General features: G+C 38.9%; 3 protein-coding genes across 7 annotated transcripts; 1 reads left to right on the top strand and 2 right to left on the bottom strand.

Annotated features, from left to right (window-relative positions):
- Positions 1-97,998: 97,998 nt before the first annotated feature.
- TENM1 (teneurin transmembrane protein 1) lies at positions 97,999-427,409 on the top strand. Its single transcript, XM_054169769.1, has 32 exons — positions 97,999-98,383; positions 179,938-180,216; positions 210,542-210,802; positions 263,317-263,557; positions 276,273-276,511; positions 288,484-288,636; positions 293,801-294,000; positions 295,411-295,621; positions 299,111-299,212; positions 300,344-300,538; positions 304,169-304,369; positions 324,011-324,196; positions 325,498-325,521; positions 327,853-327,999; positions 339,335-339,551; positions 346,491-346,610; positions 348,453-348,714; positions 351,063-351,330; positions 357,242-357,385; positions 362,004-362,253; positions 363,110-363,130; positions 367,703-367,935; positions 377,652-377,806; positions 397,301-397,667; positions 399,445-399,955; positions 405,240-405,412; positions 408,240-408,475; positions 413,317-413,613; positions 417,749-418,136; positions 418,812-420,032; positions 420,513-420,655; positions 422,189-427,409. The coding sequence occupies exons 2-32, from the start codon at positions 180,000-180,002 to the stop codon at positions 422,945-422,947; spliced, it is 8,142 nt and encodes a 2,713-aa protein (XP_054025744.1). The 5' UTR covers positions 97,999-98,383; positions 179,938-179,999; the 3' UTR covers positions 422,948-427,409.
- Positions 427,410-431,181: 3,772 nt separating this feature from the next.
- SH2D1A (SH2 domain containing 1A) lies at positions 431,182-448,009 on the bottom strand. The gene is made up of 4 exons (XM_009899727.2): positions 447,727-448,009; positions 434,324-434,387; positions 431,872-432,007; positions 431,182-431,518 (listed from the first exon to the last, which is right to left on the bottom strand). Exons 1-4 carry the CDS (start codon positions 447,861-447,863, stop codon positions 431,481-431,483), a joined length of 375 nt encoding a protein of 124 aa, XP_009898029.2. The 5' UTR covers positions 447,864-448,009; the 3' UTR covers positions 431,182-431,480.
- A 45,452-nt stretch (positions 448,010-493,461) lies between these two features.
- Positions 493,462-568,436, bottom strand: STAG2 (stromal antigen 2). 5 transcript variants are annotated; one of them, XM_054169757.1, is made up of 34 exons: positions 568,234-568,436; positions 531,858-532,002; positions 530,813-530,891; positions 529,474-529,635; positions 526,600-526,696; positions 525,251-525,327; positions 523,553-523,757; positions 522,160-522,311; positions 520,376-520,449; positions 520,144-520,267; positions 518,946-519,044; positions 518,775-518,854; positions 518,141-518,248; positions 517,275-517,386; positions 516,724-516,841; positions 515,877-515,980; positions 515,018-515,110; positions 514,740-514,829; positions 514,150-514,353; positions 512,576-512,646; positions 512,177-512,264; positions 511,998-512,078; positions 509,055-509,147; positions 507,139-507,313; positions 506,564-506,703; positions 505,441-505,542; positions 503,865-504,013; positions 503,253-503,381; positions 502,708-502,913; positions 502,057-502,246; positions 501,858-501,941; positions 499,797-499,923; positions 499,422-499,499; positions 493,462-496,524 (listed from the first exon to the last, which is right to left on the bottom strand). In XM_054169757.1, exons 2-34 carry the CDS (start codon positions 531,899-531,901, stop codon positions 496,501-496,503), a joined length of 3,759 nt encoding a protein of 1,252 aa, XP_054025732.1. In that variant the 5' UTR covers positions 531,902-532,002; positions 568,234-568,436; the 3' UTR covers positions 493,462-496,500. The 5 variants fall into 5 exon arrangements, with proteins under 5 accessions (XP_054025732.1, XP_054025728.1, XP_054025729.1 ...); XM_054169753.1 differs by having other exon boundaries at positions 501,858-501,971; positions 568,234-568,435; XM_054169754.1 differs by lacking the exon at positions 568,234-568,436 and adding an exon at positions 567,772-567,992 and having other exon boundaries at positions 501,858-501,971.
- Positions 568,437-576,716: the final 8,280 nt, after the last annotated feature.

Genomic DNA, 576,716 nt, shown 5'->3' with positions numbered 1-576,716 from the left:
AACCAGACTGCTTCAGTATGATTATTTGAGTAGTTTACATGTCAGAGTTTGTTCTGCACAATGAACACTTTGCATGTAAAGAACCAGGTTTCTGTGCTACAAAACAAGAAAATATAGGAGTTCTACATAATGCTATCATTTGAGATCTTCTTCTTCCCAACTTGCTTGGCATACCATATCCTGAAAGACAGTTTTGTGGTTAGCTATGTGCATAAAGACATATAAACACACACCTGTAAGTGTAGTTATATACACAGATACACAAACTTCAAGCTCCTCTCCAAATATTTTGAATCATTATTTTGACAAAACACTTCTCCAATTCTAATAAGGCCATCTGCTGCATCATCTTTCATTACTATATTCCTACAGGTGGAATGAGGTTCTCCTTCATCATCTTATTCTTGTTTTTTAATATTACCATTCTTATCTCTTTGGGCAGTGTGGCATATATAGGTATAGATATATAGATATATAAGCAAACAATAATGATGATGACTTTCTGACTATGTTTTTTTTTAATCTTGCTTATCATTGTGAAATTTAAAAACCTTCAATAACATATATAATAAGTGTCTTCATCATGTTTACTCCACCTTCACACCAGGAATGTAGGTGCTTGTAGCCGAATGTGTAAGAACGTGGGACAAAACATCACTGAATTTTTCCTTACACTTATAATAAGTTGTTGATGAGGCTTTATTGATGTGGTGACCACTGGTTCTCAAATGCATGTCTTTTTATGATGCCTTTGAGAAAGCTCTGTCTACAACACAGGTGAATTTTATTGATATTGTAGGAAGTCCTGCTCTGCAACAGAAAAAAGCTGCTGGTAGTCTGAAGCTTGCAGGTTGTTTTTTTTTATTCCTTTAATTTAAGAGCTTAAATGTAGAACTAGAGACTAAAATTGTTAAATATATAGATAAACAAATAAGCCCCAAACTGGCCGAGATGAGATAGCAAAATTATCATTCATATTGATAATGGAATGGGAAGTGCCAGCATTAATCTGTGATTGGTGTATCCAAGGTAAGGAAATAGTCAGCAACTAGGGGACTGTTTCTCAACTGTACAGATCATTAAATCTTCTCAGGATTTGCTCACCTCACATCAATTCCATTTAGGGACTCATAACCTTTCTAGTTCTGCATCCTTATGTGTCCTTAAATCTTATCACTCTTAGCACCATAAAATACTGAACAGGTTAATTCAAAGCAGTTCAGAATTCGTAATCCAGCTGTGATGGTGCAGGACAAGATCTAAAAGTCCTGACAGGGGCATTCTGGATATATTGAAAGGTTTAGCATTCTGAGAAAAGGAGCTAAAATCTTTAAGAAAACAAATCTGCATGAAAGTTTTCAAAAGTCTCTGATGAATTTAAATGATTAAGTAGTGGTCAGCACGTGCCAATACAACCACACCTGAACGTGGTGCCTGAGTAACACTAAACGTTAATTTTAAGCTTCACGCGTAACGCAAAGGCCTCAGAAAATGTCACGAGGAGTGCTCAAGGGAAGCTAACATTTTTGTAATGTGATGAAGATTTTATTCTTACAGGCACAACTTTCTATTTTGATTCTATCACATTTCCCGACTTGTTTTATAAAAATGTTCTCTTTCATATATATAGTACTCACATTATGATATCTGCAACCTACTGACAGTTGCCTAATCTAAACTGCTTCATTTGCATTTTCAGTTTTACCTGAAAAAAAATCTTTTCAGTCTATGACAAGTGATCTGTCTTCATAATTATCTCTTCAGTATGAGTTATGGTGAATAATCAACTTATTTAAATCTACCCTGTAAAATACATAAAACAGTTTTATATCTAACTCAAGTGTACCTGCTTCACATAGTGAGCCTGTTAAACTGTTCCTCAGAAGAAAACTGAAATAAGTTATAATGGCTCATCTCACATTTTCAAACCTACCTGCCCAGAGGGGACATACAGCTGTGGTGAATATGAAAATATAAATACATTTATGTACTTGTGTAAGTCATTTAGGATATCGTGCTCTTCACCTCATAAATAAGTTCATACACAGTAACTTAACTGAGAAATGATTGAATGTTTTACTGAAGTCATAGGCAATTGAATGTGAGTCAGGTAAACCTAAAAGGCCTGCAAAGCTAGTCCTTTAAAATCATCTTTTTATTAGGTTTCATTTAGATAACCAAAAATGCATCTCATCCTACCAGTTCTTTTATAAAATAAATTCTATCCTATTCAGCTCTATTTTTTTTCTCTTTTCCTATTGAAATTCAGCTCTTCCTGCATTTTGACCTTTCCATGAAAGCCTGCTTCATTGTGAATTGTGGGTGCATTAGGAAGGTAAACACATTCAGTACTTGTTATTCAATGAGTTTGGATTTAGAAAGTCATTGTCAATAGGTTAATCCTTTTGTACAGGCAGTCTCTTTGGCTAAAAGGCATCTTAAACAAATAAAGGTTTTACCAAAATGCTAATTTCTCAGTCTTTCTGTCAATTGTCAGAGAACAAATCTCAGTGGAGGCCTTAAAATTGGTTATTTCTAGTTTACATTCACTTCATGTCAGCACAGTTTCAAAAAGAACTTCTGTATACAACAGTCTAGTCAGAGACTATTTGTTACTCTGCTCAAGAAGTCATTAAAACCTTGGATTTTCTTGGAGTGTTTTACGAGGATGAGGGAAGGGATAAGTTTATCTGGTTTCTACAAGTATTTATAAACACCATGAATAGCAGGGATACCAAATGCAGCAGCAGATTAGCTAGGCACTTGAAAAGAACTTACCCCTAGTCTGATTAAATATCAAGCAGCTCTTGAATTGTGCATCCTATCATCCACCAAGCTGATTAGTTTTAGGCTACTGGTTAAAGCGTGGAAGTAGAACTTAGGGATTCTGAGAGAGAATTGCAATAAAATAACTATTTAACATGCAACAATTATGTGGGCAGAAGTTCAGCAATAAATAAGGTGAGTCTTCATGTGCAACTTCTATTTCACCTGTTATTGTAAGTCCTTTTGCCTCACAGGCTTCCTACAGGTCCTATAGTTCTATTTATTTCTTCTTCGGAAAAGCTAGACTTCAGAAACATGACTGCAGAAGAAAACGTCCATCCACCCAAGCATGCATCTAGAGATCCCTCTTGAAATATAAGACACCAGAAATTCCCTTGAATTTATAGGATCAACAATCCATTGAAACACAACCTGAGGTCATGAATCAGGGCCACAGGAGAACAAAATTACAGTGAAGATACTATTCACTAGACATCTTTATAGATGCTGTTCTCCATGATCTACATCTAGATGATGCCCCCTACATGCCCTTAAATTTCAGTTTCTATTCAATTTCAGGGTGAAGGTCTGAAATTGCTCCCATTGTGCCATACATGTATTTTCCCCTTTTCTAAGTGAAGGCATATGTCTTGTCCAGAAAAAGAATGATTCAGTAGGAATCTCTCAGATTTTCTTGCATGAAAACTTTTTTTTTCTTCACACCGAGTTCTCATCTAATCCATAGCTTTTGCATTAAACATCCTATTTTATATGCAGTGTGCAACAAAAGTACCTCAACAGTCAAAGAGAGCTTTCTCCTTAAAAACTGCAGTACTTCAATACTTGTAAATTGTTTCTAAATTAATTGTGTATTAATCATAAAATATGTCTTCATTGTGGAGTGTATGCCTAAACAGTGCTTCATTAGGAGATAGTAAATATCACAATTATACATATTATCTGGTCAGATTATTCACAGGATCACAGAATGTTAGGGGCTGGAAGGGACCTTGAGAGATCATCTAGTCCAATCCTCCTGCCAGAGCAGGATCACCTATAAGAGATCACACTGGAATACATCCAGACAGGTCTTGAGTATCTCCAGAGAGGGAGACTCCACAACCTCCCTGGGCAGCCTGTTCCAGTGTTCTGTCATCCTCACAGTGAAAAAAATTTCCTCACGTTTCCATGGAATTTCCTATGCCTCAAATTCCACCTTTGTTCCTTGTCCTGTCATTGGGCATCACCTAGAAGAGCCTGACTCCATCACCTAGAAGAGCCTGACTCCATCGTCTTGGCACTCGCCCTTTACGTATTTATAAACATTAATGAAGTCACCCCTCAGTCTCCTCTTCTTCAAGTTAGAGACCCAGCTCCCTCAGTCTCTCCTCAGAAGCTGAATGCAAACTTGAATTAGGTGACATTTGCTGCTTTCTCTTGTATGGTTCTTCATGATTTATGTTTTTTCTGGAGCTGTTATTCCCATATATTGACACACATATTTTTTAAGGATACTTTTTATTTGCATGCACATACTTTTACGTATTCAGCTGGAACTAGGCTGTGCCTGTTCAAAAGTCAAAGTGCGTACCTGTAACTGCTTTGCATACTGGGCCCAATTAACATGAGAACATCAAGAATGTGCCCACATTTTGGGGAATAAAAATATGCTTCATTTTGCTTCTACAAATATTTTTACTAACCAGTAGATGGAATTTAAAGATGATATCTGGGCATGTTTTGTTTTCCCAAGGAACTTTTACAGCGTAGATTGACAGCTGGTTGTTCCATTGTGTCAGGGAATGTAGCTTAGAGAAAACCAAACACTCTTGGAAACTGGTCTCTAGGCAGTTCCAATTACTGAGTGAAGTAAGGCTCTTTTGTAAAGTCTTGAAAAGCACTTCTGTCAGAACAGAATACAGTAAATAATTTTATTAGTTCCACAACCAGTGGCCTTCTGCTCCACTCTTTGTCCTGAAATTATTTAACATGCTTGTCTGGAGATTAATTATTGCAAATGCATTAGCAAATTTCTTCAGCAAAGCTGTGGGCTGTACTGATTGTATTTCTCCTGTTCAACCTGCCTTTTGAACTGCATATTGGATAATTTTCATATTCTTTTGGATTTTTAAACCTTGCAGAAAAGAAAATAGAATCCCTGACCCAAAGCTGGTCTACTGAATACTGGTCTAACATTTAGTTTGCTTCTCTTGATTGCACAGATAAGGGAAGAATAAGATGGCTTTTTGTCCCTGAAAGAGCTTTCCCCAGGCAGGCAATTTTTTAACAGCCTATATAGCAGCAGGCTATATTCAGCATGTTCTTCTAGAAAGAACATCAACAGCAGCAGATACATCAATAGCATTAGGTTAGTAAGAAGTGTGAATAACTTGAGCAGAGTAATAGGCACGGCAAGGGTTTGAGGTATGAAACTGCTGTCCAAAGGAAATAATATGACCCTTCAAGCTTCTGGGTGTATATATATTTAAAAAATCATAATACAATTAATTATTTTATTATCTATATAATTATTTCTTTTAAATCACTGTAAGTAGGTCAGTATACTGAAATTTACTTACTTTGTGTTGCATTCATTCAACCAATAGCTTTTAAAGAACAAATTGACATGAGAAAACCACTGGGCTATTTAAAATTTGTGGATTTCTGAGTGTGACTGGATAGGTGGCAATCTGGTATTTGCTCTGTTTGAGTTCTGTTTATTGGATGGATCACTACAACCTCTTGTGCTCGAGGACCAGTTTTTTGTACCAGGCCCTGTGCATTCTCACAGATGAGCACACTGTGATAAAAAATTGACACTATGTAAAATATATGTCTAGAGCTTGGAAAATACATGTTTAAAATATTACCCAGTTAAAAAAATCAGAGAAAGGGGCAGTAAAATTAAACATCAGTGCTAGCTTGTATGAGTGAATATCAGTCTTTAGCTGTTTAGCTTTCGTGGGTATCTGGTGTCCAGCCGAGGTCAACCCACCACATTGGCACAGTTTTAATATCAGCTGAAAAATATACGAGTGTTTTGGCCTAGGCTGCAGGTTTGTAGACAGATGTATTACTCTGTATGTATATAAAGGATGAAACATCATAAATATCAAAAGGTATACTGCTAAAGTATGTTGAGTGCAATAAATAGAAACTAAATCATCTGAGTATGATTCTGCATCCACATGCAACAGTAGCAATATCAGAGACAGCTTACCATTGCAATTAACTCATTTCACATAAAAATGCACAGAAGACAGTATGCTGGCATCCCAACAGCACTGTTTTGTATCCAGCTGTTTAGAGCTAGACTGATGTGTATAGACTAGGTGGCAGCTGCAACAGGAAGATTACAGAGAGTTTTTGTGCTTGACGTTTTGTATTTAGTAGCAGAGATTCCCACTGTATATGTACAAATATAACAGCACTTGTAAATATCCTACTAAACAATGTAATCACAACAGAGTTCTGGTGTGGGTAACATTCCAGATGCATGTAACCAGACATGTGCAAAGGTGCAGTCTCTGCCTTGTCGTGGGGCAAACTTTGCACCAGACAGTTAATCCATAGGGTCCTCTTAGCCCAGCTGCTGAAACCAGCTGTGATCTGCACTTCACCTCACCCCATTTGAAGACTACTTTTACGTTGCCGCAAAAGCTGTTAGAGTGCATTGTCATATGACACTCTCTCCATGCATGAGTCAGATCTAGACAAAACTGTTATGAATTGATAGTGAATTAACCAAATACATCAAATAGAACAAAAATGCTCTAAAAATTCTGAAGAACTCTGTGTTTGTTAAGCTCTCATTCCTATCCAATGTTCTGCTTGCTGCATGAGTAAGCCTACATAACCAAGACATAAAGTAATTTATTTTGGTAGCAGTGAAGATGTGACAGCACGAACATCAGCCCAGGCTGTCTCAGTTAAGTACATTTGGTTCCCAGTAAATTCAAGGTTGCTCTTGCTACATCTTCACAATTCTTGTTATTTAATCTAAGTTGCATATGTCTATCCACGCTGTTGACAAGTCTCCTGGAAGTATTGGAGTCATACCAAGAACTTAAAATAATCTCAAAACAGCAAATGAAAATTTATTCTTTAAAGTTAAGCTTTCATAATTCACTCTGTAGTTTTGATCTTCCTCAGGCAGAGACCATATGTTATAGACAAGGTATATTTGAAGCTGGAGCATTTTGGCAGGTGTTTCTGTTCACCTATGAGAGGACAGATTTAGAAATCCTTAAAAAACACAAGGAATAAAGCTGAGAAAAACTTTCATTTACACCTTTTGAAATTATATGGCGATACAAAAAAAGTTTTTAACTTGAAATTGAAGACAACTGGGATATGAGGAAGAGTACAAAATTTAAACCTGGACCTAGATTATTTTTCTTTCAGTCAATTATTTAAAGATTTTATCTGTCCAACCTTAGACTCAGTCTTTTCTAGAAGGCACAGAAACTATTTCCCATATGTGATTTGTCCTCTCTGCACATGGAGAAAAAGGAATACTTTCTGTCCTGCCAGAAGACTTGTATTAATAGATTTCAATGTACTTCGTGACAGTATTTAATGCAGTATATTGTTTCTTGTATTTTGAATAACAATATAGAAACAACTTGTACAGGGGAAGGCAGCTGAGCTGAACAGGGATCCCTACAGAGAATTCCAGACTGGAACAAAGCCTTTTTGTCATATTCCTTGACAGAAGCAATCCTCCATACAACTGTTCAATGGTGGGTTTTTTTGAGGAACTGAATATATCTGCCATGAATCACCTGACGGCAGTCCAAGGACACTCAGTTTGTAACCTCAGTGGAGTATAAACCTCTGCCCAACACATAATTATACACTATGCTTTAAAAGTGCCAATTATAAAAATAAAAATAAATACTGGCAATTTTGCAATTAATTCTTTCATTAAAGGCACAGTATGACAACATAATAAGCTCTTCATTTAATGGCTTGAAAAGTCATCATCGTCTAATTAATAGGCTACAGTAATATCAACCACACAGCTTCCTCCTTGTTCTTTCACTGCTCTTCGCCAATCTTCTTTTCAGTTAGTGATCTCAAAATAGTGCCATATGCAGATTCCTGCATATTTAAGTATTTTGCATATGACATATCATGCATATGCCATAAATCATATTCCAGCTTCAGAATTATTAGTCCTTGTTATCAGTGAATTTCACTGAAGTTCTGAGGGTAAGTTTGGAACACTTCTATTAGTAAAGCCAAACACCTGCACTATTAGGTCTTTTATCTCATTTAATTTACTTTTCTTTTTACATTATCTATTGTGTTTTATCTTAGGTTGTGCTTGTATTTACCCTGTTGTGACAAACATGAATACACAGTTTAGCCTGTACTCTGCCAGTCCCAAGAAAGCAGAATAGACTGAGGTGGGTGATACTTCAGTCAGGTGGTTATGATTCAGCTAGGAAAGTTAATTAACAGTTGAAAAGAGTTTTAATGATGATCTTCGTCCAGGAGGAAAACTTGATAAATCTTTTCATTTTAGTAATGAATCTAAGCATTTAATGACCCCTACAGGGAAAAACATGTTTGAAACAAACACAATAAAAAAACCCAACACTTTCATTAAATACCTTAGCAGATAGATATGTGCCTCTTAGATGGACAGAAATTCAAAAGCAAAAGACATGATAGGACCCTCCTGTTCATCCTGAAAGGTGTGATGGACAGCCACTTCTCCCATACATGATGCTTTATGAGAAGACTGTGATGACTGCAGTCATTAGCAACATACTGTTGAGTGTATGGTCTAGTTCTGATGAAATTGATACTTCATGGCCTGCATGAAAAAAGGTGACATTTAATTCAGGTGCACTTGAAAAGATGAATTGTTTAACCTCTTAAAGTCCTTAGCAGAGAGATGCTTATAACATGCTAGATGATTCTTCAGAAGTGGCAAATCATGTCTGGTTTTCTTCCCGTCATCTTAGGTTCTTCAGTGTAAGAGATTTTTAACTATAAATGAATAAACTGTGGTTTATGAAGTCAATATTTTAGAAAGTAGAATGGTAAACAACACTGTCATAAAGAATTTTGTTAGTGACTTATGAGAACAGCACAGTATTCAGTTGGCAAGGGGCTAATGCTGTTGAGATTAAATCAATCTTCATTATAGTTGCAAGGAAAATGATATAAGAATAATAAATCTGAATGTCCATGAGGGATATTTACTATGTAAATGTTTACTAAATAAAGATGGAAGTAAACCCCCAAAAATGGAGCTCTAGTGAAAGCTGATGTTTTATACAAGTAATTACTGGTCATTTCTGTGGCATACATTATATGGTGTATTTCTTTGGAGAAAATAGGGACACTAAAGATTTTGAAAGCTTGATTTTCTGCAGAAGCCTTGCTGAATATTTTGACAAAGACTCCATAAATACTTGGGCAACCAGGAGAGTTTCTGAACAGATATTTCGTGAGTTGCAGTTGTCTGAGCTTTCTAAGAGCTAATCGCTTTGAGAGGGCAGGACAGGGCATAGTGAAAGGACTAGATTGTCCATCAGCATTTTAAAAAGTGCTAAGAGGCCACTAGAGAGATGACATTTGGCTTCTTAAAATGCAGTTCATGTGTTATCACCAATCTGGTGACATACATGCCCCTAGAAAGATTAACAAGGTTTGCCAGATATGCTGCAAGGTAAAAATACATTGTTAGAACTTAACCAGACTGGGAATGATGTCAAGTACAGATGTGCTCTTGAAGAATCCTTCTTAAAATCAGTTACAGTTACTGTGGTATTCTTAAGCTTGTTTCTGATACTGGTGCTGAGAGGCATGTCCATATTTCACCCTGCAGCATTTTCAAGGTGATTTGGGCTGTTAAAAAGATGCAGCATAAGAGAGGTGCTTAATTATAGGTAAGTGCATAAGCAAAGTGTGATATAAAGTAATAGCGTTAATAAAAGGGTGGTGACTAACACAATAATAATAGCGATATGAATTTGTGATCCATATCCAGTAGACTGCAGATATGGTTGATAAAGATCCTAAATTAGTTTTCTAATTAATTGTTTGGAAACAAAATATTTTCATTTTACTTTCCTACTACTTTTGCTTGATTGCTGTGCTTTCATTTCAATTCCATGTTTCCACTTTTCTGCTCTATTTCGTCTTTGCAATAATTGCTTCTGCTTCTTTTCCTTTTGCTTCCTTTCTCTAATTTCACATTGCAGCTGGTCTCCAGCTAGCATAACACACAGTGCATCCACTTACATAACAAATGCCACCAATCCTTTGCACTGTCAGTCATTAGGCAGTGTTTTTAACTGGATATCAGCTTCCCGAATTATTCTCACACCATCTGCTTGTTGAATATATTTCATAGTTCGTGTTTTTGGTGTTGTTCAGCTATTCTTTAAACCGAGAACTTCTGCAAAAGTAACATTATCCTTTTTCTGTGGTATCAGAGAGATTACTTTTTTCATTACCTGTTAGTTTAGTTTCTTAAGTAGCCCACAGCACTGACACACCTTAGTTCTTAGTCTGCTGAAACAGACTATCTGCTGTGGCATTTCATAAGACAAAATTCGTTTGTTTTTCACAGAAGTGCCAAACGCTATTTGTAGGTCAAAAAATGTGCTATCTGCTTTTCTCTAATCTGCAGATTTTAACCCAACTGTTACCCTACCTGTAGGTGATGTGGAGATATGTGTAGATTTATTTGCCTTATTCTGTTTGTAGTATTATTTCTGGTATCCCTGAGAGGGAAAAACTGCCTCCTAGCTTCTCTGCCCCTTTAAAGCAGAGTAATCAACCCACCTACATTGTACCTTGCTATAGAAGTTTTGTGAGGAAGAACCCCAGGATGATATGTAACATCTGCACTTGTGGTATTTTCACCACTGAACACAGACAGATGTGGTCAGAAACAATCCTTGAGATGTTACCAAAGCTCCTGCAACCCCCATGTGGTATCTTAAATAACAGCGCCTCAAGTGGCATTGGAGTGGTGTTGAGGAGCTGTCTACTGGCTTTCAGGCAACAAAGATCCTATTTTTGCCATGTCATTGCCAAGTGGTTACTTGATAGCAGAACTAGCAGAACTTTGTATTGTTTACAGTTATTTCTATCTTTTCAAATTTTTCTCACTGGCAGTTCAGATTAAATAATCACAAGTGTTGTAAAAAAAACTATCCTCTGTCAGCTCTGAAAATTGTGGCATAATAAGATACATGTATAAGCCTACAGGCCTGAACAGGCTATAGTGGATTGTTTATTTCTCTGTGTAATGTGATGTCTGAAGTACTTTTTTTCTCTCACCTCAACTTTGCTGTTCTCTCCTACACACATCTTTCTCCATGGCTTGGTTACCACATTGGTGTAACTGGTTATCACTGGTTAGTGGTCTGCAGATTGAGTGGAATCATCAGAAATTAAAATAGCATGGGCTAGTCTTGGTTGAGTAGTTACTTTATGATCTAATACTTTCTCCCAAGAGAGAGATATAATTCTAAGTTCCCTGTGCAAGCTCCCATGCTCAGGATTCTTTTTGCACAGATGCTTCCTTCTAACAGATCATAAACTTTCAAAATTTCTGTGAATGAGCTTGTTAGTGAGATTGTGAACACACAAAGCTTGAGATGCAACATGAGAGACACTTCACAAAGATGTTTATCCCATTCTGAGTTACCATACTTGTCATCTTCATTTCCTACATCTTATCCTTAGAAGGTAAATATAAACTTTTTCAGCCATCAGAAGACTTTCCTCATATAAACAAAGAAACAAAAAGAACCTAAATATTTTTAAGGATGGTAACTCAACTTCCTCAAATCTGATGGTAAAAATCATCTAATTCATTATTGGTAAATGATTTTGTTAAGGATTAGCAAAACTAGGGCTTTGATTTTATTTATAAAAGTACTTCCTAACAGGCACCAGATTTTCAGCCCTTCCCAGTCTTGAAACGAATAAACTTCCGGGAGCATGGGGCTGTGAATCCACACTCCAGTTCTCTTGACTGTGCTTGGGCAATGAGAGGGATGTAAGGCTGCAGCTCACCTCCTTCCACCATGCCTGGGATAAGCTATATAACTTCCTGCACCATGGTTCTGCAGAAGGTTGATGGCTCCAATCTGAATATACAGAAGTTTTATATGTAATTTCACTGTACCAGGAAAACTTTCATTTTGTGCAGTAGCAAATACTGTTAATCTCCTTGCTGCATAAACCTTGTGTGAACCCTGGATCCAAGTTTTTTTGTTCATCTTTTTAAAATGTGATATAGCGATATAGGGCCATGAGGGAGCTCCTTAGCTGGATGTGCAGTCAGAGGTCATTGAATGGGTTAATTGCCTGCACTTATCTTTTAAAGCAAAGATACAATGTTTAGACAAAACCTTTTATACCATTTAATTCTTCACAAAGGTGCTGGAGCTTTTAGCTTTCACATGTACTAAGGTCATGAGACTTTATGGAAAATCAAAATTAAAGTGTCATGTCCAGTAACTGTCTGTTTATTTTTACCTCTGAGAACTGTAAATATGCAAAATCTTTTTAAATTATAAAATATTATAAGAACAAGTGCTTCTATTTCTTTTTCCTGATAGGGATATTGCAGACTCTATGAAGTCATTCACTGTGTCAAAAGAAAAACGGGGTTGGTAGCAGTTGCTATTCCACTTGTTGTTCCTATATACGCTGTCAAATTTGATTTGAAATTGTGGGTTGCTATTATTCCATTCTTCTTTTATTGAAAGATATATTCTTGACCTAAACTGAGTTCAGTTACAAGCTAATTCTCATAGTAGGTAACCCCTTTAACTTCTGAAAAGTCATTTGTAGCAAGAGTGATTAAGTGCTCTTTTCTTGTAAAAAGCAGTCATGATGGAACTAAATTTGGGTTTTGAAAGACAGAAGTGAAATGAAAAGTTGACCAGTCATTATTCTCAAGATGGTATTCACTGTTACTGATATTCTTGAGGAACCAAACTGTGGGATAATATACTTTATTATGTTTTCTAACACAAATTACTTGCTAGCTTGCAGGGTAGTTTTCCCATAAGTCACTCAATATTGGTATGCTAATTCATCTGTAGAGTCAGGGGTTAAATACTAGTGTACTTCAAATGGAATTTGATAAATTAACTTAGCTTACTAAATGGGCTCTGCTGGAAAGAGCAAACTTTAAAAACAGAGATATCTTTCCTTTGTTTAATCACAGAGCATTGGAAAACCAGGCGTTTTAAGACAGCTGTTGGATATAGAAGGATGAGCCCTAGAAGACCTGAATTACTTGTATTTGCACCCTGCATTTTCTTCAAAGAATAATTGTCATAAAAATAATAGGAATTCACAGTTTATCCTCCAATTCTGATGTGCTACTAGGTACCAGAAGCATCACAGAATCATAGAATCATCATGTATATACCAGTTTTGGTCTTCGGAGTGCCAGTAGTCAGCAATGGTCTTCGTACCAGCTGTGTATGAGTTACAATATCCTCAAGGCTTTACTTTTATTTTTTTTTTTACTTTTTAATATATTCTAGAAATACTTTTCATTTTTTCAGACTTTTGGCATAACCAGTTTTCTTTGAATTATTATAGAACAAACAGCTAGTGGCAGGTAAATTATTCAGAAGAAATTAAGCAGTACCAGAAAATTTAAAAAGACCTTTTGGCTCTTTTGTTGTAAATTGGCAAAAGTAATACAACTGTGGGATTGGAAATGAAACTTGCATACTAATACATTATTTACTCTCTCACTGTTTGATGAAGCTTTTTACTTACTTTACTTACTCTTCCTAAGACTTTTTCACAACCACTGAATTAATTCAAAAAAGTGAATTCTTAAAATTTATATCCCACCACCACCCCACCACCCCAAAAAAAAAGGGGGGGTGGGGGAGGAAGGAAAGGAGAAAAAGGAGATCAAGTGTTTAAATGAACAGAAAGTAAAGAGCTTATTTCGTTTGGTGATTTTATTTTTCATTAGCTATAGCTGTTCTTTCATTCTGCTCATTTACCGTAGTGCAAATCACTGTCCTTACTGCTCTGGCTAGAAAGGATATTGTTATTGTTTACCATCACTTAAGCACACAGTTTACCTTGTGCTGTACCTCCACAAAATGCAACTCAGAACAATGACAGATTTACTAAAAAACAGGATCTTGTGTGTTTCTGTACAGACATGTGCATACATGTCTGTGCACAAATGTACAGTCCCCAAGCACCTTTTTGACTTTTACCTTTCAGAGGAAGATACTGCTCAAGACCCTATGAAAGACACTGAAAGAGACAGCCCAAGACTCTAATGCATGCTGTAGGCCTTTTTGTCACCTCTTTACTACTGCCTGCTCCCAGGCTGTCTGCCCAGGCTCTTACATGTATTTCTTGCTTTCCTGGCTAGAACTGCTTTATTAAGGTACTCTGGCTGGGATATTTGGCATGTGTGCTTTCTTAATAAATGGAGATCATGTCTTAACTGTTGGTCTTGTTAAATGGAGTAGGAATATAATTCAGAAAGTATCAGAAGGTTGAATGACAAATTGAAGATTACTGTACTTTCTGGTTCTTCCCTCCTTCTGTCCCTCAGTTAAAACTGTAATGGTTCTTTCGAAGCTGTAATATCTTTTGTTTGAGCCTAATCCACAATTTTCAGCAACACCAGTCCCCTTCTCTTTGCAAAGATGTTTAACAACTTCTGGCCCCTGTGATTCTCCCCACAATCTTCCCCAGCAATCTTTAACTTGACTAAGGTCAGACTTGGCTCTTGTACATAAAGAATACTTTGGGACAGTCATTTGGGGCTGGAGAAGCCACTATGAGGGCCAGAAACTAACAGTGGAGTACAACCTTGTAGGCTTTAACATTGGGTTTCTCTGCTTGCATGTGATCCTTGAAGGCAATGAGGTCTTCCCATTCATTTGTCTGGCATGCTGCTTGATGTGACCAGTGTGGTTTCTGTTGGGTTGATGCTGCTATAAAATAGCAATTTTGTCTCTGATACTCAAGCAGAGAAGCAGAGTTTCTTACCTTCTGTTCCAATGCCCTTTCAATGAGATCACAGTGACTCTTAGGAGCTGAGACAAAAGGAACAGCTATCAAAAGATTTCAGTTTCAGGCATGGTGAATGGAATTAAAAGTTTCAATTGGGGAACTGAAGACAATATGACTTCTATGAGATCTAAAAATGTTTTGGGTTGATAAAGGACTTTTTAAGGGCTGGAGCGTTAACACTTTCTTAGAGTTATCTCTTAGTCTTGTGCTGAATGAGCAAGGGTAACTGCCAATACCCTACATGCAATTAATTTTCAAAGTCCCTTATTACAAGAGGATTTTTTACTACACCAGTCTTACTTGCGTGTTTCTAGGGCACATGGATCTCACCGCTTCTGAGTTAAAATGCAAGAGCTTTAAAGTAAATGACTTCTTATCCCACCATCAGACCAGGAAGAACAGTATCTCTCCTTGTAGCAGAGAGCAGTTTGAAGTAAAAATTCCCAACATACAAAATGATACAGAATGTGTCATTTCCTGAATGCTCTTTTACAGGGTGATCAAGTGGCTTTCATTTAGTGAATACATTTGCTCACTCAGTTTTGGAGAGTCGCCCTTCATTTATTCTTTCCCTTTGGAAGTACTTTTGAGTGCAAATTACTGCTATCAGAAGCCTTGAACTGAGAGGCTATTATTCTCCATGCTCAGATTAAATTAATTTTGAACAGTTTAATGCAGCATGTCCAAGCTGCAAGTCCAAGTGGTGTCAAATCTATTTCTCTGCTTTTTTAAGCTGCACCTTCAAGGGCAGTATAATTCATGGTGAATGTGTTCTTCTAATGCCTTTTGCTAAGCGTTATTATTTTCTTCCATTTGCAAGTCATGAGGCTAAAATGTTAACCATTTTTCTCCTAAAATTATATGAAGAATTCCTGCTTTTCTGAAAGAAACTTCTTATATTTGCTTCCTATACATGAAATACAGGAACAATAGTCATGATGAGAGAAAGAAGGGTGGTTTCTTTATATATATAGAGGTAATGGATAAAAAGGAGGCGCTACAGGACCAAGCAACATCATTGTTGTGTTACAAAGGACTTATCTTGATCAAGGTCTCTGCAATGAAATTAAGAGTTTTGTAGTGATTGGCTGCATAACTCTAGGTGTGTTCTTTCCCAAGCTGCAAAAGCAAAGCATGACATAAATCTGCTCATCCTTTCTCTTCATGCTGAAGCTTTCTGCTGTCCCTCCACTGCTTCCTATTGCAAATTGTCACTGAAATGCAGTAATGAATCTTTCCACATTTTTTAACCCTAAATGGTTAAAAAAATAGCAATCAATTTTGCACAGCATAGACATGGAGAATTTGTGATACTGACAGATCCATTGTAGCTTCTGTGAAGGGTACTTAATGGCCAAATAAATTTCAAATCCATATTTTAAAACCCACTGTCTAGCTTAGCAGTTGCCATTTGTGTTTCCCATTTTGCATTCTGGGATATTATTGTATTCTGATATTTAGGTAGTTCAGCACTTGCAGATGTATCTGAACACTTTTCCAGTATCACGTTGACATATGGTGTCCCTATTTTTACTTCATCTTGCATGTCAAGGAACTGTTGTTGCTTCCATGATCATATGTATCTTTGAAATTATTATAAGATTGTGATAAAGAATATATTTGCATAGTCCTAAATAGCTACTTGGCTGCTATGTGGCTTCTCTATAAAATGGAGCATATCACAGAACCACAAAATAGTGGGGGTTGGAAGGGACCTCTGGGGGTCATCTAGGCCAATGCTCCTGCTAAAGAAGGGTCTCTAAGGGCAGGTTGTCCAGCATCACAATGCCCAGGTGGGTTTGAAATCTCTCCAGAAAAGGAGACTCCACAACCTCTCTGGGAAGCCTGCTGTAGAGCTCCAGCACCCTCAAAGTAAAGAATTTTATCCTCCTATTTAGGTGGAAACTCCTGGGTTCCAGTTTGTGCCTGTTGCTCCTTGTTTCATAATTATAAACATAAGAGATCACAGAGTACCTTATGAACAGAAGACTGTCACAGAGTATGACCAGCTGTCAACTAAAATCACCTGTATCATAAGGGATAAGTCATAATATCTCCTCTAGTAACTGAAAAAAGGGAATGTGTAAATTTACCTGAAAAACAACTCTTCTGTTCTGAAGGGTGTCAAGGATGGATTTCTCTGGGAAGTCCAATTGAATTTGTAAGGGCTGGAAGGTGACAATTTTCACACTGAACAATTCAGGACTGGAATGTAATGAAATAAAAATCTGTTCTGTAAGTTATACAATACAACTTGCCAAGACCCAGTCCTGTGTTCATTGCCTAAGGAAGAGTTATTTACCTGAACTGTCCCATTAGAGACATTTGTTTTAATGGATTACATCACCAGTGTTATGGTGCTAATGGGATGCCTGTTATTCGCTCAAGCTGACAATCTTATGGGTTGGTGTTTTTTTTTTCATTTTTTGAGATAGATAGTGCACTTAATTTTCAGCTGCTTAACCTATTGAGTTGAAAATCTGGATCAGCAGGTTTTCTGTTGTTTTCATAAAGTTTCACTTCATTAAGCTTCGTTTTGTCCATTAAATGTTGGGTTCAGTAGTTCTGTGTTTACTTTTCATACATAGCTAGGAAGATTGCAGAGTTGTAAAAACCTTCAGGGGCAAAGATAAATCATGCAACGCATATCATCATCACCATTCAGTCATATTAGCCAGTGCATATTTTATTTACATATTAGGATAAATAATAGTTTCTAAATACCACAATCATCCATGGCATTGGAACATCTGTGATATGACTTATGTATTCTTCTTTCACTTCTTTTGCTGGTGTGTTTATCTCAGAATTTTTTTCTTGAGACAGGTAAATTATTATGAGGAATTAAACCAAGAGCACATCAGACAATCTATTTGTTGTTCTGTTTGCAGCTAGCTATAGGCACAAAGTTGAGTTTCTAGATAACTCGGCAGTGTCATGGGGCATTAATTGTTCAAAGAAAGCTCTAAGGGCATCTTTTGTGTTGCAAGTGCAGAGAAGAGCAATGTGTATCCTTCCAGAAACAAGGATTTGCTGATTGTGACACACCACTGTACTGAAAGATCTGTTGCTGTCAGGGAGTAAGGTTAAGGCACAGCACAGTGAAGAGACAGCATGCCAGGCTTGGAAGAAAGTGACTGAGAATAAGACCAAGGCAACAGTATACTGACAAGATCTTTAGCACTCATGATTTTGAAGAAAAATAGAAAAATAAAATGAGACAACAACATGAAAAATTGCATCAGTGCTTATCACAGAGAGAGATAACAGAGCAGCAGCAGAAAAATAAGATAATGGATAATGAGCATTTGATGCATTTTATCATATTTCCTGTGGATGAAACAGAGTATGACAAAGAAGATGTTTGCTCAGGTACTTCTAAAGCAATGTGAAACAGTACATATGTGGTCCTTGGCCAAGTGACTTTTCAGACACCTAATTATTAGGAATAGTATAGACAAAATGAATCAATAAAAAGTGGTAATGGGAAGGCTGTGTGTAAGACTATTTGGACTGTCAATTCTTTATTTGGAATTACTTTAATCTCTTAAATATCACTGTGTATTTTGTGGGACATTTACCTGCACTCATCTGGGCATGCCAACCGAGATACAATGAGATGTATTTTACTTATGTTCAATGCCAGAATGTTCACTCTGTGGGATGTGCTATAGTAATTTTTATCAAAGGAACTGGGGACAGTTTTGCAGTTGAGTAATGCTGTCATCAGCTCAAAGAGAGAAGGCTACTACATCTAATGAATGTTTTCTGTTCACTGCTATTCAGTAATATCAGACAGTTTGGATTTCCTCTTCATTGGTTTGGTGCAGTTGTTATACCCTACCTTTCTGCTGGAGATATTCCCTGTTAATGGCATTCAGAAACTGAGAATGTGTTAGAAAGCCGCAGCAGAGTGGTAGTTCTGATCTCTCCAGGATGAGAAGATTTTTGTATTCCAGATAAATCCCGTCTGCCACTTTTTCTGTAGATTGTCAAAATACAGCAAAAAAATAAGCCAAATGTCTGTTTCTATCTTTACTTCTCTTGTGCTACAAAAGATTTCTTTTTTTTGAGATAACCAGAATTCAGTTTATTCTCCCTTTATGACGATTAGATGATTTTGCTTTTGACAGTTGATTTAGTGTCAAGAATGGGATCTTCCTAAAGCTTGTAAGGTAATCTCAACAAAGGAGATTTCCTTTTCTCATACAGAGCCCAGGACATTCTAGCCTCTCTTCTCTTATTTTGAAGGAGATGGCATAGTTTAGTTATATATAGTACAGACTCACTTTTTCTTCCCTTTTACAAATATAACCAGGTGAAAGCACTGATGTTTAAAAGACAGATCAACCAACAGTGTGTGTTTCACTTCACAGAGGGTCTGCTCCAGTTTCTGTTACAGAAACTGGACACAGTCCCCTGAACTAGTAATTGCCTTTGGGACATAGACTTAAATCCCTGGAGTTTTGTTTGGAGACTTCATTTAAAGTTTCCTCTAAAAACAAAAGGAAAATTCACAGACTCACCCCATGCACACACCACACACACAAATCCACCCCCCACCCCCAAATCTTCTGCCTGGATTCCAAACCACCCCACTTTTTGTTGTTGTTTTGTCTTTCACGCAAAAACTGAGATTCCTCTGTAATACCAGAAATAATGGCACATGTAATGGTATACTTAGGTTGATGTCATCAAACTTTTGATTATTGCAGTGTTATCCCAGTTAATGGATCACTCTGCACCAGATGGAGGTAAAGGGGTTTTTCTTTTAATTAATGATTATGCTGCTCTCAGCTCACATCCTCACAAGTCCTTTTGAAAGCATTTAAAGTATATGCTTTTCTGAATGTATAGGCATCTCTTAAAATATATTTAGGCTTACTAATGGTATACAGTTTTCTGCAGTCATTTATATTACATAGATTAGATTTATCATTGCCCAAAGTTTTAGGTAAGTCACAATAACTCTGTGTGAAAGAAAGTCTTTTAGTAAAATGTGGTTTGGGATGACTCCAAAAAGCTAGTTTTAATTATTATTTTCATTTCTGAAGTCTTTGGTAAACAGGAGATGAGATCATCTGGCACATGAAGCTAGACAGAGGATTTATGTACAGGTGTAGCAGCATTTTTTAACTTTAAAGAGAGAGGAAGAGAAGAAGGTCAAGCAATCTGAATAGAAAGATGAAACTGATTATGGACACATGGAGTAAAAAAACCCCAGCAAGTCTTAAAAACATGTGCAGATTAATTGTTTGCATTCCTCTAACCCTGTTACAGACCACAACTGAGCTGCACTTACTGCTCTTAAGTCCATCTTATTTTTCAGGGCTTGGCCAAAAGCAGAAGAGCAAGTATGCCCATAGCCTCTAGTGAAGTCAGGCCATGCCACAACCAGATACTGGAATAAATTTATGGCATGGAGACAGGTTCACCTGTGTGAATATCAGTGCAAAAGGGTGTTCCAACATCCACTAAAAGGAGAGTTAGTATTTTCTTGACATTGGAGAATTCCTGTGCTCTTAATGTGGTGTGAGTCTGATTTATAGCAGCAATTTTCATGGGGCGTTTTTGAGCTCCATGCCATTTTAAAAGGCTTGGTCTCTAGGAACAGCATAATGAAATCAGTAATATAATCAGAAAATCTCTAACAAGATAAACAGAATTCTCATTCTTCTTCCTGTCGCTAGCAGTGTTGAAAATATTTTCTTTGCCTTCCTCATCAACCTGCTCTCATCTCACAGGGGGTATATTTGGCAGCTGCAAAAGCTGTGTGCCAAGTCTGAGAGTGCATTTTTCATGTGTTAGTAGCTAGGTCTAGTACTGACTGTGTGAGAGCCAAGACACTCATTTATGTAAATCATATGTGATTTGTGAGGAATTTAGTCACTGTTGCATGCTCAAGATCCCAGTTTTTCACAAAATCCCTCATGAGCTCAACTTACAAGGTCATGTGAGAGCAGTTAATCATGGAAAGAGATTGTTTCTAAGATTGTTTCTGATGCTAACATTTGAGCAGAAACGTGAAGCTGAGTCTTTATAGCCACCAATGCTCCTTTTACTTTCCTTAAAGACTGAGCTTTTGTTCTAGAATGAGCTTTAAACCAACATTTATCTTGGTGCTCTGACACAAAAGCCAAGGTGGCCAAAGAGTGAAAAAAACATAAGAAATATGCAAATTATATTAATAGAAAGCACAATCAAGCTGATGTAAAATGGCATAGCACTACATAGGGAATCATAACTATTATGTCATTTCATAGTGCAGTTGAGGGAGTCTGTGAAGTCTATGTTCATCTCAGAATGTGCAGGTACCAGGGGCCAGACACCATATCCTGGTACTAAGAGCTGATCATTTGGATTTTGATTTCAGAGAAAATCATTCCTGAGATCCTCACATTCAAAGTAAAATGTTGGTTGGGCTTGCTTACTAAGAAATTCCTTCTGTCCCCCAGCTCAAAAGTTATCCTGGGACACATGCCTCTGTTAGAAACTCTCTAGGGCATACTGCTCTTGGGAAACAATGAATTTAGGGGGTTGTTTAAAGAAACTGTGATGAGGCTTCAGACTGAATTGGAGAATCATAGAATATTTTAGTTTGGAAGGGACTTCTAAAGGTCATCCAGTCTATGCATTTATTCCCTGCATCAAGCAGGGACATCTTCAACTAGATCAGGTTGCTCAGAGCCTCCTCCAAACTGACCATGAATGCTTCCAGGAATGGGGCTTCTGTGACCTCTCTGGGCAACCTGTGTCAGTGAAATCTCTGGCTTGCAGGGACTGTGGCTCTGGTGGGTGGTGACCTGTTGGAGAAAAGCAAGGAAGGAGCAGAAATATCTGAAGGACAATGCAGCAGGGGGAAGTGAAAATAGGAGCTCAGCTGCCAGGCACATGCTAGGGAGAGGGAAGGTGGTTTAATTAGCACACCTTATTATAAAAGTGCTTGCTTCTTGAGACATTTGTTTGAGTAAATCCCATTCTAGTTCTTTCTCTACCTCTTTCCTGGGATTTGGAATTGTAGAACAAAATCATGGAAACTCATAAGTCATAAAAACCTTGGAATTACTTCCCTCTCATCCTCAAACCAGCAAACTGATTTGCTGCTCTTCTGATCTCTTGCTACTGAAGTGATTACCAAGTAGAAAATTGATTTGTTAAAGCCACTTTCATTGTTGGTTAAAAAAAAACACAAATTGTAATGAAAATATATTAAAGGTCTAAGTTCTGATATCCAAGAAATTAGAAGAAATAAAGGTACACCAAATTATTTTTTAAATACCAGTATTGTTCTGTGATTTTGCATGTTCAGAGAACGATGATTACTTGCATCTAATCTTGGAATCACAGACGTAGTGCAGGTGTTTGAGTTGTTTTTACTGTTTTCTTTCTATAAGTAAAAGCTGAATTTTTATAATAGTTGTTGGTGGTTGTATTCTGGGAAACAACATTCTGACTTATATAAACAAAGACAAGAAAATCATGTCTTCTGAAAACCTAAATCTCCCTTTCCCTGAAGTACACTCAGGTGACTTCATTAAGATCTTTTTTGCTTCAGCCATGGTGAATGTCCATTCTGCTCAATTTGAATTGATGTCCAGATTTCCACATTGCAGCAGCAATAGAATTGTTTCACATCAAAGATTCCTAAAGAGTCCATTTTAGAGCATACTTAAATGAACAAAGAGGAGTTTGTGAAATACAATGTCTTTCCATTATCTTAGCAACTTCTACAGCTGCCAGAAAATGGATTTTCAGCTGGCCTGGATGCCTTGTCCCCATTATCTTGCTAGCCTGGGTGCTCTGTGCAGATTATTCTGATGCAGGCTTTGGTGAGACAAGTGCAACTTGCATATGGACTGGATATTCCTGCTTTGCATATCTGAAATTTTGTATGAGAAAGCTGAAGTAAGTAACCCCTATGTCCACTGTGGACCAGAAGTCACCAATGAAATGAATAATGGATTAGTAACCCCTATGTCCACTGTGGACCAGAAGTCACCAATGAAATGAATAATGGATTTGAAATTCAGTGAAACACTACAAACTTCAGCGGCGTGACTCAAATTGAGTTTTGTAGAAAGCATGATGAGATAAGCTTGTCTTAAGAGTTAAAAACTGTTCCAGTTGGGGGGAAAAAAATGAAATCTTTGCTATTTTGTTAAAATTTTCTGACAGCAGATCCTCCTGTCAGTCTCAACACTGGACTGTCTGCACCTCTTAGAAAATTTTGACTTGCTTTTAGAAGATGCCAAGAACTGGAGAGGTAAGTGTTAGAAAATGAGGGAGATGCTTAGTCCCACTTTGTAATCTCCCATCATATTTCATGAAGCTTTTATTTTTTTGCTGTGGTGAAAGAGAGAATAGGAAATGGAAGACAAATTTGAAGGCAGTCCCGCCTGAACATGACATTCAGAAAAATGTACCTGGATACTACAAGAATGAAGCCAAATTGACTCTTGTCACTTTTTATCAGCTTTGAAAAGGAAAGTAAATGAGAACCTTACCCTGCTGACTATATTTTTAATATCTTCTTTAAAAAGGATCTGAGTCAACTTTTTTCCTCCTTTTACAAACCTATTTCAGTTCCTAGTTCTGCACTTGAGATGAGAACAAAATATGTTGTTTAAATAGGGAAAAGAAATATCTTCAAAGTCAAGGCAGCAGTTATATAATGAAAGCATAAGCTTAAAGCTAAAAAAAAAAAAACACAACCAACTGTGCATAAAGATTTATTTTTAAAACATTATGAATTGTTGTCACTCATCAAGCAGCATTGAGAGTATATTGAACACCTACAAAAGATCAAAGAACTTCCATATTCTGTCAATTCTGCATTTTTAGCTTAACTAGTACTTCAAATACATTATTCTTTGGCTTTTATTTGAATATGAAGTACAGTAATCAGCGCTCTAAAATTAATCTGATTATGTGGTTTATTTCACAGAAGCTGTTCTATCTCTTTTTCACTGAAGACGGGCCAAAAAATCACTGTGGGTTTAGGGTTTTTTTTTTCATAACTTCAAAATTCAGGAATATTATCTAATAATTATGTTACTGACAGACTGTACAGTGCCTTCTTTAAAAATACCCAATACAGCAAAACCAAACAAATTATTTTATCCTACTTGAAAGAAGCAGGAGGCTGGGACTGTTAAATTACCGAAGAATTAGTAAAAGCCTAATCTTTTTCATGAGCAAATGTTGAAAAAAGGTGCACGTAAGGTAATTTCCTTTTATATTATTTTCTCAGTATCACAGTATCACCAAGGTTGGAAAGATCATCAAGTCCAACCTGTCACCACAGACCTCATGACTAGACCATGGCACCAAGTGCTGTATCATAGTATCATAGTATCAGTCAGGGTTGGAAGGGACCACAAGGATCATCTAGTTCCAACCCCACTGCCATGGGCAGGGACACCCCACAATAGATCAGGCTGGCCAGACCCTCGTCCAGCCTGATCTTAAAAACCTCCAGAGATGGCACCCCAACCACCTCCCTGGGCAACCTATTCCAGGGCTTCACCACTCTTGTTTTGCAGGAGCTGACATGAAAAATACTTGACAAAATCTTATGGCCTGTTTTATTCAAAACAAACAAATAATCATAATGATCCCTCTGGACAGAAAACCTTTGGATTGCTTTGCTCTGGCTATCTGAATGAGGAACTGTTCTTCTCTTCTCTGTCCAAAAATAAGTACATCTGCTCTTACTGAAGTGGATGCCCTATTTTATGGCAGATAATTTAATTTTATCATAGAATTTAACAGAGTACTTCCTGCTCTAAATAAGGTTTGAGCTGTTTTCCAGATGCAAACACTGAAACTGCTTTTGCTTTTCTTCTCCGTCAGCAACGTGTTCTCACAGGGAAAAAGATTCTTTCTCTCTCTTTGCTTCTTTTGTGCCCTTAGGTGCTAGTGAAATCTTCAGTTCAAATAGTGCTGAAGTTTGCTTATATTTTCTTATTCCATATTTCTGAAGGTTGCTCCATCTGGAATGGCTAAAATAGTTACTTGCTGTGTGACTTTGACAAAGAGTTTTTGATACACCCTTAGGCTTCACTCGTAAGATGTGTAATGGTAATTTACCTTAACCCCTACCTACTTAGTATATTGTGGAAGAAGACTAGAAGAGACTGTTTAGTATCACTGCCTCATGAAAATTGAGTTGATCAAGTTTGGAGGAGGACTGCAAGGAACATAAAGACTGAACTATTGACACCCTAGCCAGAATTTGGAAAATGAGGGACATTAAAATACAGCAAATATAAATGAAAACTGCAGAAGAAATTGGTGAATAGTCATTTTACCATCTGATGATTTTCACACACTAGAAATATGCCTTCAGGGTAATCTCTCACCTCTAGAGCTTGCAGGTTGCTGGTGCCAACTCCAGATCTGTCTGTTCCTGTAGGCAGCACCCACCTTTCCTCAGCTCTGACACCTCTGAAGTGACAGCACCCTCTTTACCTCCCACCCTGGGGACTATAGAAAAAATTGCTTAAATTGAAACAAAAAGCTTTAGTTACCTATTGGGAAATAGTGAGGAGATGAAGAAAGGTTTAACAATAACCAAAAGGGCATATATGTCATCTTACTAAGTCTGGCAGTCATGGGGAGGTACTGGTACCTACCCTCTTGTCCCTGCTGTAGAGCTTATCAGGTCTGGTTTCTCGTCTGTGGCTGCTGTCTTCTGCCTTCACTGTGGGTCAATTGTTTCAGTGCCTTTCACATTATTTGATCAAAGCTTCAGAGTGGAATCTTATCATACTTCAGTCATGTCATACTGTAGAAAATGTACTTCAAAATAGTAATGTGCTCTCCTGTCCGTGTGAGTCCAAACAGTTACATCTGTCTGTGTCTGCCTGGGGAGGCTAATGCGAGACATAGCTGATAAATATCACTTAGACAGCAGTACCATAGCCAGCCAGTGCAGAATAGACAACTTCACAGTGCTCATGTATTTCACAGCTGGAATGTCTTTATCAGGCATTTTTTATTTTTAGCAGTTTGGTTTATACTGTCCTTTTATGTCTGTAATAATGAGTTGTTTCTGGTATCTGCCCTTCAGAGGAATTTCCTTTTGTCCTTGGCCACGGATACTTCACAGAGTCTAGGTAGATATCACCTCCTCAAATAATTCAGAATACAGAAATTGCCAAGCAGGAGAGAAGTTCAGTTACTTGAGTATCCTTTTCTTTGGCAGTAGACTGTGCCAGATGCTGCACAAGAAAATAATTTGTTCCAAACCTCATCTGGGAACAAGCTTATGCCCTGAAGTTCATCGTTTTCACAACATGTGTCCTTTCAAACGTCGCATTTGCTTTTTCCACTTGTGGTTTTAGAGTTGTGTCAGCTCCGTAAATCATCTTTGCTCATCGGTGTTTCAGGGTTTTTTTAATAGCTTCTGTTTTTCATAGTTTGTACCCTTGATAACCTTGAATGTTTTTGTTAGTGTTTTTAAGCAGCTGGTGTCCTAGCAGTGATAGTTTCCTACAACAGAGGTCAAGCTTTTACAGGGAATGTTTCCCTTTTGTGCACATTGCACTTAGTATGAAGAAGATTTCCTATATGCTGACATATTTGTGTCTTAGGAAATACGAAGAGCCTAAAACATTTCATAGTTGCAAATCCTTTAAGCATTTATGTTATTTATTTAGACTCTTTTACTCTCTAAGAATTTGCTTCTTTCCAAAAATCTATGTGGCTATTTTAAAGTATAGGCAGTATTTAAAATTACTTTTTGCACAGGTGAAATTGTAACTTCTCATATCTCATTGCAACCCCACAACTGCAAGAGGAATGGTGACCAGAAGCAAACCAAGAAATTTGACTCAGCTCAGAGGAGTTGATATGAGTTTATCTCAGGGTTTACCACCCAGAGTGTCACCCTCTTACTAGGCAGGGACTCAGGGGGACCCTAGTCCTAAATTAGGAGGGAAAAGTCTGTGGTCAAGTGTCCAGTGTTGTGGCCATCACAATTATTTTTATAATTTCTTTATATGAAATAAAAGAAAAGGTATGAAAATAACAGGAATTCAATGTTGCTAGGAGACCCTGCATGACAGATTTCACCAAAGGAAAGTTTAGGGAAATTGCAGGCATGGAAGAGAATCGTCATCAGTGTACATTTGTAGCAAATGCAATCAAATACTCTCTCAGTATAACATCACAAACATTTGACTGCCTAATAGAAGTTTAGATCCAGTCTGGCACATTGACTGTACTAGTATGGCCAGTTTCTTCTGAGACCTCTATTTTTTTTTAATCTATTGAGGATTTTCAATGCCTGCCCTAAGAGTCTCTCTTCTCACTAGATTAAATATTGAGAAATAAAACAAAATATGTAAATATAGTATACCCAAAAGCAAAAAATTAATTTCCAACACAGATGGGTTTCGGGAGGTTCGCTGCCAAAGATTTTAAATTCTTGTGCCAGGGGGCAATTTGCTTGCAAGAGAAGAAAATGTATCCAATTACCCTTATGAAATTATGAGTTTTTCTCCCTAATCAGCCATTCGATGGGGTATTTGAAATGAAGGTGCAAGGAATGGTGATCTGTTTCTCATACTCTTGAGAGAATGATAGGCTCAGTGTTTGTTGTTTCCCTGTGTTCCTAAAATATGAGGAAAATAAGTGATGTGGATCATAACTTCAGCAACATTATGCTGCAAGTAAAAATGAGTAGCAGGGTTTTTTCCATATATCCTACAGAGCCATTAAAAATTAACCTCTTCAGACAAGATGATATGTCCTATAAGGGATGTTTCACTCTGTCCCAGAATCTTCTGGATTTGCTGACTGAAGTCAGTCCTCTCAGTTTAATATCAGACCTCAAGTCAGTCAGGGAATAGTAGGAAAGCAACTGTAACAGCATTTGCTTTCACTCTTCCCTTCCCTTAATGAAATAGTTCTTCCTGGGCTTCTCTGTTGTTCATCTATATCAAAATGAGAACATTCCTGTGCAAGCAGAGATTCTTCATAGGTTTATTCTGATAGCAGATGTATAAGTGAATCTGGCCTTCACCCTGTAAGTCTACGTCTCTCTTAACATTCCTGCTGCTCTGCTACTACTGTGATTTTTAGTACTTTACTACTTTACTAAAAACTCCCTTTTTAAAACTACTGTATAAGCCCTTCTGTTGAAAAGCCAGAAATACAGAATGTGACCATGTAATATAAAGAAAGTTTTCATATCGATTTCTTTGTAGAAATCATAAATTACCCATGCTACAGGCTTGAGAAAATCACAAAGCAGAGGTAACATTGGCGAAACAGCTTGTCAAGCTGCTACCAATGCTGAGTCCCCAAGCTGCAGCTGATACACACTTACCTGTCTGTTCTACTCATGGAATGAGAAATATCGCCAAGGGATGTCTGTGCCCTAATAGCACCTCTGATTCTGAATCCTGCAGGGATCAACCTAATTAGACTTGCTTCCTTTAATTTTATCTATCTATCACACATTGTCATTCAGCATGAGTCTCTTAGGAATATTTTTACTGTTAATTAGCAAAACAATGTGGAATCAAAAAGCAGTGAAAAACAGTGAAGAGGAAAATATACAGAAGAACAAACAGGAGAGGGAGCAGGAAAAGGGAGCACAGAAGAGAAGGGATGGGAATCAGATATATGAGAGCCCAAGGTGAAAGGACACGTGGAGTGCAGAGGGCAGTGTAGTTCTCATAGGAGCTGAATGAGAGACCAGAAGAGATTTGTTTCTGAAATCAGGACCTCATTGGGCAGAAATGAGGGAAGAGATAATTTTATGGAAGTGGCCTGAAGGAGCTTGGAAGATTTAAAGTACATTAAAATTTGCATAGTAGTTGTTTATTATTATTGTCATTGTTGATGCTGTTATTATTTGTCAAACAGTTTTCTACAATAATTTGCCTAATTTTGCTGTATCACCGTGTTTGAGTATTCTGCTTCATTATAATTAAAGAAAATGGAATGGAAAGCAGACCCTAAAGTACAATGCACTAAAAAGTTTCCTACTGTATAATGTTTTAGACAGGTAGGCCCTGGATAGCCCAAGTAAATGAGAAATTATCTCTGTATTTGTTTAAAGCAAGAATAATTTAGTTTGGAATATTATTCCCTCCTTCTTCCCACATTCCTCCTTCTCTGATTTAATTTCACAGGAAAGGTCTTCTATAACTTTAATATTGATCATTGTTGGAAAAGTAAATGTGATGGATAGATAAAATTAAAATGGCTGGTGACTGTCAGAGCTCAGACAGTTGTCTCAGAGAAGCATTAAAAGTTGAGAAGGAAATCCTTTCTTTTATTAAACTCCCATAAGGTACAGTCGATCCAGAGTATGTCTTGGAACCTTTCAAGTTAACAAAAATACAGCAGAAACCAAGGAGAACTGGTTATTCCATGCATAGCTTAAAGATTGATTTCTCGTATGCTTCTTTATAGTTCATTTTGTCATTTCATTGAGCCTACTGGCAATATGACTTAAGAGTCTGACAAACACATTAACCTCATAATAACAATTTCCTCAAATTCCTTTTTTCAAGCCTTTCTCTCTGATAGGACCAGAACATATAGTAAATCTTGTTCCATTTTTATTTTACTTACCTCACCCTCTAAACTTGATTAGTTTATTTTTGTCTGAACCTAATAGGGCAGAATCTGTTGAATGATGACTGGGATGGTTGGCTAAATTCATAGGAAAGATATTTCACCTGACTAGGCTCACTAGATGATGGCCAGAAAGAAAATTTCCTTTGATGAACAGAAACAAAGGACTTTGAAGCCAGTTTTAATGACTGTATGCCTGTAGCATTTAAAAAGACAAATTATAAATGCCTTAAAATATACTTAAATGTTGTAAGATCTCAATTTGGTTTTCACCAGTGTAAGCTATAAGCAACTTATGAAATCATTTATAACCCTAACTTGCATGTGCAGATACAGCATCCACCCTTTTCATGTTGTTTAAGCTGTGTGAAAGCTGAATATATTTATTCCCAATGTCCGTCACATCCATTACTTCATCTGCACATGTACCTGTGCCCAATCCAGTTCTGTTCCTCTCGGTATTCAAAGAGCAAGAAGAACAACTTTTGGGAACAGAACTTGGTTGGAAATGAAAGTCCAGATGAAAGCAGTAGAAGAATTAAGCACTGGAAGAACTTTTGTCATGTTAATTTAAAATCAAGACCAGTTTTGCTTTGGTTGTTTGGTTGGTTGTTTGTTGTTGGTTTTTTTGGGAAGTGCTGTGTATTCACAAAAATAATCCAGTCTTTTTGTTGTTTAGGAAGGCAGTGGCTCCTTTTCCTCAAAATCCTTCATTTAAAAAAATTAGCAAAGATTTTGACATCAATTAATTGATAGTTGTATAAGAACCAAAAGAGGTAGACATCTGAAGGAGATGTTTGTTTGTGAGACATTTCTCAGGAAAATTTGAGCTGTGATGAAGAAAATCCTTCAGAATTTCTGGAGATTATCTGTTCTGTGAGTCATCCACCTTCCTGTACATAAATTGAATGGCTACAGCCCATGTTTCTGTTAGGATCCAGGGCAGCTAGTGGTAGTCACTTAATCTGCCCTTGTGACAGCAAATTATTATGAAGTTCACATAGTAGTATATGGTTCAAAAAGGTTTTGCTCCAAGAGAAAATGGCTAGTCTTGCATAGCTCCCTTTGCTAATAAAATTGTCATTGGCTTGTGAAAGATTAAAGATCTATCCTCCCTCACTTGGTCTGCAAAAGAACACTGTATTTTTCCTATAAGGAATATGTTTTAAGTGGAATGAAAGAAGTCTTGTCCTTCTTCATATAGCGACAATTATTTCATGTATGTCCTTACCACTTGTCTTTCTTCTTCTGGCATCGAATTTGACCTCAATTTGGCTCCTAGCAATAACGTGATAAAATATGCATTTGGTAGCAGGTATTTAGAATATCAACTGCTAAAATTCAGAGAGTAAAGCAGATGGCCTCAGTTTATTTCCTGAGTTTTCATCTGCTAATTTGAAAAGATCTTCATTCAGACCTTCTCTGCATACAGAATCTGATTTAGTATTACAGCTCAATCATGTAACAAATTTCCATGGATGATGCTAGAAAGATGCTTACACCAGTCAATAACAGGACTCATTTGAAACACTGCTAGTCAGCCTTTGCTTCTGAAAACCGGGCCTCTCAAGCGTAACATGTTCAGCATTACGGCAGAGTGAGAATATACACTACCAAGCTTAGAGACAATCTACTCACATGGGTAATGTAAGAAATAATTATTTAATGCTCATGAAGCAGGCAAAATTAAAAGTGCTATAGAGTGGTTGCTATTAAAAATCTTTACAATTTGACTTTGCAATTAGATTACGTTATCACAGTATTCCCCTTTTACTGACTAAAGGAATACCTAGGGAATACTACAAATCCAGGAATGCAGCAATGGCATTAATTACTTCCAAATGTAATTAAGAAAAACAATACTGGTGATCTCTGATGATCGTGAGGTACCTATTTACTAGCACGAGTAGAGTTTAGGAATGAAAATGATGCATTTTAAAATATGTTTCTACATGTCAGTTCCAAATGATGGTACACGTTCTTACACTTTGGATTGCCTTGAGATAGATGGGGATGATCAGATTAGGAAAGGTTTGCCTCATTTAGAGCAGCACTGAAATACCCTTTGACTTTACTCGACAAAGTTTCATCCTTAGTCGCTTGCCAAAAGCTGTAAAGGGAGTAACTGTCATAAAAGAGAGCTCACGAGTACTCTGGTTAGAGCTGTGCAGAATATTTTCAGTGCAATGCAGAATTCTTTAAAATGTTCCAGTTATCTGAGGTCCAGAGACCTGAAAGTAGATGGATTTTGAAATCACAGTATCACGGCATCACTAAGGTTGGAAGAGACAATAAAGGAATGTATGACATCTTCAAAAAGTATTCATGTTTTGGTATAAAAGCTTTAATCTTACCTTTTTTTTACATCAATTTTTTCCCCACTATTTTATTTCTAAGCAAAACTTGGAAGTCTGGAGTGAAAAATGAACTCAGTGATTTTTCACATCATTCAATCTTTCATTCATTTATGTGATCACTTGACCATGACTTTTTCTTCTTTTAAACAGACTCAGAGCCCTGCACTTCAGTTCACAGTTTATCCAAGTGAATATTTACCCTAATCTTCACATTTTTTTCTTTCACCACTGCCCAGTACAAACCCAGTAAATTCAAGGCAACTATGTGGCACACATGCTTTGTGACACTATCCAGGGATTGCATAGTGGAAGAAAAACTTGTAAGACTTGGACATACTGTGATCTGTACAGTCTACATAGGTGTCTGCACAACTGATTATCCAAGGACAGACACACACCCCATGGACACAGTGTTGTTAGCATTTCAGAGCGAGGGTTCAGATGGCACCCTAAATGATAAAATACAGACTGAAACTGTAAATGTAACCTCGGGAGCCCAGAGTGGGGGATGAAAAGAGAAACAAGGATGAATTATTTCTGTATTTTTAGATAGTAGTATTCATGGTTATTTTTTGCAGCACTAAGAGTCTTTTTAACATTTGGAGTTACCCTATTGACAGTTCCCTGGTATTGCCAAGGCCCAGGCACAGCTGCATGGATGCTGTAATATACTGACAATGCCATTTCTCTCTCAGCAGTTTCCTGCTTTGCAGAATATCTGTGTGTATTTCTTTGCAGTGGTGATTTTTTACATTGATCCAGATTCCAAAGGCTTCTCACTTATTTATCAGAGGTTGCCAAGAAGGATTAGTGCTTCTTGCTATAACTACACCACCATTTTCAGAGTTTCTTTGTGGCTGCTAACAGCTAGGAAACGTTTTTGGGAGCAGTAGCTGATGTGGAGGAGTGGGAAGGTGAAAGCCTATAGGGTGCTTTGATGGGTGTGGGTAAGCAATTTGCCTTCTAATGTGAACCCCTGTAATCTCTTTGATATTTACAGTGGTGTTGTGGATAGGTATGGGATTCATTCATCTAAACACTGTCCACATGTCTGTAATGACACTCACAAGAACTTATACTGCTGTTTGAATTGACTTAACATTAACATTATAGTAACTATTGTTTAATAAGATACAGGTTCTTATTATACTTAGAGTATTAAATTGCAGATGGGAATTCCTTGGAGTGACACAGTGCTCTGTGCCACACTGGCTGCATCCCTGTTTGCTGCTCAAGGAGAAAAAAGCTCTGCTCAGTGTGTTGTAATGCTGCAGCTTGACTTCATTCTGTTTGCTTAAGAATTACCATGAAATACTTTTTGGGACCAGCAGCAAGTTCATTTAAGTTGGTTTCCATATATTGTAAGTGGCTTCTGGTTGTTGTGGAGATTGATTGTTTTGTTGCTAAATATAGAATGTGAAAAGTAATAATGGTAATGATATTTCCCAATAACAGCACCAGTAGTGGCAGTGTAAACCCCACCCCTCACCCCCCTTAGATTAAGTAAAAACTTTTTTGCATTCTGAGTTAAAATAGTCTTCACTGTACTTTGTTAAGCAGACCTTTAAGGCTGTGCTTAACGTGACCAAATGAGTAAATACTTTACAGGAAAACTTTATGATTCTGACCTCTGTATTTTGGCTCCCGGGCTATCAATGTGTTTGAGTAGCTTGTCATCTACTTACCCCCAGACTACATGCCAATTTTTTACTGCAACCTTTTTACAACAGCTTCAGAATGAGTGAGAAGGTCAGGATCTGTCAATAGTGTAAGAAGGGCATGATTTTTACAAGTCTCTGAGATTGATGGGTGGTTGCCTTACAGCACTGCACATACCATCTGTAATTCCTGCGGTGCATATATGGTGGCTTTCAGCAACACACTGCAACCAAACAGCTGTCCAGCACATCTAGGACACTATGAATTTGTCTGATGCTTCTTGTCAAGTTTCTTATTTAACAAGAAAGGCTTGTGCATATATATAGATAATAAATGCATGAGTAGTCTGATATTCATAGATGAACTTTCTGCGCACCCTTTTTGTATTTACAGGCTCAAGCATTCACATAAAGAGACAAAAGCTAGAGAGAAAATTTTTCTTAATATTGTACAGTTTAATTATCTTCTGAGTTATCTTTCTTTCTTTTAGCCAAATGCTACATAGTTACATTTAGCATGTAACTTCCATCTGGTTTCTGGTTTCTGTTAACTTCCAGTTTGTTGCTTATATGAAGCAGGATGTGAAGACATCCTGGGGACAGGAGTGCAGTGGCATAGTTGTGCCTTTAAAAGCTAATGCTGTCTATAAACCAGAAATTTTCCTGTTTTCACAATGCATCCAATAAGTGATAGCCAGGCAGTTTTGACAGTCTTAAATTCAGTCTGCCAAATAATTCATCTCCTCCTGAGTAACTCTAAACAATGGTACTGACCTTTAAATAGACGCTGTATGTTTAAAAAATTGCTATGTACAACTGAAAAATACACAGTAGGAAATTTTCAAATCCTCACATAAAAAAATTAAGTGCCATACATCATACTGATGTAAGGAAACATGACCGTGTGAAGGCAATAGGAGCTGAGAGAGATTCATGTTAGACTCACCTGCACATAGCTAGGGATAGCAATGACTATCCCTTATACTTTCCAGCTGGGACCTATGGGTTTGGTTTTATTTTTCACATTGTTGAAACTAAAGAAGTTCACATTTACCTTGTGTTCTAGCTGTATTACTATCAATATTTTCTGTTGTCTGAATGGTTTTGGGTGTTTCAGCTACTGCTGTTCAGTTGAGAAGCATGAATATATTTCTTTCAGCAATAAATGTCAACATCACAACAGCTTTTGATCTTGGTGAATTATACAGACTGATTTGGAAAAAGCATTAAGTTAAAAAAACAAATCCCTCAATAGGACTGCAAAATTATTTAACATAAAACACAGATGCTTTTGATTTAAAATCATTGTTCATTTTTTCCTTCTGTGGAGATGTGCATGCATAGGCACAGGACAAGGAAAGGAAAGAATTTTTGCGTTACTGTTTATAAACACAATATAAAACACTTTAAATATGATCTATCTGTAGAATATGTAACATAATATTTATGGGGAGAACAGATGAAAGTTCAGGCCACAGAGCAGTAAAAACACATGTGCAAAGTGCGATGTCCCACTCAGCCACACCTAGTGGGGAATGGAAGTGTGCATGTGCTACCCACCCATGAATGGGTACATTTTCCCCACAAAACAAAAGTGAGCCTTAACTTGGGAGGGCTGCAGACACTCTGTCACAAAGCACCCCAAAGAGAGATGCCCTGGGAACGTGCAGATCCTTGTTTTCAATCACAAACCTTGAGCAGAACAGTCCTACCAGAAATGCTTGCAAATTGATTGTCTTTGTGTTTGACCTGTAGCAAGAGCTTAGCAGCTATTTGAAATCCCATGGGATGCTACTTTCAGCAATGTTTATGGTTTTCAGCTGCTGAAAGCATATCCATTTATGTGCCAAGCTGGCTTCCCATTTTTCTATAAATATCTGGATTGCTGTGAGCATCACCCCTACTCTTAGGCATTTAGTACACTCTAACTAGCACCAGCATTTACACACCATAACGGTCCAGATTTTGATTGCCTTATAAATAATCAGTATTTCATTAGCAGCTTTTTATTGCATGTTAATACATGAAAAAGTAGCTTTCTCTGTCTTTCAACTAATCACGCTATTTTAATGTTTCAAGTAAAAACATTAGCTAACATGCCTACAGATAGGAAGTGTTTGTCTCATGGTAAAAATATAGGAATGCTGGGATAGCACAGAATATGATTTGCAAATATTGTATCAAAGAGCATTTTGGCTCAAGGATTTTGCTATTCTTGAGTCAAGCAAAGTGTTGACCATTTCTTCATTATTCTTCATTGCCTTGTCTCAGCTTCTCATTCACTGTTAAATGTTAGAACATTTACATCAAGAAATTTATGTCTTTTTAGAGGTAAAAATTTAAATTTAATTGGACACTGCCACAGCAATTTAGCTACACGTAGCCTACTGCTTTAGCAATCCCTTAATGGGTTAAGACAAAAAGGAAACATTGCATTGTGATCTGCTCAGTCTTCCAAAGCTTTTGGATAAGTTTTAAAGTGTGCTATTTCACAGCTGTCTTAAGTGAAAAGAAGGAGTTTTCAGATACGCTGAAAGCAAAGTAGTCTGGAGAATATCCCTAGAGTACTTTGGGAAATACTAATACTGAAAACCAAAGCAAAAACTCACCAAACATATTCAGATGGTTTTAAGCTGGGGTATAAGACAATATTTGCAGAGGCTTCAGCACACCACAGTAAGATCTATAGCAATATAAATCTTTCTGTTTCAAGTGTGTGTTTTTTCCAGGTATTTTCTTTATTTGTCATATAGCTATTCTGATATAAACAAAGTCTTTCCTCTTACATGGCCAACATTTTTTTCCTGCATCTGATGACTTTGTGAGGTGCAGAGCTAGGATGAGATGCTGCTGTAGTAAAGAAATCTGTATAGACCTGAGAAAGGTACAGCAAATAGTTAATTTGTTCCTGTTAGTGTTAGCTGCCATGAAATGCTTGATCTAGCATTTATGTGATCAAACTGGCATCCTCCTCTTCTTTTTGCAGTCTGATTCCCTTCATCTAATGTTTATTGTTCCTAATTAGCTGCTATTTTATATTAATTAGACATACATTTCTCTTGCTCTGTAAACTCTGTGTGCATGACAATTCATTTCAGCTTCCTGAAAGTGGAGGTAGATGAGTATGTTTGCCATCAACGTGGATTTCTGGGGTTTGTTGAAACATACTCCTGAACATTTCCTTTCCAGACCTCACACATACCTTTTGTTGGTCCTGGATATACAGTAGGTACTTTAATTTGGCCGTGCCTTAATTAAGAGGATTATGAAAGCAGAGTATGGAATATGTTACAGAAAATTATAGAGACGATTTCAGAGAGGCAGTTAAACATGAGAGGAAAGTAAGCAGGTGAGGTCAGTGTGAGATTAATGGCACACTGTGTGGCATCTGCAATGTGCATTGTTTCCCTGTGTAACGACTGAAGAGACTAAAACCTTACTCAGATGTAGGAACACTCCGTGAGCCCTGAAAGAAGGTTAAGATGCATGAATCAGTGACATACTGTAAACAAGAAATGGAGTGAGACTGCCTGGTTTTGATGAGAGCATTAGGGTGAAGTGACAGATTGAGCTGGCATTACTGAGGTAGGGAAAGGTTTATATCATGGAAGAATGGACAGACAAGGAGATAAAACAATACTATGCTTTGTGTCAACAAGAAACGTGAAGCGTGTGAGGCAATGCATGGAATTGCAAAAAGAACAGAGGGTTTCCTCACCAGCACACTCATCTTTGCATAAATTCTGTTTACTCTTTGCTGTAAGACTTAGGAAACATTTTCTTTCTTATGCTTTTTTTATATGCTTTGTTTGAGTATATGGTGCATTACTGAAATCTCAGATCCTCAAATGCTTAGTGCTTTGAGTCATGTTAATGATGTCTGCAATTGGAATACTGGAAATTGTAAGCAACAGGTGTGAGGAGTAAGAGATTCCCGCACTCTTTAATTTAAAATGTTTGTGCATGTGAGCATCATTTTCCTTTTATAGTGAAGCTCACACTACAATTAAATAACGTACCAGTACTAGAATGGATGCACATTCTAGGTGTTGGGTTTTTTTCTTAAGCTGAGTTTTCAACTAGGACTTGCTATATATTATTTTAATTTAAATCTTCATGAAGCCATTTAGATATTGATAAATAGGAATTGAATTGAAATATCCACTGTAATATAATGAAGTGATAATCTGAGGTGCTAAATGCATGGACAAATGTATAGGCATCTTCATTCTACAATGGGAGCAGGAAGCACCACCCAAAGTAACATTAAACAGTTTCGTCATAAGACCTACTTTTCATATGTCTTTATCACTCTTTAACTACTCACACTGAATTTATACATGAAAACTGTCTGCAGCAGTCTGAATGTACTTTTTAAAACGTCAGAAAAAAAATACCCTACATGTCCAGAATGAGACAAGGAGATTCTATATTGGTTTTCTCAACTAAAATATGATCTGACACCTTATAATGCTATCCTCAGATGTTCTTAGAAGTTGGTAGGAGGAAGAGTAGCTGTTAAATCCAGGGTTTTATTCTTGAATACTTAATATGAAACTCTGAAAATTAAATCCACTTGAAAATCTTCTGGTAAAGTCGGTTTTCTTAGATTTCATTTTAGCAGCAAACTTTGTAGACATGTTATTCACAGTGGGTATGATCAAGCCCTGGAGCCAAACAAGACTTTTCTCGAACTTTTGATTGTGTAGGTTTTGCCAGGAGAGAGTTTGAGTACATGAGCAGGAAAATTCTCCCTCCTGCCCCTAAGCAGAGTGGATGAAACAGCTGATTTCTTCTACTCTTCAGCAGTCAGTAAATGTCCAAAACCCAGTGAGGAAGTTTTGGAGAACTGGTCTAGAAAGAAGTTTACAGTATTTAGGAGCATATGCTGGAATTCCATGGTTTTAAAGAAGGAGGTATGTAATAAGAGAATTTAAGGGGATTTTGTTAAACAAAACCCCAACCAAACAAATATATTCTGGGTCAAAGCAGAAGGCTGAACTATACCAGTGCTGTGTCAGGGGATGCTTAGGCAAGGGCACAATAGAGGAATGTAAAGATGCTCACTGAGAAAACTCTTCCGTTCTCCAGCAGCTTAGGGCCCAGCCACTCCAGTAGAAAGAAAACTATTCAGATCCCCTCTCTCTTTTATTTCTGCAGCTGAACAGAATTCAGTGAATGAGGCACAGTGCTGCAGGAAGAAAAAAAATATGTCCTCATGGTTAGTGACCTGGAGAATTGGTTTTCTTCATGCTCCTGACACACAGTAATGCTGTGCTGGTTACTAAATCCACGCTTGATAAGGAGTTTACCTTTACTGTGTGTATTCTGGACATCTGACTTGGGACTGTAATAAATACTAGTGCTGAGACTTCATGGCTGCAACTGAAGTAAATTGCTCTACCTTGGATATATAAAGCAAAATATAGCACTAAATCAGATTTTAGATTTCTGGAATTGCATCTGCTGTCTTTAGAATAGGACTAATAATATGTACTTATCTCAGATAGTTGTTATGAATGTGTTGTGAAGGACCTAAGCACTGCACTGATGAGTGTCACAGAATGGCTCTGAAGAAATTAATCATTTAGTCTGTGTCATTTGACTAGCATACAACAAACAAGTCGTGACACCATACAGAAAACAGTGGGAGCAAAAACATAATATTGAATAAACATCACCAAGTGATTTATTCCCATCTTCTCCACTGATTGAGGGCATCTTTTTTTTTTCTGCAGAAATATTAATTTGGGCTTTTATCACAAAGAGACTATGAACTGAGTTTGGTATATGAAAGTAGCCTGTCTCTGAACCATGATGTTTCTAATTTTAGGTACCTAATTCTGACACGTTAGTAATTTGTGCAGTTTTTTTCTGGAATAGGAATACTTCCAGTTCATCTGACCTTGTGGAGCATGTAACTGTTTTATATGTTTTTAGATATGTCTTTTGTTTACTATTTGAGCTGTTATTTAATATAAAAGCAAATCTTTTAAGACTTTATTGGATGATCATATGGACACGCGTGTCCTGTAAGACCTTACTAGGCAGTAATAACAGCTTCGACTTGAGCACAAGCACTACGAGGAGCGGCTGAGGGAGCTGGGATTGTTTAGCCTGGAGAAGAGGAGGCTCAGGGAAGACCTTCTTGCTGTCTACAACTACCTGAGGGGTGGTTGTAGCCAGGAGAGGGTTGGTCTCTTCTCCCAAGCAACCAGCACCAGAGCAAGAGGACATAGTCTCAAGCTGCACCAGGGGAAGTTTAGTCATGATGTCTGTGGTGACAGGTTGGACTTGCTGATCTTTGATGTCTCTTCTAACCTTGGTGATTCTGTGTGTCATCATCACAGTTACCAGATTTTCTTCTCAGTTATGGGGAAAACACAACCAAAACAAAACACCAAACAGTGAAAACTAGAAACAGATCAGTTTTCAGCAGGAAGATACAAACTATTCTGTTATGATTCTGTTACAGTCAAGGAGAAAAAACAGAGTATGATATTCTATCTGTATCTAGACACGTGTCTTTCTCTTGTGAGTCATGCCTGGAAAGAGAGCTTAACGACTTTCTGTTGTTGTCAGTAAAGCAGCATTTTACTGAGTGGGTCTGTTGGCTTGTTTATACAAGGCAAAGTGTGATTTTCCCAAAGGTCTGGTGATTTGGAAGGTGCTATTTAGATTTATTCTTATCATTATGTTAGACTTAGTCTGCATCATACAGTCAGGCCCCAGGTAAAATGTGAGCTTTCTCTGGGAAAGTCAGGAGGCTGATGACTTTCAGGAGCTTATTTGACAAAATACTCTGGTGAATAGGAATCTAGAGCTGCTCTATTTATGTTTTATCATATCAAAAACCTAACCCACAACCAAAGACCAAAGAAAACAAGAAAATCAATGAAAACTGTGTTTTAGTCCCCAGCATGTACTAGCCACTGGCTTCACTTCTCTTTGGTCAGCAGTGTGGAACCCTGAAGGGTTTGCACACTTGGGGTTTGGTTGCCTTTCCACCATTTTGAAGGCAAATTCAGTGAGATGTGGTTTTGGTTTTTTGGGTTTTGTGTGTTTGTTTTCAGAAAACCACAGAAATGTCAAGGAAAACAGTACAAAAATTCTATATTCATCAGCCAGCAACTTTTACAGTTTTAGACATTTCATTGGGGTCGTATCTGCAGCAAGCACGTAAGTTTATTTTCAAACTGTGTTAACCAAAATTTTTTATTAACACAAGAACCTGTTCTTCTTGTTTCTGTCTTAACTTCTAAGAAGTTAGTTCTTGCTCTTGACTTGTTCAAAAGCATACTCATCTCCTTGGAGTTATAATAATGTTGATGAACTCAAAGCAGCTATTACCAATCCTTTTAAAATGAGCAGCAGAGATGAGAAAGAAGGAAATAATTTCATCGCTTCATTTGAAAGATTATCTTTTACTTTTAATAATGGGGGTTTCCCTATTGTCTTGTTACTGACATATGCATTCAGAGTGATATGACATTTTATAAAACTAATTTGTTGAGGCTCAGCTCAAAACCCAGTGAAGTGAACAACAATTTTTATGTCGACCTCATTGGGCTTGAGTATTCTTGAAAATACGTGAAACCCAAAAAAGCATCCAGCCATAATCTCCTCTTAAATCCTTCTGAACCTTTCCCAGTCAAAGTGCATCATCTCAAATTAAAGCAAATGCATATTTGTCTCCTTAACAAATTAGTATTTAAGGTGATTTTTCTGATGACTATGGAAATCACTTCTTTCCTTTTTTTTAACTCTGGATGGAATCAGAGCAGGTTGCTGCAACACCTGTTGCAGTACCTTATTCAGAATGATTATTTAGGAGGGCTGTGTGCTGTGAACAGGGTGAGCATTGTCAAAACCTGTAAGTGTTTGCAGAACCCCAGGTATTTTGTAGAGCAGCTCAGGGTTTATTTGGCCTAGAGGTGAAAGGCAGGTTTCTGCCAGAGTATTCAAGTTTGCAGCAACAGCCTCATAAGAGAATCTGAATATAGACTATTCCTTGAGGATAAGCAGTGATTCACATCAAGTGCTTTCAGTCGCTACTGTTTATGTTGTTCTATGTTGTACAAAATACTTAAATATTTAATAAAGCTGAGACTGGGGCCGTATCCACTGGCTCCTATGTAAAGTAAGACCTAGGGCCACTACTTTTACTTGCAAGTATAAAGTGGGAATTACATTCACTTGAACTGGTTTTGCTTTTCTTAACAGAGTCTGAAATAGTTCATTTAATCTTGATTTTCAAATTAGTTTTCCTTTATTTTGGTGGTAGGAAAGAGCATTTTTCATTCGGTTCAAATTTGCCCTCTTTTTCATAACAACAGGATAATCCTTTAGCACTTGAAAAGTAATTTCTGAATTAGAGCCTTTCTTTACCACTATGCCATCTGACAGTTTAATCTTCATTGTTAGAATTCCAGATATCAGGTTGCTGCCATTAACAACCAGTACTCCTGCTCAGAATAAGAATAAATATAGGATGCTGCTTCTGAATACTTCATTAACGAAGCTTGAAATGTGACCATGTAAATCTTTGAATCACTTTGCACCCCTTTGCACTGTGCAAATGTTCTTTATTGTTATATGCAAGCTCCTGTAATTTTGCATATTAATTATTTAATTAAGACTACTGAATGCTTTTCAGTCTGAGTAATCACCAGATCTAGAAGATTTTTTCAGTCTTTGCACATCTTGGAAGTCAGCATACCTAGATATAAATTTGCAAATATTATTGTAACTGTACCATTTCAGTTGCAATCTAAACAATCTTCAGTTATCTTTATTGACTTCATATGTCTAATGACTAGTTATAAATTTGCTTAACATAAGAAAGTGTAGAATATCTGTAGTAGGTCTTAGGGGAAGGTACTGGAACAAATAGACTTTTATTTTTCCACTGACTAAAATGCTTTTCCAGTATCTGGAAGTTATTTACCTGCATTCAATCCGTTGCCTCTTATTTGATTTCATTTTCTCAAGATATACTGTCTCCTGAGTACATTTCAGGATGCTGCATTTTAAAACAGACTATTGCTTTTAAACAATATTTAAAATGACATTTTTATTAAGTTGACATGAAGCATGTTGCCGAATTGCTTCAAATGATGTTTTGCAGTTTACTGTGCCTTAAGTGCAGCTTGGCAGTTGAGTTTACATGAATATTTCATCCAGAAAAGGCCACGAGTTTGTAATTACAAATAGGCCTGTTCAACAGAAAGAGATGGATGATTCTGCAGCTCCTAATTTTCCAAGGAAATGATATCTAGGTGAAGACTGAAGGCAAAGACTTCTAACTGCACAGGGACACATGCAGATGACTTTAAGCAGTATTATATAGGCCTAGCTACTTTTCATGGTGGATTACTTGGGGTTGGTTATGATACTCAGATTTTGGTGTCTTGGTTTCTTCATCTGTGTATCTGTAAAAGTAATGGCTCATCAAGGAGGTAATGCCAGGCCTTCCTCCTCAACCTTTTCATCATTCACCAGCCAGCTTACCCAATGGCTTTAACTATTTCATGCTAATCTCTATATGGACTATTATATTTAAGCACTAGGGAGTCCAGACAGACAGTGATGTGAATAGGAGCTTAAATATTAACTTTCAGAATTTTCCTGTGTTATAAATGACACAAACACATCATGCATAGTGCAAATATGCCTGACTTCTCAACATCTCAGGTAACTCTGGAATTGGAATTAGCATGGCAGGGCTTCTGAAATAAGTGGCTACGCCTTTTTAGACCTCAGAAACATATCAACAAGGTATCATGCTGCTGCATATTGGTTTAGGTCAAGCTATGTCATGCACACTTTTGATGGATTCTATGATGTAGGCATGCCAATAGCTAAAAAAAGAAAAGGGAACTGATGCAGCACCAAATAGTAAGTAGTTGACTCCTGCTCACATAAAATATATTTTAGTTACATGGGAAAATTTGTCCTGATGATTATTGGCTTTTTAAGGTGAAGACAAGTTAATTTTAATTTATTGGATAACTATGGAAGCTTAAATGCTAATAAGGATAAAAGTGATAGGAAACCCAAATGTTCAGAAAGAAATCTTACTGCTACCTCTAAATTACATATTGCATTGCATAGGACATGTTTAGAAGGGTAAATAATTGTTGTGTAAACTCTCTGAAATCTCAGTAGTGAATGAACAAAGCAGCTCTTACACTTAAACATCCCATCTTGCTTTGGTGCACTTAAAAATATTCTTAATATAATAATATAAAATTGAGTCCAGTTCTGCTCAGTGCTCAGCATTGCTCTTCTACGCCCAGAAATAATAAACCTACAATTGCAAATATGTCTTTACATACATGACTAAGTCTATTGTAATATTTTATTCTGTTTTAATATTTTCAGTTTGGTTTTACTCTGCTATTTCCTTTACTTCCGCTCAGTGTAGTCAGCACACATCAGCAAGATCAGCCCCGATTCCTTTGGCGCATTCCTAAGACTGTCCCTAAAGAACCTGGTGAAGGAAGTTCATGTGTGTAAGATGTAGTGACAGACTGAAGCAGCGTGAATGTGCTGTTGTGATTATTGATTGGGGAAAATGATTTATCCAGGCCAATTTTATCTGACAGCTGTGATATTAATTGCTATGGATATGTGCAATAAGCGATAGAGAAGCTGTATGGTAATGTGATGTTACTACACTGTGCTTGCCATAAACTACTCTACTGTGGCTTCCAGCTCTGTTAAAGCCTAAAATGTTGCCCTTGGTTGTACCTGTGTAATTCCCTAGAAGTTAATAGAGATGTCTTGCATTGGCAGAGAGCTTTCTCTATGTCTGTATGTGACCACAGAGACTTTGTGAAATATTGGAAAAAATCTAAAAAGTAGAAATATTTATAATATGGTGAAAGAAACTCAGAGAGCACTTGGAAAGGAAGCGGAGGGAATATACCATATATATGTAATAGCATTATAAATAAGGAATAGGAAGACTTTAATTCTCTCCTGAAAGAACTAAACAAGATAGAGAGGTTAAAGGGTAATTTTTCCTTCGTTGAAATTAATGGTAAGGCATCCATTAACTTTAACAGTAGCTAGATTAGACTCAAAAGTACTTAACTATGGCAGGGTAAAAGAATGAAATTATGATTATTATGGAAGAAAATACAGTGTAGAAGAATACTGATAGTGCAAATAGGCTGGTATGAAAAGAAGGTGGAAACAAATATAAAGCATTTTCAGTTATTTTCATTTCTTTAGCATTACATTTAAGGCCCAGGGAGAATTAATAGGTCTACCACAAGAACTAAAAATACAAAACTGAATTCAAAATATAGAAATGATAGTGGAAAAAAAACCTACCAAAGCAAAACACAAAAAAATCCCCAATCAAGGATGCATGAATATAAATATACAGTTTAGATTTGCTTCTGAATTACTATGCCTTTAGCAAATAATCTTCCTAACAGTATTTATCCATTTTGTGCATTAAGTATTAATGTTGTTCATTGGTTTCAAAAACAGAGTGCTAGAAGTATTTTTATTCATTGTTTGTTCATATTCCTAAACCTGGAAGAAACTTGGACTCCAATATTTTTGCCACATCCAGAGAATACACTGCTATAATAGGAAGTAAAACTAAACAACAAGGTGTTATTAAATTAGTAGTGTTTTTAATGAGTGAGTTAATACTGATACAAAACAAAACCACAGAAAACTATTTTGTGATTTTCTATGCCAAACAAAATATTTTGCCCCTTGAGTGAACATCTCTGCAAATGTTTAAGTATCTGGTTCTATAAACTTATATCTGTTTGAATACTTCCACTTGTTAATATTTCTTGAAGGATTTTTCCCTACATCCCCTTCCTGTTGCAATTTCATCTATGAATAGAATGGAATGGAATGGAATAGAATAGAATAGGATGGTATAGAATAGAATAGAATAGACCAGGTTGGAAGAGACTTTCAAGATCATTGCATCCAACCCATCATCCAACACCACCTAATCAACTAAACCATGCAACCAAGGACCTCATCAAGTCTCCTCCTAAACACCTCCAATGATGGTGACTCCACCACCTCCCAGGGCAGCCCATTCCAACGGGCAATCACTCTCTCTATGAAGAATTTCTTCCTAACATCCAGCTTAAACCTCCCCTGGTGCCATTTGAGACTGTGTCCTCTTGTTCTGATGCTGGATGCCAGGGGGAAGAGACCAGCCCCCACCTGTCCACAACTTCCCTTCAGGTAGTTGTAGAGAGCAATAAGGTCTCCCCTGAGCCTCCTCTTCTCCAGGCTAAGCAACCCCAGCTCCCTCAGCCTCTCCTCATAGGGCTTGTGCCCCAAACCCCTCACCAACTTTGTTGCCCTTCTCTGGACACGTTCCAGCAAGTCAACATCTTTCCTAAACTGAGGGGCCCAGAACTGGGCACAGGACTCAAGGTGTGGCTAACCAGTGCAGTGTTTCAAAGGCAGAGACTTTGCATTCTGATCCATTCTTTTCCTTTTGAATTAATTTCTTAGTGTACATATGGGCAGATTTTCTTTATTCATCGTGAATGTACACTTAATTTCACCTTATCCGAGTCTCTGTGCTTTCATAAATATGCCTTTTGTGGTAAATGAAGCATTTTTTTCTTAAAAATGTGACTTTTAATCTGTTCCAAAATGTCCAAAACAGCCTGTCACAAAAGCTGTAGAAAAGTTTCTTTTTTCCCTATTTCTAAATGTTCTTCCCCAACAAATATTTGCATTAATACAAATGGAAAAACAGTGTCTTGATTTTGACAGATTGGCTGCATGAAGAATACAAAAACCAGTGATCCCAAAACCAGCTAATAACCAAAACAACTTGCAGTATAGGTCAGGAGTTCTCAGATGATTCACGTTTATTTCATTAAAGAGTAGAAAACTGTCAAACAAATTCAAAGAGATTCTGAAAATGGAAGGTCTGACTCCACTTTGATTTACATTTTACAAAGCAGAGGCTTGCAATTTGGCAGGAGGAGGGAAATCTGTGTGTCAGAAATACGTGTTTTGCCATTTCTATGAAAATCCACCTGTACTTGGTGAAAAATGAAGCCTTTGAAATCTTTCTGCACATGCTCAGAAGAGATTTGCTAGATGCTAAAAGGAAATAATTGGTCTCAGAAGGTTCCCTCTTTATTGGTGTGGGCAACTTCTGCTGCTGTATACTGTCCAGATCCTGTACCACTGATCAGTTGGCCGTACCTTGCCTCAGCGCTGTTGCTCCCAACTGCAAGAGCTGTTGAATTGGTCATGTTTGCCTAAGAGTTGCTCAGAAAGCATCAGAAAGATAGTTCTTATGTGTGCCTTACACATTTAACATCACAACATTGATTTGGTGATTTTTTTCTTCTCATCCCCATGAATCTGTTTTGTTAAGAGACACGTGCTCCAGGAGTATGCACCTGCAAGACAAGGGCAGGGAGGGAAGATGGTTCTTTAGGTGACTCATAGCATGTGTTCTTCAGTAGCTGTGTTCTCACAGCAGCCAGGAAAACTAATGCATTATAGTGGGTTTTTTCCTGTGGTGAAGTCAGTGCATCCAAAAGTGACATGCTCTTCAACTGATGATAGCTTATTGTAAAAAATTACCCACAACTGATCAAAATTTAGAAGTGTCATCTTTGTAACAAAAGCAGTAAAAACACATCCCCATTCAAAATGTCACTTACTTTTCCCAAAAGAACTTTATAAAACATTTTACATTACTCTTTCTAATGCCTTCTTGTTATTCTGGTGTCCAAAAGGCCAGTGCATTAGGGTTGGACTTTGTTAGACTGAATTCAGGTCCCTACCGTGCTACTGCCTGTCTGCGAGAACCCAGACCAAACTGGTGTAACCTCTTTGTGCTTCAGCTTGCCATCCATGAAATAGTCAATTCTGTGTTACCCTGAGGACTCCTATGAGATTAAATACATTAAATATATTTATACTCTTACATAAAATGCACCAGGAAGATCTCTGGATTAAAAAAAACCAAAAATGATCAACCCTTTGATAATCATGTGAAAGATGTCTGATAACAAAACTGACATCGTTTTTACAATCAATGTGTTTAAGTGCATATTCTAGTCCTATTATTAAAAGAACATACACTATATCATGTCATGGAACACTTCTGCAACTATACTACTGGGCTAAAATTGCTACTCAGACTTTTCAAGTTTCTTCAGGCATGGAAGGAAAGAACAGAGTTGCTGGTGAATTATCACTGATGTTAGTACAAACGTACCAATTAGTTCAGGGAAGTAGATACAGTTCCCTTCACCATAACACCACAGAAATGCCATAGCCACAGAGAAATAAATTACCTTTAATTACATAATATTATAACATCTTTAAAGTTAAAAATCTTCTTTAATTACCCACAAACTAAAACCCTAAACTGAGAAATACAAGTTTTATTGTATTTCTAATCTATCACCAGCTTTCTGTGAAAATAAATCCTCGTGTGCTCATAGAAAAAGTGTGAGATGTGCCACAGAAAATTTGAAAGAAAAAAGCAAGACAAACACTTATTTCTTCAAAAATAGCTTATACTTTACACTTATGCTACTAAATTGTGGCAGGCTACTAGTACCATGCTAATCAACATCAATTTGTGTCATCCAGGCAGCTCCTTAATCATCTAAAACATATTTAACAAATTTATCTGAATCCAAATTTAATCAGCAGACACAGTATTTGCTAACCACTAGCTAACAAACACTTCAGAAAGCTGGCCAGACTGTTTGCTATGACAACTGAAAAACACGCAATGTGCTTTTATGTAAGCTTTGTGTCCCCATTTCTCTGACATTAAAAGAACAAAATATTACAAGTTGTGCATTCACTGTTCATCATAATTCATTAAATGTAACAGAGCAGAAATACAGTATTTTCTAATAGCAGAATACCACAGAGTGGGGACCCCGAAGGCAGTAACTCAATGGAAAGACCCTCACATGTGTGCACAGTCCATAGACCTAATTATGAGATCTTATAAAAACATACCCATATGCTCTGAGTTTATGAGAGTTCCCAGTTTGTGTTCCAGAGTTTGACTCTAAGCCTCTTACTTGTCATGCTCTCTTGTTGTTTTTATAATATGATGCAAAAATTCACAGAAATAAACCAAGATTGGTTCCTTTTTTCTTTTTTTCTTCTTTTACACCAAAAACCTGTTGCATGCTTCTGTCTCCTTGTGCCAAAGGACAGGACAATATGTTATTTGAGTTTCCTAGAAACCAACCCTCCTGTTGTCTGTCCCCATCAAAGTTACTCCCCTTTTGACTTGGGAGTACATGTGCCACTGACTTCTCCTGAATCGCAATGGGCCTATTCATGTGTAACAGATTCCCTCAGCTATTTGAGTTCCACTCAAATCTAGTAGCTAAAATTGAAATGCTTTTTAGTCTGCTGCTTGCCCTCCTGTGTACAAAGAACTGCCTGCCAGCATCAGAAATACTGCATTTATTCTGCTTCCAATCTAATTTATGTTGTCGACAGCCGATAGATATTCTTTATGTGTAGAGTTTAATTGAATAAATTGTGGTTTTGATTTTCAGAATGCTTATGAATTTCAGTTGACTGTTAAAACCAGAGGAAAACAGATTATGCAGTCCTGTGACTGGTAATATTGCTACTAAAAATAAGCTTCCCACTAATTTCTTTATGGGCTCCTGTGCTGTTCAAAAACGGCTTTCTCATTATGCTCAAGGCAGGATAAAGGAATACAGAACACTCTTTACTAATCTCTTTTATACTATTATGATTTAGTATCCTGGGAAAACAGGTTTCCTTGCATCATCAAAGACTAGAAATCAGTAATAATTAAAAAACAAAACAAAACAAAACAACACCGAACACCAAACCAACAACTAAGTCAAACAATAAATCCAAAGGGCAGGTTCTCTCTGTTATCTGATACATTAGTTGTCTTTTTCCACCTTTTTTTCCCAACACTGGACACTTTTAAGATGTGGCTGGACAGAATACTGGGGCATCTAGACAGCTAGGCATGCTTTTGCCAAGAAAAGTTAGACTAGATGACCGTTGATGTCCCTTCTATCTTGGTGTTCCATGGTTCTCTGGGATTTCTGCTTTACTTTCTGACTGAAAGACTCTTCTTGGAGCTGCTGGCATAGAAGGCATTTTAGTTGTGCCCTCATATTCTACTCATCAGTAAAGAAAAAGTCAAAAATAACATTAAGCCCCAAAGGCAGTTTATACCTTCTGCATATATGTTACAGTGGGGAGGGGTCAAGTTCTGCAGATGTCTGGTTTGTACCTCATGCACCCATGTAAACTGGCATTCAGCTCCACTGATGGTAAGGCGAAAAATGTAGTTAGAAGTCTGTAATGTGTCACTTGTTAGTGATCTTTATATGGGATGATATACGTATGCTAATTCTATTGATGTGTGATGGATTTATTAAACTAAAATGCTCGCCTACACTAGGGTATTTTCAGTGAAATTATATTGCTGTCTTGTCAAATAGAGGAAATTTTGTTTGAAATGAGAGATCCTGCCTCTTAGTATTTCACATTCACCCAAACAATGCAAATCCATTATTGCTTGTGCATCCAGCAAATTCTCATAGAAAAGATGTTACTACAGGATACAAGTATTTGGAGCAGTGTTCTGTGGAAGAGACATTGCTGACTTCCCAAAAAGAATAGCACAGCTGAATGATTGTAAATCATCAGCATGTGAGACACTGGAACAGGCTGCCCAGGGAGGTTGTGAATTCTCACTTTCCTGGAGGTGTTCAAGACCAGGCTGGATGAGGCCTTGAATAACCTGGACTATGGAAGGTGTCCCTGCTGATAGCAGGGAGGTTGTAACGAGATCATCTTTTAACCTAAATCATTTTATGCATCTGTGAATCATTGTGATGAGAAGTAGCTGAGCAAAGTCACTTGAGATTCCTTCACCTTTACCTATATGTCTTCTAGGAGAAGAAAATCCATGGTTTGCATACCAGAACTACCTTGCTGCCTCCAGTTAGCAGAAGAGGAAGCAGAAGCTGGTCCTGATTCCCTGTGAGTGAAACAAATTTTAACTTGAGAAGCCTCATAAAGTTGTGGTTCCTATATTCAGAAATAGGTACCTTTTAATCTCAATAAGTGTGTTATGTAATTGCTTTCCTTTGCTAATATCTGACTGAAAGTTGATCCTAGGGAATTCTAAGTTGAATTATTATCCTTTTGCTAAAAGAACTGTAATATGAAAGTTGGAGCAGGACAGAGATAGGAAAGGCAATATTTTTTAGACTTCAGATTAAGTTATAAGATTAGCTTTTATTGCAGTCTTTAGCTGAATTTTAATGCCGCATAGGGAACCTAGAGATTCTGGAGTACTTGTTTTTCTTGTGTGAATATGGAAAAGTGTCAAAATTAGCAAAAAAACCCCTCCAGGGATAGGGGCAATGTCATATATATGAATTCTAGAACAGCATCTCTTAATGAGATGCTGTAGAAAAAGGTTTCCTTTGAGTTACTTCCTTGTCAGGTTTCAAAAGAAATATGCAGTGATTTTACACTATCAAAAGGTGAACTCTGTTGTAGAACATTAAGTGTGAAAATTACATGCAAATAAATGGAAATCCTGTTCCTGATTGAACTTATCACTCCCTTTTCCTTTAGCCTTTTCTACTTTTGTGATTACCGATGTCAATTGTTCAGATGTGTATTTGGCAAAGCAGATGAAACAGTTTTATGTGGTTTGTGTTTATGTAAATTAGAGAGCAGCCAGGAGATCATGCAGTCCTAGAGCTGTGAGCCAGGCTTTGCTAGGATAGAAGCTCTGCATGACTTCTGAGGGACTTTTTTTTTTTTTTAATCAGACACTCCTAATTATTTTGTGGTAAATCTTTCTTATAACATGAAACAATCTAGCCAGATTTCTTCGTGTGTGTTCAGTGTGTTTATATTGCTCAATTCCAGAAAGGGCTGAATAATTTAATGGTACTGTACAACGGTACACTTGTATTCATTTACACCCAGACCATTTTCCTTTTCATTTTTTTTCTTGCTATATCTTAAGCTAAATAGGAAATTCTTCAGAGGGAGTGGGACATAATGGGCTACAGTTCCATAGAGCAGGAACTGAAATCCGTTTGGGACCTTCCAGAATTTCTTAGTATAAACTTTAATGGCCTGGATTTTCGATAAATATTTGTGCCTAAAATTTCTAAAATGTAAGTTTCTCATTGAATGAAGCAAATAAGCTAAAGAATTTTTCAAACTCTATTTTTCGTTTCTCATGTGTATAGATCATGTATTAAGCAGAAAGTTGTTCACTGAGAGAGTTGTTCGCCATTGGAATGGGCTGCCCAGGGAGGTGGTGGAGTCATTGTCCCTGGAAGTGTTCAAGAGGGGATTGGACATGGCACTTGGTACCATGGTTTAGTCATGAGGTCTGTGGTGACAGGTTGGACTTGATGATCTTCCAACCTTGGTGATTCTGTGATCAGAGATTTTCTGGTGACTGCTCTTCATCTGTTCCTCTCACTGCAAAGTTGATGGTTACTGATTGTGTTACTAATGAATTTAAAACAATTAGTAAGGGGAGGGGGGGAGGAAAGTAGAATATTTATCTGCCTTTGACTTGGTCACTAACGTGATGAAACTTTTCAGGGAGCATGTAGCAGTAATGGAGCCTTATTGCTTTGTCTTTAGTTTTCTGACTGTATTGCTGTTGTATTGCTGTTGGGGGAAAAGTGAGGAAAATTAATGGGAATTGGGGCAGAGGAGAAAATGAACCCAAATTCTTCTATGAAGGCATTTTTTTCCCTTTTGTGGTGGATTTCTAACTTCATGGTTTTAAAAGTAAAACAAATTCTGAAAGGAGGTAAGTTGTGCTGAACATTGTGAAGTGTATATTGCTTAAGATTTGAAATTCAGGTGTAAGTTGCTGTCTTCTATGAAGTACCAAATCCATAAGTAACAATTTTTATGAGTACGACTTGATATTAAAATGTTGAAAGATTTTCAGTTGTAAATGACACTGAATGATTCTGGTAATTCAGTTATCCTGGTAATTCAGTTCTTCTGCAAATGTAGTCCATTAAGATCATGCAAAGTATTTTCAAAAGAAATAGTGACAAATGAGAGCCACTAAAGCCATTAATCTTATTTAGAATAGTAGGTGCAATCTGGTCATCCTTGTTCAAGAAAAATGAATTTAAATGAGAACAGATGGAACGAAGTGCAATTACGGTGATTAAGCGAACAGTGAATCTATCATATGAGAAGAAATTAAAGTGTGTTATATATTAGGACCTACTTGTTTAGCCTGGTAAAATGAAGACAGAAGCACACAATCCATCTTTATAAATAAAACCAAGGGTTAAACACAAGGAAGGAGAAGAGGTTATTACTGACACTCAAAGAATGCTTAAATACTGCCATGAATGAATGCAAAATGGGAATGTCAGAAGTCCTTCAACAGCAGGTTTTAGATGTTGGAACAGTACCTTGATAGCAATTGTCACAGGTGCTCTTGATTCTTAGCCTTATTTCCAGGCAGGAGCCTAGGCTAGAGCTCCAACTTGCTTGGTACATCCTATATAAACCAGAGCAATGTGCACATTGGATGGACTCAAATTTTAATGCTAGTTGTGTTAATAAATTTTCTTTGGCACGTTCTCTCAGGTCTTGGGGGGAGATGCAGGGAGTTTTATGGGTTTTTTAATGTTTTGTGAAACATTGCTAATGTAGAAAAATATCAAGTCAAATACTGGAAGAAGTGCTAGTGAGGAAATGTCACAGTGAATGAAAATTAGGCCAAGTATAGAAACAGACTATGCATATGCTTCATGTGTCACAGAGAAAATAAACTGTTGATGCCCTTATTATTTTTTTAATGCATATTTGATACAAAAGTTTCCAGGATACTGAAAACTCTGAATTTCATTTCTGTCCTTAAAATGAGAGTGCTCTATGAAAGGCTGAAAATTAGAGTCCTGTTAAGTAGAATATTTTCAGTATGTTAGCAGAAAATACTAATTCACGGTTGCCAAAAAGATACACTTAGAAAATTGTGACTTAAAGGGCATAAGAAAGTAAGGATTTCTGAAAGATGGATGATGTTAAGCAAATAAGATTACTTCTTTACAAGTGAATGGAAGAAGAGAGAGTGCAAGATTTAGTATTTCTCCATTTCAATAAAGCTTTTTCTTTTTAACACAGTTTCATGCAACAGAATTTTGTATAAGCTGTCTGAATACGAAGTGGATGTTCAAGAATTTTAAAGCTGATAAGTAATAGCAGGACATGGGAAGTGCACTTTGGGGGATTGTGGAAGAGTACAGTCCTTTTGCTTTCTTTGGTAGGATCATTCCTTTAATATTTCAATTATTGATTTAGTTTAAAATAAGCAAGGCAATAAATATTTCAGGTGGTAGTAAAGTACAGAGAGTGTTTAAACTGTAGATGGTTGTAGTTGCTTTATGGTATAATTTTATATAAATTGAGCTAACAGACCAGGGGTTGGAAAATTAAATGCAATAGATCTAAGTGTTAAGTGATGTTCTGGGGTTGGAGTATTACACAAGTAAAGTGTAGATGAACGAGATACTGAATTAGGTAGTAGTCAGCAAGATATGTTCAATGCATGCTTATCAACAATTTCAACATCAAATGCTTACCTGTGTGTGGAAGCACTAAAAGCTAATTTGTCCAACTGAACTTTTAATATGAAATTGAATTTATTTCATAAATCGGATCATACAGAATAACCTTTTGGCCAAATTTCCCTCTTGTGATCATACAATTATAAGCAAAAATAGAATAATAAAAATCAGGGAATAGAACAAAGAAGCACATTCAGTGAACCTGATGAATCTGGAAATACATAAAGTGATATGCTGAAAGGCTGAGAGTCCCTGTTTGGAGCATTGAACTTGGAGAAAAAGTTGGAAATCCTGCTTTGAGAACAGAGGACCTTTGGGAGAGGACTGGACAGGGTTTTCTTCTTCTTCTGGTTCAATCATATTATGTTATCTGATATTTCAAAACTCGATGCCTTTCATATATCCTCAAAAGTGAATCTCAAGGAAAAGACATCGCTATGTTCTAATCTCCATAATACATGTGTGGTTACTTTAATTCATGAATTGCCTCACTATGATTGCTGCAACTCCTTGCATGCTATTAACTTGAGATATGCATACATGTTTGCAGGACCAGGCTCTACTGATCAGCTTTATACTTATATGTGAGTTGGGCAGAATTTTCCCTGCCTTCTGAGAAATTTCATATGTCTATTGCGAAGGCAGGAGTGACTTCTGTGACCACTCTTAAAAATGTTAACTGTTTTTACAATGGGCTTCTTTCTTATTGAGACATTTCATTTGCTGGCCTTTATACACCAGGAGATGGTGCTGGTCCAGCCTCCCATGCAAGTGTGGAGGTGACTGGTGGCTCTGCAGCTGATAGAAGGTGTGGAGGCAAAACATGGCCGAGGCAAAACATGGCCAAGTCTGACCTGTGATTTATTTCTGTGAATGTCAAAGAAAGCTTATGCACCTGCTCTTTTCAGCTCCAAAGAGGCTGATTTCTCATTGTATCTACCTAATAAGCTGGCACTGACCCTTTCAAAAAGGACATATTGCGTTATGATCCCAGTCAGACTATGTTGACAGCTACTAAGAAATCACAAAAATGAATAAGACAACATTTGCTGCAGCTACAGGCATCATTATTTCAATTAATGTATGCATTTCCTTTTAAAGCTTGTTTGGAAACCTATATCCCTTGTATATTATATATTACTCAGTTCTATTCAGAAGGAATGCATGATGAGATAAGATCTTGAGGGTAGGCTTGTCAAAATAATGAGTGTTTACATGTGTATCTGAAGATAAAAGAGGATGTGGCTGCACTCTCTCTGAAAATCTTTCCTTAATAATAATTTCTTGTATTTACATGAGATATGAAGGTGTTTTCAGCTGAGGTGCTGGCGGTATCACCACAAATTCTTTGTAGGTATTTTCTGTCTTATTTAAGCTTTGTATAAGATTGTTCATAATCAGGGACTACTCGTGTCTTACTATTGTGTGTGTATAATTTGTTTCTCACAATTTTCTTGGGGATTAGAGATCATTGCAAAATAACACCACAGTGATGACAGGAACAAAAGATGCTGCCTTGCTCATATATGCAACTGAAACACACTTAAATACTTTTGTCGCAGTTGGTGCTGCATGCATTATTGAACGTATTTCTCCAATTTCTACAATGCCTTGAAAAGAAATTGGTAGGAAAATGTGTGGGGTTTTTGTTTGTTTGTTTGTTTTTAAGATAGCTAGTACAGTCAGTGACTAGGGTAAATCTTGTAAGTATGGAAACCTGCCATTCAGCCTTCATTTTTTCCAACCATATTTTACTGTCCACTGGCAGAGAAACAAGCAAACCGCAGCATGGCATATCTTTATCATGGCACTGTTCAGCAATTTTTATATACTGTTTCCTTTTATAATTTGAGACATGATAATGATTTTTGCTATAAATTTTTTCATAAGTATTCTTACTGATGGATGATGCATTTATTTAAGCATCAGTGGACAAATAAAGTTATCCACGGGTGACTAACAACCTTGAATAAATACCATTTCACTCGGCAGCTATCCATAGTACCTTAGCAATGCAATTACATGCCAGGACCTATTATCCCAATTAATGGACTGTTTTATATTCACTGTGCATTATACTTGAAACTCTTCAGAGTCCCATCCTTCACTTACCCAGAGGCAAAAGAAGAAATGTATAGCAAATCACCAGGAAAAGGCTTTCATTTACTTTCCAAGATACATAGCGTGTAATTATACTTTGAGCATTACTAGGATGGTCACAGGAATGCTCTTTGACTTAAGTTATAGTAAAACTATATATTAAAACCATGATTAAATATAACTATCTTTTTTTTCCAAGATTATTGTTGGTAACTGCCAAAGTAGATTTATTGCAGTCATCTTCCTACAGCATCTTCTTTGTTTCACCAAAGCTGAAGTTGGAGGATTAGTTACAAGATTCATAGAGCTTCCCTGTTCCTAAGCATAAGGAATAAGAATAGCATTTCACAGGGACATTGGATTTGCTGGGCAGGTAAATAAATAAAATAGTCTACTAAGATGTACACAATCCGGTGCTGGGCTGTTACTTTGCAAGATGTGAGCATTGGGCAATTTCCCTGGACTGGAATTTGACCACTGGAGCTTTTCACTCTGCTCCCTCTGGTGGCTTGGAAAGCTACATTACCAAAGCTGCAACATAAACCACAGCTGTATTTCATCTCCTTATTGTAAGGAGCGTTGATTGCTTCTCATTGTATATTATAGCAAAGGGGCAGTCTATTACATAAATTTATTGCTTTTTCTTCATGATAATTACTGGAAGTTATTGAACAAGGCAGGGAGTTATTACCAGTAAGTTCCTACTATAGCTGAGGAAGCAAATCCACAAATATTTAGTGGATCTAAACAGCTGTAAAAAACACATCCTGTTTACAGTGTAGTAGGAATTTACAGCTTACAGTGCATCTGAAGATTATTTTTTTTTTAGGAATCATGCTCCAACCACTACAAATTCAGACTTGAAATATGAACTGCAGTAAAAAGTCATCTTGCTTTGTATCGTGTAGGTACCTTTTGTCAAGCAATTCGACAGCAGTTAACATGACCACTAGATTCACCATTTCCCTTAGTCAAAAATGGCATTACTATTTCATGAGCAGCTGGTTAGGGAGCCTGAAAACTGCATGCATACTTTAATGCCTGACTGCATTCTTTACATTTTGAAAAGGAATCTATCAATGGAAAAAATCAATAATGTAAGTGTCCCAATAGGTCTGCAGATTCCAGTAAAATACCATCACAGAGTCATCTTTCTGTAATTTCTTTTCACAAACAATTTTGTTCATCTGTTTGGTGTACACTGGCAACTGTGCCCTGCCAGCTGTGGGCTGCACAGATTTGCCATGCTAGGCTTGGCACAGCTGGACCTCCCACAGAGCTGCTCCAGATTGTACTTGGCTTGCTGGGCACACAGAGGGCAGTCCTGCTGTCCCACTCTGAATTCTTAATCCTCCCTCAGGCCTGACTCTGCTCTGCACATGCAGATTTATCACCTCTATCCAGGTGACACCTTTCCTTCCTACAGTCCAGTTGATGCAGCAGCCAGCGGATCTCTAAGAAAGAGGAAAGTTGCCATAGCCAGAACAATCACAGAGTACTTTTTCCACATTTCTTGAGTGGGCCTGGTGCTTCAGTCTCTTGCCCCCCATATGGCTGGATGTGTCCTTGTCACAAGGCATAATGTCCACTGCAGAGAATGAGGAAATATGGCCAGAAGCTGCTGAAATAGTTCTTGGGTGACTAGCTTCTGAGAGCCTCCAGTAGGAGAGGGTGAGCAGGTGTCTGCTGCCCACTGGATATAGCTGTAACCTAGTGTCCCCACTTAGTATGATGTTAAAAGATAAAAGCCAACAAATGTGAAGCAAATGAATTCCTGTTTTTCTAGCAGCTCTTTCATTCTCTGAAAGAGAAGGCAGCCTGATCTCTGAAGTGGTTTCAGAATCTGATGCCTCCACTCTCCTCTCTGTCTCAGGTCCAGAGACATCAGTGAGTACAATGCTTGATATTTTGCCAGGATATTTAGATTTATTCCCAGATCCAAACATCCCTCAGATTCCTGCCTGGATGAAAGACTCCATGAAAGGAATCACATCTTAAGCTAGGATGGTTGTCATGTAACTTTTTCATGAACATAAAGCAACGGTCCATAATCCTATGTAGATAAAATATTTTTGGTGCGCTCAAATACCTACTTTGTTACTTGTATTACTTCTGAGATACACGAGAGGTTTTGTTAACATGCAGGTCCACTGTGGGAAGTCCTAATGCAGCTGCCCCACCAAAGGAATGCTACAGGTGTCACCCAAATACACATTTATTTAAAGATGGAGGATAAAAGCCAAAAGAGTTAAAATAAAAAGTAGCACTTTATCCCTGGTTAGATGAACAAACTTGAATGACAGAAATAAATATCTCGCAAGTGTGTTAACTCCAATTAAATGTTGACAACTTTGATAAATGCTTCAGTCTCAATAAATATAAGTGATCTTCACATTACTCTTAATTTATGGACACCTTTGTACCATTTTGAATAAGATTCATCTTCCACCAAAGATTTTTATTGTTATAATATTTCACAATATTCACTGACTAGTGAATTTATTCTATTATCTTAATATTCACAGTTAAAGAACTAACATTATCCCTAATGAGTATCTACCTCCTCAGATATGAAGACAATGGGGGGGGGGGGGAATTATAAAGAAAATTCTTGGCCATCATTTCTTACTTCAGATTCAAGTATAATGCTGGAAGGGGTTCAGAAATAGTTTTCTTTCTTTTGACCAGTTTTTCGGCTTCTCTTCCTCACCCTTTTTTCCTTTTTGAGGGGCAGAAGCTGAAGATGGCCTTTGAATCTCCAAAGTACTTTTTAAAAAATGTTACTCTATAGGTAAAAGCATAGGAAATTTAAGCACTTTCACTTCTAGGATTTCATTGGCAGAAAAGCATTTTACAAAACAGAAAAAATTATTTTCCCCACTTCATTGTGAAGCTGAAACAAGGATTTAAGGAGTAAACTATGGCAGAGGTGACAGGCCACCTGCCAGAGGAGAATAGAAAAGGAGAGAATAATGTGGTAGGATGCTTGCTTCTGCTACTGCTTTTAAGTAATCCTTTTCTGCAAGAGAAAATGGAAGAAGGAGTCAAGCCCTTATTGGGTGGTTCCAACATCATGGTACAGACAAGTGTCCTTGATGTGTACTGATGTATGGTTGCAAACAGACAGGACCATAAATGTTATCGCTTCCCCCTGTCTTGCTGAAATTCATTGCTTTCCAAGTTTCTTAGTCACAATTATCCAAAAGCAAATATATTTTGGTTGTGTCTAAGTACTAATTGCAGAGCGTGACACATGATAAGAAAATTTAGTATCACTAATATTGATAATTGTCCAGTAGAAAGGATTCAGTAATAACTGTAGAGAGATAAGATTCGGGGGGGAGGGAAGGAGTAATGTGCATACAAATAAATACTGATTAATTTTTCTCACTGTTATTAGTTTTATTAACACAGAGTGGCAGACTCCTGTCCAAAATTTTACAGGAAATTTCCAGATCAATGAGCCCCTTTCTAGGCCACTAGGCCACAGTGTTGTGATGCTGATCAATATATAAATCAAAAATGTGTTGTATAACTGTCACATATTACTACATTACACAGTTAATATATTAAACAATTTGGTGGATGTTTCTCTGCTGTGCCACAGAATAACAGGAAGGTTGGATATCTTTGCTTGAAATCACATTAAAATACTCATGGTGTGTGGATAAACACAGCTTTTCTACAGCAAATTGAACTTTGGGGCCATTTCATTATCACTGTAAGACATTTCCAAGAGTGTGGTATTGGAAGATAGTCTTTTTATTGGCTCATTTGAGGCCAGTGGGGCACGTGTTAGCTCATTTTAACTCACACCTTGTGGGGGTTTTTTGTTTAAGTCAGTCATGGATGTTTCCAGCCCAAAAGCTTATTTGTGCACAGAGGAAACTAAAGAAGGTGAATAATGTGACTATGGGAATATTTTAATTTAAAAAGAAATGTTTCTTAATTGGAGGTAATGGTAGAAGCTTGGCAGGAATGCCCACAATATGAACAAATCTCACCATCTCATATAGGGAAGGTACTGTTGTGTTGGGTTTTTTTCCCCTAGAGATTTCTAAATACCTTTTCCAAACAATCCAGTGGTTTTTAATGTCAATGTTCACATTGATATTTGGGGTTGGGATATGACAACAGTTAAGTATGTTATGTTTTGATACACCAAATTAAAGAAACTGTTCTCTCTTGAGGGGACTGCAATTGTACAGTAAAACCTGTACATATTTATGTAAAGAAGAGAAAAGGAGGAAAAGCAGTAACTGTTATGCTGCTAGAAAGTTAGCATTGCCTCAGGCTTACTGCAAAGACAGGACTGCAGTGTGGAAGAGCAGAGTCTACTCCTGGGTTGCTGTGAGACAGCTTTACTTGCTCAGATGTAATTCAGCTCTAGAAAGGCTTTTTGTTTCTCCATTCACCTTCCACTTAACAACTGCTCCTGTTGCAAGTAACACCTTCAGGAGTGGCATCTCATTCCCCTCTCACAGCTGCATAATCATTCTGTTTAACCACAAGAATCATGGCTTATTCAGAAGACTGCTGCAGAGCTTATCCTCCTACACTCTGGTTCTGGCTGTGTCACTCATCTCTCTGTGTCCACTGTTTTGGTGCTTCTTCATTAGACATAAACTTTTATCGTTACTTTTAAAACCCTGAACTACTTATTCTCTCTGTTTATAATCTTTCATCAGATACTAAGATGTCAACTTTTGCCTCTGATTAGCGAGGGTTGCTCAGCTACGTGCTTTCTCTCACGCTCAGAGACACTGGCTAGCCACACCATCATTCTGCCTCAAATTCACAGTGCTTTTGTAATGTCAAAACCCCCCAAATCATCAGTGCTTCATCTCCTGGTATTCTGTACCCACCACATAATGTTCTGGCCTCGTGTTTCCTATGACCACCTGCTGTACTTTGTCTGATGTTCAGAATGCTGGTTCTTAGAGTCTTTCCCCAAGTGGAAATAAAAAATAATAATAATAATAGTTGTTACGTGTTGCCCATTGGGAATTACTCACTTGTCCAGTGAAATCACTGTCAATGGAACTTGTAAATCACGTTTTCACAATGAAAAGCAGGTATGTGCAATAGGGTATAACATACACTTATGATCATCATTCTAAATGACACCTTTCCTTGCAACACTTGAAGTATCACTTCTTGGCTCTATTTTAGTATTCTTTATTATATTCCGCCAGAGCTTTAAAGCAGAAAAATGTGAGCTATTGCAAAAAGAAATTCAGGCTGTGAGTGGAGTCCTCCCTGGTTAGTACTTCTTTTAACAGTATTCTGATTTGTGGTAAGTATAAATGACTCTGAAAATTCCTTTGAATATCTTCCTTCCACTTTGTCATTACATACCAGTGAACTGCATGGCAGCCTTTGAATTACAAGGAAAATGATGAAAAGGAAGAGACAATGATCACAGAAGTAACAAGTAAGAAGTCATTAATGCTTTTTTCACCTTTTTTTTTTTAAATATATATACATACTGCTACAGTACAAGACAAAATCTCTTACTATCAGAGACAAATTCCTACTCACTTTTGATAGAAAAGTAATAACAAAAATAGAAGTAAGTGCACATGAAAAAAACCATATTACATAAGATATGTTCATCAATTGACAAAGAAGCTAAACTCAGCGTTAATAATGATTGCTATTCATCATTTGAATTTGTATGATTGACCACTTAAATTACTAATGCCGTAGAAAGGCTTGTGACTAAAAGGGAAAGTCTTTTGGTTCAGGGAGGTCTTGTAGGCCTCATAAAATAACTGTTGATTATAATTATACACTAATCTCTGAAATATTCTCTTGGGAAGTAGGCAGATAATGAACACAAGAGGAAAAAAAAAAAAACAAGCCCAAACTGATACAACTTTACTGATGTGCTTTTCTAGGCTCATTTCATGCTGTGAGAAGTTCTTCAAATCTTGGGGTTTTTTAACCTCTTACTGCATCTGTCTAGTTACTTATGCTATGTAATGTGGAATAATGTGCACTGTCAAAGTGACTTTGGCAGAGAAGCCAAACTATTTTTGCATTTCCTCCTTTGTCATGCTTTTTCAAAAAAATCCAGTTTTACCTGAGTGTTCAGACCTAATGCAAAGAACATCAAACAGGTCTGAACTTCTGCAGACAGTAGTTGTCACCGTGACTTGCAGGGTAAATTTTCCACTAGCATCAGTACCTTTCTCTAGTATGAAGAAAATACTACTGGTATATCAATTGCTTTTGCTTTGTAACATGTTATGAATTTGGTGATTTGCCCACACCAGAAGGACAAACTTATTTTTATTTTGGTGCATCAGAGAAGCAGCATTTCCAGATTTGATATGGAAAATGTTGCAGTTGTGTTGAAAAATCACATAGGAAAGGATCACCTAGGAAATAATCTCAGTGTTGGCGGCACTGACACTTCACAGGCACATGTCTGCATTACTTTCCTACTAATTAGAAAGTGTTTTGAAAGAAATGAGGTTAGTGAACACTGATAGATACCACTGTCTCTAGTGAGTTGTTGGAATTTCAGGGTAATATCAGGCACAGCTGGGACAGTATAAAAATCCCGTGTTTCCTGCAGAATTAAATCTATAGTGGAGAACCATGGCCACATTTAAGATCTTTCACATTGCTTTAGGTATTCTTATCCTACTAGGCTGTAGAATTTTGCAAATGTGTATATACATAGCCCATTTTAAGAAATCAAATCTTGCATTGACTCTTTAGCCTGGAGGATTGTGTAAGTTCAGCAAAACACATACCCGTCATGATATTAAAATTATCCTCAGTATCTGCTTTAAGAGTTATTGAAATGAAGGTTAATCCAGGAGGGCATCACTGTGTGTATCAGAATAGATTTCAGGTACATCAGGCCTCTAAGAACTAGGAACATTTTTGTCTTTTTTTTTTCCCCTTCTTTTTAAGAAATGGAAACAGCCTGGAGAACAGCTACCCAGTACTTTCAAGTGTAATGCTCTTTATGGGGAATACCACAAATACTATCTCTTAAATGCAGAAAAAAGAATTTGTGACTTTGTCAGCCTCTGTTATTTTCTGTTTTACAAAATTCTCAGGTTTGTGTAATACTGCAGATTAAAAAAAAAAAATTAAAAATCCATAATCTTAGTGATACTAATTTTATAGTTTAGAATCATAGAAGTGTTATGGTTTGAAAAGATCTCTAAGATTGTTGAGTCTGACCTAACACCACTATAGCCATTAAACCACATCCCAAAGTGCTGTGTCTACACATTTCTTGAACCCCTCCAGGGATGGTGATTCCATCCTGTTTGTATCTCATGAAAAATAATGCTAAGTGAGACCAAGTCCATGGTGTTATTCTTTTAAGTTTAGGTTAGATTGAGGTATTCTCTTTGTATTTTCTTTTTCTGCCTGAGCAATATTTGTATTTATTAGAGTATATTTTAAGCTCCTCAGGACAGCATGACACTTCTTGCCTGCTGACCTCTGAGCACTAATTTATGTGGAAGATACACAGACAAAACCTCAGACTCATTGCATGTTGACTTAGTTCTTTTTTAGTTTAGTTTCAAGTTTTAGAAAAGCATATAAACATACATAAAATTAATCCCCAGGAAAAACACCTTATGGGTAAAGTGTCTACTCCTTATAAACCAGCTGGTTTTCTGCTCATAAGATTCCATTCTGTAATAATCTGAGTACTGAGCATTTCTGCTAGATGCTGAGCATTTTCATTAGGACTTACCACACGGGAATCCTCAAAGACCTTTTAAGATTAAGTCACTAATGTGAAATCCCAGTGGAATTCAATGCCTCCCTGGTGCAACTTCATACTTCAAGGCAATTTTGACATCACTGACCTGAGGACAGCGATAGTGGGGATGAATCTGCCCACTTGGCAGATACGTTGTGAGATTTCCAAAAGGAACAAAGAGCTCCAGAGATTTAAGTCTTTTATTAGTGAAGTTTCTAAAATTAATTATCTCTAATGATTTTCAAACATCTGGTACATGTTAATATATTGTGAGTCATTCATGTCTATCTATAGAGGAAATAAGTGAAAGTACTGGCACTACCTATGCATCTCATCTACAGTGAAAGACTATATGAAAATCCAATGTTACAGACTAAACATGAAGAGAGTCTAAAAAGTTTCAAGTATAGGAGTGTTTTAGTAATTGTCAGATGTCAAAAGTAATTGGCCATAAATCAAAAAATAGCTAGAAGCAAACTGGGATTCACCACCTCCAAACTGATTTGCTAGAGGTGAATTTGCATGTGTTGCACATGTCCAGATGTTCTTTTCAGTTCATTGCTGGCAAACAGCCCAATTTCTCTAAATCATATTTAATGTGATTAATATGAGTAGGCAGTTTGTGGCAGGTGTAAAGAAAAAATATATTTTGTAAATCTCCCATGCGAGTCTCTATATAATTGCAATTCTTATTTTAAATGACCTTTATAGTATTGAAAAAAGGTAGAAGAGGGAAAACATAACTTGATAGAGGGCAATGATTTAGCAGCTTAAATGTTGCTGCATGCAAGCTTCCTGATTTCAATTCCAGTAGACACTGGTCACTCAAATCAGAGAAGATTCTGTGGTGTCATGGTTTGAGTTAAATCTGCTGGTGTTATTCACACCATGCTGTAGTCATGCCAGCTTCAAAAACGAAAGTACTGGCTGGAGCAGTGTTACAGGGCTTGAAGTTCAGATCGTAACATGGGAGGCTTCCTGTTCCAGGTTTCTTGGGTGTTGTCTTTTCCGCTGGGATGGCAGCAGGACAAGGAGGAGCCGTTTTCTGGCTTGGGCTTTTGGCTTGCTTGCTTGTTTCTGCTTGCTGCTGCTTTGCATTGTGGGTTTTTTTCTGCAAATAGGCTAAGGTAATCATGTATTTTGTACTATGTTTATCTGATTTTGATTAGTAAATCTATTCTTACCTTTTTTTGTTGTTGGTTGGTTGGTTGGGTTTTTTAGGTCTCAATCCCAATTTTTTGGTGTGTTACTTTTCCCTCCCTTCTGTGTTAGGAAAATACAGGTTAACCCACTGGTTTGCTGTTCTGACTTAAACCATTCCATATGGTTATTATGAACCCACTCTGTACATGCCCTGTACTGTTGGCATGAATTCTTAGCTTGGATCATTTCTTAATCTTAATAATCATTGCCAACAGTTCAAATGGAGTTTTTAGGATGAAGAGGGAGTTTGGTCAGCAGTTTGATACTATTTTGATTCCTTTCATAGTATAGTTTTCATTACAGTAACTATCTCCTGACTGTATAGTATCAGAAGAGCTCCACTGAAAACACACATCCCATGTGAGGCTACAGACATTCACTGCCTGTGCAGAGGCTTCTCAACCATGTGCAGCTCTTACCCAGAGATCCACAACAGGAATATCATTTGCACAATAAAATCTCTGGCTTTAGCAGAGCTATTGTTTCTATCACACACAGTGCACAGTATCTGTTTCCCTGGAAGGCATGCTCTGTTGTCTGGTATCCAGTTATTCTTCAGTATTGTCCTTGGAAGGTAATGTACAGAACACAGTACCAGGACTTGAGGGAACTGTCTGCACCTTGATTGGAATGTGGGGATGCTGACACTCATCTCTTGCAAAGTTCTTTGAGAAATAGAACCCTCCAAAAATTAGTTAGTGGATAGTGTTATCATTATTCGGTGAAGGAGATGCAGTTCCTGATACTGAATTCACAAGTATGTAGTAAATTCCAGTGCAAATGAGGTATATGGTTTTCTATTTATTGTGTGCTCTTTAGAAATTCTCTGCAATGTTTCATGCAGTGTAAGAATAATGCAGAACATAGAAAAAGTATGGAGTTAGCTTTTTTTTTTAACATCTTGATGAATGCATGAACATATTGTGAGAAAATTTCTAAGCAAGTTAACATTTTTGGCTGAATAATTCTATGAACTCACCTTATGCTGTAAAAGAAGATGGATTATTCGTGATGTTTATGAGAGGTAGGAGATTGACACAGTGGCTCAGACTGTTGGTCTATCTGCATCTTTTGTTAGCATGGTGATACTCCTTATAATTGGCATCCCTCTTGATGGCTTTGAACCAGATGTGCAGTACTGAACTAGGCAGGTGTAATTAATATTGAACAAATATAGGTGTTGCGCCTTGTCTGAATGTTGATTCAACCTGTTTCTCTAGAACAAATTATTTGAATTTCTACTGCATTAGCAACAGCAGACTGTTTGCAATGAGATTTTGAGGTCAGACATGCCACCTGGCAAGTGAGGTAGAATTTGGTTGGGAAAACATAGCAAAACTGCAGAGAATTCTGCTACCGGGGACAGGATATTGCATAACCATTATTGCTTTCTATACCTCTATTTTACATTACTGTAGTGCTTATTTGCTACAATATTTAAATAATTATCATTAATTTAAAAAAAAAATCATCTCATTATTAGTTCAGTAAGCTCAATATTAGAGTATGAATGCATTAGTACTGAAATCTGTAAAGGCTTCCTAGGTAAAAGAGCCTTTCTGCACAGGTCAGGTAGCCATCCTGCCCTTCTTCTGCCTACAAGAAAAGAGGATATCTTATCTAGGGCTGCCCAGCAAATTAAACGTTTGGCAAGCAAGCAATATTCTGCTGTGAGTTTATTACACTGTAGCTCCCTTCTTCTCCACCCTGCAGCGGCTGGATAGCTATTGCAGAGGACTCAGAGAGTTTCACTGTAGGTAGAAGTAGTATATATCATTCACTCTGTGCACTGCTACAGGAATATTTAATATACTTACTCAGGGAGCATGTCCAGATATGTGCTGATTTATACCCCTTTTTCACTTACAGTCCAGCTTGTTTGCTCTGAATTCTGATTTTGGAATATTTTTGTATCTGCACCAAGTGACATACATGAATCTGTTTTCTGTTATGTAGTTTTGATGAACAATTTTCTAAAGAAAATAAGAATATAAGGTATTTATGATCATCTGCTGCTTCTGGAATGAGCTTGGTAAAGGACATTTTATGTTTAGTAAGCCAGCAATTCCTGTAGTTAAACTTTCAGGAAAACATCATTATTTTTTTCAGTACAAATGAAACAGTGAAGTTGGGTTTTTGTTAAAACACAGTTGTTTGTTATTCCTTGTACAAGATATATAGTCTTGTTTTGGTCATGATTGCTCATGCTACCATATGGGAGTTTGTTCATATTCTAGTTGAGCTAAAATCTGTTGCCATGTGTTTGACTACTGATAGTACTATTTTTTTTTAAAGCTTGTCTGTTTTTCACAGCTAAACTTAATCTCAATGTATTGGTCTTATTTTTACAAAAGATAAATTATGAAGTCAGACATAATGACAGGGCAGTAAGGAACAGAAAAGTTACTTTCTTTGCAGCATTGCTTCTCTCCAATGAAGTTGTTAAATTACGAGTTCCAAACACTGGTTTTGAAGCAAGAATAATTATTCTTACTGAGAGCCACTGTTTAATGCGTGCAGATAATTATAAAGCAGGCATGGGCAGATGTGGCCATACTTGAAATATCCTGGGGCCACTGACTTTTGTACTCTTGAAATAAGCAGATGATTTCTTACATGTCCTTCAACCTGGCTGAGCTTTATAGAGAGGTATGCAGGGATCCATGGAGAGATGTGGAAGTCTTTAAGGTACAACAGTCAGACTTGTTGATGTTTCTATGCTGTGTTAAGGAAGAGGTACATAGTAGGGTCATGATGAAACTCATCTTTTCTTTCTTTTCTTTTTTGTTTTCATTTTTTTTCTCTTTTGTGTGTGTGTGAATGTCTTTTAAATATTGAATGTCTTTAAATATTAAATCAGTCAGTTCATCAGGGAGGAAAATGGTGTAATTCTTATTCTATTTTGCCTGCATCTTAGCAGCTACGCTAATAACAGATCAGAGCAGGCATACCCATTTTAGACATATGCTGACTTCTTTTCCCAAACATTCTGTGAAAATAACTTCTAACTTTAAAAATGTTGTTCTGTTGATTTGCATTCTCATATGTATTTGTGTATATGAAAGGAGAGCTTCTTTCAAAACAATTTATTATTGTTCTAATATATCACTGGTTTTCAACAAATCTGGTAGAGCTGTGCAAGGGTTTTGTGTGGCAGTTCGGCATCCAGTTAGAAGAGCCTACCTGTGTGGGAGTGTTGTAATACTCATTAGTTTCCTTTGCAATTCAATGAGCTCTGTTAGATTGAAAATACTCTGTCAAACAAAACATGAAACCAATGACTGACTGAGAAAAAAACTGAAGAAAGGCAGAAAAACAGATATGAATTTCCAATAAGATACCAAGCTGACTATACTATCCTTGGCTTGACAGATGACAGCATAGTATCACAATTCTCTCTCACTTTCATAGGCCCAGGATGAGACAAAAGTGTTCCAACAAAATTATAACTATAGGTAGTAAACACAACTTTTAAAATTATATTAATTGGATAGAAGGATAAAAATAAACCTTAAAACAAACAAAATAAGGACTAGATCTTTTACTTTCAGAATAAGAGTCTTGGGATCTAGTGAATGATGCTTTCGAGAACAGAGAGTACTTTGAAGTTTAAATTTATGCAGGTCTTACAGAAATGTGTCAAGAGATTTTACAGATATTTCTGTATTAAGCTTCACTACTGTGGATGCTGGTTCTTCCACATCCTGATGGACCCCAAACTAGTTAGAGAGCAACACTTTTATTATCAGTACCATATTATGAAATCATCATAAAATAAATCATAAAATCAACTTATTCCTATCAATCCTGCTTGCTTGTTCTGAGGAATCAGATTTTTTTACTGAAAAAGAGATGGTGGGTTGTTTCTATTTAGCTGGAGCAATTTAGCCCAAAAAATAGGTATAAGGAAGTCAGGTCAGTACATAGAATTCATTTGTTTTCTATTTATTTGAAAATCTGTTGTTGTTGCAATGTTTTCAGTTGATTTTTCTTCTTTTATTTCGAATGCTCTTTCTATTCTTGACACTTTTGGAAGCACTGGTGACCTCCAGCACTGGTTAACAACCAGAAACTTCACAAGTTAATGACTAAACTATCCCTGCCTGCTATTCACCGCAGCTCCCACATGAAGGCCTCTGACTTTTCTGCCACAGACTTGATGTGAAAAGCACTGGAGGGCAATTGACCACTGTGTATTTTTATAGCATGTCACAATTGCAGAAACATCTGCGCGCATAAAACATATTAAATATTCACTGACAAGACCATAAATCATTGAAATGCTAAACACCGAAATATCAGTTTTGCAGTCAGTCATTAGACAAAACTCATAATCTATGAAATTATACATTCTGGTCTGAAATGCAATATTTCACCTCACATATATAAATCTAGACACTCACTGTTCCTTTTCTTTTGCAAAATACAAAGCTCATCAACAAAGATATTTCTGTCAGGGTAAATAAAGTGGCTCAATCTATCATTCTCTTGTCAGAAATAGACATTCCTAGTTAAACCTTATTTTTCATTTACAGATTGTCACATCTAAGGGGCACAGTCTATGTTTGTTCTGCTTATGAGTCCCAAGCACATCAGTACTAACATGGAAGGCATGCAAAACATTTCTACAGGAACAAGTCTAGGAGCTGCGTTTTTCAGAATGATACGGGACATAGTTGAGCATATGCTCAAGGCCACACTCATCCCACTGGTCACATTCTTTGCCTGTTATCGATGTCCTCTAGTCTTCAGGGCAACTTTCCTACTACAGTCCTGGAGAAAACTGGGCTACATCCTCTGTTTCAGAAAATATTCAGGTCCATACTTCAAGGCTGATAGTCTTACACCTGGATTTGCTGTCTTCAGGCATCTGTTTTGCCCCTGGTTCAATGTCATATGAGTAGTCAAATCATAAGTCTTTTTAAGAAAGGTATTTTGATGTTTCCTGCCAAAAGAAGAGGTCACATCAGTATCCCAAGTTTAAGTTGGAGCACTCTCTATACATGGTCAATGTGATTTTAGAGAACTAAGTCTCTCTAATACTTGTGAGTTGGAGGTGAAATATGTTTCTCCTGTGTTATATACAGTATCTTGAATGTAGCATTGTTTCTACTCAAAACAATCTGTGTGTGCAAATTAACCTATTTCCATGAAGCACAAAATTATCAAACAAATGTTTTTGCTACAGCTTTTTGTCAAACGTATCTTAATTGAAGCCCAGTTTGCTACCTGGAGGTAGTAAGTCACAGTCTGACTGTACCATAGAAACTGCAAAATTAACTGATTTAATGAGTACAAAACCTGTGACTGCTTCTTTCATCTCATCTAAAACATAGCAGGTGAGGCCATGATAAACAGAAATTAGCCGTCTGCATGCCTTTGCTAGAACTTCACTCACTATAAACTATGTTTCAGTTTTGGACTGGGTGTCAGAAGGTCTCCTGAAACAAGAAATGTAGAAGAGTATCTTGCAGACTTGCCAGCCTGACCTGAAAGTCTCATGCGATTTCACAGTGCAAGCATGAGTCAGTTTAGGATTTGATTGAAGAGAAACTTATCTGAAGTTGTGTACAAGGTACAGGGCTGTGACACCAAGAGATGAACTTACAAGGGAGTTGGCTCAGCCTCCACCTCTGCTACTCAGGTATTGCTGTGAGGCCAGGGATAAACTGTAACTTGGAGGATATCCTGGATTTCATAAAACTGAGCAATTATTTCTGTTACCGCAAGGATCTTGGGAGGAAAATTGGTTTACATGTAGGCAATCTTCTTTTCTTCACTCTGTTACAGTTCCCCTTTTCCCACTTCAGACAGGCTGCAAAGTGTAATTTTACACAAGCAGACTATGGAGACAGAAGTTTCTGTAAGATGTGTGTCTTGCCTCCAGGGCAGAAGGCTTGGGCAGTGTAGGAGCTGAGATGCTCAACAAATGCAGTCAACAAGGTTCATATTCACTGAAAATTTTTACTACTAAAGATGCTTTGAGCGAGATATGTTCATCAGATTCTAATATGCACAACTTGTTTCCATCCATGTAACAACATACTTGTTGCTACTATACTGTTGGCTGCATTACATCTTGTATGTAGTGGTACTGAAGGAAGTGGAGGGAAATAATTTCACCACACTTAGAAATTCAGGCTTTTTGATAGGATACCCAAATGAAGACACAGTTTGCAGTGGGAACAAGTCATATTTTCAGAAAGGAAATTTTGCACTCCTCAGAAGTACTCTAACTATTGCATTCATTGTGTATTGCCTCAAATCGTTCCCTAAGTAACAGGACAAGTGATGCTGATAAATGTAATACACTAATAAATCAAATAAAGACTGGTGGAGAAGAAAATGCATCTGCCCAAATGTTTTCTTATTTATAAGCTAAAAATAATCATTGCACAAACTTCAAATAGATGGGCTCGTAATACTACTCATGTGAGGTTCATTGGAGGAAATTCTACATTTTTGTGCATTTTTTTAAAACCCCTCATCTTCTCTCAGCATAACCCTGGTTACAAAGCTGATTACTGCTGCATGCTAATTCTGTATCATGGAGTCTTTGTGTTCTGGTTGTTTAGTTTAACCTTAGATGAGAGATTTACACACAAATTTTGGAGTATTTCTGAATCCCTTGCATGCTGGCATAGATTTTAATGTCCTGAATTAATAGGAGAGAGTTGGCTGACATGATAAAACAAGAAACTAAATCAACCCCGTACATTCGGATTAGCTGCATGTTTCCACAAGACAGAACACAATTAACAGGTAACTGTCATGAAAGTAAACTATGTCTGCTGATCCCTCAAGCAGGTTAAAAATGCAGGAAAAATGAATATAGATGCCATTCATGGAGTGCTTTTCATCTCAAAGGACTTTATAATAATGAAAAGATTCCTGGAAATAGAGGATGATCAAAGCTGTTCAGGAGGGTATTCAGGTAATATCTGAGTCCTGTTAAATCTTGATGAGTCTACTTATCATTCATCTTAGTTATTCTTTGTTGTACGGAGGTTTCTTGTTTTAAAACCATTTTTAATGTAGAGACAAGAAGTCAAAGGATTGGAAGATAGATCAGATTCAAAGAGAGCTGTCCAACTTTCTACTGAAGCAGGGTCACTTTAAAGGTCCAGCCAGACAACTCAGGGCTTCAGCATGGGGTCTTCAAAATCTCAAAGATCAGAAAATTCACAAGCTCTTTGGGCTCTTGTTCCACTCCTTGACTGTCAATTCCATGCCCTGAATCTGTCAACTGATCTTACCCTTTCTGCTTCCCAGTGATGGAAAAATCAGACTGAGAGTGATGTGATGAACTTTGTTCTGCTTTGTTTTGTAAGCAGGTTTATATACTATGCAGAATAAATGCATGAGCTTACATTAATTAGAGTACTCCACAGAGAACTGGGGAGTTGTTTGTTTCCAAAGAGATAAAAGTTGGAAATCTGTATCTAGAACCTTTGACAGATGGCTGCAGTCTAGAGACAACCTGCTCTGGCAAAGGAGATTTTTGGAGCATTCAGAAGTTGTTGGGAAAGGTCTCTCTTCCTTTGCTTTCTTTAAGGTAGAGGTTTTAGTGACCGAATTATCTGAATTTTAAATCTGTATTTCACGCAGTCTGTGTTATCCCAGCAGTCTCTCAGTGCATTTCTGCTCTTCCTCACTCTAGAACTTGTCACTCTTTCAGACAGCAGAGACCCTCAGCAGTCAGAGGTCTCTGTGAAAATGCTCTGAAGTACAATTATTGACATTATTGATGTTTTAATTGTTCTCATTAAGTTCCAAAGACTTTGCTGCATTAAGAAAGTGTGGAAAGCTCTGAGGCATTTGTTTCAGACTTCACAACAACCAGTTTATTAACATTGGGTTCTAAACGGAATGCTTCCTTCATAATTAGAAAAGTCATTTAAATATACATATACACACTTCTCTATGCATATGCATACACACAAATAATATTAAATAAAAATAATTCAGGGTTTCTTGAGTCCCATTTCACCATTTTAAAAAGCCTCTGACATCTGTTAAATGTTGTTTGGAAGCTTTTTATTTGCAAGTTGTAGGTACTTGTTCTGGTTCACTTCAGTCGAAGTAGCAGCTCCTACCACATTTCCAGGGCTGTTGTCTTCCTTAACTGTACCATAAATGTTGCCTCTTTGTGGTTCAGTAGCACACCAGGGGATTCCCATATTTGTGTTTATTAAAAAAAATAAAGAAAAGTGAATGCCAAATTCACCTTCACTGATTTTAACAGACAAGTGGACATAACATGGTTGTAGAGGCTACCTGTATTGCTAATAAGTACCTCCAAAATTAGCCTTCCTTTTTGTGTTTGTGTATATGTATGCATGTACATCCTGCACAGTGTTTCTGTAGCAAAGTGTCTGTGGTGACAGATCAATACAGGTTTTTTAACAAATTTCCTAACAGCATGATGGTGCTGTCAGTGCATCAGATGAATCAGTCTTCCCAGGACAAATTGAAATAGTAAACACAATTCAATGCAGCATATTGTAGTCAAAATGCTTAAGACCCATGAATAGTGTATTCATGTGGCCCTTGACTTCACTTAATAGCTTGGTACCAATAGCTTAGAGCCATTTTGCAAGGGACAAAACCAAGGCCATAAATGTAGTGTGTATTGCAGTGTTGGTTTAACTTGACTTATGAATAGCATCTGCAAATAACATTTCTGCTAAGCACTCACTTTATGAACTCTACATGATTTACAGATTATCAAGGTTTAAAAAGAAAATGGACAATACAGTGATGAAAATAATGCTGTGCTGGCAAAAATGGACGAGTCTGAAACACACTCAATTTTACTTCTTGTCATGCTTGAATTAATGACTACTGTTGAATGACTTTATAGACGCTGAGGTTTTCTTCACTGAAGCATGCACACAGAAGTCCTGTTTGGGAGAGCTAAGCACTTAGCTCATGTCTACCGTTTACCTATTAGATAAAGGAGTGATTGCTCATATATAAAATACAGGCAATGGATGCATGCTTCTGAGAGGGGACTTTATTCACTGACTTGCCATTTTTTAAACTTAAAGAAGTGGACTTGAAACTTTAAAATTAAAACAATGTTTCTGTGGATTTTTTGGGGTTGTGGGGTGGGGTTTTTTTTGGTGGTGGTGGTGGTTGGTTTTTTGCTTGTTTAGGGTTTTTTGGGGTGGTTTTTTTTTTGCAATTCTCCATTGGGATTGATATTGCTCCAGAGGGTCTATGTTCAGAGAAAAATGATGGCAGCAAGTTCAGGCAGCCAAATACTCCTAGGAGAAGAACACTCAAATTATTTTATAATGAACTATAATTTGTGACTTATATAGATGCAGCAGGTGTTTTAACACCTCAAAATTCATTGCCCCTGAATATATGCAGAATTATAATGACAAAAGGTGGCAAATGTTAGAATTTTAATGGCACCCACTGCACTTGTAACCATGTAAATTCTATTAACTACTGAAAAAAAGTTCAGAAAACTATTCTAAGCAGTAATGATTTTTAATATCATCTCTTACTTGTATTTTAATTATTTGTTGGTCTTATTAACAAAGTTTCTAGTGAAATGTATTAGTGATGAAATCATATTGAGTTATTCCTGTTGTATTTCAGCTGATGCTTGTGAAGGGCCATACAATATATTTTTGTTTGGATTTTGCCTCGTTAATAGATACATTTTAGAGCATTATAATTGATGGTCCAAAGTATATGCCTGTAACCTTTTAAGCTTTACCTTGGAGAGCATATAAAAAGACCTAGAAAGTTTCACAAAGCATTGTCAATATTCACTTGACTTTAGCACTGTCTCTTAGGGTCAATGTAAATAATAGGTTTTCATTCTTCAGTAAATTTCTGTTCATACAGAAGTAAGAACTAACATGTACAGTTGCTACAGTAAACAATAAGAGTCTTTTGCAAAATGTATTTCTGAATACTACTGCAATTAAGCAATGTTAAATAAAGCCACAGAAATGACCTTGGATTTTATTTTTAAAATGAGGTTTTCTCATCAAAAAAGTGAGAGATCTCTCAGAATTTGCACCGTGTGTATCTAATTAGGAAGACCATTTACATAAAATTGTCCCTTGTCTGTACTCTGGTGATACTTTGTACTCTGACCTGTAAAAGGCATTTGCTCTTTATTGCACATTACATAGTGAGGTCTAAGCAGCTAAAATATGCTTGCAATGCTGCTGGTTTGAGTATATGTTGAGTATAACATTACTTGTAACTGAAGGAATTACTGACAGTATACTCCATGCTAGCATAAGCTCTGTCTCTTGTTCTGGTGTGTGCATGTGAGTGTGTGAGAAATCTAGTGTCTCCAGGCGTGCTCAGCAAGCACAGGTTTAATTTTTACTGCTGCAATTAGAGCTGAGCACAGAAGTCAAAACTGGGAGGTGATGCACTTATTTTCTCCCTTTTGCTTAGCCACGAGCTAAATGCACTATTTCTAAGTTTACTTACCAAAAGAACAGTGCAAAAATACTAGTCACATTAAATGAGTAGATTTAAAGTAAGCATGCAAAACTACCATATTTAAAATATGTTCAACCATAACGTTTAAAGTGCTTTTGGCTACAAAAAATATTACTTTTACTAATTTTGAAGTATGTTTGCAAGAATATATATTTTTTTTTAAATTTTTAAGATTATTTTGAGCATTGGGGATGCCACATTGAATTCCACAGGCAATAAAAAGGATTTTAGTGAAGAAGTACTAATAATAACTCCATTTCTACTTTAGTTACATTTCCTTTTTTGGAATAAAAAAAACAAACAAGCCTCTCCTCCCTTATCATCCTTGAGTGCCCTTTAAATCAGGACACCATTGACACTTTGTTTCCAATTAACAGTAAAAACCTTCTTTGATCCTTTGACTTCTTTATGAGATGAATTTATATTTTCTAGACTAACATGCATGACAACATAATTCTCCACACTCATTAATATTCAACTTCTTTGCTTTAATGAGGAAAACGAAGAGGAATGGAATGTCATCTGCTTATCTAAAGCAGCAAGGACTTTGCTAATATTCACAGACAAAAAAAAAAACCCTACATTTAAATAACATTAAAGCTGTGACACATTTGGCCAAAATCAGGTCATTCCGAGTTAAGCTTGATACTCAGAGCAGAATTTGTGTGTTGTTTTCCAGCATTAAATAAAAAAGGAAAGCAAAGAGAAAAAAAAAAAAAATCTGTGTTTCCACTTACTGATTTTCTTTCATACCATTTTTGAGATAAGATTTGTGAAAAGGATGGTGGGTTTCTTCCTATGAAGTAAAGAGCCTCCAACATCTGCTGCTACTGTGTCCAGTTCTGGGCCCCTCAATTTAGGAAGGATGTTGACTTGCTGGAGCGTGTCCAGAAAAGGGCAACAAGGTTGGTGAGGGGCTTGGAGCACAAGCCCTATGAGGAGAGATTGAGGGAGCTGGGGTTGCTTAGTCTGGAGAGGAGGAGACTCAGGGGTGACCTTATTGCTCTCTACAACTTCCTGAAGGGGGGTTGCAGTGAGGCAGAGGTTGGCCTCTTCTCCCAGGCAACCAGTACCAGAACAAGAGGGCACAATCTCAGGCTGCATCAGGGGAGGTTTAGGCTGGAGGTTAGCAGGAAGTTTTACACAGAGAGAGTGATTGCCCACTGGAATGGGCTGCCTGAGGAGGTGGTGGGGTCGCCGTTGCTGGTGTTCAGGGCGAGGCTTGACAGGATGCTTGGTTCCATGGTTTAGTTGATTGGGTAGTGTTGGATGATAGGTTGGACACGATGATCTTGAAGGTCTCTTCCAACCTGGTTTATTCTATTCTATTCTATTCTATTCTACTGATGTGGTGCATTGTTGTGTTTTCTAGATAGAGCCCAAATCTTAGTGATATCTTTAGAGGCTGAGAATAGGCATGACGCCATTGAGCTTATTCCAACTGGTGGTCTTGAGCCTGTATATCTCTGTGGTAGAACTCCAAGAACAGTGCCCATTTTAGTTTTGTTCCCATTAAAACACCTGATATTCATGTCATCCAGATTTTCATAGGTGTTACTGCTACAACTGGATTCAAACACAGCATACATACAGCTTGTATCCATTCTGTAGCGGCATAAAAGTCTGCCTTGGTCATTTTGCATCTAGTTTAATTGCCAGAAAAATTTTGTCAAAAGGAATGTAAAACTTCCTGTTTGGAATATTTGGATTAAATGGAAAGACTTTACACTCTTCCCCCAGTTCCTGTTTCTCATTATTATTATTATTACTATGAGATATTTTTAGTACAAGAATATTAGCTTTTTTCGTGATAGCAGCTCAGAAGGCTGGTATCTAAAAATATCCCTTAGTTACTCCCTAAAATAGCTGCTCTCAGTCTATTTAACTGCTTGTACTAATACTTCAGTAATATTTTAATAAAAGTTCAAATAACTCATGGTACTTTAGCATTTCAAGAATGACTTTCTCTTTCATGATAGGAACCTGCTTCTGTAATTTTTCCATAGCTGTGAGATATTTTTAAGCAGACTATTGTAGATCTTTTTAAAGAAACACAGATCTATACCAGTAATACTTTTTAGTGCATGCTGGAAACTCTTAGGTCAGTAGCGTTACCACTAAAATGGAAACGCTGTACAATGTTGTCAGAAAAATTCTCCATTAGCATCAAGCTTGAGAACCTGAAAAAAGACACAACGCCATTAGTATACAGAGGGAGTTAGAAAGAATAAACAAGCTTGCAGCCAGCAAAGGATAAAATAAAATAATGCTGGGATGTTGTTGAATATAAAATAGTAATCTACAAGTTAAGTCATTATAGCCTAGCTGAAATACTGTTAGTATGTTGGACTTGAAATGTTTCTTAAGAAAACCAACCTGTACTAGGACAGTATATTTAAAAAACAAAAAATCCTTTGTGAAATATCCTTTTAGAGCATCCTATTTTGCAGCAGTTTTCCTGTTATTGAATAGTCTTAATTTCATGCTACTAGTATCATCTCCTGATATCATCAAAATCCAAACACTTCTAGAAAAGAAAAATACTGATTTAAAGTGTTAGTTGAATCAAAATTTCCCAAATACTTTGAAAAGTTGTGAAATCAGTCACTGTTTTTCTGCAACCTTTTCTATACTACTGACATTTTTGGCATTGTAATGTTGGAATCTTATGGACAGTTGTGGCTGAACCCTGCACCTTTCAAAACAGTTGAATCCAACTGAAGCATATGAGACATTGCATTATGTGTTGAATCTGGAATCTGGTCTGTGGAATATTTTATGTTCTGATGGATGGACAGATGTGGCTATTCTATTCTTGAGTGGGGTTGGGAAAGAGACTAAAGCATGGGCTGCAGACATGGTTAAACCTGTTGCAGACAGGGCTTCTTTGTGTATGAGGATATTTTCATTGCTTTCTCAGTCAGCTTTGTGCTATATGTGGGATACTAGAATAGGCAAGAGGTGAGAAAGCAACACAGAAGAGAATCTGGAGGTGTATGTGGAGTGCTAGAAGTGGAGGAAGAGGAGATCCCACTGTATGATTCCTATGCTAAATCTTGTAAATCATCTAATTTTCATGTCTATCCATAAAGATACATTTCCCTAAGACAATAATTAGAAAACAAGGCAGCAAATGGGATGTTAGTTGTACATCTTAATACTTGCAAGCAAGGTTTGCTCAACTGCCTTAAGCCCCTCAATACTCTTATACTGTACTCAGTGCACAACAAAATGGGATCCTAATTTGGGGTGACTCATAGGCCAACCAGAGCTAAAGCTATGCAGATATATTTATGCAAGACAACTACTCAGTAAGTTCATCCTCTTTAACTCAGGCTTGCAGTTTTATATCTTCCATACGGATGGCAAATTTAGCTGAGGGGAGCAATAGATGTAACAAACAGATTTTAAAATAGGAGTTATCAAAATGCTGTGAATACTGTACCATCTATTCAGTAAGGGCAAAGAAATAGAGATCAGAATTCTTAGGTAACAAAAGGGAATAAACTGAGTATAGTAATGGCAGTATACTTCTCAATATTCATTGGTGCCACATCAAAGGTAAAAGACTTATTTATATTTATAGATGGAAGCATATTTCAGATGATATAGTAATCTTCTGAAAGTACGTTTTAGTACTGTGAGAAGTTTATATTCACTGCACTGGAAGGCATGATTTCTTAAAGAGCAGAGCACAGGTTGCAGCACTGGAGTTTCTCCAGCACTACTGTGCCATAACCTTCAAGTGTCATTACTTAAAAAACACAATAAAGTTTCACATTGTCCCCTTTAATACCCTTATATACTTGTCTCTCAAAGCTGCTAATGAAGCCTTTACTTAATAGTAGTTACTATGCTATTAATGGTGTGGATAACTACATCACCAAGCATTGCTGTGATACAATTGCCTGTGGTCCGCTGAGGTAGTCACAGTGAGAACTAAGTATCTTATGGCTGTTGCTAAGACCATTGACAAGAATTCCAAATTTTCTTTGCATGGTACAATATACACTATTTTATTTATTGCTTGGTTATTCTTCTACCATGCAGTATAAAAGGAATATAAATACAGTCCCTTTCAACCCTGAGAAGAAGCTTGTATAAACAAGACTGTTATCTGAGCTGGTGGCATGCCACAGCTACAGGTAGTAGGAAAGCACATTGCTCATGCCAGCTGCATGGCTTCAGTTGCACTTATGTCTGATGTCAGCATGGTGCTGCTTCTCTGTATTTGAAATGTCCTCTGGATAAAAATTTCCATCACAGCTGCCTTAACCAATTGACAGAACATTCTGCCTGAGTGTGCAGATGTGCGGCTCCCAGAGCAGAGATGGATAGCTTCTATCAGTACTGGAAGAAAATGAGCCTGTCTCCCAACCATAAACTGAAAGATGTTCTCACAATCAGAGATGAGAATCAGTGTTCACCAGTTCTTAGGAAGAAGTGGCTTCCTTTTTCATACTGGTTTCCTATTCTGCTGTAGTCTAAATATCTAAAGCCACACTGCTCAGACTATCATTCTACATGGAAATTAATTATAACAGCTTGTGGATATCTTCTTTAGACAGCTATCAGAAAATGATAGTAGGAAATCTTATAATAAGCAGATGAACTTCTGTAGAAAGTTGAAGTATAAAACAGCATATAATTTGAGATGGATAGCTGCTAGTATTAAACCCTTCCTTGTCTGTATGCCTTTTCTTTTGTGTATCATATCAGATAAGAGAAAACCTTTGAAAAATATGGAGTAAATGCTACTCAGACTAGGAGAGAACTTGACAGAGCTATTGTAGGTCTTTGGTGGAAGCAGAATTGCAAACAGCATGAACAATACATAGGTTAAACGTAGCAGCTCTGAAGATACTTCAGATCTGCACTTTTTTCTAAGAGGAAAGCAAACTGCAAGATAAACCTTTGTTCAAAAGCTAAAGGGAAACTGTGATGCATGCAGGAATGTCACTTAAAAGGTAACCATTGTTTTGATGAGCTGTACAGTTTATTATGCACTGTTTATCAGTATAGGAGCATATCCAGGTCATTACAAATGTGATGTTCCCTTACTCAGCCATACTGCTTTCTGTGCATATTTCAGAGACAAAAATAATTTTCTTGCCCTGTTTCTACCAGTTAGGCCAACAATAACTGAAAAGACTGACTTTTAGTCTGGATATTGGATCAGAAATGTAATTGTTGATTCTTGATGAATTTTTTCCCATTATAGTTAATTCATCGTTGAATACAAAAGCAAAATACAGAACCTCAGGGGATGACAATCCAACATATAAAGATGTTTCTGTCGTCTCTACCCAAGGCTTAGGCCTTATTTGCAATTCTGCAGTCTCCTGATGAAGTAAAAGCCTTAGTAACTCTCACATTAGTAACAGCCTATCTTTAACTTCTTTTTCTATTTTGATCTTAATAGTGTTCCTGTAAAGGTAGACTAAATTGGTGATGTAATTTTTAAAGGGTGGGATTATAAAAGAATAAATGATGTAATTTTCTTACTCTACAATCTTTGACTAGATTGTGATGTTTTGAGAGCTTGACCTTTACAGCTGAAATTCAATTTTGGCCCTGATAAACAGGCACTAATTATTAATTTCTTTCTTTATTATATTTTTTTTTTTAACAGTAAAGGAGTTTAATCAGAAATCATTGGGGCAAAATGTAGAATCCCATAGTGTTATTTAGGGAAACATTTTTCAGAATGGCTTGCTTTCTCGGATACAAATTAAACTCCACATGAAGCATAAGAGTACCAACGAATTTCTTCTATTCACTTATACAAAGGTTTGGAATTTGGTGAAAGTTTAAAGATCAGTATTTCTAAACTAAGAATGAAATGGACAATACTTTAGAACAGAATAATACTACAGAAGAGATAAAATTCTTATTTAAGATCCCTGTCATGCATATTAACTTCCTTTTAACTTGAGAACACTGCTCTTCTAACAACGTCTAAGGAAACAATGGCCTTAATTTTTCCCTTTATTCTTTACTCTTAATGTGATATAAAGCACAGTATTCTTTATTCTTAATGTGATTTAAAGTGCAGCAGCTCTCACATTTTTAAGGGTCCTGTCCTACAAGGCTGTCGAAAGCTGGATGCTTGTTGAAAAGCATCTGTAACTGCTCTTCTATCACAGACCTTTACGACAGCCAGCTATTCTTACATGAATAGATATCTTGCTATGCCTTTATGGATCCTATTTTAAAACCACTTATTAAAACCATATTTTCCATTAGTTATATTTTATTCTTTGTGTGTTCCAGTATTCACTATGAATGGCCCATTTCCTGTTATCTTTTCACAGTATCCTAATTTTGTAAGATACAGTTCTTGGAATTTTCATCCCTCAATCTTGCTCATGTGGTAGTGTAGATGTAAAAGGGGACAACGAAAATCTGTTCCACCATTCTGCTCATTAAGCTTTTCTGCATCTTTGACATTTATTTATCGAAGACACATATATTTCATCAGCTGATTTTAAAGCTATGCCTGATACTAGTGATCTGAAGTGTAAACCAAGGTTTTATGTTCGCATTTTAAAATCTTAAAGTGCAAATCCTTTGTTTAACCACAGACTTTTTTCATCCTTTTCCCACTTCATCAGTTAGGTTTTTAGGCAGGAAAGAGTTATGAATGACTCCCTTAAGCTCACCAGTGCATCTTCAAATAGAGTATTCTTTCTGCCTGGGACTGGAGAAAGATAACACTAATCTTTTACTTTAAAATCTGGCATGGGATAGAACTGGTGTGTTTTCCAATGTAAATTGGGGATTTTATCATATCTGTGGAAAATTTCTGTCTTTGTTATCCTTTCAGTGTGGAAAATAATTCTTCATAGAAGAAGTGTATGTATTGTATATTATATATTTTATATTACAAATTACACAAGTTGAGATGCTGCTGATTAAAGGCTGCGAGACCAATACTGCCTCAGGGGAAAAGGGGTTTTGAGTCTTCCACTGTGTCCTAATATGTATTGTGATCTTGAAATGTCGAGCTTTGAAGGTGAGCAAAGCAATTTCTGATTTCTATTAAGTATCTGGAAATTGTAATGCAAAAGAGTTGGAAGAACAGCACAGAGGAAGGGAAGTTTACTAAAACCAGAGTTACTGTAATCCATGGAACATGCAGTTCCAAATATTGTTGGCAATGCAATATTTGTTTTGTTTGCCTGGGCAAACAATTTAAGATGAGGCTTTCAGAGATTTACCTACTCTTTATCGGCCCTTAATTATTGAACTGAGAACTAGGCTTGTCAGTGCTTAGTGATGTGTTGTCCCCTAATTTGTATCATCTAAGCTAGTGAAATGAGAGGGTATTGTTTTGTCTCACTCTCTGGTGTTTCATGAAAGAGGAATAATTTACACTGTAGTAATATATCCAGTGGTGGTTTACAACAGCATTAAAGAAAATTTTGCTTCCTTTAAATGAATTATCAAAAAGAACCAGAAAGAAAGGGAAAAAGAAAAGGGGAAAAGTAAATAAAATTATACCTCCTGGAAAGAGAAAGTTCTTGATGAAAAGAAAATAAATTTTGATTCATGACAACTAGCTGAATAGGGAAACACAGTAGAATAAGATGAATCAGAATACCCTAGGCAAAACAGCAAAACGTCCATCTGAAAGCATGTACTCCTTGAAGAAGAAAACTACTGAAATCAGGAAGCAAGATAAAGAGCTGTAAGAATCAAAGTACATATTAAGTATGTTAAAATCAACTCACAGAACAGAGATCCTAATTCGCAAACAAGCACATTTTGCACTTATCAAAGAGCTCAACAAATATGGCATGCTCCAAGGTGATATACATACAGCAGAAAGATAAATATGTGCCCTTTCCCCACCAGAATTTCATTTGACTTCTAAAGAGAAAAACTTCACTGGAAAACTAACTGTATGCAGAGCTAAACTTTTTTCTTTCTTTCTTTTTTAATAATAGAGGAGCCTAATGAGGTTCAACAAGGATAAGTGCAGAGTCGTGCACCTGGGAAGGAATAGTGAACTGCACCAGTACAGGTTAGGAGGTGATCTGCTAAAGAGCAGCCCCATGGAGAAGGACCTGGTAGTCCTGGTGCCATTGTGGCCAAGAAGGGCAATGGTATCCTGGGGTGCATTAAGAAGACTGTGTACAGCAGATTGAGGGAGGTTCTCCTCCCCCTCTACTCTGCTCTAGTGAGGCCCCACCCAGAATATTGCATCCAGTTCTGGGTTACCTAATTCAAGCAGAACAGGGCTCTACTTAAGAGGGTCCAATGGAGGGCTACAAGGATGATGAGGGACTGGAGCACGTCTTATGAAGAAAGGCTGAGAGACTTGGGGCTTTTTAGTCTGGAGAGGAGAAGTTTGAGAGGGGATCTAATAAATGTATATAAATATATGAGGGCCGGGGGTCAAGAAGGGACAGCCTTTTCTCACTTGTGCCCTGTGATAGGATATGGGGCAATGGATGTACACTACTGCACAGGAAGTTCCATCTAAACACTAGGAAAAACTTCTTTACTGTAATGGTCACAGAGAATTGAAACAGGCTTCCCAGAGAGGATGTGGAGTCTCCTTCGCTGGAGACTTTCAAGACCTGTCTGGATGCATTCCTGTCCAGCCTACGCTAGATGATATGGTCCTGCTCTGGCAAGGGGGTTGGACTCAAAGATTTTCAGAGATCATTTCCAACTCCTAACATCCTCTGATCCTGTAATTAGCATACAGTAAATACTAACAAGCCTCAGAGACCCCTAGGGTTGTAATCATATATCTAATTTCAGGTTTTTTCTACTTCCATTGCAGTCATGTGAAAATATGAAGCTAACACATAAGCTCTCCATGATTCTAAAGTATATTTATTGTTATTAATGAAGTCCAAAAAAAAATCTGATTTTTTTTCCTGCCATGCCACTTTTAGTATAATCACTTCCTAGCTCACCCTCTGTTGCTAATTCTAAATGAATGTTGTCAAATTACAAAGCGCATGTTGTTGTCAGTATAACCTGTTGTTATTATACGCAAATACCGTGTGTTAATGAAGTGCTAAATACCCAGAGCTGCCAAGTCCCTGATCCAAGGGAGTATGAAGACTATGAAATAGATGTGATACATGACTAAACTGAAAAAAAAAAATGTATTGATCTATGCTTGAAAGATGTTTTTTTTTTTAATATCAATTAAAGATGTATTTTTAAATTATCTAAATAATCTAAAAGGCCAGATATTGGGGTTATGTAATATCTTGTCTTACTTCTCTCTACATTAATTCCTATAAACTGTTAATCCTCTTTCTTTAGGGTCCAAACCACCAAAGTGCTGCAAGCTACATAGAAAAAGCTGCATGTTCTTGCATTGTGCCTTGATAATAATAGTGTTCAACACTTGGTAAGCTCATGTCTTGAATAATCAAACCTACTGATATCAGTAGCCTTATTCAATATTTAAAATTGCAGTTTTGAAATGTACTCATTTTTCATCTGAAGAAAGGAAACTGATGAAAGTCTACAGGGCAGCGATGTGCCTCAGAAATCATTCTACTGAAATGAATTACTTTTTTGACTGAGTAACTTCAGAAGGCATTCACATCAATATGGTTTATAACATATGGAAAGGAAAATTGACAAGAATTCTTTGGAAAATAGAGGCACTACTTCCTCACTACTTCATAAACACTGAAATACATATTCTCTTATTTAAAGATGAGTGAAGGGGTTGATATGTTCCTTGCCATCTAGCCTTTTGAAAGGAATCAATCTTATTGGAAACCACAGAGATGCAAAGCTATTAAGTGTGATAGGAAAGACCATTGTTGAGTTTGGACTGTACTGGCACAGAAAGAGAGGAGAACATTAGGACAAGCTCTTCCTCACACTACTTTTTGTTGGCATCCGTTCTAGGAGATTGCTTAACCCAGCCCATTTAACAACCTCTTCCTTGCCTTTGCTTTTGAAAACACATCGACATTTGCCTTTCTTATTTCTGGAAGCAGCCATACACATCCAATACACTGGGTCCAAATATGGAAAACAGCAGTGTCATAAAGCTTAATTTCAATAACAAGCTTCAGCAGCTCAGAAAATGCATACTCTACATTCCTCTTACAATGGAAAGAAGTACCATTCAGTCTCTAACAAAGAAAGAGGTAATGAGTTAAAGATTTAGTGCTTGTGTTTATAGGGGGCTTGTTTGAGACTATCAATTGGGGGAAAGTTAGTTTTTGTTTGATTGTTTTTTTAAGCTTTTCCCAGTTACATTTGAAGTTAAAATTTACATTTACAGAAAATAGATGGCCATCAATTTGTTTTAAAAGACAATAGTATATTGTATCTGCCCAGTAAATGAATCTTCATACGGCTAAACACAAAAAATGCTGTTTTCTAAACTTGTGAAATTATTAATTATTACCTTTTTCTCTTCTGTTCTTCCACACAGAAACAATAGAGCCTTTTCTGACTCTCATGATGTGCTTTTCATTAATAGAGACTAATGTTCTTTGTAAAGGTCAGTGTTGTTCTAACAGATGAAAAAATGAAGTCTGGAGTATGGTCTAGTTGTCAAAATGTGAGTAGAACCTAATTTGCAGATACCTAAATTGGTGCTTGTCTCCCAGATGAGCGATTCCCAGTGACATATATAGCTTTACTTATTTTTGTATTATTCCCACATCATAAGTCAGGAAAAAAGCAGCTGCTGTGGGGCAGGCTAGACTTTTTTTTTTCTATTTCTGCTTTGCCAAGATTCATTCTAGCACAACTCATTGCAGAAACTCCTTTGCAGCATGCATCCCAAGCAGTTCTGGTTCTTCTGACTTGAGTCACCAGTAAGGACAGAGGGAACAGGATTCAGAAAGACTGTCAGCAGTGAGTCTTGCTCCCAAAAGGTTGAAAGCCATTGCGTTTAGTTGCAGTTGTCGAGGCTTGATTAGTTGTCACTTGTACACATTTTGAGAATAAATAAATACCTTTATCAATTTGTTCTCCATGACCACTGAGGGTTTTACACAATCTCTGTACATTTGATAGGGTATCCAGTAAAAGAATCATTATCTCAGATGAGGTCTTTCAAACAAGAAATTCCTGTCTTTTATGACAACTTACCTAAAATTATCAAATAACTGAGAATTGTGGCAGTTATAGTAATGCAAGATCTGTTACAAAGGGAAGGGAAAATGTGTGTGAGTCCCCAATGATGATGTAAAAACTTTGGTCAGATGCATGCCTTTTAGCTGTATTGTATTGCAAAACACACTGCTAAGGAGTGTTACTACACTTTTCCATTTATATTTCACCCAAGCTTAGATCTCTTTATTATTTCTACTCATGATTCATAGTATTTCTACATTTTTCTACTTAGATTGACAAATGAGATCCATTTTGTTGTAAACCTTGCCTGTGCATTTCCACAGACAGATATTAGTCTCTCAGGTAATATAGAGGGTTAAGGTCCCATCATCCCAAATTCTGCAGTTCAAAGCTATTGGAGGTGCTTTACCATATGTGTCTTCCATTTGTAGACCACAAGATGTGTAGCAATAATTCTACACTACATTATAACTTCCTATTTTATATATATATACACATACACACGTGTGTATCAGCTTGCAAACAACTAAACTGCACATAATTCATCCATTTAGAAACAGACTTTTCAGTGAACCATTGGTTTCTATCCCAAACATTACATCAGATATTTTTCAGACTTATTTTCCACTTCCTGTCCAATATAGAACCACAGAAGCATCAAAGTTGGAAGAGTGCTCCAAGATCATCAAGTCCAACTGCTCACCTAGAGCTCACAATCCCACTACTGCTAAGCCACTATCACTTAACCATATCTCTTAGCGCTATAGCCACATGTCTTTCAAATACCTCCAGGGATGATGACTCCATTATGTCTCTGGTCCAGTGCTTGATAAACCTTCCTGCAAATGCATTTTTCCTGAGGCCATTTCCTCTTGTCCTGTCACTTGTCACACATAAGTGACCACAACACCCTCCATGATGCCAAAATTATCATGGACAACCTTGGCCGAGGGCTCTTCTAATTTTCTCCCTAGAGTGTCTCACCACATCTTTGTAGTCCACCTAAGTGATTTGCCCCCTTTTACAAAGGCCATCAACCCTCCTCCTGCTCCTGAGCTCCAGCCAAATTCTCTGTTCAGCCATGCAGGTCTCTTTCCTCACTGGCTCATCTTTCAGGACATGGGGATGGCTTGATTCTGTACCTTTAAGGCTTCCTTCTTAAAGGGTGTCCAGCTCTCCTCTACTGCTTTGCCCTGCAGGACAGCCACCCAAGGGACTTTGTCAATCAATCTGCTTAACAGGGCAAAATCTGCCCTACAGGAGTCCCAAGGTGGCTGCTCTGTTAACCCACCCCTTACTTCTGAGAACTGAAAACTGTCATTTCATAGTTACTATTCCCAAGACAGCCTCCAACTATTACTTCCCCAAGTCTATATAGGCAGGTGTTGAAGTCTTTAGGATCTTTACAATAGTGCTACTATGCTGCATCTATATACAAACACCATGAAGAAATGTTAGGTTAAAGGAGCATGAGGGAATTCTATGGTACTTTTAGTTCTCATTTGTATGAGAATGATTGTGTTTCTTATCCAGTGCTGTATAGTAAAAATTAACATTAAAGATTTTGCAGTGAGGATGAATAACACAAACATTAAAATTTACCTCAGCTATAACAAAATGGTAAGTTTAACATACTGTCCCATACTTCCACACATTATTCAGTCAGGTTTACATATGTAATACATTTTCCCACAGGCTATTGCAGATTTACATTATATTCTGCTTTCCTGAAGTACTTGCTTGTCTACAGAGTACTACTGATAAAAATTATATATCAAACAAATGAGATGCATGTCAGAAACCTATAAATAATGAATTAAATGCTGGTATACTAATAAATATTACAGAAAAGACCAATAGGTTCCAAAAGAGTATTTCCCTTATAACTTCATATTTAAACTGCAAGGGCATGATGCTGTTTTGGAGGCTGAATTATATATATCTGGATTTATAATTAGCCCAGCTATTAACCTTTTCTCCAGTTTCTTTCTTTGGTGATATACTATACTATAAATTTCATAAGAGATTACCTTGCAGAAAATATGGTTTTACATAAATACCTCATGCATATTTTATAATCACTTTTAATTTATTAATTCTGGGCCTGATTCTCTACAGTCTTGTACTGCTGCAGTCTTACCTGTACAAGATGGATATGAACTAGGCCAAAGCAGAACTTTCTGATCACTTAAAGCAAGCACACTTGCTTGCCATGCATCATATGATTGAAGTAAGCCAGTATTTAAGTTTGGGAGTAACATGCCTGGCAGAAATTGCAGGCATGCCTGAGGACCTAAATCACTATATCACAAAATTAGCAAATCTCATTCATCCTAAGCCAGTAATTGCCCAGTCAAATGGGTAGCTTCAATAAGTTTCTACTCCGTTTGCCTCATTTTGACTGATATAAAACCAGGCAATCCTTAGCTTTGCAGGACAAAAAAGTTACATAGCCAGTTTAGACAAACCTCAGGCACTGAGAGGCATGTTTCTATCTGTCTTTCTACCTACCCCCTTCCCTACCTACCTATTTGCCTGTCTACAGGGATTTCTGCAGGTGACCAAGACTTCTGCATCCAGATGTCTAAACAGGTTATTTTTGAAGAAGAAATTTCATCATAAGCCTCAGCAGAGCTGATGACAGTCAGTAAATGGGTGCACATTAATGCTGCATTAGCATTGTAAAACTGCAGCACTTTACAAATGCCTGCCAGAACACAACCCAGTCTGGACTGTTAAAATGGCTGCACATGTACTTGTAATTTGCCATCCATTCAAAAGCAAAAAGTCAAGAGATTAAATCACCTAACTTCATAGGAATTCTGAAAAAGCCAAACACAATGTTGGTTTGCTGTAACAGTTTAAAACATATCTGCAAACAAGAGTTTAAACTCAAATCACTTGTTTTAAAGACATTTTAATCCACTGCTCTGTTATTTCATATTTGTAACTTTTAAAACAATGTGTTTATGTCTATAGGGGTTTCAAAAGTCAAAACTGACAGTACATATTTGACTATCATAACTACCCAGCAATTATGTTTAGCTTCTAAATTCTCATCTAACTAGCCTTGCAATCTAGGAACTTCTGTGCATATTGGGATTTCTGTAGAAGTTATCATTAATGAAATAGAGTTTTAAATTTCCCTAGGCTCAATCTAGACATTAAGAATATAAATGTAAATTAGCAGAGAAGAAATATCAGCCTTGAATACTTACACTTTCATCACATTGCTTTAAAATTACTTTAAAAATGTAGTAAGGAATGGGGGAGCCAACCTTCTGCACCTGGCACCCCAAACTGCATTAGTAATTACCAAGAGTTATTTCTGTAATTGTCTATATGCTGTAACACTGCAAGACTCAGACACCTTCCAATTACAAAGTAATATTGTCTGTCTGAAAATAATAGCTGTCCAATTCCGTTCTGTCTTGAAGACTGCCTCTAAAAAAAGATCCTTTTCTTCCTAAAAACCAGACACAGAACAAATGTGGCCACAATATTCTTATTTCACAATTTACTGTCAAGACAAATCTTGCAAATTGATTGCTTTTTCCTGATATTCCTATAGCCCCTTTCAGTATTTATTGTCATTCAATGTGCTTTCTCTGATAGTGGGTGTCCACACTCTTTGCTTTGGTTGACTCTTACCTCCATCATCGCTGTGTTCTGATGGCAAGCAAGTGAAAATAATAATGAGAATACTTACCTTATGCATATGTTATTATCAACTTCAAACTATTGACATGGTGAGTCTGAAAGTACCAATTCTTGGTATAAAACACTGAGATTTGCATACTTAAGGAACTGCTCCTTCTAAAATTTGTCACAGTGATTAAACATTCACTACTGTTATGACCATATTGTAATTCTTCACCTACTCAGAATGGTTGATGTCTTTCAATATATGTTGAGAGTAATGACCCTAAGTAGAAGTCAGTAAGTCACTGGAAGAGTAATGATGATATAAACTCTAGTTTTTAAAGGTGAAGTGCTGATAACACTTTTTGTATTTTGATAACAAACGCATAACTCAAGTTAAAAATGGAATCCCATTGTAAAAATCAGAAATTCTCTATTTGCTCCAGTGTACTAAGGGATGAAGATATCTCAGGTAATTTTCTGCACTGACTTTTAGGATTTTCCATAAATATTCCAGAAATTTGCTTATAGGCTGTGTCCTGAATATTGGTTATGTGGGGTTTTTTATCTCCAAGATGATATATTTTTGGGACAGCATCCTCTTAAGTCTCTTATCAATGTTCTGTCAATTTTGACCTCTATTCTGAAGATAGTTCAGTGTCTTCCTATCAAGTGAATTTGGTGTACAGGTTTTCAAGTGGCTAGTGAATGGTAGCCATTCAGTGCTATATGACTCTTGATTACCTTTGCTATAAGACTACTGGGATACTGACTTAGGCTATCAATTGTCTTGCAGCTTCTTACTGAACTGAAGAGGAACAAAAACAAAATAAAATTGAAACCACCACAATTTTCAGTGAGATGCCTCTTAAAAATAATTTGGTTTAAAAGCATTTATCATAATTTAAAAGACATTCTTTGAAAGCTTGCCTCCTAGGAAGCACTTGGGAGTCTAAGTAAAATTTGAATGTTTATGTTTTAAAACACTTTTAATGCAAGAAATCTGTGTATAATTACCTCTAATTAGTCATCTCTTCCACTGAGATTTATACTAAGCATTTAGTTTTTCTCTTCTCTACAATAGCTGTATCTCAGGCTTCTTTAATAGCCAGGACTGTCTGACAAGCTGATATCTGGATGAGATTTCAGACTCGCCTGATTCCATTTCACCTGTTGCTTTAGGACATTTCTTAATGAGGCCACAGTTACTTTCATGTCTAATTAAGCTGAGGAGATTAAGATATTTAGGTCTTGCTTTTGTATATGTTCCTAAGGGAAAAGTAAATATATGAGCAAGAGAAATCAGCAAAAATACAAGAAGGAAGAAAAGCAGCAGGAACATAGGGTAGCGTTGTGTAACAAAAGGGCACAGGGAAAGGGAGAAGGAGGTTGGGCAGACAAGCCTTCATAAAGTAACTTCACTTTGAAATGCTTCAAAAAAATAATGCACTGCACTGTAAGAATTTTTCTATTAACAAAATAATCCTGTATTTATCAGATGAACCAGAACAGAAACACAGAATAAAGGACTTTATGTCCCTTTCTTTCCTTTGCAATAAAGTAGCCTAACCATGAGGTTGGTGAAACAATAGATCCAAAACACTTTATGAAACAAGCCTTTGGGTTTTTTTTTTTATGTTCCTTATGTTCTTCAGCATCAACTTTCAATGCAATGAGAAGTTTTATTTGACCTAGGAAAGAGAAAAATCCCTGATAGTAGGAAGTTTAGTCTCCAAAAGCGCTTTACCTTAGTTCCACTCTAATGGGCAAGCTGATTGACTCAAACCTCTTTTAGCATGTATTCATATTCAGGAATAAACATTTTCACTGAATATTTTTCAATAATGAATTTTGATAATCATCTTTCTTAGTAAAAGGCTTTTAAAATCTTCTAGTTTAGTTGCACCTTTCTGCAACACCAAAGAACTTCCCTCTATAAGTGAAATGCATTTAAACGAATCTTTTCACAGCTCTAGCTCTTTTCAGTTATCGGGGAGTACACTCACTTAGCTATTTCACATGTTCTTTTCATATGCTTGGTGTTTTTATTGATTCTTTCTTAAGAACTCTTAAGGGTTTTTCCCCCTCTTCTTCTGTGACCTAGAATTCATTTTTATTTGGATATTGAAGGGAAGCTCATAATATAACTGGTCTATTTGGAGACTTCTGACTTTCAAGTCAAATCAAGAAAGCTAATCTTTATGTCATTTAGAAGTGGATTTTAGTTTGGGGGTTTTTTTCAGTTTATCAAAACAAAATCAAGAGTTTAGTTTTAAATTAAATGCTTTCTCTTAATAAATATAATTTCTCAGAATTAATTTAAGGAAAGTTAATTATCTGGTACACCAGCTACACATCAGCTACCATTACCCAAGTAAGGTTTCCTGGGGAAGTGGAGAATCAGAAGTGGTGACAGGAGCATTAGCACCACCTTGTGTTCATGCGACAGGAAAATAAGTAACCCCTCTCCGGCCATTAAAATTGCAACACTTTTCTGCTCTCCCTACAGCAGATTAACAAAGGAGCCATATTTGTGGAAAAGGTGCGTGTGTTTTTTTTTGAGATATAAGTTTAGAACAGTCAATTTATCCAGACAGGTGGGAAATGATCAGGACACAAATTTGCAGTTCAGGTTAACATGCAGGGCAACGGTCTTGGCACACAGACAGCTGAATTATTGTCAGGCATCTTGGAGCAAGACAGTGTGAGCAAGATAGTTTAGATGTGAATGTTGAAAGACAATTCAAGTTATTTACAGGAACTCCTTCTGAATGTGCGAGATGACACTGTAAAAACTATGAAAGTATTTTCTTTGAAATTTTAACAAGTAAGGAAGGGAGACAGGCACTGTGCAATGATGGAAAACCTTGGAGAGAGAGTCATTATCATATGTTTGCATTATTTCTTCATAGCCTGCAAACATGGCTTTCTTCAGTCTTTTGGATGGTAGAAACTGTTCTGTAAGCAAATCTATTTCTAGTACATTTTTCACCAAAATGAGTACTGAAATACATCAGTTTTCATTTATCTTTCAAAAATATCAACTTCTCTTTAGCTTGGTTCTGGGGGTACAATTTATGAAAAGTGCTATTCTATTAGAAATTGCAATTACTTCTCCTTTAGGTCTGCTACACCATGCACAGTTGTGGCAGAAAGTCTGGGCAAAACCTGCTCTTGCCGGGAGCTGGTAATAACACAGGAGTGCAATTTCAAATATGGTTTCTATATCTATGTGTATTTAGCCTTGCTTCATGAAATTCCCCTCTTCTCAGTGAGAGGGAGATAGAAGAGCAACTTTGCTGGACCCTTCTTTTGGTCCAGAGAATAAAAACTTCTGACTGGTGTTTCATACCTCATTTTTTCCTTCCTAATCTTTTACAAATTTGGATGCTCTCAGACTAAGGACAAGACTCGGTGTATGTGTCACTTCAGTGTAGGAATGGAACTAGAAAACCATATAATGACATAATACACTAGTATCTCTAAAGAAATGATCCTGATTCCCTTTTACATTTCAGCTTGTGTAATGACCTGTGTGCCTTGTCAAAACGAATACGTATCAGGTACACACAGACTTCTGTCATTATGTTCTGATCGTGTTTTACATCCACATCTGATATGGAGCTACACCAGACTGAAGGAAGGTATCATTTTTTAAAATGGCAACATTCCAAAACTGGTGTGCACAACTCTGAATGATGGATCAGGCTTGTTAATTTTATTAAGTATAAATAACTGGATGTAAAAAATAATTTAGTCTTTTGGGTTACAATTGAGATCCCATGTTGATGTACACAAGAACCACCTCTTCAACCATGTTCTTTTGGAGTCTGGTAAAGTCTCAGATTTCCTTATAATTGTTTTGTCTGTTACAATAAGGGGCAAGGCAACGTTATTAGTGCTACTCAATCCCTTCTGTCACTTTCTGCCAGACAGCTGGGATCTGAATGTCCTTCATATTTGTGTAGTTTCAAAACAATATTAGGGAACTTACTGTAAATATTTAATCTCCCTTTGGAAATATTTTTCTCTTAGCCTGTTGAAAAGAACACAGCAAACAAATCACTCCTCGTATTTCAAACAATTGTAAGAAGCATAGTCAGGAGGGGGGTCTGCCTGCTTCCCTGCCTCTCCATTTTGAAGCCCATTAACTATATGGAGTCATTTCTATAAACGGCACATCAAACAACCAACCACTTAATTACTTAGGGAAGTACCCTGTTCTGTCTTAGAGCTGTCCAAGAAGCAGGCTCCTAAACTAGGAAAATTCCCCAAAATTTCAGAAATTTTTGAGGACTTCAACTGGTTCAATGAATGAGAGTCAAAAAGAAAATTTCATCATCATTCTTGGAAGCACAGGATGACAGAACCTTGGCAATATCCTGTGGTGGTATCCTACCTCAGGTGGGTTGAAAAGATGCTATTCAGCAGTAAGATCAGCAGCTGTATTTCAGATCTCAACAGAGATTCGTGTAATGCAGACAATGATCTCTGTTCCCACAGAAGAATAATTTAAAACCAATGCTTCAACAGAATTTGGGTACCAGTTCAAGACAATGGGTCACTCAGGAGGCTCTTCTGAACTTGAGCTAGCCAGAAGGTGTCAAGCAAGACCTTAGTATCAGCACTTCACTGACTGGTATTGCAGCTACACACTGGAAATACTATCTTTTGCTGCTTACAGAGAAAAATCTTTATTGGAGGAAGCACTGATGCTATAGAAAACTACATGTGTTTGCACTCAAGAAAATTCCACTTGGCACCAGCACATCTAGAAATCTTTTACCTACTGCTTCCTTTTGCCAGGGTAGTTTCTCTAAAATAAAAGCTCTGATTATCCAGTGGGGCTTGGTTTGCATTGTAATCTGCTCCTAGTTCTGTTGGAGTGTGCATGACATATACCTGAGGTTTCACACCTTCTGATGTGTCTTTCTCATGGACTAATAGGTGTGATTTGCATGGTGCTCCAAGCAGGCTTTTTTTGGTTTTCCTAACCTCAACTCATTAGGAAGCATCCCATAACTATCTGAATTACCATATATATATCAGACACTCCACTTGATACCTGGCAACTAATTCAACTATTGAGTTTATCAACTTTGGCTTGTTTATCTCAGCAGTGACTGAAGAAAGACAGGTAAGGCTCAGTGTCTGCCTCCACTGGTTATCTTTTTATGCCTTCCATTGGTGAGGCTGCCATTTTGCCATCCTAACTCCTCTATGTTAATCACCACAACAGACAATTCCATAGCATTCTGAGCAGAAACATTAATAATGTGATCTTTGTTTGCTAATAGCAGGGCAGTATTTACTTGAATCTGGTAGTATCCTAAAATCTGGAACAGAGGCTGGTAGGCAATCTTGGTTTATGTTCCTGTGTTCTTGTTACTAACATCAAGGTCATTCTACATGTCTTTTTCCATTTTTTTTTTGTTTTGTTATGAACTTTCCATATGCAACCCGCAGTATCTAATTTTTGTGTTAATGAAAAGCAAATGTTGAAGTTTATCTAGAGAAAGAAGAAACCAAAACAACCCAGTCTACTGTGATCCAAAATTTACTCTTTACTCTAGGCTCAGAATAGTTCATGACTTATCTACACTGCTGAAGCATCATTGCACCCAAGCAATAAAGACCTAGTCACAAGTATTTGAGACAAAATTTTCAGGGGACTGTTCTGACTTAAAATAATTGATTTTTTGATTTAGTTCATAGTGAAGTTTAATGGCTTCAAGATTCATGAGAATTTAGTTTGTTACTTCTGGCCTTCCAAAGAAAGCAATGTATAACCAGTAGTTCATGGCTTTTTCTGATGCGTAGGATGCATTTATTCCAAGGAATACAGAAAGGACTTCCTGAAGGACTCTATATTTACTTCAGAATCTTTACAGCTGTGCTTTCTTTAGGGAGAGGCAGATTTAGATTTCTGGAGTGTTGCTGAAAGAAGTGTTTGTTCTGAAGAACTAGACCAACTTCTTCATCTTAAATTTCCATCTTTAGAAATCTGTAGAAGAGAAGGAAATAAATACCTAAGGTCTACAAAAAAGAGTCAGTGCTCTCAATTCACGTTAAACAGCAAATTTGACGCTAGATTTGTAAACCTGATCATCTTTCTGGTTTCTCCTCCTTCTTTTCATCTCCCCATCCTTTGTTTTTCATGAAGCTAGATTTGGAGTCACTAAAACCTCACAACTTTTTTTCAGATTTGGCTTTCAGCTTCCATGAATTGGGGAAACACATCTCCATTGCTTTATATATATACAGATACTAATGTACAGGTTTGGAAAAAAAAGTTGCATTTTGGGCCATTTCCTTCAACACCTCTTTAATGCTCGTCAGTGAGGACTTTTCTTTTTTCCCCCTTTGTTCTCTACAAACAGATCACATCATCAGGAGATAATTTTGAATATCAAAACCCTGTGTTTTTACCTGAGGAACCAGGTGAAAATGACTAGGTAAGATTTCTTATGGGCACCTGAATTTTATTTCTGATAGGGCAAGCTCAGGGTGGGCTTGTCTTAGCAGCAGTATCTTAAAGTCATACAGGACCTTACCTAATTTTTTTTTATGTACTGCAAGACATTATATAGCCAAAAATTTCTCTTAAGTGCCAGTTTGCAAGATGTTTTAGTTTCTTCATGATGTGTTTTTTCATCAAATACTTATGTAAACACCATAAACTGTCTAAATGAAGTATGTCCTGGAGCATGGTATAGAGCAAAAAGAGAAACTCCACTCAGTGGGTGATCTATGCAGACACATGTGAAGAAATAATGAGAACTGTGATTTATGTGGGTTTTTTTCCCCCAGTGTGTTCCTGTTGCTGAATGCACAGGCTAAATAATGTAAACAACCACAGTGATTTTAAGGAGTTGATAGATGCATGCATGTAAACTGAAGCTGGGATGATGAGCTGGGTCCAGCCTTTGAGACACACCTTTTTCAGCTCCTGAAACTCCTCAGCACAAAAAAAATCTTTATAAATAACTGCAGATGCAAATGTAGCTGTTATGAAAATGCAGGTTGTAATCACCTTTATGCCTTTGTATGTCCTCACGGGGATACACGGCTTAGAAATGATGAAATTCTAGAGATCATCACCAGAAGATGAAGTTCCCCTGCACCAAGCCCCAGGACTGTTAATGGACGTGGCCACGGGAGATACCCACGTTAATAAGCTCAGCTCGTGAAAGGCAAGCAATTGAAGCACCATCTAAATCGACAGCTCTCTCCCAAGCCTTGATCCCGCTATCGGTCTTATCTCCTCGGAAATGTAAATTATTTAGAGGGAAGAATTCTGCGTTGTTCCCAAACGCAGAGACCCGTCGGTGGCGTCGTCTCTTTCCTCTCCGCCCTGCCTCTGTGAGAAGCCGCTGTCCAGCACGGCGGCCCTGTCCCCGCGGGGCTGGGGTAGCTGCTCGCCCTTACACGGGCGTACTCGCCTCACCACTAACTCTGCCGAGGGCTTCCCGACGTGACGGTTCCACCGCCCTCCCGCCCCCCGTGCCGCCTCCGCCCGCGGGGCAGCCCAGCCCGCTGCGCCCCGGCTTAAGCCCCCTCAACTCCCGCCTCACAGCCCGCGGTGCTGATCGGTGCGAGGCGACTTGAGGCGCGGCGGCCAATAACGCGCCTGCGCAGATCTCCCGGGCATGCTCATTAACAGGAAAGGAGCCGAAAAGGGGAAAAAAAACGAAAAAAAAAAAAAAAAAAGAAAAAATCCACACACAATCCGCCCTGAGAGCGTGCGGCGCCGCTGACACTACACCCGCTGGAGAGGAGCGGCGGCGGCGGCAACGGCGGCGGCGAGGTTGCGCCGAGCCCGGCCCCGCTTCTTCTCCTGCCTTGGCTTCTTGCAGTCTGACGCGCCGCCGCCGTTAGCTGCGGGTCGAGCCGCGGCAGCAGGAGCCGGCGCCGTCCCCTTAGCGGGGCGGAGGGGCCGGGGCGGGCTGCGGGGGAGCCGCCGGCAGCGGCAATGTGGATTTATATTCGCCCGCGCCGCAGCTGCCGGGGAGCGGGGCGCGGGCACCGCACCTAGAGGAGATGGGAGAAGCCGTCGGTGGTGCTGAGCTTGGGCGCTGCTGAAAGTTCAGCCGGTGGCCGCGCTCGGTAAGTTTGCTGGGAAGGCAGGAGCGCCGCCGCGGGCGCCCGAACTTCGCCTTTCGCGGGGAGCAGCGGCGGGCGGCGACCGTGCCGAGGAGCGGAGGAGGGTGTCTTGCCCCGCCGGAGCGGGAGTCACCGGCTTTGCTCCGAGGGCTTTTTTTGGATGCTACTGGGTGTGTACGTGCGCCTACATGTGTGCTAAGACGCGGTGGAGCCCTGCGGGCTGGGAGGACTGTGCCGGCAGGCGCCTTGCTCTGAGCCGGTGCGTGCCGGTGTGCGGACACCGCGCGGGTCTGCCGCTGCAGGCACCCGGTACCGCTGCGAGCGTGAGCGGAGCCGGTGCCGTCGCCCATTGGAGACGCCTCGCCCACAACTGTGTCGGGCGCTGGGGCGCCTGCTCCCCTCGCACCCACAGGGGGTCTTCTTCGCCCGCGGTTGCGGCGCGCCTGAGCGGACGGGGTGGGTTGGTGCGGAGCGGTGCTCTGCCCACTCGAGCAGCCGCTGCTCTCTCTTGGTGGCTCCCCCCGCGGAGGCGAAGCTACTCGTGTGCGCGGCTGACCGCGGGGTGCGGTGGCGGGGAAAGGCGGGGACGCGCTGCCGGGGGCCACCGCCCGCACCCCGCGGGGCGCCCCGGCGCGGTGTTTGGCTCCGGCTCCGCACTGGCGTTGCGGGAGCAGCCGGGCCCGAGCTCACGGGAAAAGCTGCATCCCCAGTGCGCGCAAGGGCGGGATGGCTCGGTCGGGGCAGCAGCACCCCGCGCTGTCCCCGCTGCTGGAGGGGGGCTGATGCTCAGACGTGATCGGTTAAACGCATGTTTCTCCACCTGCAGTCTGTGGGAGCTGCTCATCTCTAGTTTTGCAAGGCGTACGTGTACGCGTATGCTCGTTACGCTGCCTGCTCTTTCCAACTGCTTTCCCTCTAATACCTTTCAGCTCTAGCGCGGGACTGACTCTTTTGGCTCAGCTGATGCATTAATCAGAGTGGTTGTTGGTATGATTGTGATACGTTAGCGAGGTCCCTGCTTCTTGGGTGTTCACCGTATGATCTTGCGGTATTAAATGTCAGCACTACTGTAGCAGATGTGGGGTTTACATATTTCAATTCTCAAAGGCAAGAACTTCTCCACGCAACTCCATTCTTTGGCTTGAATATGCATTACCTTTTCAGACTGAGTCATAACTGTTGGTGATACTCTTTCATTGATTGTGTGCATTATATCCAAAGGTTGTAGATACCCATCTTGATTGTGCTGATGCTTCTGCGATAATTAACGAATCCGAGCCACTGTACTGTGGGTACAAATACCAGCTGTCCGTGTGGTGGGGCACGCATCTCAAACATCTACTGTATCTCCAAATGTTTTTGCAGTAACAAAACCCCACCACTCCTGGTGCTCTTATTTTAGCTGTTAATTGTGAAGCTTAACGTCGAGCAGTTTCATATCTGAAGTATGGAATTCCTAGTGTTGTAGAGAACATTTTGTGAATCACAAATAGCAAGATGCACTGTAGTAGGGAAGGAGCTGTCCATCAGAAGGTGAAACCCAGCCCAGTAGTTTTCCTTCTTTCCTGCCCATAGTTTCTCTTCAAAGTTTATTTTATGCATGACTTGTAATGCTGTGGGCTAATTTCAGAATACTTCTCCTGAGATGAAATATAGGCTTGTTAATAAACTAATTGCTGTTTCTCTATAGAGAGCATATATCGATAATATCTAGAAGTTGTTAATGTATTTTTAATGTAGCTGTGTGTTTTGGGGGGGTTGACTTGTTTCAAGAACTCAAATCTTTTAACAGCTTGGGGATTTAGAAACCCTTGTGGGTGTTGTCTTCTTTTACTTTTTTTTTTTTTCTTTTTTTTCTAGTATATTGCAGTTTTGTTTCAAGGAATTATTAAAAGTTTTCTGACTAACATGTTCCAAATAGGTTTTGCTCTGTGAATGTGTGATCTTTAAACAAACCCCAAGAAAACTACATTTCACATACTTTTCAAAAAACCTTTTCTTAAATGAAAAGGTGCCTTCCATTTGCCAACTCTTAAATGACACATGTAAATCAAAACAGAGGTGATGATTTTATTATTTTTTTTTTTATTATTAAAAGCAACTGTTAAGAATGTGGGAATGCAAATTACTACTCTTAACATCTCAAGTAGTCAGATGTGGAAGTGAATGAACATATTGTATTGATGGCTTATGAAAAAGCCGTTGAAATGTATTCAGAGTTCTATAAAAGCAATGTCGTGTGAGGAAAAGATGTAGCAAAGGAAATCTGTTACTCATTTGAGATGGGATTGTAATTTAAAATGATAGTTTTTTAAACTGAAGGAAGGATCTGGCTGCTCACACATGTGCCTGCAGTCACATGTGTATGGAGAGAGGCAACATTTTTGCTCTGCAGCAATGGGTTGGGAATAGGTAAGCGTGTATGTTGTTTTCATTGAGGCAGGAAGTTCTGAATATTGGCATTGATGGTAATTGGAGCAGGCAGGACATTATTTCAATGTGATTCAGGAGGTCTAAATGGTATGAATTTAATTTTAAAATTATTTTAATTTGAAAAATGTAAAAATGCTGCTTTATTTATCATCTCGGGGCTTTGATTATGGAAAACCAGTCCTTTCCTTTTGGTTAGGAGTACTTTTTAATCCCATTTTACAGCCTGGGAGAGTGGCATGCGCTTTCTTTGCTGTGACTGGCAGTATCTTGCAGTGGCTAGTAACTGTAGTAATGGCGCTGTATCTGAAATTCAGGAATTTCTTGTCTGCTAGTTTCACATCTGGATTTGTCTGTTGGTTGCGTTTCACAGTTTCAGCACAAGTGAATTAATGTTCGCCACTGTGCAACTGCAAAAAGCATCAAGTCAGAGAGAGTTCAGTGGCACTGGCTATGTCTAGAATGTTCTACCTGGATGTTACTGTGTAGTCAGTCCTTTGACAATATATTTAGGGGCACATAAAGCTGAAAATACGCAATGGTCCTTGTGGCATTACCTCTTTCAAACAGAATCTCAGAGGTTTAGGGTATTTTATAACTGTTCTTTATGACTTATATAAATATGTACACAATATAAGTAGGTTTTATAATAAGAACCTGGCTTTTCTAAAACTTATTTCTGTAAAACACTGAGGATACCCCAAAATGTCAACTTTACAAAAACTTAGTAAATACCCAGTGGATTAACCTATACTGAGAAAGCACCTCAGTGTTTTAGAAGAATGTTTCTGAAGGCTGATTAAAAGATAGTTAAGCTACTTCTTTTCATGTTTAATGCTGTTTCTCTGCTACAAATTTGAACTTCAATATATTGAGTATATTATTGAAAATAAATATTCATTCTTTCACTCTGTTGCATTGAACTGTTTCATTTGAACTTCTCTATTTAAATGAACAAAAAAATCGTATATGTAATATTAATTGTCTTGAATGAAACTACTGTGTAAGGCTAATGCATTGTTTTCTGCTTTCTAGTACGAGTTAAATGTGTTTCCTAGTTAAATGTGTTGCCTATAAGTATACTGAAATTAAAGTGACTGTATTGAATTGGGCTTAGCCCTGGCTTATTGCTTTGGAAGCCTTCATTCAGCAGTGCTTATTTTCTGTAGCCTTAATGAGCAATTACTGCACTCTTCCAGTTCAGAGCCTCTTTTAAGTAGACAGTACTATTTGTTCCAAATTATAGATGTATTTTTCTGGTTTGCCTGTAGGCTGTTGGCATTTTAGGTGTTTTGGTTTGTTTGTTTTACTGAATGCAGAGAGATGTGTGCTAAGGGTTATGAGGAGTCCATAAACTCTTCTTTTTTCCTTTTTTTTTGTCTTACTGATGTCTATGTGGGCTTTAGTCTTAAATAACTGACAATATTGTGACATATCAAAGAGTTTGTGTTTCTGTAATTGAAAAGTTTGGGGTTAGATTTTCAAAGGATTGTAAGCAAATAGTCCCTTCTGTAGCTCTGTTCTGTAGGTAGGTTTGGGATGATGTTCCAGATGACATTTCAAGCAGTTGCTCTTGCATCACTTTTTACTCTGAGGGATAATTGGTTTATACATCATTTTGTTAATATGAATGTTCATGGACTGCTCTATGATGTTTGGGCTGCAAAGTGTGTTTTGTAGCAATGCAGCTGTTAAAGAGACATCCACTAAAAGAGAGAGATCTTGGGGCTTAAGTGAAGTCATTAATGAAATAATGGCTGTAGTGTGTGTGTAGTCTCACACACTACATTTGCCTCATCTGCCAAAGAATTTTGTGCTGAGTCATATTACCTATAAATACTTAGAATAAAGTAATTTAGGGTGAAGATTCTGAAGTGGAATATATGAACTTGCATTCAGTGGCTGCATTGCCTTTGCTTTGAGTGGTGTATTCAGTGACTTGGCCACTCTTAAAAGACACTGCAATTAAATAATGCCATTACTTTATTTTTTTCTTTTGATAAAGGGTGTTAATTATTTTTAACTGGGTTTTGGTTTTCTAACAGAAGAACTTCAAAAAATGGAACTTCACAAGTTCCACCTGTTTCCATGGTAATGGCTATTGGACTGTTGTGCTTGATAGAGAATCCAAACCTGGGAGACTGCTGACTGTTCTCCACTTTGTTTCTTCTTACCAGTGTGCTGTTTCTCTGGAAACTGGTTCCAAAAGGTACTACCAGCTGACAACAGTTGCACCTCTGATGGGGCTTTCATGTACTGTTTGGAGGTGTGAGACTTTCTTGCTCCATTTTTGTGGAGATTGTGTTGCTTATCTGAAACAACACAGATGCCTTTCTAAAAAAACAAACAAACTTAATTTCTTGTAACATATGTCCTTGTTCCAGAAGACACTTTCTTCTTCAGCTGCTCTGATCTGTGATACAATTTTTCTGATTTATATATGCAGCCCATTTTGTTTCTGCATTTGTTTCCTACACAAGGCATTAGCCAACTACTGGACCAGGGAAGTGTCATGTGGAAAGAAATTAAAGCAGAAGAAGCATAGCTCATTGCAGGCTTCCTGACGGTCTGGATATGAGCCTTCCTGCTTCTTCTTACAAGTCAGCCTCAGCAGGAATATTTGCTACTCTTCATATATGAAGTTTCCTCTTTCAAATTCTGTCTTTCACGTGTGACACTAATTACAGAGCCTTTTTCGTCTCTGAAGACCATACAGGTTTCCTATAGATAGGTACTGCTGGTGCTCCTTTATCGCTAAACCATTTCTTGCTCTGAACTACTGCTGTGATTTCCTGACATCGTTCTCTGCTCTATTCACCAGTTTTTCCTGTTCCTTTTCATATTTCTCTTACCCCCACTTTTGTCCAGCTCTTAGCCCTTACTGTTACAATCTTTGAGAATAGGTCTCATTCTTTCATAACCAGCTGATGTACTTTATAAACCATAGCAACTAAATACTCCTCACCTTCTGCACATCCAGGTTATAGATGTACCTATGAGCTGACATTAATGTCTTTTTATTTTCCTCAATTTCTTCCCTATCTCTTTCTTCAGAGCTTCCAGTTCATCCAAAATTTTGTCTGTTTTTCTGCAGAGCTCTGTATTAGCATGCTGAGCCCTTATGGTTTGTTAAGTGCAGTCAGTTGAAATCTATGAAGTTCTGCTTTCATAGGCTTTCTCAAAACTTTGATCTTATCCATCACCAGCTTCTGCTTGTAGTCTCTCCCAGGGGTAAGCCCTTCACCATCTCTTTCCCCCATGGTTTTAGCTAGATCCAGATATGGGAAGCAAATATCACCTTTATTGGGTATTTTTGCTGAGGAAGTGCCATATACCAGGTTCTCTAAGATTAGGTCAGTGTTTAATTGAGAACTCTATGGTTCTGTGAGCTTTTAGTCTTTATTTCCCCTTCCCTCTTCTTTATGTTAATACTTTGGTTGCTATAAGCACATTCTATCTCACCCTTGTAAAACACAAATAATTCTATGATGCGCAGCTCACACTGTGCCCTCAACTAGTAAAACAGCATTTAACTGCTAATGCATTGTTGTTGTTTAAGTTTGTATTATTAATAGCTTTTGAGTGACAAAGATTTGATGCTAGGCGTAAGGATTGGTATTGTTTCTTCTTTCTTCTTCTCCTAGCTAGCAGTTAGTTAGCCCTTTAGTCAGAGTTTGCACCTAAGTCTTCCCTAGCCCAGGACAAAACGGATTTTACAGCATGTGGGCTAGCTACTTCTGTCAGCAAAGGTGTCTTGGGTTTTTGTACAGAATAGAATTTTGTCATTGAAGTTTTTAGGTTAAATACATGTCTTGGATACAACATATCTGCAAAATGTATTCTCTGTGTTGTTGTGAAGAATGCTGCTTGCATTTGTCCAAGTGATTTGTTGTCCACAAATGCTGGTATTCCTTACCTGTGCAATGTGTTTTCATGCCTGTTTGCTAGAATATGAGATCTAGCCTCTGTTACAGCATAGTTACAGTATTGTAACTTTTGGAGTTTCATCAACCCATTAGCTGTAAATTCCACACATTTCAATAAATCAGACCATGGAGTAAGTGTATTTAAAGAGGCACAGAGTGGTAAGCAACTATTTTGGTTATTGAAATATCAGCTAATGCAGCATGTGAAGGTGAGTGTGGAAACTTTACTTTTGCCACTGTCGTTTGAACTTTGCAATACTGCTTTGAAAAATAATCTTTTGGTGATGCTTATTAAACAAAGTGTTGATGAGGGAAAATGGGCCAGTTTCTACTAGGTGTAAGTAGGTGTATTTCCAGTGTTGTGGCATATACCACCATATGCCATATTTCCACCTACTTGGAAATACACCACTGATTTAATTGGTGAAGTCCTACTAAGTCATTCAGTAGAGGATTTAGGCCCCATTTTCTTGCCTAACTAGTGGTTTGAACAGGAAATGAGAGGGAAGGGTTAAGACACCTTTCATCTATGCTTTTGTAAATGTAGATGGATAGCTATCATTTCCATGTCAGGCTGTGCAATTGTGTAGATTCTTGCCTCTGCAGACATACTGGAAGAGTTAGTATGAACGTGTTCAATTGTACTTTAATTATGCAACGTTTTAATGTTTCATTAATGCATTTTATTTAAAGTTGCATTGTCTTTAGAAGCATTAGGTGTGATTGGCTGCTTAGATTAAGAGACTTTTAAGTTTGTAAAGCACAATAATTTTCCTTATGGTCAGCAGCTTTAGCAATCACCATAAAATACACCAATTGTTTTAATTTCAACAGACTAAGTTGTCAGTTGATAAGTAGTCAATAGTAAGAAGAAATTGCATTTTAATGTTGCTCATATTCAGTTCATAGTATTTTTTGTAGTTGATTACGAGTTCCAAAATTGAATTTTGGAATCACAAAGTATATGTGAGCTGTATTGAACTGCTCTGAGCAATTCATACTAAGCTTTCCAGAGTAGCAGCTACAGACCATGAGAAATTGTTTTATATGTTGATGTTAGCATTCCCAAATGCAAACCTGTAATGTACATCAGAGATTGCCATAAATTACCCTACTGCTATTTTGAAACCTCATTTAGGTAGTATATCATCAAGGTCAGTTCTATTAGCAGTTGAATTATGGTGGGCTTTTTGCTTGGCAATTTCCCTTTTTTCCCCCCTCTCCTTCCCCCTCCCCCCCCTTTTTTTTTTTAATTAGTAAACAGGGTTTCAGGATTTCTTGGGTTTATGGGTTTTTAAAAATAAAAATAAGTGGTAGAAATGAAGCAAGACTTATCTTATGCACTTAACTCCAGATAAGAGACATAACCCTTCAGTCCATGTGGTAAAACTAGGGAAAGGTGCCCTGTTTCCTCTGCTTCTTTTAGTTTTGTTTGCTTTGTTATTAATGTCTTCTTTATAGAATGAAAATATGGTCCATCTTCAAAAACATTATGAAGAGAGACAAGTGGGTTTGACATCCTATGTCCAATGTCATCTCTTCATCCTAGAATTTGGAATAGAACCGAAGCTGGGAATGATTTGAAGTTTGTTGCACAAGCAAATTAGGAGGAAATTGAAACTGAGGAACACTACATTGGGTGGTGCAAAATGAAACAAATTGCCAAATTCTGTCAATATTTGCAGGTTGTTTTTATCAGTGCTAAACAACATCATTTAGGGATGAAATTCTTCAGGTGAAAGATTGCCCAGCCCAGACTCCAAACCTATTTCACGATTGCACACAATGTGGCTTTAAAATTCATCTCCTAGGTATTAATATGTGTGTGTTATTCTTAGTACAAAATGTGTTTACTGTATTTATGTGTATGTACGTGTGCTGTTCCCACTTTTAATGTGTGGCAACCCATGTGCAGTAATCTAATGGAACTGTAGCAAGCTATAGCTTGTAAATCAGCATCACAACAATTATCTTCAAGTAAATGTTTCTAAGCTTCTTGGGACCTGACTAACTGAAGCCAGTCATAGAAGACTTTAGAAGTGGATATATAATAATCCTAAATATAGTTTAAAATCACTTAGTTATTACTGTGAAATTGTTGATAATGATAGTTAAAAAAATAAAAGAAAAAAGGAAAAGCCTGTGCTGCTATATGTGGTGCCATTTCATTTGCCATGCAAGTGAATCATTGTAAATGGATTTTATTTCACTTCTTTTAAGGCTAGTTTTTGTTTGTTTGTTTTGAAATATTACCCTTGAGATAATGAACAAATGAAAACAGTTTGTTTTCATGAGAACAGACTAATTTTAATACAGGTTTACTTTCTAATGTCCTAGTCCTGATCCCACTGATTTGAGGTACAGGATTTTCTGCCTTTGAAATTGGTGAAAATAGCACAAAGCCAGACTCTAGTTTAGCAAAGATTGATGTAGTACTATGTGTGATAGTGTGACAGTTTAGGCACAGTGACAGATAGTCACTGGTCTGTTCAGTTTCTCGATGGTAGATTCGTGAACTACTGTAATAGGTTTTTGGCTTTGGTGGGAGTTAAAGGGAAATGCAGTGTTTACTTCACCACCTTTGTTTTGCTCACCTTTGAAGTTCAATTTCAATCCCAGTGTACAAAACTATTCCAAAACTTTTGTTCTTCTCTCATAAGGTTGTTATCTTTGTATTACAACTTGCTGAAGTTACTAGTAAATATCCCAATGTAAAAATAGTAAGGGGAATTTAGTCTGTTTTTATTGATGTTGGTTTTTTGTTTTTTTTTTTTAAATGTTGACTGACATACCAGAATGTTTACTGTGCTTGAGGAAATCCAGTTGAAGCTAACACTTGTTATGTGAAATCCTAGGTGGACAGGCATGAAAGTGATGCTGAATCAACTTACGGAAGTTGATTCACTCTTAGGGTGCATTGATATGGAAAAGTTCTAGCAGTTACCCAGTCTGTCAGTCATTACCAGCACTAAATTTATGTGAATATGATGCTGGTTTGTAATTGACATGACTAAAGGGAGATCCTTCTAGGAATAAAGAGCTCTAACTTCAGTCTGCGTAGTATGCAGATCTGTGGTGACAGGCTGATCAACCAGCTACCAGTGTATCAGTCTTTGTGATGATTCTGCGAGATCAGCACCATGTTGTTGAGTGCTTTGACATCTTCACAGTTTTTCAGTGATGCTCACCAAGAGCTCCACTTTACTAGGCAGATACTTACTTTGAAAGACTGAACGTGTTGCTGAAACCCTGACAGATAACATAAGCAAAGTTTAATAAAATCAACTAGAGGTAGACTTGTGTCCTTCCACCCTGCTCCAACTTACTTTTTATCATTTCTTGGCCAGGAGTACATCCTAGTAATATTTGTCTGAGCTTTTACACATGCATGGCGTTATTCCCTAGTTTTTAATAGTTGTGATGGAGTTGTCAGTGATGTCTGCCTTCTTCAAAATGTATATCCAACATGTGGCATCTTGCTGCTGTTCTGCTTTCCATGAGTCAAACAGTTAGCTAAGAAAGAGACATAAATGTGCAGTCTCTGCATGGATGAAATGAGAAGGAAATGAATTTAAATGGTACTTCCAATGGAAGGAAAGTAAGATTTTGATGCTACTTAACTAAAAAGGAAATACTGGCAATAAACTAATCTTGGGACTTAGGATATGTCTGTTCTTGAGAATCTGCGTTTTGTGGTGAGGAGAGTGTTCTGTAAGAACAGGTTTCAGTCCTCATTGATCTTTGCCTATGGTTGAAAGCACATAAAAATTAATTCCCTAACAATAAATATCTATGATGGTAGAATTAAACAATCACTTCATGTGGATGAAACTGGTGTCTTACATTGCCATCTAACTTTACAGAAGCTGTATCTTTTTTATTTGTTGATGATTAAGTGATTTCTGCATGTTTAAAGGTATTTGCTTGAAAGCCTATATGCATCTTAAAATTTGATATAATATGATGTAGAAATCTGTGTGTAAATTAATAGGTAAAGTTAGCATTTTGTAATGCAGTAGCGTCACTAGCATTTGCACTTAACAGGAGATGTAATTTAGATGTTTTTCTGCTTTTTCCAATAGCTTGTAGGTGTTACCTGTTCAGTTAATTCACTATATTAAATGCCATTGGGTTTACCTTAATGTACCCTTAATAAATTTTAAAACCTGTTTGAGCAACAACAATAAAAAAAGCACCAGAAATGCAACTTTAGTGGAAATTGAAATATTAGTATCAGTGAAAGAGGGTTAATTGAATGTCAGGAAAAAATACCATCCAGAGGATGAAAATGCTAACTCCTTTATTTGTAATTTCTACATTGAGCATAATTTCAAGGTGTTTCCGAAGCTGAAATGAGTCCTAGAATGTTGGAGAAAATGCATTCTAAAAATGCAGTTTATGACTTAACTCTTGGAGTTACAGTGGAACAGAAAATCCAAAGCACTTTCTTGAATAATAATGAAACGAGGCATAGAAATTAATCTTCATAAAAAGTCCCTTAGGGAAAGAAAGACAGATGACTTTTTGAAGAGTGTTCTGGTGTGCAAAGAGACAAGGCATTTCTCATCTTCCTGTTGCTGAGTTGTCTTTATTTACTTACAAGGAGTCAGTTTTGATACTCCTTTTCCTTATTTTGGGCAAAGGATCTTGGAATGTGCCTGCTCTTCCCCACAGAACAAGCACATTAGTTGAATACTGCTGTTCCCACTCTGGCTGGATTCTGATTGTGTGTCAGCATGTAAGTGATATTTTCTAAGTTTCTCTATTAAAGCTCCAGTTAGGCTGGAAAAGAGGAAACTGTTTTTCTTCTAAAGTGAAACAATTCATTTACCAATAGCACTAAGGCTTTGTTCTGTGACTCAAATCTTGGAGCTTCTGTATTGACTTGAACTTATATCCATTTTCTCTTGAACTGAAGGAAAGTCAAAAATTATTATGACAATTAGATTCATCATCTGGTAATGAGGATTTATTTTGGAGAACTGAGATGTAGAAGGCTTACATATTTTCTGTTCTCAATGTGGAACTTACATACACATTGTATTGCTTGAGTTCCATTGATTTGGTATGGAATGGAGCAGCTTCTAGAGTCCCATTATGTATGAGCCATGCAACCCTTTGGGCTTTTAGACTTAAAACTGCATCTAGAAATGCCAGATATATAGAAATAGAGTGATACTAGTAGCTGTCTTTTATATATACACACATGCTGTTACACTAAACTGAGACCATATGCTCAAATGAAGAAAAATTGTTAAGCTCCAAGAAATTAAGTAAAAAGTGATTTAATATCACAGGTCTCAGAAGATTAATACTGTGAACATAGCATTGCTGGTTTGAAAGTTTGTTGTGTTTCAGTGTCCAGAACTGCTCACAGACATATTTGCCTTTTATTATTACTCATTATTGCAGTGCCATAAATCAAGCCAATTCAAATGGGACCCTTGAAGTGTTAATCATTCTGGTCTCATTTTTAATGAGTAACCCTTGACATTTCAAGAAACATCATCATGTAGGATGCTAAATGTGCTGTCTCTATTGTTATCAGATGGAGACAAGGTAAGTTCTCCTGTTTAAAACAAATCACTGAAGGTCAAATACAGTAATGACACAAAAGAAGTGTTTATTGTCTGCTCCTCCTCCACAAGTGCTTTTGTTTGTAGACAAGAAAAGGAGATGAAATGGTTCTAGTCTGGACTTATTCTTAAGGAAAACAATCAAGCAGAAGTGTAAGCAAATCATAGATGTTCACAAACTTTTATTTCATCATAAAAATTGCTGTCTATGTGCAAGGTACTTACAAGATGAGCTGATACCCGAGGACAATGACCAAGAATACAACCAGCTAGAGGTGTCTGCCACCTTTAGTAGAGCCATTTTGAACCATTTCTGCATAACTAATAAGGTATTGATATGCTACAGCAGCAGAGTGCTAGTGTGTGAAGTACACACCATTCTAGCATGATGTGAAGGACTTCAGAACAGGAGGAGCAGCAGTAAATCAAAACCATGACTTCATATTTTAATAATGTTTTTACCTTATTGATTGGAAATGCAGTGTAAATAAGTGTCACACGCTTTAGGTTAGCAGATCTTTTTCTTTGCTCATCATCTTGCTGATCAATGGTCCAATTTAGAAATAATAAAATATGCTTCTGACATCTGTTTGAAATAGATTGCTTAAATAGTGTGTGTTCAGCTTTTTTGTTTTGCTTTGCCTTTTTAATAGTAGGGATTACCGCACACCTAAGGGATAAGCGTAGAGCTGTAGATTAAATCACAAATGCAATGTAAATGCATCAAAACTTTCTGCAAGCATAAGCACCATATCAGTGAAAAATATTGCATTATAAGAACATTAAGGATCTGGCTTGTACTCCTAAATAAAGCTATTGAGAGACCAATCATTGGTATGAGAGAACATGATTGTGGGACCAAGGTACCCTTAGTAGGTGTTTTTCTTTCCAGATAGAACTGAATATTAAATTACATATGTGAGTGTATATATATATAAACTTTTTTTATTGTATTTGATGTCTGTACTTTTCTCCATGTGAAAATGAAGATGATAGCTTTCTGGAGGAAATCAAGGTTGAATGGTTAGGACACGTTATCTGCCTTTAAAAATTAAAGAAAACTAGCTTCATTCTCAAAAGGAAAAATCGTAACCAAATAGCACTCTTCTGTGTTAAAATATAGTATGAAAAATCTACTGTGGCCCTTTCTCCTAAGAGTTTGTAAGCTAGTTTAAAAAAAAAAAAAAAAGAAAAAAAAAAGAAAAAACAAGGGAAATAACAGATGAGATTGGAGTGAAAATCATGAAATGCAATCAAAGGGAAAGTGCTCTTCAAGTGTTTCTGTTTGGTGTCTGTCTGCAGAGACTGCTACCTATTTCTTTTAATGTGATACCAGAGAAAAGCTGAGGGTTCAAGGCTTCAAGTAGTGCATCATTTAAGGAAGATCTGGGGAGAAAGGTAAGGTGAAAAATAAATTGGAAGGGAGGAAAATGAGCTGCATTAGTAGGCCTTTGCAAAACTGAATATGTTCAAGGTAATTTGACAGTGGTGCAGAAAGGAGAGGTGAGGTGGAACAGGAGAATGAGGCTGCGTGCGTGGCACAGTAGAAAAGGCACAAGGGTTTTGCTGAGATGTTCAGGATAGGCTGCAGCAAGCAGATACATGCTGCCTGCTTCCTGATACAAAAAAGTGCTTTAGGCAGATCTGCACAGTTCCAAATTTGCCTTGACTGATGTAATCAAACACTGAACTTCTTGTTCAAATATTTCTAGGGACATGCATGTGCTCTTCCACTAGCTCTGAGCTTGTGTTAAGTTACAGCATGGTCCTCTGTAATTAGTTGTTTGTGTATTTTCTGTTTGTGTGGAATCTCATGGGACAGTTTTGCTTTGCCTCGGATTTTCTGCTTGCATTTAGGTGTCACTAATTCCTGAAATTTTAAAACAACTTGGTACTGACAAATGCTGGGAAACCTGAAGACAGAAAGAAAAGTGCAAGGTTTGGGGTTTTTCTTCTTTTGTTCACTGGAACATCACTAGGGTATATGTGTGTGCACAAGTATTTTGTAAAAAAACTTTTAATAACTTTAGATCTGGGAGGGAGGTAGTGAAGTATTGCCAGTTTTCTGCTAGAGAGGTAAGCAATCTCCTTGGGTGGAAAAGAGAGGGCACTTAATGGCTCATCTGTGTTCTCTGTGGGTCAGGTTGTCTTCCTTGACATTTCATGAGTCTTTCATGTCTCCCATTAGAGTAAAAACTGTAAAGGAATGTTGGACCACCCTATCTTTCCTAGCCTTGACCACTGAAGTTGCTGTGATTTCTAAGGGGAAGTTATGATTTGGTGTGTTCAGGAGTTTTGTTTGTTTTAAATGAACTGTGACCTGCTACAAAGATTTCATGTGAAGAACACAAGAGATCTGGAGGACAGCAAATTTGTTACCAACTTTCTATATTATTATTTGGAACATGAATTCATGACTAAATGATGATACTACTCAAAAAAAAAAATATTAATGGGAGTCTTATGAGTGACAAAGTTTCAAATAAATTAGAAGTGGAAATGAGGAATGTTTCAAGTAGAGCCACACTTGAGTAAGTTTGTTTATCTCCTGTAAACTGATACCCAAAAACTGCTTAAATATTATTTCCTACCCTGAGGATAAGTGAGATCAATTCAAGGCTATCATGCCTTGAATTTGCAGAAAGCTTGTTGTAATTAAGAAATAAACCTCAAAGTTGTTCTCTTGATTTTTCTCTGATGCCTTGCCTGGGGGTCAGAAATGTGTTCTTGATGCCTGCTATCTACAGGCCCTGGAAGACTTGAATAGCATTGCGCCTATTAACAGAACTTGTCTGTTTGCATTTGTGCAAAATTCCTCTCCAAAGCTGATTTAGTGTTCCAGCACGAAAGGGCCGTGGGATTACAAGGCTGTTAATAGATGAGAAGACGACTATATGTACCATGGAGATGATTATGGCTACAGAAAACTTGTATCAAAATTGCTTTGGGACATAATTGCATAGTATGGAAACTTTTAAAAGGTTATTTCCTTAAACTGTTAACAAAACTTGTCTTCTGTTATGGTTTCAGCTCCTAGGGACAGAAACTTAAGCATGGTATCAGCTTTGTCTGCAGAATAAAACAGAAGTCCTTCTCCTAATCATCATCCTGGGAGCTGAACTTCCTGCTATATTTGAGTAAAAATGCATGGTTCATTACTGATGGGAACACAGAACTGTCTCTGCCACAGTGATTCCAGTAGAGCTCTCTGTTAAATGGCACTTACTAAAAGTACAACCATTTAAAGGAATTACTGGTTTAGCTCTTGTAAATGTTTTGATGCTTTTCCTTCGATGAGATTTGTATATTAAAAAAGAAGGGCAGAAAAGGACACTGTTTCAGCAAGATTGTGCTTCTGGGAAAGCAAACAGCTAGATTTGGATAGCAGATGAGCTGTATAGGCCTAAGGGACAGTGGTAACAGAATTAGTACAAATCAGGATTTATTGTTTCCTCCTTCTGAAATAACTCCTCTGTTTTGGGGAACATGTAGATGATACTCCCTGAAGTGCAATTTATTGTGTCCAATATCTGATCATTCCCAGATTATAGCCAAATTCACTTCCACCCTTCTGGCAAACATAGTTAATGGGGGAAATAAACCAGCACTGGTTTATCTGCCTTTTCTTCTTGGTTGTAAAAGCCGGAGACATCTTCTACTCACCTCTGAAGGTGCTTTGCCCTCTCTCCAGAGTGCAATACTGTTCTTCCTTCCTAGTGCCTGTTTCTCCAGTTCTTCACTCTTCTCACATGCTGACCAGTGCTGTTTGTGAAGATCCCTTAAGTGCTCTTAAGTGGGTACCTGGCCTTGGTAGAGTAAAATAGGTATGAAAAAGAGAGTCATTGGGCAGAATTTTCTAGCAGGGCAGGTACAGATTCAGAGGTTGCTGGTCAGTAAAGCATCATGAAATGCCTGTTGTACGTCCATATAAACACAACTACGCACTACTTAGGCTTTCATCTAGGTTGTCAAAGCAGTAAAACTTTCTTAAAGCTATACTCCGTCCATGATTTGTCTGTTACATGAAATCTTTGTTTATAAACAGAGCAAAAGGGAGATCTGTGTTGCCAAGTAGGTATCCAGTTTTGCTTTTTTTTTTTGGTTGTTGTTAGTTTTTAGTTAAAACTAAAAGGCTAATGATATAGCCCTTTTAATTCTTTCCCCTGCCATTTCATGAACAGCTTAGATGAAGTTCCTGGCTGCAGGCAAACAGTTTCAGTTTTACATGAGCAAGAGATAGATAATTCCAGGGTCAGATATAGGATTTTCCATACCAGATCAAAAAGAAGAGATGATCTAGTTCAGTGTTGTGCTTCTAGTGGTGACAAATTCATGAACAAGAAATGTTGCTTTGACTTAGGTATCTTATAGTTGACAGTAGAGATGGTGACAGACCCAGGAGGTCTTAGTTTAAGATTCAGCTCCTGTTCTTAATATTAAGAACTCTCTGATGTGAGCAAAACTCTGTTTTTGGAGTGCAAATACATATATTTGGACAAAGTACCTCTAAATAAATGAGTGTTTGTTTAAGTTATACGTCTAAGGATGGATATCGTTAGCTAAAGAATATCATTCCCCTAGAGATGAGAGATTTTCAATTAATGGTTTTTGAGATGCCAATTGTCAACTTGAATTGTGGATGCTGTGGGCTTGCTGGAACTTTATCTCACTGAAATACTAAATTAATTACAAGAAGTTCATTCCTCCTTTTCAGTCATACAGACAAAAGAATTTCAAAGGATGTTAGATAAAAATTGTTTCCATAGTAAAATGTTCTATGTTGTTTGTAGAAGGAATGAAGGGAACTCAGCAACAAGTTGTTCTGAATAGTTTTTAATGGTTTTGTATTTTTTTAAAAAAGAAGCTTGGAGTTTGGTTGATGCACAACAATTTCGCCTTTTCTTCAAGCTCCCTCATGGAACTGAAGATCTAATTTGTAATGATAAGGTGACTGACTGAGATTTAAGGCTCTTTTTCCAAACAGATTTTGAAGGCGAGTCTTATCTGCATAGTTCTTTAGGCAATGGACTTTCAGCCTGTTATTCATACTTCTGAGAGCACTGCAATATTTTTCAAGTTTGGATAAGAGGAAAACTAAGTATTTGTAGCCTTCAGCCACAGAGTAGTAACATGTCTGGGAGATATACTATGCAAACAGCCAGCATTTTCTGCAGGCTTTAGTTTGTTTATTGTTGGATGTGCAAGATACTGCAACTTGCAGTTCTTGCATCTCTGTAAATAATAACTAAAAAAAAAGGGTACTGAATTAACTATCATTAGAAACATGCCAGAAACATTCTGCTCTGTGTTTTGAGGGCCACTGGCACAACTCCCAGTGCTTTTCTTCAACACCTAATGTAGGAAGTATTCAGCGGGAAGTGCTGGCTGCATACCTGTGCCATCATCAACAGAATTTGCTGTTTCCAGACATATAATTTTTGCTGTTTATGAAATGGTTCATGTAGTTAATTTTTAAAGGCTGCATTTCTAGTTCCTTTGTTTTAAGCATTGCTGGGATTTGCAGTTCTGAGGTTTGCCCAGCTACCTCTGCCTACTGTTTACAAGAAATGCTCCATTATTGGTGAGCTGTCCTTCTGGCACTACTGTTAGCATTTGCAAATCTTGTAGGCAGGATTCATTTTCCTCTGCTACTTATAAGAGAACTGTGTTGCTTTATTAACAGCAATATTTTGTGTTTCCATCTGTGGCAACTTTGACAAGCTCGATGTTCATTACAAATGCTAATGAGTTGTTGGAATGGTCAGAATTTGAATTGGATGGCAATCATTGTTATGTGCAAGGGCTGAGGCACTAAGAGGTTACTGGGATCTAGGCACCTGTGGACCTTAAACTGTTTTAAAATGCCTTGCTTAAGAATTACAGAGAAATCTAGGAAAGGCTTCAAATATAATTCATGCCTTTTTAGTCACTGGCTAACTTTCCTAATAACAGAAAGGTTTCCCAGTGGAGGACCAGGGAGGTCTGTAAAACTGCTTTCTTCTTCCTTCTCATATGTAAAGTTTGTATTTCAGTATTCAAACAGCATATCCATAGGCACTGAGTATACTGCTATTAAGTAATGAAAATTAGTGATCATAAAATGAAACTGTGTGTACTTCGATATGCTTAATGTGAGTAATATAGCTGGCATTGGTACTGGATTGAGTGCAGTGTTACTTTGAAATGATTGATATGTTGCTTTTATAACAACATAACAGCTGAAGTGATTTTTCAGCATGATTTGGAAATGGATAGAGACTTTATTTTCAGTTGTCATAATATTCCACTTCAAAATAAATGTACCACCCAACACTGATAAATGTAATTTGTATTCTCTTTCTGAAACTACTTGGTATTACTTTTATGTATTACTTGTGCTCTAAGGTCCATCATAAAAATGAACTTTTACTAGCTTACTACTTTTTTAGTTTGGGTGAAATTTTGTGTTGAACAGCACAGCTTGTTGCTTACTAGGTATAAGTCAATAAGAATAACTAATGCCAGATTATATTTGGTGCCTGATTTCTAATAATGTATTTTGTGCTTTACTGAGTAACAGTATCACTTAAAAGCATTGGCTGTAAATCAGTTAACATGAAAAGAAATCTAGAGGCTTTAGTTCTGGACTCTGTAGGTCTCTGAAATGGTACTCAAGGTATTTGCCTGGTATACTTCCAAACTGAAGGCAAGCTTTCACAGAAGATACTTAGGACTAACACAGGGCATCAGACGTCTGTTTTTTTAGTCCATGATTTTTACTGATGCTTTTGTTAACTAGTCCTGCAGACCCCAGAGAGCCTGCTATAATGGTTGCTTTAAAACTCAGCTATCAGGCTTGAGCTTGTGAACAGCGAGCACTTCATATTTAGGAAAAATAGTCAAGGTTGTCAAGGCTAAGGAAGCAGAAAACAGCAGCTCTGCAATTATCTTGGCTAGCCTGGCAGGATGGAAGACAACTGCCATGAACAAGGTATTTCAGAAGACAGTGTGTCCACTTTTCCATACCAAATAACTGAGGATTCAGGTATAATCATTTTGTTACAGTGTATGTCTGTTTCCATGACTTTCTTTTCCCCTATAATCTTTTGCTATGTAAACTATAGTGATTTGCTAGTAGATGTGATCCAGTACTAGGTCACATGGAAGGAAGAAGTTCTTAACTTTTATTGTTCCTTCACCCAAACTTCATTTTTCTGGTTCTTTCTCTATAGATAATCTAGTCCATAGTCCATTCTGACCCTCTTTTTACAACTCTAAAGGCTTAAATTGTAGGAAAAAAGTGTTCTTCACATGGGCTTTCATTCTCATTTCCTGATTTTGTTAGAAAAAGAATGTAACATGGCAGACTACTTTTAAGATGAAAAGAAAGTAAATTTACTTATTAGAACTTTGTTACCACTTGTGTGTTAAAACTGAAGTCTATGAACCCTGATGCAATAAACTTGTATCCTACATTTGTTAAAATGTTACTAAAGAAAGGTAAATATTTGATTCTGTTATGTGGCAGACTTTGAGTGGAGACACTGGAAGACTTCTAATTAGCAAAAGCCCTCCAGTAGAGCTGTAAAAGGTGTTCTCAGTCTTTTGTCAGCCTTTAACTTTTACATTATGCAGGTGACAATGACCCACATTCTCATTAGCCTCTTTGGTGTAAGCATTTCTCAGCTCATATTCCTATCCATTTGGTGTGATCAGTAACCCCCTTTTCCTACAAAGAGATTACTAGTACTCTTCTCTCCCTTGAGGTTGGGTTTGATTTTTGTTTCATAAATTCAGTTAAAGGCAAAATTAATTTTGTCGTGAGCATCCCTTTTTCTCTCAGTGTTTGGTGGTTTGGTTTGTGTTTTTTTTTTTTCACCTACACTGTAAACATTAAGAGGAGTCTTGTGCCATGTTTCATGGATATTAATCTGTGAAGATTTTTAATTACTACTTAGTCTACTATGACTGCTACAGCTGTAGTGGACCTCAGTGGCAATTATAGTTTGAATTTTAGTCTTGAAGTCAGGAAAAACATTGGGTGCTTTGCTCTGATGAAAAGCAGATTCTCCAAAATGTATTTTCCTCAGATATTGCAAGCACCTGCTTTTGTTCTGTTCTTGTTTTCAGTTTATGCTTCCATAGCACTGGATTACCCATATGGAAGGAGTTCCTATGTGTTAACAGCTTAATTGCATTCAACTATTTTATGTCAAAGCTGATAAAAAAATCACAGTGGAGCAGCATTTTAGAAAAACAAACAAACCAACCCCACCCCAAAACGACAACACAAATCCTATTTCATAACTATCATAATCTCTCAGTGCGAATAAAATATCCATAAATGACGAAATGAAATCCTAGTGCTGTTTCTTGCTGTTTGTGTAGAACTCCCGAGAAGGGCTGGAAATCTGGCAGTAGTATTGTGACTGTTCTGTGGGTACGCTTTCAGCTCTGTCTCAGAGCTCTGTTCAAATGAAGCACCCTAAAATGCAAACTCAGTCTTGAATGGCTGAGTTTAAGTTCTATTGTATCTAATTTTATCTTTAAAATTGAGCTTATTGACGAGTTGTAAATATGGTGCTGCATGAGACACTAATACTCTAGCAGTTTCAGAGAGACATTTAGAATTGTTTGCTTTTTGAGAGGAAAATATTGTGACAGCTGTGCTTAAACATGTTTTATGTGCTTAGAACTTTTTAAGGCAGTTACAGGGGTGAAAAAAAAAACACAACAAAGAGATGCCCTAAAAATAGCAGTTGGAAATTAGTTCAGAAGAAGCTGAGATATCTCTTTGAAGCTTCAAAGATGTAAATCAAATATTGCTCAGGACTCTTTGAGTTTTCCCATAATTATCTGGGAATTCCAAATTTAATAGCTTTATTTTTCTAAGAGTAGACTGTCTCTGTGTATGTAGACTTGTATACATGTGGGGCCTTCAAGCCTTTCAAGTGTTTGTGTATCAAATGAATTGCTTTAAATTTACAATTTTAAGAGAACTCCAATTCACTGCCCACCCCTCATCCCCCAACTTCCATCTGTCAAAACATGCACCATTTAAATACCTTATCCTTTGCCAATATTTGCAGCTGTCCTTATAGTGACAAACTGAGAGTAATTGAAGATCATTTGTCTCTGGTAAATGCCTCTTCCCTCTTAGAGCGAGATTGTCTCATTAATATAAACAACAAAAAATGTGCTTTTCTTACCATGAAATGCTCAGTATTTCAGGACCATAAACTAAAGCTCTGTCTCTGCTTCTTCTGTGTTAGTTTTCAGCTTTTGTTTTACTCTTTCTCTGGTTTCTTTTCCTAAGTCTGTCTTGAAAACCAGTATCCCAGCTCATGTTTATGAAGAGAAGAGACTCATGAAACCTGTATCAGTCCTCAGTAACTGGTGGGAAGACTTGGTAATTGCTTCATTTTGTAGATACCTTCCCACATAGAGAGTCTGAATTCTTTCTTCTATTGAGCCTGAGAATCTGCTTTGTCTATTGGGTTTTTTTACATTGAGGTTTGTGATTTCACTTTGTATGGAAAGACCGGTGGTAAGTCTCTGAGTGGTATCCAGAGAAATGGAATGAAGTGTCACATTTTGTTTAGTCACTAACTTTTCCCCTCATGTTTTAGGGAATCATGGTGGGGGAAAAAAAGAGTTTAAAATATGGGTTCTTTGACTTAGTGGCTACTAATCTGTTCTTTACATAGGTGTGTGTTTATGTATACACATGTACATACATGTGTTTGCTTGAAAGCATATTGCATGTGGGAACTTCGCTATGTAAATATTGTTTCTGGTATCCTTTTGAAATAGTATTTATTCCTCCTTTGGAGGATAAGGGCTGTGTAGTGCTCATGAAGCATGACACTTGTTTATCTTTTTGTAAGGCCATTGTGGAAATGTGATCTTTAATTTTTCCTTCCACTTGTATGTAATAGTCAGGTTTTGCCAAGTTTCTGTGTATGTTTGAATGTAGTATAGACACGTGCATCCTCTTACTGCATCAAAATCCTGCTGCAGTTGCAGATAAATGAAGTAGTTGAAGTGAGAGAGGTCTTTAGCACTCAATTTAGGAAGAGTTGGTAGTTAGGCCTGTGATAAACTTGCCTAGTTTGAGTCAATCTTCTATTTTATTATGTTTCAAGTGAAATGTAAGGTACTAAAATAAATGCACACACCCCTTTGTCAAACTGTTATTTACTCCTATAGATTATAATGAAACTTGTTATGAAACATGAGCATAATGCAGTTTTGCTTGGCTGCGCCATGGTGGTGCTGGGAAGAATCGTAAATGAATGTGCTCCATCAGTGTCACAGTGTCGATGGTTTCCTTTGGAGACTGGAGGCATTTGGGACCCTGCTGTATTCCTGTTCTTCCTGCACTATGAAGGCAGGAGGCTCATTCATGAGAGGGATGCACCATGAACTCCGTGGCTTGTTCTCGAGGCTGAGCTGTACGTAGGATCAGTCATCAGATGAGATTCGGAGACTGTCATGACCAATGAGCTGCAGTACTGGGGAGTAAGCAGCAGTGAACTGGTAAAGGTTCAGGTTTTAATGGAAAACTTTGTAAAATTTGACATTTTATATTGGTACACCTCATTTCCTAACAGAACATAGTGTAGTTCCATTCTTAGGAGAATAGCATTATTCTAAAGATAATAAAGATTTTTAGAGAAGGCAGGGATCAAATCACTGACTGAGAACTTACAGCTGTACAGAAGCTTTATTACCTTTCCTGATTGTTTACTCAGTACAACAGCTCCCAAAATTTTTAGTGTATTAGGTTGAAGAGCTTCAGAGAAACTACCAAATGCTTTTGGAATGCATGAGTTGCTGGCTGCAGAACTGCAGAAGGGGAATAAACAGCTGCCAAGCAGACAATGTACCAGTTCTGTTAGGCTTGCCTTTGTTCTCACTGGACTGTGTGATGGGGCAGGCTGCCCTTCTACTGTGGCATTTCTTACAATTACTTGCTCAGAAAACACCAGTCTGGACATCAGCAATGTCAGGCTTGGGCTTTATCCTGAATTTTCTGGGAAGTCATTAAACTGCATCTGTGTAGCCAGCTGCATTTCGTAAATGGTGCAGGGGCTACTTTTCAAATGTAACCTTTATTAAATATACATAAAACATGCTGCCAGGAAATATATTTTGAAGAAACCCATCTGTCAGCCAAGGTATTCACTTGTTTACGTATACAGGGACATTTCTAAGGATATTTCAGATTTTGCAGGAATTTCAGAGTGCTTTTTAATTTACAAATGTCAGTGTCTATACCTCTGTTAGTCTGTTTGACTTTCTGCTGTGAAGTGATGACAGAAAGATGGTGTCAGACATTAATTCGTGATCGTACTGAATAATTGTTTTGAAAAGGCTTCCATTGCACATATTTTGTTACCAGCTGCTTTCAGAGTTGGTAAGATAAAAGTGACAGAAATTTACTCTTGCCTCATGTTTTTAGGTAGCCCTTCCTGCATGTTTGATTTGGACTGTTTTTTCTCTGGAGGATTTGAGAGGCAAATGAACATGCCATCTTCCATGGGCACTGTTGAAACAGCTAGGTGGCAATGTTCTTCTTGTTTCTTATCATTGTACTAGTCCATGGTTAAGATGTTTATTAGTGAAGAGTAGTACCTTGTAGATTTCATAGAGAGAATGAAGTTAATTAAAGTAGTTTTTGACAAATAGTGATCTCATTGAGTTTTGAGAAGGAATCTGCCTCCAAAACTATTTATACTTGTTGCATATACACTACCTAAGAAACAATGCTAAGACAAAGCTAAGACTAAAATGTCATCATAATATTCCATTCTTTATAAGCAGGTCTGCCATATCTACAAGCCAAATTATTTATGCATTTTAATAGGTTTTTCTTAATACAGTAAAAATAAGACTTGAATATTTTTGCAGTAAATATGTGTATCTCTTCTAGGTTAGTCTTTTGATTGACTCCTAGTTGCAAATTTTCAATTAACATGCCAGTTGGGAGAGGCCTGATCAAAAAGAAATAATCCATAATTCTTTGCCTCTCAGTGTCATTCATTACTTTATTTCTCTAGTTTTTCTGGTCCAAAGTAGCAGATGAAAAGTGGAAATGCATCTTTAGTAGTTTCCTCTTCAAGGACTGAAAAATGTTGCAGTTGTTTAGTAGGTGACACTTTATTGTCTATATGTAGCTCTACTGTATAGCCAAGTAAGGCACTGTTAGTATGGAAAACAGAAGTTGTTGTTCATTTCATGTTGTATTTGTTTGTCTTTACTTCCCACAGAAACTTCAGTGGTTTTATTAGTGATGGAAGTGGCTGCAAATGACAATGGGAGTTGGGTTTGACTCTGTGTGTGTTTGCTGTGCTTCAGTGTAAGGTTTTGTCTTCAAAAAGTCTTACCAGTTTAGTTTTCAGTAACGCCAACAGCTGCTGATGGCAGAGTACAGCAGTAAGTTTTCTGCATTCTTGTAGATGTCATATTTTACTACATACTACTCTGTAATGAGAGGATGTGATCTAAATCTGTTGTATTTAAAGGAATATGGTATGTAAAGCTTTCATATGTATATGCTCCAGTATAAGATTATTAGGACTGTGGGTTTCATTCATTTATTTCAAACTATGATTCCTCATGAAGTGCATTTCCTGAGATCATGTTCTAAAAACACTTCTATAGGTGAATTAATTGTCTTTAGGAAAAAAACAGCCACATTAGTAGTTTTTAATTGATTGTGAGAGGATGTATGAAAACTTCTCTGTTGTCTTTATTTTGTAATCATTATCCAGAGAGAGAATTTTTCAAAGCAAAATGACTTTGTTGTATTCTTGGATTAAAAAACCTTCCCATTAAAAAAAAAAATAACATGTTTGTTGTTGTGCATTAGTTAGTTGAAATATTGGAATGAGGCTCATCTTGGGATTTGAAGATAGTTAAAATTGATTTATAGTTTCTAAACTTCTCACAAAAAAGGCAGTAATTCAACAAGTATGGGATGTTAATGTAGCTCTTCAAGTACTGGCTGAAACATAGGAAGAAATCTTTGTGCAGTGTCACGACTTGAAAGCCAGTCCTTATTCTTGCAGGAGGAACTATCAGACAGAACTGTTAGAGCTCTGCCTGCAACTGCTGCCTGCCCAAGTCACATCACTTGCACCCTGCTAGGAGAGAGAGTAGGTACCATAGCAGTTACAGGGCTTCTAGATGATGTTTTCTAATGATGTTTTGTTCTGTGCTGCACCAGTTGTTATGTCTGGAAATTTTGAGGTAGCAACCAAGTTTTTCTGACCTTCTTTATTAATGCAAAAGTATCCAAACTATCAAAGATACTCCTGTATTGAAACTGTTGGAATCTTTTTGAACGTCCCTTACATGCTTTACAAGGGTCTTTTCCAGAACAGTACATAGTGAACACATGTGGGATGTCTCCTCATGCAACAGATCATAGGATCATAGAATGCTAGGGCTTGGAAGGGACCTCCAGAGATCAAGTCTAACCCCCCTGCAAAGCAGGACCACTTAGGACAGGTCACACAGGGATGTGTTCAGGCAGGTGTTGAAGATATCTAGAGAAGACTTCACAACCTCTCTGAGCAGCCTGTTCTAATTCTCTGTCACCCTCACAGTAAAAAGGTTTTTTTCTCCTGCTGGGGTGGAGTTTCCTGTGATTGAGTTCACATACATTGCCCCTTGCCCTATCACTGGGCATCACTAAAAAGATACTGGCTCCATCCTCCTGACAGCCACTCTTCAGAAGGCTCTCAGCCTTTTGTTCTCCAGACTAAACAGCCCCAGGTCTCTCAGTCTTCCTTCATAAGACAGATGTTCAAGTCTCTTAATCATCTTCATAGCACTCTTTTGAGCTCGCTCCAGTGGTTCCCTATGCCTCTTGAACTGAGGAGCCCAGAACTGTACACAGTATTCCACATGTGGTCTAACTAGGGCTGAGAAGAGGGAGAGTAGAACCTCCCTCATCCTGCTGGTCACACTCTTTATGAATGTATACTATATCATTATTATTCTTTGTGCCTCTGTAATAACAGTTGTTATTTACAGTATATGTATATTTCTTTTTATATTACATTAAGTCACATGGATCCTTAGGAATTTTCATTATCACAGTTTTGTATACATTGAATTCTGGAAGGAATTGCTACGATAAGATAACTTGTAGAATAATGGGACTAATATTGGGATTGGAGGTGTTTTGTTCAGGGGCTTTTTGTGGGATTAGTTGTCATTCTGGGTTTGTGGGGTTTCTTTTTAATCAACAGTTAATTAGAAGCTGTCAAATTCTAAGAATTAGGCTGATTGAAGTTCCATGTTGTATAGACATTGCTCTTGCTTTACTGTGCCGTCAAACCAGTGGTAAATCGGAGTGCCACTCTTAAGTACATGTTAATATTATGTTCAGCATACCAAGAAAGAATACTCTTTGACTGTAATATGCACCTGAAGATCAAGGTTTTACTTTGATATTCTTGAAACTGTTTGGTAAGAGTATTCTGCTTAGCTGAGAAACCCAGAGGGGGGAAAAATAAGTGTCTGTTTTCTTTTCTTCTTCCACATATTTGATGAGAACAGTCAGTCCTATTAAGAAGGAATAGAGATCTGGTGAGCTTATTCTGATTTTTAGACTGACAGTCAAAGAATAGAGTGTCATGGGGCTTGAAATTACACAGAAACAAGCTATAGTGCAAAGGATGTTTTCCCAAATACAATTCATTATTCCAATTGGCAAAGCAAAGTCTGTAATTAAACACAGTCTTACTAGCCTCTTAACAAAAAGCAGTATTTTGTAATAAAGGCAAATTTTATGTGAAAGTGTTATATGAATGTGTTAACAGTAAAGAAGATGTACCAAAGTCCTCCTTGCCTCTACCAGTTTCTTAGTAAGAATAAGAGGAGGACTGTGTGGAATTGATGACATTTACATTTTTATGTAATAACATTGTGCCCTGGAAACATGAAAGGGAGCCCCTAGGCAAGGTTTGTGGTAGAGACCCTGCTAAATCAAACCTAAAAACAAAGCACAGTTGAACTTGTACTCCTGTTACTGTAGAGAGAAAAATGCTTCATTGCTGCAAATCCTGGTGCATGGAAAAGCAGTTTCACAGTTGTCTTCTGTAAAGGCAGGGAAACTGTGAGCCAATACGATGTTGTTATATTGTGGTGGAGTAACAGCACTTTTGAATAGGTTCATCTGTTTCATGTTACCAGATCATCCACTTCATAAACAGTGAATGGGCAGAAGATCCTTGTGTGGTAGAAGGAAGCATGGATGTGCTCTCTTTGTTGGTTGGTTTGTGGTTTTTATAGCAAGCTTATATATAAAATATTAAGCACATAAAATGAGGAAGTACAAGGAAGATGGATGAAATTAGGTTTTACTTTCTTTTTAAAGGTTTGTGCTAAATCCAGTCTTGAAGTCTTAAAAGTCCAAGCCAGTGAATTCAGGTGTTCCAAATAACTTCAGTTAAACTATAGGAGGTGGAATATAAATTACAGTAATGAGGTTCCTGTGATTTTTAAATTGTTTTGCTGTGGAAAAAAAAATGCTGTATTATGTTTCTTTCATATTCTTTCTGCAATACTACGGAGGAAACCCCCCTGATATGTAGATAAATGTATGCTAGATCAGCTTTACTAGTTTGCAACCAGATGAAGCATTTTTAAAGTTATTCTGAAACCTCAGCTGTATTACACAGCTAATTATTTTTAAAATATTTGATCCAGCATCTTCTGTATATCAGTGTGAAATGATGGGTTATCATTCTGCACAGTAACTCCTGAGCATACAAACAAGTTCTAGAGAGGAGTGCCAAGATAACAGTGTGATTTTTGTGTTTTGTTTTGGTTTTTTTTTCAGTTTGGGAGGAGATGTCTGTTTATTTTTCTTTTAATTTCCATGAGGACATATAGTGGAAAGTGCTAGTATTTACTTTTAAATCTCTGACATACTTCTCACATTGTAATGTTCTTTGAACCTTGAAGTTCAGTAACTGTGTAAGCCTTATATTTGGCAGTGTATTTGGGTATTTCTCTAAAGCATGAATCAGAGCATTATGTCTGTGTTCTTCAAATGTGTATTTTGTCTAATTGTTTTTAGCAGTGTTTAAGTGTAAATAACCCTAGGGTGGGTTTTGTTTGTGGAAATCTGTTATTTCTAGAAAGGTTGGAACATAGGTCTCTGGGTGTTTTAGGGAGGAAATATGTTTGATTCATTTACATGTAATTGTTATTATATGTTTCTTGTTGGGTGAACATTTTTACTTAATATATCCAAGTGCTTATGAAAATGGAGAGCTAATAGCATTAGCAAGAGTCTGGCATAGTGTGTACAGGCCATCTTTACTAGCTTCTGGATTCTCTTCTGTGCGTGGTCTTCTGCCCAAGCCAACTCGCCCTGTTCCAATTGTAAGCTTGTCTTTGAGCACATATTGCTAATCGTCCTGAACTGAGCCAAATTAAATGGTGTATTTTTAATGAGAAAAAGAGTTTGGATTCCTATCCATATGCTTCAACTGATGTCAAATCCTACTTCAAACAGATGCTGACCTCTATATTACAAAGGCGTAAGGGCTAATTACGCTTGAACGAATTTCCAATTTCATCCATCCATCTATTAGGGAAAAAAAAAAAAGTTTTTACCTTTCCAAGAGTATGTATATTTTGTTAGATCAGTATAACATTGATGTTAAATTAATCTCAGGATGTGTCAGGCTCAAAATTCCAATACCTTGAATAGATGCTGTTGAAAAGAAAATAGTCAAATGTTCGTAGAAGATTTGCACCTCATTCATCTTTACCATGTTGCATTTCTGCTGTAGATTAATCATCAGGAAGATAATTGTGCTTTCTGCTTGAAAAGTGTATGCTGTCCTTTTCCTAGAAGCTTATCTTCCAGCTCTTAGCCAGCCATTCCCTATGCACCAGTTACAAATGGTTCAATCTGGCATTAGTAACTGGGAGAGCGGGTAGCACTAGCTGTTATCCACAGAGGGCTTTGAAGCTACGCAGATGGTCCTATCCTCTTTCCTCTCCTGAGTTAAAATGTGTAAATGTAAATCATGCACAGTTAAGATTATTCTTTAGAATGCCTGTAAGTAGCTCTTACGTATAAATCAGTTTAGAGCTTGAGGCATTTATGTGGAAAGGATACATGTAAACGATTCCAGAGGGTGGGTTGTTTTTTTTCCCCTTTTAGTTACAATTGTTCATTAGGACCATGTGTACCTACCTGTACAGAGTATATCACAAAGTGCAAAAGGCTAAATAGGTGATTATGAATGATTCAGAGTGGTGGAGCATCTGGCCTATAATGAATAGTATTTTATTTCATAGGAATTTCTGGTTTAAGCTTTGTTTTAAAGACCAAGTCTGCTTTTCTGAAAGTGCACATATGGCTAAGTCGGAGTTCACAGATAAAGATAGTACAACATTAGGGTTTTAGCTGGCAGTGTTGATAGTAACAGTAATATGGATAAAGCCTGTCATACAGATCCTGTAACACTCCATAATCTGAGAAAACATAGAAATCAAACTTGTGGAAGCGAATTAGAGATGTGTGGGTATTAAAATACTCTATTCACTCCCATTTAAACTCAGACCATCTGTTGTTTCCAGATGTACTGCTTCCTGCAGCAGTATACTGGGAATGCCATAACAGCATCAACAAATCTTTTTCTTTTTCTTTTTTTTTTTTTTTTTTTTTCCCTTCCCCTTTCCTGGTGGTGTCATTCCCAGAAGCTCCAAACCATCTACCATTGGTGTTGCTTCTTTGAGTGGCAGTGCAGCATGGCAAGACATGTAATGTTACTCCATGGGTAGCTGGTAGTATGGTTGGCACAAATGCCTTAAGACATAGTACATAATACTTTAAATGCTCCAGTGATATATTTCAAACTATGTATAGTGCAACACCTTAATCTCTTACTGTCTGTAAGGCAATGGACTGTCACCTCCCTCAAGACCACTGCTTGCCTCATTAATATCGCTGGAACAAATTATCACTTCACAGCCCAGAAATTTTCTGTAGCAGTTGTGGTGATTGATGTAACAAGGCTAAAAAATAATGATGAAATGCATGTTCCAGAAGACAGACTCAAATGGCAGGATCTTCAAAGGCAATTAAATGTGACACAGGAGGAGTCTTCCTGGAATAATGTATTTCCAAATAAATGGCAAGATAAGAGTGATACTCTATTGTTATTATAGGTAAACTAGTTTTGTATGCAAAAAGTCTCTCTAAAAACAGAGCATACAGGCATAAAAATAAATAAGTTTTAGTTTATTTAAAATATGTGGACAGAAGAGGGTGAATTGAAGTGGAAAATAATGCCATTGAATATGTCTAGTTTTCCTCTGAATTACAAACTTTTTTAGATGTAGGTACTTAAGACTTTATATTTAAATAAATCATGTCAGTGCTTTCAAGCATCTATTTTATAGTGACCTGTCAAGAGCTGCTATTAGTCTTAATATACAGCTGAACTGTTATGAGATAATTAGGTAATTTGGTTTGACTTAAAGTAAGTTACTGGCTTCAGAACCAAAATACAGTTGTAATCAGTAAACCTTGTTTACCAAAGGTTTCAGATATTCCTCTAAAGGAGCTCAAAATGAAATGCACTTGTGTAAATAACTTTATGTATGTGAGTTGACAGATCAGTCTCTGATCATAACTGCAAGATGGAGCCTGGTTTTTTTGGGGTGGTTTTTTTGTTTTTGTGGTTTGGTTTTTTTGGTGGTTTGTTTTTTGTTTGGTTTTTTTTGTCTCCTGTGATTTCACAGGGAACTGCTTATGTAAAAACTGCAGGACTGGGCACTTTTCCTTTTTGCTGTTGGGATGATTGTGGTTTTTTTTCCCCCTACAAGTAATGTCACTTCTTGGCTCTTCTACAGTGTAACCGAGTACCTTTTAATATTAGACTCACTTTCATTAGACAGCTCAGTTTGAGGCAGGCAGGAGTATATTATTCCACTGGGATCACTTATTGCAGTACTTGGGCTTTTCTTGCAAATCAAGTGTCTCATTGCTCTCCATACTTGTAGCAATGCAGTGAAATCCAAGGTGCCTGTGAGACTAGTATGCATGTCTTGCATTTATGCATGTCTGATGGGATAGTCTTTGTATCTAGGGCATCTCTCCAGTTACACCTTCTAAGAGCTTCCAGGAAGGAAATGAGTACATACATGAAGAATTTAGTAATTTATGTAAATGTTTCATATATAATAGTCAAACAGATAATTCTGAATAATTGCTTTAATCAAGGTTTCCCAAATTTGTGTGTGTGTGTTTTGTAAAACTGACAGAAAACCATCACTTCTTGGTAGCATTGCTAAAAGTAGATTAATGCTTTTATTTTAAGATATGTTTTATACCATGCTTTTCAGCATAATGAGATGCATGCTAGGAAAATTTGAGAGGAGAAAGTGCATTCCCTTACTCTACTTCCAATTAAAATTTAGGATTGAAGTTTTGTATTCTCATACTGACCATTTCAGCATACGAAAGCTGTTTTTCTTACATAAACCAATGGAGAATTTTGTGTTGTGGTTTCCACATATAGATCAGCTTCTCCCCCAGCACCAGTGGACACATACATATAATTGAATTTCAGCTCCCAGAGGTTTGACAGTCTTTCTTTTAAATTCTAATAGAACAGCCACTTAGGAATTTTAAGTTTAAAACAAAAAGTTAGTGTAATAAAATGTTGCTGAATTCTTCTCTGTGACTTAATTTGGGAGAAAGCAGAATGCACTCAAAAGCAACAGGGTACTGGAAAATTAAATTATCTCTTAAGTTCTCAAGCTTAGTATTTTGAAAACAATGCAGAGAAATAGTAAATGTGAGAGACAAATGAACTCTAGAGAAGGAAAGTGACTATAGCTGGGGTGAAACTTAAAATAGCTCTTTGAAGAATATAGTTTGAAAACATTATTATAAAGGCATTAATAAATAAATAGATATGATCTATTCAGCAGTGCTTGATATTCATTTTGGGCCAGGAATTCTGAAAACTGACGTGTGTTTTGCACTTGGATTCTGAGCCAGACTTTCAAATGATGCCAAAAGTTATATATTTTTTTCCTTTTATAGGGGTAGTGTAATTTAATAAAGAGACCCCACAGCATTTTCAGTGACTTGTAATGCAGTAAAATCTGAAATTGCTACAAAGAATCAACCACTGTGCTTTAGTAACCCTGATTCTACAAAGAAATGTGCAATCATTGAAGCAGGGATCTGTCTGTATGGATCTTTGCAATATCAGGGTCAGAGGGTGCATTTTCAAATCAATTAAAATATTTCAGCTGACTTTGGTGGCCCTTAGGTCATGATGCCATAGAAAGAAGAGAAAATAAGTGGATTTGTGTTTAGAGCCTTTCAGTGTATAGTCACCAGAAGAAAATGGTTACTGTAGCCTTCATTTAAACTACACAAATAATCTAGGTCAGTTCAGAACTGCAGTCCCCTTCTGTTAAGAGTTAAAAGTGGAAGGAACAATGGAACGTACCAGACTGAAAACTTGAGAGTGTGTAGTGTGCTTTTATTATGATGGAGAATGTTCAGCTAACAGTTTTGACAGAAGAGTGTAATAGCTTCACATTTGGTGTCAAGGATTTGGCGTTTCTGTTTATCTTCCTCGTGCTGCTCAACAGTTTACTAAGCGAGGGGAATGTATATAAATGATTTTTCTGAACTTGTAACTATCCAGAAAATGTCAAGAGTGGAACTGTCATATATCCATAGCTGTTCTATTGCATAGCTAAAAAATAATATTAATACTGAAGAATCTGACTAAATTTTTAGATCATTGTAGCATGGAGAGTTTTGGACTTTTTAATTTTGGAAGAACTTAAGCCATCTGTTGCCTTGAAGCAGAGAGATTTAGTAATCAAGTACAACAGTAAGAAGGAATTTATCTAGGGAGGCTATTAATTAACAAGCTTGGATAAGGTTCAGCATCTTGCCTTTTAAAAGTCAAGTCACTTCTGACAAATTGGTTGAACGATTAGATTTTTTTAAGTCAGCATTGCATTAGGCACTCTTTATTTTTCACTGAACTTCTACCTTCGAAAAGAGTATCTCTAGGAAAAATACACCTGTTTATAAAATAATATTTTTTTTTTCTTTTCAGAAAAGTGAAACAACCAACTTAATCTATTTGCATGTCCTTATCTGAGAGAATTCAGCTTAAGCAATGAAGTAATTTCATAGTTTGTGGCTTTGCTTTCACGACCTTAATAGAAAGTCTGTCTTTCAGTGTTCAGGACACCAAAGAATAAAAGCAAACCCAACAGATCTCTTACAACACAGGCAGATACAGCTTCTCAGGTTTTTATATAGTAATATTATGGCTTTCACTTATTTTATTCCTCCTTGGGTATAAATAACCTATAAAGGTAAAGTATATGGTTATTGTTACTGTGTTAAATTCCCAATGAATTCTTCCATTGCAGAAGGCCAGCTTAGTCCGTATTCTGGAGTGCTTGGTGGAGGCTGAACAGGATGGCAGCCTTTTAAATTGTGCTGGTTTTCATGTTAGTGCTCATAAGAGCAGAAAGGCATTTGTGACTTACAGGAAGTATCAACAAAAAATATTCTTCAGCTTGTTTTTCTAAAGCCTAGTAATTAATAACATTTTCTTAGAGGTAGGGATTTTCCACGCCTTAGGGTGTTGTTAAAGATAACTCTTCGTGACTGAGAACTTTTGGTAGTTTGTGAGGAGTTCTGTGACAGTAGTTGGGGGCAGGGTTGCTGAATAGCTTCTATTTTGCTTAAGAAATAATACCAAAGAAAAGGTCAGAACTAAACCTATTTATCCTCTGAAAGCCATTGCATGTTTTTAACATTTCATACCATGTACAGTTCCTGAAATCCTTTCCTCCTTGGACTTTTGTGACTCAGCCCTCTCCTGGATCATTTGCTCCTGCCTAATCCTTTCTTTTGTTATCCTCCCTCCTCTTACCTTTAGAGCTGAGTTTTCACTGTCTTCCCTAAATTTCTGTTGCTGTCTTGCCCACATCTTTATGCAACATTTTTCTGGGCAAACTTGACAATAAGAGTTCCTCAGTTGTTTGTTTTTCTGTCTGCTGTTGCGCTCTTCCTAAAAGAATCTGGCAGGGTTTGATAGCTCAGGCTCATTTCTGTGACTTCTGGTTGACCCAAACTGGCAAAGTGAATGTGCTTTTTATAGTTACCTTCTAAGATAAAATAGTTCCTGACAGAGGAGTTAAATCTCTTAATCTTGTTGTGTTCCTGACTGTTGTGGCCATTGCCTCTAGTCTTCCCTAACCACTGAAAACTGTTCTGTAAAAACAAGATTTCTGGCTTGTGCTTTCAGCGTCTCTTCCAACTTACCTTACCTCGTCAAATACCAACTGGTTGACTTTTCTTTTCTTGGGTTGCTGTGGCCTGCTTTCTCTTTTTGAAGCCTAGAAGAGAAGGCAACTCTATTTAGTAAAGTTTAGAAAATCACCTCTGTCCCTTTTAGGAACAAAAAGGTTACCCATAAGTGTCTGCCAAGTTAGTTCATCATCTTCAAATGGCTGTGCAGATCTCTGCATTCATGGAGTCTATGGAATGTTTAACACCAGTCACTTTAGATTGTGTTCTGAGACTGACTTTTAACCAACATTGTCTCATTATTTATTCCCTTTTCCTTTTCCAATCTGTTTGCTCTATTCCTCTGTTCTCTCCTGCCTCATTCTTGATTTGTAAACTGACTTGGGATCACTTCTACTTTGTATTTGACAGTGCCTGCTAGAACAGTAGTCTGCAAATTCTTTTGAAGTGATGGCTCTAAGGAAGAGTTGGTGCTGTTTAGAGCACTGTTAAGCTATGAGTATGGGTTATTCAAGTAAACATGTAAAGCAACTGTCCCTTCTAAATCTCTACATTGTCTTTTTTTTGTCCCTTCATTCAGAATTATTCCTGATACATTCTTTGAAGCTTAGGGACAAGTCAGCCCATAAAACTCTTCTCTGAGGGGCTCTGAGGAGCCTCAAAACTTCATTCTACTTTTTACGTGCAGCAAAACTGAAGTGAAACATTGGTCTCCTCAGTATTTATTTAGTGATTTTTGAATTAGGCTCTAATTGTTCAGATATTACACACAAATGTACTCGATTTAAAAACATGGCTAATTGTGCTGGGTGACATTTGTAATGAAATCATTAGCGATCAGTTGCTGAGGGTCAGGACCTGGGGCTGGGGCTGCTGTCCAAGGTACTTGTCCAACGTCCTTGGTGCCTTGCAAATGTGCCTTTTGCATTCCCAGTTATGTTTTATAGGAAATCCATTTCATTAATATCTCTTACTAAATTAAATTATAATTGAAATTTGCAATGACTCAATTTCCATTACAAAGTAGGAGAAGAGTTGCCTTTAATTTCTTAGAGTAACCTATTTGGTACTTGACAGACTAAGAATGAACCATTCTGCCTACCAAAGAGCTTTGAGCAGTCATCTCTTCTGTACTTGTGAGCTTACTGCTGTTGGCTGCTTTCATTGCTGCATGACACAAGTCTAAATGAAGCAGCAGACTTGCAATAAAGCTGAAAAAAGTCACACTGTAGTCGCCCTGAAATTCAAATGCTTGTGGATGTGGAACCAAATATTGGAAACAAAAGTGGATAAGGAGACTTAGTTTCATTTTGCATATACAATAATAAAAACAAAATTAACAGAATGTAGTAAGAAGTAATGTATGTCAAGAGAACAAATATATAGGGGTGATGAATTTGCTGAACATAAACTTTATAGCTTTGTTCTAAAAAGAGTAAGTGCATACATTTCAAATAAAAAATGTTATTAGTTGTGGAAGCTTCTATAAACCATCAGTCTGTAATCCAGAGAATGAAGTCTTAATTCATTCCAGTCTTAAATAGTAGTGTTTGTTAAGAAGTCAGATCCAAACAATCAGTTTACAGAGAAGTGGGTGATCTTGGTATGGGAGCCTTGATGTCCATGCCTATGTTAGCCTGGAGAGTGGGTTGATGGGAGTGGTGGGTCAGTAGAGTGAGACACAGAAGGTGCAGTGTATGCATTTTGGCCATGGAGGGTGCAGCTAGATCTGTTTCAGTGCTTGGATTGAGTGCCTGTTAGTAGTTAGAGTGGATCTTCTGACTTAGCTTCACATAACAGGTGTCCAGTGTGCATACTCTGAGGGCTATTTGTAGGGCAGAGTGCAGAAAGAGGGAAAGCCAGGAAAAGACTTCAAAAGCCTTCATTGCTGTTTCCAGCTAAGTGGAGATGCACACTATGGCCAAGAGTGATTTCTCTGAGGAATGTGTGTGATGCACCAACCCAGCATGAGGACTGTTTAGGAGTCTAAGCTTCCTCCCTTGATAGTTCTTAGTTTTGTACAGTGTAAGAGAAATTAATTTCACTAGAATGTTTTGTTATCTTTTTTTTCTGCCCAAAATTGCATCAGTTTGTAATATATGTGCAACTCCAGGCCTGTGCAGATGGGTTTTGGTAGTTGCCACTTGGTAGAGATGTAATTTTCTCTGATTTTAAAGTGTATCCTTAAAGAAGCAGGAGGTGATCAAAAAAACCCACACCCAAAACACAACAAAAAACAAGCAAACAAACAAACCACAAAAAGCCTCCAAAACCCAGACATAGAGCTTTGCAGACATGAGTGTGTCTGATTGTCTTACAATGTTAGTGGGAAAGACTGAGCTATAGGAATCTTTTTTAAAAGGGGACAGGGGGTGGGGAGCAGGGCAGAGAGGGTAGGAGGGAGCAGGAATTTACTTGCTGGTGCTTCTAGTACTGAAACTCTGTCCATGATTGTCAGTAGTTCATTTGATGTTGAACAAAACTACAACTAGTATGTTTGAGAGAGATCTTACAGCCTACGCTTCCTCAAATGATCAATGTTTCTCTACTACTTGTTCTCTGCTTTTTCAAGCTGTATTTTTACATATGCAGTAAACTGTACTGAAGGGTCTGAAAATAACTTCTAGTTCTTCTCCCATTCATCTCTGTACTCAAATGGAGAAAGGTAAATCTGCGTGTTTACATTTCTTTTCTCTTCCAGCATCATTGAGCAATTAGGCACAGCAAACAGCTTTGCTGAGCTTTTCATTGAGAGTTTTGGAATGAATATTTATAGTCAGGCTGCTTCAGGAAGCAAAAGCGGTACCACACATCTGTAAAGTACAGCATTAGAGTTTGGAAATATTTACCATTGACTGCACAATAGGTTTTTATCCTTTACTGAGGATTTTTGATGCTCAAGCCAGATATTTAGCTCTTTGAGTTTTATTTCCATCACTCATTAAGGTTGATATTACACAACACGTTTATATCTCAGCTGTCTTCTACCATATGGTACTGTAGGGCTTACTATTCAACTTGCCAGATTGATGGTGAGAAATGGAGCAAAGAAATTGTTTGAATATATTTCAGTTTGGGAGAGAAGGGGTACAAGATGTGAAAGGCAACTACTGCTCAAAGTTCAAGAAACATGCCCTTTGCACACACAATCTTGTTCTGACTCTTTCATCAGCTAATGTGGCTTTGTAGAGAAGCATTCTGCTACACATCTAAATCCCAGCAGGATCATTTAGAGTTTCTAATCAATGTCAGTTGTTAAATATACTACTTTTAAGGACTGCTGCATTTGTAGCAGTGGATTACCATATTTTGGATCAATTTTGTTGAAATCTGCTGAAAACACAACAAATGTTAACAGAAAAACAAAGTAAAGAATAAAAGCTTCAGACATTGTGGAAGGGTGAAGAGAAATACAGAGAACTGTGCCTCCTCCTAGAAGAGGATTCATTCTCCTGGTGTTGCCCAGCTGATGAATTAACAGCCTGATAACCTTATAACCAGGACTCAGTTTTTATCTGGTTTGCACTCCTGGAAGATCTCAGTTTGGATATAGGCGTTTTTCTTATACTTGAATCTGTGTTACCTTTTTCTCAGAGATGACAATTTTGTGCTCTTCCCTAGTCCAGGTTTTAATAATTAATGTAATTACAAAGGAATATGGAGCCTCTTCCTCCAGAACTTGTAGAAGTGCTACTTTCATTGCACTGTTACCAAGATGCTCCTCTAAATATGATGGGGGGAAGAGGCCCTTTGCTAGGTGTTAAGGCAGTTTGCATTCGATGTGTAAAAAGCACTGTGTTCTTTCTGGTGCACGTTATTTATTCTGTTTGTGACTTGCCCGTGTGCAACTATTCATTGGCTCTTGCTGAGGCTGGTCAGTCACTTCAGGGATTTGAAGCTAGTTGACCTTGTGTTTTGTGAACAAGACATCCCTGTTAGCACTGGCTAAATTTGTGTTTCATGTGCTGTGATTGTGTCTTGTTTCTGGCCCCTTACATTATCCTCATGTCCCTGTGTACAAGGCTGTATCCAGCCATTCAAAGTATATGAAATCTAAAACACATTAAAGATACTGCCTTTACAACAAAAAGGGTGATGGTAGTTAGCCTCTTCAAAACAATTTTTGTCTTCTGTTGTTGGGGTATTTATTTATTTATTTAGAAAGGATTTCAGAAGGTGCTTTGAGAGAAGCTTTTGAATTTAATTTTCTTGTTCCTTATCAGTTATGCATTATGAAAAATGTTCTGTCCTGATCTGCCCTCCTGACTTCCTTGTAAACATTTTCACAAGTCAATAGTGATTTTTCTCATTGAGGTTGGTGATCAGTTCTAGCACTGTGTTGATTTACATTCTGATTTTACTAAATTTGGAAATAAGGGTCATTTATTATATGAATATTCCTTTATATTGGGGTTCACTAGTCTTTTAAAAATTCAGAGATGCTGTGGCAGCATTGCTCCAAGTCCTGCAGTTAGAAAACCTGCAACCTAAAGCAAAAAGCCAGGTGCAATGGCTCTGCCTGGGCCAGGTCCCTTCTGTGATGTCTGGTGTCCTCTGGGAGTATAGATGAGCAGCATAGCAGGGAGCTGAGGGGTGACCTGATAGCACTTCATGCCTTTAAGTGTTGCAACAGATAATAAGCTCTATTTTTGTAGCTTTGAGTGGTAGCTGAGTCTTACCACTGGGTGTATCTTACTACAAAAAAAATATAATCTGCTCTTTGTTATACAGTGCAAACACTACAGCTCTTGGTACGCAGTGTGCACTTGGTCTGTACCGCTTGGTCATAGACACACTGAAAGAAGTTTTTCAGGACTTCCTACTGATTGTCACAGTTACTATTATTATTACTAAATACTGATTTTAACATATATTATGTTTTGCCATACTCAAGTATCATTTCAGTGTCTTCTTAACCTTAAAGGTGGTAACTAATAATTTTATTAAAAATAGTCATGTGTTGACTGGTAACCTTGTGTGTGTGTTGAAATGTCCCTCGGATGTTGCAGTAACTCTCAGGGAAGCTGCAGGCTTCACTGGTGAAGTCAGAAAATATTTCAGACTGGATGGGCCTTTAGGATTCACTGGATCCACCAGGACCCTTTGCAAAGCTGGTCCCCAGCTAGACTGCCCTGTCAACAGGAGTGTCTAATACCAGAGCAGTGTTACTGACTACAGAAAATAATGATCTAAGTGCAGTACTGTTTCTTCTGCTTCTCAAGGAGACAAGCTGAGATATTTTAACAGGATTTGACTGCAAGATTAATCAGCCCTTTTAAAGAATAAGTTTCCATTTTACATGGCTTGATTTACATTATTCATTTTACTTCTGTGTTTTTGTAGAAAGTGATTAATAGTCTGAAAGTATCATCTAGGAGGAGAGAACGCATTTGTCACCCATAAAATGCATGTGAAATGAGCTCTGTTTGTACTTATATACACCTGCAAATACACACTTGTGTGTAATTACTAATAGGCAAAATCTATTAGGTGCAAGAACTCTGTGATATTCACATAATTCCAACCTTTTTGTTAGGAAAGACTTTTTGACAACATGGTGTGTTATGAACAAATGCAAAGACTTTGCAGACCTTCTTTCACTTCCATTATAAAATGAAGGAAAATCATTCAGATGGACTATAAATAACCAGCCTGCAGGAATCACAGAATGGGAAGAACGTCAGCCTGTTTCCTCTCAAACTAAGGGTTAATAGATAACAGATGGGACCTCCAATATAGGAAGGAGAAAGAAGAAAAAAGAGAGATATTTTTTGATCTGTTTCATTATTTATAGTATTTTCAGCTAGCAGGCTGGTAGGCTGGAATTTTTGTAAGCATTTGGTGTTAGCTTAGTAGTGGGAGCAGTGTGAAGTCAATACCAAATGGTTTTGAAACTCTCCCACACAAGGTCTTTCTCATTCTTATGTGCCTCAGTGGGTATGCTGAATGGAGCAAGGGAAGATGTGACCTTGCAAGGAACGATGGAGGAGGGCTGAGTTTAGCCCTCACCTGCAGTGGCTGGTCTCAGGCCTCTATGTGTTTGTGCCCGGTAGCTCTCAGGGGAGCACAGTGACAGGACAAGAGTCAATGGTCAGGAGGGACCATGGGGAAATGTGGGCTAGGAAGTCAGGATAATGAATCTTCTTGATAAGAAGTGGTAGGGGTCTGGGAACGCATTGCCTGGAGAAGCTGGCTGAATAGGATTGTGAGGAACCTTGCTTAGTGCTGAAGGTAGGCCTGCTTGGAGCAGGATGATGGACCTCCAGAAGCCCTTTCAAAACCGAGTTGTTTTTACTTTTGTATTACTGTTCTAAGTGATTTTTTTAGTTATTTCACACACACACACACACACACACCCTTAATACTTGATTCATACATAAAACATGTTCTGGAAATAGTTTGGTCAGTTTTTGTCATCTTTTCTGTAGGAAGTTGTTAATTTTTTTAATTAGTGCCTAGCTAGCTTAATGTCCAGGGAAGGTGTTCTCATTCCATTATAAGTGAACATTCTGTGCTCAGCTGATTGTTTCTCTGTAGGATTCTTATTCCATAAAACCTAACTGCAGTTAGTAATTTTCATTTTAAAAATAATAAATACTAAATATGTCTCCAGTGGCCTTTTGAGTTGGAGCATTTCTTGCAAATATCTGAATCCATAAATACCTAAAATATCTAAATCCAAATATCTAAATCCTCTGTCTTAATCACAGTGCAGATGTAAGGAGCTTGACAGCTGCTGCTTTGTACCAGCTCTCTGCTTGAATTGCTGTGAGGAGATTGCTGCTCTAGGCAGGCTGTGGCATTGGCTACCACCACACCGTGTCACAGGGGCGTCCCTTAACCTACCGCACTGTTTACACAGGAGCCTGTTCCTGTTGCCTCTATTCACATATCACTTAGTACTGCTCAGGGGGCTCTGCACTGGGAGATAACCTTATCTCACCTTAGAGATTCACTTGATCTAGAAGGCAAATCAGGTGTGCAATGGGAACACCCTTCTGTGACCCATTGGCACCTCCACTTCAATTCAGAGATGCCTTTTAATGCAGGCTCTCTGGTAGTTAAGACTTTTAGATAAAGCCATTCAGTGTCCTGATCCTTGTCATATGCTGATTAAGCAGCAGTGCTGTGAGTGAAAGAAGGGTCATTTAAATCCAGGTATCATTGATTTATTTTTTTTTATCCTTTAGCTCATGCCAGATACTGAAGTTCCATCTGAGTTCTGGGGCTCGAGGTGAAAGGTCCTGTTGTCTTTTCCAGTTGGCTTTAACAGAAAGTATTATGCTTACTGAATTAATTACACTTCTGTGAAGTAGCTAGCACAGTGTAAACCTTAATCAAAACACTGAATTAGAAAATGTAACTTAGCTGCTTTTTGTTGTATCATGAGTGTTTTTTACGCCTTAGCAATGTGGGTTTGGTAAGATCAGTGTCAGAATGAAAATGGGAAGCAGCATTTGTTGGTAAACACGTGCCTCAGCCTTGCTCTTTTCCCCTCACTGAGGCAGAGGATAAAAAATTACAAGAATTAGGAGTTACTTGTCATCTGGCTAATATAGCAATGCTGTGCAGGCTGAGAATGGCAAAACTTAAACTTTAAGTTAGAAAACTTGAAAAGAAGGGGAAGTAAATGCAGACAAAGGGAAGAAATGGGCTAAAAGATGAGGCTGTTGGTGAAGGTTATGATTATAATTTCAAGGAACCCTTTGATAAGTGCATGAATCTTAGTTGGACATGTCAGAAGGGTTGAAGGAAAGTTTACAAGCCAGCAGTGTTCATATGTTGCTAACTGGAATGTATTAATAAAAGATCAATCCATCATGCCAGGTTTCCGTCTGGCTTACCGATTCCTTTTCAGCTGTTAAGGGATAACCTACCAGTAGCCTGCTTATTAAACAGCTGAGTATTTGCAGAGTAATTGAAAAGCCAAGATGAATAATTTTGCAACCAAAATTCTATCAGGTTCTTCCCTTGCCTCTTTTACATGTAACCTGGAGGGTTTTTTTTTCATTTTGCTTCTGTTCTCATTGAAGTAGATTACAGAGGAAATTGCTGCGAGATAGAATACTCAAATTTCTCATCATTATGATATTTCTGGGAAAATGACCTTCCTAAACAATGATGCTGTGTTTTGTTTTATCTGGTGCTTTGGGTAGTCTAGTATGTCTGTTCCTTGCTTACTGTTTGTGCAACAGGCCCACAGTTTTTCTCCCACGTACATACAACATTCAGCAGCATGTATTTTATTAGCAATATGTGCCTAATTGCTGGAGACAGCTGCAAAAATTGGGAGCAGAGGCTGAAGGAAGAATTATGTTTGTGTAAGAAAGGAAAAAAAGTGCCTTTGCCTTGGATTTTCACAAATATTTTCTAGAATGTTAAAAGCAAGGTCTCAGTGGCTTGATTAAAGCCCTTGCTTGACTGATGTTTTCATCTTAGCTTTTGCCTCTAGATTCTTAGCTGGACAGTGATGTCATTAGTTGTTCTAATTGTTGTATGAAAATGATTCCACTCCATCTGGATTCACTTCTCTCTCTATCAAAGGGTGATATGATCAACCTCTGGGACTGTGAAAGACAAGTGATCAGGAGACCTGTCTGGTTCACACAGATCACACAGCAGAGCATGCCAGCACTGGCACTGACCAAGCACAGCAGGGCTTGCCACAGTTTTTAACCATTTGAGGATTCTTGGGAGGGACAGCAGGGATGTTTACTGAATTTGCTTGTTTGTTGTTTGTTTGTGTGGGTTTTTTTATTCTTCCGTTTACTCCTTGAAAGATTTTTTTGATGGTTCTTTTATCATCACTTAATTTTCAAAACCAGATGACTCTTTGAAAGAATGCTGGTATGTGTTTAATGATAATAACTGATCTACTATTTTCAGGCATGTTTCCTTGTTCATTTTATTTGAAGATTACTTTGTAGTCTTGTTCAAAGAGCACCTGCTTCCCAAGGTAAATTGCAGAGTTTTTCTCATTTTTATACTGGCACAATAATAATAATATATGTAGCTGTTATGAGCCATATATAGCATTACTGAGGTTTCTACTTACCATTGACTAAAAGCTCAGTTCAAATATCATTACTGGGTGATTTTAATTTGGTAGGTAGTTTTGATTATATTGATTAATAATTTTTATATGCCAGGTCTTTTAGCCTAATTAGGTGAGTTAGTAATCTATTTTCACAGAATCACAGAATATTAGGGATTGGAAAGGACCTCAGAAGATCATTTAGTCTAACCCCCCTGCCAGAGCAAGATCATCTAAAGTAAATTGCAAAGTAACATGCAAAATAACATTTTCAGTAAGTGGTTGCTCTTAAAGATGAGTTTACATCTGGAGAATACAAGGTAGTCCTTAGGTCTCCCATAAGTGTACAAATGTGCTTATTCCGCAAGTGAAAGCATCTAAGAGATACAGTTCTTTGGTTGCACATGGTGCAATGCTTTGTTTCTAGCCTGGCTCATTTTGTATAGGAATTTTGTTGACTAGTGGCACAATGGCACTGATAATATCAGATGAAACTCATACGGTCCCAGCACCCAGAGTGTTCATTTTGACCACCCTTCTCCTTTATGCTGTACTCTCTGATGACCAAGCAGATGGTGGCTGAAGGGGCAGGGAAGAGTGTCTTCTCCACCAAGGTGCTTTGTCACATCAGCCAGCACAGCTTTTTCACTTATGTTATGTGACCTGGTATCTAATGCATTTCCTTCTAGCATCAATCTCTCTCACTCTTAACTGTTTCCTGATAAGATAATTGCCCTTTAAGACCTACTGTGTCAAGTACCTCTAAAATCTGTTGTGTCAATCTACTTTAACTCAGTTAAATATTTACTCATTCTTGGAGATACTACACACTTAGACTAAGCTATTCTGTTCTTTTGGGTCACTGGGAAACTGAAAGTTTGTAAACAGGAGTCAGCACAGCAGTCAATAACATCCTTGGAGTTCAGAACACTATGTTAATATACCAGTTATAGAAAAGTAGCACATGCATTTAGGTTTTGGCTGCTCTTGGAAGCTGTAGAATAACTTATAAATGAGGAATTTTGAGAGGAATGTTGTATATTCCATATCAGGTGGGTTTTTTTGTCCTGCTGCAAAAACAGTCAGATTATGATATTCATGGAAGTACTAGGATATGCAAGAGATTTTCCCCTGAAAAAGGTTTTTATACATATAAACCCCAAACCTATCATTTTGATCTCTTAAAGACCTTCTGTACATAGAAAGTAGAGGATTTCTGTTTTGTTTAGATTACCCCCAGGTATGAATCGTCATAACAGTAATCTAAGGATGCTTCTGGTTTTTGTTGGCTATTCATTAAATGTCAGGATACTTTCTGATAATTTGCCTTCTACATTTTTATCAGTGGCATTTATTTCCCTTTTACAATCACAGTTATAAAGAATTTGCAGACTGGAAGATCTTGATAATTTTTGTTTCTTCATTTAAAATTTAATAAGTCCGTTGCAGTTTGTTAAAATTCAGCACTATATTAAAATGTATTATTCCACTGTGTTCCAAGGATCAGTGTCACAAAGATTTAGCATTTTTTCCTCTTCAGGGCTTCACAGTGTAATCTCACTTTCTTATTAGAAATAAATCTGATGTGATATTTTCTTTCCAGCAAGCTTTGTCCTTAAAGGCCTGCAGTGTTCTTATTTATCCTATCACTTTTTTTTCCTTTTATTTTCTCATTGTAGTAATCTCCTCCCTTCATCCGGGTTGGCTCCCTGTCTTAGCCTAGTGTTCTTTCTGGCAGCATCAAGCAATTGAGTCCGTACGCTTAGCAGTGGAGTTCCAGGCAGCTTGCCAACAATACCCAAACTAATGTTTCTCCGTGTCATGGGGCCCAATATAGAGGAAATGTGGCACCACAGGTGGGCATTTGGTAACAAATGTGGAGCATAATTTTGACATCTTTTACATTGTCCTTAACTACATTTTTATCTTTAAGGAGTATTTCAGTCATTGAAACTCACTGCTTTGGTATTCAAGCAGATGAGTGTGGTGGCACTGGAAGGTACCTTAGAGTAAGTAGTTGCCCAGTAGTATTACCAATTAGCTGCACTAGGACACATACGCTGTAGTACTGAAATGGAAGTAAAATGCCCAGTATCTCTCTGACCCTGGCATGTAGGTGAAGGGAAATGAAATGCAAAGTTATGTCATATGTGTCAATTGCTCTAAGCACTACAGCTGGAGGCAGGATGATGACAGAACCCATTTGTGTCTGTTGTCATCACAAACTGGAAATGGACCCACTCTCAATGACTGTAGAGATATTTCTCTTTCTTCCCAAAATCTAGGATCTAGCACTCTTTTTCTATTACTGATTGGTAGACTATGAGCTCTAGTGAGCTTTTATCTGGTTTTGGTTGGGTTTCTTTAAAGGCTGTTTTTGAACTAGTCACTAGGTCTGACACGTTCTCTGGCTGCCGAGATCTGACCAGTTGCAAAGATGGATCTAGGGTGTGTATTCCTCTGTTAGCAGCTCCTTCCTGTGTTACTGATACTGGGTTTGTTTTGCTTCGTGTGTGTGTAGTTTTTTCTGTCTCAGTTACAAGTACAAGTAAGTTGCATGTGGACTAATTAAGTGAGTCCCAGAAAAGCTGAAGCCAATGAAGGCATTTCCTAAAGATGATTAACTGGTTTGTCCTTGAGCTCAGAGGGCAGCAAAGCCTCACCTGCCTCCTTTTTTACTGCTCAGTCTGGTCAAGTTTCAAGGCATCAACAAATTGATTTGTACAAAAGTATCAAAGCAATATCTGTCTTGAAATTAAACTAGTTGCTGTTGCTACAAGGCACCTGAAAATCCAAGGAAAAAAAGTAATTCTTACTGGTCCTTTGCCTGTTCCAGCTACACCTGAATTTGACAAGGGATTGTTCAATAAATGGAGACATATCTTTCTCTGTGAAGTTTTTATGATTGTAGCTTTCTTGCAGTTTGCACTCCTGAGCAGAGCTGAACAAGATGTTTCTGCCCCAAGCTAGAGGGGTAATTATTGGACAGCTTTTCTGAAATGAAAGAACTCACATGAAAACTTACTTCCAGATAAACCGATCAAGACTTCATTCATTAGAGAAGTAAACATTATTTCTGTGCACATTTTAAACTACAGCTCAGATTGCTATATGATGGGCTATTTGATACTGGCTTAAAATTAGAGGAAAGCAATACCAAAATGGAATATTCCTTTATACCACAAAATTTTCTCGTGAACAGAAATCTTCCAAATTGAGTGGAATGTAAAATATTGACACCTGTCTTGGTTTATAGGTAGGTAGTTAATATTCTTACTGTGATATTGACTTTTCCATATTTCTCTACAAAGCTTTTTGATCTCTGTTTGAGGATCAGTAGTGCATCAATAGCTGGGAATTGCAGACAGAACGTGTGTGATGGTTTATATTTGGTTCACTTATGTGAAGCTCATGAAGTATCATGTTTGATATAAACTGGAATGTAGAGATATTTGTTTTCTTGTTTGGTGTAAGGTTTAGTTTTAAGTTTGTACCACAGATTTCAGATGCATTTGTATTGATGTTGTTTTTGATATAGGTCCCAGTTTTTTAGTTACTTTGAATGTCGTGTTGAATTTGCACAATCAACTTCTTTTTGAAGCGTTGAATCTTTAAGTTGTTGCTATAGAACAATCAGATTGTGTGGGGAAAGTTATGATAATGCTGTCTGGTTTGCAAAATTAAAACAATTAAATTCACCTCTGTTGCTAAGTGTTACTGCAGTGTTGTTTGTAACACCACTTTAGAACTGTTTGATCCGGGGAAACACCCTCATGTGAAAATAATTGTGAAGTGGCTCAGTATATCTGCTTAATTTTATCAGGAGCCTGAAAGAGTTTTAAGACCTTTTTTTTTTTTTTACCAACTGTGAGCATTATCTGAAAAATAAAACTCTTGAAGTGCTGTCTAGATTGTCTTTTTAGAAACCCTTCTTGGGTTTAGCTGACAAATTATGATAGATGAAGTATGATATGTCAACTTCCTTCCTTTCCCTAGGTAGCTAGTGGTTACCCTTACAAAAATCAGCATTTGGCATTGGCTGCCATCCAGTCATGCCTGAAATACTGGAAAATAGAAAATAACTGCCAGGGTGCAGTTGAATTATTCTGATGGCTTGTTTTGTATTTGCTGAAGAAAGAGATGAGTCAGAGATTGCTTTGAGGCTGCAGATTTCAAAAACACCAAAATAAACTCAAGTAAAGATGACTTGAAAATGCACAGGGTCTGTTTTCCTTGCATAGTACAGCTGGAGTATTGTGCCCTAGGGATGTTTTCAGAATCCATTTCAGGTGGCATCTGAAAAACCACAAGTGATGACTTAAATACACAAAGGTATTTGTTGGTGTGTGTAAACAAAGCAATATATATTAACAGTGAAAATTCCTGCTGTTTGGCCTCATGGTCGAAGTAACTGCAAAGTATTAGATCAGAAAAGACCAAAAGCATGTTGTCAAGAGGACTGGATGTTGTTTACCTGTTACTGGAATTTTGTGCTAGGTTCATTAGTATGTCCCACAAGATGAGCTACAATGAGCATTGTTCCTTCCAGATATATTGGTTTTATAGGTATGTCCAAATGCCTCAACATAGTAAAGTTCCTGATGAATATATTGAGAACAAAGCTAATTTATCTTTTAACTTGTGCACTTGGAAGAGGTATTGCTGGTAGCCTTGTAAAAACAACTCAAATGCTTTCCACAAGTTGTCCGACGTTGGAGAGTCCTAGTTACACCACCGCAAGCAAATCTGGTGTCAGAGCATCCCAGAACTATGAAGAGACTTCTTGTTTTCTTTTGTCACTCTCATAATTGTGTGGATTTATCAGATACTTGCATTATTTTTCTTTATATTCGCTTGCTTTTCCATTCTATTTTATTTGATCAAGCTGAAGATCAGATTTCAAATGTTGTATTCTTGTAAAAATACTTTGTGTATTCTTGTAAAGGATATTGATAATATGAAATAGAATGAAATATAAATATTGATTTTTAGCAAAGCAATGTGGGATTAGAATATTTAAACAGCAAAATAAATTTTTAACAAATAATATTTTTTTTTTTTAGTCCCTACAATGTAGTTAAAATGGAAGACACGTGAAACTTAGTTCTGTCATTCAGCTGAAATTGAGTAAAAGTAATGGAAATTAGTTAAGATTTACAAATGTATTTTTCATCTACCTCTTAAATTGCAGGACTTGTCATATCTGTCAGCTCTGCAGTGATTGTAAACATCCTGCTCTTTGCAAGGATTTGGCTGTTCTATTAGAATACAAATTCAGACCATCTGTAGCTTATTTGGGACAGTTCCTTGCACTGGTTAGGCTCTCCTGTGCTACAGGGTTTATGAGAAAACTGAGCGGGAGTTGTCATGGAGTGCTTCTTTGGGTTTTGGTTGCAGTCAACATCGTATCATTCCTTAAGGAAAAACCATAAAACACTTTCTGATTTGTGACTAATCAGTTATTTCTGTACCTGTAAAAATCTATATGCTGTGAAAGCATTTTGATAGAATAATGTTATTTAGTAATTAGCTCATGCATTTGGGTTTTTTTTGCATTCTAATTATCATTTCACATTTAGTGCAGCAGCTAAGTATGTGGTGTTACAACTGAATTGCCCTGGATCTGTTTAGTGTATATATTGATGTAAAATTTAGTTTCAGAGAAGCTGAGGTGAGTGCATGTATCCTATTTGTTTACACACACAACCAATCATACATTCCCTGTGTGGTGTTTTCTGTACAATAGTCTTCAACGCATACTTAGCTCATAGAGCGCAGAGGTTTAAAGCTGAGCTTGGGAGGTTGTGCCTGTCTGACAACTGTTAAATGACACAGTTCAAAACTATTGGGTTAAGATTGTTTCAGACCTATTTAAATTTCATACCAGACTTTAGAGAAATGCTTTCATAACAGGAAAAAAATGGATACATGATGGCTTAAATCTTCTTTCTATAAAATTATATGTTTCTCAGAGGATAGTTCTAATTGAATTATAGAATGCCTTGAGAGTATCCTTGTCGGTGCTTAGAGAAATATGAAGGGAAGCGGAGAGACTCTTTCACAAACCTATAATTCAGCTATATGAAGCCCCCAGCAATCATATAATTATACTATAAATGCAGTTGGGGAGGCATGAAAAGCAGCATTTATTTAAAACATTAAGAAAAATTACTGCATTGTGTGAGAGCTGAATTTTTTTCTTTTTTTTTTTTTTTTGGTTATATCTGGTTTTCAATGAAGTCTTTCTTTCTGCCCATCTAACACTCTTTCCTCCATCTCTATCACAATGCAGTTATCTGTTGGTATAAACCTTTTTATGTGCAGAGAGGAGATCTGATTTGGGTAGCTATAGTAGAATCCAAAGACTAAAGGCAGGACAATGCTGTTTTTTTCCTGCCAGAGACAAGAGAGTTGGAGTTTTCTGTTAAGCTTCATGAGGTTTCCTGTGGTTGGCTATAGAGAAAACTGAGAAGTTGATGCTCTCTTCTTGTGTAACACAAGTGAAATTCCAGAGAGGCAAGGAGAATTGTTTGTGGATGTTGTGTGTTGAAACTGGCTTAAAGAATTATTACCTGCTCCAGAGGTCTAGCTCAATTTTTAATACTTTTTTGTCTTTCTCAGAGAGGAATCTGACAAGTATGAATTAACTAAATTAATACAATTTCCAAACCAAGAAATGGCATGGGCAACTGGGCATCAAACTTGGTGTTAAATTAAAATCACAATGTCAGTAAGTAAGTGAGTGGACAGTATTTATAACTTATATAGGGGCAGCATTTACCCTTAGGATTTGGAGAGAGCTTAGAATATTTGCAGAGTTCTTACTGCAGATTGAATATCCCTGAAATACCTTCTGTGTGAACTTTTCCAAGAGTGAGTGACTAGTTGAGCTCTGTCTTGCATTACACCTGTCCTTTCTAAAGCCCACATCTGGGCTTGCTTTAGTAGGCACCTGCATGAATCTTTGAATTACAGCATCCAGAAGCTGTAAATAGTGGATGAAGTGAGGCAGCCACACTGTAGAAACCGGAAACTTCTCCTGTTTTATTGATGGAACTATAGAACTTTTCAGAGCTCCCATAGGATTGTCCTGGTGCTAATAACAGAAGACCTGAATCGCCTGCCCTTCGCCTGATCGTGAAAAACTTCTTTCTGTAGTCTTGTGTGATAACAGAATTCTGATGTTATTTCTGGAAGAGATCAAGTTGTGGATTCTGAGTGGAAGGGTTCTTGGTTGGTTTTCACAGCATTAGAAGGGTTGTTATTCTGTAATACGTACAGTATTATGGTATTACCAAAAGGAGATTGCAAAGATAAAAAACATAGACCTAATTTCCAGTCTCATAGCCTTTCAAAGAATCCTAAGGCTGTAAGAAAGCCGCTGAGCTAGCGATTTGATTTAGCATCCCTAACAGCTGACCTGGGCAGAAGGGAAAACATCAAAAAAAGCAAGGAGGAGACTGACAAGCGTGCTGCAGGAAATGATAACCATGGAACTCCAGGAGCTTGGACACCTCTGTTGTTCTCCTAATGGAAGGCTTTTGAGATTTCTGCAAGAGATTTGAATGCATGTTGTTAGCCTGAATGCATTACTTTTTTTGCCATATACAGTTTTCAGAATTTAATTTTCTGTGTTACAAAAGGGCTGCAATATTTTGAGAATTTGGAGGGCTTTTTGAGAAAGGAAGAAGGGAAGATTTGTAAGAGAACCAAATACATGTGACTTTCAGTAACATACTGACTTCCATGGTCTGCCTCTGTTCTCTCTCTGAAAGATTATGGTTACAGGCTATTTAGTAGCTCAATACTACATTGACTTTTAAATCACTTTTCTAATTAGGCTTTGTTTTTGGGCGGGGATTTGTGACATTTTAGGGAGAAGCCTAAAGCACGTGCTACCTATGCACCATCATAGCAATTGCAGATTAGTGGTACAAACCAAAAGAATATGGCAGCTAAAGAAGTGTGGAAATTCATGTTGTCTTCCAGACCCTCATCTTATTTTTCAGAGAGGAATCTGCAAAGAGTTGAGCTGGCAGTGTATGGAGTGGACAAAAGGAGCATTTCATCCTGATGTATGCCTATACTTCATTGCCATATAACTACTCCATGTGTATCTGCGTTCAGTGCAGACAGTGAAGGTGAAGCATATCAGGAGCATAACAGAAGTATTCGCAGGATACATATGTCTGAGCTTAGAAAACCAGTACTCCCAGTGTGAAGTCATTTGATGGAAATGCCCTGAAGGCTAGTGATGGGGCCATGGCCTATGTGTTACCACGCTACAATTTTGTCTTCTATCCAACTGTGAGTGGCTGAGGACATGGTGAGAATAAAAGAGCAGAATAAGTGAAGGGCTAGTTTGTTCTTCAAGGTTAAGAAATTGGAGGCTGCTGGGTAGGGAAAGTCTGAGTTGATGCTCTTCTGGTGAGCAGTGCCAGGGGAGAGCCTGGAGTGAAGGGGCAAGCCAGAGGCCCTGTCTCTGAAAGACAGCAAAATAGATGAGTTAAAACTGTCCCATATTAATCAGAATTCAAATCCTGGGAGTGCAGAGATAGAGGAAAAAAAGGAAAATCCCAGAGCAAAATACACTTCTAGATGAAGTGATGTGAAACAGATGCTGCTATAAAGAGGTGGTTTTTTCAGTAAATAAAGGGTGGGGGGCTTTTTGGTTTTGATTTGTTGTTTTGTTTTGGATTTTTTTTTTTACAATAACATCTCTGAAGTTTTCATTTCTTGATATATAGTGTTGTTTCCAGAGTCTTTCAGATGACAAAAAGTGGTTTTGTTTTTTGAGAGTTTTTGTTTGCTTTTTGCCACCTGGATCCTCTGTGGGACACAGATGATGTATGACTGAAGAGTTATAGAGAACTTCTTGACATTATTTTAAAATAATGATAAATGGGTTTAGACTGAAACGATTTTTTTTTCCTGCAAACTTGACAGTGACTGTAAAATATACTAAAATCGTTGAGTTCTTGCTGGTTTAAGTTTCCCCTGTCTAAAATACTGGCTGTTCTGTTATCTGTCTGCACAATGCTGAGGTGCAGACCAAGATGCCACCTACCAGCCTATCCTCTCAATGTTTTTTTGGCATTTAAACACAAGTAAGAGCCCCTTAGCATTGAGATGCTTCCTTTTATGTATGTTTTACTCAAGAGCCCTTCTGTAACCCAAATACAGAGCATAGGTATCGCATCTTGCTCCCAGAATTGCATGTAGGCCATTGATTGCTCTTTACTTTGTGTCTTAAATGCATTTTTTGTGTGTACTTTGGTCTTAGAAATAATGCAGGTGCTTGTGCCATGCCCCTCTACCTGGCACAGGTCTTTGCTTATAGGTACAGATGGTATGGTATATACTGGTATAGTATAACAAGAGGAAAATACTTCTGGAATTGAGAGGCTAAGCAAGTTTTGGTGTTCAGCTAAACACAGCTTCTAAACCTTGCCATTGATTTTGTGAGCTTTTGATAGTTGAGTATTGTAATTTTTCTTCTTCCTTTTATAACATTGACAGAAAAGTATTTTTCTGAGTTTTTGAATGTGTAGATTGCTGGTCAAACTTTCCAGTTATGCAGCTTTAGAGGAGAAATAAGTTTTCACTTGCATCTTACTGTGGATTCCATTCTCTACAATACATCTCATGGCTTGAAAAACAGTAGTAAATGTAAATATATATATATATATATTTACTGTTTCAGGCTATTGTGTTTGATAAGCTTCTTTGCCAATCCAGTTTCAGTCAGACTCTGAAACATGTGCTTAAATATGTTTTTATTTAAGCCCTAGCTTTTTCTGCTTGCCCAAGTGCTTGGTAAATCCATGTTTTGCAGAAGAAGTCACATCCTGTGGGATACTAAAATGCTTTCCAATTTAACAGGAAAAACTGCGATGTTGTTAGCTTACAGTGCTTCAAGATTTTATTTTTAACCTGTAAATAATTCATATAAAAATGAAAATAATGCTGTATTACTGTTGTAAGGGTATTTCAATCACTATCTGAAGTTAAACAAGTACTACTCATAGGAAGCTGTTTGATGAATATCTAGCATTCTAGAGCTAAAATGTGATTAGCATTTTATCAGAAATTCTCAACTCATCATCTTCAAATTCATAAGTGAATGCCTCTGGAAACTCTTGTCCAGTGCAGTTTGTTTCTGTAGGTATTTTAATTTGTTCCCCTTCAGTCTTTTGTTCCACTTCAACCTTTAACTCTTTGGCCAGGTACATCCATGACTTCTGGATCCTTACTTGCTATTTAACCAATGCATTAGTCTCTCTTTCCCTGGCACCTGTTGTGGGGAAGCAATGGTTTCCTCTCACTGGAAATGCTAGCAGTTAGAGAAGCCTGTTGTTATAATATAGATGTTATACAGAAGGTTGGTTTACCTCAAGCAACTCTTCCAGGACAAGATGGAAGCAGGCAAAGATGTTTATTATGTTATACAGCAAGTTACATAGTCTGTCAGAAGGCATGTGTCACATCTTAATTGGTCATTTTCTACTGGCATGCATGTAATTAAGGCATACAATAGGTTACAATAATAAAACAATATTTTAACACATCCAACCAAATTCTGCCTAGTTTCTCTCCTTCAGTTACCAGGTGTTTACATTCCCCTCCGAGTCAAAGACAAAACATAGCTTTGTCTGATTCAAGCAAAGGCAAATCTTCCCTTTAGCCTTCCAAAGTCATCCAAAAACATCCTCTTCCCACAGCCTGTCTTTCATATTTGTACATTATGATACCAGAAGTTGTTTTTTAAGCAGTTGAAGTATTTGTATGTGAGGACAGTTAATGCTCTAGAGCTAACAAAGCAGCCTTTGACAGGAAGGGTATCGCCACTGGATGTCATACAACAGAGGCTTACCGAAGAAAGGATTTTTTTTTTCCCCTCATTGTCTGTAAATGCCCATACCCTGAAATGCTCTGATGTGTGATTATAGGTCAGATGCATCTGGTCTAGGTTGAAAAAGAAACTATGTTTTCCAACAGCTTTTTTTTAAACATTTCACTCAAGTGCCTGTACTTACCTGAAGCGGTGAGTTTTCAGATGCACGAGACTTTAGAGATCCTTTTATTTCTGTTATTCTTGAATCTTTTTGCTCTGTTTAATCCCACTGAACTTGTCTTCAGTACTTGAGTATGCATAATCCATATTTTTTTTTTTGAATGTGCAGATTTGGGCCAAATGTAGATGATACTTATTTTACTGGAAAGGCTGCTTCAGAGAAGACTAAATGGTACACCTAATGACCTCAATATACAAAGAAACTCTTTGTATTCCAGACTGGTGAGTTCAGATGTACTTAAAAGAACTTGGGAAGTGAAGTGCTTATTGAAATTGCTGTTGTAAGGAAAAAGCCCTAAATTGTTTTTTAAATGTAATTCACCAGAAATAATTTCTTACTCTGAAATCACAGAAGACTCCAGCCTCATTGTGCCCAGGGTTTCCACGATAAAATGTTACTGCAGTTGACATAATGATGAAGGGAGCTATTCTGGCCTGTTTTGAAGATGCAAGATTTTGAATTCTCAGTAGCAATTAATACAGATCAGCAGTAGCCACAGGCTCTTAAAGGATCAGTGAGAGAGAAATGACTTAGAGTTTCCCTTGTGGTAATATACACAGAAAGGAGGAAGGAAAAAAAAAAAGAAAAAGAAAGAAAAAGATATGAATCTTAATGAGGGTTTACATTTGTAATAGATCAGAGAAGCTTCATGGAAAGGATTAACAGGAGAAGGTGCAATGTTTGTTATTGTTACTGGAAAGTTTACTGTCAGGCATTTAGCTCCTTCAAAACCAAACAACCTGTGGAGGCGATTGCAAACACTGATGTGAGTAACAGCTGAATGTCTGATTTGAAACCACAGGTGATCTGAGGGACTTATCAGTCTAAGAGCACAGGCTGGCTGCCCTTGAGGGAGGGAGGGGGCCTAAAGCATTTCATACATAATTCATTGTAGAAAAAATGTATTTGTCAAAGCATCCAGTGTTTATATATAACATAGCACATGAGATAACAGACTTCTAAGCTGAAGCTGAGCCTTTCAATGTTTTGTGTTTTTTTTTCTCAAGATCCCAAGAGATATTTCATTGACTTTGTTCTTTGTAGCTATTCCAAATGAAAATAAGTATGTGATACACGTTCTAGATCTTGGTTTGCAAACCAGGCTGGTCTGAACTATGAAGCTATGATCTGGATGGAAATCTTCCATCATCTATAGAGGAATGTTCTAGACTAATCTTAAATTTTTTTTATTTGCATTTTTTGGGATTTCATGTCTAATTTATGACTCGGTGGAAAATTGAACCAGCTTGTAGCCATGAATTGTGAACAGTCCAACAGATCAATAATCCAGAATCCTCACTTGATAGCAACAGATAAGATATCCACATAGGGGTCAAAACCCTATAAGGATATTTATTTGATTAATAATTTTCGTTGCCCACTTCTGAATCTTTATTAGTTTTCCTATAAACAGTGTATGTATAGTATTACAGAAGGAGGCTTAGCACTGATGTATTCCATGTCACTCAGAATATTTGATTGATTTGTTATATACTTCACTTTTTAATGTGCCTTTAATTCTGTATTGTTTTCAATTGTCAAGTTATGAGAGCAGTGACATTCATTATATTTTCCATGGTGATAGTAAGGTCTTTCTCTTCAGTAAATGCATTTTATTTAGTGTGTATGAATGTACTGCCTGGCATTTGTCAATAATGAAAGTAATCTCAATCCACTAAGGACTTCCCTCTCCTCCAGAATTAGTATGTAACTCATCCATAAAATTATTTCTATTGCCAGAAACATCTGCTTTTGTAAGCATTACCCAGAAAATATATCTATATGTTGCTTTTATCTTAACAACAAAAGTTGTGGTTTGTGTTTGTGCTGCTTTTCGTGGGGATAGAGTTGCTTTTCTTCTCAGTAGCTGGTACTGGCCTGTGTTTAGGTTTTGTGCTGGAAACTGTTGATAACACAGGGATGCTGATCAGTTCTTACACAGAGCCAGTGCCATTTCTGCTTCTTGCACCACCCACAAGTAAACTGGGGTGCACAATCAGTTGGGAGTGGACACAGTTTGGACAGCTGACCCCAACTGACCAGAGGGGTATCTCAGACTATATGGTGTGATGTTCAGTATGTAAAGCTGGAAATGTTTGGAGCAATGACATCTTCCCAAGTCACCACCACAAGTGATGGAGCCCTGCTTTCCTTGGGGGTGGCTGAACACCTGCCTGATGATGGGAAAGTGGAATGAATTCCTTGTTTTGCTTTGCTAGTGTGCATGGCTTTTGCTTTAGCCGTTAAACTGTCAACCCACCAATTTTCTCATTCTCACTCTTCTGATTCTTTCCCCTGTCCCACAGATGGAAGTGAGTGAGCAGCTGTGTGGGGCTGAGTTGCCAGCGGGGGTTAAACCACAGCAGTTTTTTTATTCTGAAATATGTGAGATAACAAATGCTTTAAGAAACATCCAAACAGAAAATGTAGGGTGAAGATGTATTCTAATGTCAGCAACAAAGGTGTAAATGGTTGTGTGTGTGCAATGAATTCAGAATGGATCTATTTCTGGACTTGCATTTAGCATCCACTGTAACTGAACTGAAACAGATTGCATGAACATAGAAAGTGAAGATGAGAGCATTGTCATGACCATAGAAAACTTTTGATGTGGATAGAAGCTAATTCTCTGAATTAAATGGTTGCAGCTTGTATCATACTTTGAGGAGAAGGTGGGGGGGGGGGGGAAATAGGAAGAAACTTCAGATTTCATATGTAGCTTTCATATGTTTCAGACCTGAAGAGCTGAAAGAAAAGGAAATTCAGCATATTTTTTTTATTCCTTTGAAATACATAATTTAGTATTTTAAATGCAGGTGAAAGACTAGCCCTTTTCTTTTTTTTTTCTTTCCTTTGGCAAAATAAGCTGACTTACAGCTCGGAGATGAAATATATTCATGGATGGTTAATTAACATTTTTTAAATACAAGAATATTCTCCAGCATTTTGTTACATTATATTCCAAACTGGGGAGGTAAAAAAAAAAATAACTGAGTGTCTGTCTTTTGCTCTCCTTGTAGTCCACAGAACAAAGCCCAGAAGCATGGCTTACACTTAGAAAGCTAACTACTTCTTCATACTCAGGAAGATGAGAGGTAAAACTATATTACTTGAAGCCCAATTCAGTAGGTGCTGACTTTTTTGTAGTGATGCTTTCCTGGAAGGTTTCCAAGCCTGTCTGAAATTACTGACTTAAAGTGATTTATACCAAATACAGTATATTGCTAAGTGATGAGACTAAGAGAAGTAGAAACATCACTTCTAAGTAATTCTCTCCAGGAATGAGAAATAATGAACTGTATTGGCCGTGTATCAATGCCTGTGGTTGAAGGATTGATGTTTGCATGTCTTCCGGTGATTCATCTTTGCATAAGTATGGGTTCTGATTCAGTCTCTAGTTCTGATTTCAGTTAAACATTACAGAATTGTGGTGTTAGGGATGTCTTCATCCTCACGTGAGATAAATACAACTTTGGCTTCAGTGCCACTTGTCTGTTGCTGTTGCTTGAGTCTGTATTGTTGTGAATACAAATGGAGAGACTGTATCTTTGTCGGTCCTCTGAGGAGAGGTTTGCACTGCTGAGATTGTTTTTTGCATCCTAGCTTTCTCTATGTGCCTTCAAAAAGGACTTAAATGACTTCAATACAGTTTTTTGGATCCTTGCCATTTCTTAGATCCACATTGCTAAATGCTGTAGGGAAGTCTAGGCGTGTGGGAACAGATGTCTGCTTGCCATTCATCACTGAAGAGAGATTTGTGCATCAGTGTTGTTGAGGCTGATTTCTTCCTGCCTTGAGCAGAATCTTGACCTTGCCGGGGTCTAGGAGAGTATCTGGTCACTAGGCTTTGGCTAGCACTTCTGCTTTCTGAACAGCAGATTGCTGTCCGCTAGTGGTTAGAAACATCCAGAATACATTGATGCTGTCATCAGTATTGGTTGGACTGAAGAAGAAGGGAGAAAAGGTTTACCCCTTCTCCCAGCCTGTTTGAGGCAGTGATCATTTCAGTCATGAGAAGCAAGCTGATCATTGCTCCTCCATCAGCTAGAAAATGCATTGTTCACATTCAGCTGATTCTGTAGGTGTTTGAATGTGGAGAGGATCCATGCTTTTGAGAAGCTTTTTCAAAAATGCTTGTAGTCAGTGAATCTCAGCTGCAGTTTTCCACTGTGCAAGAACCGGGTGGAGCTGGGAGGGAGTTGAGGTGCTGTGACTCTTGCTATCCTCTCCAGAAACTGATGCTGAAGACTCGGGGGCAGCTATTACCCCAGGCCCTGTGAAATCCAGGCCAGTTTGTCACTCTGATGCCTGAAAATTTCTTCCTCAGGGTATCTGTGCTTCAGAGGATCTTTGTGCTTAAATTACAATGAAGAAAATTAATATATTTCAGGTCTGCATTCTCCTTCAGCGATCAATCAAAATAACTTGATATCAGAAAAGGGATGAATGCTGCATTTCCCTTTTGCTTGCTTAATCAAGTCCAGTTGTTCTGTAGGGCCAAATCTCTCAGGGTAGGGACGTGATGAGAGAAGAATTCTGAAGTTTTGAGTGTTGATTTAATTTTGTGTGCCATCTTCTAACTCTCCTGCAGTATAGTAGCAAGTAACAATCACATTTCCACTCCAGTGGTACCTGTAAGTCAACAGTGCCTTTGGGATCTTTTGCTGTGAAAGGTGCCATATAAATGTGAAGCAATGATATTATCTTTATTATCAATTAAACTTTTACTGCTCTGGCAATCTGGCACGCAAGGTACATCATCAAATGAACTCTAGCTGTGGTGGTTTCTAAACACTTTGTAAAAGCAGATCTTGCTATACTAATCAAATTGAAAAGGACAAGAGAGCAATTCTGTTATGTCAGGATGGAATCACATCAGCACAGAAATATTGTCTTTTTTTTTCTTTTTTTTTTTTCCCCCTCCAAGAGATATGTCTCTGTTTGCAAAATCTGAGCTGGCACATCCTTTATCTCCAGGGAATTACTAAAGAAGGATTGTTCATGGCATTTCTGTAAGAAATTATACTGGAGTTACCACTGGAAATACTGTGTGCTCTTGGCTTTTGCAAGAACTTGAAGCTTCATTTTATTAGAGTAATCCTCCCCTCTCCCTTCTCACCACCCAAGGATGTGTTATTTTAGGATGATTATACTTCACACTTCTATTTTTGTTCAAGATACTATAATTAATGTTTTATTTCCAGAGCTGATCTCTGTGCCTACCTTTGCACATATGCATGAGTGTTACATGCATATTTTTAGGGCTTGTATATATTTTACACAAACCTTTTCTACATCATAGTCCCTGTTTAGAATAATTTAGAAAACACACTTTATGGTTTGTAAAGATTAATACATTTAGCATAAACTAAGCTAACTTACTGGGTAAGTGATCCTTCCTCCTTTTAACTGCAGGAAGGTATTTTTACACACTGTTAAGTATTACTGCCTTTCTGGTTAGGGGTGGCTGTGCATCAGTGAAGAGTGAAGTAAAGCACCATACCATGCAGCATTTCTAAAGTGTCTGGTAATGCTTTGGAAGGGGAAAAAAAAAAAGAGAGAGATTTTACATTTTCCAGTGGAGCTAAGATACATTTGCTATAATCATTTTTACCAGTGCTTCCCTTTGGGGAAGTTTCTCTACTACACTTCACAACATATGGTATATTTGAAGAATGTTTTTAATTTTTCTCTTTATAAAAAATAATGTCAGGTTAAAAATGGCTGTGTGAATGAAGATTCTTCAACCCCCCAATATTTCCTAAGCCAACTTCTGTTGGGCAGTTGTGTATTTATAAATTACATAAGTTTTCTGTCTGTGAAGGTGGCAGCGGCCTTTCTGCAGCAGTGTTTTGCCCATATTCTCCTCACCACACAACACATGTTAGCAACCTGCAAAATGGAGACTTAGCAGGTCTGATTAGATCCTGGATCACTCTGAAAACAAATAGAATCAGAACAAGAGGATACAGTCTCAAGCTGTGCCAGGGGAAGTTTAGGCTTGAGGTGAGGAGAAAGTTTTTCATTGAGAGAGTCATTAGCCATTGGAATGGGCTGCCCAGGGAGGTGGTGGAGTCACCATCCCTGGAAGTGTTCAAGAGGGGATTGGACATGGCACTTGGTGCCATGGTTTAGTCATGGGGTCTGTGGTGACAGGTTGGACTTGATGATCTTTGAGGTCTTTTAAAACCTTGGTGATTCTGTGATTTCTTGATCTCTTCTTTTGTTTGTTTGTATAAGTGTAAATTACTGCTATGTTTTTTTGCTAGAATAACTCTGCTGAGCATCTTTAGGTGGATAGCCCATAAAGAGCTGTGTAGTGATACAATATTTTCCACATTTTCAAGTAACTGAAAGATAAAAAGCAACAGCTGGCATTTGAGATATTATGTAGATTTATAGTGCATTTAGAAAACTTTGGTTTCTCCTGCAAAGAAATGACTAGATTACAGTCACCACATATATATGGTTCTTCCTCTGTGAAGGCTTTGTGTATAGGTTTATTTTCATTTCATCTGTGACACCCACCACTGAATTACATGTAGTTCTTTATGAGTTTCCACATCAGTACAGCAATCTTGTTTTATAACTGGATAATGTGTAATTCTCACTCTGCAGGCAAGAAATAAGATTGAGAGGACGGGACAAATATATCTAAGCTATGGTGCCTTTACTAGGCCTTCATGAATGATAAACCTGTTAGGGTTACCTTACTAAGTAGTTACCAGCTATTTTCCATACATTACCACTAATAGCTCTCTGGTAAGGTGTAAGTAGATGGGTTGATCTGCCAGTACTGAGAGGGTGAGACACATGAGTAGAACAGAAATACATCTATGTGAGGAAAATGTAGATGAGTCTTTTATTCTACATACTGATTTCTGGCACAGGATTTTGCCTTGGAGGCAGCAAATAAACAAGTGCCTGGCCTAAAACTATGTAAATCTGAATGGATTCTACAAGGAATTGTAGGAATTTTGCAGTCTTTCTGATGGCAAAAAAATCCTGTGGTTTCCCTGTGACAAATCTATTTTACCAGAGCTTACTGCAGAACCAAGGCTGTGTGTTTGCCTTTACAAAGCAGTGTGGATTGCAGTCCTACAGAGATCATTTTTCATCATCTGCAAACATGAAAATAATTTCAGTAAGCAGGGCAGCCTGATTTACTGTTATTGAAATGCTGCCATCTCAGGATGTGCATCATGTATATCCATGTGTGGAAAAAACAAGTGACTAAGGAGAAAGAAGGAGCAAATACTTAATTCTGGGAGTATTTGTAAAAATAAACCTACTGCTTCCCACCAGGTGGAAATGCAGTTGAGAAGACCATTATGGTTACTGTCCCCCTGTTTTAAATCTGACCAGCAATATTGCTGCTGCATGTACTTGTGTGTATTTTGAGGTTTAGCTTTTTAGTCCAGAGATGGTTGCATTATGTTATCAATTAGACTGTGTATTCAGTTTAGTTATTGAGTTCTCCTGGAACAACACTGCTATTCTCATAGCAGTTTTGTGACAGTGCAAAGATACGTCTTCAGATAAGAAAACCTGGGCTGTGGGTCTGCATATATGTGTGTATTGCAAGCTATCAGTATTCATGTATGCAAATTTATGAAAGTTTGTACAGTTTTTAGATCCTAGTCCTGATGGATTTTAACTATCCTCATAACACTTGAAGTAGTGTAAATTATGATACCACTTTAATGTTATCCAAGTAATCTGTAAATCTCTTTTATCATATTTGAACCTTAGCCAGAATATGACTTTGCTGTTAAACTGAAAATTAATGGAGCATCCAAATAGAAGTATACAGGAAGCCTCCCTCTCTGGTCAGCTATAACCTTGATATCTGAAACACTGTCCAGCATAACCTTTTGGATGCTTTTTCTTTAACCCTGCTAGAAAGAGCTTTTATCAGAATTTCTACAGCTCTGCTGTTGTACTGACACCCAAATTCATTTCTTATCAGTGGAGAATACACAGTTGGATTTTTCTTTAGTTAAAAAAAAAAAGAGGCAGCCCTTGTTGAAAAGGGAGATGAATGTAGTTCAGAAAATAACAAAAGACTATCTGTGTGTGTTGAACTGCTATCGCATTGTGTAATCCTCTCTCTTTGAAGGTTTAGCTTTTCTCTACAGACCAACAGCATACATAGAAATGTAGGTTTAGTAGTGTATGTAGGCTTTCTAGTGCTGTTCTTGTTTGGTGTGAAAGAAGTTTAAAAAGACCAGAATTAATTAGTGCATTGTGCTTTGTGCTGGTGAGCTGTTGTGAAGGTATCTTTGCTTCAGCAAGCTCTGGGTTTACTGACTGTGGCAAACACAATGTGACCTGCAAGGTGGCATCTGCCTCTTGGCTAAAGCTCACAGCTGAGTCAGAAGGGGCAGATTCTGGTTTAGATTTCTGTGTTGGCTTCTCTAACCTCAAGCAGAACACATAGCCTGGCTGTACCTCAGGAGCTTTTCTGTAAAGTAACAGTTGTACATACCCAACTGGTACTAATTTTTTTGCCCACGCACATACCAATACAGGATCTGAGATTCAGCGTAAGGCACAGTAACCAGATGACCATTTGTAAAGCTTTCTGTTTAGAAATTGGACTTTTTTCTGCATCACGCTGCAAAATGTATGATGATTCATTAATGAAAGGTTCAACACCCCTAAAATTCCACAAGTGCCCCAGCATCCATGTGGTCTTTACAAGGGGCAAGAGTTACTTGTCAGTCTTCCTGCTCCCAAGCAGCAGCCATGGCATATGCCATCCAACTGGCCATACACCAAACCACTTACTTGCTTCCTAATCCAATTGGTACTGTTTGCAGTCAGGGAGAATTAGTAAATTAATTTAACATGTCACCATGATCCACACATATGTTCTATAAAAAGCATATGAGCCAGAGAGGTTTTGCTTGCATGTTGCTGGCAAAATGGTGTCAGGTAAGATTTAAAGCTAGATGAAGCAATATGAGCAAAAATATGCCATAGTAGTATAGAATTGTCTGGCCCTCTGTATGTACATAACGACATGTGCCTCATATGTTACACATCACAGTGTTGCCACCTATTGATAGAAATGTAAACTTCACATAGATGTTTAGAATACATTTTTTTTCAGTATAGCTATAAGGTCTCCCCCTCCTGCTGAGACTGACAAAGGCAATGTATTATTCGTGGAGGAATAGCTCTTAAGGCTCTGGCAATACTGTAGTGTTACAAAGTAATGGGTACTGTTCACAAACCAGGAAAGGATAAACACTATCAAAGAAATCTAAAGCTGCTGATGCTTTTACATAACTTAGATGTATGATCCCATTGTCAGTGGCAGCTCTGTGGTGAACAAAGGAGTGAGCACGTCTAGTCTGCCCATTTCAAGCTTATCTCTGTAATTTTCATAGGGATAGAATAAACAGTGCAATAACTAGCCAAGAAAACCAAGGCAGTATTTATAAACGTACATCTGCCTGAGCTATACTTCAAGAACGTGTTCAGAGTCAAGTTGTTCTCTATTAATTGTACCGAAGAGGTGATGCAGTTTTATTTGGAAAACAAACAAATACCCATGGCATTAAAACTGATACCGATAGTGAAAAATGAGTATTATTTGGAGAATAAAAAGCTGGTTAATTTACATTTCTCTTTGAGAGACTCTTTTGTTCTGAAGAAGAATGTTTTTGCTCTTGGAAAACAAATGAGAATTAATCAGAAGTTGTGCAATACATACTCAGAGCATTTCCATGAAAAATGAATGGGAAAATGTTAGTGCTGGTTTGTAGTTGGGGGGGGGGGGGGAAGTATCAGCCAATGAAATATCATTTGCAAAGCCATTAATATACACATGTGTGCATTCTCTTAAGCAGCCAATGTTTCTTCTAAATTAGGGCTCCTTTCTCTATTTATCAGTATTACCTCTTGGATAAGCCCTCAGATTTTGGAAATGTACAGTAAAATGTATGATCATGTTTTGTGTTCCCTGACAAATAGTGGTTTTGTTTTCCTGAATGTTGCTTTGCTGCAAATTAATCCAGCCTGTCAGGACTTGGGTAAGCATTGAGCTTCTTCCCCGAGTTCCTTGCATGGGTCAGCCTGAATCATGAAGCAGATTTGGCCACTTCAGGAGAGAAGTTACAGTAGAGGGTATTTTGCTGGCACATTCCAGTTTCCTTGCAGAAATCTTCAGGGAAAATTTTGTTATGTTGGGGAATTCTTGAGACTTCTTCTGTGTATGTGCAGATCGATGGTGGGTGTACCATACAGGCAATTTGTGCATACAAGGCAGATCTGATGCATCTGAGTAAGTTGGATTTACAGCACATGCACAGGTGAACTGTGCAGTGGAGGCACAACGAATCTAACATTTCAACAAGCTTCAAACTCTTTATGCCTCTACTGTGTGGGGCATAAGCACAATATTTCTTCTTGGGCCTTTGCAAACAAAAAGTGGCAACCTTTATCCTCCTGCCATAAAGATCTCTGCTTGTGAGGTGGTTATTCCTGAAAGGAAATACTCACCCAAAATAGTTCTTAGATGGTACCATCCCATGCCTTTTCTTCTTTCAGTAAAATGCTGTTTTTCCATGGCAGTTCCTCTCTGACAGTCCTAGGCAATTAACGACCATAATATCCATGTTTTAGCCCTTTTTTTTCTTCTGTCCCTTGGGCTCTGTGTTTACAGATGAATTCTGTCCTCAAATGCACAGGGAAAACATTATCCACACTTGAGTTTTCTTCCATACCTTGAGCTTAGCAGTGTGAGGATTTTATAGTTTGTAAGAGTACTTCAGAAACAGTGACAGTCACACATTTTCCAATATCCAAATGCCAAAATGCAGATTCTGAAGCCTTCAGAGGTTGTCTGTTTATATTCCAAAATTCCATGTTCTTCAGATGTAGTTTATTTCATTGTAAATTGAGCAGGATTATGCATGAACAATCTGATTAGCTTTTTTTGGTACCATGAAATTTTAATGCTTTTCTGAAGTGGACTGAGGTAAATCTCAGGGCCGATAGACAAGAGTTCCTGTCTCTCAGGTGAAGCATAAGCTAATATTAACCTTTATCATAGCCTATAAGAAGAGCTGAAATGTGGCAAATTATCATGTGTTCCAAACATCTTGTGCAGCATGCTTCTATCTGACATATATATATATACATATATGTTATACAGCTTCAGTTTGGCTGAGTGTAAACAAGGAGATACAACTGCAATGTTAAGCTGCACAGTGAAGTGAAGCAACAGAACACTCAGAGAAGATGGTTGGGAGATGTAGAAAAACAAACAGGGAACATGAGGGTAGCATTGGGAAGAAAAACATTTCTAAGTTTTTGGATAAAGAGCTACAACAAACAAACACATAAAACAAAACAAAGACCAAACCAAACAACTTACAGTTAAAAGAGATTCTTAGCCATAAATTCAGGAAAGTGCAGTTTGGTGTATTCATGGTAAAATAAGAGTCTAAACTGATGTATCTACTTAGGTGGCCCCAAAACATATTTTTTTTTTCCTATGGTAGGTGGAATGCATTAGAATGGCATAGTATTTGTGACAGGGAAGTGCAGCTTGCTGCAAGCTAAGCTGAATTCTATGGCAGAGTTCTAATTTCTGCTTGTAGCTGTGAACAGTTTATTAAATAGGTATCAGCATGTCAAAATCAGCAAGTCATGAGAACTATATGGCCTTATCTATCTCTCATTTGTCAAGAGTTGATAGGAAACATCTGCATGGCTTGTTCAATCTGTTAACTGTACATATTCATCAAAGCTTAACTGACAAGTAAAATGTACCCAATAATATTAGACTGTGGGGATGACCTTTGCTAATGAGGCAGTCTAAGCTACATCACACGTGGTGTACACTACACCTCTTCTAATGGTGGTTTCAAATGGCCTCCCATTACTTTCACTGTAGCTAAAGGACAAGCACCATGTTTTCTTGAAAGCAGCCTTACATTTCACAGAAAGGATTTCAAGGATAATATGGATAATATGGAAAGAGTTTTAAGGAGCTTTAATGTTGTTTATTAGGAATGTCCAGCATTATAATATAATGTTATCCATAAAAATAACCCTCCAGAAATAACAGTGGGTTTAAAATTTTTTCTTTTAAGTACTTTAATGCAGTGGAAAAATGTAGTATACATGATAACATATAAGAGGTGACATTTCATGTACATACTTCTTTTTATCACACAATCCGATCGTTGTTAATCCTCAGACCTTTAGCAGAACTACATTCAGACCTCAGGGAAGTATCAGCAGTCTCACAGCCAGGGAACCCTTCTATGAAGTGGGAGGAAAGGGGTTGTGATATCTTCAGGATGAAAGGGGAGAAGCAGAAGGGATCATAAAAGATTGGAGAGACAGACTGCCTGTAGAAGAGGAGTGGTGCTGAAATTTTGAGTTTAAAATTAAATGCTGGTACAAGGAGCTACTGTAAGAAGAAAGGACTTCAACATACTCCTATAGAAGTATGTGACTGTCATATTTCAAATGAAAATGAATTTGAGTACCTCAAGAAATAAGTTTGTTGGGAGAAAAAGGATTAGCATGGCAAAAATTGTAGCCCTTGACAGCTCGCTTAAAGGTCTTGTTTAAATCTCTTATTAGATTTAGCAAAGATATTTGTTTCCTTTTCCAAAATGATAGGTTTAGTGTCTTGCAAGGGAATATTTGATAGAAATGCTGTGTATCATATTATCCATTTGTGGATTAAGCTTGCTGAGCTGCTGGAAAACACTGTGGTAGTCCAGAGTTCACAACCTTAATCTGATTAGGCTGTTTCTCATGATTAACTTGGATGTATTTATTTATTTATTTTAAATCTGAGAGACCTTAACTTCTTAGGAATCTGCGCATCTCTGCTGAGATCAACTTAATCCTGCTAAAAGAACTCTGAATTACAAAATCTAAACCAACTGTGGGGTTCACTGCTTAATGTGACTCAATCAGAAATAATCTTTCACTGGTTACAAATACAGACGTCTGGATACTGGACTGAAAAGCCAGACATTTGGCACTGCTGTGCTTTGTTTCTTTAGTTATTTTTGTAGACTAATATGAACCTGATCAAAGGGACCACATGGTACAGGCCATGCAGTACCAGTATCCCAATGGTGATGTCCTCATCAGTGGGAATCAACAGTGATAGATTTCTGTGTACTTTGTCATCATTACTGAGACTTTTCTCAAGCAATCCATGTTTTCTGAGCAGGATCCTTCTCCTGGACAGAGTGCTTTGCTGCTTACAAGATTCTTAAATGTTCCAGATAACTTTTCAGGAATGTATTTATTATGGTATCTTAAAGATTAAATGTGTGATATGAAAATTAGTATCCATTAGCTGAACTCTGAGTTAATACTTTCGAATTCAGCCACACAGATCACTAAATACGTTGCTTTCATCCCCCGTCAAGGCAGGCAATAGATACAATTCTGCTAAAGGTTTACTTTTTGTTATGAACAGCAGTATCCCTACCAGATCCATCTTCCATTTTTGTGTGTTGATAAAAGTGTATTCTGTGTTCATTTTGAGTTATTTGTTTCGATGCAGAATGACATTTGATCATTAGTAAACATTTATTGAGCATTTCTCATAACCACTTGACTTGGAAAATGATGATCAGACTAGATTAGCAAGCTGAAATTTGGTAGATAAACACATGGTACTCATTAATTTAAGTCGTTAACTTTCAGTAAATATGATAATGTTGATTGCATTCCAGATTTCAGCCAAGATATTTATGCTCTAAGAATTCAATTTCTCATGTTTTCTTTTATGTCTAAACTCATCAGGGAGATAAATTTACTCAGTGTTTTGGTCAGCTGATTAATTTGGGATCTGCGTGCACCAACATTTGGATGTTACCCAGAAAAAGTAATGAAATCTTAACTCACTTTTAAACACTGTTGTGCTGCACACTTTCAACAAAATATTAACTTGTCTTTTACTTTCCTTCTGCTGTGCAGATAAAGGAGGATTTTTAATTCCAAACTCACCCAATACAGTTTGTTATCGAAATTACTTTTGGACTGTAATACGGCTTAAGATGGTTTAAAGGCAAGTTATTGAAATAGTTCAGCCTCCAAACATCTGTGATTGTAAAATGGACCCTCTCAAGCTGCTAATAAGATGCCTTTTTTCTGTTTCTCCCAGTGCATTTGTGATCGTTATCTTAGTTCTCTTATTTGAACTTCAAAGAGGAGATGACAGGATTGAGTTTGAGTCTGAACTTGTTTACTCCACTGTGCATCAGTGCAGGTCCCATTGAGTTTTAATTTTTTAGAAGAAATGCAGGTTTTAGAAGAATGCCTGCTCCCACACCCCAAACAGGTGTGTTTAACTTTCAAAGTCAATAAAGTGGTGAGCATTGTGGCTCCAGCAATTTCACTGTATCTGCTCAGACTTCACTTTGAAGTATTAAAGAGGAAAATGTTGAGGGTGACCTTAATTGCATAACTTGAAGTTTTTAATCTTAATGAGCTCATTTTTTCCAATGATAAATTATAAAACTATCAAGTAAGAAACCATTCAAATCCCAGTTGTGTTTCTTGATATCTGCTTAGTGCAGTCACATTTTTGTTGTGAGTTGTTTTTTTTCTTTAACGTACAAAACTTGCTCTCATCCTCCAGTAAAGTGGAGGATCATTGATTCATTCGTTTGTTTTGCTCAGGTACTAGTGTTACAATGTTTTGAACACTTTTAAACTTCTTAGACACTACATTTAAGCAAGAAACTTAGGTTGGACTGTCAATTTAAAGAACAGAAGACCTTTGTACTTTACAAGATCTTACAAGACTCCTGGCACTTAACAAAAAGAGTTTGACATGAGATAGAGGGAAATTGTGCTTCATTCTCAGCAGTTTCAGGTATTAAACAAGAAGGTTTCACGAGAAGTCACACAGATCAATGTGTTGTTGAGACATGACTTTTCAAACGCAGAATTAGCTGCTCATTTCTCTAAAAAGAAAACTCCTGAGCTGTGGAACTGACTTTTTAAAGATAATTGAAATGAAATCATTTAAGAATAATAAATGTTTTAGGTACTAAATGCAAAACAACTCATTAAAAGTCTTAACTAGAACTGTCTGTGTGTTGTTCTGTCACAGGCAAGATGGCATTGGAGATGATAGTAATACCTGGAAATGGTTCTGGTGAGCTCTGCAATCCTTGGTCCAATTCAGTGTGTGTACTCATCCTTACAGTTATTTAAATCAGTTTGTGGTGTATTTGATTCACTCAGACTGAATTCCAAGGCCAGCATCAACTTAAAAAAAAAAATTCTCCTTGAGAGATTACCATGTTGATGTAGGGGCAATCAATACATGTAAGCAATTGTTTAGACAATTTTCCACAGCAGTTTCACTGAAAAGCATTTTTGTCCATTCCAAAGTGTACAGGACCTGTATCTCATATACAAGTGTACCTTGTAATATGCAAGTGTGCTTTGTTTTGCCAGTCTGTTATGCAGAATGATGGTCAAATTGAGTGGAAATTTGAAAATGCCAGAACTGTCTGCAACTCCAGACATTCAGAAGCTAACAGTCACTTGGACATGAAGTGCCTCTGGATTTATATGGACGTATATGAAAGTCTTCAACTGAATACTAAGACTTCTTTTACTGCAGAACAAGAAATGGCTGTTTCATTTTAGTTTGAGTCCTTGGTACTTTCTGTTTATTTTCAGTGTAATGTAGTAGTAGTAACTCTGAGTTAAGCTTTTAGGAGAGGAGTGTTCTTCACAAGATTAACCTGCTGTATGGTCCTAGCCTCTCTCCTGTGCTTGCAGTCCCATTTTACCTCCATGTTAACACCACCACCACCTAATGCAACGGTGTGCTGGTTAAATTGTAGGGTTTAGGAAGGTATCCTTAAGCTACAAAACTTTCCTCTTTTGACAGAGGAGACATTAGTATGAGTCATCTAAGAGTAGTTGACAGAAGCCTTCTTGTCCCATAGCAAATTGCCAAACCTTAGAACTCCTGTATACCTCAGCGCGCTGAAATGAATATCTAGAATTTTCTCCAGATCATTGATGTCAAGTATTTTCTAGGGCAGCTTATTTATGTGGCTGCTTGTGAGATGTGTAAGTAATAACTTACCTGATGTTCTTTTGTCTTTAAGTTTTCTTAATTTTGGAACGTAATACTCTGTTGCAGCTGTATGGTGCAGTTTTCTTCGGAAATCATATTTGTCATTCAGCATCATGTTCACAAATCCTCTGACTTGCTCTCCTGTGCAGATCAGCAGTGGCTTACTTCATTAATGTCACAGCTACTTTTTTCTGCTTCCCTGATCACCTTGTTCCTGTAAACCAAAGCACAATTGAGCTACCTGTGCTGTGAGGAGGGTCTCTTTCCTCTCAGCATCAAGCTAGCTATAATTGCTTCATAGAATAGAGGAGGAATACAGGGACTGTTTCAGAGCATTGTTATTCTGCACGAGACCGCAGCATGACACAGTCATTGAGTGTGTGTGTGGCAGATTGCTTCCTCGCCTTTTTCGTGATTGTGTGATGGGGCAAGATGGAGCAGCAGTAACCAGATTCTGCTGGTAGTCTCCCTGCAGTTTGTAGTGTTTTCAGGTACAAACCAGGGTATGAAATGTGGGATGAGTGTTAACATCCCTCCTCAAATGAAAGCAAGCTTTTTGGAAAAAAATGAAAGCAGTAGCAGATGTGAAAGGCAGGTGCCCATCTCAGCCTCAGTAAGGAGACACTTGATACCAGGGAATATGAAAAGGGGTATCCACTGAACCCAGTATAATGCAATTCAACTGTAGGTTAAAGAAAGGTCATTTTCTTGTCTTGTTGGCTGGAAAGAGACAGCAGAGCCCTAACATATAATTGTGTTCTGTGACAGTAAAAGGAGCCTTTTGGTGCTTTGGGAAAGGAAAGTGACATTTTTCTTACTTGTGAAAGAAGCACAGCTTCACATTAAATGTCTACTACAGTGCTCCCCATGTAAATAGAATTAACATGAGCAGAATTGTTATACACACAGTGTCCCTGAGGAAATATTACTCATCAAGACAACAGCACATCCTAATATTAAGGCAGGGATAATGATTCTGATTTTTAATTTTTTTAATACAGCTGGTATAGATAAATTGTGTATATATGCGTGTAAAAAACCAGCAGACAAGAGCCACATATTTCAGTTTCATCCTTTGTCTCCTTGCTATGAATTTGCAGCTGAAGAAAGGGAGCTGAGCTAAATGGAATCACTGCACAGGAGTTAAGTAGAATTATTCTTGCCAAGTGCTTTAGCAGAGTGCTGGTAGTGATAACAATCTATCAGGTATATCATGCAAGGACTTAAAATGTTCAGAGTTTTGAAAACTTTTTTAAGAAATCAAGTGTGGCACAGTTTAATTACTCCTAACTTATGTACCTAAGGTAGGGTTGCAGTCATCCTGGTCTCCCTTGGTAGTCATTAGGAATACAAAGGTTGTTGATTTCTTTCTGAAGTTTCATCTTTCTTTCTGCACTTAGACAGGAGACTATGACCACTTGATTTCTTAGGCATCTCTGTTTAGTTTCTTGATTGGTAGGAAGAACCAATTGCAGCACCTGCTTTTGAATTGAAATTGGTTATTGCAGAATGCCAATTTCCAAAGAAATTGTTTCAGCTCCTCTTACAGTATTCCTGAAAATGCCTGTTAACAGCAGTAGCTAAATTAGGAGAAAGGACAGTATGTGTACCAGAAGCACTTAGACTGAGAGATGACATGGGCAAACAGGAATTGGTCTGTAACTCCTCATTGAAACAGGTCCTTATGCTGTCTAGGATTGTTGAGAGGTCCTATAGAGAAGGTGCTTTATGTAGTAATAATTTACTAAATACAGCTATCACTTGTTTCTAAGAAATATTTTTGAGCAGAAATGATTAGTTTCTAGAAAGGTAAGGTTGTTTTTTTTTTAATATATCAAAACCTGCATGTTCTTCAGTACAGTTGCTCTTGGGGTTTTTTGAGGGCTTATTTCTTTGTGTTTTCTTGATATTTGAACAAATTCATGTTGAACATTGAATCACTGTCTGAATTCATTTACTATTTTTGTATCTAAGTGAAAAGTTTTTCTTAGTATGGAGCTGTACATTAGTATGGAACTAAATGGCCAAGTTCTTTATAAAGCCATAACAAAGATGGCTAAATCCCTATGTCTGTCTTCTCTTTGCCACCATGAAGGAAAGCACACATGAAAATAATTAGCTTATCTACATTAGGTCAGTCAGCAAAGGGGGAAAAATAAAATAAAGATTTCAGATGCTGGCTTTGAAAATAAGATTTCAACTGAATTGACTGTGTTAGGCACTGATTTTACATTTAAAGAATTCTGTCTGGTTAATGGTTGGATTTGATGACCTTCAAGGTCTTTTCCAACCAATTCTGTAACTGTTAGTGTATTTTTGCAGAAGAGATTCTACATTTTTATGGGAAGATTGCTCACAAAGACATTGACAAGAGGCTACTCGTAAAGAGAGTGCAAAACCTGCCTGTGATGCCAATATGCAGAATATGAAAATATGAATAACACTTAAACAAGAAGAAATTATTCCCTGTTCCAATTGAAAGTAGGCCCTGTTATAAAAGATTACTATTCCACATGTGTGAGTTAGTATGTTGCACTACCTTTTGTAGGTGAGCCTTTAAGCATAATGCTAGGGAATATTTCTACTCTTCAGTGCCACCACAACTAGTGTGGTCTTTGTGGAGTTCTAAAGAAAATGGTATCATCCATTTGTGAAAACCCTAAGGTTGTGGATAGAGAATTTTAATCTCTGCCAAGAAGGCTTCCACAGACTGGTAAAAATGGACAGATGCATAATATACTTCCAGTTTGCACTACAGAAGACACTTGGTACAGAAGCAGAAGAATTTCTGGCAAACATCCATTACAAAGGATTTTCTATTGAAATGAGATCAAAGGTTCCACTAGAAAGATCTCCAAGGATTCAGATGTACCTTTTCATAGGTGACATGCTGATACAAGCTAGTTCTCAAGGGGTTGTATCAAGGCATAGACCAGCAGTAATTTCAACCCTGCAAGATCATAGCACTATCATGAACAGAAAGAAAATCAATCTGACACCAGCTCAAATAATAGCAGTTCTGGGAGTCACAAGGTATAGTACAAGTCCATGGGGAGGGTCTGCTTGTCAGAACAATGGCACTTGAAGACACTGAATACATTGACAGTCATCAAAGCAAGAAGAAAAGGAACAGTGAGATCAGTTCTCAGGCATGATGGTGTCAGGCACACAAATAGCAACCTGAGTGACTTCAAATGAAGGTGATGCAGGTGTTGCTCTTGTGGTCAGGCAGTACTCGGATCTTCTTGCAAAAAGTGCTTCAAATGCCTGAAAGGCTTTTTAACTTAGTAGGTGATGTCAAAACTGCATAATAATGGATGTATTTCTTGCTAGAGTTAGGAGAGCAAAAGTTAAGAAAAGTATTTTTGGGAAAAAAACCTGAAAAATTCACTGTGTAGTAAATAATGGTGGCTTCCTAAAAGCCCTTCCACACTGCTGTGATAACTTGTTTGAATACCTGTATACCTGCCAGCCATGAAACTATAGATCATATGCCTACTGTAAGTGCACCAACATTTTGAGCCTGTACTGGAAATAAACATGTTGCTGAATCAATGCTGCTTCTAGGAATCCTAGAAGTTGTAGTAAAAAATAAATGAACCCCAAAAGCTCATAAATCTGTGGAAAAGCCACAGCAGAGCTAAGGAGTGGACAATACTGGAGAGATTCTGATAATACTTAAGATAACGTGTCCCATTAGCATGGTGGCGAGCTGGTGTCAGTGTTTTGCCTCATGTATTTTTCATTAGGTGCAGTTGTTCGGTTTTGCAAGTGGGAAAGAAAATGCCAAGGCCCCCTGAGATCTGTGAAAATATCCTGTGGGATCTGTCTTAGGAGAATAAAAACAGAAGATTAAGGTTAAAGGGAGGAAAAAAAAAAAAAAAAAAAAGAGAAGTTCTTTGTGATACCAACTGATCAAATGTTTTGTCTTATCAAGAGTGATGGTACTTAGACCTGTTATAATGCTTTGGTGGTTCATACACACACTAGTAAATAAATCTACTTTGTTCAGTAAAGATTTCTACCTTTATTCAAATTAGAAACAGGAAAAGTGAAATGCAGACAAAATTGTCAGCCATTGCCAAAGCATCCCAGTGTCAGTGACAATCTAATACCTGAACTGTTCTTAAGATGTTCAATGGTATTGATGTGTTGTACATTATTCTCATGTGCTAACCTTATTGTGTTACAAAAGTGAAATTGGTATCCCCCCCAAATTAATAACATCTAAATGGAACATGTTATTTTCAATTTTTGTAATCTCTGAGCAACTAAATTGGATTTTAAAAATTACATTGTTGCTAATTAGGTCTTACTGGGTCTTCTTAATTAAGCACACAGTTGGAAGAGAGACACAGCAATAATTATCTCAATTTGATGGCTGTACAATTTGCTTTGTCAACAAATAGCCAAAGCACGATTCAGTTTCCTTGTCACATATGAATGAATTCGATGCTTGTTATGTGTTGATATCTTTTAAACCAGCATACCATCCAAAGGACAGCTCTTGCTCACTCCTAGATGAATTGAAGATTCCATTTTTCCTATGTCCATACACGTAAGTAGGTGTGTGCTTCACTGTTGTATTATATTGTTAGGTAAATGATAGCACTTCTGTAGTGGATATATATAAAACCCCATTGTGGTATTGTTTACCTCTTTAGTGTAGAAGAGTCCAAGATTAAACTGTATTTTCACAGAACTTGGTTACTAATTGGAGTCCCTAATTTTAGGTTTTTAAGATGTAAAATTACACTCTTTTCACCAAAGCAGTAATCATAATGGTGGAAAGCAACCTGAGCTTGCACTGCCATTCATTTTAACACTGCATCTGGGCATATTTAATGCAGCAGAGTTCCTAGTATGTTTTGGAAAAGACCTGAAGCTTAATTGTCCCAGGCATACTTCATTGTGAGAGGGAACATCCCTTTGTTCAATTCTGTTCTCTTTTTATGAGGTCCTTTACTGAAAAAATACAGCTTTGACCATACATCTTCCCTGGAGTATAAAAACAGCTTCTGGGAATATTGATCCTGCAGTCTCAACCTACAGTCTTATATAGGCCACATTTCCTTCACCTCTTTCCCTATATTGTCCCTGCCATACAGTTAGGAATTTTGTTGTAAAGACATTAGATGATGTGCCCATGTGTTCTGTACCAGATCTGTAGATGTGAAACCCTTGGCTAGTTTTACTTAAGCCCAGACTTTTCCATGTTCTGCAGGATTCCTAGTTGAAGCGTTGAGACACCAGGATACTTTTCACAGTGGTTTTATTATTTGAAATTAAAAGTCCACAGCAGGAGTTATCCTGCAATATAATTAGGAACTGTATTTCTTAAGAGTACAATTCTTCAGAAAGACTTAGAGTTTAGGAGGTGTTCTGAAACTGTCCAGGATATATCACCCTGAAGCAGGGATCTACTTTGTCCCACCGCAGTAAAGCACGATCTATTGTGCTTGAATCTCCATTACTTATGTTCACCAAATTATGGGTTTCCAAAAGAAACATTAGGGAATTGTGTGATTTTTACAGTCAGTGGCAATTTTCCAAGTAAAGTGAAGGGCACGTGTTGGCCAAGAATTCTGTATCACAGTTGAGTAGCTGACATAACGTATGTTTTCCTGCTCACTTTCAGTCTTGCCATATGCCACAAAATACTGCAACAACCTGACTTTCTTTAACATTTATTCTGCGGTGCTTTCTCTCTGAAACTTTGGATTAAATAGGCAATACTTGGAATTACTGTGTGTACTAGAATCAAATTAGACCGACTAATCATTAAATGCGAAAATGAACTTTAATACGGTCGCATCTATCACAATGACAGTTATAAATGTATGGGCAAGTGCAATCCCTCCAGAGGTGAAAAACAGCACATCCTCTGGGGAGTGTGGTGAACCCATGGAATGGCCCTGAAACCTGCATTTTGCATTTACGTCTCTGGTTTAGAAAGATATGTAAAACCTCACATTGTTTTCTTTTATCTGTACATCTGCTCTCCCCGAGAGGTACTACATAGTCCACTTGCAGCAATAACACAGTATCTCAGTATTTCGCAGTCTCACTCATACAGAGATATGCTGGGCATGCTGTACCTACTGATCCATACTTCATTATGCTGTCTTCTAAAATCTGTTGATGTTTCATGAGCCACAGAAAACGTTCTTGTGAATTTTGCTTCTTGGGTTTGTCTTTTTTGTTTTCTTTTCTCTTCTCAGCCACTCTCCTAGGGATTGCTTTCCATTACTCTTCTTGGTTTTAGAAGGAGGTTGTTACCTCCCAGTGGCAAGCATTATCTGCTTCCATCCCGCAGACTTTCTGTATTTCTTTATGGTGCTATCTAATTCCATGCCATCATCTAGAAACATAATTTGTCCCTGCTCTACTGCTGCTCAGCTGGTATCTTTCTCACTGTGTATGACTGTTCTGTAAAACAGAGAACTCTAAAGATGAACTAGAACAGAAATAAGACTATCTAAACAAATATTTGAAGGATATAGTTGTGAAGGTATGTACAAGGTCAGAATATTTTTCCTTTTTTTTTTTTTCTCTCCTTTTTGTTGTTGTTGGTATCACATTTTTCAAAGGTTTAAATCAGGATTGTCTGCTTTGTTTTGCCTTTCATATTTTACAGTTTTGTATTTCAGAAAAGACTAAAGCATAAAGGTGCTGTTCTTTTTGCCTTCAGCAATCCATAGCTGAAATACCTGCTTAGTAGTTCATTTTCAGAAACCAGTGGTCTGAAAAGGTAATAAGCAAGTGGGAGCTTTCAGATAAGGGTATATGTTGAAAGAAAAAGAATACAGGAGAGAATTGAGCAAATGTGGAGCTGGGGGTTGGTAGTTGAGAATGAAAAATGGGATTGCAGGAGGATGCCTTCTGAATCTGGGTTTTTAATATCTGCAGACAAGGGCTGTTTCCTGGTTATATTTTTGCATTGTAACTACAATTGATTTTAATTTTATGTATTTTGGAATATCTGAGTATTGGAGATAATGCTTAGTTGAGGCTAAAGAAGACTACAGGTCTTGACATTTTTATTCTTGTATGCTTCTGGAGGACTCTGTTTAGGGTGTGATACATATTATCATCCATATCACAACCACTTTAAATGTGTCTGGACTTACTGGTAACCAGTTGAGCATGTCACTGGTGGCTTGATGGGCTTAATGGTGGGTAATCAGTATGGAAATTTGCTCATTAAATGGGCACCCTCTCAGAGAAGCCTCATAAGAATTTCTGCAAAGAACTATTAAATAATGTGATCTCTGTGGCAGCAATATATTGAGTACAAAGCCTTTCTTCAGTATAAACTCCTACAGTGAATTTTCTTATAAAATACCTGTTGCTGGATACATTCTCTGCAAACAGCCTCATGGCCGGCTCTCTCATAAGCCAGTTATCCAATGTTACTGTGCCCCAATGCAAGCAGGATTCTGATCTGAGCAGAACAAGAAAATGATGTTAAGAGGGTTTTGATGGGAACTGTGAAAATAGTTTCTAATAACACTTACAACTTGCATTTTAGGAGTAACATAAATCATACATTAAAAATATAAATTCCTATACATACCTGTATTCATTCTGTTGCTTATAAGGTGCTTTCCCAACAAATGGGAATGGAGCTTTTTGACTTTTTTTTTTTTTAATTTGCAAAAGTGCAATAATTAGCTGCCTTTTCCTCCACAAACCTAACTATAAACTCTGCTTAATACTGGTTTTAAAGTATGATCAAGAATTACTTGCTGTTTAGTGCCTAACTATCTCTTTCATGTATTTATATGTAGAGTATACATACACTATTTATGTATGTTATAATTTTTTAAAGTATTTTGTGAAACCCTTTAATGACAGAACAGTGATAGGTCAAAAAAGTGCTATTTAAGGTGAGGAAGAGAGCATCAAGACACTCACACAAAGGTCACTTACAGGGACTGTAAGCTTTTATGAGACTTTATCATTTTGCTGACAAGGTCAACTTGATATTGATCGTCTGGATGTTTTGCTTAGTTACTTGAAGGCCAGCTATTTGAAATCACTTGTGTAAACACTCAGGCAATATTCTCTTTAGTCCTGCCCTATTCCAGCATTTTGAGTTGCTTATTGGATTGTCTTTTTCCAAACAAAATATGAAATAGTGCTAAAGTGTTTGATTGTCAGTGTTTAACTTCCAGTTACAACAGATCATCATTTGTTAAATTTAACTGAATCTCTTACTGTAGAAAAGCTTGAAGATTTGATCTGTTTTCAATCATATATTCCTGATTCATGATAGTATTTTTTTCATGAGAAATTTTATTAAGTATTTTTCCAGCTTTTGCAAAAGATTTATCACCTGCTTTCATGTCAGGCCAAGTAGCTGAGCGCTTATGAGACACTAATGCACTAAGGAAAAATAATGGAAGCACAAGTTCAATCCATGTGTGGAAGGAAGTTTAAGTTTGTTTACTATACTAGAATTTAATATATAAATATATAATTTGATTTAGTATCATTAAATATATTTCTGCTACAAAGTGTTCTCCCAAAAGGCAGAGACTTCAGTTATCAAACCTTGTTTTGAAAGAGGAAATGTAGTTCTTTGTTAAGTAGTTGGTTTTCTGCAACCAGAGTTTTACAGGTCTCTCTGCAAATTTATGCAACAAACAATAAATTTTTGTTACTTGTTTTAAAAAAGCACACCGAAGTCACCACTGAAACCTCCCACCAAATAGATGTGCAGCAAAGGTTATCTTTTAGGAGGAACTCCTGTGTATTTCTTCTTCTCTGTGAGTCAAGGTGCATAAGCATACTATTAATTTTTCCAGTAATGAGCTAAATTTGTCAGGTTCATTGTTTTGTACTTTTGGAAGTGAGATTTACCATGAGCCTGTTTGCAATTGGTGCCTTCATGGCAAAATTTATTTTTGGTCTACTGCATCTTCTTGGTAGAGGCCCTTAATTTCTCCTCATTTTCCTCTGTCTTTTGTAGCATCCTCTCCATTTGTTCTGTCAGAAAGGATGTATAGGAAGGCTTTTTCCTGTCAGTAACCATTTCTACAGAGTCTTCAGGTAATCCTTTAAGCCAGCACTGTTCTTGTAAGTCACAGCACCTTTGCTTATTCTGTCACAGATCAGGCTGTTAAAACAGCTTATCAAGTAAGTACTGAACTTCATAGGCACCAATAGGCAATGTTGGCAAATAACAGTAAATTACTTAGGCAAATAGCTGTTGAGAAGTGAATAGTGCTTATTAGTAACTTGTGTGCAGGAGCATCTTGAAACCAACTCAATGTGGTGCAATCAATCCAGAGCACAAAAACTCATGCTCATTCCTGAAGCCCCAAGACACACTTGTCAGCTTGCCTTGGTCTCAGGCAGACTGACAGCTCCTTAGTTTGTCTTTTTAGTCCTCTCCCTTGAAGAGTTTTTTTATTGACTTGAGTGCTTTCAGGCCCAGTTTGTTGAGTAGATGATGTGAACTGCATAGTTTTATATTTTTTTCTTTTAACGCTAGAGCTCTTTATCCAGGTGCTGTTTGTTTCTGAAGAGGTATTCAATCTCAGGTTAAATGACTGGATGAAACTGAGATTTTGTATTTCAAGCAAAACAATGTAGGGAAATGTGGGGAAGAGAAAGCATGCACTCCATGGTGTTCACTTTCTGCTGTTGTGGTCTATTTCCCTCCCTGCCATCCATCTATCCATCACTTCTGTGGGCCTGGGTTTTCTTCTTCCATTACTATGATAGAAGCCTTATTTTCTCTTCAGGCCATGGGCAGTGTTTCCTACTCTGGTTCAGTAAGGTGGTCCTGGAGCACAGTGTTTTGTTTCACAAAATTCAGACAAATTTAAAAGTTCATTTCTCCTTTACAGCCCCCTAAAAGGAAGTGCTTTCTGTGGGGCTTTTTATGTTTGCCTTTTGTGTGTTTTCACTTTTTCTGTGGTTGCTTTTGGAGATTGATATTGCATGCTCCTAGCTGGCACTATATGGGGTTAAAAGTCCTTGTTGCACATGAGCGATGGGCTGATATCAAACTGGGTATTAAACATACTTCCCTCTGCTGCTTGACCTTAAAATCATTAAGAAGCTGTGAGCAATTGCTTTTTAATTAAGCAACATCTCTTTTAGCTTCTATGGTTTTGGTCTTCCAGCAATAATATTCACAGCTCCCTTTTTCTGTTCCATTTCTCTTTCTCAGTCTGTTAATCTTGAAAAACCAAACCCAAATTTGTTTTACCAAAGCTCTGTTTGTGGAAGTGTGCTGCTGTGTAAGGTGTGCCACAACCCCCATTATTTTGTCACAGAGTTAGAATTAATGATGGAAACAGCTTTATGAAGGGAAGGCTACAGGGCAAATGCACTAGTTATGTGTGTGGCTGCAACCCACTAAATGATACTGGATTTGAAAGTCATTTTGGGTATATGCAAAACTGCAAGCTGCAGTTTGGAAGGTTGCCTTGAGGGTCAGTATAGCCCCCCATGTTGGTATGAGTTTAGACAGGAGGTTGTACTGCAGGGTAGAAGTTTCTTCCTCTTGCAATGTCCACACAGTCTAAAAGGAAAACGAACCATTGTATGCTCTTGAGGAGTAACAGTGTGGTGTGTTTTCATTTGTACTAAGTCTGGTGGTTTTCTATAGTGTGAAGTCTGTTACTCTGGATTAAGTATAATTTAAATTACAGAGAAATACTTTAGACGAGTGAGCTTTGTTTTCTTGGCTTCTTATTTTAGGAGATGTAATATGTTCTTCCACTTAAGATGGATATGCATCCCTCTAGAGAAGAAGTAACTATTCCATCTTGGTTTTAATACCAAATGTAATGTATGTCTTGTAATATATTTTGTGCATAAGGCAGGGTTATTGCCTGGTGTGGGGAGAATGCCTAAGATTTGGGTTTCTTCTTTTCTTTTTTCCCCCTCAAGTTGCTGATATCTTCATGTTATTTTTAAAAAAGCAAAATAGTAAGATAAGACATGTTCAGATTCTTTCCTGGATTACAGTATTGGTAATAAAATGTAACTGACCTATATCAACTGAAAATACAATTGGGTCTTTGTGAGTTAAGCTTATGTATGAGATATATGATAAATTATTGTTATTTGTGTATGTTTGGTTTTTTTTCTAGGAGTATTTCCTTAAGGAGTTCCAGTTGCTTGTTTTCATGACTTTGAGCCTATTTAATCAGAGATGGAGCAGATGGACTGCAAACCCTACCAGCCACTGTCAAAAGTTAAACATGAAGTGGATTTAACTTACACAAGTTCTTCAGATGAAAGTGAAGATGGGGGAAAGCAAAGGCAATCTTACGACTCAAGAGAAACTCTGAATGAGTATAGCCAAGAGCTAAGACTTAATTACAACAGTCATAGCAGAAAAAGGAAAAACATCGACCAGCCCACACAAGGTAAATTGTTTATTTATCTACTAATTATGGTTATTACTTTCTGATTACTTACTATGAAACAATATAATTTTCTCAGCAGACAAGCACACGCTTGTTTTTAAAGACTTGTGAAGATGATTCACTTTTAACCTAGATTTAGTCATACCATAATATCAGAAATTTAGGGATTTAATTGTTTGTTTTTTCTTTTAAGTAAAATTGCTTTTCTAGCAGGCTGGACTGACTGGTATTCTGGAGACCATCACATGGTAACTATAGATAAGTATTTCTTCAGTAGTAGCTACTCCTCTCACTAACATTGACTATGTATTTATTACCTTTGTGTATGTTGTGTACATTTTGGTATAATATCAGTGTTGATGCAGACTGTCTCTGTGTGTGCTCACAAAGGCTGTGAATTAATTCAGATGGAACTGTTTTCTTAAAAAAGCTTCTAATCATGCAAATAAGCAAGTCATGTACTGAAGATAATTAGTGTCTTATAACAAAAAAGCCATCAGTTAAGGGTTTTTTAGCCTTTTGCATTACATAGTCAGAAGTCTAGGACAAATATTTGAGAGCTTATGATGGTTGAGCTAAGATGAGCAAAAGCTTCTGTTTGGTTAAAGACTAAAGAAATGGAAGGAGACAAGCAGCATTCCCTGAAAGAGTGCTGTCTGTAGAATCCCATGTGGTGGATTTTAGCACAATTTGTACAGACAAGTGGCTTTTCTGTTCTTTAAATCTGTCATAAATTTGTGCAGGATCATGAAGCAGGTATCAAAGTGCATGTCAGAAGTGGCAAGAGTCCTGTCCTAAAGAGCAGCTGGGGCAGTCACTCTCTGCTCTTCAGAGATGTGGTTGGATTGATCCATTATAGTGTAGCCAATGCTTCTGAGCTAAAAATTTAGATACTTACTATAAAAAAACAACCAAACAAACACACAAAAAAACCCCAAGGAAAATATCCTTCAAACAAAGCAAATCAGTCCCTCACCACTCACTCAAGAAAGCCTTCTCCAATCTGAATATCAAAATAGGTTCTTTTTTCACAAGAGAAAAAAAAAAAAAGACTTTTTGAAGCTGGAAGACTTGTCTCCTCTGATGTGTAAATTAATGCAAAAATTAGAATAGCTGTGCTCCATCACTTTTACAGCTTTTTTGAGTTTACTGCAGATATTCTGCATCAAGTTCCTTTCATAATACTGATGTTATCTGAAAGTACCTAGGATTCATGGGAGCAATAATACCTACCTGACAGAGATAGCTTTAATCCACATACATGCATTCCCTCCAACGAGCTGCAAAACTACAGCACTGGACATGAAAAGGCCATGAACAGATATCAAGATAGTATTGTATAGAAAACTTTAGTTTGATTCATTTTAAATTACTTCTTGTTGAGCATGCTATGAGAGTTTGGGTAACTTAAGATATGACTGTATTGGGGTAACCGGAGACGGCATAAATGTACTTGTAGATCTACTTAAAGCAACTACCTCATTGCTGATAACTCAGGCTATGAAAGCATAACCTCTGCATTGACCTAGGCCTCTGAAAAACTCCCTGTATTTGCAAAGCCTTTCTGCACTTGGCATTCATGTTAGCTGTAGCATCACTGGCTTAGACACATGTAAAAGGGTTGCAGTCATTCTATTGTAGGCATAAGAAACCAGCCTGTGTGTCATAGGTTGAATTTACTCTTCCAGAACAGTGCCTCTGAAAGCAATTGCATTAATAATTTTGGAGAAATTATCAAATCAGTGTGTGTTTCTGCAGGAAGTTGTCAGGCATGAATTTACCTCGCTTACACAGGACTGGCCTGTTAGGAATCAGATTTCTGCTTGCACAAGTGAACAGGTACTTTACACTCATGTTGTAAGATGGTGTTACTGGAAATACATGCCCCAAATTTTTGCATTCAAATTAATTGTTATGAGAGATTGAATTTGCAGATCTTCTGTTTTATGAGCATTGTTATTTTTCTTCTAGGAAGTTATAGTCTTGTATGCCCTTAAACTGCAGAATGAGACTTGATATCCACATTCATAGAAAATCACTTAAGCCCCTGAAGTGGTTCATCAGTAGGCAGGGCAGTACTTGAATACTCTAGGTATATTCTTTCCTGAATTGTCTTAAGTCAGTATACAATTGTTTAATATAACCTGCTTGCTTTCTTGAGTTATTGAGCATAGAAGCGTTTTAAAAAAATACACTTGTGTACTGGTTTGTACCGATGGAGGTGAACTTTACTTGTACTAGAAATCATAGTTTTCTCCTGTGACAAATTCAGTTTGGTCTTTCTAGTGATTTAAATCACAGTTTTCCTCTGCAACAAATTGAACCTGAATGTTTGGCCTGGCAAGCAGCAAAGATTTGCACTTTTTAAAAAATGTTTGAGCTCAAAACTCAAAAAAGAGCAGAAAAAAGTTCGTAAAGCTGAGTGGAAAATTTAATATTTCAGCCAGAGTTTGATTTGATTGCATCTTAATGTGTTATTTCCAAAAGGACACCAGGCTTCATGGTATGGAGCCTGGGAATTGGAGATTTCTTGGCGATTCCTGGTAGTTAATCAGTCAATACCAGAAGAAAATCAGGTTAATTTTTAGAGTCTAAATCTGACATGAGTCTATAAAATTGGAGATGGAATTTTAAATCCATTCATTTATAAAATTCCTCATCAGAATCTTTAACAGAGTACATTTTGTAAATGTTAAAAAATATAAAAATCAAACCCCAAATCCCTCTTTTCAAGGAGGATTGTTCTGCATAGAGAGCACTGTACCGTGCCATTGCTTACGACAGTGGCGTTAAACGAACCAACCCATCTATTAAAGCTCAAGGGACATCCACAGCTGTATCCCCAGGTAGTGCCATAATATTCTTTTCCAGCTACTAGCCACAACTGAAACAATGCCCTGTACATAACGTGTGATGAATGAATGGATTGCACAGTGAGGATAAAATCCATGAGCTTTATCCATGGAAGTCGTGAGAACAGACAAGAAAACAGACATATAGTAGCAGCCATGAATGAAGCGATTATGGTGAAGGGTGAGAGAGCAGTCACAGGAGTTCTAAAGATGGAATGAGAGAAGACAATTTTTTTAGAATACAAAAAATAATAGAGAAGCTTAGAACAAGTGTCAGGGTATCTGTTCTGATCTAGTCAGTTTTATGAAATGAATCACCAATTTGGATGTTTATAGAAACTGGAGGAATTTATATTGGCTGCTTAAGCGTGGTAGGTTATATAAATTACACTGAGAGTCATCTGAATTTAGTAAACAGCTTCAGAGTAAAGTGTGATTTATTGCTCAAAATACTGATATATCTTAGCAGTTTCTGTGAAGCTTTTTTGTTACGAGCAGTTTGACTATTTCATTGTTACTATCAATATTGAGGATTTATTTCTATGAGAAGTTTTGGCTGAAATCTGAGATTATGTAAGCTCATTACAGGTGGGTATTTATGTGTTTGCAAATAGAGACAATCTGTATAAACCACAGGGCAGGAACTCGAAGGAAACCTTTTAAAAGCTCCCAAATACAACCTACAGGACTGAGTAGCACAGTTAGTATTTTGCAAAATATTTTTTGTGTCAGTTTTCTTTGACAGGCCATGTGATCATGCAAATTACAGTGATTTTTCTTTTAAAGACTGACAACAGAACCCAAATGTGGAATACTTAACTGCTTCAATAATTGTGTGTCCCTTACAATTCCTGAAATTCTGTCTAGAATCTTACTCCTCAAAGAGGAACGATTCATTGGTTAGTTTGACATGTCTTGTAGATAGGAATGTGAAAGAAAAAAGCCCTCACATGCAGTAGGTGCAGAATTCATGTATTGATTAAGGAATGATTCTGAGGTGTTATTCTTGAGATCTACTAATGATGCCCCTCACAAAGAGTGCCCCTCACAAAGGTAAATTGTGCCTCCTGAGTTATTTGCATTAGAAACTTGTAGTTATCTGACAATCCCAGACTGAACAAATAACACTGCAAACTGTTTTAGCTGAGCTAGGTGTTACTGGCCTAACAACTCAATGTGAGCAGTTAGCAAATTCTCCTGGCAAAGCGTCATCAACTCCTGAAGAGGCAGCGCTAATCGCATAATGTGCACATCTTCAAATGCATTCCCTTAGTCAGTGGAATGTTCAAACTCCTGTTTATCTGAAGATATGTAAATCTGCAATATCTCATCCTGGCAAGAGCATCTTAGGAAATAAATTCCTGGCAGACCCAATATCATATACTTGGGGGATATTGGCAAGCATAGTAAATTAATTCCTGGAAGAATTGGTAAACATGGTGTTTTGTACTTGAAAGAAATGGGGTAGAATTGGCAGAAGTTATCATAAATGTTGTTCTTGCTTGGAAATTGGTTGATGGACATGGCTGCCAGGAGAGAAGTTTTTATATCTGTACCATACATGGATAGCACTTCTAGCTTATTTGTGACATGTTTACATCATTAGAGCTGTTTTCTTCCACAGTTTTCATGGTTTCCACCAAAGTAAATATGAGAGGAGCTGTACTCTACAAATACTGGCAGTACAAAAGAGCTTTATGGCTGTTAGGTTAATTATAGATTTGTAGAAAACACTAGTTTAGAGGAATGAATTCCTGATAGGATAATCATCTGGGATTGAGTCATTGGCATGATAAAGTTTATTGATCGTTAACAATATGAGCATACGGCGGTAATTTCTGGTTAGACAAACATGTATTTCCTGGCAAGATAAATATACTGATCTGCATTAGAGGCAAGGCAAACTGGAGTTATTCCTAGCAGGAGGATCCAACAACAAATATTTTCTGGTAAATCTATGTGAAAAAGTCAATGTTTCTAGTGTTCTAGGAAATGACATTTCGGAGTGCTTCACAAAGTGACCTTTTCTGCTTTCAGCCCAAGTAAAGAAAACGTTTCTGTAGGACAAAAGCTGCAGATTTGTAACATATAAAATGTTTTCTAAGAGAAAGTATATAAAATTATCTTGAGGAGCAATAGGTAACAGATCCAGCTCAGTGGTCAGAATCTTCTTTGAATGAACTCCATTGGCTTCATGAAGGGGCATGGGTCAGTGTGAGAAAGCTGTGCGCTTCAGCCTAGGGCACTTCTGTCTCATCCTGGATTTCTCTTTTAGCTTAGTGCTGTTGCCATCCCATTCCAATTTCTGCCCTCTGTTATGTTCTAGCAGTGGTGAGGATACATAGGCATTAGAAATGTTCCATTGCTGACGAGCACTTTGTTTTTCTAGAAAGAAAAAATTGTATGTGGGGTGTACAAATTGCCATCTTGTTTTGCTCTGCTTTAAAGTTCAGCAAATTTAAGCTTACTAGAAAGGAAGATTTAAACACATGTAACTCTTAACATCGTGTAACCAGTCAAAAACAATTTTGGTTACCATCATAGACATAAATATAAGGCACGCTGACAAGCACTGGTAGGAAATTGTCCTGTCAGGAAAATGTCATGGTGGTTTTTTGTCATCCGTGAAGTAGCAAAAGCTTTTCCCACTATAGCCATATTCTGCTCTGATTTCAGAGTTAGGTAAATCCATTCAGGGCAGCAGATCTGCTTTGCATCTGTATCAGGGCTATGGAGAGTTGAATTTGGGCTGGCCATAGTGTCTTTTGTTTCAATGGGTTTATTTTTAAATGGCATGTGAAAGTAAATAAACCTCTATGCTTAAACCATTGCATGTAACAGTGCAAGAATACTCTAACATACCACAAATCTGTGGTCTTCTGAGCCCTCCCAGAGGAAATTGATGCCAGCACCTATCAAAACTGTTGAGGTATTTTGCATTATTAAAATCATAGAATCACAGAATGTTAGGGATTGGAAGGAACCTCCAGAGATCAAGTCCAATCCCCATGCCCAGGATCATCTATGGCAGGCCACATAGGAATGCGTCCAGGCAGGTTTCGAATGTCTTCAGAGAAGGAGACTCCACAACTTCTCTGGGAACTGAGTTCCGGTGCTCTGTCACTGTAAAGGAGTGTCTCCTTGTGTTGAGGTGGAACCTCCTGTGTTCCAGCTTGTGCCTGTTGTTCCTTGTCATTGTCACTGGGCACCAAAAAAAGGGAGTAGCATCTTCATCTTGACACCTACTCCTCAGCTATTTATAGCCTTCTCTTCTTGAGACTAAACAGCCCCAGTTCTCTCTGTCTTTCTTCACAGGAGAGATGTTTAAGTCCCTCAGTCATCCTCATAGCTCTCCATTGGACTGTCTTCAGTAGGTCCTTGTCTCTCTTGAACTGGGGAGCACAAAACTAGTCTCAGTATTCTTAATGTGGTCTCACTAGGGCAGAGTAGATGGGGAGGAGAACCTTCCTAGGCCTGCTGGGCACACTTTTAATGCACACCAGGATGCCATTGGCCCTCTTGATGATAAGGGCACATTGCTGACCCGTGGATAACTTCCTGTCCACTAATATTCTGAGGTCTTTCTCCATGGATCTGCTTTACAGCAGGACAAGCCCTAGTCTATACCAGTGTCTGGTGTTATTCCTCCCCAGATGCAGGAACTGTACACTTGTCTTTATTGAACTTCATAAGGTTGCCCTTTAGCCAGCTCTTCAGCCTGTCCAGATCTCAATGGATGGCAGCACAGCCTTTCAGTATGTCAGCCACCACCACCACCCCAGTGTTGTATTATCAATGAATTTGCTAATGGTGCACTCAGTCCCTTCATCCAGGTCATAATGAAGATACTGAACAAAACCGGACCCAGTACTGATCCCTGGGGAACAGCACTGGTCACAGGCTTCTACCTGGACTCTGATGCAGGTGAAGAATGAATGAGGAGAGATGTGATGCTGGACCTTATATTATTAGAATCTTGTATCACTTCTTTGCAAATGCCAGACATTTGCATTTTAGACTTTTAATGTTGTCCACAGCATTATTTTCCTAATTACAGAAAGTATTCTGAGAACCTAATTTAAGCATGTTTTGTACCTGCATACTTTAGAGCAGGGACCTGAAATGTAATGAAGATGTGATGTGTGTGTGTATCCCTAGTACTGTCTCGTAAAACGGCCTCAGCTTTCAGCAGAGGGTGATTTAAAGGTCCTTCAAATTTCTGGGCTGTATAGTAGCGGAAGGAAGCGATAGCTAATAAGCTCCGTCTCCTGCTGCTGCATGTTACACCATCTGGTCTGAGTGTTTATGAGCTTCATGTTGTCCAAAAAAAATTACATATGAGGCAGAGTAAGAGACTCCACACTCCTAAAGCTTTAGTGCATTGTCTCTTCCTGTATTTCCTTACAGAAATAGGGGCTCCTGATGTGCTGTGCTGTGCTTTGTTTGGCTGGTTATCTTCTAATCACAGTGATGTTACTGTCTCCCAGGAAAAAAAAACAACAGTGCAATGAGCAGTTCTCTCTGGCTTCCTGGACTGCAGCCTTCTACTCTGTGAGAAGGATCTGCAAACGCTAAGAAAGAAAAAGCTGCACTTAGATTCAGCCCCCCTCTGGATATTCTTTCTTGATTTGCCAAGTAATTGGAAATGTCTTTCCTTGGAATAACTGGTGAGGAAACTGTATGCTTGTAGCTTCATTTAAAATGTCGTGGAGGGAGCAGTTTTCCTTGCCCTCATCAAATCAAAATACAGGAGGCAAACTGAATGTTCAAAGAGCCTCTTTTCCCACATGGCTGAAGTGGGTGCTCCCTTCCTAGATCACGAGTATCTTACAAAATCTTGCAACCTGCTGTTGCCATTCCTGTAATGCTGTTTTCAGTCTCATAATATCTGCCATCATCTCAGTGAAAAAAATGCCTTGTGTGATCAAAGATAGTTTCATTCTCATAAGTAATTCTTTTGATTTAAAAAGTGAATATCTGAAAGAGGAGAAAAGTGAGAGGAAAAAAAAACCTACTGAGAAAGGAAATCAACAAGAGAAGGATCACAGTGCATTTCCAATCCCCTGCTAACAAATCTCATCTAAGGAATAAAAAAAGCATTCTCCAAATGTTACACAAGCTTAGCAGTCCATTTGCCAGTGTACAGATACAAATGACAATGCTAATTTCCATTCTCTTCTCCGAATCACAAATTTTCTGTAGTGTAAAATGCCAAAAATGATAGAAATAAAAGCCAGGAGGAGAGAGTAACCCAAACAGGGTAACAGAAACTGAGACAGAGTAGTCCTTCCAGGAACCTAGGCCCAATACTAATGGAGTATCTACAGCAGAGGCCTAAACTTTTGACTTAGTATATTTTAGAATTGTGTTTGTCAAGGTCTGAAATTACTTCTGTAAAATGCGCTTCCTCTACATTAGTAGAACCTCTTCCAGTAACACTTAATAGAATCATAGAATCAATAAGGTTGGAAAAGACCTCAAAGATCATCAAGTCCAACCTGTCACCCAAGACTTCATGACTACTAAACCATGGCACAAAGTGCCACATCCAATCCCCTCTTGAACACCTCCCGGGATGGTGACTCCACCACCTCCCTGAGCAGCCCTTTCCAATGGCTAACAACTCTCTCTATGACGAACTTTCTCCTCACCTCGAGCCTAAACTTCCCCTGGCACAGCCTGATACCAAGAAGATCTGTTGTGTATTAAAACCAATATATGAACAAACATAAAGAGTGATGAAGCAAGTATTACAGACCATGGGAACCAGTGAATGATCTGCGCTTGTCCTACAAGCCGTTTTAACACACATACTTGTGCTGTATCTTCTCTGTCATTGCATTTGAAACAAAGAACTGTCTTAATTTCTGGAACTACAAATCTGTTGCACTTATCTTCATTTATAGAGCAGATGCTGAAACAGAGTAACATTTCTTCCCAGGGTATCTCAATTATGTATCTGTCAGAAGATTTTGTACTTCTCAAAATAAAGAACTGTCAAGAAGTAACTGTCAAGAAGTAGCTCAGTGAGTCAATGACATTGCTGTGTATCTGGAGGAACAGCAGGGTGGGTGTATCCAAACTCCTTTAGTGCTTGGGCTAGTTTTGCTTTTGAGACTGAGACACGGATACTTCTAAACTTTGGGTTTTAGGTGTTTATGTTAAATAAATTGTGAATGCAATTTAAAATCTAGGATTCTCCTTTTAAAGTTGCAGTTTTATTGGGAGCTGCTCAAAAATCAGTTTCCTGCTGTCACTCATTAGGAATGCTTTGCATGTGGATGAGGTACCTTTAGCTCAGATGGAAAGACAGCATGGAATAAATAAGATAATGTTTAAAACCACCACCCCCCCAAGCACCAGTAATGTAACAAAACAGTAAGCACTGAGTAAGGTTGTTCTAGTCATTTCCAGCTGTAACCTCAGGAAAAAAATAGTCTGAGGACCTACAAAAGTCACATATCAAAATATAAACAGGTGCTGTGAAATTTATCATGAGATTATGAAGCCAGCAAATTCAAATGATAGTGTTAGCACAGTGATTAATGAGACATAAATGTTAAGTTTTGTAAAATATGTGAAAGATTAACAATGTTTTATTCTGAACTGTCTTAAGTATCATGCTCTGAAATAGGCTATTACAGAAGTCCTAGTCTTTCTTTCTGGTAACTGAAAACAGTACTATCTGAAAAGCCAGATTGAGTGTTGCCACTGACTTAATCAAGGTAAGGGGTTTAGCTTCACACATGATTTTTTAACTGCCAAGAAAAGTGCAATTGTATGAGCCAAGACTGTTACTGTGTTCCACAGATGATAATGAGTCCTCACAAAAATATGTAGTGTTTGTGGTTAAGAAGCTACCATGGAAGGAAAAATTAGCGTAATCTTAAACATGGAGAAAAAATCCTTGCAGATTCAGGAACTGTTCTGAAAAACTTCTGTTAATAAAATTGATTTTAGTTACACCAAGATTAATCTATTTTAATTTTTATCTGCTCCCTTAAATTTATTTGCATTTTAGTTCTCTCTCTGAGTGGAGAATTCTTTACTCAAAGGACTTGCCACTCTTCTTCTCTCCAATTCATACATCACTTAAGATTGCTTCCATTCAAACAAATGAAGACACATTGGTCTTAAAGTGACCTAAGTAAGGGGATAAATGGCCCAGTGTGCTTAACTACATGATTTATCTGAGGGTTTTAGTTAAGCTTTCTAACAGTTCTGCAATATTGATGGTTTTCCCTCTCTGGTAGAGGTGTACAGTTCGTCTGGGTAACAATATAAGCAGCAAAGTATTTGCCAGACATGCTTAAAGCTTCCTTGCTTCTAAATATTTTAATAGGATGAAAGTGGATGGTGTTTTAGAAATACATAGAAACTTGAATTCCTCGTACTTTTAGATTGGAAAGCAAAGATTATTCACATCTGATTTTCTTAGCAGCATAATGTAATAGAATAGAATAGAATAAACCAGGTTGGATAATAAAACATCCTAGAAGTAGATTGTTAATTTTTTAACCTATAAAAGTTACAGAAATGCAAATGCAGGTAACATAGTAAGTGGACATTTAGGAGTATGTTACTTTCTAATTAATTCACTTTATTGATCATTTTTTATTCGAAGTCTTATGAATGGAAGCTCACTTGTGCTTTGATTAACTGTAGAATTTTATATCTCTGGTATCATGCAAAAGGCTTGCATGATTTACTTCAGCATTGTTCAAGAGAGGTAAATAATGAGTAAGCACTTGTCATAACTTAAACACAGAAACACTGGTGTAAAAAGGATGTAGTTTTCTTTTTGCAGATGTCTTTTAGTGGCCTGTGAAACAGGCATGCACTTCTCTTAGAAAGTAAAGTTTTTTAATTCTGATCAAAGAGCAACTTAAAATCTTGTTTAAAACATTTGCACTTAGTTCAGTTTGAACATATCAACTTTTTTTCTTCTTTTCAAATATTTGCATGAAATTAATGATCTCTGTTTCACCATCTGTTGAATTAAAAACAGTACTGCAACTTGTGCTGCTGTAATCAAGACAAAAACTTTCTCATTTTTTAATAAAAGTCCCATCAGGACACTGATGATGTGGTTGTCTCTAATGTCATTTTGGGGCATACTTTTAGTCCTTTCTGGTAATGAAACTAAATAAATTGATTGTTGCTAATAACTTTAGTAGGAATCAAAGGATTGTGTATTGTCCTACATAAATTTAGTTATTCTGTTCAGCTAGAGGCTGGAATGAAGTTTTAATTTATTTTTTTTTCAATATTCTTTGGCAGTTTTCATATTAGTTCCTGCACATGTGTGTATAAATAGAGATGAGTATGCATGTAGTGTTGTGGTAGTCCAAGGTCAGAACTGCCAGGAACAGAAAAAAACGAAGCAGCTGTCCAGACTCAGACTGCAACAGACTGAACTAAAACTAAAAATCCTAAAGTTACATTCCCACTGATCTACCAGTGAAATTCATTTAGAGTTATCTTTGTTTTCCTTTTTACGCCAAAATATTCAGCTAGAGTGTTTCAGTAGCTGTCCTTTTGTAAAGGCACAGGCTAAAACCGTCCCAAGTGTTGACATAGTAAAAAGAAGTTCTAAGGTGCAGTCCGGTACTCTGCTGTTTAGTCCAGAAAAACAGCCAGAGTGGTGTGTTTTGGTTTTGGGTGTGGTTTTTTTTCTGAGATTGTACTGTACATATGGAGATGTGTATATGAAAAAAAATGCAGAAATCAGAGGTATGTGCACATGCATGCTGAATCTGGACCAATTTGTGGGGTTTTCTGTGCAATTGGAGTTAGTTACGAAGAGTTTAAATAGATTTACAAAATAAATATTAGAAATTTTGTTTAATAGGTGCCCCCAGAGGTTTTCCCCTGTGTTGCTTGGAAAACATGTTTGTAATTTCCTCTCACTGTGGTTTCTTTTCTCATTTTGTACTTGGGGATGCAATAAAATATCTTTCTTTTTTTTTTTTAATCTTTTGGTCTCTGGAAGGAAATGCAGAATTCATGAAGGGAAGGGCATGGTATGAAAAAAATAAATCCCTGTATTTCAGCTGAGAAAGGTAGAAAAGAAATTATTTCCTATTTTTGCTGGATTTATCTTAATTTACATGAGCATATCTTGGACAACTCTTTTGTCAGTCACCTACTGTAAAAATGAGGATGAACACGCAGTACCTATCTGCATGAGCAGCAGTTCTCCTCTTGTGACTGCTGTCGTGCAAACCGCATCTTTGTTCCTCTAAATGTATTTCCTTTCTCCCTTTCTCCTCCTGTATATCCGACCTTTCTGAGTAAGTTTTATATTCAGTAATATTTACTGAGCTCTAGTGAGAAAAGCAAAATGAGCAAAAGTGTAATAAATTTATGGCAGTATGTGTTTGCATGACCTTGCTGAGCAGAATACAGTTTAATGTCAGCATACACTCACCATGTGTCTGGGACAAAGGGCAAAGCACACCCTTCACCTAACCAGTCCGCACAGGCAAAACTTTCAGTGTCGTACTATTTGCATAGGTAAAGCCAGCTGAGGCATCTGTATGTAGGAATGTGTTATGCCAACATGGAATTTTCATATGTTTCTTGATGTTTTGGTGGGTTTTTTTGGCTTCCTCTACCCCTACCTGAGCTTTAGAAGTTTTCTGTGATATTTGGGAATTTGTGGTGATCTTCTTAAAAATTCATTTTCCACTGATTAAATTCCTTAATAAATGAAAGCATTAATTTTAGTGGATTTGGTTGATTTAGTTGTTTAAAAAAAACAACCAAACATCTAACACTGTGGTGGGTTAGAGTTTCCCCCCCTCAGCATTAGCTTTGCCGGACCAACTCAGTTAGAAGCAAATGAAGCTGTATTTACAAGCAGGAACTACACTCTACAATGGAATACAATGACTATGTACAAAATGTACAGTATTTACAATATTATACAGATATTTACTATTAGCAAACAATATGAAAATCCCCCTGGTGAGAGACCAGGGAAGCTGTTCCGCTGCCTCCCCCTCCCCCTGTCCCACAAGAGAGAGAGAGAGAGAGAGAAGCAGAGAGAAAGCAGTGAGCTAGACTTAACTAAACAGCTCAGACAAGGCCAGCTGCCAAAGCAGGTTAATCTCTCCTGAAGCGAATCAAAACAGCAGAGATCAGAAGAGAGAATTGTTTAGGTACAGCCTATCTTATTCTAGATATTTATCCAATGAATTTATTTAGAATAATCTTTTGTTTTCCTTTTTACACCAAATAGTGACTTATTTATATTTTTCTACTTTCCTGCTCAAAATCTGTAACTAAATTTTAAAGGCATAGCCTAAACCCACCACAGACATGCATTTAGTATTTTGCTTTAGTCTTTGGATTAAGACTGTTTCTTTTCCGTAGAATTTTTCTGTGAAGATAGAAGAGAAAATTAATTTTCTTTTTTTGCTTATGGGTGAAAATATGAAAAACACAGATTTGTGGTTTTTATGCTAGTTCTGTATGCAGTCAGTCCTTTGACTTGACTAGTCATATCACTTTCTATAAATCAGAAAACAATGGCTTTAGCAAGAAAAAATGTACATTACAAATTGTGTTGTAGCATGTGTCAATACAAAACCTTGAGTGTTTTGTCAGAAGTGTGTAATTAGTGCTTTTGGAGAGGAAATATTTGCAGGCTTTCTTTGGCCAGTTTGATTTGCTTATAGATTCTTGGAGGATTAATCGAAGTGTTGATTCTAGGGATACAGTTCTTCCCAGTATCAGTGAGAATTATAGGTGTGACATCAGTTTAAGCTGATATTGTAGTAGTGATTACTTGATGCTTGCAATTAATTGTTGGCTATTGATCTGCAGAGTTTAGGTGCTCAGTGAGAAGTATGCTAACAGTTTGCTTTTAGTTTGTGCTTAGAAAACAGATCTGCTTTCAGACTATTATAGAAACCTACTTACTCAATTATTTGTCCTTCTTTACATACCAGCTGCTGCACCAGACTCAGGAAGATCTCACTGATTCATGTTTTCAAAGTACCTCTTGGCTCCTCCCCACACTTTTACTACTTTAGTAGTATTATCCACAATTAAAATCTGACTTGCTTCCCAGGGATTTCACAGGGACAAGGGATCAGTGATAACTCTGGATAGCAGTCATTGATGGGTTGGACGCAATGATCTTGAAGGTCTCTTCCAACCTGGTTTATTCTATGTATTCTATGTATTCTATGTACTAACGCTTTCACCACAGGATAGGTTTGTTTATTGTTACTCATTTAAATACTCCTGCTTTCCCATTAAGGGTTGTCATCGCTTCAATCCATGCTGGTTTGGGGCCAGAAGATACAGGTAGCATTTCCTTTTCCCTTCATTGTTGTGTTGGACTTCCCTCTGTGTTCTCAAGTCTCTTTTACCCCATGTGGCAGTGCAGCTGTTCAAATAATTTTTGGTTGCGAAAGGAAAGGTCCTTCAAAGTAGTCCAGTGTGCTTTCTACCTTACTTTAAAACAAACCAAAAACCACAAACCAAAAAATGAGGGCTTCTAGCTAGCTAACATCTTCCTTTTTGTTTGTTTGTTTGTTTTGTTTTGTTTGTTTGATTGGGTTTGTTTGGGGGGTTTTCTAGGGATTTGTTGGTTGGATGGGTTTTTTCCCCTGTTGAGCTTTTGGGTCAGTTGCCAGGTGTTCACTTCAGCTAGCTGGAGGCTGGTGCCACTAGCAAACAAATTGAAGTGGCTGCCTCTAAAAATTTTTATTACTCTAAGTAAGCAAGATGTTCTCTCTGACAGGAAGAGATTTTGGAGTTGTAGAGAAAGGGAAGAGGTTGCATTGGATACCTCAGTGCTATTTACTGCTTGCAGAAATGTCTGTATTGTGTTTGTTGGAATAGTGCTGAGCATACCTTCAGGGATATAAAAGCTATTTAGCTAATTTGCAGCTTTGTATTTAGGCTGTTTCTCCAGTTCATGAATTCCTGGCACCCATCTGTGTGTCATGCAGCTGCACTAGACCTCAGTACAAAGTGTCTGCTTTGGCCAACTTCTGAACATTATTCCCACTCTCCAGTGAAGCATTATTCAGCCTTGAGTTCACCCATATGATGAATATTCATTTCACAGATAATTATTGTCACCCCTGAACAGCTCCACTCAAAGAAACCAAACTTCTCACACCACCCATCATTTCTGTCACTATTTTGGCAGCATGAAGCTTATGATTTCTCATGTTTTAATAATGTTCCATCATCTGTTGTATTAGAGTTAGAAAACACTTCCTTTATACAATGCTTGATGCTTTAGGAAGACAAGAAGAGGCATCTGCCACTCACCTTTCCATGGCCTGCCTTAAATCCCACACCTGAATGTGATGTAAGAGCACAGTGAGCATAGACAAAGTGCTGCTTTGCTGTAACTTGGTCTTCCAGTTTAGGTATCTGTTGTGGACAATTGAGTGCTCAGACCTTATATTTCAATATTTTTGAGTTTTTCTCAGGAATTGTAGGTACTAAAAGAAATCTCTATCCTTAAATTGTCTGTGGCAATGGATTTATCTGAACTGTCAATTGAGTGGAATACTATTGCAGCAAGTACCTATATTTCAGTTTAATTTTATGATCTCTTTAGAAGAATTAAATGATTAAATGGCTCATAAATCCTCCTAAAGGAGTAAAAAGGAACATAAGGCTGTTTTCTTTGAATAAATACTATTATTAAAATGAATAAAAATGCTAACTAAAAAGTAGCTGCAGCAACAGTGGTAAGAGAACCGACAGTGTCTGAAGTGGTTGTAGTTCAGCAGCAGATTCTTTACAAGTGAGGTGTTTACTGACTTGGTGTCTTCGGCAACATTCACGACAAATGTGTCATTATTTCATAAAAATTAGCCTCAAAACATTCTTAACAAATCTGCCTGTTAAAATTTGAGCAAAGTACTCTAAGCAAGAAGACAACTGTGTTGAACAGGAAAGTGCTGACTTGTGACACTTTCTGGCCAGCATCAACAAGCTGCTTCTCATTTGGTGGTTTGTTTTCTGTCCTGACATCCGTCCTTCCATTCCTTGTTCTTTATACATTCCTCATTTTGAATTGCAATGTGGGAAGGGACCAGCAGTGAGAGATGTACATACTCTTCTGGATGTGTGTGTTGTTGACAACACAGGTCAAATAGGTTTATTGTCCTATGCACACTTTCTTCCTTGCAACAGAATGACAGAATTGCCTAGGTTGGAAATGACCTTTAAGATCATCGAGTCAAATCATTAGCCTAACACTGACAAGTCCTCAACTAAACCATATCCCTAAGCATTACATCACCCAACTCTAAAATGCCTCCAGGGATAGATACTCCACCATTTCCCTGAGCAAGCTGTTCCAATGCCTGATAATCTTTTCAGTAATGAGATTCTTCCTAATAAATGGCAGCTACTACATGGCAGCTCACTGTTCATCTGTCTTGGTTTTGTATAATCCTTGTGTTCAAACCCACTGAGTCCAAACCTATGCTTCCTTCTTCCACCTCCACTAGGAGCTCTGTCATGAAAAATGTCTGCTCCTAATTTGGTGCTCAGTTCTCCATGTGTTTACTGAAATAGGAGTCAGACTGGCTTCTAAGAGCTCCATCTGATCAGAGTTGAGTCAGAGAAGACCTTAGTATGTTTTAAAAGAGATGTGATTTAAGCTCCTACAAACAAGTGTGGGTTTTTTTCACTTAAAATCGCTTCTGGATGTGCTGCTTGCATCCTTTGCCAGTTGTCCTAATCAGCTGTGCTGTTTATTTCCCATTTGCTCTGTCACTGCTGTGTCTAATATCTGACACAGTGTGAGATGGTGCAGCTCAGGAAATGGTGAAGCAGCTGGTAGGGAAATGAAACAATACCAAATGGTGGATAATGGGGGGGAAAGGAAAAATCCACGTGTGACTTGTACACTATGGGGGAGCTGTTTCTCATGAAGTCTGAACTCAGCAGGTTTGGATGAAACAAATTTAAAGGGAAAAACAATGGAAAAGAGCTTGAAGGTCTGCTTAAAATACAAAGCTGTTAGCTAGAAGAAACCTTTGTGGAAAAGGATATTTAAACTTTCTTCTTTTTTTTTTTTAATCTGAAAACAGTTCCTTGCGTAAGTTTTTTTCCCCATAAAGTAGTCAACCTGGGGCAGCGGGGTGGGGTGTAATAGGCACTAAATTCAGTAGACTATTGCTGGGTCTGTCTGGGCTGTCTAGGCTGCAGAGTTTGTCACAAAGGAAATCTGTTATGCGTGTTTAAGTCAAGATTGCGAAGCTTACAGTTAAGTGTTTTTACCGTTGGTGGTTTCTGTGTTTTCCCCTTTGGTAGAGTGAGCGTAGGGGTGAGTTGCTGCTACAGTGCTTTCAGAATAGCTAACAGTAGAGATGAAGTATGTTTTTATAGACCAAACCCAGAAGAACTGAGAATCATAGTGCTCCTGTAGTGTTCTTGTTCTTAATGCCCAGCATGATTCAGAGTTGCTTAGGTGCAGGATAGGGCTCTTCTTTAACTGTCAAAACACCTCTCTGTGGAGTCTATTAAAGCACATGAAGCTTATCCAAAAATCTGTTTCCGTTTTTCTCCTGGTTAGCTGTGGCCTTAGTCTTTGGATTGATACCTGTACAAATTCTTTTAGCAGTATATATAAACATCTTTGAACATGGTCTAATACACAGTTGCTCTCATTTTTGCTTGAATCTGGCATTTCCCTGGAGTCTCTGTTTTGAGTGCTTTCTCCCTTATGTGTCCCTTTTCTGATAATGGCTTAATTACATTTTAAGTGCCTTCTGTGTTACTGTTTTCACCACCTCAATTAGTTCACTTCCAACTGTGTGCATTTTTTAATAAGGAGGTACAAAGTATTTCCAGCAATAGAGAGAGAGAGCTTTGCTTATCTGCCAATGGCAAGCTTTCCTTCAGGGTATGGAAGAGTTTACAGGGTCACTGCAGGCTAATCTGTTAGTGGCCTTTTGGTTTGATTTGTTGTCTTTGGGTTAGAGAGTGCGCTCAGGTGCTGTGGAAGCTCATAGCTTTGACTCTTCCCAAGCATCACTCATCAAGCACCTTTGCAGAACCAAGAATTATGGTGAGCTCACAGGCTTTCAGTTGCCCAGTGCTGCAGAATGGAAGCTATGTTAGTTTGAAGAAGGCTACCGGTGTGCATCTGCTAGTTCACAAATAATACATCTTAAAGGTAGATGCTGGAAAACTGTAGAAGTAATTTTTCGAGGGAAAGCTAATAATTTCTGGAATCCCTCATGTGTTTTCAGTCTGTTAAGATTCCCCCCCCCCCAAAAAAAAAAAAAAAAAAAACACCTCAGTTTCTCATTTTCTTTTCAAGATTTGCCTATCAAAATTATTGAGTTAAAAACTTCTACCTGTCTCCTATTAGATATTCAGCCTCCCAGTCATCCTTATATGCATTAACACTAAAAATATATTGATTTATTTGATGATGAAGGGGATTTGGTTTTAGTTGTGGCTAGTTAACATGACCTGTGATTTGCATTAGAAAGAGCAGGTGCCTACCTGCTAATTTTCAGAGGCAAGCAATCACAATTTAATGCTTATGAGCCAGTGACTTGTTATTTCCCAGGTATCAATTATATGGCTGTGAAAGATAAAAATACTATGTGGTTAAATCACAGGCTGGCGTTTACAGAGTATTTTACTGGAATACTTGCTCAAATTATTAGTATATATCGAAACAAGCACCTTAGTATTTTAAAATAGAACTCACATTAAGAAAGGGCAGGGAAATCAAAGGGGTATAGAGCTGCAAAAGTGTGTAGCCAAGTGCTCCTACACCCATGAAAATAATGGAGTTGATTTTTTGTGTAGTGGCTGTGTTCCCGAAGTTTGGATAAATTCTGATGGCAGATCATGTGGACTAAGCACTTGTTTAGACTTTATGCAAATCCACAGAGGTCTTTTGACTTGCTGTGCTTTGGAATTCTTGCCATACTTTGTTTCCCTTTGGTGCGGCACAGGAGCGATGGTGGTGCTTCCCTGTCTTGGAGCTCTACATCAAATCCTGAGATGGAAAATTTTATAGATGCCATTTTTATATGCTTAGGAACTTTATTATGCTGTCACAAATGCTTCAGATTTTCATCTTTCCTTGGTAACCATGATGTGACTTTTAGGGTAAAATGCATTGTAAGAACTGTTTATTTAACTTCAGTAATAATGATGCTATGTGATATTGATGTAAGGTTACCATAGTGTATTTTCTGGGGATTCATCCCTGGAATGACTCAACTGCCTTCACCTGAGTTACTTTGTCACATCTCAATGGTGTAAAACAAAAAATGACCTTATTTTGTAGTTGTTGAAACAGAATGTAATAGTCTTTACAATTTATATAGTTGCTTATAGAAAAGTAAAAGAAATACTGTGTTTTGGTTGGAAAAGACCTCTAATATCATTGAGTTCAACCACAGACCTAATGCAATTGCTGTGCTTGGATGTATCAAAAACCAGATATGCAAAATCAGTTATTTCTATGAAATTATTTTAATATCACTGCAATATAGCTGACCTTTAAGTGTGAATTGCTGGTCTTGAAATCCCTTTGATAAGCTGAACCCTTGAGGAAAGAAGGGAGCAGAAGTGGTCAGAATTTTCTGAAGGCAATTTAATCTCCTGTTTCTTGATCAGATGGAACATTTGATGACAAACCCCTTGAGTTTTTGGGGGAAAGAGGGGTTATTTGACTGACAAGCTGTATCCCCAGTTGGCTAATCAAATGAAACAGATGTGCCAAGTTGTCTTTCACGTGTTCTCATTGATGTCGGATTGGCAGCTGGATGTAATTGGATGTGAATGGAAGAACTGAAGAGCTCATGCACATGTGTATGCTTGCTTTCTGGTACAAGATTAATCTGAGGGGTACGTTTGTTGGGCTAAATATTACATTGTGATTCAATCTAAATTAAGAATATGCTGCTTCCATAGCAGGTATTAATTTAGTAAGATCATGTCTACCACGTGTACATTTTTCAAAGACCAGGAAACCAGGTGCAAATCTGTGCACCTTTAATCCAAAATAGGGCAGAGTCAAACTGTGTGTATCTATGGATACATAAAAAATCAAGAGAAATTAGGTACAGTATTCTGCAAATGTTGGACATCCTGCCAGGAAGACAGTGCATGAACATTACAAACTTTGGCTCCATTAGACAGCCTTTTAGCTGTGGATGCTTGGGAGAGGTATCGAACATATTTTGAACATTGACAGCATTTGCGATGTTGATCCCCAAGATGTGAAAATCTGGCTGTCAATACATCTGTGTCTGCTTGCTGTCACTAGCAGACTTGCTGACACTGGTAGCTTGCAGCCTGGGATTTGTCAAGCTACCTAAGTAATCAAAAATAGTCAAGCATTTATGTTTCCAAGGTATGCCTGTTCTGCTTCATTATGCTTCCTGACTTCTCAAAAAAATCAAGGCAAATAGTTCACCCTTCAAAGCCAGGTGTGCCTGTCAAGATCTAAAAAGATACTCTTGCTGCTACTATTGTCTTTCCCTAGCAACTCTTTCTCTTCTGATTTCTGTTAGCCATTTTCTGCTCTGAATTTCTAGCAGATTCATAAAAAATTAGAAGAATACAAGTGCTCATCCCACCTGAGGTTTTTTGTTTGGGGGGAAGCAATTTCTTACATTGAATCTCTTTCTCGTGTTTCATATTTTCCCACCCAGACCCAAGCATGTGCTTGGGGATGGTGGATTGTGGAACAAACAGCATGCTCCTTTATGCACTGTTTGCCTAAATGTCCTGGCTGCAGGTTAGCTTTCCTAACCTTTCTGCATGCAAAGCTTAAAGCCATACTTATTTCTGCAACTTGCTACTATGACTGAGTAACTGCAGAAGGTGAAATACAGCATAGGTCTGCCATTCATATACAGCCTTTTCAGAAAGCTGCTGAACTCAAACTCAAACTGGTCAACAGAATGGTTCATGCTCTGCCCTTAAGGTTGCTATATCCTGGCTCTGACAGGCTGTAGTTGCTATTCTCCTGGGCTTCCAGCTGAGGGCTGATAGCAGTTCATGGGACCTTGCACCCCAGAAGAGGCTGTTGCTCTTGTTTCCATTGCTCTGTGGTGGCAGCACAGCGACAGCAGCAACTGGTCTGTTCTCTTGCACATAAAACATTGTTCTCTTGCTTGTTCTGTAAGCACACAAGGTGATGCTGGTGACTGCCTTACTAATCACTCCTTCCATAAAGGATTTTGTCTCATAGGTGCTTGACCTCTCTGTAATACCCACTCCATTGCAAATACTTTCCCTGATTGTCAGTGTTAACAATTTATCAGTTGGAACGTGAACAAGTGCAGCTTCTTCAGTGCCATCTTGCAGCAGCCTTCCTCTCACTTGTGCTGTTCTGTTACCTGTCTGAAATAACTCATTCACTCAGACTGGCACATGATGAGACGAATTACCCTTCTCTGCTCCAACCTGGCACCATTTGCCGTCTACTCTCCATTCATGTCACTTCAAAGGAAAATGGGCAGTAGTGTCCTTGATACTCTCTTAAGCAATTCTAAAATTCTGCTAGAGTTTTGTAGGTTTTGGCAAAAGTTAAGGTGAGGAGCTGAGTTGCTTTGTGATTGTTTTTTTTAGAACAGCATCTATGGTGAGTGCCTCAGGGTCTGTTGAATAGCCCATCAGTAAAAGATTTCTGTTTCTGGTAAATCGCTGTTGATGGCAGCTTTCTAAGAGTATTTCCATTATCGCAAAGATTGGCACTTACCTGATGCTTATTCTGAGACAGTCCTGCTGACCTGAAGCTAAAGTGCTTCCTTTCTTACCTGGCTCTTTGGCATAATAGAATTCACTTCTGAATTTACAGCACCTGTGAATTAAATCAGATTTTAGACTTCTGGATTTTTAGATGTGTTGCCTTCTAATACTAAGTCAGTGAAACACAGGATCATGGGATGTCAGGGGTTGGAAGGGACCCAAAGAGATCATAGAGTCCAACCCCCCCTGCCAGAGCAGGACCATAGACTCTAGTTCAGGTCACAGAGGGACGCATCCAGATGGGCCTTGAAAGCCTCCAGAGAAGGAGACTCCACAGCCTCTGTGGGAAGGCTGTTCCAGTGGTCTGTGACCCTTACAGTAAAGAAGTTCCCCCTTGTGTTGAGGTGGAACCTCCTGTGCTGCAGCTTACATCCATTGCTTGTTGTCCTATCACAGGGAGCAAGTGAGAAGAGCCTGTCCTGACACCCAGCCCTCAGATATTTATAAACATTTGTTAAATCCCCCCTAAGTCTTCTATTTTCTAGACTAAAAAGCCCCAGGTCCCTCAGCCTCTCTTCATAAGGCACATGCTCCAGTGCACTAAGCATCTTTGTAGCCCTCCGCTGGACCCTCTCCAGTAGATCCGTGTCCCCCTTAAACTGGGGAGCCCAAAACTGAACGTAGCACTCAAGATGAGGTCTCACATCTTTTATTTAGAAAGGGCTCTGATGGTCGTGTATCTTAACTTAATGGTTCGACTGGAATTTTAAAAGAGAAATAATTTCAGTATTTATAGAAACAAAAAGTACATTTAAAAATATTTTATACTCCAAACCCAAAACTGTTTGTAGAAATTAATTTCATATTTCCATCTTAAGTTCTATTAGAAAGTGATACCTGTCATGAAACCTCTAAGATTGATGTTTGAATGAAAGTGATTCTGCTATTAACGCTCCTGCATTCAGGAAATTCCTAGCAGAAAAGCATCTCTGAGCTTAATTCAAATTAGGAGGAATATAGCAGCAATCTTAGGGTAGTTCCACTTTAAAGAATGCTAGTGTATAGCTTACACTCTTTAATAATTCTGTCAATAGACTTTGAAAGAAGCTGGAACCACAATATTAACTTTAACAATCAAGAATTGTAAACATGCTGGACTAATTCTAACAGTACTCTACTGCTTCACACTCTGGTTTATCTTGAAGAAGAATACTTGTTCATACTAAACTCTTTCAAAGGGAAGATGATCTTGAAGGTCTCTTCCAACCTGGTCTGGTCTATTCTATTCTATTCTTCTATTATGCTATTCTATTATTCTATTCTATTCATCTGCTCTAGAATATTTGCTTCACAGTTCTGCTGTCCTTTGTAAAAGTCTTATTATGTCTTCCTTCTTTTTTGGTTTGTTTTGGGGTTTTTTACCCCCTTTTAAATAAAGAACTTAGGAAAATCTAGAGGTTAAGGCAGTGGCTAGCTTTCGTTTTAAAAATTAATGGCAGCAAAACCTGATCCATTACCTGTTGCTATTGCCAAAACTTGTAACTGAGAAAATACTTCAGAGCCAAGAAACCTTTCAATTTCTTGTAAGCCACTTCTAGTGCTTCCCTCTTAGAATGGAGTTTTTGGAAACAGAAAGCCTATTCTTTGAAACTTCATTTCCTAATAGAGTTTTGCATATGGAGAATGAAATTATAATTGAATGTATTGTAAGACAAGATTTTTCAAACTCTGCTTCAGCTGTAGCATTAAAAGTGGTTCATTTATCCACACAAATGATATTGAGGTTCTTTCTCATCTATGATAATTAGATTTATTTTTGTCCCCCTCTCTTGTCTTTAATAGAGTAGAGTTAGTGTGGTCATTATTTGAAATTAAGTAGGTTTCCTTTATCAGAAATTTAGGTTAAATGCCAACTCCTGGCATTTGCTATGGTTCTATAACTCTAAAATTCATTCAAGGAGAGATATTTATAAGGACCTGCAATAAAAATTTCTCCTTCACAGAATCTTGTGAATAGAAGTACTTTACCTCATAGAGCTACACTTTAGGAATAGGAAAGGCTATATAGCTGGCAATACTTAAGATGTATTTGAACTTCCAGAATTAAATAGGTAGTCAATCCAGTAATGATGGTATTTCTTCAGAAATTAAACTGAGACCCTCTGCATCCACACTGTAGCTCTGGCATCTCGCTAGGTACTCTTGAAATGCAAACTCTCTTAACATTAAGAATTTTCAGTGATCTACAAAAAGAATATTCCATTTCTGGAGAGAAAGTTTGTATCCTCATAGGACCAGGCTGATTTCTGTGCAGAATGTGAGTAGTGCCTTTCCTTATAACTATTAAACCCAATATGAATAAAAATAAAAATAGGATCTGAGAACTTTATGAGCTTTTTTTAAAATAGGTTCAGTCTGCTCTTGCCTTCTTTCTTTAAATTTGAAGAATTAGTTTGAGGAAGAGACTAGAAGGATGTTTGCCATGAGGCATGGGTTGGAACCTTATCCTTTAGTTCCTCTTGGGAAGGACCTGAGGAATAAAAGAGTTTCTTTCTTTATCATAAATTTCACAAGCCAGAGAGTTTCCTGAAAGTGCAGCCTCTCGTTGTAATCCCGTGGCTGCCTAATCTGCAAATTTCATGAAGCTCGGTGTTACAGCAGACACTGATTCCTCTTTTATTCCTCCTTTATTTGTTATGACTGTTATTTTTAGCTTTCTAGCATCTCTGTCAGTAACTGGAGGTTACTGTAAGAAAATAAACTACATAGAAAAGGGAATGCAAGGAGAAGTTGAAATACAGTAAAATAAAACATGTACAATGCAATTCATTTGCTATAGAAGTAGAAAAACTCATATGATGTCTTTTATGTGCATATTGTTTATTTATAAGAGGTGTATATATATATTTAATTACAATAAATGCAACTGAGAATCTGTTTTGAGGTGTGGTAAAAGTGTAATTAGTGATAAACATGAGATTTCTAAGGCAAATTAATACTCAGTGTAGTGAGCTTTTAAAGCAAATTAGTTGATTTTTGGCTTCTTCCTCAGTGATTTTTGTATGAATGGATACTGAAGTTTAATGTCTTTGAATTATATTGTCCTAGTAAAGATTTGGCATGTTCTCAACATGGAAACAAGTACGATCTTTGACTAAATGAAATGTGAATACACTAAGACATTCACAGTTATCTAGCAGATTGTATTACATGAAAGACTTAATGAAGCAGCTTAAGATCTCTGCCCATTTAATTCTCAAGTCCAGTGTACAGCCGGTAAACCATGGTCCTCAGGTGAGAAATGAGAAATTTTAAGGGCTGTTGAACACACTGAATTTAGCAGACTGCTCAATAGCCCTCAAAATTTCTCATTTAGAAGGGTGCATATGTATTGCTTCCAAAAATGAATGTGAACTTCACTTTGATTTACACATTTGATTTACATTTCTCCCACCTGTCTTCCTTCCCTCCCCCTCTCTCCAAGTCTCTTATGCTGTAATTAGCTGCTCTGCCTTTCTTCACACTTTGAAATGTGTACAATACTCTTGCTGATTAAACCATGAGCCTAAGTTCAGCATGTGAAACAGCATGTGCAAATTCACAGTATAACACCAGAGAATCCCAAACTCTACATTAACCTCAGAACTACATGTTTGAAATGGTTTCCATTGTCACTTCTTCACACACCAGCTTGAATGAACGTAAACCTGGCCCTAGTCAGGTTAATGGGTATTGTTTACCTCTCTGGAATTCCTTCCATTCTTGCTAAGGATTTTTTATTTGGGTTTGCTCCCCACTGATATTCCCAGTATTCTTAAATAACTTTCAGTCTGAAAAAGGAAGGAGGCAGGCCCAAGAAAAGTACCATGGATTTGAACTTCCAACGCACTGACGTTTTCTCCTTGTCTTTGAGCTACTTGGGATCCTTCATAGGTTTACATCTGCAAAGATAGAGCAGTTTATACAATTTTATCTGAAGAATTGATTTCCTTCTTGTTTGGGCAAGGAGCATCCTCAGAGTAAGAACAAATTCATACCAAGAATCAAGGATAAAACAAATTCGTGAATCTGTGATATTTAAAGAGGTTTGTAAAATGCGTCAGATTTGCTTCATTATATGATAGGGTTCATAAAAGGCACATAATAGCAACTTGTCAAACTATGCTGGTTTATAAATAATTTACATTTTTCTGAAAGCTCTTTCACTAGTTGAACAGATAGGTCGATTAAGTAATTTAAATAAGTATTATTTGTCATTCTGTTATTGATGCAAAATAACATTTTCCCATAAAGGCACAGGAAGATTTGAAAGGAAGGTTCTTTATGCTCATCTCTGTTTATAAAGTAGTTTTTTGTGACTCTCTTTTATCTTCTTTGTTTGGACAGTCTCACTGTTATCTTCAATATTTATTTAAATTTAATATTTAAATAGCAAAGGCAATAGTGGCCAGTGGGGGTCATACTTCTCTTTAATTGGCCATTTCTGAAAAATATTCTTTTTCAGGAAAATTAAGTTGCTTAAGGGTAGAAAGAAAGGGATCTGTTAATTGAAATACTGATGATTATTTTTTTTAAGCACCTAGCCATCTTTCCTTTTCTTGGTCATTAGGCACGTTACATTTTGTTATACATTGCCTTTTGTAAAAATAAATTAATACCAGCGAGGCATAAAATATTTTTATTTTAGTAGTTACAAGAGACTCCACAGGGCTCCAGAGGTGAAAATCTCATCATCTTCTTCTCTATACATTCATTGCTGCAAGATTATTTTTCTTTCTGTCCACAGTTCATGTAAGAACTTGAGTTTCATATTGATGTTCCTACATTTCTCTTGTGACTGTGTCTTTTTGGTAATACTAAATCTGTCATAAATGCACTTGAACTTTATCTCCTTGTGGAAGTATGGTGTATTTTGGGTAACAAGGTTATGTATGCAGGCTAAAAGCAGACACTTTGGGCTTTCTAAGTGCTTTTCAGAAAACGTTTCCCATGGGAGTTAAAATACTACAAAGACCTGTATGCTTAAGAAACAGACTACAAGGCACTATACTGTGTCGGGCTTCAGCCAAATATGAGTTATAGCAGAAAAAAGTAACTTTCATTTGCTCCATCAAAAAAAGTTAGCTAAAATATTGAACATGTTAGCTGCTATGTTTTGAATTAACATACAGACTGAAGGGTAAATTCTCTGCTTCTAAAACATGTGTAATCTGTTTAGCATTTGTGAGAATTGCTGGGATGAGTTTTCCCCTTGGCATATGCAATTGAAAACAGGGAGGATGTGGGCTACAGGCTGCTAGGGGCAGACATCTGTCTGGAGTGGACATCCGTGTAGAGAAGTCCCTCCATCCTTTCTCCCTGAGGACTTGGCATCAGCTGACATGGCTCATAAAGTTAAGAGAAGATTTGTAGTTGTGGGGAAGTTTTCTTCAGCTCGTGAAAATAAGTAGAAAACTGCTTTGAGGGGGAAGGAGTTTCAGAAGATGCTTCTTGAAATCACAAGGTATAATTTAGTTGACAGAGAGATACTTTAACAACCCCGTGCTGCTGTAGTATTTTAGAGAAATCTAAGCTAAAAATAACACTGCTTTTTGATAGAATTAAACAAAAAAAAAGAAAAAGAAAAAGTTATGGGGCAGTTTTGTTGAAGGTTATTTCTGCGTTGTGGGCCTCAGTCAAAATTGAGACCGATATTAAGGCTGATAATTAATCCTCTTGGCTCTCTTATTTCTTGAGGAAATAATTAATTGTATATTTCAATATAAATTGTTCTTGATGTACATCAATAAACTGTCTCCCTTTGGAAGTACCTTCTGAATAGTGCTTGGGAGAAGCATTAAAGCCCTGCTAGTGTCTTTTAAAATAATTGTCCAAATGTGGGAGCCCAATTTACTTTCCTTGAACTTTTTGCGGCTTTAGCAGCTAAATCTTAATTTTCTTTGATAGTATACTTTAAATGGCAGTATACATTTATTCTCCTTTTCCATGTAATCTGCTAAAGCATGTATTAACCATCACAAATTTTTGATGGATAATCTGGACTGTACTCTGTATGTGACAAGCTAACTTTGTCTTTCCCCTTCCTTTCAGAGCATGGGTACAGCACATAGAGTGACACTCCTGTCACATTTCCAGAGTAGCTCAGCTCAGTTAAGCAGAACTTTAATCAGCTATTTCACAAGAGAGCATTGACTCACCTCTTTGTTACTGAAAAACGTTTGGTGAAATAGTGGCATCCCTAACCTCAATTTAAATGAACAATGTCATCCTTTCAGAGTGAAGTAGAATCAGCTTGCTGGTACGATTCAGTCTGTGTTTCATCAATACTATGCTCTGGGGTAGTAATCTGTGACCGTTGCTGGCTTTTTAATCTTGGTTCATGTACAAGTCCTTTTTGAATTTGATGAAGAAAAAAAAAAATAAGAATTAATGTTTCCCAGTTGGAACAATATTTTGTAAAAAGGTGATTTTATTCAATTAGTGCTGTCAAAGAGAAATTAAAAATTAGGAGTGTAATGAAGCTGTGATGGTTCAGAGTCCAGCATCAATATCTGCACTCTTGGTGTCATACAGAGATCTGATCCATGCTGTCTGATTAAACCAAGTGGAACTTCTTTGTTGTGTATATAATACATAACTAAACCAATACTTTAAAATAGGGCATTGTATGAGCAACACTGTACAGTTATATCCAGGAACTTGCTGTGAGATTGCCTCTGTCTCCCATGCCCATGAACTTTGAAAATCTCAGAAAAACAGGACTTCTCTAAAGATTGAATGTTTGGTGTTTACCATCTTAACCACAGGGGAAGGGGAAAGGGTTTTTCCAGAGTATCTTACAGATTATCTTGCAGACATCTGTGTAGGACTGAGAAGCAGTAGTGTCTAGTCTCCACTTCCATTTGTGTCCACAGCTACTGGTCTTTCTATCAGTCAGCCAAGTCTTGAACAGGCCCCAGAGAGCATGGACAGCATTTCGTTGCAATGGCAAGTGAAGCTCAAATGCCAGATAAAGTTTTGTTGCTGCTGCAGAAACTGCACAGCTGCTTCCCAGAATCTTGGCTATTTTCTCCTAGCCATCTCCATCAAGCCTCATAGCCTCAAGGCATTTGAGAGACTTGGAGAACAGAGCTAGTGAGGGTGGCATAATTTGCAGCTTCTCAAGTATAGGACTGAGATCAAGTCTTCCTCCTGTGAATAAGGGGAAGTGATCAGGGAGGTGATGGAGCACTCCGGAGGGCCCCCACAATCTGTCTTGCTGCTCCAAAAGGAGCATGGGCAGTAATGGCCAGTGCTGTTGGGATATGCCTGCCTATACAGTGACAACACCAAGGAGAGAGGGTGAACTTCCAGTACTCTTGCAAAGAAGAGTGAGGCCACTTCTTTCTGTTTGCTGACCACCACCTTTCTGCCCTCTCTTTTAGAGGTTGCCATTCTGTAAACTGAAAGCCACACTGTGTGGACTGTCATGACAACTGAGACCTTCAGAACTATTTTGATGGTAAAGGAAAGGTGTACAGAGATAGATGGCTTCAAAATTGAGCCCCCTCAGCATATTCTAGCTTAGCATTAGGTTTGTAGATTTTGTTTGATGCCTTCAAAAAAAATGCCAGGGCTTTTTGTTATTTCTAAGAGTGTGCTTAAAATAAGAACCATTCCTCTCACTGCCTGGTAAGTGGATTAGTTTGGCAAATTAAAGCTTTAGTTAGGATGACAGTAGAAGAGACTATTTGTCCTCAGTCTCTATCAATGAGTCTTGTCTCTTATGTTTCCTTTGTAAAAATTGAAAGAATTCTGTATGCATGTTTGATATTGTATTTAGTCTCTCAAGATGGCATCCCTGGTCTGATGTTCAATTAGGGAGTGCAGTTCTGTAATCCTTATTTAATTAGAACTCCTTGTCTTACTCCCTGGGAGTTGCATTTGTAATTAGCTTCTCACAAGTGAGAATATGCAGAGGCTACCTCAAAGGGAAGTTGTAATTTGCTGGTGTGTGTTACTTACCTGTAGTTCTTCGAGAATGTTTCCTCTGCATATTCACATTACGGGTCCTGTCCACCTTCTGTTTGTCCTCGGATTTCTACTACTCTACAGTTGTGGTGTTTAGTAAGAGTAACTGAAGTATTGAGCACTGTACAACTTTAAAATCTCTGATCACTTGATGTCATCAGATGGCACTTGTACAGTTCTAGTAGTCACTGATTTTTTAGGAAGTTCCTGTAGGTCACCAGCACTGGAGAACCAAAACCCACTGGTGTGAATATGCAAGGACAGCACTCTCAAAGAGCAACCCAATGGTAAGTACCCTTTCTTTGCCTTCTGTGATTAACCAAACATCTCAAATGTTATTTAGTAAATTCTCTTTCCAAATTTGCTACACTTTCCCTATGCCAAAAGCATACTAATTTCAGAGATGTTGCCTTTCTGGCAAAACCCAAGAAAGTTACTGTATTTGTAAGTGCTCCCTTCAGTTGTAAATTGATGCACTACTTTCAGTGTGTGGGTGTGTACACTTATTTAAGCTCAAATATCTATTTCCATCAGAAAAAAAGGAACAGTTACAGTGCAGTGCTATATATTTTACAGAGTTGCACTCTTTTAGCTGTCTTATAGTAGATTAGACTGCAGAGTGAGTCACTGACCAAAAGAAACCTTCTAATATTGTTAACAAAGATAACTCTCAAAACAGATTCTCCAAAAGAAAATCAAAGGTGTATTGCTTTTCACTTCTAAATTTTTTTCTGACCTTTTGTTTCTTCCAGACATGGAATTCTGTGAGACTCCCCATATTCTGTGCTCTGGCTATCAAACAGACTTACACGGTGTAGCTGAGCACAGCTACCCGCTGGAGGTGGGCTCCGATGTGGACACTGAGACAGAAGGTGGTGCGTCCCCAGATCATGCCCTGAGGATGTGGATGAGGGGGATGAAATCGGAACACAGCTCCTGTCTGTCAAGCCGGGCAAACTCAGCATTGTCCCTCACTGACACTGACCATGAAAGGAAGTCTGATGGGGAAAATGGTAATAAAGAAATACATCTAACATACTGAATAGAACTAGTAATTTACTTGAAACAGACGTCTTCTACTTCTCTGGTATTATTTTTTGTTGGTGGCGTGTGGTTTTGTTTGCTTGTTTGTTTGTATTTTCTTTCTCTTTCCCCCTTCCTTCTTAGGTCTCCATACGACATGAAAGGTGAAAGGGTTGTTTTATATTGTATTTATAGTGTAGATGGAAAATAAGATCGAAAAAAAGGAAACATGACTTTCCCATATTCTCCATTTTTGTGCCATAAGAAATTTAGCATTTGAGTTTTGTGGCCTATCAATTCCATTCTAAAATAAATCTATCATCTGTTGTGCAGAATTGATCCTGCACGTGTTGGCTTCCAGGCAAAGCTTTAAGGCTGTACAGCCAGGTGACTTCAGTAAAACCACCTGGAATCGTGAATGTTCTGTTTATGTGTAATTTCAGTCTGTACCTGAAGACATGCCTTGATCAATAGGACAGGTTGAGCAGGTTTCTGGGTTAGGCGTTTTGGCTGTGGGTTTTTGTGGTTTGGTCTTTTCTAAATGCTCATTTTCCTTTAGGATCTTTTTACTTATTTGCTTTGCTTATGATTTAGTGTGTCACAGAAGGGGAAAATGTATGTTTAAGCAAGTGACATGGAGGGACATTTTAAAATTGATGAAAATCTGCTCTAAATGTTTCTTTAAAGAATATAATAAGTGAATGTATTTATCATGCTTAAGTTTAGCTCATATTTTTAGTTTCTGTGTTTCATACTCACATGTTATGGCAAGTGTAAATGTAGTTAAATATGTATTTTTAACTGGATAAGTGATAAGGGAACCAGTGAAAGTAGCAGATTGATACTTTACTGTTGTCAGTGATGCATTTCAGTAGATGTGTAGTCATAAGATGAAAGAGAGTTCAGTCATGAATGTCATTTCTATAGTTATGTGTTCTGAGTTTGTCAGATACAAAGCTGGTAAATTAATTATCTCATCTGTATGTTTGACAATATCACTGCTAATGCACAGCATAGATTCAAAGACATCAAATTACCTGCATGGGTTTAAAAGAAACCAAACCAACAGAAAAGAAAAGAACCCAAACCAAACAAAAATCTAACACCAAAAAGTGGTTTTAGCACACAGCTCATTTTTAACTGAATACTCCTATGAAGATTCAGCATTCTGCACTGTCACATCATACTGTGTTGCTGGAGTCAGTTTTCAAGTGCCACCCCATTTGCACAGTGATCAGTGGCTGATTGCCTTCCAGCTTCACGCTTCTGCCACACTGTGCGGGATCCACCTTACATGAAGTGCTGTGGCACAGAGTTTTTTTGTCTGGTGTTGGGGGGGTTGTGCATTTGATGGGTTTGATGGTGGCTGAAGGAATTGAATCAGGTCTGCTTGGAATTGATTGGCCCTTAGCTATGAAAATGACTTACAGAGAATGCCACCTGAGAAAGGAATGTGCATACTTGTACTGTTCAGACTGGGAAATACACACTCATTTATGTTTTAAGGTACCAGAAAGCTGTTATGCCTTTCATTCTGGAAGGCAGGGATGCAGATGGATATTCATCATGTTTTGTAGGCATACAAGTTGCACTAAATAAGTTATCTTGCTACAGATAAAAATTATTATAGGTGGTAATGGAAATGCTTTTGTTATTTCATTGTCCCATATTGCAGGAACCATGGGTTAAGTGTTGTTAAGATAGGGACATACAGTCATTGTGCTTCACCAGCAAAGAACTGAGTGGATTCTTCTGAATGTTTGTCTCCGAGAATGATTTTAATCAATTTAAATTCATTTCCTGCATGGTCTAGAGTAGAACAGAGTAGTGCTTTTGCATGCAGCTTTATTATTTGCTTCTCTGTAAGCTTTATATCACATTTTCAATCAGAGATTCATGTTTTATGTGCTTGAATACAAATTTTTACTAAATAGTTGAGAAAGTGAGAGCAAGAGTAATTTGAAAGAGGGAAACAGAGCACAAGCTCTTTAGCTGTCTCCAGACAGGGTTGACAGAGCTGATTTCTGCTTCCTGAGGTGTTGAGTCATTCCAGAAATTACAGCCTTGAAAGTTAATGTGGATAATTTTGAAGACAATGGTGGTTCAAACTATGTTCATTTACATTATCTAGTACTTCACAGCTAAGTTCAGTAGTCAAGATTCCTGATCCAAGGAGCAGCATGTTTTACATCTGGACTGGCACACAGTACCAAAGCACTCCTTGAAAACAGTAGTTCATAGATCTCTACTTAAATGAAGTAGTACATGGCATGTCTCTCTGTTTCTATGCAATCATTTGTGCCAGGGTCTTTATCAGAGAGCTACAAGTGTTGCATTTATCCTCATCAGTTCCTGCTATGGAAGCAGACTTTCTTTGTGCCAGCCAGTAACTTCTGTTTGGTGACAAAGTGTGAGTGCATAAGATCAGTTGCTGGAAATTCATGAAATACTAGTTTCCATGATGGTGTCTCACTGCTCTACAAACAGGTAGTTCAAAATTCTGGCTTTCAGGGTTGGCCAAATGGTTTGCAAACACAGCTATTTGTAACTGGAGAAAAATTAATGAGGGGAATGCAGTTGTTACATTGCTTGAGAAAACTAATTGCTATCCTTTGAAAAGGTCTCTTGTTTTTTGTTGTTGGGTTGTTGTGGGGTTTTTTCTCTCTAAGAGCACAAATGCAGAACAGGCTTTCTTGTGGTGACATTAGGATAACTAAGTGTGTGGATTCTGTTAGACCTCCTTTCAGGGCATTTATTGCTTTACACTGATTTGAAGCTGAAGCAAATATACTTTGCATATTTTACTCTGTATATTCCTGGAATTTTTCATATTCATTAAGAACTCAAGCAAGAGGTTCCCTGACACAGAACATATTCTTCATTATGTATTCTGAGTAGCCCAATTTGAGAATTTATTTGAGGATTATTTTCCTTCATAGATTCACCAACTCTGTCATAATCACTGTTTAAACATACTCTGATTGTTTTGGCAGCATTGAACAGATTGTGTGAAACACCAACATTCCCATTTAAATTTGTGTTGTCAACGTTAATGGCAACTAATAATAGCCTATTAGTGCACAAACTGCCTTCAGCTTTGCCTGAGGCTAAGCAAAATATATATTAACTGCAAGTAATGAATGACCAATTTCTTGGGGATCATTGCTTATCTCTGGTATAGTATAAATAGCTCTATTTAAACATGGGCAGTGTTACTCTACAATATGTGAATATAAATTCCAGACAGAAACACTACAGAATAACAATGTCAAAAATAGTCACTTTGTTCTGTTGGAGAATACCACATTTACCCTCAATTTGCTGCAGCAATGCTGTCTGTCATTGCAGCTGATCAGAACATGGAGGTCAGTGGTTCAGTCTGACAGATTACTCAGCTGGCAAATTCCTTTATTTCTTTATTTTTCTGAAGTAAAGCTATGGCCCAGAAGAGGACAAAAAAAGCCTGGTCTTCAGGTATATATCTGAAATGACATCATGCAACATGGGTCTGCATTTCTCACTAGCTAGTGTGCTAAAAACGAGACTGCAGTCCATTTTGTATCCATATACTCTGCCTGTTAAACTGTTCATGCAGTTCTTGTATTTTGCTTTACAGGATGTCTGTGCCACTGTGAAGCCATGAATTTTACCTCAAGTGCATTCATGACATGCCATAACCCAATTTTGAGCCATATTTGACTGATTTGCACAACCATCAACTCTTACTTCTGGCAGCTACATCTCAGCTGAGAGCTAGTACAGAACTCGAGTCATTTCTGTTGCAACACAACTCTTAACCTGGTTTATGTCATTGCATTGTTTTCAAATACTTTGGAGGCTGACATATTTGGCTTATTCCTGACATATACTTAGGTGGTTTTATGCAATTAGCTACTCTACTTGGTAGTGAGAGCCAATAGCAGTGTACTGGATTCACAGTGTTGGGTGAGTGTGCTGCGAAATGCACACTCAGTCTTGGACTCAGAGTCATGTTCAGTTCCTTTGGCTGCATTGCTTTATAACAACTAAACATTGGATATAGTTCACAGCAGCTTCTTTGAAATTTGTAGGTGAGAAATTGAGGTGCTAGTACAGGCTGAAATACCACTAGACTTGTGATGGAATATAACTTCAGTGTGCTTCAGGTCTGGCCAGGGGATTTTTATTTTTATTTTTTAATAACTAACAAATGTGTCTTTTTGAATCAAAGCAAGAGGGGGAAAAATATGAAAAAAAGTAGTTGTTTCCTTTTTCCCATAGAAATTATTAAGGAAACTTCTTTCTAAACATCAGTGTACAGGATCAGATTCTGTTTGGAATGATAATATTAATAATATCAAAAATTTTAAACAGCAGGCAGCAAACATGAAAAATAATACTAGCCATCTATTAGTAAGAAGGTGTAGCAGAGAAATTAGTAGGGTACAGATCCAAGCTGAGTTGAATGACAGAGAAACATGCAAGATTAATCTTGTACAGTTCACCTAAGGATTTGGTTTATACTTGAGGAGCATAGTCCGTTTAACAGACCTGTTCCCTTTCTCTTAATCTCTGGGGGTTGCTTTTAGTGCTAGGCAGGTGGGGAACTTCTCGGCAAGTCACCTCAGCTCTTTGCACTTCAGATTCAACATCTTAACAGTATCTGTTGCAGAGATAAAGATGCTTAATTAGTAAAAGAAGTGGTGCAATTGCTGGTGCTGTATGAGAAATGCAGCTTTGTGAATGCTGTAGTTATTCAAACATGGGGAGAATTTAGCTAAGGACAAGGTTCTGATTTAATTTATGGTGTGTGTTACGATACCTACTGTGAATTCACACCTGTTCAAATTAGGCTTGAATCTGGCTCTTCTTACAAGTCCTGTGCTTAATGCAAGCGAGTGAGAGCAATGGGATTAATGTTGCTGTTATTTACTGTTATTTTGTAAACACGCCAGGCTTTAAGCTGATCTCTGGCTTTCTCATTTCTCCAGGAAATTATTACTAACAGCTACATTATAATAACAATACATGCTCTGAGAAGAAGTGTGCACGTGACTGACTCTCTGTGCAGGATTTTGTTTGTAATAATGATGGCTGCATCTAAAGTATTTCCATTAGCTCCTGTCCTGTCATTCTCTGTGTACAATGGCACAATTAACAAATCGAGTTGCTAACTTGCAAGTGGAGTAGGTAGGTCAAATACGTGTGAGCAGGCTTCAAAATATAAAGGTAAACATCAGTCTTTATCTCATTCCATCTGTACCAATTAATATTTTTCCTCTTCATTCCTAGCATGCTTTACTTTGTCTTTTTATTGTGCAGGGACTGTGTCCATGTTTGTACACTCCTGTCTGTTGGATAGTTTTAGTCACCTAATAGATAATGGCAACCTCATCATTTATACAAAATGCAAAGCACCCATGGTGAAAATTCTTCAGCTTCTGGAGTTTACTATAGCTTGTCAGATATTTGATGTATGGTGCTCTCAGATATTTGACAGAAAGGGCCACTAATCTTCCCTTAATAAAAGATTTCTTTTGCTTCTATTGCATTGGGGTTTTTTTCTCTTTCAGTGTTTAGATGACATTTATGTTGGTTGCTTCTGATGTTGTTTCAAAGAAAGCTCCTTGGTGCCAAAAGAAGTGAGCAAATCTCTTCAGTGACATAGTACTGCATTTTGGGGAGCATTGCAGTATAGATTGGCATTGTAACTGCTCTGCTGGGGTTGTTAGGAATATAAGATACTTTTGTTGACCTCGGAGTGGTTCCTTTGGAAGTGTTAGTGTCTCAGAGGAAGCATGTAAGTCACCTGAATTGCTTTGGATATGTGTGAGATGCTTCTATAAGCACTGTAACATCACCTCAGTTGTAATATCAAGGACAGGGAACTGCTTGAGAGGGTACAGCAAAGGGCTATGAAGATGATTACGGGATTAGAACATCTCTGAAGAAAGGCTGAGGGACTTGGGGCTTTTTAGCTTAGAGAAGAGAAAATTGAGGGGGAATCTTACCAGTGCTTATAAATACCTAAAGGGTGAGTGTCAGGAGGATGGGGGCAGGCTTTTTTCAGTGGTAAACAGTGACAGGACAAGAGAGATAACAGGCACAAATTTGAATATAGGAAGTTCCATTTAAATGTGAGGGAGAACTTGCAGAACATTGGAACAGGCTGCCCAGAGAGGCAATGGAGTCTATCTCTGGAATCATTAAAAACCCACCTGGATGCTGTCCTGTCCAGTCTGATTTGGAGTTAGACTAGATGATCACCAGAGGTCTCTTCCAATTCCTGCCATGCTGGGATTACGTGAAGTCTTGCATTTGTGCCCTAGTATTTAAGCCATTTATGAAATTACTCATACATGGAAATTCAGCTCATGATGAGTTGTTTCTCAGTATTGTAAGGAAAATTCTGCCTTTTAAAATTACTATCTTCATTACTTTTTCTGACTGACAGGGGCATTGCATCTGCATATCTGCTATTTTAATCTTTACAGTTCTCACATGGTATATTAAAATCAGTACACAATGTTAAAATGTTCTCTGTCTTGTTTCTCTTTTAAGCACAATGAATGCTGGTTTAAAGACCAATATCAAACTGCTTAATATTCTGCATTACAGTAAATGAAGTGGTATTTAGAATATAGCAGAAATATTATTTATATTCCATAATCCAAATGACCTTTGCCCACAGCATAGTAAAAAGTATCTGTGCATTGGCACAAGGTTGTGTAATATTTTTAGCCCTGCAGTTTTGTTTTCTTTTGTCGGTAGCTAAAAGAGGGGAGAGAAGGAATCAAGCTTGAGGAGAGCAGTCAGATCTAATTTTTATCCTAGAAATAAGTAACTTTGCATTAGACCTCAAAAAAAAAAAATCACTTGCCTTTCCTCCCCTGTGTTATGCAGAAAGAGAAGTGGATGTGGCTTAAGGAGCCTGTAGCAATATAAATTATTGTTCCTTCTTTCTTTTAAATCCTTTTGACTTTCTCAGGTGGAAATGAGCATGCAGGAGAAGTATTTCCACAAATACTTCACAGTGCAGAAGGATGTTGCAGCACTGCTGCAGTTCTTGGGAACTCAATTTATCTTGGCTGCCATGGTGGGGAAAGATGTGATGGGATAGGCAGTGAAGTGCCTGCCTTCCATCAGAGTGCTGTGGTGCAGAAGTGTGGGGATTATCTGACTTCATTTCAGCAATCTTTGTGAGACCAGGAGGACATTGAACAAAATACTTTTTCTGCTGTTAAATATTTACAATAAATTCTACGTGAGGACATCTCTGGACTAGTGCACTGCTGGGAACAGTTCCATTCTAAACAGTCAACATGTCTACCCTGATGTTTTATTTATGTTGTCCTATTATTGAGTTTATAATATGTTTGATTTCTCATCTCTCTTGGTTAAAATTTAAAATGTATTAGGAGATCAGAAATCTGCTTTACAGAAGCAACCTACAGTCATATTTTATATGTATATCCTTTAGAATAAATTATTTAGTTTAGTTTAATGCTGGTTTAGTTTAAAAGTTATTTTGAAATATAAGAAATTCTCACTTATGTCATAAAATGTTAATGTTCCTGACAGTTGGAACCTGTTTTTCATCAAAGTTTAGGATGTACTGTTGAAAGCCACTAGTAGAATGTGCTTGGTGTGAAATTAGCCTGACAGGAAAACTCATGAACCATGATCATAGAAGATTATAGTTAAGGCTACTTGATAAATAAGACCAAATTACATCTGTTTGGTTCCTTCTGCCATCAACCTGTATGACTTTAAATGCAAAGATACCTGGAGCTTTTCCTTTACCCCTGGCAAGATGCTTTTTAGCTATTCCAATCTGTAATACTCTGAGATAAAAAGAAGGGATCTAGCAAATGAATACAGGATTGGTAGAAAAGTGGAAAATACTGACAAATTATCCTTTTAGGGTCTGGCAAGGTTTAATCTAAATATCATTTCTTCTTGACAGTACAAGATCTTCCAAGAATTTATTGTCATCCTATCATGGATGACAAAAGATTACTCATTCTTCCTCTTCAGTCTTTCTTTTTTAACAATTTCATCCATTCTGCATTAAATTACATAAGAAAGTCGTATCTTCCATTTTAAAATTTGTTGGTATTTAATTTCCTCTTGGACTGAGGGGTAAGGCGAAGATCAGCATAAATCGAGGTCTCTTCCAACCTTTGTGATACTGTGAAATCTGTGTTATTCAGAGTTACAAATATTAGCATATTCTTATCTTAAAAATGGGAAGTATTGGTAGTGGCAAATAGCTTTTTGGCCAGACCGTCTAAAGAATAGAATAGAATAGAATAGAATAGACCAGGTTAGAAGAGACCTTTGAGATCATCGTGTCCAACCTATCATCCAACCCACCTAATCAACTAAACCATGCAACCAAGCACCCTATCAAGTCTTCTCCTAAACACCTCCAATGATGGTGGCTCCCCCACCTCCCTGCGTAGCCCATTCCAATGGGCAATCACTTTCTCTGCATAGAATTTCTTCCTCACCTCCAGCCTAAACTTCCCCTGGTGCAGCTTGAGTCTGTGTCCTCTTGTTCTGGTGCTGGTTGCCTGGGAGAAGAGACCAGCCAAAACATAGAACATGGAGAAAGTGGCTGCTTCCCATGGTTGCAACGTCAGTCTTCTAAAAGTGAAAGCTCAACCCAGCATACTAGACTATTTCTCACTTCTGCAATAGAAAATCGAATAAGAATGGGAAGTTGTATATGAAATGACAGTTTGCACAGAATAATGTAGATCTGAATGCTTCTTTTTTCAGCTTAGTTTCATCTTATGAAATGGCAGACAGTGTTTTAGATATTAATTTTGTTTTCTTTAATCATACTTAGCTCTACACCCTGACTTCGTATTTTGAAAAATGAGCAGAAGAAGAATTGTGGTTAATTAGGTCTTCTAGAATATGGGTCTAGGAGCACTGAATAATTCCTGCAGGCTGCTTCCTCTCCCTAACAGATGTTTTGGAGTAATATTTTAATTAGATTCCCATATTCTGATGACTAATTATATTGCCAATGTTGTTTCTTTATCTTAAGTTCCTACTCCAGATGATTTGCAATGTAGATTTTATACAGCGCCTCACAACACTGACTTGCAGTTGAGCAGTACATCATCATTTGATTACAAAGTGTACACCGTGAGATCTACTGGCAGTGCTGAGGGGCAACCCTTTGGACAACAGAAACGAAATGTAAAGTAACTATGTTCTGTTGCCTTTGCATCCCACCTCTCCTTTGCCTCAGTTTAGCATAAAAATACTTAAGGGTTATGTGCCTATTTAAAAAACCCTCAGCCGTTCCCCTCTCCTGACTCGGGAATTAGGAAGAACTAGTAAGAATTAGTAAGAAGCTTTCCAGTGCTTCTCCACTGCTTTGATAAAGGAAGGTCTTCTCCCCTATTTTGTGCTAGTGTGTGGGCTAGCAGGTTCTGGTGAGCATTTGTGAAGGTGGACGCAGTGGCTGCAGTCTCCAAATATATTATACCCCAAATGTTTTTATTGCAGAGCATCTGTAATTGCTCACCATTCATAACTGCAATTCTTCTTTTCTAACAAGGAGCAGTGCCCAAATGTTTTTTCGTGGTGTGCTCAATGTGTCTACAACTATCTTTTATGTCTGTGCCCATGGGGGAAAATATAATTGAGTCATTTCTCCTCGAGCCTTGCGTGGCTATGTTCAGTCGGTACAGTGTTCATCTCAATGTTGCTATCGATGGCTGCATTGATTATTTTTATTCTAGCCTGTGATTCTGTCTCCACTCGAGCTTTTTAATTTTTATAGCTCACTTCCTTTTGAACAGCAGATTCAGCTGTGTTTGGTTGTGTGCATATTTTGTTACAAATACAATCTCCTGAATACAGATTTTTTCTCCACAGTAGCTAATAACCTACTATACTTGAAAGCTCCTTTTTCTTTTTATAACCTATCTTCTTTCCAATACATTTTCTGAGTACTGCACTGCAGTTCGATTTTATTTTATTTTTTTTATTGGATCATTTTAGAGCATGATAATTCATTTTTGATCCCTAGTACCTCTCGTCCATATCTGAAGTGGTCCACATTATTTCAGTCACTCATTGCTGTTTGCATCTTTTATCTGAAGACAGTCTTCTGCATTTTGTCTCAAAATACCTTTCTGCATAGAATCACCACTATAGTCTTGTGATACTCTATTTCCTTTTAATACAAAATCAAAAACAAAGCATTTTCTGCGCTTCACCAGCCAACTATAGTGGAAGTTTTTGAACTTTCTTGTAGGTATCTTATAAATTGATTGGTGGCTAATAATGGCAAACCTCCTCAATCATCAAGATCTGCAAAATAAACAGAGAATAAAAAATTAGGGAGATTGCTTTATACTGAATGCATTTTTAAACTACACTACAGCTGTACATACAATAAAATAAACATGTTTATATGCAAGTAATTCAGCATTTAAACAATGCTTATTAATGTTAAATGAAGAGCCATAATAAGTAAACAGTCTAAATCAATTGGGGTTTTGAATAAATCTTTGTAGAATTATTTGTTTATTTTTTGCTTCTATAACAGATTAGAAGGAATTATTATCTACCTTCTGCTTGGGGTAGAAAACAGAGCAGGGAGGAAAAAAACACATATCTCTTACATTGGAGAAAGCTATTGGTCAAAGCCTGCAGTTCCAGTTAGGTTTCTTTCTCAGGATCAGTAAGAACTCTTGACATACTGAATCATGGTCAAATTTATGGCAAGAAGCCTCTGGTTAGAGAAATGGCAGTGAGTTGCCATTTTCAAATAGTTCCGATTATTTTCTTCCAAAGTTTTAGCTTTGTGTTTTCATGAAACAAAATATCATTCTGGCTGTGAACTCCTGCAAATTGATGTGGGCTCTGGACATCTGGCAGAGCTCAGCTTGTAGGTTCCCACTGGGGAAATTTGCCTTAGGAGTCAGAATGCAGAAAGAGAAATAACCTGCAGCCAGCTTGGAAGTAGCAAGGATAGTCCATGAGGTGGAGAGGTTTGGCTGTTAGCTTTGCCAGCTCAGATTGTGTTTTGATGATAATCTTGCACAGCAGTTCTCTATGTCACCAAAAAAAACCAGTCTCCTGCACTGCAATCCCTGTCATTTCTGCCCTTTCAGTATATAATGATGTAATTTGCAGGGTTTTATGCCCATGGAGAGAAAAACAGTGACCAAGTACTCTTTGAAGCATAGTTGTCTAGTTCAGGTATACAACATAGCTGCCAAAACTACATGGCAGGAGCTTCCCATCCTGCTGCTTTCCCCCTTTCTTGCTGTAATGTTCCCTGGTGGTTTGTCTCCCTCCAAGTCTCCTGATGTCCTCTGAGGACATCACATTTCTGTGATGATGTTCAAAAAAAGTTTTGCTAATATTCTGAAGCTTGAATCTTCAATAAGTGTCAGTGTGCTGATGAAGCTCAAAAATTAAGCTAACTCCAGTGAAGAGCTGGAAGCATGAGATGGTAAATTAGTTTTAAAGCATCTGTATAATTTTCCAAAGCAATCACTCCTAGAGAGCTAGAGTGCTAATATTCCTGTGATGCAGAGAGAGATCTTTTGAAGTATGTCAGCCTCCTTGTGCATAGTCTTCTAGGATGCAAGTTCAGGGTTGCTTTGCTTATTCAGCTAGGTGGCAAGTACACACCTGCTCTGATTCAATATACCTGTTGTAGCAGCTTAAACAGTTTGAGCCCTGGAGGCATTTAAATGCCTCATAAATGTGAATGGTTGTACTGAAATCAGTCACTGCTCGGATTTAAAAAGGCAAACAGGTGAAAAGTGTGGAATTTATCTCGGTAAAGCTGGGGGTTTTAGTTTGACTTTCACAACTGATACATCAACATTTCAATCAATGTGAAAGTGTTTAAAAATTCTTCAGATTAGAGAATTCCTCCTCTTATTTTCCTATGTTGATCCTTGTGCAAATACAAGAAAAGCAAACATCCCAAAAAGCAGCTGACTGGGCACTTGAGTGTTTGCTCCTGTTCATATGAACACAAATTGTATTTGGAGGAGTTCTTCAGCTGGTTTATATCAAGCAGTTTGTGTTGGTGATTTCATATTTGGTTTCTTCCCATGAGCCACCAGACCAGGAAGATGGCAAGTAGGGACAGTGGCCTACAAATTCTCCACTACAAGTAGGTCCTTCTTATAGATTTAAGTGTTTGGCTGGTAAAATCACTTCTAAAATGTAATTTTCTCGTGTTTGTTTTAGAGAGAGTGATCTGAAAGCAGATGGCAAATATTTGACTATATTTGTTTTTCTGATGGGTTATTTTATTCCCTCAATAGCAGAACAATGATCAACCTTCTACTGATGTAACCTGAAGGATTTTAAACACCTGCTAAATTCAATGGCGTTTCCTAACTCAACATCTTTGAATTAATTTCTCGATTTTTCTCTTGAATGTAGCTTGTTTCTCCTAATGTGAGGACACCCAGGGGATTATAGACATGCTTCTGGGTCACCTCAGTGGTGTAACAAGCTGATAACTGTGACTGAAATTGGTGGTCATCCTAAAAGAAAATAAAGAAATAGAAAGGCTGGCTCCACTGAACTGTTGTTTCAGGGGCTGGAATGTGACAAGTTTTAGTAATGAGAAACCCATAATTACTCCCATTCTGCTGGGTGGATTTTAGAACATTTGGAAATACTCTGGTTGTCCTCAAAGCCCTGGATTGCTGTTTCTTTTGATGTTCCCTGGTGTTATTTCAAAATGCCTACCTGTGTTCAGTGTACACAATGAAGTTTATCAGTTAATAGAATAATAGAAAAAATGCAAGAATTAAGCTTAACCAGGATAAGACACTGTCACAGAGACAGGTCACAAGTGAAGGTTTTAGTTAACTGTGTTAACCTTATCACTTGGCAGTCTTCTAATCTCCTAAGCAGTGCTTCCAGGCAGTGATTTTTATTCTTTTTATTATTTGTATTACAAGAATGCTAATAGATTCTCATCCAAATCAAGCCTTATTTTACTTCACATTACACAGATAGGGTTGAAAGATGAGCCAGTCCTCTGAAGAGCCCTAATGGTGTATGTATATTGATTATTTTATCTCTTATCTTCCTCAGGTTCATTCTGAACCTCATATAATATGTGTGAAGCTCTTCAACACAGAACATTGTTATTAACTGTGAAAAACTTCATTATTATCCTTATCTGTTATTAAGATGGTATCAGGCTAGAATTTGCAGAAATGTTTAGTTTCTGCATAAGAAAAAGCTTTTATGTCAAGGATAATTAGATTTTATATTTTAATTTATAGAAATCTGTTTCCCACATGGTGTTTTGTAGCATAAAAGTGGACACAGAAAAGGGGAGTAGACCAACAGAAGTGGTGCTTGCTCCCTTTATTGCTTGTCTGTTCAGAAATATTAATCACTAAATACAATCTTTTTCAATTATAGATAATACAGATTTTTTTTACAATCTTAAAATATAGTTGGTTGCCTCTTTAATATTTGAGATGGGGATTGAGGGGCTGTGGTGGTAAAAGAAAGTTCTGTTCTCCCCCACACACAAAGAAACCACGGCTAACTCTGTCAGAGGAGCAGAAATGGACGAGAGCCATATTTACAAGCAGGATAAAGTGCAGATGGATATATACATATGGCATGTCATGATATACATGTTAGGGGCATCAAGATCTTTATGAGAAACCATAGTGAAAGGTGCCAGAAGTGTGCTTCTTGTCTGGTATTTAAGCTGCAGACATTAAAAACATCATGGCTGACACAGAAGTTGATACAGAACACTTCAAAGATCCACAAGGATCCACAAGAAACCAAATGTGATTCAGTGCAGAGGGTAGTAACCAAATATGAAATATTTAATAGGAACTACTTTGGAAAGCAGTGATGCTGAAAGGGACCTTAAGGGCCAGTAAATGAGATAAATGGAGCCAACAAGTCAAAAGCTACTTTGGGTTGCCTGTGTGCATGTGTCTTGTCAAGGATCTCTGAAATATAGCAGATGTCACTTAAACTTCTCTGACGAGTCAGTTCTGGGCATTTGAACACCAGCAAATTGAAGTGGCTCTTAGAGGAGTGCAATATGTGATTATGTCTTTGGGACTTGTTATTCAAGGAGAGGGGTTTTTAAAAAGTCAGAATCTGCAGAGAATGCCTGAGTTGTCACTTAGATAACTCAAACAAGTATGAGGCCCAGGGAGGGAAGAACTTTGAAGGTCTATAGCATCACATTTTACCTAAGAATACAGTGGAGAATATATCTGCTAGCACAGACCCAGCAATGTTGGTTCAGTAGATGTAATTTGCAGTCTGAGAAATTTGAGCATGAAATCAAAAACAGTTTTGAAACAGTCATTCAACATGGGAGTAATTTGCTGAGGGACAGTAAGTCTTAGTACTTGGAGCCCTTGGTCTGAATGTTGTTCAGAACATGAGTGAGCTGAGCCTTGCATCATGAGGGTTAATATGAGGGTCACTGGTTGAAGCTGTAGTTCTGATTGCAAAGGTGATCAGACTGGATGGGTTCTTTGGCTCTTTTCTTTCCTTCATAATCTGTAAAGCTATTATGTTTTTACTGACTATTAAATTCTCAAACATATCTGGTTTAGAGTAGTATGAAGCAATAAATGAAGTGGTAGAGGCTTTGTGGCTGCAGTTGTTTAAAACCAGCCAATACAATTGAGTATATACTATAGAGGACATGACAGGCTTGTGATTCATTGATTGGAGTTCTTCATCAGTTTACAGTCAAAGGAAATAAACTAATAGATCTTTCCATCTCTGACTCGTGTGATACTGTCCGCAGTTTTAGCAGCTGCCCTGAACATTTGGCAACTGGCCCAAGCTCAAAAATTAACACTATAAGAAATTAATTTTCTATAAGCTAATAAGGACAAAGGCCATTCAATCTGTTGTTTATACAGCAAGCTTATTGAATCTGAAAACTATACATCTGGGAATAAGCTGGTAGAATCCATTTGTAAAATAATAATGCCAGCACATCATAGAAGTACTTGTGCAGTAATCAGTCATTAAATAAAGGGGAGTTCAGGTAGAACGCAGGTGAGGGTATTTATCTATGGTAACCCCAATAGGCAAATGTTTATTAAAGGTTTAAAGAAATAATGTAAAGAAAAATACATCTAATCAAAGTGTGCCAAGAACCTTCCCTTCATTATCCTACTGCATCACTGCCCACCCCTGATGAGGTGTTAATCACAGCTTCCTTTTGTCCAGTGTCGTTTGCACTTCAGATTCCAGACACGGCAGGTTCCATTTCTGAAAAGTTTTCCACCTATTCCATCACACTGGCTTTTCTGCCTCACTTGGAGTTGTAGTTTTCTGATGGGTCCAGCCAGATTTAATTGTTTGGTTCCCAGATCTCTTGATTAAGGGTGGGCACTGCTAATTAAACCACTTTGTGTTTCTAGTGACTGATCCTCAAAGTCTCTGTCAGTGCAGTGTGTCTCACCTCTGCTTGCTTTTCATCTCATCTTTCAGAAACAGGCTTTGCCAAATGAAAGCTTTGGAAATTTTTGAATTGGGGATCTTATAAATGTGTTGAACATGTCTGTAAGTCTTGTCAAACACTTGATAAAGGTAATAAAAGTCTTCTCTTACCATTTGCCTTTGCTTCAGAATTTTAACATTCACTGCATGCAAAGAGAGGCATTAAATCTTTTCATATTTAAATATGCTAGCTTAAAACTAAAGTCCAGGTAGCTTTGTAGTTTTGTTATAAATTGAGAACTCAAATATTATTCTCTCATTTGACATACTGACTCAAACATTGACAGTCTGCCATGCTTTTACTAGACTTTTATTTCAGGTTAGTTACCTTGTGCCAAGAACACTTTTTTAACAAGGAAGACACTGTGGGAGTGGATACTAATTAGTAGAGCTTGGTTTGCTTTTATGGATGCAATAATCTAAATACAGTCTGCTTAACTCATCTGTGGTTCTCCACTGCATACTGCTGAATGCTTGCTGTGGATCAGGTGGCTCCCCATCTATCTTTATTTCAGGTATACAATAGGTGTGAGGCTGTTTTCCACTTCTTGACCAAGCATTGGTATCTCAGTAAATTCATTCTACTTTAAGTCACATATCTGCAAATACATCTACAGGATGTGTCCTTCAGTCGCTGTGTGGAACTGATGAGTTCCTCTCTTAGCAGTCAGTATTTTGCTTATCCTAAACTTATAATTAATTCCAAGAGATAGTTCTGTTTGTCTAAATATTACAGCCTATTTCTTTAGAAAAAAAAAAACTATCAGTGATTTTTCTTATCCATGGATAGTATGTGATTAGTTTGGCACCAGTGGAAAAACTTAAACTTCGGTGAAACACACGTCATAAAACAGGTGCTGTCAACAATCATTGAGATAGTGGACTTCCATGTGAATATAAAACATTATATTAACTTTACTGCAGTAGAATGGAGTTTTTAAACAAGTTTACAAAAATATTTGGCGTGTGTAACAGGCTACTTGCTGTTATTATCTATTGCACTTGTGTGTTACTGTTCTTTTGTGCCTGCTGCATCCAGCGAAGCAGAGGAATGGACTAAAGGCATTTTATTATCTCACCCTAGAGAGTTACACTTCATGACTGCCCTGTCAACATTAAAGCATATGACACAATGACCCTTGGCCTAGAATTTTTTTAACAAGGTCCAGAATTTGAGTTCTTTGTCAGTCTGGTTTTGTTTTAAATGCACAGCAAGCAAATGTGACTGCACCAAGCTCCAACCAACAGAGCACTCTGTGAGTTGGCAAGTACTAGGCATCTGGGCAGCTCAGTGCAACTTAGCACTGGTGGCAAAGCCCAGTCAAATTTTGTTTTCTTTCTTTGGCTTCTCGCTGTTTCCCTGAGTGAAAACATTTGTTTGAACTGGGATTCTTATCTGAGGAAGGGCTACCTATTTGACATATATGGAGTGAGCTGCCAAAATAAGAACAGACATGATCTTGTGCTCTCTCAAAGTTACTTCTAAAATGTAAGCACTTTGCTAGCATCATCGTGCTTAGCTCTTTGACCTCATTGTGAATTTGCTTATAATTGCTAATACTAGATCATGGCAGAGGCACTCATTCTGTGACAATACACATGACTAAATTAATTTCATTATTGCTATCACTTGCATGCTAACTAATCCATACAAACTTATAAATACAAACTGCTATGTAGTTCCATTTCTATAGGAGCAGATTTTGCTATATGATGTTAAAGCAAATACTGAAATCTCTGCTTTACCTTTATCCTTCTTGTAGGTAGAGAACACAGAGAAGTGAACAGGTGAATGAAGTAGGAGTGAGTGTGTGTGTGTGTGTGTGTGTTGTTGTGTAAATTATTATGCCATGAAATATAACTCAAGGAGTTGGAATAGTGGTCTTCTGTAGTTATGTATAGACCTGTGAAAGGAAAAATATCTGGAACAGAGAAAAATCACATTCCTGTATTTATCAGTTGTAATAAATGTTAGCTTGTAAATTGAAAGCTTCAAGCAAAAATAATCTTGCAGTGTGTTACCCCTTTTGTTAAACTTGAGTGTTTACAGCAGTACCAAATACTTAACCCACCACACCCCTCTGCATATAGGTACATTGCCAGTGTTGTTTGCTTTTTCATGTGAACAGTGCTGCTTTTCTGTACAGATTTATGGTTTACCTGGTAATGATCATTGTTCTAAGAACATCAAATCTAGTAGTCAAAACATTTCTACTGTCCAGAGTGAAGGTGCATATGCATATGCATTATATTGTAGTCACTACTTACATTTTCTGCTCGTGCCCTCTCCCACGGGACCCCTCTCATACTAGGTGTACAGAATAGACTGTGCCATCGTGATGACAAGCAATTAAATATTTAAGTTCATTTTGATTCTTTGATGTATAGCCTTAATCCTTATTTATTGCCAGTATTCAAACCATGTTCATACAGCAATATTAATTTCCTGTTGACAGTTCTGTGGTGCTTATCACTACAGTATTCAAATACTTTGCATATGCTAATGTCTTTTTCTTTGCAGTAACCCTGGGAAACGGTGGGAGTCTTACCTGTGTTTTATGGATGGTGAATTCACATATGTACAAATTAAGTGAAAAATACCTGCTAAACTTGGGCATCTAACTGCAACTGCTCAAGACCCATTCTTTTTTTTCCACAGTATTTCACACATTAGTGCAATATAAACCTAAGAACAGCGCTTCCTGATGTAAGTTACAGCTCTGTAGGTTAAGAAAAAGGCAAAATAAGAATTGGAAATTATCAAGTGGTATCGGTTGGGTTTGAGCAGCTTCCGACATCTAGATTCAGTATAAAGATGTACACTGCTTCTGCTTGAAGAACTTTTAGTCACAGAATCAACCAGGTTGGAAGAGACCTCCAAGATCATCAAGTCCAACTAATCACCTAACCCTGGCAAATCAACTAGACCATGGCACTTTTCTTAAACACCTCCAGTAGCAAGCTATCATCTTCTCTTTGAACCCCACACTGAAAGGGGAAAAAAAAACAAAACATTTATTGCTGTTTGGTTTCACAAATATTAACTGACAGCTGCTTTTCTTTTTCCTTTTTCTTCCTTCCTTGAAGTTGACTTCTCTCCCTTATCTGGTCCCAGTCACTTTCTTTCCAAGCCTGAGCTTTGCCCCAAAGCTTTGCTTCTACATAATTTGCTCTATCTGGGCCTTCCATTCACATTCTAGTCATCTTACCGTCGCACTCTTCAAGAGATATGATGTTGCTGTTCCCACTCTAATTGTTCTCATGTGCTCCCCACTTCTTTTGCATTTGTATCTGTTTTAATGATTCGCTCTCACTTCTTGTTTCTATTTCCTTCATGTGTTTTCTGTCCAGATGGTTTTGACTCTTTTGTAGTACTTTAAATCAGCTGTTTGTCTTCTCCATCATTCTTAAATGCCATTAAGCATTTAAGGTCTTTAGGAGCATAGAATAAGGAAATACCTGACTCATCTTTTAGTGCTGTCCTTGCTGGATGAGTATACGTGACAGAGAGAGCAGAGGCCTGACCCCTATAGCCCTGGGCTGAAGTCTTCTCCACCTCTTCACAGTGTGGTGCCAGAACTTTATGGTCTCCCAGAGGCCTCTGAGGACTTGCATGCATTCAGTCTGGATGGAAGACTGCCATAAAGGCAAATGCTGTGACAAGCTGAAAATCTCTTGTTCCAGCTTCAGCTAGGGGCCTCTCATCACTTGAGAGGAAAAGTATCCAGCAACACATGTAAAACGCATTGTGCTCAAGTTCATTCTCAGAGATGTCTGATTCCCCAAACTCCCTGAGGTAGAGACTGGTATAAGAGGTTCATTTCCAATAGTTAAAATTTCAGAAAAAACAACCAAATGTCGTATTGCAGTAAGGAACGTTTTACAAAGATCAGAGGAATAGCCTGAGTGATATGCCAGCTCCCTGCAACTTCTCCCAGATAACACTTTCAAAAATCATCCAGTTTTTGAAGTTCTGTAACACTGGATTTGTAATCTGTGCCCTACCCTACTTCCAGTAACTACTTCATTCTGCAGCCCTTTTCCCCAGAATTTCTGGTGTAGTCTGTGTTACATGGACCTGACTGGAATGGCTGGTTTGATCAAAATGATGGATTCCAGCCCTATGAATTGTACAGACATGCACACTTGCACATATTTCACTATGTGCTGTTAGGCGTGTCTTAGCATGTAGTCAAAAGGCAGGTATCTCTCTTTACCTGATAACAGAGAATTGAGTTTTACAAAGATTTCATAGCTTGCCCTGCTAAAAAACATTTGTTCTGAGATATTCAGTTGGTATTCTAAATGAAGTCTGATGAAAGTTATGAAGGAAGACTTTCTACTTTTTTTTTTTAAGGCTGTTAATTTGTATTTTAGTGTCTATTTAGAGTGGCTCCTTTATGATTATTTTGTAAATTTTTTAGGCTTTCCTAAAATAGTGTTGCCATTCCTACATGGCTGTAGTGCATACGTAGTACCTAGTGGCATTTCTTTGGGAAGCTCACAAGCTTCTCTTTTCTCATTCTGCTTGCTTCAGCAAAAGATTGCCTTGTGTGCTTGCAGACCCCAGGTGCTCTGCTCTGGGATGAGTGTCTGCAGGAGCAGCTGGACAGCTGTTGTCCTTCCTAAGATTTACAGGGAGATTTTCCCCCTGGGACTGGTGTACATTTTTGTGGTTGGCATTTTGTCCTCATTGTCTGGTTTGGATTTGAAGGAATGTCTGCAGGGTGTGTTAATTCTGGAGGTTAAGTCCTTGACTTGGAGAGTGCTGCATTCAGAAGCAGTTTTAGGCTTGCTTTGTAAATCCAACCATTGGTTAATGTAATTTCTGCATGCAGTACATAGTAAGTGATTGACAGTGTTAAAAATATATCACAGAATCAACCAGGTTGGAAGAGATCTCCAAGATCATCAAGTCCAACTGATCACCTAGTCCTGACTAATTAACTAGGCCATGGCACTAAGTGCCTCATCCAGTCTTTTCTTAAACACCTCCTGGGATGTCGACCCCACCACCTCCCTCGGCAGCCCATTCCAATGAGCAATCACTCTTTCCATGAAGAATTTCTTTCTAAGATCAAGCCCAAACTTCTCCCTGCACAGCTTGAGACTGTGTCCTCTTATTCTGTTGCTGACTGCCTGGTAGAAGAGACCAACCCCCACCTGGCTACAACCTCCCTTCAGGTAGTTGTAGATAGCAATAATGTGTGCACACAGACATTTTCAAGTCAGTAGATGATGTGATGTGTAGCCTGGGGGGATTTTATTTTACTGGTAATGTGATGGTTGTTTACTTTCAGCTGCATAGTGATTATCATGTGCTATAATTTCAATTTTAAAATGTACCCAGTGAACAGTCATGTTGCAGTGTATTACATTACTGTCTGATACTGGCAATATTCCACTAGCCTAAGCCCATTCACCAAACAATCTCTTTGTACACAAAATAATTCACTTGCTTAGCTAGAGAGCTACAACAAAACCTGCCACTATCTTTGTTTCTGAATCAGGCATTATCCAAAGTTTACTGAAGAGTTCTGCTTGATTAGTGGGTTTGGATAACACACAGAAGTGAACCAGGGAGTACAAATCACTCTTTTGGATTGTCTTCATTTCCTTTGATACATGTTTAATGGATGAGAAATACAGTATTGTAAAGAACCTGGCTTAACATCTGGAGAAAGATAGGGAAAAAAGGAAGTCCATTCCTGGTAGAATCCGGTTTATTTAGGGGCATTGAGAAGAGTGATATCATATAAACAGATACAGTAGTCTGAATTTTATCTTTTACTGCTAAGATAGTTGGACTCACCTGTAGTTCTGTTGCAGCCTCTCTCACCCTGGTTCCATTCTGAAATTGTGATTCAGCTAAACACGTTTTTCCTTGCAACATCATACTTAAATTTCAAGAAATGCTATATATAAAGCCCATTTTTATTTACATTGATATCCTTGGAAAATATGCATTTAATGAATAGAAATATAATTATTCCCAAGAGTACAAGTTGGTTGTTGTTTGTTTTTTTATATTGCTGGCTGTGCTTCCTATAGAAAGCACTGTTTTTGCTAATAATTACTTTAAAGTTAAGACTTCCCATTAGCTTGAATTATTTATGAAATTAAGTGTGTGCTACCACTTAGTGACCAGAGAAATGGAGAAAACATCTTTGGTCTTCAGTTTTATTGGTTGAGTTACTGAACTCTGTATTGTGTGGTTACTAAAAGCTACAAACTGATACTGTAATAAAAACATTATTTTTGCTTCTGCAGATTTTAGCATACTTCTTAAATGCCTAGCTAGGGTTCACCTCAACTATTTCACAGTTACTTGGCACACTGCCATGACCCCAGGGGGATAGTAAGAGACTCATCATCACATTTCTTTCTTTCAAAAGCAAGACTGTTGAGGAATTTGTTGGCCTCCTGTTTGTTTTCTTTTTTTTCCTCTCCTTCATCTCCATGCTCTGGGGAAGGAAGTAGCTCCCCTTTATATTTTTGTCTTGGACCTTCTGTCAATCTTAAAGCTACTTCCTTCTTCTCCTGCACACTTTAAGATAAGAAAGGCTCTCCTGTTTCACACTTAGATTTTCCTTGTTTGTGGTTTCAACTTTTGTTTCCTGACATTCCTCAAGAGGAATGTAGTTTCTGAACATACACCAAAGTGAAGTCTGGTATCTTTGTTTTCTTCTAGAATGCAGAACTCTAACTTCTGAGCTGTAATGCTTTCCTTCCAACCAGCATGCCTTGCAGCTTTCTGAGTTATCCGTTTTGTGGTGGTCCATAAATCTTTTCTACTCTTTTCCAGGCTGCTGAAATACAATCTTTATAAAAGATGTATTGTAAGAAGTATTCAGTATACTGTTCTTACGGAACTCTGGGGTCTTCAGATCACTTTGAGGTCATCCTAGTGGTCACACGTGATGCATTAATGATACCAGGGAAGGGTGGCTGAAGCTACCAGCAATCTTATCCACACCATCCTTACTAGTTTTAGGAGTTTGTGCCCATAAAACTAATAGAAGGGGGAATCCATAAGTAGAAGCAAAATTTCTGCTGTTTTCTTCTACCTGAGGATTTTTTTTTTCCATGCTATTTAAGTGCAGAAAACACAGTATTCTGGTCTTGGCATAGAAGTAATTTTGTGGTCTGCCTTTTTAACATCTGCAAGTGAAAATTATCCCTGTTTGATTTGGAAGGCAGACTGGTTTCCAGGTTAGTAGATAAGAAGGTACCAGACTTGAGAAAGTCTGATGATCTTCACTAAGAGCCATGCATTTTGATTATAAACCAGATTGAAGTCTTTTTAAGTAGCAAAAAGTAATAATTGAAAAGCCTAGTTTATCAGAAGCAAAACTGTTTGACTCACATAGGTGAATGTCCCTGTGTTGACCTTATGTCACTTATACAGTAGACAATTCTTTTTCTTCTTCACATGGGTACTAACTTTAAACACTAGTGCTCTATATTTGTAAATAGGAAAAGCATCTATCCTCATGGAGAAGCTGGCTTTAGAGAATAAGATGCTTTGCTGTTGCTAAACTAATTTCAGAAACTGTTGTCATCAGACACACAATTAATTGTTTTCACTTACGGCATTGTCATGATTGAGATCCATTTTGAAATACTGTATAGATACATAAAGATAAATTGAATTCATATTTTATGAACAGCTTGGTCTTCCAGCCTCCTCTGTGCCGCTCATCATGCACAAACTATTCTTCAGTTAAGCTGTAGTTTAAATGTCTGTCATACAAAAGCCATTAAAAAAAAGGCGATAGCACCTTGAATTCTGTTTTTCAAAGGAGCTGAGCAATCATGGTGTTGTATTACTGTAGTATGTTTTCTGGTGTGTAAGAAAGAGTAAATAGGTAGGAACTGACTCAGAATGTTATTTCATACTTGAAATTACTTCTAGTAAATCTATTTTCTTTATTTTTTTCATGACAGTTCCTTACTTGGAGACAGTGCATTTTCACTTGTACTACGAGCATGAAAAGAATTAATGATAGTTGTGTGTGTGTGCTGCTTTTCACTAGCATGATGTAGTGGCTTCATGCAGCATGAAGGATTGTGTAGATGTGTCATGAGGATGTGATAAAGGAAACAGGGACAATGTCCAGTGAAATAGAGTTGCACATTAAAGGTGAGAGAGAAATGGGCAGTACCCAGAAAGAAACGGTGGTGATAAAAAGAAAGAGGGGGCAAGTGTAAAAAGGTGTAGATGCAATCTTGCAATCTCTGTAACTGTGGAAAGAGGTTGCTATGAGAAACTAGTGTGAAGAGCATGGAGCTTATGGAAGCCAGCCTTAGAAAAGAATAATGATGATGCTCAAAATGTTGTAAGAAGCAACATACTGTGATGCTGTGCATGTTGAATCCTAGATAAGCTATTAAAGGGATCCACTCTTTTGCCATCGATGAAACATGTAGGAAATGGTTTTGTTCCATCCAGCATTCACCAACCAGTGACTGCAGTCCTGCCAGACAACTTCCTTAAGCAGTGGCTTCTCTGAGCTGACAGCTGTCTGAATATTCACAAGTGTACTTACAAATGCTGCCAAAAAGAGAGAAATGCATTATTCACTTGGTTCTCACAGAACATCCTTCCAAATGAATGAAAGGTCAGGACACGAGGATATCTGCCTGCATTAGAAAGTGCATTACCTCGATTTTGCTGGTTTGCAATTTTAAGGTGAAATGGTTAATAAGAGATCTTGGCATTTAAGTGCTCATAATTAGCCATCTGGGTTTTGGATCAGAAACCCTCAGCTGGCACTAATGGCTGCCCTGGTTGTCCCCTGGTTGTTGGCATGAAGGCGAGAGTATTAACCCTACACTTGCTAGAGAGGCGGTAGCCAAGGTCAGTCCAAGGAAGGGCTGTGGTGCTGGGGCTGCCAGCCTGATTCCTCTCCAAATAACTGCAGGTTCCTTAGAGAAGTCAAGAAAAATGAAGTTTAAAGACAATACATTAACCGGAATGATGTCTGCAATCATTAGTCTTTCTTGGCTTAAGTGCTTGCACTGCATTTGACAGGAAATAGAGTGTATTTCAAGGCAAAAATACTATGTATTGGTTTTTATTTGGGGAAGGTAGAAAAAAACAGCTACATCATAACATTACCAATTTCATGTGTTCTATTGCCATTGCAGGAGATTTATTTCCACCAGCCCTTCCTGGCTGTTTGCCCAGAATGACAGGAATACATAGTAAGATGATTAACTAAACCCAAATCATCTTGTTTTAAAATATATATTTTTTTAATGAAACCATTTCTACACAAAGGTCTCTGTCTTAGCAGCTCACACACAAAGCTGTGATTGACTCCAGTGAGCATGCTGCTGGCAGGAAAGCCTTTATCCATGAGGCCTCCTATTTCCTTGCAGATTTGCATAGGGGATGGGAAAGCGGAGAACAGTCAAAAGGAGAATAAAATGAATGTACAACTTCCTGGAGTAGGTCTTTATGGTTCCATTTCTGTCAGCCTTTATTCCAGTCCATGGCTCAATGAAATCAAGTTTTTTTTCCTCCTTTGGTAAACACAACCTGAAATTGAACAAGTAAATGGAAGTTATCTGCCAGCTGACCTTTCCTTCAGTTTAATTTTTTAATTCTGTTTTGAGTACATGATTAGAAGTTAAAGTTTGTGTGTGTTTGCAGTTTTCTGACTGGAAGCACTGTGAGGGGATGGGAAGCATGATGTTCCTTACAATACCCTAAAGCCCTTCTTTCATCCCTTGTAAAATGTCCTTACACTAGAGATCATGCTGACTGCCATGACCCTGCCATCTCCCTGATGCTAGCCTAATGTGCCTGTCTTCTCTCGGGCCACAAAGTCGACCTGCACAACAAATGGTCAGGTTTTTTTACTAGGTTAATTCTCAGTGCAGGACCCTGAGCTAGTTAACTTTGCAATTGCACAGTGGAGCCAGGCCAGATGAGACAGCCAGAGACAGGAGAGCAAACAGAATTATGGCTTCTCTGAGTGACATAAAATTAAATCACCAAGCAGATACGCCTTCAATGTTAAGGTGAGGGAATGTTGCAACGACTTAAGCAGAGTCACCAACTTCTCTTTCTCAAATTAATTTAGAGCATCCAACTTGTTTTCAGGTTTATTAATTGACATATGATATCTGTTCCCATGTTGAGGATCTGCTGATGGATGATGAAAAGTTGGCAGGGATTAAAAAAAACAAACTTGTAGCAACATATACTGATAAAATCACATTTGGGATGCCCACTAGATTTTGTTTTCAACAAGTTTTGACTTGCATTTAATTACTTTGATGAATATCTTAATTAATTTGTATTCTAGTACAGCTAATGAAATTATAAACACTTGATTCACAGAAAGGTTTGGCTCTCAATAGATTTTCAAAGTATAAAAGGCTACGAGCCCTTTGCTAATGTAGTTTGTTCTGTTCGTTGTAGCACACCGATTTCGATGGAGTGTCTGAAATTCATGCAGTAGCTTCGGGCTTGACCATGCTCCTTTCTAATAAACTCCATGCAAGGACATTTCTTTTTAAGTGTAGATTGAGCTAAAAAAAAAGATTCTTCATACTGCTGTTACCATGACTCAGATCAGGTTATAAGTTTGGATTCCATTTGGGTTTTGAGAGGTAAAGAGAGGCAAGATATAGCCCTACTATGCTTTGGTTTTTCATCTAAGTTGAACTTTCCCTGTGTATGTGCAAGACTGTTTTGTTGTACTTATTTTGGTGTTTATTTGTCATGACTGGAATGGAAAGCAGTAGATCAACCTACTTTTTTTTAACTTTTTTTTATCCTAAATCTGTGTTCAGTAGTTGCTTTCATTGATGGTCTCCTCTTTTGTCCACCCCAACATTCACATTATGGCTGAGGCTTGGAAATGACTGTGGGAGTTTGACTTCTTAGTACCAGTTTCCTCTATATCACCAGGATAATTCTAAACTCTTTGTTCATCTGGCTATTACCACTTCACTTTCACTGAAATGTATGTAGGTGTGTTCTTGTATATATGTATGTGCTTTGCTGAATACCACTTCTCTCATGTCTCATGCCAGATTCCAGCCTTTGGGTTTGCTAGTGAAATAGGCTTGCATAAAGGCTTTACTTTTCAGAAATGATTAGTGTAGCTTTCAATGTCTGACACATTGATAAAAGTTACACAGGTTCTGAGTCCTGGCTATAGTTTATAGAATATTTGTCACACAAAAATCATCTAAGTCACAGAAACCTTTAAATTTTCTTCTGAGTGAAGAAAGCCATGCAGCTGTGCCTGGCTTTCTGTGGAGGAGCTGAGAGGTAATGTAAAGAAGTCTCAGGAAGATGGGAACTGTCTATATGACTTTTCACTGCCATAATGATTTGCTTCAGAACAATTTAGTAAAAACAGAAGGTATTTTGCAAACAGGTGCCTAGATCAATGATGTGCAAAAAACCTCTGAGGAGACACTAAACAGATTGTGTAATCTAGAGAAAAGTTATATGTGAATAATAGAGAAACGACGTATTGAACTCGGTGCATACACAATTATTTGCTCTCACAATAGAAGTACAGTGGGCTACTAAATGGAATTATTAGGAGAGAAACCTAAAACTGCTGAAAAAGGTAATACTCTGGGGTGGGGGGTGTGTTTTGTGTTGGGTTTTTTAGTATTTTGTTTGGGGGGTTGTTGGTTCATTGGGGTTTTATGTGTGTGTGGGTTTTTTTAAACAAACAATTTAGGTACTTGTTGCTCAAAGCTGTCATTGAGATGAGGAGTTTGAAAATATTTAATGCATAAAATTTTACATAAATAATTACTCATCGTCACCTAGTAAGCAGGCAGTATGCACACAAACCTAACTGTATCTAAGTATAAACCAGATATATGAAAAGGAAGCATTTGTATGTGTTCTAGTATATAGTATTCATTTTTTATACACATATAAAAGTTTCCACTGAATTCAAATCCAAAGGGAAAGAGTAAAACTGACGTTTGTTCAGTTGATGTACAAGGCTGTATTTTTACCATCTTGAAGGATTTCATTTCACATGTCAATACAACAGCACAGAGCAAAATCACACCGCTTTCTTCCTGCTCCAGCCGGAGAACCTCAAACAAATTACAGCCATCAATGAATCTCTTCCAATGTGATCAGCCCTGGTTTAGTCAGAAGACAAACCAAGATGAATATGTCACTTACCCAGGCAACTGATTTTAAAGGAATCCGTTCTCATGGCTAAAGAAGAATGGACATGCCTTGAAATCATGTACCACCAAAAGTGCAAAAACTAGAGATTAAATACTTGATTTCCAGATCTTGGAGTGAAGTAGGTATTGACACTTAAACAGCAATTTGAAACTCAGACCATAAAAGGAAGCCATGAAACCACTTCCAAAGGATTTATTGTGCAGAACAGAATGGTAATTTAAGTCTCCCTCTGATCCTCATCCTGCCTTTTAAATTCTAATATCAATGCCTACTTGCAGTCTTTTGAAGTATATGACTTAGCAAATACCATAGAGAACCTTGTGAATGATACAAACAGGACTACTGCACTTCACCCTGAATGATGCAATGACCAGCTAACAAAGTGCCCTCCACCAAACTCATCTTGTGCAACTGAATAATGGAATGAACAAGGAAACTAGAATAGAACCAATACTTCTTTTCATATACTTGCAATGTGCTTTATACATGTATTTATTATGGAATATGTACATTGAATGTAAACACAGCAAATATGTCAAAAGGTGGAGGAAGGAGCTGGCAATAAGACATGCTATAGTTACCTTTTACTAAGGAGAATGGACAGAATGGGTGAAGATGATCAGGCAGATTCGGCTCATGCCATTTCAAAATGATCTTTAGAAAGTGATTATTAGAGCTGAGTTGTAGCATTCAGCTGAAACTGCACTCTTCAGAATTCCCCACATACTTACAAAGTGGGAACTGTGAAAGAAAAATGCATCACAAAGGATGGGGCCACTCAAACCCATCTTTCCTCCTCCTTCAGTTTGTTTTTCAGTCTTACACTGAAGAAAAAGTAACACGGTACCTATCTATCAAAATAAAGTATATTGTGTTGTAGAAAAAAAAGTGCACAGCTGGAAAATGTACAAGTAAACATGTCAATGAAACTGAAGAAAGAAGAACTGAGAATAAAGATACAGCCTAAGACAGCTCTGTGGTACTTCATAGTCCCAGTTTGGATGAAAATTCTGCCTAATGTAGGAGGGAATATTAGATGGCTGCAGAGACACTCCCAGGATAGTTTACAGCCTGTAGTGATCTTCAAAGCTCTAATTCCATCCTGTTGCTTAGACAGGAAAAGAAGAGGGAACGGAAGGATGTGTCACCAGCTCAGTTCTGCAGTGCATGTGCCAGCATCCATACTTGTTCTGTGTGCTGCAAAGCAATGCACTAGTCCCAAAGAGGTTATGAAGAAAGAATTGGTACCATTGCCTAGGACATGTGCCGAGCTAAAATTCATCTCATGTGAATATCCTTGCAATTTGATAGCACAAATGTGACTCTATTGCTACATCATTTATATTAAAAACACTGCTCCACACTACATGTGAGAGCATAGCTAATGCAAAACCAACTTTTACTTGATGAGACTGAACTAAATGACTGAAACTGTAGTTGACATTTATGGTATTGATCAGGCTCCAACATTTATACCAAGTAAAAGGGCTTGGGAAGTTTATCCATTTACTAATTAGTCATGCATCTCCTTCCAGATGATCTCTGAGTATGACAGCATTGTGTATGTTTGCATTTTTCTTCACTGTAAAGCATGAGCTCCATTTCACATGCTATGAAGGCAGCACTAAAATTACCATGCTTTACCTATTCAAAACAAAACCTGTCATGATGCTTGCAAAATGACTCTATTGCACAAAAAAAAAAAAAAAAGGTGTCCCCACAGACCCCATAGCAACAGCAGCATACTTCATGTGTGCTAACAAATGCCTCCCTTAAGGCATTAGTTAAAAACAAAGCTGTTCTACTAGGTTATATTAGTAGAGAATCTTCGAATGGCTTCTGTTAAAGTGAATAATGCTGAATATCATCACTGAATGTGTAAAGTCACCTGGAAGATCTCCAGCACAGATTCCATTAATTGTAAGAAATTTCTGCACTTTGTAATAGCACAAATTCCAGGCAGAGCAGGACCGTAGGTAGCTGCGACGTGGCATATATGGAGACCAGAAATGGTTCCTACGTGTACCAAAAATAAGGGTAAACTCGTCACTGGAGCACAGACGATGCACTGAGATGCTCCCTTTCCAAAAGCAGGAAGGGAGAACATAGATGAAACAAGATGCAGTCTTCTTTTCCTTTCTCATAATCCAGGTGAGCAGAAGGGAATTGCCAAGTGTGCTGTCTTGATGGGTAGAGTAACGCATTGCTTCTTCCTCAGTCTCTCCTGGTGCTTTCACTGGTGCAATGAAGCTCTTTATTTTCTGTCCCAAGCTCTCACTGTCAAGCAGAACTGAGCAATAAATGGAGATACAGTTCAGCTGAGAGCAGAGTTTGATTTAATATTCCTATATCACTTTGAACATAAAAATGCACTATGGAAGTGCTAAGTCTTATTAAGCTTGGCAATAGTGAATGCAGGGTGACAGTTTCCCTAGACTTGACAGTATTGCTCAATGTATATCAGCATAACCAGGCAGCACAGAGAACACTTAAGGGTAGAAAACAGAGGAAACACTCCTCCTCACAAATCTAGAAAGCCAGTCTTTACAGCTTTCATTGAGCACAGGAGACTCAGCTTAATTTGCTCTGTCTGACACAGACATGGGACTTGAATCTTAGACACTACTACTGTACACCTACTGCCTGAGACATGCCACTCTTTAAAATGTAGTTGGCACAGGGATTTGAACTTCTGTCAGTCACAGAAGTGTCTGTGCTATGGAGCACGTTGCCCTATCTCTCTACTTCAATAAATACTTGATTATTTATATGCAGTGAAGCTGCTTGCAAAAGATTAGGTAGAGAGTGAGAGAGATGCTTGATTGCATACCAGGTGCCAGGGTATCATTTTCAATCTTCCTGTTCACTGTTACCTGGCTTTCCTGGCAATATATTGACAACTGCCTTTCCACTGTGACCCTTGTGCTCTGGTAAGGAATTTCACCTCCAAAAAGAGATCTTCTCTTTGGAGGAACATTACTGGAATTGATACATTTCTTCAAACGTTTGGGATTTTGCATTTTAAAGATACAGGCAACCCTTCAATATGAGGCACAGAAACATAGAATTGTTTTGTTTGGAGAAGTCCTTTAAGACCATCAAGTCCAACTGTAAACCTAACACTGCCAGGTCACTGCTAAACCATGCCCCTCAGCACCACATCAACATGTCTTTTGAAGCCTTCCAGGGATATGGACTCCACCACTTACCTGGGCAGCCTGTTCCACAGCTTGACAACCTTTTTGGGGGAAGAAATTCTTCCTAATGTGCAGCCTAAAGGTCGTAAGTTAGCAGAGCTTTTCTGACAAGGTGTGGGGGGTTCCTACACAGCATTGGGCTCACAGCTGGGGCAGTGTGCCTGCCGGTGTGGAAATGCCATGAGTACTCTGGTCATTTATTTCCTTACCTGCCAAAGCCAAGGTAAACAAATTGTAGGCTAAATATAGCCAGTAGGAGCTTCTTGTTGACTACAGTTAGAAGCAATTGAAACTTCCACAACTTCCAGTCTGTTTGAAGTAGCAAATAACCGATTTACCAGTTTTGCCTTATATACAAGAGAAAGACTCTGTAGATTCTGAACGTACAGACTACCATATAGCCCAATGAGAGACAAAATACCTGGTAATCTGCCTCTTTGAGAAGTATTGCCTCTCATTTCACACAGGAGAGATAAGAGATGGCATGGAACACTGAAAGGACAGCACTTCATCCCATTGTTTAAAATTTTCAATAGCATACATTTGGGCTGGTTTTTGGTTTTTTAATAATATTAAGCAGGTTCTATTCAAATACAGCATGAAGGAAAATAGTGCCTAGTTCAGTGTGGGCACAGTGACCTGCCCCAGTTTGTAGCTGAACAAAGACGAGTGATAAATTTCCATTTTGCTACACAGTATTTCATTAGGGAGCTAATTAAACAGGCTGTACTCAAATGTAGCATATAAACAGTATTACACATGAAGGGGAGCATTTCTGGGAAGATATTAACTGATAGCAGTAGCATAAATGGTTTATTATTTTTTTTCTTTTTTCAACAGTCAGGAACAGAAAGCTTTTCCCCCCCATTACCTCATCCTAAGTAGTTTTTCAAAGCAAGCCCATGTTCGCATTCACGCTGTCACTGATAATGGATCTCGTGTCAAATAAGAAGAGAGTAAAGGACCTGATAATAAGTGCAATTATAAAACATCAAAAATGGTAGATCAAAGTGGATTTCCTTTATTCCACTGTGTACAGTCACTTCACAGCTTTTCAGTGTTCCTGTCATGCGGTCCTGACAGGATGTATTAATTTTCTCTATTATCATAGCAACAAGAATGGCACACTTCAGAAAGCAGCTGACAAATGCAGCTCCTCATTATTACTCTGTCTTACTTTTATTCATTTTGTTTATAAAAACACTTTTAAAATCCTCTTCTCCTGAGATTCTCAGGCATGGTGATAGCCATCAAATGGTTGATGGCCTTGCAATAAACGAAACTCGTGGATGAACTCTCAAGCCTTTCTAAGTACTGGTACTCTTCCCCACAGAGCTGAAATTAACAGCCTCTAAAAATTCCAAACCTAGTTGATGTTGGAAGAGCTTGAAAACCTTACCCAAACATTCCCCTTCTAATTCATCTTGGAAGACTAACCATTTTTGAGTATTTACTAAATCCTGTGTGGGAATTTACAGCATAGATTGGTAATTTAACACACAAATTACATTTGCAAAGCAAAAACAAAACAAGCACAAGAGTTAAGCAAATGAACTGAGCATCATTCTTCCTGCCCTGGCCCCATGGGTACCATGACTCAACTCCTGGTGTGCTGCTCAGGTATGGTAACCACAGCAATAGTCAGAAGCTTCTGATATTAAACGTGTGGCAAGAAAATAGTTTTATAGCATTTTCCTACAGGAGATAGGGACAGAAGCTTTGAGCTGGTGGTCTTCTCAAACTACAGTTACCCTTCCCAACATTAAAGTTTGCAGGAGTGTTTGCTTTTGAGCTGATCACTAAATGTTGCTAATATACACAGTTTGGAACACAAAGAAAGCAGAATAAGAATCAAGGAACTTAGACAGTATAAAAGCACATACAAAATAAGGTTCTAAAGCAATACACTGTCATCTAAAATTGCACACCCCAGTTGAAGTGAGTAAAACACTAGTTTGCATTAAGTGACAATGTAGTATTCACACTAAAACTTCAAAACTATTAGATTTGACATGTGGAATTTCGTAGGAAAAACTCTACTCTAAGCATACATGCTAATGTAATGGGTTCAAGAAGCCCACAGTGTTACTGTGAATTTAGAGTACACTCAACCAGTATTGACTTTCATGACCAGTTTGAAGAAGTAAATCTAAATTCACTAATTCAATTGACTATGTCATGGCCCTACACAGGTGGAAATAAACTGAGGTGCTCCACCATAGAGTAACTATCTTAAATATTAGTCTAAAAGCAGATGCAGCACTTTCATATCCATTCATATGAATATTATGGCAAGGATGTAGGAAGTGATTTACATCTTCATTATTTCTAAACAGCAAGAATCGCTGTTGCTAGCACTTTGTAGAGTCATTTGCTAACATTTAAGCAAGTTATGATTAATGCAATTTGAGTAGAACACATATTGGACAGATAGATTATAGCCCTGGTGATACTCTATGTACAATAATTAGTACTGTGACAACAGCTAATTATTTTTAATTTTAAAGCTCAAGGATTTTATCCATAAATATTGTGTCTGGAGTTAATAGATCAGTTCTTTTCATTGCCAAAACAAGGTGACAGAAATTATGCATTAAATAGATGAATAATTTCTTATCAATATTTAAAACTAATGGAATGCCAATCAATTACATCAGTAGACATTTAAAGCACTGCTGCAAAGCATTACTGACAAAATTGGTATATAAAGCACCCACATCATCATCCCACCCCCTGTGCTCTGCAACACAACGAAACTTATTAAAAGACAATTGAAAACATAAAAAATACCTTGTTAAAATTCAAGAGATCTAAGGTACCAGCATGAAACACTCTTCCAGCTGTATGGAAGACCATCTGGCTACGTAAGAATAGATTCTTAGATGGACTTAAAAGGAATTACTTCATTGATTGTGATGGTGCTACTCCAGAAGAGCACATCCAAATTGTACAGCCTGCAATCAGCACCAGGACCTTACTTATCTGCTAATGGACAAAGTAATATCCTGTATAGCATGAACACATACATCGAAGAGTTTAGAGAGCAGAACACCAAGGAAAAGTGACTTAAATGAATTTCAGAGAAAATTCCTAGAACTAAGGGATGGAGGAGAAATAGGGATAAAAAGCATTCCACTGACGCATGAAGATGTACAGCATATGGATATGTCCATACCATAATGGGCAATGAAGGACTTACTCCAATATCGGGCAGTATTCTGCTACCTCAGCCACAGGTATATTATGAGAAAGGACAACCGCACTGAGGTGACTGCTTCAAGCATTAATACCTAATTTTTGTACCCCTGAGAAGTCCTTCCATCCATCAGCAAGCAACTGATTTGTGCACAAATGGTAGCTACCAGCAATAGCAGTGCACAGCAAAACCCAGCTGCTGTACTGAGACTAAGATGTGGGCCTGAGCTGCTGCCAAACTGTGGTCAAATCCAAATGTTTCAACAGCCTGAATTGATGAGGCACTGAACACAAGATAGAAATGCAAACAGGATTTATGACCCAACTGTTCAAAAATAATCTTTTTTTTTTTAAGTCCCAGAAAACATGGGATAATTCTAAATTATGAGGTTTTCTTTAACCCTATTATGCATTTTCCCTGTGAATTTCTTTAGCCTCAATGGGAAACATTTCATGCTTTCTCATGACCAAGAGGAACACTTTTTTACTTGAAAGCTGAAATCTTCACATCATCATTTAAGTACTGCCTCTGCACATGCTCCGAGGGAAGCCATCAAAGCTGGGAAAGGCTCTTCTTACAAACTATCCCAAATGCTAGAAGAATCTTGGATGTGTTTATCATTCTCTGGGATTGAAGCAGCATACCGATTTTCTTTTAGCTCTCCCAATTTTCTGGCAATACAGAACATTAATAATTGATGCTTCATTGATTTAATTATTTTCTTTAGAAAGAAGTACAGTTCTTCCATGGCTAAGAGCTGCAGAACACTCACAGAAGCATTCACATTTATCAGTACTTCTCTGACTCACTCAATATCAGTTTATTAGCTTTAATTTGTACCCTTGTGTTTAACATCAAGGAAGTTACTTTTTGATTGACTCTGAAGAAACAACTCTTAAAAACTAAAACTGAAACAAAAGCTTTCCCAGCAGAACAATCTTTAAAACTTAATGATACTAGAGCAAACTTCTTGGTTTCATTTACTTGGGTAGTAAGTGCTCAGTGCAACAAAGAAGCCGTTTCTGCTGGAAGACTCATATCCCTAGCTCCTTTAAGTGCTTTTGGTATCAGATTAAATATTAATACAAAAGAAATTGTACTGTTCAACTACTTTCAACATTACTGTCCTGTAAGGGATCGCACTATCAAGAAGATGTAAGACTGATGTCAATACTAAATGTACTTAGCTTTTCTTTAAAGTCAATGTATCAGTTTATACAAACAGAAAGGTACTCATCTCTTGGCACTTCAGATTTTCTTGAGCATCTATATCTCAGAATCGTCACAAATTAAATAACTGGTCAGAAATGCAAATAATATATTTCAATATATTACATTAAGAACAGAAGAACATCAGAAAGCAGTCAGATGACTACATCTAATCACAAGTCTGTTAAGATATTTGATAAGCCAGAAGAAGCAGTCTTAATTTTGAGGTGTGCTGGACAAGTGAGAAAACAGTTATAAAAGATGCACATTGTAATTGTATTCCTGCCATGAACATGGATAAAAGACAACATCACTACAAATACCTTATTCACCACCTTTTGCCTCATGTGGTAAGGAAAAATGAAGAAACATTTCTCTTGAAAAGTTCTTGACAGCATACACACGAAGAAGTAGCAAAATTTCCTGCCACAAGTGGAAAGTGAGATGAGACATGAGATGAACAGCATCCAGAGAGTCCCAGTGTCACAGACCCTGAAGGTTTCTGAACAGCTGGGGTGATAGAAGTGTGCTGCTGAAGTGTCAGCGTGGCAACACTCACACTACCACAGAAGTGGTCTTCTCATGTGAAGTGGTACCTGAAAAAAACTTTTAGCAATTTGTGCATGATTTGGCCAGTCCAGATGTTCAAAGATGTAATATTTAGACAATCCCGCACATAGTACGTCCCAACTATTGCTGGGTAGAGAAGAGCGCCCTGGCAATGGAAGAAGGTTACCAGAGAACTGAAATACATCAGGGACACCGAGGCCATTGCAGATGCAGTTTTCTGTGGAGATGTAGCTTAAGTGACTCAAATTCTACGTGCACTAGTCAGGATATAATCTGTATTATCATGCCTTGAGCTCAAATGCAAGCATACTGGAATAGGGTGTCCCATGTCAGTAACATTTGATGGCACACCTATGCATTATATATAAACATTTTATTTAAGTGTACAAACAGTAAAACTGGCAAAGGGAGAAACTATGACTTGTGTTCAAGTGTTGGGGAAAAACATGTAACCTGTGACCCAAGTAACAGGATTTAGAAAGTAGAGAACAGGATAAGCACAAAGTATTGCAAGTTGACAGGACATCCCCAGCATGAAGTGTGCTGTCAATGAATAAACCTAGTGAAGTTTTGTTCTGAGGTCTAAAGCTGGCATATCAGAAGATTTACTATTCTTCTAAGCACTCTCCCCACAGCCATCTCTAACTCCCTAGCTTTTGTATGGATGTACACAAATCCTCAACTGTAACAGAGAGGAACCCAGCTTTCCTGTGATCTATGAGATATGCAGAAGATTTCGTGTCCTTTAGATATATAATAAAATACAAAGTTAAGTCACACAAAGTGATTAAATACAATCTGGCCTGAGTTCCTCTTTCTATGTTATTACCCAGAGTCTAACCTGATGGATACAAACATCAGCTTGAAGCCCTACAGTAATCAGGAATAAAAGTCAGCAGATGCCTGAAAAAAAGAAGCTAAAGTAGTAAACTACAAAAAAGTATGGGTGACAAACTGTCTTCCTGCAGCTTTTAATGGTTCTTCTTAAATGATAATTGTCACTAATTGCACTATTTACATGTGAATGCATGACACCTGCCCTCAGTTGGATATAAAGAGCCTGACAGTGTTTTCCTCTCACCTCACTGACAAGGAACTGAAGAGGTAGAGTCTTATAAAGGTGAGCTTACTAAATATAAAGCACCAATAAGTAGGACAATGTGGAAGCAATCTAACTTATTCATAAACTTTAAACAAGTGCAAAGTATCTCAACAGTAATTTTGAATTATCAAAGAACTAGCCTGAAACGAAGTCTGAAACACAGATAAAAATTGACTAAAGGATTTGTCTTCAGACCTGTAAGAGAAGAGGGACCTCCCTCCCCACCCGAAAAACCCCAGCCCTTGCAGCAGCGTGTAAATTGGCTTTTAAAACTGACTTTGCATGCATTTTTTGCTAGTTGTCTATTATGCCATTTTTACAAAACCCTCTTTCATTCTTGCTCTGATTTTTAGTCACAGGGTTTAGAAACACCAGCAAAAGACATGAAATGCAATCTTTATGAAACTCAGAGCTCCATCAATCAACCAAGGGCTAAAAAAAACCCAACAACTTTTAAGAGTTCAGGAAGAAATAGCTCTCTCTGCAGCAGCATGTTAGAGGCATTCCAAAAGGTGGTGGTTTCCATTCTATTTTAGGGTTGGAGGGGGAAAGGTTTAATGTGAGATGAGAGTTTTATGCTTTATACAATATCTAATTGACACCAAAAAATAATAGTTGTGTTTGCAAAAAATCAATAGAGAAGCTAAATTTGAAAACTGATAGTTATTTAAGTACTTGAGCCTGTGTAACAGAATGACAAAGCATTCATTAGAGTTAAGGTTGACTTTCTGTATCAAATAACTTTGTAACTCATATCTCACAATACCAGATTTTATAGGAGAGAAATCATATGTAGGGACAGTTAGGTAGATATTTAGCATTTGAACTTAATTTCTTGCTTTTTTTATCAGTTTAAGTTATGTCTCTCTTATTTATTTGTGTTTAAAAATAATGTTTCATTTTGAATGATTCTTTTCTTGAAATCTAAAATGGTATTGTACTTATGGTTACTAAAATATTGATTTGTAACATAGATCAGCAAATACAAGTGCTGATGTAGCTTTTTCCCAAAGGCAAGCAGGGCTGACAATGGTTTTTACATATACTTGAATTAGACAAAGAGAAAACTACAGTTTTAATATTGAACCAAGTTTGAAACTAACTGGGGATAGTTTGAGGCTATCAATTTTTCATCACTGTAAAAAAAACCCCTCTTTTCTATAAATTCTCTTCATCTCCCTCTATACCATCAACAACAGACCTTGGTGGCTGTTGTTTTATCCCCTGAAGCATGTCTACATATTTTCCCAAGTGACACTTCACAGAGAGTGTCAGTTTCTTTCCTCTGACAACCTAAGGTAATTTTTCTTCTTCAGATTAATTTAAGTAGATTTACCTTTGGAAGAGAAAACAATGTTCTTTGTCTTCTCAACATTACAACTTTCTAATATCATAAAGAAAACACAACTCAACTGAAAATACCAAATAGGTGTTCTAGACCTCTGATACTATTTGTGGCCCTTCTCTGGACTTGCTCCTACAGGGCCACATCCAGAATATGTTTGGGGCCCAGAGTTAATGCAGTAGTGCACTGAGCTCAGAAATACGTTTTCCAGAGAATATGGTTATTTTACAATTATATTATTACCAGAACTTTTTCACTGCTATGACTGATCCTCTAGCTTAACTATTGTAAGGTCTGCGGAGGTATTTTGGAAGGTCAGTTGGGGAAAAAATACTCCCTTTTCTCTGAGAACACATGAAAGTGTCCTGCAAGCTTAAAGTCCGGTAAGCTGTTCCCACTTAAATTTGATGAGAGGGACTTGGTCCATGTCCAGTTGTGTCCTATGAAGAAAGGCTGAGAGAGTTAGGGTTGTTCATCCTGGAGAAGAGAAGGCTCCAGGGAGGTATTATATCAGCCTTCCAGTATTTGAAGGGGTCCTACAGAAGAGTACTTTGTCATTTACAGAGGCATGTATTGATGAATGACAGTGACTTCAAACTGGAAGAAGCTAGACTGGGAATAAATTATTCACCAAGAGGGTGGTGAGACACTGGAAGAGGTTGTGCAGTGAGGTTGTGGATGCCCCATGCCTGGAAATGTTCAAGGCTAGGTTGGACGGGGCTTTGGGCAGCCTGGTATAGTGGAATGTGTCCCTACCCATGGCAGAGGGTGTTGTAACTAGGCGATCTTCAAGGTCCAACCCAAATCATTCTATGATTCTCTGAAAAAGATGATTAGAACAAAGTATTCTACAAGATGTGTATGTAACAATTTGACGCTATTTGCCTTTTTGCTTTCTGTCCCATTTGCTTTTATCTTTCATGGTCCTTCATTCTTTTACTAAAGCGGTACATAGAGAAGGGATTTTCACTGAGCTGTGTGCAAGCGTACACAAGTCCATTTTCTGAGTACTTGGAGGTAATTTAGATCTTGGCAATCAATTTGAGGTACCTTGCATTTGTCGATATGAATTTTCATCTGCTGATGTATGGTCCATTCACATAGTTCTGCTGGACCTTCTTCTTTCAAGAATCGAAATAAGTTTGTGCCAACCTGTATTTTGCAGGTTCAATCGTTCATCCTTTTCTAAATCACAAATACAGTGATTTACGCTGCTCAGAATCATGCAGTGTTCCATGGCTGATATTTTCAAGTGACAAATTTTCTGTTTCTAAATATATAAAAAATGGATATGCCCTATCAAAGTTGGGCTATTAGCTTCTGTGGTTGCATCTAGCAAACCGAGGCAGAATAACGTAATTGAAATCAATGGAGTTAATCCCATATCATGCTGTCATAACTGGAAAAAGAGATGGGTCCTAAATTTACCCCTAAATCTTTCAAATAAAGCCATCTGCTCAAAAGTTTGGTCAGAACAGGTTTTAAGCCATCATCCTAGCAATAAAAGGAAAATGAATGGTTCTGCGAGGCATACAGCTTCTTGTACATAAAAATGAAGCAGCCTTGAAAATCTATTGACTTTCCAGTAGGTTAATATTTTCTAGTAGGTGACTATAGTCTATAAAATTCAAGCCTGAAAACAGATGAAGGCGAGTTCTTCTAAGTTGCTATAAATTGCTGAAATTTGCCTGAGTACTTACATGCATAATACAATGAAGTCTGGTATTTGACCTTTGAGGTCTAAGTTTAATGGGAATCCATAAACACAGGAGCTCCGTTTACAGAGACCCCTCTCTCAAATTTTATAGATGTGCTTATTAATAAGATAGTTAAAACCCTTGGTCAGTATTCTTTCCCCTGGACTTTTTAAGTATCAAAATACATGGAATGCCAAGTTCTTTTCAAAATTCTAAAATTTGACAGCCTACAGAATGTTACCTTCCATGGCAGATGGCCAAAAGCATAAGGTGTGAAATGCTCTAAGAAACCCCAGTTCTTGAACTCTCTTTGAGCAGGATGAGGAGGCGCTCCGTGCCTTTACAGTCCTGATGCTGCTTTGTGAGTCTTTGTTTCTGGCTTTATTTTCATGGTTATTTCACACATTGAAAGAGTTGCCTTCTAAAAGCCTTTTTCTGCTCTATTTGAAATTCTGAAATATGTGGGAGTTTGGCATAGGATTCAGAGCTGAACAAAGAAAAATCAGTTCTCTTTCAAGAATCTGTATTTCTGAGAAGTTAGTGGGCTTGTTTGTAAGTACTGTAAGTTTCAGTTGAACTATAATTATTTTTATATCTTATAATTATTATTATAAAAGCAGCTTTATCTCTTCTGGAAAGCAAACAAAAATAGCTAATAATAAGTTCTGAATAATTTTGAGTCAGTTTTAAGAATGATAAGCAAAGTCTCACTGCAGTGAGCTCTCAAACTCCGCAACCTTTAAAGGGAAATTTCATCTATAGCAAAAGGTGCAGAGAACTTTCTTCCTTCACAGCAGCTCTTGCACAGTGTGACCTCAAAACATTAATTAATTTTTAATTTGGAATGAGTGTCTTGATAAATCTTTGAGTCTTTATTAAGGATGCGTTCCTGTTTGATATTCTCTTTTGTTGAGGTTTCAATTATTAATTACAGGTCTTGATATGAAACTAATCATGCATGCATCCGTATGAAGCTGGCATAGTGACAGCAGAAAATCATTAAACAGTCATTACTATAAACTGACGTTGGCCTGTAATTTTTGCAGTTAACGGGGGAGTTGATGCTTGGTGAACAATCCAATTAAAACTGGCAACAAAAGACTTAAAATGTCAGCCAAATTGCTTTTTAATAGTCAACGCAGCCGTCACAAAACATAAACATTAAAGTCCCCATAGCAGCATAAAGCTTCATGGTGAAACAATTCTAGAAAATGAATAATAATTACAGTATCCTGAGAATTCTCTTAATAGATGTGCACTCATTAAAATACTTTGTTGGTTAGATTCATATGAAAAAGTATGTTTCCCTTGATACTTCTTTATGCATTTGTTTTGAAGGTTTTATTCCATATTTTATAGCTGTAATTTCTAGTAATATTCAAAAATGCATCTCTTATTTACAATGAGTTTAAATAACTGTATATAGGTAAGATTTGAGTGAAATGCACCTTAGAAATGTGCCGTGAGGTGAACTGAGGATACAGTCACAAAGAACTTCTATAACCTATTAATGCTGTAAAATGATGTAACCTTGGTTATTTTTGAGGCACACCAGATTTCTTTTGCTAGTTGAGCAAGACTAGCAGAAGATAATTATCAACCCTTAGTATCTTTCTGTACTAAAAGAGTGGTTAGGCATTGGAACAGGCTGCCCAGGGAAGTGGTGGAGTCACCCTCCCTGGAGGTGTTTAAAAGAATGTGTAGACCTGGCACTTTGAGATGTGGTTTAATGGCCATGAGACATTAGGTCAATGGTTGGATCAATGATCTTAGAGGTCTTTCAGAAGTGAGCCAATTCTATGATTCTATACCTGAAGTTAGCTTTCTGATCCAGTTCTTGCAGAAGGGACCCCACTGCACAGAACTTAAAAATTGCTTAAGAGTACAGAGCTCCTAATAGTAAAGTGCAGAGCAGAGTTAAAAGCTCTCAATAGTTTTGAGGAGCCGTGCCACAAGCTCCCACCACTCCACTAAACCTGGGGCTTGTGGAAAATCCACATGCTTTCTTGTAACTGTGCATTAGAGAGACACTGGGTTTGTGCCTAGGCTGTGTTCCTTTTCAGGCATTACATTCCCTGTTTCTGTGGTGTTGTTTTCTCTTTCCCTACAGGAGTTTTTCTTTTCTTTCAAAAGTAATCGATTTGTTGTTTACCATCAGTTACACATGTACCCTTGTCTTTCCTCCAAGCAAGCTGAGTACTATAGGAGAAGTGTCAGCATTCCTAAATAAAATGTTAGCAAACATCAATGGCAGAAATAGGTCTTTTCATTGAAGTGTGTGTGTATATATATATATATATACACACACACACACTTGAAGTGTGTATATATATATATACATACAGGAACTTGTAAACTACTTCTGGGGATAAAAGGCAGAGGTAGTTGGTCAGCTGATTCTACGCCGAGATGTATCCTTTAACTAACAAACTAACAAACAATCAATTGAGATACCACATGAAATCAATTAGTGAGTGGCTTTTGTTATGCTATCTGGCCATTATGTGCAACTTCCTTCTTAAATAATACCATGCACTTGTAAGCGCTGCCAAGAATAAATTGTTGCAAGCTATCCTCCAGGTGAAGTTACCATGCTTCTTGGTTTTTTGGGGTTTTGTTGGTCGGGTTTTTTTTTCTTACTGAAAACAATAATTTTCTGGTTAAATAGAGAGTTGAAATTTAATCTGAACAATTTTCTATTGGAAAATTTGTTTCTCTTGTGAAGCAAAACTTCAAAAGGACAGCATATGTTCTGAAGCTGTAATTTGTATGTTGATGAACTCTTCTTTAACAAACCTGTCAACTAAAGTTAGTGAAGTAGAACATAAGTGAAGTTGAAGGAAACAGTCTGCTTTCCTGCTAGCTTTCTACCCTGACCAACAGGGAATTAGTAAGGTTGCTGAGAAAAATCTGTCCTACTGTAATTTATGTATTAACTGCAAATTGTTTTGTAGGTCAGACTACTCTAAGGAGAGGAGAGATGAGGAGCTTTGTGTACTTTGAGAACTTTGTAAAAAGTTGTCAACGATACTTCTTGACTAGCAATAAGCACACATCCTTATTGCTTGTCAGTTGATCAGCTGTGTTTAATAAAATACAGACTTTCATTTTCCTATATATGCCATCAACATATTCTTCACAATATAATAAACATAGAAACTAGTTTAGACTTCTCCCAACATTCCCTCCTTATTTTTCTAAAAGGACTGTAAATACATAGGCATAGATACAATTGAGGAGCTTCAAGCTACTATATCTCCACATGGAACTGTTTGTAAGCATGGATCTAGTATTTTTAATTAGACTCTGCCAAATAATGTCAGTATACATACCAGATGTCTAGATTTGGCATGATAATCTGGAGTGCAGAAAGTTAAGTGTCCTGATCAAAGCCTTTATGTACCCAGGTGGAGGAAGCTGGAATGTGATTCATCCTTGAAGCTAGGAGGGTCAGGCACTTTTCACCTTGAAGTAAACTTGGAGTACATTTGCAGAGCTGCCCAAAAAAAAGGCACTAGATCTGTCTGAGTCCAAATAGATAGGAGATACACTTGAGAATTTGACCCAAATACATTCAGGAATGTGCAGGAACATGCTCATCAGGGCCTGATGTTGGATCCTGATGTAACTGGCAGGTTTTGCCATGATTTAGGACTTGATCATCTTTTCTTATTTCTGCAGAATTTTATTTTTACAAAAATACGAATCAACAGACTGATCGTTCTTGTGGCTGGACTTTAAGTTGAGCAGTACTTTAGTCACCTGGAAGGACTTGTGCTCATGTCCCCAGCCTTCAGAAGGCAAGAACTAAAATGGCAATCTTTACCTCAGCCATCACCCTGCAGTGAACTCAAATGCTGCAGAATTTTACATTGTTTGGGTCTGTAAAGAGGCATGGCCTCAAGCAGTCTTTTTTCCTAAAAATGTTGCAGCCTAACAGGAGCAGAGATGAAACAGGTAAGAGACAGGGAGAGAAGGTTATCATACACAGAAGAGATATTGGTGACAAAGTGGCTTAATATGCCTGTATTCATGGTATTTCCACTGAACTGCTGGGCTAAATACACTGTGTATTTCAGTATGATTTATCATTGCTAATTCCATTACCCATAGATCCCTTTTAGAAAGCCCTCATAGCTAATGAATTTAATGACACAAAGGCCAAATTTAATATATATCACACTGCAGAAAACCATCAATAACTGGGGCAACATTAGTTTTTACAGCCATGGCTGCTTGCAACCTATTTTACCAATCATAAACTGCTCTTTAATCAAAACCTGTTCACCTCTAAGGTCGTCAAAATTTGCTGCCAGGCTACTTGGAACTGCCTGGCTTTTGTAAGCCTGGATAACAGGCTTAGCCTGTAAATTGTAATCTCTCCTGCTTTGTAGTTTTAGAGTAGTGAAGATTTGCCACTGATAGAAGTTACAACTGGTGGTACTGACTGAACCCACCACTTCTAAGTAAAGGCAGGAATTATGCCTTCTGCTGAAAATATCACCTTTAAGCTAGCTGGGAGCTGTCAATCTCCCCTACTATCCTTTGAATGCTGTGTGATGTTAATTGCACGAGCAGCTGCTTGATCTGCTGAACAAACCACTGGAAGCCTGAGCTGGTTGTTCAGGCTGATCCCTCAGTCTCCATTATAACTGGAGTGCTGCTTTTCTTCTCCCTTCACATTTTGTCCTTGACCTCTGTGAATCAGCCACCAATGGGCCTCTCTTGTGTTGGAAGAGAGCATAGTGATTTAAGAGTCCTGTCTCAACTGGATGGGTGTTGAGAGAATCTGATGGATGTGCCACCTGCAACAAATGAGATGGAAAGGAGTAAGCAGGACAGTTTCATTTCAGATTTGTCATATTAATTGACATAAATGTGAGTATTTCACATAAATGGAATAATGTTTTTCACGTAAATATTATGCATAGAGTGCATTAGTATTTAACAGCTATGTGAAGAAGTGCTATAGAACAAAGCTATAAATCAGACAGTTCAGCAGAGTGAAAGCATCTCAGGAGCTTTAGCTCTTCACTCCCCTCTGGCAATGTTTATTTTATATGAGCACCCATCAGTGTGTTTATATTGTCAGGTGCTTCTGCATGATGCCATTTAACACTTGCATCTTATCCACAGTACACAGCATTCTAACCTGAAGCTCATTTCTGGCTACAAGCTGCAGCACAAGACAGTGGCATCTCATAGTGCAGTGTTTATGTCCAAAATTATTCTACTTCAGCAATCAGGCTCCCAAGTTAAAACGCTGAGTGATGGAGTTAATTAAGTAGGAATAGTGCTGTTGTAGCTCTAATGGTCTACAAAAATAAGTGCCTCTAAGTGAGGCAAAGTTTGTCAGGAAAGGTAATGTCTTTCATACCACCACTGATACAGCTGGAGGAAAAAATAGCTAGCTTTGGGCCCACAAATTCAGCTTTTCGTTTGCATTTATTAACATTTCTATCATCAGAAAAAGCAAAATCACTCCCCCACATGCACCTTCCAAAAAAAAAAAATTCAACCTTATTTCAAGAAATTTACCAAGTAAAACTGACAAGTTAAATATATGGTGCAAAGATGGCAGGTGCCAGAATTTTTTAAATCTTGAAAAGCAGAGTATTGTTCAATGCATCCTATCAGCAAAGTTGGAAAGGCTGGCCATGTGATAGTTCCCTAGGGATAAGTCACTGCCTTACCTTCTCTAATGAGTTCTAACCTCCATTTTGCCTGAAAATTTCTCCCACTTGTTCCTGCAGCTGAATCAAGAAACTGTTTGCAGTCTCTTTTTTGATGCACTTCTGATTTATTTTCCAAAACACTACAACATCTGTAGTGTTACTTTCCCCACACACACACTTTCATCATGCCACTGATTGATGTTTTAACAGAAATATAGTCCAGCAATGTTACCATCCTGACGTGCAAAAGTAATGGCAAATTACTAGCAAATACAAAAGTCCAGCAAATGAAAATTTCTTATGCTCTCTGTTGTTGGAAGTTTAGACCTTGATATTTAATATTCCATCTAAGTCATAGAATCATTACTGCTGGAAAAGACCTCTAAGATCTTCAAGTCCAACCATAAACCTAACACCACCATGGCCACTAAGCAATGTCCCAAAGCGCCGCGATATGTTTTGATTTCAGAAGATTTTCTAGTAGATTTCAAGTAGTCCAGCATTTATTAGAAATGGACCAAAAATGCCAATCAAGATAACAGGAAAATCCCAGGCACATATTATTCAGCCTAAAAAAATATGGAATCCAAAGGAATTTTAGATGAGTTTAGAACCCTTTCTCAAGAGATCGTATTAAGCAGAGTTAAAGAAACATAAAACATTCACTTCTCTAGAAAGATAGTCTTTTAAAGACAGACTTGCCGATGGTGCTGTCAGCATTCCTTTTTACTCTTGTATTTAAACCTGTCTAACTAGGTTTTTATAACATTTCCTAGAATGATGTCCATTATGAGTGTTTACAAAATATCATCGCTTAAGTCTTACAGTACAAATTGTGACTGTGAATGTAAAAATTGAAAAGGCAGTGCTGGGCAGCCACCGTAAAAGCCCTTACTGTCCTTTTATGTTACATATAGAATAGGGTTTTTTTCCTACATAATTAGATCATATGGCATTCAATGCAAATGATGCTGGTGTTTCAAAAAGAGCTGGATTGCCATCATATTTCTTTTTTTATTTTGGCTACACTTGGAAATGCTGAAGGAGAAATGTGTCTGCTAGCATAAGGAAATTACTGGAATTCGTGTTTTTCCAAATATCATCTTGTTAAAAATTATCCACAAATTATGAGATCGAAGCTGCTACCATGTGTGTGTAATTGTAAGAGGTTTGAGGGAATGTGGTGCTGAGAACATAAAGAAAACATTTAATGGGATCTGTGTGAATGCATAGAACTGAGTGTTTAAGTATTATCCATCATTTCTTTGACATCATTGCATTGCTATTATGTAAATCCAGCTGTATTTAATGCTCACTGATGCCATTCAAAGGGCTTGGCCTACGATCTCTGTTAATTTTTCTTTGGAAGTAAAGTGCTGTGTTTTCAACACAGCCTAAATAATTATATGCAGGATTCAGAGTGGCACTGTTGTGTGGAATTAAGTATTTGGCTATTTGAGGGCACACCTGTAGTGATAAATGAAGGGCCCAAGCCCTTTGATGATCCCCAATGCTTGTCTGGCACCTCCCTCTCTGGGACTATTCTGGGCTGTCCCATCCTGCTTAACAAGGAAAATCTGTTGCTGCAGGGGCACTCTCAAAGCACTATGGCTATGAGTCAGAAGGCTGAAGTGTGAAGTAACATGATCTCTGGAGGTCTCTAAATCTCTTTTACTTTGTAAGTAAACTTTGAGTCTATATGACCTTTAGTTTATAAGCTTTCATTACATTATAAACTTTATTTTGCATAAAACCATATGTTTTTTATAATTCTTTAGAGATGTTTGATATTTTATATCCTGGAAGATTTACTGTGTAGTGAGGCTGAGGGAAAAAGAAATATGCATACAGCAAAGTAATAATTGAAAGGCAAATTGGTATTAAAGGTCCAGGTTAGATACTTTTGTAACCTGGTGGTCTGACATAGTTCTTGATGCAAAGGATTTTCCAAGTAAGGTGGGTCAACTAAATGTTGAGCTACATGAGGAGCAAGTGCAGAGCAGACATTGAAACACAGTGTGAATTTATACATTAATAAAGCAATTTCATACACTTCTACTTTTTGCTATGTTCACCTTTTCTCAGAAATACCTGACAACAAAACTAAAAGGAATTCAGAAAAAGGCAGCAAATAATTAGGGGCTTAGTAAAGTTACTGATGCATACATAGAAAAGGAGCTATTTTCAATTTAGAATGGAAGAAAAGAGTGTAAAGACTTACACAGTATCAAGAAGTATATTAACAAATCGCAGAAGCAGCACTCTGCAATGGTAGCACTTACATCTAATTCTTAGTTCATCTTCTTAGACCCAGAGCATAAATCTCACTATAAAATTGAGAATTTTTGTTCCTTGCTGTTGAGCTCTAGTCTTCACCATTTTGATTCAGGCTTCTCTGCACTGAATCTTTTTCAGTTCCTCAGTACCCATTATGCTCCTTCACCTCTGCTTGAGGAAAAAAAAAATCAAGAGATTGGTTTGTAACTGAGTACATCCATAGAACTTTTAAATAATCTAGACTAATGTTTCTGAACAATAGTTGCTCTTTCTTTCATTAAATAGTGAATTGCCAGCAAATTCATACTTATCTGAGACATGTCTATTTAAAAAACCAACCAAACAAAAAACCCTCCAAATATACCAAAATGTAATGAATTTAGGAACTCAAAAAAAGTTTAGATGCAAACCTTTTAAGGTTCATTACATTTTAATATATTCTCTCTGGTTTACTTCTCTTAGTAACGAGACAAGCTGTTGTAGTCTTGTCAATAAGTGATAAAACAGTTCAATTATTTTTTTCTTTCTATGTGGTATCTTGAAAACTCTTAGGAGGATACCTCAGCAAAGGCCTGGATTATTTTCAAAGCTGATTTTTAATCAGGTGCTAACTACTTGTAAATGTGCTTATTTGTTTTTTGTCAATCTATATTGCAATAAAGCTACATGTTTATGATTACAAAGTCATGAGGTCATTAATGCTGCTCTTGTCCATTTGCTCTGTGCTTCCAATAGCTTTAGAGCAGAATGGCAGCACTCAGCCAACCTGGCAGAGTAAGAGAAGTGTTGAAGTTAATTACCTTTCCACTTTCTGAAAAAAACAAACCCAAACCAAAACAAACAAAAAACCACCAACCCAGCAAGATCTGAATGATTGTGTCTCCTGAAGGAGAAAGTGGTAGAACTGAGCAGTTGAAGAGGAAATGTTTGGGTCTGTGCGTCATGACTGTAGGATACCAAGCTCCATTACACAAGTGCCAAGGAGCAGCAAGTGTTTGATATTGTTCAAGGGCCATCCAAAAGAATGAGTTAGAACTGAAGAAGAAAAATTTAGAGCAGAAGTAGAACTCCTTCATTCAAACTTTGAAGAAAAAAGTGTAAGTAGAAGTCCTTCAAACTTGCAGAATCACAGTTCTTCTTGTTTATAGCTGGCCTCAGTACAGGTGTTTCTCTTCTGGAGTGACTGGATGGAAACTGGGAAGTGTCCCAAAACAGAAAAGCTAAACAAATAAACATTGTTATTGAAGAATGAAAGGAAAAAGCCTAAAAAAAAAATTCTGAAAGGAGGGAGGACATTTAAGTGCAGTTTGTGGGGGAGGACAGGGAGTGTGTGTGTGTGTGTGTGTGTGTTTTAAACAAAGCAGATTCAATGTACCACAAAGAAGCAAAATGTTGAGTAGGTATTTTCTGGATGCGTCACAGTTTCTAGATTTCCTCTGCTGAAATGGGAGAAGTCTTTAAAAATAATGAATTGCTAGGAGAAAGAATATAGTTCTGTTCTAAATAGCCTCTTCTATCTATCAAAAAAACTGAGATAAATGCCAGTGCAGATGAGAAGGTCAATCGTGAGTGCCAAGAGCATCATTTCTGGCTTGGACATGACTCAGCTGAAAATCTGATTTGAAACAAATTATTGTGAATGTAAAGTCTGAGCTGATATGATGATTTATAGTTACATTTTTAGATGAATGGAAGCTTCTACAATGTCAATGAACACATTGAAAACAGATAATAGTGTATTTCCATATCACACACAGGCTTTTTGATGGGATAAAAAAAAAAGGGGGGGGGGAATTAAAATCTGAGGATTATTAGCACCATTAAATAGAGAAAGAGGAGTTGTTATGAGTAGCATTATGATGAACAATAGCAATAGGATAGAAATCCACAGCTAAGTTAGTTTATGTGCCACACTTTGGAAACTTGTTGGCTTTAGACAAATTATCCTGTGTAATGTCACTCTTTAGCTATTTAAATGTTTTTGCATTAAGTTATTTTACAGAGTCTACTGTTTGTTTGGAGTCCTGCGGAATCATAAGTGTGCAAATTTTGATGTAATTCTGTTTTATGTCCCAAACAACATTTTTTGTGGTATTAAATATAAAGTTAATGAGATGTAGACTTAGTTTCAAGGAAAATGAAAATAACTTTGCCAAATTAGAAAGTCTGTAAAAACTAATTGGGAACTTGGGCTGATTCTCAGCATAATGAATTTGCAGTGCTCCACTGAAATGAAGGTCTCATGTAGAAGACTTATCTTTAAATCACCAAAATATTTCAGAATCTGATGTGAGGTTTTCTGTGATGCTGGTAGCTGGGTGAAGGAGTGATAATTAAAATGGAATCCCCCAGGAGATCTGCTGTGTTAATGCATTGTGATAAATTGCACTGGGAGATCCTGGCTACCCTACCAACCAGAAATACTGTAAAGTTCACAAAGCAGAACCACTCTATTGCATGGAACAAATGAAACTGTCAGATAATTGCATGCTATTGACAGGATAGAGACAGTGTAGATAATAAGGGAAGAAGCAAAATAAAAGATGTGTCGTTATGTAGATTATACAGGTTTTTTCCCATTTACCTAGAGACATCATTCACCTTGGCTGCTTGACGTTTGCTGTACCTTATATAGTCTAACTGTGTGTCCTGGCAAAGGTCAGCAGTTTTCGAACAGGACAGTGACACAACCATTGAAATGGCTTGCCATGAAAATGATAGGATATATATTAATCCTGCACATGTTCTGTAGAGTGGATTTCAGATTAATACCACTGTGTAAGGGAATGTCATTGATCAAATATTTGAGGATGCTGGACATCAAATATGTCCAGAATTGGGGTAGCTTACAATTCTAGAATAACAGTATACAGGATTTACTGAGATTAATTATTATATGAAAGTGCCTTAGCAGATTATTTTAGAGCTCTGGACTGTTGACTCCAGTGATTTAATTTACTGAGGTCTCCAATTTTCTAACATGCTTAGAAATGCTTTTTGGTATATGCAAACTAATATTACAGCATAAACCTCAATGCAACTGTAAGAATGCTGCCTTGATAAAAGATCAATGAAATTAAAAGGATTAAGCCTGGGCCAAATCCATGACAGCTTTGCTTACCACAGCATAGAAAAGCCTATGTGGAGCACTAAGCAACCTTGTTTCTTCAGTTGGGGTAAATTGTGATTGTCACGGAGAAAAAGTGCTGTTTTTTTCCACTAGTTGTTCCAAGAAGGGAAGGAGCTCGCTTTCATCTTTCACCTTGAAGACACATCATGTCATAATTTAAAGAAGGCCTGTGTTGTGAGTGGATGGCAGCAACAGTTCCTTGCAGGGAATTTTTGCAAGTTCATCAGAGCTCCACTCCAGCTAGTTTTGTGCAAATTTAACTGGACGTCTGCTAATGTAAAAGGGAGAGTAAGGCTGAGTATAGAAATGGGAGGAAGCCATGTTTGACACCAAGGTAAATTAGCTGGAAGAGATTCAGGTTAAGAGCATCACGGTTTATCCAGTCTGGCAGCAGTTTTTATCAATGTCATTGCTAAGTATTTGTTACTGTTCCTTTAAAAAAAGAATTTTTTACCTCCGTTCTCCATTGCTGTGTTTCTTGCTGTACTGAGAGGTTTTGGAGACTCTTGTGGCAAGTAGAGAAAACAAGATTTTGTTGTGCCTTTAATGTTATAGCATGATTGTATCTTTGTTGTTCTTTGCAGGAGAATTTAAGCTTAGTGGTGCAGGCTGAGCCACCTTTAAAGTTGTGTACTGTCATTAGCACAGGGCAGAGCCCTTCAGTTACACCAGCGCTATGAGCCCCTGGGCAGCAGCAACAGAGTTGGCAGGGCATCGAGTGCTCACCACTCATTCCATCTCCTTCAGAGCCTGGTCCAGTGGCTGTGAGCTCCTTGCCAGCTTATCTGCCTGTAGCTGCCATAAAACCATCTCCCTGGGTATCTGGATCGTTAGTGCTCCATGTAGTCTTTAAGGAAGGGCCTTTTCACAGGTCTCATTTAACTAATAATGCAGCAACAAACTCACAAAAGTGTGCTAACCTTATTGGATGGAAGAGGTTTGTTAGGTGATAGGAATTACTCAGTTATTTTCTCTCTTGATTTGAGGTGCAAGACTAATTCTTATACTATGTTTCTTTCACAGACATTCTTAAATGAGAATTATACCTCATGAAATCAGTTGGTGTCTGTGCTGCAACACATTGTCAACTTGATTTATTTGTTCTTTACCCTCCTACAACTAAACCTATGACAAATTAAGTGAATGACAAATCTTTTTTTTTTTCCTTTTTCTTTTTTGTTCTCTTGTTGTTGTTGACTTACTGAACTACAGTGCTGGAGGGTGTGTGTCTGTATCTGATATACTTCATTTCAGTAGAGTATTATATTTTAAATTATTTCACATGCTGCAACAGCATTTTACAGGCAGCTGGGTTAGCAAAATGATGAAGCACAGTGCTTTCATCCCAATAACTACTCTGTCATGCTCATGGTCTTTTGATCTTTCTAGAATAATAACCCTCTCTGGGTTTCTTTGCCTTTTCTTTGTTGTTTCAGATATGCCAGGTAGCCCACATAACCAGTTCACCTTCAGACCCCTCCCACCGCCGCCTCCACCACCACATGCATGCACCTGTGCCAGAAAACCACCTCCAACAGCCGATTCTCTCCAGAGAAGGTCAATGACTACCCGCAGCCAGCCCAGTCCTGCTGCCCCGACTCCCCCAACCAGTACTCAAGATTCAGTGCATCTCCATAATAGCTGGGTCCTGAACAGCAACATACCACTGGAAACCAGGTACAGACCAACTTGTACTCAAGGTATCTCAAATGTAAAAAAAACTAAAAATAATAAGACAGGGAGGAGGCCTGATGTTGACTTGAGTTGGGGGGTGGAGAATGACAAGTTTCTCGTTTCAGACAAGCCAATGCATTTTTTTATTTGAGGCAATGGTGTGCAGCTATGTGAGGCCTTACTGATGTGATGTGCCTAGGTCATGAATGCTTATAAAAACATCTTATGTGAAGTTTTCAAAGACACTGATTTCCATAAGGTGTGTAGATCGCAGAGCTGTGTGCAGTCAGGAGGTGTTCTGCCTCCCTCCCACGTTCTCCTAGGGCCATTTTGTAATCAGTAAATAGAAGTTTTGTTTAATTGGTGTACATTGGTTCTTCTGGAGTCCATCGGTGTGCAGGCTATAGCTTTCCTGTGGATATGAAAACAAAGGAAATAATGCTACAATAGTGTTTTCCTCAGTGTGCATTTAAACAATTTACTGTACATTTCAGTAAAAGGGACCTATAAGAAAGATATGGACAATATTTTTACCAGGATCTGTTGCAACAGGACAAGAGGTGATGGTTTTGAACTAAAAGAGGTGAGATTTAAACTAGATCTAAGGAAGACGCTTTTTACACTGAGGATGGTGAAATACTGACTCAAGTTGCCCAGAGAGGTGGTAGATGCCTCATGACTGGAAACCTTCGGAGCCATGCGGGATGGTGCTCTGAGTTGAAGATGTTCCTGCTGACTGCAGGGGTGTTGGACAAGATGACCTTTAAAGGTCCCTTCCAAGCTAAACCGTTCTGTGATTCTATTATTTACACAAAGAATATAACTTCTTGATGATCATTTGTCAATAGAGAAGTGATACAGGGTCAAGACAGATATTGAACATAGAAAGCCTTCCCTCTGGGAGCTGGGTAAGGGAGGGCTCAAGTTCAGGATCATTCACAATTTACACAGATAATCTACTCTGAAAAGTAATTCAAAGCAAATACGTACTGTATTTAGGAAACCTGTGTTTCAGTACTCAAAGTTCTGCCCCAGAGGTAAGCACAGTTTCCTCTGAGTTTTTTGGCTTTCAACTTGCAACTGTGTTTGCTGACTTAATGCTTGGAACAAGCCCTTGATTTTTCTACAACCTTCTTCATAGTGAACAGAGCACTCAGAAGTTTTACCCAGGGTTTCCTTTGCATTTTGACATTTTAAAACATGTGAAGTGCCTGACTATGAAAGCTGTGTTTGGTGAAACAGATGAATGGCTGACATGCAACTAACCTGAGCCAGAGAATATAAGACAGTGGGTTTGGTTTTTTAATACACCCATACCCAAGGGCCAGTTACCACAATCACTGAGAAGTAAATTTTGTTCTTTTGTAATAAAATGAAAACAATCTTCTTATAGAACTTAATTTTAGTATAGATCTTTAAGCACTTAACTGCTGCTCATCAGAAATGTCAAATTAAGTTTTTCTTCTCTGAAAGGCTATTAAGTTGGGCTTGAAGAATAAGATGATTCATTCTGAAATAAAACTTTCCTTATTTGTCTTAAAGACAAATCACAAAAAGAACCAAGGAGGATGGAAGTTTTTCTCCGAAAGTGAACATAAACAAAATGTTAGTTCAGTTAGTGCTTGTAGAGCCAGAAGCTTCTGTTTGCACAATCCTAATAAAGACAAATCTCTGTCCTTTCTAGTGTAACAAGCTTATATAGCTGTACCTTTATAGCTTGTATACCTTAAGGCTGATCCCTGGGTATTCTCTATACTAGTACTTTTTGGTTCTCTTCAGTTAACAGGCAAATCTTGTTTAGCCTTTCTGCATCCCTGCTCACTATATTCTCATCAGACCTCACTGGGAAAAATACTTTGGGATTTTAAGTCTCTTCAGTTTAATTTTTTCTGTTCTGTCGATATTTTTGCAAATTTGAAACATCTCATAAAGGACAAATGCATCAATATATAGTTGTAATTATATGATTGGGTAGTGACAAAAGGTCTGTGCAGTGGATTAGGAATTCAGACTGGAAAATGTAGTGTGAGCTACATGTTAGATATAAACAGAGCCTTGAAATTTTGTCCATTCTTCCCATTCAGTGGTTGGTGGAGCTGATTTCAGGCACCAGTTAGCTCTAGTAGGTAGCTACAGCCTCTCATGAAGCTGGCTGAAAGGCTATATAATCTGAAAGTAGAATCTGCCAGAATGTTTGCCAAGATGTATCTGCAGTTTATGTGCAGACAAGTGATACAGCAGGGGAACATTGTAATAAAAAACATTTGTGATCACCACTTCCCAGAAGCCCATAGATGCAGCATACAGCCTTAGAGAAAAAGGAGGGCTTGCTGCTTGTTTTTTGTTTTAACACGGAATGATTCAGCTTGAATTGAAGACTTTGGCTTAATATCTGGATTCTCTTGCTTTCCTTTTCCTTTAATGTTTAGCTCCCCATTAAAAATAATCCTACAAAATAAAGGGCAAGATGGCATTGCAACAGTGTTTCTGTGCTAAATCTTTAATAGTACCAAATCTACCTAATATGTACATACCTAATATGTTTAAGCAGATTTATTTTTTAATTTGGAGCATTTGCAATCAAAAAAGAAGACTTAGTCAGTAATGTATTCCCTACTGTAATAACTAGGCAAAAATCAGAATGCACATGTTCAGCTTTTCTTCCAGCTGTATCTCTTGCTAATCCATAAACAGCACATGTGTTGGCTTGGCTTGTCTACAGCCATGTAATGTTAAGAGAATTTTCAGACAGGAAAAGATTTCCTAGAATTAATCATGTAACTGTTAATCCTTTTCACTCTGGACAGTTAGAAATGAAGCAAGTATATGAGTCTGCTCAATAATGATAATGTGTCATATTTATATAAAAGAACATTCTGTAGTTCTGAAAAACATTTGCAGTACTCTGATTAAACAGGTATTCTTATGCAATTAGAACTGGAAACCTTTGATTAGACCACACAGGCCTGCAGTAAAGGCGTATACTGAGGTACACATTCTGCAGAGTAAAACTTTGTTATATTTGTATAGAAAAGGGCATATCACAAATCCTGGTTTGTGCTTCATCTAGACTTGTTATATGCATGGCCTAAGTTGCAAAACAGTTTTGCCAGGACACAATTTAGTAGCCCAACTTGGAAAGGTAAAAGAAATTACTTGTTGAAGTTGAGAAGGCTTTTGGCAAAGCCAAAAATAGAGTCTAGGTGTACACCATTGCCATGGCCGGTACCCTAGCTCCAGCAACTATTCTTATTATAAGCAAACCAAATGAAAGTAAGAATTAGGAACACCTTTGAAACTTCATAGGGCATGTCACAGGGCAGCAGTTGATGAAGGAACTGGAGAAGACCTGTTCCTGTAAGGAGGTGAAACAGCTCACACTGCCAACTGCGGCGCCGCCTTCAACACAGCAAATGCCAGTGCAGCCTCTGTGTGTATGCACACAGAGGTTTGGAAAAAATGCAGTCATTATTAAAATGACTTATGGGCATGCAGTAATTTCATTGTCACACAGAAAAATAATTTCTAAGTATTGCTAAAAAAGAAGACTGCAAGGATCTCTCACGCCACATAAAAAACACAGGAAACATTGATTCTCTTTTTTCAGAATGATGTTATTTGGCTCTTATATAAATTGATCTTTTTTCTTCTCCCCCAGCATAAAGTACTTGGAAACTATTGCCTATTCCCTTCTTTCCACTAAAATAATTGTTTTTTCAGGTTTCCCAGATACTTTGCTCTAGTGTTTCAAATCTTATGATTTACAGTGTAATACATTGTCATTATCTCTGACAGCCCCATCTGAACATAGCTTACTGCTTTTTATGGAGTGTGTATTAAACCCTGACAATTCAAAGGAGTGTTTTTCATTTTATCCGTGCCCTGTTAGCTGACTCACTATTTGTTTTTGTGTCTCACCTGTTTTTATGGTTTGGGGTTTTTGGGGGTTTTTTTGGTGTATGTGGTTTTGTGTTTGTTTTGGTTTTTTTTTCTGGTGTTTGCTGTGTATTTTCCCACTTGAGTCAAATTCCCAAATAATACTAAAAACCCACACAGATGTTAAATAGGGATTTTCACATGACATTAATTCTCGTCCTCCCTAGAGTCTGTAACAGTTCCTTAATGGATAAACCATTGGGCACACTTATTTTAAACAAAGTTTTGCATTGAGGTTACTCAAGCATTAGAATGTTTACCTTTTCAGTCTTACTGGATTTTGATTTTTTTTGTTTCAAAGTGGGTTATTTTAGCCCTGTTTTGTGCTTGAGTATTTAACTTATTTGCTTGTTCCTTCCTTTTTTAGATAAAATTTCTTTCTAGGTCCTCTAACCCATTTAGCAGTGTTGGCAGTAAGGTTAATGCTGTGCTGAATGGACTGAAATCTCCCTTCACTGCGCTGGCAATGAGCCAAGTACTGTGGAAAAAGACAGCTTAATTTAAGCAATCTTATCACCATGGTAATAGCTCCTCTAAGGGGACAGTGAGTTACCAGACCATGAACCTGAGATTCAATTATCGTTAATTTATATGAAACTTCGAAGTACTAGAATAATAAGAGAAGTATTTGGGGTTCAAATCAAGCTATTTTTAGTTACTATTCAGCAATATTTTGGTGTGCTAAAGTTTGATTGTGGCTCTAAACACTTTAAAACTCTGAGAGTTTTAGCGTTCAAGAAGTTCATTCACCATACAGGTGGAGTCATTCCTTTCTGTATTATGTAGTTATTTAAGGTGCATGTTTAAGACTATATGGATTTCTGTTTTCCTAAAAATATCATCATATTTCTGTTCAGTGTAGGGGAGTTCTGGACAGCTATCACATATCAAAAGATTTATTCTGCACTTTGTTTTTTCCTTGTTGTTTTTTCGTTACTCAAGCTCATGGGTTTTTTGTGCTCTTCAGAAAGTACATTGATAGCCTTTCAAATCACACAAAGCATTGTACATGCACACTTTGTTTAAGCTGGAGCAGAGCTGAAAGCAGAAATAATGAAGTTGCACATATAAATATACACTGTTCAGTGAGCATTCAGAAGGTTTATCCTTTCTTATTTTCTTAATTTTAATATCCCCTGAATCTTGCCCCCAGTGCAGAGATACAGATAGATCTTTTGTGTTATCCTTTTCCCCAGTTCAAGGTTTCCATAGCAAACAGAAAGGTTTTTACAGCTCCCAAGGCACACAGGTGTTAATGGTCATAAACCACCAAGCACGGAGACAATGACTGCTTGAGCAGCGCAATTCATTAGGAACTTGTTTGCAACGGAGCCTATTCCTGAGTTAAATCACCAGAGTTATGGTTATTCCAGGAGTAAATAAAGGGGAGGGCTTCCTTTATGAACTTTTCTTCAAATCGTGTTGGTCAGTATTTTCTACTACACCATTCACTTGTATTTTGTCATTTCGTACCTAATTAAACAATAAATCCAACCTGTAGAGAGGCTGACTATATTAAAAACAGACACAAGGCAAGGGTTTTAAATTCAGTCCAAGTCCCACTGCACAGCAGAAACGATCTAAAGATATTTAAGACTTCTGAATTGTAAAAGATAAATTGAAAACTGTAAATATGACCATGAACTTAAAATAAAAGCTGTAAATATGACCTTAAATTTAATAATGCGGGAATGAAAGCATCTTTTATGGAAATAAAAATATAAACATTTGTCAGCTACAGTGAAAAACAGCTTTCATGTCAGCAGCAATGGCACTTGAGGGTCCTTCTTTTGAATAATTTGAGATCCATTCACTAAGGATAATATAACAATTTAAATGGTTCATATACTCTGCTGTTTTTTTTTTCCCTTTGGGAGGAGCTCTGGTGTGGGCTTCCCTGGAATAGCAGGGTAGTATTTGTATGTGTGAGAAGGTATTATGCAAGCTTAATACAGTAACTTGAATAGTCATGCTGCAGAAACTGTCTTTGAGTAATGGAATAGTAATGCTAAAAGTAAAGACATGTTGATATTCTATGGCCAGCAATAAGCAAGCATCCTATTAGCTCTCTATGAAACACAGTGTTTTCATTTACAAAACCACAAGCAGATTGGATATACATTTTGAAAGAGAAAGATAATTAAAGGTTAACACAAAATGACTGGGCTGAATCGGAAAACAAAGACTATGAGAAAGGGTCAGAGATATGTAGAAGATTCTACGTTTTCGTTTCCAAGAAGATCACATAGGTGTGTGTGATGTTAGTGCCCAGAAATGTGTCTCTCTTCCCTGGATAGCTACTTGTGAGAAATTGGCTTTGGAAGACTAAGTAGTATTTATGTAGTTAATGTGATGTGCCTCTTGTCAAGTAAAATTTGTGTTATTTGTCACAGTAGCCTGTGCTACTTGACTTTAGACCATACACATGTAAGTATAGGTATTTGGAAGCAGACTCAAATGCTAGTTATAAAAGTCAGTTAGAATATTCATGAATACCCACAAAAGGAAATTCATGACAGAGTACTGTGGTACAACTACTTCAGTTCACCTTCAGTTCAGTTCGTGCTTCTAGCCACAAAATATAAGCAACAAAATCCTAATATTGTCATTTTTACACTTCTTGATTCATGGTTTCAAAATTCTCTGCAAACACTACATAAATATTCTTTATTCTGTACATATTGTTATAACTACTATTGTACTCGTTTTCCATCTCAAAAATGTAACATTTACTGAGGAAAAGAATGAGAGCAAACCGCAACCTTATTCCTTCCTTAGCCCACAAATCTCCATGTGCATTGATGAGCTTTACTCAGCCTTCTTGAGTAGTGGTGCTAAAGGAAAGTTCTAAGCCACAGAAAAGTGCTTCTGAAAAGTACTGGAGTCATGTAGCAGTGTCTCCATGCACTATAATAATAAAGGCCACACTGATCTATACAAGACTAAATCTAGGGCCCCTGTGTGGTAGCTTTTGGTTTGTGGTATTTTGGGTTTTTGGGTGTGTTTTGTTGTTGGTTTTGTGTTTTGTGGGTTTTTTTGTGGTTTGTTGGGTTTTTTCCCACCAATAAATAGACAATGAAATGAGAAGGTAGTTGTATTTTGGACAACTTTTCCATTTCATAAGCTGTTCTTGACTACTTTTGGCATTGTCCTATATATATATATAAAAAAAAAATTATCATCCCAGCTTTGTGCCAAGGACTTGAAAGTGTAGTCACCTGGTTAGCAGGCTTAGATTTCCTACAGCAATAACAAAAAGTGAGTCAGCATCATGTCATTCGTTGTTCTGTACTAAAGGGAAAAGTAAAGGATACAGATCCTTTTTATATCCTTTTACATCCAGGGTCACAGGGCTGTATTTTTCAAGCACTATGTAAAAAAACCCGTGAGGGAATAAAGGGAAGCATCAGTGTGAAGGATTCAGAAGTCAAGTCCAGCTCAAAGAAGAAATTTTAACAAAGCAATTCTATTCCCAAAGACAGATCTCTAGGGGGTTTAAAAAATATTTCAATTATGTATGTAAAAAGGAAGTGATAAAATAAAATTTAACCCGTAAGCATTCTTGTTCCCATGGTTATGTACACACACAAAAAAGTAAGGGCAGTAACAAAGAGCTTGTGGTTGATGTTTGCCAAAGTAGGTAGGCAACTGTATCAGATCGAAATCCTTCTTGGCTACTGTCTTTATATATTTTGAGGCTATGCCAAAAATCAGAATCCTTATTAACTTTCAGTTACTATGCCTCTTAAAATTCCCTTTGCACTTCTGTTGGCATCTAAAAGAATTGCTTCAAATGGCCAGTTAAACATTGGTATGGATATACAGTTACATATATTATATGCAGTTATAGGATTTGGTTGCAAAGAAGTTGAAAAACTGAAACGATTCAGCTGAAGCCTTCATAGTTTCATTATCACGCAGCTAGGCAGCAATTTGTCACAGCTTAGGTAATTTTGTCTGGAATGTGAAACACACACAAGTAAAGATGTGTTCCTGCTCAGTTTATCCAGACTCATTTTTTGGCCAAGGTATTGCAAGGTTGTATTTGTGCTAGCTCACCCACTGGTTTGCTTTCAAATTTGTTCTTAATTTTTTCCTCTTACAAACCTGTGGCTTTTAATGAAAATAAAGAGAAACGTTATAGGGACAAATGAAGGTGGACTTCTAGGCCTACAAATGCTAGGCACAGAGTAACTTCACAGAACTGACAGAAATGGTATCAAGCCCTTGACAAAGTTAAGGGACATTACTACAGTCCTAGGATATAAAAACATGTTCTTGGAATTAAATGAAGGAATTCTGTGTGGGATAAATCTGGTTTCTGTAATAGTATTATGTTGTTGCCATGGGAATTTAGTTGGGATGTTGCTTCATGTGTACGTTTTATAAGCCTTAAATTACCATTCCAGAAAAAAAGACCAAAACTACATAAGAAAACGTCTTGCTAGAGAAGGGTGTAAAGAAAGAAATGAACTCCTGTTCTCTAACATTCTCCTAGCTGAGAATTCATCATTTTTGTATGAACTGCACTCTTGGAGTTATATCCATTCCTCTTGAAGTTGAACAAGAGCACTTATGTGATCCACATGAAACTGCTCTGAGTTCTGTAGGACTGAAAGGTCTAATTTTCATGCCTTCTGTCACCTGAACCATCCAATAACTCCCTTCCCTCATGCCTTACCTCTTTACTGGCATGTCAGTGACTTAGGCCAGGCTTAGACTTGACTATTGATCAGCCAGTTCTGCTTCATTAGCCACCATGCGCTATGCTGCATGAGTGTCTAGACCGGCTTAGAGAGGACAAAGAGCTGAGTTCAGAAAGAGGAGTTTTTGCTGGTTTTGTTAGGTTTGGGGGGAGGGAGAAAGGAAAGGTTGTTCCATCCCAATTTTTACAGTATGTGGAATCTTTTCCTCCAGTCAACTAGGCTTGAGAGGATTCACATTTCAACAGTTTAACATTTGTAGAGATGAACAAATGATGATAAGCACGCAAACAGATATTATGATTACCTTGAGCAGGGAATGTTTTTCAGCTGCCTCTTCTACATGTGAAATTATTGCTGAGCCTTTAATATTTATTTATTTATGCATTAGAATGATCGGTGTAATAATATTAAGTGACTTTGCTTTCACAAACAAATGCATTCTTGATTGTGTTCTGTATTTATCTTTTCAAGGGAACGTTATCATCTTCTTTATGGATGTTTTTGACATTTTTGTGAACATTTGGAGTTCCCTCACTTGGAACAAGTGATCTTATCAATCATCTTTATAATACTCTGTTTTTTCTTGTGTTCCCAGTTTACAAAAATAAGCCTTAGCTTTTCTCTTAGATAAAATATTTAAGCACACACCAGGCTGCAATCACATCTAAACTTTTGAACTGCAGTTTTTATTGTTTTGCTCTTTAGAGAGAACACCTGATTTTATGGAATTGATAGCAACAGTTTAGCTTGTCCTAAGGTCCTTTGGGAATGTGTGCTCAGACAGATGAGTCGTCTGAGTTTATGAGAACATAGTCAGAGTCTAGCTTTTGAAATCTGTCTTTGTGCTACCGATGTTTTTCAAATTCTATAGAAATCTTTGCATACTTGGTATGCTCTCTAAAAAATTGAAGGAATAAACAATGGTGATTTTGAACTTTTTCCTAACATTACTTCACTAGCAGCTCAGTTTCAGTGTAGCATTGCCTTAGTACAAGTCAGAATTCTCTTCTGTGTGAATGGAGTCATCTATCTAAAAGGGTCTGAGCTGGATCCGGCTTCTGTGCACTCTTCTGTTAATAAAGAAATCCCTCTCCACACTAGCATTTTACCATTAGGCTGCAAAGCCACACTTGTAAAGCCCTGTGCAAGAGAATGAAATTCTGGCTATTCATTGCGAAGCTGTTAGAGCCTTAATAGTAACTTTCAATTCAGCATTTCCTTCCCTTCACCTCTCATATCTTTGATCTGCACACAATAAATGCCAATCAATACTGCCAATATCAGACTATTTTGCTGTAATTAAAACAAAAAAATTAAATTATAATTTCCCTAATAAATAAGGTTTTATCATTATGTCTTGGTAATGTAAAGCAAGTAAAGAACTCTTAACTGGATTTATATATATTGTGTGTACACGTGTGTAATTTACAGATATGTACATGTTTTATATATGTATATGTTTTATATATAATAACATGTTTCTACATCTAAAGAATCAGTAGGAATTTTACTGTGATATTCTTTCCTACCAAAAGCTTAAATGCCAATGTCTCTTGTTAACTGCTGTCTGAAAAGTAAAGCTTCACATACTTGCAGAAGCTCTCATGTGTGACTGTGAAGCATCAGTGCCAAAATAACCACCTATATTCTCATGGTCTGATGTGAAGGAAGATTTATGTAGTCATGTAGACAGGCACATTACTTCATTTGAATTTATTATTTTACTGTATTTGAGTTTAGAATTTTTGAACATTACAGGTAGTGTGACCATGTTTATAGCATTGCCACCTATAGAATATGTAAATCTACGACTTTGAAATTCACTGGGAAAGAAAAGTAGAATGTTTTGTCTAATACAATGCCTGTCTGCTCTTTACCTAGTATGAAGCAGGAATAACTAGTACTCAACATAAGCAACACAAAAATTTCATTGTGGTGGTTTGTCAAAAGACTCTTGACATGTAGACACCATAGGCTGTAATGCAAGCTAGCCAATATTCTCATTTACCTTCTTTTTTTATGTAACTGCCTGAATAAAAGGCCTTTTACAAGATAAAACTGCTCTCTAATATCTTTTTATTTTCTATAATCTGGCCTTTTGAGAACTCTAACCTTTCTTTTAAAATCTTATAATGGAAATACATAGTATCACACTCATTATGCCATTTTAGCAATTACCTTTTCAGGGACGTGTATTTACAATAGTCTTAAAGTGAAATGTCACAGCATAATCACATTTCATACTCATGAGTGTTTGATCCTGTGTACATCCTGCTGTGAACTCATCAAATAAATTCTACCAGCATGGAGTGGTTGATCAATCCATCTATGTATTCAAGTTTTGTTTTGCTGAAGGTGTAAAGGTACATTTGGGAAGACTCTGGACCATGTCAATATTGGCTGGTTAACTTCAGCTGTGAAGTGTCTGTGGCTTTTTTGCAGGTATCATAGTTCCATGTGATTCTAAATACAAGATCCTCCTTCAGTTCAGGCAGAAACAATGAGAGCAGCTTGCACCCCCAGCATAAGTGATGATAGAGCTTGCCTGGGGTCCACAAAGCAATTTCACATGTCGCAGCTGGTGGAAGAACAGAAAAATGAGTTGTATAGGAATCAAGGGCAGCAACAGTGAGAGATGCCCTAACTCGGCAAGGAGCTCATATAGACAGAACACAGGGCAAAGCACCTGAACTGCAAGAGGGTCATTGCTTCACGTCAGTGTCTGGCTCCCAAAGCAAAGAGGTGGCAAGCTCAGGAGAGTTGAATGCTGTTCTCTAAGAAATGCCTTCCCGAGTTGAGATAGTCAATAGAAAAGCTACAGAGATTCAGGCTCAACCACTGTTCTAGTGGCAGCCCTGTGACCAAGACAGTCCTTGCTCTTACAAGCTGTGTAGTATCAGTGCCCCTTCACTTGCCTTCTCAGCTCAGACCTCATGGCATCAGACAGAGGAGCACTGAGATGCTCTAAGTTTCTTTGGGTGTGTGCTGTGGCATGAGATTTAGATGTGCACTCTCAGAAAAGAGTGCACTGATGAGGAAGCTTGCTTACTTGCATAAAGGCCCAAAGAAAGTTGGTATTTCCAAAAGAAAGGTATAGTCAGCCTTGAATGTAACCTTTTTTGCCACAATTTCTGAGCACATAGCACAACAATTTGTATAAAATTAAACACCCTTTCCTATATTCTCTTGGAGAGCACTTGCCAGTCCTGAAAAACCATCCACCTTCCTATAGACAGTCACTCTACATTTCTGTACCAAAGCCTGTTCTGCAAGGCACGCTTCTGTACCTTCTTCTTGGTGTTAATGTAGGTCTTTGCTATTTTTCTTGAGGGCAATCAGTCCTCCAAAATATGCTGAAATAGGTTTCCAAATTAATTCTTTCTTAGTATGTTTGAAAATCACCACAGTCGGCAGAAGCATTTGAAGAAAAGTTGCTCTCAGAATAGCTCAATTTAAAAATACTGAAGAGCTTGTACTCACCTATACAGTAACTGCAGTCCTTCAGGATGAATTAGAGCCTTAAAGGTTTTCTGCTAAATAGTCACCTTTCTCTCTCTCTCTCTTTTTTTTTTTCTTTCTTTCTTTCTTATTATTTCCTTTATTATGGAGAGAATCCATAGTAAAAATAAATACTCAGAGTGGTAGTGGCCTCTGAATGTTTTTTTGTATTCTTGGTGAGATAAACACAGTGATGTGTTTGTGGATAGAGTGGGTTCTGCTGGCAACAATGCCCGGGTCTCAGGCATGCCCTGTGTAACAAGGCACACAAGGGCTGCTTGTCTTGAAGGACCCTCAGGTACTGTACTGAGAAATAACCTTTCCTCTGCTTTCCTGTGACTCACTGGGAGGATAGTTTAGAATTCACTTACATTATATTGTCTCACTAAAATTTGCTGGAAATCTTGTGGGGTGGTTGGAGTCTTGCATTATGGAGGGCATTCAAATGCAGATTTGCCTGTCTTTGCTGTTTTCTGTGGATACATGCAGTGTTTATTATGCAGTGCTTATAGAGTTCCTTTCACTTCTTACCTCACAAAGCGGATTTTACAACATGGTTCTTTGTCTTCTTTTCATAGGCATTTCCTATTTAAACATGGATCTGGGTCTTCAGCTATCTTCAGCGCAGCCAGTCAGAACTATCCTTTAACATCCAATACTGTTTACTCTCCACCTCCTAGGCCTCTTCCTAGAAGTACCTTTTCCAGACCTGCCTTCACTTTTAACAAACCTTACAGGTGCTGCAACTGGAAGTGCACTGCTTTGAGTGCCACTGCCATCACAGTCACCCTGGCGCTGTTGCTAGCCTATGTTATCGGTAAGCCTCTCTTTTCTTTTCTGTGCTGAATTATTCTCTACCTTTTCTGTTCTCTTGTCTTGCTTGCTTTTGCACTAATACAAATCATGTTTTACTAGTAATGTTTGCCATTGGGTGCTTTGTAAATTCTGGCAAACAAAATGCTAGGTTGGCCAGAGGTTGAATGTGACACGGAATTCTCATTAACGTTCTACTCTGTTAACCTAGATGCTGCCTAATAGAGAAAGAAATATTATGGAAGATGACATGTTTATACTAGCAGAGGACTCCTACTGATTTTAATTGCTGTGATATTTTTCTTAAATTAAACATTTGATTTTTGCATTAAGCCTCGTGACATTGTTGCTCTTAAAGAATTACTCAGGAAAGACTGGTAACGCTAACCTGTATTTTACCTTGCTACCTTCATTGCATTTCTTCAGTCTGACCACAATTTAAATCTCTCTGGTTTTCCTCTTAATTCTGTATCATTGCGAGAATGACAGCTGTCTCTAAGCATATGTAGTATTTTACACCAATGCGTTCGAAGAGACATATTGCTGTCTCTTTACTGAATTTATGTGTCAGGAAAAAAAATGTTACATAGGTTGAGGTACAGTTACTTCATTTCAAACTCATCTTTGTAACTTTGTAGTTTTGTTAGCACGATAGATTGGCAGGATTTATCAGAGTAGCTAGAAACACCTTTTTATTTCTAGATGGAGATACTAGAGGTGGACTTGGAGGCAGTGAGGTTACAATCGTACAGGGAGAGCAAGTCTTTGTGCCTTGCTATATAACATTTTGGTTGAATGTTAATTGCCACGTTGGTCTCTCAGTCTGAACTGAAAAATGCTAGAAAACATTCATTATGTAAAATCTTAGAATGTGACTGTGGCTTTTCTAAGCAAAAAGAAATGTCATTAATTATGGCTTGTGTAATGCACTTTCTGACACGCACTCTTGTGTTGTTGATCTAGTTGCCAGTTTGCAGGTGGGCAGGAGCCACTGTATCCCCAACATCTTACAGTTTAAATGGGAATAATTGAGTTTGTCTGCAAGAGTGGATTGTTCATGGTAAAGCTTGTACAGAAGTACAAGTACAAATAAGTGGCCTCTGATTTTTCCACATTTCCTAAATAAGTGCCTTTATAGTGAAAATTATTGCCATTTCAGTCATTTTTAGTTTCCATTGGGCTTTTTCTGTCCCTTAGTGACAATGTTCTGGTTCCTGTCAGTGGGATGCTCATGAGGAGAGAGTTTTTTTAACATGCTTATCTAATGCATATGGGAAAGCAGATTTGAGTATTCATGGTGTACAATTACTTGAAAGCACCTGAGGATCTAGTAAGGTACATTAATTGCAGCTTTAGATAACAGCTGGTGAGCATATGCCCTCAGTTAGGACTGGCTGTATAATTTTTGCAGCCTCATCTGTTTGCTATATATATCCCACCCACACCATTTAGATTGTATCTGGATGACGAACTGCTTGCTTTATCCCTGCTTAGATTTCAGTCTGCCACTGAAATTTTTTTGACTTTCTAGAGATCTACTGCTGCATGTCATCAGCCTGGGAAGGCTGCAAGCACTCCATGTCACTATGAATTAAAAAGCGCTCCATGAATTTCCTCTAGACATGGCTGTCTTTATCTTAACCTGGTTACATAAAGGTGTAATGTGTTTCCCTAAGTTGGGCAGAGCTAGGTGAAATGAAGATATCTTTGTGTTTTAACAATTGTTAATAGTTCTACTTATGTTTTCTATAGCAAAATACAGATCTCTCATCCAGGGATTCTAATTTGGAAAATTTTCCGAGATGTCTTTCTTTTTCTTGTTTGCCCCAGGAATTTCCCAGTTGCATAAGCTTTCCTACAGATTTAAGTAGTATTAGTTAGCTTCTTCCAGACTGGTAGTCATGCTGCCCATGGTTGGTTCAATATTTAAATAAGCACATGGTCTATTCTTATGAGTCAGGTACTTAGTTAAGTATGAATAATACCATATAAACTATATTCAAAGTTCACTTGCTTTGTAGGGTTTCATATTTGCATATCTTTACATGTAAAAAAATTAAATGTACATGTTTTGAATAAGAGTAGTTGAATATACAAAATCGGACTGTATGTTACACTCTGGTTAAAATTCACTCCCTCAAGTATTCTCTTTGCTCACCATGATTCAGGTCCCTCAGTCTTCACTCCAAGCAGGTTTCCTTCAAGTCAGAGGGAGTTGTGCCTGAGCAATGACTGCAGACTCAGGTGCAAATTGCAAAGCAAAACTCAGTTTCAGGATTAAACTTAACCTGAGATCAAATCAGTGGTTGTTACTGAAGAATAAGGAAGGACTTTGTAAAGGCAAAATCCTTTTCATCATTGTGGTTTATGCCATCGTCTGCATCAGTTTATAATGAGCTGCAATTTCAAGCCAAATGAATGTAGATCACAATTTAACATTAAGCTATTTCTTCCCCTTATCTAATAACTTAGATGTACTTTCCCAAGTATCTTGTACTACTGTTTGATGCATGAACTACATGTTACTGTTAAAAATAGACCCAGGTCTCAGCCTCAAGTCAGAACATTCCCAAAGTAACCCAAAGGTCATTCCACATCAGATTTTGCAAGTGGCTCTTATGTTTGAAACAAAGGTCTGTCCCAGAGTGCTGTAAGCTGTGGTTTCAATCTAAAGGTGAAGTTACCAAAAGGTTTTGTTCTTTCATTTTTCAGTCTTTCCCTGTTATCAGTGAGATTCAATCTCCTTGGAGAGACTTTTACTTGAGAATTGTATTTTCAGTCCTTTGAACTACTAGTTAATTTTAAAAACACTTTTTTTCCTCCATGTTTTCACTTTTGGCCTGTAATCACTGTGATTATTGTTTGGTCCTTTTAGAAATAAATTTTACTCTTAAATGGATAGTAAGGAAATTGTAGAACCCTGTAAATGTTGTGTAACAGCTGATTTATTGAAAATCTTTAGTCACAATATATACTCTATCAAGTAAGACACATATTTTCACTTCAACAGGAGTGATTTCTGTGAATAGGTTCTAAAGTCATAATTGTTAAAAATAATCATTTCATAAAATGGATGTTTGGTCTTCACATTCTAGCTATATAGAATAATTTTCTATTGAATAAAGGCAGATATACTTTTATTTTCCTTCTGTGTTTTCATATATGTTGAGAACTGGGGTGCACTCCTGGCAGTCTGGGGCACAACTGCTTCATTTTCCTACAAAGAGGACAGTGAGGCAGGTGTGAGCAATTGGGGCATCAGGGGTGAAGCAATTTCACCAGCAGTTCCTGAGAGCCTGGTCATGGCTGTGAGAAGTGGACAGAGCCCTTGGGTAAGGCAGAGTGAAATTGCCAGTGGAGTGAAAGGCTGACAAGGGAAAACAAGTTATCTGCTCTTCAGACAGCAACCTGAAAGGGGCAGAATCTGCCTCCTAGCCCTCACTGTGTCTGAAGGGCATATGAGTCATGTGTGTTTTAAAGATTTATGCAAATGAGTGCTCAGATTTTAAGAGAAAAAGTCCTGGGGGGGAAATTATTGAAATCAAGTTACCTTAAAGTTCTTTGGATTTTTATTACAAAATAGAAATGGATAGATCCCTAGCTGTGTGGTGATTGTATGTTGCTTTGGCATGAGGTGTTTGAAAGGACTGAGATGCATCCATATCACTAGTCTAGGCCCAGATATTTGCCAGGATGGCACCTTGCAAAAGGCAAGTATGAAAAAGTAAAACTGGAATTTCTGTTACCTACCAATGTCCAAAGGCTATAATGTAGACCCCAAGTTAATTCAAGAAAGACAAGAACATACCTGTTTGATTCAATGCAGCCAATAGTTGTGTCACTCTGGTCATCTGTTGACCTGTGTCACTATGAAGAGTATAAAATAGGCTACCATTGTGGAATGGGTATAATAAATATTCTGGGTTTTTAATCTCCTTGTCATAGAAAGCCAAGAAACCATCAGTAATTAAAAAAGAAATCTGTCTAGAAGTTTGGGAATAAACAAGGCAAATCCAAGAGCTAGAATAAGAAATACAGTACTTTTTCTGTAATTTTCCAGCACCATGCCATTTTCTCTAAGTACAATACAATATTTGATGTGGCTGCTCATCTAGTCAGTTATTTTTAGCCCATTAGTAAGTAGGGTTTTTCTTCCATGATACCTTACCATTTTATCAGCAGCTGATTTGGACTTGCAAATTACTGGTCCTATTGATCAAAGGTGCTGAACTCCTATGGTTCCTATTGATTTCAGGAGATGCAAATGTTCAGTGCCTCGGCAAATTGCATCCCATGTTCTTAGACTTAACCATCCCTGACTACAAAATGACTATTTTATATACAAATGAATTCTCAAGTATGAATATGAAGTTGTCCCTATCCTTCATGATATTATCACTATTTATGAGTATGCACTGGAGATGGGTGCTGGATTTTAAATTATATTCATATGGAGGGTGAGGAAATTAAAACCTCTCTTCTGCCTGCCATTGTGACCTGTCATTTCTCACACTGTGTACTAGGTAGAGGAATGATGGTTTCAACATTGGAAAAGGCCAGGCCAAATCTGAAGGACATCTATATCTCAGTGCATAGATTTATAATATTGGTTTGCATAGCTTTATACAATATAAAGCAGTAAGAAAAATAGCAATCCTTAATTCTGAGAACTAGAAATTATGCAGAGAAGGCTCAAGGGGAAAATATGCTGATTTTACAATGAAGAATATCATGAGAGAGTAAACATTGCTATATATTTCAGGTACACATAAAAGCTCTGATGCAAACACGCAACTTTGAAGTGTTGTTGAACTCCTTAGCAGTGTAGTTCTCACTGAGACAGGTATGTCAGGGGTTCACAGCTGGAAATCACAGTGTCTGCTCTCCCCGAGCCTGGGTCATACTGATAAACTTGATATTGTCAAAAATCTTTAAGTACACTGAGGAGAAAGCCTGACAGCATTGTACTGTTGTCTGAGATTAGCTTTTATTTGTTCCTAAATCTAACATATGACTCAGTAAGGATAAATGAAATCAGGATTGAAAACATCCCAGCAGGAGGACTGCAGGAGAGGAGAGGATTTCTATTCTTAGGTGTTCAATATGCGTATTTTTTAATATATATGTATATTCTTAAGACTGAATCAAATATAAACAGTCTCAAATTTTCAGGTTTGGTTAGAGGACAATGACAAAACATTGACTTGATGAAATGAGCTTACAAAAGAAGAGCACCCCTTCTGTAGGTCAGGATCAGAACTTTGATTATGACTCTTATTTGCATTTAGGTATTTTCCTATTGCTCCACCCATATTGGGGAACTGGGACAGTGATGCACCCATGGCTTCATGCCATGGTGAAATCCAGTTTTATAAGCAGAATCTGCTAGCAATTATAGAAAATAAATAATATTCTGGCACTTGGTCAGAGCAGGTGCAGAAAGAATAGTCAGCTGCTGATATGCACTCTGTTACAGCTCTGCTAAAGTCTAGGCTTCAGGGGGATAATCTACTGAGGTTTTGTGAAATAACTGGGAACAGCAGAGAAAGATAAAGGAAAGCCTTTAGTGGAGGTCAGCAATTTGGCGTGACTTTCACATTGGTGGGGATTTTTGTCCTCTGAAGTTCATCTTGCAGGTTGATAAGTACTTATTGCATGGGACTTTTTTGACACCCCCTCACTACTGAGAGCCTCTTTTGCACTAGAGCCAAGCCTTTTATTCATATTCTGCCAAACGTGTAGCACAGGAGTTGACAAGCTGTGCTTACACAGAAGGTAGATAAGAATAAATTAAATTAGATCATTGGCTTCGTAGCAGATGGTAGGTTAATCCAGTTTACAAAGCAAGTTCTGAATAAATTGCTTATTTATTTGTCGTGAATATTTACTCAAGTATGTCTCAGAATTGTGGGACCTGAGTTAGTTTATCTGGAAGTGTCAGTTTGGTTTATTTAAATGTTGATCCAAATAAGCAATCTGGCCATTTACTTTAGAGGTAAAGACCCAAGATTTGGTTCTGAACAAGACCCAACTGGTTTCACTTCCAGCAATAATGTGAAGCAACCAAAAACCTGCCTCTGGATAGAGAAAATCCCTTAGGCAGCGTAAAGTCAGACTAGCTTTTCATCTCTTTGTTCCGTGAAGAAAATTTATGGGAAGGGTAGGAGATATAGGCCTTTAAATAATTTATCTTTTTCTGCAAGAGATCTGTTTTATACCTAATAATTATTTTTTACCTAAGAAGCATAATAAATTAACTAAGAAAAGCTCTGTACTACCAGTAGAGTCTCCTATATTTAAGAGGAAGGTCATTCAAAATTACCCTGAGCAGCTCCACTGTGCAGCCAGTCCAGAGCAGGAGGACTGAGCAAGAAGCTTAGTTTCATGGTATCCTGTGTCATCTTCCAGTCTCTTTAGCTCTGCTGACTACAGACTCCTGCAAATTTAGCATCTGTAATAACATCCATAATGCATGTTGAAAAAAAAAAAGAAGGAAAAAAAAAAAAGGGGGGGGGGGGGGGCGGAGTGTGTCCACTTTTGTGTTACAATTTCATCTGAAACTTTGCATTAAAAAAGGACATCTAATAAAATCTAAATGAAATATAGGTGTGGTGTTATCCATCATATAAGCTCCATATCCAAACATTATGTAAAGAGGGTAACATTTTTGCCTTCAAATATATTTTCCTGCCTCCAGATGACCTCAGTGAAGGCAATGTACAACTCCGCTCGTGACAGAATACAACTCATAGAATACAGGATACAACTCATAAATAACACAGAGCGATGTAATGGTGTAATGATAGAAGGGGTAATATGCTGGGGCTTCAGGTGAGCCAAGAAAGAATATCTTTTCAGATGAGCTTTGCGGTAGGATGGGAAAACCAAGGAAATGGAGAAATCAAGTTGGAAGTTCAAGAATGCCAAGTGAAGAAGCCTAAGTGCTGCAACAGGAAGAATATTTGCCCTCAGTTTTCAGAGAGGTTCAGCTAGACCCAGATGAGAGGCTGTTGAGGGCTGATGCTTCTGGTGCCCCTCCTAACTTGCAGGGTCGATTTGCGGTGCTGATAACAAGCTATTTCATCTCAGTGTCCCTGGTGGTCCTTGGTTTTTGCTTCTAACTGCAGCAGTTCACCAATGACATTGCACACCCTGCTGGTAACTGAGGTATTTTAGGTGCTGCAAAATACAGAGTATCTCCTTGCAGAGTTTTTCTGGAGCAGGTCAGCAGAGCCAAAGTGTCTTTTGCTTTTTGTGTAATACCGGTGTTGTCCGCAAACCACAAAGGCTGGTCTTTGTGTTCTGGGGCAATTTGAGCTAACTCCAATAATGCATCTTTAGTCACAGTGGTGGGATCTGGTACTCTTAGTGAGCAGCCTGTCTGTAGTCAAGGTCTTTTTGTGTAAACATCAGTCTGGAAGGCTGAACTTTGAGGAACAGGCAAAGACCTTCATCGGACAGTGAATTGCCCTCCTCTTTTTACCTAGCCTAAGCTGGACAGTGATGGTATCACCTTCTGGTTTGTCTGTGGAGTAGAGTCTTATACGTGGGAACTACACATGGGAAATTCAGCTGAGAATCTTACAAATGGATTTGTGCTGTGGGAAAATGACATTGTGGCTCTTTGTGTAAAAAAGGGGAAAAGTAAAATCCTCAAATGCACTAGAAAAATCAGAGAGAATGACTCAAAAGAGAAGTTCTTTTGAGGTTTTTAATGAAATTCAGTACGTGCCTACTTATTTCTAAAGAGATTTGAGAGGGATAGATTCGTGTTTTATTTCATCTTATTTGGTGAAGTGTCTCTATATTTAAAACATGATGTACATGTGTTGTAGGAAACACAAGCTTTGTAGGAATTGTGTGTACCCCAGGTAAAAGAAAAATATCACAGGAAATGAAGAGGCAAGGTAAGGCTCTGTGTCTGCTAAACAAATATTTGCTATTCCCTGTAGTTAGCTTCTGAAAAAGGTGTCTCTAAGAATTAATGGCTTGTCTGGTATATGTGCTCTGATTGTTACTAGAATGGTACCTGGATCTGAAAGTAACTACTCAAGAGCTATAGCCTGCAAGATGACCAGGTTTCTTCAATGATAGAAGCCACTCAGTTTAATTCAAGTAGACCTCATTTTCTTAGCCATGTGCGTTGTTGTTCAGTCTTCTGCATTCTTTGACATGAAGCTGGTCTACCAGTACCTTGTGTCATCTCCCACAGCCTAGAAGTCCAAGGCTGAAAAAATCCACAATGCAGCTGGTGTTTCTCAGGGAGGAAACTGACTGTCAAACAGATATAGAAGTATGTCTGCTGGCTTGTCAAGCTTTGGCATGAACCAGAATAATTACAGCTCTTCCTCAGCCTGAAGGAAGACAAAGCAAGCAAACTATTCAAATCGGTGTGAGTGGATGACAAAATGGGTAGTGTACGTAATCTAGAAAAGACATAGTAAAGAGAAAGGTGCACTACATATCCAGTCCCTGCTTTGTGATGTACCATCTGTAGCACATGTGTATGCTGTCCTAGGAAATGAGTAATAGCAACAAGGGAAGTAGTGTAAGAAAGCAGCTAGATGATATTCATGATTTTGTAACCGCTAAAAGCTTATTGATGTGTGCAGTTATTTTTTGCTTCTAGTGCTGATGTTTTGAGTGCTGATATAATTATTTGCATTAGTATATATGACATATACATTTATTAGTTGTAAGCCCTTTTTGTTGTTATTAATTCTTTAAATAATAATAATGTTCAGAAGCTCAAGCCAGGAGCAAGAGTTACCTGCTCTAGAGATGTCAAGGCATGTTGAGTTTTCTTGTACCTTCTGTACTTAGAAGTAATCTGTCTTGCATTAATAACCTCAAAGATTAGAGCTTAGGTCTGTGTTATCACACAGGTCAAGACCCTTTTCAAAGTATCAGCATGGTTCTGTGAGGATTTCAGGTCCATAGAATATGAAGCAGTCCAAGCAGGTCTCTGACTTGAGATCTAAGCACTAACACCAGACTAAGCTTCTGATAACTCTTCTGGGAAATGAGAATATACTGTCCAGTGGTGTGTCTTCAGAGCCCAGATCTGACGGTGAAGCAGTAGTTGGATATTCAGTAAATTTGGCTCTCTTCTCCAGAAGCCAATAGAGAAATTATAAATGTGTCACAAATACTGTCACCTCGCTAATTCAGTAGAAATGCTCTCATTTGCTTGATTCGGATAATTTATCTGCAGTGGGTCATCCAGGAGTGCAGAGAGCTGGAATTAGTGATTGTAGATTGGCAGCTTTGCCTTCCTGTGGTAGTTTTGGCATGGCCTTGCCCAGCACCCATTCAGAGTGTGGGGTTTTGCTTTGTAATTTGAATTTTCGGCGTGCAAGGGGGGCTTGTGAGCAAACACATAGGGAATGCATAATAGGCTCTAGGTTTCCTGTTTGTATTGAGATTTTTTCCTTAAAGTATGTGCAAATGCAGAAGCAAACAATCTACTTTCTAAATTCAAGACCTGTTCTTGATCACACTGTTTCTTCGGAGAGTCTGTGAGGTTTCTACACAATTCTTACAGTGTTCATTCGAGTACAAAAAGGCTGGAAAGGGAATTTTACATGAGTGTGTAGTGATAGGACAAAGGGTAATGGATTTAAACTAAAAGAAGATAGATTTAGATTAGATGTAAGGAATAAATTGTTCATGATGAGGGTGGTGAGACACTGCAACAGATTCCCCAGAGAAGATGTGGATGCCTTTGCCCTGGAAGTGCTGAAGGCCAGGTTGCTTTGAGCAGCCTGGTCCAGTGGAAGCTGTCCTTGCCTATGACAGGGGAGTTGGAATGAGGTGATCGTTAAGGTCCCTTCCAACCTAAACTATTCTGTGATTCAGGATAATATAATATGTTGCTTTTTAGGCTCCCACTGTGGGCAGATCCTTCTCAATGCAAATTGCTGGTGGCTAAAAAGCCTGCTACTTGGGTTTTGCTCTTTATGTGACAGTTTCAGCTCCTCTGTGAGGGGTATCTTCAATTCATATTTTACTGGGTCATCAGTCCTCCCTGCTGAGTTACTTCAGTGCTTCCTTGGAAGAATTTACCCTTCTCAGAAAGACCTAGGTAATTGTATAGAACAACTGCGGTATTATTATATTATGCTTAAAATAAGATCTGGTCTTGCTGTCCTCCTGCCATCCTTCAATGCCTCAGGTCAGAGAGGAAAGCAGAAAAAGTGAAAGGCAGTGCAAAGTGGAGTAGGCAGCCCCCATGAATGGTAATAAGGTTAGTTTATAACTTCATAAAAGGATGAATTTAGTAGATTTCCCAGTGCATACATAAATAACAATTGTATTTCTAGTGGTGTGTTGTAGAATAATTGCATATATTTTTGATCTAGAGACAGTTTTTTATCTGCAGTGTAATTGCAAAGTCTATAGAGTCAGTGTTTTTACTAATGCTTAATCTATATGAAAATGTTTGGGAATGCAGCAGGTGCTGTTTCATTTAGAACTGCTTTGGAAAGGTGGGAAGTTCAGTGGGTAAAACACTGGCTTGATGCCCACACACAGAGTTGCTGTCAATGGGTCCATGTACAAGTGGAGGCCAGTGACAAGTGGAGTCCATCAGACTGGGACCAGTCTTGTTCAACATCTTTGTTGGTGACATGGACAGTGGCATTGAGTGCACCCGTAGCAGGTTTGCTGACAACACCAGGCTGTGTGGTGCAGCATACATTCTGAAGGGAAGGGATCCATCCAGAAGGACCTTGACAGGCTGGAGAGGTGGGCCCATGACAACTTCATGAGGTTCAACAAGACCAAGTGCAAGGCCCTACATCTGGGTCAGGGCAATCCCAAGCACCAATATAGGCTGGACAGGGACTGGCTTGAGAGCAGCCCTGAAGAAAAGGACTTGGGGGTGCTGGTGGATGAGAAGCTCAACGTGAGCCACCAGTGTGTACTTGCAGCCCAGAAAGCCAATCACATCCTGGGCTGCATCAAGAGAAGCATAGCCAGCAGGTCAAGGGAGGTGATTCCTCCCCTCTACTCTGCTCTGGTGAGACCCCACTTGGACTACTGCATCCAGTTCTGGAGCCCCTATTACAAGAAAGATATGGACATGCTGGAGCATGTCCAGAGAAGGGCCATGAGGATGATCAGAGGGTTGGAGCACCTCTCCTATGAGGACAGACTGAGAGAGTTGGAGCTATTCAGTCTGGAGAAGAGAAGGCTCCGAGGAGACCTTATTGTGGCTTTCCAGTATCTGAAGGGGTCCTACAAGAAAGGTGGGGAGAGACTTTTTAGGGTCTCAGATAATGATAGGACTATAAGGAATGGAGGGGGGGAAAACCCAAACCAAACCCAAAAAACTGGAAATGGGTAGATTCAGATTGGATGTTAGGAAGAAATTCTTCACCATGAGGGTGGTGAGACACTGGAACAGGTTGCCCAGGGAGGTGGTGGAGGCCCCATTCCTGGAGGTTTTTAAGGCCAGGCTGGATGTGGCTCTGGGCAACCTGATCTAGTATGAAGTGTTCCTGCCCATGGCAGGGGGCTTGGAACTAGATGATCCTTGAGGTCCCTTCCAACCCTAACAATTTTATCTTTCTGTGATTCTAAGTTTTACTCAGTGTCAGTGTGTTAATCAACAGACTCTGAGCTCTTCGACAGTTGAAAGCTGGGAGACAGCATTGACGTAGCATTAGAATCTGCCATACAATATTAAATTCATTCAACTGTTATCCTTTTAATTGCAAGTTTTTTCCATTAATTGCTGTAGAAATTCATCACCTTGACCTGGCTGAGCTCCAAAAGGAAGTGTGGAAACTAATTAAGCATTGAATTTTAAGGAAAATAGTAAATTGCTCATTAGACCCCTTGAAATTCTGAGTTATCACTAACTGAACAAAGTAATACTTGACTTTGCAGAAACTGGGTCATAGCATTCTTCCTTAGTGTGACTGAAGGTGCTATACCTTAGACATCAATTAATTGGTCTTCATTTTTTTGCAGCAGTACACTTGTTTGGTTTAACCTGGCAACTGCAGCCTGTGGAAGGGCAGCTGTATGAAAATGGAGTTAGCAAAGGAAATAAAGGAACAGAATCCATGGATACTACTTACTCACCAATTGGAGGAAAAGTTTCTGATAAAACAGAAAAAAAAGGTATGTGTGAGTGAGGAGACAAATTAGGAATATTTAAGCAATACTACTGTTTGCATTCTGTATTTGCTACAGTTTGACAGTATTTTGAGATCATGTTTTATCTGCTCTAGTATAATGTTCAAACATGCGTGCAAAACCATAACCTGATTGTTCCTTTTAGCAAAACACTCACTGAAATTAGGAACCAACACAAGCCATTAGGAAGGTAATGTTCGATAGCAAAATAATTGCCCTTCTTTTGTGAGAGAAGAGAGATTAGAGCGTTTGACTTCTGTCTTAAGGCAGAAAAGGTGAGACTGTCTTCATCTTGTTCCTATTTGTGCCGAAGTATTGTGCTGTCCCTGTCTTGCTGGCCAAAGGCAGTCTTGGGCAAAGTGACACCCTTCATGCTGACAGGTCAGAGTATGCAGAAGGGTAGAAGCTTTTAAAGACATCCAGTTCTTGAAGGCGTAAGCTAAAATACAGCATTCTGTCACATCCTGGCTTAACCAGTCAGAGTGAATCAGCTCGCAGGAATCCACTGAGGTTTCACAAAGTGCGTGAGCCAGCCCAGCAGCTCCCTGCTGCCAGGGGCACAGTCCTGCTCTGCCCCTGCTCCCTCCCTGTGCATTTCCTTGTGTTCCTGTGCCCACTGCAGGGATTGACTGAGGCATGTCAGGTCAATATGGCAGCAGAAAATAGCTTCATCAAAAAATACAAATAGTCTTCTGCCACATAAGTAGCTGAATCAGCTCATTTGAAGGGGCAGAGAAGTGCCAGAGCTGGCATAGGGAAGAAGTGGACTGTGCAGCCAGGAGTGTGAAACAAAGAGCAGGACTTTCTCTGAGATGCACAATCCTTGTCTCTAAAAACCTGTCATTTCATGTCATTAGATCACCTACTCCAATATTAGTTACACATGCTCTGGCTTGTGCTTCCCTGTGGCTACCATAGTGATATTTTCTGATTGTAAGAGGCAGACAACCCTCCCGTTTCTTTTTATGGGACTCAGATAAAGTGGATCAATCAGATTAGATCAGAATGTGAATGGGAGTAGAACATGAACCCTAGTCTTTCCAGCTGTTAGGAGCAAGGCAAAATTGTACTGAGAGCTCTGCAATGATAGGAGATTTCCAGAGCTTTCACATTTTAGAGCATAGCAGAGAGCTGATTTTGTGTATACCAGGTAAGATCTATGACTGTAAATATGAGACAAAGTGGGACATTGGTGTACCAGTCAGTCCAGAAAGAAGATTAAATCTCACATCAGTAGTCTTACAAATCAATGTGGCACAACTGGATAGAGATCATATTAGATAAATTGTCAGTAGAAATACATGTAAGGAGACAATTATGATGTTATCCATTATTTTGTCCCTTACAATGGCTTGGTAGTGAGCAGTGGTAAATTTTTTTATCCACTTTAGTCTTTTTTGTCCTGGTACACCTTGGAAAATACTTCAAACAGTTCTTAAGTGAATTAAATCAAGTCACCATGTTACAGATTTAATAAAAACTCTTCCAAATAATTTGACTTCCAGAGGAGGATGTGCAGAAAAACCTCAAAAACCTTAAAAATTAGTTGCTTGAAAACAGAAAAAATAATTTAAGTGAGTATAAACTCAGTGTAGTAGGGAAAAATCTGAGCCACCTGCCCTGCCCCATACAATCCTGATGTCTTGTGCAGCTGCACAATTCCCTCACATCACTAAGGCATGGGGAAGCTGTGATAGCAAAGCCACTTCACTGAGTGCTTATCCAGCAGTCTCAGAGGTCAGTCATGAATATAGCTTGACTTTGTCCCACTTGCCCCTGTCACCTTTTAAGGGTAACCTCTAATCTATAGAGTATGCTAACAAGGAGTATACGATAGGGAAAACACAAGAAAAATCACTTGGTGCCTTAGTGCTAGGCATTAGTACATGCATAGTCTGCCTGTAGCTGTTTTTTCCTGCTTGTTTTTCTTTCCTTCTCTTTTAATGTATGTCAGTGATTTTATTCCCACTGCTCATACAAATTCTCCATGTAGATGTGCTTGGAAGGAGGATTTGGAAACTCTTATCACTACAGCAGGATACCACAGAAAGTTGATACTTTGCCTCTGATGTGATTTCACAGGGATAAAGAGCTACTATCAGATGTTATGACCTCCCATTTTCCCAGCTCAATGCAGCACCATGGAATGCTTTTCTAGACCTTGAAAGCATATATTTTAACTAATCTTTTAATGAAAATCAAGTTTGCAAACCAGCAAGTCAGATTTCTTTAAGAAGTCACTTTATAACACAGTGACCCACAGCTATGAGTTAACATTTTAATGTGTAGTAATGTGATTAAAAACTCAGACATCCTATTGATGCTGCTATTTACCAGGGGAGTACAAGGAGATTGATTGTTTCAGGATCAGTAATAATCAGCATATGGGTACTTTCTTGTGAAGATAATTGGCACCATGCTGTTCAGAGTTTTACTTTCTTAAGGACAAGAGAAACCTGTGATTAGGAATCCATCTTCTGTTTTAGTCTGGCAAGGAAAGTGTGCTTAGAAAGAATGGGGAACAATTAATAATGATTGTCAGAATTGGGAGCTGTACAAGGAATTGAGTATAGATAATTAAATAGTACTTCATCATAAGAAAAATGTTGTTATGGGAAGGATGCTTTTAGAAAAGAGCAGAACTCATGTTGCAGCACTGTTATTTTGAAAGCTCATTTCAGACTTTTGTGAAGGAACAGTAAGGAAATATACAAGGATAGCCTGTGGTGGTGGATCTTCAGATGCCTTTTTTTTGTGCAGCCAGATACCTGCTCAGTTCAATTAAGCATTGAAACAGAGCTAAATTATTTTCCTATAAAGAAGGCACAGTGGCATAGAGAGTAGAAAACCACACACTTCAGTCATGGCTCTTACAGGAACCTTTTCATGCCATGTGGTTGTCTGAAAACAATAGTGTTTGAAAGATAGAGATGCTGTGACTGAAGACATTCAGTAGGTGGTAGGTAATAGATAGATTTTTATATTACCATTGTGAACAGCAGCAGTCACTGCTTTCCCAGATAATGATAGAAAAACAAATCTAAGGGCGTCTGGTTTTTTTTTTTTTTAAGATTACATAAAATTATGCCTAAAGCAAAGGTATTTTCAGCCAAATGTGGAAAAATTCAAGAGATGTTGCTTTGAGCATAGCAATGCTAACAGGGTGTTCAGCCTAATTTGATAACATCAGTTAGTAAAAATGCTTCCTGATATAATGGTTTTTTTTATTTTCAACAAAGAATCAGGCCTTCTCACTTCAACAAACTAAGAAGCAGTTACTGTATTTTGAAGGACCTTGAACACCAACCAGTAATCCCATTAACTCCAGAAATAATACTGTATCCTTGACTTTTTACTTACTGCTCTACTGTCTAGTAATTGAATCACATTAATTACCATGTGTCAATATCACCAAAAAGTTCCTTGGTGTTTTACTTAACCCAGGGAAATTGCTTGCAAAGAATCATTAAGATTTAATATCTCTGGAGTACTGGAAATACAGGAAAAGGTTTCTAAATTTACCTCAGCCAAGTGGGACTTTGTATGGATTGAGGTGGGAAGGGATCCACTTGCATTGCCCAACACAGGAAGCTTAATCCTCTTTTCAAAACTCAACATTCAAGATTTTATCCGTGAAGCAAATTGAACAGAAGTAGTCTTGCCTTGATCATTGTTAAAGCAGCAGTTTGGAAATTCTTTAACTCACGAACTAACAGGTGTATTTTTAGAGTTTTAGATTACAAGTTCTGTGCTCTAAACATAGATGCTTTTATGTGCTAAGGTGTTAAGAGTCAGCTCCTAGTTCTTGCTGTAGGTTTGGTGACACAAAGCAGCCGTAAAGCTGGAAGATCCAGTACCCTGAGAATTCGTCCTGCCTTGTAAATTAAATCTCTATTCATTAAGCATGCTAAGTACTTCCTACACTACTTAAAGCCCATGTAAGATCCCACTGAGAATCGGTGTTATTAATACATTCAGGAAAATGCTGGCCCTAGCTTTGCTACTGCTGTTTTCCTTTCCAATAGCAGTTTCTAAAATTTCACGTGCATTGTGTTGCATTAGATATTTATCTGCATTATTGTAAAAGGTGAGGCTCGGAGTCACTTTGCTCCTCTTCATTCTTCTCTCTGATAGTGGAATAAAATAAAGGGGCATGACTGCTGAATTCAATCTCATCTTGGTTCTTCCTCCAGTCCAGTGCACTGGCCTGCTCTTTTTCTCTAGTTGAGAGAAGACATGGAAACACATGTAAGAGTTTTGCAAAACTTGTGCTGGAATTAGTTCAGATGTTAGGAGGATTGGGTCAGTGATTTGCAGCATGTCACAATGCTGATCACAGATAGGCAGTAAAATACACAATGATGGTGATATAAGCCAGCAAAGCAAGCCAGCTCCAGTTTAGTTTGGCAGTGTTTTCTTTATGCATTCCATTTCTCTTTCTATTTAGCTCTCTCATACCCATGTGTGAAGTTATGTACTGTAGAGGTCTGCAAATTTATTGTTAGTCAGTATGAAATCATGCCAGTTTTCTCTTTAGATTGCCTGTCCCTATCCTCATGTCCTTGTTATGCTTTCATGCAGAAAGACCAAGCCAAAACAGACCTTCTTTATTTCATCAGGACTGGATTATCACTGCCATAATACAATCGTTAGGAATGGTGATTAATAGAAAACTAGGCTTTGGACATGGGCTCTGAGGTACCAGGTTTGATGAATTTTCTGTCCTCACTGACGTCCAATTTAGTAGCTTATTCAATGCCCTTTCAGCACTAGTCTGAAATACGTACCAGAGGAAGGTCTCCTGCTGCCTCCTCCATGTGCATTCTCTGTTGAATGGGGTTTGTATGCATAGCTGATGGGTAAAGACCATGGTGTATGCAGCAGCATTTCTACTTCTTTATGTTCATTTCAAGATGTCTAGGGCAAAAAAGCTAAGTGACCCCTGGTTTTGTTAATATTTACTGCACATTACTTGTATTGCTCAACTTGTTGACTGAAAAAATGTTATGGTTTCAATGAAATGCCCTCTGTTTAGACATTAGCTTCAACATATCCTGATATACCTAAGGCATGTTTATATCATGTGACCTACTGCCTTCATCCACAATAAATACACAACTGCTTCTCTTGTTTGTTTCTGGAAAATCAGTGTTTCAGAAGGGACGAGCCATAGACACAGGAGAAGTTGAGGTTGGATCACAAGTCATGCAGACAATCCCCCCTGGTTTATTCTGGCGCTTTCAGATCACTATACATCACCCCGTGTACCTGAAATTTAACATTTCACTGGCAAAGGATTCTCTGCTGGGAATTTATGGCAGAAGAAACATTCCACCTACTCACACTCAGGTAATTAGCAATAATACTAATTCTGTCATGTTTACATTTTCAACCAGCAGTGGATGTCAATGTTAACAGTACACTTTCAAAGTGAGGAGAGGGGAAGGAACTGACTGCAACCCCAAGAAGCAGTCAGTTTGTCCCTTTCTTTTACTGAGCTTTAGTTATATGCTCAAACTATGTCCTCTCAATCATGACCAGAAAGGAGGTCAGCAGTTTGACCACTGTGATGTGACTGTACAGGAGGCTGGACCAGTCACACTGTGCTGTTGTCTGAGTGCAGCATCTTCTTTGCAGGTGCAGTGGGATGAAGCAGCAGACCATTTGAAAATGCTTTAATCTCTTTATGACTTCATCAAAACAAACAGATTTTATAGTCAGTATAAAGAGTTAATAGACTGAAAGAAAAATTGAAGCTGTTTCTGATTTCTAATATGGCTATTGTTTTTTTCTCCTAAGGATTTAGCAGGAGAAGACCTAGCTAAGCAGTAAGAAAATGCAATATTGCTGGCCACATTCAACTTTTTTTGGTTTTTAGGTTTAATGTTTTGGGCATATGAAGACATCATTTCTATGGATTATAGATATTTTCCAGCTTTCTTATAGCAGGATCACACTCCATAATGTGTGATATACTTATGTATGGAATCATGGAAAGATTGTTTAGAAGGGCCTTCTGGAGATCATCTAGTCTAACCTGGGATATTATTCACAATGGTTTTGATCTTAGAAATAGGTATTTTTAGCTGCCATTTACTTCAGCTGAAGATCTAGCTTTAATTAAGCTGAAGTTGAGCTTCAGTGAAATTCAGAATGTCTAAAAAAATCCTAGAGAAATGTGTATGTTTCTCAAACAGGGATTTGTATAAAGATGTACATCTCTTTGAGGTTAATTGATCATAAAGCTTTCAGCATCAACTTGCTTGGGTATTGAGAAGTTCCATGTAAAAAGTAGATACTTATTTGCATTAATAAAATTAAAGATAAAATGTATTTAGATTGTTTAGATGATGTTGATATTAAGACAAACATTTAAAGAATATGGTCTAGAACAACAGATTCTTTAATCCATTCTTAGCATTTGACATGAATAGAGGCACTACAGCTTAGGAATTTTGGAATTATTCCCATTAAAGGGATATAATGTTTGAAGTAAATCTACTGTATTTAGTGCACCCAGTTTGAATCTACCCTGCCATAGTCAAACCGCAAGTTTTGATGCCAAATTTTTGACCTACCATAATGCCTTTTATATGGAAACTGAAGCTAAATAGATTAGGTTATGCAACTGCTGTCCACATTGGACTTAGGCAGTTCCTCTTAAGGTGTCAACTATTTATTTCTGCTTGAAGATGACATGCAGAGTTAGATTCACAAAATTTTACTAGGTGGTTAATTTTTTGTTCATTATTATTTCAGTTTGATTTTGTGAAACTGATGGATGGAAAACAGTTAATTAAACAGGAACCAAAAAATTCAGAGGATCCTCAGCAAGCTCCCAGGAATCTGATCTTAACTTCACTGCAAGAGACAGGTTTCATCGAGTATATGGATCAAGGAGCTTGGCATATGGCATTCTACAATGATGGAAAGAAAGTGGAGCAAGTGTTTGTACTAACTACAGCAATTGGTAAGAACCATTACAGTGAAATTGTTGTCCAATCAGTGCACTTACCCAATCATTGCACTGGAAAGCTGTGTTTGGAATGAAATCACTGATCTTGATTCCTGCTTCTTTTAAGTGTTCTCTTAAATATGTTTTATTTCAGCTTAATTAGCCTCAGCGGAGCAAATTCATGTTTATGTCAATATTAGACAAACAGCAACATTTGTGTATTAAAGATGAATGTTATCAGATTAATAAGCTGTAATTAAGTGTGAAGGTTTTGTGCCTGTTAATATTTTTATACAATAGCTTAAAGGCTCAATTTCTGATGTTACATTGCTCAAAGTAAAAAATTCCATCTGCCCTCACTGTTTACATGGGAGCCATCAATCCTACCAAAATTACCCACATGCTAAGTTCTCGTTTTCAGTATTGTAGTCAGTTAGAAAATCTGAAAGGCAACTTTTGTGGATCTGGCTGTGATTGTTGTATGATGGATGGGTCCTGTTGTTTTAGACAGTTATTCAGATGCACCATTTTGTTTGGAACACAGAAGACAAGTATAAGAGGCAGTGTCCTGGTGCACACCAGATCCCTACCGCCTTTTTAATGCATAGAGGTGGGCAAATGTTTGCAGCTCTAGGTGTTGTTAGTGAGCAGTACTCACAGGAAGGGTTTCTTTGGAATTCAAATTTAGGTAAAGTGTTGTATTTATGACAGTCTTGGTTTGCTGCGAGATTTTAACTACTATGCCCTTTAGTTAACCTGTTCTACCATATGTTTAGCAAGATGTCTTTACTAGTAATGGACATGCCATCTGCTCTTTAGAACAATTGGATGCTATTTTTACTTGATGATAAACACCTTGCAGAGCAAGACAGTGTGATTCAAATACTAAGATTTTAAAGGACTTGCAGGCGAATAATTTAGAAATTGAGGTAGAATTGTAATGACTGCTTTGGGTTTAATAGTTCATATTTATTCTATTCAGAAAAGTGAATCTTTTACAAACAAGAAAATTTCTATTACTCAATGCCATATGAGAAAATAATATTCAGGCAATTTACAAAGCATCTTTGCAGAGCATAAAGATCATCTATGAAGAGCATAGAAGCTGGACAAGCCCCAGAATGCAAACACCACCCCCTTTGTTTATTTCTAGTGTAAGACAGCAATGTTTATATGGGAGGGTTTAACCAATATTGTGTTGTTAGTAGCATGCCCTCTCAAAAAAAAAAAAATCGAAACAAAACAAGGCTGCAGTTGGTTTGTCACATTTGGTACAAAAAAAAACCAACCAAAACAACAACAGCTGTTTATCCCTTCCTCTGGCCAATAAAGAGAACAGAATGGAGCTGTGAGAGCCATGCTGCAGGCAGGAATCTTTATATTTAACCTCCACAGTGGCTGTAAGAAGATGTTTTGAGGAAAAAGAGGGTTTGTGCTGCAAGCCTCTGCTGCTGATGCATTTGAAAACAGTGCTGGCTATTACGTTTTCATAACTTGTGGATCTTCTTCTCATACTTTTCTTTGCATAATAGTTCTTAGTTGGTTTTGGGGAGGTTCCCACACACCAAAAAAAATACTAAATCCTTGAGCCACACTTTTTACCCCAGATTGGGCTGGAATCATATTTGACATCTCTACCAACAAAGTAGTCAACCAGGATCACAGACTGAAACACTCAGAATAAAGCAAGAGCTTGGCTGCATCTCTGCTGTATGCTGCCGTTGGTTGTGTGAAGCAGTCATGCCTTCCTCATGAGCAGCTTTTTAGGTAGCATTTCAAGTTGTTCAATGTTAGTTGTGTATAAAATTGATTTTGCTGACACTTTAGCTAAAGTATTGACCAGACTTTTCCTTGAATGAAATCATTTACATGCAAAATCTGGCGTGCTTCAGGTACTTTCACAGACTGAATAAAGGCCAGCCCAACCTGGATGTTGCATTGAGGGGAAGTAACTTTTCAGTTAATTCTTCATTTCAGATCAATGTAGGGATCAGTTACCACATGATTCTCAGAAATTGAGAAGACAGACAAGAGTATGCATAGGGCAAGAAAAGAGCTGGCAATGATCAGTAATACATGAAAATCAATAAGCAGCAGCATATCTGTGGAAAAAAAAAACAACACCTTAATTCTGGAAACAAACTGGGTTTTGACTTCATAAGATACATCCTTATGCAAGTTGTGTGCATCTGATGGACAGATAAATATCAAATGTCTGTTCTTGGATGCAAACTGATAGCCTGAAAGGAACACTTTTAAATAACAGTGTGAGTTTTCAAGTTAACCCAATCTTTATCAGTCCAAGTTTCCATAAATAAGGTCAAAATAAACTTATTCCAGTTATTAATATTAGCTGTAGGATAGTTTATGATCCATCTTTTGCAAAGTTACATGCAAGTTTAAATATCAGACTTGATTAAAAATTACAGTGGTATACCTTTTTCATGAGAAATTTTTTTCCTCCCAGATCACTTGCCATAGATACTCTTCAAAAGGATCTGGATTTTCTTCATTACCCCAAACAATTATTATTTTGTGGGAAAGGAGTCATGTTTCCCATCTTTCTATAGCCAGAGGAACTTCCTCACATCTGTTAGTGCATGCGCCCATAGAACAGCCTCGGTTCCCACTGTCTACAGCCCCTCTCCCATTTGGTGTGCTATCTGCCTAAGCTATAGAAACCCTCAGTCCTAATACTGATCTGACAGTGGCCCACTCAGCATGGGAACATCTCAGCTTTGTATTATTTACATAAAACCTCTATAATTCAGTGAACCCACTGAATTCCTGTAGGAAATAGATGTGTAAATTTAAAACATCTAATCCATGTACAGATGTGAGCCTGTCCCCAGATGTGTGAGGTTAAGTGGTTTGCTGTCCAAATCTGTGTGATAAAACATTGGCAGGTTTAAGATTAGCATTTAGGGGGGAGGGGGGTGGAGGGATGCAGGGGGCTGTTTTTCTTGAAACCTAGGTCTTAGTCCTGTACTGCATTGACTTTCACCACTGCAAAAAGTACTATGCTTTTTTTCATCTGATTCTATAGGAGTGGAAATCCTAGCCCCACCTCCAAGGAATTCAATTCACATGATTCAGATAAACACCATGGAAGGCAATTTATGCTATAAACATGTTTCAAACAAATGATTTCAGCAATGAAAGAAAGTGTTTAAGGTGGACATTTTTCAGCAAATACTCTGGTTCTTGCAGTGCTTTTAATGGTAGTAAATTTTACATGAACACTTACTTTAAAAGCTTTTTGGTGTAATATAAATGATGCACTCGTTATCTCAAAGCTGTCAAGACAAAATCTAATATTTGTAAGCTGCTTGAACAGGAATTTTGTTTTATGCGCGCTATGAATGAAAATGGGCCTTTTACTGCTTCTGCACCTAATTTATATGTTGAGATGTGTCCTGCAGAGTGAGGTAAAGATGCCATTCATTTTAGGTTCAACCAATTTGTTTTTTTTTTTCCTTTGTGCACAACTCTCTGAATAAACAGAAGTTCTGGATGACTGCTCTACTAATTGCAATGGGAATGGAGAATGTATCTCGGGACACTGCCACTGTTTCCCAGGATTTCTTGGTCCTGATTGTGCAAAAGGTAATCTCATACTAACTGACCCACAGCCCATGACAGGGATCATGATGATTGTGTGTGACTGCTGGGCTGGCAAAAATTCTAGGTGATTAAAGGAGATTAAATTCTTTTTTCCAGCCAGGTGGCAGATACAGTACAAGCACATACATAGAAAGTTTCTTTATGCTGTGCTTGAGCTAAGATGCATCAACCACTTCTCTCTCCCTGACTTTCAGAGTTAACAGGTTCCTCCATCCCTCTTTGCATCTGCTCTGTGATTATAAAATACATTCTTTAGTAAGTGTATTAGCTTAGTATAATGTTTTCGGTTATTTAAAAGTGAGAAACAGTTTCACTTTGGAGAAAATTGCCTAAGTAGTTTAAATCTTTTCCAACCTGGTCTGGTCTGGTCTAGTCTAGTCTAGTCTATTCTATATGGTTCTGTGGTCTTAACTTGGATAGGGTGTAGGAAAAAAAACATTGAAGAAGCTTAGAGCCTGTTTTCTGGGGGGGAAAGAGGGTGAGGGGAGGAAAAAAAATCATGCTTGGAAGATTGGACGTGAGCTTATTTCTGTTCCAGATATTTCTGTCAGTGTTTACTATACATTGTCTACTGCATGTGATGTCTGCAAGTCCTCATGTTTTTCCAATGTTTCCTCAAATTTAGGATCATCTATAAGAGCTTGATTGTGTCAGAAGTTAATACTAGATTGTAAAACTAAGCTTTCACATCACTTGTTTATGTACAGATCAGTAGTGGCTAAAACTACAGTAACATTAAGTCTGCTTAGAAGAAAGAAGAAAAGAGCAACTTCTTGCTTCAGTTTACAAGGAAGAAATATTTATCTTACTGAAAATCATAAGCAGGCATCACTGCAAGTTTTCTGCAGAGGCCAAATCATCAGAGGGAATCATTTTTATCCTCTAAGATATGCCATTTCAGATCAAGCTTAAGGTATACGATTGAACAGACTGAGGAGATGAGGACATGCTATTTCTGCTGTGCTCCCTAGTTCAAAAGATTTCAGCCTGTCATAACCCTTGAATCAAATGGAGGATCGGGGGGCTGGAGTGGAAAGCGGTTTTACAGACCAATGAATGCAGGAAAATTTACAGAGAGTAACAACATTAAAAATGTTGATCTGCCACCTTTAGATTCCTGTCCAGTGCTGTGCAGTGGAAATGGAGAATACGAGAAAGGTCACTGTGTGTGTCGAAATGGGTGGAAAGGACCGGAGTGTGATGTGCCAGAAGAACAGTGTATTGATCCCACTTGCTTTGGCCATGGCACCTGTATCATGGGCGTCTGCATCTGTGTCCCTGGATACAAAGGAGAGATTTGTGAGGAAGGTTTGTGAAGTTTCCCTCTCAATTTCCCTCTCTATAGTTAGGGAGTTTGATTTTTGCCTTTAATCTCCACACCTGTTTTAAGGTAGTTAAGAACTCCCATGGATGTGAGAAGCTTGCTGTGAAGCAGTACTGGTTTGATCAGAAGCACCTTTCGTTTATCTTAGTGATGTTAAGGTAGAAAATTATCAAAGCTTAAGGTGTTCAGGTCTCAGTTGGCAGTAAGTGGTAACTGATCACTTAATTTCCAAGATTTGACATTTTTATTCTAAAATATTTAAATAATTTAGTATTTCCTAATGCAACTATCAAACAATTGTAGCATGGACACTCCTCTGAAATACTCATTTTTCCTTTTGGTCCAGGAGGACTATAGTTCTTGGATGATTTCTGTTCCCTCTTTCCACTTAATCTCAGTAGGACAGAACTAGATGGAAGATTTTGCCTTTCGGCAAGCAGTGTATTCTTAATCCTCAAAACGTTTCGTGGAAAGCATTGCAGCAAGCAAGGATTCCTTTTTTTTGGTGAAAGTTGTGAGACCATCTTGCCTTGATTTGTCTCCACTTTTCTTCTCTCAGGCTCCATATCCTTTTTTCAGGAAGGGGGGCTGGTGTCCCCAGTCTCCCTTGCTGCCAGTAACCTCAGTCCCTTAACATATACTGTCACAGAGCCTGTGCGGATTTTCGACTCAGCCAAAAGCTCAGGGTAGGGCAGTCAGAAGATCATTTAAACAAAATATGATGTGGTGGTTCTCCAAAGTAATCAGAAGACTGTAATCAGCTGTTCTCTTTCTTCATTCTGTTAAATCTCAGATTTTTTTCTGTGAAGAACATACTGACAATATAAAGCCAGAGGAGCAGCAAACAGTTTCAGTTTACCAGAGCATATTGTGTAATTCTGTTGTCATATGTCAGTTTTACTGTGAGACTGCTAAACTGGCATCCTTTTAGGCTTGGCTAATAAAAAGTGGGAAATTCTGAGTGTAAGTTAACTGCACTTTTGCTGGTTACAGTACCAATCTGTCTCTGCCCTTATCTATAGATAGAAGCAGCTGCTGTTTGCTGCTTAGCATTTCTGAGATAGCTCATCAGCTTTGACTTCCTTCCCCTGTGCATAGCCTCAGAAAGCAGAACTCTTCATGCTTCCCCTGATTTGATGATTTTTCCACTAGTCCCCTTAGCCTGAAGCTAGTGACAGCATACTTTGTGCTTCCTGCTATATGGATTTTAGGTAATTCTTTCGAGTAGTATGCAGCAGAGGGTTTTTTTGTGTGGCATGAATTCTCTAGTCAGAAAATTGTCCAGGATGAATTTGATGGATTTGACATGCCAGGTACAGTTTTTTAAAGGAAGGATCAAGAGAATGCTTCTGACATACTCCATTGTCAGTAGTTTCAAAAATGGACAAACCCAAGAAATCCCAAATGGGAAAAAGCAAGTAATACACAGATTTACTCACCAAGGCCATGATGCCCAACAAGCCTGTAGCTGGTGAGAGGCTGACTGCTGGTTTCAGTTGCTGTATGTGACATAAAATGATGCTTTAAAAGGGTTAAAAAAATGACAACTAAGAGAAATATATTCAGGCAGCTATTGAAACTATGACTGTGAAAGCATTGGATTTTTAAAATAAGAGACATATTTAATATTGTTTTAAAAGAGGGATTCTGTAGAAATAGGGTGGATTAAACAAACCTGTGCAGCCAGGTATAGTGAGTTCTTATTGTAACAGTGTGTGCATGACCTGACTGCTCAGGTTACTATATTGTGCAACATAACTTGTGCCTTAGTGGAAGTAATTCTGTCAGGAATTCAGATTACATTATTGCATGTAAATATGAGTTTAGTATTATAGAGGTATTGTTAACATAGCAAACATAGTAACAGATGTACTACCCAGGGAACATCAGTAGCTACATGTATTCATTGCTATGGGAGTCCTTTGAATTTGTCCTGTCAGATTATCATTACTAAACTGTTTATGGAGTCACTCAATTAATTATAAAAGATCAGCAAAATAAAGAGCTGTCTCAGGATGAGAGAAAACTGCTGATTATCTTCCGTCCTACGCTTACCAAGATATGTGTTGTCCAGAAGCAGATTCCCTTCTTTCAGTGTTACATTGTGCTGTGCACAAGCCTGGGAGGCTGAAAAAGATACAACATAAATCTTAAAATAAGATCTCGAATGGGTGGCATAGGAGCTCAAAAGATAAAGCATCACTTCTTTATTTGTAGGTCGGAAGGTCCTATAAACTGGAGGCCATTAATCTCTGCAGCTGAAGTAGTTAGTCTTCGCTTAGTGAGGCAGAGAACATCTCTTCATTTGTGTGGCATAGAATACTGTTTGTGAAGCTTACAATTTAATTATTAAAACAGTACTTGTGCTGATTCTTGAGAAATGCATACAAGAACTTTCAGAGTGTCACTTTAACATTAGTCTCAAGCATGATCTAACATGCATAAGCTTTTGGCTAATTCTTTCCTGTGCTCAGACCCCACAAATCCTCTTCAGTTCTGCAGACCTCCTGCAGCCTCCTGAGAAGGCAGGCTGTGTTCTGCTTCAAATCTGTCTTGTTAAAGAAATGCTGGGGCTTTATGAAAGACTATGTTGATTATACAGGACTAACCAGCTGATTTAAATTCTCCTACAGATCTCCTGAATTTTTCACTAGGAATAGTTTAATCCAAATTGAGAACAAATTTAGCTTTTTGTCTGTTGGCAAATTGTTCATCAGTACGTTATGACTTTTATGAATCTGTTCATTATCTGCAATTGCCCAGCACATACTTTTTATGAGTGTATGAGAATTTTTTACAGCAAGCATTCAGTCAGAGATACATTGCTCAGGGTTAGCGGTTGGCCTTTTTTTTTGTATCAAATTTTCAGCTGTAGAGATAGCTTTCCCCAGAAAGATGAAAGAAAAAAAAGTCTTTCTGTTCCCAGATTTATATAAAACACAGAGCACAAATACCAAATGGAAACACAATGCACAGCTGTAAAAGTAATTACTAGTTGCTCGAGTTCTTTCCCAGCCCTTCCACTGAAGCACAGACTTCACTGACTTGAACCAGTAGATCTGTCTTGGGAATCTGAGTTTTAAAAATAAGTGCTTGACAAGCAGAATAATGATCACTGAAAGTCTACATGCTTGTCTTTTTTCTTGATTTTGGCTTATATTTTTGCACAGATATTATCATAGACCTTTTTATACTTGTGTTTGATAGCATCATAGAATTATACAATGAATAGTTAAGGTTGGAAAAGACTTTTAAAGATCATCAAGTCCAACTGCTCTCTGCCAAGTCTACCACTAACCCATGTCCCTCAGCGCCACTGCTACATGTCTTGTCAATGCCTTCAGGGACAGTGATGCTACCATTTCCTTAGCCTGTTCCAAGGCTTGACAACCCTTTTGGATGAAGAAATTTTTCTGAATGTCCAATCTAAACCTCCTCTGGCACAACATGAGAGTGTTTCCTCTTGTCCTATCCAAACATCATTTCAAATCAGATGTTTACACAAAAATCACCAAATTCATCTGAATCCTCCTGATAATGTATTTTTCTAGGAAACTAGTATAAAGGTGCAAGCTTTATGCTCTGAACTGTATATTCCTGCTTTTGCTTTGCAGAAGACTGCTTGGATCCAATGTGCTCTGGTCATGGTGTGTGTGTTCAAGGGGAATGCCACTGTTCCACAGGCTGGGGTGGGGTGAACTGTGAGACATCGCTTCCTGTGTGCCAGGAGCAGTGCTCAGGGCATGGGACTTTCCTCCTGGACACAGGACTCTGCAGCTGTGAACCACAATGGACAGGTCCGGACTGTTCAACAGGTATGATGAAGATTATATTTTTTTTAATACTTCCTATGTTTTGTGTTTGAGCTGTGAAAGAAGGTAGTTATTATTAGTGTGCTAGGATGATTTTAAAGGGCAGGGTAGGGATGAATCAGGGATGCTGTGGTGTGGCACTTAATGGGCTGTCAGCAACTGGCTTTCTGTTGACAAGGACAGAAAGGCTTTTTCTCAGTGACAAGAATGTTGACTGCCTGATTGTGTGACAGCAAGAATAGTAGTCCTGCAAAAATGAGGCTGTCTCCTGGCGTTGTTTGGAGTTAAGCATGGCTTTCACCTGAGATGTTGAGCACTCATCAGGCTCCTGCAATAAGGAAATCCACAACTCTGAGGGGCTGGGAGTATATTTTAAAAAAAAAAAGGCAATTGAAATGCAGTGACTGATAAGTAAGAAAGCTCTGTCAAAAAATCTTTAAACAAAAATGACCATCCATTCTCTCATGCTGGGATAAAAACTCTTCTCTTTCTTAGAGAGCCATCAGGGTTTGAGTCCACTGAATTTGATTAAGAGTTGAAATGGATTTCCTATGTGCTTTGTTCATTTACGTTTCGTTTTCTTGAAATGAATGCACTTTGGTCATTTTACTCTGTAATGGACCATGTCATTACCAATGTACCTAATACAATTTTTTTCCCCCATAAAGCTCACAAAACTGGTATATCAGGTAACTAGCACATCCCAGCCCAGAATAGACACAAGTGACAGATTTGCTGAATGCTGTGGAGTACAACCAGTGGTCCAAGTCACCAGTTTTTCTTAGAAATCATCATTCAAAAGGACACTTGGAACAGCACACATTTCCATTCAGACCTTTAAAGTGTATGGTTACAATCTTTAAGCTGGAACTTATGAAATGTCCCCCTCCCTGATAAGTTTTTCAGCAGTAAAATATTGAGTTTCAGTGTTTGTTGCAAAGACCCTGCATTCTTTCTACCCTCCAAAATGAATGCATGTAATTTTAGTCTGACATGGTTAGCTGTGGTACCTGTTTTGATAAGAACTGAGTTTTTATTAGCTTTCAGTAAAGCCCAGTTGCTTGCATTTTTGTCGTGTGTTTTATTGTGTGTTACAAATAGTCCTTGAAGGTTAGTAATAAAGTAGTATTTTCATTAATGAAGCAAATCATTAGGAAAGGTGCTAGCTATGTACTGATTTTTTTACTCACAAAATATGCAAACTAATTCTGTTCTAATACAATGTTATTGTAGCTCAGAAAGAGATGTTAATCTCCAATAGGTCTCTTGTGTCAACTGCATGGGGCAATTAGTTTTTAAGTAAGGAAACAAAGAGCTAATTAGCAACTGCAGTGAAGCGACTTTTGTGTGCTTAGGATCAGAGTTTTCCTATTTGTCTTGCCTCTAATACTGTTTTGATTAATATTTAGAACTTTTTTTATTACCTCCATTAACCAGTAGGAAAAATATCTTACTTCATCCCTGCTGTCTTCTGAGTTATCAGAGGATGCTTTTACAACCACCAACAGGCATCTCACTTTATAGCTAGATACTTCAGATTTCTCCTTTCAAATATATCTTGCTTCATAGGTGTTAAACTAGATTCAGGATTGTTGAGGCAATATGATGAGTGTTAGACTGAAGCACAGATGTTCATTTGTGCTCAAGACTTTCTTCCTAGATTGCTGTGCTGTGCAAGTAAAACATGATTTCAGTGAGGAAGGGAATCATCAAATGGGGAAGTCAACAAGGTCAGAATAAATGAGCCGTCATATGCGAATGGAAAAAATCATGAGGTTCTGTACAATGAAGAGGATGAAAAGGGTAAACCACAGACTTCTTGTCTGAAATCAGACGACAAGAAAGCTTTGCAGCTGATAGATGAGCAGTCTCTCAGCCTGCCTCAAGCCCTTGCACTTTGCCAACATCTCTGTACCGCACCGTCAGTACTGTGAAAAATTGCCTTTCTGTATCACCTTGAGGAATATAGGTTCCTGTCCTCATGATTTCTGTATTCTCCAGCAAATCTCAAACACTTTCAAAATAAGAAGATACATAAAGTTTTATGTTTTTCCTAAAAAGAAATTAATTTATCTTGCAGTAGTTCAAAAAGGAGATATAGCAAATGTGCTATAATGGTTTTAGGTGTGTTGACCCAACTACACTGTCACCTGTCTGGAGAGGGATGAACCACCTCTACAATCCCCTCCCTGCCCATCTCTAGCTCTTCAAACAGTGAGAAGTTCCCTTTTACTAGCGGTGGACTGGAGAAGGACAGAAATCAATGTGGAATGGAGGGATGAAGGGTGACTGTGTAATCATTTGATATCCTGAAGGACTGCCAATGTTTGGAACCCCAGCTTGATACCAGAAATAATTCATGGATTTTTTAAGCTAGAAAAGTTCATGGTGTTCATGCTGTTTGATTTTCTGTAGGTTATGTACCAAAAAAACCCCATCCTTCTGCTTGACACTCAGAATTTCTGTTTAGTTTTTAGAAATTCAGACTTTTCACAAAGACTGAATATGAAGGCTGGTGTACCATGTCCTTAGGTAAATTGTTTCAATTATGCCTGACCCTCTCTGCTAAAAAGTGCACATTCTATTCTGAGTTTGAATAAGTGAAAACTTTTAGCATTGTGTTTCTTTCTGTGAGGTAAAAGACTGTCAAATTCTTTGTCAAATTCATTGTGGTTTTGTCCTTAATGTTTTCAGAAAGAAACCAGTATTTTAAATCCATTTGCATCTCACAATGCTGCATGCACACACCTCCCTCTCTCCACTACCACCCCTTTCTCTGTCTCTTTATCTCTAACCCCACCTCCACAAAAAGAATAATGCCAGGAAATGCATTTATGTATTTCTTGGAGTTTGGGTAGGCTTTTGGGGAAGTATGACTGACCACATAAAGTAGAATAGAATTAGAATAGAATAGAATAGAAATAGAATAGAATTAGCATAGAATAGAATTAGAATAGAATAGACCAGGTTGGAAGAGGCCTTCAAGATCATCATGTCCAGCCTATCATCCAACACTATCTAATCAACTAAACCATGAAGTCTCCTCTTAAACACCTCCGGTGATGGCAACTTTGGGGTTTTTTGTTTGGTGGTTTGTTGGGGTTTTGGGGGGATTTTCTACTGCTTTGTTAAAAAATTACACCAAGGGAACACTGATATTTAAAGTTTCAATATTCAAAGGTCCAAAAAAAGCCCAAAGAAAATACCTGCACATTAACCCATCTTTCCTGTGTTTCCTACAAAAGAGATTTCATTTTTCACACTTGCAGAAATGCCTTTTTGCTAAGCATGTATGGCTTGATCATCCAAGCAGTTACCTGCTCTTGTGTACACTTGCTTTTCCAGATAGTTGCCATACTAAAGACAATGTCTTCTCTAACCTACCAGACAGTTCAGATCAGATTTTCCCTGAAGCTGCATGTTGACAGTGTTTTGATACAGCAAACACTGAGCTGTGACACGGTTGACTTAATTGGCTGGTGAGAAGTGGCTAGTGTTAAAAAGGTGTCATGTGTATGTATTTATATATAAAATATGTAAGGGAGCACATGCCCAAAAGCAAAGAGCACTGGAGACAACTGGATTTATTTCAAGTCTTCCTTCACATGGAGCATGGTTTCTAAAAGGGACTGGCAAAATGAGAAGGTCATTGCTGTGATCCACCTAAGTATTGCAGAGTCCATCTTGGAGGCTTCCACATAGGAATATGAATTCTGGTATTAGTCCCTTTTTTGGGTCATCAACTGTATGTCTTGGATTGCCCATTGAACTTTTGTAGTGCTTTCTTTGAAGACCCTTTTCTTTGGGCCTTATGTATGTTCTTAAGGAATTAATTTATTCAATAGAATAGAATAATTAACCAGATAACATCAGTACTACAAAGGCTGGTATAATTAGGCAGCCTCAGTTTGTGTTCAGATTTGAGGATTACTCTTTTCTCCAAAAAATAAATCCAATGTTAGAAGCATTTCTTACCATATTCTCCATATAACTAGTCCACAGTCCATCTGACTTACTGCTCTATTTCAGCTGTCCTGCATGATCTATGAGTTTGAGTATCTTTCATGTATGGGGATTAGTAGAGAATCAGGCACCTCTGTAGCATTTTTACAAAGCATGCTGTTAACAGCTATGAGCTGAGAAGGGCAGGTGCTTGCTGACAAAATCATGGACATCCTCTTCATTACACCGGCTTCTAGCCAAGAGTGATAATTCTGAAGTGCTTCAAGATCTCACTGTTATCATCAGAGGCCTAAGGCCAGGAACCTTCTCCAGTTTGACATAGATTTGCTCACTTTCTTTGCAGTGGTTTGATTCCCAAAGTATTTCCAAGACCAAAAGAAACAGCCACAACCCTGTCACAGTTCCACACTGCCAAGAGCGGTTTTGGCTAGTCAACACAGATGTCCGGCATAGTTAAGCTCTGACCTGTGAACTGCCAAAAACTGGTCTGAGTTCACTACCTTCAAATACTTCCTACTGTATCCAAAGTGACCAGTTGCTGTTCCTTGAGATCCAGAAAAGCCTCTTAAAGAATTCCAGAACAGCTATCATGATGTGTTCTCATCTCGTTTGAATTGATTCTTAATAAGAGCAGCTCAGTATGTCTTGAAATTGTTTCAGATATAATATTGCTAATCTTGCACTACTTGTAGGACACAACCTGTGCTGATTTTTTATTCAACTCTGTTAAGATCCATCCTTTCAATATTCTTAGCTGGATATCTGTTATGATGGATATTCTTTCTACCCTATGAAATTGGACTTCAATCAAAAACCACTTTCTTTTGTTAGCTCAGATTGCAATTTGCCTATCCCAAAGATGATGTGGTTTTCATTCAGGGTTTGCCTTGCTGCTTATGTGCCTATTTGTAAAAGTTTTTCCTACCAGCTAACATTCAGGAAGATAATATGCTTCTGCTTCCTTTGCTGCCTTTAAGCAGCATCAACTGAATTTCACTCTGAAAATAATGACCGTTCTTTAGCCACACCAATCAAATCAATATTGGTAGGTGTCCTTTCTACAGCCATATGTGACATCAGGATTAAAAATTAAAAAAAAAAAATAATAAAAAACACCAAACCCTTTTCTCTATGCCTAAGATTTGATTTATTACATGCACAAGATCAAAGTGCTTTAATTGTTCTATATGATTATACACGGATATGTGTTTACCATGAGGGAGACGGATTAGCCTGTGTTGCCAATTTGCCAACTGGCATGAATACTGAAGGTCAAAACCAAGCCTTTCAGTGCTTCAAAATTATACCAATGTCAGAAATTTGTAAGAGAATCAGTACAGAGTTACTCAAGCTGAGTTCTTCCAGATGCTGTACTGTGGGCATAGCTGTTATCATTCCAGTTGCAAGGATCAGTGCTGCAGCCATTACTCAGGTAATCAACCTGACCTTGCTGCTGTTAGCTGTGCTGTAATCTACACTTAAATGTACACAGAGATCTAGTGTCTTCTTCTACAGTAACTTCATTTCTTTAAATTCTTTTAGTAAGCTGTCCCTTGGAAAGTCATTCATCCTGCTTTCTGGAGTCTTTTTAGAATCACAGAATGCTTTAGATTGGAAGAGACCCTAAAGATTGTCTAGTTGTAACCCCCCTGCAATGGGCAGGGGCACCTTCCAGTAGACCAGGCACCATCCAAACTACCCTTGAGCACTTCCAGGGAAGGGACATTTACAGCTTCTCTGGACAGTCTGATCCAGTGTCTCAGAACCCTCATAGTGAAGATGTGAATAGACAATAGGGATTTAATACTTTGTGCCAAGTGATTATAAAATACTTTTTGTGAAAGTGTTGGAAAAGGTCATTTCCGAGTCATACTGAATGCAGTTACGATTGTGTGTGAAAATCTGTTATTATTCAGACCATCAACATATGGTTCAGTTGACCCATGCAGTATGGGGTGATTTACTGCATACATGACAAAATAATATAGTTGGAGAGTTGACTGATAATACAGTATTTTAATGTCTCCAGAACTTCAGTGTACTCAGCTTTCTACTGCTGTGGATCTTTGTTGCTTTATTTATAGGCTGTCATCCAAAGTCCCTTGATGTAAATGAGTCATCTCCCTTTGAGGCATATCGGCAGTGCTTCTGAGAAAGACAAAATCAAACTTGTGAGCACTGAGTACTCATGTCAGGTAGAAGGGAAGCTCTAGCTAATTAAAGGTGCAGCATCAACAAACTGAACAAAAAGAAATCATCTTCTGCTCTCAGATTGACACCTTTAACATGGAGCTTTGAGATTAAGGGAGTGAAATATCCAAAGAGAATGGATGACAGAGTTGTTCAGTGGGGCAAAGCCGTGGTTGCATAAATTACTGTAACGGCAGTGATACCACCAGTGCAATCCCAGTGTGTTTCAGGTGAGAATCCAGCCCCAAGCTGCTAATTAATTGCAGCAATATACCTAAAATATTATAGACAGAAGTAATAAAATCTGTGACAGGACTGATGCCTCTGACATCTTGTCCTGTATTCATTTCTCTAGACTGTTCAGCCAAAGTAGGCCAATTTCTGTCCTCCTCACTCCAGGACATTTGTCATAATTCCACTGAATCCATTTATACCACTGAAGCAACCTAATTATGATTGGGAAAAGAATACTGGCAGTTTTTAGTCACAAAAACATTCATCCTAAAATGATTATATGGAGATAGTATATATTTAGCATATCTATTTTTAGTTCAGCTCTCTCTAGCAAGATTGATGGTAATTTTACAAAGGGTAAAAATGGATCAGCACCCTCTTCCATCCTTATGCAAAGCATAAAACCTCTTTAAAACTGAAGTGCTTTGAGAAATGCAAGATGTTGTAATTGTTGTAAATTGATATGTGCAGAGTAGAGTGATTTAAAAATCATTAGAAGTATGCATTTTTTAAAGTGCTTCAAAAAAGAGATGAAGGCATAATACGGTGTATTAATATAGTTCAAGACATCTCAAATTGGTTTCAAAATTAAACATCAAAAACTGCAACTTGAAAAAATAATTAGGTGAAACCGTTTCATCGCAATCAGAAAACTCTTCGGGTATAGGAAATGGCAAATTATGGCTGTCAGTCATTCTCGTTTGCCAAGGACAAGGATATTCACTGCAGAAAAAGCTCACCGTAGTGAAATTAGCCTTGAAATTTCCTCAGTACGTGATGTAATGTCGCGCATTTTCTGTAGTCTGCTCTGGTCCGTGTCAGTTCTTCTACCCTGCTTCCTATTTTAGACAAATCTCTAGAACTTTTTAATTACACTTTAACCATTCTTCATTGTTTTGTTCTGAAGAAGTGATGGACTTGCTTAATTTCACCTAACTGTCCTCTTTCTTTAATTTGTGAGGAGCCTTGGCTATTACAGCTCTGCTAATTAAAAGGATGATTGAAGTTTCCCCTCCTGTACATTGTCTGACATTGGAGAAAGACTCTTCTTACTACTGTGTTTCACTGAACAGAAAAAAAAAAAAATTGGGTGTGTGACTAGTTTGATTTGTATCTCCTGTAGAGTTGCAAGAGTTTGCAAAAAGAGATCTGGTGAGCAAGATTCCTATTAAAAACTTAGTAGTTGAAGATTGGAACACTTAATATGTGTTGCTGGAGAATTTAAAACACGAGAAATTTAAGGCAGTGAAGAAGCACTCCAATAAAAATTAATTCTCCTGCATGTTGAAATCAGTCCAGAGGGAACCAGAAATACCTGATGTAGTCATGTATTGATTTAAGAAATAGGGTAAGTCAAGGGTATGAGATACACAGTGAGGGAACTTGGGATGTTTTTCAACTGTTTGCTGCTTATTTTGCAGATATGCCAAATGTAATGGCTCTTTCTTTCCCTTTTTGTTCCTGAAAATTAAGATTCTTAATCTATTGCTGTCTGCACCTCATTCAGCAATTATTGGAAATATCCCTCATTCGGATGTAAACATAAATTCCTTGCGGCAGCTTTTGTAAATCCTGCTCTAATCCACAAACGGGTAGTACTTGTTTCACTGGGCAGAATGCACAGCCCCACTCTCAGATGCTTCTATCACAGCACCTCTTCCCTTTTCCAGGAGCAAAACAGTCAGCTGCTGTGGTGACAGCAATATGGTCAGGATTATCCTACCTTTAAGTAGCTGCAGGGGCCTTCCTCTCTATATTCAAGGCATTGTGTCTCTGTGGGGACTCCATTCTGTCTGGGAACTCTCCACCTCATGCACACTATGAAACTAGAGAGCCTAACATAAAGCTGTTATGTCCTCAGTTGGGTGATTATGTAGTAGTAAAATTTGTCAAAGGAGTGGGATTTCTGTAGCAATTCAGGTGTCAAATTGGTTCTGGCACCTCCAAATTACATCAGGTGAGCAAAGGGTTTAAGGGTCTAAAATTTTAATGTAGATATTTAAAATTGTAGTTAAATGTCTGTGTTCATTTTTGCATCTCAACCTTATTTGCCTACATGGTAGTCAATCTACTAGACGGTAATTAAGAACCGTAGTAAAATATCTGACAGGTGAATGGAAAGGACTTTGTGAATACTCTATGTCCAAGAAATTTCTGAATCTGAAAGGCCTAAGCAACAAGAACTTTTTATAAGAGAGGTTTCTGAAGTACAGAAGTTGTGAGAATGTTCTGCTGGTGTTGTGGAGGAGGGGAAACAGCCCAGATAGACAACAGGAGAGTAGCAATATAACTTGCCATGCCAGGTCCAGTGATGAAACTTTGAGAAATGATTCTTGTGTTAGGAAGAAGCTTCCCTTCCTCAGAGCTGGAACAGCTCAAATGGGAATTGTGAGAGCAAGAGTGCAAAAAAAGCACTGGAGCACCTAGAGACTTTGTCATTCAGCAAATTTCAAATCACCTATTGTGCAGAATTCGTTGCATCAGTTGCTGAGAAGCAGGTTTTGATAGTTGTTTTTTTGGGTTTGTTTGTTTGTAGTTCTCAAAAAATACTATCATTTCACTACATTTATACAGCAGAGTCAAGAAGTTTAACTTTTCCCTGAAAATGGGAAATTGCTTTTGGTAAAAGTTTAAATCATGGCAAATTTCTTTTCTCCTACATAGTGGATTTTTACGCTTACTGACTCTGTAGATCATTGCAGGGATAATATAGGTAGCCATCTAAGGAATTCCTCGTCTCTGCTGTCTAAGGGCTTCTGCTTAAACGTTTAGCCTCAAGTAATAGTTTTTAAATAAAATTAAATTTATAGTAATTATGCAAGAATATTTCAATGGTAATAGAGTGGAAATTGTGTGTGTGTGCAGTGTGCATGTCACCCTTCAATTTAGGAAGCCCTGCAGTTTATAAACAGGTTATTTAAACAATGTCTATCATCTTGTGATCTGAAATCATTTTCTGATTGTTCACATGGCACATTTGTATTTTCACCTCCCACTCTGGTCACCCCTTACAAAAACACCTTGTAGAGGGTGGCCAGCCTGGCAGTGCCTCTGTCAGCTCTGCAGAGAGAAGTAGCTGGGTGACATTGAGCAGTATGTGACCGGGCAGCATGTCATGGGGACAGCAGAACTGCCTCAGCAAAGCAGAATTTGCATGGGCCAGGAGGGGCCGGAGAGAAGTGATGGGTTAGTGGGAGAATGAAGGCATTGTAGAAGGAAGGGAGTAAGTGTAACACAGGGAACTCATTCCCTTCTTAAAATCTACAAAGCACTATAGTCATGCCAGGGACATTAAGAAAGGAGTGTGACAGCAGGGCTCACTTCAAGCCCCAGGGCTTGTGCCCAAGGTGCTGCTTCTTCCTGGTGCAGGAAAAATGCAAGTCATGAGCTGCAGCTTTGCTTTAGCAGCAGCACGTCAGAACAGCAGCTGCCAGATGCGTGTTGCTATTTCTGTTTGTGCTGCTGACACAGAGGAAGTTATGGTTTATTTACTGAGGGCTGCTTCATCTCTTGCTGTACTCATCTTCACAAATGCAGCAATGGACATGGCAATGTTTGCTCCTTGTCCCTGTAAGCAGTCTTCGTAGTTGTCACAGAGCACTCTGGGTTTGGCTAATTGAGGCTGCATTCCTTTTGTGAAAGCTGTTGTGCCTGGCTGAGTTTGAGTTTGTCCCTGAAACTGCCTATTTGTGCTAAAAAGAGAGGAAGCAAGGCCAGCCTCTTCAGCTGATTTTGCTTTTGATTCTGAAACTGAGATGTCACTTAGAACCTAGTAATGACCTTTGATTTCTCATATTGGTCTTCAGTGGGATACCGATTGGGTTTTGGGAACACAGAGTTCCTAAGGCTTATTTTAACTGATCCACTGTTTTTGTTTATCCATGTAGTCTGGCCCTTCCCCCCAAAAGAAAAAGAAATTGTAAAAATAGAAGTACATCTTTTTAAAGCATCTAGTCCTAGCATGTTGATGTATATTCTGCAAGTAACTATCCCCTTTCCTTCTCTATGTCTGAACTGGGCAGCAATGGCATCTATGCCATTTTGAGGCTGCCACACAGATGAACGTTTTCAGTGCTCTGAGCACTTCAGAGAAATGAAAAGTGAAATATATCTTCATTATTGAAGTAATCAGATACATCTCACATAGAAAGCAGGTGAACTGGGTGAGGTAAGCTCTTTCTGGAGCAATGTTTGTGAGTGGACCCATGCTCAAAGGTCATACTGTAAGCCAGTGGATTAAAGATGGTTCCTACTCTTCGTAAATAGTGCTTAAATAAATCATTACTGAATGATACTAATCAAATTTACTCATTAAATAATTGTGGAAAACTTCTGTGCCCTGAGCAGAGCCCTAGTCAGTGTTAAGAGCAGTATTTCTGTGTATCAGAAAAGATGTAGTGCTTATATAAAGGCATATCCCCATCCAGTCAGACAATCTGGTGGACCTTTGCAATCTCAAAAATCTGTATTTTCTTTTGATGCTGTGTTAGTTCAGGCTGTACCTGTGAGATAGCTTTATTAAATATACCTACTGAGCCATGTCTTTGCCTCTTTCCTTTTTTCCTACAAAGCCATTTGGTTACTCTCCATGTGTCTCATCATTATCATGGGCCTCGTGCCTTTTCCAATTCTCATGGTCTGTCACTTACTCAACAGGTTTCCCATTTCTCCTGCACAACTGGCTTTTCAGCCCAAGGAGCTGTGGATTGCATTTTCCCCTCTGTGAGTGAACACAAAGGCAGAGCTTTCACAGCTTTCATCTCACTCATTAATGCTCACAATAGATTGTTCTGGACTGCTTTCTTACTAGGCTCCTGATCAAATAAAATATCGAAAAAGGTCAGCGTTGCACGACATTTACTTCTGTGGTTCTTGGTGTATTGCGAAGGATTTCAGAGCTTGTTAGTCAGAGCATGAATCTCCAGTGGCAACTGTAATCTCACTGCTTTACAGCGTGTACAACTTGAAATCAAACAGTGAAGACAAATTACAAAACAGCACTGACTTTGACACAGAACTCCACAGTTACTTGGGAATTTAAAAAGTGTCCTGGTCAGAATACTGTGTGGTTCTCCTCAGCCTTGTGTCAGCCTAATCTCCCTTCTGCTCATTTAGTTTAAACATTTCCTACAAAGGCCTGGTCTGACCTGCCCACTGGCATCATCTCTAAGAAAGAGACATGTTCTGCAACTGAAGTCCCTCGTGTGGCAAGCACAGCATAATTGTACTCTGCTTTACACTGGTGCTATGGCTGGGTAAACAGAGATAGACCCAATGGCAAATGAGTCATCCTTTCAGTTGTATCAATTTTCAGAGCTTTGGCTGCCTGGAATGAAAGATCTGTTCGGATGTTTACCATTACCAGTCCAGATTCATCAGGCTGTATTGATTAAATTTTTGCACTGTAAAAATACCATTTTGAACCAGAGCGAAATCGATAAAGGGTGAGGGGTTTTATATATATATACAAATTGGATTTGGATCAGGAAGAAAATAGTCTTCATCAGATGAAAAATAAAGCTGGAGGAAAAGTGTGATAAAAGATCTAAGAAAGGGAAAAAGTTTCTCTGTCATTTCCCCCACCTCTGCTGTTTGCCCTTTAGACCTTTCCTTCTGCCTACTGATTACTTTTCTACTCAAACAGATTTTCAAGCAAATTGAGGCCCCCAGTTTGGAAAAGATGCTTTCAAATAGGTGCAGCAATATCAGAAGCTATATTGCATGGGTGTTTTAAAAACACAATTGCATTCATATATTTGGAGATACTCAATAGTGTTAATGGCAGCCTTCCTACCAGAAGTCAGAAGAGCTATTTATAGAGTACTTAATGCATCAGAAATAAGTTCAATGAGATGATGGTAAGGTTATTTCCAGAAAGCAATTAAAACTGTTGCTAGATTGATGATGAAACATTCTGAGTAACAAACAGTGAGGATATGGCATTTTACTTCCAGTGGTTTTGTTTTATGTGTTGTGGCCTGCAATGGTAAGATAAGAAAGGCAGTTAGGTATCTGTGAGGCAACATCAGGAAGGTTTTCTGCATAACGCTTACAGTGGAAAGGTTTAAAATCACACAGTTCTGGGAGAATAAAGAAGTTTTCCCTTTGTTAGAAAGAGTTGATCATTTGTGCAGTAATTAATTGTGTCTAAATTGCCCCAAATAATAGGACTGTGTGAAGTTTAGGTTGCCCCACATTGTTCTGAAGACAAGGACTGTTCAATAGTACTTCTCTGCAACTCTGTCTCTCTGAGGATGACCTGATCTCCGGACATACCTCCTTGCCTTCCCATAGAATATCTCCTGAGATGATGTAGTCTGTAATGTGAAGAAGAGCACCAGGACTGAACCTTTTTTCAGTCAGAGGCATTTCAGATGTGTTATTTTTTCAGTTTCTAATGAAACCACCCAAAAACTTACCTATCAGAATCACTTACTCATTTCACAGGAAAACTGACAGATCTGCTGAAGAAAAAATACAAAATAGGGTATGAGCCATGTAATCACAAGGGAAATGGGGTACTTAATACAAGTCCAAGTAATAGAAGACATTAAAAAGACAATAATTATATTTAAGGAGTTTAAGGAATGTCCACATCCATATAACACATGGAAACCTATATGTAGTTGTAACATCTTAGGAGCCTCTCTAACATTCAGAGCCAGAATGGAGTCAACTATGATTACCTAGTTCTGTTATAGATTCTCTGTTGCTGGGAGCTTTTAAGAGATGCCAGATGTGATTTCATGCCAAACAAGGAAGAACAGGTGATTGTGTAAGTTCTTTGCACTTCTGTTTTCTATAAATCTACTTTAAAATAGGCAGAGTGGGCTATGCACACAGATACATGTCAGAACTGTGTGTTATTTTAGTATTCTGACAACAGAGCAGTAGAGGCTGGTTTGGGTTTGTTGGTTGGGCTTTTTTGCCAGACTTGTCAGTCATTCGGTGATGGTATATCACTGTGACTTATTTTTGATTGTACCAAATTTCACATAAAGTTCTATAACATTTTCTCATCAAGTATTGCTTGGTGGTGCGAGGGCCAGGGAGATGTAGCAGTCAGTGTTCAGGAATGCACCTTTGCTGCCTGTTCCATGCAGGAACCTTATCTCTGCTGATAGCTAAAGACTTCAAAACTAATATTTTAAAGACACTTCCAAGTCCCATTGATTTCCAGGTAGGTCTTGAAGGAGCAGGTGCCACTGAATACTGGCATAGCCCATCTGTGTTACTTCTGTAGAAAAACCACCCCTAGTTTGATGGTTTGTTGGCGTAATTTTGGTAGGCTAAGCATGTAAAACTCTGCTCACCTAATTGACATACTGCAATGTTGGGAAAACTAAGATTGGATGCACTTATAACATCCAGATTGCCAAAGTCTGTTTAAATTAGGAAAATAACATGAGCTGCACCATAAAAATAGCATCTCTTCTAGTGCAGATGCACAAAACTTGCATAAAACCTCAATAGTTCTCTCTCTCAGGTAACCTTCCCTTGTGTGGAGAGCTTTCCATTAGGTCGTTGGTTTGGTTTTTTTTGGGGGAGGTTAAAATTTTGAACATTTTTGTGGCATAAAAAATTATATTAATAAAGTTAGTTGCTGAAAATGAAAGCTAGAACAGAGTTGTCTCCAGGACACAGCAGGAAGGTAATTTTAAAAGCTCAGAAACATTGTTGAAACCATCACGCAAGCTTATTAAATGCAATGTATATTTAAATTGAAAAAAAACTTCCTTTATTAGGCCTAGATAGGTGATTTTTTTGCTGCCTCCAGCAGTTAAGCTTATTGGGTGAAAGTCAGGACAGATTAATTTCTAATCTTTATGGAAAACCACTTATTAAAAAATGGATAGTGAAATTATTATTATGTTACTTAAGGGTTAGACTGGCTGTAGAACAGCCCAATGTGAAGAAAAGTGAAATGAAAGTGTTTTCACTGAGATTTGGCCACTTTTGTTTACACATAGTTTTGGATTCATAGCATGATTTGCTGAGAGTTATTTCTGAAACATGTCGAATTAACATTAAAATCTTCCCTTATCATCACAAATTATAAAATATTTAGCTTTAATTTCCCCTTTTCATATCACATAAGTAGAAACTTATTATAAAACACATTTGAAAGAACTCATTGTTGACTTAGATAATTAAAATGAAGAGTGTGGAGTGAATTTTTAATGCTTTTTAGATTAGCTCAGGAATGATCAACATACTTGTCTCCTTTTCAAGAATATGTACAAATAATGCTTCACAGCTCACATTTGCCTTCTTCCAAGAAAATTAATGAGCCTTCAGAATTTAGGACATGTCAGTAAAAATTCTAGGCTGAGTTGAATATTTTTTAAGTCTCTTACTCATTAATTGGTTTAAGTCTAAGGACTCTGAATTTTAGAGTTGATAGAGGCTGTGTTTCACAAAAGTCTTTAAGAAACTGCAGAGGTCAGCTGAGGCCAGCACCTAGCACATTCCTTGCAGTGACTCTGCACAGCTGAGCTTGTTTTTAAATAAGGAAATTAACTTTCCAGCCTGACACTCAGAGAAGCTTGTTTTGATTGCAAAGCGCACAGGTACAAATCCTGAAACAGGGCCATGAATTACTGTGAGTTAGGGAGACTGCTGGTTTTGCAGAAGCCATGAAAATTTACACTTAGTGAGGATGTGGTCTGTTAGCCACAGACCAGCCTTCAACCCACCACACTCCACAAGATCTGTCTTGAGCTCAGGCAGGTGAGCTGGGCAGGCATGTATCCCACTACACAATGATAAAGAGGAGTGGGAAAGAAGAGATGGCTTTCATGTAAGCCCACAGGGCTAAACACCAACACAACTGAGGGGCCTAACAAATTGTATGTGTCACACTGGACATTGTGAGAATGATTGACAGCTAATGTAACAGCATAACTAGAGGCTAGTGATGTAGTATCCCCCAGTCAACTAATCCCAACTGTACCTGGTGTCAGCTGCCTCCTTCTTACCTTACATAAGTCACCTCTGCCTTGCTCGTGTCCTTTGCAGTCAGATGATGTCACAGCTTGTGGCTCCTCAGCAGGACAGTCCCCATTCAGGCTGTGGTATGCCTCTCCTCCCTTGCCCTGTCTGCATTGCTTCTTTGATCCCTTGGTGGGCTGATTTATCTCAGCAAGCTGTCAGGTATTAACCCAGGAAAATAAAATGGATAATTATCTGCCAGTTTGATGACCTGAATCAGCTCATGACAATTTCAGATGCTAAACTCCAAGCAGGAACCACCATTCCAGGAGATGGATGGAAAGGTGAGTGAGCAGAATAGTTATTTCAGTTGGAGGAGACATAACTGCTGCACCTACCCACAGCTCAGAGACTTTGTCCTGCTGTGTTGGCCCTGCATGGAGTACCCTCTGTAGGACCAGTTGCTGAGGAAGGAGGAAGATGCTCCATGATATCTGTCTTTTTACCCTATCAGCATTGACTAAAGCTTTTTACCTATTGCAAGTTACTGTATTGTTTCTGTTGCACTTGGGCACTGTCCACTCACTGGAGTATCTCATTTTGTCTAGTCTGCTGTGGAAACCCAGTTTCTTGATACAAACAACAAATGATATCCTGCCTCCTTGCTCTGCTTATACTTCTGTACTTGTTTACAGGAGGAGCTAGGAAACTGTTTTGCATTTGAAAACGGGGCAACCTGAATTGATTATGCTGAGCTTTTGTTGCCCTTTTTGCTCCCCAGTCTTAGTTGTTTGAGTTAGCTGTGAATTAAAGCTGCAGGTTCTACCACAGCCTTAGTAGGATGACCTTAGGCTTGATTTCCTTGGCTTTGCATGAGGAGTCTGGGCAGAATCTTGGATTTGTATGCAGAAGAATCCATTATTACAGTGAACAACATTTCTGAAGCCTCATATTAAATCACTAAAACAAATGTAAGTCTCAAGATTGGCCTTGGCCTCAGTGACTGTAAAGGATGAGTGAACTGAGCAGCAGGAGAGCTAGGGTAACCGGTCCAAACTTAGCAACCAGGTTGCATTACATCTGGTGCTTTCAGAACTGGTTGTGATTTGCATCAAAGAAGATTTAGTCTGAATATCTGGGGGAGGACATGCATCACTAGAAGGAAAGGCAAGAGCTAGGTGAGATCGTTCTGACATTCCTTTCCTGGGACAAGTTTGACACACACTTTTCTTGTAACTTTTTTTTACTAAGTAACTGATGTCTGGTTACTGTGCCATGACTTGCTGGCAGAAACAAGGTGTGAAAACTGCGTGACTGGGCACAAGAGAACTAACCTAGTATTTCCAGTCACACAGAGCTAGTTTGAAGTCTAGAGCTTCTGCCACTGTGTTGTCTTTGCCAGATGGTGTGGTTGGGAGAGAGGAAGCTGCTGTGTTCCAACAGGTGAAAAAGAAAGGAAAATGTTGTTTGTCTGTATATAATCTTACGTGGGAAAATGGAATTTAAAAAAGGAGCCTTGTGAGTGAAGATTGACTGTCCTGGGATAATTTTTAATGAAACAGGAAATCTTGTATCTCTACATCATTAATCTGATTGAACTTAGTATCTTCCATAGTGCGTAAATATGCCATTCCTTGTGTGAAATGTAGGGAAAACAATGGAAAACTTTCAAACATTTTAAGATCCATTTAATTAGGCAGGTTGTAAAACAGAAATATGTATAAGATGTCTGTCCCTGTAGTAGGGATGTGCTTACATTGTCTCTGGCTCCATACTGCAATTTCTTTGGTTTGTTTGGAAGATAAGTTTCTCATGATCAAAATCCTGAGATGTGAGGCAGGCATGCAGGCCATGTGTGGAAATGTGGTCAGGGTTTTCCATAGTTGGTTCACTGCTTCATTTACAGATAGAGAAGTGGTGAGACCTGCTGACACAAACAGAAGCTCCATATATCTCTGTATTTCCCCTCTTCAGCCATTCCAACATTCATTGCCACATCTGTATACAGATGCCCACAATATTCCCTGAAGTTTTGGCATCAGTTGGGCTAAGCCAGTCCCACAGCTGCAAAAAACTGTGTAGCAGACACTCAGTCCAGAAGGCTTTTAAACATAGCTAGTCTACTTAACCCAGCATAGAGTATACTGCAGAATATTTCTTAAAACTCTCTTAAGAATCTTTGCCACTTACAGTAAAATACCAAAAGTAATAATTATAATGAAGTAGAGGGAGATCAGGAGAGATCAAAGGTATCCCTCTAGCATCTTAAATCCTTGAAGTAATAGGTAATTTGTTAGATTTAATTCTCAGGAGTTAGCCCATGCCCCAAGCTATAAGGGTAGGTTAAAATAATACCAGTGGTTCTCTACCAGTCTGACCTACGGGTCATTCTTTTGTGAGCCCAGATGGGATGGACCAGTTTACTTCTGATCGTAGGAGCAAGTATTTGGTCAATTTCAGTACTAATGAAATAAAAGGGCAAATCGCTGCTGCAGTCCTCTGAGCATTCTCCCACGTTTCCAAGGAACAAACAAGTAACCAAACAAAAAAAGCCAAGCCAAATTATGCAGCAAGGGGGAGAAAGTCCTTCCCTGTACCTGCAGACAGACAGTTCAAGCATTAGATTAATGCATGATCAGCAAGCAGCAATCAAATCTTTCTAAAGGATAATGCCCCAGGCTAGACACAGGTTTTCCATGGACTATAGCGGAGCAGTCTTTTTCCTTGTCTTAAATACTCTTTCACAGGAATATCCTCAGATAAATATGTTTATCTTGTAATCCAGTATCACATCAATATCTCTCTGGAACAGTAAAATTAATTACTTTTTTTTTTTTATGCAGCTGATTTTCACATCCTTAGAACAGTATGTCACAGCTGCTTTTACTGAACCTTGTCTTGGGCTGTTTGCCATGCCTTCTGCTTCAGAAAGTGATTCTGTGTTTGACCATACTCTGCTGTTTTTGTCATTCACCCATTCTTTTGATTGCACTCTATGCCATCACCCTGTCTATTAACAAAAGTAAAGGCTAAATTCTTAAGCTGAGACAGAGCCCAGCACATCAGCCATGGCACTGTGCAGCTCTGTGTCTGTGCTGCCTGCTTCTTTGTGTTTAAAATGAGTGGAACTGAAGTTCAAGTGAAACTTTAAAAACTTTGCTTGGTATATACAGTGACAGCATTTGTCACTACAAATGCTTTTAAGAATGTTTACATACAATAGTTCCCAGACACAAATTATTATTGTTTAAAATCTGTCAAGGGAAAAATCTTGCCACAAGTAAATATGTAACCCTGATATTTGAAATCAGCACAGACATGTTTGGCTTACACTTGTAGTGCTATCAGCTGCTTTCTGAGAGGAAGAAGGAGGAAACATTTCTGTGGCAGGTTAATTGCAGAATAACAAGCAAATTCTATCTCTTGACACTAATTATTCTAAATAAATCCAAACTACATAGAACCTTTGTATGAGGAAGCCATTCTTTTCACAGCACAGCTTCAGTCTAAGTGGAAGTAGAATTGCAATTGGCATATTGTGATGTATTACAACAATTCAGGACTTTCATTCCACTTCATGATAAGTGGTGTTCTGCAATGCCCAGGTAGAGAAATTGTTCTGCGTGCAACAAAAGAAGTGCTCCCTTCTTCCCAGAACAGCGTTTCTGGTTTCTTAGCAGTTGATTCCTGAAAATGAAGACAGAAAAAAAGTTTTAATCTTTAAAATCCATTTTAGAACCAAGCAGATGTGTGTTGCCTGTAAGTCATATAATGTTGCATTCTACCATCAGGGTGGGCTGCTTGCTCTTCTTTTTTCTCATTGTTACCTTTCTGGTGGCTTTTCTTACTGTAAATGAAGGCCATCTTGTCATCACTACAAAAGTCTGTATATCTCAGACTTTTGCCTGTGTGTATTTAATGCTATTTTATCCTTTTTAGTTCATCTCACTTGCAGTATTTGAGTTTATAAAAGGTTTCAGAACTGAGCTGGTGGGTCCTGGGAAAAGCTGTGGCATGCTGTTGTTAAAGGCCTTACCTGAAATCAGTCGAATATTAGAGACTTTGTGTCAGTATGTGTCTGTTTAGATCCATTTGCCATTGCAAAATCATCATTTTTGCAGTCCCCTCCCCACACAGATAAAAATGATCTTGCAAGTAATTGCTAAAGAAGGAGGCAGCCAGGTTGTGTAAGGTGATGAAATGCCATGTTTGATCCAATTGATGAGTGATATTAGTGTAGAAGTGATTAAATTTAGCATTTGTACAACGTCTGTTTGCAGTAGGAAATTGCCGTTTCACATGATGTGTTTTTGTAATCCTCTACAGAGCTCTGTACGCTGGACTGTGGCAGCCACGGTGTCTGTTCAAGAGGGATATGCCAGTGTGAAGAGGGTTGGGTGGGACCAACCTGTGAAGAACGTACCTGCCACTCTCACTGTGCTGAACATGGCCAGTGCAAGGATGGGAAGTGTGAGTGCAGCCCTGGATGGGAAGGGGACCACTGCACCATTGGTAAGGGACTTTTGTACCTAGAGAAAGAAAACAGCATAAAATCTTAACCAGTTACCCAAAGGTCTGCTGTAGCCATCAGACTGGTTCAAGTCACCTTGGACAAACAGAGACTCAGAACCAGGCTGGGTATAAAAAGGTGCCCCTGCACTGATGATCACACACAGAATCACAGAGAAGTTAGGGGCAGAAGAGACCTCAAAAGATCATCTAGTCCAATGCCCCTGCCAGAGCAAGATCGCCTATACCAGAACACAAGAACCATATCCAGGCAGATATTGATTATCTTCAGAGAGGGAGACTCCACAACCCCACCCCGGGCAGCCTGCTCCTGATGCACCCTACTTGTCCCACGGAATAGCAACTCAGTGCAGCTGTTTAGAGGAAACAATACTGATAAATATTTTGTTTTCTGAAAAACCACACACAGGAAAGAAAGATGTTTTCAGTCCTAACACATGCTTGTGTTGCATTAATATGAAAACTTCAAGTCAGGAGGGAAAAAAACTATTTAAGAAATAGAAGGTGTAATGGGATGAAGCTATTATTCAGCTTAAGTAATTCTTGCATTAAATCTCTTATCTTCATCTCTGGGGATTTACATGTTTTACTTACTACTAGAGGTGGTTTTTCTATAGCTGGCTTCTAACAGCATACCTGAGAAGGTAAAACTTTCAGATCTTTTTAGAAGTCGTTAGCATACAAACACAATAATTATATTGTTAATGAAATACAACCGATTTTTGCAAAGTCTAATAGTGTTTCTCCCTAAAATGTCCCAAAGCACAATTATTCATAAACATTTGAATTGTTTATAATAGCAGGGTATCTGATTTCCAGAGGTAAACTGTTTAAGCTCTCGTGCTTGCTTCTTGACAAAAAAAATAGAATGAGTGATCTTTATCTTGATCCTTTTTAAGATAATTCATTCACTGTCTCTAGAATTTACTAAATCGGATTTGCTAAATCAAGAATTAGGTTTGTGTAGGAGAAACAACCTCATTGTATTAAGATTTGTGTAGGTTGAATCCAGAAAAGGACCAAAATATTTAAAAGGATAATTAGAGCTGCTGTTCCCATTGTAGGCACAGCCAAGCATGGCCCAAGCTGTCCTTTGCATGCTTGTCACCAAATGGAGATCACACACGCAACGTGTTGTGATCACAGGAACAGATCTGGCTGCAGTAGGAGGGAGACACTGTATATCTAAGCACAAGGTGACAAGCCATAAGCAAACGGTGTCTGTATTTTTGTTTGGGTACAGGAGTTCAATCCATCTCAGTTTTGTTCTTTTCTTTTTTAAGCTCGCTACTTAGATGCTGTTCGAGGTAAGTTTTTCATATCAGCATTGCAAAAGAATAGTGAAAAGACACAAAAGTTTGGGGAATGGAGTGTTTTGTGTTACCTGTTTTGTCTGAGGTTCTGTACTGCAGAAGTAGATAAGCAATTTGTTCACGGAGATAGAGATATATTTAGATACACACAGAGAGAAACACAGAGTTTTTAAGAGTTTTTAAGAACTAATGTGCTCAACTCACTTGCGAGGTTGTAGCAATGTAAGCATGATTTTTGTGCCCAACTGATGTGCTATGTTAGGCAAATAGGTTTTTTGCTCTCATTTACCATTCCAAAGTAATGGCAGACCTGAAAATTTGCTCAAAAACTTTGTGTTGATCCTGTCTTCCATGAGAACAAAACATGTCTTTGTTGGTTTTTTTGCCTTTTTGATCATTTGTGCTTGAAATAGGTCTCTCTTGATAGAGAAGCACACCTTTCTTTAAAAGCCGTCTATGCTAGATGTGATATAAGCTCTCTCGAAATCATTGGGTGCGAGAGTTAAATTTTATGCTGGTTTGTGCCTGGTGCTGTTTGTTTGATTTCTGTGCCTTGCCGCAGGTTTTGCTTATTCATGTCAGCACAAGTACCTTCCGTGGGTTTGACAGCAGTCCCTCAGCCCTAGTCGTTCCATGCAGAGCAGGGAGGCACACTGCCCCTTCCACAAACACTGCTAGCTGAAATATCAAACTGACCAATATTCCAGAAAGACCTGGGTGGTTAGTTTCTATTTACTATTTTATTTCTTCAGAATTAGATAATAATAAAATCATGCAGGCATTCATTTGATTACATTTATAATCTTAGAGGATAACCACACAGAGCAGCAAAATATAATCATATGTGAGAAATGAATTAACTCAGCAGGACAGCAAATTGAAGTGGAAAAATATCCCCATTACCTAGAAGAGCTCTCGCATCCTGCCCCAACTACCCAAAAGAGGTAAATAATTGGCTTTTAGAGTATATCTGGTTGTTGCCAACCTCAGGCTAATGTAGAGCAGCATTTTCCAGAATTCCAGTGTGATTAAATGATGCCACCCACCTCCAGCTCTTCTGAGCAGGAGGGTCAGATTCCCCAATCCCTTTTCTGTAGATGTGATTGATAGACTGTGCCGAAGCTAAGGACGAGGGAGATGATGTGTCTAGTGTAAATTGCCACGAAATGTGCTGCATGCTGGGCTGTAGGTCACAACCTGGCAGACCAGTCATACAGCTTCTCTTACTCTCTGGTCAGCTTCGTCGAGGTCCTTTGGGAGCATCGTCGTGCTGCCAAATATATGCAGACTGAAGCCTCTGCTTTCTTCTTCTAAAAACAAATAATGAAATTCTCTAATGGCACACAAGTGTTGATGTTTCCCATCAAGTACAGAAGGACTGTCAGCTCCTCTATGCTGGCAAAAAGAAAGGAGCCCTTTTAAAAGGGATCCCACTTATGCTGTTAAACTTGTTGCTGAGCATTATCCATTGTCCTTTGGCTCCATGTGTGATATGGTGAGGATTTGACAAATGTCTGAGCTGGCACTGAACTATGCAAGCAGATGGACATGAGTATACACATCCAAGAGCCAATTCCTCTCACTCTTATAGGCAAGAGGTCTAGCTGAGAATGTTCAAATGACTATTGGTACAGAGTTTACAAGCATAGAATCCAGAGGATGCTGCAGTCGTTCCAATTTTGATCTAGAATCAGAGCCACTAAAGGGCAAGTGTTTGTCATTCTTGAATCGGCTGTGATGTGAAGGAAGTGAAACTGTACGTTGGGAGGAAAATTCTCCCTCATTTGCCTGCTGTAGAAAGAGCTGCATTGCAACATAAATCAAATTGCCTTTTTCTCAGTCAGCTGAGGATTTATGGACAGAACAAAAAGGTCATCTCCACTCCCTGCAATGTGTTGTATGATTATGTCCACAAATGCCAGTCTGTCATTTCAACAATATTTGCCATGCATATCTTTGATAAAAATGTTGATTCTGTAGATACCCTTATTTGTGATCTACAACTCATTTTTCACTAAGTAGAGAAAGAGATAGACATGGCTGACTGTTAAATATCTTCTACGTTTGCTCGCTTTTTTCCCTGCACACAAACTGTTCCACACAAAAAAATCCGCATTCCTCTCTGAGAAATGACTTCTGGGTGGGTGGATGAAGGGGTCAGGATGGGAATTCTTCTGTATTTGGCCAAAAATATAAATGGTTTACAAAGGAGCTGTGATCATTTGAAGGCAGCAACTACATGAAAGTATGTTAGAGAATGTAACTGTAAAAGAACAAAAGAAAGCTCCTCAATAAGGCTTTTTTTTTTTACATTTTCTTTTCTAGATGGCTGCCCAGGTCTCTGTTATGGAAATGGGAGGTGCACTCTTGATCAAAATGGATGGCACTGTGTTTGTCAAGTGGGCTGGAGTGGCTCAGGATGCAACGTTGTCATGGAAATGGTGTGTGGAGATAACCTGGACAATGATGGAGGTATGAAACATAGTTCATATCTCTTTGTTTATTTGTCACATCCCTGATTGTCATTTGAATTTATACTTTTGGTCTATGTTTTCCTTTTTTATCGCAGAATGTCAATGTTTCTCTGTTTGCTCAAGGCAGTTGTTCCACTAACTTCATCTGAATCAGTGCAGTGAGAAAACACACTGTTGTGTTTGATGTTGTTCAAGGCAGAAATTATGGATGTGCTGTACCCATCATCCCAGTACTTGATTTATTTTATTCCCCCCCCCCCCCAAAAAAAAAAATCAGACAAGCAAAAATAAGAAAGAAAAAAAAAAGTAATGAGTAATTTCTTCTATGTCCTTTCCACTCTATCTCAGAAGTCTGGCATCCATTTCAGAAAAGACAGCCAGTGAATACCAAAATGAAAAAAACCTCTGTTCCTGTCAAAATGCATCCAGAGTTTAGTCTTATGTTATTAATAGATGAATACATTTGCAAGCATAAAGCATACATTTAGAGATGCTTTTTTTAACATTAATCTCTTTCTTAATGTTTCCTCTGAGACACAGCCCAGTCCTTGCAGTTATCTGAACCTTTAAGTGAGTGATTGTTGAATAAGCTGGTACAGAATGTGTGCAGAAGTAATTTTTGGAAGTACCATAAACAGAACCCTGTGCTGAAATCATCATTAGCTCTTTTCCACCAGTTGAACCAGAGGATTTGGCATTAATTGCTCTCTACCTCAGAACTCCGTAATCTTGACTCACTCTAAGGCTGCCTTAGGTTTGCTGGGAAAAAACATAGATCTTTCATTAGTTAGTCTCTGCCTCATTTCCAGGAGTTCATTCTAATACATGAGCTAGTGCATTATGTTCAGAAAAAAACATTCAAACTCTTATCTCACAGTGGGAGAAAAACTACAGCATTCCCCACTCATCATCCTTAGAGATAATTATTTTTTCTATCTATTTTAGGAATATTCATTTACTGGTCAGTCAGGAAGGACTATTGCCTTCCTTTCCTTTCCTTCCTACCATCCTTTACAGTGTGCTTGCCCCCATACTTGGAGCTGTGCAGCTTTCTCATTCAGACTGTGAATGCTTCTCCTCCAGGCAGAGTTTTGTGTTTTTTTTCCTTAGATTGTAAACTGAGATGCATTGAAATAGATGTTGTGTCACTCTTGCAGACCATCTCGGTGTCTTGTGTGAGATCTCATACCCCATTTTAGTCTCAAACCTTAGTATAATGATAGCTTTACTTTCTTCTAACTCACTAATAAGTTAAATTTGATTTTAGGCCAAGAACTGAGGTCACCGTGGGACCTCATTAGAAACATTCTGACTCAATGACAATTCTTCATTTGCAGATATATTTTGAGACCTTCTCATTTTGTATCCTGTGGGCTCTAAGACCATGCTGTCCTTTGGCAAAAGTTTTCTTATTTCTGAAACCCATTCAAAATTGCCTTATTTCTCTCTTATCCTTCCTTTTCCACTTTATTTCCAAGACATCTCAAAACCATCTCTCTGCTTACTTTCTCTGCTCTTCCTTGCTGGTGTGTATCCCTCTCACACAAGGTCCCACAGCTGGCATCACAGACCCCCACGTGCTCTCCCATCTGTCCGGTGCTCTCCCCTGCTGTCTGAGGCTCTGACTCACTGCCTGCACTCTTAAATCTGTCCACAAAAACCCTGCTTAGCCTATAATGTATGTAAAGCATTTCTGATACACTTCATGAACTGGCTCTGTATAAACTGCCCTCTGTTGTGGTTTTGGGTGCTTTATATTCTGCAATAACAGTGAGTTATTGAAAGAGTTGGCAGTTTTAACTCTAAATCTCCTTGAATTTGTCAGTTTAAGGCAGACACTTAACATCATTTCACTGCAGGTTTTAAAAGTAATTTTCTTTTTCCATTTTAATGGCATCATAACATGGACTAGGACAGCTCTGTTGACATTACAATTAGAGATAAGTGCAGAGAGAAATATTTAATTAATATGACTACTACAGATGGACTAAATGTAATTAAGTTTCCTTCTCAATCAATTTTGTATAAGAAAAGAAAATTAAATCTATATATTAAAACTACTTCTCTTTATATATATGAAGTTCATAGGACCTGATTTGGCATAGGCATAAATTAGAAAAATTCCTCTGAAGTCATTGGAGTGTTGCATCAGTATAAAATGTAAGCTGATTCCTGGTGTTTGGGGGTTTGTTGACATACTGTATGGATTGTCTTGCTCAGAGTCATGAGCAATATCTAGTGCATGCAGGCAACTTACAAGGGGTGGTAAAAGCAAGCCAGCCGTGGACTGCCTTGAAGCCCTGTCTATGCAGAGATGACCCACAGGGAGTTGTGTAGATACTTCAGTCCCAAGTTGACCATAAGCCATAGACCAAACAAGAGAGTGCTGCATCATTCAGAGAACTGAGACCTGAGCTGAGCCTTGAAATCCCTCAACAAATAAGACGTGCCGAGTCTCAATTCAAACCACTACTCAGTTGCCCGAGAAAGTAAGATACAGTGAAGCTTGAGGGGTTTAAGTGTGAGTTTCATCTGGCTGCCCTGTATATCCAGACAATCATAAGATCAGCAGAGAAGTAAAAAAAGAAAACCCTACCTATGGATGGAATAAAGAAAGATAAGGGGAAACTTCATTACACTGCGCATGATAAACATTCCAGAAAGTATAATCCACTCGGGCATATCCCTGCCCACAGTCACATAAATCAGGGGATAAAAGCCCTAAGACTCATCTTAGGAATCGGGAGTCACCACTCCAGCACTACATCTTGCTTGTATGGAGACCCTTTCCCCTTGATGACAACACCAGACAAGGTCACTTTTCTAGGATTGAAAGCCCTTACCTAATTTTCACTAATTTACTACTGTTGTATGTTCCAAATCAAGCTGCACAGGGAAGTGGTAGAATCACTATCCCTGGAGGTGTTAAAAATTGTGTAGATGTAGCAGTTAGGTACGTGGTATATTGGTCATGGTAGTGTTGGGTTGATGACTGGACTTGATCCCAGAGGTCTTTTTCAACATTAATGATTCTATGATTGTCACTAACAAAGGTCATAGTCATTACAGATGTATTTAAATCAAACATTTATATCTCAGTCCTTAAGAGATGTTTTGTGCTTCAGGTTCATTAGGAAAAAGTCACAACCAAAGATCAAAGCTGTAGTAAAGCTGAATTATTATTTCAAACCAGCTCTAATTTCAAGAGTTAAAGTGATAATTTTGTGTAGTTTCTATTTGATTCATTATACAGTACTTTCAGGGACTGGAAAACTGAGATTTTACTATATAAAACTGCATTCAAATACATGATAGAAAAGAAAAAGGTGTTAGAAAAGGAAGTATTTTCTTAGTTCCAACTGTACAGATTGAATAATGTTATTTATTTGGCATGAGGAAGTGTTAGTGTTATTGTTGGTATAGTTTTATTGTTGAAACAGCACAAAAGCTTGGACGGGGAGGAAGTCTTGAATTAATTTCCTAAGGACTAGTATATTAGTATAAAGACAAGCCACAAGCATATTCATAGGCATCCCCAGTTCTGTAGACCAAGGAAGCACCAAGTTTCCCACCAGTGCAGTTTCCCATACATTAAACACATGGGGAAATACTTTCCCAAGCAGAGAGCACTATTGCTTTTAGACTCCCATTAGTATATACTTGTACCCTGACTGCACCAGAACTGCCTTTCCCATTCCATCTCGGAACTCTCCCTTGGCTTTTTCCTACTTGCAGACTTAAGGGCATGTTTACCTGTTCAAATACCACTACAAATATCATTGAAAAGGTCTCAGTATTATAACAGATGGGCAACAACTTGGTTTGCACTTGCTCTTGTGGAGTATATCTTCAGTCTGTTAGCATTGTGATGTCCATTAAATAATGCCAAGAAGTCAAGCAGATGTCCTTTGCAGTGGGGCCTTTCCCTTGCTGTGGCTTCCCTCAGTATCACATTATTCCCCCTTTCTTATGCTTCTTCATTGTCATGAATGACATGATTTCATTTTCAGTTTATAAAATGACCATTCAGCTCATCTGAGCAGGTCATTTTCTCTTGTCTGCTGGTCCTTTAAGCTCATTTGGAAGCTTTGGTAGCTGCTGAGCTCTGTGCAGGCACTTGCTGATGTCCCAGGCAGAGGAAGCCAAGCATGCCGCTTGCAGCACTGGGACACACCAGGCACTCAACATCACCTCCCAGGTCACCTCCCTGCCTTGCCAAGCCACAATTCACCTCTTCTTCTCACACCTATTTACATTGCTGCTGCACATGCTGGTCTTTGACTTGAGCTGAAAGTTGCAGGCTATCACTCCCATTAATTTCATTGATATGCATCTCCCTTTTAATTTCGCCTGGATCTCTTTGCATCGTTTTCCTTTTGTGAATCAATTTTGACTGTTTGTTTTTGAGGAAAATACTATTTACTACAAGCTTTGAATTCTTTTCCAAATATTCCTTCAGTCACTTGAGACAGTTATTGTAGCTTTCCCCAAGCTTTCCCAAGCACAGGAAAATACATGACTCAGCATAGCCTTGGGTTGATAACCAGTGCTGCTAAAATATTGATGTATCTCTGACCCATCCATTGGCATTTTAATAACCTATCCATCACAGAGATATTGAGTCCATATATAAGTAATATGCTATTATTACACAATATAAATAATACTGATGGGAATGGTTTTCATTGTTGCTGAGCAGTGAGGGCTCCTTGGGGATACTCACAGTTTCTAAAAATCATACCTTGATATATTTGCATTCTCCTGTGCATGGAAGGCCAAGCACCACTGGATAACACATTCTGCAGCCTTTCCACAGGAACACTGGTGAGTTCCCAATGTCTTTTTACAAATGCCAGTGTTCCCAGTTAACAGCCTCATGGTATGTATTAAGAGCTAATATCTGAGAAGCAGTTTGGATTAATGTTTACAAGTTGGCATTAGAATCTCATGATGGCTACTGCTGCTTATTCTCTTCTGAAGTTCCTCTTTGATTCAGTTTGCTTAGATTACCTGGCAACCCTAATTGGACTTAACTGAGCCTCTGGTGGAACAAGTCGGCACAGGCACTGTGTAATTCTTATTTGAAATCTGTAAATGGAAGCAAGCAAGTGCAAGCTGAAGAATCCTGTGGATATTTTTTCCACAAACAATAGTATGGATCATGGAGTGCACTGAATAGCTCAAATCCTAGAAGTGTTGAGAGTCATGGTGCTGAGTTTTTTAGGTTGTACTGTGGGGGACTGTGTCCCATGAGAATCTGGAAAGAAGAAAGAATCTGGACCAAATGTTTGAGGGTAAGAAACTGTGAAATGAGATAGGAACCACCTGCGCTAGCTTAACGAGTAACTATAGTAGATGAGATAGGGCTGTGTTAGCTTAACAAGTATCACTAGCCAGTAAGAGTCTGAAGAAAAGCTTGTTGGAACCAATCCCATTCAGCCACATCATCAGCCAATCACATGCAGCCACACTAAGAGAAGAGATACAAATACGAGTTGCTTGAAGGGAGTCTTTGGTCTCTTGGTCTGGGTCCCTCTCTATATACTCTGCTTGCATTTTATCCTCATTGCTTGGGTTGACCTCTGAACCCTACAGTGATGTTGTATTGGCAAAGGAGTGCAGAGAATGAGATCTGTTTACTGAAAGGAGGAACTTAAAGCCCATTTTTCACTTCCTTTGAAGACATTCTGGACATAGGTCAGATCAGTACAGTGGGAGCAGAAGAACACTCCCCCACACACCTCTGGGCTGCTTTTCAGCACTGAGCACAAAGGTTATTGCTAGTACTTACACTAAGTATAGTGTATTGCTTAGAGATGGGTTTCATTTTCACGTGACTGAGCAAGTATATTTATTAGCATAAGTGTTTGAAATAGATGATCTTTAAGGTCTCTTCCAACCCAAGCCGTTCTAGGATTCTCTGATTGGTGAGTATGCAAGGATACAGGTATAAGCATGTGCACCATTTCTAATATTCTGGGTTTGGCATTAACAGTAAAACTTCAAAGCTATCATAGTTAACATTAGTAGAGTCCTCTCTGGATGTGAAAAAAAGCCTGAAGAGTTAAGGACTCTGCTCTTTTAATGAATTTTAAAGTAGAATAGCAATTTTAAGGATTATTGCTAGTTATTTACATTTTGCTTGCCAGAACCTAATGATAGTGAATGTTTTATTAAATTAACTAACCTAGTAACATGGGAGGTAGAGTCTGATTGACTTTGTCGTTTTCATAGCCAGTTAATAAAGCGTCTCAGTGGTTTAATAGAAAAGAAGCTACTGTGACAGTTATTGCACACTGTGCGGGTGAGCTAGGGAAGCGACTGCTGCTGAAATTAGAACTGCTTTGTTCTTTGCTTCCCTTACCAGTGACCCCACCCAGTGCCTCTTTAATGTCCTTAGATGTTCTGCTACCTAGACAATTTGTACTGATTGTGAACACAAATCCATTGTCAGCTACATGAGTTATTGTGTTATTCCCATATTTGCAGTCCTGAATTGCAAGTAATACAAGGGTAGATGAAAAGCCTAGAAAAGCCAGCATTTGAAAAGTAGATGGCATTGAGCTGTTCACATTGTGCCCAAAAATACGTGACTTGTTCCATGTTCTTGCTGTTAGCTTATAGCTGACAGAATGCTTTTTTTCGTCTCCAGATGTTATTTTATTGAGGATTTAATATAGATATTATGCAGCATATAGAAAGCTTGTGTACAAATCATATGAAATACAATCACTGTAGAGCATTTGCCCAAACATGGTAAGTAAAGATATATTGCTGGCAAGTACCAGTAAAGAGGTGGGTCCATAGCTCCAGTGCAAATCTGGCTGACTGCTGAAGGTGATCATCCATGTAGAGGAGAGATTGCTGCATAATGTGGACATTAGAGAATGTGCTGTACCATGCACAAACTGAGCCTTCCATCACTGCAGCAGAAACACAGCTGAGGAGGTAATTCCATCACACTCGTGGTATTGTTTCCATCATATTAAGTAAAAAAAAAAATATATATATATATATATAAAATATAGGCAAGAAAATATATTTTGCTTGATGGAAAACATTGTATGATTCCATTGACACAAACTCCTGACACTATAAATATTAATATCATTTCTTATAGAAGGCTTCTTGAAAGGATCCCTTCCCTGGCAAGGAAATGGGAAAATCTTGTCCTTACTCTGTGAGCTACAGCATTGCAGAGAGGAGTAGTGTGACTGAAACCAGATCAACCTGCTTTGGCTTCTGTGCCTTTTCTTTGAGGTCATTTAAATAATGTAAGAGTGCTATGAAGTGCTCTTTATCCTCAAGTTGATCTTTGTGAATTCTATTTTAGCAGTAATATTAAAGGTATTCTAATTGTCTAATTCACGTTTCAGAAACAAAAATCTTAGTTCATCACAATCTCTTGTGTACAAAGCAAGGTACCTGGAAGATGTGAAACCATAATCTCAAACTCATCAAGATGTGAATCACTTTATTATATAACATATAGTGCACCATGAAGGTGCCTGGCTGCATTTTAGAGATTATACATTAGCATTTTAAATGCTAATAACAAAATCATTTACACCTCTGGAATACATTTCAGCCTGTGATGCACTTTGGGGTAACTGACAGTAAAATGTCAGTGTACAGGTTTCTCTGCTGCATGAATTACAGTTCTTGCTGTTTGTAGTAGTTTGTTCATACTTCTGACTGTTGTCTCCTGAGATTTATAAGAAATCTTGTTTCTTTCTTAACACAGTGAGTTTTTTAGTAGCTAGTTCCTAATATGAAAACTTAACTAAATAATGTGACCATTGCTTGAGAGTTGACTAGCATATTTGTGGCATTTTCAAGTTAAAGAGTTTGATATTATACTTTATAAAATGTGGGTTTTCTGTGTTATTCTCCTGGATTAAAAATCTCATTTCAAAAGTCTTCCTCACATGCACTTACTAATATGATTTGCATTATCATAACCTGTCTCCATATGTAACTTGTGATGCTGTACCAGTCTGATTTACCTGGTTTGTTTTAAGGGGTATCATGCTGAATTACAGTAGGTTTTTTTGGGGGGTTATGTTTGGTGCTCAGTATGAGAGAAAGAGAATAAACCATGAATGCTAATCTGCATGTAAATGCATGGTGCTATTTGGACAAATACCATTCTCACCATGGTTTATTCAGATATGCTTCTGGGATTTTACGTCCCTACTCACAGGAAACCCACTGTTCTGTAGCCCTGAGAGCCTGGAGAGGCAAATGAAACCAAGTGAAAGTAATTCAAACCAAAATAACTCCATTAGCAGAACCTGGAAGACTTTATCAGAGAGTCACTTTGCTGACAAGTAAGCTGCAAAGAAAAGATGAAAATTGAGTCTGACTGGAAGATGGAAACCTGCTTTCCCTTTATTTGGTTTCTTTTAGTGTCCAACATGAATGCACGGAATTTTGTTGCTAGGCATGTAAGCTGTTGACTGAAGCAGAGAAGAATAAGGACTCTGTTGGAGAAAGCAAAGTATTTAATTGTTGTTTTTATAGCTATTTCTTGTCTAAGCAAATCTTCACATTCTAATAATTCTGTGGCTTTTCACTTTTATTTCTTACATAAATTAATCAGGTCAGCTTAGTTCCCACATCTAATGGCTTGTTGACAAGGAAAAAATTAATCAGAATAGCTACTGTGGAATAAATTACTCCAGAATAGCTTCCCCATGGACACTGTTAGTCTGAAATGAGTGTGCCTTTTAGTGATTAGTGCTTATTCTGTCAGACCAATGTTTGTTAAGTTTCCCAGGTCAGTTTGTAGGAATTAGTACCTTCCAGAAGGTACCTTGACTCCTTGAACAAGATTTGTCACTGCCATACACCATCTCAGTAGCAGAGACCAGCCCTGAGTGGCTACATCTAACCACATTAGAGCTCTCTGCAGGGATATTCACCCATACAAAGCAAAAGTAAGAGATTTCAGTTTTGATGCAAGGAGGAACTTCTTCACTGTGAGAGTCACAGAGCACTGGAACAGGCTCCCAAGAGAGGGTGTGGAGTCTCCTTCTGTGGAGACACTCAAGACCAATCTGGATGCATTCCCGTGGGACCTGATCCTGCTGTGGCAGGGGGGCTGGACTCAATGATCTCCTGAGGTCCCTTCCAACCCCTAACGTCCTGTGATCATGTGGTATCATCTCTTCAAGTCTAGCAGGCTTGGAGAATCTAGTACTAATGTTATGCTTTTCAGCTCACTTGCTAAGTATATAAATTCTGTGGAGTTTCATTCCTTGGACAAGAAAGAGGAAACAGTAGGAAAGGGTATTTTTTTCCTTCCAGTTCCAAGACTGCTGCTCAGGTTTCAACCCAAAAAACTCTTGTGCTTTTTCATAAGAACACAATGGAAAAAAACCCCTGGTTTACATCATGAGCTCCTCCATCCTAGCAGATTTCAATAGCTTTCTAGGTTTTCCTGAATCCCAAGTGACTGGTACACTCAATGAACTCAACAGTGCCCTATGAACAACTTCTCCCACCTCTGGCAAAGACCTGTTGTCCTCACAACTCCAGGAACATGGGAAGAACTTAAAGCATGAACTGACCTGTAGCTGTGCCATCTTTGGTGGATCCAAGAGTCTCAGATTATTATTGCTAGCTATCTGCAATTGCCCTTGGCTCATTATCACAAAAACTAGCCTGCACTGATTTCCCAGCTGCAGTAGGATAGATTTGTTAATATTTTTTGCTTATTCGAGCAATTACCTTGCGCAAGGTTGGGCAAGGATTTTCGGATTTCAGGAAAACCAATTTCATTACACTTGTTTGTTCTGTAGAAGGGCTTTTGCTCTCTTTTCAAAGTGAATATTTTATGCTGTTATTTACTGCACATTCACACAGTGCAGTATGCTCTGCTGAGAAAAGAGCAGTTGGCTGAGGGCTGGTCTCGCACCCGTTAAAGTCAATGACAAAACTATAGCAGCTTCCCTGATAACACAGTTTGCCCTGAGGAGGTAGAGTTTGATAGGCACCAAAGTGTTGGTATGAACAGAGCATGAAAAGTCAAAATATGAAGTTAAAATAGCCAAATGTATGTTGGTCCTGTAACATTCTGATTTTAACACCAGGGAAATGCATACAGTGGTATGAGTACTCCACATTTATTCAGACTGACCTTGTTAACAGTACAAAGAGATGTCTTTGTTGAAGGATATGATGCAGTAATCTTGCTTTATATGCATTAGTGTGCTTGTCAATCTAAGCAAGTTGGCAACTGCTAAGCCATAAATTGGATGTTTAAGAAGGCAGTTGGACATTTTACTGTACATTATGAAATGTGTTTCTGGTCAAGTATGTAATTTCGGTAATTTGGACATGTAAGCTGCTGATAGAATCAATTATGTGCCAACAGCCCAATTTCTGCTTTTATTTAGGTACTTAATTTGGATGCACTTCAGTGCTTCAGTTTTCATCATAAGCTTTGAATATTTGAGTAAATAAATTTCTCTCACAAATCTTTTTGCAAGTTTGTCCATGAGGAAAAGCAGTTTTGGTTTGGTTTGGTTTTTTGATGGGAGGAATCAATTATTTACTCTATTTTTCATACTTAAAAATGGAGGGAGGAGGAATAGGTTTATTTTCACTTTCAAGTTTGCTTTCCTGGTGCAAACATCCATGAAGATGACTGTATCTGTCAGGTCACTGGGATAGATCCTGCATCAAGATGTGTATTTGTCACCAACTACAAAAGGAGTACAGTCATGATTCTGCCCTTTTTCAGAGTATTCTAGTATTGCAATGAGTAAGAGAAAAGTAAACATCCTAAAGCACTAATAAAACTATTTCAGGGCTTAAAATAGCTTATTTGAATGACTGTGTCAAGGATCTTGGTTTACTGCTGTAGAGAAAATGCTTAGGAGAATGAGGTAGCATTTCAGAGGTCATTACTGCATACTGTTTTGCAAACGCATGTTCTTTACAGATGTGAACAGCCAGTAGTGACATTGGGGAACTCTTGGAGATGCAGTGGGGATCATGCACCTGCTGGACTAACAAATACTGTGTAATGGTTTTTCAGTTCTGCCTGTTTTGCAGTGAAAACAGTCCTGCTCTTCCCTATTTACTTAGTTTGTATGTTCTGTTTTCTCATTATCATGAAGAGCTTTCACAAGGTGATACTTGTTAATGACTAGAGAGAAACACCCTTCCTGGGCTAGGCATGTATGTTAATGCTTTATTGAATTTGAATGTGCCATAATCAGCATGCCTTCCAATTGATTAAATACCTCCTGTGTTCTCCAGTAGTGAACACAGTGCTTTGTTCTCAGAATCGCTCAATTTCCTGAACTTTCCCTCCTATGTTTCAGATGGCTTGACAGACTGCGTAGACCCTGACTGCTGTCAGCAAAGCAATTGTTATGCCAGTCCTCTCTGCCAGGGTTCACCTGATCCCCTTGACCTTATTCAACACAGCCAACCTCCATTCTCTCAACATCCTCCAAGGCTCTTTTATGATCGAATTAGATTCCTTATTGGGAAGGAAAGCACTCACGTCATCCCAGGAGATATATCCTTTGAAAGCAGGTGAGTTTTCTTTGAAACAAACAACTTCTCTAAGTATTGAGAACTGCCATTTAACCAGGAGAAAACCTGGATAGCTGAGAATTCTTCACCAGGGATCAAAAAATACCCAAAAGGATGGCAAACTTTTAAGTCCCAACAGCTGACAAATTTGTTTATCAGATTCTTGTTGCTACCTATGAAGTTCATTAAAGTGTCACCCCAACAAGTTGCTACTGTTGTTAAGACAGCTTTGTTGTGGAAGGTAAAGTATCTCATACTTGTGAAGTGGCGGAAATTTCAGCACTTTATGCTGCAGGTAGATGTAATGACAGGAAGCAGAAGGAGGAGTTAGATTCATGTGCATTGTATTCAGTCACCTTTCTGCCCTGTAGAACTCGATTGGTATTCACAGTGTAATAAATTTAACACATGTCACTCTACATATAATCCAGCTATCTAATTAACAAACTTGTTTGTTTTACTACATGTTGATAGACCAGTGTGGAATTTTGTGCTGCAGGTTATTCTCAAGCTGTCATGCCAACAGTGATCTCGGAGTGTTTGGCTTGCCCTTTAACAGGAAAACACTGTGCAATGGGAGAGGGGCATTTACTTGCTCAGAAAATGTGGTAGCACATATTTTCTTGAACATTTGAAATATAGGGGCACATAAGTTTTTATGCTGTAGTTCGCTTGGGAACCTATAACTTACATACTGACAAAGAGATCCACAAATCATCCCCATCACCTAACTGTTACCCTGTCAACTAGGTCTCTGCATTAGATAAACCATGTTCCAGTAATAAGGACATAAGAATGTTTCTATTTTCACAGTACAGTGCATAGCACTTAGCTTACAACCTGAACTTCGTTCCATAGATGCACACTAATTCAGTGCACTTTTGCTTTGTAGCTTATTAATTTTTAATAAAGTAAATATGTAAACAGAGTCTTTATTGATCTGAAATACCTAAACATTTAATCACTATTAATAATTTAACAGGATGTCATAAATATGTAGAAGTATGGGGCATGAAAGTGAATTTGATGGAAAGCCCCTGCATGCCTGTGGTGGGTTTCAGTGTCTTGCTGATGCACAGTGCCACTGCTCTTGGTGCAGGGGCCTTGACTGTCTGTATGCTCAGCTGAGCATGCTGCAATTTAAACCAAAAGTCATTAGTCACCAGTGAAAGATTTTCCTCATCAACATGCCTCACAGGGAGGTGTTTTCATAGAGGAGGTGAGCACTCAAGTTGCCTGTACAGTGTTCTGTGACACTGCAAATGTTAGCAGCCAGATTGCATATAATCCCATCAACGTGCTTTTATAGATATAAGGAACTGATCTTTTAAAGCTATCATTGATGGGATTTAACTTGGATTTAAAAGCTTTTTCTGAGTATTTCATTTCTTTGCCCTGATATCTGCCTTGGCTTTGAAGAGCAAAGAGCAGCGAAGGCCCACATGTGAGCAGCAGCCCACCTTTGCCATTGTTTGATACTTTATACCACTAAGGAATAAGACTTGTACTTGCATCAGTACCTTGTTCACACCCCAGATAGCATTTCCTCCCACTGTGGAGAAATTGCTAGTTGGTTTGGTGGGAAGATCATTGGAATTCAGATGAGGCTGTCCATATCTTGGGAATCGGGGCAGTGCCTGGAGACCTGCGCTGCGCCATGTCTCCTGGGTTTTGTCAACAATAATCTGCAATGTACTGGGCACCCCGAGGAGTTCATCAGTCTACACTTTACTTGATCCTCAAGTCTTCCAGGCTGTTGAAAAATTGCTCATCCATAAGTCAAATATTATTAAAAACTGCCAGAATTTTCCTCAAGGATGAGAGATAAGCAGAGTCTCAGAAGGAGGCAATAGCTTAGCTGTGCTGCCTCTGTTCAGAAATCTTCCTCTGACATTGTCAATCTGATTGTCATCTAGTGTCTGTTCTTCTGAGAATTAAGATTGCTGAAAAAAATTCAGAAAGACAAGTGTTAGTACAGTTAAAAAAAAAAAAAAATCAGGAATCTGTGATCCTGCCTATCTGGTACAGACCAAAGAATGCTTGGGGATTTTTAATCTCCTTTTGGCTATTGCTGAAAAGGTTGCATCCAGGCAGATGATACTAACTCAAGGCTGCCTGCAATGCCACTTATTTTGTAGCATTGGTGGTTCAACTAGGCATTTTTAAAGGATTGGATGAAATGGTGACATTCATTTCAGAGTACTGGCATCAATTCCCCCTGGTGCTCGAATTTCGAAAATCCCTGTCTGTCTTGTTTTGCTACTTTGTTGTTTGTTGGCTTCTCTGAAGCCATTAGGAGGATTACAGAAGAAATGCCTATCCAATGTTTTCAATCCTCTGATTCAGATGACATTGTGTTTTACTCTACCACAGGACAGTGGAATTCCAGTGTGGGTGATGTTTGCATGAATCTCGGTTTAGGTGAAGCCAAAGTGATTTGAAATAGATTTGGGCTAGCTATCCAAAAATGGTGAAGATGCTCTCTGTCCTTCCATCTGAAAGTGTTTGGTCTCTGCCATATCCTGGCATTTTAAACATTGTGTGAAATGTTAAAATTAGTTGTTCTGACAACTGCTGGAACATCTATCCTTTTGCATTTGCACATTAGATTTTAGCTTAGATTTAATTTTTAAACATTTGCCTACTACTGCATAGTGTTGAACCACAGCTGAATACTGCACCAAAATGTATGCTAAAAAGCTACATGTTTCCAAAGCCTATTTTTCTTTCTACTATGTCAAAGCTATGTCATTTTTGCAGGGTTTTTACAAACTCACAACTTAGAGTGTGACATGCTGAAAGGCAGATTAGACACATTCTGAACAAATGGAAATGTACTTGCTTACATCAGGAATGGTTTTGACCTACTGCATGTACCAGGCTATAGCAGATTATAATGTTTTTATCAGCTTCTGTTCTCAAGAAGGTTTTTAGCTTGTTTCATTGCTGAGTTTTTTTTCAATGCATGCTGCTGGCAAGTTATTTGACTCCCTGTAAATTGTCTACTAAAAGGGTCCAATGTATGGTACTGAATTAATTACCCTTCAAAGGCTGCTTACAGCAACATTGTCAGCAGGAAGAAATGAATGTACCTTACTAGCCTTTAGCTTAATTTCTCTGATTGAAGATTTTAATCAGAAATGTAATACAGTAAATGACATCTTCTGGTAATGTGACACTTGCGAATTCACAAGTTGCTTGACAGAGCTCCTCATCTGAGCCTTATGCCTCAGCCTGAGGTGCTCAGAGAATATTGGAAACTTGACACACAAAACAAAAGCAAAGAAGTAACAGATAAGTAGCAGTAGAGCCAGGGAAAGTAGCAGAATAATAAAATGCTTTACAAGTGAAAGAATGCATCTAGAATCTTAAACTTCTATTTATATTTTAAATTAGAGATGTCAGACAAACTGCCTGATGGCAGAGAGCTGAGGCCCACAGGGCTGAGATCCTCAGTTACACATGGAATGACCCATGAAGCACTGACAGAAAAATTCAACTCCTTTTAGGCCACCTGCAACCCGTGGGAATCTCTGCTTTCTCTCGAAAAGCCAACTGCTCCCTCTGGAGTTACAGATTTAGTACAGCTTGCCAGGGGACAAGAAACATTTTTTAATGCATTTGAAAACACTAAGGCAGCTTATCAGGGACATGTTCTTCCCAGTTCTTCCAAATGAGAAAAGACATTTTTGCACTTACTTTCAAGTTAAAAACAACTTGGACAGCCTTAGTCCAAGATCATGCAATTGTAGCAAGTAGGTTGCTGTTGGACAGGTAATGTGAGGAGTTATCCCCCATGAGAAAGAAAAGCAGGCCAGTCACAAGCCTGTAGAATAAATCTTAGAGGCTGAGAGGAGGAGAGATGCAGTACATTGAGGAGGCACAATGGTCTTTAGAGGTTTCTCTGTTAGAATTAAGAAAAGCCATGAGTGGTAGCAAGGTCCACAGCTCATCTGGAAAGAGGGTGAATGTTGAAGCAAGGAAGCGTGAAGTGTCAGTTGAGTATGAAGTGATACCACTGCAGGGAACATGCCCTAAAAGCTCTGGTAAGGAAAGGAAGCAGCAAAGCTGCAGGGAAGCTGCACGCCAACATGCCTTCAGGCATGGCAGTCCACTTTATGAGCCGTCAGGGCATTGGGGAAGGAGGAGAACCTGCTGCACTCTGCAGGGTTGTTTGTTAACTCCCCAAGCACTTATGCTGGTCATGAAGTAACTGAAAAATGTTTCCATAACTGCAGTAAATGCAAAAATAAAAACTGATTCTGATCAAATGCTTAGTCAGAGATATAGTAGGTGCTGGTAATTCAAAGAAGAGGCCAGAGAGTGAGACTCTTCAGCTTAGGGTAGATAATAAAAAGACAGTAAATAATGAGGACAAATGTGGCAACACAGAGGCAGGCTTAGAACATTTAAAATCTAAAAGATTGCAAAGACAGTTCAATGCTGATAGATGTAGAATAATGAGGTTTATGTGTCTTTATCATATACCGTAAATGTGTGTGGCTTGTAAAATATGACGAATAAAAAGGGAACAAGAAAGTTGAAAGATAAGTCTCTTAATATTATTTATGAATAATGAGAAGTAAAGTGAATGAGTAGGGGGAAGAAAGACTATGTATGAAATAATGAAGACTTTGATGAGTTGTTATCGCACAAATCTGTGTGCTTGATAAAATATGAGGAGAGAGTGGAGTCAAAAGACAGGTCTGTGTGGAATGAACAAACAGGAGTATGAGGATGATGTACTGAATAATAATGACTCCGAGGTGTCTCTCTCTCTCACTTCAGCGTGTGTTGTAAATATATGGAGTGTACTAATAAAGGCCTTAGAAAAGGAAAGGCAGGTTTGTTGATGTTAGAAATATGAGAAAACAATAGAAGCTGGTATTTTATGCTCTAACAAATCAAAGAATAATTGAACCTGACAGTTCTGTTGAGTGAATCTTGTGAGTCTGTTGAGACACACAAGAGTTTGATTGCTTTCAGTGGAGCAGCAGATTTTGCCTGCAAATAGGGCCACAACCAATTTAGTTAATGTGGAAAATGAAAAAGTGGTAAATCAGAATTGTGTTTTACATATGGAATTAATGCAGCTCTCCCACATTGGGATTTATCAGCATCCATGCTGAAGATCAGCATCTTTCTATGTCCTGGGAGCATGGAATTCCTATGAACAAATGTGGTGAATGATGTGCTCACAAAGGGCTTAATATTCACCAGTTGCATTTTCTCAGATCATAGTCAGCCAGGCTTGATGATATCATAGTGATAAATTAGTGTTCTGTTGAACAGCTTTGGAGAATGGGATCTTATGAAACAAGTCAGAATTTTCAGAAATTTATGATCTCCCGTTTGTACTTATGATTTCATTGGATCATGAGCAATTAATCTCTCAAGGGTTGTTTTTTAAATTCATATATAGTCTTCTAAATAATGTTGATCTGAGGAGCAAATAAGTTTTCCTTTTAGATTGTGTATTCACTGTGCAAAGGTTGGATGTGTCTGTTGAGGTACGCCATGAACTTTCAAACTGAGAGGAAAACAGAACAATGTCTAAATTTATGCTTATTTTTTATATTGAGTAATTAATGCTGGTTACCATTGTAAGAATTCTGTTGATTTGGATACTAAATGTCTTTAAATGTTATCCAAAGATTTCTGTATTTGGTGTTAACTTTGCTCTGAGAAAGCACAGTTCCAGGCATTATGTGCATCCCAAAACTTGGATCCATTCACCTGCTGGAGGTACGCTACTGTAGTGTATCTCACAGCATGGGGCAACATGCTGCAAGGTATTTCAGTGGAATGTAGCTCTGCAAGACCTTAGAAAATCCTGCTATTTTACATCTTAGTGAAGCTATTTTACATCTTATTCCTCATTCTTGATGAGACTTTACGTTTGTTCAGTCTTCAAATACATAAAAGGCTAAAGCTAAGAAAAAGAGAGTAATTTCTCCACCATTTCTGTGTCTAGGGTGAAGGTACTGGTCTTAAAGGGCAGCAGTGGAGATTCCCATTAGACGGAAGGAAAACTTGGCTTGGGTAAAAAGGACTTGTACAGAAGCAGTGAAATGGGTTACTTGGTGAGGTTATAGAGTTAGACAAGCGTCTGTCTGGAGTAATGTAGGTATAGTTGATCTTACCTGAGGCAAAGGAATGGACAAGATAAAGTCTTGTATTTCCTTTCAGCTCTCATTTTCTATGATTCTGTGATCCTGTTAGCCTCTGATTAGACTCACTTAGTAATGAGTTCACTTTCCTGTCCATTGACTTTGATGTGTTCTGCTGTGCTGCCATATTCCAACCTCTTTACTGCAATGGGAGGATATTTATTCTGCAAAGTGGATACAAGTCCAACATAGCCCAGAGGGAATTTAAAAGGGCATACCATGCAATGGGGGATTGAAAAAAAAAAAAAAGTATGTTACATTTGATTAGGTGCTTCCTGGATTTACCTGTATAACTTTCTGAAGTTTGGTGAAGACCATGTGTCTCCCTGCTGCCTTATTGCATCAGTTCAGCTTTTTTTCTAATAGACAGCGATGCTTTCTTCCTGGCAGCAAAGAATGAGGTTTCATTCTCCCCTTTCACAAATCATCAATGCCTAGAGATTCAGCAAGCTAAGTCACGCTATCAGTGAAATCTTTGCAGTGCTGTTCAGTGGCAGGACAAATGGTATGCTGAAATATAGCCAGAAATGGAAATATATTCTTGATACACCAGCAATTCACGGGGGAGTCTGTGTGTCATCTTGCTGAGATAATGGTTTTTCAAATCAGTCCTTTGGACTTTGTTTGAATTTCCATTCAGAATCAGCAGTCACAGTGATATCAGAGTAGTACTCTCTGTCTGGCACAGAAGTATGGCACAGTTTCTGAAATCCACACCCTTCTCACCCTCCTGATGTGTCCAACATTGCTTTTTAACCTTTTTTAACAGACGGGCATGTGTCATCCGAGGCCAGGTGGTAGCAATAGATGGGACACCTCTGGTTGGAGTGAACGTCAGTTTTCTGCACCACAATGAGTATGGATACACCATCAGTCGACAAGACGGAAGGTTTGACTTTCATATTTGGTCCTTCACTGGTTTTGATTTTTATAGTTAGGGCCATCTACCACCAAAAATTTTCATAAACATCACTGCTCAAAAGTGTGGATTGAGGATGGCATCTGGGCTTCTGCTCTGGAAGCACATTTAAGTAGAGCTCGCTGGAGTAAAAGGACCAAAGAAGAAATAAAAATTTTTAAAAGCTGAATGGCAACAAGATTTCAGTGGCATTCAAACACCTGGAGTCAAGATGTGACAGGACTGCTGTTAACAGTACCTTCTTGATATTTGAATATTTTCACTAGTCAGGTATTCTAGAGAATTCTCTTTCCTTTTTTTCTCATATTAAGTATGAATCTTCCAAGTCATTTACTAAGGCATGATGTTAACTCAGAATCACAGAATCATCAGGGTTGGAAGGGATCTCAAGGATCATCTAGTTCCAACCCCCCTTCACTTTCCACTGGATCAGCTGGTCCTTTAGCTGATCACCTGAGCCATGTAAGTAAGGGTGAGGACACACTCTTTACAGTGCCCACATGGTTACATTGGCATTCCACAACCAGTCCTGAGCAATCCTGGCTTCCTGTCCTTCCCCAGTCATGTAGAGCTGAGTTCAGTTCTCAGAGGTGAAGTTCCTATATAATGCATATTGCATTCCAGGGTTGCCGGTCCATTTGCAACAGGGTCATGATTTCCTACTGAACTTGAATTAAGCTGCTAAGGACAGTTCAAAACTTCATTTGCCTTGGCTGCGTTGTCAACTACAAGAAATCAGAAGCTATCTTCCAAAAGGAAAGAGTGTAATTTGTCACTGTTTCCACAATTATTTTTTTGTTTTGTTTGGCTTTGTCAATTTATCAAAATAAAGAGCATGCATATTTATTTTACCTTAGCTTATTGACTTTCAAATGGCACTACTGAAAGTTAGTAATTATCATTTCCTCTTTACGCTAGCCTGGATAAAGTTGTTGCATTAAAATATGCTACCTGTACTTCACTGTGAATGTAATCGGTGTCATTTGGGAAATGTGATGAGATGTGCGTAATTAAGTGTGACTTCTTATCACAGTTTGTTACCATCAAAAGCCCCCATAATAGATGCATTCAATAATACAGGGAGTGAAGTATCTATTTACATATTACCTTGTGTCGCCTAACTGTGGATGTCAGAAATTCAGGAAATTGAGACTCCATATACTGTGCCTTCTACATCCCACTGTTCTGCAGCCCAAATATGCCAAAGGTTCTTCACAATAGCTCCCAGAGGATCCACCTGCCTTTTGTACAAGAGCTGATTCAGTCCTCAGTGCAATTAATTGTCATCTTTCCCAGAAATTTCATATCCTGCACAGAAGGGTCTCCTGCACAGCATATTCAACCTTTTCCTCCTGCTCCCTTTAGAAAAAGAAAGGAAAAGGATAGGTTAATAGAGAAAAGGCCTAATGGGCTTTGAGACTTCTTATTCTGCATGCTGTACCTGCATAGAGTATAAGTAGCATCCCTTTCCTAGGATAGGGATTTCTTTTCAAATAAACCAAAGTAACTGGACCCACACTTTTGTTGCAGATGACTTGTTAGTATTGGTTCTTGTTGGTTAATAGAGGGCAGGTAGGCCAAGTAGCATTGAAGGTCTTTTTGTACCTTGCTGTTGATGCGTGTGAGGAAAAAACACAGAAATAAAGCTTCTTCATGCCTACCAAGGTGAAACTAGGAAGGTATACTGGAATGATTTCATATAGTAAATTAAGGGCTGTAATGAGAAACATAGAGCTTTTGTTTGCAACATGTTGAAAGTTGTGCTAATGTGATAAAGGGGGGAAAAAAGACTATTTGTTTTCTCTTTTCCAGTTTTGACCTTGTGGCTGTTGGAGGCATTTCTGTCACTCTAGTTTTTGACAGATCTCCTTTCATATCTGAAAAAAGAACACTTTGGTTGCCTTGGAATAGATTTATCATCGTAGACAAAGTCATAATGCAGAGAACAGAGTCAGATACACCGTCTTGTGACATGAGTAGTTTCATCAGCCCAAATCCAATTGTACTTCCTTCACCATTGACAGCATTTGGAGGGTCCTGCCCAGAAAGAGGAACTGTTATTCCAGAGCTACAGGTAATGAATCATTTGTTCAAATGAAGAGGCTGTTTTAGGCAATTTTAGAAGATGATACCATACCAAATCGTGAGCAATTAACTGCCGTGATGTTACTCACTTGTCAGAATGACGTCAATGTGTATCTCTTCAGTAGTTTCACAAGTTTTTTCTTTCTTTCTTTTTTTGTATTTTTCAAGTGCTTTATTTCTTACCTCCAGCTAGAAAAAAGTGGGGAGTCCTAAAATGATTTATTATTGAAATGCTAATTTATTTCTAAGTGTTGCACAAAGCTGTTCCAAGGTTACGGATGAACAGTACAACTTCCCCATACGTCAGTGTGAGACATGACTCAAAATGCTTTGAAGACTCATTAGGGATGTTTCATCTGTCCACATTTTCTAGTTCTTTACAGTGGCATCTCAAGCTATATGCTAGCTTCTTGGGATTTATTATTTTCTTTACACAGCAGAGCAATTTTGGGTTCTCTTTTAATCTGACCGAGCAAGTCTGGAAGATGCTTTGGAGGCTACTTGTAGCCATGAATATTTCCAACCTTTTCTCTCTTTCTCATACAAGTATTGCTATTGATTAAGAGCCTTTATTCTACCTGTAAGAGGCCTCTGATTGAACTCAGTTATTTCTAAACATCTCCATAACTATTAAAAACACTGTTATGTCTCAGGCAGTTGATGGTCATAATGTTGCTTCACAGAATGTACTAAGTGAAGCTAATGAACATAAATTAAAAATAACTGATACACACTAGTAAGAAAAAACTGGGTCACATTACTCCACGTAAGGTATTCCTGGGTTGTCTTTAAACAGTGAGGTACCCAAAGATGCAGGCTGCAGGCTGCTCAGGGAGAAACTGTCTTCAGGCCTGTTTTCTGTTATTAGAAGGTTCTTTGGGTGTTGATTTCCATTGTGCAGTGCTGGGAACTGAACAAAAAGAAACTCAGAATCATAGGAGAAGGAGATACATTAGCATGTATCAATGAATGAATATTTCTTCCTGGTTTTCTATCAAAAAATGGTAAGAGATGTCAGATGTATGACAGAGGGGGCAGCTGGGATGTCAGCAGGAAAGAAGGGGAACACAGCAAATCAGGAACAATAAAAGGAGAAGGATTTCCCTGGCAACACTACACTTCATATGTCGAAACGACAAGTGCTGGCAGGCCTTCATCTGTACTGCAGCAATCCTGTGACAGTGATGCTGTTGCAATGTGTAAATGACTTTGTTTTGAAAGTGAAATCATCTATTGTTAAACAAGAAAAATCTAAAAACTGGGGAGTACGAACAAATCAGTTTGTAATTTTCAAAGCTTGATGAGTTTAGCTTGGCTTGTTATTGCAAAAGCACGCTAAAACCATGAACCTTATTAAGCACAGCCTAGTTTTCAGTGGCTTTTGAGTGACTGAAGTGGCATCCTCCAAGAAGCTGCTCTCTTCTCTTGTTTGTTCCTCCTCACAGTCTGTCCCAGAAAGGCTCTTTCTCTCAGGAGATCACAAAAGCTAAATCCCTTTTTGTAGCTCCAAGGCCCACATCATTCACAAGGTCAAGGCCAAATTCATTTTTTTCCCCTCACAAGCTCACAGTCTATACAGTCCTTCTAGTTGCTGAAGGCTTATCTTCACTGCAGCCAGGAACTGATACTACCCACAGTGGGCATATCCAAGCCAGTTTTAATCCAAGTGATTCAGACAGCAGCCCTGACAGCAGTGCCAGGGGATTTGAACTCTGTGGCACACCCTGGGGACTCACCTGTTAGCTAGATGACTCTGATGCCCAGACTGTTTCATCTTCACTGCCATGTGTCCCCACTTAGCTTGTTAGGTTCCTTATGCTGCACCTACATGTGGCATGCTCCTTCTTGCTGACACTCAGCTTTGCTGCCAGCACTTCTGCACAGAAGATGGTTTGCATAAAGGTTTGCTTGCTTTCTTAGTTCTCCTCAAATGTAGCATACAAAGTGTGTGCAAATTTGAAAACATTTTTATTAGCATTCTGATGAAGAACATTGTTTAAGTAAACCAAGTAAGAAAGCCAAGGTAAAGCCATAGAGGTCATATGTATTAATATGTCCAGAGACATAGTATTTTCTACTCAGGAGGTAAGAGTAAAGCATTACAAGAGGCTCTTTATCAAAACAAACAGATGGCCATCCAGTAAGTCGACCAAGCAACTTCCAGCATTGTAATATTTCTGGCTACTGCACTGCTGATATGAACACAGAAGACATCAGTGTTTTAAGTGGTACTGTGTTCGTGTCATGATTGTCAGATGTAAAATAAGCACCTGCTGTTATTATTATAATTTTGCATTTTCCTTGGCTATAGATAAAATGATGTGTTTTTTCTCCAAGGTGGTCCAAGAGGAAATCCCAATTCCTTCAAGTTTTGTGAAGCTGAGCTATCTCAGCAGTCGAACACCAGGGTATAAAACTTTACTGCGTATTATTTTGACACACACAACCATCCCTTCTGGAATGACAAAAGTCCACCTGATAGTTGCCGTTGAAGGACGTCTGCTTCAGAAATGGTTTCCTGCTGCAGCCAATTTGGTGTACACATTTGCCTGGAATAAGACAGATATATATGGACAGAAGGTTTCTGGTCTAGCTGAGGCAATGGGTATGTAGAATCACCTTGACGTAAGCAGAAGTGCTTATATACATCAAGCAAGGAAAATATGGCTTAGAAATTTTGTTGCTCTACTCATATTCTTTTAAATCAAATGCCTCTTTAGGTAAAGTGACTTGTATGATTTCCTAGGAACATTTATTTTCTTGTTCTTCCAATGTCATCTTTCTAATTTAATCAATTTGAAAATCTCCTTTTCCCTCAGAGAATGGCTGTGTACTAACAGCATTATATTCAGCTGTCTTTGGGTTTGAATGTTACTTTGAATATGACCTTTGGTGTGTCATTGTTTCTGTCATTTTTTGGCTTTGACATTTAAAATGTCATTTCCACTTAGGGTTTACAAAATTCTAACTTTTAGGCATCTTTTCTTACTACATTTCATGTCCCCAACATTTAAGATTAATTGATTTATTGTTTAAAGATGTTTAGATGAAAATCATCATGTTTCATATGCTGTCTTTACTGAGTTGCACAAGCAGCTATTCTGAGAATTGCTACAGAAGTGCTGCTTGTGCAAATACATTTTTATTGAGCCAGCCATTTTTCATTCATTTCATGATTTGGTTTTTAAAAGGCTTGCTTATTTTTTAATTAAATTTGGGGTTAAGTTGCTAGTTGACTAATCTTACAGCTACTTTTCATTAAGATTATTTACCTTACCAGCAAAGCTTGGCATTGTGAATAAGTTTCACTTCCTTAGTGGTTGTGGTTTGCGTTTTAAGTCAGGGGAATTATAATAAGCAGCATTGGCTAGAACATCCTATAAAGCACAAATAGCAAGGGCTACATGGAGCTGTCTACCATCACGGGGAGTATGCCTCATTCCTAATATGCACATGCTGTTCTGAGGGGCAGCCAGAAGCTTTTGTCAGGTTCTGCTGTGTTATCCATACAGGCAGTGTGCCTGCAGTTTGACCCATGCAAAGGTGTCCAAGAGTCAGCCACTGGTGTCCACAAAGAGTTGTGAGACAATGCACATAGGAATAGATCAGAAGAGAAAGAGCATACTCTAGGGCTGTGGTCCCATAGTCTACTTCAACAGATAGAACTGCAGGCTGATGCCAGAATGTTCCCACATTCTCTCCCTGCCTCTGAGCCACCACTCACATTCATTTGGTCATTAAATGAGCCAGATCAGGAACAAATTCAGCTGAAAACTGAAGAAACCAGAAAATAAGTGATAAATTTTCAGCTTCATTAGTTTACTATCTGCTATGAATGCTAGTGCAGAAGCAGAGGTCTTCTTAATCCAGCTGTAGCTCTCACATTACATTGGCCTAAGCTGATCAAAATTCCACCCTTAGTGCAAGGTTTTCTAAGCTGCTGCATCATGTATCATATCTGCATCTGATCTACCACATCTGCAGAAGGGTGGACAACTTTTCAAAGGTGTCAGGTGCTGGCACTTGCTGAGGGCAAATATAGCACTAGCCCTTTGCAGACAGAGATTCCTGGTAGAGTTTTGCAATGAGTGAATGTATTAAATGATTTCTTCATTTCAGTTAGGTATATTTGTGCAAATCCAAAAATTGAAAAAAAAAATAAAAATCCCATTGTGCCCTTTGTCCACCCTATGGATGATGAGGCAGGAGCAGATGTTTCATGGGTGCCACTTGGGGCTTTCCTCTGCTATGACTACGTGTCCTGTATTTGAAGTCTTTCAGAGTCTATCACTAGGGTGTTTGAGAGGGAGCAGTTGAGTATGCCTGGTTCCTCTGTGCCATTTAGGAGTCTTCTGAAGACCATGAAGCCCTCCACATACCTGGACTTTAAAAAAAATGAAATCAAATGCATACCATTGTATGAAATAATAGTACAGGTTCCCAATTTAGAAGTATGTGAGTGTAATCTGTTTAAATATGAAGAAAGCTTATGCAGTAGTGCTGGGTAACAGCTTTTAAATTATTTATTGGGGCTTTTTTTTTTATTCTTCCTTTCTTCAAAGTTTAGGTTAATTATGCTTCTTGCAAAATAGAAGCAAAATAAATTTATATTTTAAGTGTATTGTTGGCATCCTTTGTTAGATCCCAATAATGCTTGATTTAATTTGACACACTATAGTACTCGGGGACCTTTATCTGAAGCCATTATATGAATTTTTGTCAAAATAATTTCCTCTGCCAGTATATTACCAATATTTAATAATGCATTCCATTCAGTTTTCATTTCAATTAAATTAAATTTGCAGCAGGTTGAAGTCCTGTAACTCAGGAATATAACCATCTGCTTTTGCTTTTATAAATATTACATCTTTATTCTTCTTCAGACTTATTGACGGCAATGAGCATCTAATGAGTTGCAGCCAAAAAACACTTTAAGTGTAGTATAGTTCCACTCAGAAGTGGTTCTTTTTCAAATTTGTTGGTGAAATGTTTGCTGGTGTTTGTCTAGTCCCTGAATCCCTAACAAGAAACCATTTTCTCAGAGTAATAACTAAGATGATAAAGTAACATTCTTTTGTTCTGAATAACAGAACAAAAGAATGTTCTGTGGATGCTGACATAAATCCTTGGTGGTAAAGTCTATGTCTTCTTGTAATTTAGTGTAAGGAAAATAAAGATTTCAGTAGGACCCTCAATGCATGCACAATCCTATTTCCTTCAAGCCCTTGTATCCCACATAACAGCCTGAAGTGGTGTGTAAGGACTAACCTTTTCTAGGTGAGATTATAAACCAACTCTCAAGCAGTCTTGGATCTCCTCTGTTTATTATTCCTTATTTCGGTTGAGTTCATTGTGTTCATTGTTTGAAGAAGTAAGGTGCTGGTAAGTACAAATATTTCAGGAGAGGTTGAAGTAGAGGTTACTGACCTGTTTAATCATGTCTTTTATTTCTTACCTGTATTCTCACAACAGCTCTTGAACTGTGATATACTGCACTAGTAACAAAATATTGCTTGTTCCTCTCAATAGTTCTTGTATAAAAAGACTACGCTTTTGGTACAGATTATTTCATTAGGTCTTTTGAAAACCATTTTGAGACTGCATTTGCTGGCTGTTAGTGTCCTAAAAGAGAGACACTACAGTTCTCCCTCAGTCGCCTCAAAAAAAGGCTTTAAATTAATTTGACCAGAAAGTTCCAGCCCACAATGAGGGTAAGCTGATTGAGATTGTCATTTCACTTACAAATCATGCTTTGCAAAAACTACCAGTAACAAAGAACTTATTTTTCAAGTGGCCCTGCAGTCACTCAGTTGATTTTTCTGTCATTATGCTTTGCCTTGATTCCTAGATAGGAAATTTTCATAGACAGTACATCAGTAATTCCAATTAGATGGTTTGGAAGGCCCTGCTTTTAGATCACAGATATTCCTTTTCAGAGCACAGACTTCTTTCATCAATATGTGTAAGTATACACAGAAATATGATTGTAGACACACATGAAGTGAGTGTGTCCATGTGTCTGTTACTGGTAAGGAACAAAAAGGCACCTATGCACAATAACTTAGAGCAGGGAACAGTGAATTTCAAGAAAGAGACTGATACCCTCTAGAGGATCTTTGGCATCTCAGAAGCATCAGCTACAGGTCAGGAAAAGCAGATGCTTTACAGTAGTGGCTGCAGTCCTGGTAAATGGCCACTGTGGATCCATTAACACAGATTCTCAGATGGTGTAAATTCTTATACTTCCCTTGACCCAGATATCAGCATGTTACTTTACAGCAGCTGATGAAGTGTCCTGTGGGTCTGCAGTGGTTCACTGAGCAAGGCTGAGTGACTGTATTATAGGTCTTTGCTCTTGCCAAGTGTAGGTGTCTGGCCCGGGACTGAACGTATTAAGTGCATGAATGGAGTAAAGATGCTAATGTGTAGGTGGCAAGTGTGAGGTTGCTTCCTAGGAAGAAATCTGCCATGAACACATAGAAAATAGCTATGTTCAGTTACTGAACCTCGGTGTTCCAGCACAGGATGTGGCTGTTCTGGAAGAAACTGGGTGGCCACAATTGGGCACTCAGCCCAGGGAGGTACCCAGGAACACTGTTGATGGTAGTCATAAGAGCTCCTGTACAAAAAACTGAGCAGAGTGGCTGCTGGACTCTCCAACTGAAACCTGGAATGTTTGAAACATACAATATGCACAGTATTTAAGTCAGAGTTGAGCTGCAAAAACAGGTTCATTCTGCTAAAATGATGAAGCAGCTCTAAGTGAAGTTGCTGCAAGAAACGGATTTCAGTTTGCCATAAAACATTTGTCTTTCAAACACAAATGCTCCCTGCTATGGCTGGTCAAAATATTTTGATTGCATCCACTAATGGAATTTGGATGGTATTAAGACTTTCTGTGGTTCAAGTAAAATGTACCTAAAGCTTCTACAGAGAAAAACTGAGAAGAAAATACTGAAAATGGCAGAAAACTGTGGTTTTTAAATTTTTTTATTTTATTATCTTAAAATATTTCTATAGACAGTTCAGTCTTTCCTAAATAAACACCTCTCAATATTTCCTAGATAAGACTTAGGGAGTTGATGTCAAAAATAACATTCTTCCTCTATGAAGGAGTTGCACTGAACACTAAAGAGGTTCACTAGAGGGGAGAAGTAATTTTATTTAAATTTTTAAAAATTTGCTCTGTTATAGATGCCAAAATTAAATTGAAGCTTTATTTGTGCTTTATTGAAGTACCACAGAGAAGGGGTTTGGTCCAAAATTCACCATCCTTCTGGAAATTCAAGGAAATTCAACCCCATGCAGAGCTACAGGCTGGGGTCAGAGTGGCTGGAGAGCTGCCAAACAGAGAGGGACCTGGGGGTGCCGATTGACAGCCGCCTAAACATGAGCCAGCAGTGTGCCCAGGTGGCCAAGAAGGCCAATGGCATCCTGGCCTGCATTAGGAATAGTGTGGCCAGCAGGAGCAGGGAAGTCATTGTGCCCCTGTACTCTGCATTGGTTAGGCTGCACCTTGAGTACTGTGTCCAGTTCTGGGCCCCTCAGTTTAAGAAGGACATCGAGACACTTGAACGTGTCCAGAGAAGGGCAACAAGGCTGGGGAGAGACCTTGAGCACAAGCCCCATGAGGACAGGCTGAGGGAGCTGGGATTGTTTAGCCTGGAGAAGAGGAGGCTCAGGGATGACCTCATTGCTCTCTACAACTACCTGAAAGGTGGTTGTGGCCAGGAGGGGGTTGGTCTCTTCTCCCAGGCAACCAGCACCGGAACAAGGGGACACAGTCTCAAGGTGTACCAGGGCAAGTTTAGGCTGGAGGTGAGGAGAAAGTTCTTCACCGAGCGAGTCATTCGTCATTGGAATGTGCTGCCCAGGGAGGTGGTGGAGTCACCATCCCTGGAGGTGTTCAAGAGGGGATTGGACGTGGCACTTGGTGCCATGATCTAGTCATGAGGTCTGTGGTGACAGGTTGGACTCGATGATCTTTGAGGTCTCTTCCAACCTTAGTGATACTGTGATATTGTTTTCAGCAGGTATTGTGGCCAGCTGTAGAAGGAAGCCATGTCATGTGTACGCCTGTTTAATGCTAGACATTTTCAGTTTGGCAATCTACTTCTGCCTAACTACAGCTTTTAGGATTGGCAAACAAATTAAAACCAGTTTGGGTTAGCATGGATTTATTTATTTTATTTTTTTTCCCTATTTAAGCTGTTGTTCAGATAATTAGCAGAAATGCAGTAAACAAGTCAGGAGTCATTGGAGGAGATTTACACACCTAAGAAACCCCTAACTGACACAGCACAGCATTTTCTGCTTTGAAACAACAGTAACTAGAGCTGTTATAATCTCTTAAAATCTTGTTTTGAAAAAATAATCACTCAACAGCAGCAATCAGGGAGAAGAAAATTAATGGCATCTTTACTGGCAGGTGAATATCAAAACCCAATATGAAAAATTACCTAGGAGTTCACAGAGGAAAAAACCAGACTGATAGATCTTTAATTATTTGTTTGCAGTGTCAGTGGGATATGAATATGAAACATGTCCTGATTTTATTCTGTGGGAGAAGAGAACAGTAATCCTTCAAGGCTTTGAAATGGATGCTTCAAATCTGGGAGGCTGGTCTATAAACAAACACCATGTACTAAATCCACAGAGTGGTAAGTCCTTCCTTTATTAACTGTCCATGCAGAAGAGGAATACAAATTTTAAAGGAATTAATTGTTGAGATTTTAAGCGTTACACTTCCTAATGTGTAATCCTCTTCGAATGTGCACCCTCATTTATTGGGAACTGAACTGTAAATGCCATCTGAAAGGATATTTTTAATGTTCTGGCTCCCAGGTATTAAACATTAATATCTCTAACTCTTGCGATCACTAACACATTGCTATCATCGGGATGGGAAAAGGGCATACTAATTTAGGGTGGTTCTCATACTGTTGGTACAGAAGTACATCATTTTAGGTGAGCTTAGAGTGTGTAATATCCTCAGTGAGGTGTCTACACCCCTAATTCACCCGATGACTAACATCAGTTAGTAGAGTCACTGCACCAGGGATACAAACCAACCATGAAAGCAAACCAGCTGAGTGAGCGGTAGCACTGCCAAAACCACACTGCCAGTGATATGCAGGAGCTTTGCTGGCTGCCTACTGTGTGGAGAAACACAGTAAGCAATCCAGCACCTTTTCAAGCATTAGAAAAACAAACAAAACAAAAAACAATATAGAAAAAAGAACTGTAAATGTTTTTTGGTGTCACAGCGTCAACACTGCATAGACATTCTTCAAGCATGGAGGCTTGAACCTGTTTTCTCATTGCTTTTTACTCCTGAAGTGTTTTGGGTTTTTTCTCCCTTAACATCTGTAATGAAGAACTTGTGGGATTAAATTATTCAAACAATACTTGTAGATAAATTATGGCAACTAGCAAAATACAGTTTTGCCAATAAATAGGTATCTCACGGTCAAAGAGGAGACGAGCTTGGGGTCAGATTTCAGCACTTACAAATCATCAGAATATGGGATTCGGTAACGGTCCCTGAATTTGCTCCAGCTGAAAGTCTGTCCAGTGAAATCTATTTCCATCTGCAAACTTCTCTTAGTGAAGATTCATGCACAGATGTATGGCTGTCAGGTTTTTACAAGTTCTGTTGTTGAATGCGCAGCTACAGTATAAATATTCCAAATGCAAAAGGTCAGATTTAGTTTGTAAATTATCTGGATTTCTGTTTTGATTTACAATAGTTTGACATTTTAAACAGCAGTTCTTTCATACCCTGTCTTACTGGTTTGTATAGACTGTCTCTTTTAAATGCCAGCTATTGACATTTAACACAAAGAGAAATCTGACCTCAGTCAGCTCAGCCCCCAACTGTGAGCCCCATAGTCTACTCCTTAGTGCCAATTTACCACTTGCATAGTTTAATTTCAAGACTGAATTGCTGGCAGTAGCTCCAATTTATATGACTATCTGCGAACTGCAATGGTTAGAACTATAATTCACCCCATAGGCACTAAAGTGTTCTGAGATTTTGTAAAATATACAATCACAATGTGAGCAGGGCTAAATCTTTGCTTTCCTGAGCACTGGGTGTATGGTGACAAGTTGTTTCCTGGCCCAGTCTCAGCTGTGTGGTCAAGAGCACTGATATGCCAGACACACGCTGCCTCTTCTGAAATCATCCAGCTATGCATGCTATCCCAGCTCAATAACAAAGGTGAGGAATGTGCAGCTTCCTACACCTGCTCCTCTTCTTCGTGTGTTCCCACTGTGTTGGGCACGATCAAGGCTGAAGTCAGGGGGGAGCTGCTAAATGTCTTTATCCATTACATACAGAGACACAGTCTTGGGAGGGGAGGGTATAAGCACATCTGACTTGAAATCAGTGGGTCTCTTGTGTTTACAGTTTGCATGTGAGAGTATTTCTACTGAGGAAGACAAAGCCCAGGCAGAGCTCAAATGTTCCTCATGATTATAATAGGCTTTGAACGTGCACACCTGGCTTGTAAATAGGAACTAGAAAAGCAGTTAGGAGCAGAAAAATAATGACTCTACCACAGCTAGTGCTCACATGAGAGAGCAGCCTGTAGGCTGGTGTTAAAGCAACAAAACCAAATAATGAACTGAGTTAACCAGAAGGATAAAAGTAACAAGTGTTCTGGTCTTATCTAGAAACTAGTGAACTGCTCTTTCATTTCAGATATATAGCATATGCTTTAAATAAGGACAAGAACATGATTCAAACATCGAATTATACATTTCAGGCTTACCTTCACACCACCATGAGTGAAATGAAAAGCTTGAGTAGCCCTCTTGAGTAGGAATATATTGAGATTGTTTTGTTTTTGATTAAAGTGTGCCTTCTGTGTGTATGAAGACCTCTTTATAGAAGCATGAAACTTGCAACTGTTTTTAAACATTCACTGGATTAACTACAAAAACAGTACTGGAATATAACACAAATGCCTCTCTAAAAATTCTCTATTGGAAATTACAATTTTAGTTTCAAACTAAAGCTGGAGACACTTTGCTTGGTTGGACAACCAGTCCTAAAGAGCTTCTAACTAAGAAGCTAAGAGTTTCCGTCTAACTTCAGCCACTAAGCCTTGTCTCCCAGTAGATCTGCTGCTGTGCACAATGTTCTTAGTCAGAGATAAGGTGGATGTGCTTACCTCCCTCCCCATAAAGGCTCTTTATTTTTGAGATGCTACAAAATAAACTAAATACCACAGAAAAAGCTGCAAAAGAAACAGATGGGATTTCACAGAATTGCACTTCATAATGAAGCACGGTCTAAGCTATGGAGGTGCAAGTATTGACATGCAGAAACCACAGCAAGTTAGAACTGCATTCTACTGGCAGGTGTAAGAATCTTTGGAAACAAAATGGAAAAGTTGTCTGTTTCCAGCAGAATAAATACGAAATTATACATATCTTTCCAATGTGGTTGTCACTGGAAACTCCATCTTTTTAATGTGTGTGGTTTTTCATTGTTATGACTGTTGGGTTAACAAAGAATCACATCGTGATCTCAGCTATAGGAAACTGTTCTTTTCATTTTTAGCTGTTTTCCCTTCCAGTTTATAGATTTGATCACTTCTAATTTGTTACATGATTTAGATATTAGTGTTTTCTAACACAAAGATTTTGGCCAGCTTGTAGGATCATCAGGGCATTTCTCACAATCAAGAAGAGAACATCTACCGTAAATACTAGTTCCTGCATAGAATAATTTTAGAGACACCTACATCTCACAAATGCAAATGAACATGTTATTAGCTGATCTTTCAGCATATGCCTTGAATTCAATTGTTCTTCTGATGGGCAAATATATTGATTCCATTTTTATCTGGGAGAAGGACAAGTCATTTTACTAGGACTTTATGCTTTAAGGTAATTTCACCCCTGTGCAGCACAGCACTAAAATTAAAGCAGCAGCTCGAAAGCCTGAAATTAAGCACGTGCTTGCATTTGTAGGCAGCAAAGCATATTCTCCAGAGCCCTAATTATTTACTGGCATTTGTATGAAAAAAATTAGTTTTACATTGTTAATTTCAGTCAAAGGGCAGCATCTTCATTTAATAGGATTTTTTATCTGGTGCATAAGGGAGGATGTTGCCATTAATCTTACTGGTGTGTTTTCAAGTTGCATTTTAAGATAACACTCATGCAGATGTATGTATTCTGTTTAGAAATATATTTTTAAGCATAAACATAAAATTCCCTTCAAAATAGCTATGCACTTACCTGTAAGCCACAAAAAATGTTTAACAAGAGTTGGTATAGTCAGTACATAAATACATTTGCCAAACTTCAGGAAATGAAGAGGTCTCAACATTTCACAGTATACAAGTCCTCTAGAAAGCACATTCCTTTGTGTTTATTCCTTTAATGATGTCACCTTTCAGATAAGTACTGGGCAAAGGTCAGTAAGAGATTTTTGACTGTGGTCTGAAAGAATCACTATCTATCATTCAGAAACGGCCAAAGTCTTACAAGAGCATGTCATTTCAAAGGTACCTAACTATATTACCACATTGTTATTTAAAATAAACACTATGGCCATCAGCTTGAAGAAATACATCTTTGTACTGGTTCTGGTATCACCAGCCTAGGAATTGAGAATAATTTCAATAACATATGGCGCAGAGCAGTACTAAAATACTGACACACTAAAAAAGTTGTTTTAAGCTTTATGGCAGAGCTTAATATATTCTTACTGGTAAGATATTCACTTATGCCTCAGAATTATGCTTTGACTCTTAACTTGGCTTTGCTGCACTTGGCACCATTTTTATATACCATGAAGGACTTGCATTCAAATTTAAATATTGATTTTGTACTGCCACTCAGTGCTCTTTTGTAAAAAATGCATAGTAGTCCTGCTATTAATCTTCCTTAATTAAATATTCAAAGTGCCTAAGAAGTTCCTCTGCTACCTAATAAAAATTTATGAATAGAATGAATATTAAAGTAGTAATCCCCAAGAAATCAGATAGCACTGCAATTAACAGTCAATTTGTTAGAGCATTAACCAACCATGAGTTTTTCTCATGATGTTAGGTTTTAAAATAGTCACTAACCAATAATGGACAGGTTGGGGCAGTACAAACTTGGAAGAGATTAGTGGGACCCTGTGATAGTCAACACATCTAGTGTTGATGTGTTGGTCAGCTGGTTTTAAAGAGGATTGTACAATAAAAAAACTGCTGAAGAGTTTAAATGTACTACATTTGCTTTTTTTGTCTCTGTTTCACTCCCTCCCCACTTTAGGAATTTTACACAAAGGAAATGGTGAAAACCTCTTCATTTCCCAGCAACCACCAGTCATCACAACCGTGATGGGCAATGGACACCAGAGAAGTGTCTCTTGCTCCAACTGCAATGGTCTCGCACTCAACAGCAAACTCTTTGCCCCAGTTGCTCTTGCTTCTGGACCTGACGGTAGCGTGTATGTCGGTGACTTCAATTTCGTCAGACGGATCTTTCCCTCTGGAAGCTCAATTGGTATATTAGAATTAAGGTAACAAAATCATCTTTCTCTGACTAGAATTCATTTTTCCACCTGGGATGTGCCTATGAAAACTACAGGGAGCCTTTTTTCCCTTAGGACTTAAAGAAGCAGCCACATTTAGTTGTCTTGTGAGCATGTCTCAGCTGTCAAGCAAATTCACCAGCAAACTTCTACTTAAAGTCATCAGTTGAAGAGGGCATCTTCAGTGGGCTTTAGAACAGGTTTTACATAATGAATTTCTGCAAAGTTCAGAATTAACAGTGGGTGCCTTTTCCTGCAAGATTTTTCATACATTGTCAGAAAGTTAAAATATTCCATGAAGCATATTTTGGAAGAAAAAACTCTAATTCCATAGCAAATATACAGAGTATTATGTTAAGTCACAGCACCATGGCTGAAGACAGTCTGACCATGTTTAAAATTAATACTATTAAATTGTTAAATCTGTAACAGAAGATGTAGCTGAGTTTAAGCAGACAAGAGCATACCTGGCACTGCAATCTGAGGTGCTGCTGTTAACAGCTCCCCTGTCATTATGATTCCAGTTTCCCATTCCCTTTCATGGCCAGAAAGAAAGACAGGAAATATTCCAGATACCAATAGAATAAATTTGATGCACTTCACAGCCGTGAAATCTCCAACTAGGTGGTGACGAGTACTCAGAATTAACTTGGCGATATGGCAGCAGCAGTAAGGAAGCACTGAATGAAGGAAATGGTGACAGAATAAGCAGTGTTTTGTTGTAGTGGTACAACTCTGGGTACAGTCAGGCAGAGAATACAGTTTTGGTGAAGACTAACATTTCTTTTCTTCCCCCCTCCCCTCCTTTTTGTTTCTTTAAACCTGAACTGGTCTGTCTTGCTAGGAATAGAGACACAAGACACAGGTAAGTAAAACTAATATCTGAACCATGTTTGCAGAAACAATCTTACAAAAGTGCTTTTGGAAGTCTAGATATAGAGACACACTGAATTTAATAAATACAAATGTTAACCAAATTCACCTTCATTTATGGTAAAGTAGGTTTGGTTTGTTCCCTCTGAAGGAATAACGTCTCTAAAAATCAATTTTCTGATCATCAATCAGAGATGGAGAAGTTTAAACCTGAAGGCTGGGAATGCATTTCATAGCTGTCATCTTCATTTCACACGGTGTTTGAATGATCATAGATATAGCCAGCCAAGGAAACTGGGTTTTTAGGAAAAGAAAAAATAAGAAAGGCTTTCAGAGTCACACAGGACTGTGCTTTAGCAGTTCTAGAATACTACAAATTTTAATACCTGCCACAGTTACGGAGAGTCCACAGCTCTGTCCCTGCTTTTCCAGGTAAAGCAAACCCACCCTATCCAGTTAGCATTTTGGCACTGCAGTATAGGGATTTCCTTAAAAGAATGAATGTGACACATTAGGCCTACGCGACAGACAGTAAGGGAGTTGCCTATGACAATCCAGCTGCAGAAATGATGTTGCATGCTAGAAAGAAAGCAAGGCACTCTGTATCCTTGGAAACAAATTTCTTAGTGTTTCAGTACTTAAATGAGACAAATAAGCCAACACTAGTACAGCCTAAGCTGACTGGTAACTTCATGGTGTAGAAATGGAGTGTGGACCGAATGTGTGTTTATAAGATGAGAGTACTGGTTGGAATTAGTCCCTTTAACCTCAAGAATTCTATTGAGCGTTGTAGACTGTTTTTCCAGCCTTCTTACAGATGCTGTCACATCTCATGTATTTTACAACAAAAGCTTTAAAAAAAAGAATAATTCCTAGTTGGTAAGTGCAAGATTCTATTTTTTCACTGAAGGATTGTTCCCATTCCCTTTAAACTTACCAATATTTTTGTAAAGAAAAGAATCAAATTGAACTTATTTACTCTAGAATGCTTTCAGAACATGAATCAGGCTTTAAATTCAGGGGTTTCATTTATAAAGTATAATTTAATTCAGTAATACTAATTTCTTGAGATGAGTCTAAACCTTAATTAAATCAAGTTGTGACAATACTCAAGTACCCCAACCCTTTTAATTACAATAATTGCCTCTGTGTGTCAGTATTCTATCCAAGCAAAATCTGTGGAAGATTGAAGGAAATCGGTTGAAGTTAATGTATTATTTGATGCTATCTCCAGAGATCCCTTCCAACCCCTAACATCCTGTGATCCTATTGGGGAGTACTCAGCAGCCCCACTCTATGCCATTTTCGTGAGGTTGTCAAGGCCATAGTCCCAGTGGAAATTTCTAGGGTGCTCAAAGAAATGTGTGGAAGCCACAACTCAAAGGTGTCAGAGGCTCATAGCAGTCAAAACAGAAAAAGGCTTCAAAATCCAGTTCCTCCACACAACCTGTAATCTCAAAAAAATGTAGGGAAAAAGGGTTCTTTTTACGAGGACCTAGAAAAACCATGTAGAAGGGGATAGAATTTGGAAATCAGTAAACAGGGAGGGACAGTGATCTTAGCTTTGATTGTTTAAAAGCAAACTTAAGCCATTTGTTTTCCCTGTTACGAAGATTTCAGTAAGAAATAACAAAGCTCTTTAATAGCTGGTAAAAATGGAAACTCAGCTTTGAGGTTACAGGGAGGAGTTTAACCGCAGGATAGTAATAACTTGTTCTGGAAGGATTCATTGTAAATTAGTCTACATGGTATCAGTTTTAATAAGCTAATTTAAATGAATTCCGATTTAAATTTGATTGTAAACTTCTGCAAAGATAGCAAGTATTTTATTTGCTCCATTTTTTACTAATACTCTTTTTCAATTTAAACATTTTAGTATGCAAGGCTTTAAGCATAAACATCAAGAGTTTTCTAATAGCCAGTCTATTAAACATAACGACAAGGATGACAGAAAATGTGCAGGCAAGGAGAGTATAGGACCCTTCGTTCTCTACAGTATTGGCACGATGAACAATGTTTATTTAACATCTAGAATTCTCCTTGCAACTTTTTCCACAGAAGGGTTTTACTAAAAAGTCATCTTTTGGCTGGACCATCTCTTCTGAGCTCACTCCAGAAAGTACAAACGATTCTTACTATTTTCATAACACAAAATTTTCTAGTATTGGTGATACATAATTCATCATTAATTGTGTTTGACTCATCCTGATACTCACCTTTCATCATATCACTGTCTTCTCATTCCTGTGTTGCCTTGGACTGGGTTTCACATCTGTTCCCCAACTGTGGGAATAAGTCTTTCCTTGTACTTCTCCCTTCTGTCTTTTATAAATGTTTGTGGCTAAGGTCAGTTTTAACCTGGTCTGGCAAGTGACTCAGTCCTGAGAGATGCTCCATCCATTGAACCTATGCTTTACCAGAAATAGGCTCAAGCTCTATCACATTTATCATGATACAACATTAACCTTACCACTTATAAAGGGGAGTAAGATTTTAGCTGACCATCTTTTAGAAGTATCTTAGCAATACTTAGGCTACTCAGTAGACTGCCAAAAGCCATTTGTAAATACTTTTTCCATTGTTTTGCAACATTTCTCAGCCAAGCAAAAATTTCTTTTTCAGCCTGAAATCAAGTCAGTAAAATAAGTCAGTATCATCTCAGATGTTACATGTCCACCCTGGAGCTTCTGCCAGTTCTACAATTTTATCTAGATTATTCCTTTCCCTGGCTTGTGGCACAAAACCCCAGCCCTGCAGAAGGGGCTGTGCTCCAAGCATTGTCTGCATCAAGAACAGTGTGGCCAGCAGGAGCAGGGAAGTCATTGTGCCCCTGTACTCAGCACTGGTTAGGCCACACCTTAAGTACTGTGTCCAGTTCTGGGGCCCTCAATTTAAGAAGAACATTGAGGTTCTTGAACATGTCCAGAGAAGGGCAACAAGGCTGATGAGAGGCCTCCAGCATAAGCCCTATGAGGAGAGGCTGAGGGAGCTGGGATTGTTTAGCCTGGAGAAGACTCAGGGGAGACCTTATTGCTGTCTACAACTACCCAAAGAGTGGTTGTGGCCAGGAGGGGGTTGGTCTCTTCTCCCAAGCAACCAGCACCGGAACGAGAGGACACAGTCTCAAGCTGCGCCAGGGGAAGTTTAGGCTCAAGGTGAGGAGAAAGTTCTTCACTGAGTGAGTTGTTAGGCATTGGAATGTGCTGCCCAGGGAGGTGGTGGAGTCACTGTCCCTGGTGGTGTTCAAGAGGGGATTGGACATGGCGCTTGGTGCCATGGTCTAGTAGGCATGAGGTCTGTGGTGACAGGTTGGACTTGATGATCTTTGAGGTCTTTTCCAACCTTGTTGATTCTATGATTGTAAAGCCACCTTAAACAGAACAAAGATGAGAGGATTAACTAATATACAAAATTTGTTACAGCCATCTTAAGCATTAGCTAATAGTACAAATGTTAATAAAATGTCTCTTTAATAGAAAAGTAGGAATTTAACAGTGTTTTTAATCTGCAGAGCAGATAGGAAAGTCCCATATAGAGTAACAAAGAATAGAAATAGGTCAGGCGTTTGCCCATCAGAAACGTGGCAGTGATAAAAACACTGAGCACCTAAATGCTCTGCACCTAAACACTCTGCCAGGCACTGGCCACCAGAATGCCTGTGCCTATCTCCCACCATTTCAGTGATGAACTGTGTGTTTTAAAGGAGCTACATCTAACTGGACTTTTATTTTATAATCAGGACTACACCACAGTCTCACCAGACTGAGGACAATTAGCATGGTGTGCCATGTGCTTAGACAATTTCCTCAGACTGGAAATTAACTTTGCATTGAAAAAAAAAAAATAAAAAAAAGTCTTACTGGTTAATAAGATGCAGCCCAGTTCTTCGATTAGAATTTATGATTCTCACTATTTAATTAACATATGTAAATATTTTTAATAACATTTTATAATCTCAATAAGGCACTTCAGTGCATGAATTATGGTGCATTAATTCATGCCTAGTTGCACTGACAGTACTTGGCCTTCTGCCTTGCTCCTGACAATACAGTCAGCATGAATTAAGGCACCATATTTCACACCTTCATATTTCCTAAGGTTTAGAAACATAAAAATAACCAAGAGTGGGTATTCGTGCCCATGCAGAACAGTGTGTGATTCACTTTGCTGCAACTCATAGATTTGTTTTCAGTGCCAAGAGTACTAGGAGTTATCAGGTATAGAAAATGACCTTGCTTTCCATAGTAATAATTATAACTAAGATTAAATCACTCTGGTTAGCTTTATACTGGGTGGCTTGGTACTAATGGGCAGACTAACTCTGCCAATCCATTCTCTGCATAAGCTTGCTGATACATATCTAGCTGGTCAGGCTCTGCAGCCAGTATTAGGTCCTTCCTTCCAATGGTGCCTGTGCAAGCTATATTAAAGCTGGTCTTCCTCTGTTATCTCCAAATCATTGAACAGAGGTCTTCAGATAAGTAGAATGCAGTTGTTATGCTGCCATGAAGAGAGATTAAAAAGAAAACCAATTTAACTTTGATGTTCTTCCCTTCTGTTTTAGTACAAGTCCTGCACATAAATATTACTTGGCTGTTGATCCAGTGTCAGAATCCCTTTACCTGTCAGATACCAACACCAGAAAAGTCTACAAAGCAAAATCTATCACTGAAACAAAGGATCTGGCCAAAAATGCTGATGTAGTGGCAGGAACAGGGGATCAGTGCCTTCCATTTGACCAGAGTCACTGTGGAGATGGTGGAAAGGCATCTGAGGCATCTCTCAACAGTCCAAGAGGTAAGAACATGTCTGAAGTACTTGGTGTTAGTCATCTGTCATTTACTCCTGTTATTTAGAAACTCAGATGTAAGTGGATGTATAAAACTGGGTTTGAGGTGATGTTTTAGCCAACCATAAGCAAGCCAGATCATTTCATAAAGCTTACTCGTGTTTTTAATACAGTCAGTCCTTTATGAGGGAATAGCACAAGCAGCAAACTCCAGCTGTTATCCTGTGAAATACTCTTTCCTTGTGTGGCAACACTTCTCTTTTATTACCTTTCAATTGCAAGGTGGCAGCATTTAATTATATTTAACTTTTAAGCAAATAACATGGTTGCAAAGTACATTTTTTAGATTGCATGCATCCAGATGATTCTTGAAATATTAGTGGAGCTTACTCATACTAAGTAAGTCAGAGCACTTCAAATCAGGCAGCCAGCAAAATCAAGTTTATTGGGAAGTTGCTTGTTCTTGCTTGTTAAGTGCACTTCGCAAAATATGAGCATCTCACCTGCTGCACATGAACTAAGCATTTTACTACAGCCTTCCCATCTGAGTACATCCTGTATTGTCACAGGCAAAATGTATGTGAAGGCTTGAATCCCCACCAGTGCCACAGTTAATATCCTTGCAGTGTGCATTAAAAGTGTGATAAAGTCTCTGGATTTGGTGCTCTAAAGCAGCTGATCACCCTCAACTCCCACTGTAATCCCTGGAACAAAGGATATTCAGCAGCTCCCATGGCAGAGCAGAGTAGTTTTTTAACACACTTCCCCCGTAGCACACTGCTCCACCTAATGACTACCTCTAAGGAAGGGTTTTGATTATTTTTCATGAGCTAATAAAGGAAGGTTGTGTATCAGTAGGAAATTAGAATGTATTATTAGGAAGAAATGTCTCCAAGACAAGCAAATAATCCTTTTCTAATGCTCAGCGAGAAACACGTAATTATAGAGTGACTTTAACTTGTCTTTAATGATAGAAGGTAAGTGTGAGGTAAGTACAAATAAATGTTGATCTTCAGGCAGCTAATTAATGTAATGAATCAATTCTAAAAATAGTCAAAAGCAAAGGTTTTCATTACCTTTAGAAGGAAAATGATCGATGTTTTATTGCTGGTTACAATTGATTACATCTAATTATAATACAATTAGTTGTTCCATCTCACACTCTTATTGGGGAAGTATGTTGATGAAAACTTATAATATACTGTTTACTTCAAAAATACTCAGATACAGCTGACTTCCTCAACAGAAGATTCTAGTCATAAAGAAATTAAGGGCAATAAAATCACAATTTATGAGTCCTGGGGCAACCAGCAAATATTAAAACATTAACTGATAGCAGAATGGATCATATATTGGCAAATTCAGGTGACGGCTCCCAGCTGTTCTTGATTTATGCATCTGCACTAAATTCCATCAGTTTGAAACTGTCAGATCAATTAGGTTTTAGATTTTAATCTCAGGGAACTATGGGCTGCAACATGCCGGTTTTGTACAAGGCCTAGCAAAATGCATCATCAACCTGTAGTCACCAGTGCAGTATGAGCAATTAGGTATGCATTATCGTAAGGGCCTTATCATGGCCCTTTTTTTCTTCTAAACTGTAAGAGGTTGAATAACCTTGGACAGTAGTTGGAAGTACTTGTCTGATACCCACAGATCTATTATTTATTAAGAAACCTAAAAACCTCCCACCGTTAAATGCAGTCTTAAAGATTCTGTTGGTGGTTTTTTGCTTGTTCTTGGAATAATCAGTAAGTCAGAAGCTGTCACATTTCTACTGAAATAACATTCAAACAGCATACACAAATATATTTTTTCCAGGAAGCAGGAAACATTGAGAAAAATGTTTGGAGGGTCCACAGATTCACCTACATCTTATCCATGTTTTAAAGTACTTGGACACAAAGTAACACAATGTTATGTAGTATTCGACCACAGAAATAAGTGAATTGCTTCTAATTTCTCACCTCTGAGATTTTTACATTGGAAAAACAGGTACTTAATAATGCACATAAAGACAGAGTAATAGCCAAGAGATTATTAAATATAATGACTTGCATTACTCAATGACCAGACAAGATTAGCATTTGTTTTAAGCTGATAAAGTGGTTAGTGCCTTTTTTGCCTTTTTTTTCCCCCCTCTTGCCTTATCTTTTTGTCCTGAGTATTCCTTCTTTCCCTGTTCTGAATGAAAAATAAATTTACCTTTTATTTGGTAGGAAGGTAGTATCTGAGAAGGAACTCCACTTGGTGGCTGTCTGACCTTGGTTAGTTACATCTCAGAAGTTGTCTCATTTTTGCTGCTGGCTGCTTGTGCCTTCAAATAAGGGCTTATCTATATGACTCAGTTTATCATTTGCAACATTGATAAGAAATACCCACTGTGTAACACTTGTGAAACTTAATCCTGTTTGCTAACATCCTCAGAAGTATGGTAATACATGAAAATCCAAATGCTCTTTCATATTTACTTTCCTGAATGAAAGTTGCTTCAAATGCTGTTTGAACATTTTGGAACTTAAAATGGATTTTGTTTTTTCACTTCAATGATCATGCAGGTAGGTTTTGGAAAAGTCCTAGATTATTAATGATTTAAGTCTTACATCCACTTTTATTTCTTGTTATCTTGATTTGGCAAGGCTACCTTTGCCTACTGACCAGGAATTAAATGCCAGACAGGAAAACATGATGTCACACTAATCAATTATGATTTGATCTGCTTTCCACAACTTTTATTTTGCAGGTAACAAACGTGTAGCATTGTTCAGTCTGTTCCCATGTCTCTGTGGACTAGAGATGAGGCTTAGTGAACATTAATCTTGCACTATTGTATATTGAGCTGACTTTGAAAGATGCTTTTAAACATGCATGGCTGATGTAGTTGAAATTTGAACTTCAATATATTATTTTTACTGCAACTTTCTTTAATTCTGTAGAGATCTCAGACTAATGAGTCATGTAATAGATGACCAAATACTTAAACAGAATGTGAAATGATGAGAGGTAGGGACATAAAATAGGATCTGTGACAAGGTGAACACATTTATTACACAAGAAGATATTGAAAATGAAGAAGTAACTACACAAGATATTAATCATTTACTGAATTCCAATCACTTGAACATTACAAAGTAACAGATTTTCATTTTGAGGTGGGAAATTCTGTTTGGTGGGTTTGTGGATTTTTTGCAAAAGAAGTATTTATGGCCTGTCTAGTCACCAAACCTATCATTTGAACAATCTGGATTAGTATTTATAACAAGATGCTAAGGGATAATGTCCTGATTTTAACTAGGTTAGTCATTGAGTGTTGGAGCAATAAAAAGCACTAAAATGAACAGAAATACCTGGGAGTTTTTCTACTTAGCACTGCAAAAGCAATGCCTGGATCAAAGTCATTAAACACTTACCTACCCTGTCCTTCTGAAATCAGTGAGCTTCAGACATGTTAAATAGATTTGACTTTCCAAGCTTAATTGACAAAGCCGATGAGAGGCTGAAACAATTAAGTTACCACATTGTTTGCTTAGCTGCAGTGTCTCCCAGTCAGTATACTAGGAAAAGTGCCTTAGGTTAACGTCCAATTTCGCTTACCCTTGTGTATGTGACCCACTCAGAGCATTCACTCAGGACAGCTGCGGTTAAAATGCAAACCAAGTAACTTATGAAAGCAGCAAGTGCCTCCAGTGACGGAACCTTAAGTGTCAGTAGTGACTTACAACATTTGGAAGCCCAAACATTAAATCCAAAGATTAAAGCATCTAAGGTCCTCTGGTGTCTGCTTTTTGATTCCTGGATCCAGATCAGATTCTAGACCTAAGAGATAGACGCACGCGCTGTCTGTGCAAGCTGTGCATACGGCTCAAGAAATTAAAACCTGCACACTGATTACAGAGTACCTGAATGCAGTGCAGTGACCTTACTACAGATGCAGTGACCTCAAAGTAAGCACCAGGGAAATGTAGGAGGATGGAGTGAGTTCTAAATCCCGTGCTTATAAAGTGCCATATACACAGCTGTACCAAAGAGCCTTTTTCACTCAAACCCATGGCTGTCAACTAGCACCACAAATGGAAGCTGAAATTAAAAATTAGTTCTGCAGTGTAGATTTATTCATTTTGCTTGAAATTACAAGGCAAATAATTCTTTTAAAAAGAATTTTAAATCATAGTTTTGAAAATGTGCTCACCCCAGTAGCTTATCCTGAAATAATCAGTCTTGTAGCTCACCATCTGCAGTAATACCTTCTAAAGTAAATAAAGCTGCAAGAACAACTGTTGAGATTAAACCTTTACATTTGTCAAATGACAACAGCACATTTAAGAACTGCTCCTCCTGCTCAGCTAACAGATTCCTGTTACCTTCAGTAGGATGTGCACCAAATTCCTAATATAGTCTATTGTGGAAACAAGAAGTAATGATCAATACTAAGGGGGCCTACAAGAAAGCTGGTGAGGGACTTTTAGGGTGCCAGGTAATGATAGGACTAGGGGAAATGGATAAAGAAATGGGTAGATTCAAATTGGATGTTAGGAAGAAATTCTTCACCATGAGGGTGGTGAGACACTGGAATAGATTGCCCAGGGAGGTGGTGAAAGCCCCATCCCTGGAGGTATTGAAGGCCAGACTGGATGTGGTTCTGGGCAACCTGATCTAGTGTGAAGTGTCCCTGCCCATGGCAGGAGGTTGGAACTAATGATGCTTGAGGTCCCTTCCAACCCTGACAATTCTACGATTCTATGATTTATTCAGCAATCTCTGCTATTCTATGAATTCCTAATACCTTTTCAACCCTACCATACAATTGGAAAAGAAAGCAGAACTGGGTGAGAGGTTTCATTAGCTATATAGAGAGTAAATAGTAGACAAACCAAGGTGATTTGCTATCTCAAATCATTGCCACCTGTGCATCATAAAACCAGTAAAAAAATACCATCATACTGGTTTTGATTCAGCAGATTATTTTTCACTTTGTTATTCTCTTCTGTGATCTACCTGTGATTTTAGAAGTCTGGGAACCTTGTAGAACAGCTGATAAACATTTTGGACAGCAAGTTTTCCTAAATTTCATCCAGCCTTCATCTGAATGCATGAGTTATTCACTGTGCTGCTAGCCATTGTCAGCAGTAATTATGACCCCAGTCATCCTGTCTCAGTCTGGAAGCAGGACATTTTCATTCAGTCAGTAGTTAAAAATGCTGTTTGCTCCAAGTCCACTGTTATGCATCTGAAGAGGACACTGAAGTGCGGGTACTAAAGTCACGTTCCAGCTGACAAAGAGCTGCTGAATATTTTGCTGATAGCACTGAGACAGTAATGAAGTAAAGATGACAAAGATCACAAAGCAACAGACTGCAAATCACTTGAATCATATTTTGAGTGGTGTATTATGGTAACCTATAAATAACTAATTGCATAAAATTGCTTTAGTAGTTTCTAGATGGTAGCTTTAATTAAAAGCACTGGAGACATTTAGAAGTTTAGAAATGGATGGCATGTAATTTGCCCTTTTACCAACCATAAAATGATAATTAACCAATTTGATTCACTTCTTCCTATTAAAAGTTTTATGAGAATCACAAGTTCATTCTACATGCATTTTTTTTCTGAAGAAGGTGGCATTCTCTTTTATCAGTCCTCGCCAGTAGTCTTAGATGTTCTTTTACGAATTCTTCAGCAGTTTAATTAGAAGTTTTCAATGCAAAATGCTCATTTGTAAGGTTTGTAGCTGAGCAAAAAGTATAGTTTCCACACGTGGGCAACATATAGTTCTAGCTGCTGTTTGTTGATGTGTTTGGAATGGAGTTTTTTTCCTCAAAACAAGCCTCCTAGAATGCAAGTGTGGACAATAATGTGGGAGGAGGGGGCAGAAAGGAAATACCTTAATGGGGAATTTACTGTATTACTTCTAATCCATATTTTTAGCACCATCCTCACACCTCCATTAAAGTTGAAATGCCAGACTTTCTAAACTGAAAGATTGTATTTATAATCATATGTATTTTGAATTGATATCTGTGAGAACTAAGCACAAAGGTGATCACTTTGCTTTCAAAGTGTTATTTGCATTTGTAATTGTGTTCATACATGCACTGAGGCAGACCTCCCAAGAGAAATAACCCTTTAACCAAAATAACTCCTGAGAGCATACAACAAGAGAGGTTATAGTCAGCCTTGTGGTTATCATGGTTGTACACAGCCCATCTATAATACTAAGTACTATTTTATGCAGAAAACACTCATAAAGAGCAAAACCTGTCCTGCAGTCTTTTTAATGATGATAGATAGTAGCCACGTGTGATTTCTTTAGCTGCAGTTAATTTTTAAGCTTAGTTAAGAGAATTTAAACAATACTGGTTAAAAGATCTCCAAGTCTTATGAATACTATTCCAAGATGTCTGCACATCTATCTACTGGAGGTAGTGACTAAACACAACTGAAAACAGTCGTTCAGTACAAGGATGTTACTCAGGAAGAGATTGTGCTCAGCCCTGACTCAAAGAACAAAACAAAAATCCTTGCACAGGTTTATTTTGCCCTTACTCAGACATCAGTGTTTAAGGAGGAATCTCATATCCCAGCAAGGCAAGTCTGTCATTGGTGATGTCACATTTGTGCCCAAAGACAGCATCAGTCAGACATACGGTTTAGTGCTATGGTTGCTTAAAAAAGCCCTTACAGAATACAAGTGAGAACCTAATACAAGCTATATCTCATTCTCTGTGCAAAGGAACGATAACTAAACTATGACCTTTGTTACTCGCTCATGGAGTGAGTAGTGTTCCTACTTGCACACAGTGCAATTCATTACACTCAGCCTGTGCCTGTTTCCCCTCTGAGTTCCTCGGTGATTAAAGCACAATCGAAGTGCTGTGTGTGATTTGATTCTGCATTATACCGTACGTCAGAAAAGGATTAAAAATAAGCTCTTGGAGTACAGATTATGTGAAGCTTCGTGCAAGATGTGACAGGAGCATTAATGAATCCAACTCATAACAATGAATAAATTGGGACAGTTTAGCCTCAAATCCATATTTTGTTTTCCAATAGATGCCTTATACAGAGTATTTGTCAACAAGACTTAAATGCAGAAGTATTTTTTTTACATAGGTAATGTCACTGGAAGCAATACACTGGTATTTGAAGAAACTGGCTCATTGGGAAGTACCAGAAATTATCTGTAATATGAATATTGAAGACATGGGCTTGTTTATGCCATCAGCCTGGCATATGTACTTCCCTTGCAGTTAAATTGCTTATCTGCAACGGCTGAAGAGCAGAATGTACACTATTAATGTTAAAGGATCTTTGCTTTTCTTATCTAGTCAGTGTTTCAGTTTCCATTCAGTGCCACAGATGAGTAGCTTTATTTCATTGCAGCATAATTTTTGATTTTTATATAATGGATGGTTTGCAGCCAACACAGCCATCTGTTCACAGGGAAATTGCGTAAAACAGAAGATGCACTTGCCCTACTGATAGATACTGGCTTCGTGTTATCTATGGCATGGATCTGATCCAGGGCTGTGCTACCCAGGTGAGAAACATAACTCCTGGCATACCAGGCAGCACCACCCCTCTGCAAGGCGGACTAAGACACAGCACATGTACTGTAGTTTCCACCCACATCATGTTGAATAGCCTTCTTCTAGTAGCAGTTCACAGCTGGATGAATGCACTGAATTGACAATTTCGGTAATTAATTTCAATTGCCAAAAAACTGTGCTGAAAGATAGCATGAAAGCTGGACATAGGAGGAGTGCTAGGTGCTAAACATAACTGCTGTGGCCTTTGGATTTATTTTGGTTGGTTGGGTTTTTGTTGGTTTTGTCTTTTTCTTTCTAACAGTATCCTCAGACCTTTTCAAGGAGCGGTGAAGAGACACCTCTAGATGTGAACTGGGTGGTGGGGGACATGATGGTAGAGTGCACCTGAAAGGCTGTCCCACAAGGCCTTCACAGCCTTGGTCAGTGTCCCTGTCTCAGCCAGTGTAAGGGTTGGGAACCTGCACTGGCAGAGGGAAGAGTTGAACCCTAACCTGATGGCTACAACAGAAAACTGGTGTGGCTGTTACTCCTACTTTCTGTTACAAAAGAAGTGGTCATAGACCATCTTGAGACTCTGCCACTGGGTGGTAACACAGTAGGAGAAAGCATATTACACTTAAATGTGTGTGTAACTCAAACTCGCTTGCCAGCATTTCCAAATGTCTGGTGCAGATTTATTTTGGGAGCCTGGGGACACTGCTCCACTCTTCTCTCAGCCCCATGGGACCTGCATGTTCTCTGTCAGGGACACCTGATCCTGCCTCTGCCCCTCAGACTACTTACTCTCCCTTGCCCCCAGCTGCAGCTCCTTCTGTGTACTTAAGGAAATGAAATCAAGTGTAAAGAAATGGGGCTGGGAGATGGGGGAATTTGGTGGTTGGGGTTTTTTTCTGGTTTAATGGCATGTAGAATTACTGTCTGAGATCCTAAACTGGCTTGTCGACAAGTGTTTTGTGAACTCGGAGGACATGCAGCCTTTGGTTGTGCTAAATGCAAGGAACAAAAATCAAGAACCATATAAGCCACTGTCCAAACCATCTGTTCAAGTCCTCTGCCTTTCATTTTTGTGTAGCAGAACATAAATTCATTATTAAAATAGCTTGGCTGTGCACAGCAGCTGCTATAATTGCAACGTTATGCAACTTAAATGGGAAATTATGAAGTAGTTTAAAACAAGAACTCGAGAAGGTCTGGTAAAAAGGATTTCACAAACCTGTCATGAGTAGAAGTGCTTTTTCTACCTATATTTTCAATATTTCAGGGAGACAAAAAGATCTTGCAGTTCATCCAGTATGGAAATGTCTAAACAGTGTTGAACTGGGACAGATCAAAGCTGGGCATGAGTTGGGACATGGCTGGACCACACACTGCTGGTGGGAGACAGCAAGCCCTTCATTCCTCAGAAGACCATGACCTTTCCTTTGCGTAGCCCTCACATTCATTTCAGGGTCCATATCTCCAGTGCAGTGGTGCTGGAACTATTTCAGATCCAAAAGTGGGAGATCTACACTAGTTCCTGTTGAAGTCCACTGTTGCCATGAGACTGGTTCCAGTACATGGTCATCATTTCAGGCAGCACTGCACTGCAATACATTCTGCAGCACAGATATTCCTTCTGCCTGCTAAACAGAGCCTGGTTTGCACCATTTGTATGTAGGGCACATAGCGCAATAAAAGTCTCTCATTTTCTGTGGGTGCTTCTTCCTTGCTCAGACGCTTTGAGTGTACAGGACAGTCATAAAAAAAGAGTTGTCTTTTCCAGCTTTAATGATTCTGTGAAAATGAAGAAAAATCAACTGTAAGTTCTTAGAAAAACCAGTCTTGTCCCGCTTTACGATGGGCATGAAATAAAGTTATTGAAGAGACTAATTCTGTGTATATAGAATTGCATTACAATGAAAGCTTCTGATGGTTTGTTCTGTTTCTTCCTCATATCTTCCCTCTTTTCTCTCCAAGACAAAGACAGTCTGCTATAGAGGTATGACCTTTCCATATATGGTTTGTATAAGCCTCAAATAAGTGATGAGTATTTAAAAAAAAAAAAAGAAAAAAATCAATCATGCTTTTTAAAATCAGATTTTCAGAGTCTAAGGGGAGAGGAAACATTTTAAGCTCATACATTTTAATCTAGATAATATCGATATTAACACCCTTTTTTACCCTTTAACTTTGTCCAGGTATCACTGTAGATAAGCATGGATTTATTTACTTTGTTGATGGCACCATGATTCGGAAAATTGATGAGAACGGTGTGATCACAACAATAATAGGATCCAACGGCCTCACATCAACCCAGCCGCTGAGCTGTGACTCTGGAATGGACATCACTCAGGTAAGCACCTGGTTTTCATGTCTTGCCACTTTCCTACACGTTGTGGAGATAAAATACTTTTGTTTTTGTACAGGGATTGTGTGTCAGGATATGCTGGATGACACGCACAGTATGGAGTGGCTGTGCCGTTCACATCATTGTTTTAAGGTGTAGCATACAAATGCAAAACTGTACACTGGATTTTTTTCTCCAGGAAATGGTATATGAATGTATAGAGGGGCTTATATAAAAAATACATACTGCTTTAGAAAGTTGCTTCCTACTCTGAGATGCATCTTCTAAAGAGTTTTTCAGACATTTTTGCTTTCCTTTAGTCCAGCATTTAGACTGATTTGCCTGAACTGCTAAATGGAAAAAAAAAAATACATTTTCTATTAACATCTAAGTCTGTTTTAAATCCTGAAGGAGCATTACAGTAAGTAATTATACAACAGCAGTGTTGTAGTGAAGCTACTGCATTTCGATACATTTCACAGAGTGCTTTTCAGTTCTTATTTTAAGAGCAGTGTGGAAGAAATAGGAGTAAAAGGCACATCACATCTCTAGTTTGTGCTAAGAAAGATACATAGATAAACATGAAGAAACATAAATGGTGCTCTTGACTAGTCAGTGAGCCACACTTAACAAACAGCACAAGGAAGGGATTGGCCTTTGCCAATAAGTACTTGAATTAAACAGCTTCAGAATCTGAGGAAAGCTGTACTTGAAAAAATCTTGAGGCATTCAAGTAACATACTAGAGCTGTAGTATGGACTGTGTAAACTAATAACCAGGATCCAGTTAATATATTTCATTTTCTCCCTGCCCTTTCCTCAGTCCTTCACAACTGGAAAGTCACAGTTAAAATACAGTGCAACCATGGTAAGATCTTGTTCCTCATTTCTAAGCAGACTTTGAGTAACAGTAGGTAGCTCTGATCTTCTTCACATATGTGAAGGATGTGGGAGTTAGTGCTTTGGATAGTTCTCATGAAATTTCACAGGGACAAATGATGGACTTAAATACCACTGTCTAAGAAGCACCTGAGGGTTTTATTACTAGACAGAAAAATGTGTTTGTGTTTCATTTCACATGTCCCTGCACCCTAAGTCTTTTCAGATGTAGGGAGGAGAACCTCAGCTTCCTTGTTTCTAGTTATGGCCTTTGTATTCTCACCGGCCCAGTAGACAAATAAATATTCTATGTAAAGCAGAACAGGATAAACTGGTGTAGTTGTACTAAACCCAAGCTTAAACTAGCCTAGTAATTGTTTTATCCTATGGCTTCTGGGCACCTTGGCTTCTGTTCTGGCACTTCTCCTTGCAGGATAGCCAGTCCTGCAGGCGATGAGCAGAACTCAGTACAGCAAGCAGTGCTCCTCAGCTGGAGGCACTCACTCTCCACTCCATTGCTACCTACCAGCTGGCAGGAGCAATGCTTCATGGAACTTAAAGCTGCTTGAAGCACATTTACTTGCTTCTTGGATATGTGTAACAACTGCCTGGGGCATCAATAACCAGATTAGATATCTCTGAGGTACAGGGAATGGTGCCAGGTGCAACGTCTGCTCCCTGCCTTCCCTGTGATCTGCATCTCAGGCTGTACAAATAATAGCTTTCCTGGGCATATCGTGCATGGCTGTGTATTCATGTTCAAATTTTTGCTCATTTTGCTCAGTGACAAAATGTCTCAATAAATCTGAAATGGTGAGTTTTGATAGTTTCAGTTCCTCTTTTAAAATGCAAATAGCCTTTAGCAGATAAGTTGCAGCAGGGGATGGGGCAAATGCAGAAAACCAAAATTTAAAACGTAAATTTTTTGAGCTGGAATCAAATATGCCAAATACATAAGTAAATTAAAATAACCCTAAAATCCTGGGTTTTGGAAGGTTGGCTACTTACCAGAAACAGATTTACTTTACCTTACTCAACGATGTAGTTCCAATGCCATGGGCAAAGCACTTCTATAAAATCATAGACAAGAAAAAAACCATGTCATAGAGAAAAGTCTACTTGGTATTGCACTCAGGATATCAGGATTCAGCTAAGGTAGTGTGCTGGGTCCTGTTGAAGTGCCTTCTCCATCATCTATGTCTGGAACTGATTTTTGCATCTTTTTCTGGAGTGTGGTGAAAGGTGATAGAGATACTATGTGGGTAGGAGCATCAGGGGTTAAGTGGGAAGCTGTTGGTGATGGGGGTGAACCTTCTGGCTGATGGCATATTAAAGCATCCCTAGAAAGTGGCCACTCTCATTTTCTACATCTAAGTATAGTAATACTATATGATTTGTAGCCAGGTGGGGGTTGGTCTCTTCTCCCAGGCAACCAGCACCAGAACAAGAGGACACAGTCTCAAGCTGTGCCAGGGGAGATTTAGGCTGGATGTTAGGAAGAGGTTCTTCATAGAAAGAGTGATTGCCCATTGGAATGTGCTGCCCAGGGAGGTGGTGGAGTCACCATCACTGGAGGTGTTTAGGAAGAGACTGGATGGGGGACTTGGTGCCATGGTTTAGTTGATTAGATGGTGTTGGGTGATAGATTGGACTCAATGATCTCAAAGGTCTTTTCCAACCTGGTCTGGTCTATTCTATTCTAAAGTCACGTTGTGGACAATTCTCAGTACAGATGTGCATATAGCTTTTGGAAGCATTTCCTGTTTGGAGGATTTGTTTTGTGGGGGTTTAAGTGAATCCACTTATTTAGATTTTTCCCAAAGTCCGTATTATGCAGTAAGACACAGGCACAAAATTAATGTTGAGAATGCATGTTCTGAAAAGTAACTGCATCAAACTTGTTCAGTAGTCTTCTTCCAAAACTGTTGGTGATAACCAGAACGCCGTATGAAATTATTGCATCTCCTTGGAGTCAGGCATGTTAACCTGAAATTATTTCAATGAAAATAAGGGAATGATATTTTTACTTAGTCAGAAACAATTGTATATTCTTGCAAGACTTCTGAATGTATTTCAGAATGGCATAAATGTAAATGAAAAACGAAATTGGCCCATCTCCACTGAAATTGGTTTTTTGGCTAAATTACAAATGGCATTTGCATCAAGAGAATGTGGGTTTCTGACAAATTATGTGTTTAGAAGGACTTATGAAATAGGTTAATGAAATCAATTCTCAAAGCTAAATTTGTTCTGACAATAAAATCAACGACTTGTTCAAATCAGTATTTCTTGATTTACCGAAGTACAAAACTGTTCTCTTGAAATAAACACATAGAATAACTGCCCATTGCAAAAGCCACCATAAATGACAAGCTTTCACTTTAAGGCATTCACTTTAATAAATGAGTTGATTATGAAAGGGTTTAATCATTTATTCCAAGATAGTTTTGATAGTAACACTTCTTATTAATCATTCTGTGTTTGTTGTTCACCACCTTCTCATCCTTAAACATAGCATTCTGCATTCATAACAGGGCGAGAGAAGGACAGCTAGGGTTGAAAAGATTATATGCTGAGGCAAATAAACCACCAAGCTTTGTCTAATTACTTTGATCTCATCCTTCACTGTGAGGATGTTAATCTGAATTTAGAAGGAAAGGACATTCAGTTGAAGTGTTTATGTGGTATGCTAGTGTTCTCAGTATTATTTCAGCATGTGCAAAACTTGGGTGACTTTTCTTGTTAGCACACATGATTTCTGTGTGTTCTTCAATTAATAAGAAGCAAATCTAAAAAAAAATGGTTCTTCTGAGCTATATTCATGAATAGATATGTGCCATATACTCAATACTCACCATTGGTGCCAGGATTTTAGCAGACACCTACTTTTAAATCAGTTATTCTCATGTCTTTCATTGTGATAAAGCTGGTTAGGTACATTAAAAATGCTGTCTCTGAAACCCTGAATACTAGAACATGAACAAAAGATAAATTCTGAAGGCAAAAATTTTTTGAGGAATATCAAAAGGTGATGTTGGCCTTCATTTGTTTTGTGCTTGTTAATGTTCACCTTACTAATTTACATCACCCAGAATCTGAATGTCAGACTTCTTAGGTGAGCACCCTTGGCACTCATCCTTGACTTTTAGGTCTGGCTCCCATTCTTCATTTGTTCTTCAGAAACTGTTTTGTTGCAGGTTAATTAAATGATTAATAAACCCATGTCAAAACTTATTCTTTTGCATCTGAGTTGGAGAACCCATGAATTGAGCTAATGGATCTCCCAGCTGTACAGTCTTCTGCCAAAGTGAAGCCCATCTGAAGAGAACAGAACTGCCTGCTACATCCCCTGCCTTCCCCATCTACTTGGGATAAGAAGAGTATTATAGGTAGTCTCTCAATCAGGGACATAAGCTTTGATGTAAAATACTACTATTGACTTGTTGAATTGATACTCTCCTAACTGTTTTCCAAAGCTTGTGCCAGTAATAGACCAACTGGAGGGACCAACCCACAGCAGGTCCTGGTCTCCTGTCCACAAGTCACAATATGGATACTAACAGAGGAGACTGGGATGGAAAGTGGAAGGAGGAAAAGACAGGGGGATCATCATTCTGTTTCACTGCCTGATGAATTTGGGCTTGATCTTGGTCTAGATCAGAGGCATCTCTAGGTGCTAGTTTTCTCAAACATACATGGTTTCTTAGTGTTTGCTGCCTCTCTAGGGCATACAGTAATTTTTAGCCTAGTTATTGATAGCAAATGAGAGCACACTGTGTGGGTATGCATGTCTGTCAGTGTACTTTTCCTCCCAGTAAATCAAAGTTTTGGGCCAATTTCAAACAAATTTGTAGAGGAACAGCAGCCTTCACAGAGATTCAATTTCTACCACGTTCCGTAAAAAAATATTAATCCAGTTGGAAGAGAGAGACCTTAAGTACCCTTTCAGAAGGAAATACTGCAGTATGAGCTCTCTTTTATTAAACTCCAGAGATTCCACTCAGGATCTAATAAATGCCCCATTCACAGGAAAAGCTTCATTTGGTGCTTGAATCTTATTAAACTCCAAGTCATCCAACCATGCAACGGAAGTCCTTAGGAAACCAGACTTCATTAGATCCACTGTTCATAGAAGTTATATTGATGTTGTGGGAGGTTTTGTGTGAAAGTAAAAACACTTCAACTCAGCTCAGCTTGAGTGATAAGCTTCACTGCTCTTCTGCCTCCATTGCTGTGGTGAAAGCTGAGGAGAGAATTAGCAGACGTTTCTACCATCTTGCAATTTCAGTCTGTATCTTTCCTCCCATGAGGAGTATGTGGGCTGAATTTCCACCGCTCTGAACCTCAAGTCATTTATTTCTGTGTGAGTGGTAGTGGTTAGTGTTTAGGAACTATTCAAACCAATCTCAAGCACAGTTGCTGCAAATACAGAGACCAAACATTTGCAAGGCAGCACAAAATTAATCCCAAGAGCTTTCTCTTAAGCTATAACCATGGCCTTGTTCTCGTGCTGATGTCAGTCCCACTAGGCATGAGTCTGTGCCAATGTAATAGCTCCAGCCTGATTGATGGTGTTAATAACTGTCACTGCTGTGTTCCAAAATGAAAGGCCTGGTTTGAAGACTTTTTCTTGACATTTGCACTTCATCAGCCTTTGTTCAGCAGTTTTCCATGTGAGGGAACCATCTATATTGTGTTGGTTCACATAAACTTCAGTGACACTGCAAAATGTTTTGCTCCCCTTTAAAAATGTGACAGTGTTACTTACGTAGGCAATTTGCTTGCACAGGTCAAATTAAAAGGCAGATTTTTAGAACAGGTTTTAAAGGCAACCCACAAATGTTACAAACACCATGTCCTGGACCAGTCTACTTTGAATGATGGAGGACAGGGGAGAGAGCAATCAGTAACGCTGTTGATGACCTACATGAAATAGTGAAGTGAGAGACAGAGTGCTGGGAAGCAGGAGTAAAGATGAGCAGAATTGCTTGAAAATGTCATATATATCTCAAAAATGCAAACGCTGACATTGCTCCTGCAGTCACAAGTGCTGCAGGCTCTCCCCACCAGCATCTGCACAGGCACAATATGCTTCAGTGGCATTGTGGAAGCCTTTTTGAGCAGAACAAAAAGCTCCCAGGACACAGTGACCTCACTTGAAGGCCACAATGAGGGTCTGCTCATCAGAGCAGGCATAGCCTAACAGAACTTTCACTGGGTATGTTTGGAGGAAGGGAAGAAAAATGTGAAAGACAAAAATATGATCTGATGAATGAATGAGAAACAAGGGGAGCAAGGTGACAGCATAAAAATCAAATTGATTCTGGGCTGAAGTACTTCTAAGACATGTTGAAAGTAGGGTATCGCAAAGCAACTACCAGATTACATGGAGCAAATTAATTAATTAGTATTGCAGATCAGAGGAAGACACAGTATCCCTTTAGGTGGTTCTCTCCATACCCAACAGCACATACTGCGTTCTTGTAAAAGCAGTAAGCACGAATGGATTTCTCACTGGCTTTTTTAAAGACTAGATCTATAATATTCTAATTGTGTTGGAGAGCTGCACACCATCAAAAATGAGCAACTCTGTTTGCATCACAGTGAAGCATTGCAAAACTACCCCTGCTCTTGATTTACTTTTAGCCCTCTACTTGTGTGAAGCTTTTGCTACACTGTTGTAGTTATGTGTAATTAATGCATCATAAATATTCCAAATCTCTGAACTCTGTTTTTCAGTGCTTCACAGAAACACTGTTTATGTGTATTCATGAAATTGCTGAACAAATTGCACACAAAGCAGAAATGATAATTTATAGGCCCTTTATTTTTTATTTGTGGTCTTGCCTTACAGAAGACTTTCAGAGCTTTTTTCTTTTTAGAAAAGATTTGTTTTCCTCATTTTTGCTTCATGAAGGTGTCCAGGAGAACTGTTGTTATTTTCCAGTATACTGTCATCTTATTCTCTGATGTTTCTTGCTGTGCTCCTTAATTTCTTGTTTGTTCTTCTCCGATTCTGTTGGAGTACCAGAGGAGCTACCTAGAGTAGAATTTGTGGCCCTAGCAAAATCAGCAACTCTTTTGCCACTGTGGAACTGGGGGATTCTCCCTGGGTTCTTGCATAATTGAAAGGGTACTGAGTGGCACGTGGATAGCAAGGAGCAGCTGGATCCTTAGAGCATGTATATGCTTCTGAAAAACAGACCTAAACAAGTAGTGAACAGAGCTTTTACTGAGGTATTTTCAAACCTTTTCAAGAAAGAGCCCTCCCCACTCCTGCAATTAAATGTTAGTCTTTCGGGACCTTAAGCCTATACAAAATAAGTCTAGCTATAATAGCATATGTAGGAAGAAGCAGTCACTGGTATCCACACTTTGATGCAAAAGCAAGCTGAAAGCCTTTTTAAAAAGGGATCTTCAAGTAGAGATAAAATAATCTTTTCCCAGGAGCAGAGGAGAGGTTAAGTAGCCTGTCTTTAACAGGAGCAAAGAGAAAAGAGGCTCATAGGATTAGGACCTCAGGTGGGGGGAAAAAAAAGCTGTGAAAGTCATGAATCAAATTTGTGGGTGTATAATGTGGTTTTTAGAATATCAAACAGAAAGTAGGGTGGGTTCATCACAGCTAATTTATATTCTAATCAAATTATTCTATCACTGAACTTGAAATATTAGTCATAGAAGCAAGATAGCATGCAATGGAGTCACACTGCAATTTCTTCCTTGAAGCCCAAGTGCTCTTCTTGTGTTGCTCACCTGCAAACCAGCAATTTATTTCAATTAACTGCCATAAATAATGCATTACTGCTGAGTAAAGACTATGTACATTTTAATCAGCTCTTCCAGATAGTCCATCATTTTCTTTGATTGTTGAGGCAGGGAGTGTTAGACACTTGTTGGTGAGGTGAAGGAGATCTGGCAGACCTCTGCTCGTGATTTTTCTCTTACATTTTGCTATGAAGGAAGAAACTTCCATAAGAATTGGATGGCTGGCAAGAAGGTTGCAGCTCAGCCCTAAGTCTAGGTGCTCTCAGGTGTATCTTTCTTGACTAACAGTAACCTTTATACTGTGCTGGTTTGGGCTGGGATAGAGTTAATTTTCTTTACAGTAGCTAGTGCGGGGCTATGGTTTGGATTTCTGCTGTGTTGATAACACAAGGATGCTTCCATTGCTGCTGAGCAGTGCTTACACAGATTCACATCCTCTTCTGCTCCTTACATTAGCAAGTAAACTAGGTGGGAGGGGACACAGCTGGGACAGATTACCTCATGTGACCAAAGCATATCTCATACCATGTGATGTCAAGCTCAGTATATAAAGCTGGGAACAGGAGTGATGGTGTTTGCCTTCCCAAGCCACTGCTACATGTGATGGAGCTCTGCTTTCCTGGGGATAGCTGAACACTTGCCAGCTGATGGGAAAGTGAGGAATGAATTCCCTGGTTTGCTTTGCTTTACTTGCACACACAGCTTTTTCTTTACCTATGAAACCGTGTTTATATCATCCCATGAGTTTTCTCACTTCTACTCTTCCAGTTCTCTCCCCCACCCCAGTGCAGAGCGAATGAGTGGGCAGCTGTGTGGGGCTGAGTTGCCAGCTTGGGTCACCACAGCACACTCACCAAATGCTGCCTGTGTGTGTACAAAGCCATCATGTACATATTCACCCAGCAATTCCAGTTCATCCAAGCTGCCTCACCACCCCCAGGCTTCCTCCAGCTGTCCCACTGTCCTCACATGGCTGAGGTCTCAGTGTACTACCCAGCTCCCCAGACACCTGATCCTCTTCAAGCTCTCCAGGGAATGGGTTCCCAGCTGAGAAGCCTGGCTTATTTTGAGGCTCTCCTGTCAGTCTTTTCTAAGCAACAAACTTAAATCTGATTGTTTCACTTTGTATTCCTTACAAACAGGTAGCCTTTTATTATCTCTCCATTTAAGCATGGTTTCAGAATGATGGGGTCTAGTTGATGAGTTATTTGTGGCAGAAACCTTGCATCTACTGTGCTGAATTGCACTGCTGAAAATGTTTAGTGCAGCTTTGCCAGACTGTTGGAAGTCTGCAATGGGTTGAGATATATTGGTTACTACATCTGGCTTTTTTCCTCTCTTGAGGAGATATAGTGGACAAAGTGCATGCATGAAGACTATATATACACATAGTATATAGGTATCTATATCTATGTAGCTATAACATATGTGCATATGTAGTTTCTACATAGAGCTAACACAAGTAGTTTGACATTGAAAGCTGGTCCTTAATATCCTGGAGTCAACACCACAAGAAGGTCCACTAAGAAGGGAACATAGGTATTGATGGTAGCATGCAGAGGCAGGTGAGCAGGGAGTGCTACTCCTTTTCTTTTAATCCACTTGTTCATCCACATCCACTAATAACAAGACCTGTCTGTGATTTAAGAAGTACCTGCTGTGATGGAGGCAACTCCTACCACAGCCATGGTATTTAAGATTGTCAGGGCTGATACTGTGTGTTGCTCTTCTCTCCAACCAACCCTTCACACATCTATGGGGTAAAAGGACCTCCCACAGATATAATGAGTTTTGTGTGTTATAAAAAGAAGAGTAATAATAATTGATCTTTATATGGAGCTGTCTTTACTGCCTCTGTTTGAAGCCTTTCAGATTACCCAGTGGGTTCTGGTTTGGGCACTTGGAAGCGTTGTGCAGCATTAAGAGGAGAAAGATTAAATGGGCTGACACAAGTTTGGAGTTTGAGTACAGAAAAGGTTTGAGGCCAGCAATCACCAGAGGTCCTAGCGCTCATCCTGCAGAGACATCATGCTCTGCTGGGATAGAAATTGTTGCACTGACTAGGTCAGAGGAAGACCGTCCTACATTGTAGAGGAGTGAGGACTGGTCTTTGAGCCCTGTGGTCCATCTTCATGACAGCACAAACCAGGAAAAAGCTTACAGAAATGAAAGGCATGGAAAAAAGCAATACAGGCTTTTAATTCTGTCATCATGTCATTGTCATTTTACATAGCTGCTAACTACTGCATTTTAAAGCTGTAAAAGAAAGTGTGGGTATATTTGCATGACTGAAAGCACTGCACCACAGTACCCTGCAGAAGGAGGGTTAAAAAAGTCAGCACAGTGATACTTCTGGGCTGCAAAATGCTCCAGGTGCTAAGAGGAACCTGAAAGTCAGCAGATCCTGTCAAAAAAACACTGCAATAGTAACAGCTCACAAAGGGCAGGGTTTTGAAGTGTGTCAGCATGAGGGAACGTCAGAGGGTGTTGTTCCCTTGCTGTCTGGGTACTTCTCAAGTCTCAAAGCTGGTTATACATAAAGACTGAAAAGGTTTTAGTACTAAGAAGTGTTACTTTGGAGTTATTAGTGATATGTCCAGTATTATTATTAGGACTAGGTTTGCCCTGATTTATGCTTACAAGCTGCTAAAGTCAAACAAAAGTAAACTGTGATGACCACAAAAGGTAATGTGGCAGGAGCTGCAGCCTGAGCAATGACAGCTAAGGATGCCTGATTCCTCATCATCATGATACCATGTTTGCTTCAGCCTCTTTTCTGACCTTGTTTGTGCCAAGGGAAAGGGGGGGGAGGGGGAGGTAAGAAAAAAAAGGGTGACTGTGTCAGTGCAGGGGAAAATACCAAATGTTGGGACAGAAATTGGTTGTATCCATTTGTAGCGTGCCATACTGTGGTTACATTTATAGTGTGCATTATGAAGTTTAGGCCACAGAGAGATGCAAGCAGAGTGATGGAGAGCACCATTTTACACAGTATGTTACTCTGACAATAGCACATTTACAAACAAATTAGCTAAAAATGTCTGAAGGACATTCAGCTTTCACAAACTGGGCCTCATCTCCTGCTGATAGGTTCCTTTGGGATGGGGATGGAATGCAAAATGATACACTGCCCTGGAGAATAAATTTTTGAAGTTTAGCAATGTAGGTCACATTGCAGGAAAATCATAAATGTCTGAACATCACTCAATAGCCATTCAATCAACCGCTCAAAGCAAAACAGGAAACTGAACAGCATGTAGCTGTCTCTGGTGAGAATTGGGGAAAGTCATGATATGATGTAAAACCCTTTAGGTCCTCCATCCATATGTATTTCTTTTCTTTTCCTTGCCAGTTAAGGGTTGTATTTCTGTGTCCCTATCAATAGTGATAACAGAACTAATGTGTTTATGTTATTACTGCTGTAAACTATAGATGTGTTGGGATGCTCATAAAAGGTATGCCAAGCATTTGGGGAATCAGGAGAGGTCAAGTGGTTGAATCTTGGTATAAATATAGTCTTAAGGAATTAATTTCATTGTGAAGTGATTTTTGTATGCTGCCAGCCAGCATATTTGTCAGCCAGCTATTTGCTCTGGTCTTTTTGGGTGTGGTTTGAAGGAGCAAGGAAAATATGGTTTTTTAAAGGGTGTTTCTAGATATAGCACTCTCTGGAGATTCGTGTTGCTTTCTACATCTAGAAATTGCTAAGAGATCGAGATGTAGAGATTTAGAACTTGGCTGGAGGCATCAAGGGCTTTCCTGGCACATCTGTAAATCTATGACCTTTCTAGATCTAGAGCTTGGAGAGGAGAAGGAGGAGGATCCATAGATTCTGGAACGTGTCTGGAGACTCATTAGATCTTTTTCCTGGGATGGTTTGGAAGCCTTTTAGAGCCTTTTCTCAGAGTCTGCCTAGCACTTCTCTGGAGCCCTTCTGCAGCCCTTTCTCGCTTGGCAGGCTTTCCTAGATCCAGAGCTCTTATGGGCCTTTTCAGAAAACAGAACTTTCCAGAGACCCCTTCCAGGGTCTCCTACACTTCCCTTTCCTCTATCTCCTTTTCATTTTTTTGTTTTGCAAGAGGCTTTCCTGAGACCTTCTAGGTCTGGAGCCTTTCCATGCCTTTCCAGATCTAGAGCTCAGCTACTGAAAATCATAAACTTTATTTAGTGATGTCATTGGGAGCCTCTTGGAAACCTAATTTCAGATGCACTTTTTAAATCTCTTGTCTAGAGTCTTTTCAAAGGCAAGAAAACTGAATGCTCTTCCTTTTACATCAAGCTTGTATACATCCCAGGCTTGAGATACATTACTTAGTTTGGTGGTATTTCTTTTATTTTGCTTGAAAAAAACATCAGTCCTAAACTTTATCCCTGTAAGCTTTTCTGGCACAGGCTGATAATGCATATCCAAATATGCATCGCAGCAGTAACCAGTGCCCTTAGCTGACAGAAATGTAAACAAAGTGCCTTCTTAGAGTCTCAGATCAGAATCAAACACTCTTCAGTGTGTCTTCTTACAAGTGTCTAATCATGGAAAGATTGCTGCATGGAATGCAGCTGTCTTGTTTGTTCTGCAAAATGCAGGATGCCTAAGTTTTTTTTATTAGCTGTTTGAAATCTAGCAGCAGTATGTGTTTGCTTTCAATGCAGCATGACAGCTAGTCAGATTACATTCATTTTGCTTAGCTGAAGTATCTGTTGTGCAAATACTTGTGAAAAATCAGCAGCAGAAAATTGTGTTAACAATTAATCTTGATGCTATTTTTTATGGAAGTAAGGACTCGATTTACTGCAGTTGCTTTTCTAACTGGAACTTTTTTTATCCAAGTGAAAAAATATGCATAGTTTAAAGATAAAAATGAAACTTTTCTATGGCTGTTCTGCTTTATCTCTCTGCTACAGTTTAGTAAAGAATTTCACTCTTACAATGAATTTTAAAAAGCTATTACTATTGAATTGTATATCGTAGAAATATGCCATAGAGGCTGCCCTGCCATAAACATGAATTGCAGAATATCTGTTTTTCCCATCCTTCTTTCTTTCACTTGCAGGGATTGTGTTTATGAGTTTAACGGTGTAAGTCTTAAGGGAAAGCTTAAACTACAGAAGTGAATTTGCATTTTCTTATGAAAGCATTTGTTCTGATCCTTGTAGGAATGTGTTCTAGCCCTGTTCCAGCTGAGGAGGCAGTTGTGGCTCCCTCATGCCAAACTGGAAACCTCCTGGCAGCAGCATCTCATCCTTCACTTCCCCTGGTCTCACTTTCTGCCCAGCCCAGGGGTCAAAGGAACACTGCCCTGAGAATCCATGTTGTTGTCAGAGATCATAACCCTGCAGAGACAGTTCCCTGGGCACAAATCTGTATTCCATTTCAAGAATTTAATATAATTTTAATTTTTAATTTGACTGAGGATTCAGGTCAGAGTCTTTGGGTGGTATATTGACAGTGGCTGATGTTGCTCAGAGGTAGAGCTTTTGCTTTTTTCAGTTACGGAAATTTCATTTCTATGTATCCTCTCTTCCCCTCACTTTTCAGGCCAGATGCTTTTATGAACCTCACTGTTTATTGGAAGCAAAAGACACCATAGTGTACCAGCTCCAGCATCTCACTGTTCTCAAACAGCTCTTAATTACTATCTCAATTAAAGCATTTCAGTATCTTCCTCCCACCTTTTTTTGCATTGGCAGCACACTGGTTTTCTCTATCCAGAACTTCTGAGCCCAAAATGGAAAGATGAGGCCAAAACTAGTGAGAGATTTATGGAGTTTTATTAAGATTTATGCAACCTTACTTTTGTGCTGTTTCATCTGACACACGTGGGGACCTAGAAACGCAGGCTAGAAAGTGAGGCAAAATGGAAATCTAGCTGTTAGCTAGATTTCCACCTGGTTCTACTCCTTCCTTTTGGCCATGCAAATTAACTGCAGTGTTATGTTTGGAGGACAACTATTCCCACTTCAGCACTGGAGACACATTTGGCTTAGATTCAAATTCATGGTCTATTTTGAGATATTTTAATTGAAGAGTCTAAGATTCTTCCTCTGAGAGGTATCAGGCTGCTCAAAATACTTTGTAAATTCCTTCTGGGCATTTAACAAAGTATTTCTCTCATAGCCTGTATAAACCATGGGTACCATGTTTAAACAGACGTAAATGACTTAGGAATCTGACTCCCATTGATTTTCATAGTCAATGGGTGTATGTGATTCTGGATAACATTCCCTCTATTATTAAATAAAGACAGTGTGAAGCCTGTCCCCATAGAAAGCAACATTTCCTCTTAGTAGACTCCAGATACAGTTGTTGAAGTTGTGAAGCAGAACAAAATCATAAAAAAGAAATTAAGAAACAAGAGAGCTGGAAAGTGAGAGCACCGTGAATCTTGTGGTAAGTGAGACAAAAAACAAGCAGTGAGATGTGTTGAAGTCATGCCTTGCCTTCATGCTCCTGCACAGTGTCCCTCATCCACTAGAAATAATTGACAGCAAATACAGGTTGGTGGGGAGACTACACAAGTCATGATCCTGGAGAACTGGTGGCCTCAGATCTCTGAGCTGCATCTGCAAATGTGTCGCAGCTGCATTCCCAGCCCAGTGTAGAAAACAGCAGTTATTCGGCTGCAAAATTCATTTATTTGGGTTTTTCACTGGGGAACAATGAATGCAGAGGGAGCAGCATTTGTGAAGTTTAGAGCAGGGACTAGTACAGCTGAACTGTATAATTCTGAGCTTTATAATATGTAGCATCAGGAGCATGAGAAACAAAGGCTCCTGCAGTGTGGGAGGAGGCTGTAATCCCACTGTGGGGAAGGGCTCCCCAGTGTCAGACTGCAGGAGCTGAATTGCATCTCTGTGTGCCATTAAGAAAGTAGCTAAGCTGCTGAGAGGACCTGACAGTGTCAGTGTCAACAAAAGAAAGAGCCCAGAAGTGAGAGCAAACTGACAGAAGATGATGAAAAAATACCATGGTTGTCAACTGTAAGAAAATAGAGAGAAATATATGTAGTGAGACATCCTGTAAAAAGTTCAGGGAAGCAGAACCAGTATCCTTCAGCCTTGTAAACTGCACACTTGCTCCTCGTAGACCACATGTGTCGGTCCTTCTTTGGAGCCATTTCTCTCCCATAAGGAAAGGTTTGAGCAGGAAGAGAAATAAAATGCTATTTAGAAGGACATTGTGGGGAGTTAAGGGAGTTGGCCTGGAAACGATTGCTGAAGTGAGTCTAAACAAGATGGAGATGAAAAAGAGGAAGTTAGCAGCAAAAGAGAAGTATGGAAGAGGCTGTGATGAGGTCTGCAAATGCATGTTGTAGAGCAGAATAAAGGCAAAGGTAGCATAAACAGAAGGGCTTGAAGCTGAGGAGTACAGATAGGAAGTAATCCATCAGTCAGGACTATCAGAAGAATTTTGGCATGAATTTTTATGCTACTGCATGAAATTGAATCAAAATATACAAGCAATGCATGGCAAGAAATCAAAGCAATGGTGAAGCTTTTTTAGGGATTTATGTAGCTTCTTTTAATCCATGATAAATTAAACTTATCCCAGTGAAATTTACCCCCGCAACCAAACAGTTAAGCTCTTGAAACTGGCATCTGCAGACAAGGATAATTTTTTCACTCTTTTCTTACTTTGATACGAACAGTAGAATTTGTTTGATCCGATTTGTTTAAAATAGCACCAAAAAAATGTCACAGCTGCAAAATGTCAATCAAAATGTGCAGGAAGTTTTAGCCATATGGTCAAAACCAAAAGTGAAACAATATTTGTCACAAACTAGCTCCTAAACGCGTGGAGATTTGTGGGCATGTATGATTAAGAAGTACATGAGTGCAGGCTCATCTATCAGTGCTACTTTGAAAGAAAAGGGGGGAAAAAAAAGATCACATTGTTTATTTAGTTTTAAAGCTTTTCTGGGGGGAAAACATTTAAATATTTCAAACCCAGGCAGTAGGTGGCTATGTAGTTATACATGCACCTTTGTATTTTGCAAGTAAGCGGCAAACACAAAAAATATCGTTTGGATCTGAGAGCTATTTAAGTACCTAAATGTAGATCTCCCTGTGAAAAGTCATTTAAACTGAAGCCAGATTTGTGCACTTTGTTTGTTCCAGAACACTTGACATGAAAAAAATGCATTAGAAAGCAAGACCAGTAGGTGTTAATTTTGCACTTCTCAAACCAGAGATTGATTATTAGATATAGCTGGAGCCTTTATGTTGACAGTTAAATGCTGAATTCCCAGAGAAGTTGACATGTTAATACTTAGGTGCAAGGTCTCATTGCTCAAGGGTTCACTTGTTGTGGCAGTGATTTCCATTGCATATACTCAGTCTCCCGTGAACCAAACCAGCACTGTCACCTGAAAATTTCAGTCAGTGCGGAGTGTGATGTACTGACTGCTACTGAACAAGCCTTGTCTATTTGTTTATAATGGGATAATCAGCAGTGCCATTGCTGTACACTGCTCAAAAGAAAAAAAAAAGAAAAGGAAAAAAAGAACCCATTAAATGTAAGAAAAAAACATTTGAAATAGGCCCAGACTTGATTTATAAGAAAAATATAAATCTATGGGAGAGGACTTTTACAGGGGCTTGTGAAGTACTGCTTCAAATTAAAAGGTATAGTAACTGATTTAATATTCTAATTCTAACAGATTTTGTCTGGAAGAACTTTTTAATAGGTGCAGTCATATCAGATGAGACTTGAAATACTTCTCTGTAATGTGTTTATTGGCTTTGTATAAAGCACAACTGATGGTTTGGTCACAGAAAGCTGCCAGAGAGCAGCTTGCTTTGAAAGAAAAGAAACAAGCAGTGAGTTTGCAAGATAACAGTGAACCTGAGGGTGCAGTTACACTTCAGCTTAAGCTGATTTAGGTGATTAGTTTTCAGCCAGCAAACTGTCCCAAACCTGCTCTCTGTAGGAGCACATAAACACTGGCCTTGCTTCTGGGAGCTGCTCTGGGAGAAGGATGGGTAAGGACTGCAGCAGCCTCAGTTCACACTGGTATAAAATGCCATAGGGCCATATCCTGATAAGAACAATGCAAATTTTGTCTAAATCTGTGAAATTCTTCTTCAGATTCAGAAAGCTTGGGAGTTTATGTTTGTTTGCTTTAAATTGGCCTGTCACCTTTTTTTCCCTCCTTCAGTTGCACTAGCATAAGCATGCTGTGAGCAGCAGCTTGTTGCAGCTTGCTGCAGCCTCAAGACAGGTACATGCTAACTTTATTTCACCTGAGATTAAACCATTAATACATCCATGACCGAATGTAAACCTGGGAAGGAGAAGCTGTAGCTGTAGCTACTGTAGCTGTTACCTTTGCAGAGTAGAGCACCAGGCAAAACTTCTGGTGTGGTGACCAAAATTGTTTAGGTGTTCCCATCTAAAATTTTATTTCTTTTTACCATAATGCAGCTGGATTTACAGATGTGACCAGTATGAAACAAATGTGCTTGCAGTCAACAGCTGTTAAGGCTAAGCTATAGGCACATTGCTAAAAGTGAAATGGACAGCTGCATAAAAGTTCATTCTATCTCAATAAACCAAGTCAGCTTTAAGTCAGCCAGAGGAAAAAAAGTTGGTTTGGCCCAAACCAGTCACTGTTTATATACAGGACACCATGCATACCTTCACAGTGGGACAAATTCAAATTATTTACTGGAAAAAGGCAGTGTGGCTGGTTCACAAAGGAAAATCCAGATATTAAGACATGGCAGATGCTTTGCAGAGTCATTATGGCAAAAATAGAGAGTTTCAGCCCAGTTCTCATCACTAACAATCTAGTTATGGCTATCAAAGACTACTTTTACAATCTGTAAAGGAGGCTATTGAAGCTGAAGATGTCTGTTTCCCATTATAAATAATCCATTTACCTGGACAGAGCAGTCAAATGCTCTGCATTAAAGGTAGATTTGAAATACAGTTTGTTCCAAGTTCCCTTGCAGGGATTTTTTAATACTAACTATAGAGCTGTATTTGATGTCCCAGGGAACTCTCAGCTGAAGCATGAGCTAACAGCAGTGTGTAAAGCAGCCCAGCACAGCAGGTGGAATCCAGGCAGTCTCACACACACACAGAAATCGGCACCTTTATGGGAGGAATCTGCTTCCAACTGTTTCACCACATTTATCATCATTTGGAAGGATTCTACCACCTGGTTCAGAAGAGATCTTGAACCCAACAGCATTAGTCTTAATGGCAGTTATTATGCTGTCTAGTAAAACAGGCTGGGCAGAGGGAGGAATTCAATTACTCTGTGAGTCTTCATAATTGTGTGGTGCACAATGTAACCACGCAGGACAAGATGTGGTAGCCACAATGCCCTCACTTTATTAAAACATCAGTTATCAAACAAGCAATGTACTCCTGGAAATGAAATTATTCAGGAAATACTGATGCTTCAGAAAGGGAGATACTTGGCCTCCAGCCTGGTTCCTGAGCTGACCCCAGGCAAGCAGGTGGCTTGTGATGGCCACACACTCCACCATATGTTATTCCTCAGTGCTGAGCATTGTGTTAGCATCTGTGGTCTCTGCATTCATAGATCTTTTAATTGGCGCAGTGGAAAAATGAGCAAAACCAGCAACAAAATCAGTAAGCGAAATAATGGAAGCTTCTGTGACATTAAAAGCATATAAAACTGCTACATTCTAGCTTAGTATTTATTCTCTTCTGATGACTGAAATATTTAGTCCAGAAAAATTCCACTCAGATAAAAGCAGCCATTTCTTCATGAAGAATAACAAGCAGAGCATCCTGAGACAGGCAAAAATAGGCTGTCATGCAGTCTCTGTGGCTCATTTGTTCTCTGACCTTTCCATAGACAAGCTGAAATCCAAGTCCTCCACTGGCCTTAGCTGGCAAAAGGAACCAGTCTACTCTGTTGTTGTTTCCCAGTTCAGTGATCCTGCACCGCCTGTTGAGCCTTCTCAACAGTAGTAGTTTGAAGCTCTGGCCAGTACATGCTACAATCAGCAGCCTACATACTGGCTGTCTTTCAGGTTGACAGGCAGCCCCACCTTTAATTTGGAGTGTGTTTAATTCCTCCAGATTCTGATGCAACAGGTATCAGTTGAGCAAGGTTGTTCTGGTATTTCCTCCTGCATTGTTTTGAAGCTTTATTTGGTTGCTGCTCTTATCTCACATGCATGGAAAGAGGCAAAAAAAGATAACTTTAAGTATGAAGAATGTGATTAATCCGTGACTGAAATACTAAATTCACAAAGCCAAAATCATTATAAATAATTACAGCTGGGGTACTGTATCATGTGAATTGTGATATATTGGGGTATTATGTTACAAAGCATTAACGAGCTTATGTTTCTTGTAGCATTTAAGTCTTATTAACATTTCTTGCTTAGTAAATAAATTGTGGAAATGTGTCGTACTCTTCTAGTATGTCATTTTCCTTTTCTGCTAACAGTCAATTAAAGTGTTAGGACATTGACAACCTCTAACTGCTTCCCACTCTGCCAGTGTTGACTGCAACCTTGAAATAGCAGCATTCAGACCTAGAAAATTTACTGGCTGATGTCGCACAACATGAAGTGTGTGTTTTTATTTGCATGACTGCATAGTTCCTATCTTAATGGACTCATACAAAACCTCTCAGAGGGTGCTAAATTACATTTCAAAGCAAGTTTTGTTCCACACTGGAGCTGGACCACAGAAAAGACTGTTTGTTGAAACTTCTGCAAAACCCATTTGAAGGTACTAGAGAAATGGTGCTGGGGGAATTCACTGAGTGCCTTGATGACACAGTGATGGTTGAATGAAGCTTCCTTATTGTCTTAACCATTCTTTTTTTCTTTTTTTTTTGTTCCCTGCCTTCCCCTTCATTTTTTTCCCCAGGTGCGGTTAGAGTGGCCAACAGACCTCACAGTGAACCCCCTAGACAATTCACTCTATGTCCTGGACAACAACATTGTACTGCAGATCTCTGAGAATAGGCGTGTGCGAATTATTGCAGGACGCCCTATCCACTGCCAGGTGCCAGGCATTGACCACTTCCTCGTCAGCAAGGTGGCCATCCATTCCACCCTGGAGTCAGCCAGGGCCATCGCTGTCTCTCACAGTGGCATACTCTACATCGCCGAGACAGATGAAAGAAAGATCAACCGTATACAACAGGTCACAACCAATGGTGAGATCTCTATAATCGCTGGAGCCCCATCAGATTGTGACTGCAAGATTGATCCTAATTGTGACTGTTTTTCAGGTAAGGAGATGCTAGTTATTTCCTGTCTTTTTGCCTTTTGAGATCCCCTGGCACAGCTGCAGATTAGCAAAGTGACAGGGGGAAGGAGAGATAAGCAATGATTCCCTTTCCTTGGAAGGGTGATGTGGTGGTTTACAACTGACCTTCTCAGCAGCTCTTTGTGGATTTCATCCATTGGATTCAGAGATGTGAGTCTTCCAGTGGCATTGGAGGAACCTCAGGCTGGTCTTAGCATTTCTTCTTTTGGTAGAGAGACTCCACAATATCTGCCTTTCTGTCAGCTGTATTTGCCTGCGTTGAAGATGGTACCAGCCCCAGAGCAAGTTGCACCAAAGTGCCGGTGCTTCAGACAGCCCTCTTACCAAGAAGAGTAGCCAGACATTTCACACCAAGTGGAAAACACTAACTTACTGCTTCCCATCACTTAAGTCACACTGCAAAACCAGCGAAATGGCACAAACACATAATGTTCAGAACTTCTTTGTATGTTTTAAACTGGAAAAGCCAGTGCCAGGCCCACACTCCACCACTGTACATTCTTGGCAACAAAGCTCTTCTCCCCTGCATGCACCCAAACAAATCATGGCTTTTCTTCTTTTTTTTTATTTTCCATAAATGTATTTCATAAAGGGACAAAACACAGCATTCCCATACACAGAGGTGTGCAGTGTGTTGTCATCTTGTCATCTCTAAGAACCACTGTGTTCAGCTCCATAATGTCATCATAATTCTTCAGCCTCTCATTTCAAGTAAAAGGTTAATTACTGACAAGAAAACATTAAGTATGTCAAGAATTGAGAGAATAAAATGCAAATGGTCTTCCAGAGAAGGTGGTTTGCTGACCTGGCATTGTAATGATAATCAAAGTCTCCTGTGCACTGCCAAGTGCTGCCAACTTCAGTTACAGCTGTGGTTGACCAGTGCTGACAAGAATCCTGTTCAGGGTTCTTAGTAAGGAAAACTACCCTTGGTGTGGGAAAATGAACAAATGTGCCAAATCTAATGACTGTGCCAGGGTTGGGTTGGTAAAAGGCAGCATCAGCTTGGCACAAAGCTTATTTGTTCATCTCCAAGGAAGCATAGGATATGCTCAAATTGTCCAGCAAATTTCATTCTCCATCAGGAGAAAGGGAGCAATCCAAACACTAATATGCTCTCTAAGAGTGAGGAGGTTAATGTGCTTTCTTGCCAGTTACAGAAAATTTTGCTCATGTAAAGTCAGTTTGATATGTGGATGCAGCTCTTGTATATCCTTCTCAAATCTTAAAATACAAAACCCAAGTAAATTATAAAGTAATATTGGAAAGAGTGGTTTCGTAAGGTGCCTTTTGGGTCATTATATTTTCCTGTTGAGTATTTAATAAGTATAAACTAATCTTTCCTTCAGTATCATTTTAGCTGAATTATTTGGTTCTCTTTTCTCTTTATTTTATGTATAACATGATTTTACTTTAGCTACATTCCAGCAGACAAAATGAAGGGAATGAAGCTTCAGGTGACATGTCTTTTTCTTTCACAATTTTACCATTACAGCTTTCCTGAGCAACTGAGTTCTGTCTTTAGCAAAAATGCTGTAAATTAGATAATTTATATTCTTGTTTGCCTTCACTGAGACTAAATTAGAATTGCACCAACCTTAGATAGTAGGTATTTAATTAGTTGAAGATACTGTTTTATTGGACTGTAAATGATACTGAGGAGAAGCAGTGTGTCAGGTTTAGGGGATCAGCTTAACTATGGACATTACAGGTGACAAAAATTACCATTTCTCCCCCAGGTGATGGTGGATATGCCAAAGATGCAAAGCTGAAAGCACCTTCTTCTCTAGCAGTCTCTCCTGATGACACACTGTATGTAGCAGACCTTGGCAACGTTCGCATCCGTGCAGTCAGCCGGAACAAGGCTCACCTCAGTGACACAAATATGTATGAGATTGCATCGCCAGCAGACCAGGAACTATATCAATTCACCATCAACGGCACCCACCTCCACACACTGAACCTCATCACGAGGGACTACATTTACAATTTCACCTACAGTGGGGAAGGGGATATTGGCACCATCACCAGCAGCAACGGGAATTCGGTTCACATCCGCAGAGACACAAGTGGGCTGCCCCTGTGGGTCGTGGTGCCAGGGGGCCAAGTGTACTGGCTGACAATAAGCAGCAATGGCGTTCTGAAAAGAGTTTATGCCCAAGGCTACAACCTGGCTCTGATGACATACCCTGGAAACACGGGGCTTTTAGCGACCAAAAGCGATGAAAACGGATGGACAACCGTGTATGAGTAAGTCCATGACATTAAATGTGTGATTGAAGGAACCCTGTTTTAAATGACTGTTGGTATTTTTTCAGTCACTTCTAGTAATTTTAACAGATACCCTGCTACTAACTCTGCTTGAGAAAGGACAAGTAGGGCTGTTGCACAAGCTTTTAAAATGAAACCCTACCATTCCTTAAGTGCCAGAACCTGTCATATGTAAAAGCTCTGTACGTAGTGCCCATTAAGTGTAGCAGAAACTGCCTGAAATTGTACTTCATTTTCATTTTATTATTGGGAATCTGTTTCTCTAAATAAGAACGTGATTGTGGGGTTTTTTGTGACAGAGGAAGTAAAAGCAAGTTGTGATACAAATCAGGAATTTGCAAGGTTCCTGAGGAAGGCAAAAAGGGGGAAATCAGCATACTCATTGGAGAAGGGAGTATTGCAAAGGAAACTGAAAACCTCAGTGGAAGGAGTATTCAAAGACGAGAGTTGAATTCCCTCTATCAGCTGAGGAAGAGAATATATAAAAACCAAACACTATGCAACTGGAAAAGGCTGCTCTAAATACAGGGAGTAGGAATAGCAAGATGTTCAGGAATCCTTTGATGGGACTTCTAAAGAACAAGACAGTTAAAGATGCAGTCAGAACATCCCAGTCTGGTCCCGGAGAGGTAACAGCCCAAGAGAAGGTTAATTTTTTTATTTACAGTGAGGTGTGATGTATCAGGATTTCTCATTATATATAATTGATTGTCATAATCCCTGTTTGAGGATATGGCAAGTGATGGATGGAAATCATACATTAACATTGAAGTACTGGTTCAGAGCCTTCAAGAAGGATAATAATGCCTGCTTTCTGTGAACACAGGAGCTCATGGTCAAGAACTAAGATGAAAAGCCATCCAGGTGACATACAAACAGAAAACACATTGAGGAGAATTAAGTTACTTCATCTGGAGAGGTAGTTGAGTCACCATCATTACACTTTCTCAGAATTACATTTTCTTATAATACAAGTAGGCTAAAAAAGAAAACTACTGCCTAGTGCAGTAGTTTTCTCATCAATAGGATGTTTTGTCATCCTGCCCTCTATTACTTGGCAGAAGGCTAAATTGACAGGGTGTACGTAAGAATAAACCACTAGAGAGGGACATCTTTGGCACTGTGCAGGAAAACAAAACCGTACAGGGCCTTCCTGGTTCAGTTCCCATTATCAGGCATCTATTGACACCAATTTAAATTATGTTGGAACAGTACAAAGATCACTGTTTACCTGGTGCTTTTTGAACACTGATCTGAGTGTTACCTTTTATAAGCAGAACTAACGGAAAATGTCTACTTCTTTATAATAATTTCAGCACTAAGAGTGATCCATTTAAATCTTTGAGGATGGCATCAGTCGAGACCATGGACTAATGACACTTCCAAAATGCTTTTGCAGTAGCTCCAAGTCATGCCTATTACTTCATAAAATGCTGAACACTGTGAATTATTGCAGGACCTTGATTGTCAGAGCATGTTAGAACAGATTATTTTTAGTCATATGCTCCGCAGTTTTGGTATTCTTGCTCTGTCCCACTGACATTGAGTGTAAATCATTTCACACAATTATTGCTTCTTCCTATTGTCTCTGGCCAGTTGTTGTATGAATCGAGCATAGTGAGATCTTTTAAAGGACTTTACCTGCTTACAAGTGCCTCCCATTGTATGCAGTACAGATTTCTTCACGCACGCATACCAGTGCCTTAGAACGGTTTCATATGGTGCATATGATTCACACAAAGGAACTTCTGCTAAATTAAACAGGTTTTCCTACTTTCACAGCTTTAACTGCGGGCACTGTCCTTGCTGATACTGTGAGTTGTCCAGTCTTTGCACGACCACACACTTCTACCAGCCCAGATCAGTCAGCAGAAATGAGCAGAACTACAACTATTAGCATTACATAATCAACAGCAAAATTAAATAGCAAAGCTGTGTCATTAATATTTATATTCAGGCCAAGATTTTAAGTCATCTTCATAATATATTACAAATTCCTGAATGGCTGATACACAGAATGTCACCCATTCTGCTGCAGTCAGAGGGTCAGCTGACTATAATCAGCTCCGTGCTGAGAAGATGTGCTGCTCAGCTTCTGCCATAGATAGTTCTTGGGGCATGATGGTCCTTAGCTATCCTTTAACCAGACATTATTTTCCAGGTCACATTCTGAACCTGATTTCAGTTTGAAAATTGGAATTTTTTGAAGGATTTACTTGAATTAATTCCAAGTCCTACATGAACATACTATTGGAGTTAAGATAATTGTCATTTGAGCAACTTTCAAATTGCTTGGAACCATCTTCTCTGTTTAAGCTAGATTTGCATTCACATCCCAAAGTTCAACCCATGGCACTGTCAAGCTGCAATAGGGATGGGTTTGTTTAACAACACATATCGCACATATTTGGGAGTTCGAGCAAAGATAATGAACTGTGCAGAACATCTACCTATATGTCAGATCTGCTCACAGAAGGAAATTATTAAGAGGTAGAAAACCACCTACAAAAGTACTTGTCATCCATCTACTCTAATCTGATGGAATGGAAGTACTGAAAGAGCTCTTGCATAAAATTATAGCTAATATAAAATTTTCAGTCATCTAGATTTTTTTTAATACTGTATCATTAAAGCTATAAAAAGGGAGGGGAAGCACTGGACCTCTATTAAATCAAGGACAAGAAAACACCTGCAAGAAACAACTCTCACTGAAAAAATTAATTAGACCGCTTTCCCTCTGAAATGATATAACTCTTCACTGTGCTACATGTAGAAATGCAAATGGATTGTGAAGCTGTATCCCCAAGTGTGCTTTTCACATATTGGTGAGTACTTCCTCATGTGAGTACTGAAATCAATGCAATTATTTGCATGATTAAATGGTCACTGACATGATTAACAGTGGCATAACTGGCCCCCAAATTAACATTAAGAAATATGTGGTGATTCTGCCCCTATTAGTATGGGTTGGACATTGCTCTGCAGGAACTGAGCCCCAGTATGCCACTATTCATCATGTGAAAGGTGGCAGAATCTGTCCTCAGAGGACTGGGTTTCTTGGAGCAATCTGGAATAAAGACAACATTTTAGATGGTCACATTGTGGAATCATTACTAAGACACTAATCTGTATGTTCTCCTTGAAGTCAGTGGGACCATCTACATGAGTAAGAGTCCATTGGCATGTGCTCTAATCTCATTAGAAGTCAGTACCATATCTGGCCAGCCATCCAGCCACAGCTTATCCCATTTTTATATCTCAGCAGCTGCAAAACTGGATCCTTAGCAAAGATGGATCCTAAGGTTGTGCACGAGTACATTCCAATAAACTGGCTATATTTCCACCATTAAAATGCATAATTTGGGTATTTTTCTCTGGTGTGGTAGCAAATCCAAATAACCTAGCAATCTGTCATATCTGTTTGATCAAGCAGTACATTAAATACACCTGTCTAATGTTCATGGAGTTTTCTGATGATGAAAAGTAGTTATCTGAGTCAAATTTAATGGCTGGGTGTGGCACGCAGTCAGTTTGCACAGAACCAGAATGAAGGCAGAATGTAAATAATTCATGTGATGTGTATGAGGGTCATAGGAGGTGAAAGAGAGATTGTGTTGTATTTAACATTTGATCAATTTATTTGTCAAAAAACCCAAGATGTGCACTAGTTCATCTCCAGTGTTTCATTTGAAAAGAACAGCTGCTCTATTTTTCTTTTTAATATTGTGTGGGGAAGAGAACAAATCCTGTGGTTCTTTTTTCACCAATACTTCTTGTGACATATAGATTTTGTCTGACTAATTAGGGGGAAATAAAGATCCTAAGGAAATTATGCCAACACATTAAAGTGAAGGACATAGCCAGATCATCTGCTGATGTGAATTGGAAGAGCTCTGTTGGAGACAGTGGGGCATTGCTGGTTGATTTGCCAGCTGAGGATATTTTTTGTCAATGAGAGGAGATGTGAAAACTTAATTATGCTTTACTAGCTGCACAAATAGGTTTCTGTTTCATGAACAGAGTTGGTTCTACTCAAGAAAGTAAATCTGTAGTATAATTGAAGTGTCTTGGGACCTTCTTGCTCCCTACAACTACCTAAAAGGAGGTTATAGCAAGGTGGAGTTTGATCTCTTCTGCCTAGAAGCAAGTGATAGAACAAGGCAAAATGGCCTCAGGTTTCACCAAAGGAGGTTTAGGTTGGATATTAGAAGAAACTTCTTCACCAAAAGGGTTCTTAAACACTGGAATAAGCTCACCAGAGAGGTGGTTCAATCCCTGTCCCTGGAGGTGTTTAAATGATAGAGATGTGGTGCTGAGGAACGTGGTTTAGCACCAGACTTGGTAGGTAGATAATGGTCGGATCTTAAAGGTATTTTCCAACCAAACTGATTCTATGGTTCTATGAATAAAAATGTGTTAGCATCAGCAAGGTTTTTAAGATAAGAGGCATTAAGATGAGAACTATCAAGCATCAAGCAGAGTTCTGCATTGTTTTCTGTGTGAACCATCAGAAAGAACAAATATATCTGCAGAACTGGAAAGTCCTGTTTGAAACACTGATCCAGACCTTCTGAATTAGTTATTGACTTCTTCATAGCGTGGTAAAATTCAGGTGAACTAGAATGTAGTGCTCTAGATTCTGGTGCTGTTAGTTGTGATGAGAAGTATCTGCTGATTTGAATAGGCCAGTGACAAACATAACACTAGAGTAAAAGCCATGCAGGCAACTTAAGCACTGCAGATTTCACTCTGTCTTTATTGCTTTTGTTACACTTTAAGTCCCCTTTTTAAATTCACCATTCATATTATGTACTTCACACATCAGCAACAAAAAGCAGTTTCTGAGTCTTGCAGAGTCTAAGATTTGGGGTTATTTAAACTTATGGGTAAGAAAACGCCTGATGGGGGGGAGTGGTTTTGCCTGAATGCCGAGTGACCTCCAGTGGCCACCCTCCCAAATCACAGTTCCGACCATCTGTAGTGCAGAAACCTCTGGCAAAAGCCGAGTGATCTTGTGCTGTTCCCATCTGTCTTTTATCCAGCACCACTGAAAAAGAGAGGTAGAAAGAATTTGGATTAGGCAATGAACGCAATTTGGGTGAATAAATGGAGCAGTTCATACCTTTTACAGATTGCACAATGTTGAGAATGCTTCTGAGTGTTTTCTCTCACTTTTTTGGTTTTCTTTCTTTTTTTCCTTTTAGGAGTCTCTAGAAGACAATAGTAATGTATTTTCATGGCTTTTTCACCTCATGTCTTGCAGATATGACTCTGATGGCCATCTGACCAATGCAACCTTCCCAACTGGAGAAGTCAGCAGTTTCCACAGCGATGTTGAAAAACTAACACGAGTGGAACTTGACACTTCAAACAGAGAGAATGTGATCACAGCTACAAACTTCTCAGCTACCTCTACAATATATACTTTAAAACAAGGTAGTTAAAGCATTTCTGTTGTTTTTTTGCTAATTATTAAGTTTCAAGTCCTAGGCAATATTGTGTTCTTAATTGTTTAAAAAAAAAAAAAAAGATATTATCATGAAATCATAGAATGATTTGGTTTGAAAGGGACCTTTAACAGTCATCTAGTCCAACCCCTCTGCAGTGAGCAGGGAGAACTTTAACTAGATCAGTCTGCTCAGAGCTCTGTCCACCCTGACATTGAGTGTGTCAAGAGATGGGGCTTCTACCACCTCTCTGGACAGCCTCTTCCGGTGTTTCCCCACCACTGTAAAAACTTCTTCCTTGTATCTAGCCTTAACCTCTCTTTTAATTTCAACCATCACTCCTTATTCTGTCACAACAGGCCCTGTTAAAAAATCTATTCTGATCTTTCTTATAGGCTCCCTTTAAGTACAGAATGCTTGCTATAAGGTCTCCCCAGAACCTTCTCTTTTCCAGACTAAAAAATCCCAGCTCTCTCACCCTATCCTCATAGGAGAGGTGCTTCAGCCCTTGATTCAATTTTGTGGCCCTCATCAGGATACAATCCAGCACATTAATGTCCTTGTGCTGAGAGCTTCAGAGCTGGATGCAGTATTCCAGATGAGGTCCCACCTCCCTTGACCTGCTGGCTACACTTCTTTTGATGCAGAACACATTAGAATTAGTTCATTTGTTTCTTCCTTGCTTCACTGCAAATAGCTAGATACTAGTTTTCCTGGGGTACCAGTCAGAGACAAACCACAAGTGAATTCTTTTCTTCCTAGAAGAGTCTCATGGTTAGATTACTCGATTTCTCCTTGCTTTACGTGCTATTTTCTACTTCAGTATCTATAATACACTGAGCTTTGTTGTTCTGAGAAACATTTCCCTGAAGAGTGGCATGTACCACTGACAGTTTAGAGCTAAAATGCCTTGTTTGACCAATGCTGTGAATTCTTACTGGTAGTGCTGTGTCCTGGTGACAGCACTGCAAGGAAAGAGGAAAGGACCCACCTATGCAGGTGATTGTGTTGGGAATGAGATTTCGGATCAGCCTCTGTAGTCACCACACTATTTCCCTGACAATATCAGATCTCTCAAGAAGAACTTCCTCCCTAATGGATGTACTCTGATGTCCTCTTCCAGATTTTGCAGTCTCGTTGCCAAAGTTCTGGGTTTATATAGTTTAATTGATCTGGCTTCGAGAGAGCTGGTGCTGGGAAATAGATCTGATTATCTTCCTTGCAGCTTTTGATCTGTAAGAAGAAAATAGGGAGAACTTACATCAACAAGATACTCACTCATTCCTCTTTGCTATTATATTGCAGAGAGAGCACTGAATAAGTGGAAATAATTATATTGTTGTATCACCTGTTAGGCTTTGTCCAAGTGACTCCATCTGCTCTCTCTGTCATCTGCACACTGCCTGACTCTGTCAGTCCTTAAATGTGAAAGTCCTCAGGGGTGGTATGTTAGCAAATTCCATCTCAGGAAAGTGCTAGCACACTATGGGCAGCGCCAGAAATGTACAGCTACAGTGATAACTGTAGTTATTATTATAGCTACAGTATTTGCAAATGCATATAATTTGCATATTTCCATGTCTCTGTGAAACTGTCATGAAGCACCCTTTGAACAAGCAGTCAGACATGGTATCCTTACCTCTGAGTCACAAAGTCTCTTTTAATGTAATTCTTATTATCTTCACTTTCTTAAATACTCAGCAGTTAGCCATGATAACTTTACAAATCTCTTCCAACCAAAGCAGTTCTGTTTTCCATATACTCAGGTCTCAAGAGCTGGACTGGTTAGTTCTGTGTGGACCAGCTAAATAAAAGGTGGTGAAAAGGATGCTCTTCATAGTCCCTAGCTGGTATGATTTTAACTGCATTTTAAGGATGAGACTTTGACTTTGTCTCTTAGCACTAAACATTCAGACTTGTGATGGAGTTGTTCCCCTGGCAGCTGAGCCGCAGTAACCTCCCGCATCCTCCTCTTCATCCTATCTTGACCAAATGCAAAATGATGTGACACAGCTCTTGCCTGCAGTGGAGGAGCTGCAGTTCCCAGGCAAAAGAAAGAGATTGTGCACTAGCTGTATGCCTTTGTGTCCTTTCAGTGGAGACCTGCTCTGCACTGTCTCCGTGCTTCTGGCAGTTTTAGGTAGGAAAAGGAGGCTACGCTAGGTCATCCCGGCTGCCCTTAACAGCCCTTTGCGGCACAGTCCTGAGCCTCTGGGGCTGCCCACTGTGCCACTGTTGCTAACTTGTTTGTTTTTCTGTCACCAAGCACTTTCCACTGGGTCTCGTGCACCAGGATTCAGGCTTGTGGCTGGCTGTCACTGTGCCTCTAACCTGGGGTCCTGCTGCTAATGGCGAAGATGAGGACATTTTAGTATGTTGATACAGGGAAAAGGGACAGAATGGGAGACTAGCCATCATCCTTGACATTTTGAAAATGGCTTTCATGCCTGACCTCTTCCTCATTGCAGTCACTGAAGCAGCATACTGTCCTGTTAGCAGATCTCAACTTGCTAAAATTATTAGAATGTTAGTGGTCAAAACCCAGCCCTTGGGTTTGCATACTTTAAAGCTGAAGGCAAAAGCTCTGTTGCAGGAAACTTTCACAGTGGAAATCATCAGGTTAAATGCCATAAAAAGCTGTTCAGACATGGGGAGGCCTGGAGGTTGCAGGTTGCAAAAATCACACTGCAGTTGGTGTATGTTCAGCTGTCTGTAACCTAGGGACAAACAAAACCCTGTTGCACCTAACATTTGTTTCTAAGATCTGGGGATCTGAACTTTTCTCTGTTCCTGTTTTTGGTTGGTGTTTCTGACAGATAACACGCAGAATATCTACCGGGTCAGCCCAGATGGGTCTCTGAGAGTCACCTTTGCCAGTGGAATGGAAATCACGCTCAACACAGAGCCTCATATTCTAGCAGGGGTTGTCAGCCCCACTTTAGGAAAGTGCAATATCTCCCTTCCTGGAGAGCATAACTCAAATCTCATTGAATGGAGGCAAAGGAGGGAGCAGACCAAAGGCAATATCTCCACGTTTGAGAGAAGGCTAAGGGTAAGGCTTCCTCTTGTGCAAAGTGCAGTGCTCCCTTTGAAAACCATTGAACTAAAATCATGTTGAAATGTTCTACTTTGTAAGAAAAGCAATGGAAAGTTTGTATCAATGGTGGACTCCAGCCATGCATTTCAAAACCAAACTCCTCCGACAGTCACAGGGATGTTTGATCTCAGTTCGATTATGGTTGTGAGACTTGACCTCAAGACATAATTACTTTTTTTCTTCCTCTTCTTTTTCAACTAAGAGCTTAATTATGGCTTTGGAAGAAGCTGTGAGCAAAGGACGATGCATAGTTAGTCAGGCACAGCAGCAGAGAGAGTGCCACATTCTCCCTCTCTCAGATCTATCTTTCTTCTAGGGAACAGCACAGGTGCCAGCCTCCATCTGGGGCAGCAAGTGTTGCAGGGCACACCTTGGGTGTCCTGGCCGGTGTATTTCCCACAAGCCAGAGTGATGCAGAGCCTCCCTATGTATCCAGACACGCCATGCATTCTGCTGTCTACCACAAGCTCTCAAACCTCCTCACTCCCTCTGGCCGTATACACTATGGCTCTAATAAAGAATTACTTTAACATTGCATCCACGGTTTATTTTTATCTGAGGAAAATTCACAGATTACAATGACAGATGGTCAACATTCAGCATTTAATTATGTAATGCTAAGTCTCAAAGAGACTGCTACCTTGCAGAGCAGGTTTTTTACAAAATCAGTTCTGTTTATCACATGAATGCCCTTTAAAATGTCTGTACCACTAGTATGACTGGGAATTGTGGCCTTGCAAATATCACATTTTTAGCTACAACCTGTCTGGATAGGTATTTTCTCTGAAGGTACATCTGTTAGCTTTGAAAATACTGAGCTGATTATTAAAATCTCAGGATTGTATTTTAGTCATGAGATCCTATATATTTAAGTTTATCATCTGTTTCACTTTCAACTGCACTGATCAATCAGTAACACACTGATGATCTGGCCAGACCAACTACTGTCAGTGAGAAACATGTAATTGAAAGGACATGTTTCAGATTTGACAATCACAGTTAGTTTATTAGGATCTTGCAAGTGGGGGAAAGCTTTTGTGTTTCTTACCCATCTTCTGACTGTCTCCAGTCATAGTATGAGTCCTTATAGCCTTGTTTATGGAGACAGCTGAATTTAGAACAGTGGCAAACCTGTGTTAAGATGGCAGAATCCGAATTATGGCCCCCATGGTATACATTACTCATCAACTGATTTTGGTGTGATTTGGTGCTAAAATAATGGAATTTTTAAAGAATCTTTTGTAATAAAAGTCATAAACAGAAGAGGTATAGTCAATTATCTGTTCTGCTTACCTTGCCATGGCCAGGTTGTTCAGAACAGTTATAAATATGACGACTTCATCATGCACAGTTTTCCTGTTACACAGTTGGTATTTCCTGTTGTTGAAATTGATTGCAGGTTCTTTGTCCTCTTCTTTCTGGTGAGAAGATGGAAGTGTTTGATGTGCTACTGTTTCATATTCTCTACCCTTCTCAAAGTATCATAGCAGTTGACCATTGTTGTTAATTCTGTGTCTTTTTATACCTACCCAAGATAAAGAAGGCTTATGGATTGTCCCTGCCTACTCACAAGGACAAGTCAGCTGCCTGTATTACAATGTTTTCACCTCCTTTGGCTGTTCTGAGCACTAGGACCATCTGTCTGAGAGCTGTCAGGGCAAGGCTGGAGGGAACCTGCTGGGATAGCACATTAAAAGAGGATTTGATTGTGGAAAGGAGGAGAATCTATTCTGTGCATAGGATGCACTATGTACATGGTCATGACTATTGGGGCTGTTACTGCCAATAACATAGACGTTGGTGGGCAGGTGAAATATATGGGTCCTGTAGTTCAGCTTTAGCACTGAGAAGTTTGCATAGGCTGCTGATGAAGTGGGGAGTCAGTGGAGGTGGAAGGAGCCAGAAAAGCATAGCTGGCAAGGAAGACAAAGGAGAATTTACCCAGACACAGCTATCTCTCTTTTAAAGGAAATATGCAGGACAGCAGGAGGAAAAATACCATCATATACTGTGTTTGAAGCAGCATGCCAAATAATGAAAGGGATTTAGGACTTGCTGTTGACACTTGAATACTGCTGGGGAAAAAAATGTACCATCATTAGAAGCCCTTATGCTGGATGAGATTCTGGTGAGACCTCCTGAAAATTTCTAGTGAGTTACATTTTAAAAGGAAAGTTTTTAAACACTTAATATGCTATGACTGGCACAATAGGAATTGTGTTAGAAAGCTTGCAATGTAGGGCAGAAAGATCTATGCTGAACTTTGAAACTATATGTAATGAAAAGCTCTCGGGATTGGACTCGTTCTCGATGGAAATGAACAGACTTGCAGGAGCCCTCAGTTAAAGAAAGAAAACAGCACAATGGAAGAGTTTTCTGAGAGAGGAAAAAAAAAAGAAAGAAAGAAAAGGAGAAAAGGCATAGAAATGAGGTTTAAAGCTATTAGTTAGAGATCAGTCCTGATACTGCCATTGAAACAAACGGCTTTGGGTGCTCTGAGATATAAATTAGAAGGCAGGTAACTGAGGATGAGATAAAGGATGACCTAGTTGAAGAGAAAAAAGCTTTTTCTTTTCTGCTCGGTCCTAACGTTTCCAATTCTTAATCGCAATTAGCAACCATCTTGAAAGCATGTCACTCTATTACGGTTCCTGTTTTGGAAAGAGGCCACTGTTAGCACATTCTGAATAATGCTGTAAACATTGTGTTTCAAAAAGTGGGATTTTTGCATGGTGTGAATTCCCTGCTCTAGAAATAGCGCACAAGTGAGTAAGTTAACTGAGATGCTAGAAAAGACATCCAACTTTATCTCGGTATCTAAATCAATGTGGGAAACAGGAATTAATCACAGGTTTCCTTGAGGTACAGAACTGCCAGCCCTGGGGCTTCCAGAAAGTATATAAAACAGTCTGTGGGCATGTATGCATTTTATATTAATAATAAATCTACATACAATCAGGCACTTTAACATCAATCTCAATCTAGCAAGACTTCTTTTTTATCAATTGAACTGCTATTTTAATTGACTTCTAAAAATGAAGCAAAGGCTGTTGTTAAAACCAATGAGCATGATGCATAGTAATACCCTGATTGGAATGCAGCTCTGTTCCTTCCTGGCTTTCACATAACTTAGAGGAACTTGGCATTGGATATAGTCCAGGTTTTATAACTGAATACCTGCAAAATTGAAAGTGGAATGCTCGGCCGGTCTTACCTATTTTGCTGGGGTTTTTTTTGCCTTTTTTTTTTTTGTAACAACAAGAATGAAGCATAGACAGTACATGAATATGAGCCAGGGTATATCCCCTGCTTGCTTTTCAGTTATTTTACCACCAAGAGTGTTTGCTTTCAGAAGTGGCAAGAAGTTTGCAAAGAAATGTATAATAATAAACTTAATCCATCAGACTTTATATAAGCAAATATAGTTGAACTGAGCATCACATTTTACTTGGGCTCCTTAACTATCATTAGAGCATAAATTGTAATAGTTACAAGCAGTCTACAGGGCTATATGGGTATTTTACAGCTATTGTAAATGAACACTATTAAAGTGAGACATATGTGTATATAAAACCCCAGGAATGGTAGTTGAAGAAAGAACACCTGCTTCTTCTAGATTTTCAAATTATTTTGTATCTAAAAACAGAAAGGGGAAAGGAAAAAAATGTTCCTTCTAATCATTACCACCATATGATCCCAGCTTGAATTATTAAACAGGTATTCTTAACAATTTATTTTACGGCTATGCCTCCAGGTCTCAATGAGGAGCAAGCCCTGTGCCATGCACTGAGCTAACACCTGCACTGCCATCATCTCTGCTGTAAGGAATTTATTAATTGGAATAGTTTAATATAAGCGATTAGACAAAATTCAGTCGATTAATATGAGCATTGATCTGAAAAAGATAAGTCAATGAGCAATGTCTTGCGGCTCCCTAAATCATATCGCCGATTTAAATGGAGTTTAATGGCGATTGCCCAGAAACTGAATGATGTAAGAAGATAGATGATGAAAGTACTGGATAAATGTGTTTTATCTTCATGAACCTTGCTTAGCTTTGAACATGATTTACTGAGGAGCGGGCTGTCCCTCTGCATTTTCCTTTTGGACCATTAACAGATTGTGTCACAGTCTTTCCCCTTAGTCTATCAGACGCAGTGGAATTTAACAAATGTTGCGGGCCCCAAATGTGCTGAGAAATCTAAAACAAGGAACAAGGCAACAAGTGCTGGAATCCGGCACTGGTGCTGCTGGCGTTCATGAGCTCTGGGGTGGGATGGTTTTGTGACAACATATGAGGGTGCTGATGAGCAGGGTCTTCTGGAGCTCCAACCACAATTCATCCCTTTGCAGCATTGGTATGCAACCTAGTATGAGCTAGCCCAGAGCGGTAGCTGGCCTGTCACAATTAACAGAACTTAAGAAAGAGGATATGAGATAGGGTATGTTTGTTAATTAGTGAGCTTAACTACACATCTTTAGCTGGAGTCAAAAAGTCCATCCACAGAGAGATGAAAGTTGGGAAGAAAGAAGAAAGAGTTGGGAAAAGGTAAGGTAGGAGGTGAGGGTTTAGCACATGGAAACAGGAAGCATCTAGTCATGCTAAGTGTAAGTGGTTCTTGGGCCTCCTGTTTCCCATCTGAATATTTTTCTATTTTCTTGTCTTTGATAAGACCTAATTTCACCATCATACTGTTAAACCACTACGCATTTTGATTAGAGATAACAGAGAAATGTTTGCATTGTGTGTGATGAAGAGATACTGTTTTCTTACCTTAATGTATCTTTGTGTTTAGGCCCACAACAGAAACCTGCTCTCCATTGATTTTGATCATGTAACAAGAACAGGAAAGATTTATGATGACCATCGCAAATTCACTCTTCGGATTATGTATGATCAGACAGGACGCCCAATTTTATGGTCACCCATCAGCAAGTACAATGAGGTCAACATCACTTATTCACATTCTGGATTAGTCACCTATATCCAAAGAGGAACCTGGACCGAGAAAATGGAGTATGATCCAAGCGGGAACATAATTTCCAGAACATGGGCAGATGGTAAAATATGGAGTTACACATATTTAGAAAAGGTAAATAATTTAAAAAGTGGATTGTTGTCCTAAGGCAAAAGTATTTGTGTTGATTTAGTCACTATGTTGTGAACCACAATATAATGCTATCTCTTGTGAGAGTGTCAAAGACTTTTTAAATAGAAAATGCATACAGTTGCATGGCTAGATAAAAACGTCCCTGGACATGCTTAGACCTACATGTCATCAGTCCAAACCTGCCATCATTTAGTTCTGAAGATAGTTATTAGCACCACAGATATAATTGGTAGGTAGAAATTACTTCTTGGGTTCAGTCCAAGTTTAAGTGAACAAAGGAGACTCTCGCTGCTGAAAAACATGTTGCCGCTCAGTATAGCATAGTCAAAAACATAAAGTCACTGAAAAGGAACTGTTTCCTCCCACAAACACAGTTCTTTTAAGCCAAAATTGTGAGCCAGTGAGTACAAGCTTGCACCTACTCAGTTCTGCGCTATAAAAAAAGGGATTGATTCTGTGAAGAGAAAGATTGCTTCAGTATTTATGAGAGCTATTTGGGAGTGGGGGGGAATATTAATATGAGTTATTACTGTACTTTTATAGTGACTTTGTGTCTAAATTGCCTGAGCATTGTAATTTTCATTTATGTCTATAGGTAATAGCCACAAGAGGGGAATAGGTGTTGTACAGACTAAGGAGGAACAGCATCTCATTCATCTGTAGGAGCATCTTGTTTGGTATCACCTTGTCTCTCAAAACCAAAAAGCCTATATTTATTTTTAAAGCTTTCATAACTTAGTGTGAAATTGTATTCAGTGTCCTTTCAGACTTGTTTTTTTCTTTTTTAAACTAGCAACATCTCGGACTATCAAATGTACCCTAAGTGTGCAGAACATTTTCTTTGACCTTGTTAAAAACAGGGAAGGGCTAGGAGCGGGCAGGTGAGGTAAAACTGATAGGGGGTATTACACACAGGAAATCCAACCACTTTGAAGTTATTTATATATCTAAAAGTTCCAAATGTGTACTTTTAAGATAAACTTCGCTGTACTTATTTTGAATATATTTAAGCCTGATCCTCAAAAAATTTTAACCTAATCCAGAGGGGAAAAAAAAATATTTAGACTGGAGACTGCATAAAAATGTGATTCCTTCCTTGTCTGCATGCAGTCAGTACAGTTCTTCCATGTGTTAACAAGATTGGCAAACCCTAGAAGCTTCAGAAGTTTGGTTCAGATAAATTTGTCAAGGCTTCTTTTTGCCTGTATGCACTTCTGAAAATTGCAAGTAAACAGGAAGTACAGCTTTCAAATATTTGGGCAATGTTAACTTTTGGAGAAATCTTTTCTTTGGGTCTAATGAACCCCAGTTTTGGAAAGATGCATACTTCTCTTTCCAAGCCACTTTGTCTGTTCTTAGTTTATGACACGCTTATGAATAAAGTCACACAGCTTAAACCTTTTGTTCTGGAATTCTGCACAAGTGGCCAAATTCTGATCCTGTCGAAACAAATGGCAAAAGCTTACTGGTTCAGCTAGCAGGCTTGGGTTATGCTGTAACTTTGTAATTAATAGGATTGAAAGTCACACCGTGAAGATAATCTCCTAGCTCTTTAATGTACTTTCATTGCTGTTTATTCCTTGTGCCAAAAAAAGACGAATTCATGGTGAAAATTAGACATTGAAATATCATTTTGTGGTTCCATTAAAGTCAATAACTCATTGTGTTAATTATGTAATGATTACAAAGTGTTGTCTGGAACCTCATAAGACCAAATGATTCCTTTTAGCAAAAAATCAATTACATAGTTCGCTTCCAATTCATAGTGATTTAATTCCTCATTTTTTTTGCACTTGATGAGTTAATTGTACATCTTCAAAACTCTCCACTTCTTACATAATTAGCTCAAATAATTAGGTCTTAGAAAGCACTATGACAGTGGCACTGCAAATATTTTTTACTGATGAGATTCAGCTCCCCTTGTTTTGGTCACTTTCCTCAATTAGTTGATGGTGTCACAAAATCTCCTGAATACTCCAAAGCTCCCTCTTCCAAAATCCTGCCGTTTGCCACCAAAGTAGATGAGCAGCTGCGAGCGTGTGTTGGACAGAGCTGACATCTAGTGGTGATGCTCGGCATTTCTGTGTAGTCCCAGTAGAGGTCCATGCAGTTGCCACTGGCTGTTTGTCTCTGTATACCATGCAGCATCAATCTTGACATGGTTGACCAGGCTGTGGTTGCTTTTATAAAATGACAGCTTTTGGGATGTTTTATGAGCTACCCTCTGAAATCCTTTAAAACAATTAGAATCCAATTTGTGCAAACGGTTGGAAAATCTATTGTAATGTTATTACTATGAATTGGATATTATTATTTTTTTCTCTTTATCATATCATCTGACAGGCTAGAGAGGATAGTAAGGCTCCAACCTTTATAACTGTCTATCCTTTTACTATCCTGGACAAAAGTGGAAAAGCCACAAAGTGCTGTGAAAATAGCACACAGGGGCACTAAAGTTATATTAGAGATGTTTCTGATCTTGTTATTCATACTCTGTCAGTGGCAGACAGCTTAAAAACAAGCTCGGGAGCAGTATATAGAGAGAGGCGTCACATTGGTGCTGGGAGAGAGTTCAGCCGGTGGTTTACTGCAGACTGGGGACTCTTGACTGAAGGTGAAAACCAAATAAACACTGTGTGTGTTAGAAATGCTTGGCAGCCCAGCAATAAAGGGATCAGAAGAAGCTCGATGTAGAGGTCTGGCATCACCAGTTGGCAGAGGGTAGCTTTCAAGTGGCATATGCTGGTGATCTCTGGCTGGTGTACAGGTGGCAGATGTCTTTCACCAAGGGCAGGAAGAAATACATCCTGTGAGGGCAGGGGGGCAAGGCTGCAGAGAGGATGGCCAGGGCTTAGCCTGTCTTTTGTCTTTTGAATTAGCACTTGAGTTATTTGTCAGAGCAAAGTGGCTCAGGGCCAGTGTTACTTAACACATTGCAGGGCTGATCTCTGAGTGTTTCCTTTCCAGGAAACACTCAGCTTAGAGGGGGGGAAGAAGCCTTTCTTTTTTTTTTTTTTTTGGTGTTTTGGGGTTTTTTTTCCACTTGATTTCTTCCCCCAGTGCTCTCTGGGAAGGCAGTCACACTGTTCCTCACAAGGCTTTGCTTTGCATGATGTCTCGATGCGGAAGCCTGATAATTTTGCTTGTGTGCCTGGTGGGTCTGGGTTGTGTGAGCTAGGGACTGTGCACTGTGAGCATTGTGTCTGAGCTCAGTGTGGCAGGGATATGCAGTGCTCTGGTCCAGCCAAGTGGAGCTGGGGCAAGGTTACAAAATTCCCCCATACGTTGTCCTTCCATGTTTTCATTATGCTTGTTTCAATGGTGACTCTTCACCAGTCAGCTTGTGCTCTTGTGACTCTATGACTTTGCACATGACTGGTGAAACAGTTTGCAGAACCCAAACTTATATTGCATGGAAAAATATCTGTAATGCTTGCACATTCATCTGCCAATCAAACCAGCCAGCCCACAGTTAACCAGCACAGGACAAATATCAAATACTCATGTAGAAATTATATTCTTTGTAAACATTTCAAACCAGACATAGAAATATTCACACCAAAGACTGTTTTCATCCATCTATAAGCATGGAGATACTGTGACATCCTAAGCCATGTGCCTTTAATAGAAGACATGCAGAAAAGGCATAGGTGTGTGCTAGAGATATGCAGAGTGCCAATAAAAGCTGAACACCTTGTATACACCATCAAAAGTTTCTCCTTTTCACCTCCCCTAGAAACATCTGCTGTTGCAGATGCTCTGCCTGTGTGTGACGAAGTGTTTCCCTCTGTTTTCACTTCCTGGGAGGATTACCTAAATATTTCAAAACAACATAGTAAGTCAGCATGAGACTGAAATGCTACTGAGAGCCACATCTGCTTTCCAGTTTGGAGGTCCTTACTGCTAGACTTATTATTATTCTCCTTCTGTTTTGTACCACCTTGCCGGCCAGGTCTCCTGGAGCTGAAAGTTTCCCCTGGCATTGTACAGAAGGCAGTAAGAGCAAAGGACCAGAGCGGATGGTTGTTTCAGCAGTTCCTTAATCTTCAGACACTCACTAGGTGAATAATTGTTAGTTTGATCGGTCACTTACGCTGCTATTCCTGTCTGATTGCAGTCCGTGATGCTCCTGTTGCACAGCCAGCGCCGCTACATCTTTGAGTACGACCAGTCTGACTACCTGCTCTCGGTCACCATGCCCAGCATGGTGCGCCATGCCTTGCAGACCATGCTGTCTGTCGGCTACTACCGCAACATCTACACCCCTCCAGACAGCAGCGCGGCCTTCATCCAGGATGTCACCAGAGACGGACGGCTGCTGCAAACACTGTATCCTGGGACAGGACGCAGGGTCCTTTACAAGTACACCAAACAGTCCCGACTTTCTGAGATCCTTTATGATACTACCCAAGTCACATTCACCTATGAGGAATCTTCTGGAGTTATTAAAACAATACACTTAATGCATGATGGCTTCATCTGTACCATCAGATACAGGCAAACAGGTTTGTGGAATTGTGACTACTGTGCTGAAGTTTTTGGCCCTGATTCTGCACTCACCTAGCAAGAAATTCCATTATTTTTATGTCTAGAAGTTGTTCTATCTTATGTTTCTGTAGAAAAATACATGTGTTTATCTCTTCTGTCTGTGTCCTTAGGCACATATAGCTGTCCCATTTGAAGTACAGTTTTCCTTCTGTTGCTTGGTATGGAATAGCTCTTACAATGATTGTTTCATTCCACTGTGTGGATATTTGCTAAATACTGAATCAAGTTGGTTTATTGTTTGTATTTTCAAGTTTCCCTCCTTATTCCATAGGATAACATAAATTCAAAAGGACTATTTATATGAGGAAAGAAGCCACCATGTAAAATAAATTTAATTTAGAATTATCTTCTAAGTAAATAGAAATCATAATTATTAATAAAATAGCAGATATTAATAAACACAAATTAAATAGGTGTTAATAAAAAATACACATTTTGTAGAGCAAGCATTAATAAAGGTTTGTGAGGGAATAACATATTCGTAATGACATTTTCTGAGACAGTCAAGTAGCAATAAGGCTTAAGGGTATATTTGAGTTCACTTCACTTGTCTGTGCTAGACCTGTAGGTTAAGCAAGATATAATTCATTGTTTTTCTTGCTTTTCCTCTTTTCCCTCTCTGTTTTGGACAGGTCCGCTTATTGGTCGCCAGATTTTCAGGTTTAGTGAAGAAGGGCTCGTAAATGCCAGGTTTGACTACAGCTATAACAACTTCCGTGTCACGAGCATGCAGGCCATGATCAACGAGACGCCTCTCCCCATAGACCTGTACCGTTACGTCGATGTTTCTGGCAGGACTGAACAATTTGGAAAATTCAGTGTCATTAACTATGACCTAAACCAAGTTATAACCACCACTGTGATGAAACATACCAAAATCTTCAGTGCGAATGGTCAGGTGATTGAAGTGCAATACGAAATTCTCAAGTCCATCGCTTACTGGATGACCATCCAGTATGATAATATGGGTCGCATGGTGATCTGTGATATTCGCATAGGCGTAGATGCCAACATAACTAGATATTTTTATGAATATGATGCTGATGGGCAGCTTCAGACCGTGTCTGTGAATGACAAGACCCAGTGGCGCTACAGCTACGACCTTAACGGCAACATCAACTTGCTGAGCCATGGAAACAGTGCGCGCCTCACTCCTCTGAGATACGATCTGAGAGATCGCATTACCAGGCTTGGAGAAATTCAATATAAAATGGATGAAGATGGTTTTCTCAGGCAAAGAGGCAATGAGATCTTTGAGTACAACTCAAACGGTCTGCTGAGCAAAGCATACAACAAAGTATCTGGCTGGACTGTGCAATACTGTTACGATGGTCTTGGAAGACGAGTTGCAAGCAAATCAAGCCTAGGGCAACACTTACAGTTCTTCTATGCTGATCTCTCCAACCCAATAAGAGTTACTCACCTGTACAACCATACTAGCTCAGAAATAACATCCCTATATTATGATCTTCAAGGTCATCTGATTGCAATGGAATTAAGCAGTGGAGAAGAATATTATGTTGCTTGTGATAACACTGGAACACCTCTAGCTATATTTAGCAGTCGGGGCCAAGTCATAAAAGAAATTTTGTACACCCCATATGGCGAGATCTACCAGGACACTAATCCTGACTTTGAGGTTATCATTGGTTTTCATGGAGGTCTCTATGATTCTCTTACTAAATTAGTTCATCTGGGTCAGCGGGACTATGATGTCATTGCTGGTCGATGGACAACACCAAATCACCATATATGGAAACACCTGAATGCTGTCCCACAACCATTTAACCTCTACTCATTTGAAAATAATTACCCAGTTGGCAGAATCCAAGATGTTGCTAAATATACAACAGGTAAAAGTAACACATTTCCCATAAAAACACAACTTTAATCAAATTCTGGAATGGATTTGAGACTCAAGAAATCTTTTGCTTACATTCAAAATTACTGTTTGGCTCATATATTGAAGTTGTTTCCTTGCTAGATAACATCTTACTGAGCTTGATCTGTTTTCTCTAGCCTTTATGGTAACCAAGAAAATAATTAGTAGTTGTTTCTGCTGCTTTTCTAAGTGCTAAAATTAGGAGAAGAGCGGAGGCAGCTTCATTTGAATTTTTTCCATTATAAATTGTTAGAAGGTACACTATTGATTTGAATATAGCTATGCTTTGTAATCAAATGAACTGTTTGCTACAATAAATGCTGTAACCAGCACTGAAAACATAAATTGATGTGAAATAATTAATGCTGCAGAGCTGGAATTTCTGCAGACCGTTCTTGCTTTTTCTAGGATTTATCTGCCTTATTGCCAGCATGCTTTTCTTGTTTTGCAGACATTGGAAGTTGGCTAGAGCTGTTTGGTTTCCAGCTGCATAATGTGCTGCCTGGATTCCCGAAACCAGAGATAGAAGCTTTGGAGACAACATACGAACTTCTACAGCTTCAAACAAAAACCCAAGAGTGGGATCCTGGAAAGGTTAGTAAAACTGCTCTGTTCAGCTGCTCCTAATACTAAATTAAGGAATTTTATTAGAAAATATTGAAGGCCAAGGAAACAATATGTCTGTACCTTGGTGCCATGGTTTAGTAGTCATGAGGTCTTGGGTGACAGGTTGGACTTGATTATCTTTGAGGTTTTTTCCAACCTTATTGATTCTATCTTTCAACATAATCAGCAGGGAAAATAGTCTATTGATGCTAGGACTTTAATGTTGTCAGTTATGCACTGGCATCAGAGTGGAGGAGAGTTTGAAGGAGAAATTTTTAGCAGTACAGTGAAGAAACTTTGCAGCTTTTTACAGAGAAACTAGACAAATCGGAAGGGCAGGATAGGCAAAAGGGTAAGAAGTTGTGTGGAAGATGAAAAAAGTGCATAAAAATGTTTTGTGGAATAAAAAAAACTTGGACAACAGATTTTCATCTTTCTAGCAAAGAAGCCACAAGAGATGCAAAATCACTGAGGGTATAAATGGCTTTATGAATCTCTATGTCTGCATAATTATTGCAGGAAAACAGAAATGCTATATATCTCTGAGGGTGTCTGTTAAATTCCGTGGCTTATTTTCAATGAGGAAAAACCATGCAGCCATTGTCAGGGTTTACCAATCAAAGTATCTGCAATAGGACCAACTACTGATCTTCTGAGCAGGTGTTTGAGTTTCACATTTGACCATATGGACATCTGTCAATAAAGAAATATGGATTTGCAAAGACAAGAGAGAAAGAGGTCTTTTCTCCAGTGTAGCCAGGAAGAGGAAGTATAAAGTGATGTGAGTTCATGTTCACAGCGTTTAACACTTTTTTTTTTCTCCTATGCACAAATGACTACACAAAATGCAGAGGGTCAAAGCTGATTCTAGTTGTAGGAGCATGTCCATGTAAAATTGTCACTGAGATGTCAAAGAAGGTATTACAAAGACACAGAAGAAGTATAGTGACAGGTATAGTGTTAAAAAGACAAAACAGACAGTTGGAGTCTGGGTTTCTTTAGCCCCAGTGGGGAGCAAGATCTACAGATCTGAGGTATTTGCATGATTCCAGTTGTTCTGGTGTCTTGACACCTTCACAGCCTGCTTTCCTTACAGAAAGGGCTATAGAAAATATTACTGCTGTTTCACAAAAGATATAATTAGATGCAGAGAGACTTAGCATAGAATCATGAGAAAGAGGACAACTTTGAGCTGGCTTTCCCCATGGCCAAGAGTCAAAAGACCAGCTATTAACAATTCAAGGATGAAGGAAAAAGAAGAAGAATGATTATGAAAATAGCACTTGTGATAAACACACTTTACACTTGATTTCTAGAAATTAAAGAGTCCAGGAGACAGAAAGCAATACCGTGGGTGATTAAAAAGCCTGAGGGTATACCGGGCTCTGTAGATGGGAACAGTGTTTTCCACAAAAATTGAAGATCCATTCTAAACAATTAAGAGATCAGGAGGGTCTGTGAGACACTATAATGAACTGCAAGGTGCTTGTCTGCAAACTTCATTGGGATTTTCTTTTCCAGACTGTCCTTGGTATTCAGTGTGAGCTGCAAAAGCAACTCCGGAACTTTATATCCTTGGATCAACTTCCTATGACACCCAGGTATAGTGATGGCAAGTGCTATGAGGGAGTGAAGCAACCAAGATTTGCAGCTGTTCCTTCAGTATTTGGAAAAGGCATCAAGTTTGCCATAAAGGATGGTATAGTGACAGCTGACATTATAGGCGTGGCTAACGAGGACAGCCGGCGTATCGCTGCGATCCTCAACAACGCTCACTACCTGGAGAACCTGCACTTCACCATAGACGGTCGAGACACGCATTACTTCATCAAGCTGGGGTCTTTGGAAGAAGATTTGGCCTTAATCGGAAACACAGGAGGACGACGCATCTTGGAGAACGGCGTCAATGTGACGGTGTCGCAGATGACTTCCGTGATCAATGGGAGGACTAGACGCTTCGCTGACATCCAGCTCCAGCATGGCGCGCTCTGCTTCAACGTGCGCTATGGAACAACGGTGGAAGAGGAGAAGAACCACGTGTTAGAGATAGCCAGGCAGAGAGCCGTGGCTCAGGCCTGGACTAAGGAGCAGAGGCGGCTGCAGGAAGGGGAAGAAGGCATTAGGGCATGGACAGATGGAGAGAAACAGCAGCTTTTAAGCACTGGGCGAGTACAAGGCTACGATGGATATTTTGTTTTATCTGTGGAGCAGTATCTCGAACTTTCTGACAGTGCCAATAATATTCACTTTATGAGACAGAGTGAAATAGGCAGAAGGTAACAAAGAAAATCTCTGCCTTTGCGTCACCAAAGACTGCCTGTTTTTAAACGTCAAATGGTTTATTGTATTGGTTTTTCTAGATCCGAACTCTGTATATATAAATATAGCAGAAAAAAAACATATCCAACTGCCTTTAAATGTGACAGAAGATGGTATTTTAATATTGTTCGTTTAACTCTTTGAGAGATGACAGTGACAATTTTTAGTTCTTGTGTGGCAGTATTCAAAAATTTCAGAGGCAGAGTCCTGACAGCTGAGCAGCGCGACCTGCGTGCCAGGCACCCCGGGGTGACACCGCACGTCCCTGCGGCGTTGGGGAGAGCGCCGCTGCTCTGCCGCCTTCTAAGGAAACACAACTTTTTTGTTGTTGTTGATTTAATAATTCACCAATTGTTTAAAAGGCTACAGAGCCTGATTCTGCAACCCCTACTTACTGGGTAGTTTTTGTCCTGGTGAGATCTCCCATAAGTTCAAGGGATGGCATATAGAAACCAGACTGTGTATGGAAACCATAGCTGCTCACCAACCCCCCGCATGTCATTCCTCATAGCTATGGTCTAAGGGATTTTTTAACCTGGGAAACCTGACCTGTATTGGTTACAGTAAGTAAAAGCCTGCCAAATGGCCTTTAGCTTTACTCAACTGTAGCCACCTCTCAGTGATGAACACCACATTGCCTCTACTTTAGCGTGTGGGGGCCTCTCTCCCAAGGTTTCCCTCATTAATGGGTTATGCTGGAGTCCAGCAGCACACATAGAACTGCCCATCTTCCTAGCAGAAGGGTGCAGGCTCACAGCATGTTGCTGTGCTTCAACCAAACATCAGGGGTGGCCAGAGAAGGGCTTTGTGAGCACTGTTGTCAACAGAAGCCTACCCACTGTCAGTGTGTTACAAACTGGGCTTTAACTTGGTGCTTCTGGGACAATCCTGGTCACCCAGCTGGGAGGGCAGGATCAGACCTGGCTGTAGTCATTGGGCCAGGACTTGTCTTTTCATAGATCATTTGGAAATCGCAGTGTTGTTGGGCTCAGGCATTGCCTTTTTTTCATCTCAAATTAATAATCCTGTTGTATTATGCATCATTTTGAGTCTGAAGAAAATTAGTGGGTTGGGAGTTGATGAACCTAAGTGTGGATAGTAAATATGTTGATAACCATAGAACATTTTGGGGATGACTCTTCACTTTTCAGCTCGATATCTAGAGCACATAGAAAAGCATTATATTGCATGGACAGAAATTTTTATTTCCCAAGGTTCATGTGCTGCTGGCACAGTTATTTCATAGAAGAGTAGGTGATCCTTCTTTCAGCTTGTCATTTCAAAAGACCTGGTTACTGGGAGGTGGGGAGGGCACACAGGGTGGGGAGGGACAAGTAAGCAGATTTCCTTTCCTGATTTTCAGAGAGAGCTAGAAGTCTTGTTGTAGAGCCTGTGTATCCGTAACAGTGATGTTATTGCACATTTCTTTCAAAACAGACATAGTAAATATATTGAAAAAAATTCTGCTCACATTTACTGAAGCCAACAAAGTGTTTTCTTTGTCTTTCTCCCTTTCTTTCCAATTTCCTTTTTTTTTCCCTTGTTTTTGGGCAAGTGGAGCAGACTGTACCAAAGTTAGAGATGAGCCTGAACTGGCACCTGAGACCCAAACACCCAGAGTTTTGACTTCAAGTCTCAGCCTCACACCATTAGCATCAATTTCCAGACTCCTTCTGCTCCCCTGGGAGCCAGCGCAGCTTTGAGGGTGCAGGATCAGGCTGAGTGAGAGCCTGGCCCCTGAAACCACCCTCAACTCCCCAGCCAGAGGGGATTGTGGACCAAAATCTGCACGTGCACATTTCGATTGGGCTCATCATTAACTAACGTACAGAACTGGGAGCTGACAACAGGCAGGTTTGACAGCTCTGATTTCTGTAATTTTCCATACGATCACGGAGAATTTGAATACCTCCACACCAGCCTAAAAATGGACCTTCATACTCCTTGAGCCTCTAATACGCTTTTAATCAATGGAAGAATAATTATGAGTTGTATATAGAGAGTGCATTCATAAACGTGATGATGTATTTTATCACTGATCCAAGATGTCAATATTAGAGTCTATTTTACTTATATTTTAAGCAATTATACTTTTTGCAATTCACTAATGAGGATCATTTTCAAACCGCTTTAAAGATCCATTATAAACAAATATTTGAAGCTCTTAGAATTACCTTGAACTGTGCATTTCTAGTATGTAATACATATTTAGTTAGCTTGTGCCTTTAGTTTCCTAAAGTTATATTTGTATTATATGCAGGAAATGCACTTTGTATTACCTACAGCTGTGGTTTTTTAATACTGCCTTGATTACTGTTGTTCTCATATTATGCCAAAAGGTCAAAGAGTGAAATGTGTTACAAGTCTGTCTCTGAAAGTAGATTTGGCATTTTCCCAGTTCCTGGGTGCAATCCAAGGTACGTTTTTGAATAGTATTTCTTGTGAGATTATGGATGTATGAAGAATCACATCACATGGCGGTTACAAAAAGCAAAATGCCTTCATTGTAACGCTTTCGGAAATTTAGGAAACTAAATACAAGTGTTGTGTGGAGATGACAGTGCTAAAGAAACAAGTTTTTACTGGAAGAGCACCAGAGACTGGAGTCGTAGCTACACGTGGGCCAGCCAGCAGTGATTTGTGAGAACTAAGCAAAAAGTAGCTTTGTACCATCTTGTTCATGAGCAACCTCAGATGGAGGCAGGGAATATTTCGGTCTCCATTTTTATTTTTCCTAGTAGTTAGACCAATTTCTCAGTCTTGGGGGTTTTGTGTGGTTTGTTGGTTTTGGTTGGGTTTGGGGCTTTTGGGGGGGTTGTTTTTGTTTGGGGTTTTTTTTTGTAGTTTTCCTTTCTTTTTCTCTTTCCGTTTTTTGTTTTGCACTGTAGCCTAGAGACCCAAATGAGAAAAACAAAAAGCAGCATGAAAATTTTTACTGTTATTTAGATTGGATAATTTGAAGCTAGTATTCTGCACTGCAAACAAGGTTTTGAAAATGGGTACAATGAAATAAAATAAAATACCACTGTTGCACACTATCCTGTAGCAAAGTACCTACCATGAGAAATATGTGCTATATTTTTTATGAGAGCCAGTGTGTAGAAGTAATGTTTCCTTTGCTTTCATCTTTATTTAGCAGATCTAGAACATTTCAAAGGTATAAATATATATATATATATATATATAGGTAGAACATAGCCAAATAAATATATATGAACTGGTCAATGTGCATCTCGGTATACACATCCTAGCTATTTGGTTTGCGCTCTCTTAACATCCTCTCAGTTGCACACTAGCTAGGTAGATATGGCCACTCTCTTTGGCCATGAGTGCTCCTGAAGCTGCTGTGGTGCCCCAGCCCTGCACTCCCCTGCCCACCGAGCCCCAGCTCCGCCGTGGCCAGGGTCCAGGTTGCAGAGCAGCAGCTTTTCCAAGAGGAGCAGTGGCGATGGGTGCTGCTGGAAGCCAAGGTGCAGTTCCAAAGAGGAAAGCAGTTTAGGCAGAGAAGCTCCTGGTTTAACCTGAGCAAAAGACCGACCGATCCCCAGCAGGGTGTTGGCTTACTCGAGGGGATTTGCCATAGTACAGCTGGTCAGGCACAGCGACACTCAGATCAGGCACAGTGACACTCAGATCAGGCTGCCGTCAACAGCTGTAAGGGTTTTCCCTGTCAATGCTGACTGTTATTTAAACCTCTCCTTGATACAAAACATTACCAGGTTGAAAGCACCCTGACTGCCAGAGGAATTGCTTCTCGGCAGAAACTGGGACCAGTGGAGTCGGACTTACTGTGGATTTGTCCGGGCATTTGTCACCTGCCATTATTGTCTAAGGAAATGTGTTTGACAATTTCCAGTTTTTCCTTAGATCTTGTGGTGGACTTTAGCCTTTTTAATAAATGTTAGTATATCAGATCGTGTCCTTGACAGTATTTTACTTGTATGAACCATGATAAAACATTAAAATCTTCATACTCATCAGGCAGAAGTGTCTATAAGCGAGGAAGAGAAGCATAGCATACAATATGTGTCAAAGTAACGTTCCTTTTTAGCTTTCTCATCAACAGTACAAATGTTTACAATGTATGCCAAGATCTTCACTTTCTGCCTAACACCAGTTAGAGGTTCTGATCTTACAGAAATTGTGTTATAATGGCCTCAGCCTCGTTGCTAGGAAACAATAGATCCCAATTTTTTTATTCCTGCTCTAACTCCTGTGCTGAATAGTGACTGGATACTGTACAGGTTTATGTTATATGGCTGCAGTTAAATGGTCTGATGCATTTTGCTCTGGATTTCAGACCAGAAGCATGCATTTTCTACAAGAACATCCCAGCAACACGCTGTAAATATTGAAAGTTAATATATTATGTGTCGATATTTGAAAAAGAAAGTACTTTGACTATTTCATTTTTAAAAAATAAAGGTGCAAACTGATAGTGTGCCTCGGTGTCTTTGTTTATACCCTGGATGGGGGATGTTCTGGTCCTGTCAGTAAAAGATGCTTCCATACAGCTCAATAAGGGCTTCAGACAATATTGGTTGTCAAGAAGTTGGGGAGCAGAGGGTTGCTAGCAAGATTTCATTTTACTTCTGATTCGCCAAAGTTTCTGTATAGAAATCACAGCCAGTATCTGTGCACAGGTTATTACATTTCATCAGAACAAATGTGAGGGAGGGGAAGGAAAAAAAAAAAAATCTGCTAAATGCTTTCACACTGCCAAGAACTGAGTGGGTGAAGTCAGCAGTGGTGGTAGAAGATGAGCAAAGTTGAAGTATGTGCACAGATTGTAGAGCCTGCCTCAAATAGATGGTTATAAATGACTGTGTGTATCAAATGTGTGCACGTGAGGGAAAATGAAAAGCCCACCTCATGCAGCAGAGAGGAGACAAGAGACAGAGGGGCAGAGGACGTGTTAAAGGCTAATGGCAAGGTTAGATGATAAAAAACAGATTGGAACAACAGGGCTGGGCAGTATCCCAGCATGAGGGCTGAAGAGCTGAGTTGGATGGAGAAAAGAAGCAAGTCCAAAGGGGTACTCTGGTAGAAAAGGGAAGAAGACCAGCCTGGGAGACAGTATTGATTTAGTGCTGCCGGAGGTCTGTCACTGCTGTGGACAAGCACTAGGAGAGGGCTTAGCGGAGGCCAAACCAGAGCTGTGGCAGAATTAGTCACTGCAGAGAAGCAGCATCACCTTTGCTGGGGAGGAGGCAGAGCAGGGGGGTGGGGAAGGAGACACAGCATCCCTGTGCTGAGAGGCAGAAGAAGCTGTGAGAGGTGAGGCTGTGGCAGCCACGGGATGGGAAGGCAGGAGGGCTGGGACAGGCAGGGCAGAATGACCACGAGGGGCTGCATCCTGGCAGGGATGGTGGGTAGGAAGGAGCAGGTCATGCTTACAAAATCCAGCTAGTGCTGCTCTCAGGATCTGTAGCTCTTCACACCTAAGTCAATGCATGAATATTACTGTTCCCATAAACAAGCATTGACTCCTTGTCCCACAGGTACCCTGAGCTTTTCTTTCTGTTTCCACCTTGTTTAAGCCTACAGCAATTCGAGACCCTTGGGTACCCAGAAGGAACAACACAAACAAGTCTGTGTCTTAATAATTTACATCAGAAACTGAAACAACATTCTCATCTTTAAACAAAAATGGCATCTTCTGGCCCATTTTACATATATATAATACACACACATATATGTATTTTACATATATATATATTTTTTAGAAGAACAATGCACTGCTGGAGTCGCGTCATCTGCTGTCAAACCAGTTATCCTCAGCTCGCTGCACCGCAGAGCGGACGCACAGCTGCTGTTCTTGTGCTGCAGCATTTGCACATGCAGCACTGACAGCCTCAGCCTTTGCTTGAAGGACCTTGCTTTGCAAGAAGGATCTTTCTATAGGAAACAGCCCTTGGGCAAAGTGCTTCCCACTACATTTATCCCCGCTGTGCTGCAATCATCTGCCACGGACCATTTCCAAGCACACTCTTTCCTGCTCCCAAGAGAGGCCAGGTAAATCAGGAGTTTAGACCCAGCACTTAGAAAGCAAAAGGTCTCCCGCAAGAAGCCTGGGGGCGGGGGGGCGGGGGGGAACACGCAGCCCCCAACAGGTTGGTTTTGGGGAAGGATGGTTTTTCAGGACCACAAACAGAGGGAAGAATGGCCAAGGGTCCAGCCATCGCAGACACTCAGCAAGCCAGAGAACCTTCAAGGCACAGAGGAGCGAAAGGGACAAGGACACAAGTGACAGCAAAGCAGTGGGTGGATACAGAGGCTGTGCTCTGTGCTGGTGGTGGGCAACTCAGTACCTCCATGGCAGAAGTTTGCTGAGTTATGTGAGGATTAAACAACTAGCTTGTAAATATTTTATTAAAGAGTAAATCATGCTGGATCTGCCACTGCACGGACCTCTCTTAAGCTCCCTGTTTCAACCAGCAAGCATATGTAAGAGGAAAATGCAGAGCAACACAACACAGTGTAAAATATGTGACTAGTCAAGGGTAGGTGGGAGATTTCACCACAAATGAAAACTGGCCTTCAAATACAGAGAAACTGAGTAATGAACTTGAATTCTCCCAACAGCATTGCCCACTAGTCCCTGTTACCATGAGTCTGTTTATTTATTGCATTCATTCCCACTGCTGGTTTACAAGGAACTTGTGCTTCACCAGAACATGTTTTATTGCTTGCACCATCACACACACACACTTACAGGAAAGGGGGGGTGGGGGGCAGGAAAACAACCCAGTAACTCTTCTGGTCTTATCAAATGCTGCTTGGAGCATCCCAGCCTTGATGAATCCTGCACTTGTAGCCCATTTAGCTCTGTTGCTGCTCACATGCAGCTTGTCTTTGATAAGATGCCTGCAAGGTAGGATCCAGCATGCAACAGTTAGTATGACTGGAGGGGTTTTTCACATGCTGTTGGAAGAGGCTTCCTCCTGTACATATACTGTATATAGATACAAATACAGTCACTTGGGCTGCTCCCTCAGGACCCAGCACCAACCCCAAGCAATTGCAGAGCCTCTTCCTGTGCCACCGAGCCGTGGATGGTAGAATTTATCAGTTTTGTTCTCCTGAGCCTGTTTCTGGAAAAGGCCTCTTTTCCTCTTAAGTAAAGTTTCCGCCTTTCCAAGCTAAGCAGAAGTCAGAAGTATAAGCATGAAACATTTAACCAGAGCAGCCCAAGTTTGAGCACTGTGTGGGTTTTTAAATACATATAATTTTGTAGTCCAGTTGCAGTCACCGTTAGTCTTGTGCTCTGAAGTGGAGCATGTGAGAATCACATTCTACTGATTTTTGTGACTATTTGTGTAAGTTGAAGAGTGACTAAGAGTGGCATGACCCTTCCAACCAGCCAAGACACACCCCCCTCACAGGCTGAGCACGCACAAACAAGGCCTGGCAGCAGCCCGCACAGAGGGAGCCCGGACCATGTCTAGCGCATTTTGACTGCATTGAAGACACAGTACTATCTCCTGAAAAAAAGAGGGCTGTAAGACTTCCCCTCTGTTTGAAAGAAGCTTGCCAGCTCAGGCAGGGCAGTGTCATCATGCATGTTAAACCCTGGGTGTAGAAGGCGCACACTCTGAATTCTCTGGTAGCCACATGCTAATCTTGCACAGCTGAGTCCTGTGGATTCAAAACCTCTCCTCTAGAGCCCAGCAGCAGCATTGAAACACAAACAGATAAACAGCTAAGTAAAGAAAAGCAAATTAACTCATGCAGAAATAATTTACTTTTTAAAATTGTATGCAGAAATGCTTTGTTTCAAGGACAGGGAATATCTAAGAGCAGAGAACAATGTTCTCCACATCACTGGTGGTTCTGTTTCTTGGTGCATTGCTTAAGCTTTTGACTGTTTGTGGAAACTACAGCTTTGTACATCCAAGCAGTGGTAGCCAGCTCAGCTTACTTACAGGGTGGAGAGCCTGATGTGCTGGGAAAGCAGTTAATGAAGATCTTCATGATGCCACTTCTGGAATATCTTTAGGAACTGTATGAATGACAGACACACAGCCCACCCAAGGCACGGTACACCTTAAAGTAAGCAATTTTCCTAATGCTCTAAAAGGGGTCTTGCTCAGTTCTGTACAAATGCCATCCAGAAAAAAAAGCAGAGAGTCCAAATTTAAGTAACACAAAATTAACAACTAATTATTAATTATAACTAATATTCAAGTGAAAAATATATTGTGCTTGAGAGTACAAAGAGGGGGAGGGAAGGCATTACACTATTTAAAGATTGGTGGGTTTTTAATCTTCTCAGACCAAACAAACAAACAAAAAACACTCCTAATTCAAAACATGCTGAAACTTAAAGTTTCTCAATTTTGAGCTAGAAATTCTATGAAATACACATTTCTGCAAATGTTACAAGAGAACTCATGGAGTTATTTTAACTATCATACAAGTTGTTCTGGTCTAGAGCATGAACTAAAGGAGACATTGGAAGACACGGTTATGGTTCACTTCAGGAATGTCATCATTATGGCTGCATGGAGAAGTCACGGCCTTCATTTCTGCCTAAGAAAAATAAGCACAAAAGATATGAAAGGATGAATGCTGCAAGAAAATGGATAGATCAGAAGCTTCATACAAGAGAAAGTGTGCTAGTGTGGGAAGGTACTCGCTGCCGATATAGTATTCAAGAATACATGATCAAAATCCGTTTTCCCATCGCATGGACAGACATAGCCCTAATGAGCACCTGAGTGCCAGCATTTCCACGGTAGTAAAGTTAGGGAGTTTTTCTGGCAATGCCACCCTCATAACTAGTTCAGATCAAAGATAAATTATTCTAAGACCTCTATCCCCACCACCAGCAAGGGCTCTGCTCTGCTCAGCCACAGCTGAGGCTCCCGTCACCCCACGCATACCTGGGGAGTATTTGGCTTTGGTGTGGTTGATGACTGGGTGCTGCAGGGGTGTTATGATGCCTTGGTCAGGTTTCTGGAAAGCTGAAATGAGGTTGTGCACTTTCCGAAAGAGCCTCCGGTGGACCCCAGGTGCTGTCTGCAAAGCCAAAGGGTGAAAGGTGAGAGGAGATGCTAGGTGCCCAGCATCTGTACTGGGTTTGGGGCACTGACTCAGAAATGCGCATAACCCGCCCTCCAGGGCAGGAGCCGAGCCAACCCCTTCTCTTGAACCCTGTGATGTACCAAGTAGGAATGACTTGGTGAGCCCTGCTTCTCTTCTTCCTCCAGCACATCACAGCCTCCCTGCACTAAGAGCAGTCTCCAGCAGTGTGGTGACATAAGACGGGAAGAGGGACAATTTCTTAATCATTACATTTGTTAGGCAAATTCCTCAGTGATCTTTCACTATTTCTGACCTTGATTTATTGCAGGCAGTGATTTAACCTCCAGCCTGGGGTTTATCAACAAGATGCTTCCAGCCTGGAAGACAATCTAGAGTTACTTGGTACTCGCTGGGGAGGGGGAGTCCTTACACCACTAAATTCAGACATGGACACAGCCTCTTTGCAAGCTTTTCTCTGAGCATTCGATGCTGGTTTATGTGTTCATTCAGTATTCCTGCCTACGTCTTGTACAAGGGCACTAGCAAAATGTTACCTATTTATTAAAAGTGGGAGTATTTCTCTCTCTCTGCTTTAGCATCTTTTTGAACACTGTGAAATGAAGCAGCCTGCTTCTAATCAAAAATCCAGTGTTTCTGTTAAATCCTTCAAGGAGTTTTCATAATAAATCCTCCCCACCAAAGTCATGGGAGGGCAAGCATAGGTCCTGCTAGCGTAGGCTCACCTGAGGGATGCTCTCACCCAGCAGTCATGGGCTCAATCCTGCCCCACTGGCACCAGCTGGAGGCTTCACGGTGGCTGGGATTTTACCAGCACTGCTTTAGTTTCCCTGCATCGTCCTTGAAAGATGAGTGTGATGTGAGCTTGCTCAGAGACTGACCAGTCACAGGGAATGAAGAAGAGTCAGAAAAGCACCAGCTGCAGCTCAGAGGTACATTTTGTGGGGATAAATTGGATTTAGGCTGCTGTTTCCAAGAGCAGAGTCCAGCATGGTCTTAGCAACACTCACTTAATGGCTTCTGTTTACCTAAAGGAAGGGCTGGTAACATGGCTCTGTGGCTAGCACCCTTCCTTGTAGAGGATGTATTGAGAGTTCTGGGCCTCCAGACATTTACGCTGCAAAACTCACATAAGGTTTGCCTAAAATACAGCAAGGGAAAGCCCAAGACCTATCTTAGGAAGCCAGTGGAGATCATGGGGGAGGAGGAGGAAGAGCAGACCTGTGTAACACCACAATAATGTTGCTGCAGACATTGATATTACCTGAGATCAAAGTAGGCTGCAGCCTCACTCAGGTAATTTTCCTCCACGGGTGGAGGTCCCAGGGGGTCCCAGCACCCTTTCTGAGACAGCAGTGCTCGCCTTGGCATGCTGGACGAACTACCACCCTCACCCCATCCCAAAACTCCCACTGTGTGTGCACTGCAAATATATGGGTGCTCCCAATGCCTTACAGGAACCAGTAAGCAAATTCTTCCTGGCACCATTACCAAGGGTGACACAGATAATTATATACTCCGCAGTAATGTGAGTCACTTCTACTCCTCAATCTGCTTCTGAGTAACTCCAGGAATCAGCCCTGCCTTCCAGACCACTGCAGCCACTTCTGTTATAATAATGGCCAAGTAATTATGCCTGTGTCTAGAAATTATTTAATGTTTGTAATCAGTGTTCATTAATGTGCAAACAGAAAGCTAATTATGAATTAGCACACAAAGTACATCCAAAGAAAGAGACCTTCATAAAATAAGTACAGGTTAATACCCAAATTGCATCAACCCAAATATCTATCTGTGATGCAGATGATGTTATTCTACATTTGACTTACCAGTCTTTTATCAGATGAGTGAAAACGTATTTTGTATCAAGTTTTGGCTGCCCTGCATATGTTTTGTACCAGTGATGAATTAAGCTGGAGATAAATTAAAACACTGTAGATTGAAAATAATTTCCTTACTAATCTGACATTAATGGTACATGAGATGATAGAAGGAAACTGATTGTGCTTGTCAAATTATAAAAACACAATATTTTTGCCATTTAAAATGATGCAAAATAATGCACTATTGCATTATGCAACAGATAGAATGTAACAGTGAATTAATTTACAAGTTCAAGACTGCCAGAAGTGGTACCAAGTCATCTTAGTGATGGGCACACTCAGGATTGATTACCTTTGATGAAAATCAAACTGTGCAAGAAACATGCATAACTTGAATATATTTCATTAAATCAATACAACCATCAAACAAGAGGTAGAAATTTTCAGAAAACTAAAGAGAAGTACACACCTCAGCACTCCAGGATCCAGTTTCTGTCCTGGACACTCTGTAGGTATAAACGTAACCCTGATGCCTGTGAAAAAATAAATCAACAGGTATTTATTACTCATTTCTGCTGCCGTGTTTCACAAGGAGTACATACTGCTGTGGGGAAGTCAGTTCCTCTGCTAACCTTCCCTTAAAAATAAATTCACCCATAAAGGTTCTTGGGAGATTAAAAAAAGCCTGAGCTGCAGGTCAGAAGCAGTGTTCAATGCACTGGGTTCCTTTCAGATAAAAGAAATCGGTCTGACTCAGACATACTTTAGCAGTATTCAGTTATTCTGCATCAAGTGACATTGCTTTCGTTCCTACCTCAGCATTTTTTTATTGGTTGTTTTTTTTTCATTGACCTCCTTTTACTGACACACACCAGACATACTATCCCTGGGAAAAGAGAAGGTGGGTTATTGATAGATAGCATTGCTGTATAGTGATGGATTTAAACACAGATGTTCCCAGAAGCAATAGCATGAGTGTAATGTATTTAGAAAGCTAGACCCATAGATGTGAGGTCAGTTACCCTTTGCCTTGCCCCTCCATTCCTAATTCTCAAATAATGACAAAGGACACTTACCAGAGTGTCCCTTTAAATCTGAGTCTTCTGAGAATTAGGAGTCATAGACTAATTACATAAGATGTACTCATGTCTAGAGTCAGTCTTGCTTCTCTTAGAACCCAGCACATTGCACCATTTACATGGCAGATTATTACAGCAATATTCAAAATTTTAACTCAGATGCAGAGAAAATTGATAGTAGTTTTGTGAGTGCAATGTTGGCTGAGATGATATCAGATAAGAAAGATTGCATTTTGTACCGCACAGATTTACATAAATACACAGCAGGAGTTTAGGGACCATTCCCTATTTCAGCATCAATTCTTATAAAAGCAGAAAAACACTGTATTCCTTTCCAATTATATGTGGTATTGTAGCAGATACTCCACAGATAGCAGACACCATCGGTGACACAGATACCATACGACTGCAATTACTTACGCTCCGTGTCATGGTTTCTGGATAAATTCTTGTTAAAAAGTCACTACAGCAACCTTTGCAAAGCAGTGTCTGATATAATTTACCCAAGCAGGAAGTTGTTAACAGCTGTCACACTGCTACAACCCTGCAAAGTGGGAGCAGCAATGCCTGCTGTGATTTGAAAGCTCTCCCCACAGCACTCAACTCCCACTATGATTAAATACGGAGGTGCAAGACACAAAGCTGCTCCTTCCCATCAGGGCTGCTGTGGGGATGAATTCCCTAGCAGCAGCTGAGACACTGCCTTCCTCCTCAGGTACGGGAATATGGCTGACACAACCCCACTATCCCACCACAACTTCATCCACACCTTCGTGTTAACCAAGGAGTGTTTCCCCCAGAAACATGACTCTCTGCCTTAAACCAGATGGACATGAAAAGTGGCCAGTCATACTCACTTCATGGAAACCAAAGGAGGAAATCAGCCACCACTACCCCTGCTTCTCCCAGCAAACCCAGCTTTTTGCAGTCCATCAGGGATTTGGATAGGTCAGAAAGAACTTTAGCGAAAAGGTGTCAGCAGCTTGCTGTTGCTGTGGGACAAGGGAAGGATATGGAAGGACAACATTGTTCTCTTGCCTATGCCACAGCACTGTGATCACTGGTGCTGGAGGCCACAGCTCAAGCCCATTTGCTTAGAAGCACATTCCTCTAAGCCACTAGATATGTTCATGTTTGGGGAATCCAATGTCTCTGGGGTTGTTAGACAATCTCATCCTTTTTTAAAACCTCTGAGAGCTGTGCCTATGTTGTCAGCTTTTCATGAGTAACTGATATTCACGTTCATCATTTCTTTTTGGCTGTCACAAGGGACTTTCCTGTACCTACATATGTAGCACATCAGCCACGATTACAGAAACTAGGATTTTATGTGCCTTAGTGTACTGAGAAACATCAGAGAGGTTCTGGCATTTTCTCTCCCCTCTTTGAAGTGGGTATTTGACCATCTCCAGAGTGAGTTTTCTTTCAAGCCTCAAAACCAACAAAATTGGTATGTATAAATCTAAAACTCACTTTCTTGCTTCCTGTCCTTAATAATAGAGTGTGCACATTACCCATGATTGTTCTTGGTTGTCCCATAGCACTCTGACCACTTCAGTCTCTTTAAAATCTGTTTTTTCCACAAACAGCTCAGTTGTCTGGAAGCTGCCATCTGTTGTTTCTTTCATTTTCTGTACTGAAGAGTTTGCATGATTTGAAGTTGTTGAGGGGCTGGGGTGCTGCCCTGACTCTGAAATGTCTGATGGCTTTCAGCACTCTGCCAGGAGGGTCTACTAAGCTGAACAAATTGAAAAATAGAGGTCAGATAAAGTAATACTCAGGGCCGAAGCAGGGTGAAGTATGAGATACCCGTCCTGCATTTTTCAAAACAATTCCTCTGTAAAATATTTCTACCAAACCCAGAGAAAGTGCAAAGGATAGTTCAGATTATAAACCCATGAGATACAGAATAAAAGGAACAAGAATTTGGGGGCGTGGATGTTTTGAGCACAGCATGGAGAATGGGAGGAGTGTGACATTGCTATCACAAGGGACAAATGAGATCTCTCCACTCCCATAGCAAACAGAAGTGTTTTTTCCCTGAGGAAGAAAGATTGTAAAGCCTGAGGGCGTTACCAGTGTTTAAGATGAAGAACCCAGTGTTTGGAATGGAATGGAATGGAATGGAATGGAATGGAATGGAATGGAATGGAATGGAATGGAATGGAATAGAATAGAATGGAATAGAATAGAATAGAATAGAATAGAATAGAATAGAATAGACCAAGTTGGAAAAGACCTTCAAGATCATCAAGTCCAACCCATCACCCAATACCATCTAATCAACTAAATCATGGCCTCATCTAGTCTCTTCTTAAGCACCTCCACCACCTCCCTGGGCAGCCCATTCCAATGGGCAATCATTCTTTCTGTGAAGAACTTCTTCCTAACATCCAGCCTAAACCTCCCCTGGCACAGCTTGAGACTGTGTCCTCTTGTTCTGGTGCTGGTTGCCTGGGAGAAGAGACCAACCCCCACCTGGCTACAACCTCCCTTCAGGTAAGTGGTAGACAGCAATAAGGTCTCCTCTGACCCTCCTCTTCTCTAGGCTAAGCAACCCCAGCTCCCTCAACCTCTCCTCATAGGGCTTGTGCTCCAAATCCCTCCCCAGCTTTGTTGCCCTTCTCTGGACACATTCCAGTAACTCAACATCTCATCTGCTGTTAGTTCTGAAGCCATCAGTAAACACAGCCACATGTATAGGGGTGACCCAGGACCACCACATCTTCTTCAAAGAAAATTCACAAAGGATGGAAGACACATTTCATTAAGAAGGTGAACAGCTAAGTCTTCCCATCCACTTTCCACCGGGACCTTTGTTTCCACAAAATGAATTGCAGCTCTTCTGATAAGTACTCACCCAACAAATAAGATCTTATCAAAGCTTGCTGTTAAGCAGCAGGAACTTACTTCATTACCACTTCAAAGTGATTTTACCTTGCATGTTCCAGTGACATGATTTTGATGAGCAAAGTTCTTTTTACTGTTATATGGGCACAGCCTCCCGTGAGAGAGGTTTTTATGATTTAAACTTCCCAACTGAGATCAGTGTGGACTGAAGGAAGATCAAGGTGTTTCTCTTAAAGCAAAAATGAACACTGAGATTGTGCAGAACATTAGCTTCCAGAGAGCAAAACACAACACTTGGCAAAAGCAAGTGGAAAAGTGATTTCACTTGAGCTTAGGTCTCAGGAGATAAGAAATACCCAGGCCACCATGACAGCACAGCTCAGTTTTCTACATTTTACTCAATTCATGGCAGAAAAAGGGTTCTAATGTGACAAAATGTTTCTATGTGTGGTGTGGTCACATAGCTAAAGCCAAACCTCAAACACCATGTGGCCTTAGCCACTTGAGGCTTCTCTCACAGCTTATGCTTTGAGCCCCTTGCCTGGTGAGGCTCCGGCCAGATCCGCTTCTCAGTGCCCTGAACTCCTCCTCTCTGCAACAAGAGATGGATACATGTCACTGAGAGGATTTCAGAGAGCATGCCTACAGTGACAGTGGAATAGTAATATAGCTTAGAGGAAGTCCAGCTCTTGACACCCAGGCAAAGACCCAGAGAAGGACTCCCCCAACACTTCACCTGGCCCAAGGACAGTCACAAGACTCACTCGCAATTGCAAAGCTCCTTTTTCATGCCAGTGAGGCTCAAGGGACAGAAGCAATTGCGAATTAACAACTTGATGAATGACACCCTATAAATTTTTGATCAAAGGCAGAAGATGCCAAAATGCTGGTGAGGGGAAGCAGAAAACAGCCTTTGCTGTAAGAACAATATTGGACAGCATTTAAAAAGGAGTATTTGGTCACCACTGATGATATTTTTGTGTCATCACTTATCTTTTCATCTCCATAACAAAGGGTATGTTATATCAGCTGGGAACTGCACTAGCACTGTCTCTGTGCCAGTGTTACAAAGCTGGGAAAACTTTGCCAAAGAAAAATCTAGAAGAAGATGCTATTACAGGAATTGGTCTACTTTATATTATAGGCTTTTTTCTTTACAGCTAGATAATTCCTCTCGAAGAGCTACAAAGGTTTCATTCACAGATGACATACTGAGACAGCATCTGTCTACCTGTCCTCTCCACTCCTCCTCTGCAACTGTGATCAGACTTGTTAAAGCCACGTTTACTTTAACAGGTGAATAATTACAATCTTCTGCACCATTGAAATAGCCAGAGGATATCAGCTGCATGCTGCAGATTAAAATTAACCATGACATTGGAGCTGCACAGTATATTTTTAAATCATTTCCAAATGTTTTGTATCTCAGTTGGGAGATTTTATTAAATTCATTTGTATTCATTTCTGGGTCCAGTATGGAACAATTACAAAGGGAGAAAGATGGAGAAAGAGGGGAAAGCCATGTCAGCAATAAATGCCATCAATTCTTTCCTCTTCCCATAGCTTTCTTCCCTGTTATTTTCACACTGTATCAAACAGTTCTTCTTACCCGGTATATTTGCATCCTGATCTTACCTTGGAATTTCACGTTACAATATCACTTAAGAACCAAACTGTGGTGTGGGCTACAAACATGCTCAGTTTCTTGTGACTTTGCCACATCTCAGCCTTTCAGACTGATTTTGTTTTTTCCTTTAAGTGTTCACCTCAACCTTACTTAGGGATGGAGAATGCAGAAGTGTCAGAAAAGGGAGCATGTTAGGCAAAACAATGTGTTTCCCCTTAAACAAAAAAAAAAAGTCTTTCAGTTGTTGGGTCTTTTCCCCAATGTTTAGAATAAGACATCAATTTGTTATAAGGAAGGTGTATTTCTTGCAGCCTCTGAGAAAGCAGTGGTGGTTGTCTAGACTGCAGGAGAGAGGCTCTCTAAAGATTGTTAGCAGTTGTAGCTGCATCATGTCTCATCTGGCTGTACAATGGGCACTCAGATAAGCAGCGTCCATGATCTCAAGTCAAAAGTGTTCTGTGGATGCTGCCTGGCCTGGCTTAGCAGGAGTGAAAAAATGAAGGCAGTTTAGACTGAGCATTTTGGAAAGGAAGATTGGGACTAGGTAGGGTGGGTGTGGAAGGAGGGAAGGAAGGAAACAAAAGGGGATCTGTGTCTAATGACTAAATGAGTAAGGAAGGGGATATAGGAAGGTGAAGCATGAGGAGGGCTGAACTGAGAGCAGCTCAAAGTGCTGGAGGATTAAAAAAGCCCAAAACAGAGGATAGATGGTTTGGACACATGTATGAAACAAGGAATCAGCCCTCAACAATGCAAGCAAATCAGCAGGCTGTACAGAACAACACTAGGAGCCTCCTGTGCCACAGCTTCTCTCGTGTGAAACAGGTTAATAAACCCTTCATCTCACAAACTGAGGTGATGCTTAGAGATGTATAGTTCTATGGAGATGAGTACTACAGAAGAGCTCCTGGGGAACTCAGCACTTTCAGAGTGAAAGGTCAATGGCATGGAGTAGGTAACATTATAAGTACAAGAGGTCAGACTGCCTTATTTGGATATGTTTGATTCAAGTTGCAAATCGATTCCTGAATGCCCAGTCAGAGAAACCAGCAGCAAGCAGCATCTCAGTGAGCAACCCTGGGCTGGGAACATGGGCATGGACACCACAGTGACTACAGTGGTGTGAGATGGCTACCACAGAGCCAAAAATTGTGAGGTCAGGGGGATCCACACCGGTACCTTGGAGCCTGCACATCCCAAGGTCTCTTCTGCTCAGGGAACCTCTGAACTTCACGGTTGTGTCCCCCCATCCCTCCCCTATCTCCCTGTAGGAAACAAAAGTGACAGCTGCCAAAATGATGAAGTGGTCAAGCAAGCTGTCCACTTTAACTTGTCTCTTTTTCTTTCTTTCAGTCTTTCTTTCTCCTTTTTAATTGTTAAATTTCTGCTTTGTTTATCAATCATGGAGAGGCAAAAAGTTTTGTTATTTAATGTAGTAGAAAATCCTCTTTAATCTTACAGCTCGTCGCTCTGCCCTAGAATTTGCATTTTCTGGTTGACAAGCAGCCAGGTTCTTGTATATTTAGGTCTCAGAAATACAATCAAGGTACAGCAGCTTAGCAATTACCACCCATCAGCTAACCCTAGCTGAAGAAATAGAACTCACATTGAGATGATGTGCAAGACACAAGCTGTATGTCAGCAAGGGTGACTAAAATAGTTTAAATCAGTGTTAACAACATCTAAAAAGCCCAACAGAGTTACTGTAGCTTAATTCACAGCATCATTCTATACACACCCACTTGAGTTTACATTTCTGTCACTGATTTTCCTACCAACACTTCTTGTGGTAAAAATTTGCCCATGAGACTGAAACAGTACCTAGTATTAGCTTGCCATAAAAATGCAACGTTATGAAGCAAATACGTTATCTTGATTTTTCTCTTCTGAAATTAACAAAGGCTTGGAAGAGTGAAATGTCTCTGAAGTCATGTACAGATTTCTGAGAAAGATTGTCAGCATCTTTACTGCTTGAACACTCCCAACCATCAGTAGAAATGCCACTAGTGTGCCTAAAGAGCAAGTCTGGAGCCTTTCCGAGCAGGATTTCTGTTGGTCTGGCACAAGGTGATGTCAGCCAAAAGCAGTGCCTCAGAGACTAATTTCTTCAAATTTGGAAATAAAATGAGAATTTATTCAAATCTGAGATGCTAAATAGAAGGAAAGTATTTTTCTATTGGGCCAGTAGCTAAGCTTCATGGATAACTACGCCCTCCAGAATAGTACCTCACAAAAGGCAAAAACTCATGAAATAAGGTTATCTGGTTAAATTTCTTTCATCACTTTGGGCAAAACTTACCAGAACTACAGTAGATAAAACACTGTCAATAGCTCTGTAAATGTTACTCTTTCTCTCAGATAAAGGCAGGCAGAGTCTGACAATAAAATCCTTGACCCTGAAATCCTCAATTCAAATAAATCCACTAAACTCAAGCCTAAAAACCCAGAGTGGAGTTAATACAGGGTCTGTTAGCTAATGATTGTACCCATTTACAGATTGGTTAATGTAGTGGCTATCCACAATTCAGGCTGCCTACCTTGCTCATTTTTTTTTCCAAGAAAAGCCATCAGAATATCTGAAGGTTATTAGCCAAGATATTCTCAGCAAAGATGAAGCTCATGCTGATTAGCAGGTAGCTGAAATACTCCCCTCATTAGAATTTACTGTTGTGCTGTAGAAGACTTTTTCCAAAGCTGAAAATAGGGCGTGATATTTACAACGACAACCTTGACTTGAGGGGCTCCTCCTCAGAGAGAGGCTTTTGTTCCAAATTACATTTTAAATGATGATGATTATTATGTGTGGTGTTATAATAAATGCAATTAATCTGTCATTTCTATCAAAAATATTACATGGGAAACAAAAGACATGCTAAAGTGAAGCTGGCTCGTGATCCTGCGCTGCACCTTCTCGCTGTACAGCTGATACAGCTGCTGCATTGGAAAGTTTCAGCACGTTGCCTGAACTTGTGCACTGTGGTTACAGTGACAGAAAAAATTGCACAGGTAAAATCTGATAGGACTGCAGCCTATCCCTGTTGCCATTACTGTTACTTCAAGAGCTCTAAACACATTTCTATTCCAGCTTTTGATTACTCTCCAGAAATTGAATGCCGCACAGTACATGAATGGCTGGTTTTAAACAAATAATCTGAACACACAGCTTGACAAGTATGTCATGTTTAGCTTAATTAGGGGTCTGAATAAACTACTAACATTCCAAGTATTTTCAAATATATAAAATTTAAGACCCAAACTACCAATGCTTTATCTTTGCCAATTCAGGCATGAGCTGCTCGTTTCTGCATGTGTGTTCATATATCTGTGAAAGAAAGTGGTGATTTTGGCACTCTCGGGCGCTTTATTTAAGCATTCTACAGGCACAGTTTAAGAGGCTGCTTCTCAAACCAGGCACTGTTGCTGTGGCTCATGTCCCCCACTGACTTCATTAGAAGCAGTGTGCACAAAGGATTTCTGAGGGTGCTAAAACATCAAATGGGGTATTGAGCAAAGAGGAAAGCAGACCAGTAAAGAAAGCTCCCAGGAGCAATCAGGGTTTGATATTAAAACCGTGGTGTGCCATGGTGCAGTGTCTAACAGGTTTACAGGTAAAACATTTTTTAAAGTATATTCATTTATTCTAGCCCAGTTTTCACAAAAAGCAAAAGGCTTCCTGCATTTCAGTGCAATCCTAAACAAAACCACCAAATTCCAGGGAAAGAGTGTGCTTCTCTGTTGTCACGTGAACAAGAGACCATGAACAACATCCTTAAAGTGTATCATTTTAATAACGGTATTCATGCAATAAAGATCTTAGGGAGCATCTGGTACTAAAAAGATTTGCCAAAATCTTCAGGTAGTGCTTCTGTCTGTAAGAGTCCCAGGGGACAAATCAGAACCTTTTTACTCCTCCATGCATAACTTAATTGTGGTCCTAAGATATTCGTGGAAGAGTATTCTTTGTGTTTTGCCATGGTTACACCAAAACCCAGTCTCTCTTTGAAGGTTTGCAGACATGCCATGTGTACACCGTGACTTTGGACAATGGAGAGCAGCTTTCAAGGAAGATAAAGCAATATAAAGAGAAATAAAGGCAGAAAGCAGAGTTTTGTAGCTAAACACTCCAACAACAGGGTCCTGCCTGGTGCAGTTACCCATCTCTGTAGGTCAGGTTTTATGCTGCTACCTATCTCTTTTATGCATGCCCTGTAAAATCGGTGTCAGTCGCAAGGGATTATGAAGTCTTTGACTCCTCTCCTTTTTAAAGGTCAGGGCTCCACTTTTTAATTGGAAAAGCAAAAGGTGAATCATCCTGACTGTGAATGCAGCTGCCCTGACTACCTGCCTTAAGAGACTTAAAGACTGCCAAAATACATCAGTGCTTCTTGGGGGTGCCTGGCGGAGGGGGTGACATTACAAATGTATGCATTTTCTTGGAAAAAGGAGGCACTGATAGAGCCTAAGTGATGCAGTGGCAATCACAGGACTTACCAGTTACTGTACCTGGTGCTGGAATTGCAGAGCAATCACCTATGTGGATTCAAACTGATGACACTGCTGCCACCCAAATATTTGTCTAATGATTCTTTTGATAAACATTTCTTTTAAAACTCTTCCACAGAACTACACCTTTAAATTTTTGACAACTCCTTCTCCTACGGTAAAAAGAAAAGAACCTAAGAAGGCTTAGAGCTGGAGGGGGTTGGGGTTAGATTTGTTTTGCTTTACTTCTCCAGGGAAATGCGGGGAGAGAGGAAAGCAGACAGACTGAACATGCTTTGATATTGGAAAGCTGGACTGCCTTTTCTCTTTTTCTTTTGTAAGAGCAATAGAAACATCACTGGCAGCATGAAACAGTGGCATGTCTGTTAGAAACTGTCATTGGAAAGATGTAAAATTTTTTGTTTAGCTTTGATACTTGCTGTGATATATCTAACATCTGACCAGCTTTGTTTCTCATGTTTCAAAGATTACTTCAGTACTTCCAGCAAATACATTTTTTTCCTAATCCTGATGTACCTAGGTACTCCTAGAGTGACTTCAACACAAAGGCTGAACCAAAATGTAGATTTCTAAATAACTTTGTTATTTCTTATAATTTTCATTATTTATTTAGAAGGAAGTCTAAAAACAGCAGAGAAGCATTTACTCTTTCTTTTATTTTCCTTTTCTCAAACAGTGCATAGAGCAACTGCATGTTTCCCTCAGTCTGTGCCAAAGCTTTCGTGCACATACATGCTTGTCACCTGTTTTGTCTCTGTGCATGATGTTCAGACTGGAATGTGTTGGGTTGTGTCCATTGGTTTATCTCACCAAAGTCAGGCTTAGCATCCTCCATTGACTAACCATCTACATCTCTCTTGCCTTCCCTGTTTGCTCCCCACCCCCACCCCCCCAAGTCCCTCCACTAAAGTGTTCTGTCTTGGTAAACTTTTGCCTGTCAGAGCACTTTTCTAGTTTATGGCCCACATTACTTTAAACTCCCATTGCCATCCCAGGTGCGAGACTGGTTCCAGACATCTTTATGATAACTGCCTCCAAAGTTATTGTGTGATGTGTTGTTTACTGTATCTGCTACTTCTTACATAATGCTATGAACTGAAATGTTAAGAAGTATTGGAACCAACGATTAGCACTAGCATTTTTCGGCCACCCTTCTGCCTAGATCAGATCATACTCACCGTAACATTTTTCATTTATTTTCTCATCTAGATGTAGCCAAGTTGATACTGAAAATTTCCCATATTCAAAAATAAATAAATAAATACATAAATAATGAGGATCTATATTCTGTAACAAGCCCACATAGCATTGAACAGGAATATTTTTTGCTTATCATGTGTCTATTTGAATGGAACATTACATGGAGACAGGTGTGGTCCATAATTTCCAGAAGCAGTTACATAGGGTTCTGTTTCTTACTGAAGTCTCTTTTCTTTTCCCTCAGAGATTGCAGAGCTTTATAGTTAGCAATCCTTTCTGTTCTTCCTATTCTCACTTTATGTGTTTTACTTTAGAATAGAATCAAATAGAATAGAATAAACCAGTTTGGAAGAGACCTTCTAGATCATCGCCTCCAACCCACCTAAACAACTAACCCATGGCACTAAGCACCCACCCCATCATGTCTCCTCCTGAAAACCCCCAATGACAGTGACTCCACCACCTCCCCAGCCAGCCCATTCCAATGGGCATCACTCTCTCTGTATAGAACTTCTCCCTAACATCCAACCTAAACCTCCCCTGGCACAGCCTGAGACTGTGTCCTCTTGTTCTGGTACTGGCTGCCTGGGAGAAGAGACCAACATCTGTTTGTCTACAACCTCCCTTCAGGTAGTTGTAGAGAGTGATAAGGTCACCCCTGAGTCTCCTTTTCTCCAGGCTAAGCAATCCCAGCTCCCTCAGTCTTTCCTCACAGTGCTTGTGTTCCAAACCCTGCACCAACTTTGTTGCCCTTCTTTGGACTTCATTCATGATCTTTCTCTCAATGGGAGCAGGTTGCCCAGGGAGGTGGTAGAAGCCCCATCCCTGGAGGTTTTAAGGTCAGGCTGAATGTGGCTCTCAGCAACCTGATCTAGTGTGAGGTGTCCCTGTCCCCCATGGCAGCAGAGTTGGAACTAGATGATCCTTGAGGTCCCTTCCAACCCTAACGATTCTATGATTCTAAAAACTCCCAACTGATTGTGTGTAGATGAAAGACCTCATTATGTATCTACACCCTGATCTAGACTAATGGTTGACTAATTTTAGAATTCTCTATTTTGCTCAGCATTCTTCCTGACCCTTTCTCTAATGCCTTAGCATTTCACCTGCACTGTAAGACTTCTGAGATTTAAGGAGATGTATCACTATTTACTCTGATGGTTATTTAAAAGAGATTCTGCTTTTATTGCCTATTCCCATCACAGGAATCATAGCACTCCTTACCTCTTGCTATGTCTATTCCATTTTCATTTTAGCTCAAGATGCTTCTCATTTCTCATTTTTCAGCTAGCTGTTAAGGTGTTTGTTAGCAATGGTGCCTATCTTGGTTCACCACCTGATTTCACGAGAGAAGGAAAAAATACATCTTGTAGCTCAAAGATCTTCCCCAAAAGAAGGCTGTGTATTTCTAGATTGCCTATAACCTTCTTACATGTTTCCATTTACTAGTCTACAGCAGAGGAATAATAATGCTCACCAAGGGCTTAATTAGATATCATTGAAAGTGTGTTCAAGACGTTTGGGGAAAATCTGTGCCTTAGGGTTCCTCCGTCTCTTCCTTCTTTTTGCCAGGTACCTTAGAGACCTCTGTTAGCTAATTTCTTGCTGTCCCCAAATTAGTTTTCTCTTGTATTCCTTCTCCTACTGAAGGCACAAATGTCCGTTTAGCCTTGGTAGGCACATCTTTGTTCATTGGGTGCAATGGTGTTTCATTGCATGCAATGGTGTTTCATTGAACACAGTTATCTCTCAGGAATTCCAAGACTTCTGCTCTTGCCAAAAGTAGGGTAATTACATCACCTGTTTAAAATTAGGTCCTATGATTATGAAGTCTCTCAGCTCTTTCTCAGAATCCTCTCTGCCCTCTCTGACAGACCATCGCATCAGATCTTTCCCATTTCACCCTATCTGATGAAATATTGCCATTTAGTGTGTCAGTCATCATTATCTCATGAACTTTATAGGTGGTTTACTCCAAGCCCAACACCTCATGGGATACACAGCCTGACTGAGTGTTACAAAACAAATGCACATTCTGGATGACAGCAATCCGTGCTATCCTTCCTGATGACTGAGGTCACTAGGGATGTTTCTAAGGACACTCATGTTAAGGACACTCAATGAGTGCATTAGAGAAGTCGAAGAAAGCAGGTAGAAAGCAAGAAGACTCTACAGCACTAGAAGGCAGTGCACACCTTCCCCCAGTCAAGTTGCCTGGCTCTTCTCCATGGCACATTTCTCATCCTACATCCTCCAGACCTGCTTTCTCTTCTTAGTTTATGCCCATAGGAAGCATGGGCATAAGCATGGGTTCAAGGCAAAACCTGGTCCTCTTTGATCTGCAAAACTCTCCACACCCTTTATGCACCACTTTGCCTTAAATCAAGATGAAGAAGCAAAAAGTCTCACTCATGTCTGCAAATGCTAATATTAAGATGCATTTTGTCACTGTTATTTGGGAACATCTCATATTGTGGATGTGAAAGCTGAAAATCAGGTAACACCTGACCAGCCCTTCCCAGCACCCTGCTCCCACATTCCCAGCCCTGATGCCCTCAGGTGTCCCACACCCCATCAAGGTGATGGTAGGCATGCAGGGCCAGATGCACTCACAGCACACACAGGCAGTAGACTCCCGGGATGCTCTCGCTGTCCCGCAGCAGGTAGCTGCCATCAGTGCCTGCTGCCAGCAGCAGTTTCTCCCCAGCCTCACGGGTGATGCCCCCATGGTAGATGGGCAGCGTGTCCATGATGGAGCCGTCTCCCAGAGTGAGCAGCTCTCCCTGAGCTCCTCAGTCTTGTGCTCTCCTCAGCATCTCCGTTTCGGTGGCAGATGTAAACAGGATGTGTTCACACCTCAGAAGCCTCCGCACAAGGCGAGACAGCACTGAGGGAAGAGTGAGGAACGAGCACACTTCTTTGTGCTTTTTTTTTTTCCTTTGCCCCTTTCTGGTTTCCTTTTTTGCAAGGCTGTAACATCTTCACGACATCACAGCTCACACAGGGAGGTGTCATTTCACAGCCCACCCTCACCCCTGTTGGTCCCCACTCAGCAGCAGGGAGGTGACATAACGAAGTGCACGATGATTGTGAGCCCAATGGCCACCTTGTGTTGGAGCATGGAGGCCAGGACTATGGTATCACCATCAGCAGCTACTGCCAGACACTTTTCTCCTGTGGTGTTAACGCAAAAACAAAGAAGGGCAAAGTAGGACCCCAAAGCCCCTCTGCAAGCATGAATTATCTACTAACCTCTTATTTTTGAAGAGAGACTAGAAGTAAGGTTGTGTCACTGTCCCTGCCCCACCAGGCCACTGGCCTCAGACCCAGGCACTGAGTATGGCCCCTGCTCTATGGTGTCTGGTCCACTGTCCACAGAGACAGTACCCCCACTGATCTACCTCATGAGTGGTTATTTTCATAGTCTTTGATGAAGTTTAACCACTGATAATATCAGGGTTGCTTGTTAACTCTGTTTGGAGGAAGGCAACAGTCTCAGGGCAAGGAGGCTTCTCATATTCTTCTCAGCTCCATCAATGCCACTGGCTTCTTTGTGTGGCACACTAGTGGACAGCCAAAAACCAGAGACTTGTCTGAAGAAGCCATTTCTCTCATATGCTGTGGTCACAGACCTTTCCTCAGTACGCTCATCTCTTGAGAGCTGCCATATGCACACACTTGTAAACAAGTCTGTTTGCAAACAAAAATGAGCTGAAAATGTGCTTTTATAGCCAAGAGATATTTCCATGTAAAAACAGTTTCCTGGCACTGAGTGTCACAACAGGGCAGTGACAAGGTGGTGCTGTACCTGCAACCATAGCCACTGGGCCAGCCCCTTTGGACTCCAGCGAGCTCAGGGCTGGATTCATCCCTGGTGTGAGGCTTTTGTGCTCCCCTGGTGAGACATGTTCCCACACCTGGGTGTACAAGTAATAACTCGCCCCACACCAGCCATAAGTACAGGTCATACTTGTGACTGATCTTTTTTGAATTGAGTTTGCTAGCAGGACAAGGCAGAATGAAAACATAATACTCAGATGTCCACAGAATGCTCTATGCTGGTTGTAGTTAAGGAAGGGTAAAAGAGATGCTCTCTAGATGCACATATTTCAGGAAGAAAAATTAACTTAAAACCCACCCAAAATAATGGCTGCTCTTTTTAAGTTTCAATCAAAGGGTTTTCTCTTGATCCTTTCACAACATGTATCTTTCAATTCTCAACTCTAGTACAGTACTGTACTCTAGTACAGTTTTCCCTTGAAAAACGTTATTTTCACCCTAGCTTTACCTTTTCCTTTTGAAGGATGGGCATTTCTGACCAGTGAGTCACAAGTCAGCTCACACATGGGGCACTGCATCAACGTTAGCAGCAGCAAAGCTGCAGCTTTTGGAAGCGCCAGGAGCGTCTTGCTCACAGGCAACCCCCAGCAAGTGGCTGCTTCTCTGCCCAGCACCTGAGGGGCTGAAAAAATGGCAGAAAACCTCAGCTGAAGAGGGACTGAAACCTCCCACTACTGTGTTTATAGCTTTTCTATCTTGTTACCCAAGTGTTCATTACCCTGTTTACATGAACCTGGGGACTCAGCCGTCCTACTCGTTTAAACCAGTTGTTAAAGTATTTGCACAAAAAGGTAGAGCTGGTGCCTCCTGCAAATGTGATTAATGTGGATGGTGACAAAGTGTAAGCAAAGCACTGTTGCCTCGTAAAGCTGCTGCCTATTTCTTTTCCTATTCCAAACTACATGTACTCTTAGGAATTTTTATCTAACTCTCCCATTTCTCAGTAGTAATAGCTGATTTCAGTGTGCAGATAGCTCTAGAGAAAAAACAACCAGAATCATCCAATTCTGCAGATCTCGTTGTCCCACTCATCAAATTTCAACCAAATTACAGGTAGGAAATCACAGAACTTCTGACTATGAGATGCTCTCTTAATAAGGGAGTTACCACATTACCAGGCCAGCCTATATGGTCCCAGCACTTTGATGAAGCAGTATCTGTTACTGTAAAAGAGCTGTAAAAAGCCAGTTGTGCTTTTGTGGATAAGGAACCCATAGAATTCCAGCTACCGAACCTTGAAGCCTGGACTTCCACACAAATCCCTTTATGACCACACTGACTAGAGAAGACACAGCTTTTGAGAAGTAATGGAAATGCTAGATTTTGGAACAAGGGACACTAAAGAATCATCAAGGTACCTAGCAGGATAAGCCAAACCAAAGGACACCGGTGCCTCCTTAGCTGAGTAGAAAGAAACCATGACCCTGCTGGCACAGCTCTGCACCACACCACCAAGGCTGGAGAAATCCTCCCTTCTCCCAAACAAACATCTTCACTGGAGATTTGCACTGTTATCACCAGTTAAGCTGACAGCAGCTGCTTCTTTTTTTTATCTGTTTAATCTTATGCATCTATAGAGTTGTTTGTCATCTTAATTTGGACTGCTGCACGTAGTGGGGCTGAGAAACTAAACTACAAAATAGAGTAGCAGGAGAAACAACAAAGAACCAAGCTTCAAAAGGATGCTGCTCCTGCTCATTGCCTTCTGCTGAAAAATGGTGATTTGTTTAAGCACTCTGAACCTTGCCCTGTAGGATGCTAGGCACTTCTTTTGTTTTGTTTGGACAGTATTCAGCATGTGATGGACACTACAGTTTTGTGCCTTCCATAAAACAGTCCAGCCTGCGGTCCCTGCAGTATAGTATAAAGAATTATCTAAAAAATACATGAAGGAAAGGAAGCACTTAAAAGTGCTCTGAAATATTTGGTCATGAAAAACAGGCTTAGAAAGATAGGCCTGCATAGACCTCTTGGGTCATCAAGCCTACTTTCCTGCTATCTTAGCCAAACACATCATATAATCCCTTTCAGAAACTCATTATACTCTGTCTTAAAAGTAGCTTGGGGTTTTTTGTTGTTGTTTCTGTGCTGGAAAGCAATTGCAGAACATTGCTATTCTGTTGTTTGGAAACCTGCTTCCAATTTTCATCCTAAATTTATTCATGACCAATTTATACTCATTTGTTCTCATGCCAATGTTGTCCTTCAGTTTAAATAGATGTTTTCTCTTCCCAAAGCTTATGCCCATGCTATATTTAGTGGCCTCCCTCAGCCTTCATTTCACCAAACTCCTCTCACTTAAGGCTCTTCCCTCCCATGGTCACTCTAACCATTCTTTTTTGGTATCTTCCCTAAAAGGAAGTGACTCTTTTGTGAATACCATGCATTATCCTGGCTGATTTTATACACCTCTAACCAGCACTTCATTACCCAGGTGAAAATACCTTCATTTGTATGTTCTGTGTCTTTCCCCTCCTAACTCTCTTCTTACATATGAACATGCAGGTGTGGTGGAAACCTGTTTAATAAGACCCAGGAGCACAAACTTGCACTGAAATCCTTTCAAATTTCATCCAATTTACCTCACCCTGGTCCTCAAGGTCACTTAGTTCTTCTTAATGAGAATTTCATTCGTCTCTGTGGTGACAGTACCTCCCTCCCTTATGCCACTGGTAAATTCCATTAGCACATGCTTATTTTTTATGGCATCGTTATTAATAAAACGTTAAAGAGTATCAGGTCTAAGACTGATGCTTGGGAAGCTCTACTACATTCTCTCACTACTGATCTTCTCCTATTACGACTCACTTTCTTACTCACTTTTTGGTTTCTGTACCAGTCTCCCATTTCAGCTAAGAATTTCCCACATGGCACTGTACCAAATGCTGCACTTCAGTTTAGATAATTAGCTTTAAACACTTCCTTTGTCTAGAAAAATCAATTATGATGGTATTTCAGGCACCGGAACTTGCAGAAGTAGCTGAGAAGTGGAGGTAGGGGAGACGAAAAGAAATTGCCTCAAGTTTTCCGAACACCTGCAGAGATCTGGGCTGATTTTCATTTTCAGATGAGCCGATTCATTCATCCCTGGCAATGACATTTTCATACATTGTTGAATTTTACAACAATTCTGAATACTGTAACACTAATCCGAGAGCGTCATTAAAATTCTCAGATGTTATTATTTGAGTGAAAATAAGAATGACCTTCAGAACCTTTATGAAGTTAATGCTACTGTGGAACTGTTATAGGAAGGTCTTGTATAAAGGGCCATAAAGCAAACTCAAAAGCAAAATACCTCTGTTGGTAGTTTTGCTGATACAACAGTATTATCGTAAATGCCATCCCTGTAGAGGAGGGAAAAACAGCTTCAAAATCAGCAGCTAAACAAACAAACAAAAACTCTGGCAAAATGCCACATTCAACCACAGAGAACTTTAAATATTGTTTTCATTATTTTGTGTCACTTTTGTCCTTAATGATTCAGTAAAACGAATCTGCAGACAAGAGACTTGTTATTGACATAGGAAAGTAATGCTATGATTCAGTAAAGTGTTGGCTATTCTACAGGGTACCTGCAGAGTCACCACTCTCATGTTTTCTCTCTGAGCTGAAATGACAGAGGTTAGAAAAAAGCAGTCCACAATTAGCAAATGTGCAATTAATGGTAAGGTTCTGAGCATTGATATAGAAGAATCCTAAAACATTTTGGCTTAAACCTGACAGATTGGTGTATATTTCTACAGCCTCTGTGCTTGTGATGATATTCTATGGATGTTGTTTATGGGGGAAAAAAAAAAAACCAAAAATGGAAGGTGGTTATAATAATTGAGGTTTAGGTGCAGGTGCAGGTTCCAGCTTGATACTTTGGGATATGTATATCATTCAAATCTCATTTTCCCTGGGAAAAGTCAACCTGTAAAACTGGGCTGTCACAGAAATGCTCAAATGTCTAGGTGTTTGTGGGGGCAGTTGCAGATATAGGCTTTGGCCCCCTTCATAGTTAATATGTAGCTCAGGGAAAATCTCCTTACCTCAGAATTTTACATCCTCAAGAGGCAGATTAGCCACTGGGAAGATTTCTGTGAAGTGCTCAGGACTCAAAAAATAAATATTCTCATTACCTGGCAGTTCGGTGCTTGGTGCCATCGATCAGAGCTGATGCTGGGGGAAGGCTGAGAATATGAAAGGTTATGGATCCTTATGAATGAAATTCTTTATACTCATCAACAATTGTCTTCTGAGCACAGGTAATACACACATACCATAAATGATGACATTTCAATGAACTTTAACAATGTTATTTCCTCTGTGCGGTCTCACTGCTTACCTGTGCAAGTTCTTCTGTATGCTTTGAGTGAGATAACACTAAAATTGAAAGTTACATCCTATGGTGACATTCATATTAAACGTTATCTGTGCTCTAATGTGGTTCATTTTACCAGTTAATATTTTGTGCCTTTCTCCAGAAGCACTGCAGCAGCTGGCTATTTTGCAGAGGCATGTGCATTACCAAGTGGAGATGCCATTTGCGATAAGGTCAGCAGAAGCAAAACTAGTCAGAGAAAGTTGCACCTTTTTGTTTTCTGCTATTACTCTTTCAACAACCTTTTCCTGTAAAATGCAGCAATGCACAGGTAATCATAAGCATTAAGCACCCAGACACTTTGGGGGGCAGGACATCCATGTCTTTATGATTAACTGGATCAGCTTTAGACTCAACAGGACTAAATCATAGAATCACACTCTCAGGGTGGAGTAACTGCCCATAGTAGAGCTCTTCCTGCATGCATTCCTGTGCGAGCAAGTCTGGAGTTGAATATAAGCTTTAGAAACTGGATTTTCAAACCACACACACATGGAGCGGTTAAAACTGATTTGCTGACATCCCATCGGAGTTCCTAATGGCTATTTATCTGAATTACAACAGCATCATGTAATTAGACATCAGTAAGGGCTTTTGTTCTGGAGGGGAGGAAAGTTTATCAGTTCTGAACTGCATGCCATTGCGTGTCTAATCTCTGCCTACAATTATTTCAAATACACATCCAGATGATAGCATTTATATTCATTCTGAGAGCCACTGAGTTTGAGGCCAGAAGGGATCATTATACCATCTGGCCTGACCTCCTGGATAACACAGGCCATTACATTTCCCCAATTACCTCTATATTGAGCCCTGTAACATGTGTTTGACTAAAGCATAACTATTTTTGACTAAAGCTTATCTTCCAGAAAGGCATCTAGTCTTGATTCAAAGCCATCAAGAGGAGAGAATCCACTACTTTGTGGGTACTTTGTTCCAATGGCTAATCGCACTCACTATTAAAAATGTAGGTCATGTTTCCAATTTGAATTTGTCTGGCTCCAGATTCTATCCACAGGATATCATTACACATTTCAGAGTTAAGTTAAAAAGCCCTTTGACACCCATTATTTTTTCCCTGTGTAAGTGCTTATTCTCTGGAGTCAAGTCGCCTCTCAAGTATTTTGTTTTGTTTTTTCTAATAAGCTTCACTGAACTCTGAAAATCACAGGGTGAAGTGTTCTCCCTGGTCCTTCTTGTTTATGTATTTTTATTTTTACCTGGTACCTATTTCAGCAGCGTTCAGCCCCTTTGTCATGCCAGCCATGCACAAAAGGACTGAAGAGTTCTCTGCTGCCCTGGAAGCACACACTGAATTTCTTTCCTGTTATGAACCTCTGGTCTATAATGTAATCTCTTCTTCCCAGTACGCTACTGTAGGGTGAAGAAAACTACACTGTGCTGAAATTTCATAAATACAGAATTTGGTATGTATCATTTGATCCCAGTGGGAACAGTTTATTGTATAATCCAGGTTTCTTTATGACTGCACTCACCTCATCATCCTATACTATCAATTTGTGGTGGTGCACAAACTGCTTCTCCTGAAACCAAACACTGCTTGTGGCAAAATAGAAATGCTCTGTGTGCACATTCCCATCTCCATCTTGAGTTTCTACTGTTTTGAGACTCCAATCAGTCTACCTATAACAGTACAAAGGAAAAAAAAATACAGATAGGTTTGAAGTGGTTTATTATCCAAATTTAAACTAAATGTTAGGGAAAAAAATAGTTCTGTACAGCCCTGCAGATATTCTCTCATTGTTGTGGTGATGTTAAAGGTGATGTGACTTCGGTCTCAGTACAGAGAAACACACCCCCACACACTTCCACTTTGGGTATTTTGTACAGACAGCAGTGGACTTCACTCTATGCTCGTTTCACAAGTCAGGCTGCCAGCAAAACAAATGTGAAAGAACTTATTCTGGTTATACTAACAGTTCTTTGACAGTTTGCCTTAATACTTTGGGCACAGCTTGTTTTTTCTGGCCTACATCACAGAGTTCAGCAACTAGAAAAATTGTATTTCTGTCCTGAAAAAAAAAAAAAAGACAAATTGAAGATGTGTGTGTATACAAATGATGGATACAAATGATGTCTGGTGCTTATGTACTTTAAATTTTTTCCTGACAGGTCCTGAATAACACCCTCATTGAGCTTTATCTTTTCCCACGGGTGAAAGCCTGCAATAGAGACACTTTGCTTCAGCCCTGGAAAGAAAACCTGCACTGGACTCAGTGCTGGTGCTGTGCCACCATATCATATGCTACACTGATAGTAAGATGAGTAATAGTCTTAATCCTCCTCTGACTGAAATCAAGCAAAGCTGTCATACTTGGAGCAAGAGTGAGAGCAGGTGAAACTTCTCTGGGCAGACAACAGGAAGTGCAAGTTTTTGGAGATCACCAATCTCCAGGCAAAGACTCTCTGAGTTCTGGTTAGACCTCCTGCATGCCACGCAGCATAGATTAGCAGAACCCTGCAGATCTGGCATCTCCAAGCAGACAGTGAAAGTTTGTGGGTGGACTAAACCCACGCCCTTTTCATTCCACTATTGATCACAGACTAATTCAAATACAGTGAGGGAAAAAACCCAAATGAAACTGAGTTGGCCAAGAGAACAACATTCACATGCCAAGAGAAGCTCTTACTCCTCATATCACTGTCATGGCTCTGTGAATTTAAGGCCATTCCCTGAGGCAGATGTGGGTTTTTCAAAGGTTAAGCAGATGAGGCTTGTGTGATGCAGAGAATCCACTCTAGGTCACTGCTTTCAGTCCATACCAGATGGGCACCTTCTGAGAGCCAGCACTCCTACACAAGTGTCTGCAGAGAAATATTTCCCTGTTAGCTGGCATACATCAGCAGCCCCACTGTTTTGGAAGCTGTGTCTCAAGCATTGCTGAACTCTCTGTGTCAGGGTCAAGGCAAGGCAGAAGGACAGGATGAGGAAGACTGCATGCGGTGGCTCCCTAGCTTTATGATTAATAACAATGCCTCGGGCATGAAGACACAAAGTCTGCAAGGCTGAAAAGAAAGCCATTCTCTTTTCCTCCCTTGGTGAGTCTTGGCTCATGGGTTACACCCAAGTTGAGGGGACAAAGGCCAGTGGAAAGCAGAAAAAAAGCTTAAGACACCAAAGGTGTTATCCTCCCTAGTGTCAAAGTTTTATTTGGTAGATGAAACTTACTGCCTGATTTGGCATAACACACATGAAAGGCTGCTAGCAGGTCTACATGATGTGGGACCCAGGTTCAGGTCATGCCTAATCTGCCTGCCACAAGGCTGCTGCCCCTGTGAGACTGTGTTCCTAAAACCCAACTATAAAGTACTTTACACTTGAGTCTGCTTTATTTGCTCGTATTCATAATGACTCCATGGGGATGGTATCTAAACACCTTGAAGGTGTTTGGGAACATCATACCCCTTCTGACCTCCTTGCCTGGGCAAGATCAGGCTCCCCTCTCCCTGGGACTTCCTCTGTAGGTACCAACAGCCCTTTTTCTGAGGGAACTGTCCTCTAAAATATAACTGAAATCCCTTATTTTTAGTGGTATAAAGAGTATGTCTATGAAAAAAAAGGAAAGACTAGATCAGTTAGATTTTTTTTGCCCAGCGCTTATCACAAATCCCCTTACAGCAAAAATGTTAGCTGTGTCTGAACAATTTGCACTCAGGCTTCCCAACCTGTACTGCAAAAAAATGTAAACATTGGGCCATTAAGATTTAATTGCTTTTTATATTCTCTGTGGAAGCTTTTACTATAAACTATTCATAAGCACGCTCAGTGTTGTCCAAAAAACACATTAGAGTTTTGCTTACAGAGGAAGGTGCTCAGGAACATTTTCAGGCTCGAGGCTGCAGTGACCTACCTGGCAGAGACACCCCAGCCCTCCAGAGGAATCCCAGCCCTCTATGCAGGAGCAAAGCAGTGGCAATGGGACAGTGAGGGACTGCATTTGTGCCCAGTGAAGAAACAGTGCCAGCAATTTGCCACTCAGACTGAAACAGGCACATCATTCCTTTGCTGCTAAATGTGTGTGTCTGACTTCCATTTCCTGCTCTTATGACAGCTAAACCAGGTAGACGTCTCCTGCCTGACTTTTTCCCCTCTCTCAGACAGCTATTCATCAAATATTGGGAGTTTTCCCTCACCAAGTTACTGTAGTGAACATTTTAAAGCCAAATACTATTCTGATTTTATTTTCATTTAATTAGTTTGTACATTAATATTTCCTAAAATATTTGCCTTTTTGTGTTGTTGAAAGTCCTTCTTCCATTTTCTTCCTGCAATATCTTTGCTCACCAGTTCAAATTGACAGAAGAATAATCCTGGCAGATTTTAGAGCATCATAAATTATTATTTTTTCCATAAATTTCCAAGATTCCCTCAGTTCTTACAAAACTTTCAGAGATGCAAACATGACATCTCTATGGTAGCACTTATATACTTTAACTGAAAACAACTAATTACTGGGTGAAAAAAGGAAAGGCAAATAGAAGTCCAAGAAATGAGATCATTCTAGGTAACATTTCATTTCACAGAAAAAGGGGACAGACACCAAAAAAAAAGAGAGTAGAGAAGAGACAAAACCTATGCTCCCTTGACTGGGCCATGTGCAGCTTACAAGCTGGCAGAAATGTTCCTCTTAGCTTCCAGGCATTTGGGGTCAGATAATTTCATGGAGCATCACATTTTTAGCCCACTTCTCTCTTACCATTTGTGCCTCCTTGAACAAGTCTTGACTTCTGCAAGAGTGTACAAACAGCCTCAGTCTGACTAAGGTCAAAGTAGTAGCAATATGACTGTAGGCATGAAACCTCTTCTGATTCAGCATCTGTAACACATTTGTGTGCCTTAATTTCAGGAAGAAAAGACTTTTAAAATGTCCCCATGTTCCTAATTAGTCATAAGAAGGTGAAAGTTACTTTTATGGAGATAAGATTATGTGCTTTCTTTACATGTGTTCAAATGTCATTCTTCACTTCCAATGGCAAAGGTATGTAGGGACAAAGTATTTATAGTACTACCATAAAAGGGGGGAGAGTATAATCCATTTGTTCTAGGCAGTTGGTGCTCTATTACTGCAGTATATTCACTGCTGCCTTGATTGGGGGAAACCTAATAATGTGAAACAAGATCACTAATTTTTGACCTCGTTCTTTCAAGGGGTAAAGAGTTGTTTTACAGAAGCCTTTTAAAATTACATTCACTGAAAATTATACAGTAAAACTCATTCAGAAGATTATTTCTTTACAGAGAAAATGTAACATTACCTAAGCCTAGAGAAGCATTGGGAACAACATAATAAGCCTTTAGCACTGCAATCCAGATCACCTGCTAGTAGATATCACCATTTCTCCAGAAAATAGCACCCACTAGTATATAATGTGCATCCACCTTTTTACCGCCCAGAGGTAAGATTTGTTTCCTCCCTTCAGCTTATTTTCTCTGTTAGTACAAACTCTGCTTCTCCTCTGCCTCTCTTCCCCTCCCTTCGCTGTGCTCTCCTCAGCTTCAAAGACACAGAAACCTCCAGACAGCTATAAGAAATAAAGCCAGTCCTCCAGTAATAGCTCCTGGTCTAGCTGAGATGGTGGCATTGCTCTATTTTCTCACTGTATTTAGCTTCCCTGGTGCTTCCCCCATGACAGGCAGCATGTCCCCTTCCACTGTGATATAGTGCAGCCAGGCTTCCCAGGCGCAGACATGGGAGAGGATGAGTGGTGCTGAGGCACCGTTGTTTTCTCTAGTTCTACCTATTTGTCAAAGTACTTTTATGGTCCCTGTCCAAGCTCTGTCTAAGCACTACAGGCAATTAGAGGCTGCTCTACAGGAGAAAGATTTAATTTTGCAAGAGAATAAGTAGAATGTCAATACTTCTCATAGATTAAAACAAACAGCCAAGCCAATACCAGGCACATGTCCCTTACCTTCCTGAGTATGTTTTGTCCACTTAGACAAAACAAAGATGAAAACCACATCCAGGTCAATGGATGAAGACTGCATTGTCACCACAGACTACAGAAGGAATGCACATTGGGTAAAACAGTTCCAAGGAACATATTTGTGAAATAAAGTTTAAGACCCCTCCATGTAAAATGCAACACAGTCTTGTATACCCATTTCTAAATAACTTGTGTCTGATAGGTGTCCACTATTAGACAGCACTCACTTTCAGCATGCATTTTTATACAGGGCATTTTCAGTTTGCAAGAAGTACTCCAGTCACAAACTTAGCCCAGTTTTACAGCCTGATCTGCAATGATCACACAGCAAACAATGTCATTTTATATGAAGACCAAGAAATTATTTTTGATACCAATTTTCTACTCTTGCTTAAACCATTCTTTTGTTTGGTTTCTTTATGAACAGTCTTTTGGTCCTGGTTTTGTAGAGGTCTTTTATAAGGATAAAATAAAACACAGCGCTGTGGCTCAAATACATAAGCTCTCATCTGCTCTGGCTGCTGAGGGATTTCATCTACATCAGCCTCTTGATTACCTGGAGAGAACATGAGAGAAGAAAGGACCTAAGGTTCCAGATCAATTGTCAAAAATTGAATAGTGGTCCAATTGCTATCCAAAAAAATTGGAAAGGTCAACAGTCCCACCCTAAACATGTTGGGGTTGTTTTTTTTCTTGAAACAGTAGTTCAGGATATAATTTGCTGACAACCAGAACCATCATGTTATTTAAATCAAGTTCCTCCTGAATATAATTTACTGCCAAAGTCTATTTGGCCTATTTAACATCATAGTAGAAGATTAAAAACTAAACTATTATTTTAACTATTTTTATAAAGGTTACATTAGTGCATTTCAGTTCTTTATTGCTTTACTGAATGTCAAGGTGCAGAGCACTCAGCGAAGCCTGACAGTGACTAAGAGATATAAAGGTCATACTGTGTGCATTTGCTTCAAAAGTTCAACCTTTGTTTTACCTTGAAAATTACTCACAAATTACTGCCTACCAGCAAAAAAATAATAATAAAAGAAGAGGTCTTCCACACCCAGAGCACCAGAGACACCAGAGGAAATTCTGACATGGGGAAACCCACCAGTGCTCAGGGCTGCCTTTCCATTTCAGTTGCAGTGGGGTTTAAAATCTACGCACAAAGCTCACCTCTGCCTCCGCAGAGTGATAGGATCACGCAGCAAAGCTCTCCGCTGCTGCTGGCTGAGCATCTTCAAGTTACAGCTGGAGTGTGAAGAGTCTGTCAGTGCTCCCTTCGATCTCCAGAGCCCTGGAATCCTTCAAAGGCCAAAGCAGTAATAAATATTAATACACAAATGAGCTATTAACAACAATAAAATACATGATGGGTGATAACATAGTAGGTGAAAACAGCAATAAATTCACACTGAAGAACGGCTGCCCTAGTCTTGCCCCGAGCACCCACACGTGCATCATTTCTTTGTCCTTAGGGTATCTTAAGATAATAATTTCAAGAATGAATTTCAAATATGCATCATCTGTTGGGGGGAAAAAAAGAAAAGTGCAAAGTTTTCCTAGCAGGGTTTAAATTGAATTAAGAAATGAAGTATTTGGTTAACAGGGTGCTTGACTTTTACTACAGATGAGTATATCACTGTTATTTTGCAGTTTTATTCTTCTCAGGGTTTTTTTCAGGAGCAGCTCTGAAGTACTTGGGGAGGTTTTAAAATTCAAGATGCATGTATAAGCAGGGCAGGGAGCTCATTTCTACCAGGGCAAGGAAAGAAGTGTTATGGGGTGAGTCCACAGCCACCTCAGGTTCCCCTGCACCAGCGGCAGCACTGGAACTGCTGGGTTTCACTTGTGAGAGACTGCTGTGAGCAGTTTAAGCCAAGCTGCTCACCCCTGCATCAAGAGGCACCATGGGATCTGATGCAGGGCCTTAGCTGATGGAAGAAGTCATCTGTGATGGCTCTAAGAACAAGTCTTCTGATAAAAGAAAGATCATAGTCAATGTGGCTAGGAAAATACCATCCATTTTTCCACCATTTCTGTCCTTACTCCCTACTGAGTACTGTGTCTTCAAGCCACCTACCCCAATGTGGGTCGCTGAGGCATCAGGGTCTCAGGCAGATCTGACCCCTTCAAGCATCCACCTGCACAAAGCACAGGTATGGCTGCATACAGGCAGCCCTCCTGCAAACCCCAAAAGCAGAAGGACCATCGCTGCCAGCCAAGCAGCCCTTTGCATGCAGCACCAAGAGGCACCAGAGGCAACACCATGTACCTGCAGCACTTTGAGCAACTGGAAACTAACCTGCAAGCAGAGACCAGCACTGCGGGAGATGCACAGGGGTGAGACATGCTAGGACTTCTCATAGGGTGATCTTTTTGGTCACTTCTCCCCTTGAACCATCACCACAGGTGTAACAGAGAGTAGAAACCGAGGGAATTCTGCTCAGCTGGCTGAGAACACAATTCAGCAAGATGCTAAACACCACCTATCTAGAGGGACAGGCAGCATTTCAGCTGTGTGCTCAGAGCGCCTGTCCCTTCCCCATCATGTGCTCTAAGTGGTCCCAGGAAGCAGTCCTCACACCTTGCTTTGTACACGGTTGGGTTAGGTTAGTTTATTTTTAATTCTGTTGCTATGAGGTTTGACACAAGTGCAAAGATGATCAACCAGAAAAGCAAAGTGTTGCACATCCACATGATGGGGGGTGCAGAACTTAGGCCCTGTGAAAACCAGGGTACCGGCACAAGCTTTTAATGCCTTCTGCAGAAGATGGCACAAGACCACCTCTGAACACACTGAGCCTTGCTTTCAGCTAAACCAAAACTGGGTTGCTTTTGTTATTTGAAACAGGGGTTTCTCCAGTGGGGAGCGAGTATATTGTCATGTTGGTTATGATGCCTCTTTTTGGATTTTTTCTTTCTCTGTCTGTCTTGTCTTCCTATTTTTCCTGCCCTGGACATCCCTGTACATCTTCAGGTACAATGGCCTGCTACTTTTGAATGTGCATGAACTTGAGAAGTCCATTCTTAGTTTAACATCCCATTTAAATCTAGATCATTTTCAGATCAGAAAGTTTGGGGTTTCAATTTCAAATATATAAAAGCTCTATCAGTGAAACACATGGGTCTCGTAAAAATGCACAAGCCAAAAAGCTAGAATTCAGTAGATGCTTTTTATCCTGTGCAATTTGTTCTTTACAACAATACAAAACAGTGGAAATAAAAACGAAGAAGAAAAATTAGTCTGGTTAGCAAGGGGGGATATAACCTAATACCAGCCACTGTTATACTTTCCTATGACGCTTAATGAATCAATGCAGGCAGGAAAAAAGATTGCTGGAGCCTGAGGCACTTAATAATGGCAGGTAACATAACATGCATTTCCCTTTAGCTGTCACTCTAAAGAGTTGGTATGTACAATTCCTGGTTCTAATGTAATGAGAGCAGAGGGTGATGCTGTCAAGATGAGAGATTTTGGCAGCATGGTGTGAAGCTGCACAGAGGCAGCCAGTTTGTTAGATGACTGAGCAAGCTGTCCCAGCACAGTGCAGGGAACAACAGTATGGGCATCCCAAGGCTGCAAGCCCAGCAGTGAGGCCACGATTGTCCTCCCTAATATGGGCACTGCCAGAAAGCCACCACCAGCTGAACATGTCAGGTGAATTCAGAAATGAGAATGTGAGCTGCTCACACAAAGCATAACTGAAAGTGTGCAAGTGTCAGCTGCCACCATTAGAGCCTGCAGCTCTTTGAGGGTGCAGGGGGAGTGTGGAGTAAGGAATGAAGAAATGAACAGTAATAAAATAAATAAAATACAGTGCATGGAAATGCCTCCTGGTTATAGAGATGGTTCAGGTGCTGCACACCACAACTAACCTGAAAAAAACCCTTTGTCCCATCATGGTAGATCACAACTCAAATATTCCTTCTGCCCTGGCACTTTGGACTTTTCTTTGGCCTTGTCAAGGGTTAGGGCTGGGTTAGCCACTGAATGAATGGCCGATGCTCTGTATTAACCCCTCTCCCCTCCTGGAAGGGGGAGAGGAAGGGAATAAGGAAAAGAGACTGATGGGATGGAAAAGAAAACAAACCCATCTGTAATTTTAAAAAATTACAATAAAATGTAATACATACAGCTATATACAAAACCAAAATGAAACCAAACACCCCTGATGGCAATTACATCACCATCACTACTGGTGCTGGAGGCAGGCACTGGGGAAAGTACCAGGCTGGACTCAGAGGTAGATAGGAACCGGATACAGGAGTTGGATTTAGGAACACATCAATTGGAATCAAAACCAGAAGGGAGTCCTCTTCAGATGCCAGCTTAGCCCTCGTCATCCTTCAGGTTTACACAGAAAAGAAGGGAATACCTTGTTGATCAGTTTAGAGTCACTTTGGTAGTAGCCATGAACAGCAAGCATTATCACTACCAGGAGCAGACACTGTCTGCAAAAATACACCATTAACTTCAGAAATTGCAGTCACTTAGAAGAAATGTAACTGAAAAGTAAAATCACTGAACAGAATTAGTTCTGTTCTAGCTCAGACCAGGAGAGGCCTCCAGCTGGCAGCTTTCCCTCTACAAATCTAGGACCCTGTGGCTGCTGTGCTCACCTCTGAGCTGTCATTGTTCTTCCCCATTGGTGACTGCCCCCTTGATCCCTGGCTGTGCTTCCCAAAGCGTCTGCATTGCTATGCACAGCCTGTAATCAGCAGTGAAATACTGTAGGATTCTTTTCAGTGAAGGACTTAAGGCTTGAATTGTATAGCATTGTCTGGTAATTAATACTGAGAGATCCTGAGCAGAGTAACAATACCTATAAAATTGCATCAGCAACATGGGATGCAGAGAGAATCAGTGACATGATATGATCATTATTATTGGGTTTGCTCCTCTTTTTTGTCTTCTTCTAAATCTTGTAAGATCCTTCATCACCTTAACTTCCTTTCAAATTGACTTTTTGGCATAAAATGGAACTAAATCTCTAAATGGAACATCACATCATTTCAGAATGAGTCAAGGTGAGCCAGCTCATTTTTCAAGTGCAAAACTCCTAACCACTCCCTGCTCTCAGAGAGAAACTACCTGTGCTGTGCAGTCTGCCAGATGCCACGTCTATGCAAAGAGGAAACAAACAGGACCAGGTGGGAAGGTACCAGAAACACCAAGCAACCTAATGTGGCCTGGGGATCAGGTTTAAAGGCTTGTTTCTTACATGTTACAGTGAGAGAGTCTTAATAATGTTGTGATGGCAAAGGAGCACTGCCCCACCACAAATCTCCTGCACTCTTTCAAATACCACAGCCACTGGTTTTTGTCCTTTGACTATGAGCCAGTTGATACAATTAATAACGCATCCCTGCCCAATCAACAGAATGATCCGTCCTTGCCCCCAGGTACTAATCATGTGTCAAGACAATTAATGGCAGCGATGTGCTGTGTGCAGAAGGTTGCCCTTAATGCAAAATGTGGCAATTTTTCTGAGAGGCCCAAGGCAATGATCATCTGAATATCCTCCCTTACAGTAACACTACCCTTTCTAAATGAGAGAGGAGAACTTAGTCAACATGAGACCTAAAACTAAACCTCCCTCTGGGTTCAACACTATCATATCCGGAGCACCCTGCCGCCTCCCACTGAAGGGAGTCACGCTCTTCCGCAGCGGTTACAATTTTCCCTTTAGATTGGATCAAACATCTCTGGATGGCTGCATTTAAAATCTGGTCACCACAAAGAGGCTTTTTTATATTTTTTTTTTCTTTCTTTTCTCCCACTGACTCTGCTAGTTCACAAGAAATGTTTTCCTCCCAGAAGCTTGATCCTGCTCCCTTAGTCACCACCTTGCTGGGCACGCAACTAGCTGCAGATGAAGAGGGCTAGTGGGGAGCCAAGCTGGTGGGGAGGACAAAGACTTTGGGCATAAAGATGAGTCAGTATATCACGATGCTCTTTGCTTCACTTTGTCTTCTCTTAAACTTCCTTTTCAGAGGAGAAAATCAGGTTGGGTTCACTGAGGGTGGGCAGAGCTGTCTCTACCAACCCCCTCCCACCTCAGCCTCGTGCTTTCACCTTCTGGCACTGCTCTGCACTGCACACAACAGCTGAAGGGGTTGACTCATGCAGTCACAATTAGACAAGGAGCACCTACAATGTCATCTGCAGCCAGGCCTACCTGGTTTATGGCAGGGCTGGAAACAGCCCTGGCAGCAAGAACTGTGCCAGAGGACTTGGTGACTGGGGAGTTGCTATCTCACCATTGCTTCACCTTGTATTTTGATTTTTCATTGTGATTCATTGCTTCTAGTCATCCTTGTCATCAATAATAAGAGGTGCTGGGGCACATTCTACAAATGTGTGTGCTTAATCTTATTGATATCTGAAAGGAGCCTTCTAGATAAGAAGGGCTGTTATCTCCATTTCACAGAAGCAATGTGAACCTTGCAGGACTGCAGAGGATGACAGCAGCTGCAGAAGGGTCTTGCAGCAGCATGCATAAAGCTCACTGTTCAAAATCAAAGGGAGAAAAGCCCTTTCTAGAGCTTCAAGGGGTGAATTTAAGCTTACATGCCACTCCAGGTCCTGGTGAGTCCCACAAATCACTTCCACTACTGTAGACTCAGGATAACCTTTCTGCACTTTGTCATACCTCTCCTTGGCTCATCCTCACCAGCAAAGGACACAGCCAGCCTTCCTGGTTTCTTTGGTACATGCTATTGCAAGTCAAACCCTGCCTGAATAGTGCTGCTCTCCTCCTCATCCTGCTGGGAAAGCCCACCCATCCTCTTGTCATTGGTTTCTTTCACGTGCAACAAATTACACTCATAATGGGACAGCCCTCACAGAATTCCCCTAAGAGTCTGAAATGACATTTTTCAGGATCCAACAATAAAACACTGCCTCACATCTGTTCACCCTTTCAGTAAAGCTTTCACCCCATGCATTAGAAAGATGTCTCATTTTTACCATCTCTCATTGTAAAGAGTTAAGTTTGTTTCCCTCCAATTGCCTCATCATTGTTTACCTTCCCAAAATGTTTCATACCATTGTCCCAGAGGACCACAAGCTCTGTGCTGACACTGGATCCCATTGTGAACAAGACTCACATCCTCCCGTTTATCGTCACACTATTGTCTCAAGAGGAATCTCTTCTTACCTGCAAGCGCACAGACTCCATGCTGACAGCCAGCAGATGTTGGGACTCACTGGGAAAAGTCTTTGTGGACCGTCTCATGGACAGGACCATCAAAAGATGACAGACACATCAGTTTCCCAAAGTGCTTTCACACATTACCACAAGCTCTGTGACAACAGCAGCTGATAACCAGACAAGGCCACAGGTTCCACTCTCAGGAACGCTACCATGAGACTGGCACAGGCAAGCAACTGTGGGACCGGTGCTGACACCAGTTGGATGTGTTCAGCTGAATTGGACAGTGTGACTGTGCATGGGACTGGGAAAGGCATAAAACCCCAGAGGCAACAGGAAGAGTTTGAAGCTTACACACCGACCAAGCAGTGAGGCTTCCTCTGCTCCAATATCTCAGCCTCTGCTGCTGTAAGCTTCCCCACCAATCAAGACCTTCAGGGATCAGTGAAACGTCACCCAGATCAATGGTGGTAATTATCTTTTTGCTTTGCTACCCCTTGCTTATTTCTTCGTCCTTTTCTATATTTCTGATTTTTCCTCCTGCATATAAGCAAAATAAATTCAAGTGGTTTGTTGGTTTTTGGGTTTCCCCCCCCCCAAACCAGCTATTTGGTTCCTTCTTGGTTTCTTTTGGGGGATCCATAAAAAAACCATCCCTTCTGCAAAAAAAGTGGATTGAGACACTCATGCCCTTACATTGTCCAGTACCTTGCCTTAATCTTCAGGTTTTCACTATCACCTGAAATATATGCTCCTTAATCTCTAATAGTGCTTTGTGGAGAAAAACCACTAAAAACTAAATCACAATTATAATGAGAAGCTTCCAAAGACACTAATCCTAAAATGCACTCCTATAATAACACAGGGGAATCTCCACACTCAGTATTAAAAGGATATTTTTTTCAGTGCATCTTCAGTGTCACAGACACACACAGCTCTTCATTTCCACCAGCAAACAACTCCATAGATTAACAGGGAGACAAAACTCAATCAAGCATGTCTGTCATTGTGATTATGGTCTGGCTGTAAAGCAATTTCACAGAATGGGAGAGGACCATGATAGACCTATCATAGCTTAAAAGCCTTCTTCATTGCACCAGATTTGCATAACTTTATTCAGAGCTGTAGATTAAGAGTTCCAAAAAATCGTATTTCCCCAGAGGGATGGGAAACTAGCAAAGCATTTACACTGGAGGTAGTTCATCATTTGAACTGGGTTTTGCACCTGCAGAATTCCCCTTTCTCTGTGGTAACACCTTGTGCACAGACCAAATGACTGCATGGAACTATTTGTGTCTTTGTATCTTCCATTAAGTAAAAATAAAAGTAATATGGAAAGGCTGAATGAGAGACTCCAACGTTTCGGTCTAACTCAAGCTCTGTAGTCCAATGGGGAACATGTAGCCCTTAATTCCTTTAGGCAAATGCACCAAGACCCATATACTCCTCAGTACCTGAAGATCTTCCAGAGCAACTCTGACACACCTTCAGAAATCCCTCAAAATGGTAGTTCTAAAGCTATACCTACCAATGCATCTCACCATGGTCAATCAATTTCAAGTTCCAACATGCTCTCAAACCCTAAATTTGGCTTTTTTTTTTCCAGGTATTTTATGACAGTTTAGCCTAGAATCAGTGCAACTGAAGGTAGTGTAGAGACTTGTGAAAAGCTGACCACATCTTATACAGAATGGCCTCATCCTGCATTTTCTGAGAGGAAGCCACAACTCTTGATGGTGTGCAACTCATCCCATGAAGACAGGAGAAAAACCCCGAGCTGGGGCTGCCTCTCCAATGCTGCTGCTGAGAGGTGATGCTTTATGTTCCCTGTCGTGAAAATATTGCTCCATTTTGCCTTTTCCCAGGATCCTGATTCTGCAAGGCTAGAAGCTGAGCTGCCCTGAATGGCTCTGATGCCCAACCATGTACATAAGTGCTTTGCTGAATCAGGCTCTCTTAAAGTATAAGGAGGAAGATATTCAAGGTTTCAATTGAGCAGCACAGCAGGGAACCCGCTTGTCTCTGTGTGATTGTGTAATTGCTTTGCAAAGAGAGAATTGAGTTTCTCTATCCACGTACCACTGATAAAGCTCAGAAGTCACTTTGGTCTCCTAGCCCAACTTTCAAGATTATTTGTTATGGATAAAAGGGAAGACACTTCTATTTCCATAACTGACGAGCTTTGCTTCAGGGTATGCATTTATTTTCCATGCTGTTGATCTCTTCCTCCCAGTATCAGGCTAATTCATCAGATTAATAAAGGACGATTTAGCTTCCTACAGGGTGTTATTGATCTCTCAGGGTTTGTAGCAGTTGTTTGCTATGCTACCTTTCCCCTGGGCAAAGGGGATGATTTTTAAATATTTCCAATGGTTGAAGGCTGCAGTTGGCTCTCACCAAGTAACTACGGAGAAGTAAAAGGTAATGGCACAGGGGAAATACAAAACTTACCACACTGACCCCTCTGCTTCCGCACTCATCTGTGTGTCTAGAGCATACAAAGCCACAGTGATGATGGGGGAGTGAGCAACTCAGTCCAACAAGTAGGTTTAGACAGACAAAACTCACCCGGGCTGAGCTGTCACACACTTAATACACAAAACTAAGGATTATTTGAAACATGCAGTATAATTCCTGGATTATAAGGTTAGACAGAACCCTTATAATCAGCTCCTGTAGCACACCACAGACAGGTCACTGAGCCCTCCAGCAGCAAATCTCCATGCACAGGGCCAGCCTCTGTTCATCGTGGAGACATTCCAGGCCAGACTTGATGGGGCCCTGAGCAACCTGATCTAGTTGAAGATGTCCCTGCTCACTTCACAGGCATTGGACTAGATGACCCTTGATGGTCCCTTCCATCCCAAGGTATTCTATGATACTTTGCTCTGCATCTGCCCACTTTCAGCTCGCAGAAACAGTTCTGACAGCATTCACCAAATTTCCACGTGCCTCTTCAGAGCAACAGCTCCAAAACGCACCAGGATGTCAGCACAAGGTGGTCCATTGTGGTAGGGCATGCCAAGAGAGGTCCAGGACATCTGCCGCATCTCACACCTCACACAGCACCCAGCCAGCCAGGCACAACAGAAGCACAGCTCCTTCCCTCTGCCAGGCAGAAACAACAAAGCACTCTGCTCTCCCACCTGCTCTCAGGGTCTTCAGCAGCATTGGTTTGCTTAAAGACAACCAGAAGTGGACTCATGTTTCAGAAATCTCAACGTATCATCCAGCACAGAAACAAGAGCATGTCCTTCCCAGTGCTGCAATTACCTTCTTTATACCACTGAATTTACTCCTTTGCCTTTAGGCTACAGTGCTGGACAAGGAGCTCTAATTCACCATAATCTCTCAGCTGTTCCCTGGCTCCCTGCTTGTCTGGGCAGAAATCCCTGCCCTGCAAACACAGCCTAGCTCCTGGCTTCCAGGATGCAGGGCTGGATGTTTGACCTTATTAAAAAACAAACACTACAAAGCTTGGCTTTGTGCCAAGATACAAAGCCCAGATGCTCAGATGGTGACTTACTACCTCATTCTTCACCTTTCTTCTGTTTTAATGCCATCTATGAGTGTTCTGTTTTCCCCCTAAAACCACTGACAAACATGTTAAATCATGAAAGAGCAAGACCTGAGCCCCACCAGAGCTGTGCAGACACAGGCTTGCTTGCTTGCTTCCCCTGTTTACAGTTCTGTTGTGAGTCTTGTAAATCTGCTGGTGTGAAATATACACAGTCTGTACCATATTAATTTTATATAATTCTAATTCCTTAATCAATAGCTTTGAAGAATCAAATTTCTCTGTAAATTACAATAACATTATTACCTTTAGCAGTCTAATTTGCAATCTCATTAAAAAGATATCAAGTTCTTTTTGGTAACCCTACAGTGACGGAATAACTCTCCATCCTTCATTAGTCATACCCTTGCACACAGTATTACATGTTTGTCTAGGACTGCTGTCAAGCTGGGCTGTCCCCAGCTGCTTTTCAAATCGTAGCACAGCAGCAGCTTGCTTTCATTGCTTCCCAGCCACGATGACCCAAGCACCACTGGAAAACAGTACAACCAGTTCAGAGAGCTGCAAGGCTAGTACCAGTGATCAGCCCCCTGGAACCAGTGGGGCAGAGTGGTGGTCCCTGAAGTGTCACACACACAAAGTCACTGTGGGACTTTCCATCCTGCAGTATGACCACAGCTGAAAGTTGTTGTTTTTTTCAAAACACAAGACATGTATTTAACATTCCTGCATACATCAAGTACCTTTTCTACATTACCAATGGCTTTTCTGCACTTCAGCTGGTACCTGATTGAAAAAAATGCCTTCACTTCCCAATATATTCTGAAAATGACTGAGTTCTGCTGGTATCAGCCATAAAAACTGACCCTGAAAAGAAAAAATGAAGGGTCATTGCTGCAGGTGACTCCCTGCTAAGGGGAGTGGAGGGCCTGCTATGCAGACCAGACCCACTTCATAGAGAGCTCTGCTGTCTCCCTAGTGCCTGGGTAAAGGATGTCATAGGTAAACTTTCCACGCTTGTGAGTCCTTCAGGCTATTACCCGCTTCTGTTTTTTCAGGTGGATAGTGATGATGCAGCAGTGAGAGGCTCACAATCAATTAAAAGACACTTCAGGACCTTGGGACAACCACTAAAGGGATCAGGAGCTCAAGTTGTGTTCTCTTCCATCCCTCTGCCATCGGCAATGGATGAGAGAGTACTTAGGAAGAGCCAACAGGTCAATTCATGGCTCCAGGACTGGTGTCACCGACCAGGGGTTGGATTTTATGATCACAGCTCAGTTTACAGGGCACCAGAGCCACAAGCAACCAAGGGGATGCGCCTGTACCGGAGGGGGAAAAGGATTCTAGGGCAGAAACTGACAGGGATCATTGATAAGGCTTTAAACTAGATTCAAAGTGGGAAGGGGTTGTTAATCTCATGCTTGCCTGTGACAGACATTGGGGCAGCTCACCAAAGGCAGAGGGATGGAGTACCAGCAAGGGCTCTCCACTTGTTGCCCCGAGGCAAGCCAAGGGCGAAGCACTGGGACACCCCAAGGGAATCAAGGGAGGTTCACATAAGAGGGTGGCAGGGCCAGCACAGCTGAACTGCCCCTATAAAAATGCACACAGCCTTGGCAACAAACAGGATGAATTCAGAGTCACTGCGCTGCTGGAATGCTATGACATAGTGGCTGCTACTGAAACTTGGTGGGATGATTCCCATGACTGGAATGTAGGGGTAGATGGGTACAAGCTCTTTAGAAAGGATGGGCAGAGGAGGAGTGGAGGAGGTGTTGCTCTCTATATCAGTAACCAGATGGAATCAGTGGAGCCCCTCCTGGAGAAGGATGAAGAGCTGGTTGAGAGCTACCCACCACCACTGCCAGCATCTCCACCTCAGACATTTTCCTCATCACTCCCCCTTAGCCCCACAGTTTCCAGCCCCACTTAATAAAGCTTTTGGTATGACAGATAAAAAAAAGCTATACTGAATTTCAGTCTACAAATCCCAGTAGCAGATTGGACAGGTCTTGATTAGAAAGGAAAATGCCTGTGGAGAACTTACTCTGTAAAAATCCTGAAAGGTCTTAAAACTGATTTGCTGACAGGGGAGACCTTGATGTCATCCTTCTGTAAGTGAGTTATGATTGTTCTTACAAATGCAAAATTATATGCAAATGTATCCATCACATCTTGCTGCTTCCCCTTTTATCTGTCTTCTTCCTAGTCTTGCCTTTCCTTTCCCCTGGAACTCTCCCAGAAACTGGGATCATGTTTGTCCTGTATACAAGGCAAGGGATGAAGAGAGTAGAAAAGGAAAGTATGCTGCACTGTACCTCTTCTGACAAGTTTCCTGATGGTTTATGTGTGTGTCACGAGACATGGAGTTTCATTGCTGCCTTTTAAAAATAGATCAAAGACCACCAGCAGTACATTCTTCCTTGACAATTCTTCACTGGTTTTGCAAAATATGGAGAGTTCATAGTTAGCCAGTGTCCCTCTTACAGTGACAACATTGCTGTAGTTTGGAGCTAGAAGGATTCACCAGGACTGCTAAAAATCCTTCCTCAAATCCAGAGTGATGCACAGCATGAAAACATGCAATGCTCTCCTATGGGAAAGAAAATAGAGTGAGGTTTTCTCACTCTACTCAGTGATAGATGCTATCTTCAGGGTCCCAGAATAAGACCATCCTCAGGCTGAACCTGAGTTCAAAATTTGCTGTGTTTGTTTTGCCTTAGAGGCTGATTAGATGAATTCGTACCTATCAAGGCATCTGAGGAGTCTTGGCGAGGGGCCAGGAGCCCTGTGCCCACTGCTGTCCCCACTCAGAAGGAGTTCCACCCACTGTGGGTGAGTGCAAGGCAGGAACCAGGGCTGGCCCATGCCTTGCTGGATGGATGATGCTCAGGCTGCCTCTGGGCAATCCGTAAATGGTTCTTTGGGGAGCAGCTGCTGCTCCTAATGAAATAACAGGGATTCATTCCTGCTCAGCAGCCTGGTGGCAGTAAGCCCTTATCCTGCCTCGGGTGCTGGGACTGATGCTGCTCTGAGACAACAGAAAGTGCAGCTTGAAAATAGCAACTCAGGTGTAGACTTACTGCCATTAAAAGGTTTTTAATTGGTTCAGGATTGAAAAAGAAGGGAAGGGGAAAACCAAAAATCTACCACAAAAGATCTGCATATGGCTGCAAAGGGCACAGTGCAAATGCCAGAGCAAAGTTGAATCCACCGTGAATTTGCTTAGGACTTTGGGAAGTACACTCACTACACCAGCCCTTAGCAAGGGACACAGGCTCACTCTGCTTAGCAGCCAAGGTCTAAAGCAGTGTCAATTTAAGCAATGTGGCTTTGAAATACTGGATGTTTCTTGTACAGTTTTAATCCTGTATTTGTAATATAGGATCAAAGAATTTGAAGCCTTGATACAGGATCAAACTGCAGAAATTTTGGTCACATTGCACCCTGAAGGATCTAAGATCTGTGTTGTTAGTAATTACTAATACATGAGTAGCCTGCAAGGTGACAGCAAAGTGAATATACTGCATTTTAATTATTGGGTAAAAACCTATAAATAATGTTGACATAGAAGTGAGAACCCAGGCTGCTGTTCTTCCATGACAGCCTGAGCCCACTACCCATGGTGAACCCAGTGAATATCTTCCTGCTATTGACTGCAGTAGTTTAGATAGGAGCAGAGTCCAGGGGAGTCCAGAACCTGTCAGAGAGGGATATCAGCAAAAATAGGAGATGTGAAGCTGAATTGTCTTGGGCAAATATAAACAATCAACTCTGGGTGTCATACCAGTTGCAAAAAGTGGCTTATTGTGTGAAGAGGTGATGGACCAGTCTCATCTCCTTGTTATTTCAAAGGAGAGCTGAATACTTCACTACGTGTTTACCCAATCTGAGAGATCAACACGTTGACTATTTCTTAATTTGTGAATCCTTAAACATCTTCCAGCTGAAGAACAGGCCAGCTTGCAGGGAACATGACCCAAACAACCATTGGGTTGCTCTCCTACCTACTTTTCATGAAAGGGCGGGAAGAGAAGGCAATGCAGAGAACTTACAGCAGGAGGATTAAGTCCAGAACTAGGTGCTGAAGCCATTGTCCCTTTCTGCTGTCACAGGGAAACAGGAGACAGGTCTCAGACCCTCAGCATTGCAGGTAAGTGTTGGAGACCCTCTCACCTGTGGCCATGCCAGCCGCTTTCCCCAATCCAGGCTGGCCAGGGACATTCCTCCTTCCACAGCAGGTGCTTCAACAGACATCTAATGCTGCAAACCACATCCTACATCCTCTGAATTCCTGCCACAGGCCTGCAGGGATAGGTGTATGTTACTACAGATACAGAGAGCAAAAAAGAATGACCAGGAAAACCCAGGAGACTTGAAGGGAGAAAAAAACCCCAGCATCACAGTTCCAGTTCAGCACCTATTGGATGGACACTGCTCTGACAGGAATTGAATGTTTTTTATATAACATTTTCTACATAACATTGGCTGCAGACAAAGATCTTTCTCTGTATGAATTATGAAGTATTATTTCATGTTTAATTGCATTGATTTGCATTGAAAGCTTTAAACAGCAGCCTAATAATTATCTTCAACCAATTTGTCATCCAGAATACAATAAACCATTAACTATGCCATTGCTTACAAGCTGTTGATTCTCTTGCATCAGAGGAATGGGAAGAAAAAGAAACATGTAAAATGCCAGAGTGTGCACACAGGTTGCTGCTTTTAGGGGAAAAAGATTCATGACAACAAACACCAGTAAAGACAAAGGTAGAAAAACACTCAGCCAGCAACGGCACTTATTTACACAGAAACATCCAAGCAGTGGCCAGGGTCTGGCACTCACCAATACCAAGCTGCCCTGCCTGGAGCTGCAGGTCACCCTGCTGCCCTCACGTCTGCCACAGGGCTTTCCTGCAAGTCAGCGCAAGGGGAGTTGTGCCCCAAATCCTCCTCTGCAAAGATGAGCAGGATGGGGGTGTGGTGGTGGTTTGTCTTGGATGCTGGCAGCCCCCAAACTGGTCACCTTTCTGCTTTGTCACTCTCCTTCCCTCACACACTAACCAAGGTGACATTTCTGCTTACACAGAGAACATCTGCAAATATTTTAAACGAGGAAACGCCACACCGCTCTAACCCCAGCTCACAGAAAATGTCCGTTTAAAACCACACTGAGAAAACCTAGCTAGAGACATGGAAAACTTTGGCTAAAGTAATTCTACTCTCAGCAGGCTTACAGGACAAGGAGACAGAAACACTAGATGTGTTACAGGGAGAGCTGATGATTGGCCAGGGTTGCTGAACAGGGCTCCCACCCAGCCTGACTTTGTCAGGGAGGAAGAAGCTGCAAGTCCCAGCAGCCAGGAGAAAAGGTGAAAATGATATATGCTCTGAGCCCCAGGAATTTCTGTGGGACCGAGAAGGATGAAGCAAAGGAAAGTTACCACAGGATTTGACTGTTTTAAACTCCTTTGACAGCAGGTACTGTTATGCATTTTATCTGTGTGAAATCTTCCAGCAACCAAGCACTTTACAGCTCCTGGCCTGGGGAGCTGACATTACACAAGGCTTAGCTTGCAGCACCATGCTAAATTTTACTACTGCTGCAAAACTTCCCCACCCCTACCCAGTTTCCACATAATGGTCTTTGTTTTGCAGAGAGTGATCTTGAAACATATACAGTGGTTTTGAGGGACAAGATGAAAGCCTGATGTGACTCACAGTGGGGTTCTCAGGAGGTGTTTCCAGGGCTGTCCTCCCCATAAGGAAAAGGCACATGAGAGGAGTGCTGGCTGGAGGCACACATGCCCCACTGCTCTAGGAGCTCCCAGCATCACCTGCTGGGGGCACAGGCCTGCTCAGCCAAGGGATGGAGCACACACAGAAGGTGAGAGCCCCTGTCAAGGGGATAGCCATCATCACCTTGTGTTGCAGGGATGAGCACTGAAGGATTATTTCTTTCCCACCTGGGAAGCCCTTTGCATTGCACAAATCCATCGGGATTTTGTGTGACTCTTGCGAGCTGCCCCGCACAGCACAGCTCCATCAGCAGGCTGGGGAGCAGGGCGAGAGCAGCAATTCAGGAACATCTGCTGGGCTGGGGCCTCCTGCCTTCACCATAACATTCCGTTCAGCCTACAGCCCTTCATATAAAGTATCATCAAATAATTTACAGTAGGTGTCAGCTGCAAGCTATAACCAACAAGAAGGTTTATTTAAGATACTGTGTGAGTTGTTACACAGGATCCTGATGGATTATCCCTATCTGAGAATTTACAGATATTGCAGGAGCATGGCCAACAATTTGGATTAGTTTAGATTAAACTCAGACTGGGTTGTTTTTTCTCCCTTAGGAAATCTCAGCCCCAGGCCTACAGATTCTTTTTTAAATGAAAGATACAGACAAAACCAACTTTTACGCTTTCCAACAAGCACCTAAAGTGCTTTTTCCATCAATCACCTTTGATACATGGAGGCAGAAGTGTTACTTCATTAAGAGCACTCACACATAACTGGATACATTTACATATTAATCAGACAGCTGAGCTGCTAATCTTTCCATCTTCTGTGCATCTGTAACCATCAGTCAGAGCTGGAGTGCTGTTAAATACTCCAGGTACCACTGAGTGCTCTAAAATCAAGACGAGTGGAGATGACAGGGAAAGGCTGGTATTTATAGGGCTCCTGCAGAGCCCAGCACTGTTAGCTCTGCAGCAGAAAGATAAATATATATATCTAACGCCAGGAGCTGTAATCCAGAGGGATCCCCAAGCCAGGCAAGGCACGCCCACTGCCTGAAGACTTTAGTGATTCCCAGGAAAAGGCTGGTTCAGTCCAACCTTCTCTAGGTTCTTTGCTAGCGTCTGAGTGGGACAGGGCACCCACTGCCCTGGGCTGCCTGGGCAGCCGGTGCCACTCAGTTCCACACCTACAGCTGAGACTACAACAGAAAACACAAACATAATAGTTGCCTTTCATGAGGAAGTGAGCTGTGAGATCGCTTCCTCTTTGCAGAACCGTCACAGTTTACACTTCCTGGATTTTAATTAAACAAAGGGAAAATAGTGTGGGTGGCTGCAGCAGTACCGCAGGCTCTGCTGAGTGCTCTGACATTCCCTGCTTCGGGCCTTCACAGTTTTGTTTCCTGCTTTCTCCATATTGTATGGAACAGAAAGATCAGCCAGACCCTGAGGAATGGCTTTGTGCTTTTGCCATGAGGCATCACCTGGGTTATCTGCAGCTCTCAATACAGCATCAGGCTGGCTTTGCTGCCCTTACCCAGATATAGTAACCCAGCTGCACTGGCAATGCCCTCATCTCCTCCCTGGCACCTTATCCTAGCAGCACCAACCTTCAGACTAGATCTGCACTGCCCTCCTCATCCACAGCCCATGCAGGGTGCTGAGGCCCACATGGATGCTTTGGAGATCATGAGCCTTTGTACATGGTCTGATGTCATTCCAAGAGGAATGACCACAACCAAGAGGTTTTGCCAATAGTTTTGGTTCTTAATGGAAAGCCCAGATGCTCCACTGATGCCATTACAGCTCTACACACCCCATGCCAGAAGGTGGAGATGTTAAACCCTCCTATTCCTCACCCCATGGGAACAGGCAGGTTTGGAAGCCAGCAGCAATTCATGCTCCTTGTCTGGAGTGACTGAACACAGCAGTGGTGCTTTACAGCCAGTGGATCTCTCCTCCAGCTTTCATTGCTTTTTGTAATGTTTTATTGATTGGGTTTTGTCAAACTATTTTATCGACTGGAAGTATTTCCAACCTCTGCAGTCTGGACATAAATATTAGAGAGGACATGAGGGAACACAGGCTTTACAATGGAGCCCTAGTCCAGCCTTGAGTCCAGCTGGAAAACCAGCTCCAGCCCAGTGACCTTGATTGACCCAGGGCAAAAAGTGGCAAAAGGAGCTGGGACACACTAACACCCATGACCACATTTCTACTTTCCAGACACAGGCACAAGCATAACCACCCTCTTCCTCAACAAGGAGATCAGCTGCAGTGTAGGTAAATCTGCACTGGGAGAGGGAATCACAGCAAAAAGAGACAAGAAGGGGCTTTTGGGGCAGCTTTTTGAAGCCAGGAAAGCAGCATGCCTGTGCTAAGAGCTGGCAGCTTGTGGGTGGGCTGCTGAGGTGGCATGGACAGAGCCAGCATCCCCAGTGGCACACCTAAATGAGACAACCACAACTGATAAGAAGCCTCAGAGAGCTCAAAGGTGAGCTCAGTTGATTGTAACTGGTCCCTTCCCAGTAGAGGACCCAGTATGGTGACTACATGGGTAGAAGCCATTGCCAGGAAGAATGTGGGGATTCAAATGAGATTCCCCCACATATATGTAGCTGTCCAAGTGCCTGGTTGCAGGAAGTGTCTGAGCCTGGCACTGGTACCAGAGGGCAGCAGAGAGGACACCTGTGTGTAGTGTGATCTGCTCAGTTGGGTGGCAGAGCTGGAAGAGAAATTGGAAAGGTTGAGGAGTATTAGGGAGTGTTAGAGAGAAACAGACTGTTCCATCACCACTGTGTGTACACCCAGGGACAGCAGTACAGAGCAGCACGTCCCACAAGCCCAGCCCTCATCTCACACCAAAGGTTTTTCCACCATCAGCTGTTTGGTCATAGATCAGTCTGACCTATGGTTTTATCTATGGACCATGAACCACCCCTTTCCTCATTGTCACTGCCCTTTGCCATGTCACTTCCCAGCACAGGCAGATCAGGGCCACAAGCAGCCCAGGGCACCAGTAGCTCACAGTGGTGAGGGGCACAGAGGTGGAAACACAGAGGCATTGCTGTCTGAAGTACCACCCCACCATGTTATCCTTATCACATACCTCCCCCCACCATGTTATCCTTACCACATACATCATCCCACCATCTCCTCTTAAACCACAATGGCAGAGCTCTACCTGCTCGCACAGCCACTGTCTCACTATGCCCTCCTCGATCACTTGCCTTGCTTGAACATCCTGTGAGTGCCAAGGGTGACTTGGTGCTTGGTTAGATGCAGAGGGTTCGGGTTCAGTTTGGCCTGCGATGTAGCCCAGTTGTCCCTGGTTTGTCTGGCTCCAAACCAAGAGGGATGTGGCTAGGGTGATATATCATGCAACATGCTTTTGGGTCAGGATTATTTATTCTTCAAGTTGTTCTAAAAATTAACTTTATAGTTTGGTTTTGACTTCTAGCATTCACCTCTCCTAAGAGCATGTGAAAAGCATGAGACACCACAACAAATGCAACGGGGCAAAGTCTCTAGCACCTGTAACACCAGACCGCTGAAAGATGGTCAGTTTTGTCATGTTAACACAAAGATCAACATGTCAGCTCCCTCTAGAGCAGCAGCAGTAGGCATTACTGTGAAGAAGAGATAGGGAGAGGAGCATGGATGATACAAGGACTCCCATTTCATACATGAAGTATCAACAAATAAATAAAACAGACCATAAAAAGGATGTGACTACCACACTTTCTAATGCAAACCCCCAGCTAGAAGGTTTTACCTTTGCTGTGGTTTAGTTGTTTGGTTTAAGCAGTGGGAGCAACTTGCCTTAAGATGAGCAACGTGTCTCACTGCTGTTTTATGTTAACAGCTTATGCTGTATCTGCCTGTACAATCCAAGCTCACAGGAGTAAGTCACTGAGGGTTCACCATGGGGTCAGGTAAGTGTGGTCAGTCGTAGGCAATAACTGGCCCTTAGTCCTGCTTGCCCATCTCATAGGAAATCAACACAGCTTGTTTCCACCTAGATCCTACAGTAGGGATTTGGTGGCCTTTTCCACCTCCAGCTCAAATCCCCCTTTCCTGAGGGAAGGCAAAGCTGACCCTCCCCACTTCTCCTATTGGGGAACCCCCAGTTTCCATTTCGCTTTATCATCCCTTTGCAGCCACAGGGATTGGTGCCCTCCTCCATCTGCCCACAAGCCCCAGCAGTGCTCAGGGTGGGAGGGAGAGGTCCAACCCCCAATGGCAAAACAGAAAGAGTAATCTTTTAATCACTGTTAAGCACAGTTATCTAACAGCTTCAAAAAGCTTCTAAGCTCTGGTCTTAACACTGCCTCCCAGTCCTCAAATTCCATATATCAAGTTAAATTTCCCCTAGCCAGGGAAGGGTGGATGAAGATACATCTTTTTATCAGGAAAGAACATACAGCCAGGAAATGTAGTGGCAAAGCCAGCTGTCCTTCAGGCAGCTGATTCCACAGGTAAGTTACCCCCCAGCTGCATGCAGGTTAGAGCTGATCTTCCAAGTGATCCCATGAGGGGGACATCCCACTCCTCTGCCAGTACAGGACAAATCAATGCATGGCTACAGAGAACAAACCTCATCATAATGCACATGATTGAGCCTCTTGAAATCAATGGAAATATTTCCTTTGCCATGTGTCTGAATAATGCTGTTCCTTGCAGTTCACGGGGCAGCACTATGGGGTCCTCTTCTTTGGGATGCACAAATTCCATCCCAGTATATAGCAGAGCTCAGGGAGGTCCAAAAGGCCCAGTGCTGAGTATTGCCTCCAAGGGCAGCAGCAGAGCTACTTTCTCTACCTGCATATTTCTTCCACCTTCTCCATGTATTTATATAGGTACTGCAAAGTCTCTGACTTTATTTCTTCTCAGCTGAGGGCAACATTGTGGGAGCTTGACTTCCCCCATCTTTTCTGCAGCTCCTTGAATGGGGAGCACAAAATGACCAAGCACTAGCTCCTATGGAAAGGCCAGGCTAGAGGCACAGGAATAAATAACTAGAGGGATTAAGAAGAGTTGAGCTATTTTTTTCTCTCCATCATACTTGCTCTCCAAACATAAATAAGTTAAAGATGTTAATAATAGACTTCAGTGCTTGCAAGCACCTTCAGAAGCTAAACAGTTTGAAGGAAGGATAGCATCACTGATGTGCTGTTCTGGGCACATGGTTCAGGGATGCTGCTGACATACCCAGACACTTTTTGCTTCTCTGTGCAAGCTCTGATGGCAGCTGATGTTGCATTACACCTCAAATATTTCAAATGGCCCAGCCACCCCAAATGTCTTGGCAGGGTACAATGGGCTTGCAGCACTGCAGCTATATCACATCACAGCCCTCAGCAGCAGCAGCAGTATGGCCAAACCTCTTCCCAGTACCTGAGCTCTCCTACTTCCCTAGAAAATACCTTCCTGTATTAAAAGCTGGTTCTCCCCAAATACAGCTGTTGAAGGAGCTGGGGACAGCCAGGGCAGGAGTCCGTCCTTCCACCCAGAGAACCCCAGCATTGGGCCTGTGGTATGTGAGCTGAAATGAGGCTCAGGTGTATTTCCCAGGAAGACAGTCCCCTATCTCAGGTCTCCTTGGGACAATTTTAGCACCTTTCCCAGTGCCAGCAGAGAAGCAAGGCTCTTTTCAGGGTGACAGCAGAACTGTCCCAGCACCATTACTCACCTTGCTTTGGGATTGTTGCTCTCAAGTCCTACAGGGGATCTGCTTGCTAATCCCTGACACCTTGAAACACCCTTAAGTGCCAAGCAGACAAGGTAAGACACGGCAGAAGAGCAGGCAGCAAGTTTTGTGACTTCTCCATACAGTCTACCTGAAGACAGCTCAGCAGGCAGCATGCCCTGCAGCACACAGCAATGGCTTCCCCACGGGCTCAACCTTGGAGCAACATGGACACTGCAACTGCAAAAAGTCAATGTCCTTGACTAAGGTATTTTGTGCACTTGCTGATTCCTTCCATGCCCACAGGCTCTGTAGCAAGCCAGAGCCCAGCCAGCCTCCTGCCACCTCCTCCCTCTGCAACACAGGACACATGGATTTACCACCAAGCAGCACTTCATATAGTGTCAGATTTATACAACCTGAACTTGTATTTACATCTCAATTTTGTCACTGCTCACCCACAAACACAAATCACGCTGCTGTCCCAAGACATCGTCAGCAGCAAGATTGCACAGGTTTTGTCTCCTGGCATTTAAGGGTGGAGTGCAGCCATACCAGCAGCCAGATATTAAAAATAAATAAACTGAGGGGGAAAACAGGAGCTGGCAGCTCTGATTGAAGAACAGCTATTTGGATTTTCAAAGAGATAATGCTTTGACTTAAGCACATGAATGATCACATTTATAAGGCTGCTCAGCTGCTTTGTAGTTGAATTAGATGATGCACTTTCAAAAAACCCATCCCCAGGCTAGTTCTGGGCCTTTTTTGGAGATCTGGCATAAAAGCACCAGAGAGACCTGAACCACATGCCAAGCCATGGAGCACAGCAATCGCTCCCCGCCTGCTGCTTTGAACAGTTTGAAGCAGAAATGCAAATATGTATTTATATATTTTTTTTTCTTCAGTGACCCTGCTCAAACCACCTCAGCTTGATCACAGAGATGCAGCATGAGCAGTCCACCAGAACAAACATTTGTTCAGGTGCCTGAAAAGCTGCAGAATCCCATAGCAAGCAAGAAATTTTAAAAGGAAAAAAAAAAATCTTTTTCCTTTTTTGTCCCCCTCCCAGAACTTTTCAGAAAGGCCATGAAACCTTTCTACAGACTTCTCTCACTAACTCAGAGCACTGGGGGTTCCCTTGCCAGCTGAGAGTACCTTGTACTGAGATGGTGGGAGCACATGGGACGGACAGATGGACACCTGTAGGACAGAGCTCAGCCTGGCGGAGTCTCAGGAGGCAGGTGATGGAGACTGATCTGCCATCCCTACTAGATACTGAGCCTCAGGGACAGTGCCCTCCATCCCTCCCTAGCAGAAGCCTTTCTTTCACCAGCCTGAAGGCTCTTTCTCAGGACAGACTCAAATCCTTTATCCAGCCTTTCATGGGGCAGGTTGGAAATAGGGAGCTGCTGGCTGAGTACCATTCACCATTCTGAAATACAGTGCTGAATATTGGGCTCTTCACCACAAGAAGGACATTGAGCTGCTGGAGTGTGTCCAGAGAAGGGCAAAGCACCTGCTGAAGGGTTTGAAGAACAAATCCTATGAGGAGCAGCTGAGGAAACCGGGGCTGTTTAGTCTAGAGAAGAGGAGGCTGAGGGGAGACCTTCTTGCTCTTTGCAGCTACATGAAAGGTACTTGATACCTAGTATCAAGTGATAGAAGAGAATGGAAATAGCACCAGGGGAGGTTTAGATTGGATCTTATGAAAAATTTCTTTATGAAAGCATGGCCAGGCTTCGGAACAGGCTGCTTAGGGAGGTGCTGGAGTCACCATTTCTGGAGGTGCTCAAACACTGTAAACCTGGCACTTCAGGACATAGTTAAATGGCTGTGGTGGTGTTGGGTTGATGGTTGGACTCAATCTTAGGCCTTTTCCAACCAAAACCCTTCTACGATTACATGATTCTGTGTTCCCCAGGTACACAGTCCTGGAGTGACTGATGGTGTTACTAGGCACTCACCCACTCAGGACAGCCCTCAGTACTGTGGGAAACACAGCACAGCCTACAGGCACAATGGGACACTGTCAGGGAAACACTGCTCCTCTCCTCCAGAAAGAGACCTAATTGCTGAAATAGAGGTGTTCCACTAAGCCAGATTCTAAATCACCTCATTTTCTTCTAAAGAAAGGCTCCTGGCAGTCTGCAGAGCTCATTACAGCTCTCAGGGCAGCACAGGGGCTGTCTGTTCCTGCATGGAGGAGCAAAGAGAATGAGCAGGAGCCAAGAGACCTGACAAGGCAGCATCGCAGCCCCTCCTGCTGCAAGCCCTGCACACTGGAAATCTGCAAGCTCTGGTTTCCATCCGGGTCTCAGCTGCCTGTCCACAGTTGCCTGGCTGTGGGGCTGGGGCCGTCTACAGCCACCACCCACAGTTCCACCACACCAGTGCCCAGGGACTTCCCAAAACGGTGTGGGCAGGCTCAAAACAGTTGTGCTTGCTTGCAGGAGGGGCTGTGCCCATGGACCCTGCAACACCACTGAATGTGTTACATGCTTTGCTTGGAGAAGCATTCATCTGTGAGGTCACAAAGCACGCTAGAGTTGCAAGCCTGGAGTGGAGTCAGACCCAGAGTGATCAGTGGACAAGATTTTCTTTTGCCCAGTGGTGTCTGGAATAGCATTTATGACCAGCTATACAGGGCTCCTCTCATCCATTTAAAACACATAGGATTTTGTGATGGAAGAGCTTCCAAAAGCTGCAAGAGACAACTGTGATGAGCTGCACTACCCGAGAAAGCCTTCCCAGCCAAAGAGATCCATCCCCATGCAGGCAGCTGCCTCTCCTGCCCTTACCTACCTGAGCAGGACTCCTTCTGTCTCAGCAGCACTGATCACGTTTCTGCAGAGCTTTTTGCCTTCTGTGTAGCTCTGTAACTTCCTTTTCCGTTCCATTTTAGTGACTTCAGATTTTCCACCCAACACTAAAGTTTCCTTCAAAGTCCAGATTTTATATAGCAGCACCAGCAGTTTCCTTCTTAGTCACTTGCTAGCAGGTCCACTTTCCTTAATGGCTTCTTCTCTTGGGACACACACAAGTCCACCTAATTGCCAGATTACCAGCTCGACTGGTATCAACAAATGTGCATTTCCCCCCACCCCTTGCAGTGTTGTACTTTTTTCCTAACCTGTATCACACACGGTTCTCATCCCTCTTTTTTCCACTCCCAGGTCCATCCTCCAGACACAAGAGTCTCCAGCTCGCTGCAGCTGCACAGCCCAGCTCACAGCTCATCTCACTGTTCTCACTCTGCTACCACACCGGTTGTTTAGGTGGATGCTCTGTGCAACCTAGAGAGCTCCCTTAATCTATGGATGTGAGACAAACACAGAGCTTCACTGTGCTGCAGGAAAACAGCAAAACACAGCCCAAAGAGTCTTAAATGAATCAGGTGAATCTGCTGCTGTCCCTCTTCTCTCACCCTCTATTTCTTGTCCACCTGTCCTAAGATTGTGTAGCTATGGCACATTACTGCCTCTGGGCTAGGTGTGCTCCCAGAGCTTGGGAAGACACTAGCAGGGGGCTGCAGAGCACTCGGCACCATGGTGTGATGTTTTAGTGGATATGCCTGGATGCTGGGAAATAAACCCCACATTTAGAAGGTCTGTGCTCTGCTCAGCTGTGAGATGTGTTATTCAGATGTGCAGCCCTCGCTCAAGAGAAAGGTTGGTTTTAATTTGCACATCAACTTTTAAAGTCTCAGAAGGTAATCTTTTATGACACACTGGAAGAGATTTTCAGGAAATGACGATTCAGGTGAGAGGCTGTGTGGCTTCCATCAGCCTTGCAGAGAAACATCAACCAGTACTGCAAGATACAGTAACAATTCCAGTAAATTTGTCCCATGGCTTAGACATTGTTCTGACACAGATGTCTATGTCAGACACCTGCTCAGTGGATCCTGCAGCTCAGCTTTCTGTTGGGCAGTGACAGAGGATTCCATTTTTGCTACAATTCCACTTTGGAGTGTATTGAGCAGCTGATATCACCTGCTGAGCAAGTGCCCAACCCTCTCCTCCCATGAGTCTCTGAACATCCAAATTGGCAGTTCCCGCTTGTCACTCCTGCATGACTCCCCAGCCCAGACCCTCCTTCTCAGCACTGGCTGCAGGGAGCACACAGATGCTGAGCCACCAGCTCAGCTTCTATAACCACAATGCTCCACTCTCCGGCAGCACTGGAGAGATACTGTAGAACATATATGGGGCTTACAGAGATAGCTACAACTACATGAAGTGTAAAATGGAGGCAGAAACAGTCATCCAAGGTTTTATGATCATTCCTCAAGAAAGGCGGTGGCGTTGGATGATAGGTTGGACACGATGATCTTGAAGGTCTCTTCCAACCTGGTCTATTCTATTCTAAAGAAGAGGGCTTTAGTCCTGCTTCCTCTAATATTTCTTTTTACTGCTGCAACAATGCTTGGCTGATTGGAAGAAAAGCCTGCAGAGTTTTAGCCTTGCTTAAAACAAATCCATCTACTGCACCAAGGAGACTTCAGCTGAGAGGGGGGAGACAGAAACATTCATTATTTAGTGGAAAGCACGTAAAATTTGACAGATTCTAAATTCCCTTTTTTAACAACACTGATTAGTTCTAATTGGTGGAGGAGTTGGCATTATCCAGGTCCTAACACCAGCTCAGGAGCCAAATGTGGAATCAAACAAATTCCAGTTTAAAACTATTTAATTTTTAAGTAAAAATGGTGGGGTTTAGACTACCTTTTTTCTTTTTTTTCCCTGTGCCAGTGTTTGACAACTAATTGTGCAAATGTCTAATGAGTTAAACTGTAACAGTCTGGGGAGAAGAAAGGTTGAAGTATGGCAGTACGAGTCAAGGACAGCACTTCAGGCAGGCTGACAAGCTGGTACTCAAGGCTGAAAAGAGCTCATTAGGTTAACTGCTATTAATGAAATACCTGCATATCTTACATCATCATCTAATGTGTGGCAGTAGCCATATAGTTTCTCATGTTACTCCTTTTATGCTTTACTAGTATTCACCTCACAGTGCCTGCTGCTTTGAGGTGCCACTGCTGGGGCCAAGGAAAGAGGTGCTGGCAGCAAGGGTCGGTGCTTTCCAACACCCCATTGCAAGGAAAATATCCCACAGATGAGTAAGGCAACCACACAAGGGGATGAAAAAAAACCCACCAAAACATTAAAATCAGTATTTCCAAGACTGAAAGGATTCATGGCCGTGACAAGTCTGTTCAGAAGAGAGAGCCAAAGAAAAAGGAAATTTTGAGAAAATATGGGAAGATGGGTAACTGGCTTCTGTAAAAGTCACATCCCAAATTCCTGCTGGACATGCTCAGATCTTTATTTTTCTTTCTAGGTAGAAAGCCACTGAGAGGGCAGTAAGAAATGCTAGTAGAGAAAACAGAATCCAAGAGTGATTGATGCACATCTTTTTTCCCTCCCTGCCACGATACAGAATCTTTTCCCTAAGCCCCAACTAGAGACCACTCCATCACAGTGGAGTGGCCCTTCTGGTGGCCATATATCTCTTGAAAACCAGCAAGATGACCACCTGACTGAGGCAGATCATTTTATGCAGCGGAAATGCAGGCGTCTATCAGGCGACTGGAGGATCTATAAGGGGAGATAGAGTATCTGCACGGCGTAATGCACCACCACTTACACTTCTGGGCTACTCTGGGTCCTGGAGTAAATTCAGCTATATTTACCTTGCACTTAATCCTGAACAAAGGGTATTCTTTTCCCCAGATTTCTGGTCAGATGAAAGGACAGTGAAGTCCTCTCCCCAGAATCCAAACACACTTACCTGACCTTTTCTCCACTGGGCAGTACAGCAGTCTTCTCTGCAGTGATGCTCCAGCACTTAAAATGTATTTTCCATTACCACCTAAGCTCAAATATCTGTAAATCACATCCTGACAGGAGTGAAAAGTACAATCTGTTCTCAAATTTCTCAGCCACTAAAACCATGTAAACATCTCCTGTTCTACCTTTCTACTCGGCTAGCTCCTTTATTTCTATTAGAGGCACCTGTAATTTAATATTTTCCTAACATATTAATATTTTCCTAAGACAGAGAATATAGCTCATTTTAATCTAGCAATTAATTCCTTTCAGGTCCAGAAGTACTTGCCATTTTGTTCGTTAAGACAGAGGTAATCCTCTGTCTGCAGAAAGGTGAAAGCCTCTGCAAAGGTGAAGGCTGCTGGAGCAAGAAGCAGAACTGCTCTTGGGAAAGCAGGACACCAAGTTGCCTTGTACTGAAAACACACCCACCCCCTCCCAGTGCCCTCCAACAGCACCCAGGGTTCAAGTGACACAAGGCAAAGTCCCCGCAGAGTCTGCAAGAGATGGTGGAGACACCTCAACACAAACCCTGAAGAGATTTACAGTTTTGTGAAGGTCTGCAGGTAAAAAGTGACTAAATAAATAAATAAAAATAAATATCTAAATAAATAGAGTGAGAAGGAAAGAAACCCAAACCAACCCAGAGACCTTAGCCCAGGCTGCAAACAGCCATGACCCAGGCACAGCAGCGACATTCCCATCAGGGGGATCAGATCAGTTCTAGCCAAAGGAAACATCCAGGATGTGTCTATGCAGATGGACAGGCCCTGCAGAAAGGGCTCCACACCACACCTTTGACACTGCTATTGTGAGGTGAGTTCACACACAGGTATCAGAGTTAACTGAACATATTTGGAAGAAAATAAATCATCATTAAAGTCTGATGGAAAACAAGCTGCTGGCTGGAGCAGGCAGGCTGCTGGGCTAGGGAAGACTAGCATGTCTCTACTCCAACATCTCTCTCTGGTGAAAGCAAATCTCTGCCCATGCAGATTGAGTGACCAAAGAGGCATCACAGAACATTAAATACTCCCTCAAGTAGTGATATGTCCATACAATGTACAGTTAAATATATTTACCTTGCAATTCTGGAAATGCCTGATGACAGTCAGTTGAACATTGAAGTTGATCCAGGCTTAAGCAGATTGAAGATGATCTTCCCTATGTTCACAGAAGTCTGTCTGGCCATCAGACTCAGAGGTCATGGTCCTCTGCTCTAGCAAGGCCATGACTGGAATAGTGTGTCAACTGATGGGCCTCCAGTTCAAGAGTGTGAGAAACTGGGAAAGCCCAGCAGAGGCTATGAGAGGGTCATGGCAACGGGCACACAACTTTGGAGAGGGCAAAAAATCAAGCTGTGTGGGCTGGAAAATGGGCCAGTAGCCAGCAGTCACCAATACCGTGGGGCCAAGTTCCTCCTGGTTTGGGCGAGTGACACGGACAGGGAAAGAGCTTGAGGTGCTCAGCTGGGACATGCACAATCTGAGCCAGGAGGGTAGTGCAGCACTGCAGCAGACTACTGTGTCCTTCAGAACATTCAAAGTTCAGCTATGAAAAACCTGTTGTTTAGGCTGTCTTCAGCTGGCTGACAAATTTTCAGAGGAATGCTGGATTAAATGATCTCTACAGATACTTTCCAATCAGTACTTCTATGATGCTACAACCTTACTAAAAATTATAAGCAGGTTAGATGCTGTAATCACTATTTTCTTGCTTTTGAATGTCATAAATACTGGCAACTTTTCCTCAATCTGGTTGTCAACAGAAGTTTCAAATTGGCTGTTAATATGAAGGCTATCTTCATGAAGCAGTGTGTTAAGTATCAAGAGCTACACAGAAATAGTTTTTAAAAGCCATGGTTCTTCAAGTACTTTTTTTCTTTTTAAGACAATAGGGAGTAAAGATAACTAGAAGTACTCCCTATATTTCAGAAGGGTGGGATAAAAATAGGTGAATCTCAGCCAGGGACAATGGTATCAGAAATAGAAGTAACTGAAAAAACATCCAATGTCTGAACAAATAGATGAGGCCAAATTCAATGAATAAGTTACCAGAAATTCTCTCTCCAGATCTGATTCTCATACAAAATCAGGGAAATCTCACCTCTATGACCACTGCAAAAGCTGCAAGCCATCACTTGGAAAATTCCACCGATGTGAGCTGCATGGTATTACCAACTTGAGCTTTGTGTAATTGCTGGCATCATCCTCTGAAAGCAGAATTCTTTCTAATCAGCTGTACCATGAACATTAGCTTACTTAATGGTACATATCTGCCTTGAAAGAAAGAATCATGGCTCTGAAAATAATCATCCTGTCAGTGTATGCAGGTGAAGGAGGGTATCTCAGCACGTGCCATTGCAATCCCCCTGGGCAAGCACTGGTACCCACTTTCTACTACCCATAGCAGCATCTGAGGATGGAGACAGTGAGAGATTTGAATTGTGCTCTTGACCTGTTGCACTCAAAGTAGAATAAGAGAGGTCTTTTCAATTCAGGCTGAGCGAGAAGAATAAGAGAAGTGACACTTTCAGCCCTCATTTCAGGATGACTTTTTCAAGAACTAAGCAGAAATTAGTAAGGACTACCTGTAATCTTCTGGGGGGTTTTGAAAAATATGTAAGACATTAGCAGTAAAAAATGTCCCCACTCCTCTTCCCAGCAAGTCCTGTAGGGGACTTCAACCCCCTCGCTTCATGCTGATGCATCAAATCTGTGATTTTATTCCTAGAATGCAATGGTCTGAAAGCCTTGGTCTAAAACCAAGCTGCTTAATTTCTTTAGCATTTTTCTGATAAAAAATTAATTCACTTATTCCACAGGCAGGTGAGACCAGACTGCATTTGCCTGGCTCAAGCTGATCACACTAATCAATTTAAAAGTAACTTGATGACAAGGGTAACATTTTTTGCTAAGTTAGAAAGTAGCTGACCCAAGGTTACAGGACTGGTAATGCCACTGGCAGCTTGATGATAAACTAGTGTAGGAATAATTAATTGCCCTTCAAATAGGAGATGGGCACTGCACATGTGACACCACATCGAAGACAAAGTCCAAGGAGAAACCACATTGTGGCCAAGCTGTCAGCCCAACATACTGACTAGTGAGAGCATCTTGCTGTCCAGATCCTCGTTACACTGGTGTAAAGTAGATGTGATGCCGTGATTTGTGCATGCCTGTTTGTGTTTGGTAGAACAGGAGTCCTCAAGGACCCACAAGACCCATCCTACCAAGTTACTACATTTTTGATTATACACCACGAAGTGGCGTGGTCTGGCCCTATGGACCACTCTACACATTCTTCATTTCTGGTAAATGAATAATAAATAAAGAGCAAACCAAACCTAAAAGAAAAAAGTAAGACAATCTGACTTTCCTTGTAGGTTCTCTTGGGTTAACTAAATACAAATCCCAGGAAAAGGAGGGTAACAGCTGAAATCATGTCCTTGGCAGTCTCTCTGTTCCACAGGGTGTCACGTCTTCCTGTCAGATCTACAAATCCACCCAGGTGAGTTAAAGAACTATGCAAGTTAAAAAGTCGTTCTGAAGTACAAGATGAAATATTGCAAGGTTATAAGAAAGAGGAAAAAAAAAAGAGAGAGAGAGAGAGAGAATTTGTAATGAAAGCAACTTTAAATAGAACATCTGTTCCTTTCAGCTTTGTGGCACTACAACCAAGCTGCTTTCACCAAGTACAAGCTATTGATATGAACAAGAACAAAAACAACAGTTCCTGAACAAGGAAAACTACTGATAGTCCAATCTGTAGGCTCCCTATTACAATATGCCCGTAAGCTGAAACACCATCAGTACCCTCAAACAGGCTGGAAATGACAAGATAGTGATTTCACTGACAAAGCCACTTCCCTAATCCATGCTAGGTTTCACAGAGCACTTCAATTCTCAACCGTAACGGAAGACTTCAGTTAAAAAACGCCTCAAAAAATGCGCTCTTCAAGATTCAAAAGATTATAAGCCAGGAACAGAAATAATGAAAAGACAGGTTTTGTCAGTTGATACGCAAGAAGAGCTGTGTAAAAGACAGCTCAGTATTTTAGGACGAAAAATACAAAGCGCGCTAAATATAAGATATGCCACATCTTTTAAGTGATTCTGTGCCTGATATGAAAAACAAGTGGATGTGGTTTGCTTTTTTGCTTTTGGTAGAGTTCAGCAGTCTAAAATGAAGGAAACAGAACTCAAACCTGTGAAAAGAGCCTGTTGAAATAATGAGAGATGCATGCGTACGTCACTCAAGGACTGTGGTTTAACTGCTATTCAAGCAAATTGCACAGCTTCCTGGAATGGCCATACGGTGTGGTAAACACGAAGTTTCACGTGGAGCTGCCAACACAGTACTCAAAAGCTGAAGCACTCCATCAGATAAATACTCTGGCTGAACAGCACAAGATTAGAAGGTTGAGACGAAGCCCCGTCTTAGAAACTACAGCTCTGAGCCAACCCAACCCAGCTATTAACTATGGGCATTAGCTATGGCACAGTGCTCCCATCAATTCCCAAGGACCCTGCGTTTTACAACGGCTGCTGACAGATGTTACAGGCTATTTTGAGAGAAAGGTACACAGAAAAAGATTAAATTTAAGGTCAAATATATTTGAATGAGCAGTCTAGAGAAGGACTAAATAGTAAGTACACGGGCAGTGTTCCTGCTAGAATTCTGACAACCAAATCATAACAATATGGAAAAAAAAAAAAAAGGGCGGGGGGGAAGTTTCCCAAAAGCACCCCTAAAGAATGGAAATAAACAGAACATTGGTCCCCTACCCCAAAGCATTCTAAATGTCCACAGCCCACCAAATCTGAAACAAATTGCTGCTGTCTGCATTGACCTGACCTGTTGTTACCCACTTCGAGAAACTGTCAAGATTTCCAAAACCTCATTGTATCATTTGAATGATTTCATGAAGTAACTACCAACTTCACATCCCACTCCTATTCTGAGATGTTCTAAGACCCCTTAGAGGTTCTTGCCTTACAGTTTAACGGGGTTTTGGTTGTTTTGTTTTGTGGGTGTTTTGTTTGTTTGTTGTTGTATGGGGTTTTTTTAACTACCTTTTCTCAAAGTGCAAAATTCAAGTTGTTATCAGCTTAACACAATTTCACTTCCAAAACCGCCAACAGCTTAGTAGAAATTCCACAGCCAGTTTTGGGAAGCATGATTACATTACCAAGAAGTGTACATATTCGATGGAAGAGCAGGGAAGTTTTCACATGGGGTTCTGTCAACCATCCATTCCATCACTTTAACATGATTTGGAGCATTTTTCTGGGCATGGTTACAGCTTTTCACCACTGTACTGCCACTATCATTTACATCTATAAAATCTGGCAGTAGCTACAAAAAACACAACAAACAAAAGGGAACTGAATCTCTATTTGGAAGGCACCCAGTTACAAAATCTATAATCACCTGAAATCTAGCTGTTATAAACTTCTTTTTCTTTAAATATGACAATTAAGATTTAATCAAAAAAACACGTTCGAGAAAGCTCAGTAACATGAAGAAGGAGATGAAGGCAGCTGAGGAAAGTGACATTGAACTGTTGTTGTGTTTTTTTAACTAGAATAGCACTGTCCTACATTACCTTGTTTTCCAAGTATGTGTCATCACTCATCTCCATCAAAGATATGATCCTTTTGGATGTCAATAAACATCAGAAATTAAACAGTCTCAGTACTGGAGATTTCTTAGGATTGTAAAAAAATAAAAAGCTAATGGCATCAGCTGCACATCAGTATCATGAATTGATTAAAAGTATACTCATTTGTTCTTAACTGCTTTAATTTTCTTTAAAAGAACCATTTTGTGTTTTTCCTTTTTTCCTCCCAAAGAATTCTGAAGCATATATTGACGATTTTGACAAATGCTTCAGAAGAGGGAACAAGCTGTTATATTCATCAGGATATTAAAAACACCCAAAAGATAATAAGGTAGCTCTTGGTTGCAAAGCAGCAAAACATTATTGTGAATCAAAGCATCTCAAAAAACTCAGTGGACCTTTTAAAGGTAAGAAGCTAAAGTTAATAGTACTTAGTATCCTTAGACTCCATGTGAGGACAAGTGTATGTGTCAACTATCAGGGAAACAGATTAAATTTTAAAGAGGCAATTATTTAGACATACTGAGAGTAGAGAAGATGGGGATTTACCAGCTCTAGCAAGCTGCAGCAAATCAGCACCACACCATCCAAAGGAAAAAACAAACAAACAACAGCATCACTAACTTCTTACATATCGTCTTTGGTTGTTTAATATCAAGAAATACTTTTTACAGAATATGTGAAGACTATTCCTTGGAATTTCATTCTGTGTCAAAACCCTCCGTGGCCTCTTTCATAAACTAGAGGACAGGCTTTTACTTTCTCTGAATTGTTTGTTGTTTTCTACAGTATTTTTACATATCTCTTCAAATCTCAAATTTCTTTCATTTACAGGCTTTTGTACCAAAGTGTGTAACTAGAACAGACTTTACACTGTATAACGAAGGTATGTTTCTTGTGCTATAAACCTAGAACTCACTAAAACCGTTTTCCACAATATAGTATTGAACTTACAGCAGGATTTAGACAGGAATAAACATTTGTAATAATAATAAAAAACCCCCAAACATCCAAGGTTACATTATCAAGGATTAGAAGTATTATCTCTCAGATTTTAATGACTCCTTTAAAAAGCCTTGTGACAGAAAGGTTTCAAGACACAGCCAGAGCTGCTCAGTAGTTGAGGTGGGAAGAGATTTTAGGGTTCTCCCCTCATTTCCTTGCTCTCTTTGCCACTTCTGCTTAGAACGTTTATCAGGTGTATGATAAATATAAGAAGTTGAGAGTAACATACACTTTTAGTGGTATTTCAACTGGACTATGTACAATATCTCAACATCTGAATCAAAAGCATTCTAAACAGTGTCAGGTAAAAGTTAATAGGAAAAAGAAACCAACAGAAAGGCTCTCGATACACCTTTAAAAACCGTAACACAAAAATAATTAACCATTGATTTCTTGGCATGTAAAAGTCTATACAAATTTTAAAAATTTTATTTGCAGGTACTAACCTCTTGAAAAGCTCACTCTGTATTTACACTAATTCTTTTAACAAGTTTATCTCAAATTAAAGCATATTTAAAACAATCATGATTGCATTAACTTTTCTACTTTAAATTATTACCCAATTAGTGCTTTATTCACATTTTAAAAACTTGTACATTTTATTACAAATATAAAACAGTGCAGTTTTTCATACATTATCCCAACTCTGAGACAAACACTTAAAAGACATGGAAAAAGATTTTGATTTCTATAAACATAACATTTGCATTACTCATACCCCTTTCTTCACTGTCCTCCCCTAACCCCGTTTTAAAAAGATCAAACATACAACATACTGTAGGTTTATTTTTATTCAAAAAGTTACTGTCTCAAGACATAAATACAAATCAGAAAACAGTACAATTAGGACAATAGAATGTGGAGGACAACAGGTTAAGGTAAATATATAAAACATTTTTAGCTGGTTGAAAACAAAGCTGTAAGAACTGCTTTCACAAAGAAACACTCCTTCAAGAGTAAGAAAAATCAACTTAAGTTTAAAATCATATATACAGTCCTCTCAGCAGTTCTATTAAATGCAGTGGTGTGAAAAACAATATAGGCAGTACTTTTAGACATGAGAGTATTTATTTATGCAAAATGAGTTAGGCAGATCTAGTTTTGAGTTTGTTGTTACCCCATGACTTAGTAAAATAATTATATTTTATCATGAACCTTTAGATAATCTATGGTTTTTGGCTACCACAGCCGAATGTTTAATTTCTGAGTCTAAAAACAGGAAGCCTTTTTGTATTCACCCATGTGGGGAGATTCTTCTATTGCAAGCATATTAAGGCATGGAATGATTAAAATAATATACCTCAAGAACTGAGAGAAAACTGACAAAAAATATACATATGTAATATAAGTTAATATTTCCTTTAAAATGATGTCTAGCTGCCTAAGCCTTGCAAAATGAGTCGATGTCAAAATGGCATAAATCCACTTTCTGTTTTAGACCAAATTTAATTTATTTGTGAATGGACACAAAATGAAGTTTAAAGCTTAGCTTTCAAAGAATATTATGGGTTGTTTATGAATTTCTATTATCCAATCTAATTTACATACAGAGGAAATGTACTGTAACCTGTTAGAAGTATCTTTAACCTGAAGACTGCTTGCAAAGACAGATAGATAAAACAATATAAAATACAAATTTAAAAATCATTTTTAAAGCATGAGTTCTCATGCTCTTCTATTTTTAAACATTGTTAAACTTTCAATATATTTCTGAAACCTCATAATTTTAAGTTGGAATTTAAAAGTAAGAAAAAACTAAACAAACTGCGCAATTATAAAATCAGCACCAATTTATATATATATATAATTTTATTTAAAATTTAGATCCCTATTCCCACACTCTAATAAGCTGTATAATTTTTGTTTAGAATTTTTCTGCAAACATACTACAATAAGCTTCTTTTATTTGGAGACAAAATACAGTGGCACTACTGGAAGGAATTTCACAACATTACATTTTTCTTAAAGGACAAGCAAACTTTCAGGGTTGGTAACGGGCAAGCATGACTGAGATCTGTTACCTTCTCGTAGTTCATAGTTTATGGACCTTTCTGAAAAGACTAGCATGAAGCCTTTGGAATAAAAGTGTATTTTAGATTAAAAAGCTGTTAAAATTCTGCTTTATGTATTTATTTTTTTTCCATGATTAATTAACACAAACCTTCTGTTGCTGAAGTTTGCATGTAATTTAAAATACTGACACTCTTCTGGTTCTATCACTGTAGGAAAACCAATTCACCTATTATTTCAAATCATGGATGTAAACAGCAATCCAGCAGAGCTTATGATTATTTAGTATAGCCAGCAAATGTATAAAGAGAGGGGCTCAAATCTGTACCAAACACCTCTCAGACTGTTAGATTAAAACTCAGAGGGAATAGTTCTTATGATCCGGAAATAAACTGATAGCACATAAATAAAATATTGATTATTTTTCCCCAACAAAAAGTGTAGCTTATCCTCAAATTGTTTACTTGTCCTTTACATTTCTTTTTTTTCAGGCAAACAAAACTGCCCCTTCAATGCACTTGATCTTGAAAGCATGTCATTCTCCTTAGAGAAAAATCTGTTCAGAATTTCACTGTATCTACCACAATTTTGTATTGAAAAACTTCCTCTTCCACTTAGAAAATGACTTCACCACTGATTTATTTGCTGCTCTGGTATTAAAACATTGACACCCCAAGAACCTAAAAAAAAAGTTAGAAATGGTGTCAATTTGTAGTCTACCACACATTTAAGAAAAAACAAAGCAATTAGTATAGGATTTAAGATTAAGACACTCCCAAGATATGTTAAGGCATTATAAGTTTATTTTTCTTCCAAACCAGATTGACCACACTTCTGATTTATGTAATAATATGAAAAAAACCAACCTCATTCATCAGAAAATAGCTTTCCCACACTTGAAATGAACTAGATCCAGTAGGAATGTGATAAAAACGTGCTTTAATTATTTAGTTAGTAATTGCCAAATAATTTTTAGTTAGTTACCTAACTCGGGCTTCTCTGACAATAGCATTTTCTAGTCCTTAACTTGAAATCAAATGTCTAGTTTCCAGCAACTAAGCCTGGGACAAAACACTATACGCTAGGTGCTGCTGTGCCTGTGTTCATAAAAACAACAGGTCATCTCACAGCAGCTGGCCGGGACACAAACTTAGTACTTCCTATTAAGTAATAACAACTCTGTCAGGAAGACAGTGAAAACCTCAAACAATAATCTGGTAAAAATGAAAAACTATCCTTCAGGAGGCTGCGTGATTAAGCAAAGAAATAGGTGTCCTGAAACAAAAATAAAATCAGATTCCACGTCCCCTGTGGGAACAAGCCTTATAGCTTTCTATGCCAGTGAAAGTAGCTATCACCACTGATATGACCAAAGGAAAAAATAAACCCAACCAAAACAAACAAAAAGACAAAACCACCCAAACCCAAACCAACCAAACCAACCACCAAGCACCCAGAATTCTAATCCAGTCAGCTTTTTTTTCTAGGGTTTTATAAATAAGAAAGAACCATGAGACTTAATTTTCCTGAACCTTAATGCTGCTTTTCACATTTATCTGTTTAGAAACCCGTTTTTACTGCTCTTGGTATAAAATTCACTTTAGATGTATCAAACAATATAACACACTAAAATACAACTGCCTCTGGTGCCAGCAGTAACTGGACACACCAAAAAATTAAAAGATAAACTAAAATTCTGATCATAAATCAAACATCTGAATAAATTAAACAGCTTTATTATGTCTAGGTCTATTAAAAACAAGTTAAGCAATTCCAAGAATAATGGACCTCTGAAAAAATTATATTAATAAAGCATATTAATTTTATTCAGATAAGGGTTTTTTTGCATTCATGAAATTGGGGTTTTATATTTAAGCTACTGACTGATAAATTCAGCTCTGATTTAATATAAATTCACGTTGTCTCATTGGCAATTATCAGAGCTCTCCTCATTTAGACAGTTAAATTCATTTAGGTGGGGTATATGCTAAAGAGCAGCTGTATGCTGTGATGCAGCTGTTTTCTGCAGTCCTGCCTCCTCGCTGTGCTATCCTTGCTGTGTTCTGACTGGGAGAAAGGTTTGCTAGCCGGTACCCTCTTGACCGTACCAGCTCATTCCCGTGCACCACTGCTCCCTCCTTGCAGAGGAACAGGGCACAGGTTGTTCTGCTGGAACACTGAGCAGGACTGCCGCTGGGCTCAGCAGCTTGCCGAGCAATGTGACTGCCACCGGCTGCCATCATGTGGTGACAGTCCCACAGTGCAACTAAGGAGAGCCCAGCAAATCCCCAGCTCCCGTGGGATGGTGAAGGAGAAATACAGTAACAGGAAGAAATCTAACAGTAAACCTATTGAGACTATTCGTAATTAGTTTTAGAAACTGAAAAACTGAAAGGTTTCTAAAATCATTGAATTGCACTTGCATGAGAGCAAGTCTTCAGCATTGTCAGAATAAAAATTGACTGGTATTTCACAGATCAATCAATTAAAAATCAAGGAGAGAGGAAGAACTATTTTAAAACAGAAGGTCAGAAAACAGGTGATATTGTTTCCTGGTGTTACTTAATAACAGAACACACAACAGCTAGATGCACAACCTAATCTGATCCATTACTAGTAAAGCAAAGGCTTACTGGTACAAAATATATGGATTTGTATATGAAACAGCATTTAAGACTTCTTTCTCCCATAACAAGAACAGGTTCCCGCTGCAACAATACTGTAAAAAAAAATACATAATCGTCTTCCAAATTCCACCAAGCTGTCCAAGGTTCCCAGGAAGCCTTGTTGTACTGTCCTCTGCTGGCTTGCTGCAGCTTGTTATTTCCAGTGTAAATTTGTACCAGCTACACAAGGTCAAAATTGGCTGCATACATTACAAGTGGTTCAAGACAGAAGGAATCCCTCATGCAGATTTTTAAAAGAGAATAGAGACTGCAGATTTATCAAGTCGGAAAAAAGGGTAACTGCAAGCAGAAACTACAGACTTCGGATGTTTTGGACCTAAAACTTCATATGGAAAGAAAAAATACCTCTCATCTCTATAGACAGGTATCTGTATTATTTCTATTTTCTTCATTATCTTACTCAAGCACAGAAGTTAATATGCCAATTAAAAAAAAAAAAAAAAAGAAAAATATGCAAACCATCCAATGCTGACAACTGACAATGACATCAGTCACTCAACTAAGCTCAAGATCATAACAGGAAGCTTGCCTTTATTATTGTGTATGCACAATTTATTTATTTTTAAATGTTCTTTGCTACTGATCTCCACAAGGGTCTTTCCCATATCAAATATGGGGGTTTTTCCCTCATTTTCAAAGGCTTTTCAGTATTTACATAGCCACATATAAAGAACAAAAATTCTACAAACTTGCAAAGAACATTGACTGCCTTGGAATTTATGAAGCTGAATTACAGCATTAAGTATTTTACTGACTTCAGCAGTCTGCCAAAATAAAGTAATGCAGACAACCTAAAGATTGCATTCTTTCCATTTAAAATGTGAAGTAAAAGAGTATTGTAGCCTTAAGACTGTTTTTACATTACTTCCCTCTTACGTAAGTTAACCTACCGATTCATCCATGATTGAAGCAGGGTCAAAGAAATCGGGTTTTAGTTCCGTTCTTTCTCTCCTGTTCTTTGATGGTGGCTTTAGAAAATAAGTAAATAAACATGTTAATTGTGACAGTAACAAAACAACACAAGAGTTTTTAAACAGTAATAAATAAAACTGATCTCTCAGGACGTACAGGCAGTACTGGTGCTTTTTGTACAGCAGTTTGAAGGGATGGCACTTGCATTCAGATAGTGGCATAGCCATGTAAAAATACAGAGGTCAAGAATGGGTTTTTCTCTTCCACCAGAAGTAAAATTTGGTTCAAATATGCTACTTCAAAAGTAGAAATACCAATCCCAAATCCAGTAAAAAGACAAGCAGATTTCTTACTAGGTCTATGTCCATGGTGTCAAAATCCATGCCTTCATTGAGATCTTCAATCCGCCCTTCTGATGACATCATCACATCTTCGACAATTGGCTCTTCATCATCTTCCATTAGACTTGTGCCACGTCGACTGAAATGAGAAGCAAAGCATACTGTTTATAGCACTAAATCTAGTGATGTTTTATCTGAACATTGTAAAAGCTAAATGTTCAGTAAAGAACTGCCAACAAATGACAATTCCATTAGCTAGAAAATAAATTATTAAATGAATGCCTAACTACTATGAAAGAAAGCCGGCATTTAACCAGATAGGAAATACTAAGAGATCAAGGGAGAGTGACTAACAAAGACCAGCTTACAGAACTTTGTGGTACATCTCCAAACGGATACTCTGGGGGGCTACGAAAATTTCCATACAGGTGACCCATAGTGACAGAAAACCTAAGTACTGATGATTCTATTGCTACCTAAAACCCAACTGTTCCTGCCTTGTAACAAGGCGAGGAACAACATCTTTGTAATAAAGTGGATGTATAAATCCCCAGAGTCCTTTATCCTCTTTCCTTGCAACTTCTACATGCAACAACAGGCTTTACAAGGAAGGAGTCATTCTAATGTGTCACTATATAAAAAAAAAAATCCACACTTTAATAGTAGTACTTCATATAACATAGTTCAAGAATTAAAAATATCAAGGGAAAAAAAATTAAAACCTCCTCAGTACATATGGTCCATAGTTATAACTTGTACTTTTCTTCTGCAGAACCACATTAAGCAAAGAACTTCTGAAACCAGTCTTCACCTCCTCGGCTAAGCTAGCTCTGGAACATCATTTCACTAGCATGCACATCAAAATGCACACACAAGGAACCACAATGAAGTAAGAATGTATGACCTCTGAAGCACAACATCAATTTAAGAAACAGACTGTCTTCATTGTTGTTCACAAAATGGAGAACTTCACAAGGTTTTCATGTGTTTGGGTTGGGAAGTTCTAAAAAACTAGTACCACAAGATTTTTCTCAACTTTAGTATCAGTTTAGGTCAGACAAAATCTGTATCGATCACAGACATGCTGAAGATAATAGTTTCTTCAAAAGGAATACTTTTTTTAAAAAAAGGCAGCTGAACTCTAAACTTACAACTCAGAAGTTAAAGAAGAAGGAAACAGAATTAAACTGAGCAGAAACGTTTCTGCTTCACACAAAGAACACCAGTTTAAGACTCCATTTGAGTCTCTGCAGTTACAAATACATAAAGATGTTTCACATGCATTATCACAGAATCACAGAACTGTCAGGGTTGGAAGGGACCTCAAGGATCACCTAGTTCCAACCTCCTGCTACAGGCAGGGACACCCTCTACTAGATCAGGTTGCCCAGAGCCACATCTAGCCTGGCCTTAGAAGCATCTATGGATGGGGCTTCAACCACATCCCTGGGCAGCCTGTTCCAGTGTTTCACCACCCTTATGGTGAAGAACTTCTTCCTGATGTCTAATCTAAATCTACCCTCCTCTAGCTTGAATCCATTCCCCTTAGTCCTATCACTATCTGACACCCTAAAAAATCCTTCACTGGCTTTCTTGTAAGCCCCCTTGAGATATTTGAAGGCCACAGTAAGGTCTCCCCAGAGCCTTCTCTTCTCCAAACTGAATAACCCCAACTCTCTCAGGCTGTCCTTATAGAAGAGGTATTCCAGCCCTCTGATCACCCTCATGGCCCTTCTTCTCTGGACATGCTCCAGCATGTCCGTATCTTTCTTGTAATAGGGGTACAATTTGGAGTACTGGACACAGTACTCCAAACCAGTTCCCTTTATTATAAATTTAACTACTAACTTTTCTTGAATTTAAGTTCACAAATAAGCAACAAAGCTAACAGATCTATTCTGCTAAATGCATCACCATGCACTTCTACCACAGCTTTTCTAAGAAAACTTAAAATGTTAATACATGGAAAACATGACTGGAGAACTAGAACATGTACAGCTCTCTTAAGCGACACTGCATTTAATAAACCCTCCCCTCCCCAACCCGCTGAAGGAATACTTCACTCTCACTCACATAGCGTGTTGCAAGTTGGTTCTCAGCTTCACGTAGTTCATCGCTGCCCTCTCCTGTTGTTGTCGTGCGGCTTCTTCCTGTTGCCTTTGAGCCAACATCCACGTTACTTGCGTGCTTAAAAAGACCATCATTCTATTTTAAACATGAACTGGTTTTGTGTATGAACACTAACACAAAGCAGACCTACACATCTACGTACTTGTAATCGAGTGGAGCTTGGTGGTGTTCAGGCTGCATAGGATAGACACCCATGTAACTTTCTTCAGGTCGCAATCTCTTGGGCTCCCTCATTATTGTGGAAGTAAGCTGAGGCGTCTGCATCATGACTGGTGTGTGCATTGTCTGCTCCCTGTTCAGCCACATACTGTCACTACTACTGCTTTCTTCAGCTGAAAGAAAACAGAACATCAGTACATTTTTTCCAACTCGTCTATAAAGTTTTAATGTTTAAAATTAACTGCATTTAGTTTCTCCTTAGTAAGAATCTATTTCTTTTCACTTTTTGCCACAAATTCTTACATATTCTCCAAAAGGCCTGGATTTATAACCTCTGGCTATGGTATTTAAAATACATTTACGTTCTGTGGCTCAACGCAGAGTAGTGCTTTTATTTCTTTTTGTGTATCAGCATGATGTTATTCAGACTCTTCAAATGAAGAGTTTTGCCACCAAGACATACACATGCACAGAAGCTGTACTGGTTTTAGAAAATACAGTAAAGCAAAAAAAAAAAACACCAAACAAAAAAAAACACAACACAAAAATTCACTCAGGCTAAGAAATAGGGATTATATGTGCAGCTTATATGAACATCTACTCTTGTAAGTTTTAAAGAGGAGAGAAGTTCTACCTTCAGGTACTTTCCGTTTCCCTGTTGCTGGCTTTGTTTTCTTATTTCTTACGGTAGATCCTCGACTACTAATTCCACTAATCACTGACATAGTATCATCATCCCCACCAGCTAATAGTGAGTTTCTGTAGGACATGAGAGGAAGCCACACATCTTCTCTTCGTAGAGACATCTGAAAGGTCATAAACTTCTCCAAGTAAACATACCTTTAAAAGGAAAAAATAATTACATAGATGCAAAATCCCTGTAACAACATGTTAACATCTCAAGGTAAGTAACTACCGAAATGAACACCCAATGCTCATTAACACAAAGGCCTCACAATAGTAAATCCCAAATATGATTTCTGTTTATCCAGCATAAATCAAGAATAAATACTATTTTACCCTTTGTGGTTGTACTTGACTGCATTAGTGTAAAATTAATGTTTATGTACCAAAGAGTTCACTTTAGAAAAATGCAATACACACAAATACGTATTTATGGAGATGCATGTCTCCTATGGTTATCAGTATAAATATTAAGAATATTAAGGAAATACTTACACTGTTCTTTTGTCTTGTCTGAGAAGTTTGGAGGAGAACTCACTCAGAATATCAAGAAATGCCAAGTTTAATGGTGGGTGGCTCTCACCTTGTGGATTAGGCTCCTTAAAAGCAAATTCTATGCCATCCCTAAGAAAAAGGTTAAAATACATTACAAAGTACAAACTAAAAAAATAGTTTTAAGCACTGGGAACTACCAAAATTGAACACCCTTCCTCTACATCAAGAAAGTTAATATTATTCACAATTTGAACCTGGACACAATCTTTCCATGTCATGTTTCTAACTGGCATTTCAATTTTTCATCATGAGGCCAACATCACCACCACTGACAACAAAGTATATCAGTTCTTACTGCTACTGATAGGACATTACAAATAGTTCCCATGATAGCATCAACACTTCTGTCACTTGCAGGCTTATGCAATGATGCTGAAGATCTACATTATTTAACATTTGAGTTTAGTTCAGGGACAAAACTGTAGTCATCTTCTAATTTATAAATGGACTGTATCATCTCTAGTGCTTATCAGCTCTGTTAAAATTGATTTTGAAAGACTTGAAAAGATATTTTAAGTCAAGAAGTGTAAGTAATACAAAGCACACAATTACTTGTGTAACATAGCAATGGCTTCTCTTGTTTTCAGCTGATCCAGTCCAAATGTTAAAGCAAAACGCCGAGCAAGTTCCTTTATGCCACTGAATGTTGGTGATGATCTGTCAAAATTATAACCATTTTCTTGAATCATTTCATTGAAAAGCTGTGTGAAATGAAAAGAGAGATTTAATTTGTTAAAAGATGATGCCAAACTTTGGATCAATTGACACAAAAATTATGTTCCAGTTTAAAAAGAAGTGGTTTATAACCCTTTTGATCCCAAAACTTAAACATGGAGGTTTAGTGAAGTCAAGTCAAGGCCACTTTTGAAGAGTATGCACTTCAAAGCTAATCCTTGAAATGAACACTGTTCAAGTATGCATCAAACTGCAAATATGTGGGATGACAGACTTCTGCACTTCCCTGAATGAGGTGTTCTGGAGTGGAGATTCTCTGGTAGGATTCTCTGAAATACGCACTCAAAGAGAAGAAATACATGGGGTATATTCTCACCTGGTCCACTAAGTAAGTTTTCTTTTTATCATTTCAAAATACAAGTATAAGTAAGAAATTCTAAAATGGAAACATATCTTCGGGGAAGTTGCCAAACACATCAGAAACTTTGCCTCTGAGGATCAGACTTTTAATCATTCATCAATAGCTGGCAAAGCAGAACACTGAACTTTACAATCAGAAGGAAAGGCCTCAACCTCTCCTGTACTGGTGATATCCACACACATAAACCAGCTCAAGGGCTTCATAAAGGACTTCCTCTGATTAGTCCTTAGCCAAGATCAGTATCTAAATCCATATCCACTATGTGTCATTATGACCTCCAGCCAAAAATAAATGAAAAGGTGTGGTGAGAGGATAAACTGGGGTATATTTTTCCTTTCAATGATGGCAGAGATCCGTGGTGGATTAAAGTTGTTTGCAGAGATATGACTTTATTGTTCTGATCTTGTAAATATGATTCATACAGATGCTTCATGTGAACAGATGAATCCAACTCTGACCTCAAATGAAATCATCAGGTCTCCACACAAACAATCTCATTTACTGAAGAGAGGATTAAATCATGTTTTAATTTCAAAGATGGGTGAAGCCCCTACCAAACATTACAAATCAATTACTAAAGCTTCCCATTACTTCTCAGAAGTTTAAAACAAACAAATGAACAAAACCAAACCAACCAACCAAAAAAAGAGTCAAAACAAACACACAACACCCACCACACAGGCAGGAAGTGTTTTCCCTTGTTTATCTGTTCATGAACAAGAAAACTAGAATTTTTCACAACACAATTCTGAGTATGTGATTCAGACTGCCATTTTAGAGTTAAGAAGGTATCACATTTGTTTTGTGTTTTTCAGTCTCTCACATACCAACCATTGTGCTACAAAAGGCGTAAGCACAGAAAAGATTTCTGGCAGTTTTTCAAACAGTTGCAGGAAACGCGTTTCATTTTGGACCTTCTTATCCCTATGTTCCCTAAGAATTTCTTCATTGATAGCACACTAGCTATTAAATAACAAGACATGATCTGCAGTATGGCAATTCATGCATGAAAATATTGTAAATCGTTCTTACCTGCTGCAAGCTAAGAATAAGCGTTTTCGCACACTGGATTTTGTCTATCTGCCTTGTTTTACTCATCGTTTCTTTAATAATATCACCGTAGTCATTGTAATACTAGGAAAAAATAATTTTTATAAAAAGATTAATTTTTGTTGTTGCTGAAAGCAATACCACTACTTAATCTGTCAGAAAACATCTAGATCTTTTTAAAATAACTGAACACTGACAAAAGGAAAAAAACTAACAAGTTCATAATTACATCCAAGTTATATCCTGAAACACTTCCCAAATGATAAAAACACTCAAATCAGAAAGAGTATATCCACTGCATTTTATTCTTGTCATATTACTTCAGAGGCAGAATGACCTATATATCTTGAAGGCCGTGACACATTTGTTAATGACAAGTGTCCACCCCTTCAGGGTACAAGATTAGAATCTAATCTTTTAAGTAACTCCTGTAACTCTGGTGGGGAGTCTTCTATTTTCATTGCTGAAAGGAAGCTCTTATGGATAGCGTCACAGCCATGATTTTTTCAGTGAAGACAGCTGCCTGTTCATTTAAGTATTTCAGATTTAATGAAGACCCAATTAATTATTTAGAGATTCAAAATATATGTAGGGCACTCAGACAAAAGCAGGCTGCCTAAATTTTAAATTTTTTAAATCACCTAGGAATAATGCTTTATCATGTTCACAAAATGAGAACTCACATTATTGTGTGGCTGTGAATCCCAGGGACCAAGAAGGTGTTGGGGTTTTTTTCAATTTAAGTAAGATAAAGACCGGGGCTGGGGTGAAAAGGGGGCTCACAAAACTTCATTTTCCCCCCCCCCCCCCTCCTTCATAGAAAATTTAAGCTGAAGTTACTTGACATGACTAGGTGTCATCTACTACAAAACAACATAAAAATAGCTATCAGGTTTTCTTCTCCATTCCCCACATACTGGAACTGCAAAAACTAATCTCAGTCATTTTTCCCCTACTTACGGACAAAGAACTTTCAAAGGGATACAAACTACAACTATGGAGTTTTTAGTTCTTCACATTCCGAGTGTTAGCTTGTAAGATAAAATTCCACATCTGCTGTGTTCTACCAGTTTTATGAACTATCATGGCTAGGCCTCAGATTTACCTTCATATATTGCTTGAAAATGTCTGCAGCTGTATTCATTTCCACCACGGTATATACAATGAGTTTACAGAAAGCTGCAAGTAGATTTCTTCTTTTGTGCAATGCTTCAATTTTGCTAGCTTCATCATCCTGCTGTCCATCTAGAAAGAGTTCAGAACATGAATACTGTCAGGTCTAAACAGTTCATATTTATGCATTTACATATAAAGTAAATGGGATAACGTTCAGGATTCAGAAAATCAAATGTCAGTTCTGACAGCATTTTTCTTCACTGCCCACTGATAAGCCCCTTTTCCTGATACAGGGACATATATATGGGTGTCAATTAAACCAAACCTTTACCACAATTATCCTACACATGCCCAAAACATAACATGCTTTAACTGGGTGCTGACATTGAAAAGAACCCTACCTCTGTGCCCATGCACACCTTTTAATGTCAGGAAAAAATCAAAACAGAAAGTAACAACAAAACCCCACAAACAAAAAGCCAGACACACACAGCACAAAAGTAGCACAGGCATAAATACACTACTTAGAAGGCAAATAATATGAAGGAAATATAAATGTTGTACCTGCACTATTATTATCATCATCCTGATCAATGAAGACATGATCTAAAATGAAACTGAGTAGTTCAGACTGCAATGAAGAATCAGGAGTGTAAACAAGTGGCTCCAACATGTCACGTCCTCCTGTCATAATCTGATGACTGAAGATCATCAACACATCACACAGAATTGTGAAAGCCTGTTAAAAAGAAACCTTATAAGTATTTGCTTAGAAATTGCATTTTAGAGTAATGTGTTTTCACTTCACAGAATACCCCCATAGTGTACACAGGCCACTTAAGTCCTAAACAATGACACAGGCCAACTGGAAATCAAAATGTGTTAAGTTTCTTACAGGAAGTTGCTGTATGAAGACTGGATCTCCAAATAAAAATGCTGCACAGAGGAAGCCAACAAAATACTAAAATGCAAGACTAAAACATAAGGGGCTTGAAACTCCCCAGTTCTGCTTGATACTACATTAGGTCACCAGAAAACTTTGTGGACATCAGCCATAATACAGTCTTGGGGTCTTTTGTTCCAGTTTGTTAAATTGTTTTGATCACATTTGTAAAATCAACACCTAAATGGCTGGGGTCATGAAATTCCTTTAAATCCTAATAAAGCATGCTTCCAAAGAAAGCAACCACTGGTTCATTTCATTGGCTAATTTGTACATCTGACATTAGATTTAAGTTCCTCAGAAAATTCAATATATCAGCACCTAGACTGACATTCCTGAAACTAACAGATCAAGGCAACACACTGCTTAGTGCTGCACCTCATCTCTCACTCTAATGTTTAAAATATTTCCATTTTAATAAGGAGGTTTGTTCTCTAACTCTTCAAAGCAAATATAACTAATTTCCTGGTCACAAAAACACATATGCTCCTCTGAGTCCTTGTGCCCTTTCATACGATTATAGAAGGAAAGCAGAACCATAGCTACTGTACTCTATGTGACTGAGGCAGTTCTAGTTCCCAGCTCATTCATCCAAGTCTGAGAGTTACAAAGCCTTTTAAAGAGCTTCAGTAATTTTTGTTACTCCTACCTTCACACCCTACAACTAGTGATTTTGACACTAGATAGCTCTCCAATATAGAACATGCCTACCCAGTTCCAGGAATATTCTTGTTACAGCAGGAGTTTCAAAAGATGCAATTGTGAGACTCAGTGGACCAGATTCTCAACTTCAAGCTCAACCAAATTATTATTACGTTCAGCAGCAAAAGGGCTCCCAGCATCCTATTTGTATAATTAAAAGGTATACCCAGAAGATACTTTGTTTTATTTTAGCATTCTAAAGGGTTAAAGTTGTTTAGTTAGAATTAATTCTGCTATCAGTACCCTGTGCTCTTCACTGGAACTTGCAACTTCTGTAACCATCCTGGCTAGAGAACTATTTGACCATAGACTGAAAGAGACTCAGTCCCTACAGCTTAGCCTTTTCCTTTGACCCTGCTATCCTCAGAACTCAAGACAAGTATTTCCCAATACGATGTCTCATTTTTCTCTCTTTTATATAGCTCTCCCTAGGTCTTTCAGCTTTAAGTCTATGAATACACAACCAGATCCACTGAAGATGTGTCAAGATCATGTGGTAATAAAGCAAGAGCTTTGAAAAGGAACTCTCCCACTTAAATTACAAACCTGAAGACACCTGTCCAGTCGTAGTTTTGAAAGAAAGGGGAAAAGTGTTTAAAATCCTTCGGATAAAAGTTTATGCTACCTAAAATTACTACAAAGAATGACGTTTAAATTGATCCGAAATCCTACCTAAATTGTGTGAAGGAGTGCAGGCACAGAAGTACAATATGTATTCACACTCAAAAGGAATTCAACCTAAACATCCCAGACACACCACATTAGCCCATAAGCACTGAAAATGCTAGCAAGAGGAACCTTTTTAAGACTACAAGGATAAACAGCAGATACTAACCTGTTCCTTAACAGCAGTGTTTACATTGGTCAGGTAGTGTTGACAGATTTGACAGAACACTCTCATCTGCTTCTTTAGACGCAGAAGATCCTCCTTTAAAGAGAAGGATTTCACATAAGAGTTTTGCTTTTTTAATTGTACAGCCACATTTAGAGTAAGCATTTTCATAGAGCAATCCACCACAGCCCTGTATGTTGTTCTAACATTCACTGCATTATTGAAAAATTACTATTACAAACAAAAATAGCAAGTAGCTCTTTGCCTCAATTTTGTCATCCTGTGCACCACAAAAAGAAATGCAAGTTGGGATGAAAATAGTGAAGTTTATTTTAAGAAAATGTAACAAAAATAACAAAACCAAACCTAAAAATCCCTCACCAACATTCCACCCCCTCAAAAAACCCACAATCCAGAGCACAAAGCATTTTCTCTGTAAAATATCTGTATTCTCAACCTAGAGGATAGATTTTAGCTAGCTATTTATAACTAAGACAGACAAGGCTACATGGAATTTTTTATTATTTTTTTTTTTAGCTCATTGCTTGGGGATAAAGCAAAATGTCAGCTCAGAGGTGGGGTTTTCTTCCCCCTCTTCCACTGGAAAGTAAAGTTTTAAAATTATTGGCTTTTTAAGTATTGCAGTAATTGCCACAGAAGTAGATTACTGAGTTGATAAAAATATCATTCTCACTTAACCAGGTAAAGATTTTAGCCCATGTGCAACTGGGGAAGTCATATTACAAAAGGCCAACTGTGTAACCATCAGTCCAGAAAAAAAAAGAAAGAAGAAACACCCCTGAGATAAGCTGATAAACTCTCTGCTCAGTCTAAACCAAAACAAATCTCTCCAAGGAAGCGGGTCACACACTGGTACGACACATCATACAGCCTCAACAGGAATGACAAAAGCAATGGCCGCTTCTTGACAAAGAGTTAAAGTACAGGAAAATTCACTACATAAAACTTTTTCTCTCAACATTTTATTTCCTTTATACAGAATTATTTAAATTTTAATAAAAACTGAACCATTTATAAAGTCTTATTTATCTTAGCACCCTCTATTATGAAGCTAATTCCCATACTTAGTCAACCTGTTCACAAATAGCATGCAGTCAGCAGTTAATTTTATCACAGAAAAAAACAACTGAACAAAAAGCAAACAAATAAAAAGTCTTTAGGCAGAGTACATTTCAATAACTTCCAGTTCTGTGCTTCCACTCCTTTGCTGCTATGTTCTATTGGCATTGAACAGAAATCAATGGAACTTCTGTATGTAGTTGGTATTATTTGACAGCAGTCAAGCAGTTAAATGTAATAAAATAGCTTTCAGACGTTAAACCCAGGAAAGCTTTAATTTAACAGTTTTTATTATACAGGAGCAGAAAACAGTCTCAATAAAAGACCACTCTCAAATAAGTCATTTTCATTCCTGGTGGAAGTATTACAAATGACATTTTACTGCAAAACAGCTAAGTTAATCTTCATTTCTAACCTAACTTTTCAGTATTTAGCTTGGCTTCTGCCATCAGGCTTTGGATAAAGCTTTTATCACTATTACAAAAACCTCAGACTGCTGTACACACTTTAAAGAATGAGCTATCAAAGCCTGCAAATCCTTTGTTCACATCAGTGTTTCTCAAGAATCTGTATCCACCTCTTATTTGTATTTTTTGTTTTGGAAATCCTAAGAGCTGTTAAAACCTAGACAGTAAACTAGCTAGCCAGACAGAGTTGAAGAACACATCTTCACGAGTATAACTACTGAATTGATAAGGCTGCAATTATTCACTGAACTAATTAGATTAATTGTGAATTACAATGCATTTATTATGCATTAACTATTAATGTTGTGAGTTATCTCTGTTTTCACCCTAGTAAATTACGACAGATGTCTACAGCTGATTTTTAAGCATGGCAATCAAAATACTTTTTAGAAAAATGAAGAACGCACTTATTTCATCTCTGACATAAATAAAGGATGTGTTATCAGTAACCCCAATAACAAAGTGCAACTGTAGCATAAAATTCTGGTGACAGAGCACAAAATGTACCCTTCCAACAGGGCTGGATGACCTTTAAAAGTCCCTTCCAACCCAAATCATTCTATGATGATGTGACTGTAGAAGGGTTCCAGAAAAATTAGTTTAATTGTAACACTGTTTAAGTTCAAGAAATCCTGAAAATATTTTAGACTCCATTCTAAACTGTCCAGCCTATCTACAATCATCTTTTGTTAGACAGTTCACACAGCTAACTGCCTAATCAAAAGCTAACTACCTCTTCAAAGCAGTGCTGCCCACTGGATAAAAGAAGCTTTAATCCTTCCTCCAAGAGTTTCCAAGTAGTGAAATTAGAAAGATGACATCAGAGCTTTGTCATTCAAAGTCTACTATACATAGAACCAGGACAGGCCCGCCCATTATTCCGTCTTTACTTAAAAACATTTAAAACACTGATGAAGAGCAAAATACGATGGCAATATACTGAGCAATACTATGGCAGTGTGCAAATTCTTCTCACTGACTGTCACTGATACTTCACAGTTTAAAAAAAAAGCAATTCCACTACTTAAGAGGCAGTAAGATTGACTATGCTGTGTTTTGTAATTGGCATTTTCCCCTCTCCAGCATTCTTACTGTGCCAGGCTAAAAAGTATGCGTTATTTATGACAGCTACTTTAAAATTCTGACAAATTCAACATATCATTCACATTAAAATAATAAAAATATTACCATTTAGAAAAATATTAGGTTTAAAACTCAAGCATTCCACTACTAAAACTATGAGTTCTGAAGAACTCACTAAAGAGGTAGCTGTAGGCAGGCATTCATGTATTAAAAATAAAACAGATAAATTCTTAGTCTTAATTCCATCACAGTTCCCACTTGATGTCACCACAGGCCTATAGCAAGCATTTACTAATACAAGAGGAACAAGGCATACCTTTGTGGAACTGCTTTCAGTAACTTTTGCTAGCTGCCAAAGGATTACATAATGAGTACACTGCAGTGCATGAATTACAATCTGAAATCAAAAGGCAAAAAATGCATTAGAAGACAAAGGCCAACAAAAGACAGAAGTTATTTATTGTTGTACCTAAGGAACATGGTTTGACTACAGACCTGTTCTGGCATGTCTCCGTTTTCAATGCCGGTTTTCAACAACTTGTAGTTGCAGCCAAACAAGTCCCATCTTGATAGATCATGAGCACTGTAAGTATTAGAAATTAAGAAAATATGTAATTTAAGCAACATGCTTTCTGCATTTTGATGCTAACAACCACTAAAAGCTTAGCCTGTCTTTAAAATAAATATAGCAGAAATACCCCCTGCCCAACAACACCACAAAAAAAATACCAAGCTAGAAAGACACAGAAGATTCCATGACAGAGTCAATATGTCATGTTCTGCACAACTGTCAATCATTCACACTAAACAAGAAAGCCCTCCAAGCAGCAAATCGAAAACAAACAACAGCACCCCACATACCACACTGACAGACGGTTGCAAAAGCCTACTTACTTGTGAAAAGCTGTGATCCTCTTCAGTGTTGACAAGACTTGATATGCATCATCTTCATCAGGTTCCTCCCCCTATTTAATAAACATATCGTAAGATACCCAAAGCAACAAATGTGAAACAAACTAGGGAACTTCGGAAGGTTTAAACAAAACCTAAAACCCAACACTGAACCCCAAAACTCTCCCCCACTTCAACCAACAGCCAAGAGAGAACTGCGTATAAATTATTTATTAATGATATTTGGAAGAGTTAAAGAGTTTGAGAGACAAGGTAGCAGCTCACGTTTACGAATAGTTTGCAGCACAAGGAGAAATCGGGGAGGGAGATGGGAAGGAGCAGATTAAAAAAAAGAAGGAAAGAAGAAAGTCTAGGCTAGCAGAATAGAAAGTATTAAGCAGGTGCTTCAATTTTCTCTGAAGAATCCAGCAGAGGCCACTGTCAGACAATAGATACTGGACTAGATGGGCCACAGGTCAGTATCTCTATCTTGCTTTAATCACAGAGAAAAGGCTTTGAGAGGGACAAGGGAAGTGTTTTCTTCAAATTTTCCCCCAAAATTCTGACATACATATGCTTTTGGAGAAAGGAGTAAGAAAAGGGTCTAAAAATTATCTATTGAGATACATAGGATAAATTGTCTAAGGCCAAGAAACTCCTCCTTTGTTTATCCAAGATGTTCAGTCATTGCAGTCTTATCAAAGTGCTATGGATTTCAAGACTTCCACCAGAGTACTGCCATTTTCCCTCAAACCAACTGTCTGACATTGCATTTCCTTGCTTTACCTCTCATTCTTTCTTTTCCTTATAAAGGGGGAAATAAGTGGATTAATAGGCTCATTTCTTAATCAGTCCACATATGGGCCTAAGGTTTCCAACGTGAAATCCTAGTTCAGGCCAATAAGCAAGAACATGAGTAAAGCTTGGTTAAGTCTGCATCTCAGAAGTGTGCACAAGTCAGTCATCAAAAAGAGACTTTCCATGCTCTGTATCAGAGATGAGGAGGAGAAACAAGTTTTGTCTGAGTGTCAGAGATCCCACGCAGTGAAGTTAAATACCGGTATGAGAAATTCTCACTCTTCAGGTCAGCAAGGTGTGGGAACAAAGTGATTTTTATGCTATTAACTGCACCTATGTGTATTTAAGAAGGGAAATGTCTTCTAGAGATTACGATATTTAACAGCAGTAACACGCAATCACAAGCAAGACCAGCAACATTACTACATCTGGGGAGAATATCCTAGTGGAATTAAAATATCTCAAAAATTTGAGCTTCAAAACCTTAAGGTGAAAAGTTTACATAATTTAAAAGTTTATCTGAAACTTACCTCAAGTTCCCTAAAGACACTCGTCAAAAGAAGTATAAAATCAAAGACTCTCTGTCCTAATATAAAAGAATAATCTGAGTTCACACAATCGCAGCAATGATAATGTTGTAGTATTGTGTCCGACTTAATGGTTCTCAAGGTCAGAAGGGAAATTCCCATCCCTAACTCACTGGCTTCCATAGGAAGGCAGAAAAACATACTGGAAACATTTACAGAAGTAGGAAAAGTTGATCTTGTATATTAAAATACCTCTTGCAGGAAGTCTTCAAGAAGTCGATTAAACTTGTCTGCCAATTCATCTATTAACTGACTTCTTGCAATGTCAACCCTGTTAAAGATTGTGAATTCTTCATTACAGAGAGCATGGTATGTTTTCGAACAGGCTTCCAAAACATCTATATCTGTGTGCTTCTCCACAATGTCCCGGATTTGTCGCAGTAATGCATCCAAATGCTACAAAAAAGATAAAGTGTGAGAAGAAAAAAAAAAAAATAGTAATTTATAAGCATATACATATACACACAAATGTACACATTTTTAATGAACTATGAATTCTGTGTATTACTTTGGTAACTATGAAATGCAACAAAGAACACTTCTAGAAAGCTACTGAGTAAAGTAAAAATCCATTTGGCAAAAGCTAAGTAGCAGCTTAGGAAAGGCTAAAGACTCAATGCATTTTTAGAAGTCATTAAAATTTTGCAGTTCTCAGTATGGTTTTATCCAACACTTGAATTTGGAATGATAACTGAACAATAATGGTGACTGAAATTCTGGTGACTGAGTCTAAATTCTGGATTTTCACCTTTTGTGTTAAGCGTTACCAAATGTTTCCTTACCTTTTCTAATCGCCCTGTTGTGTAAATTTCCAAATCAAAATACTGTGGCAACTGCAGTAAGTTGGTGACTTTTTCTGCATCTACAGAATACTGTAAAATTTACAAGGAAAAAGGTGAAAAGGTATTGTACAACACAATTCGTTATACGGATATCAAATATTAATAAAGATAAGTATGAAAAAACAAAAAGGAAAACTTGTCCAAGCCAAGCAGTTAATTAGAGAAACCATTTCACATTTCAACCATAGTCCATCAGCAAGCAACAGAATTAAGCCTACCTTTGCTAGCAACTGAGGAAGTGCCACTGCAAAAAGTTCAGTGATTTTTGTCCTGTCATCCAGCTGGGTTTTCTTCTCTTTTGCTGTCAGCACCTAAAAAAATGGTATTGTAAGGGTTTTGTAACTGAAAATTCTGGTACAATATTTCATTATAAGTAATTAAATGACAATTAGGTACCATCTAGTAAAAATGCAATTAGAAGTTACACCTAACATTATCTTGAAAACAGAAGTGACCATCTAGAACAAAAGGTTTACCTTGCCTGCAACAAAATACCATGATCAGTAAATGCTTGACAATGGAAGAGCAGAAAACCTTTCAGCTTACTTCAAGTTTTTAATGCTATTTATTCAATTCATATTTCAATCTGATCTACATACAAAGATTTCTATCTATACTTAAATAAATAGCTTCTTACCAAAAGCTTCATCAGTCTTGAAAGCAGTTCTTTCCGATTCACGTCCCAATAAAACAAAGCTGCCTAACCTCTACGCAGTTACAGAAAAGACAATTGATGGAATGTCTACCTTCCAAAGAGACTACAAAGTATACTCCCTTCCCTAATTTTGTTATTTCAAATCAAAAATAGTCTTTGTTCTCCTTTACAGCCAATACTTCTTTCAAAACCAGTTTATAATGAAAACAAATGCATAGTTCAAATGGTTTTAAGCATGTGCCAAAGCACTGAGAAGGTGAATTAGCCAGGGTGGTCAAATACTGGAGGCTGTAGGGGTGAAACTGAGTTTTCAAATTCAGTCCCTTCATCAGAAAAAGTCGACAAGCTTCTCCATCTTCCCCCATTGTCCCCCACATAGCCACTCCTACACATATCTACACAAGTCACTTTTTGCATCCTACCCTTTTCCCTGTTCCTCTTCCCACAGGAGGATGACATTCAGCTGCTTGCCGAATTGTACAAAGCATTATTTCAATCAGTGCGCTTTCCTGTCTGTCCGTTAAAGCTGAAATGTAAGAAACAGGTGTTAATATACAGCTTGTTGCCTTTTCTTTCATTTTCCACACACATTAGTACCTAAAGATCAAAACATGTATTTAATTTTTTTAAAAAAAAAAAAAAAAAGGAGGGGGGGCATTTACAGCAATAGTCCATACCTAGGGGTGTAAAGAAAGGGTGGCATAGGGAATAAAGAAGGTAAGAACCTTATAAAATATCACAAGAAAACAAGCTAGTATCACTGCATGAGTCACAGGACAGGATGAAACAAGTACCAAGCTTTATAATCATTTTAGCTCCTTTTCATTTTTCAGAGGTCCATTTACTAGGAACAATGAATTACAGAACTATGCCAGGGGCTTTGTTTGGTCTCACTGTCATTACAGAAATTACAGTATTTTTCCATAAGGTAGTTTTAACACTCAACGAATGAAGTAGTTTCACAAGAAACTCAAGTTTCTAATGCCAGCAGTGCAACCTGAACTTGTTAAACAATAGGGAAACTGGACACTACATAATTATTCCCTGTCTCTTGTCCCTCTTGCTACCATTGTTCTGTATCTTGCTTCCAGACCAGAAGTGATCTCTTGCTACTGTTCTTCACATTCTGTAAGTTGAATCAGTGATTTATTATAGTCATGCAAAAATAGAGAATGTATGGGGACTCATAAATGTACACATCTTATTTCCTTCTAAATTAAGACTAACAATGCATAGCAATATAAAGAAACGTCTATGAAAATCTCTTACGTTCTTCTCCATTAAGAGGCTCCTCCAACAGAAGACTGTTCATACATTCCCAGTCCTTCAAAAGGTCTGTTGCACAGTCCCACATACTGTCCACAAGATAAGCAGCATGTTCATGCAACTAAAAAGAGAACAGATTAAGTATTTTTCTTTACTGGTAACAAAATTCATTACAGACGTTGCTATAATACAGGGTACTTTTCCTGCTTGGCTCTTGTCTGTGATAAAACCCAGAAAATGTTTTGCACCCTTTGGTTCAACCAAAGCCTGTCTTCCCCAGTCAAGTTAAGAATAATATGCCACAGGATCTTCAGAACTTGGGGGATAGCTGTCGGAGGGATGGTTGTGGGGTTTGGGGGATTGGCGCCACCCCTTCAACCCCCATATAAACCACTTAAATCACAATTTCTTTCCACCTATATATTAGCATGAGGAATGCCAGAAGAGCGTATGCCAGAGCTAACTGCCACTCTCAACACTGTGTACTGGGACAGATCCTTCAAATATACACAACACAGTCTTTCAACCAAGGATATCCCTGAAACTCAACTTACCTCACTTTCCAAAAAGAAGAATACTAATGTCTTCACAAGATTAGCATTCGGACTTTGTCTTCCCCTTCTTTTAAGTATTCCATCATCTTCAGGATCTCTGCGGCTGAAAAGTCTGAAAGGGGAAATTATTTCAGGATCAGTTTCTTCTTTGTTACCATTGCCACAGTAAATTAATATCAAGATATTGGGTTTTTTTTACAGATACACACTTAATACCTTGCTGCTTTGCTCCACATTTTGTTTTGAAAGGAAGTAATCTGGAATAAGCATAATTTGAATAACTTCCTATGTGCTGAGCTGTCTCCAGTTGAACATGTAATTATAATATTTTACAAACATCACTGATAATTGCTTGTGCTTAAGGTTCCATGCTCCTCAAGCAGAAAAGTAGTACTAGAAAAAGGTCTAAAAAGTATTGATGGAACCATTTTGTTCCTCTTAACACCTGGTATGTTTTGATTTTTTTTTTTTAAACAGACTAGTTAGATAACCCAACAACCCAACCTGGGGGGGAAGGGGGATGAACTGCAAATGTGAGAAATCTCAGTAGGATGCAAGCACAAGTTTTAGGTATGAAACAGTGAGTACTTTAAGATATTTCAGAGAACACAGTAGGAACAGAAAAGGAGAAGAACAAAGAAATGTTGTTGTTATATTCCCTGTAGGTAGAAGCTTTCAAAGTACAGCCTTCAAAATTACTACTTCCCATTCAGAAAAATGACAACAAAATCCATAGTAGTATTACATTTTCTATAAGTTACTACTTAAGGCCGCTTCATTATTCAGTTTTTCCTTCTCTTAATTAAAACTAATGAGAATCATAATACTAATGCACACTAACACCTTCAGGAACAATTCTATCTTACTTTTTATAAAGAAATTCCCCTGCGGCAACTGCTACTGGCCGATGAGCTGAATAAACCAGATGGTAGACATTTTCACAGTCTTCTGCAGTCAGAACTTCTTCACTACTCCTATGGGTGGAGATGGGGAGAAGGGGAAAAAAACCAAATCAGTACAGGGGACTCAAAGCAAGAAATCTAACAAGGGAGGTGATAATGAAGGAAAACATGAATATTTTCCTTCATTTTATCATAATAAAACCCTAAACAAAATAGTTCAGTTATAAAGTATTCCCAAATAAAATACTGGTTAAGATATAACCATTCAGTGTAAGATTATGTTGTAAAGTTCAACCACTTTGTAATGCTCAGTACATTTTTTGTTTCTTCAAATATTCCACAATAGTTTCAAATTAGGGAGCGTGATACCTAAGTTTCTAAACTTTACACTTAACTGCAATAGCTAAGCAACAGCACTCTTCTAGCCAGATTACCATTGAAATCCCACTTTGTTTGAGTGCAACATCCATAGACATTTCTCCAGACTTTCAATTACCTGATTTTTATCCAGCTGCTTTCCTCACCCACAGGGATGTGAAACACTTAATAATTTTTAATATTTGTTGTAGGTCAGATAAAGAGATACACATGTACTTACTGTAAAACAAGAGTGAGTAATTTTATTGCTTGGACTGCAACATCATATTCTTTGTCAAGAGTCATAGACACAATTCTATCCTAAGGACACAAAAGAAAGTATTTTCAAAGAGGGGAAAGTGTGATACAACTTTTTTTAAAAATGCACTTAAAAATATGAAGTTATACTAACCTTGAAACGGCTGGTGAAGAGTTCCAATTTGGAATTAAGCTCTTTATTGTAGTAAAGCCCTTGCAAAGCAGTTAGGCATTTGAGTCTCACTTCCCCTTGCTAAAATAAAATTAAGTACTGGATTAAAAATATAGGATACAGATGCAATTTTCAAATTATACAAGTTTCTTTTGCAGTCTAAATTAATTCAAAGACAAATATACTGTCAATAATCATGTTTATGACTTAAGAATATACCCTTGTTTGTAACAAGTCAATTAAAAAAAAAAAACCACAACCCAATGTCTTACTGTAGTTAGTATCTTTAAGTGAAAATACACTTGTTCTGGTCTTTAAAAATATAATCTAAATGATCAAGATATTTCTAAGTAGAACTGTTTAAAATCAGCAACATCTACATTGTTAGTCATCTCTTGTTAGATCAGAATTACCAAGTATCTGCAGAGAGAAATATGGCTACTAAAGAACAAGATTTAAGTTTTTTAAGGTACACAGAAATACTTTTCAAAAATCCAGAACAATTGAGTTCAGTTTCTTATCATCCCACTGCCAGAGGTTGTTTTTTCATACCAAACCCATGACAGCTTAGCATGAGCGAGCATCCCTCGTTCATCAAATTCAATAGCTTCAAGTCTCCTATGCAAGAACTGAAACTGTGCTGACTCAACAATGAATCAAGAATTATTTGTAAACTGTATCTTTTGACTACTCCAAACAGAGAATAATCTCTATCTGGTAGCTGGTAAAGTAACAGCTTGATGCACTCATCAGCACAAAAGGGGACTTTTCCTATGCTTTTTACAGCTAGCTGAGTATGCTAAAAAGTTTCTTAACAAAACAGAAAATGTGAAGCCGTATGACTGGATTAGTCCATATGAAAAGCATTAATTTTAAAATAGTTAAGTATTATAAGGTAGAAGTTTGTATAAGCAATAAATAAATAGATTAAGCCATTTCCTTACAAGTAACAGCTTATTACAAGCCTATATAAACACACTTTCTAAAACCATTCAGAAGACTCAAGTTTATTATAAATACATATATATACACATACATACATATTTTGAAATTAATTGTAAGTACTGCAGGGCCTGATTAAACCAGTTAAGAGATCGGAACCTAGAGTCCAGCAAGATCAACAACCAAAAACCTGGCTTTATGCTTCATGACTCTGTTCATTTGCCTCAATGCAACTTACCTTGTCATGCATAGTCCACCCCACATATTTTAAATAGCTGTCATTGAGAAAGGCGTCACTGTACATCTTCATCCATATTCCAATCTCTTCAATACAGATGGCTCTTATTTCAGCAATTGCATCTCTGTGGAGTGGGGCAAAAGGATTGAACAGATGAATAAGCAGAAAGACCCTGTATGACCTTCCAAAATAAATTAATGAAGCTACAAATTATTTACTAGGATAAACTTACCGGTATCTATGCACAAAAACACCTTTAAATATTGCATTCATCATGTTTTCTATTTCATCTTGGTTTTCCTGAAGCTGAAAGAATGAAGAGAGTACAGAAAGTGAGAAGCATTTTTACAGTCTGATTGGCTAGTGCTGATGGTAGAGTTAAGGGAATGAGCCACTAACTCTTTTTCTGAAACATTCATAAACCTGCTTCACAGTACCATAGCACTGATCACTGGAAAACTGTTCTCAACTCTAACGAAGACCTTGTACGTTTCTGCAAGCTCCCTTCATAAGTTTTAAGAAAACTTAATTTTCTAGTAATTTTGTTAACCCAATGGACATCTATTATTAGAACAATAACCAAATTATGTGAACTGCATTACAAGGAGTCCTTTCTGTATGCTAAGGAATCTAAAAAGACAAGATACAAATGAAGAACTTCACCAATGGCTACATGAGCAGCATATACTCCATGCTGAATACCTCTTTGTCATTCGTTAGAGAAGAAAAGGAAAAAAAAAAATCAGAAAATGAGTAAGGTGTTGTAGCAAAAAATTATTGTAAGAATATGGAACTGAAAAGTAATAGAAGGAAGAAATCCAGAGAGTAACAACACAAGAGCACAACATGTAAATGAGTGGAAAAGCGCTACAGCTTTAAAACACAGAAAATTGTATTTGCTTTGAAAGTGCAAGGGTGTCAGTTAAAATATTTCAAAGTAAATATTGTCGGCAAACAAGCACAAAACATTAAAACAAAAAGCCAACAAAAACAGTCCATCACTGAAGTGAATTTTAGTACTGGATAAGTCTGTTATAAATTAAAACAAAACCTAAAATTGGAGCTACTTTCATTTAGTATTAAGAAAACTAGACTATCAAAACTTAAACGAAAACAGCTGGTATGAAATCCTAAAAGCCAATACCTTAGTCTACTTGAGACTGAGAAAGGCTCAATTCTCACATCAATGCTTTTTCAGTATATCTACATATTACTTACACTAGGTCTGGTCCTGCATGCACCTTACACATCTACATTTAATGAGTGTTTAAGGCATCAGTCTCAAACTGTAAGATTTTTGTGAGATGAACAGAAGACAAGGCTGTTAATGTGGATGTGTTAAGTAAAAATGTTAACAGGTAACATCACAAAAGCTGAAAGTAAAGGCGAGATGCAGCATTTGATCATAAGGTTATTTGCTAATGTCTAAAAAACAAACCAAAATGAAACCTTCAAAATAAAACATCTGCTCCCCAAAAAAATCCAGAAACATAAACCTGACTGAATTAGGGTTTTCAACAAGACAGCAGTGTCAGCAACGAATCAGCAAATTGCATTTTCAACGTAGATAGTGTTTTCTGTAGAAAAAATACCTTATCTGCATCCTATAAAGACACTTTCTGCTGAGATCAGTAATGACATCATAAAAGCAGTATTTTGGCCCAAGATCCTGGGGTTCAGAGGTCATATGGTAATTTTTGTTACATATTTGAACTTAGTTTAGGAAACTAAAGGAATACAACAAAAATTACCTATTGCTGATGACAGTCTCATTTGCTAACTTTACTAAGATGGCACTATCTGAACATTTTTGAATCTATGTTTACCTCTTTTTACAGAAATGCAGATGGTAAGAAGCACCTTTCAAAGTTTTTCAGATCTTAATTATCAACAACTTAAAGAATCAAAGAGACGGACTAATAACTACATTTACAAAACAACAAATTACAGACAATCAATAACTGTCATTTATCAACACTCATCCTGCTCACACCAGCTGTAGGCAGTTGCACTAACCTCCTTCCTCTTCTGTAGTAAGAGCTCCAGCCTGTCATTAGCCCGTTTCCCAATTATTTTATTTCGTTCTGCTTCATACTGCCGCTGTGTATTGTCCATGTTAATACTAAGATTTAATGCCACATTCACTAAAGCAGTCATCAGCTTCATGGCTACAATGAACATGACAAGAATAAAAAAATATTTAACAGGTTACCTGACCTAATAAAAACAATTAACAAAAGAGAGTTACAGACAGAGCCCAGGAAACATTAAAAGGACTCCACTATTAGAATCATATAGTAGACTGATATTGCAAACTGAAAGTCAAACATAGAATAAGTTTCATTCTTCAAAAGGTAATGTCCTAGACAATGCCACCACACTGCACCATTCTTTGCTCCTCAATTTAGTTTTGCTGAGGAGTCGTTTTCTTTCAATACTCTTTATTTACAGAGGCAGAGAAATTATAGTAGTCAACTAGAAGCCAGAGAACTGACCAAAATGTAAGATACACTTGGGTGGATTTATTGGTGTGCATTTATTTCTGAATCAACCCTTTTTAAAAGGGTGCAAATATGCCTATTCCAGAAACCAGGAGTTGGTCAACAGCATACTTACTTTTGTTAGGAACTTTTCTAACAAGACATTAAAGGGCTTGCATTAGCAGAGCACAGAATTTACTAAGCATGTATCACTAGCATAAAGTTCATAAGTAAGGCATAAAGACATGTCAATAAATCAAAATATCATCACATACTGATCTCCAAGTATAGCAAGATGAACAGAACAAGTCTGAGCTAATCGTAGAATCATAGAATGGTAGGGCTTGGAAGGGCCATCTGAAGATCATGTCCAAGATCGCCTGTAGAAGCCAAAACTACTACAAATATCCATAACTATGGATACAAGTATTTTGGAGGCTACTTCCATCCCATATAAAACAATCTTCAAGAATACAAATTATAGTCTCATATGAAATGACAAAGAAATTACCCCCCCCCCCCCAAAAAATAATCAAGAATCTATTACTGATATGAACAAATAAACACATATGGATTAATAATTGTATGTGAGAGAAATTAACATGCCACAGCACAACTTTTGCAACTTACATTCAGGCACAATTGAAAAACAATAGTTACAGCTTAGGTTTTTAAGAACTAAAATTTGTGTTGGTCATATGGTAGAACACTCAAATTGATGATACAGCAGAATTGGTATATTATCCTGAAATAAAAAGGTTTGTTCCTCTTTCTGCAATGAATGCCTTGGCACTTTAGACAAAAACTGTTATCAAATGAAAAATGAAATGAGCGGAATGTCTGGCATCAAGAAGTTGAATCAGAACAATTCTTCCCTGTGCAGTGTAAAACTTAAACATGGAAGCAATACACAAACATAATTCACTGACCTGCCAGTGTGCTAGTGTGCCGAAATGCTCTGACTTGAGAGTCTGACAGCCCCGTAAGCAGTGAAATGACAGTATCCATCATATACTCATCATATATGATGCTATATTGACATTGTCGGACGAGTACTCCAATGAATTCACAAAAACTGGATTTGAACTTTTTCCACTGAGGACCAGCCATAGTTAGAGGATAATCTCCACTATCCTATTTTTAAAAATATAAATAAAAATTAAATAAAACCAGAAAACTCTTTCAAACATCTCAGAAGTTATTTATTAAATGAAGATTAAAAAGAGAGAAGTACAACTTTGAAATAAATATGTGATACACATCTACTTTGCAGCTCGGGCTTGTTATGGCAGAGGCAACATTCTAGAAGTCCTACTATAAAACCTGTGTAATTGCATATGTTGAAATAACCACTATTTTCTGCTTTTTACCTACTCCCTTCAAAAAAAGTCATAGGTTGGTTTTTGGTTTTGTTTTTTTTTTTTCCTTAAAAAAAAAAAAAGTCATACTCCTTACCAATCTGCTTCAGGTTACACTAGAACTAGGACATGAAGAGTTAGCTGATGTGTTTAGGAACACTCAGTTCATGAACATAAAATTTACAAACTGAAAATTCCTGAAGTCATAAAATGACCTACTACAACTCCTTGGCTATAACAAATGTGTATTGTTCTCCTGATTTGAGAACCTTTACAGGTAATGGTAAAGTGAAGGTGGAGAGGGTGGAAGAGAAACCAAATAACTAAATAAGTAGGTAAATAAATAAATATTTGTATCAGTGCTTCTGTGATCAGCTTCTTTAAGTGGATAGCCAACATTACAAGCTGAAAATCAAAGCATCCATGAAAAGGGCTTAGAAATGCATTAGTGTTACAAGAGAAAATGAGCAAAACCTAACATTTAAAATAGAAAAAACCAGCCCTTTACAAATATTCTCAGCTTTACATATTTCATAAAATATTCCCTTATAGTAAACAAATACATTTATACATTGAGATAATTCTAAGGAATACTGCAATCCTTTTAAATAAAAGCAAATTACATTTTCCTTCTCTGTAAAGCTGCCAATGTTTTTCAATTTTTCCATTGGGGGAGAGGAATTATTTCCATATTAGATAATTTTTGAGGGAAGATTAAAAAGATACTTTTACATTCTTGATACTTTTACAGTCTTTGACATACAGGGTAAAAGGAATACCACTCAAAAATAAACTAACAAATATCCTACACCAAAAATCCCAACGTGTCCAAAAAAGTTACAATCCCCATTAATGGCAAACCATTGCTCTTTAACTGGAGAATAATCAAATTCAAATCCCCTTGATTGTAGATTAATGAATGCACAGAAATAAATTTAGCAACCATTCTAAAAGTTAAAAGTCATCTTAAAGAGTGCACAGCAGGAACTAGAGGAACCCCACAAGGATCAACACTAGCAGGAGTTCCCACTATTCACAAACTGAAAGTCATAGGGATTTCTTAAACCATTGATAAACAAGTTATACAGCACTTTACTTCCTAGTCTTACAAATTCAAGAGTACAAGATTTTCATTCATAAAAGTCCTGTCATTTTTGCAGCTGACCTTACCCTTGAAAAACACCTGTAGCAATATGATCCAGTAAGATTAGGACTGGTACAATCAAAAAAGATGAATATCAATACAGTATCAGTACTTCATTAAATTACCTCATCAAACTCTTCAGTCATTTTTCGAATGATCTCAGAATTCTGCATATGTCGGAACATCTCTGCTGTAACAACCCCTACAATTTAGATGTTAGAATATTAGAACTCTTAATATGAAAACGGTAGACGGCAGATTAGATACCTCCTGCTACAACGCAGAAATTATCAATCTGAAGTTAAGCTACAGGTGATACATGAAATTTTCAGAAGCTACACGTTACATGCTCAAATAAAAATACCAAGTGCTTAGTACCAATAGTTTCTGCACACATAGACACTTCCCACTGGTTTTCTTTTTCTTTTTTTTAAAGTGAGTTTGTGCACATGTACACATGCATCTAGAATTTACTCGTTAACTAGTCAAAAGATACTTGTGCCAGACCTCTTTCCTAACCTGAGAGTGACCTTTTAAGACTCTCTATTCGTAATGATGTAGAAAATTCTGAAGAGTTCTACTGCTATTTATTATCTTCTGCACTGTAATAAACACACAGTGATTTCACACATTTTCTGTCTTAGCCTGAAACTGTTTGAGCGTAAACAGTGATATTAAAACCGAACATATCTCCTAAAGTTTACTGCAACTATGCTGGCAAAATTCATGACAAGGATCAGCTCAGAAAGCATTAGAAGATCCTGTAGATTTATCTGGTAACAATAATCAAAAGGTCATTGCTCTTAAAAGGCTAGATACCCTCCCTCTGAGAAATGCTGTTAGTTTTCTGGAGATTTATGCACATTATATGTTTATGGGGACAGAGAAACACTTCAAGACAACAATTTACATCCCATCCTACACTGCCAAGAACAGTGACACTGCAGGGCAAGTTACCTTCTCTTCGTAAGGAGGCGAGGGTAAAAAGAATGGAGGCCATGGAAACAAGGTAAATAAAATCTGGAAATACTATCTTACTGTAGACAGGCTACAAAGAAGCTGTCCATACTGAATTTTTAAATCAAGCATCTCTATAAATACTATGAAACAGCTTAAAACACTCAATGGTAAGAAGCAGATAAATACAAACTAGAATTCCAAGACTGAACAAACTATGAATGTTTAAAAGAGAGAGATAGTTTTTTTAAATAATAGCAGAAGCAGAGGAAGATCAAGTGTTAAATACCACTACTGCAGTCTCTGGTGTAAATACAAAAGGGTATTTTTAAAATACAGCATAGTATTTCTAAACCTTCTGCTCACCTTCAGAAATACCAGCTCAACTACAGAACCTAACAATGTAAACCAGCTACAGGGATGAAGCTGTTCTACAGCATATATAGTGTAAAAGCAAAGCAGAAGAATTATACTGTGACATTACTTAAACAGATGAGTAAACATTTCAGTATATTACCTTTGCAGCCTGAACACTGAATAAAGAAGTTAATGAGATCAAGAAGTGCTATATCTCTGTCATGTTTGTATGACTCTATCCAGTCATCCACCACAGACTGAAAAGAAACAAATATAAAAGTGCTTTTATTGAAAACGGTCAATGTTATTTAAGTGCTTTCCAGTAAGTGATTCTTGTTCCTTCCATAAAATACTTTAACTCTGTGGGTGTGATTAATACAGGACAAAATGTGTGAATGATCCTTTACTGCCATAAAAGCAGTTTTTAAGAAAATAGTTCAAGTTTATTCCATAAATATACACGAGTACAAAACTGACACCTAAATAAAGCACGGGAATACCACACAGTCCTACAGTAACTTTTTTTTTTTTTGAGGAAGAATGCAGAAATAGTTGGTATATTTTACAGTAGCAGGCAACAGGCATTCTCTTTTTTTCCCCTTTTTCAAAGAAGTATCACCTCTCTAAATGCACTATTTAGATGTTCACTTCAAACAGCTCTAACTTCCAATACTCTTTCAAAATGTTGTCTTTTTGATTAAATGTGCTACCCACACAAGCCGTAACAGGATGAACAACACTGCCCTACACTGCATAGACATTTATTACTCTGTATTCTCTAAACCTAATAGGAACAAGAGAATCACAGAATCATAGAACTGTCAGGGTTGGAAGTGACCTCAAGGATGATCTAGTTCCAACCCCACTGCCATGGGCAGGGACACCTTCCACATGAGCATTTTACTAAAAATCTCAAAAGGAAGCAAATTAATAGAAAACCTGTGGAAACATTTGCAAGAACAGAGAATTTACATGCAATTATGTTTAAAACATCCACATGTGTAGTACAAACTGTCTACTGCAAACATCAAAAACATACATCATGAAATTCATTAACACAGGCACAAGAGACTATGGTAACAGCCTGCCCTAAAATTTAGAGTCATTCTAAATAAATTAGATGATGGAATAGTTCAGAACTTCCAAAAGACAACTGGACTACATAGCATCTCCATTGCTTCTTGCCTGTATGTTCAAGTGCTTACTTTCTCAGGCAAGGACAAACCAAAGGTGCTGCTACACAGAAAAATTGCTAAGCAGAGATATAGATAAATCCCTCCTCTTAAAATTTAAAACTGTTGATGCTATAATACATAACCTTCATCAGCAAGACAAAAAGAATGAAAAACTCCAAGTGAAACTGTCAGTCTTCCCAGTAGGAGCAGAACTCACAAACTAGTACTCATTTGATTGATCTGTGGGGAAGGACGAAATAATCTAGGAAACAGCTAAAGGTCACTGTGCAAGAAGATAATGCCAGGAACAAGGGAAGCATTTCAGCTGGGCATCCTTTTCTCCACAATTTATTTTAAATAACCTCTAGCAAAACAGTAGTTTCTCCAACAATTTTTCTCAGTGGATGAAACATCCGTTTTTGCCAGAGAACAGACACTAAACTCAGAAGAAAGTATGAGACAGAATTTAATATAAAATAAAAATTATTGAAGTTTTCTCAGGTAAGCAAGTGCTGAGGGCCACTGAGAACTTTTTAAACAAAGTGCTGAAGTGGACTTTAATTTCTAAATAATATGATAATTCTTTTCTCACTGAATTTGACAAAATACATTGAATAAGATCCCCTGTATTACCCAAGTATCGATTTTTCCAACTCAGAGTATGCAGGCCTGGCAAACATCTGCTTTTCTCTTGAAGAGCAAAAGATTTCTTGACTATATAGTTTCTAAAAGTTAACATGGCATTTAGACACCATCACTGATAACTGGCTGAAAATGTAGCACACAGAGCATGTTACGAGAAGTATAGCTTTTCTACCCACTTTGAAATCTAGCAGAAAAACACAAATTGCAGAAGTACCAGACTTCTCTGTGCAAATACATCAAAGTAGTCTGTTCTTTTTTTTAAGTCTGAACTAAATTTCTGCAACACCATTCAGACTGCTAGCGCAGGAGCCTACAAATCTAGAGAGAACTGCATATAGGTCCAGCTTCCTGCATGCCTACCACAGAAGCTGTAAACTCTAGATTTCAATCCCAAAGATAGTCTTTCTTCGAGGCTGCTGAGAAGTCACATGAGTGAGTCAGCAGGAAGGCTTCATGGCTGACAGGTTTAGACTTTAACCCCCTCTCCACTGCAAGATACACAGTCAAGCAAACAACACTTGACTGTTCTGATTTATTTTTTTTCTTCTGCAAGGGGGATAGGAAAGTAAATAAATAAAAGTGCCACGTTTCTTAACAAACTGATTTAATTCCTACTAGTAAATGCACTGGAGACAGGGCCTAAGGTAGAGACAGATTAAAAATTCCTGACCCAAATTCCACCTAGTTAGTGTTGCAATACACATCAGCCATCTCAACTTAAGGACTATTCTAAATTTCCCCTAAGTTGCAGCTAGTGATTATTATACATTGGGAGACAAAAGAGAATTATATCTAAGCTCTAAGAACATTTGCAAACTAAAGATTTCTTGTTTTAACTTCTGTGACAGCTACAGGCATAAACCACATTTGTATCTGAAGTCACACAACAAGGACTTCAAACTCATGCAATTTAAAACAACCTTTCTTCATTCAGGATACTGAAAATTCACTTTGAATCATAGCTTGACTTTCTTCATTATAGATGTGATTATTCATACCTGACATTTAGGAATGAAAATCAGTTTGTTCCGATTCAAACCTTAACAATGCACAACTACTTTTAAAAAAATAGTATCTTAATTTGTGACTAAAAACTTATGAAAAGATTCATTACTTTAGGCTTATTTTTATTAAATTGTATGTACAGGAAAATATTGTTATATTTAAATTGTATATCCATCTAAGCCATAGAGACGAGATATCTCAAGTCTTACCTGCATAGCACTCTTGCCCATTTTAACTACCTCAAACAACATCATGTTTTCCACACCATTCTGTTGGTGATGTCCATTCATCCGATTAGGACCACCAGGTTTCCCTCCTCCGTTTCCACTTTTCCCCTTCTCTGCTGGCCCTTTTTTTCCTTTTTTACAGGTCTGTAATCACACACACAAGGAGTTGTAACTGGGTATCACATAGCAGTTTAATTGGAAAAAAAACCAAAACAAAACAAAACCAGAACAACACCCAAACCCAATATATAAGAAAATCACTATCCATAGCATGACAACTACAAATAAGGCCTTTTGTTTTCAGAAACCAGATTTTAAATCCAGAGTTGACAATAACAGCTGATCCTGGGTGATACAAAACCCAACAAGAATTCTACAGGTTCCATTTCCTTCTTCCTTCCTGTAAAATCTTTCAGCAACTAAACTGCTATTAGTGACAGTATATGAGGCAAAGATATTTTCCTGTTTCAACTGGAAAATAGATTATACAGATTTTATTTAAAACAGCTAAGGCAACTGCCTTTATACATCACGCAGTCTCCTCTGCAATTCCATAACCTATTGTTTTTTCCATTTGAGCACACTTTGGCAAGTGGGGGCAAGGAAGAGCAGACAGCTGTCTGTACTTGATTCCTCAAATCTAGTATGACAAACAGAAACATGAAAGGAAAAAAAAAAACCAAAAAAAAAAAAACACCTTAAATTAAATGACTTGCATAAAACTATTTACCAGCACCTCTTAAAAACTGGGTACTCTGTACTGGTATATCAGGTGCCTGATAGGCAGCCACAGTGCAGGCCAGCTGGTGCCATGCCTGGGAAGTAGCCACATATGGTTGATGCCAAGCCAGTAAATGGGCAGGAGCCATCCAGGAGGGTGGGCACCTGCCCAGTGAAGGGAGAAAAGGGCTGTAAGTGGGTTTAGACCTCCTCATTCAGGCAGTGTAACCCCCTGGGTTAGAGGTCTGAGAGCTAATTAAGCAAAAACTTTGATTGCATTATTGGCTTCTGCTCACTTTTTGAATTGAAAGAGAGTCAAAATTAATGACACCATCCAAAATGGTTTGTATTAGCACCAAATATCAAGTGTAAGATAGAACAAGTGCAGAAAGTCTAATCAAATTGAAGCTAATCTTTTTCTCCCCCCACATCCCTTATGCCTTCATAGTAGTAAGGAAGTATCAATACAAATAGGGACTGTTTTCACAGAACAGCTGCATTCTCAGAAAACAGTGCTAGCTCCTTCTGCTTCAAAGCAAGTGCTGAACTCTTCAAGTCATAATAGCAGAAGCATTTCTGTATGCTTATAAACTGAACATACTTTTCCTTTGCCTTGTTTTTGGTTTTTTCCTTCAATATCCTCAAAGTCTGTATCGGAAGAAAAGTGTGTTTCAGACTCCCTGCAAAAATAAAGAGACAAACCATTTACACTGTTCATCAGAAATACTCACAAATATACTACCTAAAGTCACATTATGCTTTCAGTCCAGTAAATCAACTCAACGGTAAAACTGCTTTTTTCTTCTGTTTACAACTACTGTCAAGTGGCAGATCAGAGCATCTCTTCACAGTCACATCCTACACTGCCTCCTCAAAACAATTTACCTGTGAAGAAAGCCACGTTAAAGGTTAAAAGATGCGAACACGCATAGAAAATATCAGCAGCACCTTGCTTGTGGCACATGACAAACATTACATCATCTCAAATGCAAAGAACATTACAGATATCTGCCACAAACACTAACAAAAAAACGGGGGGGGGGGGGGGGGGGGGGGGGGGAACAGCACAAAGAATCCACCACCTTCCCCTGCAACAGAAGTGCCTCAGAACTTCTCTTCCTGCTATTAGAAACTAAGTAAAGAGGTATGCACTTATGTTGAAAGGTAAAAGATTTTAAGTGAGAGTTCTCCATCAACAAGACAATCTGTAGTTCTTTCGAGGCTTTTAAATAAATGGTGACCTGCTCCAGTTATTCAGGGAAAATACCTCAACTACTTTCTCTCAACACATAAAGAGGCCTTAATAAAAGGAATCTTATTTTGGTATTCCTAATCAAAGGCTTTCTTAATAAAACATTTCATTTTCAGGGAAAAAATCCTGAGAAGTACATCACGTGAACAAAAGAGCATGCCACAATGGCTTCCTATTAACAAAGTTTAAAAACAGGTTTAAAATAATCAAGGCACTTCTAAAATACTTAATTTATTTAATGTTCAATACTTAATAAAGAATTCAAACAAAACCTTTCCAACATCTAAATAGCAAGAAATCTAGAATCCTATTGCCTCATTTTGTTTCCAAGAGAAAAAAAACTATGTGTATTAACACTAAGAAGAATAAGTATATTTAGAAATGAAACACTTACTGAAGGAGAGTAAAATCAGTTGGTATTTCTGGAGCTGCTATCATTTCTTTATCATCTTCTGGAACACCACTGTATTAGAAAGATATTTAAAAAACAGTCTGAAGTACAAGCTTACTTTTCTTTCTTCTTTTGTAGTGGACAACTTCTGTAAGAAAAAAAAAAATAAATTCAATGTAAAAATTTTCCACATATGAAGACTTTTGGAAACAGAAAAGTCACATCACACCATTCCCTGTTTCTAACCAAGCTTTCTCCTGTTCGAAGACTTTCTATTTTTGGTTCCTCCCATGATCTTACTACAAAGTACCTTAACAAGTGTTAAAAGCATCAGAATAACATAAAATACAGAAACATTTGGGGGGAAAGGGAAAAAAATTATTTCTGAGTAGGATGAGCAAACTCAAACTGTAATGGTTTCCATTAACACCTTCCAAGTAACAGCTTTCAGCTTTCATTTCTAAATCCATAATAGCTTTAAGTTTGAACTGTAATGACATGCACTGCAGAGGCCAGACTTAACAGCACAAGGATACTTCCAGCTAACCAAACCAAACCCAGATTTGATGCTAAATTTAAAGCACAGTATGTGTACAGTTAAGAACAGTACATATACAAACTTTGTACCTCTGGTTTCTAAACTCCCATGACATTTTGCACAGACAAGCTATTATAACAAGTTGTGACAACCAGCCATTTCACAACTCCCTGTCTTCCAGAACTGATAAACCAGGCTTAAAATAATTGTAACATTTAAAGCATTTGACAAGACTATCAATTAAGATCATATACTATCCCCATTATAAAAAAAAAAAAAAAAAAATTAAAAAAAAAATCAGAAACAGCATAGCATTTTATTAAGAAAAACTCAGACTGTAAAATACTCCCTTTTCAACTTAAAGCTATCTTTTTTTATAAACTTTCTTATTTATCTCATTTTCTTATATTTAAGGCATGGGGAAAAGCCTTACTGGAGAATTCAAATGCAAGATTTGATTATGCAGGCTAAAGTTTTGTCTGCCCCAAGCTAACTTTCATACAGTTAAATTAGGAAAACACGTTGTTCAAGTATTTTGAAGATACAATAGCAAGGAGGAATAAAAGCCTTCAGAGACAACATCTGCTGACTACAGCTTGCTGGAGTGATTAGGTATTTGAGGGAAAGATTTAATTTTGGCATGCTAAGCACATGTTGCTTAATGTCTGGTAGCTATGCTTCAGAGACTGAATTTCAATCGAGCATGGAGATAAAGAGGCTGAACATTTTTTTCCTGCTAGTGCTTATTTTGGATGCTAGGGGCCACTGTAGCTTCCAGAATTTAAACAGCTGTGAGAAACCATAAACCCTGAACTTACTATGTTCTCTTCCTTCACATTTCAATTATATAAAAGCAGAGAATCAGAGTGGAAAGAAATAGTGGCAAAAAGAGAGGAGGTTTGAGATAGGCTGGTGATTCTCAAGATAATCTGCAGCTAGTAAAGCGTAACACAGTAGAAGATAAAAACCTTCAAAAACATTGCCACAGCAGAAAGGCAGTAACCTTTGTTACCCCACTTCTCCTTTCTCTAAAATCATGCAGGCACATGACCAATGTGGTTCATCCTTTCCTGCTCTATTCACACATTCCAGCAACCAATCATTTGCAGGGCAACATCCCCTCCCCCAGCCATTTATCTTTGTAGGTTCTGCCATTCAGTAACACCTAACTCAAAACTCCTATAGAATAGGCAAAACATATCTCAAGAATTTTTCTTTTCCGTGAATTATCATCAAGTTAAACTAGTTCAACAGCAGGTACCAGGAGTAGTCATGAGCAGGGGAGGGCAGACTAAAACTCCCTTCTTTGGTGTCAAGGAGTTATTATAGCACTCAGTCCATAAAAACACATGCTCATTTGGTGACATAACAAAATGCTCTACACGTGGGATTATATTTAAATATTTGTTTTTAAGATTTGCTCCTATTCCTGTCAGCAAATTGAATTTGGAAAAATACCACTACACACTTCAGTGCCTTGGTTGCAGCTGCTGAGACCCTCAGTAAAGGGCAAGGTTGGTTAGGAGGGAGGCAGCAGAGAGTAGTAACAAGAAACAGAATAGAAGAAAGTAATTTCCAGCCACACAAGCCTTTTTGGGGGACACTCTAGTCATTTAATCGCAGTGCAAAGTGAAGCAGCAAACTTCAAAAACCTCACTGAAGTTCAATCTGTCTATCAACACGCCATTATGTGACTTTTTCTAGTTCACTTTATTCAGTATTAAGCTATGTCATGTACTAAAGTGACAATCGGGTTGCTTACATGAACACTTTGCATTATGGCTTACTAATAGTACCTATTTACAATTGTAAAATTACCTATTCCACAGAATTTGAGTACTGATAAACAAGGCAAGTTATACCACTTGTTCACAGAATTAACATGATTTTTCACTCCCTTTATGAAAAGCCAATCTATTGTTCAATCAAATTCTGCAAAAATTCTCAAATCTCTTACAAACACAGAAATATTTTTAAAGAGAAAAAATAATTACAAAACTATGAAAAACAATGGGCAAACATATTAATACACATTCTCTACCTCAAGTCACATCACTTTACAGAAGTAGTTGACTGCAATTTATACTTCTTGTAAGAACACTTAGTACGAACAAAACATGAAAGAAAACATGGCATGGTTTGGTCAGAATTACCTCATAAAATGGGAAAGAAATAACAAGTTCCTGCTAGATGCTGAAGCATTAAGCTACTAAGATTTATATTGCAAGAACTGTTTTTCTTGAAGGAAGAAGCAACCTGGTCATCGTGAGTGCAACTATAAACTGGTAGTACGGAAAACAGTAGCTACAAAGTAATGCCTTGCAAGAATATACTAGGTAAGACTGCAAGGAATCTCTACCGTCAAGCTCAAACTTCAGCAATGATTCAGAAACGTCCTTGCGTTTGTCCCAGCAAAGCATCATTTTAAAATAGTTACGTGCATCCAGAGTATGACTCAACCAGCAGAATCAACATCATTCAGCACACCCTCTCTGGCAGTGTGAAACAGAAGCTGACCAAAAAGGAACATACTTGCTTTGCTCTTATTGGCAGTGCTTCCCCTGCATACCTTCCTGGCATCCAGAAGTAACTCAGGGATTTTTTTCAGCAAGAAAGGCTATTTTATAATCCTTTATCAATATATTTTTCATTAATACTTTCAGTTACTGACTGAACAGTCAGTATACCATCAACAGTGATGGTATTCCACACAAGAACTCCCATAGCCAAACTCCATTCTACCAAGAAGCATCTTCTGAATTTATCACTTTACAATTTCATTTGATGTTCTCATTTGCTTTGGGAGTAGACTGGCATTGGTCATTCCCCATTATCCTTAATCTCAGTAAATACCTTCTGGAAATTCAAGTCTGCTGCCAGCCACATAGTCTTCATGCACATACTTGATGACTCATTTAAAGCACTCAGTTTGGGAAGTCAATGAGAAAGGGAAACTGTCCAAATAATCATGCTGTCGAAACTTTTAAAATTCACTGACTTCATCACAGTGCAGTCTGAAAAGAGGAAACTGAAAATCTTGCAGGTGTCATTCCAAACACTGAACGTCTACATTATCAGGGAAGAGTGGTCTAGTAAGCAGATTATTAAGTTCAGTGTAAACTGAAGTGCATCATAAAAAGCAGCTCTTCATTTTTTTTTAGCATGTTCACAGAATTCCAACTTAAATTTTCTCAAGTAGATGTTGAAATCTCTCAAGTCTGTGAAAACTTTCTGAAGACATTCAACTTCATGAGATCATAATTAAATTATTAGCTATAAAAAGAAAATGTATCCTGCTGAAAGATCACAAGGTGGAGCTCTAGCCTAAAGCTAACTGAAGAAACTCCAAAAGACAGGTCATCCAGAGGTTGACCTAGTTATTTCTGTGTAATAAACTTTATAATAGATTGCTAAAACTGCAATAATATTACAGCACACTTCCTTAGATTTATATTTAGATTGCACACAGGCACTAAAAGATGCCTGTGTCTTTTCTGAAATAAATGCATAAGAGTTTGATTCAATGACTCTTGCAAAGACAGAAATACATACAGTTAAACGTACTATGACTAGTCTCAGATTTATTTTTGAAAAGCAAGCAAAACAATTTTAAAATACATTTTAGTAGCAGATATAATGTAGGTCTTTATTGCCTCTTGCCATTTAAACTTTGGCTACCCAAATGCTAATGACCTTAAAAAAAACCACTGGAACAACAGAAGTAGTCCATGAACACTTAATCATACACAACGTTGCCCAGTCTAAATGTAAGAGGAGTTTCTATCTTTTAAAAAAAAAAAAAAAGAGTAGTCTGATAAAAGGAAAAGCTAAGTGTGAAACACTACAAAGAACTCAGAATATGTCTTCACGGGAAAGCAGGTCTGAATTGTATAAGGTTTATTTTCCACCAATACATGAGGAATTAATTGAAGTATAGCTGTGATTAATTGAAATGTACTGGCCAAATGATGGGATCCAGCAAAAAATTACAATGTTCCAACAGCAAAATTCACACAATTACACATTTTCAGCAGCTGCTGACTGCCACCTGTCCTCTCATAATGTCTACTATCTATAAAAAGAGGCTAAACAAACTAATATAATGCAGGAGTAGCCTATCTTAAAAGAGTATGTGCATATACACAAACACACGAAAATGACAAAGAATCCCATAAGATCTGTCCTAGAAGCTTCTGTTTCATACACCGGTGTAAGTGCAGTAACTAGAGTGTTACTTAACAAGCTCACAGCAAAGATTTTTCAGGTACATGGGCTTTGGTTTGGAATGTGTTCCCTACACATGCTCCTTTTTGTTGCTGTTTCTTGGTATCTATTCTCTAAACATTTTATAAGGCAAAAATCAGTAAAATTTGTTGTTTCTTCTGAGAAGGTACAGATGTAAAGCTTAAAAATAGGCTACACAGCCACAACAAATATTTTGAAAATGCAGGATGGCTGTTAGGATCTGTATTGGTTTTTTTTCCCTCTGTTAATCACCTGTTAAATCAAGTACCTCACTTTCACAATTCAAAAAATTAGAACTTCTAAAATTGTGACAAAGTGTGTGGCTAGAGTTCATCCTTGAATTATTTATCTATCCATGAATTAGATATTCTGATGCTTCAGAACTGATTATTCAGCAACAGTTAAAATGCTAGTCAGAAAAAAAATTAAATAAAGGATCAGAAGTACACCCAGTATCTTCCCTTAGCTATTTTCAAAGGGAATGATGTTATCAACTACGTTACATCCCCCTCTCCTTTTCTAAGAGACCAGGGTATGTCTAAACTTTTGTTTTACAAAATGAGGTTTGGCTCTTTGTGTTTTATTTTCTCCAAAATAAGTAAGCTTCTTCATATTACTCTTGCATTCATCCATAATAAGTGAATTATTAAACAAGATTGAGTAAATGCAGGATATTCCCTACAGCTCTGGAAAAGTGTTAATTCTACATATGTTATTTCTACTAATATTACACAACCTAATATTTCAACTGCCAACCAGCTTTAAAGGAATTCTGTAATTGGAGTAAAATACAGAAAACATACTTCAAGTAGCTTTCTGTATTGTAACAACTGTACTTTAACATGATTTAGTTATAACTGTATCAGCAGTTTTGATCATATTAGGATAGCATAATCAAGACTAAAGTGAACAATAATGCAATTAATACCTTCAGATCTGTGGTTATTTTTGTGGTTTTTGCTTAATAAATCAGTCTTGTAATTCCTTTACAAGAAGAGCTGAAGTAGACATCATTAGTCTACACTCTTCCATGCTTTCCAGCAGACATGATCTGTGTACACAGTAACAGTCCTCAGTGCCAAAGTCACTTAATAGCACTCCAAAGAACCTAAATGCCCTAATTTATACATGTATTGTTTCTTCAGTCCCTTTCTTCACAATTTAATTTTTCTAAACTTCCAGTTCTTGCACACCCTCCACACCACTTCTGTCCACACATTCTTCTACTTATCTCTCAAAGCTGAAAAAGCAATGCTGTGGAGGCTGTTGATATTATGCCATCACATTACTATTTTTATTCCCTGGCCTTCTCTCTATTCAATTTTTAAAGTATTTGCTCTCTAGTGCATGCAACAAACCTTCAGATTAAGTGAGAAAGAGCCATCTCAGAATACACAATTTTGTGACACTCACCAAACACCCAGGAAAGTTTCTGCTCACTTCTAGCACTCAGATGCACAAGCAGCAAATTATGAAAACAAAACCATTTCCTCCTCTCACGATTAGCCCTTCACTGGATAAGTCAACTGAATCAACCCCACCTGCAGTCACTAGATGAAGTATCCAAGGCACCTGAAGTCAAACCCTTTGCAACAAATCCAACAACAAGCTTTGCCAGTGACTGTTCTGATGTAAGGCAAGAAGGAAAGAAGTGGCCAACAGGAATTTTCACACAGCTACTACTAATATTCCAGCCCTTCCCCTTGGAGGGGCCACAGCCCAGACCGCTGTTCTATGGCTGCAGTTGGGCAAAGCAAGCAGTAAGGCCCAGATCCCACACCAGGCTCACACACCCAGCTGACCACCTGCTGAGGGGAGAGCCAGCCTGCAGATAATTACCACAGCTGTGACACACACATGCTGTTCTACCTTTACATTCACCAGGCACCTGCCCAGTCTTTGCTGTCTTCTCCTCAAAGCATTCTCCTTACTCATTTTTTCACATGCATTTCCTGTGCTTTCATTCTATAGCTTATTGCACACATACAGACACAAGTGGTTCTTACCAGCCTTCAGAGGAAAAGCTGATGGTGATCCCCATAATAGACCACCCAGGAAACAGCCAAATACATGGAAACCACAGGTCAAAGATAATGCATATGAAAAAGATCAGGTTAAAACCTGAAGTGGTGGTTTAGACTTCACCCCAAGTTCAGAGACTTGAAAAGTGAATAACATATAAGAAAGTCTGCTAACCCTAATTTATCACCAAATAGTCCCTCTCTCAGTAAGAGAGGGTTGCTGGGTTTATCTAATGAATATGTGGAACAGCTATTATGGAAGGAAATGATCCTACTACAATACTAGTCTTTAGATTATTCATTGAAGTATCATTAATAACATCAATATGTTTAATGCAGTAAGTTGAATACTATTTTGAAATATAAATATAGTGTTACAGTTTGAATCACGAGATTATTGTATTGAATTTAGGAACTCACACTGTTCAGTAAAACTGCACTTTCAAAACACTTGATCTAAGCATTTCAAAACACTGAAAAAATAAACTGTACACGCAACTACTACCCTTGTTAAGGGGAAAAACGTCTGTATTACTCTAATGATTCTGCTCAACAGCATTCTTGAGCCTTGCTAAAATGCACCTGAAATTCCCATACATCTTTTCAGTGGTTTGATTTTGGATGCTTTTTTTAAAAAGCAAAGGTAAGATAACAAAAGTAGAAGTTACACCTCATTGTGTCTGTCACATCTTTCCCTGCTGAAGAAAGGATGGTTTCCAGATGTTACAGTCTGACTGCACAGAAAATGAGAGTCTTAGAAAGAACAGAAACCAAGTCAGATGACAACCAAGATTTAAAACAAACAAAAAAACCCACCTGCCACATATGCCTACTTCAACATTACAAAAGAGAGGTAGTAGTTCATCTAAGATACAAGGGATGCACACCTCCTAGCTGCCTAAATGCCCTAAATTTCTAAGCAAATCTACAGAACAGATCAGTATGTCCCTTTACACACCAATTTTTCAAAAGCATAGTCCTCTGCATATCTCCTCTAAATGCTGGTTCTTGTACAAATTAGGTCTGAAGGTGTACAGGCACTACCCACAGCAAGCAGGTAACCAGCTACACAGTAAAAGCCAAGAACAGAATTATCATTGTTCATATGTGCAGCCAACAGCGACAAATCAGATACAGTATGGGCAGAGTTCTCCAACTGACAAGTTATCCCATCTGGCAAGTCCTGGCTTTTGTTCTTCCACTGATGAATGTGAGCCGGCAAGTTTGCCCACTACAGGAGCCTCGGCTTCCCCTCCTACCAAAGAGACTTTCCCTTTTGAGAAGGGGATCAATAGGGCTTTGTGCCCAAAACTTTGCTTGGGCATTTCTAAGAATGACTGAATTTAACTACAAATTCTGGAGGTGGGACTGCACAATATATATTGCAACAGCATTAGATGCTAGTGTAAGATACAGTCAATATTAGATTATTGAAATAAGGAAAATCTCCATATAACAAAACTACTGAAGAGTGCAAAGTAAAATCTCTCAAGCACATCTCCCTGTCTGCTTCTATCAGCCCAGGGCCCAGTGCACTTTCTATAGTCCTCTGAAGATCCCACTATACTACTCCTCACTGTAGTCCCAAGCTTTCCAGGATAAGAAAAGCTATAACCTACTCGGTTCTGTTGTTTTATCTGCCGAGATCCACCAGAGTTTTAACTGAAGCATCACACTACGTGAGAATGTTTGAATTGCTTTCAGACATGAACTAAATGGACTAAGTCAAACACAGAAACAAATAGAAAAGAATATAAGCACAAGTCAAACTGCCTTAGTCTTAATCAGAAATTTTTAATTTTTTTTCTTTAAGGGGGTGGGGAGGTGGCTGATGTGTGACAGTACTTCCTGATGCCATTCCATCATGCCTTCTTCCCTTGCACCATTCCAGCTTTCCTCTTAGCAGGCCAGGGTTACAGATATGGCATCTCTTCATCACTTCAATTCCCTCAGGGCCACCTGCAGGAACGCAGCTGCTCTGCACCCCAGCACACTGCACTCTTCAGTCACCCTCAGTCAGGTAACTACTGCCATTATCAGCCTCACAACAGCAGTTACAGAAGCCTTCTTGTAGTGAAGCTCCAAAAACTGCCATTACCTTGCTGGCTGTGTAAAAAAAACCAGCAGCCGACCACTCTTCCCTGGCTCAAATGAACATCTGTGCCATCAGAAAGGAAAATGAGTATTTCAGCAAAAAGGAATAAATACTGTGCCACATCCAACCAAGCAGTATAAGCCTTTCATAATTGGATTATGGCTCTTTCAACAATCAATCAAAATAACCATCCTTACAGAATAAAATTCAAACAACTACTCATGCATGCAAAAGTTGGCTTCACCTCTAAACCAGAAGAAATACAGATAGAAACCTTGTTATCTTTCATTAAAAAGTAATCTCTGCAATTCTGCCAACCTCAGAACATCTGTGCTCCATACATCCTCAGTCATAACTTAAAAGATCTTTAATACCCAACATTTTGCTCTCGTTCTCTCTTGTAACATTTGGGCTAAAATCCCAACCGGTGTGTTGAGAGATTTGCTGCAATGAATACTAATTTTATATGAAACAGCAGTTGTGATGTGCATGGTTTTCTTCCATACAGTTTAGAGAAACAAATATATCCACGATGCAGGAAGCTAGTAATAGTAATCTGTTAACAATTCAACAGCTGATGAAAAAATAAAAAATTATCAGCACCAAGTCAGGTGCAATCATCCTTCCTATTCATCCTAAAGGAAGAATTTTGTGGGAGAGATGGCTGGTGCTGAAGTCCCATATATGGAGAGCTACCAGTTAGCTACTGATACTCAATAAACATCCAAAGGAAACCATCACGGTCACTTGTGTACATCCTAAGAATACTGCAAAAATATTGGCATTATTCAAATCAATAAGTTCTTTCAACTCTAATTCCTTGTACTTGTTGCAGGCAACAAAATGTGCCAACTGGGAGAGCTACAGCACGCTACTTTTTTTTAATGAAAGCTAACATGAAGATAAGGTATCAAAACCATTTTTTTAGAAACCAAAATCATTTTACTAAGTAGGCTGAGAAACTCTTGGTGTGTATAAAATATTCTGAAGCAAAGGTTACTGAGACATGTCCCTTTGAAAGTATCTTCCTCTGTAAGTCTCTCAAATGCTGTGCATTAGGCACCATAGGGATACAGGAGCATTTATTTCACAGTGATCTAAAACACAAAATGTTAAGAAAAATTAAACCCTTGGTTTCTCCATTTAATAAAATAAAATTGAAAATTTAAAAAGTGTTATGTTTTTGTTCTTGAGCAAATTGATGATGTAAATAAAGCTAGCAGATCCCTCCTTTTAAAAGCCATTACAGCCTTCAGCTAAATTAATATTTTGTTGTAAATATACTGGTTGCATTATACAAGTACCATAATTTGCAGTAAATATTTTACTTAAGCGATGTTCAACACATAAAAAAATATTTCTGTAACTTTCATACTTAGTAGCTCAACAACACAGTAGAAGCTGTGGAGATAAGGTAGTTACTTCCATCCTCTTTTTCCTGTAGTTTTTCTCAAAGAAGGGGAAAAGAGGGAAAAAAAAAAAAAAAAAAAAAAAGAGGAGCAGTAGTGCCAGATGTCTCTTAAACAAACTACATGTGCTATGATTCCTCCCCCTTCCCCCACTCCAAGAGAGGCATTCTGGAAAAGGGTGTACCCTATAACATCAGTTAGCTGAATTCAGAGAACTGCCCCATACTCCTGGAATTACATGAAACACAGCACCTTTCTAGGGCCTGAAGGTACCAATCACTTCCTAATAACCCTCACCTCCAGCAGATGAAACAAGTCTCTCATGCTAAATGAGAGCTGAGACAAAAATGTAATCTTGGGTATATGTGAAGAATTTAAGCTATTGTTTTTTTCTGCATCTTAAACATAGAAAGAACCTCCTTTCGGTCACTGCAGTTTATTATCTCCTTTAATACCAAGTGTACTAAAACCCCACATTTTTCTCTGCTAAAATCTACTTGGCAAGTACATGCAAGATGTTAAACACCATTTCACTGCAGTGCTGAATGTTTACGGCAGCTATATTATACACAGCAGCAATTTAATACTTGTGATTTTGTGTGGCTGACAAATTCACTGCTGAACAACCATTTCCTTGAACCTGCTACAAGGCAGGAGGGGAAACACAGCTACATCAAACATTATCATTCCATTAGAAAAAACAACAACCAAGCAAAAAAAAATAGAAACTCCCGCCACAGATCAAGTTCTCACATTTCATATGCTCTGGTTCACAGTCAGATCTATTAATGACAGCTCATCTCCACTGGCAATTAAGGCTAACATTCTGAACTACAAATACGTAGGACTAAAGAACTGACAAATCAAATTTTGCTGACTTTCATTAAGTGAGTGGTAACCTCAAACACAGAAATGGAAAACATAGCTGACACAGCAGAAGTCACCAGAGGACAACTATCAAAACCTATAGGTGTCCAACAATTATGTGGAAAAATGCTTCAGTCGCTGACTATACTTTCAGCTTTTAATGTATTATCTGAACTCCATCATCTTCTGGTGGTTTTCAGTTGATGCTTGTCTTTGATTTATCAGTCTGAAATTACCTCCAATTACTAAAATGAGAATTCAGAGATTGCAAAGGGCTGTATCTGCCACTGCATCTCCCCCAACAATTACTGTGACTTCATAATTAACTGCATTCCTACCCTTCACACAGGCTTCTCTTCCTCTGTTTTGTACCAAACACATATCCCCCCATTTTGCCACACTCAAATTCTAAATGGGTAACTCAGCAATTGAGAACACAACATACTGGTAAGTGTATAGACCTTTTTCAGCTCCACTTCGGTTTCTCTTAAATTTTCTTATTAAATAATAATTCTGACTATTTTAAAGTTGGACAGAAAAGGGATTATTTCAAACAGGCAATACCACTTTCAGATTGCTTTGATCTTTCTACTCCATTTCATGTTGCACAATGATGCAATGCTGAAATAAATCAATATACTTTCTTCATTAATGTATCTAAATTTCTGGGAAAAAAGGTATCTAGTAGAATATCCCATTTAAGTTACTGAGCTGTCTCAGCTGCTTATTCAAGAGCAGCGTTTCTTTGGCTTAATTGGTTAGCCATCAATTACATAATTAATTACTCCTGTCTTGAACTCGGCAGACTCTGCTCTTACAGTCAAGAGATTTTGTTAGCCAATTATTTTTACCAATTGTTTGAGACCACTGTTCAGGATTTTAACATCAAATCAAATTAAAAGCTGTCCATCTGGTAAGGTTCTGGAAAATTCATTTACTACTTACATGAAGTTCAGTTCTTAGGAAACTAAGTGTGGTGGGTTTAGGTCTACTTTTAAAAAAAAAAAATTTAAAAGTAATCTATTACAGATCATTTCTTATCATAGGGCTGTCTGTGGGAAGAGACAAAAAAATTAAGTAACTGGATTTGGATTCTTTTATGTTTAGAATACCTTTACACACAAAAAAAATTTCCTAGTGTACTTAAGTATCACGAAGTAGTAAATTTCTTCACATCATAGTCTTAATGCCCCAGACACTGATTTTGTAAGAACACTGGATCAGTGATGAGCTATATTAATCTCTTTACATTACTAATGCAAACGGCCAGTGTTGTGTTCTTCTTAGTCAAATAGCCATTTTGTGTTTAGAATTGGTTGTACAACAAATCAGCAGTATAGAATTCTCATGCTGTTGCACTGCTGATCAGAATTACAGAGGTAATATCTGGTTGTGAATAAGTTTGTAGTCAGTATTTTCTAAAATTTTAATGGAACTCCTATAGAGGAATGCCACTAGAAGTTAACATCACCTCATAAAATATCTACACATTTACAGAATCACCAAGGTTGGAAGAGACCTCAAAGATCATCAGGTCCAACCTGTCACCACAGTCCTCATGATTAAACCATGGCACCAAGTGCCACATCCAATCCCCTCTTGAACACCTGGCATCCAGTTACAATAACATAATGCTTTGACAGAAATCTGTTTGCCATCTCCACTTTTGTTTGTCCATATACAAGTAAGTGTAATTTGTTGCAGTATTTCAGGGTAAGGTTTAATTCCTCACCTAACCTACAGGACTAACTTCTCGTTGATCTACAATGTAAGTTGCAAAATACAGGTTATTAACTAATTGATCTGAAGAAGCTATTATAATAATCCTACCGAAACAATTATCACATTTGTCTTGGAAGACTAAATGTAAATAAAATGAGGGGTTACATCTTTCCAAGATCCTTTCCTTCACTGTTTCAGCATCGACTGTTGCTTTCTTGTGGACACAATACTAAGAAGTTTACATATTAAGAATATATTCTGAGTAAGTGTCCTATTTCTTCACAATAAGCATGACAGGGGCCATTACTATGTATACTTGATGCTGTGCTATTTCTTGTATTTGAAAGGTGAGGCAAATATTCCGGTTCAGAGGATGCTTTTTTGGCATAAGACTGCCTTGGTCTTGAAATAATATAAACCAAATTTTAGCAAAAGTTAGGAAAGAGGTAATAACATTCAATCTAATTGTTAGACAAGAACATTTTTATCCCAGTGTAAATTAGGTCTGGCGGTTGTTCAGCTTGACCTCCACTTACTATAATCTTGCCCTAGGGTATGAAAATCCTAGATCATTAAACAGTCTTGCAAGCAACCTAAAATGAACCTGCAATCAGAGCCACATTTTTCAACTGCTGTTAGGACTTGAAGAGACAATAGCAAAAAACAGATAGCACCACGGCAAGTAAGGTAGGGGTTTTTATTGGTTTCATGTTTTTTATTGTTTGGTGGTTTGGGTTGTTTTTTTTTTGTTAGCTGTTTTGTGTCATTTGTGGGGCGAGTTTGTTTGCTTTTCTTGGGGTGATGGTGACTGGCTTTTTGAAGGAGGTGAGGAGGTATGGGGTTTTTTTAAATATGAAACAAAACTACCCTAAATCTGTAACCTTAGAATATTATTTCTAACTTCAGGGTGGTTTTGAGATTACAGAAAGGCAAGAGGTCAAGAGGGGGGGGAAAAAATATTTTTTTTTAAATTTATTTTAACAAATACGTACATGCAGTTCATCTGAAGTTTGTTAAGTTTTTCTGAGAAATGATGGATTAAATTAAAGCTGCTCACTTTTCATTATGAGAAACATTTTTAAATGCCAACTTTCTACAATTCTCTAGACAGTCAACAGATTATTTTAGGAATTGCTACTAATTCATTACTGTGAAACAGATGCCAGCCAAAAAAACTGATTGCAGAACATACACTTTATTACTAGTGAATTAACTTTAGACTTTATATACCAAGTGTAAAAACTACTGGAGAAGCACAGAATCTGATATAATACACAGACCACTAAAAATAAGGCAGAAGGAATAAAACCAGAAAGATATGTAAGCACTTCCTGCAGGTGATCATAGCAAGATACTCTTGCTAGGTCACAAACTAGTAAAATTCCTCTCGTGCAAGTCATAGCTGCAGGGAAGGAACAAAGGTAAGAAAAGCAGACCAGAAGAGAAGGAGCCAGACAGAAAAGAAAAGAAAGAAAAAAAAAAAAGGAAAGAAAGAAAAAAAACAGCACACACCACACCACCCACCACCCTTACAAAGGTCGTAGAAGAATGCTGATGGACCACAGGACAATTAGTAATTAGTTACTTGTGAACTTAATTTAAATCGTAAGGTAAGGTCTAAGAATGCAGATCATTTGAAGGCCTAAACCACACAAACAGCAACAGTGTTTTGACAGCAAAATAAAACAAACACCATCAGAGAAAATTTAAAAATAAATAACAAGGACCAGTGATATTACTTAATTCACAAAACTCTGCCATTTTGAATTAACTCCAGTTGAGATTCACGTGTATTAATAAAAAAAAGCATAGTAAGTGTTCAAAACTAGACATCAAGCCTTGGCACTAAATTTATACACAGTAAACACTACCAGTGACAAGCTCTACAAAAGCCTTTTAATCCTAGCAAGCAGCAATAACAAGAAAGCAGAAAGTACTCCATCAAAACTGTTGTTCATTCAGCTTTCTTGAAAAAGCTGCAAAAAAATTCAACACCTAGGACACAGTTAAGGAAGTAATTGTGTCATTTTACTCTGACTACGAAAACACCAATCCACAAAGGACACCTTACAAGTCTAGGCCTAACAGAATGTCATCAGATTTCTCTGTAGCATTATACAAATACTAATCTCATCTTCCCAAGCAAAACAGTTGTATGCCATTCTCTATCAGACAATATAATGACAGACTAAAAGTTACATTCTACAGCAACAAAGGTTTTATCATTCTTTACATTACAGTATTTCTGTATTTAATTCTTTATTACATCCCAACCGAATATGCATATTTTACAACTGCAATCAGTTAGTCTCTTCACACACCCCAAAAGAACTGATGGGGGAGAAAATTATGATAGGTGAAAACCTGTAATAGTATAAATTGATAATTTTAAATTATATGAAGGTATCTTCACTTTACTTCCACAAGAATCAATTTTCTTAAGTTTAAATAGGAGAAAAAAGCACCATTTTGCAGGGAAGTACACAATTCTCCAACATTATTTTCAGACTCTCATACACCGTAAGATTTTCACCTCCTCCAATAACCCTGAAGAAAATGAAGTATTCATCAAGCATTCACTTTACATATGACGTGACTCCTTGGAGCAACACAGGCAGCACTTTCCAGCTCAAGAAATCTCCAGGTATTTGCCAGATTGGTATTTACAACCCTCAAGCACCAACATAAAACCATGCTATTAAATGGTTCTCCTTTACCAAAACAGTATTCTTGTTCAAAATGGAAGCCAGTATTTGTCAAGGGACAAAAGAGATGTCACCAAATTTCTGATGAATTAACACAAACTTTACACACAACAATGGTGTCCTATCCCGAGACAAAAAAGAACAAATTTTAAGATTCCCATGTATATCAAAATAGCAAACTGAATAAATACTATTTATTAAGATGTAAAAATTAATCACAACCTCATTTCATATAATATCCATCTCCAGCACAGTAGTAGAGTGTGACAATAATTATTGTCATAAGTATGACAATACTAAAGATTTACACCACTGGGGATGAAGTATCATTTGATGCTCTCCTGCATCACATGGCCTCTAATGGGCAATATGCCCTGCTACTTGTTAATAGTTCTCATGTAAGAAATATGAAGGCAAAACCCAAAAATTCTGGACATGATTGTTCTATTTTCTGGAGCACACAAGACTAAAGGGGGAACAAACAACAGAAAGCACCTGTAATTAAATCTTTTTAAAGAAACTGACTGATTGTTGTTAGGGTAGAACTTCTATCTTCCCTGGGGAAATGAAGAAAACACATTTTGTCAAATCATTCATTGTGCAAAAATCTACCAACGTTTCTGTCAGCAAGACTAACAACTATGCAGAACTTCTACTGTAATGATGAATAATAAAAAAAAAACAAAACAACACCACTATGTGTGAAAAACAGTCAACAAAAATTAAACACAGGAGAGAAAGCACCATAATAACAAGCAGCACAAAAAAAAAAAATCACCAAGAAGGGAACACCACGCAGTGACCATGTTTAAGTATTCAGTACTAATGGCAGATAATCATATTCCATAAGCAGGAGGATCAGAGGTGTGATGTTGCAAATGCAGTAAATCCCCAAGGAAACAATACGTCTTCAAGATATTATCTAGAAACTGCTCATGGTTGATAAAAGCAACATCAATAACACAAATCTAACTATGCACACAGGCAGATAACAACTGCCCCACACTGCTACTGGCAGAGGGGGGGAAAAAATGAAAGGCCTCATGATTTGTATTAACCTGAGAAGTTATAAGCCAGCAAAACTCAAATCAGCAATATTGCAGTATTCTACACCCTTCAATCACATGAAAGATGGGATGCACATGCATTTTGTCAAGACTCAAGAGAACCTACTGATAAAACCATTCATCCACAATTGACCAAATTCCCACCTTTCACAGGAAATACTGGTATTTGAGTATTTGTAATACAAACATAATATAACTTATGAAGAGCACTATTTTAAGAAACCTTTAGAATAGTGTAATTTAATATAATAATTTCACAGCAAAACCTTTTGCAAACTTTTATATGGGAGAAAGTTTTTGGCATTGGATATAGGTTACCTGCTTTCCAATAACCCAGCCTGAAACCAAAATACTAATGAACACCCAAGAATCCAAAGAAAACTACATAGCTGGAATAAAGTATTTCACGTTCCTTGCTTCCCCCAGCCATTTTACAGTAGGCAAAATTTCTGCTATGTCTGCCCCAGTGCTGCCTGTACTTTCATACCTGGAGAGAATGAAAAAGGATAATGCATTGTAATAGATGATGCCTAGTTCTCCAAACGTTCTCAAGTATTACCATACAGACAGCACTCATTTGCATCTCTAAAAATCAATCTACTTGCCCCTGCAGCACAGGCTCCCCGCATTCTCTGTGATCCCTTACAGTAAGATCAGAAGGAAATCATGCATTTTTACTAAATGTGTTGAATCTCACTAAACTGTGACAACTGCTTGGAACTTCTGGAAGGTTTCTGCAATTCTTCATTAATAACTAAAAATCGTACAAGCACATGGAGTACAGGCAGTCGAAGTACAAATCTACACAGTAACTCATCAACTGATTTATCAGGGGTTAGTAAGGAAAGCTCTGTCATAATTCTGACACTACAATCAAAATTATGTTCAGTGAAATCCACTTACAGTATGTATGTACTAAAATATGTTGGTCACCACAATTAATGTAACCATTATTTGAAAAGACAACCTTTAATCTTACTTCTTAAAAACAGGCTATGAAAATAACAGTTACCCTTCAAACAGGGCAAGCTGTATGGTGTTCCCTGAAAACGCCATGGTGTAAGAATAGAAAAGCAATTTTCATAAAAAACATTTAAGTCACTGTCTTCATATGACTACTGTGGAATCCAAAATGTTTTTCTAGAGGCTACATACTAGAATCCCATGTTTCAGTCCTAAGAAAAAAGCATTAAGAATCTAAATACATACTATTGTCCCCCTTGTGACTGGACATTGGTGTAGTTTCCAGAAAAATGCCAGAACAAATGCTACTGACAAGAAATTAGAAAATTTCTTAGCAATAAGATCTTACAGATCTTTAAGCTAGGTACATTGTACAGAGAACTGCAAACAGTTAAATACAGTTGACCAAAGCATTAAGGATGACCATCCACTAGTCAACCTACCAAGGTGGTTTAGGCTACTCTAAAGAACTCAAACTTTGTAGCACATCCCAGTTTTAAGCCTCCCTCATTAGAATTACATAAACCAAATACATTATTTGAAAATTCCTCTGATGGGGCTCATCTAACTTAACCCTAACCCACTTCCCTCAAGGTCTCAGCAGCACACCTGCTCACCAATGTGTCTCTGGCCTTCAACAATCACTCTCCTAAGCTTGGGTTTTCATAGCACAGTTTCTGAAGCACACACTGTTGCTTGTCAAAGTGAGATTAGAAGCACTGCACGTTTTTTAAAAAGGGAGAAACGTATTACATAAACTTTCTTATTAACATTTACTCAAGAACACAGTCTTGTACTACTTAGTCCACAGAAATTAATCATTTCAGTTAAAATTGACTGGTCTCACATAAAAACTTGTCCTGAGATGACAAACACACATGGCTTGTATGCTCTCCATCAAGACATGCAAGAGCAAAATGGAATTGCTAACTGCTTTGTGAACTTGGAAGTTGATTTTGGGCTTTCACATTTCTATGGGCAGGGAAATCTTCATAAACCTAACATATTTTAACACTTTAAAAAAAAAAAAAAAGTGCCTTTCTAACACTTCATAGGAAACTGCACCAAGTAACAGTGAGTGACAGAAGAACAGGGAAAACATTTTCTTTTTCCCTTTCCAGTCTTTTGTCCTATCTGGTACCAAGTGATCAGCTCTACTTTCATAGATAGGACTGGGTCTCTACATCCCCCTGTCCCTCAGGCCTTTATCCAGTTTACCAGGCCCTGACGGGTTCCTATGCCTTGTCAGGGGTAATTGTTAACCTGCACCCATTAGCTTCCATCTCCATTACTGATTACTCCCGTCTCTACTTGCTCCACCGAAGACCATTTACCTCATAAGAAGAATTAGCAAACATCAATGCAAAGATTTATTCTTTTTAATGTAATTAAATAGGGCAGCATTACCACATCTTTCAGAGAACTGCAAAAGACAGCAGTTCTGAGTTAGTGTCAAAAGACAGAATCTAATCATAACTCTAAATACGTGGGGGCAGGAATGAAGGAGGAGGAAACAAATGAAAATGGCACAGTAAAGAGTCACTTTAGGAAGGTAACTGCTACCAAATTAGAGCAAGATAAATGACATTCAGCCATAATGAAATGGACAGTATTTACCTACCATATAATTTAGTCTTTATTAAGCAAAATTAATAGCACTGATTTCTCTGCACTATCTTGTGCCTTTATTTTAATTAGGCTCTCAGTGAAGAGAACTTTAGTATTCCAGAAGTAATTTACAGTTTTAGAAACTTCAATAATTAAACTCATGAATCTCATTCTGTACCCCATAAAGCTACACTGGGAGACACCACAAACTAACAGGAATATTCACCTATATTGTCATCATACACAGTCCACCGGGAACAATGCTTAGGGGAAGAATAACCCAGTCTATACAAAGTAACCGTGAGGCATTTTCAGAATAATTATCTTACTCCAGAATTAAGCCACACAGGAAAATTCTAAGCACAAAAGATCAGGACAGTCAGAAACTGCAGCATGAAACTTAATTTACAACATCTTTAGGTTTCTGTATAAACTTCTGCCTTCTGTGCCAACAGGACACAGCACTACACTACATGAGTCCTTTGACACTAACACCAAAGTTGTTAGCACTTGAGCAAATCAGTACCAGATTACCCTGTCATGAACTCAACATGTACTAGGCTGAGGCATGCAACTCCATCTCTGCTAATTTTGCATGAACACAATGCCAGATCTGTCCTGGAGAGAAGATGTGTGATCTATCATTAAACCTCACTGAGAATTATAGGTTGGTTTTACAAATAGGCAGAGTAAGTTAGCACCATCCTAACACGTAACTGTGCCATTTTTGATTCACTGACGGAGTGCTGGCATCAGATTGTTTTGTGAATTATAAATACTATTATTACAGCAGTGGCTAAATTCGCATTTTCTTTAAAAGAATGCCTATACAGTGGAGCAGGAAACCAGGAAGGGAAAAAAGGAGAAGGGAGAGAGATACAAAATAAGGCGCAAAACACAGTTTGAAAGGTCACTATTACACTAAGTATTAGTTAAAATCCAATGTTATTAAAAAAAAGAAAGCCTAACTTACATAGCAGGATGGAATATCTCCACAAGTACAGAAAAACATATTTTTGTCCAGTAAACCCAATATAAACTAACCAAAATCCTGTATTTTCCTTAAAAACACTCCTAAGTGTGTTAAGCTCGCATATCCTTCAAGGCCGACTTACCATCATACTGTATCATGTAAATTATCTAAACTAGTATTTTCTTACCATTTTTCCCTGGTAATTTATACTTTTCTCATACTAAACAGCTTATTTTCCTCTCCTTTTGAACTTAGTATATCCACACTGATATTACTTAGCATTGCTTTCTCAAGATTTTAAGATCAAATAACACTGGGCAAAAGGATTTTTTTCAAGTGACTTATTTTTTTGCATATCAGTAACTTTTTTTGCTTACTATGATAACACAGTATTAACTTTTCTGATTCGCTATGTTGCCACTGAATGTGACAACTGCAACAGTTAAACTTTTGTATGATGGCCAAAATAGCGGAGTTTTATTTACCGCAATATGAAGCTCGTACTGTTTGACATGTCTAAGTGATTAATTTGGTCATCTACATGTTCACCAAGTAAACTGCAAAATCTTCCTATGTTTTATTTGGAGCATAATCTATTCCCACATTAGTGGCTTGAGAGAATCACTTCAAAAAAAAAAAAAAAAAAAAAAAAACCACCAAATAACATTGTGGCAAAATTTGAGTGGGCTGAGAACACAGACACCCCAGATTCCTAACACTCTGGACTATGTTCTAGCATGTTGGAATACACAAATCACAACATACAACCTATAACAGATACATTTCAACTCCAAACATCATTGTTAAGTCTAATGCGCACAAACTACCAAATCCCCAAAATGTACATATATTTAAAAGCATCATGCTCTCCAGTAGTAAACATTATACAGTACTATTACTGAAATATAACATCAGTGTATTCAACAATCCACTTCTAAGCACTTCCACTAGTTTCACAATCTTTACTCTTACAAACCTTCTCCAGTAGTCATTTACCTTTAGCAAATTAAGACACCCAATAGCAACAACTTGGCCAGGTAATAGTAATTTCAATTTTTTTCTCACTATTCCTTTCAACTATCAACTGAAAGCACATTTTATACCAGATTGCATTAACTACATCTATCCTCTTTTTTGCTAATGAATGAAACTACAAACCACCACCATAGTAGTTTGATAATACAACTGCTTTAAAAGTTGCCACACATTGCTCGAAATCTAGCTTATCCACTCTGGCTACAGCACTATGATGCATTCAAGACAGCCAGCATAGCTTTACTAGGGGCAAATCCTGCCTGACTAACCTAGAGGCTTTCTAGGACAAAGCGACTGTTTCAGTGGATACAGGATGACCTATGGATGTGATCTGTTCTTCTGCAAGGCCTTTGACATGGTCCCCCACAACATCCTACTCACTGAGTTGGAGAGATAGGGATTTGACGGGTGGACTCTTCAATGGATAAGGATAGCCACATCCAGAGGATAATGCTCAGTGGCTTGAAGTCCAGATGGAGAGCAGTGACAGGTGGTGTCCTTCAGGGATCCATGCTCAGACTTGCACTGTTCAATATTTTTAACAATGATACAGATAGTCAGATTGAGTACACCATGATCAAGTTTGCAGATGACACCAGGCTTAGTGATGCTGTCGATATGCCAGACAGACAAGATGTCATCCAGAGGGACCTGGACAAGCTGAAGAGGTGGGCCCAGGTGAACCTCATGAGGTTCAACAAGAGCAAGTGCAGGGTTCCACACCTGGACCAGAACAATCCTATCAATACAGACTAAGGGATGAGATGATAGAAAGCAGCCCTGAGGAAAAAGGACTAGCGGGTGCTGATGGGCGAGAAGTTGGGACATGAGCAGACAGGGTGCACTTGCATCCTGGAGCACTGCATCCAGGTCTGTAATCCTCAATATAGGAAGGACATGGACCTGATGGAGCAGGTCAAGAGGAGGGTCATGAAAATTATCAGGGGGCTGAAGCACCTCTGCTACAATGACAGGCTGAGGGAGTGGCCTTCCAGTACCTAAAAAGGGGGCCTATAAGAAGGATGGAGAGAGACTGTAAAGGCCTGTAGTGGCAGGATGAGGGGCAATGGCTTCAAACTAGAGAAGGGCAGATTTAGATTGGATGTTACAAACAAATTCTTTACCATGAGGGTAGTAGAACACTGGGACTGGTTGCCTGGGGAGGTGGTTGGGGCCCCATCCCTGGAGATACTCAAAGTGAGGCTCAACAGGGCTCTGTACAGCCTGATCTAATTGAGGATACCCCTGCATACTGCACAGGAGGTTGGACTAGATGACCTTCAGAGGTCCCTTCCAACCCGGAACATTCTAGGATTCTTAGTACAGAACCTTTCAGGTAGTTGCAGAGAGCAACAGTCTCTCCTTCACCTCCTTCAGATTAAACAGCCTCAGTTCCCTCAGCCACTGTCTAACAAAGAACCACTAGCTCATTTTACTAAGTACATTTAAGTTCTATAATCTACTGCTATTACAATGTTTCTTCAGCATATCAGATATGATTAGAATCTGCCACTACTTTCTCTAAAACCAGGACTAGCTTTACCCATAGACAGCACTCACCACTGAGCAGTCTAATACTGTAAGAGTACATAATGAGACCTAGTTCTGTTTCTTAATGATTTTCTTCATTGATCTGTGTAGCTTCTAAAAAGCATGCTGTTACCAGAAAACAAACAAAATTACTTGTTTTACTGTGTTCTTGTTTTGACTACCATTTTAACTAAGATCAGAAGAATTATTAGAACAGCAGCAGTCCTGCACAGGGGATACCCATACACCACCGATTTTCTTTAAAAGCTGGACACATTTTAGACAGTGCAAGTCAGAAATCTGAGAGACAATTACTTCTAAAGCTACTGAACTTCACAAAGAAAAACCCTCATTTACTGAAACTAAACAGCAAATTAACACATATCAGGCATTTAAAAATCAGTGAATAGTTTGTCCAAAGACAAAACATAACAGAAAGTAAAACACTGGACTTTTTTCTATAGATGCTCTCTCTCTGAAATTTAGTCTGCTTTTAATGCATTACAAGTTACAAATCAAACATGCTTACAGACTTAATCTTGTTCTGAAAACTGTATTGCCAGAGACTACATATTACTGTCAGACCAATTTTTTTTACATTCATTTAGCAAATTTCTCTTTCAACTCTCTGATCCACGTTTAAGACCAATACGCCCTTACCTAACATTTCATTTTCCTTAGTATTCTGTATGTGTCTCCAAGATGCAATGCCACAGAAAAGTATCCAGGCCAAACCTGGTGCAGAAAACAAAGAGAGCTGCTTCAACACAGTACCCCACCCTATACCACAATGGCCCTGTTATCAATATTTCTTCCTACTACTGTGCAACATTTCCAGCACATAATTTACTGTATATACCTGTTCTTGAAAATTTTCATGTTTAACTCTACTGAGAATAAAAGGGAATGACAAAATCTTGAACTCAGAACTGCTGTAGCTTCTCTTTAAAAGGGTGTTTAACATGAAAACATACCAAATCCAGCTTCCGAAGGCATTTATAAATTCATGCATATTACAGTTACCTGAAGAAAGGAATACTTTAGAAACTCTTCAAAAGAAATACAAGCAGTAGAAAATCTGGTTAATGCATGCTAAAACATACAACTACATAACTTTATGTAAAAACTGCTGCTCCAAAGGGACATTTCTATAAATTTTAAATGTTGGGTTTAAATCCACATTGATTTCTCAGGCACCGCTGCAGCAAAATACTTCCATACAACACACTAGTCACTTGCAGATCACCAGCATAGACAAAACCTGACATAGTAATTTTCAAAGTAGAGTATGGGGTCCTAGTAAAAACATACATGGCTACTTCTGGGTTTGTGTTGTGAGAACTTAATTGTAATCAAAACACTAAGCATAATATATTAGCCATCCCAGCTATAATTGATAAATAACAGTTAACTGAAAATTACCATTTATAATGCCAGAACACAGAGAGAGAGAAAACCTTCATAATCTTTTAGTACAGGTATACAGTAAGCAATTAAAGTAATTTTCAACACTACATTTTAAGAATGACAGACAGCTCTTAGGAAGCAAGTTCAGAATGAACATTATTCCTGCAGCATTACTTGTTATGAATACACTACAGCTCTCCAGGCTAGAAAGAAATAAACCTTAATAAAACAGAAACAAAAACTAGCAAGCACAGAAAAGCTTGAAATACCGCACACAAAATGAACGAAGTGCTATTCTTTCCAGCAGTCAGCATCCTACAACACACGGACCTCCTGAAGAGTAGCACTATACTCTATTCATAACTTTTTTCTCCATCACACTTAGCTTGAAGGGTAGAGTGACAAAAAGGGTATGTTACTAAGATGACAAAGATTATTCTTAACTATACTAGTTACAGCATTTCTTTCTTTTCACATCAAAAAAGTAGGGGTCAAAACTGGCTGTTACTGATTTATACTGACAGAAAATGGACTTGAATGTTAAATAAAGATTAGTTAATATTTGCAGACGACTTTGAACATACAAAATGCTATGGAAGTAGCAAGTATTAAGTCTTCCCACACACTCATTTTGGCATGCCTCCAAGCAGGGAAGTCCCACAGAAACATTTCAACAGCAGTGCACAGAAACTGAGAGCACTCAGGCACTTACAGATACATTCACAACAGTCCTTCTAAGGAGCACCCAAAAAACTGAGAATAACCAATGTCCACTACCCATGCTCACTGTCTTCTACAAATTCAACACCAAAAAACTCTTGTTCCAACAAGAGTTATACAAACTGACACTGAACCACCTGAATCTCTACAATCCTCTCTAGAGCCTGAATTAATCTATAAAACTCACCAAATTCTGTACATGTAGCTTTCCCATTGTCTAGTGTTTCTCACCAGACTACAATTTAACAAAGCAAAATCACAGCCTACAGTGTAGCTTCTGTTCATACAGAAGCTTATTTTCAGCAAGTCATAGCTTCTGCCTAGAACAGACCAGTATTCCCAGATCTGCATTCTAAAATAATGACAACTTAAGCAAAGAATTATTATGCAGCAGTTTCCATCAATAAACAATAAAGCTCCTCCCAAACACTCAAGAGTTGGCATCTTCTTACCTAGTTTAAGAAGAAGTTTAAAGAAAACTTGCAGAATGTTTTTTAAAAGAGTGAAGAAAACAAAACAGAGCCTAAAGTGAAGTAGAGAAAACAGCCTGGCAATGTGTACAGGCATGACTGCATTATTTCTCATTATCTCTGAAGGACAATATTAACATTTTACAAGATTCAAAAAGGGTACGTCTGGTTTAATTATCAGATACTCCCACACATGAGACCTGTAGCCTCAGCATTCCCCAAAAATCTCAGAAGCTAGGAGGGAGATGAGCTGGGAGGGATTGGGCCTCAAGACCATTGCATATGATGATACACATTCCATTAAAAGGGTGAAGACAGACCTCACGTATAGAACCAGCACTGCAGCTTCCATAAACCACGGAAAACTGGAGAGTGCAAAGGCTCATAATAAGATCTAACCACAACAGGCTGGTAAGCATCCAACTGAAGGAGGAGGTCTAGCAGAGTTTTGACAACAGCATCTGATTAACCATGTTAAGACTATAAGGAAAATCTTAAGGAAACTCTTCTCTAACCATTGCTAAATCTTCTCTTACTCCTTCAGACTCATTCAAAGTAACACCTGCACAACTTCTAACCAGTGCATAGACTGAAACTCGAGAAAAATATACACGGTTCTCCTGCCTGCATAAATTAATGCAAATCAACAGTAGTCCTGAATTTCCTTGCAGAGCTCTAATTGATCTATGACAGGATATGTAACATTTCAGAGGGAAAAAAAAAAAAAAAAAAAAACAACCACACCACCATGAGATAAAGTGCACAAAGATTGGAGGATTACTTTTGGAACTGGCATGGTGCCCAAAGGGTTTTTAAGAGTAAGATCAGGTAGAAAAGTAGCAACAACAGCAGGAGACCATTTGTAGGATTATGCAAGAATGCATAAATCCTCTCTGTAAACAGAGCTTCCCTAACCAGTTTTCAATGCAAGGTATGCCTCACAGTTGATATCCCCTTGGCACAAAAAGGATAAAAAAAAAAGGGAAAAAAAAGGAGAGAGAATTCAGGTTTACAGATTGCTAGTGCATTTGTGAGTGCATATGGAGAATCTTAGTGCCTGACCTACTGTAGATGCAGACAATACTTGCTGTATTTTCTTATATCCACAGTGTTATTGAACTGAAAGTTTCTGGAAATGTTTTTGACATTTTTATATCACAGTGATGTACACAACCTGTGTCTTGCCATCTTTGAAAATTTTTGCTCAGCAGCAGCTACTGCTCTGAGGCACAAATACTCTCTAAGTACACAACTCTCATAAAACCATTGCATTGCTGAATAGAAATTGAGCAGTATAACCAGAAAGAGAATGCAATGCAGCAAGAGAAATAAAATGCCTAAAGGCTGATTTTTCTGATTATTTTTCAACTGTCAAGCTACAGGTCTTCTATTTTCCAAAAATCTGCTCCATTTCACAGTACAATAGGGCATACATACACACTGCTACATCAGCAAGTCAAACATTTTAAAAATAAAACACATACCAACATAAATGCAGCAGTTTTGAAAATACAGCTAACCAAAGTAAGTTGAATGGAAGCCCACTTAATTAAACAAGAGCAGCTTAAACATGGAATATTGAAGGGAAAAAACAATCCAGCAAGCACACAAGGGGGAATTGGGTGGCGGGGGAAGCCACAAATATTTTTTTTTCCCCTTTTTTTTGGGGGGGAGGCAATCCTCTATTAGACAAGTAGTGACAGACTTGCAACACAGATGCAAGAGAGGTTTGTGCAGCTTTCCATTCTGGTTACCATAGTTTCAAATGAACTGTTGATTTCTAGAAATAATACTTATGAGAAAGAATAAAAATATCACTGTTTAAACATGAAAACTGCAGTGAGCACAGTTTTGATTGGTGTATGAATGACACAAGCAAACAGGTAAATACTTAGGAAAGGAAATTTTATTTGCAGGACATTGTCATAGACACAGAAATCATGTTTGAGCATGGAGAACAAGAGAACAAAAACAGCAAGCACAGGAATAGGAAAGAAAGCATCAAAAAGTCATTAAGACCTAAAATAAAAAAGGATCATCCAGTAAGAACTACATGATAGGTTGCCACAGTGATTGTGGAAATGCTATCCTCTGAAATATTCAAAACCTGACTAGACAAATTCCTGAACAACTTGGTCTAACTAGGTAAGTTTCAAAAGCAGGTTAAACTAGACTTCCAGACAGCCTTTCCCTCCTACACGATTCTGTGACCTAGAATACGTTTTCTTCATTGTGGCATCAGTTCTAGGAAGCAACTTCCCAGACACAGTGCAAAGCTTTATTTTAGGAGCAGTGGGGGGAAAAAAAAGTATTCTGTATATAGTTTTCAAATAGCTATGTAAAACAATGACAGAAATGCATGTCAGCACACCCAAGTGTGCAAGAATGTAATTCCCACTCCAAATAGTGCAAAATAACATTTTCAATTACATTTGAACTGTATTCTTTACCCTAAATCAACATACAATAGTCCATTTAAATTCTACTTTGGTTATGACGTACCTTCTTATTAATCACATTAGTTGGCTACTCCACCCTTAACTACCAAAATGGGGGGGGGGGGAGAAGATCAAAACACTTATTCCAGGATTCATTTAACATAAAATCACCTTCAGATTAAAATCTAGCCATTTGAAATGCACACCCTATGAATTACAAAACTGCATTCCTGACACTTACTACTTACACTGGATTCTTTAGTAAAAATACAGATCTGTAATATTCACACCACCTACTCAATACAAGCTCTTCTCATATTGAGGACTTTGACAACTAAAATGAGCTGATTACATTACTTGCGTATGATCTGCTTACTAAATCTTGATATGGTCCAAATTGCCAGAGTAGATACTTAAGGGATAAACTGTGACTTAATCTATAAAATTACTGGTAATTGTACAAGACAGAACTCTTATCTTGAACAGCTTATATTTATTTGCAAACTAAGTAAAAGTCTATCTTTTTTCCCCTCAGATGAGATGCTGCAAGCATGGTATTATTCAATAAAACTTAGGCTGAAATCCAATCCTGTGTTAAGAAAAAAAATGCAACTCAGACATAACCAAGAATAGCAACGTCACCTCCAAATCAAGATGAGACTGTTCATCTCTTTCTAGACAGATCACATGTACTAAGCAATAGGAAAATGTCTGCATTAAGTCCTCTTTGCTACATGTACTACATCATGACATCTTCCCAGGAAGTATACACTTGACAAGCATACACTAAATTAGTCAGTTGGAGTTGGGTACTACACAGGGGAAGTCTACAGGTAAGGTAAGTCTTCCTGCAGCCCACCCACCCACAGCTCACTCACTGGCCAAAGTTGAGCAGCACTTCACCAAAACTTAGCAATAACTCAAAGTCAATTCTGGAATGCAGTCCCAACTAAAAATAACACACATTCCTAAGGTTTGTTGTTTCTTAAGAAGTCTTTACTTTTGAGCATGATTTGTACTTTCTGAAACATCAGTATATTTATTTTCATTATTTTGCTGCGGGGGGAAGAAATTTCAACTCCCACAATAATTCCTCTTAGCAAGCTAGACCACTGCAGACACCTGTATTACAGGGCAACTGGCAACATTTGAGATCATATTCAAAATACAAGTAAAAGCCGTTAACCTGACATATCAACACTAAAACAATGGGAACAAATACAAAAATACTTTCTTCTCTAAGAGAGACACAGAAGCACTAAGAAAAAACTGCTGTAGAAAACTATTCTTCCGCTGACTTCCAGGGCCACACATATTCCCTTGCTTTAATCCAATGACCAACCTCTACTGAATTAAAAACCTAAAAACATAAAACCCCACAAATGGTTATGTACAAGCAAGACAAACAGCTCATCATATTCAGAGCTGTAAGAAAATAAAACATACATCTACCTTAAAAAAACAACAACGAAACCCAAAAACCCAATAAAATCAACAGTCAACACACTCATCTCTAGACAACTGGCAAGTATTAAGAATAATTTCTCAATCATAGAACACAATCTACCCTCGAATGTATGCCAGTCCTCTTATATCTACTCACTCTACTGATTGGACTCTTTTACACATATAAGCACTCTGGAGGGGTAAGTTACAGTTGCTTACAGAGTCAAAAAATACAGAGATCATGCAATTAAGTACATAACTGGACATAAAGTGTGTAGCCAACAACTAACTTCACTTCCCTCCTCAGTCACAAACAGTTGAGGTAACTGCAAAGAAATGCAGTACTAGAATTTATCCCAATTCGAGTCCTTTCTTGACTCAAATTGGGATAAAGAAGTTTAAAGAGACACTGTGCCTATGTTCCTCTGTGCAACTCTGTAGCCACTAAAGGCTACAAAAAGCTGTCACATGAAAGCCAAAAGGATACCTTAAAGGATGAACTTTTCTCATTCCTACTTCCAAAATTGTGCGTCAGATCTCTCCACAGATCTGAGCAGTTGAGAGAAAGTGTTTGTAAGATGAAAGAAACATCTCTCACCTTTCCTTTCTTCTCCACTCAAGATCTCAGAGATCTGTTATTTTATTAGTGCAACACTTGGACACAGAGATACTAAAAACGGATACATTATACTGTCAACTACTATTGCAATGGCATAACCCATCAAATTTAAGGACTCTGAGTCTAATCTTAGTGATCTCAGCCACCAAACTGAGAGGTTAATGAAAAATAACACAGTTCTGGGGTTGATACCTGGACAATGAAACATCTTCCTCAAGACAGAAGCTAGTCAGATGACAGCCCCTCAAGCCTGAATGAGCCAGCATCATCCCTACATTTGTCTGTGGTGATCACTTTATATTTACTCTCAAAAACCCCAAACAAATTGGGGGGAGGACCAAAATAAAAAAATTCATCAGTTCTATGAACTGCAACACAAGAAAATGTAAAGAAAAATTCTAATTAAACAACATATTATTAAAAATACATTTTTTATCTCCAACTCTCAAAACAGAAGTTTTCATGGTATCACTCATTAGCAAATATCTGAGATTTAAACATTTGTCCTTTATACCACAAGAACACATAATCTTTTATATTGGGGAAAAACAGAATAACTTTCAAAAGACTAACTGAAATGACCAGACTAATCTTCAAATATGAATTTTCACAGAATAGTGGAATAGTTTAAATGATTTACTCCTGAAAGTGATCCAGGTTACCAAAAGGCTCTCCCCCAAATTTCCTTGAGCAAAACAAAACCCCAAGATCTCCTAACTTACTTACAGCCATCCCAGGCCTGGCTCTCCCCCAGACACCACCCCCACCCCAGACCCTGCAGTGCCCCCTTGGGAGCAGGGACAGCCAATGCAGCACAGTGACCAGGGCCATGTCACAGGATGACCTGAGGCCGTGTCATACTGCCACCAATATGTGGTCTCAGATCTTGCTCCAGAATGAGTGCAAACCTGAATAGACTACAGCGAGCAACTCATCATACTATAAACACCTTTGTGTCAGGAAGGACCCCAGTGTTTGCACAAGAACACTTGATCTGCCTGTAGCCTCATTTAGCTGCACCTCTGTCCACAGCCAACAGGACAGAAGGGTCAGGAGGCACAAAGAGGACCAGAGCAGATGGAATCACAGGACTGTCAGGGCCAGTGACAGAAGAGTTAAGGGACCATAAAGAATTACCATTTTTACTTACCGTTTGACTTTAAAGGTGGAGATGACTTAAAAGGTTACATGGCATTGAATCTAAACCACTGCAGTAAGTCTTTATGTCACCAGGTAAGGTTTTTTGATGCATATGGACAGGAGCTCTTTCCATTCCTCCACAGATTTGTGTCATATAATCTTCCTATTTTCCAATCTAAAACTCCAACTCCCAGCCCACTCCAGTTTCCCAAGGACTAAGTAATCACATCATTCTCTCTTCTTTGTCAATGATCCTCATATAGACAAGCTGAAGTTTTCAGAATGTGAATGTTTTAAGTGATACCAAGAAAGCAACCAGAGCTTATTTAAGAATATTAAACTGGTATGTTGATGGCTGTTATCAATCACTTCTTTCCATTGTAAGACAATTACTGAAGCAGACGAAGCTCTTCAAAATTCTAGCATCTAGCTGACAGAGACAAAATCTACACAACATTCCTCTTCCAGTATGTTTTCTTAATTCCTCACACACACAAAAAACACCCAACACCACCCCTATATGAAAAAAACCAAACCCAACTATGAAACTCACCACCAAAAATCAACAGCACAATTTGGGAAATTCACACCTACAAAACTCTAGGTTTACAAATTAATTGAAGAAATGGTCACACTATTGGCCGGGATCACATTGAGTTCAAAACTTCCCCTCATTTAACAAAACACAGCATTCCAGTAACACAACCAAGAAGCATTAAGTAACCAGCAGAAATATTTGCTTACTTTTTGGGATTCATTTGATGAAAATAAGCAACCAAAGCATTTAAGGTTTCTGTAAAACATACAACTTGTTTATGCTGGCATACAAGTTACAGAACACTTAATCTTTCCTGTAATGTTTGCTTGCAGCAAAACAACAGAAGACAGTAGTTGCATCAAAACAACACTAGACAGTAGCATCACGAATTAAAATTACAAACGAGGAGTCTCCAATCATTCCAAATTTGAACCATAATGACAAAGAAAAATCTAATTGTAAAAAGTTCAAAATACTCTGGGTGTGACAACATCATTTCATGATCTCAGACTAACAGAATTGTTCCCACCACCAAGAGCATGCACTTTCAAGTGGTTTGTTGCCTTCAGCTATCTTCTACATGAGGCAGTAACAGCATGTAATATTCAAGAGAAGCTGGCTACATTACTTCTTTTAAAAATAACTCAATTACTGTTGATATGTTATACTGAAAGAAAACTGAAGACAGCATTTAACTGACGATTCTATTTACACTTCTTCCAAATGGAAATTATTCCATTCCACACATTTATGCCTTTAAAGACTTTAACATGTAATGCTAGAATGTGATACATTCTTGGAATCCGAGTTAGATTAACAGCCAGCTAACTGAATACTCCTCTTTTTGAAATGGAGTACTCAAGGAGTGCAACGCCTTTTTAAACCAAGTATTTTAATAAACTATGAGCCTAGTAGTTTAAGTAATTTTGTGGATTTTTTTTTTTAAGATATATATTAAAGTATCATAGCACCATTAATTTGAACACATCAATAATTTCAGCTTTTGGGGGCAAAACATTAAGACTTCACATCTAAAAAATGAAGGGAGGGAAAAAGCATCTCTACACAAATTTTGTCTTCTTAAGAGCAAGTTTAACAAACCTCTACATTGCTTGTTGACTTTATTCAGCACTACCTCCCTAAAACTGTAAAAAGAGGAAAAAGCTCCAGAAGCTTAACTCTGGGCCAAGTATATCACTTGGAAGATAGCTCTAGGAAGTTTCACAGGAAAAGTATAGTCTCTCCCATCCCCCAGTTTCCATGCCTGGGTTTGTTTGGTTTTTGTTTGCCTGAATCTAAGCTTAGACAACATCCAACATTACTTTTACCACAGCTAACTTAACTCAAACAGTAACAACAGAAATTCACAGTTTTCTCTCAAAAGCTGCATAAAACCCACCTGAAGATGACACTGTAAGACATCACTGGGTTTGCTATAAATGACTCCTAAGAGCCCTGTAAGTTAAGGAACAAGATCTACCTGTTATAAGTAGGAACAAAGTAGTAAATTTTTTTTATTACTTTGAGGCTTTCTTAGTCTTTTTTTCATTAACCCAAATGGTATGGGTATAAATAAACACCACCCCGTCCCGTTCTAGCGCTGACAGACACAAGATGAAAGTTCATGCTAACAGCGTGGTGACTGTCCTCTCACACTGTTTCATTTTGTAACGGAACTGTAACCACGGTTCTAAGGGAAAAGAAACTAACCCAGCAGAGAGCCCCATGAAAGATCTGTGGCATCCTGATTCTGCAATTGATCACTACTAAGATTCCACCACAAAATTAAGAGTCGAAGACGAGTAATACCAAGGCAGAGATTGATGTCTGTCAATTGCATCATCACTCGTGGTATTTATTTATCTGCAGATAACCGGTCAGACGGCACAAGGCTACCTTTTAAGTCCTGCAGAGATCAATACTACACAGACATTCCATAATAATAATATAAACAAAAAACAGTGGATTTAGGGGAAATGAAACATGAAAACGGGAAAAAGTTGTTTTAAATGGCCGAGCACTACAAACTATTAAGAAGCGATCTATCACTGATCAAGACTGAACTGCGAAGAGTTAACAGTGAGACCTGTACTTGGAGAACACCCCACGGAAGAAAACGCTGTGAACTCTGTAGTTTCTGGTCATTTAAACCAGGACTGAACAAAACTCCTAGACAGCATTAAAACGAACGTACAATGGCTTCGAGAAAGCGCTCCAAAAGGCATTTTCTTTCTCTTTCAACTAAACTAAACAGAACTTAAGAGACGTTAACGCGAGTCACACGAGGTGACCTTTGCACTGCCACCACCTTTCCGAAACAACTGCGCTCCGACACACTCCGGGCAGTAACAGCCGCGGAAGCTCCACTCTGGCGGTAGATGAGAGCCCCCATCCACACGCCCCTCGACGAGAGCGTAGCGGCTGGGGTCCGGTGGCGGGGCCCGTCCGCGGAGCCCGCCGCGGGACGCGGGAGGAAGCCGCCGCCTCCCGCCCGGGCGCTGGCCAATGGGCGACGGGCAGAGGCAGGCGGGAGGGTGAGGCGGCGCCGGCCCGGAGCGGCAGCGGAGCAGGCCTCGACGGGGCCGCGTGTGACGCACTTCGGTAACCCGACTCTCCGCCCCCAGCACGAACCGCCGCGCTGACATGGCCCCTCCTCGCCCCAGTAAAGGAGACAGCAGCAGGCCGCAGCGGAGCCTCGGATGCCCCGGGTTACCTCCGGACGCTCCCCGCTGCAACCGGCCGGGACGGCCGCTCCTCCCGGGGGAGGGGAGGCGAGAGAGAATGTGGGGTCAACACCGGTGGATAAGGCGCCTGAGACCGGACACGCCAGGGTGTGGCTCCGGAGAGTACACAGGAAGAGAGCACTTAGCAAGCGCGGCAGAAGACGCGGCAGCGTTAGCCGCACTGCCAAAAAGTGATAATTAAAAAAAAAAAAAATCAGAACAAAAACCCGCAAAACACCAAACACACACAGCTACAACAGCACCGGACTCGACGCGTACTGGAAGTTTGTGTTAACTCTGGGCACCGCAACCCGTGGGAAGACAACAACAGCACGAGTCGAGCCGGAGTTGTACAATAAATAAAAGCGGCCAAAGTCGGGGCCGAGCGCCTTCACTGCCCGCTCTCAGACGAGGAGGAAAAAAAAAATAATTGAGGTCGGTCTCACATTTGCACAGGACAGACCGATTATACAACGCTACCTCGATGGAGGAAGGCATGGAGGAACATCGGTTGCAGGCACCCGAAACCAGCTCACCCCTGCACCGGGCATACGGGCAGAGTGAGAGGAACACCCGAAAAACAAGGCCCCCAGCCATCTGCCCTTCTCTGCTGCTCACTCCTCGCTCCCCTATCCCTCCAAGTCTCAAAGCACGGCAACAGCTGTATCTATCTATATAAATCCATACAGAGAAAATAAGCGCCAACAAAAAAACACCAGGAAAGCTCTCGCTTCCTACCTGGGCAGGGTTCAGCTCAGTTCAGTACGTGTCGAGGAGGAGGGGGCAGAGAAGCACTATATGAAACAAAAGTGGCGCCAAAACCCCCCAGTAAGAAGCATTCTTCTTCCTCCTCCTCCTCCTCTCCCCCTCCCCCACCAGGGCCAGCGAGAGCCCAGCGGGGTTCCTGCAACACGCGGCTCCCGGCATCGGGCAGCCCCGGCACAAGTTAACAAGCGCCCTTTCTTTAAAAAAAAAAAAAAAATTAAAAAAAGAAACCAAGCTGAACGGAAACTGCCACAACTCTTCCTCTTAGCAGGCAGCCGCCGAAGAGCTTGCCCAAAGTCACTCAGAGGGGAAAACTCGCTCCACAAAGGCCTTCCCCGAGCTGGGCGGGGGGAAAAGGGGGTCGCCAGCTCTTTCACAGGAAGCAGCGAATGGAGGCGGGGGGGGGGGGGGGGGACGGGGGGGGAAGGTGCAGGTCAATGCTCACTTGGGCCGAGGGACCTCGCTTTCGCTAGCCCTCCAGCTCAGTCACTGGGGAAAAGGCGGCCAGAGTTGCCCTAGCTCGGCCGAGTCAGTGGAAAAAGACGCAGAAGAGAAAACCCAATCCCTGGGCGCTTCCCTCCGCGGGAAGCCGCCGGCAGCGGAGTGGCAGAAACAACTTCAGCTGCTGGGCGGCGGGAAGGAGAGGGAGCGCTGTCAGGGGTGGGAGTCCCCTCTCCCCGTGCTCCTCCGACACTCCACCCCAGGGCACCGACTGCCGCCCCACCATTTTCTCCTGCGCGCCGCGCGGCCCGGCGCTCCCTCCCTCCCCCCCCCCGCCCCGAGCGCGGCCCGCTCTGTCCGCAGCGGCTCCGACCCCCTTTCCCCTCCCTCCCCACCCCTAAGCGACCCGGCCCGGTTTGCCCACACACACACAATGCCCGAGTCCTCCATCTTGCCAGCAGCCCCTGCTCGGCTCGGGAGACGGGGGGAGGAGGAGAAGGTGGTTCTCCATTTTAGCTCGCTGAGCACTGGGCCCAGCCTGCCCGCGGCCGGCTGTAAGCAGGAGGAACTGGGCTCCGGACGGGCAGCGGGGTCTGCTTTCGGCGCCCTCTCGCTCCCTCACTCGCGCTGCTGCTCGCGTCCCCCCTCCCCGCGGAGGCGCGCTGGGAAGGGGGGGTGGGGAAGCGGGGGGCTGGAGTGTTTTCGCGGCTCGGCCCCGCCGTCCTCCATCTTGGCTGCATGGAGTCCCTGTGGCCAGCCGGCCTACCGACCCGCGCCCTCTTCGCAGGCCCGGGGACAGCAGACCCTGTCCCGGCTTCTCTCAGCAGCCACGCACCGCGATCCCGAGTCCCCCCTCCAAACTTCCAGAAGCTTCGCCGCCATTTTCTAACTTACCTTGCCTAGTGTCGGCGTAGGCAGCGAGGAGGCCCAAGGCTCGTAGCTCCGCTCCTATATCCCCGGTCCGGCTGCCGGTTGCGCGCCCGGCCCAGCCCGGCCCGGAGACTTGGTGGCGGAGGGGGGGGTTTAGGGAGGGCGCGGGGCGCGGGCAGGTTATTTAATTTGGCGGCGGCGCTGGGGATTGTTTGGGGTGTTCGCTGCTCGGCGGCTCGCTAGCGAATGGAGGGCGCAGGCGCCACCTGGCGGCCACCCAACGAGGCCCGCTCTCCTGGGCGTGGGGCGACACCTGCCGTCCGGCCGCGGCAGGACCGCGCCGAGCGGGGTAAACAAGGTGCCGCGCATGCACACGCAGCTGGGCTTCTCCCCCGCCGGCTCGCGAGCGCGGGTGCTCGTCGGCTGTGGCCCGGCTCGGGGCGGGGCGCGGGAGAGCGGGGACTGAGTGAGGCGGTGGCGGGTACTGCCGGGGACGAGGCAGATGATGCAGGCCCGACTGGCGGAGGAGGCCCAGCTGCCGGCTGCATTCCCGGGGCAGGATCGGGTAACCGAACCGCGAGGACAGGCTGAAAAGGAGCTTCGGCACGGACCGACAGGAGTCGGGGGGATGCGGCCGGCCTTGCAGAGGCGCACACGGATGTGGGGCTTGGTGGCCTTTCTCGTTACATTCCCATAGGAAGTGGGCAATAATTGTTCTCCTGAGGCCAACTCCAGCAGTAACCTGTTCACCGCTTGCCGCCTTTCCTCTCCAGCCGGGGCCGTGAGCTGCCGATGCTGGAAGGCGAGGGAGGCATAGGCGGGCGGCTCCTGGACAGTCTCCTCGCCGGCGCCAAGCCAGCGCTGGCTTTTTAGAGCCAACCACAGCTCATCTGTTTTATCTTACTCGTTTTGCGTTCAGGAAGTAAAGTCGTGTGCGAGGGACCCAACGGTTTTGGAGATAAATTCAGAGCTGCCCGCAGGGATGCAGAATGCCTTATCTGGAGAACGCCAGGCTTGCATGGCGATACGATATTTGCTGGTGCTCAGGAGCATTCTGCAATGTTCTGCTTCTGCCTGTAACTAAGTGCTATCCCCGTTTAAATTTACATTTGCTGCTGAGCTATCAGAGCGATTCTTTTTTTCTCCCTTCATGAAGATTCATATGACCCTGAAATGATCAGATACAAGCAGTGTCACACATTAAAGCAACCAGATATTTATTTGTGATGCTTATTTTTCTAAACACAACATTCTTTAATTCTTTCTGTATTTGGGGAGTTGGGTTGATGGTTTGGTTTTTGTTGTTGTTCTTTTTGTGGTTTCTGGGGGTTTTTCCCCCTTTTTTCCACTCTGTATTGTGTAATTCTAGGCGCAGTACTCGTGCAACAGCATATGGTTACATCAGTCATCACAAGAATACTTTTGTCCTGGTAATTAGTCTCTAATTGTCCTCTTCTGCTTGTCTGCTTTTGAGGAGAGGGTTAGCATAACTAAGCAGGCACCAAGCTGAGTACTCTGCCCACCTGCCTAACAAAGGCAGGACACTTCAGAGTTCATCACATAACATCCAGCCTTCAAAAGGAAGAAGAGGCATTGCAGAGCAAACAACACTTAACACGAAAACTGGTGTCACAAAAAAAAAATGTTTAAAATAATAATTTTTTTCTTTTTTTAAACGGCATAACATGGGTTGATGTCGCTTTGCAATTCTAGATATAATCTATGGGTACATGAGACTGTCACAAAAATCGGTCGTATTCTATAGCTCGAGTACATGCCAGTGCAATAGGAAAATTAGGAGGGAATTTACCTTTTTAGAAACACTTTGAAGTAGTATCTGGAACACTTACTCATAAAACTCTGTTCAAGGTTTTGGTTGCAGCTACAGATGCTGATCTTTAATGTGAATCTGTTAATGTCTGTCTGGAAATTGTAGAAGAATTGTGAATAAAAGATAATATGTTAAAGCACCAAAGAAACAACAACTCCCCCCCACACGAAACCTCAATTAAGTTTTAAACTTGCCTATGATATATACAGTTGTTAAATTACACAGAGGAACAGATGGAAAGGAGCTGGATTCATTTCTGCCTTCCCTCTATGAAGCCAACTTCTGACTGCTGCCAGACAGACAATTTTTCCATAAAAAAAAACCCAACACCCTACACGTTTCCAAAACTAGCATTCTGCCTGCACACAGAATTCCAATAATGTGTCCTCTGCTTTGTGATACAATGGGGCTACTCATATTACAGCTCAGATCCAAAACTTTGCAAATAGCAGTCTGCTGCAAGAGTTGGCAGAAGCACAGGACTGAGGCATCTCCAGAGGCAGCTGCACGTATTAGCACGTGCGTCAGCTCTCTGGTCTGTTCCGGAAACACTACTTCACACTTGACCTCATCACTGAGGTATTTTAGGTAAATATGTTTAACAGAACAAAACATACTGTAGTTGTTAGGGTTTGGTTTTGAAGGAATGAGTGTGCAAGTGCAGACTGCACCATGGCAGAGGGTTCAGACGGTTTCCAAAGCTGACTCAGGCCTTGGAAGCCCAGACCCAACACCTCTGATTGCCCTGACTGACATGATAGAATTTGCTTTTTGAAACTTGGGACAACAACACATGGAAACACTCTGGAGCCCAGACTCCAGGTGCAGTGGCATATTATGAGCCATTGGTCACAGAGCCTGCCTAAGAGGATTTTGCACTCTCCAGTTCATTTCCTCCCTCCCAGTTGTGCAGTTCAGCTGTTTGGCTGGCTGCTGTCTAAGCAAAACATGCCTTATCAGAACAGGGAGGAGGGGCAGGTTTTTTTCTAAGGGATGGGTTTCACTTTGCATTTTCCCCAAACCAGGTCATTTCTCCAATGCTGTTTAGAGTAAAATGATACAACCAATTCAGTAAGTACAGTTGGAGGGAGATGTGAGGTGCTCCTATAGAGGCCAGGAATGATTCTGCTCTGCTCCAGTGACCAGAAGATTAGAATGTCTTAAACCAACTGTGCCCTGGGAGGATTCCTGACACAGCACGGCACTCAGATCACGCCAATAACCACCATAAACCAGTTTATGTAGCACACATCTAGGGAGGAAACTCCAATCTCAATTAGTGGATAGCAAGAAGAGCAAGGTAGGAAGATCCTGACTAATAGATTGTCCCCATGAACTGATCATGCTTCTGGGACTGAGCATTCCAGCTGGTTCAACACAGAAGATTAAATGAAAAGCAGTTGCAGTTCTTTCTAAGCTAATAATTCCAGAATATGCTTTTACCATCTGTTTTTGTGAAGAAATCAAAGAACATCTTTAAGTTTATACAGTTTTAGCTTTCTAGCATCCTTTACTATGTAAAGATGTAAAATAATAAAGAAGCGTTACCCAAGCATGATAAAGAAATAGCTTTTAAATTCTGACTTCCCTAGAAAGGATTTATATCCAAGAGAAAACTGAGCAGAAAGTATTCTACAGGACATCTTTCTCACAAAAGCTACTCTTTAAAAGCTTCAAAGTCCACAATTTCTGGTATTGAGCCCAATTCAAACTTATACCATTCTTGGTCTAAAGAGAACTCTTGATCAGTCACCCAGGTAAGAAACTGAACAAGGAGGGAGGGTAGATACAAATTCCACATCAGAATTAATGGCCAGAGGTTCACCACTAGAGATCAGAATAAACTCTGATTCACTCTTCCAGGCAGGAGACTCCTTCCTTTTCTTTGAGGACAGCAGAACGGGGACTCTCTCTGCAAATCTGTTTCCTCTTCTCAACTTTAAAAAACAAACAAACAAAACCCCAACAAACAACAATAAAAAAGGCAATCCTTTACCATTCCTTTAAAAAAAAAAAAAAGGAATTCTCATTTACTTATGAAAATTGGAAAGCAAACCAGAATGTACTGGGTTTGTTCCAAGATGAGGTGGTAACTTTGATGGCCTGTATTGAATAAGTTGTACACAGAGGGGGAAATACTCTTTCCAGTCAGATATTTTTCTTTCCCAGATTTCTGAAACTAGATGAGTCACTCTAGGGAAATATGCTCTGAATCTGTTTGGAGATGAGCTATTACATAAGAAACAAAATTGGGGGGAGGAACAAAAACCAAAATAACAGTAAAAAAGGGGTTATTTTCCCATAATTTGCAGAGGAGAGACTGCACATCGGTAGCTCCCTAGGCCTTTCCATGTTCTGTGAATAATTCCATCCTTTTCTGATTTGCCTATGTCTCCCTTGCATGCCTCTATCTCTGGCCAGGTCTTTCCAGAACACCTAACTCAAGTCAGAATTTTCTTCGATTCAGTAAGCTTCTGCGTACCATGCCCTCAGACCTGTAATGAAACAAAGAATCACAGTTTGTCCTCTACCACTAGAAAGGAAGTCAGCTTTAACTCCCCTTCATTACCAGCTCTGGAAATGAATGGAACTCCAGTAAATCGTAAATGCCTTCCTCCTAATTGTGTTATCAGCAGCTTTATCCAGTCTGTGCCACTTCTTACTTGCAGCCCTGTGCTCTTTACCCTGGTTAAGGTGAAGAGCTCTTTCTATGTCTTATTCTTTGAGACAAAAATCCTTCAGGCACGTTTTAAAGTTTTCATCACCAAACTGTGTAAAAGCCACATCAGTTATTAGTATGAAATAATGAACAGTCCTTCTCCTAGCCTCAGTCAAGAGGAGCTGCTTTCACTTGAAGCTTCACCTCCCCTTATGCACAGGAAAGAGTAAGTGCTGCCATTCAGGCTACATCGCTTGGAGACAGGACATGATCTGCTCCAGTTTCCAGATGTAGTGAGGTTTGGGAAGACGTAACCAAGATGTAATTGTATCTTGTTGCTAAGTCCAGGCAGAGGGATCATGAATCAAGGACCATTTTATGAGTCAGGCACCATGACAGCATCAGTGACAAAGTCTGTGGAAGAAGCACAGGAACCAGAGAAACGTGTTTCAGATTGGGTAATCTAGGTAAGAGGCAGGGTATGGTTAAAGGCAGGAAAGAACAGACTGTACAACAAAAAGGGCTGGGGTGATAAGTAGACAAGAACTGAAATAAGGTCAAGTGGACCAAACAGCAGCAAGTAGCTCTGAGCATGGGAAGCAGCTAAGAAATAAACAGTGACACTACATCATATTCTTGATGTGCAGGGCAACTCACCTATTAGGAACAGAAAGCAGTTCTCAGCTGACTGAGTTTCCTAGGACCTTCAGAACCCCTGAGATTCTGATACAGAGCCAGGGGGTTCCCTGAAGAGTGAAGAAGCCTGGCTTGTGGTTAGATGAGGTTAGAGTGGAACTAGGTCAGAGACAGCATTATTCAGCTCAACTTCTGCACAGGATCATAGAGCAAAAAAATTTAAAAGTCAAATATATTTAAGTTTAAGCACTGAAGAAAATCCCCCATCAAATTGGGACAGCTGTCTTCTGTATTTGCAGCAAATGCCAGGTATGTATGATGACAGCACACTGGTTTATCTTGGTCTTTTCTCCACAAACTACTGAGGGTAGAACTTAGAGGGTTAAAGTGGGAGTATGTGCAATGAGGGCTTGTTGCTTACATGACAAATAAGGTCAAGGAACAGCTTACTCTTTCAGATGACAGTCTGATAAAGTCTTCTGGGGCTGACCTACCACATTCCCAAGATCCTACATGTATGCCTAACATGGTTTCCTTTGGGTTAAATTTCATCATCAAACAGCTGTGAGTTTTCTTTCAGACAGTGCTTCTCAGAAGTCCTGTCTACCTCTGATGGTGTCTGGAGCTCAAGGCCATTCTGGCTGCCTCAACTCTCTGACACAGTAGGAGGTAGAAGCAAAGTGTGATCTTGTCATTAGCAGTGATTCAGAGTTTTTCTAAGTGGCACAATGCATGACAAGTGGCAAGGAATAAATACAACAGTTTATGACGTCTTGGTGGTTTGCGCAGATGTTCAAAACCGTTAAGATAAAAAATACTTCTTTTAGACTGTAACTTCCTTTAGCATTATTGTAGAAGTCCTACAAAGCCTCAGTGTCAGCAGCTGTGACCAAAAGATTTCCCCTGGATGAAAAAGGGTACTCCTGGGACACTCACCACAGGGGACAAGGACAGTGATTCCCAGCCTCGCTCCCCCCCAGGACATACTCTTACCTCCCTTCTCTGCAGTGCTGGTTCCAGCCATGAGCAGAACAGAGGTGAAACTTCTAACCTGGAACATGAGACTTCTTGACAGAAAAATGCAACTTCCCATTAAGCCTTTGCAAACAACTGTTAATAAAGCCAGTACCAGAACAAGAGGACACAGTCTCAGGCTGCGCCAGGGGAGGTTCAGGCTGGATGTTAGGAAAAAGTTCTATACAGAAAGAGTGATTGCACATTGGAATGGGCTGCCTGGGGAGGTGGTGGAGTCGCCATCACTGGAGGTTTTCAGGAGGAGACTTGATGGGGTGCTTGGTGCCATGGGTTAGTTGTTTGGGTGGTGTTTGATTGGTTGATGGGTTGGACGCGGTGATCTTGAAGGTCTCTTCCAACCTGGTTTATTCTGTTCTATGTATGTATAAAAGGGCTACACTGTGATGCAGAAATGGGAGTGAATGTTACTTCTGGTACATCCATAAACAAACAAAAAGACATTTGAAGCAACAGTTATTTTTCTGGTGGCTTATACCTTACCAACAGAGCCCCCTCACTGGCTGCAAAACACCATAAAAATGGAGGTAAAGTCAATCCCAGACTCAGAAGCCTGTGTTACACAAGAGTTAAAAGAGGCTTGACACCCACTTTTGAAAAGCTTGTATTCAGAAGATTAACCATTTGGCTTTAATGATGACTCTCATCATGTCATGCAAAATGAAGTTACATAAGAGAATTTGTGTCAAGCGTCTTACAGCAAGACATAAGATTAAAAACCAAACCAAACCAAACCAAACCAAACCAAAACCAAAACCCAAACAAACCAACAACCACATATGAATACATTTAACTGCTCTCTGTTCTGGTGATTTCTGCAAGTTAGACTAATTTGTTCTCCAGAATTTGCAACTGACCCTATGTGTTCCTGCTAAACTTGGCTTTCCCTGATCATTGCAATGATTCTCCCAGTTCTCATAGTGGGACTCTGCAAAAGTGATTTTCAGTTTTTGATAGTAAATACCATTTTTCAGTCTAGGAGCAAAACCCTAATTCATGTCTCTCTCCAAAACATTTCCATCAATTATAACTTAACAAGCATTTTATGTCAACCATCATCAATAGCTGTCCAGGGTATAAATCTGTAAGAATTAACAATTATCCAAAGGCAACCAAGTAATTTTCACTTGCCTTGCAATGTTACATACAATATAATTAATATCATTGTTTCCTCAGATTTTCCTTGAGGTTTTGTTTATCCAGGTCATTTTCATATACTGTCTTCTTTCCTCTCTTAGGAAAAGGCAGGTTCTTTTGGTTAGTTGGTTACAGAACCATATTCTCTGCATTAGTACTTACAGCTTTACCACAATATTGATGTCAGTATTGCTTAATAGGGGTTACTGGTTAAACAAGTAGTTTAAAGATAGAACCTTAACTTCAGCAAAGGTTCTTTATTATCACAGGCCATTTGCCTCCTCATAGAAAGTCACATCATAATAACAGCATACTAATTGCTGTACAGCAGCATCAGTACATCTCTTGAAGCAAAGTGACAGCAGCAGTGGCAAAGATGGCAAGATACTTTCAAGAACCTGAATCAGCACAAAGGCATGCCAGTGTCACAGGAGAGGAAAGATCTTAAATTGATTTCCAAGCTAGTCAGTTACACTTACACGTGTAAAACAAAAATGAGAAAGAGGGGAAGTATTTGCTCATACTTAATTTCCACAAGGAATGAAGCTATTTCACTAGACAAGCTCTTCCCATTTGACTACCTGGAGAAGACAACCACCACCCTTCACAAAGCAGGTTAAAGAGTAAGGTTGATCCAGCCCTTCTGCACAAGACAGGCAATGAAAAGCCTCACAGGCAGCAGTGGAAGAGCTCCTCTAGTACTCTTTAGTATCCAGCCTTCTTGCTGGTAGGAGTCAATTGTACACGAAGTGCTGGATGAAAACGACCACTGTGTAACACCTTGCTGTTCACTTACTGCAGCAGAAAAACACTGCAAAGGCCAGAAAAATCTCCAGCTTGTCCTTTGCTCTATGTACAGGCAGACCTTACACACCATATGCAAGAACTTGCACGCTTTGAAAGGCAGAATAGCTTCTCAGTAGTTTCTAAACACTGCAGCAGCCAACGCCATTGCCCCTTGTAATGTTTAATCCTACCATACAGCACTGCTGCCGGAAGCTCCACGTGAACATGGTAATCAAGTGTCTCCATTGACCTCACACCCACTCAGAATTAAATTCAAACAACCCATTGTATTTAGATTTTTGTTCATTTCAATAAAAACAAAGACAAAAGCCAATTTTAAATCCCCATGACTTAACAGCAATGCTTTGAAAACTTTGACAAACTATTTGTCCTGCAGCTTCAGGCTGCACATATAGCTAACAAAAA

Source organism: Dryobates pubescens, chromosome 18 (genome assembly GCF_014839835.1).
Source record: "Dryobates pubescens isolate bDryPub1 chromosome 18, bDryPub1.pri, whole genome shotgun sequence".
In the NCBI taxonomy this organism is placed as follows: Eukaryota; Metazoa; Chordata; class Aves; order Piciformes; family Picidae; genus Dryobates; species Dryobates pubescens.
Note: the sequence above shows the minus strand (reverse complement) of the source record. Positions and strands in the feature narration are given on the sequence as shown.

Bases quoted from the DNA above. Each gene is read 5' to 3' on its own strand.
- TENM1 (XM_054169769.1), top strand. From the start codon at position 180,000: ATGGAGCAGATGGACTGCAAACCCTACCAGCCACTGTCAAAAGTTAAA. The intron at 328,000-339,334 runs GTATGAAACATA...CCTATGTTTCAG, and splicing joins TAACCTGGACAATGATGGAG to ATGGCTTGACAGACTGCGTA. The intron at 397,668-399,444 runs GTAAGGAGATGC...TTTCTCCCCCAG, and splicing joins TAATTGTGACTGTTTTTCAG to GTGATGGTGGATATGCCAAA.
- SH2D1A (XM_009899727.2), bottom strand. From the start codon at position 447,863: ATGGACACGCTGCCCATCTACCATGGGGGCATCACCCGTGAGGCTGGG. The intron at 432,008-434,323 runs GTGTGTACTTCT...TTGGCTTTGCAG, and splicing joins CTGGATCCTGGAGTGCTGAG to ACAGCACCTGGGGTCCACCG. The intron at 431,519-431,871 runs GTATGCGTGGGG...TATTTTTCTTAG, and splicing joins CAAAGCCAAATACTCCCCAG to GCAGAAATGAAGGCCGTGAC.
- STAG2 (XM_054169753.1), bottom strand. From the start codon at position 531,901: ATGATAGCAGCTCCAGAAATACCAACTGATTTTACTCTCCTTCA. The intron at 530,892-531,857 runs GTAAGTGTTTCA...TTATTTTTGCAG, and splicing joins ACTGATTTTACTCTCCTTCA to GGAGTCTGAAACACACTTTT. The intron at 514,354-514,739 runs GTAAGGAAACAT...TCTTTTTTGTAG, and splicing joins CAACAGGGCGATTAGAAAAG to CATTTGGATGCATTACTGCG.